The sequence below is a fragment of the Lissotriton vulgaris genome, chromosome 5 (genome assembly GCF_964263255.1).
Source record: "Lissotriton vulgaris chromosome 5, aLisVul1.2, whole genome shotgun sequence".
Taxonomy (NCBI): Eukaryota; Metazoa; Chordata; class Amphibia; order Caudata; family Salamandridae; genus Lissotriton; species Lissotriton vulgaris.
In genome coordinates this window covers 1,604,978,161-1,605,554,876 of record NC_141693.1, presented here as the reverse complement: position 1 = coordinate 1,605,554,876, position 576,716 = coordinate 1,604,978,161, and the positions used below count along the sequence as shown (strand labels likewise).

At 45.7% G+C, this 576,716-nt stretch overlaps 2 protein-coding genes and 1 pseudogene across 3 annotated transcripts; 2 read left to right on the top strand and 1 right to left on the bottom strand.

Moving 5' to 3' along the window:
* Nucleotides 1-97,558: 97,558 nt before the first annotated feature.
* DCAF11 (DDB1 and CUL4 associated factor 11) lies at nucleotides 97,559-375,653 on the top strand. Of its 2 annotated transcripts, none has more exons than XM_086923752.1 (14): nucleotides 97,559-97,821; nucleotides 167,688-167,812; nucleotides 168,200-168,318; nucleotides 174,204-174,268; nucleotides 217,720-217,820; nucleotides 219,500-219,646; nucleotides 219,786-219,840; nucleotides 220,716-220,784; nucleotides 225,137-225,194; nucleotides 227,643-227,828; nucleotides 249,136-249,289; nucleotides 249,599-249,751; nucleotides 304,650-304,756; nucleotides 369,503-375,653. In XM_086923752.1, exons 1-14 carry the CDS (start codon nucleotides 97,679-97,681, stop codon nucleotides 369,629-369,631), a joined length of 1,611 nt encoding a protein of 536 aa, XP_086779878.1. In that variant the 5' UTR covers nucleotides 97,559-97,678; the 3' UTR covers nucleotides 369,632-375,653. The 2 variants fall into 2 exon arrangements, with proteins under 2 accessions (XP_086779878.1, XP_086779880.1); XM_086923754.1 differs by having other exon boundaries at nucleotides 97,654-97,798.
* LOC147716806 (uncharacterized) lies at nucleotides 276,965-278,045 on the bottom strand (annotated as a pseudogene).
* Nucleotides 375,654-400,976: 25,323 nt separating the features above from the next.
* FITM1 (fat storage inducing transmembrane protein 1) lies at nucleotides 400,977-533,590 on the top strand. The gene is made up of 2 exons (XM_086920435.1): nucleotides 400,977-401,418; nucleotides 532,955-533,590. The coding sequence occupies exons 1-2, from the start codon at nucleotides 401,228-401,230 to the stop codon at nucleotides 533,571-533,573; spliced, it is 810 nt and encodes a 269-aa protein (XP_086776561.1). The 5' UTR covers nucleotides 400,977-401,227; the 3' UTR covers nucleotides 533,574-533,590.
* The last annotated feature ends 43,126 nt before the right edge of the window (nucleotides 533,591-576,716 follow it).

Here is a 576,716-nt window from a genome sequence, read left to right as displayed (position 1 = left end):
GAACTGGAGGTGTGTGCTAGAAACGTCACAGATGGGTGTCACAAAGGGGTGGCACTAACAGAAATGTTGCAATGTCAGCAGAAATCGGAAGCTTGGATGCGCGCGCAGCTGCATGACGTGTGATAGACGTGAAACTGGAGGGGTGCAGGGGACTTGACATTTATACTGACAAAAAGAGACAGAAGTCTGGCATGTCAGATCAACTTGTACTTCTATCATATCTGATATCTGATGTTTAGGAACCATATTATCTGGACGGAAAGGTCTCTAGGGCAGAAGCCATTCTATACTAACTGAGGATGCGTGTATAAGCGCCTAAGTGTCTGCATGAGAAGCGTGGGGGCACGGGGCCTTCCATGGAAGCATGGTAACAGAAGCTATGAATTACTTGCACTGAGACAGGTCGGCCCTTTGGCTCTGCAGCTGGGGAGGATGACAAGACCAAATAAGGAGGATGTTTACTGAAGCTAGTAGGCAGGAATGCATTTTCGAAGAGCGGAACAGATAACTCGAAGGTTGTAGTCAGTCTTGGCAGGCAGCAGGCTGAGCTGAGCGCGATGGGCCGCGCTGGAAGTAAGTCAGAGTTCACGGATACAGAGGCAGCCTGGGCTGAGGCTGTCAGAGTCAGAAGCCAGAAAAGAGGCTCGATGGCAGAAATTCAGGGCCTACTTTGCCAGAGCAGGAAAACATGTAAAGTACACTACAAAAAGACGTTGGCATAGCATACTTAGGAACGGGTTATTTAATCCATTCAGGGTGGATCTGAAAGAGGACATGTTAACGTTGGACGCAAATGTATTTGCGTCTTCATAACTGACACAGGAGGGAAGTTACATGCACTTTAAGCTGGTACATGGAGTCGGTGGGGTACGCGCTAGGGAACACAACTTGACCATAAAATTTATATTTCCTCAAACTGAGAAAGGAGAAGGGATGAAGGGGATGGAGTGTCCAGTGGCATGCGGGAGCAACCCGCAGATCCAGCAGTTCGTAGCATTTGCAGCAAGGTTGTGTTGGTGCAACAGTTGCACGAAGGAATTGTTCCAAAATTCCTTGCGCCTTTCTCGGAGCTGAGGCGACAGGGAGATTAGGTGATGCTCTTTCATGGGGGTTGGTTGTGCAGTGGGCAGCAATGCCTCATGAGCCGGTGTGCTTTCCTCCAGAATCCAGAAGGAGGTCATGAGGAGGAGGCAGAAGAGGAAGACAATAAGGAGGGCGATTGTCTTTGATTTGTGCAAATTGTCAGTCTGTGGGTTTCTATAGTGGGTATTTCCTGTTGCTTCCATCATCTTCTTATCTGGCGCTTCCATCATCTTCTTATCTGGCGCTTGCATCATCTTCAAGGGGCTCGGTAGCGGGCAGAACCACAGACTTCGTTTAGCTTCTCTCCCGGTAACCCTTGGTTGTGTTTAGGTCACCGTTCTGAGGTTCAACTTAGTCCGTGGCCTACTTAGCCGAAGCTCCCTCCTTTCGTCGCAGGAAATACCCTTCTCTGGTCGGCACAGTGGGGTCAGAGAATTTTGCAAGTTCAAGTGCCCCAGTATCGGGATAACAGTTCAATGTCGGTCGGTCCTTGTTCAGGAGCTCTTCTTGGGTGTTGACGTTTTCTGTCGTGGCCAGGTTCGCAGAGACCTTTCGGCAGTGATGTGCGTGCAGCCAGTGCCTTTTCCCCTCCACTCGAAGCGCCGTCCGTGTGGTAATCAGCACTTGCCAGGGGCCCGTCCACCGGGGTTCTAGGCTCTTGGTCCGTTGGAAGTTACGGACTAGGATGAAGTCCCCCAGTTGGATGTCGTGGCCTGGGCCCCTGGAAACATCGGGGATGGCCTGCTGCACCTGTTGATGAATGACAGACAACGTTTTAGTTAACTTGCACAAATAATCAGACAGTAGGACGTCTGGGACGTCATGAATGGAGGTTGGTTTGGGAGCAGTCCAGAGGTTCATCGGTTGCCCGAATACAACCTCGTAGGGGGTCAAATGGCGTTTGGTGGGAGTAGAGCGCATCGATAGCAAGGCCAAAGGGAGAGCGTCTGGCCATTTAAGTCCGGTGGTTGCCACTATTTTCGACAATTTCAACTTCAGTGTGGCATTATGGCGTTCCACCAGGCCGGCGGATTGGGGGTGGAAGACTGCGTGAAATCTCTGCTTCACCCCCAATCCCTTTAGGATTAGTTGGATAACCTCAGCTATGAAGTGGGGGCCATTGTCGCTCCATAAAATTCGACAAAGGCCATAGCGAGGAAAGAATTCCTTCAGTAGTACTTTGGCAGTAGTCATGGCAGTGTTGTCACGGGTTGGATAGGCCTCTACCCATTTGCTGAAGGCACATACGACGACTAGTACATACTTCAAGCTTTGGCATCTCTCTAGTTGGATGTAGTCCATCTGAAGGACCTCAAAGGGGTGATTGGGGGTCCCAAACCCTCCCCGGGGTACCACAGTTCCTTTCCCGAGGTTGTGTTGCAGACAGATAAGGCACTGCTGGACTAGGCGTCTGGCTGAGTCGGGGATTTTGTCGTTGTGCCAGACTTTGGAAATGAGTTCGATCATGGGTGCAGATCCTATGTGTGCGGGGGAATGAGCCATCGTCAGTATGGGGATCAGGTAGGAGTCAGGTAGCAACCATTTGTTTGCATCTTTTGTTCGCCAGCAGCCCTCATCATCCTTCAAACCCACCCCGGCCCACTTAGTCAGTTCGTGTGGGGTACTGGCCGACTGGATGTCTCTGATCATTTCCCTTGCGTCAGTCCATTTCTCTGCTTGTGACCTGGTAACGTACATGCGTGTCACCGTCCTACTCCCAGCTGTGGTTCGTGCAGTGATGTCGGCCAGTGCATTCCCTTGTCCGACTAAGTCTGTCACCTTCTTATGTGCCTGGCATTTGATCACTGCTAGTCGTTTGGGGAGGAGAACCGCTTCAATCAGGGCAGAAACCAGATCTCCGTGAAGGATAGGGGTGCCGTGGGACGTCAGGAATCCCCTCTCCCTCCACAGGAGCCCAAAATGGTGAACCACCCCGAAGGCATACTGGCTGTCTGTATATACGTTCGCGGTGGTTCCTGTGGCTATGATGCATGCTCGTGTGAGGGCTATCAGCTCTGCTGCCTGGGCAGATCGTTGTGTGATGCAGGCTGTTTCAACTACTGTTCGGGCTGTCGTTACTGCATAGGCAGCTGAAGTGGTGCCATCTGGGAGTTTGATGCATGAGCCGTCTACCCATAGCTCTCCATCGGGGTCAGTGAAAGCAGTGTCTCGGAGGTCAACTCTACTCCTAGTTTGTTCGTCCGTGAGGGTCACACAGTCGTGTATGGGAGGAACGTCGGGGTCATTTTCAGGCAGGGGCAGTAATGTGGCAGGATTCAAAGTCGTGCATCTCTTTAGTGTGATGTGGGGTGCAAGTAGCGTCAGTTCGTACCCCGTCAGTCGTGCGCTAGTCAAATGTTGAGTCTTGGTTTGGTTCAGAAGGGTGTCGACAGCATGGGGTACTAACACAGTGAGGGAGTTTGAAAGTACGATTCCTTCGCTCTGGCGGATAGAGACAGCAGCGGCAGCTACTGCTCGAAGGCAGGCAGGCAAAGCTCTGGCTACAGGATCAAGAGTGGCGGAGAAGTAGGCACAAGGGCGCTGCTTAGGACCTATAGACTGAGTCAGGACAGACAATGCACACCCCTCCCTTTCGTGGGTGAAGAGGGAGAAGGGTTTGGAGTAATCCGGGGTTCCCAGGACAGGCGCTGAACAGAGGGCATTTCGTAATTCTTTAAAGGATGCTTGACACTCAGGGGTCCAAGGGAGCGGGAAGGAGGCATCTTTGGTTAATAGGGCAAGTAGGGGTTTTACAATGAGGCTGAAGTTAGGTAACCACTGTCTGCAAAAAGAGGTTAGGCCAACCAAAGAGCGGACTTGCTTTTGTGTTTTTGGGATGGGGTGTCTAGGATGGTTTGGATTCGGTCGGGTGTGAGTTTCCTCCCTTCTTTGGACAGGAGATGGCCTAGGTATGTCACTTGTGGCTGGCAGAACTGTAATTTCTTTTTGGAAACTTTATGGCCATTTTCTGCAAGAAAGTGTAGGAGTTGGACAGAGGCTGTTATTGCAAGTGGGGTGGTGTCGGCCGCCAAAAGGATATCATCGACATATTGGATCAACACCACTCCATCTGGTAGCTGGAAGGCGTCCAGCTGTCTTTTGAGGGCCTGGCTGTAAATGCTGGGGCTTTCAGTGTACCCCTGGGGAGCTCTACAAAATCGGTACGAGCGGGATTTTAAGGTGAAGCCGAAGAGGTAACGGCTGTCTGGATGGATGGGGATAGAGAAAAATGCATTCTTGAGGTCGATAACAGTGAAGGTGGTGGCAGTGGACGGGATGAGGGTCAGAATGGTGGTGATATCTGAGACTACGGGGTATTGGGGTACAACCACTTTGTTAATTTCTCGCAGGTCGATGATGAAGCGGTATGCTTTCTCATCTCCTTCGCCTTGCTTCTTAACAATAGGTAGGATTGGGCTGTTGCAGACGTTGCTAACCACCTCTTCAACCACTCCTGCATCTACCAGAGACTGAATGATCGTTACCAATGCCTTCTCGCCCTCGGGGGATATCCGATATTGTGGGAGTTTTGGGAGCATAGCGTCCTGTCTTACAGTTATGTGAATGGGGTCAATCATCATTCGTCCCACATCAGAGTCATTTTTGGCCCATAGGTACGAAGGCAGGGTATCAAGCATGGACAGGTCAGCATCAGTTATGGGGCACATGTGTAGTGCAGGGCAAGATTTGGGTATGTCTGGGTTGTCGTACAGGATGACTCGGATTCCATCTGGGGAACACCTAATGGTGGCTCGAAAATGTTTCAGTAAGTCAATGCCCATAATGGCATCAGGGGAGTTGGAGGAGAGCAGAAATGTTGTGTCAGTGGTGTTGTTTTCTAGGTCAAAGGTGATAGGTACGGACAGGGGGTTAGTGGAGGGCGTCCCATCGAAACATATCGATGTAATGTGTGAGCCAGACAAGGGTGCCCTTGGAATCAGTCGTTTTGATAACACACTACGTGTCGCCCCAGTGTCTACCAAAAATGGAGACTCTGTACCCAGGACCTTAGCGGTGACATAAGGGCCTTGCTGGTCAACACAGAGCTCGACTGGATCCCTCCCTTGCCCCTGGCAGTCCTATGCAAAATCGGGGGCATTCTCACCGTCGGATAGTTGATATTGGTTCTGTCGGGGGCGGTCAAATGTGTTCAATCTCCCTGATCTGTCATTGTCGGTGTCGTTTGTGTGCCCTCGTCCTTGTCCTCTATTTCTCGGACCACCCGCCACATCCCTGGGGTCCCTATTTCTGTTCATCTCTAGCAGAACCGGACACTGGGATTTCCAATGGCCGAATCCTTTGCAGAAGGCGCATTGGTCATTGCTAATGTCCCTACGTCCAGTGTGGGGTGTTGGGGTGTGATCTTTAGGAGGTAGATTTCTGGGGGTGGTTGATTGGTAGTTCCCCCTTTGGTGTTCCCGTCCCACCGCTATACCTTGTATCTGGGCTATCATCACCCTTTCTTTTAAATCTTTCTTCTTTTTCTCGGACGCCCTATCATTCTCATTCTTTTGGTGCTCGTAATACTGAGCCATCTGAAGGATAGCCGCGGGTTTGGAGGCCCCCAACTACTCTCACTCGTTTGCAATTTTTGGGAGACCTCTTGTGATAGGCCCTTTACATAATTTTGTACAAACAGGTGCTGTCCGGTTGCGGTGGTCATGTCTTGGCCACTGTAGTCGGAGAACACTGTCTCGAATCGGGAGAAGTATTCTGACACATCTTCCTGGGGTTTCTGACGACAGGCCGTGACTATCGACCAATCTACCTTTTTCTCCGGGATCAGTGTCTTTAACTTCTGAACTAATTTGTCTGGGAGTTCTAGTATGTCCTTTACTGGTTTCCTTCCAGGCTCTCGCTGTCTATCTAGTTTACCGAGTTGGTCCCAGGTATGTCCAAACAGATCCGTGTGGTCAGCCTTCCGGATTTGCTTCCACACGTCAGCTGGCAGGCATAACCCGAAAAACAAGTCAATGTCCGCTAAAGTCATTATCGTCGAACCCAAGGCTGTGCCTAATTCAGTATAGAATGCTGTCGGGTTCTTTCTTAAATCGGGCAGAGTTTGTTTAAAGGTTAGGATATCTTGTCGGTCCCATGGTTGGTAAACCCAATTGTACACAACCCTTCCTTTTGCATCTGTGTGATTAATATCATCGCTTGTTCCCTGACCACGCGGCGGGATCCAGTAAGGGGCCGCCTCTCTGATGGGCATCATAGTGTTGGCTACTTCTACTGAGGTCGTTTCGGGGACTGTAACCTTGGCTTCTGGTTTCTGCTCCGTGAGGTGGCGGAAGACCTCAAGCATCTGCATGAAGAGTTCCGTCGCCTCACGTTCAGTCCCATCTCCAACATCAATCTTCCTATACAGCGTTGTCAGTTTAGCGGGGCCCTTGCTTTGATACCTATCCTCATATGCGTTCAGGGTGTGGTAGCTGAATCGCAAAATGAAATGCCGTCTGTGGCTGTCGGCATGTGAATTATACATGTTCATTGTGTATTCTTCGCTCTCCCTTCGTTCTACTAATGCCTTTGCTATTTTGTCAATCCCATCCCGTTCATCTTTGCTCAACCTATTTGGTCTGGCTGGTGGTTGCTTGCTAGCCTCGGGGTCATCTGGCGATGTTGTTAATGTGGCTGGTGCGGAGGCCGTGAGGGCCGGTGCACTAGCGCTGAGGTCACTTTCGCTCGCACTCGGGGCTTGCAAGCTTTGTTGGCAGGGGGCATATGGAGGGGGCATATAGATGATTGGGGGACCTAGCAGTAACTCATCGTTCGTCCGTTGTTTGGAGGGCAATTCAGGGTAGAGCGCAGAGGGGGTCCTAATAGGGCATTGACCTGTCGACCCTGATTCTTGGTTTTGTGCAGCTTCTTTTCTTTCTTTTATTTCTTCTTCTAGTTGCTTAGCGGCTAGGTGGGCTGCCTTTCGTAATTCTTTCCCTATTTTTGCTTCTTCTCTTTTCTTCCGTTGTTCCGTTTCTTTACGCCACATGCCAATACTATCGAGCATAGTGGGCGTGGTCTTATTTTTCTGGAGCGCTATTTCCAATGTTTTTATTTTATTTTCATCAAAGGAACCTATCAGTGGCCACTGACTTTCAGGGTTCTTCTTTGTATATTTATGCCATAGCTTAGTATAAGCTATAGCGACTAGTCCATGCTTGGTGAACATGTCCTTATTAGGGGTGCCTTCCAGTGGAGCTGGATGGTTCATCTCTAATAAGCGGTCCGGGCTGTACAGGCTACCAATCAGTGGGGAGAAGATAGGCATGACGGGTTACAACGGGGACAAAGGTCTGCACTACCTATCTTATCACGGCGGACAAAGACTAGACAGAATATGTCTATTCTACGTTGTTTGTAGGCCGTGAATACCTCAAAAGAACCAATACCGAACACTTAATGTACGGTCAATCAAACAATCAATGGGGAGAATAAGTGGGTACGACGTGTTAAAGTTTTGCGTTACCCACTTTTTCTCTACCTGCAAAGAGAGACCTTGTTCTTCCCTGTTTGCAGACAGAGAATCTCCAGACAACAATCCACGAACGACAGTTCGGGAAAACAGTGGGGGAGGAAGATAGGCACGACGGATTACAATGGGGACAAAAGTCTGCGTTACCTATCCTTCACTGCTTGCAAAGAGAGAGCCTGTTGTTTTCTCCGTTTGCAGACGGTGAATCTCCAGAGGTATCAACAAAGCGTAATACTAGTATTATCCAAACCAAACAATCATTTCTTAGTTTGTCGTGTTTACACAACCTTACCCGGACCGCATGGACGGTTTCCTGTCTTCTGAATCCAGCGCCTGATCGTCCTCTCTTCTTCGTGATGTTCGTGGCACTCCTGATGGTTCCCAGTCAGGACCGTAGATCACTCGAGAGAGGTCTGTTCGGAACTAGTGAAGGTCGGATGATCGGCTGTCAGACGAGGGTCTATCGGACACGAGCTCTCCCGATCGTTGCAGTCGTTCACTCTGTCGTCGGGACCTCTCCCACTGGATCCACGTGTCGCTGATGGGCCCCACGCTTTGGGACGCCAATTGTGGAAAAAGGGTAGGGCTATGACCTTTTTCAAGATTTGCCCGGCGCTACCCGCCTTTGTACCATTCAAATTACCAAGCAATGAGGCAGGCGCCGGAGACCAGAAGGCAGGAAACAGAAGTTTTATTCCGTCGGAGCAGAACACATCAGATCAGACAACAAGGTATTGTCTCGAGGTGCTCTAACAGCCTCTCCGAGGCCTGGCCTCTTATACCCTGGTTTATGACATGTGAGCATTCTTTATTGCATAAAAGACTCTTTCAACTTATGAAATGACGTCCCCATAATCCTCGTGTCAAACCCACCCCCACATACATCCACAATAGAGGTCCTCGACCTGCTGATAAGAGGAGGGGGCTATCACGCAGCTGAGTGTTCCGCCGATTCTTAGGATGTGTGCGCCTGATCGTATCCCATGGGGTGGGGAGACCATGGTCAATAGTGGATCCTTTGAAGAGGAGCGACTCCATACAATAAGGGGCAGTAAACGGTATCTCCCGGCTTAGGCGATGGCCTCGGACCTGTGTGGACAGTCAGACTCGGGGGAAGGGGTTATCAAAGGAGTGGTATTCATGCCGCGTGGACAATCAAGCGCGGAGGGATGGTTTATCAACAGAGGGGTATTCATGGAAGGAGAGGAGGCGCTGGTCAGGCGCGGGCATGACTCCCAAGGACAGGGTCATTCAGGAGGAGAAGGGTTATGCTCATGTGAGGGAGGGAGGGGGAGCCAGGGTGCGCGGAGGGTGCTTGCAGGGTCAGAGGAGCGCGCTGGCGATCAATCGTGGACAGGGAGACCATGATACAAAAAAATGGTTATTGTGCGCGTTGTACGTGGGTGACAAGCTGGCACAGATGATGTTCAGCTCGTAAACTAAAATTCCACACTACCTCTTGCTTTCTCACCTGCAGTATTCATTGACTGCCTGCTCTCCTATCCCTGGAGGATCTTTTTCTTGTGTTCTGCGGGTCATCTGCCTCTCACCCTCAGTCTGGCAAACCCAGTAGTATGAACGTAGGCTGCTTCTGGTTCACCCAGACCCGGCTGGACTCCATTAGGCGGTTGTGAGCTCTTCTTCCCAGACTAAACACGTTTATTCACACATACTCACCCATCACATAAAAAACTCACACACATTCACGACCACTCACACACAATTTGATTCAGATAATTAGCTTGCACATTTACCTTGTGTTACTAGCCAGAGAACCTGAACTCAAACAGGCCCTTCTGAAGCTATGGTGGACATCCCTTGTCCACAATAATATCTCAAAAGACAGAAAAAGTTATATTCATGCACACAATAAAAGGCATGCAAACATGAGACTAGGTGGCAGATTACAAAACTGATGATAGAGTTCATTTTTTAATGGGCAACTAAACTAAAGACATTAAACCCTGATCTTACGGGCAGGGGAATTTAATTAATTGTTGGTAGGTGGATATCACTGATATTTGTAGAGTACTTGGTACCCGAAAGGGGCCTTTTGGTATTTTCAAATCTTTTGATAATAAAAAGGATTAAAACCACAACTGCCGAATCAGTTTTCCTCCGAACTTCAAGTCAGTCTAAATTACTCCATCCCAAAGTTCTGTTACAGAAATATGTAGTGGATTCCCAGCTTTCTTGCTTTAGTGCACTCTGCCCCTTGAAAAGTCAATGGAACAATTGGAGCATGCATGTCACTTAACCAGATTAATACTGAAATTCGGATGAGTATGTGAAACTTGTCAAATGGACACAGGCGGGCTGGGATGGTAGAGACAGTAGTGTGCATGCTGTTGGACTTTCTGCCTGCCCTACAATGGACTGCTCAGCTGAATGATAGTCGCCTAATTTATGGTGGTGGAAGGGTCGGATTAGGATCACAATTCGGCCTGGGCATAAAAAAAAGTGGCCCACATTCCCGGATCACGCTGTTCTTGAACCAGCAAATCTCATTGAGCTCATTTTTAAACACGTTTGACAAATTATATATTTTAACACTCATAAAGCTAGAAATAATTAACGAAGACTAGAAGCACTACATTTTGGCCAGGCGGGCGTTGTGAAACAAAGTGGCCCGCAGGCCACAACTCCTGATCTGGCTATGTTTGACACCTGGCGGCTGACATTACCAGTATTCGAATGTCCTTTCCGGTATAAAAATGAAGAAATCACCTAAAGCTGGTACTTTCTCCTCTGATCGATATGCACTTTAAAGTTCAAACAGTAAACATAAGGTGAAAGCAGTTGAAATTGTGGTGTATAGCGGCTTTAATGACACATGACTGATGGTTAAAACTCAAAAAAAAGAAAGAAAAGCCATGTTGAAGAAATACAAACTTTTGTATTTTTGTATAAATAATCTGCTCTCATTATTATGTTGCAGCCTTTGCAGACTCTGAAAACATGAACAGACAGAAGATTATTTTCTATTGTACTCTTATGTATGTAGGATGAACTAGGCTTAAGGTCAGAGATTACATGAGCATCAGTTTCATTACAGAAAATCAAATTCATTTTTATTTTAGGCCTTGGACAATTAAGTAATTTGCCCAGAATCAAAGGATGTTGAGCTGAAGCTGGGACTCAAACCTATTTCCATAGTTCCAAGTTCGGCAGCTCTGACCCTAACATTACAGCCTCTCAATTTTCCTATTTGGGAAAGGTGCCTCACACCCTATGAAAACATAAACCCCTCACCCACGGCCTGAAAGACACTGTAGCCAGGTGCTAACAACAGGTCCTCAGTAAGGCCAATTCACTTACTCACCCTGCCAATTATTGCCTCAGGGCGCTAGCCTGGACGTGGACCAGTGAAGAAAAGCAAAGAGCTGCTGCGGCTCCATGGGAGCTGAGGTGATGTTATGTTATGTTAAGTCCACTTGTAGTGTGCGCGGATACTCAAGAGTGTCCCGGCGCGATGCCTGAGAGGAACAAGAGGAGATTAGCAAACAAAAAGGTGAGTCTTTAGTTTCTTTTTGAAAATGACAGGGTTCTGGATAGGCCGCAGGGAGAGGGGGAGGGCATTCCAGGCTGCACTGGCCTTCACCGTGAGGGAACTGTCACCCATCCTCTGAAGCCTAAAGCGAGGTACCCGGGCAAGACATTGGGTCGCAGAACGAAGAGCACGAGCCAGGAAGTAAAAAGAAAAAAAGAAAACCGCTTCTGAAGATAATGGGGACCAAGGCCATGAAGGGCACGGTGGGCCACCATTAGAGATTTAAACCGGACCCTCTCAGCAACAGGAAGCCAGTGAAGGGAGCGAAATTGAGAAGACACACTGTTCCTTGCCGAAATGCCCAAAAGCAATCTAGCGGCCGTATTCTGGACTACCTGAAGTTTTTTAAGCAGATAACCAGGGGACCCAACAAAGAGAGCATTGGCGTAGTCCACGTTGGAAAGGATCAGAGCGCAGGTGACAGTTTCTCTAGCCTCTTGAGGAAGAAGCGGGAAAAGGGACCGCAGAGACTTAAGGAGACCAAAGCAGCAGCCAGCCAGTTTCTTAATATGGGTGGAGAAAGAGAGACTCTCATCAAACCATACTCCCAGATTTTTTGCAGGCTGTCCTGACACCGGGGGGAGCTGGGAGTCAGGGGGCCACAGCTGCTTACGAAAATCAGCGGGGAACCTGCCAAACAGTAAGATTTCTGATTTTTGTTTGTTGCACTTCAGCTGAGCATCAGCCAGCCATTTAAAGATGGAAACCAGACACTATTGAGCTGATGAGGCAGAGCTGGAGGTCTTATCCCAGGTGAACAGCAGCTGTGTGTCGTCGGCAAATGCATCACCTTAGCCCCAAGCTCCTCTGCCAGGTATAAAAGAGGCGTAACATAAATGTTAAAGAGGAGCGGGCAAAGGGAGGAACCCTGAGAAACTCCAGTGGTGACCAGCTGGGGAGAAGAGGAGGAAAAAGGGGGGAGCCAAATCTGCTTAGTCCGCTCTTCCAAAAAGGACCTAAGCCAACCCCAAGCCGCTCCCGATACCCCAATCTCAGCCAGTCGGGCCAGAAGAAGAGCATGGGGGACCGTGTCGAACGTGGCCGAGAGATCGAGCAAAATCAATGCTGCCCTCCCGCCCACGTCCAGACACTCCCAAATGGCCTCCACCACCTCCACTAAGACAGTCTCTGTGCTGTGGGAGGCACAAAACCCTGATTGAGCTGGGTGCAGGAGTCCCTTTGTCTCCACATACTCTGTGAGTTGGTTGTTGACAACCTTCTCACAGACCTTAGTGATGGCGGGAGGAGGGATATGGGACGGTAATTCCCTGGGGTAAGGGGATCCAAAGAGACTTTCTTAAGAAGAGGCAGTATCTTCGCCTGCTTCCACCTGAGGGAGGGACAAATTGACAATACCATTCACCTCGGTATTCACAGTCTCTGCCACCGCTGCCAGGAGCCTCGCCGGGCAGGGGTCAGAGGGAGGAGCAGCTGCTCTGAAAGCTGTAAAGGAGCAGGCAGGGGCGGCCGGTAGAGCAGCCAAAGGTTCCATACAGCAGCCATTGCCCGGAGAGAAGGAAGATTGAATGGCCTGAATTTTCTCTCTAAAGAAGCGGGAAAGTGTGTCACACCAGGCGAGAGAAGAAGGAATGACACTCGCCTGGGCCCGAGGAGATGTACAATTCTGCACTATAGAATTTCTTTGGCATTATTCTTAGATTTTTTGCGAAGCTCACGATTTCCTCTTGGCCATAAGACAGTAGCCACTCTGATGCCAGGCCCACTCCAGGACCTTGCAATCATGCTTTTCATCCTTGAGAGTCGCATTAAACCAGGGTTTAGACAGGGAGTCTCTGGCTGGTCTAAAAGGCCGAGAAGAGGTTGCAGAAGCCGCCGCCTTGGTAACCCAGGTGGTGAACCCTGACAAACACTCCTCCAGTTCTCCAGGCAGAACAGGTCTAGAATGGTCAAGTGCCAGTTTGAATTCCAAAGGATCGATCCTACCAGAAACAGGTTTCAGGCAGGGTTGGACCAGTGGAGCTGCACTAGGTAGCGCCCAGGAAAAAAGGGATAGAAAGTGATCAGACCAGGGCACAGGGCAGGGGTCTCCTATGGAAAGGGGGAAATTAGAGCAGATAGGGTCTAGAAGATGGCCCGCCTGATGAGTAGGAAGGTGGACGTGCTGAACGAGTTGAGCCAGATGGAAAATATCCAGCAGGTCAGCGGCTTCCCTAGCGTCAGGGCAATCCAGATGAACATTAAGATCCACCAAGATCAAATAGTGCGGGAACCTAACTGCCCTGGAGGCAATAGAATCCCCACAGCTCAAAAGGAATGAGCCTGCGGGCAAGGAGGCCTATAAATCAGAGAGACCCCGAGAGTGAAGTGTGCTGAGAAGCGCACACTAAAATCAAGTACCTCACAGTTAGCCCAGGAGGATGAATCCCCAAGACGAAGTTCCCAAATATCTTTAAAAACGGCCACGCCACCACCTTTGCCTCCCAAACGGTCGGCTCTAAGAATCTTATAGCCTGAGGGGACGGCAAAGGAAACAATAGGGTCGGAAAAAGCATCAAGCCATGTCTCTGTGAGGAACAACATATCTAAGAGGTTGTCCTGCAAAAGATCATGGACATCGACGTAGTGTTTCCTGAGGGAACGGACATTAATCAGAGCAGCCCTAATGTGAACATCCTTAGCCCTCTGAGCCAAGGGACGGCCCTTGGTAACAAGAGAAGCCCTTTCGCCCTTCAGATGAAAGCCACAATCTATGCAGGGGCAGGAGGGGGCATCGACACATCCCAGGTCTGAGAGTGGCAACGAGCTAAGCAATCCAATGCTCTAAGAGAAGCTCCACAATAAGTAATTATTGGCTCACTACCTGGGGACTTTGGGGCAGCATGGCTGATGCTGGCCGCATTCCGGGATGCTGATGGGCGTAGACGGGCTACTCTTTGGCGCGTCTTCGGCACGCCAGCTGCGCGCGTCCGCTGCGCGCCCATTTAGCGCGCATTTAAATGAGCCCGGGAGCCAGAGAGCTAGAACGCCAACTACCCAAAATGGCGACTTTCGGCGGCACCACGGGGCAAGAAGGAAGTCAATGGGAGCCCTCACCCCGAGGGCAGCAGCAAGGAGTAATGTGCAAAAGAGTCTGAGACTCAAATGATTTTAAAGTGCAGGTATGCAGGCAATATGGTAAAATACAATTTTAAAATCAAAGTAGCAAGAAAGCAGGCACACGTTAAAAACACGCAGCCACACGGAAAAGCAGGGAGAACCTCTCAAGCAATGCGCGCCCGTTCAGCGCGCATTTAAATGAGCCAGAGAGCTAGAACGCCAACTGGCACCCGATGATTGTGATGATGGCTCCCGATGATTGTGGTGATGGCACAACGGCCGCATCACCTGCACCCAGCTGAATTCACCTCAATTTAACAGCATGGCAGGGGTGTGGAACACTGCTTCTGGGCGGAGGGACGGGGCAAGATAAATAATTCAGTGGCCTTAACAATAAAGGGCCTAGGGACGCTGCAGCACACTTTAATGATGCTGGTGCCCTATTACAGTGGCCTGGCAGGCAAGACAGTAAGGCTCTGTGGGCCGGTTGACAAAAAGAGACCCTTAGGCACCGGCCCATCGCCCGACTTTCCAATCCGATCCTGGGTAGCATGTAATACACTCCCCCCCCACTCCACCTTGCAGACTGGTGCTGAGAGGTGCATTCATCTCGGGAGTCACACTGTAAGTAAATTAGATTAGTGGGGTAGGGGATAGGCCCAGTGTCACACACACCTACAGTGTGATTGACTGGGCAGGGTCTAATTAGACCCTTCACTTTCATTCACAGATGGCCGCAGGGCCTCCAAAACCCTAAACAGCCCTTAAGTGAAGCAAATGACCCGCTGCGGGATTGCTCAGTAGCGGCTCCATTCATAAGTATACACTGCCCGCCCTCCATTCTGCCTTCTCTTTTTTGGCTGCAGTTGAGCAGAGCAATTTCTGTGCAGCTACACAGTCCCCAGTGCCATCAAGCCTGCTCTGCCTGACTTTCCGCTAAGAGTACCGGTACTCTCCTTGGCAAAGGAAAAATCCCGGTACTCAAAGTGAGAAAATTAAAAAGTGGTGGTACTCCACACTGGTGAGTACCAGCCCATTTAAAGCATTGACGTTACCACTGCAGGTGAGTCTTACCTTGCTGGTGCTTCGGGGATGGTATTTTCACTACTTGGAGGTGCGCTGCACATGAAGTGCTCTGGTTTGCCATTGCGCAACCCATCAATTTCACAACATTGCGTGATGACATATTGGAGAGCACAAACACAGCATTCTTCTGAGGTGTGGTCTACTCTTTGAGAGTCTTGACACGTTACGTTGCATGCTACCATTTTGGATGTGGTCTAAAGAGGAAAAGGTGTCGGCTGGCAGTCTAGTCATCACAGTAGGGTTTCCGGAGCAGCAGTGAGCTTGTATTATTGTTTTTACAGCATATTCTGAGGAAATGTTTGCACGCCTATACATTGAGAAATTTGAATTGGTTAAAGAGGTTTGCAGTTGTTTCCAGTCTACATTACCACAGGTCGTGCAGCTTTTCTGAGGTAAACGTTTTTTATTTCCCTTTCTGTTTTGGTTCTCTTGAGGGTGAGGAATGGATACTGTGTAGTCTAATCAGTGAACTAGTCCCTTACAACTGACTTTCAGAAATTTTGCAGGGTGAACAACGGAACCTGTTGCAAGGAATACTGTGACAGTGGACTAGTCCCCATTTGCTTTTGCCTTATATTTTTCTTTTACTGTAAATAAGTGGGCGCAAAATTATTCCTTAGCTCCTCCACAATTATTTTGGCCTGCTGGGGGTATGCCTTGTATGAAGTGAGCAGAATGGAGAGCAATATTTTTTAAATTATATTGTAAAGTTGGATGAAGGACGGAACATGTCTGCAGAATAGAAAAAAAGGATTTTCCTGCTTTCTGTGGATGTATAGGCATTTATATAGCCCACTACTTACCCGTAGGGTCCCAAGGCGCTTCGACCGCTGCGAAACCCTTCCTGGCTTCCCTGAGAGATGGTCCCTTAATGGGTATCTCCAGGGTGAGACCAGGCATCCCCAGCGGTCTGGTGGGGCCGTTAGTGAAGATGAGGCAAGCTAATGCCCAGAGTTGCCGAGTGTGATCGCTGATCAGAGTGGGCACCGAGGCGAGAGAATTATCGAGTCCGCTGACCCTGGTCCAGAAACCTGCTGCGCCGGGAATCGAACCCTGGTCCCGGGCCATCCTCTGCTCTCGGGTCTGCCGCCTCTAACCAGTGAGCCACACTACTTCACCAGAAGGTCTAAAAGCAGTTGAACAAATGACTGAGGAGAGTGGTGGGGAGGGGTATAGAAATGTATTTGATTGTGCAATTGCAGATTTCGACCATTATTTTTCACTAAGGTATGTATAGATTTAGGTATAGTAAGGTATTAGTTCTTTCAGAGGAAACAGGAGGCTGATTAATCCATTGACAGTTACGTAGCGGCTCTTAGAACTTTGTCGCTGGATTGTAAATTGTGAGTTCTTCAGGAAGATTTAATTAGGGACCAGGTAGTAATGCATGTAAAAAAACAATCTACAAGAAGGATTGTAGGTTAATGGGGATGGGCAATTACAACATATTTTAGTTATTGTCAGGCAATCTGAGTAGTGAAGTAGAAGTGCTAGGTTAGTGCAAGCAAACATGAATACTAAACGTGAGCAAAGTGTAAGTAAAATCACTAGTAAATCTACACCCAAAAAAGGAGACTTTAAAAAACTGATAAAAAACATTTTGAAGGGAATAAGGAGAAGCAATATGAAGCGATCTGAGAAAACGTAACGCGATAGCAAATTTCATCTTGCTCATAGTAAATTGTGTCCTGCTCTCAAGCAGAAGTGTTCTAACTGGTGGGAGATGGGACATTTTTCTAAGGTTTTGCGGAGGGTAAGAAAACAGAGTTAAATGTGTAGATGATTGTAAGGAACAAAGTTTAGAGGCTTACTAATGCCAAGGAAAAGTACCTGATTATCAAGAGAAAGATACTGGTTTGCATTTGGGCCTTAGAACATGTCAGACCTTTTGTTTTGGGATAAACAATGTGAGATAACAAGTGATCACAAACCTTTAGTTAGATTGGTTACTACTGAAGGGATAATTGAAGTGTCTGGAATGTCAATGAGGCACCAGTATTTTGTATATAAGATGCTTTATGTTTCGAGTAAAGACAACATTACTGCAGATTTTTATCAAGGATGCCAGAACAAATCAGAAAGTATGTGTATGGAGAGTGGGATGAATATCATATAGCATTAGTTCATAATGGTATTCCTCCTATAGAGAGACATGTATGGGTGAGAGAATATGCCGAAAATGAATTGCTGCAAGAGGTTTTAAAAATTAATTAAAAAAATGGTTGACCCACTAAACGAACGCTGAAGCTAGCCAACATGGCGGATACAAATCCCTAGTGCTCCAACCATCATTCCCCTTTCATCCGATAAAACTATCCTGTAAGCGCCATCTACGGTAATGCTGACTGGGACGGGACGCCGGAAGGTTTGCTGCACCCGAGAAGCCTTGCATTGAGCCGTTTGACCTGTTGAGACAGCGACGGTGTGGGTGACGAGTGAGTGGCCCTGCTTGCTGTAAGGTCGCGTGCCAACATTTCGAGCTAAAAGATGGCTGCCTGGAGTTAAGCGTCTACCCCCGCAACCACAGTGGAATCCCATCTGAACGAGAAGCTGGCAGGGCCGGGCAGTGGGAACGTCACTGCACACCTGGCGGCCCAGAACCATGCTGATTCGCGTCCCGGGGCTACCACTGCTGCGGTGTGGAAGACAGAAGCCCATCCGCCATAAGGTGCGTTCGCTCATGCTGGGCGGCGGCCGCGGAAGAGAGTGATAAACCGCCACACAGGTGTTGAGCACGCCTGACAATAGAGATACGGTGGTGACTGCCGAACATCTCCAATTACACTCTCCTGCCGCCCGGGACAGCAAGTGCCGTGGGCACGTTACCTGGTAGCCCATGAGCTGGGGGCTACGTTGTGACGGTGACCGATTGAGGAGAGACCTACGGGACTGGGTGAGGGCGGGAATATCACAGGACCCCAAGGTGAAAAAAGACGCAGCGGAACACGCCGTACATTCCCACCGGTCTCGGCGAAGCAGGCCCCAGTGAGTCGGAGTCCCTGGAGCAGCACCACTGTTGCAGAGTGTCTGGCGGCGAGGTGGCAGATCTGCGGGGTCCTGGTGAGGCAGGCCTGGGCCTAGACCACTGCTGAGGCGTTGATGACGTGGGGTGGTGGGTGGCACGACCCCATACGGAAGTGGTTCGTTGTGCACAGACGGCTGGACTAAGCGAAATCGGAGGAGGCGACATACTGTACACCGGTGAGGAGCCAGTAGTTGACACACGGACGGCGCTGGCTGAGGGAGGCTTGAGCGGAACTAGGTTGGTACTGGGGGGGGCTACCGCGATAATTACAGGGGCCCAAATCCCCCAGCTGGAACCTGAGGGACAAGCAAACATTGCACCACCCAACGGGTACACGGTTGAGTCATTGAAGGTGTGAGACTGCTGCAATTCCCCGCTCCCACGCCCGCAAGACACCGCTGCTAGTGAGTAGTGGTCCTCTGTGGCACCTGAAGGCCCCTTCTCTGACATAAGTATATTGCTGTGTCCGAGTGCGTGGACACTACTGGAAGAAGAGGCGTATTATCCCGCCAACAAATAACCCAGTGGAGACGATCCACAGATCCCGCGTGTCGGCGCACGTGAGCTTACACGCAGGTGGCGCAGGGTAGCGAGGCTGCCACATATAGTTACCACCTGATTGCACCTCCTGGGCAATCCACTCAGAAGCGGACCTCTCTAACAGTGATATCACTGCCGGCGCATCGCCCCTTCTACTCACTACTCGCGAATGCCCACGGCGCAGCAGCTTGTAATGGGCCGGATAAGTGCCAAAACACAGCAGGGACCCCTGTGCGCAGCCAGCGTACGCCCTATACATATGAGTACTGGGGGCATAATGGAACCAATGACAACAGTCCTGGCGGCCAAAATGGACTCTGTCCTCGCAGCAGTGGAACGGATCGGTGCTGCGCTGAACCACACCAGCATCTCCTTGGAGACCCGGATTGATAAAGTTCCTTTGGACTTCACCTTACTCCATGCAGACCACCGTAAGCTGGCCGACAAAGTCACTACACAAACGCTGAAAGACCTCCAACCTGTAACACAAAGTCATACAGCAACACTGCAAGACTTAATAGACAGCGTTTGCATCCTGCAATACGATGCGGAGGGACACTCCAGCCGCAACAACATTTGTGTGGTGGGCCTGCCGGAAGGCGAGGAAGGAAGAAACCAGGATCAATTTACGGAACGGTGGCTACGCGATCTTCTACCCCAGGGAACATTGTCCATGCAGTTTGCAGTTGAGCGAGCTCCCCGCATACCGGCACAGAAACCCCAGCCAGGAGCCAGACCACGACCGTTCACTTTCAAGTTACTCAACTACAGGGACAGAGATGCAGTGCTCTCTGAAACACGCAGGATGGACTCCCTTAAGGTGAGCGGCAGCCAAGTTATGCTCTTCTCAGACTACACTGCTCTGGTGCAGGGACGCAGGAGCAACTATACAGCTGTGAAGCGTTAACTCAAAGCTCTGGAACTACCATATTTGTTGCTGTTCCCCGCCCGACTTAGACTCTCTCGAAGAGGCATGGGATTGGCTGGAGAAGTCGGGGTTGTGGACGGGCGTGAGACCCTCAGGCTCAGATGGCGACAACTCATCGAGCAGGAGAACCAGACGACGGCGACTGGGGTCCATGAGGAACGCAACTCTGGGGACCTCAGCACCGAGCCCGAAGAACATAAGGAGGGAAAGACAAGACGCCCTGGAAGCCGTTACAACCCTCGGATCGCCAGATCCCAAAGAACGATCAGACTTCTACAAACGAGGCACGTTGGTGGCCAGTGGCTCCTTGTCACCATCCACAGAAATCTCAGAAGATCTTGGTATACCAGTGATTACCCCACAAACTGCTGATGGCAATATATGACAACGCGCGATGTACATAAGCAGCTCACGCAAGTAGAACACTGTTTGCTGAAATCTACAATCTTGCCTGCTGCTGAGTTTGGGGGTGGGCCTCTGGGTTAAACATCACACACACCTCACACTGAGACGGTACAGTAACGATATGCCAGCCACTGGCCACAATATGTATAATAACAGAGGGAACATATACGCCTACTTCGGCATCCTGGCCCACACACCGCTGGCCCCGAGGGACAAATCTGGTGAATATATAGATGGCACACTATGCACACTGGAAATAAGGGGATGGCTATAACACAACACCACTAGTACGTGCACCCCAATAGGCAGCACATTGACCTAGTTCGTAATAATCAACTGTTACAGAGGTTTGGACAGCCATTGCGAAATGCCCGCCCCGGAGTTATGATTAACCCTGGGCGTAGTACGCGTAGTCGCGCTACGCGAAGCTACGCGAAGACGTTCACGCACTACGCGAGCTTCGCGAGCATGCGTAGTATCTTGCTGGTCCCGTTCGCGAACTGTTTCTCTTGCTCGGGAGCGCGTTGTGTGTGTTCAGGGCGCTGTCTGCGTGTTTGGGGGATTGTAGCGTGCGACCATACCCATGTGGTGGGCTATGGGCGCGGCCATCTTGTTTTTTCAATTGTCCCGCCCGCCCGCGTCCCCTATTTCCTCTTCCGGGTTGCGTATAACGTGTTCGCGCGGTGCACGTCTTGTTCGGGAACACAACTACTTGTTCACGCTGACAAAGTGCATGTTCGCATGAAATCGCGCGCGAACTTACCCACGTGGTCGCGCCCATCTTGTTTTTCACACTCTATGTTATGGTTCTGGGCCTAGTTTTCTATCCACCTTATATCTGTGCAATCTTTACCTATTTTCACAGTTTTTCTTATTTTTTTTACTCATCATCTATCTCTCTCTGTCCCTAAGTTTATATTTTGCATTTTATTTCTACTTTTCCACCTTTTTTAAAACTTTTCTACTGTTTTATTTTACTTCTTTATTTAAGCTTCTACTTCTTCCCCCTAACTTTTTTCCTTTTGTTCTAACTTTTCTTTTCCACCTTCACCCCAGAACCATGGCAAAGGGGAGTAGCAGAACCGGCTCGAAGGGCAAGGCGCCTGCGCCCAAGAGCCGGCTGCCTTGCGGCAGAATGCGACCTGCAGGGGTACAGGCCCGGAATCTTTTCGAGGAGGCGGAGGTGGCCGCCCTGGTTTTTTTCATCCAGCGCCACTTCCCCTTGACCTTGGCAGCAGGTGTGGCGTTCTAATCTAGGATCCTGATCGATACTGTGACCTTATGCCCCTATTCAGCTATAAATCCATTTATTCCCTATATTGGAATAACCGTTCAAGTGCAATATTCAGAAACTCATCTCTGGCCTCACACGAACAGAGCCACATTCCAGAATAACTTTCTCTGCCACTTCCTTTGCGACCAATTAGTGCAATGACAGAGCAGAAGTTACTATCTGAGATTCCTAGATGAACACTCTGAGTTCTTCAACAAGATAAAAACTCAGCAAACCTGGAAATCCCCGCTTGCTGTGTTTTGATTAGTAATAGAACTCTAATGAGCACTGATAGACGATCACTTCCTAGTGACATCTTTATTGACGTCTTATGTCCAGCAAACTTACGTCAAACAAGGCACCTTTCAGGTATAAATATTACCAACGTTGCCTTAAGCAAACGCTGTGCTGAAGCTATCAATGCTTCTGTGTTGCTGTCTGCCGTTGTTTCGCTGAAGCTGATGCTGCCAGCTATCTCGCTGCTGCTGAAGAAGCTGTCATGCTGATGATACCGTAGCTGCTATAGCTACTGCTATCGCTGCTAACAAGCGAACGATGGTGTGGTGAACTTAGGAGCTGAACAGCCGTCCCCTGCAAGAGCCCAGCAGATGCAAGCTGCCCGCGGACGCTGCCCCTCCTCCTCCTCGACGCGCTGAAGAAGAGACGCTGTCTTTCTCCTGCAGAGAAATCCAGCTCCGGCGTTTCTAGTCAACCCTTGCTGGTGACTGGGATATCGAGTCCTGAGGGAGATACCAGACCTCCATCATTCTATTCCAGAGGTATGGTGTTGACTAAACCCTTGAGAGAGAATTCTTGAAGCAAACCTTGCCAAAACCAACTTAACTTAAAGCTACTTACTTACTCCCCTCCCAAGTATTAGGCTTAGGTCAGGTACACTGGGGTAGGCGTAGTTAGAAGCACCAGTTGAGTATTTTATCCTAATGTATATATGAATGTATATATGTTTTATTCCTTTTAAACCATTGTATGGCTAAGAAACCATATCAATGCTTTTACAGTATTATTTCGCAATACTTATCTTACTGTACGTACTTTTTATAATAACAAGTCTTGCAATTGTGGCAATTCATTTCTCTTGTACGAGAAGAAAGACTGTTCAATAAATGTTACCTTTTATTGACAACGCCCGTCTCTTTATTCTCTACATATTGTGAAAGTAAACTGTACCAACCTGACTGAGTAAAATAACTGTCTATTGTTTCACACGACCCTAGAGATTGACTCTTGATCTGAGGAGCAAAGTTGTCATGTTGCACGGTTGTTGGAAAACTGTAACCCTTCTTGTCTGTGCCAGGGAAGCTGATCACTTCTTATTTCAGTCAAGAAAGTTTCCAGTGACCTCTGAGCCAATTAAGTTTAGCATAGTCAGTGGAGGCCTGGAAGATCCGCACTTCTACGTCGATACTACTGTTTATGTTATTCCGAATGCGCAGGGCTTATTGGGAAAATAGGAACTACGCTACATGGCGCCCAACGTTTGGTAAGGCGATAAACTAACGCAAGACGTTAGAGTAACTTAGTCGTGCATATTTCACACAGACCCCTTTCTCCCGTAAATACTCCAATAGACGTCTGGAGTGGGTGAAAGGTTAAAATCCGCCCGAACTCAGTAGGAAGAGATTCCTATGTAAAGCTCTGGTTTATTCAACGTTGAAGGATACAGTGTTCCAAAATATTGTGCACCTAATCTTTGTCTCCTTGGAGACCTACTCTGCAAACCTTGCATTTATACAATGCCAGGAGAAAACGGAACCACTGGGGCCGCAGCAGATGCGACTCAGCAGGGTCCCGAAGATACTGACCCAGATGCAATTATCATCCCGGCACATTTAAGAAAATCTATAACTTTAAAAGTTATAGAAAACGGACTGACACCAGAACGCAGCTGAAGACTAACATATGATTCTGAGGCAAAAACTATCTACAGAACGGCCCTTAAGAAATTTATCAAATTAAAAAAATCTGCCATGAGAGAGTTCTTTGCCTCCCAAATAAAAGTCGCAGACAATTCAGCAAAGACACTGTTTAAAATTGTTAAAGACTTTGTAAAACCCCCTGCTATGACCCCTAACAATCTAGCCAACCAGTCTCTTTGCGACGGACTATCAGATTTCTTTCAAGAAAAAATTGAAAAAATTGCATCCTCCTTTCCTCCACCTGTCCTCCCCCTCCCCCTGGCCTCTACTATCCATGATACTGCTCCTACACTAGTGGCATTTAAGGATCTCACTCCTAACCTTGCACTTAAATTATTCTTACAGTGCAAATCTGGTTCCCCGCTAGACCCAGTTCCCCCTAAAATCATGAGTGAACTGACTACCCTATTGCTGGAGCCACTCACTTCCATCTGGAATGCCTCCTTACAATTAGGCCAATTCCCCTCTGCCTGGAAGGAGGCCCTTCTTGTGCCCATCCTAAAGAAATCTGATGCTGACCCCATGCAATTCAGTAACTATCGGCCCATTTCCCTTCTTCCGAAACCCGCGAAGGTTTTGGAGAAAGCAGTCCAACTACAACTTGCAGAGTACTTAGAGACTAACTCTTTGTTACATGATTCCCAGTCCGGCTTCCGTGCTGGATTCAGTACGGAGACCGCATTGCTAGAGGTATCGGAGACTGTACAAGAATGTGTGGATAAGGGCGAGGAGGCCATGTTGGTCCTCCTCGACCTATCCGCCGCTTTCGATACGGTGTCCCACAAAATTCTTCTAGACCGACTGGAGCAGATTGGACTGAGCGGCACTGCCCTGGCATGGGTCAGATCTTTTCTTCTGGGACGGTCACAGAGGGTTCTTCTCAGACCATTTAAATCTGGATGCAAACCTCTCAAGCGCGGAGTCCCACAAGGCTCAGCGCTGAGTCCTTTGTTTTTCAATGTCTACCTGGCCCCGCTAGCCAAGGTAGTGGAGGCATGCGGAGTCAGAGTGATCTCCTATGCTGATGACACACAGCTGATATTTTCATTTAGAGATCACTCTGACTCCAGCCTCTCTAGCTTCCGTCATTGTCTTGGCGAAATCTGTTCGAGGATGTCCTCGAACCACCTGCGGCTTAACACCGACAAGACGGAGGTCTTGTTTTTTAATCAAAAAATGACTATTCCACCCCCATTATGGTGGCCAACGGTACTTAACCCCCCTCCAATCCCGGTCCACTCTGCCCGCAATTTGGGGTTCACATTTGATGATACGCTCTCTTGTAGCCCTCAAATCAACAAGGTTACTGCGGCTTGCTTTGGCAAATTAAAAATGATGAGAAAGATCTTTCCATTTCTGCCAATGGAGGCACGCAGAACAGTCACTCAGGCCTTAATTACCGCCCACCTGGATTATGCCAACAGTCTCTATGCTGGGGCCCCTTTATATCAAATTGAACGCCTGCAAGTAGTTCAAAATGCTGCAGCAAGACTGATTGGCAATATACCATACAGACACTCTATCTCTGCGTTTCGCAAAGAACTCCATTGGCTCCCAATAGCCAACCGTATTAAGTTTAAAACGCTTATTCTGGCCTTTCGAGCTCTGAACGGTACTGGCCCAGAATATTTAAGAAAGAGATTGAAACTGTCTCACTCAGTCAGAGACCTTCGTTCTAACAACCTGCGTCTCTTGCTTGTGCCTAGATTCCGTTGCTCAAGAATGGGTGGCAGAGCCTTTGCTGTCCTTGCTGCCAAACATTGGAACAGCTTACCGATTGACCTCAGATTCGCCCCATCTGAAGCTCTGTTCCGCAGACGCCTGAAAACTTGGCTATTCTCATCTATTTAGATTGCTCTTGTTCTCCAGCAGACAGTTTTAGCGCCGGGACACCCCCGTCGGGGGTAGCCGTGCGCTTTACAAAATCCATAAATAAATAAATAAATAAATAAATAAGGTGGTACAGTAATTTTCGTGATAGAGGCACACGAATATCGGCAGACAGAGGTATTCTATTCATGGATAAACTTTCCAGCGGCAAACGCTAGAACAAAAGAGTTTCACTATTACAAAATAGAGAAACCTCCGGAAGAGTACGCTCTTTTCGAGGAGACTGAAATCCCACTAAAATTCCAAGAGCACCTGCTCTGGTTTAATGGCGCCCTAAAACATAATGATCATATTACCAGGCTCGGTCCACTAGGTAGACCAGGAGCAACGTGGCCGGTTCTAGCCAGCTACACACCACATCCGGGCATTGCAAAAATGTCAAAGGAAGAGCTGTTAGTACAGCTAAAAACATTCATAAAAATACATAGGCAATTAGTCCAATATGTAATGCGGACTGCAACAGTCCAACCAGCTGTTAATGTACCACAGCCGACCCCTCATCAGGGGAACACTAATAAAATTACACCACAGAACATACAGTCATGTCTTGGTAAAACACCCGTAAAACGGGAACAAATCCCTTTCTGGTTAGCACAGAAAATCACTCAAATAGAGGCAGTATTTCCGGATACCACCCCTATTGAGAAACACAGAATCTTGACCATCTGCCTTCCTATGGGAATCGCACCACACGTGAGGACTGTTATGTTAAAGATTAGACTGCAAAACGTCAACATTATCGGCGCCATCTTGCCCCTTTTCCAAGCCCATTCGTGCGCGTAAGCGGCAGCCATTTTGAGCACCATGACCTCCCTGCCCCCCACTAATAGCCAGCGCGTCTCTCTCTCTCTTAACCTCGCAAGCATTCCCCCGCACGCTGACAACCCCCCGCTCTCTCATGCCTCGGGTCATAAACCCCTCTTCAGCGCAGCTTCACCACGGAATCCCATCCTGTTCCCAGCGCGACACCTCCCCTCATTCCTTTCATGGCCTCAGATCCTTCTGATACAAACCCCTTTTTTTTCCTGTGCCCCCGTTTGTCTTCCCTGTTCCCAGGCCGCCACCTGGCTCTGCGGATACTGTTTATTACCCCGTACAGTAGGAAGCTTCCCCTCTCCATCAAAAGATCCCCGAACCGATCAAAGCCCCCACCCCATGAGATCCGATCAACCCCATGCATTCCGTGAATCGGCGGAATGCCCTGCTGTGCGACGACCATCACCTGTTGTGACCAGGGTGGGGAATCCAACTGTAAATGTGTGTGGGAACGGGTCTGAAGGGGAGATTCCGAGGATGTTCTTTCAAGTTCTAAAGTATTGCGAGAATGTGTTATGTGCAATAAAGGTCGTAAACCCTAGTATAAGAGGCCAGGCCTCAGAGATGTGGTTAGAGCACCTCGTGACGATACTTGCTGTCTGAATTGATGTGTTCTCCTCCGGAGAGAATAAAATCCTCGTTTCCCGCCTTCCAGTCTCCAGCGCCTGCTTCTTCATTGATTAATATTGGTGGGTCATAGAGGCGATACTGCCGGGCAACATAAAAGGGTCTTTGGTTACCGGTTGTCTTTGGAACCCTTTTTAACAATTGGCGTCCCAAACGTGGGGCCCATCAGCGACTCGTGGATCCAGTGGGAGAGGTCCCGACGACAGAGTGAACGACTGCAACGATCGGAAGGTACCCTGTCCGATAGACCCTCGTCTGACAGCCGATCATCCGAACTTCACTGGTTCCGAACAGACCTCTCTCGAGTGATCTGCGGTCCTGACTGGGAACCATCAGGAGTGCCACGAGAAGTACGAAGAGAAGAGGACGATCGGGCGCTGGATTCGGAAGACGAGAAACTGTCCATGCGGTCCGGGTAAGGTCGTGTAAACACGACGAAATTGCGATAGTGATAGATAATAGGAAGTGATTGATAATTGTTGAGAAAATACTAGTATTACTTTTTGTTAATTTATTGGAGATTCACTGTCTACAAACGGAGAAACAACAGGCTCTCCCTTTATAAACAGCGAAGGATAGGTACGCACCCGTCGGACCTATCTTTCTCCCCCACTGAACAATTGCCCCTTCCCCCCATTGATTAACTGTTATAGATTGTTTTCTGGAGATTCTCTGTCTGCAAACAGGGAAAAATAGGTCCCCTCTTTGCAGATAGCGAAAAGGTAGGTGACGCGAACCTTTGCGAGCCTACTTATTCTTCCCATTGACCATATTGATTTTTTATTTTTGACCTAATATTGATCGCTCAGAATTGGTTCATGAGGTATTCACTACGTGCAAACAACGTAGAATAGAAATATTCTGTCTAGTCTTTGCGCGCAGTGATAAGACAGGTAGTGCTGACTATTATCCCATTGTGATCCGTCATGCCTGTCTTCTCCCCACTGGTTAGTAGCCTGTTTAGCCCGGACCGCTTATTAGAGATGAACCATCCGGTTCCGCTGGAAGGTACCCCTAATAAGGACATGTTCACAAAGCATGGATTAGTCGCTATAGCCTATAGCCAGCTGTGGCATAAATATACAAAAAAGGATCGAGAAAGTCAGTGGCCACTGATAGGATCCTTCGAAGACGATAGAATAATCGCACTAGAAACAGCCCTTGGTAAAAACAAGACGACGTCCACTATGCTTGACAGCTTCGGCATGTGGCGAAAAGAGGCCGAACAACGCAAAAAGAGAACTGAGAGTAGGTTGGAAAAAGAGCTGCGGAAAGCAGCCCACCTAGCGGCTCAGAAACTAGAGAAAGAGATAAAAGAAAGAGAGGATACCAAACAGAAGCTAGAAATAGAAACATCAAGCCAGTGTCTGGTTAGAACCCCCTCCGCGCTCTACCCCGAATTACACTCAAAACAGCGAACCAACGATGATCTGCTGCTAGGTCCTCCGATCATCCACATGCCCCCTCCATATGCCCCTTCCCAACCCTTAGCCCAACACCCACTATCCCCAGGTACCAACGAGAGTAGCCCCACGGCTTCAGCCCCCATGGCCTCCGTGCCGGCTGAACTCCTCGTATTAGATGTTACGCAAACAACAACGCCGGGCGACCCAGAAGCCCGAAGGGTTGGTCCTGTTAGAGCATATAGACTAAACAAACATGAACGAGCAGGGGTTGACAAGATAGCAAAGATACTGGTAGAGAAGAGGGAGGATGAAGAGTCCGTCACGGATGTGTTTAATTCTTATACTGGGAGTCACAGACGACACTTTACTGTACAACTGTGTTACCACGTCTTAAATGCATACGAGGACCGATATCAAGAAAAAGGTCCACAGAGCCTAACGACTCTGTACCGGAAGGTTGATATCGGGGATGAGAGTGAGAGTGATGTGACGGACCTCCTTACGCGTACGCTTAAGGTTCTCCGCCACCTCACTGAACAAAAATCAAAATTCGAATCCACTACATCTGTAGCAACCGACCCACAAACTGAACGACCTAACACTATGATGCCGATACGAGAGGCTGCCCCTTACTGGGTTCCTCCACGAGGTGAGGGGACTCACGATGACGCAAATAACAAAGATGCAAAGGGAAGGGTAGTATACAATTGGGTCTACCAACCATGGGACCGGCAAGAGATTTTGACCTTCCGGAAATCTCTGCCTGACCTACGTAAAAACCCCACTGCCTTCTATACTGAGTTGGGTACGGCCCTAGGTTCGACGATTATGACTCTAGCTGACATCGACTTGTTTTTCGGGTTATGTCTACCAGCTGATGTGTGGAAGCAAATCCGGAAAGTCGACCACTCTGAGCTGTTTGGACATAACTGGTCACAACTTGATGGCATAGACAGACAACGAGAACCCGGACAAAAGCCTTTAAAAGCCATTTTAGACCTCCCGGATAAAATCGTGCAGAAATTAAAAACCCTGATCCCAGAAAAGAAAGTGGACTGGTCGATAGTAACGGCTTGTCGCCAGAAACCTCAGGAGGATGTATCGGAATACTTCTCCCGGTTTGAAACGGTGTTCTCCGATTACAGCGGCCAGGACCTGACCACTGCAACCGGACACCATCTGTTTGTCCAGAATTACGTTAAGGGCTTATCACCGGAGGTCTCGCAGAAACTGCAGGCCAGTGAAAGTAGTTGGGCAGCCTCCAAACCTACGGCTATCCTCCAGATGGCCCAATATTATGAACATCAGAAAAACGAAAGCGATAGAACCACAGAGAGGAAGAAGAAAGAATTAAAAGAGAGGGTGATGATAGCTCAACTGCAAGGGGTGACTCTGGGACGAGACCAATACCGAGGAAACCATCAGATGAATGTCCCTAAAACGGCACCTCCCAAAGACCGTGCTTCAACTCCCCACATTGGACGTACAGACATTAGAGAGGACCAGTGTGCTTTCTGTAAAGGATCGGGCCACTGGAAATCTCAGTGCCCGGTTCTTTTGGAACTCACCAGAAATAGAGATCCAAGAGATTCAGCAAACGAACCAAGAAATAGGGGACCACAGCGAGGGCCCCCAAACAACGCAACTAATGATAGATCCAGTAGACCAAACACATTTGATCGACCCCGACAGAACCAATGCCAGCAATCTGACTACGATGACGTTCATGACTTTGCATAGGACTGCCTAGGGCAAGGGAGGGATCCAGTCGAGCTCCATGTTGACCAGCAAGGCCCTTATGTCACTGCTAAGGTCTTGGGTACAAAGTCACCATTCCTGGTAGACACTGGCGCAACACGTAGTGCGTTATCTAAACGACTGATTCCAAGGGCACCCTTGTCTGGCTTACTAATAACATCGACAGGTTTCGATGGGACGCCCTCCACTAACCCTTTGTCCGCCCCAATCCTCTTTGACTTAGAAAACAACACCACTGACACCACGTTTTTGCTCTCCTCCAATAGCCCTGACGCAATTATGGGACTCGACTTATTGAAACACTTCCGAGCAACGATTAGATGTTCTCAAGATGGAGTCCGAGTTTTCCTTTACGACAATCCTGTTCTGCTTAGACATTGCCCCCCCAGACACATGTTTTCCATCACCGACGCTGACACTTCCCTGCTTGACACTCTGCCTCCGTATCTGTGGGCCAAAACGGATTCGGATGTAGGGCGCATGATGATTGACCCAGTGCACATCACTGTTCGACCAGATGCAACACTCCCAAAACTTCCACAATATCGGATATCGCCCGAAGGCGAGAAGGCATTGGTAGAAATCATCCAATCACTGATAGACGCAGGAGTGGTAGAGGAAGTAGTTAGCAACGTTTGCAACAGCCCAATCTTGCCCATCATTAAGAAACAGGGAGAAGGAGATGAGAAAGCATACCGCTTCATCATTGACCTTCGAGAGATCAACAAAGTGGTGGTACCCCAGTACCCTGTGGTCTCGGACATTACCACCATCTTGACTTTGATTCCCTCCACTGCCACCACCTTCACTGTCATTGACCTCAAAAACGCATTCTTTTCCATCCCCATCCACCCAGACAGCCGATATCTCTTCGGTTTCACCCTAAAAGCCCGCTCATATAGGTTCTGCCGAGCACCCCAGGGCTACACAGAAAGCCCTAGCATCTACAGCCAGGCCCTCAAGAGACAACTGGATCAAGTCCAGTTACCCGATGGAGTGGTATTAGTACAATATGTCGATGACATCCTCTTGGCAGCCGACACCACTCCATTAGCTGTCACAGCCACCATTCAACTCCTGCATTTCCTTGCAGAAAATGGCCACAAGGTCTCTAAGAAGAAGTTGCAATTCTGCCAACCCCAGGTCACTTACCTAGGCCACCTTTTGTCCAAAGACGGAAGGAAACTGACTCCTGACCGGATCCAAGCCATTCTCGACACCCCCGTCCCTAAGACCCAGAAACAGGTCCGCTCCCTACTAGGCCTCACCTCCTTCTGCCGACAGTGGTTGCCCAACTTTAGTCTTGTAGTAAAACCACTGCTTTCGTTGTTAGCAAAGGACATCCCTCTCCCACTCCCTTGGACCCCTGAGTGTCAGGCTTCTTTCATGCAACTACGAGATGCCCTCTGCTCGGCCCCTGTGTTGGGTACCCCCGATTACACAAAGCCCTTCTCCCTTTACACCCATGAAAGGGGGGGGTGCGCTTTATCTGTCCTGACCCAGTCCATCGGCTCAAAGCAACGACCATGCGCTTACTTCTCAGCCACTCTTGACCCTGTAGCCAGAGCCCTGCCTGCTTGCCTTCGAGCCGTAGCTGCTGCTGCGATCTCTATCCGACAGAGTGAGGGGATCGTGCTCTCGAATTCCCTCACAGTACTGGTACCCCATGCAGTTGACACCCTCCTAAACCAAACCAAAACGCAACACCTGACGAGTGCACGACTGACAGGATACGAACTGACTCTGCTCGCACCCCACATCACTCTGAAGAGATGCACCACACTGAACCCAGCAACCCTGCTGCCCTTACCAGAAAACGATCCCAATGCGCACCCTGTACATGACTGTGTGACCCTCACAGACGAACAGACTAGAAGTAGGGTTGACCTCAGAGACACGGCTTTCCCCGACCCCGACGGAGAGCTGTGGGTGGACGGTTCTTGCATCAAACTCCCCGATGGCACCACTTCAGCTGCCTATGCAGTCACCACAGCTCGAACTGTAGTCGAGACAGCCCGCATAACGCAACGATCTGCCCAGGCAGCGGAACTGATTGCCCTGACACGAGCCTGTATCCTAGCAACAGGAACCACAGCAAACATTTACACCGACAGCCAGTATGCCTTCGGGGTGGTTCACCATTTTGGGCTCCTTTGGAGGGAGAGGGGATTCTTGACCTCACACGGCACCCCCATTTTGCACGGGGACCTAGTCTCCGCCTTGATCGAAGCCGTCCTTCTCCCCAAAAAGCTTGCAGTCATCAAATGCCAGGCACACAAAAAGGTGACAGACATTATTGGACAGGGAAATGCACTAGCCGACCTCACTGCCCGAGCGACAGCTGAAAATAGGACAACAACACGCATGTACGTGACCAGGTCACAAGCAGAAAAATGGTCTGACGCTAGGGACACTATCAGAGACATTCAAATGGCTAGCACACAACACGAACTGGCTGAATGGACACGGGTGGGATTGAAAGATGAAGAAGGCTGCTGGCGGACAAAAGACACAAACAAATGGTTGTTACCTGACTCATACCTGATTCCCATACTGACTATGGCACATTCCCCTGCCCACATAGGATCAGCCCCCATGATTGAACTTGTCTCCAGAGTTTGGCACAATGATAAGATCACAGAGTCCGCCAAACGCCTGGTCCAACAATGTTTGATATGCCTGCAACACAACCCCGGGAAAGGAACTGTAGTACCCCGGGGAGGGTTCGGGGTCCCGAATCACCCATTTGAAGTCCTGCAGATGGACTACATCCAACTAGACAGATGTCAAGGCCTGAAATATGTACTTGTGGTGGTATGCGCATTTAGCAAATGGGTGGAAGCATATCCAACCCGTGACAACACTGCTATGGCCACAGCAAAAGTACTGTTAAAGGAGTTTTTCCCCCGTTACGGCCTTTGTCGAATTTTGTGGAGCGACAATGGCCCCCACTTCGTAGCCGAAGTTATCCAACTCATTTTGAAGGGGTTGGGTGTAAAACAAAAGTTCCACGCAGTCTTCCACCCCCAATCTGCTGGACTAGTCGAACGACATAACGCCACACTGAAACTAAAATTGGCCAAAATAGTGGCTACCACAGGACTGAAATGGCCAGACGCACTCCCCCTGGCGTTGCTTTCAATGCGTTCCACCCCCACCAAACACCACTTAACGCCATACGAGGTTGTTTTCGGCCGGCCTATGAATGTCTGGTCTGCGCCGAAACCAACTTCCATTCATGACGTCCCGGACGTCCTAATGTCTGATTACTTATGTCAGTTGACTAAAACGCTGTCTGTTATCCATCAACAGGTGCTGCATGCCATTCCTGACACTTCCAGGGGTCCCGGACACACCATTCAGCCTGGGGATTTCGTCCTAATCCGGAATTTTCAGCGTGCCAAGAGTCTGGAACCCCGGTGGACGGGCCCCTGGCAAGTCCTCATCACCACCCGAACAGCACTACGGGTGGAGGGAAAACGCAACTGGCTGCATGCACACCACTGTAAGAAGATCTCCCCGACCCTGACCTCGACCGAAAACATCGACAACCAAGAAGAGCTCCTGAACAAGGACCGACCATCACTAACCTGCTATCCTGATACCGACACACTTGAACTTTCAAAATTCTCTGATCCCACAGTGCCATCGAAAGAAGGGTATTTCCTGCGTCGAAAGGAGGGAGTCTCGGCTAAGTAGACCACGGACTGAGTTAAATCTCAGAACGGTGACCTAAACACTACCAAGGGTTACCCGGAGAGAAGCAAAACAAAGTCTGTGGTTCTGCCCGCTACCGAGCCCCTTGAAGATGATGGAAGCGCCAGATAAGAAGATGATGGAAGCGCCAAATAAGAAGATGATGAAGGAAACAGGAAATACCCACCGCAGAAACCCAAAGGCAGACAGACTCCATAGCCCAAAGACTATTGCGCTCTTCATCACAATCCTCTTCTGCTTTCTCCTCATGACCACACTTTGGATTGTGGAAGAAAATGCACCTGCTCACGAAACATTCCTGACCACTGTCCAGCCTACCACCATGAAGGAACATTATCTGATTTCGCTCTCTCCCCAACTCAGAGAGAGGCGAAAGGAATTTTGGAATAACTCCTTCGTGCAACTACTTCACCAGCACAACCTTGCCACCAATGCCACCAACTGTTGGATCTGTGGGTTGCTACCCCACGCCACTGGACATTCGATACCATTCATCCCTTCACCTTTCTCAGTTCACGGCTCCTGTCTTGCCTGGCTGATGCTTCTGCAAGAAAGCTTTAAGGACAATGCCACCTCCAGCAAAACGGTAACGCATTTCTACCACGGTGTCTGGCGGAACAGAACAAAGACACACTTCTGCCCGCAGACCAACAACAACACAATCCACTTGGACATCCCTGCTAAAGAACAAGTTGAAATGCAAGTGTTCAATAATCCAACCAGAACCACCTTCTCCTACCTGCGAAAACGAACGGCTGCCACTCTGACTGTGGCCCTGTCAGTCATCAACGTCACCGGCCACATGTGCCTGGAAGGGCTTGGGACTCAGTTGGTGGGCCACAGTGCCTGCCGGTTTTCTAGAACTCTGGACTCTGCCGACCCACCTTCCTTTGTGGCATCTCCAAACATGTATTTCGTCTGCGGCACGAAGGCTTACACCTGGCTCCCCAAAGGCTGGGGGGGCACTTGTTTCATTTCTTTCATCCTTCCTCCGACTTATGTGGCACCAGCAAATCATCACAGACAAAAACGAGCCAAGGACATCGAACAAGCCGATTCAACAGGAGCGCAATTCATCGATGCTATGAAAGGACTAGTCCCCCTCTGGGGCCCGATGGCAAACAGCCGTGCCATCCGACATCTGACTCAAGCAGTTGAGACAACAATGAACATCACGGCTGGTATCCTTGCTAACAACACCGCTGAACTTCAAGCGGTCCGCCTGGTGGCCCTCCAGAACCGCCTTGTCCTGGATGTGGTTCTTGCGGACCGTGGTGGAGCATGCCGCATCATTGGGTCCAGCTGCTGTACATACATACCGGACAACTCGCCCTCAGTGTACAAAGCCATCGAACATCTTCACAGACTCTCTTCAGAAGTACACCAGGAACAAGAAGAATGGTCGCTTGGTGGTTGGTTCTGGAACACCGTTAAGAACTGGGGTTGGAGACTGTTCACCATTATCCTGATTCCTGTAGTTGTGATGTGCGGTCTATGCTTAGGAATTCAATGTCTACCACCTCTGTGTTCACTATGTGCAAATTGTATTTGCCCTAAGACTGTGGACTTTGAAAACGAACGTATGAGAGCGATATATGATGCCGAGGTTAGGAATTTGATGAAGATTGACATTGAGTAAGCAAGTTGGCTAAGATATGTTGAAAAGGGAGGACTGTTAAAGATTAGACTGCAAAACGTCAACATTATCGGCGCCATCTTGCCCCTTTTCCAAGCCCATTCGTGCGCGTAAGCGGCAGCCATTTTGAGCACCATGACCTCCCTGCCCCCCACTAATAGCCAGCGCGTCTCTCTCTCTCTTAACCTCGCAAGCATTCCCCCGCACGCTGACAACCCCCCGCTCTCTCATGCCTCGGGTCATAAACCCCTCTTCAGCGCAGCTTCACCACGGAATCCCATCCTGTTCCCAGCGCGACACCTCCCCTCATTCCTTTCATGGCCTCAGATCCTTCTGATACAAACCCCTTTTTTTTCCTGTGCCCCCGTTTGTCTTCCCTGTTCCCAGGCCGCCACCTGGCTCTGCGGATACTGTTTATTACCCCGTACAGTAGGAAGCTTCCCCTCTCCATCAAAAGATCCCCGAACCGATCAAAGCCCCCACCCCATGAGATCCGATCAACCCCATGCATTCCGTGAATCGGCGGAATGCCCTGCTGTGCGACGACCATCACCTGTTGTGACCAGGGTGGGGAATCCAACTGTAAATGTGTGTGGGAACGGGTCTGAAGGGGAGATTCCGAGGATGTTCTTTCAAGTTCTAAAGTATTGCGAGAATGTGTTATGTGCAATAAAGGTCGTAAACCCTAGTATAAGAGGCCAGGCCTCAGAGATGTGGTTAGAGCACCTCGTGACGATACTTGCTGTCTGAATTGATGTGTTCTCCTCCGGAGAGAATAAAATCCTCATTTCCCGCCTTCCAGTCTCCAGCGCCTGCTTCTTCATTGATTAATATTGGTGGGTCATAGAGGCGATACTGCCGGGCAACATAAAAGGGTCTTTGGTTACCGGTTGTCTTTGGAACCCTTTTTAACAGTTACACTTGGGGTACAGTCTTTGCTTCCATTTACACAAAAACACACGGTGTTCCGTCTATGGCGGTAATACCAGAAATGCTAAAACAGATTCAAAATGAATACGGTCCAGAGCCCGCTTTAAATCTTGGTATGAAATTACTGAAAGACTTCAAGCAGGTCTCGGCTATATTATTAGCCAATGTAAAAGGAGAAGCAACATCTGTGGCGATCCGCCAGAAGTTGAAGGAAACAGATATAACAGATCAGCCAGTTGAGCTTGCCAGAATCATAGAAAAATGCTATGAAGAATTAGGTAGAGACAGCTTGGGTGGGAAACCAGTAAAGCCCCAACTGCTCGAAAACCCTGAAAAATTATTTATTAAAAATAATTTAAACACTCCTAAAAAAGAGCTGGGATGGAAATAAACAATCCACTCCCAAGGAAAAAGTTTTCCAGTCCAGAGGAAGGTCTCCTCGACGGAGGGAAAGAACTCCGACTCGAGAACACCAGTCTCCCCAGAGGAAGCCCTCTGAGAAAAGATATTACCTTAGAAATAGGAATAATTTGAAAAAACCTGATAGATATCAAATTATTGATACACGTCCCTCTCGATCTTTTTCGCAGAAATCGGAAAGAAGAGGACGGTCAGACCCAGGAGAGCACACCAAGTCCAAAGACAAGGAACCTGCTCAGAGTAAAAAATCTCAATTTCCAAAAAAGAAGGTAGCCAGTATTAGAGTAATCAACCATGCCGAGAATACTGAGGACACAGTTGAAAAACGGGGAGTGGGCATTGACAATGTTGGACAGTGCAGCAGAAATCAGTATAGCCCGCAAGATCTTGATGAGTCATCTGGAGACAGTGGACACGAATGAATACATTCAGGTTGAAACTGCCGACACCAGACTTAGGGAGCCCCATAAAATATACGAAATAACATTGCGTATAGAGGGTGATAAGACGAGGAAAATAAAGGGTCTATTTTGGGATAAACTCTCAAAAGGCTACGATATCCTGTTAGCTGAAAAAGATTGGCCCCCAGAGTTTGTCAGGGAGTGCCCTCGTGGCGAAGAAATGATTATGCCTGCCTTCTCGAATCACATTCCGATTCACAAAAAATATACATATGCAAGGAAATGGGCAGTAGCCCAGGCACCGGCATTATATAAAAATCATGTAGGATGGGATGAGGACTCACCTCCCCACAAAATCCAGTTAAAAAGTGAACCAACTGCCCAACGGCAGTATCCAATTAAGCAAGAAGCTAAAAAACAAGTCAGGGAGATCTTAGATCAACTTGAATACCAGGGGGTGATTGAAACATGCACCTCTCAAATGAACAATCCTTTGTTTCCTGTCTCCAAGCCAGACAATTCATATCGTCTAGTTTTGGACTACAGACACCTTAATGCATGTTGCAAAACTTTTGCAGTACGAAACTCGCATAGTGCAGCCCTAATGAATAACATAGTTAGGAAAAAATATAAAACGATATTAGACATATCTAATGGTTTCTTTTGTCAAAACATTGCACCAGAAAGCAGATACTTGACCGCTTTCTCAGCATTTGGGTCGCAGAAAAAATTCTGTCGACTCCCACAGGGGTTCAAGAACAGCCCAGGACTATTCTCAGCTAGAGTAACAGAGTTACTACAAATATATGATGATGAGGCATTGTCTTATGTAGATGATATTTATCTCACAGACGACGACTTGGATACTCACTTGAAAAGAGTGAACACCATTATACTTGGGTTCGCAGCAGAGGGTTACAAATTCAACTTTAAAAAGTCTTGAATTGCCCATCTGACAGTACTGTTCTTAGGGTACGAATTATCAAGTGAAGGAAAAAGCCTAGCGGACAACTTCTTAGAGAAGTGCCCTGTACTCCAATCTCCAAAAACGCTGAAGAATTTACAATCCATACTAGGTTTTCTGAATTTCGGAAGAACATACATTCTAAATTAGGCAGAGAGGGTTAAACCTCTCTACGAACTAATTAAACCTGATTTTAAACAAATCACCTGGACTCAAAAACACACAGAAATTTTGAGATCACTGCAAACAGACATGTTAGCTAAAACAAAATTAGATACACGTGACAACCCACGCGATCTCGTAATCCGAGTCATCCCAGGAGGATGCGGATTCACGTACCTGACCTCTAATGAGGGAGAAAAGGTACCAATTTCAATCAAATCTCACTTGTACACATAAGCAGAAAAAACATTCAGTCACACAGAAAGAACTGTGAGAGCAGTGCAAATTGCATTAGCAAATGAAAGAGAACTAGCACACGGCAAAAGGATTAATATCCTCACAGCGGAATCCGCCTTCGAGGCGCTATTCAGCCCAGTAAACCTGTCTACAGTGTCACTGGATCCGAAATGGATACAGTGTATAGATTCTCTAGGAGCGGAAGATGTGAAATACTATTTCGCCCCGCAATTCGAAGAACTGAATGATTTAGAATATGAAGAAGAATATCCTCTGCCAATCGAACTTCTGCCTCTCCCACAATATGCCTGTATAATCTATACAGATAGATTTGTACAGCATTTCAACGTAGAGAGCAAATCCTACGATGCAGCCTGTGCGATTGTTAAAGGTCGTTGGCTGTGGGGTAAATTCAGACCGAAAGTAACAAAAACTGAATCAGTAAGAAACTGTTCGGCTCAGAGAGCTGAAATCAGATCTTTAAAGATGGCGCTTGAAAATACAGAACGTGAATTCCCGACACTTATCGTGTGCGATTCTCATTTATGCGTCAACTCTTACAATAATAAACTGCAGAGTTGGATTGAAAACGATTACAAAGATGACACAGGTGCCACAATAAAGCATAAATTGCTCTGGAAACAGGTAGCTCTTTTACAGAAAGAACTACAAAAGACTCACGTGATACACACACAGAGTCTTCAACGTGATGGCGTTCACGTTGCAGGGAATTCATTGGCTAATACAGCCACAGCGGAAGCAACTAAACCGGCTTTATACTTGGGTTCGCAGCAGAGGGTTACAAATTCAACTTTAAAAAGTCTTGAATTGCCCATCTGACAGTACTGTTCTTAGGGTACGAATTACCAAGTGAAGGAAAAAGCCTAGCGGACAACTTCTTAGAGAAGTGCCCTGTACTCCAATCTCCAAAAACGCTGAAGAATTTACAATCCATACTAGGTTTTCTGAATTTCGGAAGAACATACATTCTAAATTAGGCAGAGAGGGTTAAACCTCTCTACGAACTAATTAAACCTGATTTTAAACAAATCACCTGGACTCAAAAACACACAGAAATTTTGAGATCACTGCAAACAGACATGTTAGCTAAAACAAAATTAGATACACGTGACAACCCACGCGATCTCGTAATCCGAGTCATCCCAGGAGGATGCGGATTCACGTACCTGACCTCTAATGAGGGAGAAAAGGTACCAATTTCAATCAAATCTCACTTGTACACATAAGCAGAAAAAACATTCAGTCACACAGAAAGAACTGTGAGAGCAGTGCAAATTGCATTAGCAAATGAAAGAGAACTAGCACACGGCAAAAGGATTAATATCCTCACAGCGGAATCCGCCTTCGAGGCGCTATTCAGCCCAGTAAACCTGTCTACAGTGTCACTGGATCCGAAATGGATACAGTGTATAGATTCTCTAGGAGCGGAAGATGTGAAATACTATTTCGCCCCGCAATTCGAAGAACTGAATGATTTAGAATATGAAGAATATCCTCTGCCAATCGAACTTCTGCCTCTCCCACAATATGCCTGTATAATCTATACAGATAGATTTGTACAGCATTTCAACGTAGAGAGCAAATCCTACGATGCAGCCTGTGCGATTGTTAAAGGTCGTTGGCTGTGGGGTAAATTCAGACCGAAAGTAACAAAAACTGAATCAGTAAGAAACTGTTCGGCTCAGAGAGCTGAAATCAGATCTTTAAAGATGGCGCTTGAAAATACAGAACGTGAATTCCCGACACTTATCGTGTGCGATTCTCATTTATGCGTCAACTCTTACAATAATAAACTGCAGAGTTGGATTGAAAACGATTACAAAGATGACACAGGTGCCACAATAAAGCATAAATTGCTCTGGAAACAGGTAGCTCTTTTACAGAAAGAACTACAAAAGACTCACGTGATACACACACAGAGTCTTCAACGTGATGGCGTTCACGTTGCAGGGAATTCATTGGCTAATACAGCCACAGCGGAAGCAACTAAACCGGCTTCCGTAGCCACAAAAAAGCGTGCAGAAAAATACATAGACGGGGAAACCATGCTGGCAGTAAAAACGACCGTAAAAGGCGACTGTGCAGCGCTACCTGTGAACTATCCACTCAATTATGCATACGTAATCGATGCAAACTCCGTTCCTTTTGCTTGAATCCCTGGAGTGGGGGATGGGGTAATTCCAAACAGGGACCGGAGGGGCTTCCTATTACAGGAAGCACACATGGGGTTGGGTCTGAGACACCAAACAATCAGGGACTCTCTGAGAGAATTAGAATCAGAGTACTGGTGGCCGGAAATGAGTGAAGGCATTCATGAGTTTGCAAAAAACTGTGAAGACTGCAATAGAGATTGCAGTGGAGAACCGGCCAGTGCAGTGTCAGAAGCCATGATAGAAAGCATCAGGCAATCTATCCGCGCTATCAAAAAAGAGAAACGCGTCCCATTGTACATCCTTAAGGCTAAACACACTTAAAAAATGTGGCCTCCAGCGCTCGGCTGACGCTAGAACGGTTATAAAAGATCTGCGAGTCTTTATCGGCACATACGCAATTACCACGTTCCATTCTGACCAGGGTCCTGCTTTCAGCTCTCGAGCTTATAAGGAGGCCATGGCCAGCATGGGAATTGGGTTGCGGTATTCTTGTCCGTCGCACCCCGAAGGGAATAGTGTGGTAGAAAGAAAAAACCGAGACATAAAGCGATCTATAACAGCGAAGGTATTAGGTTCAGGCGCTGGGTGGGTCAAACATTTAATAATTGTCCAGACCAGTCTTAACAATTTGCCAAGAAAATCTCTAAAAGGTTTCAGCCCATACGAACTATTGTTCGGAATTAGAATGAGAATTCAGGAATTGACTTAGATAGTCAGGTATCAGTGGTACAAGATAAGAAAACAGACTTTGACATCAAAGATCGTTTGGCTGTTTTACAGGAACTGAATGAAACAAGAAAATCCTTAAGCAACATAAAGTTAAAGCAACAGCCAGATACCACTGACGAGGCACCACAAGCAACAGCCCCAGCAAGGCCCGTCTGGATTCCAAAGATTGGGGATCTAGTCAGAGAAAAAATCGCGGTGAAGAAGGAATTTGGGCCTTCTTACAGAAAAGCAGTACTTGTCTTGGCAGTCACCGGAACAAGATCAGTAGTACTACCGCCCCTTGCTGGTAAAAAGGAGAACAGAGTCGTGTCTATCGACCTGGTAAAACCACAACCATGTGGCCTATAATCAACAGTAGGCCCAGTGGACTCCCAAGAAACAACAGAATACCCAAACTTGCAACAATCCAAGAGGTTCAAACTGAAAGACTAATCACATTTGATCAGCCTGCAGTGCACAGAGAAGGACTATGCAATAATGCCATGGAACTCGTGCCTCTTGAGACACAGATTGAAACAGTTCGTCAAGAAACACCAGTCTATAATAATGTGGCATCAGAAAGTGCTACCGAAAGACAGATTGAAAGAACAATCCCAACAATTGACAGAACTGCCTCTGGTTATTTCATCAACTTCGACAACTTTTCCGAGGATCAAAGTAACCCCGAAGTGATGCCAGAAACAAAAATGACTCTTAAAGAAAATACAACAGGACTCCTTCAACAAATCAAAGAATTATATCTGGATTCACCGTTGATTGAGCATTGGATTATTTCAGGGGTATTCATACTCCTATAATGCCTAATTTTAGTTTTAATTTTAGGAAAGTTTATTACAATTGAATGGACACAGCAAGTGAGAACATCAACCTAGTCCTCAAACCACACAGATCATACCACGTGAAGAAAAGAGAACTGCCAACAGTAAATGTCACAGCAATTCCAATACCTGGTGGGGTAGTATGGGAGAAAACTGACTATGAGATCTATGGTCCGGTCGAAATCCTGAAGTATCCTCATCAACTGAAGGTTTCCTTAAGTGACTTTGTAAAATCTAGTACATTCTCTGATGATTGGGACTTTAACAGTATTAATGACATGATGTCTGATTTAGTAATGTCAGCTAGATTCACAGAACATGATTATTTACAAGGTTCGTCTAGTTATGAACAGTTATTCTGTTTTACACATTATGGCGATCATTATTTGCATAAATCTGCACAGCCTAGAAATGTTTTTAAGTATAATCAATGGGAACATTGTGCTACACCACCTAAAAGCAGTTCTAAAACATTTTTTGAGAAATTCAAGTACTTCTCAGGGTTTAACACCAGTGATGCAGAAACGTTTTATTACAAACTGTTAGACAAAACAGGAATGAAAACAATGCTGACAAATACTAAATTAATATATTCAGAAGCATTTTATGAAAAAATCATTACATTTGGTTTTGATTATTGGAAAAATAACATTGAAACAAAAACCATTTGGGGTACGAAAGATTGGCAGGTACAAGGCCTTGAAGCACTATTCAGAACCTGCATGATACCAGAACAAATGATGTTTTTAAATGACACAATTCACCAAACATCCTGTCTTGGCCTAGCTAGGATCAAAGACCTTAACAAACCGTCTATTCCGAAGCCATTACCTGATAATGCAACAACAGATATTGAGATAGACGTAACAAAAATTTTACATTTTAATAGAACACATCCTAATTGGAAAAAGTGGTTAATCTGGCCTACTGACACAAACAACTGTCAAGATAGATTCCTGAATAAAACACAGGGGTTAAAAATGACCAGACAAGACCCTAGATACTCCCAGAGACAACATACAGGGATAGTAACAACATACAGTGTAGGGAAACTCTGCCTCGAATGGCTAGGATCATCCACACTGGCTGAAATTAAGCAACACTTATCTTTACTTAAAGATGGTGCTGATTTGCGCGATTTCATTCTTGGACCACGCAAACAGCGTCAAAAGCGTTTCATAGCGGCCAGCATCTATGCTGCATACAACGAGGCTTGGAAAGTCACACAAATTGAAACAGCAGAAAAAATACGAGAAATTGATCGTATTCATTTGGAAAAATCACTTTCTGTAGTGGACAATGGGTTAATGACTCTGTCCTCCAGAATATATTCCTTGGACAGTATTGTATCTTCTGCCTTTGACATAATAGACAGAGACTTGCTAATGTTACAGCATGGCCAGTCACAATTACGTTCTATTGTACAATTAGGCTGGACGCTGCAAAATCTTCGTTCAGGCTATGTGCCATGGCGTTTAATCAACACAACGTCATTGTTTTCCATTTTTAACCTTACTGATAAACAAATCAGTTTGGCACAGAAAGGAGCAGACTATACAATCCTGAGCATCGAAAAACTTGAGAGATTACCATTGACAATGTCAGAGAGTCCTGTCATTGAATGGATAATACACGGAATTATCACTATTCCGATAACAACTTTCCGATTTAAAAAGTGCCTTGAATACATACCTACTGGCCAGTATGAACGATTGGGTAAAGGATATGTGAAATCAGAATGGAAATTACCATATACACATTCGTGCTATAGTGACAGCGACAAAAATGTATTTCTTAGTGGTGAAAACTGTAAACATTCACTAAGCGGTATACTTTTGTGCCAGGGTATTAATTTACACGGAGCCTGTGAAGGTAATTCTAACAACCTTTCATGCCACCAGCTTGTCACACCTGCAACTTAGATAGAGCCCTTCTTTATGCAACTCGCAAATGGGAGTTACATTCTAAGAACGGATCGCAGATGTTGTGGCCTTGTTCCAGGGAGAAGTTATCTCGTAAGCGTAACATCCACGGTCAAATGCTGTATGCAAGCATTGTTCCCGAGCGGGCCTGGAGACACAGAGACTCCCATATGGCCTTGTCTGCATTTCTCTTCTATACAAACTGATACTTTAAGCAAAATGAAATCTGTGCTTTTACAGACAATAGTGCCCATAACGTCATCAAAAGAGACGTATGATCTTCTAGTTGCAAGGACAGCTACGGAGGTTCATGACCTATTATCAACAAATTGCCCCGTGCATTTCGTAGAAATGCTTAGCCAACTCCTTAACATGTCTAGTGCCACAGGCATCCCAGGCATATTTAAGACGATTTTTACGGGACTGCTAACACCATTTCAAGCAATTCTGGGAATCGTTCCAAATTTTGTCCACTCTGTTTTTGGCAGCATACCCCTATTTTTGGGACTTGTAGCAGGGATTTTATTTTTGACCCTCCTGCTTCGTTATGGCAAGCCACAGCTCAGACATGACTCCTATGGGAATGGAAGAGACAATCCTAGCAATCCGCTTCCGGGACAGAATAACTAGAGTCCTTGGATTGGCCAGGCTGAGAGATCTAAACATGACCTGGTTCCTTTCATTCAGACCTATATGGCAGAACTGTATCTTACCGGTACTACGATGTATGCTATGCGGAGATGAGTGCGTGTTGGACATCTGTCTTTCACTTCCATCAGCAGTACCAATGGACGTCGATACTTTGCTCAGTCCGATAACGGCTCACGCATTGTGTTGTCCCCAGCGGCTACCAATCCTGATGACGGCATTCGTTGAGACTCCTGTGCTACGACTAGGTGGTAACAGTGGAGCGAGTGACAAAAGCAACATCACCCAGGTACGACCTTCTGTGAGCATTGCTGATCCCGACTATGATGACAGAAATCATTCTCACACTTGCCAAGTTACAGCACTATCGAATTTGGTCGAACTGTCACCTGATTTTGTAGACCAGTTCTTTGAGAGCCTGTCTGATATGATGTTCTCACCCGAACAGAAACAATAACTTTAGAGAAGCTTTCCGACACACAGCGTTCCCATGAACTCTGAATTCGGCCTTCAGTTTTGAACAACAAAAACTGCTAAAAGCGTTGGAACTCTAATTTCCCCGTTCAAGCAATAATTCTTTTGAATTGAACACTTTTTAATATTCACCCTTTTTTGGCACGAAAAATTCTTTGCTTAGAGTAAAAACTATTCATAGAGAACAGAAGCTTCAACTTCTATTTCTAAACGCATCTAGAGACATAATAACTTACACCAGCCTCTAGCACATTTTACTGCTAAGCATTTATATGTGATGATTTATCTCGCCCTTCTTCTGTTTCAGAGATATTTCATGTGTAATTCTTTTTGCATAATCGTTCATTGATTTCATATGCTATAATTTTTGAATGATTTCTATGCTTTAAAAACGTACAGTACCTAAAAGTTTCACGTATTACAAATACGCCTATTTCGAATGCATTTATGTATTTTGGGGTGGGCAATGTTACACATGCATCTTATTGCTCTAGTTTTAGTAATTTGATGGACATGAATTCGTGGAGTGGGTGTGGCGTTCTAATCTAGGATCCTGATCGATACTGTGACCTTATGCCCCTATTCGGCTATAAATCCATTTATTCCCTATATTGGCATAACCGTTCAAGTGCAACATTCAGAAACTCATCTCTGGCCTCACACGAACAGAGCCACATTCCAGAATAGCTTTCTCTGCCACTTCCTTTGCGACCAATTAGTGCAATGACAGAGCAGAAGTTACTATCTGAGATTCCTAGATTAACACTCTGAGTTCTTCAACAAGATAAAAACTCAGCAAACCTGGAAATCCCCGCTTGCTGTGTTTTGATTAGTAATAGAACTCTAATGAGCACTGATAGACGATCACTTCCTAGTGACATCTTTATTGACGTCTTATGTCCAGCAAACGTACGTCAAACAAGGCACCTTTCAGGTATAAATATTACCAACTTTGCCTTAAGCAAATGCTGTGCTGAAGCTATCAATGCTTCTGTGTTGCTGTCTGCCGTTGTTTCGCTGAAGCTGATGCTGCCAGCTATCTCGCTGCTGCTGAAGAAGCTGTCATGCTGATGATACCATAGCTGCTATCGCTACTGATATCGCTGCTAACAAGCGAACAATGGTGTGGTGAACTTAGGAGCTGAACAGCCGTCCCCTGCAAGAGCCCAGCAGATGCAAGCTGCCCGCGGACGCTGCCCCTCCTCCTCCTCGACGGGCTGAAGAAGAGACGCTGTCTTTCTCCTGCAGAGAAATCCAGCTCTGGCGTTTCTAGTCTACCCTTGCGGGTGACTGGGATATCGAGTCCTGAGGGAGATACCAGACCTCCATCATTCTATTCCAGAGGTATGGTGTTGACTAAACCCTTGAGAGAGAATTCTTGAAGCAAACCTTGGCAAAACCAACTTAACTTAAAGCTACTTACTTACTCCCCTCCCAAGTATTAGGCTTAGGTCAGGTACACTGGGGTAGGCGTAGTTAGAAGCACCAGTTGAGTATTTTAGCCTAATGTATATATGAATGTATATATGTTTTATTCCTTTTAAACCATTGTATGGCTAAGAAACCATATCAATGCTTTTACAGTATTATTTCGCAATACTTATCTTACTGTACGTACTTTTTATAATAACAAGTCTTGCAATTGTGGCAATTCATTTCTCTTGTACGAGAAGAAAGACTGTTCAATAAATGTTACCTTTTATTGACAACGCCCGTCTCTCTATTCTCTACATATTGTGAAAGTAAACTGCACCAACCTGACTGAGTAAAATAACTGTCTATTGTTTCACACGACCCTATAGATTGACTCTTGATCTGAGGAGCAAAGTTGTCATGTTGCACGGTTGTTGGAAAACGGAATCCCTTCTTGTCTGTGCCAGGGAAGCTGATCACTTCCTATTTCAGTCAAGAAAGTTTCCAGTGACCTCTGAGCTAGTTGGTAACAAACCCAATTAAGTTTAGCATAGTCAGTGGAGGCCTGGAAGATCCGCACTTCTACGTCGATACTACTGTTTATGTTATTCCAATGCGCAGGGCCTATTGGGAAAATAGGAACTACGCTACACAGGCGGCAGGCCAGGCTCCGGTTACCTCCCAGAGGAGCGTCACCGCCGGTGGACGAAGGTGCGCCGGGCAGTCTACCGTCGCTCGGATATCCGGCGCACCCACCAGCAGCTGGCCCACCGGTGGGCAGACATTCTGGACAGGGAGCAGGACCTGTTGGAGCTGCTAGGTGTCGAAGTCGTGGGGCTTGGTGAGTAGCTAGTAATATTAATAATTTAATATATATTATAGTAGTATAAGTATTGTGTATAATTCTTAGATGAATAAGTAACACGGTTACTGGTGCGCTTAGTTACATTGCAGATCAATTCCGTCTCAAAATCTTCTGTTATTGTATGACACAGGTGCTGCTCGCCACTTCTCTTACTGGTTTGTAACTTAGCAGGCAAAAATAAAATTGAAATGCCGACTTACTGAACAATTGGCCCGTCTGGATTCTTGAATAGGTGGTGTAGGTCAGGTGGTACTGGCTTCGTTAGTATATTCTGCAATCAGAATATTTATGGAACATTTGATTAGTGTTCTATAAGTAGACGGTCTGTGAATCTTGCAAGCCAGTAGTCATTTATACTTCGAAGTCAATTTTATTGGAATTGTTGTTCCCTAAAATGTTTGAGAGGATTTTTGAATTAGGTCTTTGTTTCACAGCACTTAATGTACCTCTTTCTTTAATATTTCTTACATGATCAGCACCACCCAAGGGCAAGAAGATGGGGTCCGAGTTGGCGGGACAACCACAAGAGGAGCGCTCCTCTACCGAGGATCCTGCTGCTGGCCCCAGTAAGCCCTACAGTGTGTCAGAACTACAAGCTTAACAACTATTTGGGCTTACCAGTTCTTGCACAGGAACAGAGATGCTTGTACCCCAAATCCCCTAAAGCAATGCTAGCTGGTCTTTACTAGAACTTTCCAGCATTACCCGGGGGGACGGGGGAATTGGATAAAATAACAAACAGAGAAGAGACTGGCCCAGAGTTGGGTTCTTCAGACTGCTACCGGTTGTCGCTGCCTGCTCGCAATGGAACCTAAAAGATAACACACTATTACAATCCTATCCTCCCTATATCTGTTCTAAACCTATTCTCCTGTAAATCTCACCCACCCTTGTGCTTCTGGACGGTAGCTTCTCTTCAAACTTAATGTTGTAGTTCTATTCTCCTCTAGTAGGTGTCTCTATTTGAAAAAATAATAAAAGTATTAATTCCTTTGTCTACAATTCTCCTTTCTAACTTTTATTATTATTTATTTGGGTAAGTGCACTTACTTCACTAACTAGGTGAGTATTCCTTAATTGGATTCTTATCTTCTTTCTTGTTTATGCGCTGTTCTTCCTACTGCGTCTTAACCCTTTCTTTTTAAAATGTCTTTTCAGGTTAAATTAACTCGCAACAGGAATATCAGCTTCTGGTGAGTATTTACAATTTACATAGAAAACAATTGAATCTGCATTTTCTTTTGACTTCTCAAGCTATAATCTTATTTCATTCCTTTCTCTTGAAATAGCTGAGTCTTTTGGCAGTCCAGAGATTTCCAGAATACCAGGTAAGATATTTCTCTAGTTAATGAACTATTCACAGTTAATGTCCTTATTTAATTTTACTTAGCTTAGATCTCCCTCAGAGTCTCCTTGGTTGTTTAACGCTAGCTCTCTCTCTCTCTCTCTCTGCAGGCTCGACATCGCTTCTTCTCACATCCTCAGCTCGACGAACTTCAATGGCACTCAGCTTCGTGACTCACGCTTGGTTCAGAGCGCTGAGTCACCTTACAGAAATATGCCTCTCTGCTCACAGAACGGGGAAAAGGAATTAAAATTAAACTAAGGCGATAAGGAGCTTCGTGACTCGCGCTTGATTCTGAGCGCCGAGTCACTTCACAGAAATATGCCTCTGTGCTCACAGGACGGGAAAAAGGAATTAGTTTTAACTAAAAAAAAATGATAAGGGTGCATGAAGCAAGAGCTCAACTTCAGAGCGTCTAAAATGGCTGAAAACTCCGGTGAAGTGCGTAGGTACAGGTGCGCTCGCACTGCTTCTAGATTCCTGTGCAGCTGCAGCGTGCAAGACTAGAACTCCTACCTGAACTCCACAGTGGCTACTGCGGCGGCCATCTTATTCCTCAAGTGTCGGACTCTCTCAGTCCAAGTGACACTAAGAGAAGAACCTTGACCAGTCTGAACTAATTCTGTGCCGCAGAGGGTGGAACCCAGTATTGGGGTTCTGACAGTGTGCTTATATTATTAACAATTATATTTCCCTAACTTTTTAACACACCTTATTTTTTCCAACCTGTTAAGCCTCCTTCCTAATTCAATGTTAGCAAAACCTTCTTTGGTCTTAAATTTGTTTTCCAAATTTTGGGTATCCAATGCCTTCCCTGGCTTTCAGTTCCTTCAAACTGCCTCTGCCCTAAGACTCTCTGTGCTACTACTATTGGACTGTGTGTAGCTAAGCTTGCCCTGTTGGCCACTCTTTAGTTAAGGTATTCTTTTGAATAAAGCTGTGATAGAATAGCTGTAGCCACTGGGTCCACTCCTGTCTTTTGCGTTGTCCTCTGTAATCTCCAGTCTTTGTCAATTCCCACCAACAAAATGCACAACCAGATGTTTGCCTACTAATTTTTGTTCAGTTAGTATACTACTACTACTGTTGTGGTTATTATTCTCTGCACATACACATACAGAACTATGCACAAGAAAATAGGATGTTGAGGTTGGTGATAGGGAGGTTGGACCTTACACCTTACACCTAGTCGCAGAACTCAGTCAGAAGAACCCACAATCCAATGACCGTCTACCTATCTAAGTGTCTCGGTCATAGTCATTTGTCCCACTACCGACCCCCACACGAAGATAGTTAGATATATATATACCCAATGATTTTATTACATAACCCAGGCCAGAACAGAAGACCCTTTCGCTCACCGCTCACTCACTCGTTTCAGTCCACAACACCCCAGACACTCAAAATATACCACAGAGTCTATGTGCAAGTTCAAAAACTTTATTTTTTTAATAAGAAGCTTTGTATTATTGTAACTTGTAAGTATTTCCATGAAAAACATCCTGCTCCACCATGCAAAATGAAGATTAAATACTATACATTTTGTACATTTAGTGCACGACAGAGAAATGTGTGAATTGTGGGAGACCTCTCACCGTTGAACGTATACTGGTTACACATGCATCTTTCGAAAGCTCTGCAAATCCCTTGTTTCGTAGAAGGCAATCTTCTCTTCTCATCTGCCTATGAGGAAAATGTTGCACGTAGACAGTGAATACAACTATGCCAGTTTTTAGCAGTCATGGCAAAAAGTGCAACATTATGGGTAAGCAAAAGGGACTAGCAATACTGGTTTGTCAACCTCTTTAGTTGTATGCAACACTCATGTGGCCTCAAAGGTGTCTTTCTTACTGTGCAACAAGCTGCGAGGTAACATGGGCAAAGCAGTAGACCCGGATCTAAAATGGCTCAGGCTAACTTTCCAAAGACTAGAGTAGGAGTAGAGATTAGATGACCCTAGGGACCATCTAATAAATTAAAACTAAACTCTGTCTAATGTGACTGCTGTACATTAGGATGCAATTTGGACTAGTTACACAACGATTCATGTTGTACGTAACTGTTTTTTCAATCTTCCTTCCTGGTGAAAAAAGTACAACTAGTAAAATAGGGGGAGGTGTGCAGGCATCTAAAAAGGTGTACTTGCTTTTATAGGTGCACAATCACTACCAGCCACCAGTGCCGACGGGGCCAGCGGCGATGCGATTGCCATCCAGGAGGGGACAGAGGCTGCAGCACCTGCAGGAGCATCAGTGGGGGAGGAAACTTCAGCGGTGGGCGGTGGTAAGTTATATTCACTATATATGCATTACTAGGTGGAAGGGGGACATTTTTTCCTCACTGTGCTATGAGACTTATTAAGAAAGTATGAATTTGAAGTTGTACTGGACAATATACAATGGTTATAGAAGACAACCTTTGTAGCATTACCAGTGTGAGTTGAGTAAACAAGGCCTCTTCCATCAGACTCCAACTCAGCTGTGAAAGTTATGGAGAAGACTAAAAGTCAGATCAGATGAGCTTGAGGGATGTGTTGAACAAAAAGGGAAAGAAGTGAACTAGGGTGGAAGAAGGAAGGACTAAAGAGATGTAATGATAAGACTAACTACCATAGAAGGATACTTTGGAAGGTTCATTCACGTGGCTGATATGAATCCGATGCATGGGTTGTTGAAGGATGGGTAGAACTGGAAGGTTAAAGAAAATGCAGGCCTGGTTGGGCAAAACAATATGGGTGCATGGATACAGTGGATAGCAAGAATCATGAGCGGAGTTTGTGTCAATGAAACCCAAGGCAAGGAAGGAGTGGACGCATGGGTGGTTTCTGGTGAAAGTGAAACCAGCTAAGCCGATAATAAAGAATGATAGACATTTACTTTTAATGGGTGGATGCCCCCTAAATGTATTGTATTCATCATAGGTGAAGACTGTCACTGGAAGCCGAGTCTTACTTTGAAAAAATAAAAGGAGATACAAAAAAGACTTTTGTTCTTATGTGTACTCAAGGCCACCCAGTACTAGGGCAAGTATAATGCCAGAAAAAACTTCAACAAATGCTACAGGCAGGGGAAGCAAGAGGATAAATTAGGTAGATACTAAAAGTTGACACTAATTGTATGTACTGCGCTTGGTAGTGCTACTATTCCACAATGTACTGTTGAATTAATTTTGAAGAATTTCAGTTACAATTCTGTTTCTTTTTTTATAGATACTCATACTCCTTCCCCAAAACCATCACGGGAGTTGGCAGCCAGGGCCCGGCAAAGGAAACTGCAGGCCATTGTGGAGGAGTACCGCAAGCTGGTGGCTGAGGCTGAGGAGGAGGAAGAGGCGGCGGCAGCAGCTGCTGCCTCTTCCAATGCGTCTGGCCCCAGCAAGGCCCCACCTGTGGGAGTACGGCGCCGCGGCCAGGCAGCCGCTCACCGCCAGTAATTAACATCTGCCACCCCCACACAGCATGGATGCAAATGCAAATGTAGGTGCTGTGCATTTCGGCAACAACTTCTCCTCCGGGTGGCCAAGCTGGAGGACCATTCAGAGGAGCACGTCAAGATTATAGTGGACAAATACCTCAAAGCCAGTCAATTGTAATGGACCCTGTTGATTTGCCCCTTTTTTAATACTTTTGTTGGTGGGTGGGAATTGGGTGTTGGGGTTATTTTTGAGGGACATTCTTTGGACTTGTACATTGGTTGGGGTTAGGGTGGGGATAGGGGTGGGATAGGAAGACTAGGAGGATATTTTTTGTATATGAATAAATGTTATTAATTTTCAACTTACACATATGATATGATGTTGTTTTGTGGTGGGGTTACTGTTGTACGTCACAAGGTTTACTCTAGATGCAGGGCAGCGGCCTGTGTTTGATTGAAATACTTTATTAATTGACCACATGTGTAACATGCAAACAGACAGATGCTGTACCCCTCACTCAGTTATAATTGTCCTATTAGTACTACCAGCCTCTCCTCCATTATACCTCCAAGCAAACTTCTCTTCTTACCTGTGATTGATGATGATTACGTTTGGCACCGCAAGGGCTGCATGGTTTCCCAAGACAACGGAGAATATGCCGTGGTTGTGTGATAGTAGTAGTAGACTAGACACTGGCACTAGCATTGGCAAACAAAAACAAAGAGACAGTCATTTGCCTGAGAGAGAATGTGAGAGAAGTAGAAAATTACAGTACATAATACGGACAAAAAAATACAAACAATATTGCAACTGCTAAACGAACTCAAACAAATCAATGGTGTCGGGGACTGTGCCAAGTAGAAGAAGACAACTGTAGTTGCGTTGGAGTCATTAAAACACAATACAAATCGTAAACTTAAATGCTCTAAAATTAAATTCAAACAATGCCAGCAATGATTTACATTTATTCGTTGGGTCACTTTGGGAAATTAATTGCCTTGTACACTAGTACATAAAGTGAGCTTGGGTGGGCAAGCAGAAGAAGATCCTCGCCCTGCCTCGTTGACATTTGATTTCATTAGTGTTGGTTTCACCACTTCTGCCCCAGCAAGCGTGTGATCAATTGTTGGTGTAGATTTAATGTAGTAACATCACACCTCAATATAAAACCACACAGCCCGGGGGAAGAGGGTTAGGGTTTGATGAATGGATGGCAACGGGGGTTTGGGGAAAGGTTTGACAAAGAAAAACAGTACGCATGGAGACAACAAAAGCAAAACAATGAAGACGATGATTGCTGATCCACAACTACCCAATAAATGTGAAGTCAAGTAAGAACAACGAAATGGATGCATGATGAAGGTTTATTATTAACTTGATGGTTAATAATAAGTGGTAATTACTTAACTACTACTACACAATTCAAAGGAAGTATTTCTTATATATGATATGAATATGACTTTTGCCTAGGCTGTATGCCCTCTGAGAAACCGTAATACCTGATGTAGCGGGCTGAAAGCTAGCAAAGAAAATTAAGAGATAGTTTAAGTGAACAATCAATTACCAAACACAAGCGTAAAACAAATGACGAGGAAAAAGGAATCAAAGAAAAATATGAAAATGATACTAAAGTTAATGTATTATCCAGGGCCAAATGTGTAGTTGTATCTCGTCATTCATTTTTTTCCTCCCTTCCATGGACACTGTGACTGATTGATTATATCATTCTTGGGCGCCTCTGGCTGGATGATGATGAGGAGGATTGGTAAGGTAAGTGTGAGTTGTTGCTCCACGTATAATAGCGCTGGGTGAAAGGACGGCCTGTAAGTGTTGATGAAAGAAGAAATGGGGTATTACAAAATAAGTTAACAGAATGAAAACATAAAAATCAATTACGGTGTAGTGCAAAAAAGACAAGACTCGTGAGCGAGAAGATTTTCAGACTGAGGTTGCTTGGATACATTGATTAACTCTACTCTTCTAGTTGCACAGCAGTCATCGAAAAGAACAACAAGATAGGAGCCAGCACAGAACAGTTACAGGGCCACACCATAACACCGGGCCGTGAGTCTGTGGCCCAAACTCCATTTACCTACATTTTTCACAGTTTCAGACAAAAGGCATATACATCAACCTAGCATTTTCCAAAACAAGTGATTAATTTAAATCAATGCGCCAATGTCAGTCAACCATACCACTATTCTATTCCACCACTGCACACACATGTAGCCTAGGTCTGCTGTGGTTCTTGTTGATTGGTTGTGTGTTTACCTTGTATTCCACTTCCTGAACATATTCCATCAATCATCTCTGATCAAACTGACTGACAGCGTGCAAAGATGGTATGGTGGTCATCATCATCATCATCCGGTGTGGCACGTGTACGTGTTCTCCAACAGACCACCAACAGCAACTCAGTCTGTAGTGCGTGACTACGATTAAGTCCAGACTGCACCTGCAGTAGTAGGAGTATAATTGGATATATATTATTAAACAACATGGAAACATTGACCATCACTTGAGACACAAGTACTTTGTTATTATATTAAACTACTAGTATATTTCTACTTCATGCACATTTGCTCTGTGTCAGCAAGCAGCCAATGCGATGTATGGCATCATTCATTTCATATACCTGTCTTTCTCTTCTTTGTGGCTGTCAGATCACAGATGCAGCAGAGTCTTCTAAAAGTGATGATGAGTTTACTTTAATTTTGGAGCCCTGTTCAAGTTCCTACATTGAAGAGTTGTGTATGCCTACAGACAGAGGTGTAGCCTTAAGACAGTGATGCATTTCAGATTGGAAACAAAACAGAAAATGGCTATAGTCACTTACGTTTCACTTGCTATGGAAGGACTGTTAGAGGCTACATTATTGCACTATTGTCCATCTCCATCCAAAGTATGGCAAGATGGAAATGCATTTAGGGTGAGTCAGGAAGATGGAGCAGGACTCTGATGAGTGGAGTGCACAGTAAATGCTCAGATGTGCAACTCCAATAGGTAATTAAAAGAGAAAGGAAGACTGTGTTGGTTTTGAAGTTTGAGTCAGAAAGACAGATAAACACAAATAAGGAAGGGAGAAATAAAGGAAGGGAGAATGTAACAATCTCAAAGCCTAGTTTTCAGGGAAGAGGAGCTCGTCCTCAAACCCTGGTGGTTCTTCTGACAGAAGTAGGTCCTGTAACCCACTACTTATTTCTTCCGACTCGCTCTCCTCTTCCAGCTCTGATTCACGTACTTTGTAGTCTGGTGGTATCAAGTGCTGATTCATTTTTATCATGGTTAACATCTCCACGCTTTTGGGCGAGAGACTGGTCCTTCTCACAGTCACAATGGCACCAGCAGCACTGAAAACACGCTCAGAAGAGACACTTGCAACAGGGCAAGCTAGATACTTTATCGCCAGCCTGCTAAGCACTGGCCATTGGCTTCTTGTCCTACACCAATACACCAATGGGCTTTGCTCCATGAACACCTCTGTTGTGTCATCCAGATAGGCTTGGACCATCCGCTCAATGTTCATTGGTGCTCGGGTTTGCCTGTCCTCTTTTTGCTTTGCGACAGCAACAGACATACCCATCCCTTTCTGTAGTAACCAAGCAGCTATTTTTTTGCTTGTGTCTGATGAATCAGATCCTGTTGGTGTGGTTGTTGTTATTGTTTGTATTGGTGACTGCTGGGAAGCAAACGCACTGCTCGCATGCTGTGGAGAAGAACTTGACTCTGTAGGATGCTCAGTAGTACTTGCACTGTCCTGGGCTGGCACTGGCAGGCCTCTAATTGAGAGCCGTTCGTTTTCTAAATCAGTGGCTTCCTCGGCTATTACAATTTTGTACTTGGAAACATCCCCTTCTGAAAAAGGAATTACTGCATTACTGTTTACAAATAATGTGTACCGTGGATCCAAAATTGTGGCAGTGATGTGACACAATCTTATTTTGAATCCTTGTATCCTTGAATCCTTGTATTCTCAGATTAGCGGCCGGCTAAGGACTTCGCCAAATTACATGCTTCAAGTTTTCCTTCAACACCTTCGTATGTTTCAGACACCTCCTTCAGCTCTTGCTCTAGCATGTACAACAATGGGATAGCTTGGCTCATAGTACAGTCCTCCCTGCTGACTGCACGTGTGAAGACCTCAAAAGGAAGTAGCATCTCTGTCAGGCATTTAATGAGGTGCCATTGCCACATCTCAACTGAAATAGCTTTAATAACAGTTGACATTGTCATGACATAAGCATTAAGTGGTATGTACTGCTCAAACAGCAGATCAAGCATGTAATAAGTAGAGTTCCAACGTGTTGGTACCTCCTGGATGAGTGCTTTGACTGGCATTTTATACTCACGTTGAATGACCCGTAGCTGCCTCCAGGCTTTAAAAGAATGATTGAAATGCGTGCAGATTCTTCTGCAAATGGTCAGTAAGTTGCTGACTTTGCTTTCATTTGTCAGAAAGTCTTGAACCACAATGGTAATGCAGTGTGCCAAACACAGGACCCTGAAATAGCGACCATCTTCCATGGGCTTAACTACATTACTGCCATTGTCGGTGGCAACAAAACCAATATTGAGGCATCTTGGTCGCAGCCATTCAAAGACCTTGCTGTTGAACTCATCCAAAATGTTTGCAGCAGTATGCGATTTCTCCATAGCAAACATGGCTACAGTAGCATGTCTGCGAGTATCATTAAAAATCTCAGTAGTGTCAATGCCTGTAGATATCTTGTCTCTAACACCTGAAAAAGAGATCCAGTGTGCAGTGATGCACATATAATCAGTGGCTTGGCAACTGTTCCACATGTCTGTTGTCAGGTGGATACTAGGCACAGCACTCTGCTGCAAGGCTTTTCCAAGCAATTCCAGCACGTCGTGGTGTAGTGCTGGAACAGCAAATCTGGCAAAATAATAGCGGCTGGGAACATTCCATTTTGGGCAGAGGGTTGTCACAAATTCCAGGAAACCCATCTCTTCAACAAAAGAAAAAGGGAGAAGGTCCAGAGCTAACATTTTAGCAAGCTTAGCATTGTACAAACGTGCTATTGGGTGGTTACGCTCGTACTTTCCCTCCTGCCTAAACATGCTAACAATGGTACGCTGCTTGGTATTTCTTTCAGTTATGCCCGATGCGGTCATTCGCGTCGCAGACTTCGCACCCGTACTCCTTGGTGTCTCCGGGTTACTACTCTTACTCTGGTGCCACAGAGATGTTGCTGATGCGGAGGATGTGGGATCTACCACTGCAGTGCTGGGGAGTGGAACAGGGGTACTTAATGTACCACTACCAGATAGAATGTCTCCATCTTCTTCCTGTTCGACCCGTGGACCTTCTACTGCTTCCCCACCAACATTAATGGTTCCTGCTTTTATGATACGTAGGTGGTCCTCCCACTTGATTGAGTGGTGTTTTTTCATATGGGTCATTTGGCCTCCGGTACCATAGTTTGTACCAAGCTTACCACGACTAACAGAGGACTGACAAATGGAGCATATAGCTACCCCCACCCACCCCCAAAAACATGAAAAGAAAGAGAAGACAGACAATACATTCCTATGGCAAAAGAACAATGCTTGGCTTGACAAAATGGCTGCTAAGCCGCCCACATGGTCAGGCCACCCTCAAACAACAAAGTACATAGAGGACAGAGACAGTAAGTGGTCCATGCTCCAAAAAGTACAAGCAAATGACAACCTGAGGAGTTTCTTTTAGCAAAATGAACAGCATCTACATTTTCGGAAACGTTTTAGGCAACTCGAGAGATATTGCTCGCGAGAATGCAAATTTGGCGTGTTCGGCAGCGCGAACTGTACAAAACATCGTGATCGCGCGCCCGAGCACGCACATTGAGTGCGCGAAGAAGACAAAAACTGTGAGGTCGCGTTGTAGCACTGTGCAAAGTTACCAAAACTACGCGAGCTGAATTCTAGGGTTACCTAGTGCGCAGAAAAAGCCATAATATTCAACACACACCCAAAACCTGCAATTCAACACCAAAAACACATTTTGCTAATTAATCCAAAGCCATCCGTGACCTACATGATGTTACACTTACAACTTAAACACCCCTATAACAGTTGGACAACTTTCATGCACCCATGATGGGGACTCTAGTAGTACCCTTGGTCCTACTGGCACAGTAGGCCACAAGTTTGGAGGCCTATGGCAAAAACACAGTGGCTACAAACACAAAATGGCCACCACCACTTGGCCAAGCCACCCGCAGAAAGTAAATGAACTCAAGCAGGCCTACACTAACTACATGAACTACTAGGGTTACCTAATTTTACTAAAAAAAAATTACATTCCACTACAACAGAGTATGCAATTGAATCCAATGCCATCCATGATGTTTTACAGACACAACAGAAACATGGGTGGACCCTTGGGTACCTCTAGGCCTACTGGATGAAATTTCAAACACATACAACTTGGCCTCTAATGAAAGTACAGGCCTCCCTCAATAATAATTTTTAAGAAAGATTGAGAAGCACAGAAAACTGTAGTTAAAAAAAACCCAAACCAAAAAAACATTTACAGTACACCAATTCTCAATTCTCAAACTTACTTGTAAAAGAAAAGTTCAAATCCAAAATTCCTCAATAAATCCAAATAAATGCTATGATGCAGCAGACAAACACAAAGAGTGATCCTTCCAGCTCCAATTCCAAATGAAAGTGAACACCACATGGACAAAGCACTGGGAGGAGCCTGGTGGACAGGAACAGGAAGTTGGAGACTCAGGGGCACTTCCTTTCTCTTGAAAAAAAGAGCAGAAACAAAAAGAGGACTCCTAGCCCAAAAAAATACAGCCACATCACAATCTGAGGGGTTCAATGAACATTTTTGGGAAGATTTTAACATGCTCGAGAGATATTCGGTGCCAGATTGCTGTTTCTGCATGTTCGGAAACGCGATCTTACCAACATGGCGCTGCAAGGAGGATCGCGCGTCACATGACATGTTTGCGCGTCCGAATTATGTAATCGCGTTCTCAAAGTCACATGGGATTGTGCGGCCGGATTCTAAACATCGTAGCAAACGCGACCGGGAGAGAAAAGCGAGAATGCGAACGCAGAATAACGGTAAGTCATTACCGCGCACACGAGAATGCTATTGAGCGTGCGAGGAAGAAAAACTACTACGCTACGCTGTAGATTGCGAAGTAGTCGACAGCTTCGCGCTCGCCGCGAAGTTGCCGAAAATTCACAAACTCCGCGAACGGAGCATAGTTCTCCGCCCAGGGTTAGTTATGATGTTCTTAGTTCGTTTATTGTTGTTGTTTTCGATGCAGTACTCCGACACGCTCATCCATGTCCCTGTCGTTCAACATCACCAGAAAGGACACGAGCTGACATCATCACATGGAACATACGTGGCATGTACACACCTGCGTGCCGCTACTCCATATTTGCGTACCTCCAGAAGCACTTGGTTGCAATTGCCCTTCTTCAGGAAACACATATGACCCAGCCGGAGCTGGACCGATTGCGCAGGCGCTGGAGGGGACCAATATACAGCACAACATACTCAGCGCACACGAGGGGTACGCTAATCTGGGTGAGAGCGGGCACCCTGTTTATTTGTACGGACATGGTGACAGACCCCAATGGCATATACACCTTAGCGAGGGGTCACTTAATGGCTAAAAGATATTGCTAGGCTTACTATATGCCCCAAACACGGTCCAACCCTCTTTCCTAGCATGTTTGTATGCAATGCTGAGCCCTTACGTTGGGATCCCCTGGCTACTAGGTGGGAATTTCAACTCGGTACTCGATGTGCACACAGACAGATGCTTCCCGCCCCTCCAGACAACAACAGCAGTGTCAAATGCGCAGGCGCTCACAGACTGGCTATCACATTGGGCATTACCAGACCTGTGGCGTGTCTTACATCCTACTGACCATATCTACTCCTATTTCTCTGCAGCACATGATTTACCTGTGCGACTGGATAGGGTGTTGGGCTCACAGTCACTTATCCCCTGGTAGAGGTGGCAGAATACCTAGGGCGGATACATTCCGACCATAACCCCTAGAGGCTTAAGCTGAATTGGGAACCTGATCGCCCTCCCATACCCACCTGGCGCCGCCAGCCATCCGCACTGGAAGACCTAGAATTCCGTGCATCCCTGAAGACAGCTGTTCTTGAGTATTTTGAGTTTAACGAGGGGCCGGCGAGTACTGCACTGGTGGAATGGGAAGCCCACAAAATTGCTGTCAGGGGTCACTGTCTCTGTGCCACGTGGAACATACGCAAACAACTGACTTTATCACTCATTCGCCTAGAATCACAATTACTCCAATACGAACGAGAAGGGGAGGGCAGGGGTAGACAATCAGGCCAACTGGTGAACCTTAAGACACAACATGCGGACCTCATGGAACGACTGAAATGCCACAATTATACTGCCTACACGGCTCGTACACACGCTAAAGCAGACAGAGTTGACCGCCTATTGGCCTGGCTGCTGATACAAGAGAGTAAACATGCCCCAATTGGAGCCATACGCACACCGGCGGGGACCCTGGTATACACACAACGAGAGATACACAAAGTGATGTCAGATCATTACGCACAACTGTACCAATCCAAGGGGCGTTGCTCCGGGCCCGACCTGGAGAGATTTTTAGCACCTATCCAGCTGCCGGTAGCCTCGGGAGCACACCAAGAAGAGCTTAATGGTCTCCTCACTCTAGAGGAAATCTGGGAGGCGATTGGGTCCATGGAGTCCGGGAAAGCGCCGGGACCGGATGACCTACCTGCTGAATACTACAAGGCCTCCCGAGAGCCTCTGGCGCAGCGCCTGCACACTCTCTACTCCACAGCCCTAACAGACCACACACTTCCCCCGTCAATGTGCGAGGCCTACCTGGGGTCCCTGCTCAAACCAGATAGGGACCCCGAAAACTTGGGATCATGCAGACCCCTGACGCTCCTCAATGTGGATTATAAAATATTTGCTAAGTTGCTAGCGGAGCGCCTGGCGCCGTTGGTCCCCGAATTGGTCCATAACGACCAAAATGGATTTGTACCCAAGTGCAGTACATCAATGAATTTGTGGAGGTTCTTTAGGGTGGCGTCGGACAGTGGGAGGGAGTGGCCTAGGGCGGGATGCCTTGTGTTGGACCTTGAGAAGGCTTTCAACTGTTTGGAGTGGAACTACCTTGTGGCAGTACTGCTGCGATATGAGCTGGGTTGTGGATTTCTCCAGATGATTGACCTATTATACAAAAATCCCACAGTCCGGGTGCGGCTAGGGCCATACATCTCTGACGCCATCCCAATACGCAGGGGCACCAGGCAGGGAGGCCCACTGTCGCCTTTCCTGTTCGCACTCACATTCGAACCCCTGGAAGCGGCTCTGCGAGCGACGCTAGGAGATGGAATACTTCTAGGGGATGCGATACACAGAGTGTCGTTGTACGCGGATGACCTCCTAGTTTTCGTGAGAGATGTAGAAAATATACCAGCTCATCTAGTGCATATATTGTGTGACTTTGCTGCTCTCTCAGGACTCCGGGGGAACGCCAATAAATCCTGCCTTTAAGCGTTTGGTGGGGCACCCAAGATCCGGGCTATGTTCTGGAGGGTACTAGGGTGCAGAGGAAGGCTGATACGTTCCGCTATCTAGTAATCCAGATATATCGTCAGCCGGCTGACCTCTTTGACGGCAACCTGAGACGCGCTGTGACAGCCATTAAGTCACAAATGCACTTTTGGAAAACGCTCCCACTCACAGTCACTGGCAGGGTGGCACTATCCAAAATGGTGATCCTCCCTCGTCTCCTGTACTACTTTACTAGCCTACCACTGTTTGTCCTGGCGGCCTTCTTCACCACACTCACTAAACTACTTAGAGACTTCATTTGGGGCAATGCTCGTCACAGGATAGTGTCGGCAAAGTTATACTTGCTCACGGATCAGGGGGGCCTTGCTGTGCCTTGTTTCGATCACTACTATCTGGCTGCACAATTGCAGTGGATAGGCCGTTGGCTCGCAGATAGAGGCCGCAAAGACACTGCGACCATGGTAAACGTCGTTTACAACTCAGTGTTTACCCGGCACGACACTTACCACGCTGCCATTACAACGCAAGTCATTACTACGACTTGCACTGGATGGCGTTGTTGGTTAAGGAATATTGTAATTTTCTATTCCAACACCTTCCCTACTGTTACGTGGGCTGGTGTTGGAATAGAAAATTATAATAATCCTCAATCCGCGCCCTCCAACGCAAGTCGTTGTAACGACTTGCGTTGTAAAATCCGAGATGTAAAGTACCGCGATCAAAATGATCGCAGTGTACTATCATACATCCGCGACCATAGCACCCCCCTCTCTCTAGATTATAATACCAGGCTCTTTCATCTAGCCTCTAGGGCTCCAACACCGGCTCGCTCCTTCTGCAGTGGCTCACAAGTGCTACCGTTGCTGTCTACACCTCACTAGAGCGCTAGTTCCTACGCACCGGCCAAACCACTAGTGGGTTCCCCGAGCGGGCCTGGGGTGCTTACACCTCTTGAATTCACGGAATGGCACGAAGCTGACATACGGACCCTGGGGGACTTATACTGAGATGGCACGCTCATACAATATGAATCCCTAGTCGAAGAAATGGGGCTACCACCGGGGCAATTCCTAAGACACCGCTCACTGATTACAACACTAGCCTCTAGATGGGGGGACATTACAGAAGAGCCCAGTCAACACCTTACCATACAGTACACTCATGTTATGGGCCGTGGCAGGCACTTGATCCGATGGTTTGCAGCATCCCTTCGTATACACTCAGCGATAAGTCAAGACTCACTTTGCTGCAAGTGTGAGGCAGACTTTTAGTGGCAGCTGGAGGACAGAGAGTGGGAAAAAATACTAATGAGCCCAATACGCATTCTCAGAAACATGAGGTTCCGACAACTACAATTGTTTATAGTCCACAGAGCGTACCTTACACCCGAGAAGATCAACAGGTATTTCCATTGCACGGACGTGACATGTCCCCGTTGTGCGGAATTAGGGGTTGGGCTGGTACATATGCTGTGGAGCGGTTATAAGCTGCACAACTATTGGCAGGCTGTCCTTGAGGCGCTACATACATGCACGGGCCGCAACATACCCTTTGAATGGCCTGCTTACTTGTTACACCACTTCCACAGGAACCCGACCACAAAAGTCTCCTCTTGTTTCCTTGACTTGGGATAGGTGGTTGCTAAGCAGCTCCTAACGAAGAGATGGAAGGCGCAAGACCCGCCGCACATACGGGCTTGATGGTACTCGCTCCTAGCATGGGCCAAAGCAGAGGGAATCGCCATCCTGCCGGAGGAAATGTTGGGTCTACGGAAGACACCTATAGCAGCACAATGGGCGTGTCTGCTTCAGGCCTTGATGCGCATTGAAGGGGCAGCCCCGAATGACGACCTGAAAGCGGGAGAGGCATCGCTACAGTAGGTGACAGTAAGCCTGTCAGTGAATCCCTGCTCCACCGCGTAGGTGTACATACACCAACCGACACCCAGGATGGACATTGATGAGTGTGGTGGGTGGAGTTGTCGACCAATGGAGAGCACCGGGGGGCGAGAGGGACGGGGGGTGAGAAGGGGGTAGTGGGGCGGGACTATGTGAGGAGCATACAACTAGAAGTCGGTCTATGCTGTTGTTGCTGGTTTTTGAGTTTTTGTTTGTTTTATCTATAACATCTGTGCACTTGCCCGAGATGAATGACCTGTAAACTCAGTACAATGCACCAACGGAACCACATTGCTAATGTACTGTGTCTTTTGTCTTTGTTGGCATGACCCACCTGTTGAGGTTTAATACGCAACTGAAACAATAATGTCACCAAAATACACATTCGAAAGCTTCCTGCTCATCCGTAATGTCTATTCGATATTGATAGATGTTAAATATGGTCGGCTTTATATGATGTATGTTGTCTTTCATGAAGATGTAACCTTTTAAAAATTAATAAAAACAGATTTAAACTAAAGGAAGGCTGAAATCTGATTTAAGACTTTTTTCGGAGATTAGAAACAAACTGGGCTGTGTTAATGACATTATATGGAGAGGTGATAGAGCAGTACTGTAGTGAGTATAAGGGGTTAACTGCAGACATTGCTATGTTAGCATAAGTGAGACATATGCTTAGACACCATTTTGCTGCTTTTGCACACGCCACTACATGGCTCTGTTCTTGTAAATGACCTGTTGCGCTTCTTCACATGAGAACTGTCTGTTTTTCACATGTCTAGGCACACACTGCGCCATCATTCTGCACAGCGTGTTCAAGTTGGAATAACAATGTATGCTGTTAATCCATGTTGATCAGTCCCACACACATAGACATAACAGAAAACGCAGCTGCCCAAAAACAAACTCGAGTGCTTTTAATATTGCATTGCATGCATGAGGAAGACAACCTTGGAGGCAACCTTTCCAACCTCGAAGAGCTGTGTTTGTCCTGGGATGTGATTCACTTAATCTGAGCTTGGAGGTATGGGGTCCCCCGTCAAAGCCTAGAGGTCTTCTTCTATTATTAATTAAAACTAGCTACAAGCACAGGGAGGGTGGTAAAGGCGCTGTCCTGTTTCTAATATCATTATAATTAGGGCTCCCTGTTTTCCGTTTTTACGGATTTTTACACATAAATACAGACAGAAAACAATGTGTTTGCTGTCTGCATTTATTTTTAAAAGTGGATAAATACAGGAATTTTGCTCCTTTTAAATGACTCTCCATGCTGTCTTTCATGAATTATAGGCCAGCAGCTGAGCATATGGACAGCATGGGAAATTTAAAAAAGAGGATGAAATGTGTTTAAATAATGGCATATGTCAACATACATTTATGGTATAATGCTAGTATTTACCAGTGGATGTATTGTTATGTAATATTTGACAGCCTAAATTGCTAAAACACAGCAAACATCAAAGTATGAGTGCGGACCTATCAGTTAAATAAATATGGAAATGTACAGTTTTGCAACTACATTTAAACGCAAAACACAAAATAAATATGGATAAATACAGATAAAATGGCCCAAAAATAAATATGGATAAATACAGACGGAAATGTTAAAAAAAAATACCATAAAACCGGGAGCCCTAATTATAATATGATTTCCCCTTTTGTGCTTTATGGAATTGTAACCATGCTGATTGTATTATTCTTGTGCATCTTTTTGTCAGTATTGTCGAGAGTACTGCATCTTAGATCACGCTAGTTAAAATAAACATTTTAAACTATATTGTGTCTTTGATTACTCACGTTGTGGACTAATATGAGTGTTAGAGAGAAAGAGTGTTCTTGATTCCCACTATTCCTGAGAGTTTACTAAGTCGCATGTTCTAGGTTGTCTAATCATTGGTAGCTTCGCTGTAGTACGGAGAACGAATGAGACACTAATGCTAGTCGGATCGGGTTCTAGGCACTGAGGTGGGTTTTTCGGTACACCACAATACACCGAGGTCCTGGTTTCCTGCGCATAGTTCTGTGCATGAGCAGAATCCCTGCAACAGTACCACCTACAAATCTAGAGAGGTGATCGTTAGACAACGTCATGAAGGATATAGGGTCACTGTAAGAACTAAACAATCTGTCAAGAAAGGTTTTTGGTGGCCGGAACACAAGATTTTTGTTGAAAGATTGGTCAAGCATTGTGCCAATGCTGATAAATCATTGAGACGTTACATGGATGAACATTGGGTTTATTTATTTTCTTTTTTTATTTATTTATAGAGTTTTGTATAGCGCAGACTTGACCCTTGGGTATTAGAGCGCTTAACAGTTACATTTGGAACATTTGTGATACAATGCGAATAGCAATATATAGTTCCTTTACATGATTTTCTTATCAGATTCAATAATAGTAGTAGCATTACTGTATATACAATTCCTGTAGATGACATGATTCACTTATCAATTTCAACAATGCAGCATTACTATATATAATATTCCTGTAAGTGTCATTCCTATCCGTTTTAGCACAAGTACCATTGTTTCTGTGCACACTGATATGATGTGCTTTCAGTGGGATCCACAACCGGACAGGTTCTTGACCGACGTTTGGTATTAGTCTTAATGCTAAAGAACCCTCTAGCCTTATGGAAGGAACTTTCTTCTTGAATGTTACTATTTTTTGAATTTTTCTAATGTTTGGAGGGAGTGAGTTCCAGATTCTGGGGGCTGCTCCAGAGAATGCTCTGTCATATGTTTTTTTCTTCCGAAAGATGGGTGGTTTCAGCAGCAGTTCTCTGGCGCTCCTAGCTGGTCTGCTTCCCCCTGAAAGCTCTATTTTCTGGGCTAGGTACTTTGGAGTTTTGTAGTGTAGAGCTTTGTGTGTAGTGCATGCTAGTTTAAATTGAATTCTGGTTTCGTACGGTAACCAGTTTAATACTTTCATGTGAGGAGAGATATTGTCGTATTTTCTGGATTATTTTCAAAGTAGGGGAAGGAATGGGGGGCTATTTCCACTTGTCAGAAGTGGGAGGTTCAGCACAACCAGGTGCACGGATCAAGACGTCAAAAAGGATTGTGGTGCTGTTCCTCTTGTAGGGGTTATGAAAGTCACTCGAGGATTGGGACCCACTGTGTCTCACTAGGGTCTACAGGGAAAATTAATTTGTTGGATTTTAATGCCCTCACACACCTTGCAGGTGTCATGCTTCATCATATGGGCTGCTCCTCATCAGGTCGGCGGTGCAATACCCAACGGGCTCACCTCAAAGAGGGGCACTTTTTCGGAGATCTTTTTTCCAACAGCTGTATTGTGAAGTGCGGGTGTGGGGCCAGAGAAAGTGTAGACGTGATGGTGAGTTAAAAATGGGGCTGAGAGTACCTGAAACATTCTTTTTAATCTGGGGGTCTCCTGCCTCAGTTAAAAGCTGTGTAACTGACACTTGGGGTATAATGTCCCCTGTTGATGTGTCAGTCGTTGAGAATTATTAAACGGTCAACATGGTTCTCGCGTGAGCATCGATTGACTCGCGATTCTTCAGGACCATAAGGAAATGTACTATCTACACTAAGTTATATGTGTGTTATTTATTTGCTTTTTGGTTCTTCAGAGACACAATGAAATCATTTCTAAAGTGTAAACATACCTGTGATGGGCTGGAACTGCCTGTATGAAGGAAACAAAGGTTGCATACATTACAGGTAAGTGCATAAATGAACCAGCTGACAGGCAATGCATGTGAGAAATCGATGGTGACTTACAAGTGAACCAACACAATAGAAGGTACTAGTAACCATAGTAGCTTGGTGTCTAAAGTGAACTAAGGTGGTTATCCAAGCCACTGTGGAATATACATAAAATCAGCAGACAATTCATATTGTACTCACCTAATAGTATCAAGAATTCAGGCATCAACAGTACCCGGCAGTCAACACATCAGGCTAGTCCTCCCAAATATGTAGAGCTATATATAGAGGGATGATTGCAATCAGATGAAAACATAGCAAAGCTTAGTAGACTCCTTGTTTGTGAAATCTTACTGGTTAGTCAAGTAGCATGTCCCTTGCCTATTGTTAAATCGAAAATTAAAAAATGTTGGAATTAAAAACTTTTTGTGATGAAACCCGTAGTAGCCTGTACATCTGTTATAGTGACATTTTATCGTAGCTTCAAATATCCTGTCCTTGCTCCTACTACCCCCAGTTTGAGCAGCGCGTAGTTAGCAATGATGCTAGCCTGTGTGGGGTTAAAAGAGCTCAATTATTGTTCTATAAGTCTTCTTCGAGGTGTTGTTGATGGCTATGTCTGTGCAAAATTAGTAGTTGATAAAGGTGTCATTATTCAATGAGATTGAAATAATCCTGGGCTTTTCGAATGTGGAAATGACTCTATTTATACTCTGCAGTCGGTAGTAAAGACTGTGCTGTGTCCCTGTCAGGACCTGGCGGGTTTAGCAGCGCAACCTGTATAGAGGTGGCGGAAGGTGTCAGGTGATACCCGCTAGTTCCCGGAACGTGGAGTACGGGTGCCGCTCAGTCATCGCAATTTACAGTATAGCCGCGCGCCTGTGTGGGCGTGTACCATTCCTGGCTGGTAAGGAGGCTAAAAGCGGTCCGCAGTGCGGCGGGTGAGAGCTACTCTATTAGTGCCATTTACATTATAGCCGAGTGCCTGGGTGGGCGTGTATCATTCCTGGCTGGTATGGAGGCTTAAAGCCGCTAGCAGTGTGGCGGGTGAGAGCTACTCTGTGTAACCGCTCCATCCCATGTAACGACCCAATTCCGAAAAAGACAATCTTTTATGCATTGTAAGTTACTACTCACATTTTGCAGACCTGTGTGGCTCTTGGTGAACCTACCCACACTGCCGAGTCCGGGAGGTGCCGGCGTGTTGGGCGACCGCCATTAAGTAATCTCGAGTGTCATGCGACAGAGGGCACGTATTGTATGCCTGGTCACATGAATGTGTAGGGTGACTTCGGCGGCCATTACAGAGTGGAGTATTCACACGATGTGTGAATACTATCTCAGCTAATTCCATGGCTGATCTCATGGTTAATTCATTATCAGACCCATATGAAATGGTGACTATTACGACAATGGACAAAATGGTACAGTAGCCAGATGAACTGCGATTAAAATTGGATCAAAAATCTATATCGGGAATGTGAACATTTTATATGTACCTAATTAATCAAAAGATTGGTTGGCGCAGGTGTTTTGTACACAGTGTTCTGGGCTGTTTTCCCATAAGCTGTGGTAGTAATTGGTTTATTGTATTATGGCATGTCTGGTTATGTGAAGTATAGTAACATGCTGTACCCAAAACACTGACAGTGGTTCTATCATCATGTGGTGCAATGCAGTTCAACTGGGACAGTAATGATTGATAATCTGTCCAAGGATAAAATGATGCCCCCCACACACACATAAGTAGGCAGGGTTATGGTAGTGAGTTACCCAAATAGAGTTTCACAGTATCACAGTTAGGGCTTGATAGTGCTCCAGGGCATATCTTTATTCAGACCTGTGCTGTCTGTACAAAGGCGATGTATCCACCTTTGTTCTTTAGTGAACAGATTGTTTCTACAGGATCTTGGGTTGGCCTCAAGTACTAGCCATTTTATGGAGTCCGGTGAGTGGCCCTGCTCCAGATAGTGAGCACACATTTTAGTGCTGGTTTTTTTGGGGCGGAAATTGCTGCGGTGTTCTGAGATCCGTATTTTGAAGGGGTGGGTCGTCATCCCATGTAGTGGAGGTTGCATGGACAGGTCAAGAGATAAATGCAGTTTGTAGTATTGCAGTTCGTGTGTCCTCTCATTTCCCATGTAAATGAGTTGTTCAGTGTGATGGTTTTATGCACTGTGGTGAATGCGCATGCACTGCACGTCCCACAGGGGTAGTGTCCCTTCACTGCCGGTAGTTGCCATAAGGTTGTTTGGTGGGCCACTGCTTTCCTCTTAGGTCTAGTTTGGATCAGGATGTCCTTAATATTCTTTGAGCATTTGAACGCGAAACGTGGACGTTCAAAGTCTAGGGACCCTGTATTCAGGATGTGCCAATGTCTCATCAGTAACTTTTTGAGTTTGTTTGAGGCTGATGTGAAGGTAGTCACACATGTCATTACCCCGGTGTCGGTAAGGCCCTGTGATGTGTTCCAGAAGACTCTCTCTGTGGTTGTTCCGTGCTCTTTTTCTGGCAAGGGAAACGCTCCTCTGGGGGTAACCTCTTGCGGAAAGATTGCTCGCTAGAGTTGCGGACTCAGATTTGTACTCCTCAATAGTGCTGCAGTTCCTCCTTACCAGGAGAAACTGCCCAAATGGCAGATTCTCTTTCAGCGATTTGGGGTGGTGGCTACTGAAGTGAAGGAGGCTATTCAGGTCAGTGTTCTTCCTGAACATGGTGGTAGAGAGGGTGTTCCCCACAATCTTAATAGTGAGGTCCAGGAAGGATATAAGTGTAGGGGAAGCAGTAATTATGAACTTCAGGAAAGGATTAAGATTGTTAATCCAAACAAAAAATTCACTGTAAGACTCACTGTTACCTGTCGAGAAAATCAGGACGTCATCTATAAAGCGTTTCCACAATAAGATGTTAGTGTGGTACGGGTTAGAGTTGTGGAAGATGTGTTTGCCTTCAAATGCTGCCATGTAGAGGCAGGCCACACTGTGAGCGAAGGTACTCCCCATGGAAGTAACCTGTGTTTGGTGGAAAGCTGTCCCTTATATTCGAAAAAGTTTTCAGTAAGTGCCAGTGTGGCGCACTCCATTATGAATGCAGGTGGTGTTGGTGACTCCCAGGGTGTGGCATTCAGTACTTCCTCAATCACCTCAAGTGTGGCCCTCAGAGAGATGTTGGTGTAGAGGGCCTCCACATCCAAGGTGATGTGGAAGTTGATCTGGTCAGTGTCTTGGAACTGGTCCAGTAGACGTAAGACGTCTGTTGTGTCCTGTATGTATGATGGAATGAGCCTAACTAATGGCTGCAGAAAATGGTCGCAAAACTGCGAGAGAGGTTCTAGGACAGAGTCTATACCAGAGACTATTGGGCGGCCTGGTATTTTCTGGATCCCGTAATGAGTCTTGCAGCCGCATTGAGACATGCTTTTAATGGGGCTGTTGAAATTTTTGAGAGACCTGCTAGAGTTGTACATCCATATTCAATCCTAGAGATAACTAAGGATTGGACTGCTAGTTTGAGGTCTGTTTTTTTTTTGTTTGTTTTTTAAAACTTTATTTTTGGAAGTTTTAGCAACAATACAACACCCAAGACTGCAATTCACATATATACAATGTAATCCACAATTTGCAATTTATATTGCATGCATACCATCGGGGGTCCGGACATATATTCGTTCGTTATAATGGTACCGTACCAACATCAAATAGTCCCATACTGTACATGGCATTAGTCCATATTGCATCACAGGTGATTTGTATTAATAATACATTTCTATAAAAGGGAGAACGTCTACAAGTTAGCATACTAGAATAAACTAGCCTCTTTTACTCAAGCCCAGGTTACATATAACATCATAGCAGTTTGTACAGTGCATGTCTGCATATGAACATATCACATCCCCTGATACGAAATTCCCTCACCTTTCAGTGCATCATTTCGGACCTACAATCCATGTGGTCTGTACTCGTCTGTGTGCAGAAGGAGTATCTCCGGAGAGACCCTCAGGTGGCCTCATCAGGAGTCCTCGCCTCCACAGTATCACCATTATCTCCTGATAAGTAACATTGCAAAGGGGCCCAGACATCTTTGGGTCGTGAGTTAATTGGTAATAATTCCTAATACGTATTGTAATTGTTCTTGGCAATAAGTAAGGTCTCGCAACCAGTCCTTGAATTTGGGGGCCCTGCCTCTCCCCCATCGACATGCAACCCTTCTTTTAGCCACCAAGAGGGCTAGCGCTATAAATTTGCGGTGTGCTGCCTGTATTGGCTCCACATATCCCAACAGAGCCAGTAACGGGGAGGGGTCTATCGCTGTATTAATCATGTTGGACAGTGCTGCCATCACTTGGCTCCCGTAAAGCTGAACTGCATCGCACGTCCATGCCAGATGTAAAAAATCAGCCACCGGGGCGCGGCATCTGTCACAGTTGTCAGTAGTGCGAAGCTGAAATCTACACATACGGGCTGGAGTGTAATACAGTCGGTGTAAGAATGTGTAATGTATAATTCTGTATCTGCTGCTAGACGAAATGCGCTCCGTTTGCTGGAGGCAAAACACCCACTGCCTGTCCGTGAGTGGTGTCACTAGTTCTTGGTCCCATCTTATTCTAGCCGCTAATGTTGGGGTGTCTATTTGTGTGTGTACTGATTTGTATAATGTCGACACCAGTTTGCTAGGGGTGTCATTTTGAAGTATGTGCTGCAGAGGAGCAAAAGTCAGAGGTTCATGAGGGAAGTCAGGCGAAAGTGCCTTAATTCCCTGACGCAACCTAATATACAGAAAGACATCAAGTGGAGAGGGTTGTATGCCCTCATATAAATGTTCCATGGAACGAAATGTTCCATTATGGTATAGGTCGCCTCATGTCGTAACGTGTATTTTGTGGATCAGCTTGCGAAAACCTGTTTCCTGCAATAAAGGCAAACTCGGGTGGTACGCGAGTGGCAAGAGCAGGGCATAGAGCATTTCAGTCTCTAATCGAGCAGCTAGTCGAGTCCACGCGGTTACTGTGCTCATTACCGTTGTGGGTGTCTTGTCTCTGCCTGGCACCAAGGCGTATAATGCGCCCTCTATGGGGATTGGATGGGCCAGCCAGTGCTCTACCGCCAATTGGGGCATGTACCGAGGTTGACACACCCAAAAGTAAGCATAGTGAGCTTGATCCGCCTGGTAATATAATTCAAAGTCTGGCACACCGAACCCGCCCCGATGGTACGGCAGAACCAGGATGTCCCATTTTAGTCGCGGCGATTTTCCGCCCCATACCAATCTGATGAGTTCCGTTTTAAGTTGCTGAAAGAAAAACCTGCCGGGGTAATAGGGAATGTTTAGAAACAAGTATAGCAGTTGGGGGAGGATCACCATTTTAATCAAGGATGTCCTACCTCCCATAGAAAGGGGCAAGGTGATCCATCTCGTAATATTATCAGCAATGCGAGTCATCGTAGTGCCATAGTTAGCCCTGAGTAGTTCATCACGATCCTTCTCTACGTGGATACCCAAGTATTTGAAATCTCCCTCGCACCAAGTGATGGGGTAATCCAGCCCAAATTGTCTCGTGGAGGCAGTGAGCGGGAATATGCAAGACTTACTCCAATTTATGTGAATTCCAGAGGGTCTACCAAATCGTAAGAACTCCCTGAGAATGGGGTTCAAATTTTCGCTAGGATTGCGCACGTATAGCGTGATATCATCTGCATACATGGATATTAGTATTTGTCTCTGAAAGCATCTCAATGCGCTGTCATTGTGGTGCTGCCGCAATTTCTCCGCAAGGGGCTCCGTAGCTATTGCAAACAGTAACGGCGACAGGGGGCACCCCTGTCTCGTGCCCCTGGTGATGGGAAATTCAGAGGAAAGTCTGCCATTAATCAGCACCTTGGCAACCGGATTCTCATATAGTAGCTTAATCCATTTTTTTTTTGTTTTATATAGTAGCTTAATCCATGAAATAAATATGATCGGAAAGCCCATGCGCTCCAAAACTCGGAACACATAGTCCCACTCCAGAGAATAAAAAGCCTTGGTGGCATCGAGGAAAACGGCCGCCATCGGTAGTTCTTCATGCACAGAGTTTAGGACTGAGAAGAAAGTGCGCAAGTTATGTGACGTCGCCCTGCCAGGTACAAAACCCGACTGGTCGGGTAATATTAGGGTAGGGAGCAGGAAGCCTATACGACTAGCAATTAGCTTGGATAGTATTTTCACATCACAATTTAGCAAGGAAAGGGGCCGGTATGAATCACATTTATTCGCCGGCTTCCTAGGTTTCAGCAGGGATGTAATAAGCGCCACACGCATGGAGGGCGGCAAGTGGCCCACCTCAAGGGCATCTTCATAGACTTCTCGTAGTACCGGAGCCATAAATTCTATGAACGTTTTATAAAATTCAATTGGGATCCCGTCTGGTCCTGCAGCCTTTCCTGACCTCATATGCATGATCGCTTCACGCACCTCATCCAACTTGAAAGGGGCACTCAGAAATGCTCTCTGTGCATCACTAAGCCAACCGAGGGAGACATCGGCCAGATACTCTTGTAGGCGAAGGTCACCAGTCCTAGTGGACGTGTATAGTGTGCTATAGTGCGTCACAAAAGAGTTAAGGATTTGTGCAGTGTCTCTGAACACTTCTCCTTCTGAATTCTCAAGTTCCAGTATAACATTAGGTGCTTGTGTCAATCTCATTGTCGCAGCTAAGGCCTTCCCCGGCCTTTCGCCTTCGCCATAACGGCGAGCAACCCAATATCTGCCCCTAAATTTCGATTCCCTAGCAGCTTCATCCATGTACTCAGAAAGTCTCTCACGTATACTCGAGAGGGTGGCATCATCGGGACATGTAGCCAAAGACGCCTCAAGGTTTTTTAGTTCTAATTCTAGTGCCGTCAACCGTGCCACAATGTTCTTTAAAACCCCTGGATCCCTTAGCAATACAGAACCCCCTCAGAGTTACCTTGAATGCGTCCCAAATCGTTTCAATGTCTTTAACAGAGTCCTTATTCGGCTTGAAAAAATCTAAGCATTCCTCTCGGAGTTCTTCCTGGAATGCAGCGTCCAACAACATCGTAGGTTGTAGGCGCCAGGCAGTTGTAGGGGGCTAGATCTGTCGAGCGTAGAGTGATTTTCACCGGAGAGTGATCAGAGTATGTTCTGGGGAGATGCTGTGCTTCTGCAAGTGAAGTGTACAGCTGTGGTGCTAGAAATATATAGTCAAGCCTAGCCCATGAGCACGCTTGCGCCGTGTAATGTTTACCCTCCTGTGTATCAGTGTGCAGATGTCTCCAGGCATCTATCAAATTATGCTCCGTGATTGTTGCGCTCAGTGTAGACCTTGCTCTAGTGTAATGGTGAGGAGCCGGGTGGGATCTGTCTATAGCGGGTTCTAGGGCAGTGTTGAAGTCTCCCCCCCCAGATGAGATGTTGTGGGCCTGTTCCCACAATTGCCACCCACAATTCCGTGAAGAACTGAGGGTCATTAATGTTAGGACCATAGCAGCATACAAAGGTAACCGCAATGTGTCCCAGCCTGCCCCACATCATACAGTACCTCCCCTGCGTATCCACCTTGGTACCAGCCATAGCAAAGGGCGTACCTTTCTTTACAAGTATGGCTGTTCCTCTTGCATATGTCGAGAAGGAAGAAAATACAGTGTGAATCGCCCATCTGTTGGCAAAGGTGTGGGCAGCTTGTACCCTGAAGTGGGTTTCTTGGAGGAGGGCTCTATGTACAGGGTGGCAGTCTAGGTATGACAGAATCTGACGCCGTTTTCTAGGATCTCCCAAACCCTCTCACATTCCAAGTTAATATATTTAAATCAGTATCCCCCATAAGTGATGTGGTCATTCCATGCCAAGCAGCATATTAGGGACAGCCTTGCGGGCCTCAGGCCCTTAGCAGCCACCGCTGAGTCAACTTCCCTCTTAGTAGGCCCATTATCAAACAAACCGGGCCTGAAAGCAACATGCACGTCATTGCATTCACGTGGATCAAAGCTTACGCATACAAAGTGCACTGCGAGAGTATCCTCCCGCCTCCCAGCATCATGTCTATCGGATCCAGATACATTCATTCTTCGATAGTCACTGTGTCCAAACTCCAATTGTAATGTGTGAACACCCACCCCTCCCTCACCCCCAACTGAAACAAGTCCAATTCGCCAAAAGTAGAAAGTTCTACCATAGTTTCAATTGCCAATGAGATATGTCCTGCCCAATACAGTGCAAGGTCCCGTGCCACTTCCTCTCCCTATCTAGATGACGCATGGAAAATTTAGTCATCACTCATACCCCAGGATAAAATTACAGTTGTGTTAAAACCATAATCTATGACATTCACTCTTGTAAGGATGATACGCAACTCGTTCCCCAAACAATCCGTTTCATGCAGTTTCCATAGAACCATGAATGGCAGCAGATAAGACCAAATTTGTTACAAAGAACCCCACACCTCCCCCCACCCACTGGAGCATCCCCCACTTGCCAGAATCTCCATCCCACCCTCCTCCCCTAGTAACCATTAAACACCCCAACATTTGCAATATGCCCAACGTGCCCATCGGGGTATACCCTATGGGGGTCATCCAAGGTGCGCACATATCCACCCCCTACACCTTGCCCTTCGTCCTGTACATACAAGGGAAGGGGGTGGTGCCTGGAATACATTACCACCAGCTGTCCAGTATCCGTCCACTAGGCACACGATCAGCCACCATGTCCTTTCCTGCTTGAAGCTCTCCTGTGGGCCCACAGGCAGTGCCAGTGGGGCAAATGAGCACCTCAGTATTAGAATTCCAACTCAATTGTCCTCATGCAGCGAGTGTTCATCATCCTGATCTTCGTCGCCATTATTTCTACGCCCAGAGTGTTCCCATCGTAGAGTTTTCAGGAAATCCTTCACCTGCTGCGGATTCGTGAAGAAGTGCTGCCTCGCCTGGTGGGTCACTCTCAGCTTCGCCGGGTATAGCAGCGCATAGTCAACCTGTAGTGTACGGAGTTTTTTCTTGACATTCAGGAATTTACGTTGTTGCTCCTGCACTACGGGTGTAAAGTCTGGGTAGATGGAAAAGGAGACCCCGTCACATGTGAGATTTTGGTTAGTACGCGCCGCTCGCAGTGCAATATCTCGATCTCTGTAGTTCAGGAACCGTGCAATGATGGGTTGCGGTGGGGCTCCAGGTTTAGGGCGTGGTGCAAGCGAGCGGTGCACCCTTTCGACGATGAACTGTTTGGAGAACGCCTCGGGCCCAATTGCAGTAGTGAGTATCTTCTCCACGTAGTCCTCCATACGCCCCGTGTTGGTTGACTCCGGCATGCCCATCACGCAAATTTTGTTACGCCGGATGCGAGCTTCCAAAATCCTCATTCTTCGCAGCAACACCTCTGAGGATGTTATCCATTCTCGCAAGTTGCGTGGTATGTGAGGCCGTGGTGTCATCGTTATCCGATATCCGCCTTTCGGTTTCAGTGATGCGCTCTTCGTGTATATCCATTTTCTGTACAATGGCATCTATTCTTGACGACATTCTGTCAACCTTGTCCACTATTGTGGCAAACCCTTGCCTCATTTCTTGCATCATCTGCTGTATGTCCAATGCAGAGGAGCCAGAACTCGGTCTAGTTGTCGATGGGCTTCAGGAGCCCCCTGTATCTGGTGCATTTCGCAGTCCTTTCTTAACAGTGTTAGATTCAAATGACAGCTTAGGTTGCCGATTATCCTGTTTAACCATTGTATGTCTTTTGTAGGGGCTTATGGCCGATGGTAAAAGACGCTTTTCACGTTCCCCGCGGGGAGGGCAGGAGCCTGTGATCGCGTACAGAGTGCAGCACAACTGGGTGCCCCCACCACCCGTGGGATGAGATGTAAGATCTGTTGACTTCAGCCGTAGTTGACTGGCAGGGTAGCAGGCTCTACGCACTACATCCAGCAGAGCAGCCCAGCAACTGATAGCTCCACGGTATGTATAGCAATCCCAGTGGAATGGTCAGGCTGTCGAGGCAGCCAGTGTATCTCACCTCACTTCGTAGCATAACAAATACAATGTCCTGTGAGGGATATAGGGCACGCGTGGATCAGTTCCAGCGAGTGGTAGTATTCGGCGAGTTGGAATATCTCTAGACTCCAGTGCGGGCTAACCAGACTCCACGTTGCATGTGGTTGCCGCGATCAGCAAGTCGCACCATAGGCCATATGCCTCACTGCCTCTGTGTGTAGCGTCAGCATATCCTCGCCCTCACAGGCTGGACCGTCTCGAAATGTGCAGCACCACACAAGCCCCGGGGTGACTCTCCAGCTCCCTCCAAGTATAGCCACGTCCCATCCACCTGGCGCACCAACGGTCAGATGCTGCTCTCCTAGCGTGGTGTTTTTATCAGAGCAGGGAGTTCAAGGTAGCCCCCAGGCACAACCACACAACAGCGCCGACTCAGAGCAGGCCACCACCGCGAGGAGTTCCTCTAGCGGCCCGTGCGGCGCCGCAGTCGCCCCCCGCAACTCCGCCAAAGTCTCGATCAGCTCAGGCCTTAATGGCGGCTCAGCCAGCACCAGCACCGCCCCCAGCTGCGTCTCGTGTATCTGTCCTCACGCCGTAGCGGTCGTCTATTTACGACGATATCCCATTCACCTTGTGAAAGTAGGCAACAGGTCTCTCCTGGTCACGTCACCTTGACCATTTCCAAGCCACCACAACGCAAAGGCCAGCGCTTATACGGTTCTTGTCAGTGGCGCCATTCGTGAAGCCTGTACTTCCGGTGGCAAGCAGCGGGATCTCGTAGCTCGCCACTGCCGCACTGTCGCGCACTCACTGTGTGGTGCTGCCGCCGGTCCGATGTTTACACGCTGTTTTCTGTGGGACGCCGCGGCGGATTCACCTCAAACTTTCACCGAGTGTGGGGCTTGGTGTTGCGAATATTTTCATGTGCTCAGATCTGGACTCCAGGCTGGTTTTCAAGGATAATTGAAGGATTAAGATTCCAGGCGCGCAGGAGCCTCACTGAAGTGCGGCCATTCTGTATGCGCGCCCTCTAGCGCCGCCTGCTAGTTTGAGGTCTGCCGTGGCGATGAGAGGTTTCAGTTTTCTAATATAGTTCAGATGAAACCGGGCACTTTTGTCATTGATTTGATGTGTGTTTTCATGTCTAGGTTCTTATATATCGTGATTCCCAATGATTTTTTGGATTCAACTAGTGTCGGGTGCAGTTTAGTACTGTGATCAGTTTGGACCATATTTTCACTTCTGTGGGTTTCTTCGGTGGTGATATTAATAGGAATTCCGTTTTTTGTGCGTTAAGTTTCAGATGATTACTAGCTAGCCAGTATAATGACATTTTAAGGCCTTATTCATTTTCATTATGTCTTCCAGTGATGTTTTCTTTATGTATATCTGAGTGTCATCAGCGTACATGTGATAAGATATGCATGTGTCTCGGAGAATTTCTGTGAAGGGTTCGACATATAAGTTGAATAGTGAAGGGGATAGTGTTGATCCTTGAGGGACTCCAATTGAATTAGGGCATGAAGGGGAGAGTGTCTGGTTGACTAGGAATCTTTGTGTTCTGTTTTGAAGGAAGGATTGAAACTATTTCCGAACAATTCAGATAGTCCCATCCTGTCTTGAAGCCTGGCTAGTAATTTTTCATGGTTTACCGTGTCAAAGGCAGACGACAGGTCAAGAAGTACAAGTAGGCATGTTTGATTGTGGCCTAAGGCCTGTAGCGCGTCATCCACTATGTGTAAGATTGCTGACTCTGTGCTGTGGCCTGGTCTGAATCCGAATTGGCAGTCGTCCAGCAAGTTGAAATTGGCGATGTGGTTGCTCAGTTAATTTTGTACACATTTCTCGATTCGTTTGGCAAGTATAGGAATATTAGTTACTGGGCGGAAGTTATTTGGCTCTGCCGTGTCCGCTGTAGGTTTTTGTATGATAGGGAGGACTTGACCTGTTTTTAGGCAAACTGGAAGGCTCCCTTGAGAAAGTGAGGCATTTATTATTTTTGTCCATACTGGGACGACAATGTGATTGATCCTTTTTAAGCATTTAGAGGGGAGGGGTCTTTGTAGTGGTTGTTAGGTTTAATCTCCGAAAGCCTTTTGTCAATGGTATTCTGATCATATAGCTTGAAGGTTGCCCATTGTGCATTGTTTTTCAAACTATCATGATCAATTGTCGAGGTATCCTTATTTTGTTTAGGTAGTTGACTATGAAGGTTGTCTGCTAAAAACCTCAGCTCTTTTTATAGCTTGTTGGCCTTGTCAGTGAAAAATGCAGAAAATTCTTCACAACTCAGTTACGTTTTAGTAGTTTTTTGTGCAGATTTGGCCTGCTTATTTGACTGTTGCTTTAATATCTCAAATAGTTTCCGTGGTCTGTTTTTGGCGCTGTCTAGTTCCATTCTAAAGAATTCTTTCTTGGAGTCGAGTACTTTCTTGTTGTATTAATTTCTGATCTTCTGAGTGTTTTAAGCCGAGGGGATAATGGGTGCTGTCTCCATTTTCTTTCTGCAAGTCTTAGTTTACGCCTATCTTCATTCAGTGTCTCATTAAACCATGGATTTTTATCCTTTTCAGATATTCTCTTTAATTTTAGTGGCATGGTGGAGTTGACTATATTCGTCATTGATTTATTGTAGTGCTCAGTAAGTTCATTAGCGTTCAGCAAGTTGTTAGGCGGGTTTAGTTCCTTCTCGCATCTTGCTACTAGTAGATCTATATTAGGGTCTTTTATGTACCTGGTCCATTTTTTAAATTTGACAGGCTACGAAGTTTGCTCTTTTTTATTCTGGGTAGCAGGAAAGTTATGGCATGGTGATCTGACCAATCACAAGGAACAATTGATTGATTTGAAACATCTTTACTCCTAGAAATTACCCAATCCAAGGTAGCCCCTTTCAGGTGGGTTGGTTGTGTGCAGGTTTGAGTGAGGTTTAAATCGGTTAGGAAGTCTTTAAATGCGTTGATCCGTTTGTCGTTCTTGTCATCCCAGTGTAAATTGAAATCGCCCAGGAATATGTTATTAGTGTTACTGTAAGAATTAGCTGTGATGATCTCCATTAATTGTTCTATGAAAGTAGCATTATTGTCTGGTGGGTGGTAAAGCGCATGCAGGTTGCATCTTTGATTGCCTGCTGTTCTTACATTACGGCTTAGGTATTCACATGATTCTAGAGGGTCTGACTGAATTTGTTTGATCTCTATATCTGACCAGTGTATGCAAGCTATACCGCCTCCTGTTTTTTTTGTCTGTCTAATCTCACAATGTTGTAGTGAGGGGGTACCAGAAGATCCATGTATGGGATAGAAGATTCCATAAGCCATGTTTCAGTAAGGATTGTTATGTTTATTTCTTGACTAACGATGAGGGCCGCGATGTCCAATGTGCGGTTTGCTGCGGACCGACAGTTGAGCAGAAGGTATAGTAGAGGTTTCTCTGCGCTACTAGAGTACATTTCTCGAGAATTGGTGGTAAGCTGGACTTGTTGTAGGTTGTTGAGGCTGGGTTTCCTATTCTTGGGCCAGGGTTTTCTATTGGCATCAATCGGGACTGACTTAATTACCTCCTCTTTGTTGCTAGTTTTTATCTCATAAGATCGTAATATGGTTAAGGTTTCATCGCCTGATAGGTATTTAATATTTCTGTCTGGTCTGTTAAGTCTATTTGATACTGGTATGACTGTCTCTCTACTCTTTTCTTGAGAGCTATGCACTAATTTTTGGACGTGTTCGACTTTGGCGTGGGTGCTTACCGCATTTTCCAGTATTGTTTCTAAAGCTTGTAGTGTGTTTGAAATGTCTAGTGATAGCTTATCAACTTTTGTTTGTAGATCTTCGATTTCTTTCAGATGAAGTGAAGATATTTTGGGAGTATGCATCTGCCGGTTTCGGATTTTGCTTGTGTCCTGACGTTTTAGAGCCTTGGATTCTTCATTTTTCCTATTATTGTCAATGGCTCGGGAGGTAGTGCTTCCACTATTTGTTGGGTGGGGTGCGTTTCTTGAGACCTGGTCTTTTGATCTTACATTCTGAGGATATGAATTTCGTGAAGTCCTTGTTGAACTTTGTGATGCTGAAGGAGATGGAAGCGATGATTCTACTCGCTGCGGTGGCGTTGGGGTTGTGTTTGCATATGGTGTAGCATTTTCATCTATCTCAGACTAATTTCTGTCTAAAGAGCCTCTTGTTATCATTGTGCCTCCTGATGTCATTGTATTTTGTGGAACTAGATGGTCTCCGATTGTTGCGACGTCTGTGGTGGTCATGTTGGAGGCGAGTAGAGTGGCTTCTTGTATGGTCCGTTGTTGATTAGCAGGATTAGGTTTATCTACCCACACTTTTAGCTTTGAAAATAGGTTGTCATTTTTTTCTACATCATTGTTAGCTGCTTGTATAAGTAAAATGCCGTTCTTGTAGATTGTTATGCATAAATCCGCTCTCAGTTTTGGGGATGGGATGATCAGAAATGTTGTGCCATGTGGTATGTTTGTGTTTTTTACGTTAAGCATCTTTTAGCTGTTTTTCTGGTGAAAAATATCAAGTCATTAATAATTATGCCTTTGTGTAGGTTGAAGTACGGGTCAGAAATCAACGTGTCTGGGTGTTTTCTAATTAGGTTGTGTGTTAATTTTTTTGCCGCATCCTTAGATAGGTTAGTACGGTAATTTATGAGAAAGGCGTTTTTGCCTGTAGATTCTAAATTATAATAGAATCCATGGGAGACTATTGCAGTGGAACATTATGGGTCTTAAAGGAGCCAAGTCTTAGTATGCCACTGCTGCTATTGATGTATTTCAAGGTGGTCAAAAGTCAGGAGAGGGGAAAAGGTGGACATGGATTCTGTTCTATATTTCCTTGATGTTATATTCACAGATGAGGGGTTGCCTATCCAAAGTATCACGGACAATAGAGCGAAGTTTTTATCAGGCAAGGCGATAGATTACTTCAACAGAATTGGCATTAAACATAATACTACATCAAATTATAATCAAAGCGGGAATGACATGATTGAAAGGTTTAATAGAGTGCTTAAAGGTGCGATACAGATGGTAGGAAAATGATGAGTGGGAGTTGCAAGTCCTCAAAACAGTGTGGATGCACAGAACTACTTGTCACTTGCCTTTAGAAATTATGAGGGGTAGGTCAGGGCTTTAAGTGGGATGAAAAAACTTAGGAGTCTCTCAAAGAGGAGTGGCCAATGTAATTAAGGGCATGGCTTAAAATCACATAAGCAAAAAATCTGTCATTAGCAGGCACGCAACGCCCATTGGGCTCAAAGGGCTTCAGCCCCTGTCGTGTGTGTCAGCCCAGGCTGAGACAGCTTCCTGGCTGGCGACCGTCTTACTGGAGCCGCATCCGAGTACTTCACAGGTCTTTAAAAGACCATTTACTTGTTAACGAGGCTTTGTTGTGTTTTCGCCCCTATCTCCACTATGCCTATTGCTGGAAGAATTGCAGCCCCCCTTAACCCCCCAAATTTTTATCAGCCCCCCTGTAACGTCCACCTTGCTCCTCAGGATCAGGGCGATGCTCAGTAGGGGTTCACCTCCTGACTTTTCCCCACTCTGACTAATAACAGTACACAGAGTATAGAGGCAATTAAGCGAGGGATAGAGATAGGGTAGGTGCAGCAGTGGAAAGGGATAACCTGTAACAAAAAAAAGCATAACATTAATACTGTACATATATCCTATCTACTCTCATTATTATCTCACTAGATCCAAAGCAATGCCTTGTTAGGTTCCTCCCTGAATGTTTTCCTGAATGCTCTTGTAAGATACCTCTCTTACTGGCAGGAGAATAATACCACCTAGAAACCAAAGTCCATGCATTAATACCAAACCATAATCTCATACATTCGATATACGTATTTGACTACACATCCATACTCACTTCCACACCCCCTTGTATCCCAGAAGAAAACAAAAATGCAAAGTCATAAAAATAATAGTTTCCAGAAGTTCTTTGCATATATCCAACAGGTTGTTGGGGAACCTCCACTCCGGGTACTCACAAGTTTACAGCCACCAGATGTGCCCAGAGAAACCACGAGCTCCTCCTGACACAAGAACAAAGTTAGGAACTCCAAAGTTAGGAACTCCAAATTTAGATCCTTCAATGAGAGAATTCATAAAACAAAGTAATTTGAAAGGCTTTACCAGGACAGAAGTTCGAACGAGGGAACAGCCTTCTATTCCTTCACCTTCTATGGAGTATTCAGAAGATACTCTGTCCAGGATCTCCAGAAAGTAAATCAGGGTTTTGCCCACACCACCGCCGCAGTGGGGAAGCCCGCCGCGAGTGGGCAGAGATGATGTTAACGCGTTCTCGCTCAGCCGAGCCGAACGTAGAGGAAAGCACGCCGCAGCTGCGAGCGGGCGATTCTTTAAACAAAGTTCGCGTCCTCACCGAACATGAGACGCAAGAAACTCAACGGCTCAGCCGAGCCTCGGAATCCTAGCGAAATCGTCTCTTCCTCGAGACAGGAGCGATGAAACCAAGCAGAAAGTTTCCAGAGAGAAAAATAGAGCAGCCGCTCTGTTGCCTGTACCATCAAGAATCACGTACAACGCTCCAATGCGTTTGTACGTGATTTAAAGAACTCAGACTTTTCCCAGAAGGCCTTCTGGGAAACATAGTTCGGGGCTTGCATCTTGCAATGCAGGCGCCGTATGAGTCAATCCCTGACAGTACGCCCACCTCCCAAGCGCCTCCTAGCACCAGGCTTTCCAGGATGATGAGTGTGGACAGGCGCACCGCCCGTGGAGCATGTAAGGTAGAGCAGGGTTCCCAAGAATCGTCCTCCGCTGAATAACCTTTTCACGACACCAGATACCATAGGCGAACCTGGCGAAATTTAGAATCCACAATACGCCTGACCTCATATTCCACCTGACCATCTCTCATCACAGGTGGCGGGGCCTTGCGGCGAGCGCATTTTGCGGGTTACAGCAGATTTCAATTGAACACTGGATGTAAACTCAGCGAGGCGGCGAGCTTCAGTTTGTAAGCCACACGATTGATCCTTTGAAGAACAGAGTAGGGCCCAATGAACCGGGGATGAAAAATGCTACGGTACCGGAAGCGGATGTTCTTCGTAGAGAGCCAGACTCTCTCCTCCACCCGATACTCGGGACCTTCTTGTCGATGCCGGTCTGCCCAATGTTTGTAGGAGCGTTTAGCATGAACCAGATTGTCCTGGATGTGCTTGTGTAGTTTCAGGAGTGACTGTACCTGAGCCAGTACAGTAGGTTGATTTTGCACATCACAAGGAATGACCAAGGGCAGAGTGCGAGCATGAAATCCAGCATTAGCCAAAGGGCGTTCCCTTGATTGAGCTATGCCAAGCGTAGTTGTATGACAGTTCGGCCAACCATAGTAAGGATACCCAGGATTCGGAAGCTTCTTTAGAGTAACACCTCAAGTATTTCTTCAGAGTCTGGTTAAGACGCCCCATTTGCCCATCTGTCTGTGGATGGAAACTGGTACAAAGAGTGGCTTCTATCTGTAGCGCCTTGCACCATGTCTGCCAAAACCTGGCGATAAACTGTGGACCCCTGTCTGAAACGATTACCCTGGGCAGTCCATGTAACCGTACCACATTTTGCAAGAGTAATTGGGCTGTCTGACTTGCCGTTGGGAGATTTTTGCAAGGCACGAAATGGCCCATTTTCGTTAGGCTGTCTATCACCACCAGAATGGAGTTGTATTCCTGATCCTGTGGTAGCCCAAGAACAAAGTCAAGACTGATGGTTTGCCAAGGTTGGGGTGGTGTTGGCAGCGGTATCAGTTTTCCTTTGCTTTTGTTATGTTCTCCTTTCACTCTGGCACAAGTTTTGCATTGCCCCACCCATTGGCCCACATCTCTGAACATACCTTCCCACCAAAACTGCTGTTGGATCGATTGTACAGTTTTCCTATAACCAGGGTGACCAGCCATCACTGCATCATGACACCAATTGAACGCCTCAACCGCAGAACATGAATAGGCAAATACAGTTTGTCATCATACATAGGTATTCCATGCTTGAGCGATCAATGGATGTTTTGGCCTGCCCACTGTTGCCACTGATTCGGTGATTTGTGTGTTCTGACTTGATCAAGGAATTGTTCCACGGTAACCACACAAAGGACCTTTTCCGGACTTACAATGGCATTTGGGGTTTCCTGCCGTGTCATCGTACCCTCCCCCTGTCTGGACAAGGAGTCTACTTTTCGGCTAGGGTCCGACAACAGAAAAGCAATCAAGAAATCATATTCTGCAAAGAACAACATCCACCACATTTGTCTCTGTGATAGATGTCTTGCGTTTTTCATAAACTGAAGGTTTCTGTGATCAGAGTATACGGTAATGGTGTGAAGGCCCCCCCGTAGGTATTGTCTCCATTCCTGGAAAGCCCATTTTATAGCCAGCAGTTCTTTTTCGGCCACTGTATAATTAATCTCTGCAGGGTTTAGTTTTTGGGAAGGAAAAGCCACCCTGAGACAATACTGCTCCGATTGCTCCATGAGGCGTCAGCTTCTACCAAAAATAGGATGTCTGTTTGTGGATTTCGCAAGATGGGGGCGGTACAGAAAGCCTGTTTCATTAAGGCAAAGGCCCCTGAGGCTTCGCTAGTCCACAGAAAAGGAGTTCCTTTCCTCAATAGCTTGGTTATGGGGGATGCCAACTGTGAGAAATGCGAGATAAATCTCTGATAATAATTGGAGAACCCCAAAAAACACTGTACATCCCCAACGTTCTTAGGTACAGGCCAGTTCTGTACCGCTTCAATTTTTCTCCCAGCCATACCGAACCCATGCAGACTCAAAATCACACTCAGGAATTCCACTTCAGTAACACTGAACTCACATAAACTGAGCTTGCAAAACAAACTGTTTTCCTGCAGTCGTTTAAGAATCAGGACTTCATGGCAGACATGCTGTCCAACTTAGACAGAATAGACCAGTATGTCATTGATGTACATGATAACAAACCGGTCTATGTAATCCTTCAGCACATCGTTGAGAAAGTACTGGAATTCCTCCGGGGTGCTAAAAAGCCCAAACGGCATTACCAGATACTCGAACAACCCATACCGCATTATGAACACAGTCTTCCACTTATCCCCTTCGCGGATCCGCACCAGATGATAGGCCCCTCTTAGATCTAGACGGGTGTAAATGTGGGCCTCCCTCACCTGATCCAGCAAAACAGGAATGAGTGGAAGTGGTGTGGAAAATTAGGAAAAGTGATGTACATAAGCAGTGTTCATTTGCCCTTTTTCACTCCTCTCCCTGTAAGCACCATGAATACCATAAGATATTGACCGCATCACTCCGCCAGTAAAAGCCCGTGCCCACGTGTACATGACAGCCATTTTAGGCACCCTGGCCTTTTGCCCGCTCATTAGAATCACCGGCTTCCCTTCTGCGCGTATTTGAAACCCCCCCCCCTCTCTCACATGCATAGACCATGAAACCCTCTCCCCCTGCGCGACCCTGCCCTGAAAGGCAACCCTTCTGCTTGACCCACGCAAACCCCCCATTTCCTCTTGAAGAGGCATCTTTCGCCTCAGCTGACATAGCCCTCCCCAGCTGCACCTGACTGCCCCCGCTCTCTCATGTACGGGTCATAAGATCTCTCTCTGTGCGACTCTGTCCCTGTGCACACCCTGGCTTCCCCCCTCCCCTTCTCCCTCACACGGGCAAGTCATAAACCTTCTTCTTCTGCAAGACCCTGTCCTTGGGAGTCACGGCCGCGCCTGGCCAGCACCTCCTTTCCTTTCATGAGTAACCCCTCTGTTAGTAAACCCTCCCTCCGCGACTGACTGTCCACACATGTCTGAGGTCATCGCCTAAGCCAGGAGATAATGTTTACTACTTATTGTATGGAGTCACTCCTCTTCAAAGGACCCACTATTGATCCTGGTCACCCCACCCCCTGGGCTACGATCAGGCGCACATATCCTAATAATCAGCGGAACACTTAGCTGCGTCATTGCCCCTTCTCTTATCGGCATGATTGTAATGCCAAGTGTTTTGTAAAGTATAAAAGACGGTATCTCAGCTCACTTTGTTAGAGCACCTCCCGAAAGACACCGTGTTTCGTGTCCGAAATGACAGGCTCTCCTCATGAGTAATAAAACTCCGTTCTTGTGATTCCAGCTTCCAGCGCCCGTCTCTTTATTTGGTAACTATTCAGAATGAGAACGAAGAGGCGACTTGCGCCAGCAGCCGGGACATCGATACTGAAATGGGCTCACATTTTACAGTGGGTATCGGTTTTTGATGGTATTCTTATTCAACATGTGATAATCAATACAAGTTCTCAACTCGCCGTTGGCTTTCGCCGTGAAGTAAAGAGGGGAGACGGCTGGAGAAGGACGAATGAAGCCTATGGAACAAAAGCGATCCAGATATCCCCGCATGTGTTTGGTCTCTGGATCTGACGAAGCATAGACCCTGCATTAAGGAATGGGGGCCCCTTCAACCAGATCAATACGACAATCGTAGTCGCGATGTGGTGGTAATGTTTCGCCTTTCACCTCACAGAAAACCTCACTGTACAACTCGTATTCTGCGGGTAATGCCGTTTCTTTCTCCTCAAGAGAACAACACAGGGTCTTGACTCCTAACCAGTAAGGCTAAGCCAAAAATATCCAATAAACAACACAATTGCCAATACTGAACATATCTTAATCCTTTCTGATATGACCTAAATGAACAAAAACATCCCGGTCCATTTTATAAATTACGTCTCTAGTTTATTTATTCTTTTATCTCACTAGTCAGACTTTTTTCTTTTTTCAATTAAAGATTTTTTGTGCATAAACAAAAAAAATATACAAAGACATGCAAAATGTTGCAATTACATACAATGGGCCTCCATAGGTATCCAAATACCGGTCGGAAACGGCCGAAAATACCGATTTTCGGCCGTTTCCGACCGGTATTTGGATATTGATATGTAGGGGCATGTTAAATTACAGAATCTGTAATTTTACAGAATTTGTAATTTTTCCGATTCGGTAAAATACCGAATTGGTAAAATTACCGATTCTGTAATTCAACATGTAGGTAGCACTGTAATCAGTGCTACAAGGGTTTATGAATTTGTTATTTACCACCAACTAGAAGTTGGTGGTAAATAATGAAAACCCTTCAAAAAGCATTTTTTTGGCTTTGAAAAACGTGCCATGTTGCAGACATACATTCCCTAAGGGCATGTATGTCAGCAACATGTGCACCCATGCACAACTGAGGGGTGCAACAGGGTGTCAAAGTGACACCCTGTCCCCCTTGCAAATTCGGTAATTTTACCGAATCAGTATTTACCGATTCGGTAATTGGCATTGATTCCTATGGGCCTCAAGGCCCATAGGAATCAATGCCAATTACCGAATTGGTAAATACCGATTCGGTATTTACCGATTCATTCCGATTCGGTAATTACAAAAGTGAAATTACCTACATCCCATTTACCTACTCTTAAATACCGAATCTGTATGATTCGGTATTTAAGAGTATGTAAATCGAGATTACCTACATCTGGCCAATATCTTTACAAATTTACAAATTTACAACACATTCATTCCAAACTTTTGGCCAAGACATCCATCCAACACTCAATCTAAAAACACACATACTACCTAAACAAATGAAGCTTTTTGTCAACGCTATTTAGTTATGCTAATCAATAAATCCAAATGTTCTTATTTGTAAATGTTATTTAACAGGGACTATAGATTAGAGACCAATCTTTAGCTCCCAACACAGTCCTTCTAGTTGTTTTTCAATGACAGTAGGCCAGGTAAGGTCGACGCGTTTCGAACCCCCAAATGCGGGGTTCTCATCAGGACAAACAATTTCTAAACAACAAAACAAACACACTAATTTACAACTACTCAAAAATCAAATGAATAATTCTGTCAGTGCAGCCGTTTCACGGCTTCCACCTACGTACCTTCTAAAAAGCAGAAATGAATTCCCTTAATATGGATTGGATATTGTAGACACAGATCACTAAACAAAAAGACAAACACCCAGACATAGTGTTATTAGACCCTGGTTTGGCCTGTCTCCGTTAAAACTGTCTATTAAAACCGGGCACTCGCCTCTCAAGACGCATGGAGAAGCGTGAGCACCTGGGAAATGAAAGTTGGGGTAATATTACTATGGAGATGAAATAACAAAGCGCTACTACAGAAGGTGGCAATCCGACCAATCGAGTTACCATGACTCTGTGTCGTGCGGCTCAGAAAATCAGTTAATTCGGCAGAGTCCTTATCCTTTGGGCACTGTGTGGACAAACTGGGGAAAACGTTAGGTTGTTGTGTGCAAAATCCAGCTCCGTGTGTTGGAAACCAAGAGGCATCCTGCTCACCTTCGTTTAACCGGAGTGTTGGCGTCTATCGTGAACCTGGATTAGCGTCCAGTCCTCCTTCTATTTTGGCACTTCCTATGTTTATGGACTGTCACGTGGTCGTCACTTTTTGGGACAACAAATGTATATGAGTTGGAAATGGAGCGCCTCTTCGTGCAGCAACTCGTGGATTAAAAAGTGATTTCCGGTGTAGCCCGAGCAGTGCCTCAGTGTTATAAAACCCTTAATGTCACAAAATGCTGTTAGGGGCATTCTGAATAGTGTGGTTTTGTCAAAATGGCTGACACTTTATAAATTGGCTATTAATGTGGGTGATGTCCATACCTATCTTGACTTTATTTAGAAGGACAAACCGAGTCAAACTGCGGCTCATTCATCCTGTATGGACGTTGTAAAACACTATCTGATCAGTTATTTAAGGCGCCTTTCAAGTTCTGACAATATGCTGCTTCCTGCATGAAGTGAAATTCCCAAGATGATTTTGGCGACCTGCCCATAAGCTTTAGAGGGAGGGTATCTGTTTTAATCTGCCGTATTCAGTGTCACATAAAGGCCCTCATTGATAGACTCCTACAACATATAATTCAGGCATCACTTTTGAAGATTTCAGAAATCTCGTTTAGTCCATTGACAGCAGTGTTATATTTCATTATTAACAGTGCCTCTCGTTGGCCAAGTTTCGCCTCCATGTCACCTCCCCGTGGATCTTTCTCGATTTTGGAGATGATAGTCCAGCGTAGGTCCTCTTCCTTGTGTTTATTTGTTAACCAATGTTGTACTAATGGTGCATTTAGTACTTCTGTCCTTATTCTAGATTTATGTTGTGTGATCCGCTGTCATGCCTCCTGAGTAGTCTTCCCAATGTATAGTTTTGGGCATGGACATATAATCCCATATATCACATTCCTTGTTTGACAATTTGTAAATGTCTCATGTTTCCAATGAATCCCATTGAATGTAAACACAGAACCTTCATTTGTTTGGTCACAACAAGTGCAATTTCCACATCTGTGGTGTCCTGACACAGTAGGCAGTTCCATCATGCCTCTTAATGTCAGCTTTGGCTCCGGGGGCAATGCTGTCCGGACAATATGATTTGCCACACTTTTTTTTTTCTTAAACGCGAAAAGAGGTGGTTCCATGAAGTCGCTATGTAGATCTTTTATCAGATGCCAATTTTTCATTACCATCTTTCGTAGCTGATGCGCATTTGGGCAAAAAGTTGTGACACAGACAATTCTTTTTTGGTCCGTTCGAACTTTCTTTTGCAAAAGTGTTTCCCTTGGGACCCACCACGCTCTTTTCAAAGAATGTTTTAGGAGCTTTTTCGGATAGCCTCTTTCTAATAGTCGCTCAACCAATCGATTCGCATGGGTGAAATATTCCTCTTAGCTGGAACAATTTCTCTGTATCTTGAGAAATTGGCCGAATGGCAAATTTTGCTTCAGGCTTCGCGGGTGATGACTAGTATAATGGAGTGCTTTGTTTCTGTCTGTACTTTTGCGAAACAGTGTGGTCCCCAGAACACCATCCACTACATATACTTTGACATCCAGGAAAGTGATACATTTGTTAGATGCAGTAGAACTAAACTTAATATCTTCCGTCCTTGAATCAAACCACGCCACAAATTCATTTAGTTTTTCTTATGTCCCTGACCAAATAAAAAAGACGTCATCTATAAATCTCATGTACTTCGTGATATATTCGGCATATGGGTTGTTGTTATATATGAATTTATTTTCATATAGACCCATGAACAGTACTGCTAATTCCAGTGCAAAGGGGCAGCCCATTGCCACGCCCTTTGTCTGAAAAAAGAATTCTGTGTCAAACTGAAAGTAGTTTTTTTGTAAGGCAAATTTAGCCAGTCGTACTATAAAGCTGGTAGGTACTCTAGTTGGTCGGTCCCTTTGTTCCAAAAAGAATGTCAGAAAACCTCACTGTACAACTCGTATTCTGCGGGTAATGCCGTTTCCTTCTCCTCAGCAGTAGCGATCTGATACCCCTGGGCTAGAGCCAAGACTTGGGAATTGTTGTTTTTCATGCAAGTAGCCACGCATTCTGCTGAGTGGAAACTAATCGTTTTCAACCTCCAATCCATGGTGGGATTGTGTTGCCATAGCCAAGGCATACCTAATATCACCTCGTATTGTGGGGCCTCAATGATATTCAAGGCGATATCCCCCACATGATCATGCGATACACCCTTGAGGATTAATTCCAATACCTCAGCGTGTTCTGTGATGGGACCTGACTTCAGAGGGGTGCCATCCACCGCTAGCACTTTCTCTGGTCTGACACTGGCTACCCTGACAATCCCCAGGCGGTGCACTAAACCACTATCAATAAAATTACCAGTGGCCCCTGAATCGGTCATGGTCCAAACCTAATGTGCCTGTTGACCTGTCTTAAGGATCATGGATAGTACTATATGGGATTCTGTACTTCTTATTTCCATGACTTCCAGGGACGGCAGTTTCCACTCCTTTTCTAAGGATTCTACCCCAGGAACCTTTGTCATGAGGGTATCTCTCTTACAGGGTACCTCTATAGACGTGATCGCAACTTGCTTACCCGGGAAAAAGACGCCCCTTCTTTTGGGTTTTACCGTACAGTCCCTCACGTAGTGATCCTTCTTACCACAATACATACAGAGGCCTTATGCCCGACGGCTCTCTCTCTCTGCTTTGGATAACGGTGGTCGGACTGCACCCACACCCATGGGTTCAACTCCTGTTTCCTTCTAGGAATGAGAGGAACGGCTTTCTGGTTCCATTCCAACCATCACTCTCTCTACCCTTCTACTGTCACCACCCCTCTCCGATAGCCTATGATCCAATCGCAGTGTGAGATTAATCAGGTCAGTACAGGTGGTGGGTTGCGGATCTGTTTGGGCCAACACGTCCTTCATTTCGTCCTTCAACCCCTGGTAGTACAGAGACAATTGTTTCTCTTTCGGCCAAGCTGTTTCGACTACCAGCAGATGGAAGGCCGTCATGTACGTTACTAGGTCTTTTCTACCCTGACGTAGTTCCAAGAGTTCCCTATCTGCACTGAGCGTGGTGGCCCGACAGTCGAATACCCTCTCAAATTCCCTCCGGAATGCAGATTAATCAGAGAGCATCGGATCATCCAATTGGCTGCGTCCCCTGTCAGGTAGGAGATAGCGAATGCCACCCTAGACAAGTTAGTGGGGAAAGATGCAGGTCGACAGGAAAAATTAAGGGTGATTTGCGTTAGAAAGGTTTGGATCTTAAGGGGATCACCAGCATACCTCTCAGGACTGGCTAATGCAATCGGTGGGGGAACTGTCACCTGTATTTGGAGAGAGCTTGTGGAAGCATCAAAAGGGTTCCTAGCCTGCCTATCTAGCCTCTCTTTTAATGCTGCTGTTTCTGCACGAGAAGTAGCCAGTTCCTGGTGCACTAAAACTAAGGCCTGTAAAACATCGCCTAAGGACGCCATACACGAGAATGACCCTGATCGGGAGGAGGTTGTATTTCGTGGGTACGTGCTTCTGTAACGTCCACCTTGCTCCTCAGGATCAGGGCGATGCTCAATAGGGGTCCACCTCCTGACTTCCCCACACTATGACTAATAACAGTACACAGAGTATAGCGGCAATCAAGCTAGGGATAGGGTAGGTGCAGCAGTGGAAAGGGATAACCTGTAACAAAAAAAGCATAACGTTAATACTGTACATATATCCTATCTACTCTCATTATTATCTCACTAGATCCAAAGCAATACCTTGTTAGGTTCCTCCCTGAATGTTTTCCAGAATGCTCTTGTAAGATACCTTTCTTACTGCCAGGAGAATAATACCACCTAGAAACCAAAGTCCATGCATTAAAACCAAACCATAATCGGGCACATGCAGCAAGCGATTTTGGAATCGCAAACGGTGCGAATCGCAAAATTCAGCCGTTTGCGATTCCAAAATCACTTTTTGGGATGCATCATTTATTTTTCATGTTTCGCAATTTAAGAAATCGCATTTTTTTGCGATTTCTCAAATTGCGATAGCATTTAAGAAATCGCAAATTTTGCGATTTCTTAAATGCTATGCATGATTAATTTAATTTTGCGAATTCGCAATTTTGAAGGGAAAAGTCACCATGAAGTAAACCTTCATGGTAATTTGCGAAAAGTTTCAAAAATGCAAAAAAATGCATTTTTGAAGCTTACATGTTACACACACACATGCCCTTGGGACATGTGTGTGAGTAAAATGTACTTACATGATATTCCAGGGGTGCGGGGGGGGGGTTCTTTGGACCCCCCCCCGCACCCTTGAAATTGCATTCTCATTTTGCGATTCCTTAATTGCGAATTTGCAAAATGAGAATGCCTTCCCATTGATTCCTATGGGCCTCTAGGCCCATAGGAATCAATGTAAAGCGATTCCCTATTTGCGATTCGCAATTAAGGAATCGCAAATAAGGAAAATTAGGAAATCGCAAAAAAAATGCGATTTTTTGATGCATAGGAATTTGCGATTCCTTAATTTTCGCATTTTAGGAATCGCAAATTCCTACAATGATGCATGTGGCTGAATGTCATACATTCAATATACGTATTTGACTACCCATCCATACTCACTTCCACAACCCCTTGTTTCCCAGAAGAAACAAAAAAAGCAAAATCATAAAAATAATCGTTTCCAGAAGATCTTTGCATATATCTGACAGGTTGTTGGGGAACTTCCACTCCGGGTATTCACAAGTTTACAACTACCATATATGCCTGGAGAAACCATGAGCTCCTCCTGACACAAGAACAAAGTTAGGAACTCCACATTTAGATCCTTTAATGAGAGAATTCACAAAACAAAGTAATTTGAAAGGCTTTACCAGGACAGAAGTTCGAACGAGGTAACAGCCTTCTATTCCTTCATCTTCGATGGAGAATTCCGAAAATACTCTGTCTAGGATCTCCAGAGAGTAAATCAGGGTTTTGCCCACACCACCGCCGCAGGAAACAACAGTGGGGGAGCCCATCGCAGCCGCGAGCGGGCAGAGACGCTCTAGTTGCGCCTCTGGTCCTCAGCATAGTGTGCCACCCTACTTGTATTTTGCTGTTTCTGTCATTGCATCCTGATATATGATACAACAAGTCAGAACTATTGGCCTTGTCAATGGTTGTTAGTTGCATAAGATAAATAAGCAGCAATTAGGGCTTGTATATCATATTGAAAAAGCATCCACTTAAAGCCCTGGTGACACCATGATAATGTAGCAGCTCCTGAGTTTCAAAAAGAGAAGGGAAATCCAGAGAATAAAAAGACTCTCTTTAAAGGATTTCCCTTCCCCGACAACGCTCATCTAGCACAACGTCATGCTTTAACCCCTTCAGCGCGGCGCGAATTTTCGCGCTGTGCTGAAGGTTCTAATGAGCCTATTGGCTCATGACGCAACGGTTCCGTCATGAGCACAGCTCAACCGACGCTCATGACGGAACCGTTCCGTCATGAGCATGGAAGGGGTTAACTTCCCCATTAGTGAGAAGTGAGCAGTGTGAGCAAGCGCACATCAGTGTGCCTGCTGTCACTGCAGTCCGGAAAAAAACGGACAGCCTGTGCCAGGGAACAAAATAGAGCCCGAAAGACCCATTTCGAGGCCCCCTTTAAAATCTGCTAGTGCTCAGACACGGCCCACTTAAAGCCCTGGGGTAGGTTACCTAGAATGAAGAGAAACTCTTTTAATTAGAATCCACCTCTACCAATGTATATATGAATTAGATAAGGTGGAAGATTGAGGGCACCCAAAGGAATTACAAATCTAAGTATGATTGTAGGAGAGGATCAGTAAGTGGTTCTATCATTATTGTAGGAATGTGGATTTAGGTTAAAAACCTTGGAAAGTGAGAAAAGGCGAGAGCTAATTTATAGGACCTTTTGAAGTAAAAAAATGTTTTAATATTGTGAATTTAAGTAATGGCAAAGAGTGGAATTTCGAAATAATAGCCATTATTAAAGGGGAGAAGGAAATATATAATAAAGAAAGATCTTACATGTACACTTGTTATGAAACTCACCAGGATTCTCAAAGTGAGGAAGGAGTTCAGGCACATGAAATGGGAGAACTTCTAGGAAGTGAATATGACTCTGTGGAAGGAAATGTTAAAGATGATAAAGAAAAGGAGAATTCAGAAGAGCAAATGGTACGGGGGAAACCTGCATGGCTGTCTGATTACGTTTGCAAAGGGGATGGAGGAAAATTTGTTTTAACTCTGTGTTGCAATTAATTCTTTCTAGGTTTTTGTTTATCATTTCGTATATTGTTTGTACACTGTGGTGTAATGTGCACAATTTTTATTAATTCTGTTTGTTATGGATTAGTTTTGTTTCGGTTCGTTAATTTGAAAGAAGGCGGATGTGTAGCGTTTACTATTTGTATAAGCCCTCGTGCTCACGGTGCGAGCTCTGCATTTCAGTTTGGAATGACGAGTGAGCACCTTGACAGTTGCGGTCGGGCTCTAGCTGTTAAGAAAGATCGCGCCTCCTGGTGGTGGAATAATAAACAATTTCTTAAAATTATTCCTTAGGTTCCAGTGATTACTTAACAACGGACTAACACTGAATAAACTATTGCTTACCTTTACTGCGTTCAATTGCCCTGCTGTGGAACTAGCACTGAAGGATTTCCAATATCTCCTGTGGGACTACTATCACCGTATTTCTTTAAATTCCCACATCTACAATACTCTTCTTAATAAGTGCAGCCCGGCACCAGCGTAACACTTTTGTCTTATACATGTTTCAGACTATAACGGTACCATCCTCCAGTCTTCTTTTCCTAATTCCCCCCCTCTCCCTTTACACTTCGTATGTGCAGCAAGCACACTCTTGACAAGCAACAGCACCGTCCAATCCTAAAAGCAGCAGTTAGCACGCTAGCCCTACTCCGTCACGTGACCCGGAAGCAGACTGTACCGTTCAGCGCCCAGCGAAAAAGATGTAAACACCCTGCGCGCGCACCCCCGCACGACCGTCATCTAGGATCCAGCTGCTTGTTCTGTCGATCGCTTGCGGCGCTGTTTCTCGTGCCACTTGCCCATTTGCAGGGGCGTCTTTTCGAGGTGTGAGGTTTCATGCTCTGATTAGATAAGACTTTGGAGTTCAGGGTCAATTGGGTTTCCTCGTTCCTAGAGGAGGTCGGTAGTGTTCAGACGGCCCTGCGTCCTCTGCCCTCGTAGGCTAGCTGGGTTGTAGGTGGTGTTTTTAGTTTTGGTCGCGTTTTACGTTTTAATTACCTTTTTGTTCCGATTGGTTGATAAGGGCTATTTACCTCTATTATGATTGATAGGTAGAACATTCGGACTTTTTCTGTGTTGAGTCGACTATAAAACAGACATCAGTGAATGTATTTTAGTGCGTTGTGTACTGATAGGTGTCAGGCAGAGCAAAAGCAACAGTGAATTAGTGTCGTTGCATTTTGAAGCGTAAGACATTATTACACTACGTTTTGTCCCTCAAAATTCTGGGCTCTGATTGCTCTGTATCAGACGAGTGTCTTGACTGTACTGCCTACAGTTATGTAGGTGGCACTTTAGTGTCTGTCCTTTGGATTAGCAATCGGGCTTTAATTTAGTGTATTGTCTGTTCTCCGTTGGTGTTGCTTAGGCATGCGTTTAGTGAAAGTTACTTCAAGAGTGTACGTTTAGTGTCAATGTCAGGATCGGATTGATTGTTGCCCATAAGCAAGGGAGGCCAAACATCTGGTGGGTGAGCTGTAGCAGATACCACAAGGTTTGACGAGGTTGGGGATCGTGTATGTGCAGTTGGTAGTATTTTCTGAAAGTGTGATGATGGCCAGGCAGCCTCGGGACTATTCCAGGCTTGCTTGTCACGGGTAATGTTGTAAATTATCCGAAAGGGAGCTTGAGTGTCACGTGGCTTCAGTTCCTTCCAGAGTTCACGGCGAGATGTCATGTAGTGAGGACAGCAGTCGATAACGTATAACGCCACGAGGTAGAATTTTATGTAAATATTCTACTATCAGTGTTGTAGAGATTCTGTCACTTTGAGGCCAGGTGGAGTGGATGTCCTTTCCCTCAGACATGGGCGATGGGGTCACGCAGTAGCAGCACGAGTCGTGGCGGTGCCGGGGAGCCGCCGGAGGGCCGGTCCACAGGTCGCCACGGTAGTGGCGAGGAGAATGAGGAGGAGAACGTGGATCTGGCACAGGTACTGGCTTATCTCCTGCGCAGGTAAATCCTCTTGTGTGAACCATCTCTCACTGACTATGTGCTACACTATTATTATTTCACAACCGGTTGGAGCAGGGAAGGGCTAGGTAGCATAGTTCAAACTGCACCTTTGAGGTCACTCTGTTGTGTGCGCACAGTCCTAGGTTATACAGTTGTAACTGCGCCAGTCTGTGGTCAGTCTGTTATAGCTTTATGACCCTGGAACATTATCTGACAACAGAAGGTCCTGGGATGTATACTGTAATAACATGCCAGCCTTGAGTCCTGTCATTTTCGTTGTAACCACTCAGTACTGGTTTTATACTTACGTAATTGCTGGCAAATCTGTTAAGGGGTCTTACTGTTGTAGCTACGTACCCATGGGCTGTACTGTCCTTATTTATTGTCTCTCTGTCCTGCTGTCATAACTTTATGCCACTGTGTTATATTGTCATACCTACAGGTGGGTACTCTACACATTTTACAGCTTGATTTTACTTTCGGAATCGCACAGTTGCAAATGTACGACCCTGGATCATACTTTTGTGACTATTCTGGGGAAGCCAGTTTTAACCATGTAAAGTCTTTCTGACACCGCTGTGTACCCAAGAACCACAAACACTGCAGGCAAATATATTTACCTGGCCTGCAGCTGTACATGCTCAATCTTTGGCTCTAATGCTCTCGTTAATGATCCTTCATAAAATCGCCCATTCTTCCCATTCGATGAGCTCTCATGTAGGATAACTTATTTCTCTATGATAAAAATACCCGAAGCACATCCTTTTTAGAATCCTTTCAACATTCTAAATCCACTTCCTTATCTCCTCAAGCCATCTGTGATGTCGTCCTCTTTTAACTTTGCATTCACACTTCTTTATCACTGTTAACATTCTGTAACATGGCTCCACTCAATGCCCATTGAAACTGTCGGCCTACCCATATTATACTAATTATTAATTACTAATGTGCTCCTTTACAGCATACATTGTGCAATATACATTTTCCGCTTTCAGTGTGTAGGGGTGATCTAGACATGGCAGACATTTGATCAGCTTTCATGCCAATTGTGCCTTACATAATCCTGGGAAAAAAGATGTTTTGTGTCCTAAAGAAACCTTCTTCTTTTAGTAGGTAACATAGTGAAAGGCCTACCATTAACAGCAGTGAAGAAAATGGTCCAGATTTTCCAATTCTAAAAGTAGATAGGCTGGATTTTTTAATTCTAAAAGAAAAATAAAGGCTTACGTTTGAAAAAAACCCTAACAGGAATGTTGAAAAGTATGCTTATAGCATGACCCAAGTATACCATCCCAATGACCAGATAAGGCCCACAAAGTTACAAAAATCTCAACCGTGACCACAAGTAACGTCCCACATTGTGGAAGCGTAGGCAGTCTGAGTTCATGACCATTGAAATTTAGGGGAAAGTTAACGTTTGAAGAAGAGACTGGGACAAACGCAAGGTTAAAGCTAGCTGATTGACCTGATAGCAGCAAAATATTCTCATTATTCAGTGGCCAAATTCCTCTCTTGTGCAACAAAAACCCTACTGGTAAAAGCTATGCGGTCTTAACCCTTTCTTATTTAGCTGACAGTGTGTATCTATACCATCTCATTTTCCGATGCAGCACTTTGGACAATGTATTTTTTGTTACAATTGGTAACTTAAAGGGTGCTCCGTCTTTTAGATCTTGCAATATTACCTGGCAAGCCATCCTTATTTATTTTTTTTGTTGTAAAATTTGTCTGGTGTTTAGTAGTAGTCTCAAATTCGTCCACAAATATCAAATAACCTGTGCTACTTAGGAGTGCTTGGACCCTTGCCCAGCTCTTGGGCACCTTCTGTTTCATAGTGACATGGAAATTTGTCTGAAGAGACTCTGGGCATAAGACAGTCAATTGGTGACCTAGGTTGGTTGCAGAACCCCTCACTATAAGACACTTACTATCCAGATTAACATAATTTATCTTGTGATGCTTAGAGATTGCAGATATGTTCCTGCAGATGGTACTGCAGGATTTTCCGCAAATGGCGTACTGTATAAATGCTTATCAGCAGGCAATTTTGACCATTTAAAAAAAAAAAGTGGTAGTGTCATTTGTCAGCAGGCAATTTTGACCATTTAAAAAAAAAAAAAGTGGTAGTGTCATTTGAACTGAGACTGATATTCTGAGGTGGAGAACGTAGAACTCTCCAGAGGAGGGTTTCTTCACCACTAAGGCCTACAGGTGGCAGTTTCTTCACCACTGGCCTACAAGTGGCAGTAACAAAATTGGTGCTCATTTTTTACCACAGATTACCAAGAGCCCGGGCCCTTAACCTGCGTATAGCTTGAGACAGCTGCAACTAAACATCTGAAGTCTTTTAGGGATACCCCACATCTGTTGCTGCAATTTGCATAGGTTGTAACCACTAGCTTGAATCTAGCACACATTACATCAAAAGTTAAAAGCTAAGGCAAGTGCTGGCTCGAGCCAGGTTGTTAAAATGTGCTCACGTCATCATATAGCTGCTACTAAACACTCCTGAAGCTCTATTGGGATACTCTACGTTTCCCCGAGCACTTTGCACCTTGCTGAATACTACGAGGAACCAAACTGAACACCTGAAGCACCGGGGGTCGTTCTGCTGCTTCCCCTTACTTCCTTCAAATTCACTTTTGTGGCCAAAAAAGAACGCCTAGCGGAATGCAATGACTTGCTTGTTGGTGTATTTTCGGGTCAGTATTTGTCCGTTATGCTCTGTGTATCCTTCCCCCATCCCCCTCTACAGGTTTCAAATAGTACCTGACCAACAATTTACATTTTCCTGTTTGACCAACATTGATGGCCTGCCCTGTTCTCAAGGCTTGTAAAGTACTCTATGCAGGAGCCTTGTGGCAAATTTCAATGTGCTAACTACCGCTCCATACACCTGCCGCCATCACTACCGGCGTGCGCGCTGACTCCGCCCCCTTTTGAGGCCACGCCCCCTCCTTCACTTCACATAAAAATGTGCATGCATAGGACGCGCAGCGGACGAGCGCAGCGGGAGCGCCTAAGGCAAGCCCGTCTGCGCCCGTCCGCGCCAAGACCGCGCCAGGCGCAGGAAACCATGCCCCAATCCCCCCAAATATCAGGTATGCACCCAACGACCTCCTCCGACTCCGAGGCACTCCCTGCTGCTCCTGCAAGCTTGACCTGTCAAAGGTAGTCGGTTCTGCCAGCTGCACTAAATGCCGCTGGTCACTTGCCATCGACCACGACCAGCCAATCCCCCCCAAGTACCAGCGACCATTCTTCAAAGGTGGCCTGATAAATGCCCGATCTATATGCAAACATAGTCAAGACATTCATGACCTCATCATAGACCATGACCTAGACTGCCTCATGATCACCGAAACTTGGCTCACAGAAGACAGCAACCCGGACATAGCCGTAGCCCTCCCCCAGGGTTACTCCTTCCACAGACAGGACAGACTGAAAGAAAGAGGAGGAGGTGTTGCAATTATTCTGAAGAACACCTTCAACTGTCACACCTTCTGCCTTGACCCACTTATCGACGCAGAAGGAATAGGCTTTTCCATCAAACTTAGCCAATCCCTTTCCCTCTCAGGGGGTCTGATTTACCGCCCACCCGGTAATGCTTCCAAATTTCTCGACTCCCTCAATGACGCTCTGGGACACTTCCTACTTCGTTACCCACACTTTACCCTTCTAGGAGACTTTAATTTGCACCTTGAGGCCTCCGCCGACTCTCAAACGAGAAAATTTCTTCAGACACTTGAAATTTTCCATCTACAACAAAGTGTCACGTTGCCTACCCATTCACTAGGAACACCCTAGATGGTGTTTGCTCCAATTTCCCTTCTCTCACCATCCTGCCCCCCCTACCCCAGATATGGACTGATCACTGCCTGATCCCATTCCACATCTCTAGCTGCCGCCCTCCAACCATCAATAAACTCAATCCCCATCATGGTCACTCTGCCAACTGGAAAACCGTCCAGAAAAACCTCATTCTTAATCCCATCTCCCAAACCAACTCCCCCTCTCTATCCGGAAACATCGAAAGAGATACCGACCGCTTCCATAACTGGCTCTCACAAGAAATTACAAAACGGAGCCCCACTAATCATCCTGATAGGATCCAGAAGAAAACTAAAAACAAAGCTCCCTGGTTCACACCTGACTTAGCTTCTGCACATCTACTCTGCAGGAAAGCTGAGCATAAATGGCGTCGAACCTACGACAATGACGACCGCAGCGCCTACATACTTCAGAGGAAAAACTATCTCTCCGCCATCAAATCGGCCAAGAGAGTGTTCTACGTAAATGCCATCAAAGAAGCCAGCCAAAAACAAAAAACTTTATTTACGATAGTAAAGACCTTCACCCATCCCAAAGCTCTCCAACCCGAAATCCCCCCATCCCAAGAGCTATGCGACAAGATCTCAGAATACTTTGACGAAAAAATTACCTCCATCCAAAAGAACTCCCCCCCCCCCACCCACCCCCCCCTCCCCAAACCACCTATAAACTCCCCCATCCCGATCAACCTTGCTTGACTGCTGGCAGTCTTAAAAACTTCTCCCCGGTCACTCTGGCCCAAACCAGAGAAGCGATTCTTTCTTGCAAATCCGGCTCCCCCTCCGACCCCTGCCCCCCTAAGATTCTCCATCAAATCATCAAAGAGATTAACCCCATCGTCAATGACATTATCAACCTGTCTCTCAGTTCTGGATCTGTTCCTCGCTTATGGAAAAAGGGTGTTGTCAAACCACTTATGAAAAAAGCTAATAAATCCCCAGTGGACTTGACCAATCTCCGTCCTATCACCCTTCTCCCCGCTCTGGGAAAAATAACAGAACAGCTAGTCCATAAAGAACTTAAATCCTTTCTGGAAACCCACAACATACTCCATCCTCAGCAATCCGGGTTCCGGCCTAAACATTCAACCGAAACTGCCTTAATTGAACTGACCGACACCATCAAAACGCTGCAAGACCAAAGGAAGAAGGCCATTCTGATCCTTCTTGACCTCACGGCAGCGTTCGACACCATATCCCATTCCATCCTGATCAGCAGATTAATGGACATCGGCATCTCTGACTCAGCCCTATCATGGATCAGATCTTTTCTCAGCGATAGGTCCCAAACTGTCGCCCTGGGCCCTTTTCAATCTAATGAGAAAATGGTTTCTTCCGGAGTCCCCCAAGGGTCCATCCTAAGCCCCCTCCTTTTTAACATTTACCTCATCCCTCTCCTCACCCTGATAGAATCATTCGGCATAACTGTCACCTCATATGCCGATGATACTCAGTTGATCATCCCCCTAGACGACAACTCCAACAAGGCAGAGCTCAATCTTAAACACTGCCTAACTGCTGTATTCCAATGGATGGACTCAAACCACCTCCATTGCAACTCAAATAAAACAGAGATCCTCCCCATCGGAAAGAACGCCTCTTTCTGTCCTGCCCTTTGGTGGCCTGACAATTCTGCTGCCCCCCCCCAGACCGTCACTACTGCAAGAAACCTCGGGGTACTTTTTGACTCTGATCTTTCATTTGACCATCATGCCATGACCGTGGCCGGCAAATGCTTCGGCATAATCAAATCCCTGAGAAAGTTCTTCGACTTTCTCCCCCTAGACTCTAGAAAAACGGTAACAGTAGCCCTCATTCTCTCGTGCGTGGACTACTGTAACGGCCTCCTGGCAGGAACCAAGAAGTCCACCCTCTCCAAACTCCAAAGTGTTTTACACACTGCTGCCCGCCTTGTCTTAAAATTACCTCGCAAATCCTCAATCTCTGCAGCCCTAAAGACCTTACATTGGCTTCCCCTGCACAAGAGAATACTCTTCAAGATTCTCATCGTTGCCTTTCGGGCCTTTAACAAAACAGGTCCCATCTATCTTACCAGACGCTTCCCACACTACAACCCGAGTCGTTCCCTTCGCTCTGCCCAAGAAAATTTCATGACCTCCACCAGGTTCAACCTGAAGTCTAAAGGCGGTAAAACCCTAAGCACCCTGGCTATCAAAGCCTGGAACAGTATGCCCAGACACCTAAGACTTCAGACACTTGAGAAGCCTTTTAGAAAACTTCTCAAAACATGGATTTTCAATCTTCCCGACGATTGGACCAAAGCTTCCATCTAGCCTCCCCCCTACCACTCTGCGACCTGGCTTCAAGGACTTTCAGCGCCATGATGCTCCTTCCGGAGCGAACGCCGCGCTCTATAAATACCCCTCCAAAATATCCAAATATCCAAAATTTTCAGACTGTTTAGGCTCCAACTGGAAATACCTACTTTATTCTCTTTGGGCCTTAATTAATGTCGCGGGGAATTCGGTGGCACATGTTATGCTTCTAGGAAGTATTTTAATTTTTTTTAAAATTTGATTGTTCTGAATTGGTATTAACAAGATGGAGTTTTGTAAAGGTTTTAATTAACTGTACAATAAACTTGAACTGTAAACTGTAGTCTCGTCTGCATTTTAGAGTTAATTCTTCACTCAAACTGGTACTCTGACTAAGTAAAGTAGGGCAGCTACAGAGCTTTACAAATATTCTGTTGCAAGCCTCTGTTTGTAGTGAGGAACGATGAGCCAGTAAGCATGCTTTTGAGCGCGTTTGATTTAATTGTGTGGAATTTAATTGGCAGATGCAGTAAAACAATAAAATCAAGTTTGCATAGGGCGCTACAATGAATTTATTGCAAACTTTAAGATAATGAATTAAATTGCATTAAAAAACTTTCCCCAGAGAAATCACAGCATCCAAATTTCTCATCTTGTCAGCCCCTTGTCTGTGATTCGCAATGTTTCATTAAAAAAACCTCAGATAAAGAAATATGTGAATTTTTTTTATAACTAATTACTATTAAGGAATGTTGAATATATTTGCCCCCACATTTGCAGCACCTATTATCTGCTCGAATGTGGTTTTCTACGCCTCTGAGTCATCGCCCTTGGTTGATCCAAATCTTTCATCGAAGCCATTGGCTCTTAAACTGTGGTCTGGGGGTCCGTAAAGCGTACTCTGGGTTCCACGACATCATAGAAAATTAAATAATATTAATAGTTTAATAAAGTGTATATAAGTAAAGATGCAACATGTACAATTGCTAATTTTAAAACGATCTGTATATGTGAAGAAATGTTGAAATTGGAGGCTAAAAATTTAGCATCTTCAGAATGATTTGTGAAACAGTACATCAAACAGATTATACTATGGATGATGAGTGACCTAAATTGAATTAAAGAAAAGCTTAAAGCTCCCCATTAAAATGTGTTTTAAAAAATGTGTTCGTGAATTAAAATATTTAATAATTTGTGTATTTGTTTGATGAATGCTTGTTTCTGTATTTTTCTGTGTATTTTTTTATGGTTCAAATCATCAAAAAGGCTTAAGCCAGTGTTCCCGGCTCCAGTTAAAACTCAGCGGGGGTATCTGGATTCAATAATGATTCAAGTTGGGGTCCCCGGGTTCCAGATTGATTAAGTGGATGTCCTCAGAAGCCAAATGGTTAAGAACCACAGATCTAAACAATTGATGATGAAACTTGGGTTAGGGAACAGTATTCAGTGAGGCACAATACCATAAGAGCCCAGAAAATCATAGGTACAGTTCTGAAGGATTCTCCAGAACATACTGATGATCATCTTCGTTACTCTTCTGCAAGATAGTATTTATTCTGCAGTACTGATACAGCCCGTAGAAGATTCCGAACGATTGTAACAAAAATTGTAGTCCATTTATTCTCATAAGATGGAAAATTTCTATTGATTCCAAAAAATCAGGAAGTGATTCTTCTGTGACCGATATAGTGTTCAATGACCAGTTATTGACCCTCACCAAGAGAGTACTTACTACCATTCCTATGTAATTTTAGAGTTTATCTGTTTGTATCTCTTCCCTGAGTGACTTTACAACTTGTACATGTGCAATTTTTTCCTGTTTATATCTCTTCCTTGAGTGACTTCACACCATGTACATTTGCAATTTTTTCCCTGTTTGTATCTCTTATGTAACTCATGTACTCCAAAGTCCCTAAGTAACGCAACTGGTTCTTTTGTAAAGCGCTCTGATACCTTCGGGTAATGTTCGCGCTATATAAAATCGCATTAAATAAAATTAAAATAAATAAAAGTAACAGCCATACAGTGGAAGGCTAATGGCCTCCTGCAGGCATACTAGTGGAGGAGAGACCTGATAAAATACGGGGAGAGGTAAAGCTCAGTCATAGTGTCAGGTAATACTGAAGGAATACATGGCAACCCTGGCCAAGGATGTCAGGAACCATGGACTCAACCTAATTCCCTAAGCCGATGACACCCAACTCACCCTCTCCCTGAAAAACGACGCAACAACCATCAAAGACAGGTTCCAAAAATGCATAAAGGAGTTGGCTATGAGGATGAACAACAACTGTCTCAAACTAATTACAGACAATACAGAAGTTTTCATCTTCAGGGAAAGGCAATGACACCCTATGTATCAACGAATGGTAGCCACCTGAGCTGGGCCCTACCACCAAACCCATCGAAAAAGCCCGCAAACTCTGTCATCCTTGACAGCCAGCTATCCATGAAAGAGCAGGTCAGCGCTGTCTCCACTTGCTTCCTCACCCTACGTTTGCTCAGAAAGGTCTTCAGATGGCTCCTGCCCAACACCAGGCGAACTGTCACTTAAGCTCTCGTCACTAGCAGACTCAACTACAGCAACTCCTTCAACACAGAAGTCACTGCACAACTTTCGAGGAAACTCCAGGCCATCCAGAACTCAGCAGCCACACTCCTTCTCGACCTCCCCAGACAGACGCACATCACCCCGCACCTCAGGAAACTCCATTGGTTTCCAGTCGCAAAGAGATGCCAGTTCAAGTTGCTCACCAACGTTTACAAGGCACTAAATAACGTAGGTCTGGTGTACTTCAACAAACGTGTTAAATCCCACCAACCTACCAGATAACTCCTGCTCCAGATCCCTCCTGCTCCAGATACCTCTCCCAGTTATGGGGTCCACTGTCATACCATAACGTACATGTTCAACTCACTGTCGAGCCTTAATGGGACACCCAAACAGCAGAGCTCAATTGCGTCTGCCTGGCTCGCCATCCGGAGAGCACGCAGACGTTATTAAGCTCTGTGCTTTAGACGGCCTTTTGAGGTTCGAGTGAGTTGAACACTTACATTACTGTACTCGTTTTGTTTGCACTTTGCCCCTCACTCAAACATATTGCTCATCCAACCTAATGCACCTCTGCTCCTCTTCTTTGCAGAGTTTTAGCCCACACCAGGCACCATGCAGTGCAGGTGTGAGAAGGGAACCCAATGATGAAGCATGTCACCTTCGGGGGAGTGCGGATTCTTGCCCTATAAAAAGCATCCTCCAACAGACAACTATCTCTTTGGTTCCCCTTCCATCTATGTACCAAAAGTACTTTGAGTGTATTCTATGTAGTCAGCGAGCAGTACGTTACATGTTTGATTTCTATCTCCCATTAGACCCCCTGTATGTATTGAATTCACTTTAATGGAAGCCAGTAAATCTGTGTCGGGCGTGACCAGGCCAAAAAAGATGCTGCACACATGATCACTGTGGTCTCGGCCGGCCCTTCATCTTAAGCGGGATCCCCTGCTCTTTAGGGTACTCTTTGCTCCATTCTTGGATCCCTGGATGCCGCAGCATCCTCTCGCACCTGCAGATGCTCGGTGCTCCCGTGGGCTCGGACTGACCATTGGGTCCAGGTGTGCAGATTGAATGGCCTGTCTATCTCACTACGGCCGTTCCTCAGTGACTACGCCTGCCTGTGGGTTTTGGGTGGAGCCTTCGAGCCTCCTCACGCCTTTGCCAGTCACCATTGGAGGACCGGTTCACTCGCTCTTGCTGGCCCTTCATGGTGATGGCTGCCTGCCTTCGTGGGCACGATGCTGTCCACTCACCTTTTGGTGCCTCAGCCCTTGCTACGTGACTAGTGCTGGCCCTCCGGCACCTGTTGGCCCTATCTGGGAGTTGGCTGCTTGCCCTGGCTGGTCCCCTCCCCATCTCACATGTGGGCCCCAGTGACGTCTGGGTTCTCCAGACTAAGAACTTTCTCCTCCAGCTTATTCAGGAAAACAAGGATGATATCAAGGGGGTAAAGACCGATCTTCAACATGATCTTCGAGCTCTTCAGTGTGACATAGATGACCTCAGGGGCTGCATGCACAAACTGAACAATTTCTCAACAAACAATCTGAGGAATGTGAGGCTCTTCAACAACATACCCTTCCACTAGAGGCTCAACAAATTGCCCTCCAAGAGAAATTCGAGGACTTGGAAAACAAGTTGGGTCACAACAGCATCCGCGTCTGCGGACATAGCTTCCAAAGTTTCAGATTGCTTATATGTGACATTTTAATAATTTCATGGTAATGAGTGACCTTTAACGAGTATGAGTTACACTTTTATGCAACCATAATCAAGCAATCTGGCTAGAATGGTGATGGGAAGTCTTCGCCGGAGTTGTAGAATCAATTTCAAGACGTTCTGCAGGACTCTGTAGCTAGTTGGTGGCAATCTTTATATGCCAGCTAGTCACTGCATAGGATTACTAAGTGTTCTTCCACTATGCCCAGGTGGATTTATACCGTGGTGCAACCATACCTGCCTCTCTGGCTGGGTGTTGCATTGTAATTCAGGCCACACTCCAGCACCACCCTATAATGTGGCGCTGTGCTCACCTTCACTAAAGAAGCATATTTTCGCACATGGGCCCCTGCTAGTGAGTGTCAGGAGCAGAGGATGGTGACCCCACCTTCGCAGTGTGTCACATGGAGGCCACTGCCTGTTGGCGCTGATCCCCGAGCAACAGTGAGTGTGATGCACTGTGCCTAAGGGTCTACCCGTTTCTGTTCGGAATGGGGTCAAGGCGAGGGAGCCAATCGCGGCTCTTAGGATGGTAGCCGCATTCTTGTCGGCACTTGGTGGCCACTGTGGGTGGGGTGTTGTTGCCGAGGACAGCTCTTCAAGTGAGACCATGTTGTTGTTTACACCACACAGCTGCTTAGAAACACTGATATTGCATCTTTGAGACAACAAGGATAGAAACCGGAAACCACAGGTCCCAGAATGCAAAAGTTCTCTCAGCTTAGGAGCTTGTGCAGGATAAAGCAATCTTGCTGCACACTGCATGGAAATTACACAGCAGTTGGGTACTAAAAAACGAGCTTTGTTCTATCATGGTAAACAAAAAAAAACCTCCAATAAGAAAACTCACCAATTTAGACATAGATCGAGTGCATGATAGAGACTCGGGAGAACAAACGGGGGAAATAAAGTCTTTTATTCTATTCCTGAGGTGCTGCTTCCCTCTTCTTGATGCTCGGGGAGTGTTTTTCATCTTTGTCAAAAGAACTCCAGGATGTGGAATGTAACTACACACTCCTCCCAGGCCTGCCATAAGTTTACTCTCTTAAAGGGCCAACGCTGCACAGGAATCTTTTCAGCAAAAAAATGAAATGAAAAAGAAATTTTATAAAGCGCAAACCAATTACCCAAAGATGTCAAGGCACTAGCTCATCAGATAAACATATGTTGTAAGATCTTAGCTCAAAGTCAGAGGTTAAACAAGCATGTGTTCAGCGCCTTCCTGAATGCCAACAGGTGAGTCTCGTCTTTTAACCTTTGGGTAAGAAAGTTCCAGAGTTTAGTTGTCCATTCCAGAAAACGTCTACCTCCACAAGCACTTTTCTTGAACCTAGGGATCACCAGATTGTGAGATTGAGCTGGGCGTAGCTGATGTGCTGATCGCATTGCCGAGCGGGCCGTACTACCGACTGATCCGGTACCCCGAGCAACTGCATACGATCGGAACCCCCGACTCTGCATGTCCAGTCCTGAACCTGGTGACTGCCTCCCCCGAGCGAATCTCAAGCCTTCAATTGATATGGTTTTAGAGACTTGCAATTATTAGGCACATATCATATGTCCTGATGATGATCCCTTTGATTTAAAAGTGGGATCGAAACGCCGTTGACCAATTTGTGTGTCTTATACTATGTATATATTGTGTACCTTGTTGATGTAATGGCACATTTCAAAGTATCTGTTCATATAAAAATTTGAAGAACAACTAAGCTTTTTGCCTAAAAGCCCTTTCCTTTTCACTTTGAATTTCCTTTTCACTTTGAATGTACTAAAGTGTTTGTGTTTAAATGAGGTACAGGCTTGTGCCCCACAACGTGAGACTGTCGAAGGATATTCTCTCTTTATTTTGTTGCTCTAATTAAATACATTTTGACCACTGTCCGGCTGGACAAGTCCCTCTAATACAGAGTCCATTGTGTCTGTATTCATTGGTAAGCTTTACTCTATGTTGCATGGGACCGTTGTTGTTTTCATAATAAGTGCAGGGACATACAAGCAAAGATTTTGCTTGAAAAAGACTGGTCCTATATCATGAATTGCTTTAAATGCTATGCACAAAGCTTTAAACTCAATGCGTCGCTTCACCGGAAGCTAGTGTAGTTCTCTTAAGGCTGCAGTGGCCGATTTATGCTTGGGAATATTCAATAAAAGGTAGGCAGCAGCATTTTGAACAATCTGAAGTTTAGTCAGGCATTTGAACCTCAGATTGATAAAAAGACTGTTGCAATATTTGGCTCTGGATAGGACCAAAGCTGCGATCACCAGCTTACGTAGCTCGGCAGGGATGAACAGGAGAATCTTTCTCAACAGTTTTAACATATAAAAAGAAACTTAGGTAACCTGGTTCACATGATCTTCTGAATCAAAGGTGACACCTAGGTTTTTTACTTTAATTGAGGGGCTGGGCAGAGGGCCCGGTTCCGGTGGCAAGAGAGTGTGGGGGGGGGAGGAGGGGTCAAAAGGTAGTGTTACTACCAAAGAGTAACACCTCGGTTTTATTGGAATTCAACTTCAAACAGTGGGTGGCCATCCATTCTCCAACTTGACGAAGGCAGCTATAAAACTATGCTTACGTATCTGATGGTGTCCCTGTCACCAACACCAAATCATTTGGGTGTCATCAGCATAAGATATTGCTGAGAACCCCAGTGATCTGATGAGGTGCGCTAATGGGGCCACATAAATGTTAAATGGGTGGGGCTCAATGATGAGCCTTGAGGGACCCCACAAGGAAGTGTAAAATGATGTGACTTAAATTCAGAAAGTGCACCAAATTTTTTCGGTTTGTGTCAAAGACTGTATCATAGCTCTCAAGTGCCTCGCCCATCACAGGCTCCTTGGCTGCCTAGTAGTTGCACATGACTGTCGGCAGGGGCCTCAATAGGGCTCAAGTCAACGACTCGCCCCGGCCCGCAGCATTCTGAAGTGCGACTCTGCTGGGCTCTCTGACAAACTTTAAGTTTAAACTACCACCTCTCCTCATGCCACGACTGACATAGTGTCTCCTCTCCTGGCTGTGTCTCAGCAATTACCATTGGACATTAGCACACTGACTCCCTCCATGATGTCACGTCAGTGAATTCTGTGCCCTGGGTGAGTATGAGCTGCTTGTTACATTGCAGCTGATCCTTCACAAAAGGAGCTACAGAGGTAAATAACGCTGGTCGCCCTCCACTCAAAACTCTATCATCATTAACAAAACCATCTGGATAAACATTGTGAGCATACCCGAAGCCTACTCTTGGTTAAACTACTTGGGTACTACCTAATAAATTCTGTACACACTGGGTGCTCCTATCCTTTGCTTACATTTTTTTTAAAAATGTGTCTTTTCTTCCATGAAAATTAAGTTGTGTACGTTTCTCACACCCGTAATTTTTGCACATCATATCCAACAAAACGTGTGAAGGAAGTGAAGGTACCTCACCGAAACACCACCATGGAAGCTACTGATAGGTTCTCATCAGTGTGCTCCGAATATCATCATTGGCAGCCTCCACAACCAAAGAAATTTGAAACTATGTGCACAAATAAATTGAAATGAAAGTGTGAAAAAAGGTAAAAAACACACCCAAAAGATATTCGTGTGCCTATCAACCCCGACCCCCTACTGAAAGAGCAATGAGAGAAAGTTTTTGCTTCTACAATGTAAAAACGAACTAAACAATCACTGGCACTACTTACAGTTGTAATCACTGCTGTGTGTTAGCTCACTGTAAAAAAAACAACAATTTTATTGGCATTTCACATTAAAGAACAATTGACACATCAGTAAGACATTCGGTATCATATACATAGAAAGGCATGATCTGTACACATTATACATTAAACCATAAGTATCAATTTACTGCACATCTGCAGAGATTCCCACCACACCCCACAGCGTTCCTGTCCCAGTAATTTAGTCACTATCTTCCGATGTAGATTCTTCTTGAGGGGGTTTGCAGATATTGCCTCAGAATGTGTTTCATCTCCCCCACACCCGTGCCCATTTTTTTGGGGCATCCCCGGTGAACAAAAACTGATTTCTCAGCAATCATTGCACCATCCATATCACAACACCACTGTTGATGCTGAGGGTTCATTCTTGAGCCCCATTTCTGCGTTATGTTGCACTTCGCCAATGTCATGCCCAGTGTTAATCAATCTTGAGCCACATGGTTGAGATCTGCAGGCTCCCAGATGTTGAGCAAGCATCTCTTTGGTTCTGGTGGGACCGTAATTCCCGTAACCCGAAAGATCGTGTTCAAGATAGCCTCTCAGTAGGGAGTGATAGCCGGGCAGTCCCAAAGTGTTTATCTCAATAAGTGCCTGGTGCACCACATTGCTGTAGACAGAGCGGAGTGTCTGACCTACCTAATCTGTGCAGGAGCGGCCGCGTTTACTAAGTGCGATGTAGTATTTTCAATTGAACTAGTTTTAATCTGGAGGGTATCGCAACGTCTCTTGGGGATGCCAGTTATCCTGCCAGTCTTTGGGGATGCTATTGCGTCCTGCCAGTCTGCTTCATCCAATTCTCCCACGTCTGCCTCCCAACGCACCTTAAGAGTTGTCGTAGGGTCCGGCTGATTGTTGACTATTTTGCGGTATGTCTGAGAGATGGCTTTTTTGTGTAGTCGGGCCGTTAGAAGTCTGTCCTCTAATGGTGATGCCGCTGGCAGTTGTGTGTCTGGTGGGATTGCTGCTAAAGGGCATGTCTGATTAGCGTATATCTAAAGGTTTCCGTCCGTGCCAAATCATATGTGACTTCCAGCTGTGCAAACGGGACCACCTCACCTTTTTTTCACAGATCTCCCACCCTTGAGATACCGATCATGTCCCATTGTCTGAATCCCTTGATGTTTCGTAATTTCTCCAGTTTTCGGGTGTCCCATAGTGGTGTGGCTTGCGTTAACATTCCATCTCAATCCAGTGCTCGCTGTGCAGCGTGCCAGACATGGACCTTGTGTGCCGTTGGACCTGTGAGGGCTGTTTGCTGTTTTGCTGGATCTATTGTATAGTGCCCCCATGATACCCCCCTGATTCCAAGAGTTGCATATCCATACGGAAGGCTGGTTCTTCCTGCGGTGCATGAAGCCATTGATTGATCACTATGAGCTGTGACGCCCAGTAGTATAGTACGTTTTTATATTGGGAAGGGCTATACCGCCCTCATACCAGTTCTTTACAAGTTTCTGCATGGCTACACGGGCAGACCTCCCATCCCATAACAAATTGGTTACCTCCTTATTTATCATTGTAAAGTATGCGGGGGAGACCAGGTGTTTTGTAAGGCATATAAGAATCTCGGCAGTGCCATCATTTTAAATAGATCTGCTCTGCCCAGTAGCGTAAGTGGTAATGATCGCAAATGTTTGACATCGCGACAGAACCGTGCTAGGGGCTTCTCCAGGTTTTCTTCGATGAAGTGCGAGGCCTGATGTGTGACATATATGCCTAGGTATTTAAATCCATTGTCTGCAATCTGGATGTCACAGTTGCATGGAAGCAGCGACGGCGGGCCGTGGAGTATATAAAGAAGTGATGAGGCCCGTCCATTGGCGGCGCAGATATCCAGAATGCAGGTAATGGAGTGTGAAGGGGATGCCAAATAAAGTAACACGTCATCTACATAAAGCGAGATGCGGTCTTCCCAACCCATAGTCCATCTCAGCCCACGGACAACTGGTTCCTGCCTTATCCATGCTGCCAATGGTTCCAGCACGATAGTAAATAGGAGTGGGGAGAGGGGGCAGCCCTGTCTTGACCCTTTTCCCAGAGGGAAATCCTTTGAGATGTGTCAGTTAGCCACAACCTGCGCCAGCAATTTGTTATATAACAAGTGTACCCAGTTGCAGAATTTGGGGCCGAAACCCATATGGCGGAGGACCGTGAAGAGAAAGGGCCATTCGACCATATCAAAAGCCATACGGGCGTCTAGGGAGAGGATAAATGCGTCTTCTTCAATAGTAGACCTACGTGCCATAACACCATTGAGTCTCCTGAGATTCAGTGCTGTATTACGGTCTGGCATAAAACCGGACCGGTCCGGGTGGATAGCTGTTGTAAGGTGTGGCTGCAGTCTTATGGCCAGCGTTTAAGCCAATATTTTAGCTTCTGCATTTATTAAGGAGATCGGCCTATAGGACGTGCACTCTTCCAGCGGTTTGCCTGGCTTATGGATTGTAACCATTGTTGCTAGGCGCTGATCTCTAGGCAGTTCTTCCATTTGTAGACTATCCCTGTACATCTTAAGTAGATGTGGTGTAAGCTGAGCCGCTGCTTTTTTGTAGAGTTCAACTGGGATACCATTATGCCCTAGGGCTATTCCTGTATGTAGTACCCCTATTGCTAAAGTGAGCTCATCCGTGGTCAGGTCTGCTTCCAGAGATCGAGTAGCATCATTAGATAGTGTAGGCATATGTATGTCTTTTAGGAAGGCTAAATTGTCCTCTACTGTATTTGTGGCTGTGGGCGTGTAGATTTTCCTGTAATGAGCGGCTAGTGTGTCCACTATTTGCTGAGGATCTGAGGTCAGAGTCCCAGTCTCTAATTTGAGTTGGGCTATCCAGCAGTTAGCGCTTTCCTTCCTGTCTAGCCAGGCTAGTAGCTTACCTGCTTTATCCCCGAGTTCATAAACCGTGTGTTGCGTATTGATAAATTTGGATTTAGCTTCCTCCCACGCAAAGGCCCTGTATTTCTGTTGTGCCAGATGTAGCCTGTGTGCCGTGTCATCATCAGTGTCTGTGGTGTGATCTGCTTCTGCCTGCGCGACACCTTGTTCTAGAATCTCAATCTGCTGTTTTATTTAGTTTTTTATGTTGTGCAACTAGGGAGATTGCCTGTCCACGTATTACAGTCTTATAAGCCTCCCGCAGAGTCGTAGGCGAGGATACTGAACGTTCGTTGTCGGCAAAATAGTGCTTTGTGGACGCCATCAGACCCTACCTAATCTGTCAATTTTTAAGATATCCGGGATGCAGCGGGAACAACCGGCGTATTATCGTGGTGTGAGAAATGTACGTGAGGTGCATTGCTGAGTGGTCCGAGATGCCCCTGGGTAAGTGCTTAATCTCAGATACCCTCTCCAGGCCCATAGCCAGAGCAAATATATATTCTAGTCTAGAAAGACTATTGTGGACTCCCAAGTGAAAGGTGTACTGTCGGTCCCAAGGGTGCTTGGCTCTCCAGACGCCAATGAGATCTATAACTTCTACAAAGTCCCCGAGGGGGTTTTCTGTCCGGGATGTGTCTATTGTAGCATTAAAGTCCCCTCCCACAATGAGCTTACCCTGAAGGAGTGACAGCAAAAATCTCCCCAATGCCGGGAAGGTTACTTGATGAAGCGTCGGCGGGATATAAACTGACACTAGATTATATGAGCGCCCCTCCCATTGACAAGATATTGCTGCAAATCGCCCAGGAATCAGTGAGTATCAGTGGGAAGCGTTTGCTAACCAGTATCCCGACCCCTGCCGGGAACCTGAGGTAAATTCGGAGTGCACCTTCCATTTTATGGTCCCAACGATCCAGGGCCCTGCAGGCCGAGCCTGTCAAGTGCGATTCTTGTAGTAGTGCCACGGCCGGACCCTTGCGCTTAATATATTGGAGAACCAGTCCTCTTTTATCTTGTTGCCCAATCCATTTACATTCCAGGACAACACCGTAAAAGGAAGCAGTGCCCCTGTAGCGTTTGGTGGGTGGGCGGTTAGATCGTCAGTGAGTGTGGTTGCGTGCGCCATATGTAATATCTTCTATGTAAGGGTGTAGAGAGCTCTGAATGAACCAGTTTGTGTTGCCACCATGTTTGCCATCGTTATAGGTCTGTGAGTCAATAATAAGCCAAACCATAATCCCCGTACCTGTTCCTTGCCCCCCTCCCACCTCCCTACCCGCCACCCCAACTTAGCAGAGCGCTTGGTTCCCCAAAATTTGTACTTGCCTGAGGAGGGAGAGCCGTGTAGCGACCTTCCCAGGCTCCCCCTTAAGTCATGTGCATTATAACGGACTTGTATCCATAATACAATGACACAGCTGCAATTACGACTGTCTTCATTAACAGCAATGCAGTGATTAGTGAAACCTGGGCACCGGATCTCCCACGGCAAAGTATGGCGGCGACCAGACCATGTGTCCGCTTTACTGTGGGTTGTCATCACTAAGTCCCGGAGTCCCAGAAACCCAATTTCAGTCGTGAGTTGTCATCCGTAGTTTGCTGTGTACCCCCTGAAGCCTCCAATGCCTTTGTTCCCAATGGCACCACCGTCGCAGCTGGAGATCTGTCTCTGTACCTGTCTTCTGGGCCCTGCGTCCGGACGCCATCCCTCCATCCAGCCTTGAGCCTCCCCAAGCGTGGTAAAGAACCAGGTTTTTCCTTCTGCCTCTACCTTTATTTGTGAGCATTGAGATGAACAAATACATGTGTTGCGTGGAGTGATTTTAATGTAAGCTGTGTTTAACTAAGTGTTTTGTGTTGTGTGTCTATTATCCCGAGGTACACTATTGAATTTACAGCGTGGCGAGGATTGACCCCATAGCCCTGAAGAAATTGATGGAAATTGTTAAAAGGCAATGAATCATGTTGGATTCTCATAACAAACTGATGGAGTGCGACTGTAGGTCTTGTTTTTAAAGTGAGCAAACGCACATCAGTGATGAAAATTGGAAGTAGTGCCATTGATTGTTTAATTCGTTTTTACATTGTAGGAGGAAAAACTTTCTTCCATTACTCCTACAGTAGGGGGTCAGGGTTGATAGCACACGAATATCTTTCGGGGTGCGTTTTTTTACCATTTTTCACACTTTCATTTCAATTTATTTGTGAACATCTTTTCACATTTTTTGGGTTGTGTTGGCTGCCAATGATAATAATTGGAGCACACTGGTGAGAACCTATCAGTAGCTGCCATGGTGGTGTTTCCTTGAGGTGCCTTCACTTCCTTCACACATTTATCGTTCGATATGATGTGCAAAAATTACGGGCGTGAGAAACGTACACAACTTAATTTTATGGGGAGATAGACCTATTAAAAAAAATGTAAGCAAGGGACAGGAGCACCTAGTGTGTACAGCATGTATTAGATAGTACCTAAGTAGTTTATTTTTCCATAAACTTTTTATTATATTCAGTATTGTTACTGTACAGAATTTCAGGATGACTTATAATTACATTGTAAATCTTCAATATATAATCAAACGCAGTCAGTACAATCAGTCCATTAGAATTGCAGCACAACTGTTGTTGAAACCCCACATATTATCTACTCAACCATTCTTATTGTTCCTCTTCAGAACCCTCATCATCCCGGTCTCGTGGTGGCTCACATATGACTCTCCTAAATTTGTTCCATGCTCCCCAGATTTTACTCCACTTCCGGGGACACCCACAATTGATGAACATTGTTCTCTCGGCTATCATGGCAGCATCCATGTCCCTTCACCACGAGGCAAGTGTCGGTAGCTCAGCCGACCCCCACTTTCGTGCAATGTTTCATTTTGCAACCATGATCCCTATCGTGGCCCAGGTCTGTGCCTGGTGAGGAAGGTCATTGGGCTCCCAAACATTTAAAAAACCCCTTTTGGGCTCCGGTACCAGTGATACGTCCTCCAATTGTGATATTGTCCTCATCACCTGTGTCCAGTATTCCACAATTTTGGGACATTGCCATATGGTGTGGAAAAAGGGTGCAACGTTTTACCTATCCTGTGTAAGGTGTGCCTAGTGTAGTATGATTGGTGTAATTTTTTTTGCTGCACTAGTCTGAGTCGTGTGGGTATACCCACCTCCCGTGGGGAGGCCAATGCCTTCTGCCATTCCGAGTCATCGAAGTCACCCACGTCATGAGACCATTTTTCCCTAGGGGGCCTGTAGGATCCGGCAGGTTGTTTACCAATTTGCAGTAGGTAAGTGATGTCGCCTTCTTATGCATGCAGTCTGTCAATAATCTGTCCTCCAGAGGTGACGCCTCCGGGACTTCAGTACCAAGTGGCAATACCGTTGTCAGTGCGTGTTTTATTTGTGTCTCCAAAAAGTTCTGAGGGTGCCAGTTCATATTGTTGCTGAAGACGCTCGAATGTGACCATTTCCCCCTTGTGCCACATGTCACCCACCGTGGATATGCCTATTGCGTCCCACTGATCAAAGCCCTTACTGTTCCTAAGCCTACCCAGCCGTTTTGTGTCCCAGAGAGGAGTAAGTTGGGTTATGATCCCTTGCCATCCTAATTTACCCTGTGCTGTGTGCCATATGGTAATAGTGTGCCTCACGGGTCCTAGTAATGCTGGGGTTAGTTTCTGGTTGTAGAGGGCAGACAGCATGCCTTTTGTACCTAATACCGATCTATCCACCTTAAATGCTGGGTCCGACTGCGGGGCATGTATCCACTGGTTACTGACCTTCAACTGCGCCGCCCAATAATATAACTGTATATTTGGGAGTGTTATCACACCATAATACCATCTGCGGACCAACTTGAACTGCGCTATGCGCACCAGTTTGTTGCACCATAGTAGGCTGGAGATCTGGGCTGCTATCGCTGTGAAGTAACTCAGCGGCACTGGGTACAGCATGTTTTTCAGCACATACAGAAAGCGAGGAAGGGCCATCATTTTAAAAAGTGCTGTTTTTCCCAACAGTGTTAACGGCAAAGTCCCCCAGTGTTGTGCATATCTTTTAAGGCGATCTAGCGGGGTTGTAGATTTCTTTTAAAGAAATCCTCAGAGTTGACTGTTCTATATAAACCTAGATATTTAAATGCATCCAGTGGCTCCAGCACCAGGGCAAAAAGAGGTGACAGGGGACCGCCCTGGCACGTGCCTCGCGCCAGGGGGAAGTAGTCAGAAATGTGTCCATTAGCCGTAACGTGAGCCATCGGCTTAGTGTAGAGAAGACGGACCCATGCACAAAAGTTAGGCCCGAAGCCCAGGTGACGGAGTACAGCAAACAGGAGGGGCCACTCAACCATATCCAATGCCATTCGCGCATCTAGAGATAGTATGATAGCCGGTTCCTGAAGATATGCAGTACGGGCCACCACCCCATGTAGGCGCCTCAGGTTTAGGGCTGTATACCTGCCTGGCATGAAACCAGACTGGTCTGGCTGTTTCAGGGTCGCAAGGTGTGGTGTCAGTCTAATCGGCAATAGTTTAGCAAGGATTTTAACTTCTGCATTAATCAGCGATATTGGGCAATATGAGGTGCACTCATCAGCAGGCTTTCCCGGTTTCGGAATAGCTACTATGGTGGCCATTCGCTGATCTAGTGGGAGTTCGCCTGCCTTTACGCTGTCGAAGAACATGCGCAGCAAGTGTGGGGCAATGGTCCTGCAGTCTTTTTGTAGAGTTCAATAGGTGTCCCATTCAGTCCTACCAATTTGCCAGATTGCAGTGACCCGATTGCCACTTGTAACTCCTCCTCCGAGAGATCTGCCTCGAGCATAAGCACCGCTTCCGGGGTGAGCTTGGGCATATCAATGTCTTTTATATAAGTCAACGCCTCCTCCAGTGTCCTCTCAGAAGCTGACGTTTACACCCTCTGAAAGTGTTGCACTAGTGTGTGCACTATTGTCTGTGGGTCCGTTGTCGCCCGTCGATCCTCCGCACAAATCTGCGCTATCCATCTAGTACCCCATTCCCTCTTGTCTAGCCATGCAAGGAGTTCACCGGCTTTGTCACTGATTTCGTATATCCTGTGTTATGTGGCCGTTAGCGGCTGTTTGGTCAGTTCCCTAAGGTACTCTCTGTGCTGTCTCTGTCTAAGACGCAGGTTCTGGGATGTAGCAGGCGTAGGGTCGTCGGTGTGTTGGGTCGCCGCGTCATGTAACTAGCTCTAAATTCTGCAGCTTTAGCTGCTTCTCCCGCTTGTGCCCCGTAATTGAAGCAATGGCGTGCCCTCTAAGGACAGTTTTGTACACCTCCCATAGGGTGGTTGGAGAGCTAACCGACGTGGCATTCTCTTGGAAATAGTGGTCCGTTGCCTTAATGACGGCCTTCTTGATCTTGGGTACTTGTAAGTAGCCCGGATATATCGGATAGATACGTCGCCGTGTCTTGTGGTAGTATGTGTATTTTAATAACAATGGTGAATGATCAGAGATACCTCTGGGTCTAATCTCTATGCTTTAAATATTTTTAAGGCACCCGCCGAAGCTAAGAAGTATTCTTGTCAGGCTATTGTGTACCCCAGAGTGGAATGTGAATTGTCGTGCCGTTGGGTGGTGCCATCTCCCCACATCAGTGAGCCCAAGTGCATCCATAAAACTCCTAGGGCGAGACACGCCTGAGTCACCCGCCTTCGCAGGGCATCGGTCAATAGTCCCATCCATAATGGCGTTGAAGTCCCCGCCAATCAATAGCTCCCCTTCCGGGAGGTCAAGCAAAAATTCACTAAGAGCCGGGAGTGTCACTGCATGTAGTGCAGGGGGGATGTAAACTGGGACTATATTAATAGATTGTCCCTCCCACTACCAATTATGGCTGCAAAACGCCCATGACCATCAGTTCTGGTTTTGTGTACTACCAGTGGGGATTTCTTTTTAACCAGCATGCCTACCCCCAGGGATCCTGAAGAGAATTCCGAGTGCGCTATCATCTTGTACCCCCATCTGTCGCAGTCGTTCCCCTCCCCAAAGACAATCTTTACTTAAAGGCGCCTCTGCATATTGGCTGACTAAGTAACTGAAAAAGTAGGAGGGAGAACAAAAATAGGTGGTAAATCTAAATCAACCTATTGTGTGAGTAATGATATTACACTAATCAAATGGGTACTCTTTCCATGTGTCAGTCAGTCAGTCAATTATCTTTATTCGATTATTAAAAATCATAAAAGAACGAGCATAGTTACATAACAGCATTTCATCAGAGCACAAGTTGTTACAAAGTTAAAAACAAACCATCATTATTTTAAAAACACTAAAATCACAATGAATCATACAAAGATATTAAAAATGATAAAAAGATAAAAGAAGAGGGGCTTGTTAAAACACACAACATTTGAGTAACTGAGATATAGAGGAGAATCATTATTCAGGGATAGGGTGCCTATATCTTATGCGGTGCTTGTTTAAACGTGCTTCTGCAACTAAGAAACTAGCGATAGAAAAAGCTACTTTTACATTAGGGAGGAGTTGCAAAAACAACAAGGCTGGTTTTACCTGAATAAAGCCTTGATTACGTAAGATTGGAAGCAGTTATCTTTTTCTAATCTCATTATAATGTCCGCAAAACATGATAAAGTGCATCGTGTCCTGTGTGGAAAAATGGTCACAATCACATGGTTCAGCATCATCGGGTCTCTTCCAGATTCTAAAATTGCCCAGGACAAAGTGAATCAAATCAAAACGAAATCTCGTTAGGAGGAAACGATGATAAGAATTAGTTACCAGGAAAAGATATGGTTCCATTCCTGGAACAGATGACAACATACAGTGTTTGCTCACCATGGTTTTTTTTAGCTCTATAACTTCCCTCTCCAGGGCATATAGATTTATCAGGATATTTTTAACTGATTTAAGGTCTTCATAACTTATCACATCTGGAGATGAAAAGAGTTCCGTACGTCCAGCTAGAATTAGCTGCGTTTGTACGTGTCTTACCCACGGGATGTTAAGGGCTCTATCCAGGGCTAAGCAATCTTTTAAAATGGTGTGATTCAGAGTAAGCTCCTGGTTATGCCAAGTTTTCAACCAACCAATCACTGGGACTAGTTTTAAAATGTCAGATATGTAGCCCAGTCCTAGCTCTGTATGCAGTGCAAAGGTCGAAGTCGATTGGGGGACAGAAAGCAGGGATCTCAGAAATTTGTTTTCTACTTTCTGTATTTTATCAGAGCTAGTGTACCCCCAAATAACGGAGCCATACTGGGCAACGGACAAACATTTTGCTTTATAGACTTTGATGATGCTCTCCATGGGGCGGGCGCCTAGTTTTTTAGCAAAGCCAAGCAGCCCTGCTGCCGCTCTTGCAACAGCGCTGCTTTTGACTAAATGCTGGGGACCCCAGGTGCCCTTTTCGTCGAAGGTCACTCCTAAGTATGGAAAGGAAGGGACTCTCCTAACCTCTTTACCAGCACAGTAAAAAGTTTTCGACTTTTTTTTCCTGCCTGCGGCTCCGGCAATCATTATGTGAGATTTCTCTGTATTAACTTTCATGTCCAGCGAGGACATAAAGTCTCCAAAGGATAGAAGGAGTTTATTTAACGCCACTCCGGAGAGTGCCAGGAGAACAGCATCGTCCGCGTACAGGAGGACGGGTATCTTTGTCTCGCCCGAGCGCGGAATGTCAATATGGGATGTTGCCATGACTGCCTCCAAGTCATTTATATAAAGGGTAAAGAGGAGGGGGGCAAGTATACACCCTTGCCTAACCCCCCTCTCTGACTTAAAGTGACTAGTGCATCTTCCTTCCCTAGTTACTCTGACCGAGGTCACGAGGTCCTTATGTAGCTCAGCTAAGTATCCAACCAATGGGGGGTCGAGGCCCATGGCCAGAAGGATCCTCCACAACTTTGCCCTGTTGACCAGGTCAAAAGCTGATGAGAGGTCCATGAAGGCCATGTACAGGGAGCCCCCCTTGGCGGTTACATATTTATTTAAGATTAATTCTAGATTTAGGCACTGATCTAAGGTTCCTCTTTTGGCTCTAAAGCCATATTGTGCGTTAGATAGGACGCCCTTCCTTTCTAAAATCAGGGTCAGTCTTCCTAAGAGGACTCTTCCCAAGATTTTAACGCTTGAGTCGATGAGGGAAATTGGCCTGTAACAGGCCGGGTCTGTCCTCTGTCCTTTTTTAAAAATTGGTACTATAGTCGACCTGGCACAGCTAGAGGGAAAAATAAACTCCCTTGTAGCGTTAAAAATATTAGTAAGAATCTTGGAGCTTAGTTCGGGAGCACTCATAAAAAAATCTGCGGGGACCCCATCGGGCCCCAGTGCCTTTTTACAGAGTGTATCATTAATTGCTTTTTTCACCTCATCTTGGCTAAAAAGAGAGATGGGAGTTATCGGTTGTGTGGGGGGCAATTCACGTTCCAGAGTGGTGTGAGTACAACTATAAATGTTGCTAAAATGTTTCACCCACTGTTCATCTGGAATAATTCAGTCTGCTCTCTGATTGTCTAGTCCCACAAAGTATGGGTGATTTATAACTGCCCAAAATTTTGCACTGTCTTTCTGTGTTTCAGGCAATAATAAATCACTCCAAGCCTCGTTTTTTATCTCAGATTTCCTCGTCCTGATAGCTTGATTATATTGTTTCCTTAATGACGCTATCAGCTCTCTGTCTCTAGGTTTATTTTTTAATGCCTTTAGGAGGATTGAGTGGGAGCAGTTTGTGTCAAACCATCTGGGGCCCTTTAGCCTATTTGGCTTTGCCTTTACAGTCAGATCTAAATTGATCTGGCGGCAAATGACATTAAAGGCCTCAACCATAATGGCGCTAGAGTTGTTATTATCTAGACAGATGGCGACCTCCCCCTCGACTTTAGCCAAAGTATCCTGTATGAAGGTGATTGGGGTGACTTGATCCCATTTCAGCCTCCGATTCTGATCTCTCAGAACTAGTTCTGTCGCGCATAAAGCGTCGATCTTCCTTTTTCCCAAGACTCCCTGAGCAATAATCTCTAAAATCACAGGATTGTGGTCACTAAAAACTGTAGTTTCTACCTTATAATTAATTACTTCAGGCAGAATACTAGGAGATAAAAAGATGTAATCTATAATTGTGCCCGAGTCATTGCCCACATATGTTGGTATCCTCGGACCGGTGGGGCAACTACTTGATTCATAAAGATTAAAGGTAGCTAAGAGCAATTCCAAAGCCTCACCGCGTGGTGTGTGTTCGAAATGCGGTGGGGAGGAATAGGGGGGGAATTCCTCAGATACCCCATGGCAATCCACGTGGCATGGGTGAATATTAAAATCTCCCATAAGGATCACCTCATGCTCGTGGTCACTGTTCTCACTATAGGTGGACAGGAATTCCTCTAAGGTTACCAAATGCTCGATTGGAGTTTGACTGACAGGAGAATTATAAAATTAACAAATAAAATGGGATGGGAATCTGATGTAGTTAGTTCAACCGCTAAACAGTTTTTGGATTTGGACTTAATATGTCTAGGTTTTCCTTGGACATCTAATGAAATGTACATAGCCAAACCCCCCCTTGCTCTTCCTGCTTTGCTGGGGTCTGCGGATACGTTAAAGTAAGAAAAACCATCCAAGGCCAATCCCTCTGATGTTTCCCATGTTTCTTGAAAGGCAAGAATATCATAGGATCTAATTATGTCCAGCCAGTTCTTGTCGTTAAATTTGGCTCTAAGGCCAGCAATATTCCAGCTCATGATTCTACAGGCCCTAACACCTGCAGAATGCTGAACTGAGGGGCCAGAAACAGGCTGGGGTCCATCGACATCACTATTTTGTCTTGGCAAAAGTCAATCATTTTGATCCATGAAAGATAACGGCGCATAGCGATTGAACAGTTCAAGTGGCTGTGTAGCTGGGTTAAGCAATAATGGTTGGTTTATTACGTGGGTATCACGTAGGTCATCATTCTCCTAGATGGCAGGAGAGAAAAGCTCCACCTCACCTGGCCACAGCGCAGGTAATTGGAGCACCGCTCTTCCGGTCGGTACTCCTGACGTCCTTCTGGGCTGCTCTTTATTTGTTAGGTCGCGTACGGTCTGCGACAGTGCACAGTTTAGCCAGGCTTAAACTGTCTATTGCTTCTTGTGTCTCTTTTTAAAATTCAACCAGCTTAATATCTCCTTCATGTAGGTCAAACACCAAAAAGTAATTTTCCTATTAATCGGACGTAACTGTAGATTTCTTGCCACTGTTTTTTCTGTACGAATAAATAGCATAGCCCTCTCCTTTTCATAAATTCCATGGTGATCTTGATTGATTTTTGGGTAACCTGTTCTTAAAAGATCATATTTGGCTCTCAGAGTTTGCCTGCCAGATTCCCATTCTTTGTTTGTGCTGTTTACCAAAATGTAAACGTTATTTACCAAATATATTTGTTTTAATTTTTCCCCCTTTCTTTAGGTTTACTGCCATATTAGTAGATTTCCCCTAAACGTTTCCAATGTGCTGGAGAAGTATTGAACCCGATTTAATTGAAGTTTTACCTTTATGAGCTTTTTTCAGTTAATTTGACATGCGTTTACTTTCCACTCTCCTTTTCTTAGTTAACAGCACCCTTATTTCTAAAGAGTCTCATAGAGAATATAAATTACGCGTCTGCCAATGAGGAGCATTTACTGATTCAAGAAGGGATTAAAGAAAAAAAGTTGTTCCTGGTTCACTACTTAAACATATTGGGTCTAGTAAACTTAGTTTGAAAATATGAATCTCCTTTCTAATTTAAATGCTGCTACACAAGAAGGGACTAAAATGTTAATCATCTGTATATTATGCAGCACAATTGTACAGACTATTCTGAATCCTTGTCACCAGCTTTAAGACTTGAGCTTAAATGGAACATACACAGCATTCTACGTTTCAAGGACCTACAGCATGTCTACTACAAGTTTTGTGCCCTGGAAAAACCTGAATTATTTTCCTAGTTTCCAACCTGATTCAGTAGTAAGTCATACTGGCATAGGAGTAATACATACTACATGATAGAAACGTTTTCTAGATAGTCCCATTGTTAGCAGTTACGTGTGGTGGAGAGTGCCTGTGTTCTTAACTGCCACTGACTGGGTAGAGTTGCAGGACCAGAGTCTGCTGAGAACTTTGAGTCTTTGTTTGTTTTTATAGGAAATGTTATTGACATTTTTAAAGTTGAACAAAATCAAAACCAATGGTTTATAATAATCAAATGTTCTAATCAGAGGGACGTGTAAACATACTGTTTGTCATACAGCTTTCCTACCAGCTCCTCCTTTTATTACACAAGAGTTCAAAGCATCATCTCCTCCCGGCCACCACTTCCTATTAGACCACCTGGTCTCAGAAGTATGTATTTTGTTGTCCAATGACCAGGGCCATCTACGACAAGGCTTGGCATGATATGCTCGATAGTGGCCTCAATCTCTCTAAATCTTGCTGTGTTGTTGGAGGCAGCTTCTAGCAATCCATATAGGCAATTCCATACTTAACTGTCGATGGTGCTATGGTATCCTTGCAGGTATTAGCAATGTTTTAGTTAGCTAGTTAGCAGTGTTTCAGTTAGCTAGCACCAAACCATGCCACAGAAGAGCCTTCTTATATTTGTTGTGCCCTATGTCGTCTGTAATGTGTAATTGTTTGGTTCTTTGTTGATGGAAGGTTGTAGTTTCCAGATTGATACTTATTTATTTTTAAAGTTTTATTTAGTGCGAACTTGACCCTTGCGGGTATCGGAGTGCTTTACAATTATTATTTTTTTATAACAAACTTTAGTGAGCGCCACAAAGTAAACTCAATGTGTCATAGCAGGTATAATACGGCATATTCTTTTTCCAATCGTATACAAATATGATCTTTGTACAGATTACATGGTCTGCCTGCATATGCTAGGGTAACATAAGACAATGTTTTTGACTATGAAACAATAAGTGTATGCATACAAGATGCAAAAGTATCTTGCGGTGTAGTTCTAAACAACCCCAATAACGTAGAACCCCCCCCCCCCACCCACCTCCCTCCCTCCTGGCCTGCCGTTTCTTGTAAAGTTTTCAACCTGGTGTATTTGTGAATATACCACTTTCTACAGGGTATTGCTGGTGTGCAGATGAAGTGTACATAGACCTGTAATAAACCATCAGGTTATGTACTACATATAACTGTTTATATTACGGGGTAGGCATGATTTGTGTAGGGAGAAGGTCTAACATTTTAAAACCTTCCAGCATGAGATCCCATTCTATAGAAATGGAATGTTTTCGTAATCTGCGTGCCTCCTCCCGCCTGATTGCTGTGCTTTCGGCACTGCACCATCGTACCACCTCTTACTGCCACGCAGGAAGTGGAGGGTATCTATGGGATTTCCATCTCATTGTAATCGCTCATATGGCCAGTATAAGGGCAAGATCCAAGAAGCGCAGTTGGACTTTTAAAGCGCTTACGCGCTTGTGGAGACCTAGCCAACATTCCTGAATGCTGTCCTCGATCGGCGAATGCATGATCTCCTCAGTTGCGTTTCGTGCTCCTTCCCAATAGTCATGAAGGCGAGGGCAAGCCCATTGCATGTGGGTAAAGCCCGTCTCTTCCGATTTGCATCATGGACAACAGTGTGGGGCTTCTGAGAACATATCATTGATTCTCTTTGGGGTTAAATAGGATCAGTGTAGCACCATTGTTTGTATAAATTTAAATATGACATTGCGGGATACACGTTTGGGGTGTTCTAGAATGCTCACCCAGCCTTTATTAGTTAGTTCTGCGCCAGTGGCCTCTGACCATTTTGTTCTAAGGTCAGTGAGTGAGATGGACGCTTGTGTTTCGGATACCAACATATAACCATTTACTAAGATGGCTGCCCTCCCCCATATAATAAAGTGATCGTATCAATTAATGTTGCAGAGGTTCACTGCATTGAAGTGCCCATGTCTTCCTAACGTAGTGGGAAACTGTTGCTTGCAGTAAGTAAAGGCGATCTGGTACGCCAGTAGTTTGTACAAAAGTGTCGTGATCACGGAGGGTTCCATCACCAAATAGTGACCCGACCTCCTCAACTCCGGCGACCGCCCAATCATGTTGTTGAGCCTTCGTGAGCCTACCTCCAGTGATTGGTATTCCCAATAGTGGGATATTACCAACGTATGAAATCTCACCCGAGGTGTAAAGTAAAGCCTTCTTCCAGCAGTGGAGCGCCGTTTTAAGTAAGGGAAGCACACCAGGGGGTATTTTTACTTTTGGTAGCAATAGTGTATGTAGGGTTCCACGTTCTAAGTCTTGGGTTTCGTACCCTATTTCCTGTAGATTCCTGCCTGCTGTCCAATAAAACAACCATTGGAGCAGGCATAATAATAGGCCCTAAAGTTGAGGACCCCTACTCCACCCTTGTGGGGTTCCAACTGTAATTTCCTGAGGCTCATCCTGCGTCGGCCAGTCCCCCAAATGAGCTCTAATGGGATTGTGTCAAGAGTACTAAAGGTGGACTGAGGAACCACTAGAGGCAGATTCTTAAAAAATATTGGAGATGGCAATCCGCCCAATCACTGACCATGGCAGGGATGTCCAAAAAGATACGCTTGAGCGTATTGCAGTGATTGCCTTTGATAAATTACCATCAAGTTGGTCAACCTGTGTTCTATGTACCTGGATTCCTAAATATTTGAATGTATGATGTGCTACAGGGAGGTTATAATTACCAGATTGGAGCATGTTTGGGTGGGGTCCGTCCCGGAGATAGAAGGCGTTTGATTTCCCTTCGTTTATAGCAAGGCCAGAGATGCATGCAAAGGTGGAAAAATTTGTGGGAAGAGGCTGCCAGGTCACGTAAGTAGATGATGATTCCATCGGCATAAATTGATATTAAGTGGGCAGTGCCATCTATCGGTATCCCCACGTGATCAGCAGATTGCTGCAGGGCTATCGCTAACAGTTCCAATGCAAGGACAAATAACAGGGGGGAAGCGGACAACCCTGTTATGTTCCCCTGTATATAGTGTATTCATGGGAAATATGGCTTCCGGTGTGTACCCTTGCCGTGGGTTAGTGTATGCCAGCGCTTTACAATTGTTAAGCCAGCTGACACAAAACAACATCAATATTGTCACAGTCAAGAAAAATACAGGATAATGGTGCAGCAAAGACTAATTAATGCTTGATCAGCCAGGCTAGCTTTAATCCAGTGGTGTAGCGAGCACGCCACCAGTTTCAAACTAACCTGGCGGTCCCAGGATGCTTGCTTTCCTGTCCGGGAAGGACCCAGCCTGGCAGTTCGGGCTGGGCTGCTCCCATGAGGAGCATGGTCAAGACCGATCTGCACATGGCTAGGTCCAAACTAGAGTGGGGAGCAAAGAAACCATGTTGGATTTACTCCCAGACTAGACAGATATACCCTAAGGCGGGGGAGTCAGTTGGAGTTGGCTGTGGTGGTTGCTGGTTTCTCTCTCGTCCTGTTGTACAAGTGGTTGTGTTTGCTCCTAGGAGATCCAGAGGGGCGGAATCATCGTATTCTGTGGTGGAGAGAAAAGCCTTGGCATACTGGTGGAGGTATCAACTATTTTAAACCATACTTGTGGGGCACATGTTTCACTGTACATGTTGATCACAACCCTTTTCTGCAGTTATTTACTACAAGGAGGAGAAAAAGGAACTCTGAGAATTGCTACATGGCAATATAAACTTCATGAGTATAATTATTGGGTGGAGTATGTGACAGGTGCCATCGTGGGGGCAATGTGTAATCTGTGCACTGTGGAGAGTCACTATGAGGGTGCGATCTCACCAGGTGAGGGGGTAACTGCGTGTTATCTGGATAAAGAAATGATGGAAGTGAGAGACAGTGGCGCCATCGAAAATAAGTTGAGGGGTCGAGTGATGGGTATAAACGTGTTGGAAGAGTTATCCGTAGTTTATGGGCCTCTGTTTTGGTCAAATGTATTAGTTGAGCCTTGTAGAATTAGAAGTAAAGTTTTTTACCTTTGGCACATGCGGGGCACATGAGAATGAAAATTAGTAAAACTTTTTCGTGGCAAGGGCCAGACAGAAGTGTCGAACAATTTGGATGAGATTGCATGTTTTGTGCCATTTCCCCCCCCCCCCCCCCGCCCCCCCCCCCCCACTCTCCCACCTCTTCCCTGGCCTTCGCGCTCCGCCCTGCCCGGAACCCCTATTCTGGGGCCCCCTACCTACGCTCCCTGCCCAGGGCCGCCATGAGCCTAGAGCCGCCCCTGACAGTAGCAGTATATCAACATAGGTTGAGGCACAAGACATCAACTCCCCATGTGAAGGGTGTTCAGTTATTCACGATTCCCAGTCCAGTGGAAGCAATAAGTGTTCCCAACAAGACCTGGAGCAAATTAGAGATGTCCTAAGTCCCATTGTTGTTTCGGAGGGTGTGTGTGAACATCTGTCCAGTTTGTTTAGTTTTTGAATTATTTGGGGGTCAAAAATACCAAGACCTCATTGCATCATCACTGGAATAATGGTTTCGGCGACAGATTAAACAGAGTAATTAAGGAGAATGTACAATTGGCTAAGGCCAATGGGTTGAATTGTATTTTGGAACCGAGGAAATTGTTGTGGGCTGTTGGGACAACACCCAAAGCTGACACTGTAATATTACCTTTTGTGATGCTCCGAAGCAGAATTCCTTAGTCCAAAATGTTAGAGTGGATAGGGGAATTTTCCAATTCGAGGCCCAAAGTGGAAGAGGTGGTAAAAAAAGATTGCTGGCACAAAGCAAGTATGTTTATAAGAGTGATAGGGATGTCAAAGTGTCAGTTGGTCATTTCATGAGAATTAAGATTTCGAGAATGAGAATCTAGGTTTTCAGCATCAAAGAAAGTGATGGAAGTGAGAAAAAGAGAGTGGCGAGATTAGATGATGGTAATTGGTGGAATAAGGACAACATTTCTGTAGCGCATGATGTAGAGATTTGATTATCGACAGGAGAGGTGCTTGTGTTGCACATGTTATCATTGAGGAAGGTGTGGCAAATGATGGAGCATGATGTGCATGGATGATAATATCCCGTATGTAACCATTTTCCCCTCATATAGAAAAAATCTCTGTAAAACCTTGTTTTTTGTTGTTCTGTCTGTTTATTGCTAGTCAGTTTATGCACGAGTCTTAGGGTTATTACATGTACATGTTGTTAGCCTCATCATTTTGTACTAGGAAGTGTGCATGAGCTATTAGTTTCTTTATTTTAGTCTCATTATTTTGATGTTCTAAGGGGAAAGAAAGGTGTGTTGGATTCTTGGTTGATGGAATGTTGGGTGATAGAACCTTAGGCTGTGGAAAAAGGTAGGGCTATGACCTTTTTCAAGATTTGCCCGGCGCTAACCGCCCTTGTACCATTCAAATTACCAAGCAATGAGGCAGGCGCCGGAGACCAGAAGGCAGGAAACAGAAGTTTTATTCCGACGGAGCAGAACACATCAGATCAGACAACAAGGTATCGTCCCGAGGTGCTCTAACAGCCTCTCTGAGGCCTGGCCTCTTATACACCGGTTTATGGCATGTGACCTTTCTTTATTACAATCATAACATTGTGAAGTAAGGAAAAGGCGTCCCCATAATCCTCGTGTCAATCCCACCCCCATATACCTTCACAATAGAGGTCCTCAACCTGCTGATAAGAGGAGGGGTCATCACGCAGCTGAGTGTTTCGCCAAGTCTTAGGATGTGTGCGCCTGATCATATCCCAGGTAGTGGGGAGGCCTTGATCAATAGTGTGTCTTTTGAAGAGGGGCGATTGCATACAATGAGGGGCAGTAAATGGTATCTCCCGGCTTAGGCAATGGCCTCGGACCTGTGTGGACAGTCAGACATGGGGTAAGGGGTCATCAAAGGAGTGGTATTCATGCCGCGTGGACAATTGAGTGCGGAGGGAAGGTTTATCAACAGAGGGGCATTCATGGGAGGAGAGGAGGTGCTGGTCAGGCGCTGGCCTGACTCCCAAGGACAGGGTCATGCAGAAGGGTTATGCTCATGAGGGGGAGGGAGGGGGAGCCAGGGTGCGCGGAGGATGCTTGCTGGGTCAGAGGGGCGCGCTGGCGATCAATCGTGGACAGGGAGACCATGATATCTAAAATGGCTGCCGTGCACGTCGTACGTGGGTGACAAGCTGGCGCAGATAATGTTTAGATCGCAAACTAAAATTCCACAGTCCTCCCTTTTAACATGTCTCGCCAACTTGTCAGTTTGGATTTATCCCCATAAGGCCACGTATTTCTACTTCATAGAGGGGACTCATGTGCTCATTTCGGAAGTCCAAAGTCTTTGGGCACATACAGTTAGAAACAAGGCCGCACAAGGATGGCAGACATTGGATACCTAAGCAACACCCACATAATATTACAACAGGTATCAGTATGAAGGAAAACAACCTCCAACCCCAGTTCCTCAAAGTGTCCCAAAACCAGCTTCCAAGCGACCATCCTTCTTGTTCTTGGTGAACCTCTGAGGAAAGTCTGTGGAGGTGTTCAATTGCCTTGTAGACGGAAGGCGAGTTGTCAGGCACGTAGGTGCAGCAGCTAGATCCGATGATGCGGCATGCTCCTCCTCGGTCGGCTAGGACCACGTCTAGGACAAGGCGATTTTGGAGGGTCACAAGACGGACCGCCTGAAGCTCCGCCGTGTTGTTAGCGAGGATGCCGGCCGTGATGTTGATTGTCGTTTCTACTGCCTGGGTCAGGTGTCGGATAGCGCGGCTGTTTGCCATTGGGCCCCACAGGGAACAAGTCCCTTTGCCGCATCCAAGAACTGAGCTCCAGTGGAGTCGGCTTGTTCCATGTCATCTGCACGCCTCTGCCGGTGATGGTTAGCAGGGGCTACATACGTGGGGGAAGAATGAAGGCAATGTAGCAGATACCCTTCCAACCTTTCGGGAGCCAGGTGTAAGCTTTGGTGCCACACACAAAGTACATATTTGGAGAAGCAACAAAGGAAGGGGGGTCGGCTGAGTCCAATGTTCTAATGATTCGGCAGGAACTGCGACCCACCGGCTGTGATCCCTGGCCTTCGAGACACACGAGACCTGTGACATTGATGACTGAAAGAGCCACGGTCAGAGTGGCGGTAGTTTGTTTCTGCAGATGTGAGAACGTGGATCTAGCTGGATTGTGGAGTACCTGTACTTCAACACGTTCTTTGGCTGGAATGTCTTTAAGGAAGGTGGCGCCTGTGAGCGCAGGACACAGGGCAGCAGAGGTCTTTTCGGTTTTGTTCAGCCAGAAACCAGAGTAGAAGTGCGACACTGTCTGGCTGGAGGTGGCGTTGTCCTTGTGGCTCTCTTGCATGAGGATCAACCAGGCGAGGCAGGAGCCGTGAACGGAGAAAGGAGAAGGGATGAAGGGGATGGAGTGTCCAGTGGCATGCGGGAGCAACCCGCAGATCCAGCAGTTCGTAGCATTCGCAGCAAGGTTGTGTTGGTGCAACAGTTGCACGAAAGAATTGTTCCAGAACTCCTTCCGCCTTTCTCGGAGCTGAGGCGACAGAGAGATTAGGTGATGCTCTTTCAGGGGTGTTGGTTGTGCAGTAGGTAGCAATGCCTCATGAGCCGGTGCGCTTTCCTCCAGAATCCAGAAGGAGGTCATGAGGAGGAGGCAGAAGAGGAAGACAATAAAGAGGGCGATTGTCTTTGATTTGTGCAGATTGTCAGTCTTTGGGTTTCTATAGTGGGTATTTCCTGTTGCTTCCATCATCTTCTTATCTGGCGCTTCCATCATCTTCTTATCTGGCGCTTCCATCACCTTCAAGGGGGCTCGGTAGTGGGCAGAACCACGGACTTCGTTTAGCTTCTCTCCCGGCAACCCTTGGTTGTGCTTAGGTCACCGTTCTGAGATTCAACTTAGTCCGAGGTCTACTTAGCCGAAGCTCCCTCCTTTCGACGCAGGAAATACCCTTCTCTGGATGGCACAGTGGGATCAGAGAATTTTGCAAGTTCAAGTGTCCCAGTATCGGGATAACAGTTCAATGTCGGTCGGTCCTTGTTCAGGAGCTCTTCTTGGGTGTTGACGTTTTCTGTCGTGACCAGGTTCGCAGACACCTTCCGGCAATGATGTGCGTGCAGCCAGTGCCTCTTCCCCTTCACTCGAAGCGCCGTCCGTGTGGTAATCAGCACTTGCCAGGGGCCCGTCCACCGGGGTTCCAGACTCTTGGTTCGCTGGAAATTTCGTATTAACACGAAATCTCCCGGTTGGATGTCGTGGCCGGGGCCCCTGGAAACATCGGGGATGGCCTGCTGCACCTGTTGATGAATGACAGACAACGTTTTAGTTAATTTGCACAAATAATCAGACAGTAGGACGTCCGGGACGTCATGGATGGAGGTTGGTTTGGGAGCAGTCCAGAGGTTCATCGGTCGCCCGAATACAACCTCGTAGGGGGTCAAATGATGCTTGGTGGGAGTGGAGCGCATCGATAACAATGCCAGTGGGAGGGCATCCGGCCATTTAAGTCCAGTGGTGGCCACTATTTTTGACAATTTCAGCTTCAGTGTGGCATTATGGCGCTCCACCAGGCCGGCGGATTGGGGGTGGAAGACCGCATGAAACCTTTGCTTCACCCCCAACCCTTTTTTTTTTTTGGAAAACCTTTATTTATAGAAAAAGTACACCGCTATTCAGCCATACATCCCGGAGGCCAGGCAGCATTGAGTCAACAGGAAAGGTCGTGCACAATACCAAGAGCAGTAGCAATCAGGTTTAATTTTTAGATAAGATCGAACTCAGAAATAAATAAACCATGAGATAGAAAGGCCCAAAAGGCCAAAAGAAGGAGGTGTGCAGGAAGCACGAAAGACAACCGAAGAGAAAGAGAGGTAGGCTGAGGACAATACAGATACCGCGGGCTTTAGTAGCGGGAGGAGGTCGGGGGTTCCACACCCAAGGCAGCACACAATAAGAGTGTCAACAGTGAATCACGTGGGGGGTAGCACAACGGGATATGCAAAGTGGAACCACGGGTGGGGGGTATTACGGGGAAGGCGGAGCCTCGGAATCGAGTTCCACGGGGGGGTCGCAAATGACACCCCTATAGGAGTTCCAGGCACCCCACACAGACATCCACATTCTAGGCTTACCCCTGGCCACATACACCGTCTTCTCACGTAGCATGCACCAGTCCATATTTGATTCCCATAAACTGAGCGAGGGGGGAGCAGGCGCACCCCATTTCTGGGCGATATCCCTTTTGGCCACCATGTTACCCAAGGTGACCCATCGGGTCTGCGCTACACTATAATCAGTCGGGCCCCAGATGTTGAGGAGGCATCTCCGGGCCTCAGCCGGCAGGGTCACACCAGTCACTTCTTCCATCACGTCATGCACACGTGTCCAGTATCGGGCCACACCAGGGCATTCCCATACGATATGCAGGAAGGTCCCAAGCATACCACATCCCCGTCGGCACATGCCATCCGTTGACAGCCCCATGTGTATTAGTCTGGGGCCGGTGACATACACCCTATGCAGTATCTTCAGCTGCACCAGGCGGAGACGCGCCGATATAGCCACCTCTCTAGGAGAGGAAACCGCCGACTGCCACTCTTCATCATCCACCTCTATACCGTCACTCACCCAGAGCTCTCTCAATCGCACCAACAAGTCGACTCGCACGTTAATAAGTTTTTTATAAGTTAGGGAGATAGCGCTGTCCGGCATATGGCCGTCCAACACCCGATCTTCCAGGGGAGATGATTCGGGGATCGCTTCCCCCCCTGATACGTAGGGGGAAAGGGCATGGCTAAGCTGGGCGTGTCGGAAATATTCCGTTGCCGCCAGTTGGAATTCTGATTGCAACACCTCGAACGACTTGACCCTTCCCCTGGCCACCATGTCTCCAACCTTGGATATCCCAATGGTGTCCCACCTATCGAAGCCCTTAGTATGCCACAACTTCCCCAATATGTCCGAGTCAAACAGCGGGGTGGCCATGGTAACCCTATTTTGCCATCCCAAAATTTTAGTGACTGCACGCCAGATATGAACCATAGTTTTAGTGGGACCCGTAAGCTTCCGATCCAGAGACCTGGAGTACAACGCTCTGTAGTAGTTCCCGTTCCCCACGAGCCACCGATCCATAGCATAGCCTGGGCTGATCGCCGGGCCGTAGAGGCCGTGATTGAGTGCTGCAAGTTGGGACGCCCAGTAGTAGCGCCGCACGTCAGGCAAAGCAATGCCCCCATCATAGCCCGGTATAGTCAGCTTGGCCAGCGAGATCCGTGGCCTACCGTCCCACAGCAGCGCTCGCTGCAGGGATTCGACTTGCGCAAAGTATTTCGCTGGCACGGGATCCTGGGTGTTCTGCAGGGCATACAGGAAGCGAGGCAACGCCATCATTTTAAAAAGGGCGGCTCTGCCCATAAGGGAGATCGGCAACTTCCTCCAGCCCTCGACGTCCCGGCGCAGCCGCTCCAATGGTGGAAGGAGGTTGTGCGAATAACGGGCCCGGGAGTCCCGCGACACATAGATGCCCAAATACCGGAAGCCCTGCTGGGCCACCTGTATAGAGCACCCCCGGGGGAGGCGCGGCGTATCTCCAAACAGTACGTATAACGAGGACTTAGCCCAGTTGATTACCAGGCCCGAGTGGGCCCCGAAGGTCCCCAAGAGATCGAAGGCCACTATGAGTGAGTGACAGGGGGAGGTGAGGTATAAAAGGATGTCGTCAGCATAGAGCGACACCCGGTCTTCAAAACCCGGGGACCACGTTATGCCAGAGATATCAGGGTGCGTTCTGATCCAAGCCGCCAATGGCTCAAGTGCCAGGGCGAATAGGAGCGGGGAAAGCGGACAACCTTGCCTAGTGCCTCTGCGCAGCGCGAAAGAGGCTGACAACCGACCATTAACCGCTACATTAGCCAGTGGAGCAGAATACAACAGTCGGACCCAGCCGATGAAAGCGGGTCCGAACCCCAACTTGGCCAAAACTGCCCACAGGTAATTCCACTCCAACGAGTCGAAGGCCATAGTGGCGTCGAGAGAGGCAAGGACAGCAGGCTCACGAAGCAGGTGCGCACGTGCCATTACCGCGTGAAGTCGCCTCAGATTGAGCGCCGTGTTCCGGTGCGGTATGAAGCCGGACTGGTCAGGATGGACCAGGTCCGAAATCACGCCCACCAACCGGTTAGCCAGTATCTTGGCCAGAATCTTAGGTTCAGCGTTCAAAAAGGAGATGGGTCGGTAAGACCGGCAAAGATCGCGCGGCTTCCCCTCCTTGTGTATCACCACGATGGTGGCCAACCGCTGGTCGGGGGGGAGTACTCCCGCCTCACGGGCCTCAAGGAACATGTTCATCAGAGGCACGGCAAGCGAGTCTGCCCTAAGTTTGTAAAGCTCAACCGGGATGCCGTTGGGCCCCGGCGCTTTGCCTGAACGTAAGGATTTAATAGCCAAGGCCACCTCGTCCGCCGTCAGTGCCCGATCCACGTCATCTCGCTCAAGATCCGAGAGGCAGGGAAGCTCAATGTCTTCCAAAAAGGAGGCCGACGCAGACTCCGGAAGGGGGTCTACAGAGGCGTAAACCTCCTCAAAGTAATCCGCGAAGGATCCAACTATCGCCGCCGGGTCCGTCAAGGATAGGCCGTCCGCACACACCAACTCCGGGACCACCCGAGACGCGAGTTCCCTTCTATCTAGCCACGCCAAGAGCTTTCCAGCCTTATCACCCGCGTCGTATATCCTGCCTTGTTGCTCCCTACTCAGGGCTTTCGCTGCATCCGTGGCAGTCGCCCGGAGCTCAGACTGTTTAAGGGAGAGTGCGTGAAGCAGTTCGGGGGATGGATCCAGCTCCAATTGGGAGTTTAGCTCAGCAAAGTCGGATTCCAGTCGAACCACGTCCTCATCCCGCCGGCGGCGGGCCTCCGCGATCAAGGAGAAGGCCTCGCCGCGCAGAACGGTCTTGAAAGCCTCCCAGAGGGAGACAGCTGAGTCAACTGAGCCGGTGTTCTCGGCAAAGTACCGATCCATTGCTTTGGTCAGGAGCGACCTGGTCTTCGGGTCACGAAAGTACCAAGGGTTAATGGGAGCCACTCGCGATGACGCGGGGATCTGGAAGTCGAAGGAAACCCAAACTGGGGAATGGTCCGAGATGCCCCTAGCCAGGAGACGCGCTGTGGATACGGACTGCGCCTGGGCTGCCGGGGTGAGGACGTAGTCTATCCTGGATAGGCTACCATGGGCGCCGGAGAGGAACGTGTACTGTCTCTGGGAGGGGTGCATCAACCGCCAGCAGTCAACCATCCCCATGGAACCCAGAAAATCAGGCAACCAGGACTGGGAAGGACGCAGGTCTCTGGATGGGAAGCGGTCTAGGGTCCCGGAGACGACGGAGTTGAAGTCCCCACCCACCAGCAACAGGCCCTCGGGGAGACCCAAAATGGCGGCAGCTAGGTCCCTAAAAGTCGTTTCCTGTAGCCCCGGGGGAATGTAAACTGAAACCAAAACTAGTGTACGGCCCTCCCATTTGCCCACCACAGCCACATACCTGCCTCTCTCATCCGCAATCACTGACTCCACCTCCAACGGGAGGGACATGCGCACCATGATGCCCACCCCTCGCGATCCCGAGGAGAACCCCGAGTGCGCCACCATTTTGAAACCACGTCTGCTCAGTGCTTTGCAAGTGTGTCCCACTAGGTGGGTCTCCTGTAGGAAAATCACATCAGGCGAATAACGTTTAAGCATCTGTAGAACAACACCCCTCTTAATGCGGTCCCCCAACCCGTTGACATTCCAGCTTAACAAGTTTAGAGATCTACCCCCCATCGTCAAGGACGCTCCGCCCCCTCCCCACCACCCGCAATGGCGCCCACCACAACGACATAGCAGTCCAATGAACCCTCAGCCATAGCAAAGAAGAAGTCAGAAAAAGAAATTGAAGAAACACACCCCAACTACCCCCCACCCTGCACCCCTGCATTAGACTATAATCCACCCCAACTAGCAGTGTGCCTGTCGCCCCTTAACTAAACTACAAGAAGTCTACAGAGGAGAAAGGAGACATCCTATCACCCCCCGTCATCCCCCATATTATTAACAAAAAGAGTCAAGACCAATAGCAGCAGTGTCTGAAGTTGAAGTCCCATACGGTCACTCCGCTCGCGGAAAGTCTAACGATGAACCATCATTCCTGTGCATCCGCGCCCCCGGTGGCCTCCTCCGTCTGGTCAGTCGGCTCGTGTCGCTCCTGGGGCAGGGTATCCAGCCAGTGTCCCACCTCATCTGGAAAGTCAAAAAACAAAGTCCGGTGGTCACGCTCGATGCGAAGCTTGGCAGGGTAAAGCATGGAGTACCGCAGGCCCATTTCTCTCAGTCGCCGTTTCACCCCCGCAAAGCTCTGACGTTTTTTCTGCACGGCCTGGGTGAAGTCCGGAAAGAAATTTACTTCAGAGTTCTGGAAACGCAGAGGGCCCGCGGTCCTCGATGCCTGCAGGATAGCGTCTCTGTCCCTATAATTAAAGAGCCGTGCGATAATAGGGCGAGGGAAGGCGCCTGACTTTGGCGGTCCTCCCGGTATCCTGTGTGCCCGTTCCACCGAGAAGAACTTACTCAAGCCCCCGGGTATCAAGTTCTTCAGCACTAGGTCCTCCACGAAAAGTTCCGCCAAGTCCTCCTCGGCCTTCTCCGGTACCCCAGTAATGCGGACGTTCTGGCGCCGCGCACGGCCTTCGAAATCGTCCAGTCGGCGCGCCAGCATTCCGTTCGCCAGTTTCAGGTCGCGCACCTCCGTCTGGATATCAGACACATCAGTGGTCAGGCTAGTCGTCTTGAGATCCAACGATTTGACCCGGTCATTGGTTTTCCCTAGGTCAGTCCTAATGAGGTTCAACTCAATCTTCAGGGAGTCGACCTTGCTGGACAGTTCCTCTCGGAGAGTATGCATTTCCGATTGTACTCCCGTGATCGCTCCCATCACGTCCCGAAGCGTTATCTCAGAGTCATCCGGTGATCTATCCCTAGTCGGGTCTTTAGCACGGCCTGCCAGTACCGGCGAGCCTTTCGACTGGGAGAATCGCTCTGGAATGGTAGATTGGGACTGGGACGGCTTTCTGTTGACCCGTTGGGACTTGCCTTTGTCCAGGTCCCCTCTGCCCGCCATGTTGGCACACCCAACAAGATGATCGGCAGGGACAAAGAAGCCCAGTGGAAGGCGCGCCACGCACACGGTGATGTTACCAGGGTCCGGTACTCCGGCCGAGTAGCAGGGCGTTCAGATACCAGAGTCACACTTCGGAGGGACCAGGCGCAGACAAAGAAGTGTCCATGTGGAAGCACCGCTGCACACCTCGACAGTCGCCAATGACACGGGCGGAGCCTCCGAGGTCCGTCGAGCTAACGAGGTCCAGGAATGTCCGATTTTCACTCCGAAAGCGGGCGCCGCATCAGGACCCACTTAGCAGTCGATTCCCACAGTTGTGGGACAGGATAGGCATCAGGATTATTGCGGAGGATCGGGAGGTCTTCGGAGCTCCGAGCTCACGCGGCCATCTTGATCGCCGGCGAAGCTCCTCCCCTCACCCCCAACCCTTTTAAGATTAATTGGATAACCTCAGCTATGAAGTGGGGGCCATTGTCGCTCCATAAAATTCGGCAGAGGCCGTAGCGAGGGAAGAATTCTTTCAGTAGTACTTTGGCAGTAGTCATGGCAGTGTTGTCACGGGTTGGATAGGCCTCTACCCATTTGCTGAAGGCACATACGATGACTAGTACATACTTCAAGCTTTGGCATCTCTCTAGTTGGATGTAGTCCATCTGAAGGACCTCAAAGGGGTGATTGGGGGTCCCAAACCCTCCCCGGGGTACCACAGTTCCTTTCCCGGGGTTGTGTTGCAGACAGGTAAGGCACTGCTGGACTAGGCGTCTGGCTGAGTCGGGGATTTTGTCGTTGTGCCAGACTGTGGAAATGAGTTCGATCATGGGTGCAGATCCTATGTGTGCGGGGGAATGAGCCATCGTCAGTATGGGGATCAGGTATGAGTCAGGCAGCAACCATTTGTTTGCATCTTTTGTTCGCCAGCAGCCCTCATCGTCCTTCAAACCCACCCCTGCCCACTTAGTCAGTTCGTGAGGGGTGCTGGCCGACTGGATGTCTCTGATCATTTCCCTTGCGTCAGTCCATTTCTCTGCTTGTGACCTGGTCACATACATGCGGGTCATCGTCCTATTCTCAGCTGTTGTTCGTGCAGTGATGTCGGCTAGTGCATTCCCTTGTCCGACTAAGTCTGTCACCCTCTTGTGTGCCTGGCATTTGATCACTGCTAGTCGTTTGGGGAGGAGAACAGCTTCAATCAGGGCAGAAACCAAATCTCCGTCAAGGATGGGGGTGCCGTGGGACGTCAGGAATCCCCTTTCCCTCCACAGGAGCCCAAAATGGTGAACCACCCCGAAGGCATACTGGCTGTCGGTATATACGTTCGCAGTGGTCCCTGTGGCTATGATGCATGCTCGTGTGAGGGCTATCAATTCCGCTGCCTGGGCAGATCGTTGTGTGATGCAGGCTGTCTCAACTACTGTTCGGGCTGTCGTAACTGCATAGGCAGCTGAAGTGGTGCCATCTGGGAGTTTGATGCATGAGCCGTCTACCCATAGCTCTCCATCGGGGTCAGTGAAAGCGGTGTCTCGGAGGTCAACCCTACTCCTGGTTTGTTCGTCCGTGAGGGTCACACAGTCGTGTATGGGAGGAACGTCGGGGTCATTTTCAGGCAAGGGCAACAATGTGGCAGGATTCAAAGTCGTGCATCTCTTTAGTGTGATGTGGGGTGCAAGTAGCGTCAGTTCGTACCCTGTCAGTCGTGCGCTAGTCAGGTGTTGAGTCTTGGTTTGGTTCAGAAGGGTGTCGACTGCATGGGGTACTAGCACAGTGAGGGAATTGGAAAGTACTATTCCCTCGCTCTGACGGATAGAGACAGCAGAGGCGGCTACTGCTCGAAGGCAGGTAGGCAAAGCTCTGGCTACAGGATCAAGAGTGGCGGAGAAGTAGGCACAAGGGCGCTGCTTAGGACCAATTGATTGAGTCAGGGCAGACAATGCACACCCTTCCCTTTCGTGGGTGAAGAGGGAGAAGGGTTTGGAGTAATCCGGGGTTCCTAGGACGGGTGCTGAACAGAGTGCATTTCGTAATTCACAAAAGGATGCTTGACACTCAGGGGTCCAAGGGAGCGGGAAGGAGGCATCTTTGGTTAATAGGGCAAGTAGGGGTTTTACAATGAGGCTGAAGTTAGGTAACCACTGTCTGCAAAAAGAGGTTAGGCCAACCAAAGAGCGGACTTGCTTTTGTGTTTTTGGGATGGGGGTGTCTAGGATGGTTTGGATTCGATCGGGTGTAAGTTTCCTTCCTTCTTTGGACAGGAGATGGCCTAGGTAAGTCACTTGTGGCTGGCAGAACTGCAACTTCTTTTTGGAGACCTTATGGCCATTTTCTGCAAGAAAGTGTAGGAGTTGGACAGTGGCTGTGATTGCAAGTGGGGTGGTGTCGGCCGCCAAAAGGATATCATCAACATATTGGATCAACACCACTCCATCTGGTAGCTGGAAGGCATCCAGCTGTCTTTTGAGGGCCTGGCTGTAAATGCTGGGGCTTTCAGTGTACCCCTGGGGAGCTCTACAGAATCGGTACGAGCGGGATTTTAAAGTGAAGCCGAAGAGATAACGGCTGTCTGGATGGATCGGGATAGAGAAAAACGCATTTTTAAGGTCGATGACAGTGAAGGTGGTGGCAGTGGACGGGATGAGGGTCAGAATGGTGGTGATGTCTGAGACCACGGGGTATTGGGGTACAACCACTTTGTTAATCTCTCGCAGGTCGATGATGAATCGGTATGCTTTCTCATCTCCTTCACCTTGTTTCTTAACAATAGGTAGGATTGGGCTGTTGCAGACGTTGCTAACCACCTCTTCAACCACTCCTGCATCTACCAGAGACTGGATGATCGCTACCAGTGCCTTCTCGCCTTCTGGGGATATCCGATATTGCGGGAGTTTCGGGAGCATAGCGTCCTGTCTTACAGTTATATGAATAGGGTCAATCATCATTCGTCCCACATCAGAGTCATTTTTGGCCCACAGGTACGGAGGCAGGGTGTCAAGCAAGGACAGGTCAGCGTCAGTTATGGGGCACATGTGTCGTAAGGGGCAGGGTCTGGGCATGCCTGGGTTGTCGTACAGGATGACTCGGATTCCATCCGGGGAACATCTAATGGTAGCTCGAAAATGTTTCAGTAAGTCAATGCCCATAATGGCGTCTGGGGAGTTGGAGGAGAGCAGAAATGTCGTGTCAGTGGTGTTGCTTTCTAGGTCAAAGGTGATAGGTACGGACAGGGGGTTAGTGGAGGGCGTCCCATCGAAACCTATCGATGTAATGTGTGAGCCAGACAAGGGTGCCCTTGGAATCAGTCGTTTCGATAACACACTACGTGTCGCCCCAGTGTCTACCAAAAATGGAGACTCTGTACCTAGGACCTTAGCGGTGACGTAAGGACCTTGCTGGTCAACACAGAGCTCGACTGGATCCCTCCCTTGCCCCTGGCAGTCCTATGCAAAGTCGGGGGCATTCTCACCATCAGATAGTTGATATTGGTTCTGTCGGGGGCGGTCAAATGTGTTCAATCTCCCTGATCTGTCATTGTTGGTGTCGTTTGTGTGCCCTCGTCCTTGTCCTCTATTTCTTTGTCCACCCGCCACATCCCTGGGGTCCCTATTTCTATTCATCTCTAGCAGAACCGGACACTCGGATTTCCAGTGACCGAACCCTTTGCAGAAGGCGCATTGGTCATTGCTAATGTCTCTACGTCCAGTGTGGGGTGTTGGGGCGTGATCTTTAGGAGATAGATCTCTGGGGGGGGTTGATTGGTAGTTCCCCCTTTTGCGTTCCCGTCCCACCGCTATACCTTGTATCTGGGCTATCATTACCCTTTCTTTTAAATCTTTCTTCTTTTTCTCGGACGCCCTATCATTCTCATTCTTTTGGTGCTCGTAATACTGAGCCATCTGAAGGATAGCTGCGGGTTTGGAGGCCCCCCAACTACTCTCACTTGTCTGCAATTTTTGGGAGACCTCTTGTGTTAGGCCCTTTACATAATTTTGTACAAACAGGTGCTGTCCGGTTGCAGTGGTCATATCTTGGCCACTGTAGTCGGAGAACACTGTCTCGAATCGGGAGAAGTATTCTGACACATCTTCCTGGGGTTTCTGTCGACAGGCCGTGACTATCGACCAGTCTACCTTTCTTTCTGGGATTAGTGTCTTTAACTTCTGAACTAGTTTGTCTGGGAGCTCCAGTATGTCCTTCACTGGTTTCCTTCCGGGCTCTCGCTGTCTATCTAGTTTACCGAGTTGGTCCCAGGTATGTCCAAACAGATCCGTGTGGTCAGCCTTCCGGATTTGCTTCCACACGTCAGCTGGCAGGCATAACCCGAAGAACAAGTCAATGTCCGCTAAAGTCATTATCGTCGAACCCAAAGCTGGGTCTAATTCGGTATAGAATGCTGTCGGGTTCTTTCTCAAATCGGGCAGAGTTTGCTTAAAGGTTAGGATATCTTGTCGGTCCCATGGTTGGTAAACCCAATTATACACAACTCTCCCTTTTGCATCTGCGTGATTAATATCATCGCTTGTTCCCAGGCCACGTGGTGGGATCCAATAAGGGGCCGCCTCTCTGATGGGCATCATAGTATTGGCTACTTCTACTGAGGTCGCTTCAGGGACTGTAACCTTTGTTTCTTGTTTTTGTTCCGTGAGGTGGCGGAGGACCTCAAGCATTTGCATGAAGAGCTCCGTCGCCTCACATTCAGTCCCATCTCCAACGTCAATCTTCCTATACAGCGTTGTTAGTTTAGCGGGGCCCTTACTCTGATACCTATCCTCATATGCGTTCAGGGTGTGGTAGCTGAATCGCAGAATGAAATGCCGTCTATGGCTGTCGGCATGTGAATTATATATGCTCATTGTGTACTCTTCGCTTTCCCTTCGTTCTACTAATGTCTTTGCTATTTTGTCGATCCCATCCCGCTCATCTTTGCTCAACCTATTTGGTCTGGCTGGTGGTTGTTTGCTAGCCTCAGGGTCGTCTGACGATGTTGTTAGTGTGGCTGGTGCAGAGGCCGTGACGGCTGGTGCACTAGCACTAAGGTCACTTTCGCTCGCACTCGGGGCTTGCAAGCTTTGTTGGCAGGGGGCATATGGAGGGGGCATGTAGATGATTGGGGGACCTAGCAGTAACTCATCGTTCGCCCGTTGTTTGGAGGGCAATTCAGGGTAGAGCGCAGAGGGGGTCCTAACAGGACATTGACCTGTCGACCCTGATTCTTGGTTTTGTGTAGCTTCCTTTCTTTCTTTTACTTCTTCTTCTAGTTGCTTAGCGGCTAGGTGGGCTGCCTTTCGTAATTCTTTCCCTATTTTTGCTTCTTCTCTTTTCTTTCGCTGTTCTGTTTCTTTGCGCCACATGCCTATACTATCGAGCATAGTGGGCGTGGTCTTATTTTTCTGGAGCGCTATTTCCAATGTTTTTATTTTGTTTTCATCGAAGGAACCTATCAGTGGCCACTGACTTTCAGGGTTCTTCTTTGTATATTTATGCCATAGCTTAGTATAGGCTATAGCGACTAGTCCATGCTTAGTGAACATGTCCTTATTAGGGGTGCCTTCCAGTGGAGCCGGATGGTTCATCTCTAATAAGCGGTCCGGGCTGTACAGGCTACCAATCAGTGGGGAGAAGATAGGCATGACGGGTTACAACGGGGACAAAGGTCTGCACTACCTATCTTATCACGGCGGGCAAAGACTAGACAGAATATTTCTATTCTCCGTTGTTTGCCGGCGGTGAATACCTCAGAAGAACCAATACCGAACAATCAGTGTTCGGTCAATCAAACAATCAGTGGGGAGAATAAGTGGGTACGAAAAGTTTGCGTTACCCACCCTTTCTCTACCTGCAAAGAGAGACCTTGTTCTTCCCTGTTTGCAGACAAAGAATCTCCAGACAATAATCCCCGATCGATAGTTCGGGAAAACAGTGGGGGAGGAAGATAGGCACGACGGATTACAACGGGGACAAAAGTCTGCGTTACCTATCCTTCACTGCTTGCAAAGAGAGAGCCTGTTATTTTCTCCGTTTGCAGACGGTGAATCTCCAGAGGGTTCAACAAAGCGTAATACTAGTATTATCCAAACCAAACAATCTTTTCTCAGTTCGTCGTGTCTACACGACCTTACCCGGACCGCATGGACGGTTTCCTGTCTTCTGAATCCAGCGCCCGATCGTCCTCTCTTCTCCGTGATGTTCGTGGCACTCCTGATGGTTCCCAGTCAGGACCGTAGATCACTCGAGAGAGGTCTGTTCGGAACTAGTGAAGGTCGGATGATCGGCTGTCAGACGAGGGTCTATCGGACACGAGCTCTCCCGATCGTTGCAGTCGTTCACTCTGTCGTCGGGACCTCTCCCACTGGATCCACGTGTCGCTGATGGGCCCCACGCTTTGGGACGCCAATTGTGGAAAAAGGTAGGGCTATGACCTTTTTCAAGATTTGCCCGGCGCTAACCGCCCTTGTACCATTCAAATTACCAAGCAATGAGGCAGGCGCCGGAGACCAGAAGGCAGGAAACAGAAGTTTTATTCCGACGGAGCAGAACACATCAGATCAGACAACAAGGTATCGTCCCGAGGTGCTCTAACAGCCTCTCTGAGGCCTGGCCTCTTATACACCGGTTTATGGCATGTGACCTTTCTTTATTACAATCATAACATTGTGAAGTAAGGAAAAGGCGTCCCCATAATCCTCGTGTCAATCCCACCCCCATATACCTTCACAATAGAGGTCCTCAACCTGCTGACAAGAGGAGGGGTCATCACGCAGCTGAGTGTTTCGCCAAGTCTTAGGATGTGTGCGCCTGATCATATCCCAGGGGGTGGGGAGGCCTTGATCAATAGTGTGTCTTTTGAAGAGGGGCGATTGCATACAATGAGGGGCAGTAAATGGTATCTCCCGGCTTAGGCAATGGCCTCGGACCTGTGTGGACAGTCGGACATGGGGTAAGGGGTCATCAAAGGAGTGGTATTGATGCCGCGTGGACAATTGAGTGCGGAGGGAAGGTTTATCAACAGAGGGGCATTCATGGGAGGAGAGGAGGTGCTGGTCAGGCGCTGGCGTGACTCCCAAGGACAGGGTCATGCAGAAGGGTTATGCTCATGAGGGGGAGGGAGGGGGAGCCAGGGTGCGCGGAGGATGCTTGCTGGGTCAGAGGGGCGCGCTGGCGATCGATCGTGGACAGGGAGACCATGATATCTAAAATGGCTGCCGTGCACGTCGTACGTGGGTGACAAGCTGGCACAGATAATGTTTAGATCGCAAACTAAAATTCCACAAGGCGAGGGAGTCAGTTTGAGTGGACTGTGGCAGTTGCGGGCTCCTCTTTTGTCCTGTTATACATTTATACAAAGAATTAATAAAGCTCGTACCTCTGGTACAGTTCGTGTTTTTAGGAGACTGTAATTTGGGGTCAAGGAGGAGACTCCAACACACCAATTCTCTAAATCATGTAAGTCCTGGCCCCCCACCCCCCGAACGAAGGATCTCACAGTTCCAGATTGTGTGTAGAAACTCACCTCGTTGTGCGTTGCAGCCTAAGCAATGCAATAAACAAATCACTTGTATTTGTTTTACAGTCTGTCCCTAGTGAAATAAGCCCGGTGTAGGTATTCAATTTTATGGTATGGAATTGAACTACACAGTAGCAGCCTCCTTTGGAGATCCCAGGGCCTATCACCAATCCTCTTATGTGAGAGGATTCAGGTCTTGGAAACATGCATTGCAAAGGTGACCGAGGGTATCTGGTGTGTTAATCACAAGGTCAAAGCTATCTGGGGTGTTAATCACAAGGGATTTGAATATGAGGGAAATTTGTTGTGGTCTTTCGGCTACTTGATTACTTAGAATCTTTCAAACAGACGCAGGATGCATTTAATGTATTTAAATCTTTGCACAACTCTCCTACTGCCATATCTATGCTCATTGGGCACTGCTAAAACCAGTGCTTGAAAATCACTTAACTCTTTATTACCTTTTCACAAGAGCTAACTTATGTTCACTGTCCCTGATGTTTGGAACCCTCGCATGAACAGGCAAGGACCTCCCAATCTTTTCTGGACCTTTGTCTGCTCACACAGTCTGTGCATAAACCAATTCCTGGTCCTAGAAACCATAAATGGTTTTACGAATATTCACTCAAGAATTTGAAGTCACAAAGACCTAAATTATTGATTATGATTGCTGCACCATGTTAAATTTAGTTTATTACATTTCTTTTTTGTTTTGAATTGTTCCATTGTCCTCCATTTATAGTTTAAATAACTGCAAGTTTTGCTTGAACAACTCCTATTCTATAGATCTGATCAACATGATTTTTACCAAGAAAGCCTAAGAACTAATTTGACACGTCTTCCAAACACTGCAACATTTCAGTGATTTTCCCCCCTCTTCCCCAAATGGGGTTAATTTACAAGTTGCATGATTTCTATCACTACTTCCACCCCTGTGTCGTAATGAAAGGCCATAACCTATGAAACACTGCAAGTTTTGTCGTGGGCATTGCTGGGTTGTATTTATAAAATTGGCATGTACCAAAACCAGATATTTAGTGGAGCTTCCATTTTAAAAGCAGAAAAAACATTAATGTAGTGTTTGGAATGATCAAAAACAGTAGCTAGTAATCTATGTATAATTGCAGGACTTCAAGTCTGTAGTGACCCGATTTGAAAAGCAGGAATTCAGCGAAATATTGTCTGCATGACCAAAAAAGTCCTTCACTTCAATACCCCGAGATACCTCGATCAGAAGCTCAAACTTTCTGGATGCAGCAGATCCTCCAGAAACTTTAACACTTTACTGCTGAAACCTCCCGAGATTCCTCAAAAAGAAACCTACAACCGAGATTTCTCTGGGATCGCCCCAAGAATTTGTACCGCCTTGCCCCCTGAAATAGACCAAATCCCTCAACTCCATATTTCAAGAAGGAAGTTAAAGTACTACTTACGAACAAGTTTCTACCCTGGATTCTAGGAACTCCTCCTTTCGTACCTTTCTTGACATGTCATTTATACCCATCACTACTGATCTCCTGCTATGTCATTGTTTTCGATTTATCGGTCCTGATATTGTATCGTACCCTTCCTTATGTGGGTGCTGCCTTATCCTGTATTATTCTTGACTGTGATAATATTGATGTTATTTGTCTCTGCTTCGATATCCGCAAGAGTCATGCTTTCCCGATATAAAACTTTCAAAATAAATACAATAAATCACTGCAGGAAAGGGAGTTTTCCGCTGTTTAAAATGTCATTGTCCTTCCACGTGTTGAATACTTGGAAGGTTATGAAAAGTATTACATGCTAGCGTGCCAGATTGTTAAAGTAGCACAGTGGTCAAGCTAGAGGTGGCAGCACAGGAGCCTCCGCTACAAACGTCTTACACTAATTAACAGTTATTTACATGTAAAAACTGGGAACTCTTCCCTCCTTCTCACATTGGCAACCTGCCATCTAGTTCTAGCTAATGCAAGCTGTATGTATTTTGATGAACTCTGCTTGTAGTTACCTAGCATGTATTCAGCAGTGAAAGCAACATCAACCATCATACACCTCCCTGCAGTTACCCGGGTGCGCCAGCTCACTGGTCTCACCAGCCGATATTTAGTAATAAAGCATACACAAAGGGGTAATGGGTCCGCCTCCTTCAGCCATTGCTCTGTTGGCTTTTCATCGATTTTATAGTTCAGTTCACAGGACAGCATAAGTGGAGTCGGACACTAGGTCAGCCTACTTCAGGCACTGCCTTTTAGGCAACGTTAGTGCCAAGTTGTTTCAGCCGACAGGATTCCCATTCACTTTTTACTTAATAATAATAATAATAATAATACTGCATTTTCGTCAGGTAATGTGAGTGAGAGCACTTTTTTGTTCCTACTTGGTGTCAGCTTGCGCCTCCAGAATTGGCAGACCCTGACCGGCAAGGAAGTTTGAGTCTATTTGTAAGCTTCTGCTCTACCCAGTCCTTAGTTTCAATACTTTCAATGCTTCACTGGGAATCTCATGTTTCCACCTTCTTTTTTTTTTTTTTTCTCCGTCCCTCCTTCTTACTGTAACTTCAGCCGGCTAGCAGCATTTCTGTCGCTCAGGATTATAGTGACCTCTGAGGCATGCTGTGGTTTACAACGCCACTGGGTCTCTACCAGAGTCACGGTTGCAAAATATGGAGCCGTTTTTCTTAAGCTTATATACCGGGGCTTTATATTGCAAGAGCAAAGTATATGTCCGAATATTGAGGAGAAAAATCCTGCTATTTAAAATAATTATGGCCAAAATAGCAGGAGCAAAAATTACAAAATATCATGCAGGTAAGTATATTTAGGTACATATTGATTTACTATCCATAATTCTCAAGGTGGTGGGGGTGTATGCCAAGGCTTTTCTCTCCACCACAGAAAACGATGATTCCACCCCTCTGAGGCTCCTAGGAGCAAACACAACCACTTGTACAACAGGGCAAGAGAGAAGCCAGCAACCACCACAGACTTCACCTGACTGCCACGCCTTAGGGTATTATCAGTCCAGTCTGGGAGTAAATCCATCATTTTGTTTTTGCTTGCTCACCAGTATGGACCTAGCCATGTGCAGATCGGTCTTGACCCTGCTCCTAATAGGAGCAGCCCAGCCTGCACTGCCAGGCTGGGTCTGTCCCGGACCAGAAAGCAAGCATCCTGGGACCAGTTTTGGAGTATCACCCCTGATCACCCACGTTAGCTTGAAACTGGTGGCTTGCTCGCTACGCCACTGGATTCAAGCTAGCCTGGTTAGCCTTTGCGGCACCATTATCCTTTATTTTTCTTGACTGTGATATTTTTTATGTTATTTGCCTCAGCTCTCTGAACAATTGTAAAGAGCTCTGATATCCTCAAGGGTCATGTTCATTCAATATAAAACTTTCAAAATAAATAAATAGCACATTTTAAAGTTATTTTAGCCACACTGAAATGCATGTACGCTGCTGTATAGCATGGCTATAAAATATTGCCAACAGCTACTATAGGCTTGACCTATTAGCTTTATCAATGCTTGTCTATGATCTTACAGATGCTCTAAAAGCTTTATCTTCAACCTGTATGACAGCCAATGGGACTTGAAAAGCTTTTTCAACTGATCGCAAGTGAGATGCAATGGTAGCTTTAATTGGCATTTGCATTTTCCCCCTCTAACTGGACTATTAAACTCCCCTAGATTTTAAGTGCAGATTTATTGTGTGTCTGAGTCCAGCACTGGACACTTGTATTTAATGAGTAGGGGGTTGATCTAAGTTTAATACATATTCACTGATAGAAAAAAAAGAAACAAGGAATAAAGTGATGTTACAGTTAGGTGGTGAAATTAGATAAGAACTAAGGTTTAAAAGCCACTGAAATTCCCCGGTTGTAGTTTAGTGACTGTGACTTGCTCCCCCCTCTTGCTTTGCATATGACCGCACATATTAAATCTCTCATAACATTTTAAATGACATCATTGATGACGTTACTGATGACTATAGCTGTGGAATTACACTACTTTTTTTATATGTTCGTTCTTATTTCATTTCAACAACTAACTATAACATCACTTACTCCTTGTTTGTTTTCAGTGAAATCTTGCTAAACTTAGATAAACTCTCTAGCCCATTACAAACTGCTGCCTGTGCTGAACTATTGTTTCGAGATATAAACACAGCACATTGCCACAAGGTAACCTTTCCTCGCACAGCTCTTTGTAAGTTGGTGTTTTCAAGGCACCGCCATCCAGCTCCAGCTTAACGGAGCAGCTTTTGTCCCCTTCCACTGTTCTACTAAGCTACCAGAAGAGCTTTTCCAGTGGTGTTACATCCCTTGAGGTCAAGTGGATTTGTTCCAACAGAACCTTGCTCATTCATCTCTTGGTAGGGACGAACTGAAGCCAGGTAGGTGCATGATGATTGCAGGGTGACTTCTCCATCCCACAAGGGAAATTTTAGGAAATATATTGTACATGTAAATCCAGTACTTGTATCGCGCACAAATCAGCCCCAAAGGGGTATCCCCGCGCTGGGGGCCATTGGGAAGATTAAGCGAGCTATTGCCCAGAGTCGCATGGTCTGGCGGCAGACCCCTGCCGCCGGAGCCAGGGATCGAACCATGATCCCCCGCGTCCAGCGTGAGGCGCCCTGGCGCCACACCTCTTCCCAATTTTATTGTTGTCAACAGACAGTCCACCTGACTAGGCCCTGAGGGTTCTCCTTTGTCTTTTGCACACCTGTTCAAAGCTCACTCGTACATGGGAGTTTGAGCAAGAATAGAAATGTATTCTGCAATTATTTTACTAACCTCCCCATGTCTGCTTTCTTTGGGGCAGATTAAAATGAAGGAAAAGTGATCATTGTCTATATTGCATAAACTGAACAGTCACCCGATATATTCAACTGTCCTACCTTTATTTGGGAACAGACCCAACATTTCTGATATAACAAGCGAGGAGTTAATTAAAGCCACCCTTTCACCTTACTGCCACAGTTGTGTTGGACAAATACATCGAGACAGAAGTGGGGTTGCAAGAACCTAACTTGTTAAAATAACCACCTTTATTCACTGGATGCTGGGCTTTTCTTCATGAAACTATCTCTAATAGAGTTTTGGAGGGCATGCCATGCAAAACAGATTTGGAATGCTTATGGGCCTAAACCAGACTGATCAAATTGCATAATGACTTTCTTTACTTAATGTCATTCATGTTTTGTTGACAGCACTCTTGTGGCAATGTCTGCAAGTCCATTCCCCAAACAAGTCAGTGACAAGTAAGCCTAGCTATTTTCCTGCCTCGTTATACCTCGCTGGGATCCTGGTTGTAGCCAGTCTTTCAAACATCAGAAATCTTGGGGTTCAAAATCAGGCAGAGATGGATTCTCGACCATATTATAACAGATGTTTACAAATGTACTCCCAAATGTACTCCCTCCTTACACCAACTACAAATTGTAACAAAGTTTGTAGATCTTTATTTTACGACTGCCTCATGGTGTCAAGTGACATCTGCTTATGTTGGGAAAACATGCTCTATGTACTTTGTATACTGTGTTGTGTTTGAACACACTATACTGGTGACAATGACATGACATGACATATTTTAATGCAGTCAGTTTCTTATTATTAGGTAGGTGTTTTGCCTACTGAATAGAGCTGTTCTACTACTGTTTTCAGTGACCACCTCCGTGTTATTTTATGTCCCAAATTCTATTTGCTCCTCCGTGATCTTGCACATAGGACACTACAGTTGCAAGCTTAACAACTTGGCTGTAATGTTGCAACCAGACACTAAGTTATATTACACATCCGGCAATCTTCAACACTACCCCAGTTCAGAAAAGACCTCAAGACCTGGCTTTTCGGATGACCCCAGCACTCGGCGGAGTCACCCCCATTTCCCCCTAGCGCCTTGAGACCCTCACGGTTCAGTAGTTGGTCTTTACCTGATTGATTGATACTGCTACCACTGTTCACACCGGGATTTGTTTAAAATACTAGGATTCCTTTGGTAGGGGAATCCTTCTCAAAATATGTTTTACATGGGTCATAAACCACAATGTTACCAATACAAAAGGCTAGACATTAAGCGCAGTGGCTGTGCTATGAGTGTGCTTGTGCGTTTGTAATTTTTTTAACCATATGTGCATACTATGTTGTTTAGAGATCTCACTATATGAAGTAAGTTGCATTAAACTGGGCAAGGTGCCTATTCTTGGTGACTGTAGTGTGTGTCATACCTAACTTCCTCCTTCTCCATGTGAAATTCCTTAAGGCACTTTGATGATGATGATGGGCTTATGAAATTGTTTTCCTCCCGAAGACATGGACGCTTTCGCTAAGTAGATGTATTCCTGAGTGAGACGGATTAAATGCTTCCTCCAACCTAAGATGCCACATCTCATTTGTAATTTGACTCATGAACTGCTGTCACAAATCTGAAATTGAGGCCTCTGAATAAACTCATCCTAGAGAAAATATGCTCAAGTGTTTCATACATGGACGTCACACTTATGGCCTTTTGTACAAAGGCTTCTGGGTACAAAATGGCATAATTAAAGGCCATCTTGATGAAATGCTGACAACTGCTGTTAGCAGGATTTTTTTTAAAAAGCTTTATTTTTCCTTTTATATGCATACAAACATTACAGTAGCCATTTTACGACAGTGTGACATTTTTTAGCAGGAGTGAGCATCGTAAAATGAGAAAATGCAATCGCAGCTGCATTGAACAGATCAATAAGGCACATGTTAGTAAGGTACATTCAACAATTATGGCATGCTATGCGGGATAAGGCAATTTGACTAACAATGAGTTAATATCAACAATGCAGTACCGTTAAGCTCTGTTCTATGGGGTGTGCCCATTCCGCTTGTGGTTTCATATAACATTTAGTGTCTATGTGTTCTGTCCTAGCCTAACCGACCCCTTTATGTTGTGCCTTTCCATTCCCCCTTCCTCGGCAGCTCTACGGGTAAGATATGCCTTGTATGGTCCCCAAATGTTTTATGTCTGCAGCGTGCTGGCATAAGGACATTGTAGTTATGTATATACAAAGTGGGTGAAGGGCTTTTCTTCCAGCGCATGGCTATTCCCTTTTTTAACAATAATATACCAAGTGCTATCAATCTGCCAGTTCCCTTAAGGCACATCTTTGACATATCCCAGGAGGGCTCCTAATGGGTTTTCTGGCACGGGTGTCTCGGCCATATCCTGCAGTGCTGTGAACATCACGGACCTGTTCCTGCTGATCCCAGGACAATCCCTAGCAAGATAAGTGGAATTTGCCTCCCGCATCTTACGCATTTCTCGTCTTCTGCAGCCCGTCTGCCTATTCAAATGCTTTTTCAGCATCTAAGAATAAATGCTGCATGTACGTTTGAGTCATTTCGTGTGATAGGGCAGAACAGTATGTGTAAGTTACTGGTAAGTGATCGACCAGATACAAACCCGGACTACTCTTGGCCTACCACAACTGGAAGTAAGGGGGCCAGTCTGTTCACCAAGACTTTGGCCAACAGCTTAGTGGCAGAATAGAGCAAGGGGAAGACGGCTGTAATGCCAGAAACCGGTCCCCGGAAGCTTGTTTCCTTTCCAGTAAAAGAATTGGCTTGGTAGTTTGGTCTGCCCTGTTCCCATGATGCACTGGGCCAGGGACATACTAATTTGCATGTAGCCAGGTTCTGAGCTGGGATGGTGCAGTGAGCTAAAAAACGGTGATGGATCAAGCCCTGATCTGTTGACTGGGTATGAGTATTCTGTTTAATTCAGATGCTCTGTCCATCACCACCCCCTTTTTCTGAATCTAATGGAGCGAAGCATTCCTGCTTGCTTCAAAATAATTATGCCACGGATATAAACGCTTCCCAAATAGTGGCCGTAGAAGAGACGCTACCTAAGTTGGTACTAAAATAGTGGTCTATCGCTTGCGCGAGTTCCTCGCGGAATACTGTATTTATTAGTGAGTACTTCAGGAAATGCCAGGTGCTAGCCTTGGGTTGCACATCGCGTATTTTCAGTTTCAGTCTTACTGGGGAATGATCTGAGTATGTGTGTGGTAGATGCTCGCATTCTGTTATAAAGGGTCCTAGGTCTCGTGAGGGGAACCAATAATCTATACAAGTATGTACGTTGTGCACTGATGAGTAATGAGTACACTCCTTACTAGCCCTTCCACTGCTATAACTCTGGCTGCTGAGGGTTTCCTGGGAGGTTCCCTTGATCTGTCCAGCTCTGGGGATTGAACGCAGTTTAAATCGCCGCCTCATAGTGTTAGCAAATTTGTATATGAGGCGAGTTTACAGTGTAAGGAGCGATGAAATTGAGGGTCATCATAATTTGGCATGTAAATCCCCACCACTAGCACATCAAGGTTGTCTTTCCGGCAGCGAGCTACTACATATCTTCCTCCACGGTCCACATCTATTCCATGAATTTGTAAGCCTGCACCTTGGCAAACCCACACCAAAACCCCTGGGCATGTGTTGTGACTCCCGCTACAATACAAGTGCCTTTCATTCTACTTTGTGATAATCCTGTTTGGAGTGCCCGGTGCGTTTCCTGCGATATAGCAACATCTGTGCGATGTCTCTGTAAGTAAAAAACCACCTTGCGTATTTTCTGTAGGTCGTTTAGTCCCCTAACATTCCACGACAGAAAATGTATCGAGGTGCTACCTTGTCTGGGTGATGTAATATGATCCTTACTTTCGCTCATTGGGTGTATCTGAAGTTACTGTATCTGTGATGCTACTCAAGCTTTTCCTGCTTCTGTCAACTAGGCTACTTTAAAAGAATGAATGCCAGTATGTTAATCTCCCACCCCCCACCCACACCATGCCCCTAAACATCTGACATGGCTTTGTAGACCCCACTCCTTCTTAATGGTCAAAAAACCCTCCCAAAATAGTGTGTATTACACATGAGGGCAGTGATTACCCCAAAGCTGCTCTCGGCTCTGGTACCAATTTAGCCATCAAATTACATATATAACTTATCCATGGCGTCTACCTATTATTTATTAGCTTATTTGTGGGTTCTAGCGCCAACAGCTATATACTAATTATTCACACTTTTCACTTTATACATCCTAAGTGTGAATCCACATACTGATTGTGAACTACACTCTCGCCCTCTCCGCACAATGTTTATGACAATTTTTACAAGTTAACTGCAACAAACTAATCTGTAACTGTTATAATATTTCTACATAGCTGTTGAAAACAAATTACTAGTGACCTGTCAGCATTAAAGACCACTTGATTAGTTTCATGCCAATACCGATGCCTAACTCATTCCTGTTGGTCCAATTCGCTGGAAGCGGGGTTGTCTTCTAAGGTGGTGTCCTGCGGGCTTTTACTGGACTTAGTCTTAGTGTAGGCTTTAAGCGTCTGCTGTAGATTGTTGGTGTCAGTGTAAATTTTTCTTTTACCTTCCAGCTTGACTCTCATGCGTGCTGAGTAGAGCATGCATAGTCGATGCTGAGCTGCAGCTTCCACTTCAGTGGGACAAACCGTCTTCGTGCCTCCTACCGCTGGGGGGGTGAATTCAGGGTAAAGAAAAAGTTTGATACCCTTGTAACGGTGTGTCTGACGATCTCTGGCTCACCACTGTCTCAATAATTTAGGATTCGGGCTAAATTGTGGGTGCTCCACTATAAATACAAAGAAAAAGTATCTCTGACCAGTAAGGTCGTAAGTAGTTTCTCCACAAAGAGTTCCATGTTCCCGGTCGTAGTTGATATGGGCGGTCCCCAGTGCACCGGTTATGCCTGGAGCACGCTTCAAGGTCTTCAGCTTTGTTCTGCAGCATCGCTATTAGTTTTCCCATTACTTTCTGAGCATCTGTGGACTCTGCCTGTTGATCTTCGTCATCTGACACCCTTCTCTCTACCATATCCAGTCTCTCTGCGTGCTTATCTATACGCTCTGACATGCGATCCATGTGGTAGGAAAGAGAGTCTATCTTCTTGCCTATTGTAGTGAGACTTTGCTGCATTGTTACTAGTTGTTGGTGTAGGTCACCCCCAGTTCAGTCCACATTGCTGTCTCTGTATCCTCCTCTCTCGTTCTGGTGAATTTACGCTACTCAAACTGCAATTTCGGCTGATTTTTTTTCTTGCTTCCCCATTGTGTTACTGGTTATATGCCGTTGGTGCGGTGCCTGTACTTGCAATGAGTTATGGCGTCTTGGTGGAGTGATCCTGCTTAGTTATGCTGACAAGTTTTTCTTTTATTCACCGGGCTAAGGTATTCTCACAGTTGTGCAGCAATGATTGTGCTTGAGTCTTGCGCGGGGTGGGGTGATGTTTAATGTTTCTCTTGGCCCCACAGGGGATAATATTGCTTAGCTTATAGAACTCACCGCCTTTAAAGCCACCACTCAATCTGCGGTGGTTACAGCCATTGCTTTGCTCCCCAGGTGCTTGTCTGTCTTTGTAGTTGACAATCCTCTGATCTCCATTGTTTTTGCTGTTCTGTAGCTTAGGAACTCCGGAAGGGGCACAGCAGGAGGAGACAGGCTGGTTGCTCCTTGTACGCAGGATCAGGCAGGGTTAGCAGTCTGCCCTGTCTCCGGTCCAGCCGCGTCGCCCCAGGGGCGTGTTCAGTCCTCCCGGTGCCACTTCCCAGGGCAGGAGGGAGCTAGAACCCCCGGTGGCCAAAAGATAGCCACGAGTGGAGGCGAAACAGTGCAGGGAATATCCACGGCTCTGGATGGGTGAAGCTGATGGAAGCGGGACAGGCAAAACTCAGCCAGCCGGCCAAGCATGGTCCGCGTTCCGCCGGTCAGAGGACCCAGTCAGCACCGCCCTCGGGCACCAGGGGCGGCGGCAGGTTGTTTCTCCGTTGTCGCTGGGTGCGGAGGAGTGGCAACCTCTGGCACATCCCGGGACAGCCACAGATGTAGTCCCTGTGAGGCCGGCAACCAGGCTCCAGTCGGCTCTTGCAGCAATTCGGGGCCCACCACGCTGGAGATCAGGTGTCGCACAGCTGTCAGAATGACAAAGTTAAATTGGGGTGCTTGGAGGGGTTCTCATTGGCTGCGGGGGCATCATTCAGTAGCTCGTGGCGAGTGCTGCTTAGAGCCTCTTCTTAATCGCTATTCTGCCCATGGATTACACGTGTTTCTGCAGGACTGTAGCTACAGCCTTGGGAGCATGCTTAGGTTGTGACCATCTTGAGGCCAGGCAAGCTCAGCCCTCGTGCTGTTAGAAGGGTTACCTCATTCTCTTTAAAGTCGACATTAGCAAAGCTAAGGGCAGTAAGGAGGCCCTTCTATTTACATGCTTTCTTGCCAGTCAATTGGCAGATGTAGCAGATTTTGTCATGTCATCCCTAATCGTTGCTTTCCTTTGCTTTTGTATCTACCAGAAAGCTTTTGTGACTGGGCTGGGACCTGGGAAGGGGGCATATTTTAAAGCAGACTCATTTTCCAATAGCATTACTATAATAGGGCTGAACTTCCCTTTGGGGCTAAGATGAAGGAGGAAGATTGAATATTCTGCTGCACTGTGTCTTCGACCTTCAGTTTGTCAAAAGGCAGATTGTCCTGGAAGACATAAGTAAGTCATGGTCTTTGGGTCTTAGTATTTAATAATCAATAAAGATCATACTGTTGTTCACTGTGGAAGACAGAAATAGGTTGAAACTATATGCTGATGTGACAGTCAATGTACTTGATGCTTCTTATTGAGTTATTCCTCTTCATCAACACAGTAGCCAAAGCAGGTTCCACAGACTTGGCTTTTATGGATCTAACATCACCTGTTGACATAGTCAACAGGGACAAATTTTGGAACATTCTTTTGTCGCTGGGGGCAGACCTTGACATTTGTAGTTTTCTTAGGGTCCTGCATATGAAAATGTCAGCGGTTGTTAGATACAATAGCGATGGATCATATACTGATGCTTTTATGGTCAAGATTGTGATGCTCCAATGGTGTATCTTGGCCCCATTTTTGTTTACTTTATATATCAATGGTCTAAAAAAGCACCTGTCGGATAGCGGCCTGGACTTCCCCATGGTAGGCAAACGAGTTCTCCCCGCATTACTGTACGCAGAAAACGCAGTTCTTTTAGCCAGAACGGCGGTCTGATCGCAAAAGTTATTGGACTTTATGGGTGCATTAGACCTAGTGACAAACTATAATAAGCTTTTCGTGATGGGGGCCTAGCTCCAAAACCTATAGAACTTTTTACGTTCATGGACATGTTTTGGCTAAACCAAATACTTTCCCCTACTCAGAGTTCAATTTGTTTCCGTCCGTACCTGGCTCCCATGGAGGACACTAAGAGAAATTTGTTTGAGGGTTATTGCCTCATCTTCCGATTTTTCTTCCAAATTTGGAAAGAAACTGTTGCAGGCTCTTAAGATCAATTATGCAAAATGTACCTCTTAGTTGCTTATAGAAGCAATATATAGGGATATATTGACCTCTCAGCTTTTTAGATAGTAGAAAACATTTATCTTAGAAATTTTTGAGCTGTCCACAGTGCATCCCTGGGTATACTGGTAATCAAGGATTTGGACTTCATTATTTATCTGATACACTTGTCCTCTGCCCACACTTAAGATGGATCTGAATTTGGCTAAGGCCTGAGACTTAATAGCACTGCATCATTCTGCAGGATTGTCTATCCCTTGACAGTTCACACAAAATACCTTGGTTCAGATTCCTTACAAGATATTTTCATCTCTTGGCCCTAACCCTGTTTGACAGCCCTGAATTGATAAGGTAAATTCATCTGAATTGGACACAAAAAGCTTTACTGTCTTTATGTTGGGCAAAAAGAGAAGGTCATGAATTACACAAACCTTCTGTTCGAGTGTGCATACCATTAAAAACTGTTTGTATGATGCAACCTTATCTTCCCTCTATATCTAATTGTAATCATCGTTTTTTGCTGACACCGTACAAGTCGAATTCACTCTATTGGCATTTAGGAATGGAATGAGAGAACAAATTAAGGACTTTGTGACTACAAGTGTGTCTCCGCAAGATACACTTCATTTTGTTATGTTCTGCGGTTTTTATGGCTAGCCCCAAAGGGTTTTTATTGTGCCACTTTTTAAAATCTTGGGTGGTGTAGTTAGCAAAAGAACGATGGATTAAACCCAGACCTTTATGACTGCTGGTGAATGTTTGCATTGTTCAGCATTCCGCCCATCATTTGTTCCTATTGCCGCCCTAAGTGAAAAGGGTATGCCCAGACGTGGGTCCCTTGCTCACTGCGCCACTGGGTTCAAGCCAGCCATGCTGATGAGGGGTGATGCCTTGAAACTGGTTCTGCTTGTTTCTGGTCAGGGAGGACCTGGCTTGGCAGTTTGGACTGGACTGCCCCAGTTGGAGCAGGGTCAAGATTGATTTGCCTATAGGTGGGTCCAGTAAGGTGGCATGGTGAGCAAAAAAACAATGGGTTAAACCCAAATCTTTGTGACTGAGGGTGAATGTTTGCATTGTTAAGCATTCCGTCCATCATTTGTTCTTTTTACTTTTTAATAATCAATATTTTAACCAAGTGCACCCTGCGATTGTTATTTTTAACCATTTCTGAATGATGATTTGATGTTATTCTGTATACTGTTTTTTATCTGCTGCTTTTAAACCATTACGTGTAAAATGATTTCGTTTTTTGGTATTGAAGTTTTATATTCGATGATCTTCTATGGATTTTTATAAATTCTGAAATAAAGATTACTGATAATGATATTTATTAATTCATTTAAGGGATTTGCATAGCACTTGAGATTGAACTATGGCTACTTCAAGGTGGTTATCCACACAATAATTTTTAAACTGAAACAAATTGAATGGCAGTTTGATTTGACAGATGCAAGGAGAGTCCCCAAATGTCGTTCTCCATTCACTGTCGGGTAGGGCATCAGTTCATTTTTATGCATGCTATATCTTTACCAACAGGTGGGTAAAATGGAAATGTTCCATAAATGGATTGGGATGTAGCTATGATTCCAAAAACATAGTGGTGCTTAGGCGCTACAGGTTAATTTTGATAACATTGCCCATTTTATCTTTTTGTGGGAAAATGTGGGTATTCTTGTGCCCTTGGAAGTACATGGGATTAATGTTGTTTTACTCCCAATCAGTGAGTGGAGTAGATATGCAAGGTATAAAGAAACAGAATATCATGTTAGATAACATGTCTTTCTTACTTTCTTTGTATTCTTGTGTCCTAGGTGGGCCATCCATGTGGGTTTGACCACATGTAGCTTAATGTCCCAATGTAAAGCCCAAAGTAAGCAAACTCCCAAATCCCACCACCCACAATGCACACCACAAGGCCCTAAAGCACATCAGGATATCTAGTTAGTCCTATAAAAGGTTCAGTGCTCTTATATGTGTACTGGTTGCCAGTTGTGAAGTATACCAACAGCAGAGACACCTATGCGTGCCAGATTTCAGGGTCCCATCTCTCAAAACTGGTCAGCCCATCTAAAGCTTTCATTTGACACTATCAATCAAGAGAGCATGGGTACCCACTGGATACAAGGTCTTATCGAGTCTCAGGCAGAAACTAGAATGTGGGGTCAAGGGTCATCATTTTAGAGGCTGAAGAGACCGGTCAGACCGATCCAGAGTCAGATTGACTTGCTGCAGCACACTACCCCCACAGTGTAAATGTTAATGCTTCCATGTCTCTTGCTGGATTTGCATAGAAATTGGTTTCTCATGACTGTAGGGTACTAGAGGCACAATGCGGCCTCACAGGTCTTGGAATGCACCCCTTCAGCTTCTCACCATCTGCTATTGCGGTTTCTCCGTAGGAGAGAGTGAACTGGGCATCAAAGTCCTGATGGCTCCTGGGTAACTCAGCTCCTTGAGGCAGGCTTCAGTAAACGTATATATTGAACATTTATATTAATACCTAGTCATTTTACTGGACTGACATGAAATTTAAAAGTATTGCATGGTCATTGCATTGGAATTTCTAAACCTATGCCACCCCTGAAATATGAACCTTTACTACTTGACCTCACCACTTGAGTTAAAGGCCAAAACAGTGAGCAGAGGTTCTTGATATATCAGTCATGTGTGCAGAAGTACTCTTTCCTTAGGGTACAGAAAAAAGGTGCAACGCCTGTCAAGAGATTTGCCAAGTACCTCTTCAGTGCCCCTCTCCATGGATAATTATCACAAAGAGTTAGAGGTCCAATCGAGTTCATTTGTATGCATGCCCTGTTTTGTACAGAAATTCAACGATCCAAATATTCGTTAAAGAATATAAGAATATTGTTTTTATTTTGAAGAAACAAAGATATTGTTTCCAAACATTGAACCAAGTTGTATAAGGAGCTAACAGCAAACATGTTTTTGACTCCTTCCCAGCGCACAGGCCTGGGGGTTTCTCAAGGCTGGTAGACTTGAAAATTGAAGAGACAAATGTTATACATTAAATAAAATTGAAGACATTAAGCATGTGTTATAAAGATATTGCACCAAAAGCAAAACCAGAATTGAAACTAAGCCAGTAGCTGAAACACTGCACGTAGGTACACAATGCATTAGTGTAATAAATATATTTGTAATACATCCCCAGATTAATATAGTGGCAAAATTATAAATTGGAATATTAATCAGGCAGTTCAGTAGTATAGACAATATATCGGACGAGATTAAAGGACGAGAGTAGAAAATCTACATATTAACAGTATTCCATGTAGAAGTGTGGCTCAATGATTAGAGTGGCAGACCCTGATGCAGAGGTCTAGCCCGGGACCAGGGTTCAATTCCCCGCCTCGGCGGGTCTTGGGCTCAAAATTCCACGGACCTGATAATTCTCGCCTCTGTGCCTATTCCAATCGTGGAGTCCCACTCTGCATCTCTGGGCAATAGCTTGCTTAATCTCCACAACGGCCCCCACAACGCTAAGGATGCCTGGCCTCCACCTTGGGGGTGCCCAGGAGTGGACGCCTCACAGGGAAAGCCAGGATGGGTTCCACAGCGGTATTCGTACAAGCGCCTTGAGACCATTGCGGGTGAGTAGTGCGCTATACAAGTATCAATTTACAATTTTTAGATCCATCAGAATACACAAGAGGACCATAGTGTGCCCAAGACAGTGACAAAATTAAGAACTTCCATCAAAGACGAAAATATATGATGAAATGTTCAGGTGGAACACGGTTTCAGATGAGCAACATGGTCACCACCGCACTTTTTAATACAGAGACCTCACTGTGTACACATTTTCACAGCTGACCTAGTTTGAATAATTTTGGTGCAACACCGCATGTATTAACTTTAATAGGCTCTGGATGCACAGGTTAACTTGAATATCTGAAAGTGGAGATTCAGCTTTGTGGATACTCTCAGAGCTAACTTGGGGGCCGATTAGGATTGTGGTGAATCCGCATCCTCCGGGCCTGCGGAAGACACCGGCGGCCCGGAGGATGCCGATTCACCGCTGCGATGATTCTAAAGACCCCCGCCAGATTAGGATGGCTGGGGGGGTCATCGGCGGATGGGAAGACCGTCCGCCGCTTTTCCGCCGCAGTCGCCTTCCGACCGCGGCGGAAAAGCTCTAATATGGTGGCGGAGTCTATCAGACACCGCCAGCCATATTAGGATTTGCATTGGGACATGCCTTTCCGCGGCGGCAATGCTGCCACGAAAAGGCATGCAGTCTTTTCTTTGGGGGCCCGTTGCGGGCCCCAGGGTGAAGGGGGGGTGGGTGGTGCACATGGGGGGTACCTATGGTACTCCCCTGCATTTACATGCACAAAGCGGCAGGCACCGCATGTAAATGTAAAGCATGCTTTTTTAACCTTCGGGCGCGTGAGGCCCTTGAGGTTTGGGTACCTTTGGTGTAACACCTAATGGCACTTATTTTAAGAAATCAGAGTTGAGCACTACACTGCATGACCATTGTGCGATGAGTACACTCCCCATTTACAGGTGGTGGGTGTAGGGTCTGAGACACACATTTGAACACATTATCTATTTAGGGTCAAACAAGTTGTGCATTGTTTGGACCATGAATGGACAATCGTGGTCGATCAAACTTTATGTATCAAACTTTCCGTAGATCCAGACAAATGACACTGAATTTTAGAGAGATGGAATGTTCTACACGGGACACTGGCGAAGGCGCCTTCGATACTACCAAATGGTGTTCCATTATACTGTCTGAAAGAAAGTAAGGATGCAATTTGGAGCTAGCCAGTTAGGGAAGACAACAGTAACTTACTAAAATATGCATAATTTCGTAGAGATTGGCTCTAACAGTTTAAAAGAGCGACCTTGAGGTTACCTGAACAGCAGGCGCTAAAAGATAAGAGATAAGCTTGCATACATGTCCTAGTGACCATACATATATGGCTAAGCCCCAGTAATGGAGATCCCATGTATTTTTAGAAGCTACAATGAGGCACACGTGATTACATGAAGAATAAGTTTAATGTCAGAGGAACACTAGACTAGGTGAGCCCTGTTCCTTTCGGGTCTTCTAGACTTGTGTCACAGATTGAGACTACTATTCACATATTGTCCAACCTTGGCAGCACTGAGTGGCTAGAAAACTGATATATCCTTGGGGCATCCACATGCGGCTTATGATACTCACACTAACGACTATTCTACTACTACTACTACTGATACCAAACACTATTGAATATAATAGCTCACTTCTAACTTTCTTGCGCATAGGGTGATTGGATCATCATGACCCAGGGGATCGCTTTCTGACAACACCCTACCTAGGAACTCCACCTCAAAATTATGTACATTTATAATTGTAGCCCTGAGGAAGACCGCTGTGCCATCTGCAGTGTGGGACGAAACACGTGTTGGCGTGGGGGAGATTAAGAGTCATAGTGAAAATAAAGACTGTTGATACCACAGACTCAACATTGACTTATTTTGGAGTGTTCAGCGACTTCATTTTATAGCATTTGGTTTTGTTCCAGCAGTGGGAGACATGGTGGCTCTTACTCCTCCTTGAACACCGTATACTTGATAGCATCTTCAAATAGAGCCATTTGGAGTGATTTTGTCACTAAAGTGTGCAGGCTCTTATCCTCAGCCAGCAACCCTGATTATTATAACAATTGTGTATGTTCATGTGCTTTGTGGTATAAATCCACTGTTGGGCACACTATGGTCACCTCGTGTATTCTGATGGATGTATATGGAATAATGTAAGCAAACACAAGGAGAAGATGGACTGAAACTTTTCAGACACTCACCCCAGTCACAGATCTGGGTTGAATCCATCATCTTATATGCAAATCGGTCTTGACCCTGTGCCTCATGGTAACAGTCCAGTAAACTGCCAAGTCCTGTCCCCCCTGGACCAGAAACAAGCACCCTGGGAACGGTTTCGGGATAACACCACTTATCAGCCATGGAACAGTTCAGACCGAACTGCCACTGGGGTGGTGAAGTGAGCTAAAGAACGATGATGGATTGAGCTCAGATCTGTGACTTGGAGTGAGTGTCTGAAAAGTTTCAGCGCTACATTCATCATCCCCTTGTGTTTGCTGTGGAATACTGTAAACATGTGCTGTTTCTACCCTGGTCCTTTTGTAATTATGATATATTGTCTTTGCTATTTAACTATCTAAATAATACTCTAATTTTATAATTTGTTTGTCACACTATATTAATCTGGGGTTTGATATCAAATATACTCATTATACTAATGCATTGTGCTATGTGTGCTGTTGCTGTTCCTGTCCTTATTTTAATTCTGTATTTCAGCGGTATGTTTACTACACATACTTGGTGTCTTCTAGCTTATTGAATGTATAACATTTGTTTTACTCTTTAATTTTCAATCTTATCAGCCTTGAGAGAGCCCCAGCCCTTCGTGCCGGGAAGTAGCGAAACACGTGTTGGCTGTTGGCTCTTCATAGAACTTGGTTCAATGTTTGGAAACAATACCTTTGTTCTATCAAAATAAAAACAATATTGTGAACTAATATTTGGATGTATGAATTGGTGTATAAAACAGGACAGAGATACAAATGAATTCGATTGGACCTCTAACTATTAGTGACTTAATGCTGCAGTGGGCCAGGGGTTCTCATACTTATGAGAGCAATCAATAATTTTGGAAATTGACCAAATAACAAGAGATTTGCGACCTCTGGGACTTTTGCCCCTCCTTTATTCTGAACCTGTGGATAGCTGACCTGACGGCTCCCGTCCTTGCTGTCAGGTGTTTTTTGAGACATGCTTTTTGTGACCTTCACTATTAGGCAGACAGACCTGCAGATGCCATTTTTCTCTACAGTACTCCTCTTATCCTGTTTGCAATAATGAAATATGAGCTGTGCCATAGAGTGGGGAGAGGAAACTCTGAATGGAGGGATCGTGGTGGGAGAGCGTGGAGATTTGCATAAACTTTAACCAGGCCCCACTTCCCTTCATTTCCTACCACACCAAACTGGTTTTTCATGCTAGCCTTCACAAAACATGATTTGTTAAGTGTGATCTATTGTGCATATATGCTCTCAGCGCTGTCGCGTAAATTTTTAACAGGCGTTTTCTTTCCACTTGTGTGTTTACCATTAATGTACTGTTGCTGTGCTTTCTACGTTGTTATGATGAGACTCATTGAGACCATTCATTTGAATTTTTAGTACCAGTTTTCATAGTTAATGTTTTCCCTAATGAGTATTTTGAAGCAGGTCATTGCTCAGTCGGGCCAAATGCCCTGATTTTTCTGCCCATCACTGTTTTCGACTCAACAACCCCCGCCCACTTAACCCTTAGGGCAAATTAACTGCATCGTACACCAGGATTACTACAATGTACTCCCCAATGTAAATTCAAATATTAACTGGCCAAGTAGAACAGAATTCAGTAGGCTAAAAAATGGAGGGAAAGGTTTTAGAACAGTTGTGCACGGCATAATATGACCCCTTCTGCTCTCATTTTTACTTCTCTGAAACCAGTCAATTTAATAAAATGTGCTGATAAATGCAGCCCAGGTATTTTCTCCTAACTGCTGCAATGTGTTTTAATGACATTGAGATATGGCTGCTTGCAAGGTCTATTTCTTTGCTCCTTGCATTACAGCTATTTCAAAGTGCAGCTCTGTTTGTAGTTCACGTTTTTTCTATGTTTGCCACTCAACTTATCCTTACTTTGGTGGGAGAGCAGGGGAAGGAGAGGGGATAAGAGAGGCCCTAGCTTTAACATTCATGAGTATACTTCTGTAAAAGGCAGGTAATAGCTTCTAATAACCCATGTATTGGCTTGTCCCTCTCTTCTGTTCCTATCCAATTAATATAATGTTTCCTCCCTTCTCTTCCCTGCTTCTCCTTTCACCCTCCTTTCTACCTGGTTTCTGCAAATCCCTTCTTGTTCTCCCCCCAGGGGCGAGGTGAGACTGGTGCAGGGTGGAGGATCTGCCAGCCTGCAGCTGGTTCAAGCTCTCTCAGATTCTGATGACGATGATAGTGCATGGGAGGGCCGTCTCGGAGACCGTTATACCCCACCAGGTAAGTTTGGAGTATGCGAGCGGCTATGGGAAGTGTTGGATAGAGTTGAACATTCATGGTTCTTGGACATGCAGATTGTTGAACCCTGTCAGGTTAGTCTGTGGGAGGAGATGACATAACATAACATAACATATTGGATTGCTAGCTCCTATCCCATCCCTTATTGGCAATGTTGAGTCGAAGAGATTGGTGCAGATAAGGTGGAAAATGAGGAAGATTAAGGGAATATATTTTCTCACTATAGATGATGTACTTTTCCAGCTATCTCAGCTAGAGCACACAGGGCTCTACAGTTTCTGCACTGGTACTATTATGTGTTTAGATGCTAAGAATTAGACCATGTAACCTGTATTGGTTGGAAAAGTAATGTTGTCTTTGTTTCCTCAGTGGATTCAACTCCAGACACAATGCTGCTGGACCAGAGTGAGATTAAGACCCAAGTGCTTTTGGCTGCTGGAAAGCTCGGAAGTGGTCCAAACTTCAGTATCCCACGCCTCCTGCTCCAGGTAAATCATGTCATAGAGTATTTTCTAATATTCTGCCTGTGTACTCTGGCACTACCTTTCCCTTTTTTCCTTCCTTATCCATCTGTATCTCCACCAATTTCCCTTGTCATTCTGTGCTTCTCTTCGTCTGCCTTATTCTGGTAGTGGAGAGTCCATCTGGAACTCTGAGCATTATATCCTTCAATCGTTCAGCTGATTAGGCAGGCCTGCCAAGTATCATGCATCAGACGTGACATTAAGGCATTTCAGTGTGATGATCCGCATCACCGCACTGAAATGTAATGTCACGCCTTATAGCGCCGCCTCCTCTGTCAAGCCGGGAGCCTGCTATAATGAAGTACTATACAGGCTGAGTGGCAGCGCGCACATGGCTGCTCCTGGCAGGATTGAGGGCTCTCTCGCTCAGCTGCTGCTGAACTGCAGACTGGTGCTTGTTACAATGTATATCACCCGGCACCGCGCGGTGAGTTCAGTTGACGTCAGGAAGAGTGGTGGAGTCAGTGTGCCCTGGGCCAATCCATGGACACCGCAAAATCTTAAGTTGTGCACTAATGCGCAGGCGGGTCTAGCTCCTGCTTCCTGCGGTGCGTGCGAGAGCGCCTTACAGTTCTCTCTTTATAGACTGCACTGACTGTTGTGCAATGGGAATGACAGCTTGCAACACAGGCTGCTGCGCTGGTTTGTGATCCCGTGACAGGACCCGACCCCGCCACGGGCCTCCTTGTGAACTTAGTAGCAGGTACAGTTATGGCAACATTATAAATATAGTAGCGCTCGTGGCTGCTCACACGCCCGCGGCGGCCGCAACTGGACCCAATCGCATTGGCGCAATGGCCAGCGTGTATGCAGCTAATGATCAGCGCTGAAAAGAATTAGAAGAATTAGGAGTGCAGTCGGAGACTGAAACAAACTGGTCGCCAACGATCCACGCATGAGATTGTGGCCACAATGGGCCCGGCAATGATTTGCCTCACACTAGTCTTGCAACCACAGCCCGTCCCAACAGCCCCCAGCACCGCAATCCACGTGTGTGGAGGGCAGGCAGGCTGATAGGCCTCCAGTCACATGTGGGCTCTTTGTAGTCCTGTGGCGGTGCACTTGGGAGAGCCAGTGTACCTTCAGCTGTCACTGCAGGTACCGTGACTTCACTGAAGCCTGGCAGCAGCACTAGACAGCAGCCTGCAGTGTGGCATGACCCTCAAGGGCAGCACAGAGAAACTATAATACATCCCAGTGCCCCCAGCACGTGATGTTCTTTACTGACTCAGCCTCCGCCTTCCCTGTCCCGGAGTCCAGCAGCAATGCTGGCAGTGTCGGACCTTTGGGCAAAGACGTGGTTAAACAGCACTACATTATTCTGTATGTATTTTCGTTGGTGTTTCACCTTTACATATCTAAAGTGCACACCTCAAATGAAAGATAAATGCTAGTTCAAGTAATCAGTGAGAAATATGTGAAACCTCACTTGGTTAATTCATTCTTCCTTCAGATGTCATATCTATCTGTGTTTAAGGAGAGAGAAATAATTGAATCCTGCTTGGCGAAGTAGGGCATAGTGAATTGTCTCTTTATAGTGCTATGACATCCCCTGCTTCTGCGACTGAGAAAGCACTTTAACTATGCAAGCCATCTATTGTAATGTGCACCATAGAAGATAATGGTCATTCAAAGTGTCAATGATTTGGCCGTAGAATGGCACTCCTAAGTCCACTGAAATCATGGAAATGCCACACACAAGCAAACTGAAATCTTGGCAGTTATGAGAGAGTCATGATTAGACAGACAGAGTGCACCAGAACCCATGGAGGGCTGGAGGTCTCCGAAGCAGTGTGATGTGAGGTGCTTAGAAGCAGAGCGCCTCGCACATTCACACACAAGTACCCTTCCATTTCTGGCACTGTGCACCAGCTGATTCAGGACTACAAATTAGACCTCCTATTCATGACCGAAACATGGCTGGACCAGGCATCTGATCCAGACCTAGTCACTGCCATCCCCTCTGGGTTTACCATACACAGACTGGACAGGCAATTACAGAAAAAAGGTGGTGGCATCGGCATTATTGCCCGCAACACCTTTTCGGTACGAACAAAAATCATCCCCCTTACCTCCTGTGAAGCTCTAGAATTTGCGATTACACTATCCCCATCCTACACCTTTAAAGGGATTCTTTTATATCGTCCCCCTGGCTCCAGGAATGAATTTATCACGGATTTTAGGACCACACTGGAAGCGTCCGCCCTTGACAATTCTATCACCATTTTGGGTGATTTTAATTTTCACTTTGATGTCCCAGATAACCCTGACTCCACAATGTTCCTAGCTGATATGTCTACTTTTGGCCTCATCCCCCTGGTACATGCTCCTACACATGACGGGGGTCATACACTAGATGGCATCTTTACTAATGCCCCGGGTCTTCAAGTTACCCAAATCCTCCCTCTCACCTGGTCGGACCACCATTTTATCCTGGCCACTCTGACAGCACGGGACGCACTGCTCAATGAAACCAGCACTATATCTCCCCAACCCTATCTGGCATGGGACGATATTGATGGAACTAGGTTACAAACCCTGTTGGATGACACGTCCCCCGCCCTGTCCGCCGACCCAAACACTGCTACCCTTCAATTCTACCAATGGGTTAGCTCGGCAGCCACAGCACTGGTCCAAACCAAAAAACGTTCCCGTAATCGGCAAACCCCCTCGGCCCCATGGTACTCTGAGGTGCTACGCACCCAGAAGCAACTATGCAGGCATAAAGAGAGACTATGGCGGAAAAACTATACAGATGAAACCAAACTTAGTTATAAGGAGTCAGTTGCCATTTACAAAACCATGATTGCTGAGGCAAAGAAAAAATACTACTGTGATAGGATAGAATCAGCCAAAAACTCTAATAAAACTCTCTACGAGACAACTAAACAACTCGCTGGTCTGTCCGTCGATCTTGCCCCTCCTCCCTCCCAGTCGCTTTGTGACGCATTGTCTAATTTCTTCTTTAGCAAAGTTGACGACATCTATAGGGTTTTCTCCAACATTTCCTCCACCCCCCGGCAGCCACTATCTCCCACCAGAGTCATACCTTCTCCCAGTTTCATGAGGTTACCTGTTCACAGGTACAGAATACAGTGTCATCTATTAAATCAGGATCAGCTTTAGACCCTTGTCCCCTGAAGGTGCTACGACCAATTATGAAAACAGTCATCCCTGCCATAACTGAAATCTGCAATTCTATGTTCTGTTCCGGCATCTTCCCAGAGACACTGAAAAAGACTTTAATAAAACCTCTCCTCAAGAAGCCCACCCTCGATAAGGAAGAGCTGAAAAACTATCGTCCTATCGCCAGCCTCCCATTGATGGCCAAAATAGCTGAGAAAATAATGAACCTCCAACTTTCGTCCTTCATCGAGGAACATAAACTCCTGGACGAATCCCAGTTCGGGTTCCGCCAATTCCACGGCACGGAGACCGCTCTAATCAAAGCGGCGGATGATATAAGATCCATCCGGGATGCCGGAGGTACAGCTGTTCTCATCTTGCTGGACCTATCGGCTGCCTTTGACACGGTCGACCACACCATCCTGGTCGACCGTGTCGAGAGCATTGGGATTCAAGGCAAGGCTAGGAGTCTCCTTGCCTCCTTCCTGGCAAACAGATCCCAGGTTGTTACCATTGGACCTTTTGAATCCTCCCCCCTGTCTCTGCCATGTGGAGTTCCCCAAGGCTCATCCCTTAGTCCGACACTTTTTAACATCTATGTGTCGGACCTTGCCAAAGTCATCAGGGCACATGGGATGAGCCTGACCTCCTATGCAGATGACACTCAATTGGTCCTCGCAGTTAAAAATGACGGTCCCAAAATAGCAAACACCTTTAACCAAGGTATGTTGGCTATCGGAAGTTGGATGGCGGAAAATTGCCTGAAATTGAACTCTGATAAGTCAGAGGTGGTAATTTTTGGTAACTTATCCCCGCAATGGTCCCCCCTTTGGTGGCCATCATCTATGGGCCAACCCCCGGACCCAACAAAAAAAGTGAGGAATTTGGGAGTCCTTTTCGATGACCATCTAAATTTTATGCCACATGCCAACCAAATTTCTTCCTCAGCCTTCCATAAGCTGCGGCTTATAAAAAAAATCCTGCCGTTCCTGCCAGTAAGTGCCGGCAAAACACTGGTTAGTTCCCTTGTTTTGTCGACCCTAGATTACTGTAATGCACTGTTTCTGGGTGCCCAGGAGAGAGTGCTCTGGAAAATGCAGGCCATTCAGAATGCTGCTGCTAGGCTTTTAGGGCGTATTCCCAAACATCACTCGGCTGCATCCACTATAAGACAGTTGCACTGGCTGCCAGTGAGAAAAAGAGTCATGTTTAAGTCCCTCTGCCTGGTTTACAAGGCTCTGAAAAACGTGGGACCGGCGTTCTTTGTCCAAAACCTTATTCCTTACCGTCCCTCAAGAATGCTACGCTCATCCTCCCAGCATGACTTAGTGGTACCCCGAACCAAACTCGTTTCTTGGGGGGACAGAAGGTTCATGGTAGCTGCACCTAAATTATGGAATACCCTCCCTGAATCAATCAGAACTAGCCCTTCCCTCTGGACATTCCGCAAGCAACTGAAAACGTGGCTCTTTAACCAATGAACTCCTGTCCGATGAGGCTTAACACACTGCAGCAACTTCAGCGCCGAGATGCCCAAGGGCCTTCGTTCGCGCTTTATAAATGTTTTATAAATAAATAAATAAAATAAATAAGATCTTCTTAGTGTTTCTTGCTGCTAAAATGGGTGTAAATACCAATATTTATAAGTTTCCCTAGTCTTCATTGCTTGATTTTGATCAAATGAAAGTGTCACTCATAGTTGTTGAAATGTCGCTCATAATTGCACTAAAATTGTGAAAATGTCACACATAGCAATCTGAAACTTTGGCAGCTATGATTGGGTATGTCTGTCCTTTTTCAAGGGTCGTCTTGTAGAATAATTGAGCTGATATGACACCTGTATGTGTTATTTTCATTTGTATTTCTCTGTCTGACTCTCTAATAAGGCATCATAGTGCCTTCTTGATCAATCTGTTTGTGTACATCGATGATTTTCAAGGATTATAAATATTGTAAGTGTTATATTTTATTTATTTACACACGGAGGACTAGACTACATTATTTTACTATGAAAAATACACATAACAAAATGTACTATACCTAAGAGTTCCCTGCTTATTGTGGAAAACTCCAGGCCTCCTCTGCACATGTTGCCGAGTCTGAACTTCCATTGGATTAAGTCTCGCCAATTTCTTCGTGGACCTTTTATAAAATGAGGCATCCTTCTTGCGTAGGTCACTTGAAAACTGAGGGAAATCCAGAGATACAGGGACCAACCCTAGCATGACGGGAGGTACACCCAGTCCTCCTTTTCTGTCTGGGTCAGTGTTCTTCCAATCTCATGTTTTAAGGCCTTGTTGGCCAGAGAGATTCTTTATATTCCTAATTCCTTCTCTTCTCCTATTTTTTTTGCATTTTTTTTATTCACTGAGCACTTAGACCAGGAAAGGGTAGGTGCCCCTACAATGCCAATTTTTAGCAGTGTACTCCTTTTTTATTATGCCCAGACAAGAAAAAAAGGTTATTATAATCCGACCTCACATTTGACATCCGCTCTCAGTCTTTGTTCCCATCAGTATGCTAAATTTAGGACCCTGGGACAGGTCGAAACAAATCTGAGTTAACACTCCATACTGGACAATTTCTGCATCTTTCTCTCTACTTTAGTCGCCCATCTGGCGTTCTCTGTTAGTCTCCCTCTTTCTTTCTCTTCCCCCTCCTCACTAGATTTTATGACGTACTAGTATTATCATTTCTCATATACTCTGTGCTTCTGTCTGCAGAGGGAGACTGGCAGTTGCCGAAATAGTAGTTTCTCTGCTGGTGAGAGATCACAGATGTCCTCACAGTAAGTATCACCTGAGCGGATGTGTGCTGGAATGAAACGCATGTGAAAGATGCAGCCTTACTCATGGGCCATGTCGTAGTGGATGTCTGTAGGGCTCAGAGTCACTGGGATAGGCTGCAAAACCTATTTCAGTTATTCCAATATAGACATTTGTAGCTATGAAGACCGAGTTCTATTGTGGCAGTGTCTGTGAAACCCTAGGATGTTTAGAGTGCAACAGACATGCTTTGTAAGACTTTAAATGGTTACTCGTGAATAACTGAATACCCTTCAGATAGGGAGTTGATGTCTTGTGCCTCAACCTATGTTGATATACTGCTAATGTGAGATCAGGATGTAACTGATAACCCCATTGCAGGCACTGTACACAACTAGGGAAATTCAAGATGCATGTTTAGGCTGGGTAGTAAAATATGACACCTAAGTGAAGTGAATGTGATGGACTGCAGCTAAACCAGTGGGTGCAGAGCTCACCATTTATGTTTGGTATTTAAATGTGCAGGAGGGTTCATATAACCATGTGATCAATATTTTAATGTGTTGATGGTAGAAGGATGGATGCTGCCACCCTGGAGAAAGGATCCTGTTCATTTACTGTATGTCTGGTCTTATTTTAATTCTCTGCATCAAAACAAGAAGCATGCTCATCACATGTCAGCACAGCCACCGATATGATGTATTTATTTTTCACATGTATTGAAGTATAGTGCTGTTTGGGGCCAGTGGAATACTGTCTTTGTTCTTGGGTAGATGCTGTACTTGAGAGGTGGTAGTTACTGTGGTGGGATCTGGTGATAAAGCTGGTCTTGAATTCTCAGCAAGATAATCTTAGCCCTCGATCCTTCTGAGGCTTACTAATTGAGTCCTGTTACATTGGGTATTAGTAAGTCATTTTACACACACAAGTTGCGGAAGGATGTTATGAAGTATTCCATAAAGACATGTTATTTTATTAGACTAGAGTAGAAACTCCGAGGGTGATGGGTACTCTTAGGTTTAAGGTGTGTCATAGTTGTGAGGCTCTTGAGCAGACTGTCTAATCGAAAATGAATAATGCAAAGCATTGAAGCTTTCGGTGTTTCTTGTTTTATGGTGTGCTTGACTCAGTACACGGTATGGACTCTAGCAATCAAGCATCCAACTGCAGCCTTCAAGTTTTTCCTAAATATTTAAAAACATGCATTGTAACTCATGTGGAGCTATGCAGAATAAATGTGTATTAGAATTATATGTTCTAGTGTAATCATGGTACATAGTGGGTCTGTCTAGCTGTGAAGTGTCCTGTGGCACCAAAAGACTGGAGTTCCTTATGCGACTTTCCCACCTTATGAAACTCTGGGATCTTGGAAAAATGTAATTCTATATGCGTTGGCCTCTTAGCTTAAAAAATAATGCCTACATAGTATCTTTCAAAATTCTGGCTTTATTTGCTATGTAAAAACGTGTACACTACCGAACATAGTTTCTAAGTTAGAAAAACAGACTTTTGGTGTAGTGCCACCAAGCCCAAAAGCTTCTTTGATTCTACCCCTCATTCTAATGTCTATGTTTCCCATTTGTTTAGCACCTGGGATCATACACTATTTGTTTCGTGATGTCTATAGCACAACATACAAAGCCATAAAATAGTAATTAGGCAATTATAAGTTCCCTTCCTTCATTTCTATAATTTACTAAGGCATAACAATTGCAAAACCCATAAATTGAATCTCAGCTGCAAGTTAAACACACACATATTCCATATTTTAAAAAAGTGCGATGAAAATGGTTTCCGTTGTCTTAAAAACCTCAAAAAATTTACAATTTCCTATTTACTTTTTAACAGCATATACAATGCGCACATTCCATCTGTCTCCTACCTGTTTATAAGATAACTTGGATTGATACCAATTCTTATCTTTAATATTTTCACTCGAAGAAACTTTGATGAATGATTCTGAAGATTTGAAAAAACTTTACAATATCCCAAGAATCGGTAGTTATATTGGTGCTTAGGGCATCATCAACCTACTTCCAGATACTTAGTTGACTTATCCTGCAGTGCAAAGCTGAGACTTGACCATAGGCTGACCATAGGCTGAGACTTGACCATAGATAGATTATTCAACTCAAAGTTAGTATAATCTAATAATGGAACATTTACAGACCTTCTATTTCACTGAATTGCATGGATTTTCTAGTCTTCCAACGTCTAAAGCCTGTCGACAAATAAAGGAATTTTTTTCATAGTTACTCAGCTTTAACAATGCTTAGAATTTGATGGCATGAGTATAGGCCTCAGTCTACAAAGAAATTATTTTCAGCTTCAGGCGATTTGCCAAAGTTACTGAGTTAGAGGGAAATAAAAATAAAGATTGTCGGGCAAAAATCTTTATGCTCCTGAGTGCCAACACTTCGACCACACGAAGGGCAATAGGTATAACCTTGGCCTTAAATCCTACTTACTTGCTCATGTAAAGTTGTCTATCTCTCTTTGTAATTGTTGGAGCAGTGAACAGGCCTAACCAAAAGATAATGCTTGAAAGCAGAATAGAATTTTGGAAAGGTCCACCATTTTCACTGTTGTTGTTCCACCGATTTAGAACAACCCTCCCATGTGCAAGGCCTCAGTTCTCAGAAAAATGGGCCATAATTAGCATGAATCAGTTTCTCTAACAGACTGATCTGGAATCCCAGGTATGGGATTGATTTGTGCAATCATTGGAAAAGATATCTGGTTTTCAGCACTAGTTTTTGGTCCTGACCTCAAGATTTGCGATTTTTGGAGATTAACCCCGTTTGCCTCCAGCCCTTTCATAAGGGGTTTAATAAAGAGAAGCGGATCAGTTACTGTTATTAAAACATTGTCTGCATACATGGACTGCTTATAATCATCTTTACCAATTTGTACCACTTTGATAACTGTGCTCCTCCTGACCCATTCAGCAAAGGACTTCATGGACAAGGCAAATGTCAAACTTTAGAGGAGGTAACCTGTTGCGATGACGTTTACACTCTTCTGTGTACATGCTTTTTCATTATGTTATTATGTGCTCGTCGAGACAGGTTTATGTCATTACTATGGTCCTTGCACACATTCTATTGTGTCTCGTGTGTGGGACAAGTATTTATTAATAGTTGCGTATGACTGTTACAGCAGTTAGATTGGTGACCCACTGGCTGCCGCTCCTTTCTAAACTTTAATTAGGTGTTACTCCTACTCTCTCCTGTGTCCTGTATCAATCTTTGCACTCACAACAATAGAGTGTTATGTAGCAGCTCCCAGTATCCTTTGCTGGTTGTAACTATAAATAGGGAGAACAGTTATGTGTCTTTTTTTAAATATATATTTTATGGAAGGGCAAAGCCATATTCTGATGACCTATGCATTTCTGTTAATGTAGGGGACTATGACAGGCCAGTGCGTAAGGATAATATACCAAAACAATATGAATACAGCTTCAATAAGAGATCATCTGATGAGTAGGGAAAGGAATGTAGAACTTGTGGAAATACTCATCTTCAAACATCTGCCAATCCTTAATGGTTTTCTGGGTATGGAAAAGAATGCAGTTAGTGCAAGGACATTTTAGAGAAATGTGTAAACCCAAAGTCAAATCTAGAGGTGCCCAAAGGCTAATCCAGTGTATTGAAGACTCTTAAGATGAACCTCGTAAAAAAACACTACATCACAATGCCTTAATTGTCCACAACCCAGTTTCCTCTCTCAATACTAATTTACTTTATGCTTAGTTATGACCATATACAGAGCTTTGTTGCGTTTTGGCTAGGTTCGCACTACAAAAATAACATATGCATACATACCAACACACATACGTACGTGAGCATTTAGGGTTGCTGGTTAATAATGTAGATGACATTGAAGGGAATAAGTATAGTTTGACTTTGATAGTTATGGAGTGAGTGACAAACCAGTGTGTTTGTTGCCCATTAAAAAACGACAAGATTAAGTGTATGGTAGATTTTGGATCACTATTATTGATCAGAAGGTGTTTGATAACGGATGGTCTGATATAAAACTGAGGGAGTCGGATTTAAAGCCTATTAGATGCCTGGCTGGGCTAACAACTCCCAGATAAGACTTGAACTTATTGTTGTTCACAAGGTAAGGATACCCCTTTTACTTATAACCATAAGCTGATACATTTTAAAGTTCTACATCAATATTGATGCACACTTGCTAGAAACTCACAGTTTAACAAGAATTCTTCTAGTAAGTGTTACAGATGTGGTCTTATTAACGCTAACCGTGGCTTTGCTGTGGTGTTGCTGTTTTTTCGCATGATACATTTGTCTTTAAGATTCTCAACACTCCACTTTCCCCATCCCCTCAGACTGCCTTACTGGGTGACCCGTCCGCATTGCCCTCCTTCTTTCAGGGACCTCGCCTTTATCTTATTTGTTTCGGCCAAGCAATTTGTCACTAGGGTTTGGATGCAGAGGACTGTTCCACTACACTCATGATGGTTACAGAATGCCGCCCACTGCCAGAATATGACCGATCAATATGTTAAGTTGGTCTGCCCATTCATCCGTCCCTTGGCTATTTGGGCCCCTTTCAGTGACTTTTCGCTATGCAGCGCTGATTCCGAACCTTAACCTCACAGTTGGAGAGTGGCTGTGCCTCCTCACCTTAAATGGTCCCCCTCTTTGGGTCCTGCTCCTGTTTCATCCCTATGTACTACAATCTGGTTTGTGCTGTGACTTTTGTATTGTACCTCAAGTGTCTTTATGTTTGGTACTTCTTTATTGAATATGCGCTTTTGAGCTGTAATGCATTAATTTTCAATAAACAAGAAAAGGAAAAAAAAGTAAAGCCTAGTAGGTTTTGGAAGAAAAACATGTTCGAGGCATATGAGTTGCAGATTACATACTGTGCATAGATCGCCACCTAGTGTTGGGCCCGGATGTTTGCAGTTTGTTGTTGTCCTGAAAAGTTCTTTGGAAGTCACAAGATAGGTGACTCCTCCTTTGGACCACATTGTGCATGGGCATCGGCTCCATCCTCAGATAGTTTTTTTCCGCCACTGGGCTCTGATTTGTTTCCTGCGCTTCGGTTTGGAACTGAATTTCCTTCGGCGCGCAATCCTCACCCAGTTTGACGGTATTGTTTTGATCGCTCTCCACATCAATACGATTCTTCACCTCTTCGAAGTCTTCGATTCCGGTCGTCGATGAAGGCCTTCGGGCCTACCTAGGCCTTACTCTCTGGCTCATGGAGAGGACGCCATTCAAGAAGTGTACTCAATGTGGGTCGAAGTTTCCCCACACAGATCTACATGAGGCTTGCCACCTTTGCTTCTCACCGGAGCACGAGGCCAAAGACTGCACCGCTTGTGCCTCCTTCCGCTTCAAAAAGACAATTCGGGACAGACGAGCTCAAAGAACTATGGCTCGCTCGTCAGCTTTGATCCCTGACGACATCTTTGCAGAGGGCGTCGACGTGCCAGAACACCAGCAGGCCGAGGAAAGTGCCAGCTCCTCTGATGCCAAAGACTCAGACGTCGAGGACATCACTTCAGCTCAACGGGTCGTCCGTAAGACTGTCGACCCCCAACCCTTCCTCGACACCCTCAAAAAAGGCTTCGGTCACGTCATCACCTTTGGGCCCGGGTGCACACCGAGAGACTGCTTCCCACGCCCTGCCTTCGGGGTCGGTAAAGAAACCTATTAAGCCTTCAGGCGGCTCTGGCTCAAGTCAGCTTATTCCCGGTGCCGATCCCATACCGACACCGAAAAAGAAGCCATCTTCCTCAACCACGCCGATCGCTGCTCCGACACCTAAGCACTCGGCGCTGAAGACTGGCACCAGCTCATTGATGCCGAAACCGCACTCGGAGGCAAGTAAAAAACCGCCTAAAGGTCCCGACTCACACGCTTCGAAGCCGAAAAAACACCCTGAACGGAAAAAACACGTTCCAGTAAAGCACATTTCAAAAGGTCATACTTCTAAGCCAAAAGACTCTAGACCAGCTACTGAGTCGGTGCCGAAGAAACCTCCGGAACCGAAAACTTCGACGCTGACGGATCTGCAAGACACATAAGAGCTTTTTACACCAGATCCTACTCAAGACTCTTATAAAGGATCCTAAGACTGGACAACTAGCTCTTAGCTCCAAGAAGAGACCACTAGAGGCACCTGCACCTCCTCCTCCCCCAAAGAAGAGAGACATTGCAACCTCTCCATTAAGGGTCCCTTCTCCACCACCTCCCCATACTGTTCCTCCTCCTACACATCATTTGCCTACACCATCCACTAACCCAGATGATGATGTAGATACTGACTCTGATGACACAGGTGGGGGTGCACATGACCCAGCAGGCACCAATAGTCCCCCTCAGTCACCCAAACCATGGTATGATTATAACACCCCTTCCAGAACTTCCCCACCAGAGGACACTATAGTTTTTAACCTACTAGTCCAAAGAGCTGGCCAGTACCATTGGGTTGATTTACACACCGATAATGTGGAAGAAGATTTCCTATTGGACACTTAATACACAAAGGTCCACTGCCATTTTGCCAATGCTTAAAGGGGTCATTAAGCACGCAACAGAGGTATTTAAAGATCCTGTCCGGGCTCGGTCCTCAACCCTCGCATTGAGAAAAAATTCAAAGCTGCCCTACAGATCCAGTTTACATTAGAGGTCCAGCACCATTAGATTCTTTAGTAGTATCCAATGCACGTAAACGTGCTAATTCACAGACATCAGGTGAGGCCTCGCCACCAGATAAGGAATCTAAACTCCTTGACGCCTCTGGTAAGCGCACGGCGTCACAGGCAGCTAACATATGGCGCATTGCCACTACTCAAGCGTTGTTGGCAATATAGGACATGGCACATTATGATGAACTGGAGTCCCTAATGCAGCATCTACCAGACAAGTATAAAAATAGGGCCAATGAACTCCTACAAGAAGGTAAAAATATTACTAATACTTCAATTCGTTGTGCCCTAGATGCTGCAGACACTGCCTCAAGGTCAATAATACCAGTACCCTTTTGCGTAGACTCGCATGGCTACATATTTCAGGTTTTAAACCTGAGGTACAAAATTCCATCCTCAATCAGCCATTTGATGAAAAACATTTATGCCCTAATGTCGATGTGTCTTTATTTAAAATGAAAAAAGATATAGACACAGCAAAATCTATGGGAGCCTTGCAGCTGCAAGCTCCCAGACGTTCTTTTCGTCGCTCATCATATAGAGGGAAGGCAAGAGGCTACTCCTCCTAAATCCCTTTCACTTCCTACAAGACCCCTAGCCAATTCACATTCACTAGGGGGTACCAGAGAGGGGGTTACAGGGGTAATAACAACGACAGAGGCAAAACCAACAACTCTTGCTCTGCCTCCACCCTTACCCAATGACTTTCCTCCCCTTCGCCCCAACATTCCACTCCTGTGGGGGGAAGACTGCACCAATTCCTTCCTGCCTGGACCAACATCACATCAGACAGGTGGGTGCGACAAATTATTCAGTCAGGTTACTGTCTAGAACTTGCTATTCTAGATCTCAAGGACTCCTACTTCCACATTCCCATTCACAAAGGTCACAGGAAGTATCTCAGATTTGTAATAGACGGGCAGCACTATCAATTCAAAGTACTGACATTCGGAGTCACAACAGCATCATGAGTATTCACCAAGTGCCTAGCAGTAGTAGCAGCACATTTACGAAGGCAGCACATCCACGTCTTCCCGTACCTCGACGACTGGCTCATAAAAGCCAGCTCATACAACCAGTGTGTGAAACACACTCATACCACGATCCAACTGCTCCACAACTTGGGGTTCACAATAAACAACACCAAGTCTCCTCTGCAACCATCAACAGTACAACAGTACCTCAGTGCCACAATAAACACCGCGACGGCGCTAGCTTATCTCACTCCAGCAAGGATAGCCAGCATGCAGACTCTTCTCACAAAGTTTCAGCCACAACACTCCCTTCCAGCACGAGTGTTCATGCAGCTCATAGGGATGATGGCCTCTTGCATTTTCATAGTCCCCTATGCAGGACTTCAAATGCGTCCCCTACAAGAGTGCCTATTGTGAGAAGTTGGCCTGATATGTGATGTCCACTATTCTAGTGGGCACCCTATATCAGTCCAAACAACCCTTATGGTGATGGTTGTAAAGTCAACCTTATAGACCAGCTACCCTAGAGGTAGCATGGACAAAGCAGTCTGAGGCTAAAACTTCAGAGGGCATGTAAAGCCAGATTTGTTACCATATGTAACCCCTTGAATACCAAATGAAAGGTCACCACACAGGATATATATATAAATTATATACGTATTTATTTCCAAACAACCCCCCTGAGCTCTTTATGAGATCAGAGGCACAAGCACATAACAAGATACTTAATTATCATACAATAAGTTGCACAATATACAGTAGCACCCTAGGGGCACGTCAAACCATATACTAAAATAGTGTTATAAGAACCACGTCACAAACAAAGAATAGGCCTAGGGCCTAGGGAATCGCTGGGGCTACACTGTACTACCAAAGGATAGGAAGTAGGAGGCCCACGGGAGGCGTGTGCAGTGTCTTTACACACACGCAGGTTACCATAGAGTTAGAATGGGAACAAAAGAATTGGAAACTAGTTCTTTTAGGTCCCTTCCGGATGGACTAGGAGAAAGCTACTTGAAAGTTAGACACTAGGATAGTTAATACCCACCGGAGCACCGGAGTAATCGCGTTACCTAACCCACAGGAAGCGGGTGCATAGGTGTCAAAGTGTGTCGGGTTTCGTCGCTGAATCCTATGGAGCATCGAAGAAAGATGCTGCAGGCGACCAGGAGAGAAGTGTCCAGTTGGATCCAAGGGCGGATCGAGGATGAAGAGTACCTGAAAGCAGAGGGGACAGAGTGTGGGTCACTAGCCAGTGACCACGAAGGAACCAGGCGATGTTGCGAAGCAATCAGGTGATGTTGTGAAGCTTGTCTCTGCAGCCACGTGGACCAGGAAGTGTCGACGATGACCAGGAGCTGGGCACGGACTGTCCCACGAAGGATCTCGCTGTCGGCGGTGTCGGCTTCCGGATTGGAGTCAACAAGCCTTGGCTAAGGCAAACCACGCAGGAATCGAAGATGGCTTCTTAATCAGACCAGCAAGGTCTGATGGGCTTCTTCTTTTCAGGGAAGCAAGGGCCAGTCTGGAGCAACCAGAACAGCGGTGTAGATTCAAGATTTTGTCGTCACAGAGGCCACTAGCCAACGGGCAAGTGACCGGACAAACGCGTCTAGCAGGAAAATGCAAAAGGGCCCCACGCAGCACTCGAGGAGTGTGGAGGGATGATCTTTAGTGCAGATGATGCTCGGGGCTGGGGCTTCTCAATCCCCAATGCACAACTTCGAGGGTGCCTCAGAAGTTGCACGGAAAGCAATTCGCTGGCTTTCCAAGATGGCCGGTCCAACATCTCACGTCACCTCCACGGGTCTCTGCTTTGCAGTGGATCGGGCTGAAGGAAGCCTGGAAGTCCGGGTCTTGTCAGGCTCTGTGTTCGGGCTCCGGCGGGAGTGACGACAAAGCAAACCGTTGATCGCTTGATGGTGCCTGCTTGTGCAGGGTGGTCACTCCTTGACCACAAGGGAGATTCTTCAGTCTTCTATCTTCAAGTAGAACGTCGAAGATCCAGAGTTTCGTTTCAAGTTTCAGTCAGGATTAATCTAAAGTCTTGGGACTCAGCTCTTACCTATATACAAAATCTAGGGGCTGGATTACCTGCTAGGTCCCTCCTATGGATGGGACCTAGCAGGGAAGGGGGTGGTTACACCCCTTTCCCTTTGTCCAGTTTCGCGCCAGAGCTGGGGCTGGTGTGCCCCAGCACCGGTTTGAACTGGACTGTGCATGGGACACCTTGTGTGCCCCAGGCAGTGTCTCATTTCTTTCAGCCCTCCCTGCCCCAATACACTAGAGCCTGTCTGGGGTGGTGCTAGCACCTCCCAAGACAGGAAACCTATTGTCCAAGCCTCCCTCGCTGGAAGGACTCCCAGCAGCAGGAGGTCAGACTTGTGTCTGTGGCAGCAGCATCCATTTTGTGATGCTGAGGCTCTGTTTAACTTTAACCGGGATTAGTAGGAACAACATGTCTTCTCCCTCTAGAAGGGTGGAATGCTACCCCTGTAACTGGTAAGGGGGTAGTATTCCAAAGCGTTTGACACCTTACACAACATGTTTTGATAAAGCCAAACCAGAGTTAGCATTTAACAGCTAGGTTCATAATGCACTTAAGCGTATATGGTATGGCTATATCCTAGAACAGCTATAAGGACATGGTTCCGAAAGCTGCAGACAGGCTCAGCTCATGCTAGAGCCTCATCTAGCATAAAACCAAGCACTCTGCCTCCAGGATTGTTAAGACCTGCCATAGGAGTGACTTATAGGTGTATATGTGTCTAGATATAAGGTTAGATATAGGGATACTATATTTAAGCAAGGGGTGATTACACGACCTTGCCCCAGCTGAGTGATCAGCCGGTTTTGTCTTGTGAGTGGCCAGCCAGGGGTGGCATAATACATGCTGCAGCCCCTTGTAGGCCTTGGATGCACCTATGCCCTGGGTACCTAAGTACACTATACAGGGACTCATAAGGTGACCCAATGTCCAATTGGAGATGTACCTAAAGTACATGGAGTCCACCTTACAGGGAGAGCAGATAGCCTGGGGCCCTGATTAGCAGGATCCCAGGCCAACTTAAGTCGAAAACCAGCTAAACACTAGGCAAAAAATCTGGGGTAACCATAGTCAGGTATCCACCTTCCTACACCTATCACGTCAATGGAACCAGGCTCAAGGTCAATTAAAAGACCTAGTGTTGGTAGACGGTCGGACTCATCGCTCTCTGCAGTGGTGGAACACCAAAAACCTTTCCAAGGGGCGACCGTTCCTAGAGCCATTTCCTCCGATAATCTTGACAATGGACGCATCGCTCTCTGGCTGGGGGGCCCTACACACCATGCAAGGCAGGTGGACACTGCAACAAAAGTTACTCCACATCAATCATATGGAGTTACTAGCTATATTCCTAGCACTGAAAGCTTTCCAACAGCAAGTATCAAACAAAGCTGTGTTAGTCCGCATGGACTACATGACAACCATGTATTACATACAGAAACAGGGCGGAACACACTCCCTGCAACTATCTCACCTAGCACAAAACATATGGCGGTGGGCTATACCTCTAAACATATTCCTTTTAGCCCTGCATGTCCCAGGGGTACAAAATACCATAGCAGATCTATTAAGTCGGCAGACACAACAGATCCACGAGTGGGAACTTCACCCGCAAGTTCTTCAACCATTCTTTCAGATGTGGGGACAACCTCAGATAGACCTCTTTGCCACCCATGAAAAAGCCAAATGCCCAAGCTTTGCCGCCAGATATCCACACCCACTGTCCAAAGGCAATGCGACGTGGATGAACTGGTCAATCAAATTTGCGTACGCTTTTCCACCTCTACCACTCAGGCCACTAGTAGTACGTAAACTACACCAGCATTCTCTGACCCTCATCCTAGTTGCTCCAACTTGTGCCAGACAACCGTGGTACACAACACTGCTACAACTGTCTGTAGTACCGCACCAAAAACTATACCTGTCTCCACGCCTTTTAACACAGAACCGTGGAGAGATCAGGCACCCGGAAACAGCTCAGCTCAACCTTGCGATCTGGCTCCTGAAATCCTAGAATTTGGATATTTGAATCTTCATCCAGACTGCATGAATGTCATAAAAGAAGCTAGACGTCCAACTACTAGAGCATGTTATGCAGCTAATTTGAAACGCTCTGTAATATGTTGTCACAACAACAATATTAATTCCCTAGACGTGTCTATTCAACACATCATAGGATAATTACTGCACCTCCAAAGATGTAACTTAGCCTACACGTCTATTAGACTGCATCTTGCTGCAATAGAAGCATATCTGCAAAACAGACAACATCTGTCTCTGTTCAGAGTGCCTGCTATTAAAGCCTTTATGGAAGGCCTAAGAGAATAATTCCTCGCAGAGTAACACCTTCACCTGTGTGGAATTTAAACATTGTTCTCAGACGGCTAATGGGACTCCCTTCCAACCCTTACAAAAATGTGAACTACAATTTTTAACATGGAAGTTGCGTTCCTAGTAGCTATTACTTCTCTGCGGAGAGTTAGTGAACTACAAGCACTAACCATTCAAGAACCCTTCTTGCAAATGCATCATAATAAGTACTAATCCAAAATTCCTGCCCCAAAGTCATTTCTCCCTTCCACCTCAATCAATCTGTGGAACTGCCCGTTTTCTTCTCGCAGCCACAAACAGTGGCAGAAAGAGCTCTTCATACCCTAGATGTCAAAAGAGCATTGCTATACTACATCGAGGGAACACAACCCTTTCGTAAGACCAAACAACTTTTTGTGTCTTTCTCATCACCACATAAGGGTAAACCCATTTCAAAATCTAGCATAGCTTGATGGATTGTCAAATGCATACAGATTTGTTACCATAAAGCTAAACATATGTTATCTGCTCCCCCTAAAGCCCACTCTACAAGGAAAATAGGGGCTTCCATGGCATTTTTAGGGAACATACCCCTAGATGACATCTGCAGAGCAGCTACATGATCTACACCGCACACATTCACAAAACACTATTGTGTAGATGTGCAAACCAAACAACAAGCTAATGTGGGCCATGCTGTTTTCAAAACATTATTTCAAACTACTGCAACAGATAGGGGTGGTCGCCCCTAAGAGTGGGTACTGATATACAATCTATGCACAGTGTGTAATCTGCAGCTCATATGCCTCAAACGGAAAATGCTAACTACCAGTATGCATCTGTTCTTGACATGTAGAGCTGCAGAGTTATATGCGCCCACCCGCCTCCCTGGCTACCCTTGTCTGTTCCAGTATTATCTTAATTACATACAGCTTACATGGACATCCTTCCTTTTCTTGCAAAGCTCCATCATTTCCCTAATGGCGAAAAACAATCTGAGGATGGAGCCGATGCCCATGCACAATGTGGTCCAAAGGTGGAGTCACCTATTTCGTGACTTCCAAAGAACTTTTCAGGACAACAACAAGCTGCAAACATCCGGGCCCAACACTAGGTGGCCATCTATGCACAGTGTGTAACTCTGCAGCTCTACATGCCAAGAACAGATGCACACTGGTAAGTAGCATTTTCCTTATTGTATTGTGTTTGTATTTTTAGGCCAATATCTCTTTCCATTGGAGAAATGCTGTTATAAAAGTCTAACTTGTTCAGGATGATGATGATGATGATGATGATGATATTGTGCTTAAGCCTAAGCCTTTTTAAGAGCTCTGAAGAGGAGATCTGATCCTTTTGCAGACCCACAGGCATCTGTGAGACAGGTTCTGGATCCAACAACTGAGAGCGTGCAAAACAAACATGCAGAAGTATTTAGTGAAAGGTTGGGGGGGAAAAAAGGTTTCCATCATATAAACAAGTTGAAACCTGAGAGCATCTCAGTTAAACGTAAAGTAAGAGATATACCTCTCATGCGACAAGATGTTTCCAATATATCGAAGAAAAAGAGTAAAGGGACCATAATTGAGTCCATAGTTTAATCCATGTGGTTTGTCAGCAATGGTGATCGCACAGAAAAATATTGGCAAAGCCAATAGGATTTGCCTATGCAAGTTCCATTAGCTTTGTCAGGGTTTTCTTTTTAGTATTTTCTTTTTAGACATGTTACACCCTAGCTCGTGCTGCTGTGCAACATGGCTTAAAGTAATGTAAACAAAAAAGTGATTTGATGTGGCCAGCGCTGACCACCTCATCATGTTTTTTCCCTTTAAGACATGTTACACAGCAGCTCGCGCTGTTGTGTAGTATGTTTAAAAACTGTGCAAGTGGTGGGAATGAGGGGCAGGTATAACGAGAAAAGGTGGAGGGGTAGGACAATAAAGCACCAACAGCAGGAGGAGAGTGGGGGGAATGGACAATAAAGTGCAGACAGTGTGAGGAGGGAGGGTGGTATAATGAAGCACAGATAGTGGAGGTAGGATGTTAAAGCATGGAAGCGGAAGGAGGGTGTTGGGGTGGTACAATGAAGCATTTGCTGCGGAAAGAGGCGGTGGGCAGTACCAGTGCTCTGACTTTACAAAGTGTATGTTTGATTGGCTTACACCCAATTGGTATCACTTTGTTTACTTAGAAGTCCTAACTATATGGTACCAAGGCCTGTAAATTAAAGTATTCCACCAGCACCTATTGTCCCACTCTGGATTCCCTCACACCAGGGTCCTACAAATAAAGGACAGGTCTTATATTTTTTAGGGTTTTGTGAATACTATTCTAATGTATTAAACAAGTTGATAGAGCAGTTATTAAAAAAAGTAAAATCAAGACAAATAACTTTCATGGACAAAAAAAAAATGATATCCGTTCTGCCCAGGCTCTGTGGTGTTTTAACTCCAAGTGTTTCTTTTTTTTTTAACAGCTAACAAAGGCTAGGCACAGCTCACAAGATATCAAACATAAAATGGCTTGAAATGCATTGTTCCATCTTTTTTGTGGGGTGCCACGCCTGGTCATGTGGTCCATCTACAGCCATTCCCTTAGGCCCTCAATGGCCAGGGATATCAGGGAGTTATGCCAGCGGGCTGCTAACTGTTTGTGCAGCCTATGTTTGGGGAGAAGGGTGCTGTGACTCCCCGGGGGGGGGGGGGGGGGGGGGGGGCTGGGTAGAAGGCAGGGGGATTGCTTCCATTGGAGAACCAAGGAACTGGACCAGAATCGTAGGGTAGTGGAGACATAACATGCAGGCTGGTTTATCGGCTGCGGGTGGATGGGTCTGGAGTCGCAGGTGTTAAGTTAGGAGGACTGTGAGTCCTCCATTGGAGTGGTCATTTTTACCAGTAGTCCATCCCATTATGGTGCTATTGGACGGCATCAGAGTCCTCAGGTGTTCTCATGGTGTAAGGCTCTGGCATCGGCTGCTGCCCATTTGTAGTAGAAGTAATACTTTATTCGATACATGTATCATAAAAGTACAAACATAAAAATACATACATACATAGATTTCAAGTATTACAATCCTCATAAATGTGTTGCATTATTACAAACGGTTAAAACTAGGGGGAAATAACATAATTAAAATTCATATTGAGTCATGATCTGTGCACGAGTGAGACAACAACCTTTACCGGATAATCCAGGCGCTGGCCAAAAACTTAGCGACCCCGCAAACAATAACCATGCACGTAGTGTTGGAAAGAATAATTCGAAGGGCTGATCTATAGTCCCTAACTCCTAGCTTCCTACAGACTGGCTTCAACCATTTATCTCTGGCCTGTTTATAAGCTTTACATGCAAAAAAGAAATGGCCCAGGGATTCTTCCGGGCAGGGACAACCTGGGCATTTCAAGTCCTCTTCCCTCCTATCTTTCCATCCTGCCATAACATTTTTAAGAGGGAGAATGCCATATCTAAGTTTCAGAAATAAAGTTCTGTCTCGAGGGGTCTGTATGAAATCCAAGAAGGGTTCTAACTTTACAACAAGCTTGTGTTCGAAAAATTTCTCCGTTAAGGGACCCCAATTTGGGTTGAGCAGAACCTTGGCCTCTATCCACTCCCAGTATAGTTTGTTTGGGTGGGGGGAGGCCCAGGAGTCGCTCAATCCCAAAGATACCACAAGCTTCTTTAGATTGTTTAGCCATTTTATTTTGTTTGAAACATTCAGGCTAATTAGCTCATCCAGCACTAAAGCATATTTTGCTAATTCCGGGGTCCTTCTAAGGCGCACCCAAAATAGTAGTTGTCGGAGTTGGACTATTTCAGAAATGGATCTCTTACCCAGATCAGCAAATAAAGGTTTTAAAGGGGTTGAGAGAGGGAGCGAGACTAAGTCTCTCATAAACTTGTTCTCTGCCACCACCAGTGCTTTAGTATTCTCAGTGCCCCATAATTCAGATCGATAGACCGCAGAGGTGACGCCTTTCCCTCATAGACTGCTAGGGCAGGGGCTATTGGTCTACTAACTGAAAGACGTTGATTCTTTAGGATAGCACCGGAAACCCTTTTAAGATTTAAAACCATTTTACACAAGTGGGATTCCCAATTCATTTTGTTACCAATTCTAACCCCGAGATAATCAAATTCATCCACTACCTCTAGAGGGGACCCATTCAAGCAAAGATAGACCTTCCTATGATTTCTTTTTACAGACATGACCATCAACTTAGTTTTTGCAGTATTTACAGAACACATTAAAACGATCAAGGAGTTTTTGCAGGCCTTTGGGGGTTTTGGACAACAGGAGGGTGTCGTCAGCAAAGAGGAGTGTGGGTGTTTTCTCCCCGGCAAGAACAGGGGCATCCGCTGGGTCCTCTCTCAGGTGATCCACCACCCCATTTATAAAAAGAGAAAACAAAGTCGGGGCCATCACACAACCTTGCCGCACCCCTCTGCTGACAGGAATCCTCCTGGTTAGTTGCCCCTGGTCCCCCCATCGGATCCTTGCGTAATTTCCTTCATGGAGTCTAATTATGAACTGTGACAAATAACTAGGGAATCCCAAATCCAGGAGGACCTCCCAGAGTTTAGCACATGGGATAACGTCGAAAGCCGTTTTCAGATCTATAAAAGCCAGGTATAAACTCCCCCTGGCTATAGACACAGACTTCCAGTAGACCGCACAAAATCTAAAGACCTGGTCCATGGCGCCTACATTGCGTCTAAATCCGGCCTGGAAGTGGGTATAGTTATAATTTTCCATTAACCACATCTCTGTCCGGTTTATGATGACCCTGCCAACTACTTTTTGGATGGTATCAATTAAACTAATTGGTCTGTAGTTGGCAGGGTCCTCTCTATCACCTTTTTTAAATATGGTAATGACCTCTGCACCTTTCCAGGATTCGGGTACTGGGTGGCCAGACTGGATTAGATTCATAATCATAGATATGAGGTCTGCCCATAATTTGGGATCATACAACAGTAGGTCCGCCGGAAGGCCATCAGGGCTAGGCGCCTTTCCAGGGATTATTTTAAGGATAGCGTCTTGAACTTCACGGGGTGAGAAAAACTCTTCATTAGCGCCATGCTCTGTACTAACCTTACTCACAGTACCCAGAGCAGGAGATTTTGGCTCGCCCTCCACACTGTCCTCATAGTACAGTTTTAAAAAGTGAGAGTACCATTGGTGCTCGGTTATGTGGTTTAAAATATGCTCTGCCCCTCGCCTATCTAGAATGTTAATTAATTTCCAAAAAAGAGTGGGATTCTTCCCATAGGCAGCATCCTCGAGCGCCTGCCAATGCTCCTCCTCCCAGTCCTTTTTGGCTGTCGCTATGCTTTTATGGTAATCTGGTCTAGCAATTCTTACTGCTAAAGGGTCCTTACTTTTTATGGTCAAAGTAATGGCTTTCCTCTTCCTCCTACAGTTAGCTGTGTACCAGAGGTTGCCCTTGTTTGGTTTATGGTGTGTCAATGACGTCCCCTTAGATTTTTTAATAAAGAACTGTCCAATTTTCTCTGTTAAGTTCTTATACATAGCTGGTAGGTTTGACCCCGAGGGATGAGGGGCCACTAAAGTAACAGATGCCAAGCCACGGGATTCGGCCATAACTAGCTCTTTGATACTATCAAGTTTCCCTTCTTCACACCTAACTGCATTCCACTTAAGCTTTCGATTGCAGTTAGAGGGAAAAACTTCTTTAGTGGTCATCTCTAAAATTCCCCTTTTACTGATCTCATCTCCCCAATGAATTACCATACATAAAGGGTTGTGGTCACTATCTGTTCTTTGTCTGACCTTCATATCCACTATATCAACCCATGACTGAATATCCAGGAGGATATAATCAATCTGTGATGGGCAACCTAGCCTATTAAAGGTCATTGCTCCCTCACGGTCGGAGACAGTACGCCCATTTAGAGCCCGTAGGTTATGTTCCAAAACTAAAGCATTTAACTGGATTGCTCTCGCAGTCTATTTCTTAATGGGAGTAAGGGCTAATGGTGATATAGTCTGGCTCCTATCCTCATTATTTAAGCCCATTGAATCTTCATCGTCCAGAGGCTCAAAAGTACAGTTAAAGTCCCCCCACCACCAATATTTTAGATCTCAAAGGGAGGGATGATAACTTACTATCTAGCAACTCTAATATAGGTGAAATATGGCCACCCGGTAAGCCTCTTGCGTATACACAAAAGAGTTCTAATACATTGTTTCCGGATGGGCTTTTTATAGAGATATGTGCAGAATGTCATTTGAGTTTGTATTATGGGTAGTGACGACACAGTTCAAATGTAACTTTACCCAGATGTGTAAACCTCCAGAGGGACGTCCTTTCCCAGTCGAAACTACAGGAGTATAGAAGGTTGAGTATCTGTTTTTATATTGTGGCAGGGGACACCAGGTTTCTTGGAACATGCATATGTGGAAGGTGTTTATGAAATCATTCCAATCAGGGTTATCAAGGTTTTTTTTAGACCTGCTATGTTCCAAGACAAGATATTAATAGAGGTATGGGCTGTGGATAATTCCTTTGATGAGATTGGTGTGCTAGATTCCCTTTCTGCTCTACCTAGGCTGATGGTAGCCATATTAGTTGAAACATCCCTGCTAATATTATTAACTCGTACCCCCGGAGAGGCGGGCCTCACTCTCTCCCCAGATCGTCCAGGGGACTGTGTTGGAAGTCAGTCTACCCCTTCTAAACCACTATAACGATTGAAACAGGGGAATAAAGGATGGTTAAGTTGGGGACCCAGCCAATCCCCATTCGGCTGTCGATCACCCAAATAGGGTCTCCCTCCTCTCCTTCCAACTAGATTCAAACCTTCCTCTTCATTCCCACCCCACTTAGGGGGAATCTGATAGTTGAAATTCTCCCTCCTGTTTCTCCCTCTTCCCATATTGGACGGCATCAGACAACTCCACCTATTGTCATGATGCTCCGTATGCATATAGAAATATGACAGGGGTTTAGCCATAATCGTAGTGTTGTTGTCACATGGAGGAACGGAACAAATATATTCCACCAATCGCGGGTCCTCAAATGTGACAACAACGCAATCTCCCTTTAAGCTTTTCTTTTTTCCGCCTACCCAAGGGGCTCTCTCCACCATGAGCATTTTGTTGTTTATTCCAGGAGGTGGAGGATAGTTTCTGTCTAACCAGTGACAAATTTTATTTTTGAGTGCCCAGAATGGTTCAGAAATGGCGGGGGCAAGTTCGGGGACGCCTGTCAGAACTATCACATATGGAAAGGCGTCTGGTGGTAAACTGATGTTCCGGCGTGGGTTTGGCTTCTCGTGGTGGGGTAAGGGGGATTTGGGGGCTGGGGTAATAGGGTCAGTACCGCTCTGAGTATGAGTGGAAGCAGTAGTGGTTGGCTGGTTAGTACAGGCTTTTTTACTCACTGGGATTGGTATGTTGGGCGGGCGGGTCTTGGGGGCGGGGTTATCCCCTGTAGGGTGCTTCTTGGGAATAGATACATGATTACGAGCAGAAGGTGGTACAGTAGGGGCATTAGAGGCAGGAATAACTTCCTTGGGTTTTTGTGTCAAGAGAATAGCCTCCAGCTGATGTTCGATGCTCTGTAATCTGGATTCTAGGGGCAGAAGTAATGATTTGATAAGATCGGACAGGGAATTCAAAAAGGAGGCATTCCTATCCTCTTGGTCGATTTGAGGATTCATCACTACTGCTATCATCTGGAATACTAACCAAACTGCTGTCGGAGATTGTGTCATCTGGAATACCCAAAGGTAAGGGATGGGATACAAGTTCGACCTTATCACTCCCTACGTTATCATTGTTACCCAATGGATCCCTCCCTTCTTCGACGGGTACACTTGCACCAGTCTCGCCGTCTATGTCCCAACGTCTCTTGTGGGATAGGATTGGAGATATTTACCTTGTGGGTCGTTTGGTTTATTTTTGGAACTGCACCTTCCAAACTGCCCCTTTGGGAGCAGTTATTCTCATGATGGACTATAACTGGTATTGATAATAAGTTGTTTGACAAAGGGGCAGCTGGGATTGGTGCACTCGGAGGTGCAGGATCAAGGGGTAGTGTTAGGGAACTGGTTGGGGTGTGTGGTCTAGTATCTAACTGTATAGGGTGAGGATCAGAGCTGTTTAAGGCTTTGATCGGGGAGCGTACTAGGGCTATATTGCCTAAAGAGGATCTTTTGGCTTGGGCAAGGTCCATCGAAACCCTTCTTTCCATAAGTATTATTCCCTGGTCAATTAAAGAATTGGTGCGGAGAATAAAATTATCTAAAGTGCCAGTTAATTTTTTAGATTTAGCACTTGCCGCTGTCTGGCTCCGGGTTTCACGAGCAGACATGTTAATCAACAACTGAAACTAATGATGAGAGAATTACAAAGGAGTAGGTAGCAAGTGCTGTTATAATAACAATGCCTAGCAAAAAGTGACATTAAATAGAGAAAAAACTAGAAGCACAGAGGCAAAAATATTAATTAAAGCAGAAACGGGAAGAGGGGACAAAGATACATTAAAGGGCAGGGGGACTGGCCCAGCCCAGGCTCTGCAGGCCTCGGAGGGCCTCAGAGAGTCCGCCCTTTGTCCGGGCTTCGTCCCGCTCACGGGTGAGAGAGCCACCTATGATACAGGGCGCAGGCTGAAGGGGAGGAGACACGGGAAGAGGCGGCAGGTTGCGGGATGATCAAACGCACAACCTGGTGGGCCTCGCAGTCCCGGTCTCCGGCGGTGACCAAAAATCCAGGCACAGTTCTCCTCCAGCACGGGCAGGCTGAGTAACAAAGTCCCAAACCGACTGCGAGTGGCTCCCGCGGAGCGGGGGCCGGGAGTCGAGTTTTAAGCGCCAGTCAGCAAAGCGAGCAGAGGGGAGGAGACACAGGAAGAGGCGGCAGGTGTGCGGGATGATCAAACGCACAGCCTGAAGGGCCTCGCAGTCCCGGTCTCCGGCGGTGACCAATAATCCAGGTACAGTTCTCCTCCAGCACGGGCAGGCTGAGTAACAAAGTCCCAAACCGACTGTGAGCGGCACTTACAGCTATTAAGCTATTATTCAGCAACCAGTCAACCACCTTCACATTCAGTTCCCAGCAATGTCAGATGGCAGAATGCCAAATACTGTCGGGTCTTCTCGGGCTCCTGAACACTGGCTTCCTTATACATCCAACTGCCGCTAATAAAAGAGCCAACCTGGAGAGACCGCAGCAACTAGCAGGAAACAAGGAGAATACGCTGTTCAAGTCGAGCGTGGCAGGAGAGCTCTCACCTCTCCCCCACCTCGTCTCGTCTCACCTCACCGTGATACAGATGGTGAATCGTGCTCCTAGCAGCTGCAACCTCCCCCGGGTCTCAGCCTCCTTTGTTCTGCTTTCTCCTCAGCTGTCGGGAGTCCAGAGCAGATCGCCGTCGTTAACGAAGCCGGCTTCCCGTGTGCAAACCTCCGGAGCTCCGGACTCCGGCGGCCCCCCTGCAACCGCAGCTGATAAACTTCCTCCTCTGCTTTCCTCCATACGGGGAAAAAGACACCCACGGCGAAAACAACACGAGTAGGAGAAACGCCGGGAGGTCACAGGGTACGTCTTCAAACTGCATTTGTTGAAGGTGGCACGCCATTGTGTACTGGTTGGGGGAGTTCTGCTCCTCCAAAGCATTGTGACGGTGCATTTACCTATAAGAAGGGCCAAGTCATAGAATCTCAAGACCACCTTTAGCCTCTTCGGCTCTCTGTACAGACCAAGAGCCCCTGCCTCCCCAAGTAGCTAAGCCAGGCATCTTAGTGACTTTTTTGAGAGTCTTAGTCACCTCCGTTCAGTAGGGTGTCCGTTCAGGTCAGTCCCAGAGAGTATGTTTAAAGTCTGCTGCTGGGGAATTGCAGCATAGGGAAGCATCAGGGGCTTTTGCAAAGATTCTATGTAGCTGCAGTGGAGACGCATATGCTTTGCAGAGGATATAAATTTGTAACAACCGGAACGGTGAGTTAGGAGATACCGGGTAGAGATATTACAGGGCCCTGGACCATTCCTTGGCAGTGACAACTTGATCTAGTTTTGCCTCCCGCACATTTCTGTAAGAGGGTGAGTGGTGTCCCTGAGTTGACAGCCTAGGCTCTATATAGTGATTAGGGTGTTGGTGCTGTTCTAAGCAAGTTCTGAGATGTTGGTGTAAACTTTGATTGAATTTGCACCTAGAACAATAAGGTCTGCAGATTGTAAATACTCTGTGATTGAAAAAGAAACTCTTGTTTGTATGTGGGCCGGTAGAAGAAATCTGCTCATAAAACAATGTGTTCAGGATTTGTCTGGCGAAAGAAATTGTAAATTGTTCAGCACAATTGAAGTGCCTGGATTCTCACATCAACGAGTACTGGTTTGACGTTCACCACATGCAGTGAAAGAAAAATGTATGTGCTGACTGCAGTAGATGAAGATGAGGAGGAAGATGTTGAGAATGATTTGGAAGATAGTATCAAGGGAATTGAGTGGATGGAAGAATTACATAAAGATCAAGAATTGGTTATTGTTTCATATGTCATATCTGAAGTGAGGGTGACCTAAAGAAAAAAAATTAACACCATCTTTGCAAGCTTACTGGAAAGTGATAGAAGAACTGTCAATGAAGTATGGCTATCCCAACACTTCCTCCCTCCTTGAGAACATAGCCAACGTAGGACTTAAACAGCTAGTCCCATAGCAGGACACACACTCAACCCCTTCATCGCCGCAGGAAACAGCATCTCCTACAGCCACACCACCGAACTCTGGACCGACCCCTGCATCCACTTCTCTTTCATCAAATCCAACGCACACCAGCATGCCCACTGTTTACACCGCAGAAGCTGGAACAGAGTCAAAGAATATCGACCCCCACCTTCCTCAATGACACATCACCACTGACATCCTCCTGTGTCAGCACCACAGCATGCAACCTCCAGCAATGGATCGCAAACTGCGCCAACACCCCTGTGCCCCTCAAGAAACAAGTGGCAAACCACACGTCAAGAAAGCAAGTTGGTTCACTCCTGCCCTTGAAGAGTCTAAATGCACCTGTAGACGGCTCGAGAAGACATGGAGGAACAAGAAAACCCCGGTAGCCCATGCTGCTTTCAAAGCAGCCACCACTGCACAACCACCACCACCACCTCATCAAAACTACAAGGAAAAAGGGCCTCCAAGACAGCATTACCAAAAACGCACACAACATCAAAGAACTCTTCAGCATCATCAAGGCGTTTGCCAAACCCAACAGTGAGGCCTCAGACGTCCCACCCTCCCAAGACCTCTGCAACTGACTCTGCACCATCTTATACCACAAGATCGAGACTATCTATGACACCTTCGACACCCAGGACCACCCCACCATGCCAGCAACCACCACAACTAACGCCGACCAATTCTGCACTGCTGGTTCCCCCTCACCACAGACGACACCATAAAGACAATGTAAAGCATACATTCCCAAGCACATTCGGACCCCTGCCCGCACTGCATCTTCCAAAGAGCTGCATCACACCCGAGTTATGCCGAACCAGCAACTGCTCCCTCGAGACAGCCACCATCCCAGATGACTGGAAGCATGTCCAGGTCAACTCCCTCCTAAAAATCTCTTCTGCGGACCCAACGGACCTCAAGCACTTCAGGCCCATCTCCCTGCTCCCCTTCCCAAACAAAGTCATTGAAAAAGACATCAACAACCAGCTCGCTGAATTTATCGAAACAAACCAGGTCCTGGACATCTCCCAATCCGGATTCCGAAGCAATCATGGCACCGAGACTGCCCTCGCCGCCACTGATGACATCCGCTCCTTCCTTCATCAGGGCAAAACCGCAGCCCTTGTCCTACTGTACCTCTCGGCGGCCTTCAACACCGTTTCCCACCGCACCCTAGCCACAAGACTCCATGACGCTGGTATCCAAGACAAGGACCCTCAACTGGATCCGCTTCTTCATTACCTTGTGCCTTCATTACCTGCAGAACGGGGTTCGACTCCCACCATACCTCTTGAAACTGACAAAGTTTAGCTGCGGAGTACCCCAGGGCTCCTCCCTCAGCCCCATTCTCTCCAACATCTACATGGCCCCCCTCACCGCCATCGTTGGGAACTACGGGCTCAACATAGTCTCCTATGCCGATGACACCCAGCTGATATTCTCCCTCACCAAAGAACCCAATGTCGCCAGGAACAACTTCCATGAAGGAATGAAAGCCTTAGCTGCCTGGATGAAGTCCTCATCCTGGGAGCCTCCCACTCCACTTGAAAGGACTCCTGGTGGCCCTCTGCTGTAGGAAGTCCCCTTACCCCCAAGAACCACGCACAAAACCTTTGCATCGTACTGGACTCCTCCCTCACAATGGACCACCAGATAAATACTGTCTCCTTGATCTGCTTCAAAACACTCAGCCTGCTTCAAAAAACCTTCAGATGGATCTTCTACATAGTCCCGGGTACCCCCATAATACAATAAAGTGTGCCCCTGGGAGGTGGTGGTCCTCTGGGCAGTGTGGGAGCATCGAGCCCCCCACACATTTTTAAAGCTAGCCCTGGGGAGGTGGCGGTCCCTGGGGTAATGGGGTGGGGGTGCGAGGCCCCTTGCAAAATTCCCAGGGAGGTGGCGGTCCCCGGGAATTGGGGGGCCCACAAGGCCCCCCCCCATTATTTGGCAATGCCCCTGGGAGGTTGTGGCAGTACCCCCAGCCCCCCCCGCTTTTTTTTAAGCATTGCCCCCGTGACCTGGCCAACCCGGGGGCATATTAAAATGAAGCGCTGGGGAATTATATATATATATATATATATATATATATATATATATATATATATATATATATATATATATATATATATATATATATATATATATATATATATATTTTCCAGAATAGGTTTTCCTGGGCTCAGTCCCACATCAGGTGATGCGTCCGCGGCAAAACCCAAAGCCGGAAGTTCAATCCAAAGTTCCAACAAAAATGAAACTCGCTCTCAGTGGTCAAAGTTGCTCCACCAAGAACTTATTGTTCCAACGGCTACGCGTTTCCACACCACAATGTGTCTTGATCACACGATATTTCAGTTTCAGAAGAAGGTGCATAAATAATAATTAAACATAGAAGAAGGCATTCAGCACTGTATCCACCTATTATTTATTCATGGCGGCCATTTTAGGGATTTGCATTAATTTTCATACATTGTACAATAGTTTGAGAACACCAGTTGGGCATACTGTTTACATACGGTATGTTTTCCACTTTACCACTTATAATATATAATTGTAAACACATGAAATGGTTCTTAGAATAATATCGGTTAAGTCCCTGTTTTAAAAGAGTTAAAATACTGTGCTGCTTGAGTGTTCTAGTATGCTTATGAGTTGTAAGCTGACTCGCTTCCATATTTCTACATTGCTCGTGGCCTGGTGCCCAAACAATCCATGTACCCAGAGTCTAGGTTCAGCTAAAAGTTACTCGACCACTTCTCTCAGAGGAACAAAATAGTGTCCCATAATCTCGGAAATGGTTTATATACCTATTTCTCGTGGTCTAGTGCCGTAACTCACGACATGCATGACAGTACACTCTCGTCTTTTTATATAGGCGCAAGTTAAGTCTCTCACCTGCTCAGCCTTCCCATATTCCAAATCGGACTAATGCTCTTATATTCACCACCTTGACTGAACATCAGTCATCTGGCTAAATCAATACAACCAATAGATGTTTGCCCCGGGTCAAGGTTCAGTTAAGAATTATTCTACCACTTCCCTCGGCGGAACAAAATAGTATGCCCTAATATCGGAAATAGTTTATATATCTATTCCGCGTGTTCTGGTGCCGTAGCTCACAACATACATGGCAGTACATTCTCGTCTTTATATAGGCATAAGTAAGGTCTCTCACCTGCTCAGCCGTCCATATTTAAACTCGGACTAGTGCCCTTATGTTCACCACCTTGACTGAACATCAGTCATCTGGCTAAATAAATGCAACCAACAAATGTTTGCTAAGTTGCTAAAATAAAATGCCTCTATTCCGCCACAGAAAATGTAATATACAAAAACTCCAAAACTACCCAAATGTCAACAGCAAATGCTCATGTACAATTAAAAGTCGCTTATCTTTAAGGACTTGCAGAACCTTCCTGATGAAGAAAAGGGTAGGGAACCCGTGAGGTGTCATAAGACGTGTTCGGTCCCTTCCTTTCCTCCTGCATAAAAAGAGAAAAAGTAAGAGAAAGTTACACATTAACCGCATGCGCGCTAGCGCAAATCCGCTCCTGTGCTGAGTTTTTTAAAACCGCACTTTACGTGACGAGCTGGGCTCGTCATCAGCGTGCGAGGAGGCTACGCCATGCGAGCCCAGCTCGTCATGAGCGTGGAAGGGGTTAAAACTAATATGTGGGATACATGACTTAGTACAGTTACATACAGTATATCAAACACATTAAAAACATCAATACAGCACATCTTATTCATCATGCAAATGTGTGGCCAATTCTTCATCCAGGTTATGGCCTCCCAGGGCTCTAGTCTCGAGTTCAATAATCCATTTGGACTCTTTTTTCCTGAGCGCAAGTTCTCTGTTGCCCCCTTGCCTTCCTAGATTTACGTGTTCAATAGCAAAAAATCTAAGGAGTGAGTATTAGATTGGTGTTTCTTTTGAAAGTGGCGGGTGATTGGATAGTGCAGGTCTACATTAGTCATTGCTCTTAAGTGCTCCTGGACACGTTTTTTAACCATGCAGATGGTGCTCCCAATGTACTTTAATCTGCATGGACACTCCAGAGCAAATATGACCTAATTGGAGCTACACGTGAGAAATTGGGAGATGATTCTATTCTTCCTGCCAGGTATCTTAAACTCCTTAACCATATGACTGTATTTACACGCTCTGCAGTGTCCACATGGGTAGAACCCTTTGAGATTGTGCAAATGTCTATTTTGATTTGATGTAATGTCTCCTCTCACTAGGATGTCCCTTAGGCTCTTCCCCTTTCTGAATGTAATCTGGGGTCTATCACTAATGCTCTTTAAAAATACAATGTCCCGAGGGCGGGCACTCCGGGACATTGCTGGAACCGGCTCTGGGGGGTGGAGGTCCCTAGGGCCATGGAGAGCTCCAGGAGGGGGGGATGCGTGCCCCCCCCCCTCCCATCTTCTACATAGTCCCGGGGAGGTGGTGGTTCCCGGTTCCAGGGGACCGCAACGGACCCCCATAATACAATAAAGTGTGCCCTTGGGAGGAGGTGGTCCTCTGGGCAGTGTGGGGGGCATTGAGCCCCCCACACATTTTTAAAGCTAGCCCTGGGGTAAAGGGGTGGGGGATATATATATAATATATATATATATATATATATCCTGCAGGTCTATTCACTTATTCTACTCAGCCTTATTATAATGCTCTTAATCCATAAACTGGTATCAAATTATGTGATCCTGGCCAAGTATTTTAATTCACTGAGACACCATTTCCTTCTTCTTTATCACATATGAGAGCACCTTCAAATATTCATGTTCAGCAGGTCTGCTGTACAGAAAACGCTTTTGTTGGATTTAATAGACTAAACATTAGCTCCATATAGAATGCAAATCTAGCCACATATACGATACACTTGACTGCAGACTTGCCTCTTAGTTCATTAAATGCATTGTCCTCAGGGCTTAGCCAGGAATGTCTCTCTCATCATGTTGAAAAAATCACTTTTTATAAATACATAACTAAAGCATCAAGTATAAAGTAGAAACCCACTGTTCTTTGCAATATGCAGATTTTACATTGAAATGGCCACAGAATTTGTCACTGACATGGGGTTTTAAAACTATATAGTGTACAATGTTTGGAAATAACGTTTCTGCAAACATTTGTCATTTGCACATCACCAAGTAAAATGTTCTGATTTGTTTTCCTCCAATTTAAATCTTTGTTTGCATCACACTTCTGAATTACAAAAAAAAGTTATTTCATAATTTCTGATCTACTTGTACTAGTTATTTACAAGTTGTTCAAATGTTGTTTTGGAGAAAAAAACTGACATTTTACTGGATTTTGATTCACAATTATTGTCAAACAGCTCACTTGACAAAAATCATTCACTGTAAAAAGAGAAAGAAAAGTCAACACCATGAGCAACAGTTAGTAAAAAGACAAACTGACATTTGGCCATGCACTGCTCCTGGACAGACTAGCCATGCCTGGGATAAAAGAACAAGCTCTCCAATGGCTAACGTCTTTTATGTTAGGAAGGACGCAGAGGATCCAACTAGCAGATCAGGTATCTGACGTTGGCGCCCTGGAATTTGGAGTCCCGCAAGGGTCCGCACTCTCACCACTCTTATTTAACTTATACTTGCAGCCACTGATAGACTCTTTGGCAAACATGGGCTGTAAAGTTTTCAACTACGCCGATGATACTCAGCTGCTGCTGAGTATCGAAAACACAACATCGGCTCAGTCCATGGCCCAAAAGATATTGCGGTTCACAGTAAACTGGATGACATCTAACCTATTAAAAATCAATCCAGATAAAACGGAGGTCCTTGTAGTCTCAACCTCTGCCTCTCCCTGGAATGATCTGTCTTGGCCCCAAGAACTTGGACCCACCCCAAAGCCATGCCCCAGTGTAAAGAGTCTCGGTATTAAAATCGATCAGGAGCTCTCGATGACCAACCAAGTATCCTCTGTGGTTGGATCATGTACCAACCTGATTAGGCAGCTGCGAAAGCTTGTTCCTCTGCTTTCGACGAACATGCTTCGAACCATAGTTTCAGCTACAATAGTGTCCAGAATCGATTACGGGAATGCATTATACCTAGGTCTTCCAAAAAACTCAATCAATCGTCTACAAGTCATCCTGAACGATGCAGCACGGCTAATTTTTGGATTACCTAGACGGACCCATGCCTCCCCTCTACTTTATAGGTTACACTGGCTCCCTATAAAGCAAAGGGTTGAATTCAAGAGCCTGTGCATTGCCCATAAAGCAATTTATGGGCAGGCGCCGGCCTATATAAAGGAGAGGCTTGAAGTGTATAAACCCAAGCGAGCTCTACGATCCTCCAACTCCCTTCTGCTATCATGTCCACGTTTTAAAATGGTGACTAAAGTTGGCAGATTCTTCTCAGTCCAAGCCCCCACCATTTGGAATAAGCTACCGGAGGTGCTTCGTAGAGAATCTAATCTTCTCCGCTTTAGGAAATCCCTGAAGACATTGCTTTCAGGGACGCGTTTACATCCCTGTAAGATAGGCCGGCAATCTGCATCCTATTCACCCTTCTTCTTGTTGCTGTACTTGGTCAGAAGCGCCTTGAGACCTGTCGGTGATTTGGCGCGATATAAAACCCAGATACAAATACAAATACAAATTTGACCTCTGTCCGTGAGCAGTTGGCAAATGTGTCAAGATAAAACAAGATTTAAAGGCATTTTAATTGCTCATTCACTTTCTGTACAGAACACCTATACACATTCATATATACATATATGTGTATTTGTGTGTATATATATATATATATATATATATATATATATATATATATATATATATATATAACCAGAATGCAAAGTATGTACACGCCCACAAGGCGGGACCAACCATCATTGCACTATTCAAGATCACCTGTGTGCCGCTTTTCCACAATGCCACTCCCATGAAAAAAGGCGAGAGGAGCCTGAAACGTGTCGGACTACTGGGGCGAAAGCAAATCTGTACCTACCATACTGCTGTTGAATGCAGCGTTGCTGAAATAAAGTATACACGTTGTGAGAGGGCCTTCAAGCGTTTTGGTGCTTTTCATTTGATATATATATTTTGTTGCCTGCGCCAATTGAAATAAAGCTTCTTTCTCCAGAACCAGGTCATGGCGCTTTTTTCTGTTGAATGTTAAAGTACTGGAAACGCTGTCTCCCGCTTACCACGACCGCCCTGCAAGGTTGGGGCCCCCGACCACAGCAAGCTGTTTTGGATATGTAAGAAGGGGGGCATGACCCGCTTTCCTCACTGTGAGCCTAAGGAATTACCGGCGATTATCACAGTGAGAGGCGAGAAAGGGAGCCAAGTGAGGCTGATGCCTGTGCTAGGCGGGTTCTGGACACAGCGCCTTATGGACATTGTGAGGTTTCATCAAGAGTTTGTGTGCACCAGTGCCTGCCTTAGCGCGATACTTACCTACAACAACACGCTGGAACTGACAGTGAGGACAAACATCACTTTGCTTGCACCAGTATTCCACTGAGGCTCCAGATGAATTATGGGACTTGCAGTACAGCAGCAGTTAGGCAGGTGAATTGACGATCCACACCTGGGACACTGCACATGTGATGCACCTCTGAGGAAGGCAATTTGCCGAAACGCGTCAGGTGCCTCACCATTGTTGAAATAAAGCTTCTTTCTCCAGAACCAGGTCATGGAGCTTTTTTCTGTTATATAGAGTCCGGAAATTAAAAACGATGTTACCTGGATCAAGCTGAGAACCGGGTTCTTCAAATGCTCATCATGCAGAGCGTGCAGATTCGGAGTGAACACTACTCATTATACTACCCCATTCTTTAATCTGAGTGTAGCCATTAAAGGCATGCTGTATATGTTCTGACGTGCACCTGTTGACTACGCTATGTCGGTAGCACTAAGCTACAGGTGCACGTCAGAATATTGCAGCATCTCAGGGCAATAGTTAATAATTATGCGGCATATCCGGTGGCGAGACATTTCAGAGTAGCACACAACAACAATCTGAATTGCCTCTCCTACTATGTAATTAATCCGGTAGCACCATTACGGAGAGGTGGAGATAGGGAAAAACTGTTAAGAAGATTAGAAACTCGCATGATAGTCGAGTTAGACAACAAAAATCCCAATGGGTTGAATAACACCTAAGAGCTGCACCACTACCTATAGATTTAAATATCCCTGGATGGTGGTATGCATGCATGCATGCGTGAATACAAAATAGTCAGTACTGTGTAAAGTTTATTGAACAAATCTCCAGGTGTCATTTTCAAGGGTTTATTTATCAATTTGTGGCATATTAAATCCTATTGTATTATATTCCTCTAGAAACCGCAAGTTATTTTAACTCAAAATATATGTGTTGTTTACTTTTACGGGTCACATATTTTGTATTGTGTGGCACTTTGAGCACTTTAAATTCTTAAGGACTTTGTGTAGGCCTCCATTAAGCTGAATCAGTGTAAATATCAATGAAAATTTGCATTCATGCAGAAATACTAACTCTCTTAATATAGAAAACTAAAACTCCAAATTTTGATAAAAATAGAGCATCAAAATATCCAAATAATTTGTACAAAGTACATGTATATACTCCCATTGAGAACCAAATGGTTACAAGGGCAAAGCTGTTCAGCGACATGTGTATTTATGAGATTTATATATTTATCGTTTTAACCAGAGAAATTATATTTATGAATTTTAGTAATTGGTATGTATTTATTAGTTATGGATATTGATGTTATGTATCTATGTATTTATTGCATAATTTTGCACTACAAATATTGGAGGGGTGTGGTTACACTTAGGCATTCAAGCTGATTAGGAGAGCTGATGATTTACATCTGTGCATAATTGTATGTTAATTAAGAAATCTTGAAATGGGAAGATTCAATGCACTGATCAACAAAAGACAAAACGCACATTACATGAGTATGTTTTTCATGTCTATGCAATAGTGAATCATGTGATTATGTGCACCAGGGGCGGGCAGTCTGTGTAGAGTTAAAAGTAACATTATGCTGCCAAAATCTTTGTGTGAGCAAGTGCTCACAACTGTGCTCAAAACGCGTCGCAGCAGAGCCGGTAAGTGAAATAAAAATACCTTTCTGCCTTGTTCCTCGTGGTCCGCCTTCTTCATTTCACCAGGAGCGGGTGCTTTGGAGGATTGTTGCTAGTGGTGTATATATAAATATATGGTCCAGTGGAAGGCAGGAGCCGAAACGCGTAGACCGTCCGTTTGATGCACGTTCCTTTTTGCACTGGTGTGTAAATAAACAACGCAGAAAACTATCTGTTGCTGTGCCGTGTCTTTGATCTACTTAACGTAGGAGGAAGAAGCTGTGGCAAAAAAAAATATATATATATATACATACATACATATACACACATATATGAACACCCTGTCCTGCTCCATTTGAAGAAGGCACGTACACAGGCTGTAAGGATACAGCATTATTTTTTTTCGGGGATCTCCCTCAACCCGAGAGACGCGTTTCGTCTTCGCAGAAGCCTTTGTCAATCTAATTGGCACCAAATACATCTTAAGTATATATAGCCCTTCCCACTCGAGGCACACATAAACATAAAGAAAATACTTTGCATTTGGGGTTATGCACTCGGACAGACCAATTATTTTATTTAAACATTACCATGACAAAATAACTCAGCAGTGCGGCTGGTACAAGTGATCGTACATTATTAAGTTTAACGTAAATAAACTGCAAAGTGCAACCAAGCATGTCTCAATATAATGCTTCCTCCGCCTGCACTGATCCAGGGATAAACATAATGTGTGTCTGAACGTGCACATGGAGTGAGTAAATCGCAAGCTTATTACTGATTTAAACAGCGCCAATCCCTCAGAAAAATAAAGCCCACAATATATAAAACAAAACATCTAAATGTATTGTTTAAAAATCGTGCTGTGCATACCAACTTAGCATTGAGGTGAGAGCTTTTGACCCCATGATGTTGCCCTTGATGCTGATAGGATTTGCCAGTAAATGACCTGTGGTTCGAATTACGGGCTCAGAGAAATGGTATGCTGCATTTTAGAAAGAACTACACTAAACAGCGTGAGAGACAGGGAAATACACAAGTTAATAATGTATCCCGGGGCTCAACATTACAATACAATATGAGTAATTTCAGCATGAATGCCAGCCACCTGGTGAATGCTTGGATTCCCAACCAGACTACTAGTCCCACAATGCTTCTCTGCGGTTGCAACAATGTCTGGAGTTCATAAGCATACGAGTCCAAGTCGAAATCATAGGCTCATAATGTTGGTAACCAAAAGTCACTTTCAAACAGATGGTAAGTGCGCCAACCGGGAAAATGTCTCAATGTCGCTCTAAAGGCACAGCACTGGAAAAGGATTTGAAAGGGGTCGGAGGAGACCGATAAACAAAAGATTGAAGTATGCCAAACAATCATCACGCATCCGCGTCGGCGGTGCCCAGTCACCTCAAGGCTTTTGTACACTAGGGACCCCGTGCTGGCAGTTGGCAAAACCGCCTCGCTCTGGTATCCAATGCTCCCACTGCTGCCATCCTCTTTCTCTTCCCGGCGTACTCCTTGGGGGCTCTCCCATAAATACATATATAAATGCACTGAAAATATTTCACACACACAAAACCAGACAAATTCAGCAGTTATAGTTAGTTGAGCTACCTCATGAATATAAATGAGGTAGGTTAATTGCAACCCCATTAGGAATCGCTTAATGTGTTTGAGACACATTAATTAGTACAACTCATTTTGGGACTTCCCATTTGCGAGTCACGAGAGGTCGCAATTAGGAACCGTCAGAAAGAAGTGGTCGTACATGTGGCTCTTCATCGTTCTCTTCTTAAGCAGGACCAGACATACCGATGCTGATGGGGGAGGAGGGAAGAACACTATTTATTCATATTGAACGTTTTATATAGCGCGAACATGACCCTTGCAAATCTCATGTCAAGTCTGCATGCTACTTCATTGTGGGCTTTGTCAACGTGATCATGAGTAATTCTCAAAAGCAAAGCTTTGAAATTCAAGTAAACAACCTAAATAAATTTCCCATGATGCACTGGGCCAGGGACAGACTGATTTGCATATAGCCAGGTTCTGAGCTGGGATGGGGCAGTGAGATAAATAACGGTGATGGATCAAGCCCTGATCTTTGGACTGGGTAAGAGTGGTCTGTTTAACTCAGACACTCTGTTCATCACCACCCCCTTTTTGTAAATCGTTTTTGGCCACTATAGGTGTGGCAGGGTATACTCAGACATGAGTCCCTTTCTCACTGCTCCATCAGGATTCAAGCAAGCCGGGCCGAAGAAGGCTGAAATGCCAGAAACCGGTCCCCGGTAGCTTGTCTCCTTTCTGGTGAAGAATTGGCTTGGTAGTTTAGTCTGCCCTGTTCCCATGATGCACTGGGCCAGGGACAGACTGATTTGCATATAGCCAGGTTCTGAGCTGGGATGGGGCAGTGAGATAAATAACGGTGATGGATCAAGCCCTGATCTTTGGACTGGGTAAGAGTGGTCTGTTTAACTCAGACACTCTGTTCATCACCACCCCCTTTTTGTAAATCGTTTTTGGCCACTATAGGTGTGGCAGGGTATACTCAGACATGAGTCCCTTTCTCACTGCTCCATCAGGATTCAAGCAAGCCGGGCCGAAGAAGGCTGAAATGCCAGAAACCGGTCCCCGGTAGCTTGTCTCCTTTCTGGTGAAGAATTGGCTTGGTAGTTTAGTCTGCCCTGTTCCCATGATGCACTGGGCCAGGGACAGACTGATTTGCATATAGCCAGGTTCTGAGCTGGGATGGGGCAGTGAGATAAATAACGGTGATGGATCAAGCCCTGATCTTTGGACTGGGTAAGAGTGGTCTGTTTAACTCAGACACTCTGTTCATCACCACCCCCTTTTTGTAAATCGTTTTTGGCCACTATAGGTGTGGCAGGGTATACTCAGACATGAGTCCCTTTCTCACTGCTCCATCAGGATTCAAGCAAGCCGGGCCGAAGAAGGCTGAAATGCCAGAAACCGGTCCCCGGTAGCTTGTCTCCTTTCTGGTGAAGAATTGGCTTGGTAGTTTAGTCTGCCCTGTTCCCATGATGCACTGGGCCAGGGACAGACTGATTTGCATATAGCCAGGTTCTGAGCTGGGATGGGGCAGTGAGATAAATAACGGTGATGGATCAAGCCCTGATCTTTGGACTGGGTAAGAGTGGTCTGTTTAACTCAGACACTCTGTTCATCACCACCCCCTTTTTGTAAATCGTGCATACCAACTTAGCATTGAGGTGAGAGCTTTTGACCCCATGATGTTGCCCTTGATGCTGATAGGATTTGCCAGTAAATGACCTGTGGTTCGAATTACGGGCTCAGAGAAATGGTATGCTGCATTTTAGAAAGAACTACACTAAACAGCGTGAGAGACAGGGAAATACACAAGTTAATAATGTATCCCGGGGCTCAACATTACAATACAATATGAGTAATTTCAGCATGAATGCCAGCCACCTGGTGAATGCTTGGATTCCCAACCAGACTACTAGTCCCACAATGCTTCTCTGCGGTTGCAACAATGTCTGGAGTTCATAAGCATACGAGTCCAAGTCGAAATCATAGGCTCATAATGTTGGTAACCAAAAGTCACTTTCAAACAGATGGTAAGTGCGCCAACCGGGAAAATGTCTCAATGTCGCTCTAAAGGCACAGCACTGGAAAAGGATTTGAAAGGGGTCGGAGGAGACCGATAAACAAAAGATTGAAGTATGCCAAACAATCATCACGCATCCGCGTCGGCGGTGCCCAGTCACCTCAAGGCTTTTGTACACTAGGGACCCCGTGCTGGCAGTTGGCAAAACCGCCTCGCTCTGGTATCCAATGCTCCCACTGCTGCCATCCTCTTTCTCTTCCCGGCGTACTCCTTGGGGGCTCTCCCATAAATACATATATAAATGCACTGAAAATATTTCACACACACAAAACCAGACAAATTCAGCAGTTATAGTTAGTTGAGCTACCTCATGAATATAAATGAGGTAGGTTAATTGCAACCCCATTAGGAATCGCTTAATGTGTTTGAGACACATTAATTAGTACAACTCATTTTGGGACTTCCCATTTGCGAGTCACGAGAGGTCGCAATTAGGAACCGTCAGAAAGAAGTGGTCGTACATGTGGCTCTTCATCGTTCTCTTCTTAAGCAGGACCAGACATACCGATGCTGATGGGGGAGGAGGGAAGAACACTATTTATTCATATTGAACGTTTTATATAGCGCGAACATGACCCTTGCAAATCTCATGTCAAGTCTGCATGCTACTTCATTGTGGGCTTTGTCAACGTGATCATGAGTAATTCTCAAAAGCAAAGCTTTGAAATTCAAGTAAACAACCTAAATAATATTCTGAACCCCAACACTAGATGGCAGAGTTGAGCAAAGCATATGGTCTACAACAGTACAGCTATAAACACTTGGTTACAGGTAAGTAAAGATTTCCTTATTCAGCTTTCTTTTTTTAATTAACCAAGATTTTCTTTTTATATAAAACAACTAAATTGAGTAAATCCTCATTCCAATCCTCCGTTCATGTTTTCAGTTGATTATCCATATCCTTTGCATTACTCAATGTATTCCAGTTTAGCTCTCATATCAAATTCATTGTGTTTCCAGGTGAGTGATCGAACTGATTTATCGTAATGCAGCAGGATGAGTATTTGCTGGTGTTTGATTCTAAAGTCTGTTACTAGCGGAAGTTTGGGGGAAAAATTAAGCAAAATGTGAATAGCCTGTTACCCATGCAGCTATTAGCAAGGGGGGGGAAGGGGGGGATGGGGATTTGAGAGCAAAGAGAACGGGGTTAAAAAATTAGTAACAAAATGTTATCCCCTTATTACTTTTAATGTGTCATATACTTCTTCCACATCATACTTTACACGCACTTAGTCGACCCAAACTAGGAGCCTTATTTTTAGTAAAAATCTCTCCTCCTTTATTATAAATCATTTCAAGTACAACAATAAAATTTGTTTACAAAAGCCACTATTCATAAACGTTTTTACAGGAGAAACCACTGGAGTTTTTATGCTGAATTATCCTTACATGTGCCTGGTAATCCTTTCTCTTCAACCCAATTTTACTCTACTCAAGCTTTATTTTGCATTATAAACAGAGTCTCTTGTCACTTTATTTTGTAGTACATATATGGTAATGGACAGCAGTATTCAGATGATATGTCTAACTGTGAGTCTCACAGGAGAAAACATAAATGGCAATTGCAAATAATAAACAATAGAATAAAAACAAATTGTCAGTCTAAAAACAATACAATAAAAACAAGCTGTCGGTGTGGCGTTTTGGTGGACTTAGGTTGATAGACACCACCTTCTTCAGGACAGACTTAAAAAAAACCAATATTGTTCACTCTAGAAATAAAAACATTGAATACATCAAAGTTCAGTAGAGGAGGACCATTTATATCTACTAAAAAACAGGCTGATATCTATCACATAAATCGTATAAACATACTAACACTCTCAAATTCATTTCTGTCATACATCAATCATATTCTTCTATTAAAACCACTCTGTAATATATATTTAAAAAAAACTTATTGTCACTCAAAGGTTATCTTTTTTTTAAATTAAATGATCACAGAGTCTTATGCGTTTAGGGTAAAAGCATCTTTATTCATGTCTCCTGTTTCTTTGTTAACAATACCCCCCCCCCCAATTCCTATCAGTGATTACTTACTTGCAGTTTATAATATAAATTTAACGAATATCACTCCTACGATTGGGTGATCAATCCCTTCCTTTGGGTTTAAATCACCAAAGGATTTATTGGCCAGTATTTCTTCTCTTTTGTCCCTGATTTTCTATATGGATATATGTTAATAACATTATTTTATGTACTAATTTTACCTTAGTTTATTTTCAGTTATGGGTATTAAAATATAGCTGCCTACCCTTAGTTCCAAGGTATTGTATACTCATTCCATCAATCATTGGGCTGTTTTTGGCTGCATTCTTAATCTTTTTAAATTAGTGTGGCATGTGCACCATTAATTCCTTCACCCTTATGCCGTATCCAATATTTGGGGCACTTTTTAATGTTCCACAGCCCCTAGGTCTATAAAGTATACAAATATATATAAGGAAAAGTTTTTAGGCTTAAAACAAATGTTGTATTTGTATTTTTCTAATATTGATAGCTCAAACGAAACTTAGCTAATTTATTTATCCTATTATTTGTCAGACATTCCCCCGTTATCTACTTGTTTAATACAGAGCTTATACTAAATTCATTTAAGCTTTACCAATCAGCCATTGCATCTTACTTAAATACAACTGCTAAAATGAGGTAATGAAGTGTGATTAGGATTAACCTTACTAACGCATAACCTATTGATGTGTGTGTCCTTGTCATATTAACCTCCACAATAACAAGATTGTCCTCCTGAATGTTGCTTCCTACACTACAAATGAATATTTAAAATAAAAAATTAAATCTACAAATGCACTTTTTTTCCACTTGTGGAGCTTAGGTGGGGTTGCTCCGCAGATGAAAAAATAGGCTTAACGCCCAAGGCAGTTGCTTTGAGGAACACTGTTCTAGATCAGGTAATGTATTTACCTTATTGGTGATTACATCAAGGTAGCTACTATCCCAATCTCCTTGATTTGGCTCTTGAAAACCACTTGACCGGCAGGGGAGCCTGTGTCATGCAGCACAGATGGACTCTTGTATTCCATGGAAATATCTCTGAAAATGTAGAAACTCTTTTTTGTTTAAAAAAAAGAAACTTGGGTCCTACAAGAGTGTATGTGATTTCCAAAGCACTTCAGTCAAACCACAAGTTACCCGCCAGAGAAAGGGGGCAATTAGAAGTACTCGTGCTTGGACATAAATAACTAGATATTAAGGCCCCGGATTCATGGCAAAACTCCCCAGTAGTCCGACTTTTTTGCATCTCCTTTTCCATCCCAATTTGGTATCCTCTTTGACTTTTCCTGGGCACCTTAAGTCATAGCTCAGTTCTCTACACTTTGGATAAAAACCTGACTGTTTGTCAAAGGGTTTGACTCAAAATTGAGCCAGCTTTTCCGTCGTTCTGCCTCTATCAACTCTTCCAGGCTATCCCACTCCACCAATTTTGCCAGCAGCCTTGTGGATTTTGATATCTGTTGGGCGTTTTAAATGCCCCCAAAAAATGCAGCCTCCTTTGGTTCAATATAAGCTGCGTAGTTGATGTTATCTCAGCAGTCCGTAGAATTAGAACACATTTTTTTGTACTAAATAGCTATGATGTTTATTTTAAATTAAATACATCTAGAATTAAAGTTACAAAATGTTAAGACCCTTGGATTCCCTGTTTCCCAAGCTGTGCCTTTCCTCTGCTCTGACTAGCCACCATGCTGGCCCTACTTGTCAAGAATACCTCCTGTTATGGCAAAAAGTATTAGAAACATGCACAGTAGGAGCTTTGATGTTGTATTCCACTATTGTAGAGGAGTGTGACACATAGGAGGTTGGAGGACAGAAAACGAGCTTGGCCTTAAATTGTTTTCATTTTACTTTAATGGCAGGTAAATAACATGCATTAACGTATCCCAGTTATCCCAAATCTAAACATAAAAACACTCATCCCTATGGCTTCCAATTTCTTGGGTTTCTTTATAAAAGCATGAATATACCTATGTGTATTTTAGAGCAGGAGCTGACCCTTGTTCCCAGTATTGAAAACCTGGTAAATCACAGAAACTCTGCAGCTTGCAATAACTCAGCAACTTAAGTAGTGCAATATCCATTTTCCCTAAATTATTTAGATCCCAAAATGTTTAGAATGCACATTATTTTTTTAACTTGTAGTTTTTTCTGCCTGGGAATTCAGCAGATTGGTACTTATTCATGTAGGTGGCAGTGGGGCAGACAGTTTTGTAAACATTTGGTTAATACTTGAGGCCCACCTACCTTTGTGGAATACTGCTTTATAATAATTTCACAGCAAAGGACCGTACTGTAAAGGGAAAAACCTGTGCACCAATTACTGAAGTTTTTCCTCTTGAGGCTATTTTAAATTCACCTGGCACTTTCTGACCTCTCCAGTGAAATGAAAACTTTTAGTCTGTGTTATTTCATTATATAAACTTTCCCATTGTGCTTCACAAATAAGTATCAGGAAAAATCGAGCTTAGGAAGGCAATTAGTTTTGCTTGTAATTTTGGGCTTATTGTCAACATTCTCTTGATTCATTACTTTTGCCATGGTTGATGCTCAAAAACATGCTCAAAAACATTTACTTAGATGCTTTTCAGAACCTAACCTCTTGCTGGTAGACTGATGTACAGTATATGACACTAGAATTGCGTCAAGCTTCAGAACTAATGTTACAGGTCTGTAACATGCCCCTCAGTATCGTTGGAATCTCTACCCATTTGTTAAAATCTACAACAAAACGCTCTAGCAAGACCCTCTTGTACCTTAGTTCTGTGGCCATAAAAACGGTTCATTCATCCTTTCCGACACCAGCATCTGTCAAATTCTGTTAACTACAGAAGAAGTACATGGCTCCTGAACAGTACTCACAAATACTCCTGACCCTCCACAGAATTCTAATCCTAGCTTCCACTCGCAGGAAGAAGTGTCCTTCATCATCTCGTTTTGCTGCCCTAGGCAGTGTGAGTAGAAGAAACAAACAGCTCTGCCATGGAGCTAAGAGCCAGCACTTCAGTGGATTGGCTTTGCTTTGCTTGGCTGTTATGACAGGTCATTTTTGCAATTCATAGAGTTAAACCGATTTCTATCCCAGCTGCAGTATTTTTTGGAGATTGTTAAAATTAATTGATTGAGCATAACAGCAGTGGTGACATATCCGACTGCTCCAATCATGGCTATTTCCACAATATTAAACATGCTCCATACATGAACCTGAATTTCTTCGACCTGAAATTGAAAACACACCAGAAGATTTTAGATCTCCCTTTTCGTGTTGCACATTATTGGGCTTTCATGATGCTAGTGAAATAAAAAGAACAAGACTCAGGGTGACGCTTTTTAACATACTTAGTCTGGAAAGTAATGCAGACAACTACAGATACTAGTACACGACCCTTGGAAAAGACCAAAGTCTTCAAAAGTCATACAACCAGAGGAAAACCCCGCAGACTAAGGGCAAGAGAGCATAGAAGCCTCAGTTGACCTTAGCAAGCCTTGATTCAGCGAACAGTGACTGTTTATCTCTGCCCTAACTTCTAAACATGATAATGGGATGGAAAATATCATATTCTCATTTGATGTGATAGGTATAATCTCCCTCAGATTCAAATCAGCTCCTCCAAATATCTCTCCTCTGAACACCTTCCCTATACACTTGGACAGCTCTTTCAAGAAGAAAAATCCTTCAGGAGCAGTGGATGAAGCTCTTTGTTTGTGAAGCTGAGCTATCAAAATAAGCTGTATAGACCATTTATTGACTGAACAACCACCAACAACCGGATCAAAAATAATTTAGAATATTCCTATTATGCCAACTATTTCTCCTTTTCCATTAAGGGGAAATATGCATGCTGTGTACAAACAAAATGCATACTTCCTTAACCATATTATGAATTCAGCCGTACCAATTCTTGGATCTACACTTTTCATAGTTGAATCAGAACATTCAAAATGCTTTAGAGTATTTGCAGCCGGCTTTATCTGTCCACCCTTGAGACAAGGTGATAAGAGGCTTAAATATTTTAGCAAATCTTTCAAGATATGCCCCTCTAGATGAATCGCAACTAATTGACCTTAATTCCATTTCAGCAAATTTTGGACAAATCTGGAATGTCAGTTTTGGAAATCTTGCTTTTCTCTTCTTTATTGAAAGGGAATAGCAGGTACCTTCTAAGACATCTTTATCCCCTAATGCCATGAAATCCTAGTGAGTTTCATGTGCTTTACAAAAGCCCAGGTAATATGACCTGTCTTAACCAAAAATGTGTCTTTTATTGAATAAATCCCGTTTCTCCAGCCATATGTTTATGCTTAGCGTCTTCCTGCATAGTTATTGTACTTCATACACAACCACATGGGGTGCTCCTTTGTGGTAATCAACCTTTACAACAAAACTTTTACAACGCACTACCATTACGACGCAACTTTTACAACGCAAACCATTACAACGCATTGCGCTGGGGGGCGCTCTAGGATAGGGAATAGGTTTAATGTACTATCCAACACCTTCCCCACTATCCACGGGGACTGGAGTTGGAATAGTAAATTAAACTATTCACTTTCCAGCGCCCCAAAGCACTATGCACTGTAAAGGAATGCGTTGTAAAAACCGCGTTGTAAAGGCATGCGTGGTAAAAGCATATGTTTTAACGTCATACATCCTCCTTTGTGAATGTATGGACGACCAGTGAATCCAGCAATCTGGTTAATGGGAACAGACTGTAACCTAGACCTGCACATATATTCCTTTTCTTTCTTATCTACCCCTGTCGAAAATATGATACTGTGAGTGCAGTTCCAGAGTCTCTCTGCAGAAACATCTACAAAGATAAATAGGCATGTATACATTGATGAATACATGGGAATACCCACATGAATCAACTGGCAGTTCAGGGCGAATAGGGCTCATTGAATTAGGAGAAATTATAACACCCTATTAGACAGAACCTGAGTGCTGAATATCTCACTATAAAATAGATTCCTTTTTCAATTTCATTACATTTCCTTCTCCTTCAAACAGCACCCCAACAATATACTAATTGAACATGCTTTGAGGTTCAAGATCCCTTCTTAAGAGGAGCACTGAGCATCTGCCACTGGCTGATTGTAGGGAATCTTTGGATAAAAGTAGTCAATTTCTAAGTGTCAGCTGTAAAGGCAGATGAGCTCAGCCGAACACTTAGGGGAACACAAGCTTAACAAATATATTAAACATATAGGCCATCACTTAACTTTTTAGGCAGTGATAAAACATCCAGCTGGACTGTTTGCAACAAAATAAATAGGTGAGTCCACATTTTAACTGCAGTACTGCAATTGGAATGCATTTTTGGGCGGATTGTTGGATGTTTTAGATTACGTGCCCTACGATAAAACTTACTTTGGAGGTAGAAAAGCTTAAGCAGTCCAAGTCTACCATGATCTTTGTTGCGTTGCCTTGACTTCACCAATGGCATTATCTGAATCTAGTTCTGGAAAGATCACTCAGCAAATCGTAGTGCCGGCTGGATCTCATCTCCAGTATCTGTTGGGTGTTTCCTCCTGTAAGAGCCACTCAGCAGCCATTGCGACATAGTGAGAACCCTTTCAAAACATCTTTCCTCACTGGCACAGAGGCCAAATATTTTTTGAGAAGGCCTAAAGAATTTTTTTCCCCACTCCAGAAGACCTTTTCTTTCCTGGTATATGCACTGTGTGACATTTGATCACTTGGTTGCTGTAACCTAACAATGCCAATATTTCTGTTTAGTGACGATGTTGGATTATATCAAAATTGCATTTTAATTGGATTTTGTTTTTCTTATAAGAAACAGAAAATGATTACTTTTAGATAGTCATTGGTTAAAAAAAGATCATGCTGAAAAGAGAATTTTCGATCTAAAAGATGTTTGGTAGGTCCCACACATTTTCTGTGGTCTTCTAGGCTTCATTTCAAATAAACTATTCAGGAACAAATTAAATGAAATTACATGCAATTAGCTATGCCTTGCTAAGTACAGTTTTCTCCCCCTTAATGTCAGTCTTTATGCCATTCTTTTTAGTTTCCTCCCCAATCACCTGAGCTTCACAGACTCCTACACCCAGAAGGCTTTTTGTGGGATCTATGCTAAGAGTGGCGACCTCTTCATGTCGGCTTGTCAAGGTACTTACTGTACTGTCCCTTATTTTGTATATCAGGCAGCTGCTGCATCTCAGCATTTTTGGATCTGGGGTGCATGATGCCTTAAACTTTGAGAAGAGTACCTCAGGGTTGGAATGTTGTTGTGTGTGTCTGCAGCTTCTTCATGTCTCAAAGACTTTGATTCATCTTTTTTTCCTTCCTCTTATTTTTCACTCTTTTCTCAACCCTTCATCCTCAGCTTGTGGAATAGATTGCTTGCTTCATTCCTGTGTTTGCTTTGTAAGCTAGTCCTTTTGGGAATTTTGGAAAGGTTGTTGTCTGATACCCAGACTACCAAGAATACTCCTGCACCATTTGCTAAATATTGTGATAGTTTTTCCTGCAAATAGATGCTCAAATCTCTGACCTCCCGTTATTGATTGTAGCATTAAATGATAAAAATAAGGGGAATGGTGGCCGGAAATGGAGGCTTACTTCCGGTCTTAAAGATAAAGTTGAACAAATGTGAAGTTATGAACTGCCGTCTGTTCCCCAATGCCCCAGGATCTGAGAGTCGAAGCCCATTTTCGTATCCATGAGTTTTTCTGCAGATTACATATAAAGTGGCCTGTGTTGTGGGCGTATGTATCTGTTAGAAACGATAGCCCCAGCTGTAGTGAAGCACATTTCTGTGATCTCCCCAACATACATTGAGTATGATGACCTCTTTTTTAATTTGCTCTGTTTTACTATTTAGAAGCAAAAGAGTAAGGGCATAGGAGTGTTATACGGTACACACGCATGTTATGAAACCTAAGTTTAGGGCACTGGTGGACGATCCGAATTGGACTAATGCACAATGAGCCACCCATAACTTACACGTAACTGTGAGATTTAGTCTTTTATAATCGACCCATCAAACCTCTTGAAGGATTTTAGTACTCCATTGCTGTTGGTTTATTGTGACCTCAAGGGGTTGTCAGTCAGAGCTGGGTTCCCAGTAACAACATTCTACTGGTTTTAAATGGATCATCTGTCTTCATGTCTGCCCGAAGATCATCCTGCTACTTGGTCATTACAGGCTGGACAATGGGTACAATTTTTTGTTGACCGAGTGCTTCATACACACTGTGTGTTTCTGCCAAGTGCCAGGTTGATGATTTCCTCTTACAGGTGCCTCCACCCTGTCTTTGAAATGCTCCTTTCTGCCATCTTTTTTTGGCTGAAAATTGTGTAAGTGCCTTCTATTTGTTTCTGCATTAAATATCTTTGCTATAAGAATTATTCTAGACTGTTATGAATAAAGGTTTGAATGGTGCGTCAGTCCCAGTTTCCAAATAGATTCATTGTTATTCCAGTTCATGCTGTTCTCTGCTCTTTAGCCTCCTGTTCGGTATGTGTCTATCTAAATACTTAGTGAGGCATGCCCAGCTTTTCACACCCTGCTTTTTGTTTGTTGCCTAACCACGAGGCCTGCCAACATTCGAGCTGATCTTTATTGTGAGGTCATACTGCGAACTCTGGCTGCTGTAGAGCTAATCTTGATTGAAAGTATGGATATTTATTTGGTTGATTGTTTCTGCTTATTGTAGGCTTCTTCCAAACATCATTGTTTATAACGATGCACTATGTCAAGACTGCCCTTTTTACTTACAGGTTAAGAAAGCATTGAACTCTCTTTGCTCCCCATTACACTGTTCTCTTGTTTCTGTATTTTCTAGACCAGTACATTCGATTGTATGATTGCCGCTATGGCAGATTCAAGAAGTTCAAGACTGTAAAAGCCCGCGATGTTGGGTGGAGCATCTTGGATGTTGCCTTCACACCAGATGGAACACACTTCCTCTACTCCAGTTGGTCAGACTATAGTAAGTAACCTCTCCAACCGTCTAACCTCAACTCCTTTCCTGCCCAGTTCCAGTCTGATTCAGTCATGGACTGGTTTTAATGCCTCGGTTAGCATTTAATTGTTGCTTCCTACTATCTTTTTCTCTCTCTCTTCTCTAGTTCACATCTGTAATATCTATGGAGATTGTAATACACACACAGCCTTAGACTTGAGGTGAGTCATTGCATTATTTGTATTTCCTGTAGCTCATTATACCACCATGTTGTGAATTTGCATGGAAAGCTACATCAGAGTGCTGCCCTCCCTTCTCCTGGATCTGTCTGTTATCTCTGTACTTCTTCCCGCTCCCCATATATAATGCATGCATTCATCTGAATTGTGGGTGGTCGGAAAGAGTCTCAAACTAAACTAGGCACCTTATGAGGATATCACAAAAAATAAGAGCACATAAAGGTAGGGAAAGGGAGTGTTGTACAAAGTTTAGTGTGGCACCTAAACATGGAGTCAAGCGGAAATAAAGGGTGCATCTGAGGAGAATTGTCTCTTTACCATGTGGTTATTATGATCATTCCTAACCCCTTTTTATATCATTTGCTCGCTCAGTCACTACCTATTTTATATTGACGGCTTTCTTATCTTTTTAACCATTCTTCTCTTTCCCTTTTTCTTGCAACTACCTTTGTCTTCTCTCTGTTTCTTGTTTGTTTATTTTTATCTCCTATATTTTATAATTTTTGTGTTCTTATTTTTCTTCCACTTCCTTGCTGTTTTCTTCTCTTCCTCCTTTTCAGTCAACAGTTCATTTGTTTCCTGTTTTTCTTCCCTTCTTTTCTCCCCATTACTCTTGTAACATTACACCCTCTCTCTCCACTGCTCTGCATAACCTATCTTTATCTGGTCAGTCTTTCTCTTTTCCGGCTCCTTTTTCACTTCATTGCCTCTGTCTCTGCTTCCTATTTCTCTATTTCATTTCCCTATTTAAATCTCTCTGTCTCTTGTGTCACTGTTGTGATCCTGTCCTCACTCACTTTCTTTCTATCTTTCCTCCCTATGCCTCTATCTTACCTTTTTATCCCTTCTCACTTCAGCCCGGCAGAACGCCGCTTTGCTGTCTTTTCCATCACAGTGTCCTCAGATGGACGGGAAGTACTTGGTGGGTGAGTAGTACTCTTATCTGCTTCTCTATACACACTTATTGAGTTTGTTTTGATGGTCAGTTCTATAGTTCCAGTAACTAGTAGTGGAAGTATGCTGTGGCCTCAGAAGTTGTGGGTGAGGTGTATTTATTCAGGAACTGGGAAAAATATATCTTGTTCAGTACTATATACATTGAGAAAGCTGTTTTCTAAATTCTACACATGGACTAGGCAAGGGATAATAAAGCGATATATCCTATATTATAATTAGTTGGTTGGTGTTAGGTGTGACCGAGACTAGATTTTTGTTTCAGTGGATCTGCATCAAATGACTGGACAGTAGTTGACATTTCCTTGGCAGCGTCATTCTCTCAGTTACTTCCATTGCTACAGAGCTTTTAATACCTTTTGCAAGAAAGGAAAGCCTTGCTCCAGAAAAAGGTTGTGTTGATTGCCTACAGCTGCATATTGGATTTTGAGACATGGGCCACTTTTGAGGCTGTTAGGAAGATCTCTCTGACTTAAGGAGAGATTCACTACATTTGTCCAGTAAGGTAGAGAGTGATGTGCCAGGTCTTTGGCAATATTGCCAGGTATTGACCCAGAATATGGTTAGAGGTTTTGATCCTAATGATAATTTTAGGTGAATCACCCTCCAAGACAAAGTCAAAATGTTGCCATGTAATATTTGCAAGGGGCGTTGAGGTTGAGTTGTGAATCAGGATTCTCTTGCAATGATTTCTCAATAGATTTCCCTTTATTGTCGAAGGATTGAGCAAATCCTTCTGATAGCCTCTGGACCATCAAATGTAAGAGAGAGTGTGGCTGTTGACATCTCTGACTAGTTCTAGAAGTTGTTTGTAGAGGCTTTTGGCTGTGTTTATCTGTGACCTGAAATGGGTTGCCTTTTCATTGAAGATCTTTCTTTTGTAACCCGATCTTGCTGTCCTGTGCCGATCAAGTTAGAAAGCGATTGTCTCAGTTTGTTTTCTAGCAGTCTTTTTATAGATCATTATTGAACCAGGGAGCCAAAGGTCTTGGTCTTTTCTTGGTGCTTTATCATCAAGCAGATCAGAGAGACAGCCACAATAGTAGGGAGTACAGTTGCTGATATCAGCTTCAGGACTGATTGAAGGGAGTAGATTATGTGCTCTTGAGGCAGTATTCTTAAGGCCAATGTTTTTTGGTGTTGCAAAACCAAGTTATCTTCTTTTTGGGATTGGCCCAGGATTACGGAGTGTTAGAGGAGCAGAGAGAAGTGGATAAGGTTTAGAGCCAGAGTCTAGCCTTTGATGTTGTACATCTAAGGCTGTGTTGGATTTCATCATTTTCAGAGCGGAGATGAGTCATTGCAGCTTCATCCAGGTTGCTCCATTGAAGATTGAAATGTTGACAAAAGATATCATCATTGCAACAAAACAATTGGATTGTCATGAGCTCCATGCAGTCTTCATTAAATGTTGTAATTTCATCAGGGGGTTGCTAAATAACAGTTAGGGCCTGATTTAGATCTTGGCAGACCTGTTTCTGGATAGTTCATCTGCGGAAATGTAAATCCCATAGGATATCATGGCATTTATATTTTAACATACTCGATATACCTCACTGTTGTGACGGAGTAACCCATCCACAAAGATCTAAATCAGGCCCTTATTCTAATAGAGGAATTAAGATATGAGTATAGTGATAGAGGCAAGCACTGAATTGTGGGAAACTAATTATTAGGAATCGCCAATGAAAAGCATTTCTCTAAATCAATGGAATGCCTATCCCAAACATCCCAGTGCTGTTACCTCTAATGATGGAATAGGTTGGAGGAAGCAGAAGATCCATGATATTATGAGAAGTATTGTTCAATCAGGTTTTTCGAAGGAACAGTTAATCAGCCTGTGCTTCAGCATTTTCTACAGTTATGTAGTGCAGAGGTGAACTTAGAGTTTTGGTCCTTGTTGTGTCCAGGGGTTTGCAGAGTAAGTTGGACATTTCGGTCTTTGCAACAAGATAGTTAGCATTATGCAGGAGGAGATGTTATTCATTGTGGGTGGCTGGGTATTCCGTTGAGGATCAAAGTGGTAAAAGGCTAAATTTGTAAAATAGTTATCCAACAGGTTACTACGAATGTCATCATATGCGACTCTGTCTGGAAGTTGTTTAAGGTTGCTCCTCAGTATTGTGCGCATTGTAAGCTTCTTCCACAGTTGCAGGGATCGAGATTTCACAAGAGCAGTAAACATAGAGGTGACGTTAGACATTGAATGTTCTAACTGAGAGATCTTTGAGTTGAGAGCATCAGTTTTGCGCTGCACAAAGTTGAGAGAAGAAATTAGTTAGTTAGTTACGCTGCTCCCGTGGCCAGCCAAAGTCGCGGAGGCGCATGTTAACACCGCCCTCTCTGACCATCTCTCGCGCACTAACGTTCTGGATGATACACAGAACGGCTTTCGAGCTGGCCACAGCACGGAGACAGCACTCCTGTTTATGGTTGAGCATCTGCGGGCGGTGCTCGATGCGGGTCAAACGGCGGCGCTTGTTTTACTAGACCTGAGCGCCGCCTTAGCCACCGTCTCGCATGGGATCCTCCTGTACCGTCTTGAGGAGGCAGGCGTGACCGGCACTGCATTGCAGTGGTTCCGATCGTTTCTGGCGGATCGTTCTTTCCTTGTGGCTGCCCCGCCCCACCAGTCCAAATTCCACCCTCTGACGCTTGGTGTCCCGCAGGGGTCCTCGCTGAGTCCCACGTTGTTCAACCTATACGTGAGACCGCTGGCTGAGGTTGTTAAGCACTGCGGTATGACCATGGTGTCATACGCGGATGACACTCAGTTAGCGGTCACGATCAGCGGGGATTCCGGGGCGGAAGCCCTAAGATTCCGAGATGGACTGCGGGCGGTGGCCAGTTGGATGACGTCCAACTGTCTCCAACTGAATGCCAAAGAGACAGAAATTATGGTCTTTGGCAAACAGACGGAACTTTGGGGCGACACCTGGTGGCCCCCTGAGTTGGGTCCCACCCCTACTCCGGTCTCGGAGATTAAAAATCTGGGGGTTTGGCTGGACCCTACTCTTAGTTTTGTTGGCCATACTAAAAGAACTGAGGCCTCCTGCTTTGGCATCCTGCGCAACTTGAGACCTGCACTCAAATTCTTTGACGCTGCGACCGGTCAACTTGTGGTTCAGGCGACAGTGTTGTCTCGGCTGGACTATGCCAGCTCACTTTTTATAGGGTTAAATCAGGCCGAGCTCACCCGCCTCCAGCGAGTGCAAAATGCAGCCGCCAGAGCAGTAGTAGGCCTTCCTAGGGTTTGCTCCGTCTCTCACACCTTGCGTGCCCTCCACTGGCTGCCTATCAGGCAGCGGATTCATTTTAAAGTGTTGTGTATGTCTTTTAAGATTTTAAAGGATCCCTCCGCCCAGATACTTCACAACCTTCTGTGTCTCTACATTCCTGGGCGCTCTCTTCGCTCTTCGGATCGCGAATTAGCTGCAGTTCCTCATTTCAAACGCAGCCGAGCCGGAGGACGCTCTTTTCGGGCGCGGGCGGCTGTGTTATGGAATACCCTTCCATTTGAAATCCGGACCCTTGCCGACCTGCTTTCTTTCCGTAGAGCGGTCAAGACTTTTCTGTTCCCGTAGCATGTTCTTTCTCATTCCTTTACTTTCTCAGTTATGTTGTGTGGCCTCCTGGTCAGGCGCCGGGACGCTCCTTCGCTGGAGCAGCTGCGCGCATTATAAATGCCATTAACATAACATAACATAACATAACATTCAGGCATTGTTTTTTTATTATATATTCATATGCTTGATTCATTCTCCGTCATCAGGCTGAGAATCCCCATTCCTAGCCTGACAACGGAGAATGAATCCAGTATGTAGATGAATGAAAGATCAAATGCTGGAGAGTAAGTTACTTATGTACCTGTAACCCCATTTGTCCAGCATTGGAATCTTTCATATATTCACATGGTTGAATCATACCTATAGTTGGGATGGGAATGGGGAATCCCAGCCTGACTAAGGGGAATAATTCAAGCATGTGATTAAATGAAAGATCCAGTGTTGGAAAAGTCGAGTTGAATTTATTCTGATAGCCAGTGTGCACCTTTGTCAGTGAGTCATGGTTGTAAGGCAAAGATGATGCGTGAAGGGTTTTAATCCTAACTACCTCTCCACCTATTGCCAGTAAAGTGGTTATCTGTTAAGTGTAGGGATGAAAGATTAGGTTATGATGAAGAATTTGTGGGTGATATTTTATGAGGTTGGTGTAGAAGACCACCAATGGGATTATTTAAATGGCCATATTGGAGATGGGTGGTTCCTAACGGAGGGTGTTGCATAATTCTATACTTCTGGTCTAAGTGCTGTGCTCTTTCTAGGGCTAATGATGGCTGCCTATACGTATACGACCGTGAGCAGAACCAGCGCACTTTAAAGGTATGCATCTCTTTTGAAGACTATCAATCATGATAATTGTTATTAAACATTGTAGATAATGTAATTGTTGCTGTTGCAAATGACCAATCTCCCTTGAAGGGAGGTGCTTAAACAGCATTCAGAAATTCTTTTAGCTGCAAATATATATACTGAATTTGATGACAATTAGATTTTTTGAAACTTGTGGAATGTTATTTTAAATATTTGTAAACAACAATGTGGCTAGGCCTTGAAAGTTTCATGTCTAAAAGAGAGCTCAAAATGTATGGACATTTTAGATTGTACTTACCCTTTTGCTAAAGTACAGCAAAGACTTGTCTCTATTATCTTTTGGTGGTGTGGGATTTTTAAGAATGATAGCCCCATCTCTTAAGATGTTATTCCCTTGTTTTACAATTGCACTTTGGTTTGTGTTTATTTGAAAGCGAATACTTTTTTTCGTTAAAAAATTATCATGACATTTTCAGTACAAAGACACCTGTATGTTTCATTATCGTCTAAAGGGGGGATTCATATCCTTCTGTCAGACTGTGCAAATTGAATAATGAAAATAGTAAAATATCGAATTAACCCTCTAAAGGTAATTTCTTTTATTGTTTTAAATAAATACATATATATCTATTTAGATCTCTGTCTTTAGTTGGAGGAAGACACCCCATTGATAAACAATCTGGTAATAAGTCTACAGTGTTAACAGCATTATTCTAAAAAGGAAACAATTACAGTTTAACAATGAAGCAGCTAAGTGAAGGTATGTGTAACAGTATCCGAATTACACATTTAACCTTCCCTCTCTGGAAGAGAAAAATGCAGGAAAGGTGTTCTCTCAGCTCACGGAGTGAAAACAGCTAAAAAGAGTACTGTATCTGTGAGACAAGCAGCTTCTCTGTCCCAGCATGCCCTGTACTGGAAGTTTGCCTCACAACCCCAGTTCTTTAGGACGACCATAAAGTGAGATGTTATAATAGAAAGTTATAGACAACTGTTGAGGTGGATGCGTTGTCTAAGACTTCATGAAGGATATGCAGAACCAGGATTAAAAGTAATTAACTTTTTCTTCTGCATCTTAGGATCCTCACCTTACTAATAGTTATACACGTAGAATAGAAAGCATGTCCCTAGTCTGGTTGTCAATAAGTTAAACAAACAGTCCTAACTAACAGGATAACTAATATAACCTAGTAGTTAACCAAATGCCTTCTTTCATTCAGCTTGGCCTACCTATGTGTCAGTTCTAGAATCATCATCTAAACAATATTGTTTTATGAAAGTGTATATTATTCTCCAGGCAGCTGCTTTACAATCTCAGTTTAAGGAACTTTTCTTAACCAATCGGTAGAACCAACTTTGCTGCAAGTAGAAAGAGCTCTTGGTTTCCCTGAAAGTAATTTGTTTGCAAATTGGTAGCAACACAAAAATACTAGAAACTTTCCATCTAGCTTAGGATTACTTGGAAGAAGCCATACCGTTTCTGAGTGAACCATAGTTAACAAACAATGTTTTTGTTTTTACTTATATCTTTTATTCTACCTTCTTAAAACTCAAGGAATGTTCTAGCATGCAATGAATGTAAGGCTCTTTCTGCAAAGGAATGTTGTAGTGTTCATAAAAACTCACAAATAAATAGTCCTATTTTATATAGAAATCTGAAAAGACCTTTGGTAAAAATAAAAGCAGTATGTGCTCTAAGAACTGCTCTGTTGCTATGGAAAAGAGTGCAGGTCTTCGTTGCCGAAAGAGCTTTGATTTCAATGACTGTTCTGGCCGAAGTAATGGCTACTAAAAAAACTACCTCCCATAAAGGGTGCTAGAAAGTGGTCCCATCAATTTTGATAAAACCAGATTCAATTCACAAGAGGGTGGAGGTGGTCTAATCAGCGGATACGTTTTCTTCAATCCTTCCAGTAAGTCTTTGAATACTGGAATGGTAAAGAAAGGTTTTTGAGGCGGGAAGTTTTTTGTATGCTGTAATGGCAACCAGATAAACTTTAATAGAATCATGTTGTCCTTTTGACTTTGCAAGACGAAGTAAATACGGTACGACTTCTTCCTGGCAAAGAACAGGGTCATAATCATTGACTAAGCACAAGTGGATGGCCATACAGATAATCGAGGATGAGATGAGAAATAGTGCCGAGCTGAGCAAAGTATCATAGGGAGAATCTGATGGGTCTCAGGAGCCATGGCAACCAAAATCATTATTCTGTTTTGACAAACTTTTGATAATTGAGGCCATGTGAAATGACTTCCTCTAGGTTTTCAGTGTATTGAAAGGGTATCAAATAGCGTTTGACTAAATGTTTTGATAAGTTTTAGAACCTTCTGTTACTTACAACTCATTCTCTCTTGCCTGCTTGTCCCTAGTATGGTGCCTCTCCCCCCTGCTAGTTCCCCGCTGATCTTTTCCACCTTTCTACTAATGTCACTCCTTCCTCTTTTCCCAAACAGATTGAGTCTCATGAGGATGACGTTAACGCTGTTGCCTTTGCTGATGCCAGTTCCCACATCCTCTTCTCAGGCGGGGATGATGCCCTACTGAAGGTGTGGGACCGGCGTACCATGCGGGAGGATGACCCGCAGCCTGTGGGAGTTCTTGCTGGGCACCAAGACGGAATTACCTTCATTGACAGCAAGGTAAACCCGATGGGGGAATTTCCAGTTCTTTTTTTCCTTTTTATGACCTTCTCTTCTCTCCCACATGCTGTCTTCCCATTGAGAAGACTTCCTCCTCATTCTCTCTCAATGCTGTCCATAGTACTTAATTTTACCTCCCTCTCTTTTTATTAAACTCCAACCCTCATATCTTCTTTCCCTTCACCTTCCTCCTTTGCTGTCTTTGCATCCTTCCATCATTTCACTCTTCACCAGTCTTCTTTCTGTACCTGACCGGTTCTACTCTCACTGTCCCTTATTCCTTCTCATTTAGCCTTTCTTTTCACATTTCTTGCATTCCTCATTTTTATTTCACTCTTTCCCTTTATCTCTCTGTACCATCCCCTTTTTCAGCTGCTTACCATATCTTTGTCCTTTCCTCTCACAATTATGGCTATTTTGCTCTCCTCTCCTCAGTTTTTCCTTATCAGTTGTGCTTTCTGTTCAGATTTCTTGCCATCCTCTTCCTTAATCTCAGTCTTTCTCCATCTCTATGGCTCTCTTCTTCAGCTGCTTAACTTTCTCACTTCCTTTTCTCTCACACTAATGATTATTTTACTCTCCACCCCCTCATTTTTTTTCTCCCAAGGTATCACTTATATACTCTTTCGCACCTAGTATGGACATTTTTTATCTTCGGTGTGGACTAATCTAAGCTGTGGCCAAAAAATCCTCTCTTTTATCCTCTGCTTCATTCATATGCTTGTATCATGAGTCCACTTCAGAGATTACTCATACATCACAACCGTTTCGGCCCTATTCCTAGTTTTGCAAATAAAGCGGAGTTCCATCTAACTAGCACTTATGGGGAGAAAAATCCTGAATATGGCCAGTCCAGGCCTGCTACCATGTTCCTTTACGTTTATGGTAACAAAGAAGTAGGGGGTATGGAAGGAAAGGTGGCTAAGGGGGCTAAAGACTCAGGTACTAATTGTTCTATATTATAAACCATTTTTATTTAGCCTGTCAGACACAGACATCCCCTTTCTAATTTAAGGACTGTGAAGATTACAACCAAGCAACTGCACTCATACTCAGAATCAAGTGCATGTCCACTAACTACTCAGGTGATGGGGGTCTAGTTTTTAAATTAGTGGGAAACTCATTGTACCCTTAGGCATATACGATAATAATTGGAACTGGCATTTAGGGACAAACGCTGACAACAACTTTGAACATATACATCAATGGAATGGTTAGTTTTATGAAGACCATTCCAGAGATTTTGTAATTGGAATCACCAAAGGCAGCCAATTGGACACCACCTTTAGACCTGAGGTTAGGATGAAAAGCATGTGTTCTTCTGAGACTATTAAAAAAAATCTATATCTCTCAGGATTCAGACTTCTTGGTTAGCAAACATCGGAAAGGCTTAACTCAAGCAATCAGGACGGGTTTGGATTGTGTCTAGTCATCCATGTGAAACTTCAGCTGTCTGATAAGTAATGCCCATCATGGTACAGGAAAGGAGCGAGCTGGGGTTTCAATACAATGAAGAGAAAGAGGTTGGTAGGGAAACTGTTGTGTACTCTTCTTCAGCCAAGCAGCCAGTTACAATTGTGTTGTCTGGAGTCATGGAATAAAAAAACACGCAGGCAGTAGGGATGGAAAGCACCATTTTGATTTGATTCAGCCATTTTGTCCCCACATGGGCATCATTTATCCTGTACATAGCCTCCAATGTGCAAATCTAACAACACATTAAGGGGGAAAGGCATGGACCTCAGTTACAGGAACTGGTCGGTGCTGGTTTTACCTGCTATGGGTTGCTTCCCCACCAGCAGTACGGATACAAACACATGTGCCTTGAACTAGTATTGATCTGCCGCCAATTGTCCCATAGTCTGGTATGAGGGGGGCCATATCCGCTCTCAATTTTTGGTTGTGTTTGCTCGGTAATGGAAATAATGAAGCACCTCCTATTGACTCGCTGATGGAGAACACAAGGGAAAGGCCTTTGTCCATATAACAGTAGCTTAGTGGGCAGTGGATCTGTACTTAGTATTAAAAATGTGATTTTTCTTAATTGTAAAAGCAAAAATCAAAAAACAGTATGTTCGAGGCATATGAGCTGCAGTTCACTGACTATGCATATATCGCCATCTGGTGTTGGGCCCGGATGTTTGCAGTTTGTTATTGTCTTGGAACAAGTCTTTGGAAGTCACAAGATAGGTGACTCCTCCTCTGGACAATAGTGTGCATGGGCATCAACTCCATCTTCAGATTGTTTTTTTTCTGCCATCGGGCTCGGATGTGTTTGACACGTTCCAGTTCGGTGTCGTTACCGATCTATCTTTCGACGCGCAATCCTTTACCCTTTCTTCGGTATTGTCTTCAATTGTGTGTCCCAATCGACGCGCATCTCTACAAACTTCAAGTCTTTGGTTCCAGTCGTCAACGCAGGCCTTCCAGCCTATCTTCCGCCATCGGGCCTTTTGGCTCATGGAAAGGACTCCTTTTAATAAGTGTCCTCAGTGTGGATCCAAGTTTCCACACGCCGATGTTCTTGAGGTGTGTAACCTCTGCCTTTCACCTGAGCACAAGGCCAAAGACTGTCCAGCTTGTGCCTCTTTCCGGTACGAGAAAACCATACGAGATCGTCAAGCTCGAAGAAGCATGGCTCGATCTTCAACATCGATACCGGACAATATCTTCCAAGAAGGCATCAATGTACCGGTGCAGGAGCAGATCTAAGAGAGCACCTTTAGCACCTCCGAAGCAGAAGAATCCGACGTCAAAGACATCACTCCAGGGCATCCATGCAAAGCATCTTCGGGCCTGGGTGCACACCGGGATAAAACTTCTCATGCCCGCCAAAGAAGTCAACATATAAGCCTTCAGGCCACTCTGGATCGAGCCAGCCTACCGTCGGTGCCAAAACCCCATCCTCTGCACCGACAACAAAAGACAAGCCCAAACAGAAACCATTGTCTCCGTCTGCACCGAAGCCTGGTTCCACATCGGCGCACTCGGCAAAGAAATCCACAGACACTGAACCTTCGGATCCGAAAAAAATCATTGGAACTAAGGAAACAACCGGTTCTGAAAACCACTAGCAATGAACCTTCGGATCCGAAACAATCATTGGAACCGAAAAAACAACCGGCTTTGAAGACCACTGGCACACACACACATCTGATCCGAAAAAAATCATTGGAACCAAACAAACAAGTGGTTCCAAAGACCCCAAGCAAACCTTCGGAACCCAAGAAAACTCCTGATTGCAAATCTAAGGAGCATAAAACAATGCCAAAAATTGTGCCACACAAACACTCGGAGCCGGAAAAACTGGCACCGAAACAACAAACTCCAGAGGAGGAGCTTTCAGATCCAACCCATAAAACTCTGGAAATAGACCCAGAAACAGGTCATCTAAGAATTAGTCCTTCCAACAAAAGGAAAATGGAAAACCTACGCCATGTCCTCTTCCTTCAAAGGAAAGAGACATTGCTACTTCTCCTTTAAGGATTCCTTCTCCACCTCCACAATACATCTCTCCTATCCCACCTTCAGTACCCCCACAATCTCCTCCACCTCCATATGATGAGGGCACCTTTGGAAATGAAGGGGATGATGAACCTCTCGGGAAACCTAGGCATCCTTATATCCTAAATAATCCATGGGAACATTATGGCACACCAGATGTTCCTGATATGCCACAAGAGGAGGTCTGTCCATCTAGATTATCCCCTCCAGAAGACACTATAGGATTCACTCTGCGTATACACAGGGCTGCAGAATATCACAGGGTAAATTTACACACAGACCCTATAGAAGAAGAGTTCCTCATGGACACTTTTGCACCATCTCAAAGGTCCACTTTTATTCTCGCAATGTTAAAAAGGGTAATCAAACAAGCTCCTGAAGTCTTTAAAGACCCTGTAAGGGCTAGAGTCATTAACCCCAGTGTAGAAAAAAAATACAAGTCTGCACCAAATTACCCTGTTTACATTAAAAGGCCAGCTCCCAATAGATTCCTTGGTGGTCTCCAAAGCCAGGAAAAGGGCTAACTCCTAGACCACCGCCTGACAAAGAATCTACACTCTTGGACGCATCTGGTAAAAGAACATTGTCACAAGCAGCCAACATATGGAGAATTGACAACACACAGGCCTTACTAGCTAGGTACGATAGGGCGCACTCTGATGAACTAGAGACCCTACTACAACACCTTCGAGATCAAAATAAAACAAGGGCCAATGATCTCATACAGAAGGTAAACTAATAACCAATACCCCCATTCGATGCGCCCTACATGCGGCAGACAGAGCCTACCAATCTATTAATACTAGTGTTCTTTTACGCAGGCATGCCTGGCTACGGATTTCAGGGTTCAAACCTGAGGTTCAGACTACCATACTGAACCAACCCTTTCACCAAAAACATTTATTCGGGCTTACTGTAGATTCAGCTTTAGAAAAGATGAAAAAAGATACAGATTCTGCCAAATCAAGGGGAGCTTTGCAACCGCAGGCTCCCAGAAGTTCCTTTCGACGCTCCTCTTATAGGGATGCATCTAGAGGCTTTAACACGGATAACTCCTCAACCTCCTATAAAAATCCCACACAGACCTCCTCTACCAGGGGTTATTCCAGAGGAAGCTACAGGGGCAACAACAGCAAAGGTAGAGGTAAAACTACCAATACTCGCACTGCTTCTACCTCCAAACAGTGACTTCCAGCCACTCCCCCCGGACCATTATACCCCGGTTGGGGAAGCTTAATACAGTTCCTACCTGCCTGGAACACCACGGACAGGTGGGTGAGACAAATCATCCAATCCGGTTATTGCCTTGAACTCACTTGCACTCTCCCAAACATACCACCCAAACAGCGTCCAATGTCAACAGTGCATTTAACACTTCTTAAACAAGAGGTGCTTTCCCTCTTTCAAAAACATGCAATGGAACCAGTTCTCCCTGCACCATCAAAACACAGGATTTTACTCCCTGTATTTTCTGATTCCAAAGAAGGATCGAACCCTGAGACCTATCTTGGACCTCAGACCATTAAACCTATACATACAATCAGACCGTTTTCATATGGGCACTCTTCAACAGGTCCTTCCTCTACTCAAACAAGGCGATTTCCTTGCCACTTTAGATCTCAATGACGCCTACTCCCACATTCCCATCTACCCTGCTCACTGGAAATATCTTCGATTTGTAGTGGACGGTCAGCATTACCAATTCAAGGTTCTCCCATTCGGAGTCACCACAGCACCCACAGTATTCACAAAATGTCTAGCAGTGGTAGCAGCCCACTTAAGAAGACAACAAATGCATGTCTTCCCATACTTGGACGACTGGCTCATAAAAGCCAAGTCGCATACCCAGTAGGTAAATCACACACACACCACAATCCAACTACTTCACGACTTAGGGTTTACAATAACCCTCTCAAAGTCTCACCTCCAACCATCCCGCATCCAACAATATCTAGGTGCCACAATAGATACCTCAAAAGGCCTTGCATATCACAATCTAGGCAGAATAGCAACTATGCAGGCCCTTATAACAAAATTTCAACCACAGCACTCACTTCCAGCTTGAGTTTGCATGCAACTAATAGGGATGATGGCCTTTTTCATATTCATAGTACCTCATGCAAGACTCCAGATGCGCCCCTTACAGGAATGCTTAGCATGTGAGTGGAACCAAGCTCAAGGTCAGATAACAGATCTGGTGTTGGTGGACGTTCGCACACATCGCTCTCTGCAGTGTTGGAACACCCAAAACCTTTCCAAAGGGTGACAGTTCCTAGAGCCGGTTCCACAAATCGTGTTGACAGCAGAAGCATCGCTCGCTGGCTGGGGAGCTCATCTACTGCATCACTCCATACAGGGCAAATGGACACCTCAGCAAAAGCTACTCCACATCAATCACTTGGAACTACTAGCAATCTTTCTGGAATTAAAATCATTCCAGAAACACATATCAGACAAAGCTGTCTTAGTTCGGACGGACAATATAACGGCAATGTATTATCTACAAAAATAGGGGGGATGCACTAGCACAGAGCATATGGAGATGGGCTATTCCTCAAAACATATTCCTTTTAGCCCAACATCTTCCAGGAATACAAAATTAGATGGCAGATCTGTTAAGTTGTCAGACACAACAGATCCACAAGTGGGAACTTCATCCACAAGTAATTCAAGCGTTTTCCAAATGTGGGGACATCCAGAGATAGATCTCTTTGCCATACATTCAAACACAAAATGCCCAAGCTTCTCCGTCCGATATCCACACCCATTGTCCAAAGGCAATGCGATATGGATGAATTGGTCAGGCAGATTTGCCTACGCTTTTCCGCCTCTCCCACTCATTCCATGATTGGTACGCAAGTTGCAACAACAGTCACTAACACGGATCCTTGTTGCTCCAATATGGGCCAGACAGCCATGGTACACAACCTTGCTGGAACTCAGTAGTCCCGCACCAAAAATTACATCTCTCCCCACAACTCTTAACACAGAACCATAGAGAGATCAGACACCCAGATCCAGCACAGCTCAACCTAGAGATCTGGCTCCTGAAGTCCTAGAATTTGGTTACCTCAATCTTCCACCTGATAGTATGAACGTTATCAAAGAAGCTAGGCGTCCCTCCACTAGAGCCTGCTATGCAGCCAAGTGGAAAAGATTTGTGTTGTACTGTACCAATAACACTATCAATCCTCTAGATGCTTCCATTCAACACATCATATGTTACCTACTGCATCTTCAAAGATGTAATCTAGCATACACATCAATACGATTACATCTCGCTGCCATAGCAGCATACCTGAAAAATAGACATTTGTCATTTTTCAGGGTACCTGCCATTAAGTTATTTAAGGCCTCAAAAAATAATTCCTTCCAGGGTACCACCCTCTCCAATGTGGAATCTAAACATCGTCCTCACTAGGTTAATGGGTCCTCCATTCGAACCTTCACATAAATGTGAGCTACAATTTCTTACATGGAAAGTCGCTTTCCTTGTGGCTGTCACATCTCTCAGAAGAATCAGTGAACTACAGGCACTAACTATTCAAGAACCATGTTTACAACTCCATCATACCAAAGTGGAAGTTATTACTCCCTTCCATCTCAACCAATCCGTAGAGTTGCCAGTCTTCTTGCAACCACAAACAGTAGCAGAAAGAGCTCTTCATACACTAGACGTAAAAAGAGCACTTCTTTACTACATTGACAGAACAAAACCTTTTCGCGAAACAAAACCGCTTTTTGTTTCCTTTTCACCACCACATAAAGGCAATCCCATATCAAACTCCGGGATTGCAAGGTGGATTGTCAAATGTATATAAATTTGCTATCACAAAGCAAAACATACACTTAATTTCCTCCTAAAGCCCATTCTACTCGAAAAATAGGGGCTTCCATGGTTTCTTTTAGGGAACATTCCCTTAGACGATATCTGCAAAGCAGCTACATGGTCTACACTGCACACATTCACAAAACACTATAATGTAGATGTGCAAGCAAAACAACAAGCTACTGTGGGCCAGGCTGTACTCAAAACATTATTTCAGACTACTGCAACAGATACTGGTGGTCGCCGCTAAGGGATAGTACTGCTATGCAATCTATGCATAGTGTGTGATCTGCAGCTCAAATTCCTCGAACGGAAAATGCTACTTACCAGTATGCATCTGTTCTTGCCATGTAGAGCTGCAAATTCACACATGCCCACCCACCTCCCCGGCTACCTTTATCTGTTCTAGTATTATCTTAATTAGATACAACATACATGGACATCTTTCTGTTTCTCACAAAACTCCATCATTTTCCTTATTGCCGAAAAAACAATCTGAAGATGGAGGCGATGCCCATGTCCAGTGGTGGAAGTCCTCTATCTCGTGACTTCCAAAGTCTTGTTCCAAGACAATAACAAACTTCAAACATCCGGGCCCAACACCAGATGGCAATCTGTGCATAGTGTGTGAATCTGCAGCTCTACATGCCAAGAACAGATGCATACTGGTTATTTGCATTTTCCTTCTTGTTTTTGTCTTCAGGGACAAACGTGTTTTTCCATAGTTTATATTTGGTCATCTTACCGGACATTTTTTATTTTAAAAATATTTTATTGATTTGTTTTCAAGTAAAGCAACACACACAATACTACAAATGAAAGGACAGATGGCAACAACAATATGAAAATAAACAAAAAGGACAATAAAGGCAAATACATTGATTATTCAAGTTGAGGTGGCAGTATGACATTCTTTCATATACAATTGCTGTTTGGCCTAGTACTGTTGAAGCCACCATGGTAGTTATCAATGATTAGAAATGTAAACAATATATTCAGCAAGGGGGAAAACAAAGAATTTCATAGCTCAGAATACAGAACAACATAGGTATCGGTATGCAGCTAACGATCTATAGTGTATTGACATTCGTGTATTACAGCGAACACGTGTGAGAGCATTCCAAGGGGGGGATTAGTTTGTCAAGCCTCAGTTGTGGATCATGGCAGTTTGTGGGACTTAAAGTAGAGATCAAGGCTGTCCCACATGTGCCTAATGGGGGGTTTCCATGGTGAGTTCTGGAGAGCTATGTTGTCAGCCCCTCTTAGGTTAGTGACCCAGTTCAGCCAACATTTAAAGGATGCTTTTCGCGTGTCTTTCTAGTTGTTTAGTATGATCTTAACCACTGCCGTTGGGAGTAGGTCTAGAAGCATCCCATCTTTTTCATTCAGTGACTCTGCTCTGAGTTAGCCTAATACCAGTGTTGGTAATTCCCTACTCAGGGAGTATGAGAAAAGTTTAGATATGAAGTCGAAGACCTTATCCCAAAAGGGTACCACACATTCACATAGAAGTAGTAAGTGTTCCAGGTCTCCTATTTTGTCATTACAATTCCAGCAAACGGGGTCTTCTCGAATTTTGTGTGAGTGTAGTCGGGCTGGTGTCCAGTAGGCTTTATGTAATAGCCAGAACTTCGTCTGGGAGAGTGTTGGAGTAATCTTATTCCTCGCGACTGAGTTCCAGGTTTTGGACCAGTCAACCTCCGAAATCGGGGAAGAGGAGTGTGCTTCCCAGAAGGATGTGAGTTTCTTATTGAGGACAGAATGTTGAGGCCGGATTAACTTGTAAATCCAGGAGACCTGATGTCCTAAACTATTTATTTTCGACATGCATTGTGGAAGGGAAGGAGGTAGGGGCGATAGTTTCGCATTTGTCAATGCAGCCTTTACTTTTAGGAAGTTGTAAAATTCGAGGGGATCTAGGTTGTATCTAGCCTGTATTTCTGTAAAAGTTAATGGGTAAGCTACGTTAAAAAGTTGATGGGGGAAATAAATACCCCTGTTAACCCAGGTTTCGTTATGTAGATTATTCCCTTTATATAGGATTTTCCAATTATCCCAAAGGGATTGTAGGTTAGATCGTCTAATGCTAGTGTCCAATAGTTTATCTACCTTCAACAGAGCAGACTTTGTGTTTTTAAATACAGGCTTTGAGCAAATGACTTTGGTGAGGTTTTATGTTAGAAGGGCTGCTTGAACAAGGTTTTTAAGTCTAGCCATACTGGAGTGTATTCATCCGGTGGTTCGAGCCAATACAAACCTTTTTTTGCCAGGAATGCCGTCTGGTAGAGTTTAAAGTCAGCTAGGTTGACCCTAGGTTGACCCCTACCAAGGATTTGTTTAATCTGAGTTTTTTCATACTAATTCTTACTTTTTTCCCTTTCCATAAAAAAATTGAAAGTAGGGTGTCTAATTTGTGATGGAAGTCCTCTGATAGCATGAGGGGGAGCATTGTTATTAAGTAGTTCACTAGAGGCGTGATTATCATCTTGATGGTCTCAATCCTACGCCACCATGTAATGAATCTTGGGGACCATGCATCAAGAAGAGTTTTAATTTTCTCCAGGGTGTTAGCTTCATTTCGTTGGATTGTCTCTAATATAGAACTACCAAATTCACTCCCCATATATTTGATATACCCTGGCTGCCAAGTAAGGCCAGAATCTCCCAGTATTTCCCGGGTGCCATGAATGTTCAGGGGTTTGCCCTCGAACTTATCTCTATTTAGTTTATATCCGGAATGCCTAGAGTAGATTTCTATGGTATTCATCAGGGCCTTGAGGGATGAGCTGAGATCTTCTGTAACAATGAGAATATCATCCGCATATGCAGCTAATTTTCACGTGAATTTCGCCAAAAACTACCCCTTTTATTTCATTATTGCGTTTGATATCCTGAATTAGTGGTTCCAATGGCAGGAGAACTAATGAGGGGGAAAGAGGGCAGGCAACCCTGTCTGGTTCCATGTCCTAGGGTGAATTTCTCCGACAGGGTTCCATTGATTGCTATTCGGGCAGTAGGGTCTGAATACAGCGCCATAACCATGTTAATTTATGGATCCCCAAGATTAAAGGATACCAAGCAGTGTTTCAAGAATGACCACGATACGCTTTTTCTGCGTCACGGGGGGCAGAAGTTATCTTTGCTTTCTCAAGAATAAGACATAGTAAACTAGTGTTATCATTAGACATGCGAAATTTGAGAAACCCTACCTGCGAGTTACTGATTAATTTTGGAAGGACCGCATTTAGTATAGTGGCTAGGATTTTTGCGTAAATCTTGCAGTCCACATTGATCAATGAGGTTCTATAGTTTTTGGGTAAAAGAGGCCTTTTCCTTCCTTTGGTATGACGATGATGTTGGCTTCCCTCATTGACTTAGAAATACATTCCTCTTTGGCTATGGAGTTAAATAGTTTTAATAAGGTTGGTTGTAGCGACTTATCGAACTCCTTATAGAAGGAGGCCGAGAAGCCGTTTGGGCCCGGGGCTTTATTGTTCTTGAGTGATTTGATAGAGATAGATAGTTCTTTTTCAGAAATGGAATTCCCTAATGCTGATTTATCTGTCTCTGATAGTTTTGGTTGGTTTAGCGAGTCTAAGTATCTGGTGCAGTCTCCTGAGTCTATTGTTTTTTTTTTTTATAGATCCTCGTAGAAGGAGTGGGAGGCCTTCAGTATCTCTTTTTGTTGTGTCTGGATGCCATTACTGGAGTCTTTAATCGAGGAGATAGTAAACTGTCTCTGTTTGTGTTTGAGGTATTAGGCAAGTAGTTTGCCCACTTTGTTCCCTTCACAGAGCTTCAGCGCCTTGAATTTGTTGATCCACACTCCAGCACGTTTACTCACAATTTTGTTGTATTCATATCTCTTCCTAACTAGCCGATCTAGGATGTCTTTTTTATCTAACACCTCAGCATGTGATGATGCAAGTGTTTTGATTTCTCTCTCTAGTGACTCAAGTTCTAGATTTCGTTTTTTATTGATCTTTGCTTTAATCCCAATGATGACCCCTCTGATGGTTGCCTTAAGCGCATCCCACAGTGTGGATGTGTCTGTATCTGGGAGGTCGTTTTCTTTATTGTACTCCTTAATAGCAGTTTTGATCTTTAATTTGTTTACTGGGTCAGAGAGTACTTCATCATTAAAGCGCCACCTATTGGGGGGTAGGATGGAATGAGTACCTGTAAGTTTGGTGATAATGCAGGAGCGATCTGAAACTAGTTTAGGGGCTATGTCCATTTGGTCTATGAGATGTGTGAATGTACTTGAGATTAGGATGTAGTCGATCCTAGTTTAGGAATTATGCGGGGCTGAATAAAATGTATAGTCCCTTGTATCTGGGTGCTGAAGGCGCCATGAGTCCTTTAGGTTGAATTTTGAACAGATTCTGTTGAGGACCTCAAGTGAGTGAGTGGGTTGATATCTGCATTTTGATTGACGGTTGGTAAAGGGATCTAACAGCAGGGTAAAATCACTGCCTATGATGATGAGATCATTTTGAGGGAAGCTCTGTATTGTATTTGAGATCTTATCCCAAAAGTTGGACTCATCAGAGTTAGGGCCATAGATGTTGATCACGTGGATGGGGTCATCTTCTCTCTGCAGGTGTGTGACTAATATCCTCCCATCTTCATAGTGTGTGTGCAAGATAAAAGTGATATTGGATTTTCTGGCTATAAAGGTAATGACTTTCAAAACACATACAGTAAGGGGGGACCCATGGGCAGTTTAATGACCAGCTCTGAATACAAGCCCAACTGACAGTATTCACAACAGAGTACCAGAGGGTCAATAAAAAGACAGGCTAGTTAGTGAAGACAGAACGGGTGTAGCGCTCCCACTATCCATATGATTTCGGGGCAAATGCTAAAGAACATATATATGTGTATATATGTATATATCTCTATGCCAGATCAAAATAAGTATCTGGTCTCTGGCTCCCATCAGTCACCACTCGGAACCGCCCTTCATCATTTGGGGCCCCGAGGACCAACACTGTACCAGATCTCGGTGTATTGACAGAAAGAAGAGATCTTCCTGTAAGTCTGTATGTGTTGGTATTATGGTGCAAACCATATGTGTTGGTAAGGTAGCTGATGGGGTTGAAGAGAAATCTACAGTGCAGTGCAAGAAAAACCAGGAAAAGAATAGGGGTGAATAAAATTGGTTTAAGGAGCAATAATTAATTTATTAGGGTTTAACTCCTAGCACCAATGTTAAAAAATAGCTCAGACAGGGTGAAATTATAACCTGCCTAGTGGTGTGACGTGGTCGACATGTTTCAGCAAACCTGGCTATTAGCCTTGCTTTCTTCAGGACCTATTAGTTACAGCTACTGCAAACAAAACAAACCCAACGTGACAGATAAGTAAAAGAGTAAAAGGTAGTGTAGGAACGACACAGAAAAGTCACCTGAACCTCCAGGTTGTGTCTGTTCCAGACCTCTTCTTACACTCAGCGGCGGGCTGATCAGTAAGAGATAAACACCTCACCTCGCCTGGCTGCGGCTCAGGACTGGTGAAGCACCGCTCTATCCGTCGGTACTTCCTTGCGACATCTGTGCCGTCTGGGGAAGTCCTGAGCCGCAGCCAGGCGAGGTGAGGTGTTTATCTCTTACTGATCAGCCCGCCGCTGAGTGTAAGAAGAGGTCTGGAACAGACACAACCTGGAGGTTCAGGTGACTTTTCTGTGTCGTTCCTACACTACCTTTTACTCTTTTACTTATCTGTCACGTTGGGTTTGTTTTGTTTGCAGTAGCTGTAACTAATAGGTCCTGAAGAAAGCAAGGCTAATAGCCAGGTTTGCTGAAACATGTCGACCACGTCACACCACTAGGCAGGTTATAATTTCACCCTGTCTGAGCTATTTTTTAACATTGGTGCTAGGAGTTAAACCCTAATAAATTAATTATTGCTCCTTAAACCAATTTTATTCACCCCTATTCTTTTCCTGGTTTTTCTTGCACTGCACTGTAGATTTCTCTTCAACCCCATCAGCTACCTTACCAACACATATGGTTTGCACCATAATACCAACACATACAGACTTACAGGAAGATCTCTTCTTTCTGTCAATACACCGAGATCTGGTACAGTGTTGGTCCTCGGGGCCCCAAATGATGAAGGGCGGTTCCGAGTGGTGACTGATGGGAGCCAGAGACCAGATACTTATTTTGATCTGGCATAGAGATATATACATATATACACATATATATGTTCTTTAGCATTTGCCCCGAAATCATATGGATAGTGGGAGCGCTACACCCGTTCTGTCTTCACTAACTAGCCTGTCTTTTTATTGACCCTCTGGTACTCTGTTGTGAATACTATAAAGGTAATGACACCTTTTTTCTTATGGTCTGCAGGTGAGCAGGAAATATGGGAGATCTAGTTGTTTTTGATAAAGCCTACCTCCTCCGCCGATAGTTTCGTTTCTTGGAGAAGTATGATGTCGCCGTTAGTTTTGGCTAGGTAATTCAATATTTTTCTGAGCTTAACTGGGTGATTAAACCCTTTTACGTTTAGAGATGCTATGCTAGGGTCCTCTGCTATGCCTTTGGTCTGAGACATCGTCAGGTCTAGAGGTCGCCGTTGTGCGCTGAGATCAATTCTCCTTAGGATGTATATCCAGAGCTCTCTCCCATAACTCCTTTGATGAATTTTCTTTGAAAATGATCTTCTACAGTGTGCAAGGGAACATGAACCCTCGGGAGACTATAGGGTTTAAAAAAAAAGGAGGGGTGAGGTTTGGGGCAGCAGCCAGAGCAGCTAACTCGAGCTCAGGATCAAGGTTCAATCGATGGTGACAGATTAGCTCAGCATCATGCGACTCTGGGCAAAGGTCCACTTAATACACCCAACGGCCCCCAGCGCCTTAAAACCCTTAAGGGTGTGATATGTTTGCTCTTTACAGAAAAATAAGAACTCATTAAATCTTGTAGGAACTGTCACAAGTTGATGTCTGTGACAGAACCCCATGGCGCCCATTCGGCCTCGCATTACTCAGGTCTTGCAGGGAAATGTGCCCGGATGAACCCCAATAGAGATTTGGGACCCCGAAGCCACACTCTGTTGAAAGGCACTCCCAGGTGAAGCTGAGTTTGCGGACCCATTCCCATTCTTGAATTGGTTCCGGCGAAAGAGCTTCCAAGTCGGCAGGTAAGTTCAGGTCTAAAAGAAACCCAAGAACTAGAAGTAGGATTCTTTTTCATCCCACACCTCTCGACTAGAAAAGTTGTGGGGATCCAAAAGTGTTTCTTGATCCCAGTCCGGGTCTCCTACCAAGGAACTGATTCCACACCTTATTTCAATGCACCAGTACTGCCCATATCCATTGGTGATGCCACAAGTGGAAGCTTCTAAGGAAGCCATGTTCCTAATCTTCGGCACCCTTCTGGCTCCCTCTGGTGCCCCTTTGGGCCCCAAGGATTTGAGGAAGTCTCTAGTTGTAATTCAGCGAAGTGCGTCATCTACTTTGCGCTTGACATCACTGACTGCTTGGGCATGGCAGTCTGTACCAATGTGATATTGGAGCTCCACATGTGGATGAGAGCCACAAGTTTCTTGGGTGATGTTCGGGCATGACTCATGGACATGCCATTTGATGGCACTGTCCCTTTGGGAAAAAGCAGACTCTGCCATGGAGCACCAGCAGAAAAGTAGGGCCTCACCAAGAGTTTCACCCTTTTCAAGACTTTGGGAAGGGGTTGGTTCAAAGACAATGCCAGGTCCTACATCCACTGCAATTAGACGCCCATGTTATTTCGAGGCTGGGGTTGAAAGATCTGACTGACAACGTCTAGGCCCACAGAGGCTGCACACTGCTCAATCTGTAGCTCCTCCTGCTACTGTAATCAAACTGCTTTAACTTGCCCTCAGTTGACAATGGTCACCCAGTTGGAGGCAGGATGTCATAGCTCTACAGGTGGTAGAGCATTAAATCTGACAAATGGATGTTCTAGATTTTCCAGAAAGGTTATGCTCTCCCTTTCCTATATGAACCACAGCTTATTCCATACGCATAATGTGACCTTTGGAGGACCGTTTGCCCATTGTACAGCAGTAGGTTTTGGTCAAAGGATGCATAGTTATGTTGTGTTATGTTAATTTCGATTTATATAGCGCCAAGTCACCGACAGGTCTCTTAGCGCTTGCTTTTGGAACCCGTCCGGGCTTTCCCTGCAAGATAACCCCTACTGGGCATCCCCAAGGTGAAGACCAGGCATCCCATCGCGGTGGGGCCGTAGTGGAGATTAAGCAAGCTATTGCCCAGAGTTGCAGAGTGTGAACCCATGATTTGAGTAGGCACCGAGGCGAGAATTAACGAGTCTGTTGACATTTTTGAGCTCAAGACCCTGCCGCGTCGGGAATTGAACCCTGGTCCCGGTCTGACCTCTGCATCAGGGTCTGCCTCCTCTAACCAGTGAGCCACACTTCTCCACATAGAGAGGGCCATTAGGGACTGAATGTTACTTCTGTTATTTCTTGGTACCAAAGATGGATGGAGGCCTTTTTCCTATTTTAAATCTTCTTATAGAGCTTTCGTCCTCTCAATTTTTGTTTCTTGAAAAACTATCATTATAAGAAGCTCACATTGGACCAGCTTCTGGCCCTGGACTGGAAGGACCCACTGGACACGTATTTTCACATTCCTGTCCTGCAGTCCAAGGTGGGCGAGGAGCAATTTTTGTTTTCCTTTCTCCTATTTGCCTTACCTGTGCCCGTCAAGTGTTCATGAGAGTGATGGTAGTGATTTCAGCCAATCAAAAAAAGAGGAGGGACTTGGAGTGAGATTAAGGTCCAGTACCCATGCTACAATAAAGGTTGGGTGTCAGCACAAAGAAGGGGGTATCTGTTCCTGTGGAAAAGAAATACAGTCTAAAATGGAGCAGAGGTGGAAATTCTTAATTTAAAGAATGGTTCTTCCTATATGGTTCCTGTAGCCCTCACACACCCAGATGGTGTCATGCTTCATCATAGGGCTTATTTCCTCATGGGGACTGGCATTGCAATGCCAAATGTGCCTCGCTGGAGGGCTCTTTGTTGTAGATCTTCTCTTTAAGCCATATGGGTGCGTGTGGGTTTGTGAATCTAGGGGAGAGTGCACATTAAAAAAACAGTGTTTTAAACTACCCACAGACTCTAAAAACAGGATTCATTATTTGAGCCCCCCCTTAGGGTATTGTGAGAAAGCTGTTGCTAGTGTTTGATGGACAGTGACCGCTTCCACACGCCACACATGAAAAAGTTGTTTAACGGTCAACATATATATGCCTATTGGTCCAGTAGGGATCCGGAGCATTCTTCAATACCAAAAGTACAGTGTACTTCTACCCTGCACCAGGGCTGGTTTGCGAGGCAGAAGGGCAGTGAAGGGTAGGTCTTGCACGCGATTCCGTGTCTGATCATTGTCTGACCACAGTTGTCACACGGTACTCTGCCATGATCAATGGGGGTCTGAAAACAAACAACCCTAGGGTTGGATCTCTTATACTCAATTAGGGACCTTGTTACCATGTTCAGTCTACTATTGACTGTCCCATCTGATACACATTAAAAATTATTTTTTTAGAGGCTTTTCTCACTTTACATCACCACTCAGAAACCAGCTCTGGTGCAAGCTAGAACTGGCCATCACATGGGCATATCTACTCGTGCTGACATATCCACACATGCAATTTAATGTACCCTACTATATGGCTCAAAGGCCTGCTGTAGGGGTGACTTACACATATTACATGCAGTGTTAGGGGAGATGGCACACAGATGTGTGACATATTGTGTTTTCATTTATTAGAGCACCTTGTCACGCAGCCTGCAATCTATGCTGCAGATCTAAGGGATCCTATTTAGTACCTATGCCCTAGGTACCAGAGGTACCACTTACTAGTTGCTAAAGGCTTGGTCACTTGGGGATCAAGTGATCAGTTGTCTTGTTTTAGGCACAGAACACTGGCACTGGGATCTGTATAGCAGGAACCCATTCTATTTCAGTCAAAGTTGCATCAAATACCAGGCAAAAAGTGGGAGACTTCTGCAACAAAATCAGTTTCCTACAATGGTTGCATTCAGTTGAATTTAATTTCTTGTCATTTAGATTTTTTTTATTTATTTGAAAGTCTGGTACTTGTTTTTTAGGTTACAATTTGTCTGTGTCTCCAGATCGTGAATGTATGCAGCGCTGTTAAAATCATCCTTGTGCAAATCTGCAAACAAAATGCCACTTTATCACTTTGCCAATAGAGCAAGCAGTATTCTGCCCTTTACCACCTTAACTGAAGTTTAAGGAGGTCTTACACAACCGCCTCTCCAAATGCTGACGTGTTCATTCAAGGGATATGAGGATCGATATTTTATACAGCAGCGCCCAGAAAATTTTCCATTGTAATAAAAGAATGCTAAACCAGAAGGTACGAAAGAACACTACGCAGTCAGCAGCCAGCCATGGCTTTAATTTAATTATATCACTTTGACTGTGGACATACTCCACAAGAAAGGGCATAGACAACACCAGCAGAAGGGGGGATAGGAACCATTGAGATGCGTCCAAAATCATGCATGTCTGTGATTTTAATAAAACTGTCCCTTTTTCGGTAGGAATGCACATTTTCAAGCCAGTTATCAGACGAGAAGCAGCCGACTCGAAGGTAGAAAGAACTCCGAACGCGACCTCCATGAATGATGATCATTAATACCAAAACAATCTGCCAGTGTTTAAACCAAGAAGGCCTTACTGACCCAGGGATAAAAAGTTAATATATTTTCAGAGTATTGCCTGCCACTTTACTGTACCGCAAGCTGTTCCATAGCATTCTATACAATGACAGGCTATACCATAGTATACAATAACAAGCCACAACTCACCATACCATACATGACCAGCTATAACGTGCAATTAATGGTTATACCATACCGTATTATACAACAGCAATCCAAACCACTTTATACCATACTATACAATGACAGCCCATACCACACTATTCAATGACAGGCCATATCATATATCATACCATACTATAACCATACTGTGCAATGACAGGCTATAACATGCTGTACACTGACAAGCAATATGTATCATACAATACTATACAGTGATGGACATACCGTACCATACAATGACAGGCCATACTATACAATGACCGACCATGCCAAACTATACAACCACAGGCCACACCACACCACACCATACCATACAATGGCAGGCCATAGTATACTATACAATGGCAGGCCATGTATACAGTGACAAACCATATTTACATTTCTATCCTAGGCAACTACAGACCTTACCATACCATACTATGACAGGCCATAAAATGCCATACTATACTATACAACTTAACTAAAAAAACATTGCCAAAACCAATAGATCTCACAAAGGCGAGACCTATTGGCTTTGCTAATGCTTGTTTCCATCGTGTTCCTTCACTCTGGAACACTCTTTCCCTGGTTCTGAGGATTAACCCTAATTACAAACATACCTGTTAAACCTTCCTCCTGATTTAGTTATGTTCCTTCTTATTTTAGCACCAAGTGACCTCTGGATGAACAAGGGATTTTACAAAAATGTTTTATCATGGCATCAAATAATGGTCCACATTTGTGTTTAGAATTTGCCATTCCCTAAATATCTGTTCTCAGTAAAACATTGCCAAGGTTTCCATCTGTAAACCACACAAGGGACCTGATACAACGATAGTCAAATACATTTTATTATAATTTCCCAGCTCTTTCTGTGATATCGTAGGTGGCAGTGGAGTTAAGAGACACAGGAACAGTGTTGATCCTCCTTGCTCCTGCATGGTGATGGCACCCGGTTTCTTTAAACTCATTAAGATGTTAGTGTATTTATACATGAAGAGCACATTGTCAAAACGCTTGTTGACCAGCATTATTGTCTGCTTTATCAATCACAATTCAAGATTTCACTGCATATCATGTGAGATCATGAAGTATAGAAATGTAATCCATATTTGTGTTGACCTTAGTAGGCCTTACTTTAAATGAAAATGATTAGTACATCTTTGTTATTCAAGGACAAACATTTACCTAGAATTGCAATTTTACAAGTATCTTTATTTAGGGTAATCTGATTTTAGTCCTATTCTCCCAGGGTATTTTCAGGTCTCGCCTGAAACAGCACATATGCTGCTGCTTGCTGTGATCTTTTGTTAACAAAACAAAAACAAAAACCTAAAAAGTGGTTAGAGCCTACCATTACTTATCACTGGTTTACTTCATCATCACTCTCATTTTGCCTCTTCTCATTGTCCATGGTGTCTGGTCACTGCGTCCAGTTTCACTTTGCCTTTGTGTGCTTGGCCCTTTGATGGAGCATAGACCAAGTACTGATCGATTTCTTTATTGGTGTTCTTCCACTGGTCACGCTGGTACTGAGGTACCTTTTTTATTTCTCTCTCCTGCTGCGTTGCTTGTTGCTCCGTCACTTGTTTAGCATATAAAGTGAATGAAAACTTTGAATATGTTTTCAGGGAAGAAACACAAAATGCTCTGGGTTCATTAAATAAATTGTATTGCCATATGGACTGACATGCACCATGCGATCAACTGTGATTCGGCTCATTTGTGATGTTTGCCCCATCTTTTTTTCTTTATTCTTTCTAACTGTCTTTTTTGTGTTTGTCGTGTTTATTTGTGTTATAAAAACTTCAAACAAATTCAAATGTTATTAGTCTGTGGTCTGACCCTTTGACCAGAGTACTTGCATGCTGTTAATAAGATTTTTACCAAAGAGTAGATGTTCTGAGCTTGTGAACTTGATTCTCTCATCCGGAGAACTCGATTATGCACACTAATAGATATGGGTGAAAGTCAAGCAGAACATTTGTGAAGGACTTGTCGTAACCTAGATGCCTGTATAATAATATTATTTTTATGCTAGCATCAACATTAACTGATAGAGCATGTTTTAACACCTATTTTATGGGTCACTTTTTATTACTTTTAGATTTAGATTTATGGAGGCTGGTATACCACCTCCTTTGTCATATGTACAATCTGTTCAGAAATATCAGTTATCAGATTGTTTATTATGTAGTTGGAATATATCTAAATTACCCTATGATCAAAGTTGACTGTGATCAAATGATGACCCTTGTGTCTGTGTAGGTGGTACCTTAGAAGACAGTTGAGATTTATGGCCAATTGTGTTAATGTTGGCCATTTTCAAAATGCCTAGCAACCTTTGTGGTTCCTTTAGTTCAGGCTGCTGGGAGTAAGGCCAGTTTAACACTAGGCATTCCTGCCTGCCACTTGAGAGCTATAATCTGCTTTATACAGATATGGCCTGCGTTATGGGAACCATCTGAGGAGCACCAAGAAATTCATTACGAAGCAATGACTCTGCTGTTTTATTAGTTAAGAGGATCTTTTGGCAATTTGAGGAGTTAATCCTGTACCCGGTTCTTAAACTGTGGGTGGTATCATGTATAAAAATGAAGGTCCAGTGCTCACAGATACAATGGCTGGATTGACAGGCCTAAGCAGGTTTTCTATTAGTACCTCCTATTAGTCCCACACATCATTGTTTGCACTTGTCCCTCATGAATGATGCCACACCATCATTGCAGTGCGACTTTCTGGGAGCTGTACCTCTGTGTTTCACTTTCTTCTTTTCCATTTTCTCCATCTCCCACTCTTCTGATGGCTGCTACTAACTTGCTTATTTTCCTGCCTCTAAGTTTATTTCTTTGTCCTCTCACTTCCTCTTACACTGTCTTCATTTCCCTTGTTCACTTGATTTGCATTCCCTTCTTTGGGTTATGTTATTGATTTGGTTTCTATCACTCTCATAAGCCCTTAATTGCCTCTTCCTTCTCTGTACTTTCCTCCCCCTCTCTCTAATGACGCTACACCTGAGCAGTGTCACTCTCTTTCAATCACTTTCTCAATCACCTTATCTCCTTTTCTCCATTCTCTATGTGCCTCTGCCTGATGGCTACTGAATAATCTCTTTGACAGGGAGATGCCCGTTACCTCATCTCCAACTCCAAGGATCAAACTGTCAAGCTCTGGGACATTCGTCGTTTTTCAGGACGAGAAGCACTTGAAGCCTCTCGGCGAGCTGTGACCCAGCAGAACTGGGATTACCGCTGGCAGCAGGTTCCAAAAAAAGGTGAGAGAGCACCTGGCAGCCATCACAATATTCTATGCATTACCCTTGTTTAATCCTCAAACCATCCTCTTTCTTAGTCTATGTTTTTCCCTCTTGTCTCCTCGTACCTAATTGTCCTCCATTGTTACCCTCTTTCTTAAACTCCCTCACCTTTTACATTTCTCACTCTATTCTAATGTTACATGGCCAAGCCCACCTTTGCTCTTTCATCTGTGCAATTTCCCTTCCCCCTTTATTCTCCACTTCCCTTTTTTTCAAATTCAATTATACTTCTTCCCATTTTTCAAACACTGCTGCTATCTTGACCAGCACTGAGGAAGCATCGCTTGCCAGGGGACACGTCTCTCATGACATACAGAGGACATGGCGTCTTGCACACCCTCATCCGCTGCCGGTTCTCGCCTGCTTTCACCACAGCTCAACAATACATCTACTGTGGCTGTTCAACAGGCAAGGTTGTAGGTAAGATTTGCTGCTCTTGGAATGTTGCATATGCTTGAAGTTGTACTGTAGTGTTTGATAAATTATGATCGAGGATTCTGTTCAAACGTCCCCCCCTCCCAAGGCAATAGCACAACTTTCAAACTACAGTTAGTTGACATGCGCGGTCTCTGGCAACTGTGTTTGTTTGGAGAGTCACACAGCTGAGCTGGACCAGCAAATTCAATCACTTCAGTTTATTGGAAAACTTAGAGCCTATAACTCTTAGCTGCCACGGCCAACAGCACTGCCCATTTTGCTTGGTCTAGGGCACACATCGTCTGAAGTTTTACCAGACCCATGAAAGTAAAGAGTACGCATATATCACTGAACTATTTCTTTAATAACAAGATGGAGATTTTGTATGTAGGTGGAGAAGTGACAGGACCTCTTATAGCCTAGAATGTCTGAAAGAACACTGATAGCAATAATAAAGCTGATGGGTTTTTAAAATGTTGTGCTGTATTGACCTAAGCTAAGGCTTCTTGCTTCATGTGTAACCGTTGGAGGAGTACTCTGAAGATAAACACATATTATTTAGATTTTGGAGAATGTATGGAAGTAATAGTACAGTTGGGTCCTTTTGTGCTGGTTGTTTATAGTAAAAGGGGTAAAAAAATATGGGTCTGATTACGACTTTGGATGTGCGGGAGCAGGGCGGCACACCACTGCTCCCTCCGCCACAGTCGACTGCTGGCCGTCTGCCAGTTTAGGAGTTGTCGCTTGGTCTGGCAGGCGGTCCTTCACATTCCCACAGCGCAGCCTTTGAAAAAGAAACCACAATGGGAACGCCAAAGCAAGTTCCTGCACGGCATGGCAGGGCTGGGGGGAACACCATGTGTCCCCCTGCAACCCAGTATACAGGGGCAACAGGGAGCCCTGTAAGGGCCCCTTATGTTTCCCCATCACTAAACTTTTCCTGGTGGACTCACTGCCATGAAAGGCTGGCGGTGGGAAACTCAGAATATGCTTGGTGGTGCCGCAGTGGCACCTCCAAGCATATTGTTTCCCTAGACCGCTGCGCCACTACTGGGGAAAGCGGTTGCTTAGCGTTTGCGGCAGCCCCAAAACAGTCCAACCACCATCCTTGAAATACGGCAGTTAGACCACTGGTGCAGCGGCCCCCGACTGCCATCGCATCTCCACCACAGGTTCCAGACTGCTGAACTCGTACTCAGGGGCTGAATACACTTCAGAATGTTCTTATTTATATTTAATAGTCTAGTCATGAACCTCTTCTGTAATGGTGGTTGCTGTTAGAAAATGTTCCTCTAATGGCAACTTCCTTTATGACAGATCAAGAAGAAAGTAAATTGCCTGCATTGTGGAATAAGGTAGGCACTAACTGCTGCAAATTTCATGCCTGTTCTAAATAGATGTGATTACAGAATGTGGCACAACATGCATTTGTTTTCTGATATAGATAAGAAGTACAGTTCCTTAGGTCTTAAGATCTTATGTCCAACAGTCAGTCAATCATTGGTAATTCAGGTTCTTAACAGCATTGAAGCAGCCGTGGTCTATGCATGTAAGAGTGGTGAGGAGGAGGGGCCAGGTGAGGGGGGTTTTCAACATACGATGAGGAGGGAAAATTAAAAAAATGTTTTGCCCTCTGAAAACCATGCAAGTCCTGTCTTAAAATAGATGTGTTTGAGGCATGTGTGCTGTAGATACACATGCTTTGAATACTCCTGCCATCTAGTGTTTGGTCTGGAGGTTTGCAAGCTGTTTTTCTTTCTTCGAAGAAGTCTTTCCGAGTCACAACGTAAGGTGACTCCTCTTTTTGGTGATAGTGTGCATGGGCATTGACTCCATTGTTAGATTGTTGTCTTTCCGCCATTGGGCTCGGATGTGTATTGCTGTGCTCCGAAACCGTCCTCAGGGCTCCCCTTGATGCGCAATCCACTGTACCCTTGACGGTATTATCGTATGCGTTACTCTATTTCTCTGCATATCGATTCAATCGGGCCACTCTCAATCTTTGGTCGAAAACATTGTGGCGGCCTTTGGGCAGAACCGTATCGGTCCAGCCTTCTGCCAATGGAATGGACTCTGTTTCAATTCTGTCCTCGGTGCCACTCCAAATACCCTCGCACTGACCTACATAAAGTCTGCAACTTGTACCTCTCACCGTAGCACAAGGAAGAAGAATGCGATGCTTGTCAGTCGTTCCGATTGAAAAAGACTCTTCTGGATCATAGGGCTCGACAACGAAAAATGCTGTGCCAAAGCATCCAACATATTCCAGATATCTTCGGAGAAGAATCCGAACAGCAAGAAGCAACAGCTGCGGAAGAAGAGGGAGCCTTCTATGTCCCAGAATAGGATTCCGAGCTGGAATACTAAATTGAGTCTGAGGACGTTCCACCGGGACAGGGTGCAGTGAGTACTAAAGCACCTTTACCTCAAAAATTCTCTTCCATAAGGCTTCGGCACCACCTCTGCCTCGGGCCTTGGCCGGCACCGAGACGATGTTTACGAGGCCCGCCCTCTGGCCCGGTACCGAAACAAATGGTGAAGCCTTCCGGCTCAGGATTGTCTTCGGATCAGAAACCTTCCGCTCCGAAACACAAGTCCAGTCCAGAGCAGAAACCTTCTGCTTTGAAGGACAAAAAGGACAAGGCCGGTTCTGCACCGAAACCTCCGGCGCCAAATCGAAAAACCTTCTAAAGCCCCAGGAACCAATCCTAGATGTTATGAAAGAAAGATTAGACCTTAAAAAGAAGCTATACATTAATACAGCTACTGAGCAAATTTAAGCAAAAAGAAAGTCCATTCAGGGGACATTGGTTATAAGATTTCTCTCAAAAAAGGAGGGCGTGGCTACAGTCCTATTCACACTACTTTGCCATCCCCTCCACTATCTTCACCATTATCACAACTGTCAGGCTCAGATCCACTATGCATAACACCTCACACGAGTCTCCTTATACACAGCCTTATTTAGGGGATGATGATGACGGCAATTGTCATTTACCATCAGATCCATGGGGTGACTATAATATTGATCCACCCATGGATAATGATTCAGATTTATACCCTGCAAAGCCATCACCTCCAGATGATAATGTAGCTTATTAAGAGTTAATTTCAAGGACAGCAGCTTTTCATGGAGTTAGCTTACATAAAGAATCTACGGATTAAGACTTTTTATTTGAGACACTAGTGTCTTCACAGGACTAGTCAGAGTGTACCGATGTTAAAAGGAATGATGAGACATGCAGATGGGATATTAAAGGACCCTGTTTGTGCCCACATTTTAGCACCTACGGTTGACAAAAAATACAAACCCCCACCTGATCCTATTTTTATTAAAGAACAGCTACCCTTAGACTCACTAGTAGTCTCTAATGCTCGTAAGAGCAAACTCACAGACCTCCGCAGAGGCACCTCCCCTGGACAGAGTCTACATTGATCGATGCATCTGATACAAGGGTGGCCTCTCAAGCCGCTAATCACTGGGCATTGCCAATACACAGGGCCTACTAGCTAGGTATGACGAGGCACACTGGGACGAGATGGAAGGCCTACTTCAATACTTCCCAGAAGAGTACAAAAAGAAAGCACCAGAGTTGGTTCAAGAAGGCAAACTCATATCTAATTCCTCCATTAGATGTGCCTTAGATGTGGCTGACACTGCAGCGAGGGGAGTTACCACCAGCATTCTCCTACGTCGACATGCTTGGCTTAGAATTTCAGGTTTTAAACCTGAGGTCCAGCAGTCTATTTTAAATACCCCTTTTGACTAGCAACATCTTTTCGGACCTCATGTAGATGAGACCTTAGAAAAGATGAAGAAAGATACTGACGTGGCGAAATACTTCGGGACACCTCAGTCCTCATCAAACAGAGGCTCTTTTCGCCGCTCATAGGGGACGGTCCAAAAGTACATTCTCAGACCCTAATGCTTCCTCATATAAATCAAGCACACAACCCTTTTCCTCTAGAGGCTTCTATAGAGGAGGGTACAGAGGCGACAACGTCAAAGGTAGGGGTAAATGCATGCCAATGCATAACTACCCTCCCCCCAATAAACAGTGACATGTCTACACTTCCCCAATCATTTAACACCTGTTGGGGCAAGACTTCAACTATTTCTCCCCATTTGGCAAACCATAACATCAGACAAATGCCTGCTAGACATTATCCAACATGGTTATTATCTGGACCTCACCAGCAATCCTCCCAATATTCCACCTTGCACTCACAAACTCTCGTCAGGGCAACTGCAGCTACTCAAACAAGAGTACAGGCTCTTTTAACAAAAGGAGCTATATAACCAGTTCTATTACAGTACCAAGGTTCAGGAGTTTATTTGCGGTACTTTCTAATCCCCAAAAAGGACGTCTCCTTAAAACCAATTTTAGACTTAAGGACATCAAATCTGTACATACTGTCGGAACACTTCCACATGGTCACGCTTTAACAAGTGCATCCACTTTTACAGAAAGGCGATTTTATATCCACACTGGACTTTAAAAGCTCATTCTTTCATATTCCGGTTCACCTACCACATCGCAAATATCTGAGATTTGTGATAGGAAAACACTATCCGTTGAAAGTACTCTTATTCGGAGTAACTACTGCTCCCAGAGTGTGCACAAAATGTCTAGCAGTAGTAGCAGCACATCTCAGAAGCCAACGGGTTCCTGTCTTCCAATACCTAGACGACTCGCTCATCAAAGCCAGCGTACACCAAAAGTGTTTACAACGTACTCCGACTACATTAGACCTATTCCACCAATTGGGTTTCATGGTCAATGCGCAGAAGTCTCATCTTCAGCCTTCCCAAATGCAGGCCTATCTGGAAGCGTCTCTAAACACGTGCCCAGCTGTAGCCTCTCCCAAAGCAGCCAGAAATGAAAATATTAGAACACTGCTAATACAGTTTCAGACCACTCAATACTTAGCAGTCAGGACTTTCATGCAATTGTTGGGAATGATGGCATCATGCATTGCAATAGTGCCTCATGCAAGGTTACACATGCATCCTCTACAAGAATGATTAGCACGTCAGTGAAATCAGTCTCAGGGTCAATTAACAGATCTAGGGCCAGATGTAGGTAAGTATATTTTACCGACTCATAAATACTGAATTTTACCGATTCGGTATTTATGAATCGGTAAAATAGAAGGGGGGAGATGTAGGTGAAATCGGTAATTGAATTACCGATTCTGTAACAATCGGTATTTACCGAATCGGTAAATACCGATTCGGTAATGCCCATTGATTCCTATGAAAAAAAAAATATTATGAGGTAACCCAGTATCCCTAAGAACCTGGGCAATACCATGAAAATTTCAACAGTGGTTCTTTCGGGTACGTAAAGAATTGCTTTAAATCATCTATGTATCTTCAACAATGGTCTAAGCATAACTTCATTACTTATTATGCTATTTTGATTATCATTAGAGTGCATAACCAAACAGAAGAAAGGGTCAGAATTATTTTAATTATTCAATTATTTTTCATTTTTTCATCATTTTGTTTTCAACTGACACCTCAAGTATATGCATAAAAAACTTTTTACAAAATGCAAGGTACGGCGCAACAATTCAAATCAGTGTAAAAGGTGACATAGCCTGAAAATATTGTGATAATGTGACAAATAAGTGATAGTCTATTTACATGTGAATGAAAGAAGTATTAAAGGAGAAGGGGAATTTCAAAAAGGCCGATTCCTGTTTTATTAGTACTCAAACCCAGAGCGCTATATTAACTAATTGTAGTTGGGCATGGTAAACTGGTCCTTCCAATAGTTCTGTCGACGTTTCGACCCTATGGACACCTTATTTGCGGGTCACTAGCGGGTCTTTTTGAATTTTTACTTTGGGTGGCACAGTCAAGGCCAACAGCAACCATGCCATTTTCACGAAGGTATTGAAATACGTTCATACCCACTGATTGTTGAAAGTAAAGATAAAACGACTGTGGTAAATAGAGAGAAAAGCCACCAACGAATAGGAACAAACCTGATTAAGACAACAGGATATCATCAATAGGTCCAAGATTGCAGAGGACACCCCCACCAAGTGGAATATCGGGCTGTTCCATGAAGAACTGGCGCAATAATCCTTTCCTAACCCCCGTCCTGAAGAAGACCCGCTAGTGACCCGCAAATAAGGTGTCCATAGGGTCGAAACGTCGACAGAACTATTGGAAGGACCAGTTTACCATGCCCAACTACAATTAGTTAATATATCGCTCTGGGTTTGAGTACTAATAAAACAGGAATCAGCCTTTTTGAAATTCCCCTTCTCCTTTAATACTTCTTTCATTCACATGTAAATAGACTATCACTTATTTGTCACATTGTCACAATATTTTCACGCTATGTCACCTTTTACACTGATTTGAATTGTTGCGCCGTACCTTGCATTTTGTAAAAAGTTTTTTATGCATATACTTGAGGTGTCAGTTGGAAACAAAATGATGAAAAAATGAAAAATAATTGAAAAATTAAAATAATTCTGACCCTTTCTTCTGTTTGGTTTTGCACTCTAATGATAATCAAAATAGCATAATTAGTAATGAAGTTATGCTTAGACCATTGTTGAAGATACATAGATGATTTAAAGCAATTGTTTACGTACCCGAAAGAACCACTGTTGAAATTTTCATTGATTCCTATGGGCATTGAAGCCCATAGGAATCAATGGGCATTACCGAATCGGTATTTACCGATTCGGTAAATACAGATTCCAGCAAGGATGCAGGGGGTGTCACTTTGACACCCTCTAGCACCCCAAATACTGGCATGTGTGCCATGTGGCACACAGACATGCCCTAAGGGCATGTCTGTCTGTCACATGGCATAGGTGTGCATGCACACATGTGCATGCACACCTGGATTCGGTATTTTACCACCCAATTGGATTGGGTGGTAAAATACCGATTCTGTAGGGCCATTGGGACTCAGAAGAGTCCCACCTACATCAGGAAGTTATCGAATCGGTAAAAATACCGATTCAGTATTTTACCGATTCGGTAAATTTACCGAATCGGTAAAATAGGGCCCCCACATCACAAATGACCATTTACCGGTCGGTAACGCCCGAAATCGGCCGTTACCGGTCGGTAAATGGCCTCCTACATCTGGCCCCTAGTGTTAGACTGCTGCACCCATCGCTCTCTGCATTGGTGGAACGCACAAAACTTATCAAAAGAGCGGCCCTTCATTGACTCTGTTCCACAGATCATGCTAACAGCAGACATATCTGTCACAGGTTGGGGTACCCATCTCCACAATTTGACAATTTAAGGTCTATGGGACGACAAGTACAAGAGTTTTCACATCCACTATCTAGAACTCCTTGCTGTGTATCTAGAACTGAAAGCTTTTCAGTCTCACCTCATAGGGTATGTTGTCCTAGTCCATACAGACAATATGACAGCTATGTACTATGTACAAAAACAGGGAGGGACACACACTCTGCAACTGTCACGCCTCTCTCAGACCATTTGGCGTTGGGCAGTCTATCACAAAATTCATCTTCTGGCTGAACACCTCCCAGGAGTGAACAATCAAATTGCTGACCTGCTCAGCAGGAGGCGGCAACAAATACATACTTTAAAGAATGGGAATTCTCACAAATAGATCAGTTTGCCACAGTGGACAGCTTAAAATGCCCAAACTTATGTTATGTTATGTTAACTTTATTTTTGTATAGCGCACGGCTACTCCAACGGAGTGTCCCGGCGCTTTATAGTGGCAGCTCATGAAAACATAACAAACACAGATATGCAGAGAACAGCTAGACAGCACAACTAAAGAGTAAAAAGCCAAGTTTTTAGGCCTCTCCTAAAAGACAACAGATTGGAGGTGAAGCGTAAGACCAATGGCAGAGTGTTCCAGAGCTGAGGCGCTCTCAAACCAAAGGAACGCCCCCCAATCCGGGCCTTCCTGACTCGAGGCACCACAGCAAGAGACAGAGAGTTAGAGCGCAGTGCTCTGGTAGGACGATAAAAAGCAAGCCTACGTTGGAGATATTTAGCTCCCAGACCGAAGAGCGCTTTATGGGCCAGGGTCAGTGCCTTGAAAATTATCCGCTTACGAATAGGCAGCCAGTGGAGTGACTGTAAGAGACCGGCCGCTCTGGCTCGCCTGTGAAGGCCAAAAATGGCACGCACCGCGGAATTCTGCATGACCTGTAATCGCTGCAGTAAATAATCCGGAAGACCCAAATAAAGCACGTTGGCTTAACCTCCAGGTTCCCACACCTCTATCCAAAGGCAATGCCTAATGGATGAATTGGTCAGGGATATTTGCCTCTCCCTCTTCTTCCGTTTCTGGTTCGGTGGCTCAGGCAAACATCCCTCACATTGATTCTAGTGGCTCCCACTTCCGCCCGTCAACCGTGGTTCACCAAAACTCCTGGAACTATCAGTAGTCCCACATCAAAAGCTGCATCTCAGTTCCAGCCGTCTCACTCAGAACCATGGAGAAGTCAGACACCCAAACCCCAAGGAGCTTAATCTTGGCTCCTGAAGTCATAGAGTTTGGATACTTTGACTTGCCACTAGAGTGTATGACTATTCTTAAGCAAGAAAGCCTACCACCAGAGCATGTTATGCAGCAAAATGGAAAAGATGCGTTGTATATTGTAACAACAACAATATTGATCCACTAGATGCCCCATTCCAAAATATTATGTTTGAGTTATGTGAGCTGTAGATCACATGCTTGTGCATAGATCACCATCTGGGGTTGGGCCTGGATGTTTGCACTTTGTTTTTCTTTGAAGAAGTCTTTTTAGTCACGAGGTAGGTAAATCCTCCTTTCAGTGGTAGAATGATGGCGTCTTGCATCATGATCGTTCCCCATGCCAGGCTGTACATGTGTCCACTTCAAGAATGCTTATCCAGTCAATGGAACCAGTCACAAGGTCTATTACCCAATCTAGTGTTGGTAAACGGCCGTACTCATCGCTCTCTGCAGTGGTGAAACACACGCAATTTGTCAAAAGGACAGCCATTCATAGATCCAGTTCCACAGACCGTATTAACAGCAGATACATCCCTAACTGGCTGACGAGCTCATCTTCAACAACACACAGTGCATGGTCTGTGGAGCCAACAGCAACGGTTGCTCCACATCAATCATTTAGAGCTAATGACAATCTTTCTAGCTCTCAAAACCTTTCAAGATCACCTATCTGGCAAAACTGTATGAAGAGATAACCTGACAGCTATGTATAACATACAAAAACAGGGGGTTGGGGGGACACTCTCTCCAACTGACCCATTTAGCCCAGGACATCTGGAAGTGGGCTATTCACCACAATATCTATCTCCTAGCGGAACACCTCCCAGGAGTCCACAATCAGATTGCGGACCTCCTCAGCAGGCAGAGGTATCAAATACACAAATCTGAACTTCACCCTCAAGTTCTCCATCCCTACTTTCAACCTTGGGGAGTCCCTCACATAGACCTATTTGCGGCACCCGAAAACGCAAAATGCCAAAGCTTCGCCTCCAGGTATCCTCACCTGTTATCCAATGGCAATGCGCTATGGATGAACTGGTCAGGAATATTTGCTTACGCTTTTCCGCCTCTCCCACTCATTCCATTAGTGGTTCAGAAACTCAGGCACACATCTATCACACTAATCCTAGTAGCTCCAACATGGACACGTCAAGCGTGGTTCTCAACCCTGTTAGAACTCTCTCTGATACCACAACCAAAATTACATTTGACTTCCAGTCTCCTCACACAGAGCCATGGACGGTAGGGAGGACGGTGGCAGAGTCTCCCCGACCCGCTTGACGCCTAATAAGCCATTTTAGACCGCTATCCAGATTACTGGTGCATTTTGGATGCTTTAATTCCTGAATAATTTTTAAAACAAAGTTGCTGAATTTTTAATATTATCGCTGCATTAATTTTTAAATTGTGTCCATATCCTCTTTACTTTTGCCCATTCAACATCTCTGGTGCCATAAGAGGAATTTGGGGGGCTCACACTCACCTAGGGAAACCTGTGCTCGATCTTGCAGCCTGTCCGCCCCGGTCCGACTCGGTAACCAGTACCGTTAAGCGGAGGGTTGGGAGAGGCAGAGCCAGGTATTTCCGCCTACACGAGCGGTTTGCACTCTAGCTCTCCGACAGGAAGGGCTACTTAGCCCTCTTGTCACAACGAGTGCGCAGCGGTCGCGCACAGGGGAGCGCCTAAGGACGCGCCTAAGACAAGCCAAAGAGAAGCCCGTCTGCGCCCGTCCGCGACCGGACGAGGCCAGGGGCCATGGCTCTAACCATTCCAAACAGAGGCTGCCACACTTTTAATCGGGTGAGTTACGCCTCCCGAGCTCTCTTAGAGCTACAGAGAGCTCCTCTGGTGGGTTGTGCAAGGGAAGGGGGAATTCCCCCAGAGGGGCCGTTCTCATGTCGTCATTGTCATTTTCAGGCGCAGTATGATGATGATACTTTTCTCCATCGAGGCACAGCATCGGGGGTTGTCTCTAACACACATCCTGGATGGAGGAACTTGCTCTGCAATATTAGATCTTTGCCCAAGCCCTACACTGAGGTTTGGGACCTCATCTCAACCTTACAAAGTGACCTTTGTTTTTTAACGGAGACATGGTTAAAACCCCACTCGGTTCCCGCCATTACCTTCGGGATCCCCGAGGGTTATAAAATAGTCAGACTAGATCGTCCCATTAAGGTAGGAGGCGGTATAGCGATAGTACATAAAAGTGGGATAGCTATCTCTATATTGGATCAGTGCTGTACCTCGAATCTAGAACTGATGATCTTTAAGATCAGCATTTCGGCAAGGAACAGCTGGAAAGGGGCTTTAGTGTTTGGCCCCCCCGGTCCCTGTGCGAAATTTTCTATCTCTCTAGTGGAAGCACTGGCCCCACATGTCAACGCGGGCAGTGACTTTCTACTCCTAGGGGATTTCAATGTCTATAGTGAGCTGCAGGGCAGTGTGGAGGCCCTGTCCCTACCGGCAGATCTCTCATTATTGGGTCTAACACAGTATAACATCGGCCCCACCCATCAGGCAGGGCACACATTAGACTTAATTCTGTCTAATTCCTCAAAAATTGTATGTCACCCTCCCAAGCAGGTTAACTGGACAGACCATTTCATTTTAGAATTTACAATGCCAAAACTAGGGAAGCCCCTCAATCAATCACTGCCGTTACCAATGAGGCGGAGACAATGGCACAAAATGTCTCAGGAGGTTTTCAAGGAGACTTTTGTAGAGCCTTATATTGGGCCCACAGAGAATATTGAGGTGGCCTTATCCAGATATAAGCTGGCTATCCATACAGTGGTAGAAACCATTACCCCTCTGAAACACTATAAGCCACACCCTGCACATAAGCAGGAAGTTTGGTTTTCTGAGCACCTACGGTCTCTTAAACCAGATGGTAGGAAGCTTGAAAAAGTCTGGAGATCTTCTCATTTGGAGTCTGATAGAATTTGCTACCATACGGCCTTGACCTTCTATCACAAAGCTATTAGGGCAGCGCGCAGGAATCACATTGCTTCCCAACGTTCGGCAGCAGGCGGTGCCCCGAAGGTTCTGTATCCGATTCTGCAGACCTTCGTAAAACCAGCTGCCTGTGAGAGTCCGGATTTATCCTCATAACAACTATGTGCTGATATCTCCCTCTATTTTTCTAATAAAATAGATAGGATTTATGACAAAATCACAGACTCTAATCTATCTACAAGTCGGCCTATAGCACTGCCCCTGGTTATGAATGGAGCGAACTTGGGTGTGCTCACTAGGTTTCCTGCCATCTCTTTGAATGAGGTGGAGGACCTGGTGAGCCAAATCAAGAGTGGTTGTCCGTCCGATCTAATTCCTGCCAGAATCATGCCGGTGGTTGGCAAGGCGCTCGGTCCTGGGATCCAGTGCCTTGTCAACCTCTCGCTTGCTGACGACTGTGTCCCACGGGAATGGAAAAGGGCTCTGGTGAGGCCCATTCAGAAAAACGCCTCTATTCCGTGGACGGATTTGTCCAACCTCAGACCCATATCCCTGCTCCCTTTCCTAAGCAAGCTCACTGAGAAGCACATGAATAAACATCTTTCGAATTTTATCAAACAATCTGGGAGTTTGGACTATCCTCAGTCCGGCTTCAGGCCGAATTACAGCACTGAATCGGCACTGCTGTCGGTAACGGACGATCTCCGCATGTACCAGAACAAGGGTCACTCGGTGGTCCTGGTGCTACTGGATTTATCGGCAGCGTTCGATACTATATCCCATAACATCTTGCTCGGACGTCTTGCAGAGATTGGGGTTGAGAGTATGGCATTGGCCTGGTTAAGGAGCTTTCTTTCTGATTGCACTCAATGTGTTAACATGGGTGCGTTCCGATCTGCGGAGGTAGAGATCAATAAGGGGGTGCCACATGGCTCATGTTTGAGCCCTACTCTCTTTAACATCTATGTGGCACCCCTGGCGAGGATTATGAGAGCTTTTGGTTTCATTCCAGTATCATATGCCGATGACACCCAGCTCCTCTTCCCGTTTAAATCTCTTACTTCTGAGGTCAAACAGTCCTTCTCCATGGGCATGAAGGCGGTCTCCCAATGGATGTCATCGAACTTCCTACAATGTAATGTGGGTAAGACAGAGGTAATGCTCTTTGGGGAGGCCAAAATGTTATGGACCCCTGACTGGAGGTCGTCCGATCTAGGCCCGGTCCCCGAACGCAAACAAGTGGTAAAGAACTTGGGGGTACGCTTGAACCAGGAGCTATCCCTAAAGCAGCATGTAAACAGCATAGTGGGATCCTGCTTTCATGTTATAGAACTCCTCCGTAAAGTGTTTCCCCTGCTCCCTGATTCTACCAGAAAAACTTTGGTGCAGGCCCTGGTGCTTAGTCGTCTTGACTACTGCAACGGACTGTTGGCATCCGCCAATGACGGAGTATTGGGTAAACTTCAAGTGGTGTAGAACACCGCTGCTAGGGTAGTTCTTAATGCACCTCCAAGATCCCCCTCAAAACCTCTCCTAGAAAAACTACACTGGCTGTCAGTTCGCCAAAGGGTAAAGGTGAAGACCTGCTGCGTGGTCCACAAGGGTCTACACGGACTAGGACCCTCATATTTGGCAGAAAAATTCATTCCATACAACCCCGCTCGCACCCTTGGGTCGAGTAATCCGCATCTCCTTCGAGTGCCTGCGCTAAGAAAGACAAGACAGGGTGGTAAAGCCCTGTCAGTGGTTGGTCCTGCTCTATGGAATAAACTCCCTCTTCTGCTGAGGCAGTGTTCGGACCATTTGACTTTCAGAAAAAGGTTGAAAATGTCCTGTTTCAGAATTAGTTCACCTTTGAGTCCCTGATTAGTACTTACTCTTTTGGATTGATTACTCCCTTACTTCTGCTACTGTCGTTTGTGCGCAGAGATACTCCTCCGGGAGTCGATTCAATGGTGGTATAAACTCATAAATAAATAAATAAATGGAGAAATCAAACACCCAGATCCCAAACAACTGAACCTCGCGATCTGGCTCATGAAGGAATAGAGTTTGATTATCTGAACCTTCCACCAGACTGTATGAACAATATTAAGGAGGCCAGAAGGCCTACCGCAAGAGCCTGCTCTGCAGCCAAATTGAAACTATTTGTTATCTATTGCAGTAACATCAACCCTCTTGATGCGCCATACAGAACATTATCTGCTACCTGTTACATTTGCAGCAGTCATCGTTGGCATAATCATGCATCAGACTGCATCTCGCTGCAATTGCAGCCTATCTTCAAAATAGAAAACATTTATCCCTTTTTAGAGTGCCTGTAATCAAAGCATTTATGGAAGGACTAAAAAGAGTTATACCACCAAGAGTTATACCACCAAGAGTTCCACCGGCCCCAGTCTGGAATCTTAATCTAGTCCTCATACGGTTAATGGGCCCACCATTTGAACCCATGTAAAAATGTGAACTACAATTCCTTTCTTGGAAAACAGATTTCGTCATTGCAATCACTTCATTAAGGAGAGTTGGGTGAACTTCAGGCACTAACCATAGAAGAACCTTTTTTCCAGTTACACAAAGATAAATTGGTTCTTCGTATCAATCCCAAATTCCTACCTAAGGTAGTATTTGCTTTTTGTATAAATCAATCAGTTGAGTTACCAGTTTTTTCCCTCAACCTGACTCTATTGCAGAACGAGCTCTACACACATTGGATGTTAGGAGAGCACTGTTGTATTACACTGAAAGAAGAAAATCGTTTCTTAAGACCAAACAACTTTTTGTCGCTTTTGCACCACCTTACAAGGGCAATCCTTTATCCAAATCAGGTATTGCTAGGTGGATGGTAAAATGCTTTCAAATTTGCTATGCAAAAGCCAAAAGAACTCTAACGATACCCCCTAACGCACATTTCACCCGTAAGCTAGGGGCTACTATGGCTTTCTTAGGGAAGAACCCTATTACTGACACCTGCAAAGCTGCAGCATGGTCCACACCACATACTTTCAGCAAGCATTATTGTGTAGATGTTTTAGCCAGACAACAAGCTAATGTGGGCCAAGCAGTACTTAGAATGCTGTTTCAGACCACTCCATCAGCTACAGGATAGCCACCGCTTTGGGGAGACTGCTGTATAGTCTATACACAAGCATGTGATCTACAGCTCACATGCCGCGAAAGAAAAATGCCACTTGCCCAGTATGCATCTGTTCTTGGCATGTAGAGCTGTAGAATCTCATGATCCCAACCACTTCCCCAGGTACCTGTAGCCACATATTTGCAAAACAGGCATCTATTTTTGTTCAGGTTTCCTGTAATTAAAGCATTTATGGAGGGCCTTAAAAGAGTAGTACCACCCAAGGCACCTCCTGGTCCAGATTGTCATCTGAACTTTGTGCTTGCGAGACTCATGGGTCCACCCATTGAGCCATTACACAACTGTCAGTTACTGTTTCTCTCATGAAAAGTTGCCTCCCTCATTGCTATCACTTCATTGAGGAGAGTTGGTCAGCTATAAGCATTAACCTTAGAAGAACCCTTCTTTCAACTTCATAAAGATAGAGTAGTTCTTCGCACCAATCCAAAATTCCTTCCCAAGTTTGTTTCTGCTTTTCAAAACAACCAATCAGTTTTGTTACCTGTGTTCTTCCCTCAGCACGATTTGTTAGCTGAAAGAGCTCTTCACACACTTGATGTCAGAAGAGCTTTATTGTACTATATTGAAAGATCAAAAAAGAGTGTAAAAAACCACAACTGTTTGTTGCATTTGCTACTCCTCACAAAGTCCAGCTTACCTCTAAATCTGGTATTTCAAGATGGATTGTTAATTGCATTTGAACTTGCTATGCTAAAGCTATGGCCTTCTTAGGTAACATCCCTATCGCTCACATTTGTAAGGCAGCAACATGGTCCAGACCTCACACATTTCCCAAACATTATTGTGTGGATGTGTTAGCACGTCAACAAGCCAATGTAGGGCAAGCAGTGCTAAAGACGCTTTTTCAAACAACTGCACCATCTACCAGTTAGCCACCGCTTGGGAGAATGCTGCAGTATAATCTATGCAAAGCATGTGTATCTACAGCACACATGCCTCGAACGGATTATTACTTACCCAGTAAGCATCTTTTCTTGGCATGTTGAGCTGTATATTCACATGCGTCCTCCCACCTCCCTGGGCACCTGTAGTTGCAGTTTTCATTATTTACATTACATATGCATGGACATCTCTGTACTACACTCACTTACTCCATTCCTCTTGCGGGAAAACAATTGAACAGAGGAGCTGATGCCCATGCACACTATAGCTGAAAGGAGGAGTCACCTTACCTCGTGACTGGGAAAGACTTCTTCAAAGAAAAGCAACTTGCAAACATCCGGAACCAACACTAGATGGCAGGAGTCTGCTAAGAATGTAAATCTACAGCGCTACGTGCCAAGAACAGATGCTTACTGGGTAAGTAACATAATCCTTTCAGGGACCCATAAATAATAGCTAATGAACAGAGATTGTCATCAACTTATCACAGTTAAGGCTAAACTCCTTATCTAATCACAACATCCTTTCGATTAGAAGTGTCTCAGGAAACTATAGAACTCAAATTCTTTAAAAACATCCTGTGCGGGGGGCGTGGCTAAGATGGCGGCCTGAACCGACGCATTCTCGGAGGCTCCCCGACCCTAAGCCCCTAACTACTGTTGAATAGCGAGTTATCTCCCCTTTTCCCCTGATTGATCGACACCTCACAGCCAGCCGAACCACCCGGTGCTGCAAAGGAGTCGATTTGGTGGCACTGCTGGCAGAGAACGGCGCGGCCGAGATTCAGCCTCCAGCCTCCCGAGACGCGAGGCTGAGGGAGAGCGGCGTAGGGTGGCCGGTGCCTGCGGGGCTCCCCTGGCTTCGGCTGCCGCAGGAGCGAGCCGGGAGAGGATTGCGGTGAGGAGAGGTGGAGGATCGGTGTCGGCCCCAGGACCGGGGACCGAACGGGAGCCGAGACGGGCGTCTGCGGAGCGGCCCAACAGCGCGGCACCCAGGAGCCGAGAGGGACGGCGGCCCACCACAGCAACTGAGCCCCCGGCTTCGGGCCTAGTCCGGGCCCGGAGCGGAAGGGGGTGCAATCACCGCGAGAAGTGGCCCGGCGGTGGAGACAGTGGCAGCGACCTGCCAGTGGCAAGCAGCTCCTCCTGTAAGGTGTGGAGGGAGGCACAGCGGGACGGCTGAGAGCACTGGGGCAGGCCGAGCCCGAGCAAGAGACCCCGAACGCGTTCATGGCGCGACACTGGCACCGCTGCACCCGGAACTCATGCTATGCCGGCGATTGCCCCCGGGACTGTGACTGAGTGGGGGCCGCGGTAGAGTCTAGAGGGAACGAGCAGGCAGCCGCGCCACCTGGCTCCCCGGCTTGGGGCCTGGTCCCGGAGCGACACACGCAGCACTCACCGGGCGGCCCACGCGGGCCCTATGGACAGTAGCCCTCAAAGGAGTGGGCAGGAGAGGCACGTCAGCTCACCAGGGTGCGAGAGGAAGCCGGGGTCGGTGTGACAGTCCGCCGCCCGTATACACCAGATAGGCCCTCCCTGGGGCCCGCGACGGTTAGGCCCAACGTGGCGAGTTCTGGTGCTGCGGTCGCTGTCCCTGAGAGTAGGCGAGCAGACGGCGAAGAGTGCTGACACCCACGCCGGATCTGGACAATGTGGGGTTCCCCCCCCGCCCCTCCTGACCTGCACAGCGACCTCTGAGACCCGGAACGAGCGTTGGCGATCCGGACTGAGCGGGCCCTTCCTGGGACGGCCGACTCAACTGGACCAGAGCTGCCTGCAACTTTTTGCAGCAAAGGAGCAAGGAGGCCGGACCCCCGGGCCGGGAAGCCCTAAACGGATAGAAGGCCCAGCTCCCACCACTCCGCCACCCCTGCCTGATCACCGACATGGCCAATGCGGGGCGCAAAGGCAACCGCACCATATCGGACTTGCTCCACAAAAATGCCGCTAAGACGGAGAAGGCCCCGGCGCAATCGCCCCCCCAGACACCGGTTGCCGCCTCGACCACGGGCGACGACTCTGCACCCATCACGAAGGCCTTCTTGGCCTCCCTCTTCAACACCCTGAGAGATGACTTTCAGACCTTGAAGCAGGAGCTTGCGGGAGAGCAGAAGGAACTGTGCAGAGACGTGGACGGCCTGGGAGAGCGGGTGGCGGCGATGGAAGAGGCAGATCAGACCCGCAGCATGGAAGTGGAACGGCTCCAACAGGAGATCATACGCCTACAGGACCAGCAGGTGGATCTCCAAGCCCATTGGGAGGATCTTGAGAACCGTTCCCGGCGGAACAACATCCGAGTCCGGGGAGTTCCATCGAAATCGGAAGGGAACAGCGTCACAACGTATCTACAGGACCTTTTCCGGGAGATCCTTGGGGAACCCAGCGAATTCGAAATCCGAATTGACCGCGCTCACAGGGTCGGCCCAGTGCTCCGAGCACCAGCCCCCCCTCCGGATATACTGGCCTTTCTCCCGGACTTCCTTCTGAAAGAACGTATCTTGAGAGAGGCCCGAGTGCGACAGCCCGTCATCTTCCGAGGAGACCAAGTGGCCCTCTTTCAAGATCTCTCCGCCATCACCTTGAAAAAAAGACGCTCTTTCAAGGTAGCAACTGACTTCCTGAGAGACAAAGACGTGCCCTACACCTGTTGGGGAAGTTGGGGTCAGGGGTGGGGGGGGAAGGAGATATCAGGTCCCTCCCGGTGTGGTACAATAGAGTTGGGCCAGGCCGACATGGGGACCTGGCAGACCCCGGGCAAGCCGAACATGCTGCGCTACTTACACTACTCCTATGAATGGCTAGCTCTACGTTGAAGATTCTCACCTTAAATGTGAAGGGGCTTAATAACCCTGTTAAACGCAGGGCTGTCAGGGGGGAGACAGATGGGGCTAGCGATGGGGGCAGCCACCCAACACATCCTATCTCTCTGGGGCACCCCTAGGAAACCTACCCACACGGGATGGCTCCATCGCCTGTGGTATATTATGGGAATGGAGAAAATACAGGCCTCCCTTACCCAAACACGGGACACATTCCTTGATACATGGCAGCCCCTCGTCTCTCCTATCAGAGGAATTCAATGAAATCACCTGCCCAAAATACCTCAGGGTGCTTTGGCTTCCAGACGACTTCCGGGGGGGAACCTCGATCACCCAACTGAATGCCGCCTACCCTGCAGGCCTTATGAGAACTGATATCACCGCACTTACCACACCGGGGAAGGGGAAATGTGGGTGGGATACGGGTGGGAGCGGGGAGGGGGAGTGATGGTTGGATGTTCATGGGACCGGATCAGAGCGTCACTTCGCTTACGGGGCCTCCCCAGCACTCAAGGACACATTCTACGCAGCACCAATGGGCCCCACAATTTGGGAAGGGAGGGATAGCTGTTCCTTGATGGGCGATCGCATGCACGCCCGTGTTGTTGATGTGTCCTATGTCTGTCTTTTCAAAACTTCAATAAAAAGATTTAAAACAAAAAAAACCATCCTGTGCGTTCTACCTTGCACCACCGGTTTGGATCCTGGTAGAAGGGGAGAGCAGTGAGGTACTTCTTAATTTGAAGGACAAAATTGACAAATAAAAACACAAAATCATAACTTCAGAACACATTGAAGTCCAGAAATATGCCTTTTTATGTATGCTTCAAGAGGACCAAAGCAGACATCTGGGCTTCTGAAGAAGAGCGTTCAACAGCTTCAGAAGTCCTAATATAGCAATAATCCAGGGAGTGAATGAAGACTGCTTTGTCATTTAAAAACAAAATAAGGCTAGCACCAGATTTGAGATCTTATGGGGCAAGTACTTGGAGAAGAAAAAGTTCAAGGAGGTCTCTCTGCATACTATAATTTCACTTTTGATGCAAGGAGAGTTATTCGGTGCTGTGTATATTCTGGACCATTGTATCCACATTGCTATTCTTAAAAGGCACAGAAAGTAACTGAATCATTGTAGAGGACAACACTTTCAAGTTTGAGTCTTACTCTCTTGCCTCAGATCAATCCAAAGATTTTCATCTATTTTCTCATTCCAGAAGGGGCGTACTTGAAAAGAGAAGAGGCTTCTTTAGCGACCTTCTAGGCAACAAACTACAAACCAACAGCACAGAAAAAAGAGCTAGGATTTCAGTAAACTCACTAAAATCTTACCTTCAGCCTAAGCCACATATAGTTGCCCAGGTAACTGTCTTCAGCATAGCTAAGGGTAAGGTGACCCCTCTCCTACACCAATAACAGTTGAAAATACAAAACCCTACTGCCCATTAGCTTAAGACCCTTTATTGCAAATGCATCCCCCATCTACCTCCCACTCCCCCATTCGTACTCTCCTTCCCACACTAATCATTTTTAATCGGCACACTAAATTAGAACATGTGTGGGATGGTACCATTGACTTCCTACATTGTGAGTTTGTCAAGATTTTGAATACTTTGGTTCATAAATATCATCTCCTGCTGAAAGACCATAACACCATAGGTCGTTCACATATCTATACGCTTGTGGGTGGAGGTGCACATTCCGCAAGCGATCATTTTTTAACTAGCTACACTATCAACCATTTAGTCTCCAACATCAGGGTAAAACAAACTACAGTGAGTGACCAAAATCAGATGGTGTTATTCACGACTCTTCATGCTGATAGTCTCTAATGGGATATCAAATATCGTTCTTGTCAGGCCGAATGGTGTACATATCAAATGGTCATGAGTCGACCCTATGTGCATACTGTGGAGGTTGTTAACCTTAAAGGTAAATGAGTTGGATGTTTGTTTAACCCTTGATGTGGATAATACCTTGGTCTCTGCCTTTGAGTTAATCACTGGGGCTCTTAACTCCTTCTTGCTGCGCCCTACTAGGAACGAGTCATCTGATAAACATGGCTGGTATCACATGTGTACACAAGCCTCTAAACGCTTAGAGCTTCCCTTCACCGCGGCCCAAGAGACTATTTTGTTATTAAGCCTTTAAGGAGTACAATGAGGTGTTCGACTCCAGGAAAAAGGAGCTAAGGGAAAAGACCTGGTCCAATCTGGTCCAGGCAGCAGAAACATACAACCCATTAACAGGCGTTTCGTTAAGCTATATTAAGTGTAGTTTGCATTTGTGAACCCGGGAAACAATTGAAGGGTCCCATAAAAGAGAGTGGCGAGCACGCTTTCCCACATCTGTGATCTTACAGGAGTTCACCATCGCTGACAAAACAGCCACCAACAATGGAAAATAAGCGGTTTTCAGACACTCCATTCCAAAGAGTATATATTTATCTTTGAAGGCATTTAAATAACGACGGAATTAGTTATTAGCCCGAATCCTGATGAGGCCCATACTATGAGGGCTGAAACGCGTCGACATTTTGTTTACAGAAGACCCCAGCCAAAGTACCTTAAGTTGTGGAAAACATTGTTTACGAGGAGTAAAAGGATTGAAGATAGGCCTAAAAAGATATGGACTATTTATACTCTTTATGTTAGGTCTGGTGGAGCTTACTTTAGAGGAATGCTGAGTCTGTACATATAGTGAGCATCCTTTTGGAAAGAAAATTGGGCTACAATATTTGAATAAGGATATACCTTTGTATCAATGTATATATATGTGTTTGTATATTTTAATGTAAAAAGTGATGTGTAAATATATATGTTTCTTTGTTCATTCGTTTTAAATGGGCGTACAAATTACACAAGCCCCAATCCAATTCTTTTTCAATTAAAGTGAAAAACAAATAAGAAAATCAGTATTTAGTGTTCTCTCTGTGGGGGTAGGAAACTTCACAAAAACAAATACAAAAATTGATCTTGTTCAAGATAATATATTTGTCGTAGGGGGAGACAATTGAGCTATCTCACCTATTACTATAGATTCTGCTACTAGTGTCCTAGGCATCATTTGCTTTATGTGTGGCAGAAACTGATGACAAAATTCTGTTTTTAGAATACTGTAAATGCCCCTTTTTGAAAAGTGATTCTATTCTCGAATTAACATCACACATTTCTCTGCAAGTCTGGGTAGATGACTTTAAAAAGATCTGTGATCCTTTGGGTAATAATGAGTCAAGGCTCACCCCTTGGCTCTAGAAGAAACAGAAATGAATCCTACTTCTAAGAGCTGTATACCCCTGGACGTCGTCCTGGATGAGGTTCTTCATGCTTTGAAAGGCTGAGCCAAAGGTAAATCCCCAGGACCAGAGGGGATCCTCTTTGTAGGTATGGGTGAGTAATGAGGCCCAATTATGCCTCAAGTTTTCAAAGCCACAGCAATGGGTTGAGTACCTTCAATATGGGTTAAATTCATTATTGTTCCCATTTTCACGAAGGGTGATAGGTCTGCCCTGAAGTGCTACCGCCCAATTTTCCTCTTGGATTGAACTGGGAAAACCCTGGGTATGGTCGTCTTGCAGACACTGGAAGATTGGACAAACAATAATTACATTTTGTCGGATGTCCAGTGATCTTCAGACAGTGGATCAATGTGTAGATCTCGAATTCATGATTGGGAAACACACAAAGGCAAAGCCAGGATCCCTCTACTTTTGTTTTGCTGATCTTAGTAGCGCCTTTGATTTAGTGGACCACTAAATTATGTGGCATACTCTACTTTCATATGGGGCTCCTAAAAATATTGTCTGTCTCCTTTCTCAGGTGTGTGAGACTTTTAGCCAAAGTACGATACTGTCCCAATGGAGAAGTTTCACCTTCTTGTAGAATTAGGCAGGGCGTGAGACAGGGGTGTGTGTTTGCCCCATTTTTATTTTCACTTTTTATGAATGGTGCGATACCCTCCGGTTCTTGCAGGCTGATGCACCAACTGTTGTTGATCCCATGGTTCTCTTTACTCTAAGTGCAGACAACGCGGTCCCGTTGTCTAGGACCTCTGTCCGGCGGCAGCAGTTAATGAATACCTTTTCTGGATTACTGGTTTCATAGAATCTTTGAAATGAAAGTTCATCACATCCAAGCAATTTTTAATGTCTTGTGGGAAAACTCCACAGGTTAGATCTTTTTTTTGTCAGGGTACACCCATTGCACAGGTTAATTCCTTTTATTATCTGGAAATTCTTTTTTCTAATAACGGTCCTTGGGCCGGGGGGCGTGGGCAAGCCGCGGACCATGATTGCCGCGCGGCATTGAAGCTCAGCCAGCATTTCCAGCAACGCAACCAATATCCCCCATTGAAACCGGGCAGAACGCCATGAGCTCGCCACCGCTAGACCCGTGAGCGATTCCTGATCCCAGTGAACTTCGCTGCCTGCAGATCGGAGCTGCCGCGATCGAGATCTCCGATGTTGGAGGAGACGGGTGCGATCTACAAAATGGCTGCGACATCTGCCTGAAGCATCCGAGGCTCGTATGTGGAGCACGAGCCCTTCAACTCCATCGGGCCGTGACGGTGTGGCAGAAGAGAGGGGAGTGCGCCGGGCCGGAGCTTGTTGATCCACGCCTTCCCTGCGTGGATCTAAGCCAGGTCTGCGCAGCGGTTCCTTTGACCATCCGCGCGCTGACCGGTGAGCCCCCCCGCATCACGCTGGGCTCTGCGGGGACAGGGCTGCATGTGTCCTACAGTGGCGGCCTCCGGGCCATAAGCGGGCTCACGGTAAAAGATTTGGAGGGGCAACGCCATAGCCAGTGCCCGGTTGCCTCCCCTCTCCCCCTGATGCTTTTGCTGCCAGTTGGTCGTGCACCCGCCTCCACTGGGCCTGTGAAGCGGTTGTGACATTTACACCATGATTGCTCTTCATCGCGGCCTCACCTCTTATACCTAGTGATCTGCAAAGTCTGCTACCCTCTTCAAGTGGGCCCTGCCTAACCGCAAGTGCTGCCTGTCCATCTCCTGCGACCACGTTACGCCCTCCAGCTTGGTCTCTAAAGCAGCAGCTTCCTCCATTGGCGCCTATTCCTGCTTACCCTACCTGCCTACAGTTGTACGCATTGTCCATCTGGGCTTCCGCTACTCCCCACAGTTAAAGGACCTTCTCTCACAACTGGCCTGCACTGTCCACTCTCTGGAAGAGAAATTGAGCTTGCCGCCCCCCCCCCCCCTGGTCTTAGGTCCACTCCATTAAGTGTGTACTCAGGTCCCTGCCTTCTGATTGCAGTCCTCCCTTGGGCCATCCTGGTGTCACTTACCTCTTGTACTGGAGAGCGGCATGGGCCGCAAAGACCCGAAACAGAGGATCCTTCCTTTTGAGAAACTTGCTGAGGCGGCCCCTGACGGTGGTTTGAGTATGGCGGAGGGCAGACAAGAAGTGGAGCTTCTCGACGACTTCATGAGTCAGGCCGGCTCGCTGCTACAGGAGATAAGAACGGTATTCAAGGCTCTTGATGGTAGGTTTGATGCCCTAGACAAAAACCTTGCAGATCTTGGTGCTAAAATCCAGGTGCATGACAAACGCCTTGACATTGCAGAAGCCCGCATATCCAACATCGAAGACGGTATGGCGCAATCCCTCAAAACTGCTTGAACGCGTAAATCGTATCCTCAAAGACGTGGCAATCAAGAACGAAGACCTAGAAGCGTGCAGTTCAGAAAAGGGGGTGGTGATGAACAGAGTGTCTGAATTAAGCAGACCACTCTTACCCAGTTGTAGTAATCACACTTAAAACTTGGTAAAATTGAAGAAGTATTTATTCAGATACAGCTTTCAGTGACCCTCAGCTTCAACTGCTTGCAAAAGAATCTTTCATGATGTCACACAAACATCAGAAAGTTCTCTTCTTAAAGAAGACATCACCACACATCTCCACCTCATAATAAAATATAAATAAGATACACAACTTCCTAAATCATAATAATAAGATGATACTAACAACATTGCATACAATTTGATAAAACAGATGTTCAAGATACAACTTGAGGATTAACCAGGATTAATTTTACATATACTTCCCAAACTCCAGATTTTTCCATTGTCTAATTTTGCAACTGACCCCATGACCTTAATTACTTTTTGAGGTTGAGAATATTTACTTTCTCCTTTTTTAACAAATCCAGACTTCTTCACAACAACCCAATCACCATTCTCAATTCCCACAACTTTCACTCCTTTTCTTTTATCATAACTTTCTTTGTTCCTAGCATGAGAATCTTCCATCCTTTCAGCCATGCACTCACGATCCACCCAAACTTGATCTTTCCTCCTTAGCCAAATTGGTGATTCTTTAGTGGCTGGTTCTCTCCCTTTCAATGCAATGAAAGGAGAAATTCCCGTAACAGAATGAGAAGTTACCCGATGAGCCCACATCATCTTGTTTAATTCTTCCCTCCAAGCTAGACCGTTTGCCAGAGATAACTGGATATTGTCCATTACAATCCTATTGACCCTTTCAATAAGGCCGTTAGCCTGTGGTCTGAACAGTGCTACTTGAACATGTTCAATCCCAAAATCATCAAGGAATCTTTTCATCATGCTAGACACCAATTGCACTCCATTGTCAGTAACCAGTGTTCTCGGAATCCCTTCTTCCATGAATACTTCCTTTAAAAACTCAATTACTTTTGTTGCTGTGATATTCTCAACCGGCTTAATGGTGAACCACTTACTATGATAATCTACTAAGACAATCAAGAATCTGCTCCTAGAACCCAATCTTTCCACAGGACCCAAAAAATCCAAGGCTAATTTCTCCCATGGACGGTCAGGAACCTTCACGCATCCCAAGGGTGGCTCACGTATAACTTTGCACTTGTCACTGTTACTACAAGCATAAGTCTTTAATCACAATTTCTACTTCTTTGTCCATTTCTGGCCACCAGAAACTTTGCCTCAATCTTCTCTTACACATACTCCTGCCAAGATGACCCTCATGCACCAGTTTAATCAATCTTGGTCTCAATATCTTTGGCGGTACAACCCTACTGCATCTTAATACCTTCCCAGAGTGGATACTTAACTGATCTTTCACCTTAACATATAGTTTCAGATCTTCATCCAAATCTGACATATTTCTCCATCCATTAGTTATAGCACTCTTTAAATTTTCATACAACTCATCACCTTCCAAAGCCACACACCACTCCTCACTACTCAAGGACACTCCATTTCCATCTGGCATAAGATCAACTTCAACAAAAGAAGAAATCTTTTCCTCTTCCACAATCGGCATGCGAGACAAACAGTCTGCTACAATATTTTTTTTTCCTCTTACAAAATCAATTGTAAAGTTCATGTCCATGACCGATAATAGCCATCTAGAAATTCGAGGAGTCACATTTCCTTCCAGACCTTTACCACCTTTAAATATATACAATAGTGGCTTATGATCAGTTCTGAGCATAAAAGGCAAACCCCAAAGATAAAACTTGAAATGATGCATTGCCCAACAACATCCCAATGCTTCCTTTTCTATCGCTGAATAAGATTTCTCAGCACCTTGTAGACGACGCGATGCATATCCTATTATTTTCTCCTCTCCATCAGCATACTGTGTCAAGACGGCACCCAAACCTACATTACTAGCATCTGTCGTCAACACAGTTTTTCTACGAATATCAAAATGACACAACACAGGAGCACAAATCAAAGAATCTTTGACCTTCTTAAACGCCTCTTCACAAGCTTGATTCCACTCAAATTCAATACCTTTTTTCAACAATGCCCTCATCGGCTCAACCAGATCAGAAAAATTAGACACAAATTTTGAGCAGTACTCTCCCAAACCCAGAAATTACCTTAGCAAATCCTTGTCTACAGGCCTCTGAGCTTCAACAATAGCTTTTACAATGCTATTCTTTGGCTTGATGCCCTTACCAGATATCTCGTGTCCTAAATAGTTCACTTGTTCTTTCCTTAATTGACACTTTTCTTTCTTTATGGTCATGCCATGTTCATCAATCCTTCTTAATACTTCATTTAGAAGCTCATCATGTTTTTCAAAGGACTCGCCCACTACTAGAATATCATCTTGAAAACACAAGATCTTATCCATCCCCTTAAAAATATTGTGCATAATCCTTTGGAAAACTGCAGAAGCAGAAGCCAATCCGAAAGGCATGCGGCAATATCTGAAAGCACCCAGCGGAGTTACAAAAGATGTTAAGGCTCTCGAGTCTGGATGTAAATTTACTTGGTGGTAGGCAGCTGACATATCTAGCACTGAAAAAACCTTACCACCACTCATTCCACTCAACATTTCCCCAATATTGGGAAGGGGTTGCCGATCCACCCAGATATTTTTGTTCAGATCTCTGAGATCAATGCACAAACGAATTTTATTACCCTCCTTGGGGGCAACTACAATGGGGGCAAGCCATTCTGATGCTTCTATTGGCTCAATGATCTTATTTTCCAACAATTTATTCAATTCTTGTTGAAGAGGTTCCCTCATAAGTAAAGGAATAGTCCTAACTTTATGTACCACTGGCACCACATTTTTCTTCAAAATTATGCGATGTGTGAAACCCTTCAACAAACCCAATTTGTCTGTAAAAACATTTGGGAATCCAGACATGAATTTTTCACTCCACTCTGTCTCAATCTCACACACTCTTTCTACGACCATCACAGGTTCTTGACTATTTGGATTGAGAATTATATTTAGCTCCTTTTGGTGCCGCCAACCTAACAAATTGGAACCATCTTCAGATATGTATACTCTCCCATGAACAGCATTCCCCTTAAAAGTAATATCACTCCACAACATTCCAATGATATTGATAGTTTTTCCTCCGTATCCAACTGCTTTTATATCAGATCGTAGTAGGTCAGTTATTCGCCCCTTTATTTGTTCAATGAAAACCATTTTACAAATAATAGTGAATCAACTAGGACATTTACCATAGATTTTCCAATCATAATTTCACAATGTGGTTTTTCAAGCTTGTCAGTGCTTTCTCTTTTTACCACAACACCATTGGTACCCTCAATATTATTACACCCAACTACATTGTCATTACTAGTTTCATTAAAAATATCACATTCATCAATTGCAACAATCACATCTTCATGTACCACACCAAGGTTTTCTACTACTTTAACATTAGATTGTTGTGCAGGACGCAATTTTGTTCTACACATTTTAGCCAAATGTCCCCTCCTTCCACAAGTTCTACAAATCGAATTCCTTGCTTCGCAGGTTGGACTTGTGGCAATATGCCCTGGTCCACCACACCTATAACAAACAATTGTCCTTTTCTCAGGCAACTTATTTGTACTGGCCTTATTATCAAATGTCTTAATTTCTTTCTTGTCCTTCACTTCCTCAACATCGACCGCAACAACGTCTTTGTTGCTTGATTTTCCAACATCAATGTCTTTTAACCAAACATCAGTATTCTCCATGCTTCTTGCGATCTGAATAGCTTCATCAAGAGTTGGATCCAAAGATAAAAGTCTTTCTCTGATTTTTTTGTTTTTCGTGCACCTAACAATTTGATCAAGAATTAAAGAATCCATTAAACCCTGAAAATCACAAGTTACCGCTAAACCTCGTAAAGCAGCTACATAGTTTATTATATCCTCATCTTGTGATTGAGTGCGACAGAAAAACCTATGTCGTTCAAAAACTACATTTAGTTTAGGAGTGAAATGCTTTTCTAACATCATGAGACATGTCATAAACATTAATTGGATGTCCATTCCCAACTCCCAAGGAAATTTCAGGTAGATCATCATAAATTCTTCTACCTTCAGTTCCCAAGTGATGTAATAAAATGGCTTGTCTCCTTAAGGGACCATATTTATCCCCACCAATCGCTAACAAATAAGTAAAAAATATATTTTTCCACCTATTCCAGGGAATAGATGGTTCACCTGGGATCGGTAAAAAGGTGGGTGGTGCTGACATCCCCTGATCTGACATACCTGTAATAGATTTAAAATAATAAATTACCACAAATAATTAACACAACAAACTACTATAATAAGCTAAAATAATGAATTAAAATAACAATTCAAAATAACTATCTAAAATAACAATTTAAAATAACTATCTAGAATAATAATTATTCTAGTCCAGAATATCAAAATCTCCTTTGTATATTCCTCCTTTTACTGTAGAAAAAGCGAGTTAGTCCTCTTTTTGTTTTTATTTCCTTATAAAAGTATCAGGCAGGCATCAAGCTTTAGTCCTCCTTTTCTTTCTAGTATGTCAGAACAGGAACAGGAAATGACTCTTCATAGAGCAATGCAGCCTCAGGTAATGATGACAGACGTTTTAAAACAATTTAATGTTGTTTTTTAATTATCCAGTCGGCAAGCGCTGCCTGCACGAGCTTCCCTCACGCTCGGCCACACACGATGTTGTTTTTTTTTTAATCATCCAGTCGGCAAGCGCTCCCAGCACGAGCTTCCCTCACGCTCGGCCACACGCGATGATTACTTTCAAAAGAACACAGTTTGCGCTGAATTGCATGCGCTCCTTCACGCTCAAATAGCCATGGTGTTTACATTCAATTGGAAGCACACCAGGCTAGGATTAACAGTTTTCTTTAGACGCAAAGTGTATCTTCAATTAGAGCCGGCTCTTCTACGCGCAATATTTATCTTCTATCAGCATTACAGAGCATTACAGTGCTTAAATGTGCGCAGTGACACAGTAAATTTCAAAAGCTAATCAAACAGGATTTCCAAATATGCGCTTTGAAATAGAAATGTCATATATTTTGTAAAAAGTCTTGGATAAAGCCATCAGTTGTTTAAATGAGTATATTAAGTTGAATAATCCTTATATAAGTGAGGATGCACAAACAATGGTTAGGATCCAAAACTAAAGTCATTTAAATTATTTAGCTGATTTCTTCAAGAAAATTAGCTTCTTCTTTTGCTTTTAATCAGATTAGTCGCTGAATTATCCAATAAAAGCACCACAGAATAAATTTCAAACTCACGGTTTTCAATACAATTCTTCTGAATTCTCTCAGTTTACCGCTAAAATCCAGGGGTGAAGGTCACTGTGTACACCGCCCCCTGCGCAGCGATCCAGTTGTCCTCGTCGCCATGAAAAGTGTAGTAATCACACTTAAAACTTGGTAAAATTGAAGAAGTATTTATTCAGATACAGCTTTCAGTGACCCTCAGCTTCAACTGCTTGCAAAAGAATCTTTCATGATGTCACACAAACATCAGAAAGTTCTCTTCTTAAAGAAGACATCACCACACCAGTCCAAAGATCAGGGCTTGATCCATCACCGTTATTTATCTCACTGCACCATCCCAGCTCAGAACCTGGCTATATGCAAATCAGTCTGTCCCTGGCCCAGTGCATCATGGGAACAGGGCAGACTAAACTACCAAGCGTGCAGTGGCGGAACAAAATACAGATTTTGGGAGTGCTGGAATCCACCGCCAAGGGCTGTATGGGCGTTTTGTTGGGACACTGCTGGCTGACATGTTTGGGAGAGACTCCTTCACCCCTGGTTTTGTACTGGGGCGCACGCCTACCGTACACTGGGCCCCTGACCCAACCCAGGAGGTGCAGGGATTCTGCCGCACACACAAGCACAACACTCAGGCAGTCACAGATGCCGCTAGACCCTCTCTGTTACACAGCGGCTTCGAAGGCCAGCATGGAACTTTTCTCTGGGACTGGCTCTGGCTGATCACACCCTGATGCCCTTTTTTCCTACCGCTCCATGAGAACTTTGGGATATCACACCTCACCACTCACTGTTCCAGATTGCTGGTCAGCTGACGTGGCGTTACCACCCCCAGCTGGTGTACACCGTGGTTTTGTTTCTGAGTTTACAGATGTACCTTTTTGGGCTTTTTGCATTTTCTTATTACATCGATTGGTACTTTTGGTATATTTGACAATATTAGTTGTGCCTTACTGATTGGGTAGTGAGGCTGGGTGGTGGGAGGTGGGTGGGTGGACAATTGTTTTTATTTGGTCACGTCTGGTTGCTCATATGTTTGATCATAGTCAAACTTCCCATTGAATGGCTACAAACCGCATTTTACATTCTAGTTCCGACCCCTCAATGGCCCAGCTACGTAGTATTAGTGGACCCTCCGACCTGTCTTTCATGCCATGGAGCAACCGGGGCCTTAATGATAACCGCAAGAAGCGTTATGTCCTACACTATTTACTGCGCCATAAAGTTGACATTGCCTTTCTACAGGAGACCCACTTGCCCACATCTGACCCCGCACGCTTCACTTTGTTAGGGCGCACACAGATGTTTTGCTAATATTAGCAAATAAGCTAGGGGCACTGCCATTTTTATACACAAGAGGGTCCCTTCCAGCCCACGCATGATTGTACGCGACGGTGAGGGCAGATATACCATTGTAGTTGGGAAATTGATGGGACACTGGGTAGCTCTGGTGTGCACATATGGCCCGAACACAGACGTTCAATTCTTGAGAGTGGCCCTTTTTTTATGTCGGTCACTTATGGGAATACCTTTGGGTTTCATGGCAACCACGGCAGTGCTTTATCACCTCCCAACGGCTCGTCTCTGGTTCAACTGCCCGCTCTTCCGACCCTTCTCACTGTCCCGGGGCACACAACAGGGCTGCCCGTTGACGCCTTTACTATTTATTCTTGCTATGGACCCCCTAGTTAGGCACTTACAGAAACAAATCTACGGAGAGGCTTGCAATTTAATACAGGCCCCCTCCTAGTCTCACTTTATGCGGACCACACCATCCTCTATGTTCGGGAACCACAGGTCAACTTAGATCCCCTCATACAAGAGATTTTCCATTTTGGTCAGCATTCTGGCCTTGGCATCAACTGGCATAAGTCCGTGATTTTCCCCCTAACACCCAGTATGACTCCCTGGGAGCTTGAGTTCCCACTGGAATGGTGCGCTGATTCTGTTAAATATTTGGGTATACACATACACTTAGACACAAATCAGATAGTTTGCCTCAATTATGGACAGACTATTGCCACCCTGGAGACACAAATTGACAGATGGCTGAGGTTGCTGCTGTCTATTGCAGGCAGGGTAGCCATCATCCGGATCCTCCCCAAATTTGTATACCTTTCAACAATATTCCGTACCCCTTCCTTTCTCGACATTCAGATCACACTTGATACGATTGTTCTGGGGTGATAAACGGACCGAGTTCACTGGCAAGTACTCACTCTCCCTTATGACAAAGGCGGCTACGGGGGGCCTGATCTCCATTTGTATAATCTAGTAACTCAGTGTAGCTACGGATATGCTTGGTATCACCCAGACACCAGGATCCCTTTCCTTCGCCCAGAGTCTGACCTTATCCTCCCCAAAAAATTATCCACTGTCCTCCCCAAAGGCCTCCCCAGAGACACAAACGACATTCAGACAGTCTTCACAACTAGTTGAGCCTGGGAAAAGCTTTGGCGGGTCACTAACAGGGCCACCCTGTACTCAACAGCCTTACCACTCCCTAATGCACGCTGGTTACCAATAGCGGGTTGTGCAACGCACTTTAACCAAATTTACCATTACAAAAACTGGAGACTTGTTCCCGCACTGCCACGCCTATGTGGTGAGTGACGACACCCGCTTCCCTAACACCACATTTATGGACAGGTTTGTACTGGGGCGAATTGAATCAGCTATGCGCACCACACTGCCCGGCTTTCCCCTTGATCCAGAATCGTTAGCCCCCTTATCGCTGGTTATTGAAAGCGAACTGGGGGTCCACCTCATCTTCAAATTGTACAAAGCATGCGTGAGACTCATGCCTGTAAATGACGGCAAGATCCGCAGGGACTGGGAGGGGGATTTGGGTAGCCAGATAACAGACGACCAGTGGGCAGCCTGCTATGCAGTCATGAAAGATGTCTCCCTCAACAGCCGACACAAACTACTTCACTTCAAATTTCTACGCAGAATATACATCACACCTACCAGAGTGCACAAACTAGACTCGAGCAGACCCCCTTGCTGCCAAAAATGTGAGGCCCACAAGCTGACTTCGCCCACTTAGCATGGACCTGCCCTTGCTTACAATCATATTGGGAAGCGGTACGCAAAACATTGGGCGACATTATCAACTTACCAATTGACCCTACACCCGAAATTGCTGTCTTGGGCTACGTGGTTAACTTTCCCAAAAAGGTTCGGAAGCTTGAGGCCCTTAGTCTTTTGTTGGCCAAGAGAGAGGTGGCTATCCACTGGGGCCGCAAGACAGTACCTACAGTTCAGGTTGGATAGCTTGGATTCTTGCAACACAAAGAGCGAGGTGTACTCCACTACAGTGTCCTCTTCATCACGTCCTAGAGACATATGGGGTCCTTTCCGAACCTACCTTACATCTCGACAGCGCCACTCTGCCTCCCAGCTGGAGCAAGGCATAGTTCCCACCGGGATTGGTTAGAAGGGCTCTAACTCACAACCCAAACACTGCAATATCGGTCTCCTCGCCCTCCCAGAGTGTATTCTATTTCAAATTTACAGATCTTATGTACCATGTTCTCGGCTATGACAATCACACATTGTGATGAGGTGTCCCACTCCTCGGATTGTATGAACTGCTAACCACTAAACAATGCATTGACGCTGGGCTAGACCTCTTTGTTGTTTATATTTGAAACATTCAGATCTCTGACCGTACAAGCTCCTTTATTACATACTGCTGACAACTGTGTACACTAATGCATATGATGTTACCTTTGTGACAAAATGATGAAGTAAAAAAAAAAATATATATATATATATATATATATATATATATATATATATATATATATATATATATATATATATATATATATATATATATATATATATATATATATATATATATATATATATATATATATATATATATATATATATATATATATATATATATATATATATATATATATATATATATATATATATTACAACGAGTTGGCTCCCGGGTTTCCCGTATTCGGCGCTACTCAGTTGGTGTGTGGCTTACTGCGGTAGAGCACAAACCGCTTCCAATTCCAACAACTATTTCCAAAGAAAACCAACAAAGCCGCCAATCCAGTCACTCGTAGTTTAGTAGACAGATTTAATTTATTCTTAAATCCATTGCAGCATTTTTACACAGCAAAAACCAACGCGTTTCGGTAGCTCCTTCTACCTTGTTCACGGTTGCTAACCACTGTTTACTGATCATATTTTAAAAAGGAGATCCCGCCCACAACAATCACATGATTGGCCTTGTTCCTGTCACCATGATAGGAATTCTGGGACTTGTAGTTCCTGTTTATACATTTCCCCACAATTATTCACAATAAGTTTTTAGTTATTGACATTCATTTCATGCACAATAATGATACTTGGAGTGATTGCAATTCATTTTACTTTGTGTATCACCTCCCTACATAGAAAACTTCAATATAAATTTCATTGTGGGAGCTTGTAACAATGTCCACATGCATTTCATGTCCTTACCGCCCTCCAGTGGGCCTACGTGTATGTTTGACCTCCTATTCATGGGTCAAGTACCATGTTTCATTAAGTTTGATTGCGTGGGTTGTGGGATAAGTGTTTAAGGAGTGTTCTGAGAAGTTCATCTGGTATTTTAATGTTTATATGTGTATGTACAGTTCTTCTGACTGATTCAGTCCAAAAGGAGTCATGGTCCAAAAGTTCAAAATATGGCGCGACTCCTTTTGTCGCAACAATTTTTCACGGTGGCCGCCTCTTTCTGACAAAGACATTGGTTCCAATACCATGAATTTCAGTAATTTCCAGTTGGCATTATGGTGTGTCTCCATATGCTTGGCCACTGCGTTTCCTCTGTCTTTATTCACTGTGGCTCGTACATGCTCCAATATGCCTATCGCCTCAAAAGGTACCACTTCAAGTCCCTGACAAGATACTGGACTCTCATGACAGTGAGGAGGAATCGGATATGGATGAAAGGTTTGGTACGGCTACAAGTCCTTCTGAATTGAAAATCAAATACCAGGACGACGACCAGGACGACCATCATTCGCCTGAGCTTGTCATCTCCTGTCACAACTGTTCCCTCCGCTCAGATGCCAGTAGTATTGTTAACAAATCTTCAGCATACGCTCAACAATTATTACAGGCGTTTTCCACCGTTGGAGTCAGCGGACTCTGTACCTCCTACACCTGTGGTGCAAAAGCCAATATCGGATTTTAGACCTCCAATGTCTCCCCCACCTGTAGTATCCGATCAGCCTGAAGAACCACATTCTTCTGAGGATGAAGAGAGAGAAGAAGGGGAAGTTGATGAAGGTTCCATAGTGTCGGAGTGGGACGATTATCAAGTTCAGACACCTTCTCCTTCACCTCCGGCTACTGCTGATTCACCTCTGGTTGACGTAGGAGGATTTCATCTTCTCATTGAGAGAGCTACAAAACACTTTCATATCAACATGGAAGCTACACAACAAGAATGCTTCCTTTACGATTTCTAGAATCAGCTAATTGGAGACAAGTTAAATCGATACCTATTACCGATTTCATTTGGAAGGAGGGGATTAAAGTCATGTCTACTCCTGCATCTATTCCTCCAGTCCTGCCAAGGATAGATAAGAAATATAAGGCTCCATAGAAGTCTCCAGCTTGCCTTAAAGGACAACCAAAGTTAGATTCAGTAATCATACAAGCTGCACAGAAGCAGTCCAGAAACCCTTCCGCTCCAATCGCACCCCCACCGGATAGAGACGGCAGGGGTCTTGATGCAATTGGTAAGCGTGTGTCAACAATGTCAGCGACCACAGTCCGGGCTGCTAAATCATTGGCCATACTGGGCAGATATGACCGGCAAATGTGGTCTGACATCTTGCCATATATCAACATGCTTCCAGAGCCCTCCAAGTCTGAGGCTTTGAAAATCCTGTAGGAAGGTGAAAGGATCTCGGCGGAGATGATCGACTCTGCAGTTGATGTTGTGTCAACTGGATTCAGACTACTGTTTTACGTAGACAGGGCTGGCTAAAGGCGACTGCGTTCCGCCAGGAGGTTCAAGCAAAGGTATTGGACATGCCTTACGGCAGAGAGTTTTTGTTTGGCCCGCATATTGAAGAAGCCCTTCAAACAATCAAGACGGAAACAGCTAGATCCCTGGGCACCTTACAATTTCGGAAGCCGCCCTTTCGAGGTGCGAGAGGACGTGGATCGTCCTCTAATAGAGGACGTTATAGTCGGCAGTCCTCCTACAGGCAAGGGAATCAACGTTATCAAGGCCAGCGTTACCAGTCCTATGGTCAGCGCAACGCCAATTATTCCCAAAACAAAAGGAAGCCTGCCTATCGTGGGAAGGATAAAAGACAATGAGTGTCATCTCCTGCCACCGCTACTGCCGCAGCCTCACAAAAAGATTGGAGGAAAAAGCTCAAATTTCTTCTCAAAATGGTCCTCAATAACTTCGGACAAGTTGGTCCTGGGCATTGTCGCCAAAGGGCCATTCCCTCGAATTCAAAAAGCTCCCTCCAAACGTACCCCCGAAGGGCCCACCTCCAGCTCATCTCAAGGAGTTGTTTTCTTAGATCAATTTGATGTTACAGAAAGGAGCAATAGAAAAGGTTCCTCGGGCTCAAAGAGGAGCAGGTTTCTACTCCAGATTCTTTCTCATAAAGATGGAGAATGGCGTCCAATGCTGGATCTCCGTGCTCTAAACAAGTACCTGAAAAAGCTGACGTTTCGGATGCTGTCACTTCAAGAAATACTGCATCTTCTTTCGGAGGGGGAATACATGGCACCTTAGATCTCCAAGATGCATATTTCCACATCCCCATTTTGCCTCGGCACAGGAAATTCCTACGATTCATAGTGGCTGGCAGGGATTATCAGTTCAAGGTCATTCCCTTTGGACTACGCTCGGCACCCAGGGTGTTCGCGAAGGTCCTGGCTCCAGTAGCAGCACACCTCCGGCTGGAGGGAATAGAGATTTTTCCATACTTAGATGACTGCCTTATCAAGGCGAATTCTTACACAAATGCAAGCAACCATATCCAACGGTGTCTGTGCCTCTTCCAATCACTGGGTCTCTCTGTCAATTACAACAAGTCACAACTAGAAGCGTCCCAAAGTCGAGCTTTCTTGGGAGCAACCCTGGACACACAGTTAGTCCAAGCTTTCGTGCCAGACAAGAGACAAGACAAGATACAGGACATTGCTCGAAGCTTACTTTCATAAAGGTCAGTTTCAGCCCAACAATTCAAATCTTTTCTGAGATGGTCTTTTCCTGCATTCCTTTGATACCGAAATGCCGTCTAAGGATGAGACCTCTTCAAGAAGAGCTCAGCCTGCAATGGCTGCAGATCTCGAGGACCTCATTCGGATCACCCCTCGTATCGGAGAAAATCTTCTCTGGTGGATTGAGAGAAAGAATTTGCAACAGGGTTACGCGTTCCTCCAAGACGCACCAAACTTTACAATCATCACGGACGCATCCCTCGAAGGTTGTGGAGCACATCTTCAGGGGCTAACTATCAGCGGGAAATAGAGTCCTCAACCGAAACTCAGGCATATCAATCTGTTGGAGCGGAGAGCCATCTTCCTGAGCCCTCAAGTCCTTTTGCGCAATTGTTCAAGGGGCCACAGTATTGGTGCGCACAGACAATACTACAAGCATGCACTATTTGAACAAACAGGGAGGAACAAGATCGACTCTTCTGTCTCGGGAAGCCCAAGAAATATGGGCATGAGCAATATGACACAGAACCAATCTACTGGCGGTCCATGTTCCAGAACGGCAAACGTTCTTGCGGACACTGTCAGCAGGACAAAGGTGTCCACCCACGAATGGGAACTACACCAACCCACAGTGGATCGTATCTTTCAGCAGTGAGGTCATCCGAATCTAGACCTTTTTGCGACCAAAGAGAACAGCAAATGCCGGTTCTTTGCGAGCTGGCATCCCACAAAGACTCTCAGGGGAATGCGTTTTTGATCAACTGGTATCAAATATATGCTTACGCCTTTTCTCCGATACCGTCGGTTCCCAGGGTTCTTCGGAAGTTGAAGAAAGAACCTTGTCGTCTGATCCTGATTGCCCCCAGATGGCCTCGCCAATACTGGTTCACCGAGCTCCTTCTCCTATCAGAGTGCGAACCAATACAGTTTCGACCGATTCCGGACCTCCTCTCCATCCAGGATGGTCAGATTTACCACCCGGACCCGACATCTCTGAAATTAGCAGCTTGGCGCCTGAGTACCTTGAATTCGCCCACCTGAATTTGCCTCCAGATTGCAAAGAGGTGCTAGCCAAAGCTAGAGCACCTGCTACGATTAAAACATACAGACTTAAATGGAAGAGATTCTGTGTCTGGTGGCACTCAGCTGGAATTCATCCTTTTCTAGATAAGCCAGAGCAGATATTACCGACATCTGGCAAGGTCGGGATTATCGCACGCAACTCTAAAGGTCTTCCTAGCAGCCATTTCAAGGTACCACCAGGATGGGTCCACTTCACTCTATTCTTCCAGAATAATACAACAGTTCTTCAAGGGACTTTTCAGAATGTTCCCTCCTGTTCGTCGTCCACCGCCATCGTGGCATCTAAATGTGGTGTTAGCGCAACTCATGCGCCATCCTTTTGAACCAATTTCTAACATAGAAGGTGTCACTTTTATTGGTTTTAACTTCATCTAGAAGAGTCAGTGATGTCCAAGCTTTCACGGTCCAGCCACCTTTTCTGCAGTTCACGTCCGATTCAGTAGTACTCTGCACGAATCCAAAATTCATGCATAAGGTGCCTTTGGACTTTCACCTGAATGAGCCAGTCGTCTTAAAAACATTCTTTCCTAACCCGTAATCCCCTGCGGAAAGGGCATTGCATACACTAGACATCCAAAGGTGTTTGAAGTTTTACTTACAAAGGACTTCTGCAATGCGCAAATCGGATCAATTGTTCGTTGCCTATGGAACAATTCGTCAAGGTCATGCAATGTCTAAACAAACAATAGCAACATGGATCTCTGCAACTATTGACTTTTGTCATACACAAGCAGGAAGACCTTTGCAGACAACGCCAAGGGCTCATTCAATGAGCGCCATGTCTTCCTCGACTGCTCTTTTTGCTGGAGTTCCTCTTCAGCACATCTGCAGAGCGGCAACCTGGGCCAGCAGGCGTACTTTCACCAAACACTATTGTTTGGACGCAGCCAGCGAGAATGATGCTTCAGTGGGTCAAGCAGTTCTTCGTAATCTTTTCAGACAAGGTGAGCCTCTGTTTCCCTCCTCCTCTTACTGCTTGTCAGACGCTTTTTTCATGCTTATTATTATGTCCATGCTCATGTTACTGAATTCTTTCATGTTTTTAGGAATGTGATATTTCTATTATATGGTCATGTGATTTTCATATATATATTCCACATGAAGAAAGTCGTGGCACTCCTCTTGGTAGTTTTTAAAAATGGTTTATTTCAGACTGTGGTAACCTACGCGTTTCGAACCGTAGTTCCTGTTCACGGCAGTGTTATACATTTGTCCCTTTTCAGTTTCTTTATTTATAAGGCTACACCCAATGGTTGTTCCGGTGCATTGTGGGCCATGTAGTTTATACATTTGAATAAAACTTTATCAAACGATCATGTTTATGTTATTGTGTTTTGTGTTGTCAGTAGAATGCTATAGCGGTGTTATTCAATTACATTACACCTTGCGCCGATCTTGAGAGTGCATATTTGGTGCATTTGTATCTAAGGCAAGGCTATGAATTGATCAATTTCGCTTTACCATTTGTATTGATCGTGTATGTAATTTGTGTGACTAAGTGTCTCTCTCATTACTAGGGCTGAGAGCCCTGGTCACCGCTGTGAATTAACCACCTGAAATTACACTATTTCCTATAGTCCTTTCCCCCAATTTTGGCCCGTAGATGTATCATGGGCCATGTAGTGCGTGTGTGCGTCGTTTCGATGAAACTTAATCATTTGGCCATATTAATGTATTATGGTTCTATTGGTGGAGTGATGTAGCGGTGTTATTAAATTCCATTACACATTGTGCCACTTTAATGATTAAGTGTTGAGTATATTCAAATTCAAGGCTAAGCCGTAAATTGAATGATCAATGTGTGTTGATCATGTATGTAACTATGTGACTAAGTGTCTGATTCATTCCAAGGTGTAAGGCGGAAACCATCGGCTACTGTGAAGCCGTATCTATCTGAAAATAAAACTGGTTTTCAGCAGAAACCTCTCTTGGCAGCATTGCTCAGACTGTGGAATGGGGCTAAAATAACAATTGCCCCTTTTAAGTTAAAGAACCCTCGTGTTACTAAACTTGTCCCACAAATTGTACACCGATTTGAGGAGGAAAAAACAACAGCTACATTAAGCACAAGGGCCAGAACGAAGATTACACGATACACTGAACACTGACAGACAATGGAAGAAAGAGCAGCAAAAAGAATGTCAAAAGCTGAGAGTATGTTCCAAAGGGGCACGGGAACAACGAAGCGTACGTATGAGACTGGAAAGGCAACACAACCTACAGTCACAACTATCAATCAATTATTCATGCAACTAGAAAAACTGACGCGCAAGGAAATTTCCTGGGGATGGGAAATAATCACTCTAGAAAAATATGTGGAGTGCAACATGGTGCCGCGAGGATTGCGTATATTTACACTTCCAAATCACCCGGATACCAAGCCTGACATGCTTGAGGAGTGGGGTAAGAATAATATGGAGTGTTCAAAGAACATGATGTTAATAATGATAAAATACTTCGAGAAAGGAAGTAGAGGAATTACACCGAAATATAGCAGTAATCGAAAGTCAAATATCCGCAGCCAAAGAAGATAGCGGCACAATCAAAAAATTAAGAACAGACATGGAACGTAATCTAGACAAGCACTAGGATGAAGTACAAAACAGGAAGCAAAGAAAATTTCGCAGGGATGAGGATGACTACGAGTTTGGCACAATTTTGACATTTGCGAAGAAATTCGAAGTTTTCAAGCAACAATGAAAATCACAAATTGACCCAACGACTGCTCAGTCAATGAGTGAGTCTGAATCGGATCTGAGTGAGGGGGAGCAGAGATCAATTGGGCCATAAAAGTTTTCTTTTTTAGACGAGATAAAGCTGCTCTACCAGGAGCAGCAGACATCCCGGGGCACACCAAGAGGTCGAGGGGCAGGTCGCACGAGAGCAAGTGGGAGGGGATTTTTCCCTCAAGAGACCGAGACGAAAAACAAGAAGAGGCAAACGACAGAAGCGGCTGATACAATTTGGGAACGCGCACGGTGGAAAGGAAATAAACACCACCAACCATAAGACCCCCGACTTAGTCATCAACTTATCAAGATACACGTTGACAGGAAGTGAGAAAGATCACCTTAACAAAGGACTATCATTTTGCCCAGAAATACACCAGGATCTCATAGATAACAAAATAGATCTCTATAAATATATAAGAAAATTAGACACTCAAAAAATACTTAATGAAATTTACAACGAATAGAGTAACCACTCAGAGTCCAAATATACCAACAGAAGACCCAGAAGCAAAATACAAAATAGCGGAAATACCTCAACTTCGAACAGCATATGAGTTGGCAAATGAAATAACAGACTCCCAGATCTCAAACACAAAAGTTCTGGAAGAGATGGGAATACATACCAGCAAACGAATAGTGACAGGATTCAAAAAGAAATCCAAATTCTGCCCTGCCTTATACCCTGGGAATAAAATCGACATATTCCATGATCTAGTGATAGGAGATCTCGATAAAATGCAAAACAATGGAAATCAAAAAGAATGGGAGAATTTGAGCAAAAAAGAATGCATGGCCATACAAACCCTGAAGAATAACAAGACTATGGAAATAAAACCTGCCGATAAAGGCGGTAATATAGTTGTCTTGGAGAAAAACGACTATATAGAGGAAGCCATGCGTCAATTAAATGACACAAGCAATTACAAAATCTTACAAAAGAACCCTATCCAAGAACTCACAATGGATCTAAGGAAGAAACTGGATCTATGGCAGAGCAAGGGACTTTAGACTGAGGATGAGAAAAATTCTTAATGGTGGATAATCCCATCACTCCCACCATTTACTTTCTCCCGAAAGTCCATAAAACATTGAACAAACCACCTGGACGACCCATCATTTCCAGCTGTGGCAGCCTTTATGAAAACATCTCAACCTACGTAGATCACTTCCTAGCTCCAATCGTGCCAACCTTAAGTTCCTACTTGAAGGACACTGGCGATTTCTTACGCATACTCATGAACACCGAGTGGCAACCCACATATCTTCTAGTGACGATTAATGTTATATCATTATACACCTACATCAACCACGAAATAGGCAAACAGGCAATCCAATATTTCCTCCAACGACGACCCATAAATGAACTGGAACATTTGAAGATGCTGATTGAAATGATCACATTGTGTCTACACAACAATATTTTTCTCTTCAACAAGAAAGTTGACACACAGTCATGTGGAACCGCGAAGGGACAAATGTATAACAGTGCAGTGAACAGGAACTACGGTTCGAAACGCGTAGGTTACCACAATCTGAAATAAACCATATTTAAAAGCTACCAAGAGGAGTGCCACGACTTTTTCTTCGTGTGGAATAAAAACAAGACACTTCCTGGTCTCGACGTGGGCACCGGCTAATCTGTGCTCCCTCTGTGACAGATATATATATATAGATATAGATATATATATCTATATATATATATAGATATATATATATATATATATATATATATATATATAGATATATATATATATATATATATATATATATACACATATCTTTTCTTTTCACGAGTGCCGGTAGTGGAGAAGCACTGTCGGCGGGCGGTCCGAGCCGGGCACCAGCAATCCCAATTACAGCTTTCAAGAATCAAGCGTGATCAAGGCTTAACCGCCGAAACGCGTTGTTGTTGCCAATAAATCTATACTATATTTGCACAGAAAAAGTGTCCGGGCTATCAATTCGTACTGAACTGATTCTTGAAAGAAATATATATATATATATATAACATCTTACCTACTGGCGGTCGCCAGTAGGTATATATAGTTAGGATTTTTTTCCTATGGGATTTCTGAAAATACTATGTCGAATAACTTTGCCGTTTGTGGACGGAATTGGCTGAAATTTTTAGGAAAATGGCACATTTTGTTTCCGAGCAGCCCCTGGAAATTTGGGGGGGTTTCGTCAAGGGGGGAGGCGAGAAAAAAGGGGGGTCCCAAAACGCGTTTTCCCATTCATTTTTCCATAGGGTGGTTGGACTCACTTTTAGCTCGAACGGCTTAATGGATTTACACGAAACTTGGTAAAATTGTAGATATGGTTTGCCCGACGTGCCTTTGCTACGTCTCAATATATGTGCTCCAGTGGATTTTGAGAAAATAACGTTTTAAAAAACAGATATATCTGTGAAAGCGTCCCGGTTAGCGCCCCGGTTCGCGTAACTTACGCGTAACGGAACTTCGCTAGGAGAAGCGGATTGGCTCCCCGGTGACTGTGAACATTCTAAACAATCCGGAGCGGCCGCCATCTTGTGTCTCTGTAGGATCGAGACACAAGATGTGGCAAAAACAAAGGGGGAAATGAGCATAAGGGGGCAGAATACATCCTCCCTGACCCCCTAAGTTTGATGAGGGGGCTTTAAAAGGGCCTCGCGGGGTTAAAAAATAATTTTTATATGGTTTTGTTTTTTTGCGGGAGGAGCGCTCGGTTCGCGCACCGGGAAGCGATCCGGGAAGCGTAATATTGGGAAAATAGGATGAAAGAATGTTCAAATATTGTATGTTTATTGATTGTTCTTTTTGTGTTTTTTTTATTTTTTTTTATTTAAGTACCAACATGTAGGTACCAATGCAGAGTCTAAAAATAAAAATACATTGTTTCCTTTGTAGATATCTTGCATGTTGTTTCAGAAGTTATTGTGGTATATGGAATTCATAGCGTAGTCTGTCAGGAAAGCAGAAACACCATGGAGGCAGGAGATGATAAAGAGATGTTAAATACACATTGGAGATGATATAGTGGAAGAAAGGAAGTAACTATGAGCAAACTTAAAGTTGCACAGTATATTTAAAGTCTAATTTTACATTATAATCAATTTGCTACTAGTTTAAAAAATACATATAAAAATGAATAATGTCTCAAACAATTTTTGAATTATTACATATAAATTTATTTTTCTGATTTGTTTTCAAAATTAAAAAGAACTTCTAATAATTCTTTGTCAGAATTTGTCTCATTTTCGATTAGTAAATCCACAGATTCAACACATTGCAGAAGTTCAAAGTCTCGTGATTCATCAAAGAATTCTGATTCATTTTCTGTTATTTTTTTTCTCTCCTTCCATTTTTGTGCTGTAAAATGAATTTAAAAAAAATATATCCGTACAGATAGGGCACTGTTGGGTTTAAGTACAGACAGGTAGTTTGGTTTTTTAAACAGTGATTTTATCTTTGGGCAGTGTATGGTATCAGACTGGAAGTAGAAATATAAAAAAAATGTATGTGATAAAGCCTAAGTCAATTCTTAATTATAAAAGACAAGCCTAACTCCATCCATAACTAAAACAGAGAAGTCTATCTGATTCTATAAGTATTACAGAGGGATAGTATATAACTATCAGAAAATGTTTTCCTAATTAACTTAAAGTACAGAACATACTTCAGTTTTTAAAATAACATCTTACCTTTCAAAAAGTAGTTTAAGTTCTCAGTTGAAATGCACTTGATATGTACTTCAGGAAGTAGTAGTCAAAATGGCTGTTTTTCTCTCTCTTTCTTTATATATATTCAGGTACATAACCAATCAAATGTCATGAAATAATAGAAGATTTTGAAAGTAGTATTTTGATTGGTTGTCAATTGTAACACTTCATAAGTGTTTTTGTTAGGTAATTTACCTCAGGATATTTAGTCAGGCTTACAGCATAATTTTCTCAATGGAATTCCATCAAATGTGGGTAAATGGTAGGGACTGCTATGTAGTAGGGGCTATTCTATATTTGATGAAAGTGTCTCTAGTGGTTTTTCTGTAAATTACTTTCCCACCTTTTTTTTAGCGAGCGCTCACCGGTGCGCGCCCCTGTACGCAAACCGGCAGCGTAACGGGAGACCTCCATTTTGAGTATCGGTAGAATTGAGACACAAGATGGAGGACAAACAATGTTCGGAATGGGTAGGGGGCACGGTAGACACTTTGTGACCCTCTAGGTTTTCGGAGGGGGGATTAGGACGCTGATACATGCAAAAATAAAAAAATAAAAAAAATTTAAACATTTTGCGGGGGGAGCGCCCGGTACGCGCACCGGTAAGCGAACCGGGGAGCGTACTTTGGTGAAAAAAAAAAAGTAAGAAAAAGATAAACGTTTTGAATGATCAGAGGTAGGGTAGCTCTGAAAAGAGCTATTGGGTTCTGTGGCTAATTTAGGTACCTACAAGTATGTTCCAATGCACACTTTTAAATAAAGGACGAATATTCTATTCCCTTCATCGGGGAAGTGCACACCATCTCTTCTGTAGATGTCTTGAATGTTGTAACGCAAGTTATTGTTGTAAATTAAAGCCATTCCATAGTCTCTCATGTAAGCAGAAACCGATTTATTCACATGTTTCCGTTCTTTCTCAAATTGTGGAAAAAATTGGTTGAACCACTTACATTTCTGTCTTTGACATATATTGGAATATACCAAGGCAGTTTGGGGAAAAAGTGTCATCAATTGAAGAAAGGTGTTCTTTAAAAGCATTTCAAGACGTACCCCAGTCATAGAGCCCAAATCATATCCACCACAGTGCACTATTAAGAGGTCAGGGTTTGGCAGATGCATAATTTTTTTTATTAAAAACATATAAAATATATTTTGAATTAAAATAAAAATACTTTTTACAGCTTTTGATGTTTACTATTAAAAAACCATTGAAATTCACTGAAAAAACCATAGGTTATAGACCATATATAGTTAGGAATTAGCATTTACAAAACCTTAAAAATTCAATGAAAAAACCATAGGTTATAGACCATATATAGTTAGGGATTAGCATTTACAAAACCTTATTTTACTCGCACAAAACCATTGAAATTCGCATATATAGTTAGTTGCACTAACTATATATCGCGCACCCGCAATCCACTGCTGATGATGTCACATATTACATCATTCATGACATGGTCAGTGACATCACTGATGACAACTCAAATGACATCACTGACAACATCACTGATGACATCATCCAGTGACTGTATGTTTCTGTAAAGTTAAAATATGTCTTACATATTAAAGAATGAGTGGATGTATAAGTGTCTGGATGAAAGATTTAGTAGGTGCATGACTGATTGTAGGAGAGAGTGATTAAATGTGTCTCACTGAGTGCATGGCATCACTAATGACGTCTCATTTGACATTACTGATCACTGATCACATCACTGATGATATCATTCATGTGATAATATGTTGAACCTCTTCAGACTCTAATATAACCTTACATACACTCAGTGTAAACAGACACTCACAGACTGTCACTCATCCATGGAGTTACTCACACACCTAGTCAGTCATGCACAGAATCAATCACACCTCAATTTCCTCAACTATACAGTTATACACACCTTACTTATTCAAACATATACTAACACATATTGACTCTTTTATACAATTCTTGATTGAAGTTCACAATGATCCATACAGCCACTCACACATTCACTGGCTCTTATGCACAGTTATTTATATATGTCAACTCTCACATGTACTGTGTTTTACATATGTACTTACTTTGACATGTAGCACTGAGATATCCATTCACTAACCAATACACTCATGCACACAGTCAACTGCCCATACAGCTGTTTCCACATGCACTTTTGAACCCATACATCTAGTGAATCAACTGCTCACACATCTATGCACAGAGTCATACACCTCCCAGCCACCCACACACACACACTCAGTCTCCCATACAAATACTTGGGCAACCAATCAATAACCCATATAGTTACTCATATAGCTACTGATCAACACATGCAGCAGTTTACAGAACAACAGACATAATGATGCACAAATTAAGACAGTTTAGTCACTAACCCATGCACTCAGTGAGACACATTTAATCACTCTCTCATACAGTCAGTCATGCACCTACTAAATCCTTCATCCAGACACTTATACATCCACTCATTCTTCAATATGTAAGACATATTTTAACTTTACAGAAACATACAGTCACTGGGAATGTCATCAGTGATGTCACTGACCATGTCATGAATGATGTAATATGTGACATTATCAGCAGTGGATTGCGGGTGCGCGATATATAGTTAGTGCAACTAACTATATATGCGAATTTCAATGGTTTTGTGCGAGTAAAATAAGGTTTTGTAAATGCTAATCCCTAACTATATATGGTCTATAACCTATGGTTTTTTCATTGAATTTTTAAGGTTTTGTAAATGCTAATTCCTAACTATATATGGTCTATAACCTATGGTTTTTTCAGTGATATATATATATATATATACTGGAGAACTACAGATTACAAGTAACTATTGTTCTTCTCCAGTATTGGGGTGTCTTTCATAGATTCACATGACTGAATCAGAGTAGATAGCAGTACATATCCGTGCTTGGAAGACGCTATTTGTAGCATAAGCACACACACACACACACACACACACACACACACACACACACACACACACACATATATATATATGTTCGAGGCATATGGGCTGCAGATGGTACATTATGAATAGATCGCCATCTGGTGTTGGGCTCGGATGATTGCACTTTGTTTTTCTCTTGGAGAGTCTTTTGTATCTTGGTGACTCCTCCCTTGGTTGGTAGTGCGCATGGGCATCGGCTCCATCCTTAGATTGTTTTTTTCCGCCATCGGGTTCGGATGAAGATCGAGATGCTCCAGATCAACTTCAGAAGAAAGTGATTTTTCGGCGCGTATTCCCTTTCCAATTCGACGGTATTGTTATCGAACGCGTTCATTTCCATTCCGACGCGTTACAAATTCAAAATAGAAGAGAAAAACTTGGATCTACGTCGAAGAAAAGGAAGCCTTTCTCGACGCAGTCAAGCCCGGAGTCCATGGAAAGGACTCCATTCAAAAAATGTCCAACGTGTGGTGCTAAGTTCCCACACAAGGACCTACACGAGGTGTGCAACCTCTGTCTATCGCCTGAACACGAATCCAGGGACTGCGAAGCCTGCGCAGCATTCTCCTCCAAGCTAACGATTAGAATTCGCCGAGCTCGAAGACACGAGGTTTCCAGAATGCAGGCGGAGGCGATCCCGGAGCTGTTCGGAGACGAACAAATCGAGGAAGAAGAGGACCAGTTGGGGTCGGAAGGGGACCAGTCGGAGGTTGAAGAACTCTTCGAGCAACAAACCGTGAGTGACGACGTCCCCTTACCGAAAAACCGACCCCGTGCGGTAACGACCCCGCCCTCGGGCCCGGTCAAACCGCTGAAAAAAGTTTCCGACGCCCCGCCCTCGGGCCCGGCAACGAAACCGAAACTGAAACCGAAACACTCGGACTCCCACCATGTCGGATCCGAGAAAAGGGCGACATCGACTTCGGCACCGAGGCTACATACAAAGGAGAGCTCGGTATCGAAACATTCCATGTCGAAACATAAATATGATTTATCGCCCAAAAGACACTCGATACCCAGAAAGTCGGAATCGAGCAGACATTCGGTGTCGAAAACAACAAGATCTGACGATCGAAAACAAAAACAGCTCTCGGAACCAGGACCCTCGGTACCGATTCAGGAGCAACAGACAGATCCCAAACAAAAGATCTTGTTTATTGATCCACAAACTGGGAAAGTGGTCACGAAGAAGAGAAAGAGTGAACAGTCAGAAGATAAACCTCTTCCTTCAAAAAAGAGAACAATGGGGACGAATATAACTCCTCCTGCTTCTCCTCGTCCTAGAGTCACACCCTCTTCTCCTATTCCTCACAATAGGCCAAATATTCCTACACCTTCCACACCAAGACCAGCTACACCTCAGTCAGATGTAGACAGTGATCTAGGGGAGGGAGAACCTCAAGGGGATGACAAAACTATCCCAGATGAGGAGGATCCATGGGAAAATTATGATGTAGGGTCAGATGAGGACAACGACCCAGAGCTATATCCCTCAAAGCCTTCACCACCTGATGATAACACAGGGTTTGTGCAGCTCATTAATAGGGCAGCAAAATATCACAAACTAGATATGCATACAGAACCTCAAATAGAGGATTTCTTGTTAGAGACTCTACCTAATGCACAGAGAACATCAGGTACTCTTCCTATGCTGAAGGGTCTTCTTACTCACACAGAGGAAATATTCGAAAACCCAGTGAGAGCCAGGGTGTTAAACCCAAGAATTGATAAAAAATACAAAGCGGCTCCAAAGGACCCAATATTTATTAGAGGGCATGTACCTCTAGACTCGCTGGTGGTCTCAAACGCTCGTAAAAGAGCAAACTCATTATCTACAGGAGAGGCTCCTCCACCAGATAAAGAGTCGAAGTTAATAGATGCATCAGGCAAAAGAGTAGCATCACAGGCAGCGAATAGCTGGCGTATAGCCAATACACAAGCACTACTCGCACGGTACGACAGGGCACATTACGATGAGTTAGAGAAACTTCTCACACATCTCCCAAAAGAACATCAGAAGAAGGCAGACCAATTAATACAGGAAGGTAAAATAATAACTAATACTTCCATTAAGTGTGCATTAGACGCAGCGGACACTGCAGCAAGGTCTATTAACACTAGTGTCATGCTAAGAAGGCACGCATGGCTTAGAATCTCAGGATTCAAACAAGAAGTACAAACAGCACTACTGAACAAACCATTTGATCAGAAGACATTGTTTGGTTCAAGCACGGACGAGACATTAGAAAAAATGAAGAAAGATACGGAAACGGCTAAGTCAATGGGAGCATTGCAACAGCCAACACACAGAGGTTCCTTTCGTAGATCCACCTATAGAGGGGGCTCAAAGAACACAGGAACGAATCAGCAATCCACATCTTTCACACCAACATCACCCAGAGGTAATTCAAGAGGCAGTTACAGAGGTAACAACAATAAGGGTAGAGGCCGCGGAAATAATAACAACCGCAACGCCTCAACACCAAAACAGTGACTTCATAGAACTCCCCCCAGACCATATAACACCGGTCGGGGGACGTCTATCACAGTTCCTACCTGTCTGGGAGAACATCACGTCAGACAAGTGGGTGAGACAAATTATCCAACATGGTTATTGCCTAGAACTCACAGCTACCCCACCAAACATCCCCCCCAAACAGCGTCCAATGAGTCAAGATCATCTGACATTGTTAAGAGAAGAAGTTCTAGCACTTCTACAAAAGCATGCAATAGAGAAGGTCCCAAAAGATCAACAAGGAACAGGAGTATACTCTCTATACTTCCTGATCCCCAAAAAGGACGGGTCCCTAAGACCAATATTAGACCTCAGACCTCTCAATGCTTACATAAATTCGGAGCACTTCCACATGGTCACGCTCCAACAAGTACTCCCTTTACTGAAGAAAGGGGACTTTCTTTCTACACTGGATCTAAAAGACGCTTACTTTCATATCCCAATTCACAAAGCCCACAGAAAATACCTAAGGTTTGTGTTAGAAGGACAACACTATCAGTTCAAAGTCCTTCCGTTCGGTGTCACAACAGCACCGAGAGTTTTCACAAAATGCCTAGCTGTGGTGGCAGCACACCTAAGAAGACAACAAATACATGTCTTCCCATACTTGGACGATAGGCTAATAAAGGCCAAATCAAAGGAAGAATGTCTTCACAACACACAGAAGACAATTCAATTGCTGCACCACGTAGGGTTCACGGTGAACTACAAAAAATCACACCTGCAACCAAACCAGATTCAGCAATACCTGGGGGCTACAGTAGACACAGAAAAGGCAATAGCATACCCCAACCCAATCAGAGTACAGACAATGGTCGGGTTAATACAAAGATTTCAACCACAACACTCACTACCAGCACGAGTGTTTATGCAACTATTAGGCATGATGTCCTCCTGCATACTGCTAATACCACATGCCAGACTACAAATGCGCCCACTACAAGAGTGTCTAGCGACACAGTGGAATCAGGCTCAAGGTCAGATTACAGATCTGGTGTTGGTAAACGACCGGACGTATCGCTCTCTGAAGTGGTGGAACACAGAAAACATTTCCAAGGGACGGTCGTTCCTAGAGCCAATTCCACAAGTAATAATAACAGCGGACGCATCGCTCTCCGGATGGGGAGCGCATATGGACAGATACACAGTACAGGGGAAGTGGAGTGTGCAGCAAAAGAAACTGCACATCAACTACCTAGAACTATTAGCAATATTTCTAGCACTAAAAGCTTTCAAAATGCAAATAACAAGCAAAGCAGTCCTGATCAGAACAGACAACATGACTGCAATGTATTATATTCAAAAACAGGGGGGGGACACACTCTCTCCAACTGTCCAGACTAGCACAGGACATATGGAGATGGGCCATTCCTCAAAAGATCTACCTGTTAGCGGAACACCTACCAGGAGTTCAAAATCAAATAGCAGACATCCTAAGCAGACAGTCAGAACAAGTACACGAATGGGAGCTGCACGACCAAATACTACAGCCATTCTTCCAAAAATGGGGGCAACCAGAGATAGATCTGTTTGCCAATCATCAGAACGCAAAATGCAAAGAATTCGCATCCAGGTACCCACACCAAAGGTCCCAGGGCAATGCACTGTGGATAAATTGGTCCAACAAATTTGCTTACGCGTTCCCTCCTCTACCACTAATTCCATTACGGTTCGGAAACTGCAGCAACACTCAATGACAATGATACTAGTGGCACCCACGTGGGCAAGACAGCCGTGGTTCACCACGCTGCTACAACTCTCACAAGTACCACATCAAAAGCTAAGGTTATTACCCATGCATCTTACACAGAACCATGGAGAAATAATGCACCCAGATCCCAAACAACTGAACCTAGCGATCTGGCTCCTGAGGTCATAGAGTTTGGGTATTTAGATTTACCACCAGAATGCATGGAAATCATTAAACAAGCAAGACGTCCTACCACCAGAGCATGCTATGCAGCAAAATGGAAGAGGTTTGCTATACACTGTAACAGTAAGCACATCAACCCTCTGGACGCATCCACTAAACAAATCATTTGCTATTTATTACACTTACAGCAATGTAACCTAGCATATACCTCTATCAGAGTTCATCTCGCAGCCATAGCGGCGTACCTACAAAACAGGCAACATCTGTCACTGTTTAAAGTACCAGCAATTAAAGCTTTCATGGAAGGACTCAAAAGAGTCATTCCACCAAGAAGACCACCTTCCCCAGTCTGGAATCTTAACATAGTGCTTACCAGACTAATGGGGCCACCATTTGAACCTATGCATAGGTGCGAAATACAATTCCTCACATGGAAGGTGGCCTTTCTCATAGCTATCACGTCACTTAGAAGAGTAAGTGAACTGCAGGCTTTTACGATTCAAGAACCATTTATGCAGCTACACCAAAATAAAGTGGTTCTTAGAACAAACCCAAAATTCTTACCGAAGGTTATTTCAGCATTCCACATCAATCAGTCAGTGGAATTACCGGTTTTCTTTCCAAAACCACAAACAGTAGCTGAAAGAGCCCTACATACACTGGATGTTAGAAGGGCTATATTGTACTATATAGAAAGAACACAAACTTTCAGAAAGACAAAACAGCTATTTGTTGCGTTTTCTCCCACACATAAAGGCAATCCCATCTCCAAAGCGGGCATTGCCAGATGGATTGTAAAATGCATTCAAATATGCTACTTAAAGGCAAAGAGAACATTAACTGTTCCTCCTAGAGCTCACTCTACACGTAAACTAGGAGCATCTATGGCATTTCTGGGAAACATTCCATTAGATGACATATGCAAAGCGGCTACCTGGGTTACACCGCACACCTTCACAAAACACTATTGTGTAGATGTGCACACAACACAACAAGCTAGAGTGGGACAAGCAGTATTAAAAACATTATTTCAGACAGTTGCAACAGACACGGGCGACCACCGCTAGGGAGAGAACCTCTGTATAGTCTATTCATAATGTACCATCTGCAGCCCATATGCCTCGAACGGAATATGCTACTTACCAGTATGCATCTGTTCTTGGCATAGAGGGCTGCAGAGTGGTACATGCCCTCCCAGCCTCCCCGGAAACCTGTGTCTGTTCCAACATTATCTTATTTAGATACACTTACATGGGCACTCTTATCTGTATTCTACTATACTACTCCATCTAACCCTACTATGGCAAAACAATCTAAGGATGGAGCCGATGCCCATGCGCACTACCAACCAAGGGAGGAGTCACCAAGATACAAAAGACTCTCCAAGAGAAAAACAAAGTGCAATCATCCGAGCCCAACACCAGATGGCGATCTATTCATAATGTACCACTCTGCAGCCCTCTATGCCAAGAACAGATGCATACTGGTAAGTAGCATATTCCATATATATATATATGTGTGTGCTTATGCTACAAATAGCGTCTTCCAAGCACAGATATGTACTGCTATCTTCTCTGATTCAGTCATGTGAATCTATGAAAGACACCCCAATACTGGAGAAGAACAATAGTTACTTACCTGTAATCTGTAGTTCTCCAGTATTGGTGTCTTTCATAGATTCACATGCAACCCGCCCACCTTCCTGCAGAGGCTCATAGGCTACTTTGTTTACCATCACTCCTGTGCGAGAAAATCTTCGAGCCCAAGCCTCTGGGGAGAACCTTCTGGTGGGTGCTGACGCCTGATTGGCTGCAGTTTGGGCTGTACAAAATTACTAGGATAGTCATGAGTGTGGAAGTTTTTTCTCCTGTAGCTGGGCTACTTTACTTCCTGGTTGGTTATTACCAAGGCATTTTATTGCTTTTTTATGTACTGTGGGACTCCCACTCCGACGACGGGGAATGATTCAGGCATGTGAATCTATGAAAGACACCAATACTGGAGAACCACAGATTACAGGTAAGTAACTGTTGTTCTTCCTTACCATCCCTCAGATTGGCTGCTCACGTTTTTCAGCTCTCTACCTCGTGTGCTTCTCACCCATTCACAAAAAAAAACATTCTCCCAAGTTCCATGTTGCGGTCTCCCTCGTTTTGCAACCTCTCTCTTGTGTGCTTTTCCCTCACACAAACTCTTTTTCTCATCCTGTGTTGCGTCTACTCATGTGCTTCTTTTTTCGTTCTGCCCCTCCGTTGCCCCCGCTCCCAAGATTGTTTTTCAAAATATTCATTTTTTATTTAATTTGGTATTGGAGCAGGTAGCAAATTGCTACCCTCCTCTCTACCTTAAAGGAAAAAAAGTGATTTTGTGATACTTTTTAAAATTTGGTTTTGATTTCCATGCCCACAAAAAGACCCTATATCTCAAAGGCAAGACCTTTTGGCTTTACCAACGCTTGCTAAAGTTAACAGACGTTTATACAACAGATTTACTCGAAGACTGAGCAGTTCATCAGAGCATATAAATCAATATACTATTGTAAAACACAGATGCTGAAAACTCTTAATAGCTAGGTAACTTTCAGCTGCTGTGTTAAACATACCACTCAGATTAGACATTGACAACTATTCAAACCCTTCTTCGATGGTGAAGCGAACAACTTCCATTACATGACTTGTAGAGATATTGCATCTGACTCATGATGGGACGTTTAGGGCTACAATAATGTGTACCTTACCTTCTAGTCCTCTGTAGCTTGAGAATAAACATGAGGCTGTTTCTGGATTGGCATTTATGTCGGCATTCTGGCAGCATTGAAACCAGTACTTGAACTGCATGAAAACTGGGTGACTCAAATACAGATTAACCACCAAACGAGCTTGTAGGTGTTAACTTTCTTGCATGAAGCTGATCTCTCCCAACTCACTCTTGCTACTAAGACAGCATGGATAGGTTAGCCCACCTTCTCAGAGGTCATAGAAGAGACCAGTGACACAGCCAGAATAGGATTGTGGGCAACAAGAGTCTGGGATATATGAAAACAGTCAGATTTCTGAAATATTTTATGAGAGTCATGCACAGCACCTAAATGGATGAAAGAAGGTGCTTATAATTTCCAGATTTTATTGAGTAGAGCACATCTGTGTCAAAAGGATTCAGGCCCAGAACACAGTTACACTAATTCATATGCGATAGCGTCTCTTCTTACAGCACATATTGCGATTACGATTTGTGTGATAAATTACAGAACCTGGATGTGGTTCCCACTTTATGCTTTGTTTTTCAGACAATAATTTTAACTGGGTGCTATTAATCCTACAGAATAAATTCTGATCCCTGCAGTGTAAAAATATATAAGTTGCAATAAAAATTGCACCCTTTTTAGGGCCGACTGAAATTATGGTGTAAGTGATAATATTTTGGTACCGTACGAAGAAGAGCTGCATGTTCCTAGTAGTGAGTTTTCTTTTAATGCCATTCCGCAGCTGTGTGCGTAAAGTAATTACTTTTTTTTTCTCTCTTGTAATAGTATACGACCTCCTGACAGGGAAACTTGTGAAGAGACTGACCAGTCATCGTGCCTGTGTTCGCGACGTAAGCTGGCATCCTTATCAAGAGAAGATTGTTAGTAGCTCGGTAAGTGTTCAATCGGGAGGCCAATAAATATACTAGCCTAAGAGGTTGGGTAGTTTATTCCCTGTGCTTCCCATCCAATTTGTACCAATGCACTGCATAACGTTGTCATTAGTACACCTGCATTATATCACCTTTTTTTCATTATAAAACATACCTTCTTTTGCAAGCACATTTTTCAGTGACACCTTTAACTATCTTTAGTGATGTTTCCAAAAGCTATTATTTTAATATCGCTTTAAAATCAAATAAACTAGGTGGCCAGAGGAATACTATATTACTATGTTCTTTCTTTGTTCTTATGTGTGTTCTTGTTCTCTTTGCTTCTTATTCAGATGAAGGCTTAAATGTTGTTTTATTTAAAACGCCCTTTCACATATTGGTTCAGAAGCACTATACAAATGTTATAATTAAATTATTTTACTGGGGCCAAGTGTGAGAAAGGGAGAAATCATGGTATCATATATTCATCCAAAAACATTAAGAAGAGTCTTGAGACAATTATCCCAGTTCTGTTAATTTATTCAATAATCAATATAATAATTGCAGAAACCAAAAAGATGAGTTAATCATTCAACAAAGTTAGCATAATCAAATCACAAGCAAAAGACTACAAATGGCTAACTAGCCCTATGAAGCAGACTGACATAAGTTCTGTCTCATTCAAAGTCTAAAGCAAAACCAAAGGGGAGGATGGACGGAGTGTTGAACATTGCAAGCACTCACCCCCAGTCAACTGATCTGGGTTTAATCCATCATCATTCTTTAGCTCACTCCGCCACCCCAGTTCAGACATGGCAATGTGCAAATCAGCCTGACCCTGTGCCTCATGGGAACAGTCCAGCCCGAACTGCCAAGCCATGTCTTCCCTGGACCGGAAACAAGCCTCCTGGGACCGGTTTCTGGCTAATCAGCCATCATCAGCCAGGCTAGCTTGAATCTAGTGGCAAAGTGAGCAAGGGACCCACGTCTGGGCATACCCTGCCAACTAAGGACGAACAAAGCAAAACCAAAGGGGATGATGAACGGAGTGTTGAACATTGCAAGCACTCACCCCCAATCAACTGATCTGGGTTTAATCCATCATTCTTTAGCTCACTCCGGCACCCCAGTTCAGACATGGCCATATTTATTTTATTTTTATTTATTTTAGAGGTTTTATATAGCGCTGGCTGGACCCAGGAGTACCAGAGAGCTTTACAAGGTGTACCAATACAGGTACAGTGAGTATAAGCACAGACAAAGGATTAATAAAAGAGCAAGTCCACATAGGATACATGTCAACTAGATAAAAAAGTAAAAACAATTGCTAGACACTATGAGATATACAATATAGCAGTCACAGTTTGGTGGGAAGCTTCACCTAAGTATACCAAGGAGCAGGAAAGACAAAAACATGCAAGAAAACTGAGGGTCAAAAGGAGGTCGGATTGAAGGAGAGGGGGGGGCAGGCGAGGGGTCACTAGCCATAGGCGGAGCAGCTAGGTGGGGTGATGCAGAGGGGCGAGGCCACCAGGGAGGGATTAGAAGCCCCAGTATTTATTAAGGAGAAGAAGTTTGAGTTCTTTTTTGAAGCTGGGGAAGGACTGGTTACAACGGAGGTCTTTTGGGAGGGCATTCCAAATAAATGGGGCATTGCCTGAAAAGGAGCGTGACTGAGTGGAATTCTTTTTCTGGAGGGGGGTGGATACTAAGGAGGGTGTTGGAGCTTCTCAGAGATCGCGTGCAGCCTGCTTTGGTCAGTTTATTTGAGAGGTATGTCGGTGTTTTTTGGTGGAGGATTTTGTGCGTAATGCAGGTGGTTTTATATGTGGATCTGCCTTCAATGGGGAGCCATTTGAGGGTTTTGAGGGCGGGAGAGATGTGGTCAAATCGTTTGCAGTCCTCGATAAGCCTAACCGCAAGGTTGAGCACTGATTTTAGAGGTACCAGGTGGGTTTTAAGAATTCCGGTGAGGATGGCATTGTCATAATCGATGCGCGATACAACAAGAGATTGGACTGCCAGTTTAGAGTCATCAATTGGGTTGAAGGGCTTAATTTTCTTAAGGTTACGGAGGGGAAAGAGGGGTCCTTTGGCAGAGTTTTTGATGTGTATGTTGAGAGTTAGGCGGTTGTCAAGGGAGATGCCCAAGTATTTGAATGAGGTGGCTAGGGACAAGGGGCAGTTGAGGGCGTTAAGGTCTGTGATCCACTTTTGAATGGGGAGCTGGTTGTTTTTGGGGGGGGAAAGGATAATTTCAGGTTTTTTTGGGGTTAAGTTTGAGATGGTTCGAGTGGAACCAGGCTTGAATTTTGCTGAGGGTGTTGTTGAGGTGGAGGATGTCAGCATGGGTTTTTATCTTATGGTAGAGTTGTGTATCCTCAGCGTAGAGGTGATAGGTAATCCCGGCTTGTTTGAGAATGAAGGTGAGGGGTTCCATGAAGAGGTTAAAGAGAGAGGGAGATGGTATGGATCCTTGCGGAACTCCTAGAGAGATGGGGGAGGGGTTTGAAAGGCAGTTGTGGATTTAATTTGTTGCGCACGGTGTTGCAGGTATGAGACAAACTAATTATGAGTCATACCATTAAGGCCGAATCGTTCTTTAAGGACTTTGAGTAGAGCAGAATGGGTAACGGTATCGAAACCTGCGGAGAGATCTCGGAGGTTCAGTAGGCTAGATTCGCCATTGTCGAGGGAGTGGTGAATGTCATCTATAATGTTAAGCATGGCGGATTCGGTGCTGCAGCCTTTCCTGAAGCCTGATTGAAGAGGGTCAAGTAAGTTAAAAAGTTCAATGTGTCTGTCAAGCTGAAGAAGGACACGTTTTTCAAGGGCTTTCGAGAGGAGGGGCAAGTTGGAAATAGGACGAAGGTTGTTGAGGTCATTAGGGTCAGCAGTAGGGTTTTTAAGAATGGGGGTGATTTGGTCCAGTTGTAGGGAGGTGGGGACACAGCCGGTGGCTAGGAAAGTGTTAATGAACGAGGTCCAGGTAGGGGTAATGATATGTTTGAGGTTTTGGACGAGTTTAGAAGGGAGGGTTTCTTTAGTGTGGGAGGAGGGTTTAAGTTTTGCAATGATGTCAAAGACATCTCTTTCAGTGACTGGCTGGAAATTATGCCAAGCAGCGTTATTTTTAAGGCGAGTGTTAGGGGATTAGAATCATGGAGGGTGGAGGGAAAGGAGGGGGGCGTGAGATCAGTGTTAAGGAGGGTCATGGAGGGGGCGGGGGGTGTGAGCGGGAAGCAGGTGCGATAGGGGAGATGTACAACATGGAGGTAGGGGTCAGAGTCGGCAGGAAGGATTGCTCTATTTTAGCAATCAGAAAAAAAAGAGGGCTATTTCTTCTCATCTGGTCGTCGAGGCCATAAGTACAGGAGGAGCAGATGAGGTTTGATTGCGAACAATGTTGAACAGTTCTCTGGGTCTGTTTTTAGCTCTGTCCAGTTGTGCTCGGAAAAAGGATGCTTTTTGTTTAAAGGTGTGTTTTTGTAAGAAGATCTTGCAAGTCTGAGGCGAGCTAGGTGCAAGGGGGTAGGGTGCAGTCTTCATGTTCTTTCCGTCCGTCTAAGTGAGCCTCTTTCATTGTTTAGCTCAGTATTAAACCATGATTTGGAAGGAATGGTTCTTTGGTTTTTGAGCTTAAGCGGGGCCAGGAGGTCCAGGGTGTCCACAACTGATTTGTTGTAGTGTTCTGTAAGCTCATTCGCGTTAAATGAGGGCGGGATGGCGAGAAGTTGGGCATAGAGTTTGGATTCCAGTAAACCCGGGGGGACATTATTCAAATTTCTGGACAGTTTCATGGGTTTAGTGATTTTCGTGGGAGGAGGAGTGGCAGAGACCGCTATAGAGAACAGTAATAGATGGTGGTCGGACCAGTCGATGGGAACAATGTTGGATAAGAGGGCTAGATATTTGCTTGTAATTATGGCATCTAGGATAGCTCCTTTGGAGTGGGTCGGGGATTGACAGAGTTGCTTGAGGTCATTGATCTCGAGAAGGTTGGAAAGGAGGGTGATAGAGGGGTCGTTGGGCTCATTCTAGTGGAGGCTGAGGTCTCCCAGGAAAATGTTTTGGGAGTTGGAAAGTGACGATTGTGTAAGAAGGTTGGATAGCTCATCAATGAAGGGATGAGTATTGCCGGGAGGGTTATATATGTTGTGAAGGCGAATGGGTTGGGAGCCGTGAATTTTGAGTTCAGCTTCAAGGTATTCAAGGGCGGAGTAATTCGTATTATTGTCAAGGGAAATTTGTATTTCCTCTTTGAAGATGATGGCAACACCACCGCCTATTCGGATGGGCCTGTCTTTCCTGAGAATAGAGTAGCCCGGAGGTGCGAGGAGGTCCAGGATGCTTGTCGAGTGGTCTTTGAGCCAGGTTTCCGTTAGGAACGCAATGTCGATGGATTCACTAAGGATAGTTTCAGAGATTTCAGTGGCATGTCGCACAGCAGACCGACAATTAACAAGCATGCAGGAAAGAGGTTTCGGGGGAGTTTTGGGGAGTGGAAGGGAGTGGATGACAGTGAGTTGGGGAGGTGGCCTAGGTGAACAAGGTGAGAGGGGAGTTCGGCTAGTCCCCAATATGACACGAATGCTGGAGGCCGGGGGAGGCTGGATATTGGTGGGTGAGCGGTGAGGGTAGGATTTGCAGAGGTCAAGGATCACCATAGGGGAGATGGGGCAGGAGGTGCGGAGAGGTCTGTGTGTGCGGCAGTGTAGAGGAGTCGTGCAAAACTGGTTGGGGGTAGCGGGATTCATATGTCTTTTTGGGAAGGGTATGCCCAGACGTGGGTCCTGTGCTCACTAAGCCACTGGAGTCAAGCTATCCTGGCTGAAGACGACTGATAGCCAGAAACCAGTCCTAGGATGCTTGAATCCGGTCCAGGGAAGACATGGCTTGGCAGTTCGGGCTGGACTGTTCCTATAAGGCACAGGGTCAAGACTGATTTGCATATGGCCATGTCTGAACTGGGGTGGCTTGGTGAGCAAAATAACGATGGATTAAACCCAGATCTGTGACTGGGGGTGAGTGTTTTGATGTTGTTTAAGGCGAGGAACCTGCGGAATACAGAGACATACCTGAAGAAGAGGAAAACTCCGAACTGTTTGAGGATACGTGGAACGACCTCGACACCGAGAGCGCAGAATAGGAAATTTGCTGTTACCCTTCGAAAGCTTCGCCTCCAGATGACCTAGCTTTCTATAATGCCATTGTAAAAAGCTCAGCAAATCAATTTGGTGTACCCTTAGAGGAAGAACAATGGGACACATGTTTCTTGCTAGAAACTCTGGCACCAGCTACAAAAGGAACACAGTATCTTCCTATGCTGCCCAGTATTCTGGATCAAGGCAAAGAAGCCTTCAAGGAGCCTGCCTCAAACAAGGTGGTAACCCCCAAAATGGAGACCAAGTATAAACCCTCCTCAAAGGACCCTAAATATTTTCAGGAAAGTACAGTACCTGTCTCAATTATTGTCACCACAGCCAGAAGGAGAGCAAATGCAGCCTCCAACACCACGCTTCCACCAGAAAAAGAAAGTAAGAGGATGGATATGGTGGGGAAAAGGACGGAAAAGGAGGAAGCAACACCGTGGTGTATTGCCAACTCAAATGCCCTACTAAATAGATATGGCCACCAAAAGTGGGATGAGATAGAGGATCAATCAATCAATCAATCATTACATTTCTAGAGTGCGCTACATACTCGTGAGGGTCTCAAGGCGCTAGGGGAGGAGAGGGGGGGCGCTACTGGTCGAAGAGCCAGGTCTTGAGGAGTCTTCTGAAGACCAGTAGGTTCTGAGTCTGTCGTAGATTGGTTGGGAGAGTGTTCCAGGTCTTGGCGGCGGTGTTGTAGGAGAAGGATCTTCCTCCGGCTGTGGTTTTCCGGATCCGAGCGACTGTGGCAAGGGCGAGGTTGGCTGAGCGGAGGCTTCGGGTGGGGGTGTGGAAGCTGAGTCGGTTGTTGAGGTAGGTGGGTCCGGTGTTGCGTAGTGCTTTGTGTGCGTGGATGAGGAGTTTGAAGGTGATCCTCTTGTTGACGGGGAGCCAGTGCAGGCCTCTCAGGTGGGGTGTGATGTGGCTGCGGCGGGGGACGTCTAGGATCATTCGAGCCGAGGCGTTCTGGATTCGTTGTAGTCGTCTCAGCAGCTTGTTTGTAGTTTCTGAGTAGAGGGCGTTCCCGTAGTCTAGTCTGCTGGTGATGAGGGCCTGAGTGACGGTCTTTCTAGTGTCGGTGGGGATCCATTTTGAAGATTCTGCTGAGCATTCGGAGGGTGTTGAAGCAGGATGCGGAGACGGCGTTGACTTGCCTGGTCATGGAGAGGGTGGAGTTGAGGATGACCCCCAGGTTGCATGCGTGGTCTGTGGGTTCGGGGGCTGCGCCTAGTGATGTGGGCCACCAGGAGTTGTCCCAGGCTGAGGGGGTGGGTCCGAGGATGAGGACCTCCGTTTTGTCTAAATTCAGCTTCAATCTGCTGTCCTTCATCCAGTTGGCTACGGCCTTCATTCCTCTGTGGAGTTTGGCTTTAGCGGTGTGGGGGTCTTCCGTAAGGGATATGATCAGCTGGGTGTCGTCGGCGTAGGAGATGATTTTGAGGTAATGTTTTCGTTCGACGTGGGCGAGTGATGCCATGTAGATATTGAACAGCGTCGGGCTGAGGGAGGATCCCTGTGGTACGCCGCAGATGATCTCTGTGGATTTCGAGGGGAAGGGTGGGAGGCGGACGCTCTGGGTTCTGCCGGAGAGGAAGGATGTGGTCCAGGCCAGGGCCTTCTCTTGAATTCCAGTTCTTGAAGTCCTTGGGGGTCATTGGGTTCCGCCTTGGGCTTCTTCAGAAGGGCGTTGATCTCTGCGTGCTTCCAGCTTTCCGGGAAGGTTGCTGTCTCGAAGGAGCTATTGATTGTTTTTCGGAGGTGGGGAACGATGGTTGTGCTGGCTTTGTTGAGACGTGGTGAGGGCAGGGGTCAGATGGGGAGTGGATGGAGTTCATGGTTTTGATGGTGTCTTCGTCGCTGACGTTGGACCAGGCGGTCAGGCGGCTGGTGCGGGTGGTGGTTGCAGAGGTGGTGGACTCGGTGGTGGGTGCGGGGGAGTCGGAGTTGAGGCCGTCGTGGATGTCGGTGATATTGCGATGAAAGAAGGTAGCCAGGGAGTCGCACAGGTCTTGTGATGGTGGGATGTCGTTGGGGTTGGAGCTGGGGTTGGAGAGTTCTTTCACGATGTTGAAGAGCTCTTTGGTGTTGTGCGCTTTCTTGTCTAGGCGGTCCTCTTGGCGGTCCTGATGAGTTGGTGGTGCCTGCGGGTGGCGCTTTTGAGGGCTGTGTGGCTGTCTGGTGTTCGGTCGTGGAGCCATTTCTTCTCCAGTTTCCGACAGGTGTGCTTGGAGATCCGGAGGTCTTTGGTGAACCAGGTGGCTTTCTTGTCGGTATGGCTGGTTGTGGCGGTCTTGAGAGGAGCGAGGGTGTTGGCGCAGTCGTTGATCCACTGTGTGAGGCTGGTTGCGGCGGTGTCTGGGTCGGTGGGTGGTCTCCAGTCGAGGGTGGTCGTTAGTTGGTCCTCGGTGACCTTGCCCCAGCAGCGGCACGGCAGCTGTTGGGTGCGTTGGTGTGTGGTGTGTTTCCTGAGGGTGAAGTGGACGCATCTGTGGTCGGTCCATTGGGGTTTGGAGGTGTAGTTGAAGGAGACGTGGGGACTTGCGGAGAAGATGGGGTCAAGTGTGTGTCCAGCGGCGTGGGTGGGTGTTGTCACGAGCTGTTTGAGTCCGAGGTTGGCTAGGTTGTCGATCAGGGTGGTGGAGTTGGCGTCGTTGTTGTTCTCGAGGTGGAAGTTCAGGTCCCCGAGGAGGATGTAGTCCGTGGAGGCGAGGGCATGGGTGCTGATGAGGTCGGTGATGGTGTCGCTGAACTGTGGTCGTGGTCCCGGGGGTCTGTAGATGAGTGTTCCTCTGAGGGTCGTATTGGAGTCGGTGTGAATCTGGAAGTGCATGTGCTCGGCGGTGGTGATGATGTTGTCGGTGTTGGTTGAGATTCTGATGGAGTCTTTGTGGACGATGGCGATTCCGCCTCCCACTCCGTTGGTGCGGTCTCTGCGGGAGATCTTGTAGCCCTGTGGGATGGCTATGGTGATGTCTGGTGCTGAGGTGGTGTTAAGCCAGGCCTCTGTTAGGAAGGCGGCGTCTGGGTCGGTGGAGTCTAGGAGGTCCCAGAGTTCGATGGGGTGTTGAGCGAGTGTTGAGGAGGATACAGCAGAGGTGGTTGGGTTCTCTGGTAGCTGGTTTGGTGGGTTGGATGCTGGTGAGTCTGCAGTTCCTGCAGGCGATGGGCCCTTGGGTGTGTTTCGGAGTTGCTTGGTAGCAGGGGTGGTCTCGTCCGGTGTTGAGTGCATGGAGGGTGTTGGAGTCGTAGCGTAGTCTGGTGTTGCGGGTGGCGCGGGGTCCAGGGGTTCTGGCGCTGGGCGCGTCCAGGCGCGGATGGTCTTAGACGGGCTTGCCTTTGGCGTGCCTTCGGCGCGCTCGCTGCGCACGTCCGCTGCGCTTCGATGCGGCGCCCTCCATAAGAGGCGAAGTGGGAGGGAGGAGCAGCTGGGAGGCGGGAGCGGGGTGGCCAATGGGCGAGGGCAGTGGGCACAGAAGGCAAAAAGGGGGCGGGCCACAGGGGAGCAGTGGCGGGAAGCGAGGGGCACAGAAGGCAAGGGCGAAAACGAGCGGCAAACAGAGGGAAGAAAAACACAAAATATGCTGCCAGGAATGAGGGAGAACAGAGCAACAAACCAAACAGCACAAGGGCAAAAACGAGCGTCAAACAGAGGGGAGAAAAAACACAAATTATGCAGCCAGAAATGGTGGAGAACAGAGCAACAAACCAAAGAACAACAGCACAGGTGCCAGGGGCTCACCAGCGGCGAACCCTTGGCAGCAGCAGCAGAGGGGCAGTCACAGGCCACCAGGAGGAGCCGTGCGGCGTGGTGAGCGACCAGAGGTCAGGTTGCCCTGAGGAGATTTTGAACAAACTCCCTGAGCAGGACAAGAAAGGGCACAAGCTATTGTACAGGAGGGGAGAAACGTGGCAAACACCTGTCTGAAGTTAGCTTTGGATGCAGCAGATACTGTTGGTAGGCAGTTGTGTACAGGAACCATCCTGAGAAGACATGCCTGTCTCAGAATCTCAGGTTTTAAGCAGGAAGTTCAAACCGCCATCATTAATAGGCCATTCAATGGAGAAGCACTATTTGGCAAAGCTGTAGACGAATCCCTTCAACAAATAAAGGACAATGAAACGGCAAGGGCAATGGGGGCCATGCAGCAAAGAGGTGCCAGTAGAAGAGGGGGATTCAATAACACTAAGCCCACAGGTAGAGGCACCTTTGATCAAGGACAACAGATGTCACAACAAACTCAAGGGCAGAACCCAAGTCAACAAATGGGTCAGCAGTCAAGCTATCAAGGTTGGCAACAACAACAGAAGCAGCCCTTTCAAGGAAGAGGGGATGGCAAAGGAAGAGGAAATGGGTCAAACTGACTCAATCACAAAGGACCCACACAAGACACCAGTGGGGGTAAGAATATCCTTTTTCCACAGACAATGGGAAAGGATCACAACAGACAATTGGATATTAAATTTGGTAAAATACGGGTATTGGATAGAGCTAAAGCTAAAAAACATAACACCTGCAAACCCACCAAAAGCAAGGAAAATGAGGATATCAGAACGAACACTGCTAAACGCAGAGATCAAGGAACTAAACCTAAAACAGGCAATAGAAAAAGTACCAAGACAGGAATGGTTCACAGGAAACTCCTCCCCATATTTCCGCAACCCAAACAAAACAGGATCAAACTCTATGACCAATCATGGACTTTGGATTCATAAACAAGTTAATACTAACACAATGCTTCAAAATGTGTACCCTCCAAGAAATAATCCCACAAATTCAAAAGGGGGATTACTTGGCAACAATAGACCTCAAAGACTCCCACTTGCATATCCCCCTGAACAAAAGACACAGAAAGTACCTAAGATTCCTGCACAATGGAACACACTACCAATTCAAGGTACTTCCTTTCAGAATAAAATCAGCTCCATAGGTGTTCACAAAGTGTCTAGCTGCAGTGGCGGCACATCTGAGAAGAGAGAGAGTCCAAGTCTACCCCTATTTAGACGACTGGATCATAAGAGCACATTCAAAACAAACATGTCACAATCATATTCGAAAAACAATCCAAACGCTACAAACACTGGGTTTCTCGATAAACCACAAAAAATCTTCAACAACACCAGAAAGAGAAAAAAAACTTCCTGGGAGCAAGGTTAAATACAGCAAAAGTAAGGGCATACCACACAGAGACCAGGATACAAGCAATCCATCAAGAAACAACCCTCTACCAGCTTACACATGCACCCTTTCCAAAAATGGCTTACCAACAGCTGGTCTCAAGCCACAGGAAGTTGGGAGGATCTAGTGGTTGCTACACAAAGGGTCCAAGTAGAGATACAATGGTGGGCATCCAACAACATAGCAAAGGGGAGACCTTTTAGGAACCCAAATCCTTCTTTGACAGTCACCACTGATGCATCCTTCAACAGTTTGGGAGCGCATCTCAACCAGCTGAAAGTTCATGGTCAATGGAAGGAACAGGATGCCACAAAGCAATTCAACGTTTTGGAAATGAAAACTGTCTTTCTGGCACTCAAGACATTCCAGAAACACATTCAGAGGAAACCCCATCAGAATCCAAACAGACAATACAACAACAATGTTCTATCTGAACGAACAAATGCAAGGTCCTTTCTCCTGAGCAAACTTGCACAGGAAATCTGGCAATGGGCAATAATTCACAAAATCAATCTACAAACTGTACATCTACCAGGAGTAGACAACATTACAGCGGACGAGCTGAGCAGACAGAACTGCTCCCACGAATGGGAGTTGAAGCAGAAAACAGTACATTATCTGTTCAACATGTGGGGCACACCAGTGATAGACCTGTTTGCAACAGTGCAGTACAAAAAAATGTCAGTCCTTTGCCTCAAAATGTCCACACCACCTATCAAAGGAAAATGCACATTCCCTCAACTGGCCATAGACCTTTGCTTACGCCTTTCCACCAAAAATTCCAGGAACAAATATGATTCTTATTGCCAGTCAATGGCCAAGGCAAACATGCGACTCAACCCTCCTAGAACTATCCAGGGGAGAAATGATCAAGATCAAAGCAGAAAAGGACCTGCTAACAATGCAACAGGGCCAGATCTGTCACCCAGAGCCAGCAACGCTACATCTAGCTGCTTGGCGCCTGAATACATAGAATGTGGGCACCTCCATCTGCCTCTGTGAACCATGGAAATTTGAGAAAGAGGCAAGAACACAGTCAACAAGAAAATGCTATACAGCAAAATAGAAACAATATGCCACATGGTGCACTGCGAACAAGAAAAACAGTTCAATCAACACGCAAGAAACGGTTATTACATACCTTACTTACCTCTTAGACAACATCAACTACTCAAGCATAAAGGTGACCTTGCTGCCATAGTAGCATACACAAGAGGAAAATCATGCAAAGGTTTTTTCCAAGACTAGTAATCAAAAGGTTTTTAGAAGGAGCAAAAAGAATTGCCCCACCAAGAGCAGCTCCAGTACCCACATGGAGCTTAAGTATAGTACTTTCTCAACTAATGGCAAAGCCCTATGAGCCCATAGATACAGAGGACCTCAAGCACATTACTCTAAAACAGGCTTTCTGATTGGGATAACATCACTACCAAGAGTAAGTGAGCTGAAAGCAGTTACAATACAAACCGCGGTGGACACGACGCCACAAAGCCAGCTGTCAAACCGAATACAATATGTTGGACTTATAAAATTCCAGCGCACTACAGATTACTCACCATCGAAAGATTATGAGATATATATCAGGAGAGACTCTATTCCAAAATTTACAAGCACAGTAGTGACACAGAATTGCACCAAATGCACCAAGGAAGTGACTTATGTAAATAGTTATCATAAGAAGAACCAGTAAAATCCTCGTTCAAATATACCGAGAAATCCAGACAGCGATTTATCCGCCCTGAAGAAGTCCTTGTTGGACGAAACGCGTAGGCACCGGCTACAGTTTTGTTTTTATGAAGAAAGAATTCCGATTTTTTTTAATCAAATAAAGAATTTATTACTCGTCCACTGAAGACTCATCATTTACCGGGACTCACTGAATGGAATACTGTGATATAACATTGTTCATTATAAATTGTTATGATTATGTTGTATAGTAATAGGTCACTTTCACTTTGTTAAAGAGTGCTAGACATTTTTTGAATTATGATTGTTTGAGACTTGTTAGTCTTAGGGAGATCGAGGGGTTTTGGATCTCCAGTTCCTAGCACCTAAAATTTTCAGATATAAACTTGACACTAGTGGATAAGTGCAATTTTCTATAGCCCCAAACCCCTGTGCTCAGTGTGTATAAAAATACAAGAACCCTACTTACAAATCCACAGGGATAAAGTAATTTTAAAATCTAACCCACAGTTCTTGCCAAAAGTGGTATCTAAGTACCACTTAATTCAAAACATTCTCCTGCCGGTTTTCTTTAAAAACCGAAATGCTAATGGAGATAGAAGCCTTCATACCCTGGATGTGAGGAGGGCTTTATTGTATTATTTGCAAAAAACAGACCAGATCAGGAAAACAAAACAATTGTTTTTCGCCCACTCAAATACCAACACAGGTTCACCTGTAACAAAGGCAACTATTGCAAATGGATAGTACAAGCCATCCAATTATGTTAAACCAATGCCAAGAAAGAACTAACAATTCACCAATAGCGCACTCCACTAGAAAGAAAGGAGCAACGCTAGCCTTTATGGCCTGTGTACCCATTGGCTCTATTTGCGCAACATGGGCATCACCACACACTTTTACAAAAAATTATTGTGTGAATATACAAATGAATAAGGAATCTCAGATTGGATAAAGGGTGCGTCAACACCTGTTTGCAAGGTCTTCCCTTCACCACAATCTCCAAGACACTGGAGAAACCACTACATAATCTAATGCACAGCATGTGAATCCAGAAAAGGATTTTCGCTGCAAAATGAAATGGTTACTGTGATGATCCAATTTCCAGTCAATTTGATGAAGATCAAATAGCTTTATTTGAGAATCAAGGCAGATACCTCCAGCACAGCTTCACAGTTCAAAGATCAACTCCTATAATCAAAAGCTATCATTCTATCCTAGCAACATAGCAATAGCTAACATTCTAATGATGACATGCAGATGCACTCAACTCTACACATCTCCCAACTTAACATACACTAAATAAATTATACATTTTCTTTTTCATATAAATCATATTTAAGGAATATAATAAATTTCCATTTTTTACATTCAAAAGACATAAATCTTCAGAAATATGAACACGAGCACAGCATTTGCATATGTTTCCAGTACTCCAAGCTGATCCATCGGATAGGATAACAACATTTCTTTTTATAAACTTCACTTGAATCGGTGCAGAAAATTTGCTATCACCATTTGTAGTTACACCACCACGTTTTATGGTCACCCAATCACCAATCTCAAATTTAATATCTTTCACACTCTTTCTATCATTATAAAATCTAGTAGATTCAGCTTGCTTTTTAACTACTTTATCTTCCAAAGCAGTTCTGTCCACCCACACACAATGTTTCACTTTCAACCAACCAGGAACCTCTTTGACACCAGGTTCACGTCCTTTTAAAGATATAAATGGAGAAACCCCTGTTATTGAATGCGGCGTAATCCTGTAAGACCACGCCAATTTTTTTAATTTTTCACGCTGAGACAATCCATTAGACAGGGACAACTAAATATTATCCATAATCAATCGGTTAATTCGTTACACTAAACCATTAGCCTGTGGCCTAAATAGAGCAACCCCATCATGATTTATCCCAAATTTAGAAAGAACTTCCTGCATTTCTTTCGACACCAATTGCACACCATTATCTGACACTAGTGTCTTAGGTATCCCTTCATTCATAAACACCCTTTCCATAAAATCAACAACTCTTTGAGTATTTATAAATTCTGTGTTTTTCACCACAAACCATTTAGAATGGTAGTCAACAATGACCATCAAAAACTTGCTACGAGTACCAAGCTTGACAATTAGCTCAAGAAAATCAATCGCGACTCTTTCTCATGGACGTTTGGGAAAAGTTGTAGACACCAATGAAGGCTGCCTTACAACTTTAGTTTTGCAGCGTGAATCTTTCTGGATTCACTATGCTGTGCATATTCCGCCATCTTGTGGTTGGAGTCAGAAAGTACTTTTTTTTTTTTTTTTGCTGTGGTTGCGAAACCTGATCCCTCTGGTGAGGCTACAACCCCCATCGTGTGTGTGCAGGCTCTCAGGTTATTTTTTCCGCCATGGAGATCGGAGGTGCCCCGAAGACTTCGGTGAAAAGACAGCAACAGACGCAGCAGGCAGAAGAGGCCCACCAGAAACTCCAAGGAGATAGGTGGTAATAACAGAGTTGCATGAGGGAGAAATCTTGAGCAAAGCACCTTGTTGGGTGCTCCTCACATTATTCCTCATGCAGCAAGGCAAGTACACTTGGTTGCCTTTACAAAACTGTCCCCAGATGGTATGGGGATTTTCTGCACTGAGCGAATACTTCATCCACAAGGGAGGTAATATTTTCATCTTGAATGTATGATAGCATCATGACTGATAAAATGCTCCACGCACAAGCGCAGGGCTTTAAAAATGTATGCCAGATTTTTTTAAACAAATTCGGAATATATACTAGTCTGTGTAACCTGCCTGTATTTACAGCACCGTGCAGGTACGCATGCAGGATTTTGGTACTGCAGTTCAAAAGCACAAATATTCAAAAGGCGTCATGGGAAGGGATTATATCCCAGCCTTTATTTCATTTTCACACATATAAGGTAAGGGGTGTAGTCTTGCATTAAAAGACAGTTTAACCTCTTAACAGCGGCCAGCAAGCAGGGTGCTTAATTCCCTTTTATCTACCGAGTGGGCATAACAAATATTTATAAAAAGCACCCAGGGCCCTAGTTTAACTAGCGGCAAAGCCAAACCTTTTGGTTTGCACGTAGCCCAATTCTCAAAACAGCCCCTGCCCCCCTCCCTGATACACATAGCATTAAGGAGGCTTCCAGCATTCCACTGTAAGGGCCATAAAACTCGCCCGTTCCTGGAGACTGCATGAGGCCTTCCTCGGCCTCCAAGGCCTCATAAATCAGGGCCTTATCTCTGGAAAAGCGCATTCCTGAACGGCCTGGCTAAACTGGTCTGCGAAGGAGGTTTTAGGTTCTCAGTAAGAGTCTAAATGAATTAAAGCGCTTCATTTGCTTCCAAAAAGAGAAATTTGCGGTAAAGGTGTTTTTCTCTGCAAAGCCCAAGAGTACGCTATATCTGATATCATAGGGCAACATTTAGCAGTTACTAAAGCACTTGGCTATAATAATTCACTGCAAAGCTTTCGCAAGAAATGCACGACAAAGCATTTTGTGCAGGCAGTACAGAACCTGCATACACACAATGGGGGTTGTAGCCTCACCAGAGGGATCAGATTTCGCAACCTCCCACAGCAAAAAAAAAACAAAGCACTTTCCGACTCCAACCACAAGATGGCAGAATATGCACAGCATAGTGAATCCAGAAAGATCTTCAAGCTGCAAAACTACACTGACAGGTAAGAAACTATTTGTATTATCCGCTTGACCACAAGCGTAACACTCTTACTGCATCCTCAATCTCTTTATCCATTCAAGGCCACCAATACCATTGTCCCCATCTCTTAGTCATATTCCTGCCTGAGTGTCCCTCGTGAGCAGTATTTATAATTTTCCCTCTCAGACTTGCTATCTCCTCAATAGTTTTCCTTCACTTACACTCAGTTCAGCCTCAACATGGTAGAAACCTCTGAATCTTACATGTTCAATAATGTGTCTATGCCATCCATGAGAAACGCAAGTAATCACTTGTTGTAAAAGTTCATCATTTGACATTGCATTTGTTCATTCCTCCTTGCTAAAAGCATGTTCAACTCCTTTAACATCATGTACTACATCAATCATGTCGTCCTATAATCAAAAGCTAACATTCTATCCTAGCAACATAGCTAACATTCTAAGGATGACATGCAGATGCACTCAACTCTACAGTTACTTACAAGTAGGAGTAGTTTTGCAGCTTGAAGAATTTTCTGGATTCACATGCGACCCACCCGGCCTCCCCTATAAGGAAAACAAACAGGTGGGGAAGCAAAGGACTACATCAGGTATTCAATAACCATCTCAAGGATTAAAAAAAAAAGAATAATAGGAACAGAAAAAAGAATCGAAAGATGACCACCATGCACGTCGACCTCCAGGATACCATCTTACATGACACAGGAGATGTACCTGGCACCAAATGGTGGTCGACAGTGACCAAAAGAAGAAAAAAAAAAGACAATTCCGGACCTAACCACTAGATGGTGGAATAATGCACAGCATGTGAATCCAGAAAATTCTTTAAGTTGCAAAAGTACTCCTACTGGTAAGTAACTATATTTTGTTATCTTATTTAAAAAACAATTCTGCCAGTATAGCTAAAAATCGATTTGTTTTCTTTTTATACATTGGCTTTTCTAAGGAAAAGGGCTTATTATATATTTTGTGAAAAGGGCTCAAGGCTCATCACATAGGCGAGACTCCACAGTGCTTATAATTTCTGTGAGATGCCCCAGAAGGAGAACTAGGGTTACAGGTAGGTTTTTTCTTTTCTGCCTTTCGGAAATTGTAGCTCCATCTCCTGGAGTTTGATCCTTCATTTGGGGTAATTCATTTCTTCATTAACTAAAGTATACTCCGTCACATAATCACCACTGACTTCTGCAGCCCAGTAGCAGTGGCATCAGTTAGTGGCACCACTAATGGGACGGCCTAAAAACCCTCCACACATGCAGGGTGAATGATGACTTGGGAGGGCACAGTGACTTGGGCGGGCACAGTATTTAAGCCTCCTCACGAAGATGGTTTCAGTACAGGTTGCCATTCTCCTCTCTGGTTGCAACAGCCCACATGTCCTTCTTGTTCTCCAAGTCCTTTTTCTGTGTGTGGTTCGTCATCACCTACTAACTAGAAATACTTGGCTGATTATGTCTGGGGCGAATTAGCAAGCCACCTTATTAGACTGCAACATATGTGGGGCATTTTCAGTGCCTTAAGAACTTCAAGGTCATCTGCCTCACAAAGATAATAGGATTGCTAATTTTGGGAAACAGAAAGAAGTTTCGCTGATGCCTTGCTAAAATAAACACAAGAATTTTGGAAGTCAGGAAAAAAGGCATGTTTGTGTGACACCCAATTTGTCAGTTCTTCAGTATTACAGGGGTGGAGATCATTCGGACGGTGCCTTGCACGCTTGAGCTAGACTTACAACCGGATATCTCAGACCTACCATTCTTTGGCATTACTCTTCTCTTTATCCACGGCGACTAGGGAATGAATGCAGAGGCCAATTTCATGAAGGTTGGAACACTGGAAGAGAGAAATATATAGTTCGAGGCATATGAGCTGTAGATCATATGGGTTAGTATAGATCGCCATCTGGTGTTGGGTCCGGATGTTTGCACTTTGTTTTTCTTTGAAGAAGTCTTTGTAGTCACGAGGTAGGTGACTCCTCCCTTTGGTGATAGTGCGCATGGGCATCGACTCCATCCCCAGATTGTTTTTTTCTGACATCGGGTTCAGGTGTGTATTGCTGCGCTCCGGGTCAGTATCGTTCTCGAAGCCCTTCAACGCGCAATTCTCTACCCTCAGCGGTATTGTCTTCGATCGCGCTTTCCAATTCGTCACGTATCGTCCAAACTGAAACCTTTGATCGGGAACTACCAGGCGGGCCGTAGAACCTACCCGTGCCGACAATGCCAGCAGTCGATGGAACCGACTCCGTTCAAACTATGTCCCGGATGTCGTGCTAAATTTCCACGCACCGACCTGCACGAGGTCTGCAACCTGTGCCTATCCCCGGAACATGAAGAATTATTCTGCGAAGCGTGTCGATCATTCTGATCATAAAAGACCATCCGTGATCGTCAGGCTCGACACCACGAGATGCAACGCGGCAGCGGCCCCGTACCGGACATCTTCGACAACGAAACACAACACAGCCCTGCCGCAGAAGCCGAAGAAGAACTGGTCTTCGTGTCCGACTCTGACTCCGACATGGAAGACGACCTGAGTGTCACTCCGGCTCAACAGACCGTGAGTACAGACCCACACTTGCCCACTCAACCTAAGGGAAAGGATGCGTTATCACCATAGCCCTTGGGCTCCGGTCGACACCGTTAAAAAGTTTGCCCCGCCCTCCGGCCCGGCTACAAAACACAAACCCAAGCCTTCCGGCTTGGACTCGAGCAGATCCCATTCCGGTGCCAAACTAACACCTTCAGCTCCAAAACATAAGGACATGGGGGCGTGGTCTGCAGCCCAAGATTGTGGTTGCTTAAGCGACGTGCTCCGGGCCGGGGTAAAAGATCTGGACAAAATCTGACATTCCCTATTTCATTTGGAGGTTGGCGAGATTACAGGGAGCTAGTTGGCCATAACTGGAATGCTGCACAAGTGACTCCGATGCTCCGAGATGGCCGTGGACCGGAGATCTAGAGTGTGTGGGATTCCGGTGTGATGCTGGGCCAGGACTGTAAAATGGGCCATAACTGCTGCTGGCTCGCCTGAAACTAAGCCGAGCGGGCACCTGAGTGCAGCTGGCACACCAAATCAAGTACCCAGGCTCTGGCCCCACACCCGATACCTGCCCTCATGATGCAGAGAGACTCCCAGTGCTCAACTGTGCCCTGTCTACTGTGGTGAGCAGAGGCACCCCTGACCCCTCAGGATACGTTGCTGGAGAGTCCCTACCTGTTCGAAGTGGGCGGCTCCTCCGCCATTTACGTGGCTGTCTCTCTCCCTGGATCTGCATTGCTGCATTCGTTGGTGGCAGTGGCGCCTCCTGGAGGGGCAGCTGTTGTCGGTGCCATCCCCTGGTGAGATCGCGCACACCCCCGAGTCGACAGACTTTGCCGGTGCCGCGGGAAATGCTGGAGACCCCCCCGCTTCCCACCGGGGATGACTGCTGCTTCTGGTTATCGGCCGTGAGTGAATCGCGGCTATGTGGAGCCTAGGGGATGGGGCTTAGAACAGTAGTTTACTGGTGCACCGGAGCATTGTTTGGAGGTGATCTCGGCCCGGACAGGCTGGCACGACCTCAGAAGAAGCTGGGGAACCGACTGGGATCTGAGTCATTGCTTGCGGTGGTGTTGTGGCAGTCCCTGCCTCCTAATTCCTCATCACTTCTGCAGACTGAGCCTGTGTTTCCGGATCAAAGAGGGCCCTCCGACAAACTCCATTGAGGGGGTACATACTGGTACACAGGTATGCTGGTTTATGCTAGATTTCCACCTGCACCTGGCTTTCTGTATATATATGTGACCTGCTGGAAGGGACTATTGTGAATTGAGATAATTGGGCACCAGCTAGGATATCTGCATCAAGCCCAGAGTGGAAGGTACCACTGTCTCCTGTCGGTGGTGGGTCCCCTGCTGTGTCTGTGTGCACTTGGGCAATCTGAATAAGGTCGGGGTGCAGCGTAAATCATCGACACCACTTGTTTCCTTTTGCTCCATGGTGGCACATACGTGAATGTAAACTTGAACGAGGCTGGGGGCTTGATTTTCTCCTGGTTGCTGGGGAGCAATGAGGTTAAGTGAAGCGCTGACACCTCAGTGGACCATCTATGCTGGTTGTGGCTCTACTTCAGCTCTGTGATCCTGCATACCGCGTACCTTACTACACTTCTCAATCCCTGTCGATGGTTGTCGTGACTGGACTGGTGCTTTGATATTTGATGGTGTGGGGGACGCTCTAGTGTAATATTTCGGATTCCGTTAAATTCACTATCCCCCACACCCCTTACGCCCCACAGTAATTTACTTACCTGACCTGTGTCACGTTCTTGCCACTATGTACCTCGATTGTGGGTGCTTGTTCTTTCAGCGTTTCCACAATACCTGCACCCATTGCCGCGTACTCCTTGTACCGCTGAGTCTCGTCACCTACCATGGGAATAGGAAAGCAGGTTCGCTCTCTCCGGCTTCGGACACTCATCTAGCCGTTCGCATCACACAAAGGGAAGTGTCGATACCAATGCTTCTGAGGATAAACTAGACCTGATTTTGCAAGAAATCCAAGATTCCCGTTCTGCACTAGAAGCGTAATTGGGCATAATATCAGTGGATCTCAATTTATTAAAAGCTGATCATAAGAAATTGGCCAATAAAGTAAAATCTGCTGAACAAACAGTGGAAACCATGGTACCACAAGTGAAAGCCCATGAAGAACAACTCTGTCAAATGCGCCAACAGATTGATTCCCTCCAGGCCCGTGCCGATGATGCCGAAGGTTGGGCACGACGCAATAATCTCAGAATTGATGGAATGCCGGAAGGAACGGATGGCTCAAACCCAACAGAGTACATAGAAACCTGGCTGAAAAAGAGTGTGGCCCCTGTCGGACTATCAGCGCACTTTACAGTTGAGCAGCACGTGTCCCTACGCGTAGGCCAATACCTGGTACCAACCCACGCCCAATATTGGCCAGGATTTTGAAATATAGAGACCGGGATCACTTTTTACATGCGGAAAAGGATAATGGTCCACTTCAGATTGACAACGTGAAGGTCTCAATATTCCCCGATTATACCCTGGCAGTACAGCGTAAAAGGCTTTCATTTATGGATGTGAAGGTGCGGGTCCGAGCAGCGGGCTTTACATTTGCTTTACTATTCCCAGCAAAACTGAAAATCATATATAACCAGCGCTCGTTATTTTTTGATACTCCAGACAGTAATTTGGACTGGCTGGACAGGACCTTTCCCGATGTCCAGCCTGCCAGGCGAATGGATTTCTCACAACCTAAGTCACAGCACCCCCCCCCAGGAGGTGTAAGAGAGGACTTCTTACCCAGAGTACGGGCTCTGGTCCCCCGCCTCAACAGCAGGTGTTAGAGGGCAGGCAGGGGGCCGTTCATTCTGCCTCTACCTTCCGTACTTCTCGCTCATCCATCAGCACCAGCCTGTCCAATGATGCCAATTCTGACTCGTAGTCTCACGGCAGCGTGGTACTGTTCCCCTCAGTGGTCTCGCAACTTAGCAATGATCCTTTGGCATGAACTGTTTCTGTATCATTTGACACATTTTCTCCAGAACGTGTTCGCTGTACACTACAAACTACTTGTGCAGGTTGAAGTGCTATTGTTACAGTCACGCTTGCCTCTTTTCTTTTCCTTGCTATGAAAAATGTTCTTACTATGCTTGAAAGACAGGTAGGGATGGTTTAGTAAGTTCCCTGCCCCGGCCCACGTTTTGGGAGATCTTATATGTTGCTCATTGCTTTTGTCTGGCTACCAATAGTGTTAGCGACCTTTCTCCGACAGGCGTTAGTAACTGTTGAATGTGAAGTATGTTCATTTTTTTTTTTTTACAGTTTGGTCGAACGAAATTTGGTCGTTGGACCTAGTATTGGGACGATGCTGAATTATTTGGTTTTTTGCCGCATGGTCTAGGATTGGGGGAGTATTGGGAGGGGGGTGGATATTGGGGGACGGGGGATTTGGGTGGTGGGGACCGGGGAGGTTTGTTATTATCTCCAGGTGATGCCTAATGCCAAATCTTATACTTTTAGTTCTTGGAATGTCCTGGCTATGGGAACTATCACTAAACGGCACAGAATAGCTGCACAGTTACACATCCGTAAAGTCGTATACTTATAGGAGACTCAGTTGTTACCCACCGAAACTATGAAACTACAAAAACGGTGGAGGGGTCAATTTTATGCAACTGTGTATTCTGCCTTTTCTAGAGGGACTGCAATATGGATTCGGTGGGAATTCCTTTTTACCTTAGCGAGAGTAAAATTGATGACCAGGGACGGTTTGTCCTTCTTTTTTGGAGCATTGGATGGTAGACAGGTGGTGTTGGGTTCCCTTTATGCTCCGAATACAGATCAAGAAGCATTTTTAACACGTGTGTCTTGCGCGCTCTGAGACTGGTCACACTACCCATGGTTATTGGGAGGGGATTTAAATGCAGAATTTGATGTATATCTTCATCGCTTCCATCCTCCCTTATCTAATACTACAGCGTGCTCACAGGCTGATACCGTGACAAGATGGGCACAGGGCTGGAATTTATTGGATGTGTGGAGGTCCCTACATGTTAATATACAGGAATATTCCTTCTATTCTTACCCACATAAGTAACATACTTGTTTAGATTATTTCCTTTGTTCCCCAGACTTATCCCCTTCCGTTGCGCAGTGTACTTATCTGTGCAAGGCCATTTCAGATCATAATCCCATTGAATTAATGCTGAACTGGGGCCGTTCCCCCGCTCCTATCCCGACGTGGAGAATGCAACCTATATAATTAGAGGATCAGGTATACCGAGCCACTTTGTCTACAGCTATCACTACATATTTTGCGGATAATGAGACTACTGCCTCATCCAGGTCCTTTGAATGGGAAGCCTTCAAATTAACCGTTCGTAGGGTTTCCATGGGTACCTTGGTGGGTTCGCGGAGGGAAACGATTTGGGATATAACTGACCTGTAGAAAGAATTGCAAGCTATGGTAGTAGCTGCCCAGAAGAGCGATGAAGGCATATTGTTATTGGATCAAACTACTCTACACTAACCCTACTGCTCGCGCTAAGACTGGATCGAACATCTGTCCCTCTTATACTGTTTATCGGGGAACACGCCAAGGCTACCCCTTATCCCCCTTGCTATTTGTATTAGCTCTTGAACCTCTGGCTCAATATCTGTGTCAGGTCATGGTCCCTTACGGTATTCCATTACGGGTTGTGATCCACTCTGTATCATTATATGCCGATGATGTGTTATATTTCCGAGATTTAAATGAAAATAAACACACGGTAGCTGCTGTTTTCTAAAATTTTGGGGAAATATCTGGCTTATGTCTTAACGCTTCCAAATCCGTTGCCTACTCCTTTTATGATACCTATGCTTCTCACTATTTGCAATTTAGTCAGATGCAATTTAAAGTAGAGCCTGTCACCTTTAAATATTTTGGTATTCACATCTATAGAGCTAGTGTAGATACCATTGATGGTAATATGGTGCGGACTATTAATTCATTACGTTCCGAGATTTCCATCTGGAATACATTACCATTGATAGTGAGGGGGCGTTTGGCTGTGTCTGAAATGGTTATTTTGCCCAGACTCCTTTTCCATTTTGTGAATCTCCCGGTTATACTCCTGGCCTGGATTTTTAAAGCACTGGATACCCTGCTGTCCTCTTTGATTTAGGGGGTGGGTAGACCTAGATTGGCATTGGCTAAGTTGCAACTACCTAGTAATGCAGGCGGGCTTGGAGCACCTGATTTTAAAACATATTATATAGTCTGGCAACTACAGTGGTTAGCATATTAGTTGGCGGGAAAAATGTATTTGAAATTGGGCTTTCCCCTGGCTTCTTAAAATATGGAACCCTTGAATTGCTGCTATGCCCAGGAGCGGATAAATTGTGTGATCCTCCTCATCTCCTACATATATCACAACACTATCGGAAACAAGCTCCTAAATTAGCAAAGCTGCCCTTTCCATACGCCCCGAATATCACACTCTGTGGTTTGTCTACTAGACACGGGATAATATCAATGGCTCGAATATGGGGGTGGACACAACTGGGTATAGAGACCGTTGGTGAGTTCTTCCTGGATGGACACCTGATGCCTGATACGAGGAGTTGGTACACAATCATTCTGTACCTGACACTTTGTTTCTCACTCATACGGCAATGGTGCATTTCATTCGGAAATATTGGCTCATTGACCAGAGGGAACCTCCCACTTTCCAATCATTGAAATCTCTTCATAAAATATTTTCCCAGAGGTTTATTAACACTCTATTTGATAACAACAGGAGAGAAAGGGCTTGAGGCAACACTCCTGTGCCCCCAGTCAAATATATAATAACAACAGAGGAGTGAATAGCACAGTGCTCAAATTATAATACTAAGCTACAAAAAAGCAGTGTGTCAAAAAACAAAACCCTGCAACAGGAATAGCAAACACCTCCCCCAGTTGGGTTGTAACTACAACTGGGCACCTGTATCCCACATTGTAAAACAGGACAGTGATCTCCCTATTGTAGAAGGACCCTCACTCACCACTAGCTGATGACAAGCTTCATCATGGGGTCCCCGCTGGGGTGGTCTAATACCCCCCCAGCGTGCTACAACGCCTGTTTACAGCTGAGCAGGATGTGGTGAATGCAACAGTGCCCAAATCAAAATGTAGTGATAATATGTGCAGGTTAACAAAATACTAGGTTGTAGCCTTTATACCTGTTTTAATAATGACCAACCCGTATTTGTTTGGTGAGTGAGGGTCCTTCTACAATAGGGAGATCCCTGTCCTGTTTTACAATGTGGGATACAGGTGCCCAGTTGTAGTTACAACCCAACTGGGGGAGGTTTTATTAACACTCTACCCATGAATGTTAAAACATACTAACGAGGTATTCAAGGATGCAGATAGAGCCCGAATACTAACACCTCGGGTAGATAAAAAATACAAGGTCGCTCCTCCAGACCCTGTATACATAAGAGGTCAGTAACCACTAGATTCTTTTGTTGTGTCTAATACATGCAAGAGATCTAACTCTCAAACAACTGGTGACGCTCTTCCTCCTGATAAGGAGTCAAAACTTATCGATGCATCTGGCAAAAGGGTTGCTTCCCAGGCTTCCAACTTGTGGCGTATTGCCAATGTTCAAGCTCTATTGGCACTTTCCAACAGGGCACATTATGATGAATTCGAAAAACTTCTACAACATTTGCCAGAAGAACATAAGGCCAAAGCTAACATCCTTATTCAGGAAGAAAAGCTCATCATAAACACTTCCAAAAAATGCACCCTAGATGCTACAGATACAGCTTTGCGTGCTATTAATACTACCATACTCCTGAGGAGATGTGCTTGGCTTCGAATCTCTGGATTCAAGCAGGAGGTACAATCCTCCATACGTAATCAGCCCTTCGATAAAGAACATCTTTTCGGGTCAATAGTGTATACTTCTTTAGAAAAAGCGAAGAAAGAGACTGACACTGCAAAATCCATGGGAGCCCTACAATTACCTTCTAGCAGGGGCTCCTTTTGTCGCTCCTTCTACAGGGGTGGCTCAAAAACAATTTCGTCAGAAAATCCCTCCTCCTACAAGGGGAATAACCAATCTAGGACCTCCAGAGGCTCTTTTTGCGGAGGTTACAGAGGAAACAATAACAAGGTCAGCGGAAGAGGCAACTCCACCCGCACTTCCCCTTCCAACATAGAGTGACTTTCCCCCAATACCCCCTGACCATTCCACTCCCGTCGGGGGACATCTCTCACAGTTCCTACCTGTCTGGAATTCAATCACCTCAGACAAGTGGGTAAAAAAAATTGTCCAAAATGGTTATTGCCTGGAACTTACCAACAATCCTTCCAAGAGAGTGGGCAATGTCACCAGAACATCTCACCCTCTTAAAACAGGAGGTTCTCTCTCTCTTACACCAACATGCAATAGAACCAGTCCCCTTGCACCACTAAGGACCAGGAGTATACTCCCGATACTTTCTAATTCCCAAGAAGGACGGCTCTCTGAGGCCCATACTGGACCTCAGACAGCTAAACCTCTACATTCAATCAGACCACATCCACGTGGTCACCCACTGCTTCAGCAAGTCGACTTTCTTTCCACTCTAGATTAAAAGGATGCCTATTTTCATATTCCATTTCACCCAGCTCACAGGAAATATCTCAGGTTCGTGGTGGACGGACAACACTACCAATTCAAAGTCCTCCCATTCGGGGACACTACAGCACCAAGGGTATTCACCAAGTGCCTAGCAGTAGTAGCAGCTCATTTAAGTAGACAACACATTCTTGTCTTCCCTTACCTAGACGGCTGATTAATAAAAGCCAAATCGCAACACAGCTGCCTACCCAAAACAGTTCAACTACTTCAGACTTGGGATTCACTGTGAACATCACCAAGTCTCATCTATATCCCGCCAACACACAACAGTATCTAGGAGCTACAATAGACACCCACAAAGTCTAGAGTACCCCACCCCAACCCAGTCAGAGTACGCAACATGCAAACACTAATATCACAATTTCAACCGCAACACTCACTACCAGCCAGAGTGTTTATGCAGTTAATCGGAATGATGGCGTCTTTCTTGGATTCTAATTGTTCCTTACGGAAGACTACAAATGCGTCCCCTACAGGAATGCTTAGCAGGTCAGTGGATCCAGGCTCAAGGTCAGTTAACCGATCTGGTGTTGGCGAATGGCCACACTCCTCATTCCCTGCAGTGGTGGAGCACACAAAACCTTTCCAAAGGGCGGCCATTCCTCGACCTGGTTTCACACATAGTACTCACAGCAGACGCATCCCTCACTGGTTGGTGAGCTCATCTTCAACAATATACCAATCAGCGCATATGGACACTGCAACAAAAGCAACTCGACATAAACCATCTGGGGCTGCTAGCAATTTTTCTAGCATTGAAACCTTTTCAACTACACATAGTAGGCAAGGCTGTCCTAGCCCGTACAGACAATATGACAGCAATGTACTACATACAAAAACAAGGGTACACACACTCTCTACAGCTTTCGTTCCTAGCTCAAAGCATATGAAGATGAGGCCATACCTCAAAAGATACATCTCCTTGCAGAACATCTCCCAATAGTAAACAAATCAGATTGCAGATCTGCTCAGTCGTCAAAGACAGCAGATCCACAAATGGGAACTACATCCTCAAGTACTCCTCCCATTCTTCCAGATCTGGGGCTATCCAGAAATAAATCTGTTCGCCACACACCTAAACGCAAAATGCCCAAACTTCTCGTCCAGGTATCCACACCCACTGTCCAAAGGCAATGCTCTATCGATTAATTGGTCAGGCGCTTTTCCACCTCTCTCGCTAATTCCATTAGTGGTTTGGAAGCTCAAGCAGCATTCCCTCACAATGATTCTAGTTGCTCCCACATGGGCTCGACAACCATGGTACACAACCCTGTTAGAACTATCAGTAGTTCCCCATCAAAAGTTACACCTGTCCTCAAACTTCTCACTCAGAACCATGGAAAGATAGGACACCCAGATCCCAGTAAACTCAACCTTGCGATCTGGCTCCTGAAATCATAGAGTTTGGCTACCTTAATCTCCCACCAGACTGCATGGACTTCATTAAAGAGGCTAGACGCCCTACCACGAGACCATGTTATGCAGCAAAACGGAAACGATTTGTTATTTATTGAACTAATAATAAAATCAGTCTGTTAGATGCTTCTAATCGAAACATAATTTCCAATCTGTCACATTTACAACGTGCTAACTTAGCATATACATCTATACGATTACATCTTGCTGCAATAGCGTCTTACCTACAAAACAGACAACACTTGTTTTTGTTTCGGGTACCCGCTATCAAAGCTTTTTTGGAAGGACTCCAAAGAATCATTCCTCCTAGACTTCTACCTTCTTCCGTTTGGAATCTTAACATAGTCCTTATAAGACTTATGGGACCGCCATTTGTGCCTTTGCACAAATGTGAAATACAGTTTCTAACTTGGAAGGTAGCCTTCCTTATAGCCATCACATCTCTTCCAAGAGTTGGTGAGCTCCAGGCAATAACCATACAATAACCATTTTTACAAATTCCCCACAATAAGGTGGTTCCTAGGACTAACCCAAGATTTTTACCCCAAAAGGTTTTACACAAAGTAGTTTTGGCCTTTCACCTCAACCGGTCTGTTGAGTTACCAGGGTTTTTTCCTCAACCAGACTCAGTAGCAGAACGTGCTCTTCACACATTAGATGTAAAAAGAGCAATACTTTATTATATTGAGAGAACCAAATCTTTTAGGAAAACTAAACAACTCTTTGTTGCTTTTTTCCCAGCACGTAAAGGCAATCCTATTTTAAAAGCAGGTATTGCACGGTGGATAGTTAAGTGCATCCAAATATGCTACCTCAAAGCTAAACGCACCTTAACAATTCCCCTTGGAGCTCACTCTACACACAAACTCTGGGCTTCTATGACATGTTTAGGGAACATACCCTTAGATGACATCTGCAAGGCTGAAACATGGTCTAAACTACACACATTCACAAAGCACTTTTGTGTAGATGTGTTTGGAAAACAACAAGCTAGTGTGGGCCAGGCAGTTTTAAGAAGACTATTTCAAACCACTGCAACAGATACAGATTAGCCACCGCTGAGAACATAACTGTTATATAGTCTATGCTAACGCATATAATCACCAGCTCATATGCCTTGAACGGAAAATGCTACTTTCCCAGTATGCATCTGTTCTTGGCATATAAAACTGTAGATTCATATGCACCCACCCACTTCCCCAGGTACCTTTTATCTGTTGCAGTATTATCTAACTTAGATACACTGTATATGGACATTTCATTCTACTCTTACTAACACCATCATCAACCCTCACGGCAAATCAAACTCGGGATGGAGTGCGCATGGGCATCGACTATCACCAAAGAGAGGAGTCACCTTCCTCATGACTATAAAGACTTCTCCAAAGAAAAACAAAGCGCAAACATTCAGACCCAACACCAGATGGCGATCTATGGTAACGCATATGAATATACAGATTTATATACCAAGAACAGATGCATACCGGGTAAGTAGCACAGATAGCCTGATTGATGCTACATCTATTAAAAGATTTATCAAAATTACTGGCAGCAGCCAGCAAAATAGCAACAACAAAGGCCTTAACTTCACCATGAAAAAGACTTCAGCTTTCCCAGAAACACTTCAGGCTACATCTAAGCAATGACTTCAACACTCACATTCATTGTAACACATCTTGGTTGGAGCGAGAGAGCTCAAGTCATCGGCGCCATAAATCCTTGCGGCAAGGTCCAAGTAATACCTTCTCCAATATCTTGTACATGAAGTTCTGCTCTTAGAGCAAAAATGCTATAGAATTGAGTTCCAAGACAGCGCTAAAACAGGCATGTGAGCTGTAGATCACATGCTTTGCATACTCCTGCCATCTAGTGTTGCGTCCAGATGTTTGCACTTTTTTTTCTTCAAAGCAGTCTTTCTAGTCACAAAGTAGATGACTCCTCTTTTCAGCAATAGTGCGCATGGGCATCAACTCCATTGTTAGATTGTTTTTTTCCACCATCGGAATCGGACGTGAATTGCTGTGCTCCGTTTCTACAACGTTTGTTGGGTTCCCCTAGGTGCGCAATACACTTACCCTCGGCGGTGTTTTCCATTCTCCGCGTATCGTATCTATTCAAAAAATCTCTTTCGATCGGAAACTTTGTGGAAGTCCGTTTGGCCTAGCCGCGTCGCGCCTGCTTGCAGTCGATGGAACGGACACCATTTAAATTCTGTCCTCGGTGCTGCTCCAAGTAGTCACGCACTGACTCGCACGAAGTGTGCAACTTGGGTCTACTTCCGGAACACGACAAACAGCACTGCGACGTGTGCCGATCTTTCCACTCCAAGAAGATGCTCTGTGACCATCGGGCTCGACGTCACGAAATACATCAACAACATAGCGGCTCAACTCCGGATCTATTCGTTGAAGATTTCGACCACATTGTTTTCGACGCTCAAAGAGCCGAGGAAGAACAAATTTCTTTGACAGAAGGCCACTCTGACATGGAAGAAGACATCCCGCAGGGTCAGTGTACCGTGAGTACAGATGCTCCCCTGTCCCAAACTCTGCTCAAGAAAAAGGCTCCAGTCCCTCCGCTGCCTTCGGGCCAAGGTCAGCACCGGGACAGGTTTCGAATGTCCCGCCTTCAGGCCTGACACCAAAACAAATGCCAAAGCCTTCCTGCTCGGGATCGAGTCGCTCCCATTCAGACACTGAGCCGAAACACTCGGCACTGAAACCAAAGCAAGCCATACTTACAATCCGTTCGGTACCAAAACCGAAATCATCTTCGGGTCCGAACACTTCGGCACCAAAAATACTGGCTCTAAAAATATTGCCACCAAATGAATAAACAGCTCCCATTCTATCAAGGGAGCATCGTTTCGATGTGCCGCCTTCCAATCCGGGCACAAAACAAAAAGAATTAGTCATTCATTCCAAAACTGGACACATCAATGCAAAATTGCCAGTTAAACGTTGACCAGAAAAGGAGGATACTTACCACATTCCTCTTAAAAGGAAAAGTTTTGGGGCTAACCCTTCTCCTCCTCTAACACCTTCTTCCCCACCTAACCCAAAGTTTATTATACAACCCACAAATTCATCACAATCACCTGACAACCAGGATGACTGGAAAGGGGACGGAACAGATGACAATAGTCCTGATCCATGGGACGATTATAATACTGACATAAATTCAGACAATGACCCAGACTTATACCCTTCAAAACCCTCTCCACCTGATGATAATGTAGGGTATATAGAATTGATTCATAGGGCTGCTGAATATCATGGAGTTACCTGCACAAAGAGTCTCTTGAGGAAGATTTTCTGATTGAAACTCTGAGCTCTGCACAAAGATCCACTCATACCCTGCCCATGCTTAAGGGTATGCTTAAACATGCAGACGACATTTTTAAAGATCCTGTGCGTGCAAGAATCCTTACACCATGGGTGGACAAAAAATCTAAACCAGCACCTACAGATCCAGTTTATATCAAGGGTCAACTGCCCCTAGACTCCCTAGTAGTTTTTAATGCCCGTAAACGGCAAACTCCCAAACGTCAGGAGATGCCCCTCCTCCATACAAGGAATCTAAAATGATAGATGCCTTTGGGAAGAGAGTAGCTGTGCAGGCAGCCAATCACTGGTGAATAGCCAATACTCAGGCTCTTTTAGCCTGATATGATAGAGCACATTATGATGAATTGGAGCAGTTGCTCTAATTTTTACCAGACGATCATAAGGCTAAGGCACACTACCTAGTTAAGGATGGAAAACTAATTTCTAACACCTCCATTAGGTGCGCTTTAGACACAGCTGACATGGCTGCTCGTGCAGTTAACACCAACGTTTAGCTAAGGAGACACCCCTAGCTCAGAATTTCAGGTTTTAACCTGTTATCCAAGGTTCTAATTTACATCTACCCTTTATCAAAGAGCATCTATTTAGTCCTGTGTGTCCTTAGAGAAGATGAAAAAGGACACAGATGTTGCTAAATCCATGGGAGCTCTCCAGTCCCCATTCAGTCGGAGTTCCTTTCATCAGTCCTTCTACCGGGGGAGGGTTCAAAAACACACCCACAGACAACACCTCAACATCATACAGAGGAAACAGTCAGTCACCCTCTTCAAGAGGTTACTTTCGGGGTGGGTTTCGAGGCAATAATGGCAAGGGAAGAAGTAATGGTTCTACACCACGCACTTCCCCTGCAACAAACAAACAGTGACTTGCCTCCTCTTCTCCCGATCATTCTACACCCGTCGGGGGACGTCTCTCTCAATTCCTCCCTATCTGGCATACAATAACTTCAGACAAATGGGTCCTAAGAATTATCCAATCTGGTTATTGCCTGGAGCTTACCAACAATCCCCCAAACAGTCCTCCTTATTCACGCAAAATGAGGTTCACTCTATTCTGCATAAATGAGCTATAGAGCCTGTGCCTTTACAATATCAAGGGTCAGGCGTGTACTCCCTATATTTTCTCATACCCTTAAAGGATGGCTCTCTCAGGCCTGTACTGGACCTCAAGGAGCTAAATTAATACATTCACTCAGATCACTTTCACATGGTGATACTTTAACAAGTGCTCCCACTCCTACAGCAAGGCGACGTTGTCTACTCTAGACCTAAAGGAGGCATACTTCCATATTCCAATACATCCCGTTCATCGCAAATATCTCAGGTTTGTGGTAGCGGGACAACCTTACCAGTTCAAAGTGCTCTATTCAGTCATCACTGCTCCCAGAGTATTCACCAAATGCCTAGCAGTAGTCCCTGTTCACCTGCAAAGACAACATATTCATGTCTTCTCATACTTGGGACGATTGGCTCATCAAAGCCAGTTCCCACAAAAAATGTCTACAGCACACTCCGATAACAATGCAATTACTGCACAATCTGTGGTTAAAGTCCCATCTCCAACCTTCCAACACGAAAACATACTTGGGAGCCACTCTCAATACTCAAACATCTCTAGCCTGTCCCATAGCAGCTAGGATCCGCAATATTCAGGCTCTAGTTTCACAGTTTCAGCCCAGCCACTCATTACCAGCTTGGGTATTTAAACAGCTACTGGGAATGAAGGCGTCTTGCATCATGATAGATTCCCATGTGAGACTTCAAATGCATCCACTTCAAGAATGCTAAGCACGTCAATGGAATCCGTCTCAGGGTCAATTTTCAGATCTAGTGTTGGTAGATGGCCGCACCTATAGCTGTCTGCAGCGACTGAATCCACAAAACCTATCCAAAAGTCGGTCCTTCATCGACCCAGTTCCACAGACAGCGGTAACAGCAGTCGCATCGCTCACTGGTTGGGGAGCTCACCTCCAGACTCGCACCATTCAAGGGTTATGGAGTCAAAAACTAAAGCAACTTCACATAAATCATCTAGAGATGCTAGCAGTATTTCTAGCGCTCCAAGCCTTCCAGACTCACCTTGCAGGCAAAACTGCCCTGATACGCACTGATAACATGGCAGCCATGTATTACATACAGAAACAAGGGGGGTGACACTCCCCCCAGCTGTCACGCCTTGCACAAACCATTTAGAGGTGGGACATACACCACAGAATTTATCTCTTGGATGAACATCTCTCAGGAGTGAACAATCAGATCACAGATCTTCTCAGCAGGCAGAGACAACAGTTTCACAAGTGGGAACTTCACCCTCAAGTTCTCTTTCAAATGTGGGGTTTTCCACAGATGGATCTATTTGCAACACACGAAAACGCAAAATGCCCAAACTTCATCTCCAGATATCCACACCCATTGTCCAAAGGCAATGCACTATAGATGAACTGGTCAGGGATATTAGCCTACGCTTTTCCATCTCTCCCACTCATTCCACTAGTGGTTAGGAAGCTCAGACAAACATCCCTCACACTGAACCTAGTAGCTTCAACATGGGCCCACCAACCTTGGTTCACTCCCCTGTTGGAGTTCTCAGTAGTTCCTCATCAAAAAATACAGCTCTCACCCAGCCTCCTCACACAGAGCCATGGAGAGATAAGACATCCAGAACCCAAAGATCTCAACCTAGCTATCTGGCACCTGAAATCATAGAGTTTCGCTATCTGAACCTTCTACCAGACTGTATGAATATCATTAAAGAGGCCAGAAGGCCTACTACAAGGGCTTGCTACGCAGCTAAGTGGAAGCGATTTGTTATATATTGTAATAACCATATCAACCCCCTGGATGCTTCCGTTTAAAATATAATTTGTTACTTACTACACTTGCAGCAGTCAGCATTGGCTTACACATCCATACGCTTACATCTCGCTGCAATAACAGTATACCTTCAAAATAGACAACATCTGTCTCGTTTCAGAGTACCCGTTATCAAGGCTTTTATGGAAGGACTCGAAAGAGTTATTCCACCAAGACTTCCCCCTGCTCCAGTGTGGAATCTTAACATTGTCCTTACCAGACTAATGGGCCCACCTTTCGAGCCTTTGCACAAATGTAAACTGCAATTGCTCACTTGGAAACGTGCTGTCCTCATTTCTACTACATTACTCAGGAGAGTGGGTGAGCTTCAGGCACTTACCAGAGAAGAACCATTTTGTCAAGTCCACCACAACAAAGTATTCCTTCGCACTAATCCCAAATTCCTCCCCAAAGTGGTATCTGCCTTTCACATCAATCAATCTGTCAAGTTGCCTGTGTTCTTTCTTCAACCAGATTCAGTGTCAGAATGAGCTCTAAACATATTAGATGTTAAACTAGCACTATTGTATTACGTAGAAGGAACAAAACCTTTTCGTAAAACTAAACAGCTCTTTGTGGCTTTTGCTCCACCACACAAAGGCAATCCTATCTCTAAATCAGGTATTACTCTGTGGATAGTTAAATGTATTCAAACATGATATGGAAAAGAAAAGAGGACTTTACCAATTTCCCCTAGAGCGTATTCCATCTGCAAACTAGGAGCTACTATGGCTTACCCATAGCTGACATCTGTAAACTTCAACATGGTCTACACTGCACACATCTACCAAGCACTATTGTGTAGATGTGTTAGCGAGACAACAAGCTAATGTAGGCCAGGCAGTACTTCGAACACTTTTTCAGACAACTGCAACAGCTACAGTTTAGCCACCGCTTTGGGAGAATACTGCTGTATACCCTATGCAAATGCAAAAACAACAATAGATGGACAGAATGCAGAACAATGTCGTACATTCACCCCAGTACAGATATCTGGGCCTAAATCCATCGTTTATTTGCTCACCATGCCTTTCCAGTTTGAACCCAGCCATAGGCAAATCAGTCTTGACCCTGCGCCAGTATGTGATCTACAGCTCACATGCCTCAAACGGAAAATGTTACTTGCACAGTAAGCATCTGTTCTTGGCATGTAGGGCTGTAGATTCAACCCGGGTACCTATACCTGTTGCAGTTGTCTCTTACTTTATATACATTCACATGGGCATCTCTAGTCTACTCTTACTAACTCCATTCTCACCCTCTGCGGGAAAAAATTCTAACAATGGATTTGATGCCCATGCACACTATCACTGAAAGGAGGAGTTACCTACCTTGTGACTGGAAAGACTTCTTCAAAGAAAAACAAAGTGCAAACATCTGGACCTAACACTAAATGGCAGGAGTATGCAAAGCATGTGAATCTACAGCTCGGCATGTCAAGAACAGATGCTTAATGGGTAAGTAACATTTTCCTTACTGCAGGTGCTTCCATTTGGAAAAAGCTCAAGGAAAGACATTTGAAACATTTTCGGAACTATCCCTCTTCCAGAGATACCTAGAGGTAGAATGTTGGTGGCAAGGCTTTTGTGATGATTGGATACTTGGTGCAACCTACAGCTGCAAGTAAACATGAAAAACGATGGCCACTGTGATAGAAAGGGTCCCAGTAAGCATGAAGTAATAACAAGGAATGTGTGAACAATCAAAAAGACAAATCTTCGAGACACATTGTTTTATTCACAATGTGCTTGTATCTTGCATATACTTCACTATTTAACATTCATTAGTCAGTGACTATTGTACAGTGCCCCAAAAGTTGGGAAAAGGGGGGAGGGGGTGTGATACGTGTGGGTAATAGGTGAAGGAAAAGGGTTTGCAGTGACAGTAAAATCGGCGAATAAGACAAATTCAATGGAGTTACATGTTCATGTACCCAGAACCGGACCAATAGGTTCATATAAATTGTTTTACAAAAATCATACTCCAAATGTACAGCAAATGAGAACAATGGGGTGTGGAGTTGACAGCAGAAAACAGTGTGTTGTCGACGTTTCGACCCTCGTTCGCAGATATGTGTATTGATCTTGCCGTGGGGTCTTCCTCAGGACTGGGGAGTTGGGGACACGTGACCTAGTTAATGTACAAATATACATGTATTATCTTAAAGGGACAGAAATTCTCCGTAAATTACTCAAAAGTAGCATGGCACACCAACCATTTAATGATGATGGCTGACAGTTAACAGAGAGTTACCCGCCCAGTGGGATATACATAATGCAACAAATGTGTTGCCAAAAGCGCTACGAATGCAACCAATTGATGTGTAATTAATTGATCCAAAGTCAATATCGTTTGGAGAGAGTCTGAAGATAGGTCTAGCCGCACAGGGGCAGCCCATCCACAAACACCTGGAGGCTACAAGTGAATTGGCCACAACTACTAAGTACGGGCTAGTTATACAGATCGAGAGTATAAAAATCTCACATATCCCATAAGTGACTGCTAACTACTAAGATTAAATTGGGTCAGACTCGGAGAGGTTGAGACTTACCACAAAGGTGGTGTGCACCGGACCCGGTTGGTGGAGGGTTGATATAGAAAAAAGATCTGTAATTACAATGTACAGTTCTTAGACTACTAACCGTGCTTAGTTGATACAAAATTCGAGAGTGGCCACATATTAAAAAACTCACCGAGATCTCACTCGGAAGCGCCGTGTGAATTAATGGTCAGGGGTCCGACAGGGCATCAATGAGGCAGTGGCTCTAAATATATAAAAGAGCAAGGGCAGACATTAAAAACTATTTACCAAGCCAGACGGGTTGGAACCAAGAGCGGAGAGCCGGGAATGGACTTACCCGACAGCCGTATTTCGTCAACATTCGGCGTGGGGTGACAAACACTCGCGCTGTGGCATCGAGTCAGTTGCAGGACTGAATCAAGAGAAGAAAGAGATTACGGAGCGTTACAAGTCTGGTCGAACGCGGGCTCGAAGCAAGCACTCGGGGGGGTGCTGATGCTTACCGGTATATGGAATGAATCCGAAGCCGTTCACTGCTCGCAGGAGGAATGGCGAAGCAGAGTTCCGCTTACTCGGGTGTTACCTAGGTAACATGTCACGTGATGCATTGACATGGTGAAAAGACTAACTCGGTCGGTGGATAGCATGGGGTCAGGCATTAAGTGGAAATGCACACGGAATATGATTGCAAATAATGCTCAATGTGTGAGTGCACATTGTGATTGAGGCCATTAAGGGTGCCAGGAATGACGCGTGAGCGCCGTTTTGTACAATAACGGAGCCAGTACGGCACATGGGTAATATCAGATGCAGGAACCTCTCCCAATGTAAAGGGTTCGTAATAACGGAGCCAATATAGGCAAATAGGTACTTAACAGTGGAGGGGAGGAAATGCATCGGCTTGGGAATGACTCTGGTCGCCCATAAATAATGACATCTCAAGTTCGATACTGGCTGTTATGAGAACATGTATAAGTGGATAGTATCTTCAAAATCACACCGTAATAGTATCATAGCTTAGACACCCATAAAATTGACAAAGTGCTCAAATCAATGGCGTACCTCACACAAGCGGGTATAGGCCACTGTAGCTCTTATTGTGACAGGATTAACCTCTGCATTGATAATAGTGTTTACAGTGACCAAATCGATTGCGTAGTGGTTTCTTAGTTGTAGATAGGCAAGAAATCAAACTTACTGCAACATCGTAGTTGTGGCGTACCTCGCACACGCGGGTAAAGGCCATATACACTATGTCGCTGCTATTGATGCAGCATTATACTACCGGTGTCTTGACTGTGTGTGGATAGAGGCCTAATGCATTGGACCACCCTTCAAGGTAGATTGGTCAGTTGGAAGAGTGGAATCTCTGGCTCATTGTTGTTTCTAAGTGTGGATAAAGGCCATGAGCAATGTCATTGAACCAATCATCAAGGTAAAGTGGCCAGTTGGGAGAATGAACTATCATGTTCGTTAAGCCCAGATTCAATGGAGTTGAAGTTAAATATCCACTTTAGTTCCCGGGTGTTTAGGATATTGGAGATATTCCCACCCCGTGGGCCCAATGTGGCTTTCTCGATAACTACCCACTTGAGGCTTTCTGGTGCATGGCCTGCTGATGAGAAGTGGTCGACTAGTGGTGCCCCCTGGGTCTTGCATCTGATTCTGCTCATATGCTGGAGTATCCTTGCTTTAGCTCTTTGTTGGGTCTGGCCAATATAAATCAATTGACAAGGGCACAAGATGGCATAGATGATGTTTTCAGAATTGCAGTTGGTGTGTGATTTCATGACGATTTTGTGTCTTCCGTGTGAGAATTCCTTTGTTTGAATTGTGCTGGCACAGGCTTTACAGCAACCACATCTGAAATGGCCCACAATGGGAGGAAGATTCCACAGAGTTGGGATGGTTGGATCCTCCGGTGTTTTTAGGAAAGAGCGTACCACATGATCCTTGATGCTTCTCGCTTTTTTGAACGCATGGAGTGGCAGGTCAGTTTGTTGGATGTCGTCAGAGATGAGTGCCCAATGTCGGTTTATTATCTTTTTTATTTTGTTGCTGGCCGTGTTGAATGTGGTGACACAGACGATTCTTTGTTCAGATAGATCTTTGTCAGTCTTCGGGATCAAAAGTTCTTCTCGGGGATAAAACCAAGCTCTTTTCCGTGCGCGCTTAACAAGTTGTTTGGGGTAACCTCTGGATAGGAGTCTCTGTTTGAGTTCTTCAGACTCGATAAAATAATGGTCTTTATTGGAGCAATTGCGGCGGATGCGCAAGAATTGCCCAAAAGGCAGGTTGTCTCGGAGGGCACGTGGATGGTGACTCTCGTAATGCAGAAGTGAGTTTCTTTCAGCCGGTTTTCGATACAATGTGGTAAGTAGTTGACCTGCGTCCTCATAAATGGTGAGATCTAGGAAGTTGATCCGATGATTGTCTGATTGGATCGTAAACTTTAGGAAATGGGATTGTTCATTAAGCCAACCAAAGAACGCCGTTAGTTCTTGCAGATCTCCGTGCCATATCAGGAGGATGTCATCGATGTACCGCATCCAGAGACTGAGATGGTCTCTGAATGGGTTGATCTGATTGAGTACGGTGTCTTGCTCAAAGGCTGCCATATACAAGATTGCCACATCAGGAGCAAAGGGAGCCCCCATAGCTACTCCTGATGTTTGAATGTAAAATTTGTCCTTGAACATGAAGAAATTTTGGGTCATAGCTATACGCAGTAATGCAACAATGAATTCGGTGGGTACTTGAACCGGGGCAGGGCGCTTTTGTAGACAACGTGTGACCACCATCAGAGCTTCCTGCTGGGGAATACACGTATACAAAGATACAACGTCGCACGTAGCTAACAGTTGACGATCCGGATTAAAATTTAGGCCTTCCACAACATTTATGGTGTGCATCGTGTCACGCAAATAAGCTGGAGTAGCTTCTGCGATGGGTTTTAAGAAAAAATCAATGTATTGGCCCAGGGGTTCGATGATCGAGCCACACCCGGAGACTATGGGGCGGCCAGGGGGATTAGTCATTGACTTGTGTATCTTTGGTATCGTGTAAATGGTTGCTAAACGTGGGTATGGTTTGTTAAGAAAATTGAACTCCAGTTCCGATAGAAACCCTTGTTCAAGACCCATTTGGGTTATTTCAAGGATGTCCCGAGCAATGACCGGTGTAGGATCTGACCGTAGAAGTTGATAGCTCGTAGCGTCATTCAATTGACGGTGAATTTCAGATTCATACGAGGTGACATCCTGTACCACGATTGCACCTCCCTTGTCCGCTGGTTTGATAACGAGTTGATCATTTTGCGCCAGAGTTTGGAGGGCCAATTTCTCTTTTTTGCTGGTGTTGAATCTGGTGTAACTTCTTGTTCCTAGAAGTTGTAATGTGTCTCTTAGTACGACCGTTTCAAAGGCCAGGATCTTGTGTGACATGGCGTTGTTGAAAGGGACAAATGTAGACGGAGGTCTCAGTCCGGTAATGGACGGTTGGATACTTGGTTCCTTGTTACGAAAAAAATATTTTAGCCTTATTTTGCGGAAAAATTTGCACAGTTCCGTCCGGATGGTAAAGGGATCTGGATGGCTGGTAGGGACATATGATAATCCTTTTCCCAAGATCTGGATTTCATCATTGTTCAAATTGTGTTTTGAAATGTTCACCACCGGACTCTCCGATCCAAGGGGTGCTCCTCCCAAGAGTTTCAAACGAGGGTGAGTTGCAGACGTTGTACCGGTCTGTGGATTTGTGGTATGTGTTACGAACCCTTTACATTGGGAGAGGTTCCTGCATCTGATATTACCCATGTGCCGTACTGGCTCCGTTATTGTACAAAACGGCGCTCACGCGTCATTCCTGGCACCCTTAATGGCCTCAATCACAATGTGCACTCACACATTGAGCATTATTTGCAATCATATTCCGTGTGCATTTCCACTTAATGCCTGACCCCATGCTATCCACCGACCGAGTTAGTCTTTTCACCATGTCAATGCATCACGTGACATGTTACCTAGGTAACACCCGAGTAAGCGGAACTCTGCTTCGCCATTCCTCCTGCGAGCAGTGAACGGCTTCGGATTCATTCCATATACCGGTAAGCATCAGCACCCCCCCGAGTGCTTGCTTCGAGCCCGCGTTCGACCAGACTTGTAACGCTCCGTAATCTCTTTCTTCTCTTGATTCAGTCCTGCAACTGACTCGATGCCACAGCGCGAGTGTTTGTCACCCCACGCCGAATGTTGACGAAATACGGCTGTCGGGTAAGTCCATTCCCGGCTCTCCGCTCTTGGTTCCAACCCGTCTGGCTTGGTAAATAGTTTTTAATGTCTGCCCTTGCTCTTTTATATATTTAGAGCCACTGCCTCATTGATGCCCTGTCGGACCCCTGACCATTAATTCACACGGCGCTTCCGAGTGAGATCTCGGTGAGTTTTTTAATATGTGGCCACTCTCGAATTTTGTATCAACTAAGCACGGTTAGTAGTCTAAGAACTGTACATTGTAATTACAGATCTTTTTTCTATATCAACCCTCCACCAACCGGGTCCGGTGCACACCACCTTTGTGGTAAGTCTCAACCTCTCCGAGTCTGACCCAATTTAATCTTAGTAGTTAGCAGTCACTTATGGGATATGTGAGATTTTTATACTCTCGATCTGTATAACTAGCCCGTACTTAGTAGTTGTGGCCAATTCACTTGTAGCCTCCAGGTGTTCGTGGATGGGCTGCCCCTGTGCGGCTAGACCTATCTTCAGACTCTCTCCAAACGATATTGACTTTGGATCAATTAATTACACATCAATTGGTTGCATTCGTAGCGCTTTTGGCAACACATTTGTTGCATTATGTATATCCCACTGGGCGGGTAACTCTCTGTTAACTGTCAGCCATCATCATTAAATGGTTGGTGTGCCATGCTACTTTTGAGTAATTTACGGAGAATTTCTGTCCCTTTAAGATAATACATGTATATTTGTACATTAACTAGGTCACGTGTCCCCAACTCCCCAGTCCTGAGGAAGACCCCACGGCAAGATCAATACACATATCTGCGAACGAGGGTCGAAACGTCGACAACACACTGTTTTCTGCTATCAACTCCACACCCCATTGTTCTCATTTGCTGTACATTTGGAGTATGATTTTTGTAAAACAATTTATATGAACCTATTGGTCCGGTTCTGGGTACATGAACATGTAACTCCATTGAATTTGTCTTATTCGCCGATTTTACTGTCACTGCAAACCCTTTTCCTTCACCTATTACCCACACGTATCACACCCCCTCCCCCTTTTCCCAACTTTTGGGGCACTGTACAATAGTCACTAACTAATGAATGTTAAATAGTGAAGTATATGCAAGATACAAGCACATTGTGAATAAAACAATGTGTCTCGAAGATTTGTCTTTTTGATTGTTCACACATTCCTTGTTATTACTTCATGCTTACTGGGACCCCTTCCCATACTTCATTTGACAACCCAGGTCCCCGTAACTTTATCTGGGTATAACCCCCCTACCTATAGCTTACTGTGATAGAAAGGCCAGCACAGTATCTCAAAGAAGCAGCGAGACAGGTAATTCAAGCAAAGATGGTAATATATAGAATCTGATTAGTGGGTGCTGTAAACTGTATAATATGGCGTCTACATAATTTTGAGATGATATGAAATTGATGGTCATGAGAAACCTGTATGAAAGACTATCATATACCTCTACTAGAGGAGGCGGTACATGCTATTCTAGAAAGGAACAAATGAGAAATCATACCATTATCCGAAAGGCCTTATTTTCAGCCATAAACACATGTTATGGCTGAAAATACATATATAGGTCTTGCCAGGATTCACAACAGTCTTGCTGGCAGGTGTAAATGAATGTTTACGGCATGTGTAGCTGAGGATACGCATGGTGTGCATTCACCTTTCATCTAATGTTGAGCTCGGATGTGTGCAAGTTGTTTTTCTTTGAAGAAGTTTTTCCAAATCGTGTGGTAAAGTGACTCCACCTATTACTGATAATGCACATTGACATCAGCTCCATTATTAGATTTATTTTGTCTGACATCAGGTTCAGAGGCGTCCCCTCGTGATCCAGTTCGACACTACATGGTGTACTTGCTGGGCCTGCTAGGTTTCACCTATTGCATATCCCCTTCGACTTGTGTTCCGCAGATTGGACATTTTCAACGCCCCGCTCGGTGCCAGGCCCCCTTAGGCCACCAACAGCATCTTCAACACACGAGTATGTCCTTGTGATGTTAAGTAATCCATTCTCTTTTGCCCCAACTGTCATTCAAATTATCGGAGGACAGACTTCCACCTAGTCTGTAACCTCTGCTTATCTTCCGACCATCAAGAGGATTCTTGCGCCCCCCTTTTCACTTTCCATAACCAAAAGACCTTTTGGATCCGGCAAGCCCGCCGTATCGCCTCGGCTTTGATGGTGCACCATCGACAGGACAACACCCCGACCTCTTTTCTACGTAAATGGATGCTGATCCCTCAGACGGCCTTCTTACCAAAATTTGTAATTCCTTTCCACATTGGGCACTCGATCACCATAACTGCGTTCCTTGCTCTCCCTTACCTCTTGAAAGAAGAGGAGAGGCTCTATCATTTGGACCCCAAAAGGGGTTTCAGTTTTTACCAAGTTTCCCCACGTACACATCAACATTTTGGTATGGTTCTCAGAAGCAAAGAAAGTGAAGGATGCGCAAAAGAGGACCGTGTTGAGGTGGATAGTCCTCTGCAGTATGATGTTACATTATACTGAATTGTAGAGCTACTGATCACACTGAAGGGTATCCTGGCACTTAGCAGGTGTCAGTTTAGCCAAATAAAAGACCTAATCGGACTACTTGATAAACTGAGTCTTCCAGCTTCAGTTCAAGAAGTGAGGAGGAGGATTTTATATTTAGCAGCAGGTCATTTCATGTTTTAGCAGCGACAGCCGGATCTGGTTTTCCGTATGCCTGGGCTGTGTGCAAGTAGGAGTCAGAACAAGTGGATGTGTCTGAAATGTTTGTGAAAGTTGATGACATTGGTTAGATATGCTGGGCATTTGTTATAAAGTGCCTTGAAAGTGTGGGTGAGGTGTTTGAATTTTCCTCATTTGTGGATGGAGATCCAGTGGAGCTCTCTCAGGTGCGGAGTGACGGGAGTTCGGCATGGGAGGTTAAGAGTGATTCTGGCCACTGAGTTCTGAAAGGTCTGCAGCTTTCTGGTGGTGACATTGAACCTGACATAGAGCATGATCCCATAGTCCAGTTTATTATTGATGAGGGCGTGTGTGACATTTTTCCAGGTGCAGATTGGGAGACCTTTAAAAATCTTTCTCAGTATCCTTGAGGTATGGAAGCATGAGGCAGGTACAAGGGTTTAGGTGGTCATATTCAGCTTGATGTTGATGACCATTTAGAGGTTCTTGGCATGGGTGGTGGTGCTATGTGTTGGTCCTAGCTCTGTTGCCACCAGGTGGAGTGTCATGGTGTAGTGCTTTTCCAGAAGATCACAATTTTGGTTTTGTTAGGTTCAGCTTCAGTCAGTTGGTCTTCATCCAATGTGCGATTTTAGTTATGCAGACAGTGAACTTGATCCGAGTACTATGCGTCCTGTCTGTAATGAAGAGAATGAGTTGTGTTTTGTTGGAGTCGGAGAGGACATTGATGTCATGAGAGCAGATGATGAGCAGAAGAATCCTTGCAGAATTCTGCAGATTAGGTCTCGGGTTTCTGAGTTGTATAGTGCCAAGCTAACTGACTGGGTCCTTCCAGGCATGAAGAAGCAGATCCATTAAATCAGATGTCTTGGAGGCGTTGGATAAGAATGTGTTGGGAGACCATGTGCAATGCTGCAGAGAGGTCCTGGAGGATGAGAGCTGTCCAGAGACATGCAAGTGTCATTTGTGACTGTGATGAAGGTGGTTTGTATGCTTTAGTTGGGTCTGAAAACAGACTGAGTGGTGTAGAGGAGTTGGTGGTTGTTGAGTTATTCATTGAGGGGTCTGTTGACGATTTTCCCTAAGACCTTGGCAGAAATGGAAGCAGGGAGATTGGTCTGTAGGTGGTGAGCTTTTAAGGTTCTACAGTAGATTTATTCAGCAATGGGAGGAAAGATGAGTGTTTCCAAGCCTCTAGGAAGGTTGGCAAAGTGATAGAAAAATTCAGAATCAGTGTGAGCACGGCGCTGAGGGGTTGCAGTCCTCTGAAGTAGGCCTGGTGGAATCAGGGGTTCGACAGGGGCTTCTGAGTGGAGGGACTTCATGGTGGTGGCTGTTTCTTCTGGGGTGATGCAATTGAATTTACTGTAAATGAGATGCACACCTGCGTAATCATATTCTTCAACTCAATTCCTCCAATATTATCCATTCAATATGTTTCTGGCGTGCAAGACTTTCTCTGGGCTTCATCTCATTGTGCTGCAACAATAACTCCATCACGAAGGGACCGATTCTGGCCCCACAAAGCTGCACAGCCGCCTGTAGCCTTGAATCCACTGAATTAAATCTATATCCATTTTTTCATTTTCTCATTTTTTTCTATTTTCTTCCATTTTAATCCTTGTTTATTCTTGTTGTTCAATTCATTTTATCCAAATAGTTACACCATCCAAAATCCACAAACTCTCAAAGGTCATGTTTTATTATGTAAGCCCAATGCATTTCAGGAGTTCCACTCCCTTCGTCAGGGGCATCTAGAAATACAAGTCGATAAATACATTTAATTACATTATGCCAATGAATCCCTTACAATCTAATTATACACAATGGTCTCTCAGAAAACAAACTAAATCATCTCTGCATCCTGCGTTTCTGATAGTAAATAGTACATCTATTTAAAGACTTACGATATTCATTTTTCCTGAATGCTTAGTTATCTAAACTCAAACACTCCCCGTAACTGTATTCCAAATCATGCCAATTTTAAACTAACAATAATTATCCCTGGTCACATATCGTACGCTTACCGTGACATGCTGACAGAACATTAGGGTAAAATAGTGGTTTCTCGTTCTACAATCAAAGATTCCATCTCTTCTATTTATCTGGCGTGCAGTCGCACGCATATTCTGTTCAAAACGCGACCTCATGCTGCGCTTTACGAACCACCGTATTTAAGTGTGTCCCCGCCCACCATTATGCTCTACAGGTGAAGACTTGCATGCGTCAGTTACGTAAAAACTCCATTTCAAAACAACTGCAAGCTATGTATGGTGCTTCGTTTCCCACAGATTACTCAAAGTCCCAGAATGTAGTTCCTAGTGTGTAAGTTCATCTTCTGGGGTGATGACCGGTCATGTGGTTAGCATTCGTTCTTTGGATAAAATCAGGAGGCGTTTGGTGTGGTCTATTCCAGCTTGACGTTGAGGTAAATTGCTGTGATTTTGTTGCTGAAAAATTGAGAGCTATTTGTTGTAATCTTCTTTCCGCTTGACATATTCGGGTGGTACATTCCCCCCCACCCCCTCCCCCTCCCCCCTGTACCCTTCCCCTCTTGGTATGCCCCACTAGAGTTTGCCTTAGAATGTTGGCACCTCTTCAGGCAGTCCTGGAGAGTAGGTGACAGAATAAAGAATATTCCTACCTTCACATGCTTCTGAGTGATCTTCTTCATAACACTGACAACGAAGACGGCACAGGGGGCACATCTGTCACTTCCCCTTTCAGTTCTCCAACCTGTGCTCGTATGCTGGTGTAAAGTTCTTGCTGTCTCGTTATCGTAATTGAAAGTTCCTGTGAGATCCTAGAACTAAGATTCAAGTTGTCAAGGGATTCATAGAGGTTATGGTTAATGGACCGTAATCCACATCGGGAGCAAGTAGCTGTCTACATTTGGGTCGAGAAGTAATCTCCTCATCTTTTGGAGTTGACATTGATAACTACGTCGGACCTGTGTGCTCGACTGCTGTTGGACCCCCTTATGCTGGTTTGTGGGGAGATCGGAGTTAAGTCATCAGCTGCCCTGGGGTATGTTAAGGCGTGTGCACGGCCGCAGCTGGGAAGTTCCTGTCAGCTGTTTTCTGTCAGCTGGGTGGCTGCTGCTGTGTCTGACGTTCTTTCTGTGTCCTCCCTCAAGTGTCTGGTAGAATTCTTCCGCACCGGGGGCCTCGGTGCACAAGCTGTCATTGCAGAGTGTCCTGGGTATTGTCCTGCCAGTACTTGTTTCCTGGGAGTGATTGCTGTGGTGCTGCCTACGGAGCCAGTTTCTACGGGGAGCTCTAGTTTTAAATGTGGCGGTCCTAGCTCATAGGTGTGTGGGCAGAGTTGTGTCGCTTGGGATCCCTGTCAGCGGGACCCCGATCCTCTGTGAACTCGAGCTGTTGTGTGGGTGGTTTGAGGCTACAGCCACCGAAGTTTCCTGCTTACCTCATCTCTGGTGCATTACAGATTCTCCTCACGCGAGTGAGATTCCGGTGTTTCCTCCTCTCACGGCCCGGTAGCGGATTCTGTCATAGGCGTGTCCTACGCCCCAGCTGCGTGTTACGGAAATTTTCGAGGAGTCTCCCTGCTGCTAAAGGTTCCTCAGAGCCGCTTCTCAGCTCTCATCTTCGAGATTCTGTCAAGTTCTGCGGCTGGCTGCATTCTTCTCATACGTCTATATTTTTACACTAGTAAGACTGTTCTACTTATTTTACTTGTCTTTTAAAAAGGGTTGTTGCCTTTAGCCCCTGTGCTTCCCCCATCATAGTGACTCTTAGGTGGCATGTTTGGCAGACTGTGCAGTTCTTATATCGTCTGACACTCCTCCTTCCACTCTAGTAATTCTGCCCTGCACTATTTGGACATTCAGTTGCCCCTGGGCTTTCTCTCATAAATCTGTCAGATTTGTTGTGCCAGGAATTGTTTTTTTTCTATCTTTCCTCACGTGTGCTGGAAGCGCTGTCCACGGGGATACGCACACCTACCTTTCTAACCTAATAAACCTTTTACCATACAAAAGTTCACCAGTGAAATACGGATCAACTGTGTGTCACTGCCCTCCTCACGGTGATACACACACCAATTGACTCTATTTCTCATTTTGAGAACACCCTCCTGCGTGCCGTTCAGTTTTCTACGGTGACACGCACACCACTCCTCTTAAGGACACCAGATCTAGCTGTGTACCTTCCAGAGGGTTTCACATTGAAACCACGTTATGTTGTCATTATACTCGCATAGAAGTTATCGATTATATGTTGTGTTATTGCTATATCCTTGGTACTTCAAGTACATCCTATACTTTGTCAAGAGTTGCGTTTTGCGCTCCTACAGTGAGTTATTACACAGTGGGATATTCCTCCTGTTATCAGTGTACCTATGTTTGGTCTGGGTTTCTAATTACAATATTACGCACCTGTAGTTTCTGCTTGTGTGAGTTCCTATTACACTCATAGTGGTGTTTTGTAGAGTTTAGAAGTCCTTTTAAGTGGGAATTACAGGTGCACTTTCTCCTTATCTTCCTTCACTTTGAAAGAAACTGTTATCTCTCAGGTTACCATGCTCTATTGTATTTTTATCTATTATGGGGGTTTTGACCTTTTCAGTACATCATGGTTCTATCTGCAGTGATACAGTACAATTCATATAGGATCTACATGGTACCCCAGTACTTCACATATAGTCAGTTTTTTACTGTCAGTACCTCTATATAGGATATTTTGTGCTCATATTTAGTGCACCCCTCGCCCATTAAGTGTACTTCACTTCATCCACCCCTTCTGTAGGAATTGTTACGCGGTAGGTCTTTCTGTCATTCAGTGCCATATTACCTCTAGGAAACTGTTACAGTGAGCACCACATTGTACCTTGCCTCCGTCCTCAGATTTTAGTGAAGCTTTCCTCCTTGGCTGCTTCATCCATGAGTCAACCACCATCATTTTTAAATGATATTGGGGATCCTGAAATCCATTGGAAAGATTGGATTCACTTATTTGATTCCTACCTTATTGCTATTGGAGGGGAAAAGTTCTCTGCTGTTCGGAAACAACATGTCCTGTTGCACAACCTTGGGGTCCAAGGTAGGAAGATATACGATACCCCACCTGATCCCGAACTAGAAGATGACGAGAATGACTTGGATGTTTTCAAAATCACTCTTATGAAGTTGGAAAGTCACTTTGGTGACAAAGTAAATGTCGTCCTAGAAAGGCACAAGTTCTTTGCTCGAGTGAAGGGAAAACAAGAATCAGTCAGCAATTACATTGCGGCTCTTAGAGGTCTAACTCAATTATGTGAGTTTGGGGAACTTAACGACTCCCTTATAAGGGATCAGTTTGTAAGGTGCACCCACAATCCCCGCATTAGAGGGAAACCTCTATCCAAGAACCCATCCTTGAGAGAAGCTATTAGTATGGCACAGTCCATTGAACACACTGCTAAGTGCATTTTAGAAATGAACCCACCCGAAGAACCGGATTGCAGTGTAGTTATTACTATAGGGTATCAGGATGACCACTATGACAGCGAAGTTTTAAAATTCAAAGCAAGAGAAGTCAAAACAGGTAAACCCATGAGTGTTTTAGGTGTGGGAGCAGTAACCACCTTGCGAACAATGTTCATTGTACGGCCCGCAACGCAACATGTATGAAGTATAATAGGAAGGGACACTTTGCAAGAGTGTGTAGAGAGGGAGAGAGCAACCAGGTAAAACTTGTTAGCAGTGGAGAGGAACACTTTCCTCGGTACGCATTTTAATGGGAAGTGTGGATGTGAAGACTTGCAGAGTGATACTTTGCAACTGTACAATTGCTTGAAAAAAAACTAGGAATAAGGCTTGACCCTATAATATAGATCTAGTGTGTCTGAGTAAGAGAATGTAACTTTTATCTGCCTTAACACAAGTTGTAGGGTGGGATTTGCAAGGAGGTGGAATGTAAAGAATATCCTTCCAGTCTGTTTCAAGCATACTTGTTTGGTAGCTTATGAAATGATATTGTACTTGGGTGACCTATGAACTATAATCCTCCTGTTTATTCTGTGTGCTCATCACACCACTGTATTTAACCAGTGGTGGACGCCTTGTTTTCTTCCCTTCCGCCCTCTCCCTGTTGGTTGTTCTCCAGGTTGTATGCTGCTCACCTTGTCTCCCCTGAAATCATTTTCCTTTATTCATTAGCGAAAGGAGATGTGTTTTAATCTTTTTTCCGCTTGACATATTCGGGTGGTACATTCTTCCCCCCCCGTACCCTTCCCCTCTTGTATGCCCCACTTGAGTTTGCCTTAGAATGTTGGCACCTCTCCAGGCAGTCCTGGAGAGCAGGTGACAGAATAAATAATACTCCTACCTTCACATGCTTCTGAGTGATCTTCTTTATAACACTATTGTTGCAGAGATTCTGTGAAGGGGTGATCGAGTTGGTGGCAGCCGCTAGTGAGCTGAAATCCTTCATCTTGGTGAAGATTTATTTGCTTTGTTGGTGCTGGTATTGATGCAGACCACAAGAGCAGTTAGTTTGGTGGTGCAGATCATTTGGTTTTAGGTATTGTGCGGGTTTGAATGTGCTTCTGTCTACATAGTTCTGGCTCATTCTCCATTTGCACTCCAGTTCATTGTAGTGGTGTTCCTCCTTTTACCAACTTGGGGTCTAGATCTTCTTGTCTTGCTGTGTTTGAGGCAAGGTAGAAAATCTGCCCAGCAGGTGATCTAATTGTTGAAATTGTTTATGACTTTGGGGAGGCTGTTGCTGTTTTCAGTTTGGATGATGTTGACAGCAGTGTTCCAAGCCTAGTCAATGATACTGTTCCAGTTTCGGTCTGTGCGTTGGACCGAGACGGGATGCTGAACTTAACAAGGCGACCAAGCCAACCACAACTTTTAAATAAAATATAGGTGACATTCCATTATCATCCAGTGGCTGTCTTGTGGAATTGCAAATATAGGCTTATTGGTTTTTCGTATAATTGAAATGAACGGTTTGTGGTCTACTAGTAGTTAAATGGTTGAAAAATTATTATTATTTGGTTACCGAAGGGAATTTATAGTATTCATCATTCAGCCACCTCGTGCTCAGTCCTGCACAGAGCAGACTGGTAAGGCCCACCACCCATTCCCCAGACTTTGCTGCTACATGCTTGGAGGTTGAACAGCACAACTACAATTATTTTACCTCATGGCCAAGTTGCAGACCACATTTTGGCAGCCGGGAAGTCTGCCATCAAGACTATCTATGGAGGTTGCTGGAACAGGTTTATGCAGTGGTGTGAGTCAGAAGGCATCAATCTTTTTCAATTTTAACTGTCTGGCATCTTATGATTTGAATTGTCCCTTGGACAGCAGGTTGTCACAATGGTTACATTTAAATGCTATCTGCCAACTGTGTTTGCGTTTCTGCCTGATCAAGCTTACTTGTCTGAAAGGCCACTAGTTGCAAGTTTTCCGAACTTACTCCTTTTATTGATTCTTATTGGGATTTGATCCCCGTTATGATTTTCTTGATGGCATTGCCATTTTAGTTAATGCATAGATGCCCATTTCAAATTATTATTCTCTACTTCGTGCAGGGTTTGAGAATTTCAGGCCCTTTTGCATTATCTGCCCCTTACAGTCTTCTGGTCCTACTCACTTGTCCACTCTTCTTACCCAAAGTAGGCTCCTAATTTAATATGGGCCCTATATTACCTTCCGTCCTCCATATTGAATGTAAGAGGAAGAGTGTCTACGTAGGCTTTACCCTAGGTGTGAAAAGTCCTACTGCACCAATCGCATGCAACAGGACGGGGTTGTTGGCCAACTCTTTATAGATTTCAGTAGAACTAAATTGGGCTAGGGAATGACCAAACACACAATTTAACATTGGGTCATCATTTTTCCCTAGACAAAATCGCACCAAAGGCAAGCCCAGTTTGTGTCCGACCGTCACCAGTCGAAAAGACCCCTATACATTTCAAAAGGGGATGAGAGGTCCCCTGTTAGTACACACGAGAAGAGGCTTTGAAAAGAAACCATACGTTACTGGAAAGCTGGGGTATAAAAATAAAGATCCAGCCCGCATTAAAATACCCATCGATCTTAAAAATCTGCGACTTGAAGAACTGTCCGGCCATCCAGGAACAGAACACAGAGAGGGAGTCAGGCACGAACGCTCCGTCCGACCCAGCGCTACAAGTGGAGTCCATCCTCCATTGGACGAAAACCGGTACGAGTAGAAGTTTTTCCAACGAAAGCCTCATCAAAATAACAACAAATTTGGGACAGGGCAAACGCTTTTGCTCAATTATGGGGTGCGCCAGCAAAGACTGGTCCTGGCTGCCGCAAGCTTTAAATCCCAGCCCCTAACATCTGTCTTCCCGAAAGCAAGGAACGTAACCAGTAACAGTCGAGTCGACAAATGGCTCAGAAAAGCATATTAACCGAACGCCAACCACCAGCAGACTGAACATCATGACTTGGAACGTCGCAGGGATCACAAAGCTTGTGCAAAATCAAGCGGCAGTGGCATTTTTGGAAGGGGTGGACATAATTTGTACCCAAGAAACCTGGGCAACAAAACACATATCAATAAGAGGGTACGCAGAATATTGCAAACCAACCATTAAGGACAACATATTTGGAAGACCCTCAGGAGGGATATCCATCTATACTAAGCATTTGCTGAAAATTGAATTCATAGAAGAAAAAAAAAACAATCAAATGTGTTCCTGGCGGGCATCTTGAAAGACCTCCACTCGACCAACAGCCCACTTTCAATACTTCTAATTAACGTTTATTACAACTTTCATGGGCCGGGGCCAAGGACAATTTGACCTTGTTGACCAGTCAGCTAGAAGCTCTGCTCTTACAACATCCATTACTGGGCTCCATCATCCTTGTCGACCTCAATATAAATAACATAGGGGCCACGATCACACAAAGCCACCACCCTGGGGCTAGCAATGCTTTCAATGCCCTAATAAAACCCTATAACTTGGCAACAGCCCACTCTGTCCTTTTAAAGAACAACCCAGGGGCTCTTGTTGCCCCCACCTACAATAATAAAATGACGATTGATTATATCATATTAAGTGAAAAATTACAACAGTCGATGTCAAATTACGCAGTGCATCCACGAAATGAAAGCGATCACGCCGCCTTAACACTTACACTGAATCTCACAGCAGAAACTCGCCATAGGACAAATTGCATTGGGGCTCCTAATGGTGAAGAACTGTACAAGCTACCGAGAAGAATCAAATGGGGGCCGGCGCCTATCACCAAGTTTGAGGAATGGACAAACACATGGGCAGGCTGGCCATCAAGCGCCAATAACAGGGGCGCTATAGAAGAATGGGACAGATCCGCCTGGAACTTAGCGACCTTGCTTCGAGGAGACACAGCAAGCACTACTCGCTGGCACTCACCACATATACTTGGACCTATCCCGGCAATCAAAGAAAGCGCCAGACAACTAAATGCCAAACTTGGAGCATATTGGAAAAACGGCACAGCATCGTACAAAATGCTACTAAAAGAAGCAGCAAAAAGACATTCAACGAAGGTGTGGGCCGCGAGACGCGAACACTCCGAGGCACAATGGCTGAAGATCTTTGACTTGCTGAGACCCTGTAAATCCTAAGAGATTTGGAGATACTTAAACACCCTAACTCAAGGAAATAATCACAGAGAGAATTCCCTCGACGCACGTATCTGGGTCGGCCACGTAAAAACATTATACAAAGACGATCGAAGTAGACCTCCCTCAAATAAAGCCCTCGCTGGGAGTGAAGAAATAGATACCATAGCCCACACAACGGCCGTTCAAAAAAAATCCTTAGTCTCCAAGATCCAAAAAAAAATCAGACATAACTGGGCACCGGGCCCCAATGGCCTGCCTGGCTCCCTATTCAGGGCGAACATAGAATTCTGGTCTGAAAATATGACCCAACTATATACAGAATGTCTGCTTTTGGGAGACTATCCAGACTCCTGGAGAGGGTCGCTCCTGCACCCAATACACAAGAAAGGGCCGAAATCGGACCCAAATAATTACCGCATGATGGCCCTGCTGGACATCGAGGGCAAGACTTACCCGAGTACCATTCTGGCGGAACTAGCAAGCTGGGCGAGTACAGAAGGCCTCCTGCCCTTCTTTCAAACAGGGTTCAGATCCGACGCATCAACTGTGGACAACATAACAGCTCTCTCATATCTAGTCCATCAAGCGGTGTCTCGCAAAAGTCTCCCTCTCTTCGCCTGCTTCATTGACTACTCAGCAGCGTTCGACGGGGTAGACCGCTCAACTCTTTGGAAGAAACTGGCACTTTGGAACATCAACCCAGTACTATTGAAAGCAATTCAATCACTGTATCAAATAACGTGGGTCAGAATTAAACTCTCGAGCGACTCTGTCACAGAGAAAATTGAAACAGACCGCGGTCTAAAGCAAGGGAGCGTCTTAGCACCGCTGTTGTTTAACTTATACACAGCAGACATGGGCCAAGCTCTGACCGGAGCCGCCCTAGCTACACCGAGGATTGGGGGCACTAAGATACAGCTCATGCAATACGCCGACGACCTGGTACTTTTAGATCACACCAAAATAGGCTTACAAAAAGCACTGTCGGCCCTGGCAATCTACAATGATAAAAACAAGTTGGTGGCCAATCCATCTAAATCCAAAATTGTAATCTTTGGGCACTATCATAAAAAAACTAGCAAAATTGAGCCTCGGCCAGCTGACCCTGGATTGCACACAGCAATATAACTACTTGGGCGTTTGGTTCAACGAATCGGGGCGCTCTGGAGTTCATTTACGTACAATTCAAACCAAAGGCAAATGCATTACCTACGCCCTTTGCAAACTACAAGCCACTCTACACAGCCCCACAACGATGGCCATCCAAAGAGTTTTAAGGGCATAATTAATGCCAGCCCTCAACTACGCCCAACAAGCGTTTCCTGGAAAACTAATCAAGGACCTGGAAAAAATCCATTGCAGTGTATACAAAAGGTTATTCCACCTACCCGCATGCACCAGAAACACACTTGTGCGATTAGAATTTTCCTTGAATCAATAAAAGTTGGAAGAGAGGGCTTCCCTGAGCAAATATTTTTATCTCACAACAGCGGGACAAGAGAAAACAATGAAGGCAGTCCTAAAAAACATCTTTTTGGAACAAGGCAACCTTTGGTCAGCCACCCTCGCCGCGGCCACGGATCTTCTTAATTTAGCTCTAGAGAACTGGGACCCTGAGTTAATCAAGTACTCTGCCATCCAAAGTGCAATCAAAAAACTAGTCTGCATTTGCTCTCACGCCTTGGAATCGCTGGCTAAAAGAGGCTTCCACAAGTCCCAAAGTCTCCCACACACAGTGCATAACTCTAAACACCACCTCAAGCAGGCTGAGGGCCCGCAGCCTTACACAGTATTTTAGCATTCAGATTACACCCCCTGCCCCTCAAAGAATAATACACCACCGAGCCGAGAGGAACGGCGATCAAGGAATGCCGGCTCTGTGAATACAAACGCGAGTCCTTGGCTCACCTCCTACTTTGCTGCCCGGCCCTGCGCGCAGCTCGCAGCCTTTACCTCAGGCCCATTCTTCTACAAATGGGCACGATCACCGCAAAGGAGGCAGTCCACCTACTGTACACACTGAACAGAGTAAAACAGATGGCCACGTTTGGTAAATTCATCCAACAGACCCGCAAGAAGTTGATGGCTATCTCGGGCTAACTGACCAGAGAACCAGATAACGCACGTCGGGCCGAAAGTCTAAAGACATTATTCCCCCCAGACCCTAAGCATCCTGATCCCAACTATACAGACTTTCTTTTAACATGATGATTCTTTTACCTTTTGTACTTTGTTTTTAATGCAATGGTTTTGAGTAACCAAGCAATAAAATTATTTATTCATACACACGAGAAGCCCTGCTTGCTTTGGCTTCCATTGGTTTGAATGTATCTACTTGTAATAGGAGGCACCTGGAACAACATTTGGACCATTTTCTTGTGCTAATTGTAAGTGGTGCTATTTGAATCAAATGGAGTCAAAGGCAACGTGGAAGGGCTCAAATAGTTGGAGTACCTTGGCAGAGAAACCACTTATTGGGTGTTTTATGGTAGACAATGTGTTACTTACGACCCATCAGTTATCTGCATAAACGTCAACACTAGATTACTTCCTAGAAAGACACTGTATGTAAATCTGAGATATTATTCATAGGGTCAGTATTTATCACAGAGGTGTGGCTAAATAGCCACTCTATGCCTGATCTAGCACTGCGGTGCCGGCTGGTTATAGGGTACTAAAAATGATTGTGATGGAAGAAAGGGTGGGCATTGTAATCATTTATAGAGACATTTATGAGTGTGTGGAGGTGAGCAATCTCCTGGAGGGGACAGTGAGGTTTTGCTTTTTCAGCTCTCTTAACACCATGAATATCATGGGTGGAGTTATTCTTTATAGACCCGCTGGATATAACTCACAGTTGGCAGTCAATTTGTCTGCGGAGCTGTCCCTGCTTACACTAAAGTATGCTGTTACAAAATAGTGGGGTAACCCAAAAATTAAACCCATAGAACCTGGGTAACATATGGTACGTAAAATAGTATGGTCCTAATAGTACATAATCTAAACAAGATGCAACAATTAATTTGCAATGTAATCGAGCGAAGAACAAAGAAAACACAATGAATGAATCGCACGCCATGCTGAGTCATACAGTCAAAGTATGTTATTTATGTATCAAAGATTAATTTATAATCCATTAGGAAAAGAAAACATCAAGTTTATTTTATAACTGTTGCTTCAAATATAGTTAGAGGAAAAGTGATCATAGTGGTGCTCATGTGTGTAGTGATAAGAAAGAAAAGTAAAAAAAGGGGAATTGGTACTAGTATTCAAAGTAATCTTAATTCAGTGGCTATGGCAATGAGAGAATCCAATTTAACTAAGACCAACAAGCCTGTTTGAAAGATGTATAAAATCTCTTATTCCTCCTTATTCACAAAAGGGCGGTATCTGGATAGAACAGCCAACCCCCAAAGGTATAGGCAATCCGTCCAGGCTGAGTAGTTTAATATTGTCCACTAAAGTATGAGCATTTTTTGGTGATTTGAATCATTTCGAGGACAAGGCGGATTTCTTGAGTAGAAACTTGGAGAATGAGATGCAGAATTTACATTTGAATTGGTGGATAAAGGGTCCTACTCTAGATTTTGCCTTTCTCCAATTTGAGTATGATAACAATGCAGTCTAGCGACCCTATTAGCTGGTCGGATTATTTTTAATTAAATTCTCCTTCTCTGTGATAGGCGGTTCTCCGGCCAGACATGGCTCAACTCCTGTTCTTGGGAGATCTTGGAGGAGAGTCAGTCCTGTGTCTTTTACAATAAGGTTTAGCCCTCCTGCAAACAGATAGGATTCCTCATTAGAATTAAAAGTAAATGGGTTTGCAAACGCTATGACTAAGGCAATGGATGCCTCCCCATCTCAGAACCTGAGAAACTCGACCAGACAATCGCTATCTACAAAGTGGTAACCCAGTGAGTTAAGGAAAGTAAAGCAGGACCGTAAAGCCCTTGAGCATCGATGGCTGCTGTCTAAAAGCTTAGAGGATCGGTTGGCCTACATTGCTCTACGAAAAGCCTACTTTGAACAGTTCAAGCAGGCAAAAAGAAAGTGTTTTGTGAGGGAATTGGATTTAAAAAGTGGCTTGTCGAGAGAGCTATTTAAAATAGCTAAGGTGTTGGCTCACCTAGACTCCTTAAATGATAAAATTTACTTTGATTTATTCAGCTTTTGAGAATCAACTCCCCATGGGGTAGAACGTTTTCAGGGACACTCTGGGGCTTCAGTACACTGAGGCGGGTTTCAAACCTAAGACCAGAGACAGTCGAAAAGACTAAGACAAAGTTGAAATCTGGTTCACCTTTGGATTTGTTCCCACATTTTATCTTCTCTCGGTTGGCCCCTCTATCACACTGCTTTTTAATAGTTCTTTGAAAAAAGCAGAATATCCCTTGCCCTGGTCTCTCGTTGCCTATTAATGCAGAGATGGCATGAAATTGGCCTGCATTCTTCCACCTTGCATTGGTTTCGCTCTTTTTTTTAGCAACAGATACCACTCGCTATAACTGTCCCCTTTCAATTCTAATCCTCGTCTGTCACACTGTGGGGTTCCTCAGGGATCTTCACTTAGCCCCACCTTCTTTGACATATATGGCTCATCTCTGGTGAGTATTGTTAAGGCCTGGGCCTCAGTTTATTATTTTAATCGATGAGCGATACATGGAGACACATGGAAACCTAATAGGCTGCCTCTGTGAAGTAGTAAAGTGGATGCAGACACATTGCCTGAAACTCAACACATATAAGACCAAATATTGCTCTTTGTTGGGGCTTGGAGAATGTGTAACAGTTCTTGGGGGCCTTCGCTACCAGGCCCTGCCTTTAAGCCAAAGAGGGTAGTCAAGAATTTGGAGTATCTGATTGATGACTATCTCTCTATGCAATATCACGTATATGCATTGGGATTTCTAACTGATGACTCTTTCTTCATGCAGGATCTTGTAAATGCAGTTTGTAGGAGTTGTATTAAACTCATACGCATGCTGCATAAACTCTTTCACTGGATCCCTGTAGCGTGGTGCGGGAACGTTATACAAGCGTTGTATAAGAGCAGGCTAAACTAAGGCAATGCGCTGTACTTAGGAATGTCTGACTACCTGTTCACTTGTGTCCAGTCTATTAAAAATGTGGCAGCTAGACTGATCTGAACAGGCACCAGAAGGAGTTCGGCTTTGGCCTGTCTTAACTTTCTCCACTGGCTTCCGGTGCGCAAGAGTGATAAGTTCAGGTTCTTATGTTATTAACACAAGACGTTCTATGGCACAGGGCCAGCAAATCTGCTTGACTAAGTTGCTTTTTACAAACCGGGCGAGCTCTTCGCTCCTCGAATCAAGCTCTGTTAAGTAGCAGACGAATCAAGAAATCCCGAGTGTGTGGCGCTAGCCCTACCAGTAGTCCCACCCAAGTCCCAGCAACTGATGGCACAAGAAGCCCTAGTCCTTACTTCCAATAGAGAGCCTAACCCTACTCTTAGTCCTACACCTAGTCCAGCAACCAATCACACCAGAGGCCCTAATCACTACTTCCAATTAAAGGCCTAACCCTAGCCCTAGTCCCACCCTAGTCCCAACAACCAATCAAACAGGAAGCCGTAGTCCCTACTTCCAATAGAAATTCTAGCTCCAACCCTACATTGATTAAATCACAGACCCAGAAACCAATCAGAACCCTCAAATACCCAACCAATGAGGACACTAACCCTAATCCAATAGAAACACCAGATACAACCACCAATCAGTGTACACATGTACCAAACAATAACAGACTATATAAGGTCCCAGCTACCTCAGACAAGGTTTGCTGGCCAGGGAGTTGGATGATGCTCCTCTGTTCAGAAATCTCCTAGGAGACAGACATGCTCAATCCAAACTTTGGACTTCTGCAGGTAAGGGCCTAACAAACTTGTCCTCTAACAATACTGTTTGTGTAAAACTATACTACCTCTCCTGGCCAGAAAACGAAGTGCACAGTCCCTATTAAACACAGTTTAAATAGCTCACAGCAGGTTACTGCTGTCTCAGAGCATCTTCTGATGTAGAATATCCCTGTTGCTGGGGGTGGAGGGGGCACAGGGTCTTGTTTCACTGACTTATTAACACAAAATGGTGGCTGCGGTGCACTGCTTAGCATACAGGTCTTAGCACAAAGCAAAGGAGAAATTTGGAGGGAAAACTGATAGTCACGGGGATCGAGAGGGAAAAACTGCAGAGTTTGGACCGCTGGGACTTGGACTTGGGAGCTGCTCTATTCAGAAATCTCCTAGGAGACAGACAGGCTCAATCCACACTTTGGACTTCTACAGGTAAGGGACTAACAAACGTGTCCTTCTATACTGTTTGTATAAAACTTTACTCCCTCTCCTGGCCAAAAAATGAAGTGCACAGTCCCTACCAAACACAGTTTAGACAGCTCACAGCAGGTTACTGCTGTCTCTGAGCACCCTCCGATGTAGAATATCCCTGTGCTGGGGGTGGGAGGCTGGTTTCACCGACTTGTTAACACAAAATGGTGGCTGGGGGTCCACTGCTTAGCATACAGGTCTTAGCACAGAGCAAGGGAGAAATTTGGAGGGAAAAGCTGATAGTCACGGGGAATGAGAGGGAAAAACTACAGAGTTTGGACTGCAAATCCGACAATTTAACAAGTTAAATGGAAGCAGTCACGGGCAGGAAAAACCACAAGTTTAAATGAAAATACATTGGATAAATTATGCAATCACAGGTAGGTAAACTACAAATTTAAACTGTAACAACCACAGGCAAAGACAGTTAAAGAAATAAAAAAAAACATTCTATGTTGATCACCAATCCTTGCTGAAAAACAAATGGCTTATCTGTACTACACTGGTGTAAAGGAGAGGACTGGAGAGTCACTTGAAGCCCTTCTGAATAGCCATGGAACAATCTAGCTTGGAATTTTAATCATGCACTAATTGGGAAACAATTAATGAATATTTGAATAATAACATTTCTGGGGAGACCTAGCCCCTGCGTTTTCAGCCAGTTTGATTACTGTAAAATACTGCTTTAAGATATATGTACTTATTTTATTACGTTTAATATTTATATTTTTTGATATTTTATTGATACCTGTTGTAATTGCTTTGTGTCCTCTTGCGGACACCGTATTCTGCAACCTACGTCACCAGCTGTCATCCCTGGAATGTTGACAGATGACAGCTGGCGGCAGGCGGTGTAAGATTGTACGCTCCGTCGTTACGGACCCAGGGTTGGTGCTTATTAAATAAAGACAATAATTACAACATATCGAGCACAGAACATTCTTTACAAATTTTGGCGACGAGGCACCAACACTAGAACCCACGGGACCACGGACAAAATTTACAAAAAAATAACGAAGAGTGTGCCTAAATTAGTAAAGGATAGAAGAGGAAAAAGAAAGAAACGGGAGTGTCAACAAGAAAAATTGCGAAGAGTTCAAGCGTATTTTGGGTGAGTGCCCGTCTCGTTTTGAAAGGATACATGAACTTAAAGAATACGCGCTCTCAAATGTATTGAAAGAATAAGGAAAGCAAAGGAAAATAAAACGGCACAGTGTAATGAGCAAAGTGATGTGAGAAAATTATTAATGAGGTAAAAGTGTGAAGCTGAGGAATATAACTTGCGTTTCTGTCAAAGCAACCGCCTAGTTCTAACAGTCATCGTTCGTGAATAACTGTCAGCTGTGCACGCGCGTCACTGTTTATGAATTCTCTTCAAGTGACAGGACTGAGCGCTCTAACTGTCAGCTCTGCGCGCGTCATCTAACCTCCAATTCCAGACGAGTCTGTGCGCATTTACGTCACACGCCGGCGGCCATCTTAGCTGTTTTGCACACACAGTGTCACGGTGATTAGACGCGCTGCATTTACATTTAAAGTAAGGAAGAAATAAAAGAACAGTCAAAGGAAAGTATATCTGCCAATTACTTTAAAACGAGTAACTTTTACAAAGAAATAAATTAATATGGTCAAAAAGTAACAATGAGTGCAAAGTGAATATATGTATATGGGCTCTCGAATACTTCAGACAGTTTGTCTGGGGTAGCAGAGTGATTCTACGCAGCGACCATTAACCTTTGACAAAGGTATTTACTACCAAAGGTTTGTACACTGCGTCACCAATGCTAGCACGTTTGTCAATGAAACTGTTAGAGTATAACTATGTTGTAGAGTATGTAAATATTGTTGCATAGTTTTTAAGTCGTTTGCCTTTACCTGAACTTGAAGAACATGAGGAAGTGAGTATTGCCAGTGTGAGAGAGGAGTTAGAGGGTATGTCTCTCGAGGAGTGGAACTCAGAACAGGAGAAGGACGAGACTTTGTGTGATGTGATGGAGTTGATAAAAAAAGGGTGGGGTTCAAACAATGCCTTACCAGAGAGATTAAAACCTTTCTGGGAGGTGAAACATGAACTCTCACATAAAAATGGTTTGTTGTTAAGGGGAGGAAAAGTAGTATCACCTAAAACGCTAAGAAGAAGAATGCTGGACGTATGCCACGAGGGGCATCTGGGTATCACCAAAACAAAAAATAGGGTCAAGAGCAGTTATTGGTGGCCCTGTGTAAGCCTAGAAGTCGAAAGAGTGGTCAGGGACTGCTCCTCTTGTCTGAACTCAGATAAGACACAAGTGAACTTCAGATCACCATTACAGCCCATACCATGCCCATCCATGCCGTGGGAGAGAGTGGGTGTGGACATCATGGGGCACATAGTGGACAATGGAGAACATGTGTATATGGTTGTCCTAGTCGACCACTTCTCCAAATGGCCCGAGGTAAAATTTCTGACTCATCCCGATTCGAACAATGTGGTAACATTTCTGGATAAGGTTTTCACACGGGAGGGGCTTCCCACAACTATAGTCTGTGACAATGGCCCCCAATTTACTGCCGACACCTTCAAGAACTACATTCTTAGAAACAAAGTGTGCCACAAAACAACCTCAGTTTACCATCCCGCAGGTAACGGGGCAGTAGAGAGGTTTAACAGAGTTATAAAAGGGATTGTACAACTGGCCTCAGGCAATAATATGAAATGGAGACAGGAAGTATGCAAAACTGTATGGGCATATCGCATCACACCATGCATTACCACCGGCTATAGCCCATTTGAACTGATGCGGAGCAGGACCCCTTTGTGTAAGGATAATGTAGGTTGGGTTAAGGCGGCAAAGAGAGTGAGCTGGACAACTGAAATGGTTGGAAAAAAAATGAGAACGGCACAAGCCAACAGTAAGAAATAGTATGACTTGAACCATGGGTGCAGACCAGTTAGGCTCGTGGTAGGGGACATGGTAAGAGTGAAGAGAAGTGGACATATTAGCAAAGGCAGTAATAGGCACACACAGCCTCTTACAGTACGTGAGGTGCATTGTAATTCTGCTTTGCCTAGCGATGGTAAGGTGTGGCACTTCTCAGCCATGTCACAGTGCAATAACACAACTAATGATCCTGACAAAAAGACCCATGAACATGCATGTGAACGTTATGGAGCATTGTCCGGATGGTCAGATGAGGAGATGGATTGTGAATCCCAAACATACAACAGTGTAGGACATTCTACTCGCGAGCTTGGAGACACCACTCCCAGTCATAGTGAGCAGTGTGATTCAGGTACAGGTAGTGCCAGTAGAAGGTTACCTCCCACACCAGCTTCTAACCCTGCCTCCAATCTTTCCACCAAACATGTCACCAGCAGGACTGACAGGAGGTTATTGCCACCTGTTAAATTGTCGGATTATGTTTGTGAATAGTTTTGAAATGTATACTTTCACGTTCTCTTGTTCTCTTCACCCGCTCTTCTCTTCTCTTCACTTCACTTCTTTCTCCAGCATACCTCTCCCCTCTTCCCTTGCTTTTGTTTCTTTCATACGGAGGAGGATGTCTTGTGATTGCTTTGTGTCCTCTTGCGGACACTGTATTCTGCAGCCTATGTCACCAGCTGTCATCCCTGGAATGTTGACAGATGACAGCTGGCAGCAGGTGGTGTAAGATTGTACGCTCCGTCGTTACGGAGCCAGTGTTGGAGCTTAATAAATAAAGTAAATAATTACAACATATCGAGCACGGAACATTCTTTACAATACCCACGCTGTTAAGTAGCTTCTTGCAAAGCTGTTTTAACAATGCCAGGATATTAATGATCAGTTGTTTTCAATTCCTGGGATGTTACATCTTAGAAGGGCCTCGCTTGTTCCTATTCTGCCCTGAGTTCACCACATTCTAGAACCGACCCAGTGATCACCTACTCATTACAAAATACTGCAGGACGCGCACTCTATGATACTTCCGTTCAGAATACAGAAAGAAGTAGAAGATGATGCACAGAGATCAAATGGGAAAGGAGGCTAGCAATAAAACATCATAACTGGAACACATGGAAACTGCCAGAGAGGTTGAGAACCCTAGATCCTGGATTCAGGACAAAGAAATAACAGTATCAACTAGGACACGCTTCAAAGACCACCAAAAGCCTGTGCTGGAGTAAGGCCGGAGGTTGTCACGAGCAGCTAGAAAACATGCACTTTGAAATGGATGGACCACGGCCCGCTCCACCGTAGACTATGATTTAGCCATGAGGTTCAAAGTTGTTTCAGAAAGCTGCGCCAGAAAACTACAAACTTAGGACAGATCTCAAGACTTAACACAAGAATAGCTAATAAGAAGACGCAGACTTCAATCTTCCACGACTCAACAGTGAACATTCTTTCCAGCCCAAGCCACCATGTCATACAAGTATGATTCCTAGTAGATGGTTAGAGGTGGAAAGCCCACATTTCAAATGTTGGCCCTGCAGTAATTCCATCTTCTCCTCAAAGGGCCTTTACCTACAAAACAACACTCTGTAAACTGCTTGTTACTGGGAAGTTAACTTTTCCCATGCTGAGAGAGATGTTGAGTCTCACAAAAACAAACTGGTCATGCATTTTTGTGTTCAGAGTACAGTGTAGTGAGTTTTGAAAATATAGAGTAAATGAAAGGAACAGGCCTCCGCCATAAAGCAATGAGGAGCGCAGAGATCCTTTGCCTCCAAGTAGAAACGGCATGTTCATGTGCTGGTTCTTTAGGAAACTAACTGTGGCAACACTGTATGGAGTGTAGGCTGAAATTGTATTTACTTCAAAACAAAAAGGGTCTGACAAAAACTTGATGGAAACTCACACTGGACCAACCAGACCAAAACTGCCAGTCCAAACAGCTGCCCTTCCAGAGGAACTAGGCGGTGTACCCCTTAGAATCCAGACCCTTTTCCTAAATAACTCAGGCATCTTGGGAAACACTGGAGCCAGGCCCCCCAAATGAAATGGGAGTGGTCCTTGCTCCCGGGACAAAACCAGCTTCCCCAGCCACAGCACTGCAGCGAGACAACCACTTTCAACTGTTGTATTAAAATAGCCCTCTTGCACCAGTCCTTCCCACACAAGCACTTTTCATACGGACTAGCTCGTGGTCCTCATCGGGGACAAGACCTCAAGTCAGGATTACTCTGACTCTACCCCTGATTGGGCAAGATGAGCATTAAAAAAGTCCTCAAGACAATTTAATTGTTTGCCTGCATTGACAATGACGGCAGAAAGGCAGCTCCTTCGAACTGCCGCTACCAAACAGCCCTTGCACAAGTTCTCTTCTTGCACAAGCACTTTCTTAGACTGCTCACGGCCTCAAGTGGGGACAATGACAGTTTATTTCACGCGCCTGCTAACTCGCTTATTTGCTAACTGCATAACAAGGGTTCTAACATTCCATTTGACAGCCCAAGAAACCAGTTGCTCCCACTTCTTTTTTACCCTACTAGAAATTTTTTAATCACGATTTTAGAACGTTTTTTTTACTGAATAATATTCTTATAGTCTTTATTTATTTCGTATGATTCATGTTGTAATGATTTTTAACTATTCGAATGATAAAGTTTACTAGTAGCTTGATGGAAATCTAGGCTAGAGGTAATAACAATTGTTACCTTCATGGAATGCAGTCAGTTATAGAGGTTAGTAGTAGTCCCGGAGAAACAGTGTTACCCTGAACAATTTTTAGGTAAAGATGACAAACTTATTTGCTTTATCTTTAATGTGGAATTCTATATTTTGTTGCCTTAGATAATCTGCGTGGTATTTTGACCCATTGCTTGAATTTACTATTGCAGTTTTTTGCGTTGTGTTACTTAAAGTGTACACTTGTCACTTATCTTGACTCTTGTTTTTTCTTGGCAGTGGGACGGGAACGTCCGCCTATGGGATTACCGCCAAGCCGAATACCACGAGGATGACCTCAGGGATCCTAGCCACAGAAGCCCTCCATTGGCAGATGATGCTGCCGCCTCCACCACACAGAGCCAATAATTCCATTGGACTTGCAGATGCCCACATTGGCCCACCCTCCTCTGCAGACTTAATGGTGGAGGTGGACATGTCTTGGGTTAGCTGTAGAGCGGCGGCAGTGCACGTGGACCTGAATCTCTGCTCCTTCCCTATGTGCAGTGCATACTCAGGCCTCGAGCAAGGGATTCTCTTGCTCACCTTTCCTCAGGATCAAGGGGTACTGACCCCTTGCCTCTTATTTTGAAGCAGCTCCTTCTTGCTATTTCTCTGTCATGTGGATTTGAATCTTTTGTAAAGGAAATGGAAATCGGGCTGCCTGGATGCGGACACCATAATATAGCCTGGTGAAGCTGGGGACCCCGGAGATTTGGTGGAGTAGATGGCACTTTGTTTTCACAAGACCAGCAGCGCCGCTATCGCTTCCTAACTGAGCAGTCACTGGGGAGAAGTCAGTCATCCTGCAAGGGCTGCCTTCTTATGAGCATTGCTTGATTGGAAGTAGCACACCGGTGGCTTCTCATGATCACCACCAGAAACGTTCTGGGTGACATATGGCAAATAGAATTCGTCATAGAGATTTCATCAACATTGAGTAGGGATAAGAATGAAAGACGGGTAAATTCAAGGGGAGATGCGGCTGATGCATGTAGGGCTTAATCCTTCAAATTACATTTACAGCACTTGAGCAGACTCACTAAGGCAATGGTCTCGGCAATTTCATATTAGAATACATTTTTCAGCTCCTACCTCATTTACTGGCAGATCCTAAGTGACAGGAACTACAGTGGTGTACTACGGATGCATAGCATGTGCTTCTCTGTTTGCGATTTATCGCATGTGCAGTGGACCAAGTTACTGGAGTCCAAACAGCAGTCTATTTTTAAAACTGCTAGGGTGCTAGGTTCAGTGTCCCGTAGGAAAAACAAGGCAGGAGTCATGGAATACACACAACAGGGCGGGTCACAGAAACCAATTCCTGTGATAAGGAAGGCCATGGTTGAGGAGACAGCCGGGAAAAAGGTGAAGAGACTGTCACAGAGAGTCTGGGAGTGTTGCATCAGAGACACGCAATGACAGTCTAATAGTGAAGTGATGAGAATGTGAGGACGGGCTGACAGAATGCAGTGAGACTGGCATCCTGAGAGGGAATAATTGAAGATAGAGAGGACAGAAGGAAGGTAGATTTACTTACTGAAATGATAGTTCTCTATCATGGATATCTCTTTGTTCACTCTTTCCTAGTGACTGTTGCTGTCTTTCGTCATCTTTCTCTTTCTCACTGGCCCTTGTGTTTAAGCCAGTACAATCGTTTAATGTGCCTGTTGCACAGATGTGTGTATAATCCTCAAAATCACATGTTTGAACCGCAGTGTTCTCTCCTTACGAGATCGATAAAGCGAGGGCCATGATGCTGGGTGATGACATGTTTTATGAACTCTGCTGTAACAGCACATCAGTGAAAGTAAGCCTTAATTGGAAAAGTTAATTTTCTTCTTGCAGTCTTACACTCTTTGCAGGCCTTTGTAGTTTCACTTGATGTGCATATTGCTGTCATCTACTGGTGGGGTTTCAAAGGTACATTAGTTGTTGCAACAAGTTTTACAAATTGTAAGCCTCAGCCATGGGTGTGTCTGTGCCCAAGTTGCGACTCCACTTCTTCTGTCCAACTCCATGCTCCCACAAACGATCAACGACCCAAGTTAAAGGGCACTGTGGGGCCACTTCCATTGACACAGGAAAGGCCTAGTTCAGATACGCCCATGGTTGACACCTGCATCTTTCTTTCCATATTATGAAATATTTACTCTATTTTATAATTAGTCTGGGGATCATTTCAGTGAGTCCTTAGGATCTCGGGACCACAAATGAAATAAAATCAAAAAAGTTACTTAAAGGGTACCCGTTCTGACACATGTAGGCTGGGCTTTATCTGGGCTAAGTTCTTCAAGAGTGGCCTCCAACAATGACAGTTACCTCAATTCCTTTTTTTTATGAAAGAAGGAGACACAACCGTAGCGATCATGTGGGATAAGGATCAGTTATTAAGTTCCTCGTGATAAAATAACTAAAATTACAATTTAGAAGCATTTCCTTCTCCGTTTATGGTATTCTCATCATTATTCGTAAGTTTCAGATTGGAGGAGCGGGCAGAAGCCCGAGTATGATGGAAGAAACTGGAAATCGATTTCCCCATTGTTTATTGGTTGAGGGCTGCTTGGTCAAGCCACTAGTCTGCTCTTGCGTTGGGACAGTAATGCTTATGTACATGGTTATTTTTTCCCGGAAGGCTGCAGTGGGGAGTTTGCTCTAGGATGTCCCGGCTATGCATGCAGGTCGGTAGGGCACCAACAGTTTTCCCAAGTTCTCTCCCTCCTCAGTTATGTTAGATGAAAATGCTAAACTAGTTTTTCAATATGAAAGGCCATTTTGTTATAGTTCATCTAAAGAATTCTTGTCCACACTCCCCTTACAAGCCTAGGTCATATCTGTTCACAGTGAATTTTGTTCTGCTTTTTCATGCATGATAATGCCAGGTGCTACTTTTTAACTCGTGGGAATGTGAATGCTTTGTGTAGGCTACTGAGAAGTTGTTGACCACTAGAAGCATGAAGAATTAAGTTTGTTTTGGCTTCTTTCTTTGGGATATGTTTGTTAGATGAAAATGTAATGCAGTGAACTATTGTATCCTTTCCCAGGCGAGATGAGTTTAGTCTTTCTTGTAGGTGCTAATTGCAGACCTTTTTATATGTAAAATCATTTGAGCTATAGCAAGAGTTGACTATGCTTTTTAAAATTTGCATTAATTTGTGCTAAAGGCTAGGTGCCTATATCGGACCATCCTTGCAGTCCAGTAATTTTGTTAAGAGACAGCATTGTTCTGGTACAACGATATCTGCTGTTCTGTACTGAAGGCCTCCTTTGCAGGCCAGTGTCACATGAGCGACATCCTAGAAATGCAGAGTATCTAAGTAGGACCACTGCCAAAGCCATACTATAAATATTAATTTGATCTTGTGTCCAGTCAGCTGACTCGCCTTGCGCAAAAGGGGAATTTAAGGAACGCTGTCTGGCCTGGTGCAAAATGGGAAATATGGTGAACGAGTAGAGACACTTCTTTACCAAACAATCCGAAGAATTAAAAGAGCATTTCCTGGTGTTCTGCTCTGGAGGCCTAGAAAGATGCTTTATCACTCTATCTTCCTTCTTGTGGTAAACAAGACTGTTGTGTTCTCTGATCAACAGAATACATTCATTGGAATGTCTGGTTTGGGCTCCCTGCAGTGCTTTTGATAGTCTGCGTTTACATTTTTCATTCTTTAAAGATGGACGATGGAAGTGGGATTTGCTACCTAACTGCTGATTGTTAGAAGTATCTAAGGTTTCTCCTGATAAAACACTTTGCAGTCGCATTGCCTGTTTTAAGTGGTAACAATGTGACCTCCACCATCAGAAGTGGAACCAAGCCCAGTATATTGTCACGAACTTCTGTATGTTTGTCCGATGTGTTCTTTGTCTCCCTCCGCTTATCTTTAGTTATAAAGGAGGCTAGATTAGTTCCACCTCAAGTCATTGTAGGAAGCATTTTGTCACATGCGCAGTGTCTGAATCCTACGCTAGGCCAAGACTCATTGAAACTGGTGCATCAGGCAATTTCGGAGGATTCTCATATGTAGTGCATGGAAAAGCAAGATAAAAACCCAACGGAGAATTTACTGGTCACACTGAGCGCTTATAACTTGGTTCAAAGAGGTCGATTTGCTTGTTGATGATCCATAGATATGAGATTCGTCTTGGGAGGATAGCTTATCTGCATGTTTCCCATTCTACACGTTTTTTATGTGCAAGGAACTTGTTTGCTGGGATGAACATTGATTTTTCACAATTTGTGGAAGGAACCATATGACCTCCTGTGGAGCGGCCTGCCTCACTTACTGTCCTTGTGCAGGTGGTGGTGGACTGCCATCCTTGTTGTGCACTTTGACAGCAGCACCTTGAATTGTCTCTGGCAAATCCCAGTAGCCCTTGTGTGTACTGCAGGGTTGGGGAGCGGAAGTATGAATCTAGTGGATCTGTGGTGAGTAACTGTCCTTCCTTCTTAAAGACGGACAATTTGCTGCAGTGTCACTATTCGGACTTTTATTTGTTTCCATTGGGATGAAAGAGCTTTCTGGTAGTTTCTGTGTGGAATTTTTCACAAGAAAGAAGTCCTCTGCTAAAGGAATCCAGCATTAAAGGAACGTTCAAAAAGATTGTAGTCCGGAAATAATTTTATCTCTGAATTTAAAAAAATTCTACGGTGGAAAAAAAGGTAAGTAGAGAACGAGGAAGTAACCCTCAAGTAAGTAACATCTGACAGAATGAAAGCTTCTATGGTCCAGATCTCTTTTAGCGGAAATACATAAATAGCACTGAGGGAACTGCCAACGACTGCGGCCTTAAAGATGCAGAGGACTCGTTTTCAGTACATATATGTTGCGGAAAAACAGGAAAACTTATTTATGTTTTATGCAAGCGAATAAATAGTATTGCGAGGGCCGTCCCTTCCCGTGAATCGCATTCTGAAGATGGTCATACATGTTAAAGGGCCTAGAAAGGGAAAGGACACTTTGAAGAAGACAAATGCAAGGTAGCAGAACAGATGGAGTCACAAGAATACGGCGCTTTTGTCATGCCGTGCTCGTTGCCAGCCTTGCAGCTGCTGGGTAAATAGCAGCCGTTGTCATGTTTTGGTTTTTAGTGAAGAACCGGAAGCCAAGAGGATGACGTGGGGATTTTTACATGGCGGCTTCTTTTTTTGCTCCTAGATCCCAGTGCGTTAATCAAGCCAACAACTGCCAGCCAACAAGAGAGGCGGAAAAAATAAGCCGCGAGGAAGGGAAAGACCACGCGACGAGTCTAAGAGGTGGGAGGAAAGAGGGGTGGGTGAGAGCAGATCATCATTAATAAAGCAAGTGCAGGGAAACGACGAGTATCTACGAATAAGTTAAAAAGAGGGAATGGCGGAGTGAGAGAAAGCAAAGGCAGGGAAGAAAAGAGGTCAGATGCTAACGAGAGCAATGGATAGACAATAGGGGTAATGGACAGATGGAGAATGCCCGTACGACGAGAATGTGTGGGGAGCACCAGGGCCGTAGAACACAGTCTCCCCTAGAGCAATGCATTTCAAGCTGAATACTGACTAGAACTGCAGCGAGCTTGCAGAAGACACAGCCAGCGACCAAGTGCGCCCCCGCTACCATCGTTTGTGCCACCTTCAGAGTAGAGGAGTCTGGAAGTATCCCCGAGGCCCCCGTACAATTCACATGACGCCTGTGCGTGGCCTGGGATTGAACCCTCATATAGGGCTGTCCTGCTATAAAATGCATCGTCTGTCTGCTTTACAGGAGTTCCATATTTTGGTAGATTGAGACAAAAACACCATACATAGTAACTATACACTACTGATTTCTTAATTGTGACGCCATTTCCTGCTGTTGACACCTACACGGAGGGTTTTATCCACCGCAAAAAACTGCATTATGATAAGCCTGGGTATGATTTTTGTGCAAGATTGTCGCGCATTATTCAGTTTGATTTTAGCAGCAGCTTAGGGTTTAGTATAGGTGGGGCTTGAAATGCATAATTTTGTTCACATGTTCTGTGGGGAGCTGCTACCACCAAGTAGAATCAGGATACGCCTTGGTGGTTATCTGTACATTTGCCACAGTTTTAGTTTACCGACTACCACAATGTTAAAGGGAAGTAAAATGTCTGTGAGCTTGAAAGGGAATATCCCAGTGTTCTGCCAGTGTGAATGGCCTGCACAAGAGGTCATGGGGAAGAAAGGGGGAGAGAAATGAATGTGAGCAGGCATTTCGATATCTGAGAAGTGAAGCTTCTGATGAGGATTTTCAAAGAACACACCTACCGAAAGGATTCTGGCAGCAGGGTGCTATGCTGCGGCCCAGGATTTCCAGGGGCACGTGTTTTTTCTATTTGATTTCTTTATTTCTGATGATGATCACTTATAAATGAAAATAAAATACATGACTTTCTGGAAGCAGTCCTACCGTTTATTCTTGATTTCTTATTTAGGGCATGTTGGGGCTTTGTGTTTGTAATTGATAGTGCGTATGCCACCTCTCTTCCATTTTTATTTAATCACTTTTATTTTTTAATTCTGGTTTCTCGTTAATTTGCCTTTGGTTGATATTCAACCAGTGTAAATTTTTGATAACCTCTAGTCAAGACCTGCCTGCAACTCTTTTCAGCTTGGGTGCCATATTAAGATCCACGGCCAGCAGAAATATGGATCCCTTCTGCCAGCTAAGACCTGTCTCCCTAGGAATAACCAAACATCATTACTAAGCAACAGACCTGTAAGTTAGGTGTGTGTGTGTGTCTGTCGATTCTGCATGCTGCTTGTTTGAGCGAAGAACTCTGAGGATCCAGCAACACTGCTTCCTAGACTCATGGAGGCCTCGATGTCTCTTTCTGTCTCACCACTATAGTCCCACCAACAATAACAATGATGCATTTATGGGTAGGCAGGTCTATATTTATCTGGTGGAGAGGCCGGAGAGACTTCAGATTGAACCCAAACTCTGTTAATGTCTGATCCAGTCAAGTATTTGGAGCCTCTGCAGTACTATCATCATGCCTTCATACATGAACTGCCAACACATCCTCAAGTTACTGGACTTCTGTATCGTTCCATCTTGCACGTGCCCGACTTCAGCAGCTCTCGATTGACATCCAGGACAAGGGTGATGCGATTTCAAGAGCCCAGTCTTGGACCCCCTTTGGACCTGTAAATACAAGGTTAGACAACTATGCTGCCCATCAAATGTATTTCCTGATTATAAACTAAGACATCCTTTTCTATCTGACACCATCGTAGCCATTTGGAAAACATCGGTCACATCCCAGTGTTTCATTAAAAAGGCGTAGCATCGACTCGTTCACGTTTCTCACTTTTCCACATCAAAACAAACCCGCCCGCTGTAATCAGGCGTTGAAGCACACCCAGGAGGCTCTTGCTCCCCAGGATAGGAACCCCATGATGAAGTATGCTACCAACTTTTATAAACCTGTTTTGTTTTCTGTAAGGGAGACACTTTAAATAACAATATATGTTAGCCTTTTCAAGCTAGATCCCAGCTCGTTCTCGGTGTTTGGCGAGCAAGCATCAGGGGAGTCGAAATAGCCCCTTCATTCTCTGGTCTCTCTCTCTATTGTTGGATATAAATGATTATGAACTAAGACATCCTTTTCTATATTATAAGTTAAACCTGGCATACTGAAACCAGAGTAACCATTTGTAACACTCCGGTCACATCCCAATTTTTAATTGAAAAGGTGTAGAATCGACTCATAGAGCTAAATGTGGTTTTGTCATTACCTCCAAGGAGAAACCCATCCTTGGGGTTGTTGATTCTGCCAACTACAATCTGGAATTCAGGTCCATTTCCACTGCATTGTTCACTTCATCTGACTCCAGAAACATCTGTTCCTTAGGAAATTCCTCCTCAATGCCACATTGGAGATTTTGTTAACTCCTTCCATGACAACATTACCTGCTCCTCGTTTAAGCACTATAAGGCAAGTCTATTGAGTGATTCAAATATCCACATGCAAAGCTCCCATAGTTTATTGGCATGTAGCCTTCTCCCATTTAATCAACTAGGCAACTTGCTTCCCGTTCACAGGGACATCCTCTGGATCTTTTTTGCCCTAAAATAATTGCCATTGAAATATTGAGCATCTGCCACTTACCTGGTCTGATCATCCAGCTGCTGTATTAAAGGATTACCATCATATGGTTAGTACTAGAAACTCCTCTTCTCCCCTGCCCTGTAAAAACTATAGCTGGAATCTTGTCGGTCACAATGAGACTGCAGTGTCTCTTTACCTCCTTACTCCTGCTGTTCCTAACTCACAATTCACTGCTTTGTTAGAAATTCTTTATTTTGTCTCTTCTTACTAGCTGAATGTTCTTGGCCTGAAAAGGGGGCACAGAGTGTTGTGTTATTTCTATTTACATCGCCCACTAATCACCCATGACGGTACCCAGATGCTTAAGCAGGTCTGCTGGTGAAGTGTTGTGAGAGGCCGTTCCATGTTTTGGTGCGATGCATGAGAATGAACAACCTGTTCTGCTCTTGTGAATGCAGGGGATGTATGTGAGCGAAAGTGAGGCTGAGCATAGGTGACTGTTAGGCTGGTGAAAGTGTTGTTGAGGTATGCTGGACCAGTGTTATGTAAGGCTTTGTATGTGTGCATGAGGAGTTTGAATTGGTTGCTTTTGTGAATGGGGAGCCAATAGAGCTCTCTGAGGTGGGGTGAGATGCCGGTTCTGCATGGGAGGTCGAGTATGAGTCAGTGGCTTTCTGGAGTCTGCTTAGAGATTCCGATGTTGAGTGTGTTGCTGTAGTCCTGCTAGTGATGAGTGCTTGCTTGATGGTATGTCTGATGTTCCGTGGCAGCCACTTGAAGATTTTCGTAGGATGTGGAAGCATGCAGCACTCACTGTAATGACTTGTGCTGAGCTTGTCATCCAGGATGATCCCCAGATTTCTGGCGTGGTCGGTGGGTGTTGTTGTTGGTCCTTGTTGTATTGAGCACCAGGTGATGTTCCATGGGGAGGTCTTGTTCCTGAAGACCTGTACTTCTGTCTTGTCCGACTTGAGCTTCAAGCAGTTGGTACTCATCTATTCTGCTACATGGTCATGTAGTTGGTAAAGTTGGTTCTGGTGGTAGTTGACTTGTCAGTCGGGAAAGCATGAGTGTAAATCCATCTGCGCAAATTATTTTCAGTTAAGTCAAATATTTCAAGTGAGACTGCTGTAAGTTGACAGAAAGTGGCAGAAGAAATATTCAAACTCCGTATTCAAACGTTGTGTTTTTTAAAATTATTTAAAAAGGATCTTCTTGTCCTAGGGACCCAAACATAACATTTGTTTGAAGGGTAAAGTTAGCTGAAAACTCAATCAGAGAGCTTTTTGACTCAGCTGAGACCTTGTCCATCAATCAGTGTGTAAAATCACAAGAGCGACTCCTCTATTCCAAGAGTCAGGGTACCATAAACGGTTTGAAAATTCTACTACTCTTGGAAGACTAGTATTACATTTTTCAACTCACCCAGGAGCACTAAAAAAATACCACTCCACCAGTCTTGAAAGGGAAAACCAAAGCAAAAATATGTAATCCAAATGAAATCTTATATTGTTAAAAACTGTATATATATATATATATATATATATATATATATATATATATATATATATATATATATATATATACCAAATCACAATAAAACAGTTAAAAACAGTAAAAATAATGGTTTCACACAATAATAAAAACATCAGAGAGAGATACAATATGAGACATATATATTTGTCATTCGTAATGGTTAATTTGAAGGAATCAATCCAAGTACTGACATTATTTCACTGTTTACATGCAACACCTCGTTCCTCAAATTTAACCCAAAAGAGACAAGCGTTGACGCTTTTCGGTGGTAAAAAAACAGGATGAAGCCACCTTCCTCGGGACAATAAGATATCTATCTCTCTTAACAAATGGCCTAGGAGATTCACCAGTTTGGAGACATAGTGTAAATGTCAACCTATACACCCTTGATTACAATCACTACATCATTTAGGTTACAGAATAGGCCTCCTACAGGTATAATGCTTATCCATTTTGTAACATAATTACACAAATAAATGACAGTTTGAAAATTTCTCCCAACCTACCCCACCCAATTTTGGGTAGATCTACATACACGTTTGCCCCACTTTACCCAATCAAGACTGGGAGGTATACCAACATTCATTCCTTCATCCACACTGCATGCAGGTAATCTTTCTCAACTCACCTAAACTATGAAAGTGAGACCAATATTCAGGCTGTTCTTAACTTTTTTTTAGAAGAATACACAATCCTTCCTAGTTAAAAACTAAAAGCATGAATGACGCATTAGAATAAAATCTAATCTCATGAATGCTAATCGAATCGCCTGGTAAATTACTTTGAAAGCAACCTAGAGGATACTCTAGTGTAATAAAGCTACCTCTCCTGTGATCCCGCAAGAGGTGAATCACTGCTTATCCCCCCTAAAAAGGTGTGGAAGGTGATTTTAAAATCAGTATACCCCGCTGATCAGTCGGAGTATACATGTTGCGGTCCTATCAGAAAATAAGATTGTTTTTAAAAAAGATAAAAAGAACCTCATTTAGTGGCCCTCACAAGAGGCTACCATGTTTATGCCCGAATTTCTCTATGCTCAAAATATAAGAAAGACTGCAATTTATTAGACCCACCTCATCTGTATAGAAATAATGTTGGGGGTTTCTTTAGAGATGTTCCTCTATATAATAGCTACATGATTTTAAAAGGGGTTGAGGCTTGTTACCACATCTTTTAATCACTGGAATGGCCTAAAAAGAGAAAAGCTCAATGTCAATGCTAGAGTATATAGCTAGATCTCTGGTTTCTCACAACAAGAGCTATGTAGCAATATACAAGACCTCTCATGCCCTGTTGTAATCCCAGTACCAATACGTATTGTATATTCTATAATGTCAATACATGGATTGATTCCTTCAAAATAACTTTTACGAATGAAAAATATATGTCTCATATTGTGTCTCTCTCTGATGTTTTTAACTGTTTTATTGTGATTTTATATATATATATATATATATATATATATATATATGTGCAGTTTTTTAACAATATAAGATTTTAATTTGGATTACATATATTTGATTTGATTTTCCCTTTCAAGACTGGTGTAGTGGTATTTTATGAGTGCTTCTGGCTAAGTGAGTTGAAAAATTGACTACTAGTCTTCCAAGAGTAGTTTCAAACCATCAGTCATTATGTACAGATTATTGCTAAAGCTGCTAATCTTTCCTCTTCCCTTTTACATTCTTTCCACAGAACCTGAGACCTCCAAGCACATTTCCAGTCTGAAGGACCCCTATTCTGCAGCTTCATTTAATTTTATCATGGTATCCATTTTGACCAGGGCTCGAAAAATCATAAAAAATGCACTAGACCTGCAGGTCTAGCAACCTACAAAATCTACTCGACCTAACTGAAATGCACTTGACCTCTAACTCTGAAAGCTGAGCAAATGTGACAAATTAACAAGATTTAGGAGGCAAAAGCATATGAAAGAAATCCCAAGTACTAATATAGTAAACAGTAGATACATTTCTACCATAGTGCTAAGAAGATGAACATATACAGTTCAGATAAACAGTAGCATTTGCATACTCCTATAATGCATGCCCTATGTAATTATCCTAAATGTACCTATCTTAGATTTGTAGGTGTAACATGTAAATGTGCATATGTGTGTGTAGCCAAGATTCCATGAGGGAAGCTCCAACCCCCTCACCTGATGGTAGAGAACGAAGGACCCCGTCTCTGGTCTGAGGATGACACCCCGCAAGGGATGTCAGACCGCTGCATGTCGGAGATTCAGCATGCAGGACCTCATGTCAGCTTGGAAGGAACTCTTCCCTAATTTGTAGGGGGGGAATCAGGATCTTATATACTAGAGTGGTCACTCCAGGGTTTCTTCTAGAATCGATGTGTTTTGAAAACAATCATAAATGTTTTGAAAACAATCATAAATGTTTTTCCAAACAAAAGCGATCATGCACAGCGAGTTGTTGGCCAAGGATGAAAAAAGTGGTGACCATTAAAAAGAATAATTATGCAGTAACTGAGGACATGTTTATGTATTATAGAATACTAAGAGCCTGGTGTAGAAGAGGCAGGAACAAGCTCCTAGCTTAAAGGTAACCTGTTTAGAACCATTATTGTTGTTTGGATGGGACAATTTATGTAAAAAGGGGGCATACATGACAGGACTATCCTAAAGGACATGACAGCGGAGGGTCATTTGGATAATCCAGTGTTGATCAGCTTCCAAGTTTGCCAATCTCTGCAATGGTGGAACTCCAATGAACTAGTACAGGGACGGCCTTTTATAGACACAATTCTGCAAAGAACAATAACAAAGGACGCATCAATGATAGATTGAACAGCATACTTACAAGAAATAACTATAGAAGGGCATTGGACACACAACCAATCCCTTCCTTATATCAATCACCTAGAACTCTTAGCAGTTCATTTAGCGATAAATGCATTCCTTCCACACCTAAAAGACAAGGTAATTTACATCAAGACACACAACATGAATACCATGTATTAGTTGCAAAAGCAACTGTCTCTCCTAGCACAAAACATCTGGAAGTTTGCACTACAGCACAACATTCAGTATCATCTGGCGGATCTTCTCAGCAGAACACGCCAACAACTCCACGAGTGGGAAATCAGTATACAAGTCCTACACCCATTCTTCCGACAACCGGACATAGATCTATTTGCAAAAACGCAAAATGCCAAAGCTTCCCATCCAGGTTCCAACACCGACGACCCAAGGGCAATTCACTATGGATCAATTGGTCAGGAATATTTGCTTATGCTTTCCCAACTCTCCCCTGCTTTCATTTGTCATTTGCAAACTAAAGCAGGTATCTCTCACACTAATACTAATTGCTCCAACATGGACCAGACAGCTATGGCATACAACACTGCTGAAGATGTCAGTAATACCACATCAAATGTTTTTCCCAACCGACAAGATCTTCTCACACAGAACAAAGGAGAAATACTGCATCTAAATCCCAGATTTCTTAAACTTGCAATTTGGCTCCTGAAGTCTTAGAATTCGGATATCCTAACTTACCAAAAGAATGTATGGATATCCTAAAAGAGGCAAGAAGACCCACAATAAGAGCATGCTATGCAGCAAAGTGGAAAAGCTTCGTTCATTACTGCCATTCAGAGGACATTAATTCCATACAAGCATCACCACAGAATATTATATGTTACATGTTTCATTAGCAAAATGCATATTTGGCTTTTACGTCCATTAAAATGCACCTTACAGCACTAGCTGGATGTCTTCAAAATAGAGAACAAACTTCAATATTTAGAATTCCTGTAATTAAAGCTTTTCTACAAGGACTTAAGTGTTATTCCACCTAGAACGCCACCTACACCAATGTGGAATCTAAATATTGTGTTAACAAGGTTAATGGGTCCACCATTTGAACAATTTCATACCTGCCAATTGCAGTTTCTATCATGGAAACTCGCTTCTCTCATTGCAATTACCTCATCAGAAGAGTAGGAGAAATTCAAGCATTAACTTTAGAATAACCATTTTTTCAAGTACATAGGGGTACAATTGTTCTAAGAACTAAACCTAAATTTGTACCTAAAGTAATATCACATTTTCACATGGCACAATCTATAGAATTACCTGTGTTCTTCCCTCAATCAGAATCAGTATCTGAAAGAGCTTTACATATATTAGACGTCAAAAGAGCACTAATGTTCTATATAGATAGAACACAATCTTTTCAAAAAACACAACTATTTGTGTCATTTTTAAAACCACATAAAGATAAAGCACTCTCTAAATCAGGTATTGCACGTTGAATTGTAAAATGTTTTCAAGCATGTTATATTAAAGCCAAAAGAACACTCCCTATTTCACCAAGAGCCCAATCTACATGCAAGAAAGGGGCTTCTATGGCATTTATAGGAAATATTCCAATAGCTGACCTATGTAAATCAGCTACACGGACTAAACCACATACATTTAAAAAACTTTACTGTGTAGATGTTATGGCACGACAACAAGCAAATGTTGGTCAAGCAGTATTATGTATTCTATTTCAAACAAATGCACCAAGCAAAAGTTAATCACTGCTTAAAGGGAGAACTGCTTTTTAGTCTATGCTGAGCGTGTGTATCTACAGCTACACATGCCATCAAATGGTGAATGTTACTTACCTAGTTAGCATCTGTTTGTGCCATGTAGTGCGGTAGATTCACATGTGCTCACCTTCCTCCCCGGTGACTTGTGTTCTTTGCATTTATATACATATTTCATACATTAATTCACTACATGGTCATCTCTATAGCATACGCTATCCTTCCACTCCATCCTCACCCGCCAAACGGAAACAATCTAACAATGGAATTGATGACCATGCGCAATGCAAGCAAGAGGAGGAGTCACTATAACTCGTGACTCAGACAACTTCTTCCAAGAAAAACAACTTGCATTCTTCTGAGCCCAACACTAGATGGCGGACTTAAGCTAAGCATGTGAATCTAGAGCACTGCATGCCACAAACAGATTCTTACTGGGTAAGTAACATTCACTATAGATAGATAGATATAGACATATACATCGCAAGCTACTTTCTCACCAAGACTTACGTCCTCACGGGCGGGTGCCGGGTCGTGTGAGGGTGCACTAGCATAGATAATGTGGCTTGAACAGATTTTGACCTCCACTCGGGAAAAGAAAATCCTTTTATTGGATTCCTTGTGCACTAATACACACGCGTTTCGGCAATGCGCCTTTTTCAATGTTGGCAGTTGCCATATTTTCACTTTTTTTATACCCATTCATTTAGTCATGCTGGCAACAGTGAAAACAGACAATCACTTCATTCCAATGTCGGTGCCATCTTATAACATGCATATGTACCTATGTTTCAATACTTTTCAAATTCATGTTACATTTAGTTTTGGCCCATACTTTGGAGCACAATGCAATTTCATCATAATTATAATTTCATATTTATAATTTTCTTATAATCTGTTCTTTTCCTGGCAGTAGTTTAGGGAGACACTACCTGTTTTTGGCCATACCGCTCTGAATGGGTTACCTTCCCTTTATCCCATCAATCCCTATGCTCCCACCAAGAGAAACATTCAAGGTTTATCCTTGTGTTCAATATCTCGCCCTGAATGGGCTTTCAATAAACTATATGTAAATGACAATATTATATCTTACTATAAGTGAACCCCCAATTCTTCGCTACTATTCAGACCCATCAGAGTTTTTATCTGCAGCTCAATTATATTGCGTGATTCCAACCTTCTCAGTCTCAACTCTCTATTACCACCTCTCACCTTTTGGGGTATGAGGTCTAGACAGAAATATTTCAATACATTTCTATTGCTCTGATGGTATAGCTCAAAATACGGCCGTCGTGAGCACTGCCTTGGTAGTGCTGCGCACGCCCGTTGGCCGACGCGGCCATGCCCGCGCAAGAGAACGCCTGCACCGCGGCGGAATTGCCACTGCGGTAAACGGGTTAAAAAAGGAAGTATATTATTTTGCTGAATCCTGTGTGCCCTACCATATGATGAATAAATCATCTATAGATCTCCTCCAGCTGATGATTCTCTCTACCCAATTATCTTGATCCTCCGACCATGCCAACCGCTACTTCCACCAGCCTACGAAAATGTTTGCATAACTGGGGGGCGAAGCAGGTGCCTCATATCTGTTTGTAGAATTTTTCCTGAAAAATAAAGATGTTATTATGTAGACAAAAGTCCACAAATTCCAACATCATCTCATTGTGCTCGATATATTTTAGTGGACTACCTCTAAGAAAATATCTCATGGCCCCCAGGCCATCTTTGTGCGCTATGCTGGTATACAAATTTGCAACGTCCATTGAGATCATTAGAAAGTCAGGTTCCCAGATTGTCCCTTCAATTTGTTTGATGAAGTCTTTTGTATCTTTTGTGTATGACGTTAGTTGTGTTACCCAGGGGGACAGAAAATGGTCCACAAACATAGACATATTTTCAGTCAAGCTTCCAATTGAGGAAACTGTAGGACGTCCTTGTGGATGTATTCTATTCTTTTGAATCTTTCATAGCTGTTAAAATGTTGGTAACTTTGGATGTGAGATTGCTAAGAATTTATATTCTTCTGTTGTTAACATCCCTCTCTGATGCCAATTTTGGATTAGTGCAAAAAGAACAATTGATGGGCAGAATGCAGAACAATGTCATACATTAAGCCCAGTACAGAGATCTGGGCCTAAATCCATCGTTTTTTTCCTCACCATGCCATTCCTGTTTGGACCCAGCCATATGCAAATCAGCCTTGACCCTGCGCCCAATGGGAAGAGTCCTGCCCGAACTGCCAAGCCAGGTCCTCCCTGGACTGGAAACAAGCATCTTAGGACCGGTTTTGGGCATTCAGTTATCATCAGCCAGGTTAGCTTGACTCCAGTGGCATGGAGAGCACGGGACCCACGTCTGGACATACTCGTCCCACTCGGTGTGACAAATGCAAAAAGAACAATTGATGGTCAGAATGCAGAACAATGTCATACATTCACCACAGTACAGAGATCTTGGCCTAAATCCATTGTTTTTTGCTCACCATGCCATTCCATATCCTGGGGGTGGGCACCCTGGGACATAGCAGGAGCTTGCCCTTGGTGATAGGGTCCCCGTTGCTATTCTGGTCGGGCACCAGGGGATGGGGTTCCCAGGGCAAAAATCGGTGCCAGGGAGGTGGAGAGCTGAATGGCCCTCTCCCCATTACTTTTGCAGCTGGGGGATGGGGTCCCGGGGCAAAATCTACTTAGGGAGTGGGCTAGATGCCCCCCCTTTTTTTTTTATTTGGCATGGGGATGGGGTCCTTTGTAGGGAGGCCACGTGCCCACTCTTAGTTATGAATGCACAGGGTTGAGGACACTGTTCCTAGGGAGGTGTGCAAAGTATTGCTCACTCCTAAAGGTAAAGAGAGACAGAAAAAGAGGGATACCGTAGGGCATTGCAGCGCCGGCCCGATGAGGAGCAACTGCCCGATGATGAAGCATGACATCCTTCGGGGTGTGTGAGGGCAATAAGGGTCAAGAATGGTTCTTCCCTTTCACTATTGAGTCCATGGCCTAGTACACCTAGTACCCCTATCCCTCTTTTTCTGTCTCTCTTAACCTTTAGGAGTGAGCAATACTTTGCACACCTCCTTAGGAACAGTGTCCTCACCATTGTGCATTTACGCTTAACGTTTGGAGCACAGGCACTGGACCTTTAACTAGCTCCTGGTCCCCCCCCCACCTCTCTCTTATTGATATATGAATGAATGACAGGATTTGTAGAGCGCTCAGCTACTGCAAAAGTGTCCCGGCACTAAGGGATGTAGTCAATTGGGCGGATCAAGACCACCGTATCCCATGAAGAGGTACGTTTTGCAGTTGTTTACTGAAATGCCTTTTATCCGGCATGCATCTGAGGGGCATGGGGAGCTCATTTCAATGTTTGGCTGCAGCACCAAGGCAGAACTGCCCCGTTTGTTTAGTTTGGTGAAGGGGATGGACAGCAGACCGGCTGACTGACCGTAAGGATCTTTTAGGGCAGTGTAAGATCATCCTGTCAAGTAGGTATTTCGGGACTGGCTTGTAGAAAGCTGAGTGTGCCTTTGTCAGTGCTTTAAAATTGACTCTTTTCTTCACTGGGTGCCAGTGTAGCTGGCTTTGGTACTGGGAGATCAAGGAGTGTCTAGGAAGATTGAACAGAAGGCACACTGCCATGTTTTGTACCTTTTATAGTCTCTGTATAAGGTAATCTGGCATTCCTAGGTACAAGAATTTGACATAGTCAAACCTAGATAGGATCAATGCCTGCACCATTGTTTTTTGGACTTCCCATGGCAGGAATTTGAGGAATTTCCTTAACCTCCTTAGATGTTAGATGCAGTTTTGTTTTGTATTAATCTGTTTACTGTAACTTGACAGGGTAGAATACAATTTGGACAATTCCATTGCCTACATCAGCCGAGTAATTTACAGTCTTAAGTGCAAACTGCACGTTGCTGTACTCGTGCACATTATTGTGTACCATTCAGCCATCCTCCCGGGGGCCTCTCCCTGTTAGTCCGTGTCCCTCCACCGGGTTTCCACATGGGTTCCCTCAGTAAGCATTCCATTTGCTCCAGACCCGTTCCCATTTCCTAGGACATCCCCTGCTCTCATATACTGTTTTCTTTGCTGTTATACACCAGTCAAGGTCTTTCATCAAATCTTGTAGTTTCAGTGCATCAGGCGCCCCCCATATTTTTGCTATATTACACTTAGCTATTATCAGACCCAGTGTTGCCCAAGTCTGTTCTTTGGCACTGAGGTCAGTGGCTTCCCACACATGTCAGAGGCACCATTTCGGGTAAGGAGCCATCTCTATTCCCGTAATTCCGCTCATGCTACAGACAATGGCTGCCCAGTGCCGTTTATAGGTTGTGTGATAGTATGCTCAATCTTGATCACACTTCAGTCTACATTTAGAATCAGTCCCTCTCTCCATTTTAGCAAGCATGTGACATGAATAGTATGTTCTATGAAGTATTTTTAATTGTAGTAATCGGAATTTGATCGATATAGCCACTTCCCTCTGGGATGCCAATGCCTCCTGCCAGTCCTCCTTGTCCAGTTCTCCTATGTCTGTTTGCCACTGTTCCCAGAGTTTAAGGAGGGGGTCAGGGGAGTTATTGACCAATTTCTGGTATGTCATGGATATGGCTTTACGATGCATGTCCTCTAGTGGGTATGACTCTGGAGTTCCATACCCTTCGGGATTGCCGCATGTCTGTGTCAGTCAGCTCGTATTCTTGCTGCAGTGTTGTGAAGGGTTTCCTACCCCCCCTTGCCCACAGGTCACCCAAGCTGGATATACCTATTTGGTCCCATTTATCGAAGCTGGGGATTTTTCCCATTGTGCCTAGCCTTTTTGCCTCCCATTGTGGAGTGTGTTGTGTTATTTTACTGGCCATCCCATGTGCCTCTGGATTGTGTGCCGAAGTTGGACTGTGATATTTGCCGAGCCCGTCAGTGAAAGATATCAGGGGGAGGTGTACGGCGTTCTAGTATAGCCCCCCTTGCCTAAGACATTTCTGTCCATTCCATAAGCTGGCTCGGCTGGCGGCCAATGTATACACTGGGTGATGGCCACTAGCTGTGCGGCCCAAAAGTATTTCCTTATATCAGGCAACGCAATACCTCCTTTGTACCACCCCAGAACCAGCTTCTGGTATACTATTCTCGGAGGCTTTCCGCCCACAGCAGCAACCTTCGTTCACTTTCTATTGCCTGGAACTAATAGGAGGGGATTCAATATGGTGTGTTTTGCAGTATATATAGGAAACTTGGGAGAGCCATCATCTTGAAGAACGTGGTTCTCCCAAGTAGGGAGAGCGGTAGAGTTCTCCAGTGACGCACTTCGCCCGGTAAGCACAGTAGCGGGGGCAAGAGATTACTTTGGTAAAAGAGATCAAAGTCTATAGTGATATTATAGACCCCGAGGTATCGGAACCCCTCTGTTACAACCTCTGCCTCGCACTCCTTGGGAAGTGTGGAGAGCGCCCCACGTAATATGTATAAAGTGGACTTTGAACAGTTAATGTTGTAGCCCAAATATCTGCCAAAGTTGGTAAATATGTTCAATATTCTCTGTATTGAAGTTTTTGGGGACACCAGATAAAGGAGCACGTCATCTGCATATAGGGATATTCTGTCTTCCCAATTGTCGGTCCAGCGTAGACCCCTTATCAGTGGATTATAATGATCTTATAATAAGGCTGGGGCCCTCTGGGCCAAAATCGACCAGGAGAGGGGGGGCCTCGTACACCCTCTCACCCGTAATATACTTTAGTAATCCCTTCCCAGGACCTTGCCTATCCAGGGGGCAATTATTTCTTTTGCCCCATATCCTCTGCGAATTTTTGGCAATTTTTTTTTTTACATTTTGGCTACCACCATTTTAATGTCCCTCTAACCTTTGTTTTTTCTGTGAATTTCTAAGGTTTTTCTTTAATTGTATTTCCTGGCTGTAACCTGTAATCCTTCAGAGTGGGTGTGTGAGTGCTTGTGTGGGTCTGTGTTGTGAGCATTTGTGTGGGTGGTTGAGTGGGTGTATGAGTATCTGAGTCGGCCTGTGGGTGGGTCTTTGAGTGCGTTAGCGGGTCTGTGAGTGCTTGAGTATGTGTGGTACTATTGTTCTAGGGTGGGTGTGTGAGTGCCTGTATGAATCTGTGAGTGGTTATGTGATTGCCTTTGTGGGTCTGACTGGGTCTGCGAGTGGTACTGTGGGTCTGTGAGTGGGTGTGAGCGGCTGTGGGTCTGAGTGGCTGTGTGAGTGCCTGTGTTGGTATGGATTTTAGACATTTGCATACTTAGGGCATTTAAAATGGAGGATCATAGACTCTGCTCTCACCAAGAAAGTACAAGAGCCCACAATCACTCTAAAACAGATTGCGCTCTGATACATTAACAACACATTCACTTCCAACCAGGATGTAGGATATTTTTTCGAAGTGGAGAAGCAAAGAAAACACACTTGCTTTGCCTTCGCCAAGCCCAAAGGATCTAGTTAAGCCTAATTACCAGGAGTTATGAAAGAGGATGATACAAATGTGGCATGGATACATAAGAGGTGTGACAGGATATACATTAGGGGACTTTGTTGGGCCAATAGATATGAACGTGTGGAAGAAATTCTGCAGCCATTTACATGACATGCAAGGGAATGAACGAAAGTAGGGATGGGCTTTTTGTAAAGCACGCAACATGGGCTTGGTTAATGCCAGGAATTTTGTATGGCTGAGGTGATTTCCGGTAGTCCGAGTGCACCGCTTGTGGCAGGGGAACACAATTTTATTCAACAAGACAATGGAAGTTTGGGGGAAGATAGGAAGGGCTTTTGAAGGGACAGAAAAAATACTTCTGGGGAGGGTTTCTCTGGTGACAGAAAATAGATAGCTGAGGATAGGCAGGGGGAGAAATGGAATGGGTAAGAGAAGAGATGTACAGCAAATGGTCTGATTGGAGAAGGCGCAGGAGGCAGCCTGGGTCTAGCGTGGGCAGTCGGAAAAAAAAAACTTGGAGATTTAAGGAAACAAGAGGAAATAGGCTTTTTAGAAAAATATGTTAGGATGGGGCTAGTTGAAAGTGGGAGGGGATCTGCTCTGCACAGCCTCAAGGGCAGGGTAGTTTTTAAGGTGGAAGGGATGGGTTGGTTTGTAAATATTGTTAGGGGTTTAGCTACAAATCAAAGGAGGAAGGGGACACCTCCCTGGGATGATTTCAGCCCCGGGGACCTAATCCCTCAGAGCTCAGCCATGTCTCCCTGGGTGGCCTGGTCCAACCCACGACACCCAGTGGGTTTTGAAGTGGACTGCGGAGGAGCCTCAAGGGCCCACATTGCTGCTGCATGCAGGTAGCTGCTGTAAATGCAGCTCCCTGTATTCAGGAGCAATAGTTTCATCATCTCTTTCCCTACACGCATGTCTTGCTTAGTGGGAGCCAAGCAAAAGCAAACAGCTATGTTCCGAGGGTGGGCACCCCGAGACATAGCAGGAACCGGCCCTGGGGGGTATTGGCCCCAAGGGCTATTAATGGCTCCAGGAGGAGGGCCGCTCAGCACCCCTCCTTTGAGCACAAGCCTGCCCCGGGGTGGTGGTGGTCCCTGGAGTCGTATAAGGTCCAAGAGGTGAGCCATGAGGCCGCTGTAAAGTATACTCTGGTGACTCTGAGTATATTTGAGTACTTTATTGGCAACTCTGCATCTCACATCTTCAACAGTGCCACATCTTCAAATCACATCAAGAATAACTGTCCCCAATGAGAATTCCCATACTCCCTTCATTCTACCTACCTCACAGTGATGTAAGATACATTCCAAACATGGAATGCATCAACACCACACATCCCCTTCCTGTATATAATGATCATACAGTACAGGACAAAAACTATATACAAAATACTTTACAATTTATACAATGAAAATTAAGACAACACATAATCTCTGAGCTTGTGAGGAGTATGGATGACTCTTTCCATTCTTCCCAATCTCCTTGAACCCATCTCTGCTTGTTCTTGTATTTCTGCAGATGTATCTATGGCTTCCACCTCACCCAGTGTTTCCTCTAACTCCACTCCATCCTCAACCTCATCCTCCCACAACCAATCATCAAATATGGCTGTAGCACCCCCAACATCCTCCTCCTGTGCTTTTCCAATATTTTTACATTTGGCTATACGGCTCATGTGCCAGACACAATTGTCACTTAATCTTGCTGAATTCCTTAAACATTCTTCTACTCTTAGTGGTGCAGAAAATACACTTTCGCCTTTAGCTACTTTTCCCCATTTCTTTGTTTTTACCCAACTACCTACTTTTAAATCTTCCATTTTTGTAACATTCCTTGTATCAAAATTCTTTTGTACACTTATTGTGCCTTAATAATGTTCCCTTTGACTATTTTTGGTGACCACTCAACATGTTTAGTACTGTCCATCTATTCTATGTTATACTTTGTGAATGGTTCTCTTCCTCTCTTCCTCTCATGAGAACAAATGGACTAAGACCTGTGAGAGATGGTGTTAAACGATAGCCCCACAGCATTTTTTTATCTCAACTTCCCAATTCTTCCTATTTTCACAAGCAATTGGAATGGTGCCCTTAATAACACAATTAAATCGTTCAACTGCAACATTTCCTGAGGGATGATACACTGAGGTTTTTGCAAAAATTGTTCAACCTTCATCGCTGTAAAATGTGTGCCATTGTCATGTATTCTCTTTGGCAAACCTTCCTTTAAAAACACATCACTTAAAAATGTAACTACCGTATCTGCATCAGTCTTCTCAACAACTTCCAACTCGACCCATTAAATAAATAGTCTATTAAAACTACGATAAATCTATTTTCTCGCTCTTAGATTGCACAGGACCAACAAAATCCACTGCTAATACATCCCAAACCGTTTCTGGACACTCCATGGGTAACAACTGTGGTCTCATTGTCTTTAAGCTCCCATCCGAATCTGCACACTCTCTGCACTCTCTTACTGCCCTTTCTACTTCAATATCCACTCCTGGCCACCAGTATGAACATTTTACTCTTTTTTTAGTCCTTACAATTCCAAAATGTCCTTCATGGTACAAACCTACCACTTTTTTCCTCAATCCAATTGTTGGTTCGATTTTTCCTCCTCTGCTCACAAATCCTGATTCTACACTTAACTCACTTCTTACTTCCCAAAAACGTATTTCTTCAACCCATCAGGTTTTCTTTCTACCCATCCCTTCAAAATTCTCTTTCATTTTTTTCAGCAACTCGTCCTTCTAATATCCTTTCTTTTCTTTCAGTAGATTTCATACTATCATCTTCAACAATTGCAACCTGATAATCATCCCAAATGCTCCAAGGTACCACCTTAATAGATAACGGAATCCTACTTAAACAATCTGCAATTTTGTTTTGCAACCTGGAACACACTTTATCCTGTATTTATAGTCGTGTAACCTCATCGAAAGTCTTGCTATTCTCGCCGATGTCTTCACCATTCGACCTGTAGTTAATAAATTTACCAAAGGTTTGTGATCTGTTCTCACATCGAATTCCTTACCCCACAAGAATGCTATGAAGTGTTTCATCCCCCACACACATCCGAGGGTTTCTCTTTCAATTACAGAGTATAATTCTTCTGTCAGTGTTAGACTTCTGGAAGCAAAACCTATCACAACTTCCTTATTTCCACTTTCATTCTGTGTTAGCACTGCACCCAAACCCCTCCCACTTGCACCCACTCTTAGTATACTTCTCAATTCATGATCAAATCCCTTAATCGGTGTTGCATTACAAATATCCCTTTTTAAAGTTTAAAAATTCTCTTTGCATTTAGTATTCCTAACAAATATACTTCTTTGTTTAAGTAATTGTCTTAAATCCTATGACTTCTCCGCGAAATTCCTTACAAATTTGGAGTAATACTCTGCAAGTCCTAAGAATTAACGAAGCTCATCTTTGTTCTTCAGTTCAGGTGCTTCCTTCACAGCTTCAATTAACTCTTTCTTTGGAGAAATTCCATCTTTCCCTATATTGTGGCCCAAGTATGCAACTTTGTCTTTAGCAAACCTACATTTTTCGTACTCAGCTGTCAAACCTCTTTTCCTTTGTACATTGAACACATTTTCCAACCTCTGCTCATCCACTTTTCTGTTCTCACCCATTATCAAAATATAATTCTGAAAATACAATACACCAGGTATGTCTTTCAGAATTTCACTCATCAGTCTCTGAAAAATGCCGCCCAGGAAGTTAATCCGAACGGCATTCTAATATATTGGAAACATCCAAAAAGGGTTATAAGCAATGTTATTTTCCTGCTCTCCTTCAGTAATTGGATCTGATGGTACGCGGATGACAAATCCACCATAGAGAACCATTTCATTCCTTATGTTTTTGCTAATAACTTGTTGATCTTTGGTAGTGGGTATTTGTCAACTTGAATTTCTTTATTTACACCCCTCAAGTCCACACATAACCTAATTTTTCCATTCGATTTGTGTGCGACTGCAATCGGAGACATCCACTCTGAAGATTCTATCCGTTCAATCACTCCTGCTGTCTCCAATCTAAGCAGTTCCTTTTCCAACTCACTTCTCACAACAAATGGAACACTCCTAACTTTGAAATTTACTGGTACTGCATTCTCTTTGAGTTTAATTCTATGTTTAAACCCCTTGAGCCTACTAATCTTCCCTGAGAACACATCTTTGAAATATTCACTTATTTTCTTATTCAAATCATCATCATCATTCAATACTGGTACTTGTTCTTTACTGTTTGGATTAAGAATGATCTTCAAACTCCCTTGATCTTTCCAACCTAACACACTCGAACTGTATTCTGCAACATACATCCTTCCCTCTGCTTTCCGCCCTTTAAATTCAAACGTGACATCTCTGCATCCCACCGTAGGAATACTCTCACCTGTAAAACTCGTAGGATTTACATTATATACAATAAGTTCCTCTCCAAATTCATTGATAAATTTTTCCTTCCACATATCTAAATTTACAATAGTGTAAGGCGACCCTGAGTCTGCCACTAACACCACTTTCACTCCAGCCACCACAGTCTCACAAGATGGTTTACTTCTTCCTTTGCTCTTTAAATCCAAAACAGCATATTTTATCATGAAAATCTCATCATCCTCTTCTGAACATTCCTCTTCTGTTTCATTTCCCTTTTCATATTCGGTCACATATTTAATTTTAGTAGTATTATCTTTCCAATTACAGGCTCGTGCATAGTGTCCAATTAATCCACACACAGCACATTTTTGGTCTCTTGCTCTACAAACTTTGCTGTTTGCTAGATGACTATAACTTCCACACCTATAACAAGTTAAATTCCTTTCAGTTTCTCTTCTATATTCTGCTCTTACTGGAATATGCGTTTTACTTTCTCCTTTAAACTCCCTAGGTTTTTCTTTCTCCGGATGTTTGTTACTCACTTTACCCATTTTTTTCACGACGCAAACCTCTTCTTTCTCTTTTTCTTTGTCTTCTTCTAGGGCTGCCTTACCAAATCTTACTAACACTTCTGCTTTCCTCACAACTGCAAGTACCTTGTTCAGTGTACCATCACCCATGGTCCACAATCTTTCTTGTACTCTTTTATTATTCGTTAGCATAATAATCTGATCTCTTATCAATTATTCTTCTATTTGTCCAAATCTACAATGCTCTGCCATCTTCCTCAAGGTACTTAAATAATCATCTATTTTCTTGTTCTGCTCATTTCCTTCTAAAGAATGTGTACCTATAAATAGCAACACAAACAGTAGGTGCATAGTATTTTTCTAGATCTTCCAAAGCATTGGCGTAAACATCTACTTCATTTTCACCTCTTTCTTTCTTTTGCATTTGATGGTATTGTCTAATCCCCTGATGTCCTAACGAATGTAACAATATAATCTTTTTTATCTCTGATGTCATGTTTTTGCTGTTTATAGTGACCATGTAATTTATGAAATACACTTTCCATTCTTGCCATTTTATACGTGGCTCCCCTGGCTCTGGTAAGAATGGTATTGGAGGTGTTAGCGCAAAAGTCTGTGCTGCACACATTTTCCTTTATTTCCTTCTTAATTTATGTTTAATTTTTTTTTATATATATATCACTATCTCTGCTGTGCACACAACCGCATGCATGCACATGCAAATTATCTGCTCCTTTTCTTTTGAATACAACAATCACTTACTTCTGACAATTTCTTTTAACAGATGTGCATATCACTGATACGCAACTCAATAGTTCCTTAACAGGTATGCATATCACCGATAGGCAGTTCGTCAATTCCCTTCTTTTTTTTTTTTAACACATACCTGTTTCCCTTCTGCATCACCATGGAAACTTTAACGCTCTTCGTTAATCAAGAAGTGTTTCCGTTTCTAAATCGCTGTGAAAACGGGTAAAATGTTTCTCAAAATGGTTGCTGCGTACGACGTCACGTCTTCCAATGTGCTTCTTTAAATTTAATACTGATCCAAAATGGCGTCTTGGCGTTCTACGTCATCACGTTGTGCGTTGCGCTTCAGAGGGCTTAGTTCTTCCCACTCTCTACTGCTCCTTTAAGCTGCCTTTTGCGCTCCCTCGCATCAACTCTTCCGGCCTCATACGTCACTGCCAATCTTTGCGTGCCTCTCCTCGTGCCCGCAACTCTCACCCTAAGTTTCTTTTATCTTCTTTGTCTCTTTTTTTTTTTATTCCACCACACTCCTTCTTTCACAGCTTCACTGCTTGCACTCTGGCTCACCTTAGTATCTGAATGTTTTTTTTCTTAATACTTCCGTTTTCCTTATTTTTTATTTTTCTCCTTTATCTTCCGTTTTTTTTTCATTGCGTGGGTTCCTCCAGAGTTGCCCCCTCGTCGACAGCTTGTAAAGTATACTCTGGTGACTCTGAGTATATTTGATGTACTTTATTGGCAACTCTGCATCTCACATCTTCAACAGTACCACATCTTCAAATCACATCAAGAATAACTGTCCCCACTGAGAATTCCCATACTCCCTTCATTCTACCTACCTCACAGTGATGTAAGATACATTCCAAACATGGAATGCATCAACACCACAGCCCCACTTCCAGTATTATTTATTATTTAGGCCCCGGGGAGGTGATGGTCCTCCAGGTACGAGGGTCCTTGTGGCCCCTCTTCAATTCATTTTATTGCACTGTGGAAGTGGTGGGCCTTGGGGCTTCTTGAAAGCCGAAGAGGGGGGTCTGCATGGACCCTTCCATTTTTTAAAACAAAGTGGCCCCCAGGGCCCAATGAGCCTTAGGAGGGGGCCCGTGTGCCCCTCTCATTAAAAAAAAACACCAGAGACCTGGCCCACCTGGGGTCTTAATTCAAAACAAGCACAGGAGCCCATGCTCTTTTATTTTTTGCCCCAGATTTGCAGCTCCATCGCGTATCCACCGAAGAAAAAAAATTAAAGTGCTTTTTTGTCCTAGTGGGGTCTCCCAGGGACCCCAGGAGCAGAGCTAAGGGGTCAGGGTATTCTTACTGTGCCCCTTTTCTTTTTAAAAAAACGTTTTTTGTGGGACTCAGCTAAAGCCAAGTCCCAAGATGGCTGCCAACACTTCCTGTTTGAATTGTTAGGAGCCAATCAGATTTCACCACAATGACTGTTGGATCCTCAGAGGATCTGAGTCCCAATATATACAAATTAGGGTTTCTTTGAATAAGTCAAAAAATACTGAATGGATTTACATCAAATAACAAAAAGTGTTCTTTCAGAACTAAGAGCTACCTTTCTGCCAAATTTTGTCTAATTCTGTCCAGCGGTTCGGGGTGTAGTCATGTCTAAAATACTATTAAAACTAACATGGGAAAAAAACTTTTTAAAAAGAAAAAAATTCCCCCCCCCCCCCCCCCTCCTTTTCACGGCCCGCGCTTGATGGATCGTCCCAAAACTTTTCATGCACAACAAGAATCACTAGTGCACTTTTTTGGGAACATTTTGTGAAGATTCGGCACACGGACCCTAGTCAAGTCAAAACACGTAGGATATATTTATATATTTGAGGAATCCTCTCCAAAAAAAAAAATTATAGTATACTTACATACCATGTGTGGTATTGGCTGTGCGGAAAACACATGTGTTGTAAAGACTTACATTCCCTTTATCGTAGCATTACTAAAAGTAAACTAGCCTGACTTCAGGAATACCAAAATAGTGTCATTCCTTTGGGAGACGTGATCATGTCACGGAAGAGAACAAAGCTCTTCACAAGGTACTTTATTTTAAATGCTTTTGTTCAGTTTCTAAATTAATCTGTTGGACTACCACAAATTATCTGAGGGTTAAAATCTTGCTCTGTTGTCTAGCAAGAACTAAATGCTCCGCAGGCCATGTCTTACTGTCCATAAACCCTGACAAGATTTCCATTATAGGAGGTCATTGCTTGGGGTTTCTTTGCCAGATTTACAAAACAGAGAAAATGCACTATGCCAGGTCTATCTAGATCTAGTAGGCACTGCACTGCAAAATGAGCAATGCAACTTGAAAGGAGATGAACTTGTAAATATGTATAGCCAAAGATTTGACAAGAACGTAAAAGCTCTAGTATGTCTGGTTTGAAAGACCCCACCCCAAGTTGCTGGAATATTAAAGGGAGCCATTTCTGTACCCAATCATTATACCATGGATATAATAGTAAAAAGGCTCCTTTGGTTTAATAATTCCTTGTTCATGCAAACATAGTTTGTTGTTTTATTACGTTTTTGATGTAAATGTATTAATGGCTCTGTTTAATTTATGTATTTATAGAAGCCTCAGCTGTGTTTCATACTGGAGTACTGTAATTCAAGGTTGTCTATATTCAGCGCACAGAATATTTCAGTTACAACCATGCTGTATAATGACTCCAAACGACTGCAGAATAGGCCTTCCAGGTGGTTTGTAGATGTTGCCACGTATCTGTTTGACCAGTGCTCATCCAATTTTCCTTACATGTTTGAGCGAAGATAACTTAATGGTATCGGGTTGATGCAACACATCATTAAGTTCAGTTTGATAATTCCATTAATTATCGGTGTGAAGCCAAAGCACCACGAGGTGAAAATTTGATTCACACGCAATAAATTTAGCCCAGATTCATAAAATATTATCAATTGTACACTTGTGGAAATGCATACAAGGACTTCTTTGGAGCCGGGCCTGACACTTTTCAAAATTGAAACGTGTGCAATCAAGATGAAAATATGTAAATTTTCAGAACTCAAAAAACTGTGTTTAGAGAAAAAAGGCTGACTTTTCTAAATATATTAAAAACTCAAAATTTGATTGGGAAGACCAATTACTAATATTACCTTGGTACTAGTAGAATTGCAGATATGGTTGCTATTTATACCCACCTAAATGCCTACCACAATGATACATTTTTTTTAACATTGCTACCTGATACCTCGAGGTGATTGTTGTCGGTATTCCTGCGTGGGTGGTCACTAATGTAATCTTGTGTAAGATGGTGACTATTACACCACTAATAATATTAGTAGCATGTGATGATCTTTAATTAACATAAGTAGCTCTTATTAAAGAAAAAGTTTGAGACCCCTTATATAGTGGTCATGGGTCACTCATATAGCCGTCCGCCTGGGGCATTGATACTCAAAGTATGGCCCGGGGGCTGCTTGCCGCCCTCTTGACTTTTATATGCACTCCCCTCAATGAAGAGCAGCATGAGTTGCTGTTCAGTTGCTGATCACTAATATTCAGGGGAAAAAATTAAATAAACGGACAAGCATTTTTTTACAGGTTAAATGAAGTAAATACTGTGGTGTCCTGCACCCCTTAACTTTAGTTAGTCTGCAAATAAATGCTTGCCTGTTTATTTGACATTTTCTTTTTTAGACCTCCTTACACAATCCCCACCCACCCAGGACACCTACCGCCACAGTGCAGCCCTTGGTCGCACCACAGACAATACTTTGTGGCCCCTGGGCAAATGTTTACGAGTACCCATGGCCCAGAGGAAGACAGGGGTGAGCTCAAGGCTCTGAGTGCACCAGGCGAGGCATAGTTAAGAAAGGTGTTCCCCCTAAAGAGCTTTAGGGTAGTCTATCATGGGAGGGTCAGATAGGCCTATTGGACAGTCTGAAAGTGCTCAAAGGGCCGATATGATATGTGAGTGTGTGCAGGGCACGAGTCAGGGGTACACGCAGGTGGACGGCGTCCACCCACTATTTTCACATGGTGGACACCGTCCACCCTGCCAAGAAGTTGGACCCCACTGAAAAATATGCTTAATTCGTCCCGGTGTAATTTGCAAACACCGGACCACATGCTGCAGCGCCTGCACTTTGTTGCCTACTTTTGATCAGCAAGAACTTGCTGGAGGAGAGGGGGCTTTCTCAGTTCAAACTCTTGCTGGCCCCATAAAAAAGACCGAATCTGAGGGGTCATCAGGCCTCCTTTTGTTGGAGTATCCTGGCTGGGAGCAGTCAGGAGCCTCAAACCTAGATGCAAATACAGCAGAGGGGAAACAATGGCTCACACTTTGTTAGCACTGCACACATGCTTAAGAGAGGCAGCTTTTCACTTTGTTCAGTCCCTGTTTACAAGATATGCATTTACTGTAAGAATGTCAGATGTGTTGTTCTTGCCCTGTATTTACACAAAATAAATGTAATGTATATAGTTCTTACTACCCCTGAGGAGGTGTTGAAATAATTTAAGTACCTCTATTTTTTCTTTTAAAGCTCTATGGACAGAGGAAGTTTATGCAGACAAAAGGCTACAATGTTTTATGTGTAGCTTACAAAAGTGTGAATCTTCTGCCTAAATCAGGAGGTTTTCCCTATATATTCGAAATATGCTCCAATGTGCTCATGATAGACATGTTAAACAGGGCTTAAGATCTGGTGTCACTTCTTATGATGTCACGCGGCGTGATGCAACTTGCTTTCTGATTAACTCGGTTAGTCCCACCACTTCTCTTTTTTAGGACCTGTGCCCCATGTTTGTGGGCCATGTTATGGTCTGGCGTTACCACAAACATTAGCTAAAACAAGGACAAGTGCATGCAGTTGTCTGCATCTTGCAAAACATATGTTTTTATTGTAATCAAATGATTAATACAATAAAGTATTTTATTAATACTACAATTGGTGGCAAAACATACAAAGCTTGTCTTTACAAGTTAAAAACTGCCTTGATTTGCTAATCTGGGCCACTTTGTTTAGCTATCTTATTCGCTGATGGGGGCACTTTTGTTTTTGTGTCTGGGTCTGTATTCTGTCACAATCTGGCCCTGGCCACGTAAAAAGGAAAGGGAAAGAAAAGATAGGCGCATTTCAACGTTCGGAATACAGTGGGTTAGTGAGGACCAGTGTTGACCAAAAAGCACAGAAAACACCGAGAAAGAGTGCCGCTCAAGATCTCCTATAAAGGTTGCTCACTCCCTGCCTGCGCTGGCGGGCGGCTGAAGGACATGGGCACAGCTGAGGGGGAGGAGGGTCCCAGCTGTTCTCTGCTGTCACCAGCCTGTGACCTGTCCGCCCCTGGGCTCTGTGACACAGGGCATGCTTCCCTCTGCTCTCCTTGCAGTGCCGTATTCGTCCGTCCCTCTGCTGTGCCCGTCTCACCCTTCCTGCAAGGCCACCGCTGCAGGGCCTGTTACCTCTTCGCTCTCTCTGCCCTCAGATCCTCCCTGCAGGGCCCACCTTTTCCTCCTTGTAGGGCCACCCCTGCTCTCTTTTGATTTGCATCATAAGGCTGGTGCCCACTCCTAGGGAGGTCCCTATCCCTTCACCTACCTTTCTGTAGGTCCCCTCGTGCTTCCTTGGGCGCACCCTAGCTTTAGCGGCAGGCGGCAGCAGCACCTGCCAGACCCTGCTGTACAGCCCCCGCCCCTCCCCCGTCACTAGCCATGGGCCTCTTGTCCTTCCTGCGCCTGCTGGTTTTCTTCTGGAGTGACCTGTGGTCGCGGGCCCTGGGAAGCACCTGCGTGCGGCGCGGCTACCACCTGTGGATCGCCGCCGTGGTCATCTTCGGACCCCTGCTGCAGTACTACGTGAACCCGCGCACCGTTTTCGCCAACCACCGGAACTTCTTCAACATGTGAGTACGGGCCGCGAGGACAAGGGTGGGGGCGCTGGGGCAACAGAAAGGAAGACTAGAGCCGAAGAACCCAAGGGTAAGGCGGGGGCGGGGGGATACAGGAAGGGAACACGAAGATCACCATCCCAGGGCAGAGGACGTCAGGATAAGGTCAAGGGGCATCTTTATCGGGAGCACTTGGCATAGAAACGAACACTTCTCAGTTTCAACTACAACAGGTACACTCTCCGTGTTTGTCAGAATAACTCATTAGAGTAGACTGTAGTCCCCATCGTCCATAACCCCGTCCCACGTACTCTTGAGTGCGTGGTCAAACGTAGCGGGCGAGCAACGTCACTTCCTTGCCCTTATCACTGACTATGTTGCATTGCAGTGCAAAATGGAGTAGACATTTTGGGCTGAGATTTATAGTCCCTCTATTAAGTGCTATAAATGGGAAAAATAAGTGCAGGTACTCATTAAATTGAGCTAGGGGCGTGTCTAGTGGGCGGAGTGAGACATGGTGATACAAAAAAACTTGTATCGAGTATTCATTTTGCCCTTGCATTGCCCTGGATAGTGATCTCCAACTTTTTATATATGCAGATTAACAGCTACAACCCTGAATGAGCCAAACAATCATTAACACAAAAGACCGTTAGTGCACTTTCCATTGGGAGAGGTGGATGGGGCAGGGGGGTTCGGAGAGGAAGAAGACCGGAGTATGTCCTCCCTGGGAAATATGTTTCACAAAAGATACTCCAATCACACCATATCATGACAAGTTGTCAGATAGTGTGTAATATGAGGCTAGATATATATCTGTGGTAGTGAGGATTGCGCACTTACCCACTTAGGGTATGAGGGTCATGCTAGTCATGTCTGTGTTGTTAAGGGAAGAAAACTGGTTCTTATTAGTTACCCTCACACACCCTAGTGGTGTCATGCGTCAACATCGGGTCACCCCGACCCCTAAAAGTCGAGTTGGGCTCAACCACAGTGTTGGGTAGCTCTTTAGATAGGTGAAGGAAGGGGGATTTAAAGATAAAGAAACCTCAATCTGACCCCTGGTTTCTCTTTATTCTTGGGTCTGGTTGGGTTGTTAAAAATTCTAAAATACTGGTCTTTTTTGGATTTTAATGGTCCTAAGACCCTATTGCCGACATGTTTCAGTCCACGGGTGCCATTAAGGTCCAGGACTTTCTTCAGGGCAGTAGGAGAATCCCCCTCTATGTGTAGGGAATTAAAGGACGGAGGTCCCTATCCTATTCGTGTAATGAGGGAAGAGTAGCTTCTCCTCGTGAATGTTAAAATGTCTCTGTATTGCCAGGCTCCATCTGTGGGGCAAGACATTACAAGGGGACATAATTATAGACACAATGTGAATATAATATGATTCTTAGTGCATAATCCAAGATAATGAAAGCTTCATTCTGTGTGCATGCCATGATAGTGGAGTAAATAACCCCACTCAGTGCCATCCATCCACAACGTGTTGTGACAGGCTTCCAAAAAGTGACACACTTGTTGGGTCATCCTCTGTACTCTAATGCCTATTCGGTATTTAGAACAGTGAGAGGCAGTGAATAAAAACCAGTAAGCGTAGTCTCAATTGCAGAAAGACACATGTTTGATTATTAACACAAAGGCAATATTGTGCTATCAACAAAACACACCTCCTTGTGACAGGATGCCTGTTGTTCGGCTTTCCCCTGCTCGAGCTTGGCTCCGCAGCAGGAGGATAGAATAGTGTCTCTGGTCGGCAGCAACAATTTTGTGCTGTCCGGGTCTAGAAGGCTGGCACCGGGAACACTGAGAGCCTAACAGAGGGCTCTCCAGTGCTTGGAATCATACTTCCCACACCGTTTACAGGGGTAGGATTTCAACATGTTTGATACCAAACATGATATGATTCGTTGCAGCCGATTTCAAGATGGTCATCGCGTAATTACACGGTGCCGTTCTATATGGTATATGGCTGCTTCACTTACAACCCGGGAGAATGGGTGTTGTAGAGGTGTCATGCTCATGCAGGAGAACCCTCACACTTAGAACCAAGCACCCTGCCTTCTGGATTGCAAAGGCCTGCTACAGGGGTGACTTACAGGTTTTAAGTGCAGTGACCTTAGATATAGGAAACCTATATATTTAGTAAGTGGTGTTAGTACCAAGTTATCCAGGCTGCAATGGCAGGCCTGTAGTTCCACTTTGAATGGTCTCCCATGGGTGGCATACTGCATGCTTCAGCCCATGGGGACCTCTATACTAGGGACTGATAAGGGTACCCCAGTGTCCAATCTGGGATGTACCTAAGTACTGAACATCACAATTTAAGGGAGAAAGCAGATAGACTGGAGTCCTGATTAGAAGACTCTCAGTCAGACTAGTCTCAGCTTAGCACCAGGCAAAAAGTGGGGGTAACCATAAACGCAGATCCTACTTTCCTACAGTGACCATCAGGGGGTGGAGTCCTTCCACGTCCACGCCCAGCCCTTTTGGCCACCATGAGTACCAGGTGAAGGCGTTTTTTAAATATATCTGTAACTGTCTAAGTCTTCATTAATATGTAAAAGTGTAAGTTTAGTATCCAGCAGGAGTTTCCACCCCAGGCAGGTAAAACTTTTTCCCAATATGATCGAAGGGCTCCACAGCCCCAAACAGTATGGAGGACGTTGCCGTCCTTCACATTCACATGTGTGTATGTATATGTACATATATTTGTGTGAACGTATAGGTACGTATATATGTATGTACATTTGTGTGTATGTATACGTATATATATATGTGTGTGTATATACTGCTATGAACTCCAATAAATAAATAAATAATGAAAGAAAATACTTTCTAGACCCTTCCCTCTTCGATCCCTCCACTACTCCTTTTCATTACAAATAACAGACTAACCTGTCCACCACTCAAATGAATTTCATATTTCCTTATACTAATCCCCCACTAATCCTGTTTGGGTTGCAGAGGAGCGTGCGCTACAACACTTCATCAGGGGTAGTAAGTGCTTTATAAATGCAAACCTTTTCCCTCTTCTATCCCTCCACTATCCTTCTCAATTCAAATAATAGACTAACATATCCACCGCGCACATTACTTTTGTATTTCACTATACTAATTCACCACTAATTCTTTATGGGTTCCAGAGATTGAATGCCTCGTCAGGGGTAGTAAGCGGTATGTAAATACAGTTACAATACAATACATGTTTTCAGTGGGATTAATAAACCATTGTAAGAATTATTCTTTTCTGTATTTGTGTAACCTTTAAAAAGGAAACAAAGTTCTTCTTTAAACCTCATAAATCTATGCCACTGAACATCATTAAATGATTGGAGTGCCGGGGAAATATACCATATATATATATATATATCCCCCGTACAGTGTATGTGAATGACTTACTGGGCATATATAAATTCAAACAATTTCAGAAAACGTAAATTACAGGATGGCACTCCAAGCTGTGTTATAGTATTTATTCAGCACGTCAGAAAAGTGTTTACAAAGTCAGACGCCTTTAGGCTTCCAAAGCCTTTGTCACGATACCTGCACACAAAAAGCTTCCTATTTACATCACCCTTTCGACACTGAAAACAGACAAATAGCATGCCCATTGAAACCTTTTTGCCACCAGTGATTTATGCATCATTGCTACTGACGCTAGCAGTCATGGGCTAGGCTCCACGTTAATGCAAAAAAAAGGAGCAATGGGTGTTAAGAAATCCTAGTCTTTGCTTCAAGAGTTTTACGAGGTGCAGAACAAAAGAATCTTTGGGCATGTGGTGAGGAGCTCAATTCTTCAAGAAGTCTGTGTGGGGAAATTAATGTATGCGATGGATAAACCATAAACTATTGGTACCTATATGTAGCAATTATCAAAAGTAAATTCTCTTGGAGAACACCATGCATTCATCTATTGTCATACAACAACACCTTATAGGTTGTACAATCCTCTATACCAGTTTTAAAAGGGACCAACATGACAATTACTAATCATCAAATTTATCAAATTTTAATATTAGTATTATCAGATAATTCATACATATGTATAAAAAACCAATTAAAATCAATTAAAAACAAGTACGAAACGTCTTTTTACACAAATGAGGGAGACCACACATAAGACATACACATCTGTCATCAGCAAAGGTTAATTTGTAGGAATCAACAGAAAGTGCGTAGCTTTGAGAGTTTCTTCAAATTTATCATTAGCAGGCGTTTACACATTTCGGTGGGTAAGAAAAATACAATCACCTTCTTTTTTTTTAACAATACATTTTATTCAGTTATTCTATTGACATTTGGGCTGCAGCCCTTCAAAGACCTGAAGGAAATAAGATACAGCAGGAATACCGACATTTTGAAAATGTTTCAAGGCCTGCATAACATGCAGGTTACATAACTTAAACGATATGCAGACTGCACTAGACTTCCGTAATTGTGCACGTGATACATTAGTAGTGTGGTAGGTTATCGTACAATATGGAATGGTCCGGTCGATGAATATTGGAATAGGTGAAGTTGCCTATCAGGGGTCCGTGGATAGTAGGGGGGGGGGGGATATCTATTCCATGATACATCGCCCATTGGGTCCATATTTTCCAATATTTTTTGGGGCATCCTCGGTCTAAAAACACAGCAATTTCGGCCCCCATACATCTTTCAAGTTCGGTTTTCCATTTACCTATAGTCGGGGGAGAGGTCCCTTTCCACATCTGGGCGATATCGCGCTTGGCGATAGTGAAGGCTAAAAAAAATGTTGCTTGTATTTATTACTCCCAATGTCGTCCGTACTGTGTAAGAGGAAGAGTCGTGGGTCAAGTGGGAGATCACATGATAGTACTTCGTTTAGGCAGGACAATATTCTACACCAAAAGGGCTGCAACGCGGTGCAGCTCCAAACTGTATGTAAGAAAGTCCCATCCTCCCTCCCACACCGTAAACATGTAGTCGACTGAATAACCCCCATCATCTGACCCGTGTGTAATATGCGCGGTGGAGATATTTGAATTGTATACAGTGGTACCGTGCAGATACTACAGCGCCTCAGGGGCTGGCAATGGTATCGGCCCAATCGTCGTCAGTCAGGTCAGGAATATCAGCTTGCCATGCTAGTCGCGTCATATCTAGCGTTATTTGCGTGCGAGTCCTCAATGTCTGGTATAGTTGCTTAATTTTATGTAGGCCCAGATCTCCCATCAGTAGACGGCCCTCTAACGGATACAATCACCATCTTCAGGACAAATATAAATATATAGTCCCTCCTAGTGAATTACAAAACATTGATCTGCATAATTTTTCCTAATACATAATACATAATAATGTTCTGTGCAAATTGTTCTTTGATTTATAGAAACAGGTTTCAACCCTTATAAACTACAGCTCCGATATCAGTAATTATCCAGATGGATGGGGGCACGGGGGGGCGGCGTAGCTTGCCTGGCCCAAAAGATGGCCACATTTTAAACTAGCTCCTTAAGCCCGCTCTGCTATCCTGCAAAATCCTGCTTCCCAATCTCGATGTTCTGGCCCTTTTTCCCCGCCTTCGACATCTTAGACACCCAGGAGCGGCTAGCTGCTTGAAACTCCAATGAGGTCTGTGGAGAGCGGTGAGCGGCCGGGACCTTCACTGTGTCCTACCTGTGCGAGTTGCAGTGAGGCGGGGGCATTCTCCCTGAGAACATCCCGGAGTGCGTTGAAGGACATTTCCCTGCTCACGACTAGCTCGTGTCCAGTGATGCCGGTGGCGAGCCAGGGGCGGCCTTAGGCATGTGCAAGCTGTGCATCTGCACAGGGCCACCAAACCCCAGGGGCCACCACGCCAATATATATCCTTAATATAATAATCCTCTGAGGATGGATACATATTTGTGTGGCGGCCCCTGGCAGGGATTTGGCGGACTGTTCCACTTCCAAACACCCTGACCCCCCCCTTCACTGGCCTCCGTGCTCCGCCCTGCCCGGACCCCCTCTTCCGGGGCCCCCTACGTACGCTCCCTGCCCAGGGCCGCCATGAGCCTAGAGCCGCCCCTGGGCAAGCGTTTTGCGGGGACAACTGAAGTTAAGACGGTGCGGGAGGCAGCGGCGTTTCTCTAGCTGGCTGGGCTGCGCTGCGATCTGTGCTACTCTGCGCTCACTTGACTCCGATCTCCGTGGCGCATATTGTTTCCCCATTGTTGCAGTGCTCCTGGGGTCACAGCTGACGGGCAGTACCCAGGGAAGTGCGGCAGCCATAATAATCAGCGATCCCTGATCCCCAGGGGTTTTGGAAGTCAGAGAGTCCCGGTTGCCTGATAAGCCTTCAGACGGTCACAACGCAGCACGGGATAACACTCACCTGGGTACCCATAGATCAATCAATCAATCAGGAGTTTGTTAAAGCGCAACTACTCACCCGTAAGGGTCTCAAGGCGCTAGGGGTGGGGGGAGGGGTGCAGGTTCCATTCCATCAAGGAGGGGGGTCTGTCGAAGACGGAAAACAAAGGGTGGAGGGGGGCCCTAGGGGAAAGTATATTTATAGACCTGCTTTTATCTTGTCCCCCAACTAGACAATAAAACACATGAGAGATACCAAGGGTCTTTTCTGATTGTGTTAGTGATTGGAACCTGTAAGTGTCCCAGACCACATATACCAAGAGGTTAATTAAGAAATTTACACAGGAGAAGAGAGGGAAATAAAGTGCAGTTTAGAAAAGGAAAAATGTACCCATCAGCCCACACAATAGTGGAACTTCGTCATCTGGGTTTTTTTGTTAACAGCTGGTGTCCAGTGAGCTCTTCCACAGTAGGAATCCTGAGGCTAGCTGAACTTAGACCCACTGGTTGTACCATCTACCGAAACCGATGAGAGTATTGAAGGCTGAAAGGGCAAGTTGCAGTGTTCGAAATAGTGAAGAATGAAAGAAAAGAGTAATCTTAGTGATTAAAAATACCTGTCTTCATGTCTTAAGAAACTTTATTAGGTGCGCCCATCAAGACGGTATGATTAAAAGCAGAGTGAAAATAGTATGGAAGGAATTACTATTCACCATGAATGATATTTGGTCCACATGTTTTAGCCCTTAAGGGCTTTCGTCAGGACCTATGATGTACACTACTGCAACACTTACCACGTGCTGTGATAGATAATTTTCATAGTGTAGACATATCCACTATTGCAGTTGTATGTCTATGTTTATCAACCTTCTCCTGTGAACAGAGTAAAGTGAGAGACACACAAAAAGAAACACAATACATAAATCTAGTCAAAATTCAACATATTAAATGTATTGATACTATGTGTGTCCGTTTTGTTTTCACCTTCCAACTCACCCAATTTTGTAGGGAGGAATTGCCTCACCTCACCTGGCGCTCGCTCAGGACAAAGGAGGCCACACGCTGAAATTTTCAGAATGATATCAGATTATTTATCTTGTTATTTGGACTTATATGCCAAATCCTTATTTTGTGACAGACAGCAGATAAGAGGGTCTTAGGCTCTAAATAAATAAGGCCTCTATTTAAGTGACACAAGCCATATAATCTTCAAGTGTGAAAAAAGAAGAGATTTAGCTCTATGAGCGAATAGCCTAAGATAATGATTGGGCTATTGAACCGGAACCGGAAATAATACATGCATGTGTTTATTTGATGCGTGTTGGTTCATGTGCCTATTAATCGTATTTTCAAGAGGTTTACTCAATCGGACACTTCCTACAGAGGAAGTGAATACTTTGATGGTATATTAAGCAAAAGAAATTGTGTAGTATAACGGGACCAGCTTTTACTCACTTCCGTACGTATAGCAAAGTGATGTCATGTTTAAAATGAAATGATTGATCCATCATGATCTGGCCGGAGGCGGAACTAAATGTGTATTGATCTAATGCCACCTCATATTGCGCGTAATTCATTTACTACCGCACTGGTCATCTCATGTTGTAAATTAAGGTGCTTCATAGGTTCACAGGCAACCTGGTCTGTCGGTTTAGTGCCGATTGTGTGAACACGGAGGTTAAAGTACTTTCAATGCACTGCAATCTTCTACAGTGGGTCATCTTGGAACAACCCTTCATACCCCAACACGTCAGTGACATTTCCCAATTCTTATTGAGGAAAGAACAAAAATGGATTTATAAACTGAAATGTGACACCGAAGGGTTGAATGATGACATCCCATGGATGCAGCTGTAAACACTAACAATGTCTGAAAAGGACCTATTCACCTGTTTCTTAAGACATGAAGACAGGTATTTTTAATCACTAAGATTACTCTTTTCTTTCATTCTTCACTATTTCGAGCACTGCAGCTTGCCCTTTCAGCCTTCAATACTCTTATCGGTTTCGGTTGATGGTACAACCGGTGGGTCTAAGTTCAGCTAGCCTCAGGATTCCTCCTGTGGAAGAGCTCACTGGACACCAGCTGTTCACAAAAAAACCCAGATGACGAAGTTCCACTATTGTGTGGGCTGATGGGTACATTTTTCCTTTTCTAAACTGCACTTTATTTCCCTCTCTTCTCCTGTGTAAATTTCTTAATTAACCTCTTTGTATATGTGGTCTGGGACACTTACAGGTTCCAATCACTAACACAATCAGAAAAGACCCTTGGTATCTCTCGGGTCTGTCGAAGAGCCAGGATTTGAGGTTTCTTGCGAAGATGGGGAGCGATGTTGTCTGTCTGAGGTGGAGCAGAAGGGCGTTCCATGCTTTGGCCGCGAGGAAGGAGAAGGAGCAGCCTCCCGATCTGGTTTTTCTGGTGCGGGGGACCTCGGCGTAAGAGAACTGGGCTGATCGTAGGGTCCTTTGGGGTGCGTGGAATTTGAGCCGGCTGTTCAGGTATGCTGGTCCGGTGCCGTGGAGGGCCTTGTGTGCGTGGGTGAGCATCTTAAAGGTGATTCTCGCCTCGACGGGGAGCCAGTGGAGTGTGCTTCAGGTGCTGGGAGTTGTGGCAGTGTTTTGGCAGGTTGAGGACCAGTCTTGCGGCGGCGTTCTGGATGTTCTGTAGCTTGCGGATGAGGTTTTTGTTTATTCCAGCGTAGAGTGCGTTGCCGTAGTCGAGTCTGCTGGTGACCAGGGCGTGAGTGACTGTCTTTTGGTGTTCAAGGGGGATCCATTTGAAGGTCTTACGAAGGAGGCGGAGGGTGTGGAAGCAGGAAGATGAGACAGAGTTGATCTGGCGGTCCATTTTGAGCTCGGAGTCCAGGATGATTCCCAGGTTGCGTGCGTGGTCTGTGGGGGTTGGTGGGTTTCCGAGGGCGGTGGGCCACCAGGTGTCGCTCCAGGCGTCGGGGTTTGGGCCCATGATGAGTACTTCTGTTTTGTTGGTGTTTAGTTGTAGGCAGCTGTTTTTCATCCATTTGGCGACGGCTTCCATGCCTTCTCGAAAGTTGCGTCTGGCGGTGTTGGGCTCGTTGGATAGGGAGAGGATGAGCTGGGTGTCGTCTGCGTATGACGCGATGTTGAGTCCGTAGGTTCTGACGATGGGGGCAAGTGGAGCCATGTAGACGTTGAAGAGCGTCGGGCTGAGGGAGGAGCCCAGGGGACTCCGCAGGTGGTAGGTGTGGGGTCTGAGAGGAAAGGGGGGAGTCTGACCCGTTGCGTCCTGCCGGAGAGGAAGGAGCAGATCCAGTCGAGGGCCTTGTCCTGGATTCCTGCGTCGTAGAGTCTGCGTATTAGGGTGCGGTGGGAGACTGTGTTGAACGCCGCTGATAGGTCTAGGAGGATGAGGGCTACTGTTTCTCCTTTGTCCAGTAGGGTGCGAATGCCGTCTGTTGCGGCGAGGAGAGCGGTTTCCGTACTGTGTTTTTTTCTGAAGCCTGATTGGGAGGAGTCGAGGATGTTGTGTTCTTCAATGAATGTGGCGAGTTGGCTGTTGATGGCTTTCTCGATGACTTTCGCTGGGAAAGGGAGCAGGGAGATGGGTTTGTAGTTTTTGAGGTCGGTGGGGTCCGCTGAGGGTTTTTTCAGGAGGGGGTTGACCTCGGCGTGTTTCCAGTCGTCGGGGAACAAGGCGGTCGCCAGGGAGCGGTTGATGGTGTGGCAGAGCATGGGTGCGATGGTGTCAGTGGCTCTGTTGAAGATGTGGTGGGGGCAGGGCTCCGTGGGGGCCCCTGAGTGGATTGACTTCATTGTGTCTTTGGTGGTGAGGGCTGTCCAGTCATCAATCGCTGGTTTCCGGGTTTCGGGGGTGGTTGGTGAGGGTTCAGTGTGTTGGTTGTCTTTGTCGAAGTTGTCGCAGATGCTCTTGATTTTGTGGTGGAAAAAATTGCTGAGTTTGTCGCAGAGGTCTTGTGAGGGAGGGATGTCGGTAGACTCGCTGGTGGGTTGGGCGAACTCCTTGATGATGCTGAAGAGTTCCTTGCTGTTGTGTGCGTGGGTGGAGATTCTGTCTTCAATCGCTTTTTTCCTCGTTTCTCTGATGAGTTGATGGTGAGCGTTGGTGGCGGCTCTGAAGTTGTTGTGGGCTTCGGTGGATTTGGTGTTTCTCCAGGCCTTTTCGAGGCGGCGGCATGTGCGCCTGGACTCTCGAAGTTCGGTGGTAAACCATCTGGCTTTCTTGGCACGGGTATTGTTGTTTTTCTTGAGGGGGGCTATGGTGTTGGTGCTGTCCGAGATCCATCTATGCAGGGTTCTGGCTGCGGTGTTGGGGCAGTCGTTTTCCGCGATGGTTGTGGTGGAGTTGGGGGCGCTTGATGGACACTGAACTCGGGTCATGGATTGAAACCCCTGTAGTGAATTGATACAGCTCAGCAGCATGCAAAACAGCTGGCCTGGCTGAATCAGATTGTTTCCAGTGGTGCATACATCACGGAAAAGGACTACTGAGGTGCTATGATTGCGAGCCAGCATGCTTTGCAGCAGGAACCTGTGACCCACTGCAGGGGCAGGGTGGTGGCCCCCTGAGCCTGGGGTCTAGCGGTGCATGGGGGCCTCGTGTGGCAAACAAATTGATGTGGATGCCTGGGCAAACACTAGATCTGTAGCCCCAAACTGCTGTGAGGCCTCCTTATATCCAGCTGCCACTTTGGGAGAAAACACAGGGGTGAAGAGACATAGTTCCAGGAGTTTGCTGTACCTATAGCTCCTTGTGCAGTACAGTGTGAACCTACGGGGGCCTCCAGTTTTGCGCTGTTCCATCTTCATCTGCACAACTTGGATTGAATACTCTTCCATCATGGGCAGAACAGAAGAATCACAGTCAAAACTCCAGTTTGAGTTGCTTAAGACCCCCAGGCAACAAGACATACAGAAAAGTGCCTCTGAATCGGTCTTGGAAACGGGAGATGTGACAGGAGACCCTGATCTTAAGCAGATATTGGCTGCCATGCAGTGCAGCCTAACTAAGATTGATAGTAAGATAGACGCTCTTTCCTTCCAGATGGACAGAATTTCTGAAAGACTTGATAAACATACAGAATGCTTGGATTCGGTGGAGCATAGGGTCTCTGAGGCTGAAGATGCTCTGAACTCTACTAAACTTAAGACCACGAAGATAGACAAACACCTACATACCATGCAGGCCAAAGAGGAGGATTTGGAGGCGCGTTTCAGGAGAAGCAGCCTAAGAATAGTGGGTATTGCCAAATTTCGGGATCTTCATATGGAGTACAATATGATCTACCCTGCGAAGCTCAGAATACACGCAGATGGGAAAGCGTACTGTTTCACAAAACCCAAGCTAGTGCTGCAATGTTTGAAAAGAAGACAGAGAGGCACCCCCAGAAGGTCTCTCTGAGACATCAGATTGCTCAGGATGATAACGCCCCAGATCCTGAGGAACAATAGCTAAGGTCCAGTATTATAACTGCTGAAGACTGGGTGTGCAACTTGCAGTTTTGTTCCCTAGTTATGGTAATGTTTACAGGGTCAGGGTGCCGTTGGGCCAGTCTTGTTCTACGCAATCAAGGTATATTTTTCAGTCAGCGAACTGTTCATTCGATTGATATTTTAGCGGGTGGGGAAACTAATTTGTCGATGATGTTGATATTTAAACACTGTTAGGCCCCTTTGCATTAAGTTCTATTGAAATAAGATTGGGATCACTGTATTTCCTTCTGGGTGATGATGTGGTTGCAGATCGAGTCTTGATGTTGGGGGATTAGGTCGGGGGCATGATTTATGGAGTGTGTTAAGGCTACCCACGCCTTGTTTTATTCTAGGGAAGTTCTCCTTATGACGTAACAAGGTTGTGTACAGGAGAAAATGCAGGCAACATCTGCCCCCGTGTGTGTACCACACTGTATAAACATTTTTATTATGTTCCGTAATTTTTGTCTTTTTGTTGTAGCTCATGTTAGAGCTAAATTGAGTACTGGGGGTGGGGGGAAAAATAGACTATGCCTAGTTGGGGCTTGCATAGCATGGGTGGGGGATGTATTATTATTGTGTTTTTTGCAGTGTGCAGACAGTACATACAGGACTCAAGTATTGCATTGCTTCCTGTGGAAGAGCTGGGAGTACTTGACTGTCATTAGTGATGTAGATTTGTTTATGGATACACAGGAATGCACAGGTACATGGTAACACAGTTTGTTCCTTAACTTGGAATATCAGGGGTCTTATTGATTTTAGAAAACTTCGTAAAGTGGTCAGATATCTTACACGCCATGTGATCGATGTCGCCCTGCTCCAGGAGACTCATTTACTCAAAGATAGCAACAGGCTTATGCGCAGGAGGCTACATGGCCTTTTCCATGCAGGGGAATTCACTACACATGCCAGGGGAGTACTCACCTGGGTAAACGCAAAATCAGGGATCGCACTAGAGCTGTTTGAAACAGACCTAGGCGGCAGGTATGTGGTATCGAGGTGTTATGATCGGGGAATTGATTTGCAGATAGTTAACATTTATGGACCTAACTACGACAACCCACAGCTTTATCAGGATCTATCTGAGCGCATGCAAGGTAGGACTGACCTACCGCAGTTGTGGGATGGTGACCTTAATTGTGTGCTGGACCCGGCATTGGATCGCTCTAGGGGCTCCTTGCGGCTCGCAGCGGCCAGAACTATTGGTGATGTTGGAGTGCAAATGGGAGTGCTAGATGTCTGGCGGACGCGTTCTCCAGGAGTTGGGGCTTCACTGATTACTTGGCTCCACATGACCTACACACCAGGATTGACTACATGTCTATTTCTAGATCGTTGTTTTCTCAGGTGTGCGCTTGCTTGATGCTCCCTTGCTCTATTTCTTTCTTACCACTCTCCTATTTTAATAGACATAGAGATACTGTGGCAGAAGCCTGACCATTTTACATGGAGGTTCCCTCCATATTCTCTTTTGGATAACATTTTTAAGTCTGAAATAGCTGAGGCCATAGAGAGTTTTTTTGCAACAAATATTGGCTCTGTGCAACAGTTCTCCATGGTATGGGAGATTTTAAAAGTCTTTATTGGGGGGTTGCTAAGTCTAAGTACTCTGGGGTTGTTCGTTCGATCTGGGAGCGCCTGGCAATACTTGAGAAGTGACTGGCAGGCCTGGAACAAGATGTTCTGACGGGTGGTGACTCTCAGGTCTCCGTCGACCTGAAAAAAAACACTGGAGGAATATCATATAGGTTTCTTGACAGAGACCTGGACTAAACCCTGCTCTGACCCTGCGATCGCAGTGGCTCTCCCGGATGGCTATCGCATTCTTAAATTAGATAGAACCGGACGGGGTGGGGAAATCGGGGGGCAGGGGGAGAATTGCCATTAACTACAAAGACCCCATCAGAGTCTCCCTTTTGTACTACCTAATAGCACAATGTTGTTATGCGCATGTCTGGTTCCACCCGGACGCTCGTGTCCCATATTCTAAACCGGAGGCCGATCTGGTACTCCCTCGTACCCTGTCTACTGTCCTGCCCACGGGATTCCCTCGGGACCCCCGGGATATTCAGACAGTATCTACCTCTTGCTGGGCGTGGGGCAAGTTGCGCAGATTGCTCGGACTGGAGATGCTCTACTCTCCTGCACTACCCCTCCCTAACCCTTCCTTGCTTCCAATCACTGGCGAAGTTTTGGTCCAGCGTACACTGGAAAAGTTTGACATTCGTACAATGAGTAATCTGTTCCCTGAAGGACACATTTTCTCTGTGTCAGAGGAGGCCCGATTCGCAGATCGTTCCTTTATGGACACTTTTGTAATAAGTGTATGCACTCAATGCTCCGCGCCACTTTCCCTTCATGCCCTGCGGCCCCTGAACCTACTCCCCCACTGACATTATCAATACAAAGCCCTACTGGTGCACACTTGGTACCCAAACTATATAAACAATGTGGGATGACCAGACCTGTGTCTGATACTAAGGTGCGTGAGGCCTGGGAGGCGGATTTGGGCTGGCCCATTACTGATGACCAATGGGAATGGTGCTGTAGCGCTACCAAGGAAATCTCATTAAACAGTAGACACAAGTTACTTCATTTCAAATTCCTTCGTAGAATGTATCACTCACCCGCCCGTTCTCATAGAATTGACCCGAATAGACCTCATCATTGCCCGAACTGCTTGGCCCCATTTGCTGATTTTGCTTACCTTGCTTGGACCTGTCCCAAGATACACCAGTTCTGGTCCCTTGTACACTCCACGCTGGGGGACATGCTGTCCATGCAGCTACTGCCTACCACTGAGATCGCACTGTTAGGATATGTTGCAAACTTCCCCAAGAAAATTAGGAAACTGGCAGCTCTGAGTTTTTTGCCGGCCAAGCGCAAGGTTGCTCTATTATTGGGAAGCAAAGGGGCACCTTCTCTGTAGGCATGGCTCCATACTTTTTATTTTTGTAATATTAATAGCGAAGAATATTCCACCCTAATTCCTACTGCCTCTCGCCCTATAGATATCTGGGGACCATACAGAGTCTACATAGCTCAAAAACGATCTGAACGAGATTCCCCAGCGTCGAGTGGCATTACTCCCCATGGTGTTGGCTAGGCATCAGTCTAAAGAGGGGTGCTGGGTCAGGGTACTGCCTCTTTGTCTATTATTGATGTGACTGTGTTCCCATTGAAGACGTTTGATTACAGTTGTGATTGCTGTCTTTACATATTGCCATACCTTTTCATGACACTACATGCTTGTATACCCTTGTCATTCAATCGTGTTGCATCTTCTACTCGCAATGTTATATATAACTATGCTGCAAGACACCCCTCACGTACATGATTTGGTGTCAATAACGCTGCAGAATGCACTATAATGATCAATCTCCTTTTCTTTTTTCCATGCAAAAACTGAACATAAAAATTTTAAATTAAAAAACAAACGTCCCTGATCCAGCGTGGCTCCAGACAAAACCTGCAAAACCATCACCATAATCCCTAGGAGCTATTTACACAATACTCGTCAGTGGGGCCCATAACACAGCGAGTCATCTGTACACACATTCACCCTGCTCCCGGGATTGGTGAAAACTTATATGAGAGCTGCTGGATTTTAGCGGAGTGTCTTATTTCATACTAAAATTTATACACTATATACATCTGCAGTTTATTGATATTACCATGGTTTTATTTTCTAGAAACATTAAAACACCCCACCATTATTGTCAATGGATCTGCTAGTGAAAGTTAACTAATGGATAAAAAGACCAGCTTAATTCTCCATTTATTAAATTTTTATTTAGAGATTAAATCTCCTAGCATGACCTTACTTTTATTCACTAAATTTTAATAATCATTTAAACATTTAATAACCTAGAGAGAAAGAGAAGTGAAATTCAAACATTACCAAGATTTCAGGACACGGACATCAGAACAAGGACAGAACAGTTCCCAAAAACCACCTCTCTATTCTTTCTTGATGTTCACCTCCCATCAGGACTCCGCACCGATTCAAAAGTTAAAGTCCAGAAAAATTTGCACCATAGCAAATGTTTGTCAATCCGACAGCATGTCGTGGTGCGAAATAAAATCGAAAAGCAAGCTTTTTTCTTCCAAACGTCGTCTTTTATACCCTTTTCCCCTAGGTTATCTATCTAAGATTCGAAACTTTTAGGGTCCTCATTCATTCTTATTGGTAGAATCAAGGGGTGGATGAGCATAACCTCATCTCCTCATTGTCCATATTTCCGCCAAGTCATCGTTAAAATCAAAGAAATAAAGTCTCAATTGTCCTTTAACAGTTCTTTCCGCTTGTGTCCTTTAAATTGTTATTTCAGATTATTTTCCCATGCTCATGATGCGGACATACAAATTGTTGGCACTAGCTCGAACTTCCAGGCCACGTTGACCTTCACCCACGCTGTACAGGCCCAGGCTGTTTGCACTTCTCTCGAGCACAGTCGCGCATGCGTATACATCATCACAATCTCGGAGTCTCGAAACTCTCCATCTTTTTGTAGGCCGTATGAACCATGATGGGAACTATTATAAAAACAAACACAATTAAACGTTAATTTTCGAAGTATAGCCCTTCTGTTTACCTCCCCCATTCTAAGGTAACCCTGTTAGTTATTACCTAGCAATTTAGCCACATATAAGCATGGTTTACTCACCATTCTCCATCATTTCTGCCACAATTAGACATACAGAAAGCATATGCACACAAATTTTGGTTAGATTATGACATTTGCGCACAGGATTAATATAACAACTTCACTTAATTAGTAAATTTTGATTCGCAACATAAGCAAAGTAGTATCCCACGTGTATGTGTGTGTTCATTCTATTCAATGTTGGTTACTTTCAAAACCACACGATTAGTACATATTACTGTTATGGGGAAATGACTTCACGAGGGGTATACAAACATTTTTGTTTTCATCCTCGCTCCATCAACTCCCATCTTTGGTGATTTATCACTAAATAACACCTGAAATTTTGTACATTTTATCTCAACATGTTTCAAATTTTCTCAATTCTCCTCGCTCCATCAACTCCCATCTTTGGTGATTTATCACTAAATAACACCTGAAATTTTGTACATTTTATCTCAACATGTTTCAAATTTTCTCAATTAGTATGAGTTATACTCTAGTTTCTTCCAGTTTCTTTATGTCTTGATACAGTTTCTCTTTGAACTCTTCCATCTCAATATCACCTTTTTCATGATCTCTTTCTTGTATTTCTTCAAATTCTTTCTTTATAGACTTTATAATATTTCTTCTCTTTCTCTGTTTACAACTTAATATTAAAATCAAAAATACTACTATTATTACTGTTACTGGAATGAGTACCATCCCTATTATGGATCTACCTATTTCATAAAACCAATTTCTAACTGCTGAAAAACTTCTACCAAGTTTCTCAAGAATACCATCAACCTCCAGTGGTTCAACTTCCTTAAGCAACTCTGTAAGATTTGTAATATATTTTTCAATGTTTTGACTTTTGTCTGGAATGTAAGTACAACAGTGTTGTACCTTTAAAATTCCACAGACTCCTCTTTCTCTTGCCAAAATTATATCAAGAGCAAGTTGATTTTGCATCACCATAGCTCTCATAGCAACCATTTCAGTGTTTACCATTAGAAATCCTCCTGCTGTATCTGTTGACAAACGATCTACTATCGTTGACAATTTCCGAATTCTGTTTGCATTAAAGGATATACCCACTGCTGGTATCAGTGCTCCAAAAACATCACCTATTATTTCTATCACACTTTCGCTTCTTTTACGACTTAAAGGTTTACCTGTCTCATGAATTTCATTAGTTCCTCTATCTACATGGAAAATTTTAGGAAAGACCAGGCCTACATAACATTTCCCATACCAGTGATCAGGCAATCTATAATAAGCTTTGTTCCCACAAAGAAAGTATATCCCAGGAAAGACTGGGTCATTACCACCTTTAAATCCTCAACCCCCTTTTATAATGTATGTATCTTCACATTGACTTACTCCTAACAAAATAATTATCGTACAAAGTGTTTTCTATATTCCTCCTATATACTTTTTGGGGATAAGGACGTAATTTGGTCTTATTACTTTACATCCGGGTTTTACTTGATTGATCAATTCCTGATTTTTGGGCCTGGCTTTCCCCTATTTTATCGCTTGGGCATGATTGTCCCTTGGCTATTTTGTTAGTACTCCTACTTTCCTTCACTGGTAAAGGCTGCGTTTTCTTTCTAAGGTTTTTGTCTGGTGGAAGAGTGGATAAAGATGGTTTGCCTATGTTGTTTTTATAGTTGTTAGTTATTAATTCTCTAGTCTGGTCAGCATTTCTCTGTATCGAGGTTTCCAATTCCCCTATTTTCTCTGAAATTATTTTAACCCTATGTACAAGGGGAAGTATTAGACTTCACTAACTGTTCTATATTCCCCATTAGTTCTTCCATAGGAGGAGGGTGCAGGTATTGATGCTCCATCCCATTTTTACTCGCTGCTGGGCAAGGCTTAATATGAGTTCCTTCTATTCTCGAAGCCGTTTATCCTGATTTTGAGGATTTGGCACTTTTACATTGGTAATTGCCCCCCCTACGTTTCCTCTTTTTTGCAAGGGTAATCTGGGCCTGTTTTAATTTAGAATTAGTATCTGTCGCTAACACAGGCAAAGATTTATCCACAGATGAAATATCCAATGACATTTCTAAATTAATTACATCTTTATTGGATTCAGTTGATATATCTTGTTCCCTTAGCTGAAGTGGAATGCTAATGTCACCCTCCTGGTTCCCCTCCTTGCTCTGCTCTGGTGGTGTACTAACTGATTTAATCGTTCCTAGAGAAGAGCATTTAGAGTGCATAGGGAAAGTCGCAGATAAACTGTTGAGCAAAGGCTGCGACTCCATTATCTCTAGAGGAATGCCCAGTATGTACATCTGTAGTGTGGTGGGTTTCTGGGAGGGATACAAAAGAAGGGGCAAGAATCGAATCCTGTGAATTAATAGTTGTCGCAGATACATCGTTAGTTGGGAGAGAGGGGCAAAACCCAGCAGGTAGTGAAAGGCGTCTTTCCGTGTGCTCGATGGCATTTGCCACCACCCCGATAGTCTTTTGGAGCATACGGTCGATCGCAGTTAAACTGGGCAAGGGAGTCTTTAGCGGTTTCTTGGCAGGTAGCAGGGGCATTTCGACAACTGTTGTGTAGACAAAATGGGACCCTAGCTTGAAAGGAAGTATAAAGTAAGAATCAATACACAATAGACAGAAATGGAGGGGCCTCCTAGATCAGTGTTATCAGAATGGAATTCGGCTGATGGCAGATGATCATAAGCAAATATATAGTTGGCAATTGTAAATAGGAAGTCCTTACTTAATAAGCGATTGCAGATAACCGTATATGTCCTGTCGAGCAACCAAGGGGGGGTGCCCCAGCCCAGCTTCCTTCAGCCCCCGAACGGCCACAAAACGGCCCCGCCCTTGACCCGGGCTTCACCCAGGCTGTTTCCCGCGCGGGTCCCGCGTCGCGGAAGGAGCGTAGGTGTTTTTGTGCGCCTCTGGGCGCTCGCGGTGATGTTGTTGGGCGGGGCTTGGAGGGATTGTGGTGGCTGTAGTCCCCCCGCTCGGCGGCCGCAATTGGTAGGCGGTGGCAGGGGGGACCAGTCACCCTGCTGATAATAATCCAAGCCCGGTGGTCCAGGAAGGAGAGAGGCCCCCAGGCAAAGCAGCCCAAGCAAGGCAGCCCAAGCAAGGCAGAAACAATGTCCGTAGCGGTGAATTTGACAGGGACCCGACAAGCGGCAAAAGTCAGTGGCTCCCGTTCCTGTGGTGGAGCGCAGGTGTTTTTGTGCGCCTCCGGACGCTCGCGGTGATGTTGGTGGGCGGGGTTTGGAGGGATTGTGGTGGCTGTAGTCCCCCCGCTCGGCGGCCGCGATTGGTAGGTGGCGGCAGGGGGAACCAGTCACCCTGCTGATATTAATCCAATCCCGGTGGCCCAGGAAGGCGAGAGGTCCCCAGGCAAAGCAGCCCAAGCAAGGCAGAAACAATGTCCGTAACAGTGAATTTGACAGGGACCGACAAGCGGCAAAAGTCAGTGGCTCCATTATTTATGATATGTTCCAAAAATTCTGACTGAATCACTTCTCTAAGGCTCGATTAAAGTGGCAAAATGACCTGGGAATTGTTTTTGTTGACGCTACATGACGATACTGCTGTGAGGTGACACAGTGTGTCTCCCTGAATGGCAGACACTGTCTAATCCATTTTTTTTTTATGATCAACTTTATTGGCATTTCGGAAACAACAAAGAAATGTCATTGGTGGCAGCTCAGCAAATAGTAGGCACAGGTAAAAGCATTCAGCAGCGTACATAAATGGATGGGCAATGTCCCAGTCCGGCAGCACAAACTTGTCGATAGAGCAAAACACAGCATACATATCAGTGCTCATGGTGGCAACAGGTTGAACCATTTCCCCCAAATTCTGGTAAATCGTTCAGGCGCACCCCGGGCTTCGCAGAGAGCCTCCTCCTGGACCCCGCACCAGTCCACCCCCCTCCAGCCCTTAACCATTGGTGCAGAGTCTCGGAGCCAATGACGAGCAATATCGCGCTTGGCCACAGCCAACCCTGTCCCCAGCAGGTGCTTGTCGGATCTATTGCCATCAAGGCCATCCAGTACCCCGAGAATCAGTCAGAGCGGGTCATGGGGGACCTCCCAACCCAAGGCCTGCGCTAACTCCCTCTCCACCCCCGCCAGAACCTCTCCAATCCAGGGCAAGTCCAGACCATATGGAAAAAATCAGCCGGGGAACCTCCGCATCTAGGGCAGTCAGGGGTGGGTCTCAGGCGGGCTCGGTGGAGCCTCTCTGGGGAGAGGTAGAATGCGTGCAGGTAGTATATCTGTACAAGCCTTAACTTGGAGGACGTGGTCAGGGTGCGAGGGGCCATCAAGGCATATCTCCAATCGACCTCCTCCAGGGGTCCCACCCATCCCTCCCATCGGACCCGCAAGCGATCAAGGGACGTAGGACTGTTGTTGATAAGGGCACAATAGATTCGGGCCACCCCCCACCCCCCTCTCCCCAGGTCTCCCATCATCACCTGGGCTTCTAAGGGGTTAAATTCTGGGAGGGTAGTTGGTGTAGGGAGGTGCGCGTGGAGGGCATGTCGCAGCTGGAGGTAGCGGTAATGTTGGGTATGTGAGAGGGCGTGGCGTTGCTGTAATTCGGTAAAAGCTCAGACGTGGTCTCCCACCCATACATTCCCGAGCACCGACACTCCAATGAGGTCCCAGGGTCGGAACCCGTCCAGGGACGATACCTCGCGGAGCCAGTTCCCATGTCAGAGTGGCGTCTGGCGGGTAAGTGTATGGTCCCATCCCGTGTGTCGGAGAGAGGTTAGCCAAGCCGACAAGACCGCTCTGGTAACGGGGGCCAAGGATTGCGGAATCGGGCAGCCATAGAGGAGGGCTTGAATCCGGGGGAAGTCCGTCTCTGCCAATTCCACCCGATACGCCGGGTCGGACCAGCCACCCGCATACCAGTCGTGGATAACTATTAGTTTGGTGGCCAGATAGTAGAGGTAAAGATGAGTCACCCCTAGGCCTCCGTCATAGGACTGAATACGGCAGTGTGCAAGGGAGATCCACGGCCGCCCACCTCCCCAGAGGAACCTGGACAAGGGTCCGTCCAGCTCACGAAACCAGGCACGGGGGGTGGGATGGAGGTGTTCTGTAAGGTGTAAAGAAAGCAGGGAAGAATCATCATTTTGAAAAGGGCACTCCGCCCAAGGGGGTTGAGGGGAAGGGAGTGCCATCTCTTTCATCTAATCCATTTTAAATTCCTTAATAGAGTTTACTATACCCCGGAGAGGTTGCATTGATATGGCCTGCTGAACACTGCACACTGTGAACATTGTGGCACAGTCTCTGCTGGCTTTGTGAGTGTGGCCTGGTCGTGCCCTATGATTTCCAGATACTGGGTGTAAATATTCCAGACTCTGAGCAACATTACAGGCCTCACACTATCACCAGATCCACACTTGGGTCACACTAGGACAACGCAAAAGGAAGCGCACCGTCTAGTCGGCATGAGTCTTCTGCTTGCGAAGCAAATGGTCGTGCTGCGTTGGGCGCGCAGACCGACGCCAACAGTTGCAGATTGGTCTAAGGACATAATATATTGCTATACCCAGTCCGAGCTGTATAGTTAGCTATTCCCCCCCACCCCCACGCCCCAGAGCCGCCCCAAAAGCTTTTGGTGTCTTTATAAGAGATATCTAGTTGGGAAGAAGACAGGAGAACCTGAGGGCACTGAGTCTGCCCAAAATTGTCAGTGCGGCTGATGTATTATTTTGCAATCTGGGTCTCTCCCCCAGTTGGTCGAATACCTTGCATCCCTTTTTGTTTAATATTTGTAACTTTCAATGGGTACAGTGGATGGGAGGTCAAGTGCATATATCCTTAGGCCTGTTTAATAGAGGTACACCTGATAGAATTGTTATATCTCTGTGTTAAGTGCTGGATGTATGCCAGTAAATCAATTCTTGATGTTGCCCACTGTATGATGCTAATGTTATTCTGCTTCTTACTAAAAATCAATAAAGAAAAAATATTTGTTTTGTATCCAGATCGAGTAGTCGTAGATAAAAATATTGATAGGGAATTCTCTGCTGGTCAGTCAGAGCTTTATTTTTTTTATTTTATTTTTTTATTAAGCAAATCCAGTTAATACAGAAATGCAACACAGAAAGCTGACACTACTATACAGTATGAAAAGAAAGCAAAAATATATTAGGTATATATGGCTAAAACTTTGAAAGAGGAGAAAACAAAAACAGAGCTCATAAGAAAAGAAAAGAAAAAAAAAAACAATATAACAAGACTTTTTAGAGCTATTAAATTGGCCTTAGCGCCGTGCTCCACGTTGTTATGGGAGACCAAATCCTGTCGCCCCGCCGTTTAGCTTTTCTGCCCCTAGTGGCATAGATTGCCTTCTCATGATTGTTTACACCCAAAAAGCGGGTTAACCACATTTGTAAGTTGGGCGGTTCGGGGTCTTTCCATCGCACCGCAAGAATGAGTCTATATACTGCTGTTTCGATAAAGAGAATAGCCTCCTCATCAGAGCTTAGTTCTAGCATTGTATCATAGCCCACCATATAGATAGTGGGGGAGTGTAGCAGTTGCCGCCCAAAGACCTCCTCCCGGAATTCCCAAATCATTTTCTTAAATAGCAGCAGCTTCTCACAATCATAGAACATATGCAATAACGTGGCTGGACCTGTGCCACATCTTGGGCACTCGTCATTTAATCTTTTCTCCAATGCATGTAATTTAGCAGGAGTGTAGTAAAGATTGTAAATTGTTTAACATAGTTGTGCATTAAGGTTGGATGATAGAAGCAGTCTTGAACTCAATATCAGAGTCATATCAATGTCTATGTTTGGATTGTCTAGTTTACCAGCCCATTGTGTTTCGGTGCGCTCTAAGTCATCCTGTAATTTTTGAAATAGGATTGTATAGATAGATCCAATTCTAGTAGTGGATTTACAGATAATTTCTATAAGTGGCACCCTATCCCACCTAATACTGGAATTTTTGGAGTTTACGATATCGTTAACTTGGACAAATTTGAAATAGTCAGTATTAGTGATATTAAACTTATTTTGAAGGTTAGGGAAAGTTGTATACATGGCATCGCCTAGAAAATCCCAAAGTGTGGTAATCCCCAATCTTTCCCATTTGGTTGAAATGGCATCGTTTTATAGGAGATTCAAATTCTATCATCCGGGTTGTACGGTGCTAGTTTCTAGTTCTAGGACGGTAACCAGGGAGCTGAAAAACCTTTCACCCGCAATTACTTTATACCGACATCACCATCCGGTTATCTGCCGGTATTTTACGCGTTGCGTAGTTACCGCCTACGTCCTGTCTTCATTCCGTCTCCAGCATCTTTGTGTAGCCCCAGCAGTAGTGGTTGAGCCTCTCCCTGTATTGCGGAGTCACTATATCGGTTACAGGAATTTCAATATAAATTGTAGTATTTACTAGGCGTGCAAAACTTTGCAGCAGATTGTCAATTACTGTTAAGAGAACAGATTGATGATAGTGAAAACGATGAGGATGATTTGGTGATTGTGTGTTTTGTGAATAGTGTGAAGTAGGGTGCTTTGTCTGAGGACAAATGGAGAAATGCAATTCAGCATAGCAGTAGAATACAAGAGGGCATGAAGTGTATATCTCGATGATGGCTTGTATCTAAGGTTATGCAGGATAGTTTGGTTCCTTAATGGAGAGTTTCAAAAGAAATATCTATAATGTATGGTATACTACATAAATGAGAATTGCTTGTGGCTTCAGATAGGCTTCATGAGTAGGTGCTGAGTTTTGCTCACGAGGGTCGTGTTGGCATATGTGCCATGAAACATAGTTGATGGGATATTTTTGGTTGCCAGAAGTGGACAAATCCATAAAACCTCGTGAAGAGGGTGCTGTGTATGTGTCTTTAGTGACAAAACACACTCACCACACCTGGATCTGTTATTTCAAGTGAATGCATGTAGCGGGGAGAGCATACCCTTGGAAGAAGGGACCCCTGTAGTGGACTGGTGGGTCTCTGACGTGGCTGCCCCTCCCTCTTGTTCCCCACATCAGGACAACTCGCAACCCGACTCTATGACAAGCTGGCCAGACAACCACGATGAGGAAGGTGAAGGCTCCTTTAACTGGGAGAGTTGCCAGGACGAAGCCACACCCCAGACTGATGTCTTCACTGCCGGATTGGTAAAAAGCAAGGAAGTGGAGAGAACGGCGTGTGGCGTCGCCGTGCCAAGACCGGAGGTGTGTGAGCAGGTCGAAAGGAAGCAGAGAGACGTACCGGAGTACAGAGAAGAGTCATCCCGAAGAACGAAGGCGGGAGAAGGAGAGGAGACCCAGCTGGAGGCCCAGCCAGAAGAAAAGGGAAAGCCAGGAGGCCACCGTCAACGTGAGCCACCCAGCCACACTCACCAGGGAGTGTGGCTCCCCCAGGTACGGCAGCGCGTTACTGGGTGGTTTGGGAAGCGGGGAGACACCGCGTAATACCAGGAGAGCCTGTCTGTTGTGCCGCTTGCTGCCCATAGTGTAAATAGCAGACTGTCCTTGTGTATGAACTTCACGGAGCACTAGCCAGTCTTAGATGCATGAAACACAGTGATCCTTACACACCTCGGGCATCCCCATGGGTAAACTTCTTTAAAGGACCCTTCCTAATGTTTGTCCTCATTTTTATTTTTACGCATGTACTTCGGTGGAGCAACCGAGGAAGCGCTGGACCCTGAAAGAGAGAGCAGTAAACCCCAGACGAAGACAGGAGGTGGAGTAGGAGTCAATCCTGCCATATTAGCAAGAGAACGAACTTCACAAAGGAAAAAGAAGACCTTTATCAAAATAAAACCCTATATACCTCGGTCCAGTCTCCGTGCCCTTCATTCTCCCCCATCACCCCCGCAACAAGTGGTGTCAGAAGTGGGATCACCTCCCCTCATCTCAGCAACCGAGATGGATCAACTAATACAGCATTTGATAAAACGGCAGGAGAAGCTGGAGCGGGCGGTAGAACGCCAGATGACCTCGGCCCACGAAGACCGTGAAGTGTTCAAAAACACAATGACAGCCCAGTTAGACGAACTGCAAAAAGCGATGAAAGAGCCAGGAGCTATAGCCGTAGCAGATAGAAGACCACCTTTACCCCATCCTTCTGGTATAGCGCTGCAGAAATATATTCCGGGGAAAGATCCGGACGCTTTCCTGACCAACTTTGAAAGAGCAGCAAGAGCGTGTGGGTGGCCTAAAGATAAGTGGCCGTTTTTTTTTGCTCCCTTGCTAACTGGGGAGGCCCAGTCAGCCTACCAGGTAGCCAACGATAACGGGGTAACCCCCTACCAGGACATAAAAATGACAATACTGGACCATCTAGGGCTGGATGCTGAAGCCCTAAAACTTTGTATTTCAGACTAAAAACTGTCGCAAATAAATGGATTAAACCGGAGAACAGGACTAAACAAGAAATCATGGAATGTATTTATTTGGAACAATTCATGGAGGCTCTTCCTTATGGGACACAAAGGTGGTTAAGACAGTATTCAGGACTAACCCCAGCACAAGCCATAGAAATGGCTGCCAACTTTTCTAGAGCTCAGCCCCGAACATTCCCTTGGGACACTGAAAAGAATAAACAGACTACCGGACAGAAAACTGACAAAAAGTTTAAGCAAGGACCTGAGCCTTTAAAAGTCCGACCTCAAGAAGTTAATTTTCCCATAATGAAGGGACCCCAGTGTTTCGACTGTGGGGAGTGGGGCCATATTGCCTGCCTATGTCCACGACGAAAGCAGACTGAAGAACCGATGGAGGTGGGGTATATTCCCAGGACTGTGCTGTATACCGCCGAAATGGGACCCTCCTTCTATGTACGTGTTTTACTTAACAAAAAGATGATAAGGGAACTACTGGATTCAGGGTGTCGACAGTTTATAATACAAAAATCCCTGCTAAGTTCAGATCAGCTACTACCTAACAGTGAAGTACACATAAGGTGTGTTCACGGGGACGTAAAACCATACACCATAGCGGAAACACACATATACCCCGAAGGAAGAACCCCTTGTACAGTCAGAGTAGGAGTGATAGAGTCCCTACCAGAGGACCTCATCATTGGAGTAGACAACCCAGATTTCTTAGCCTTATTCCAGGCAGAGATTAGGAAGGAAGGCAGCGGAAAGCCCAAATCCGCCCTAACCACTTCAGAGCGATGGGTGCTAGACAGAAATTTTAAATTTGCCCAAGCCAATGACGCCACCCTTTTTAATGCCTGAGAGTTGGCCCATAGAACCCCCAACAGTGCAGATACACCCTATCCCCGGTTCCTAATCAACAATGATCTCTTGTACAGAGAAGGGAAACCCGGAGAATCACGACAGTTATTGGTTCCCAAGTCCTTTAGAGATCAGGTGCTCTTTTTTGCACACTCTCACCTAACCGCAGGGCACATGGGTTCAGAAAAGACCATACAAAACATACTAAAGTGGTTTTACTGGCCAGCCATATATAAAGAGGCCACCGACTACTGCCGGACCTGTGATGTGTGCCAAAAAAAGAATTCGTACAAACCTCCTGCTGTGCCCCTACAACCTTTACCAGTCATCAGTAACCCATTCGAGAGGGTGGGCATGGATCTAATTGGGCCTTTGCCCAAAACAGCAAAAGGGAACATGTATGCTTTAGTGATAGTCGATTATACGACTAGATTCCCGGAGGCCTTCACCCTACGTGCTCCTACCTCCAAACTTAGTGCGGAAAAGTTTCTGGAACTCTTTTCAAGAGTGGGGTTCCCCAAAGAAATCTTAACGGACCAGGGAACTCCCTTTGTCTCCAGACTAATAAGAGGTCTGTAAAATGTTGGGCGTGAACCAGATACGTACATCAGCCTATCATCCCCAGACGGATGGGCTGGTGGAACGTTATAACCGTACTTTGAAATCCACCTTAAGGAAGATGCTGTCGGTTGAGCATAAAGAATGGGACTTACTGTTGCCTCTAGCTCTTTATGTATTAAGAGCACAGGTCCAAAGTAGCACTGGATACTCTGCTTTTGAACTATTATATGGGAGACAACCTCGGTCTCCACTGGAAATCACGAGAGAGGCCTGGGAAAATAGGAGGTTAATGCCACCAAAACCCTCTTAGAATCCACTCAGCAATTGAAAAGTAAGCTGGGGAAACTGAGGGACCTGGCATATTCCAACCGAGAAACAAGTCAACAACGACAAAAGGTCCAGTATGACAAAGGAAAGAAGTGGAGGAAGCTAGTAGTGGGAGAGTGGGCCTTAGTTCTTTTGCCCTCTTCTACCCACAAATTTCAAAGCGAATGGATGGGCCCTTATCCAGTCATTGAAGTACTAGGAAACACCACCTACAGGGTACAGATTTCCCCAACCAGGAAACAATGTTTTCATATAATCCTCCTGAAGAAGTGATTGGGTCCCATCCCTAAAAACAATCAGTTTGGATTGCCCACAGCTCCCTACTCCACCACCTTGGAGCAACTACCTATTAACATTGAACTTTCCCCTCACATGAAAGACGAACTAATGACAATGTTAAAACCATTCGAGTCCATATTCTCAGACACTCCTGGGCACACCAACATGATCGTGCATAAAATAAAGACTGAGCCAGGAAAACAGATAAGAATAAGACCCTATAAGATCCCAGAGGCAAGACGACAGGATGTAAAAAGAGAAGTGCAAGAAATGTTGTGTCTTGGGGTTATACATCCCTCCAGGAGTAGTTGGTCCTCCCCCATAGTGATGATACCGAAGCCAGATGGCTCAACCAGATTTTGTATGGACTATAGAGCCCTAAATGCCATATCATCCTTCGATGCCTACCCCATTCCTCGGGTGGATGAGTTGGTGGAGAGGATAGGGGAAGCCCGCTACATAACCACACTGGACCTGACCAAAGGCTATTGGCAGGTACCGTTACGAGAAGAAGATAGATGTAAAACAGCTTTTGTTACCGATGAAGGCCTTTTCGAATTCAATGTTCTGCCCTTTGGGCTTCATGGGGCCCTGGCCACTTTCCAGCGTTTAATGAACGAAGTGTTACAACCGCATAAGGCTTTTTGCTCCATTTATTTAGATGATATTGTTATCTTCAGCAACACTTGGCAGGAGCACTTGAAACGCTTCCGAACAGTACTCCAAGCCCTAGAGTCAGCTGGATTACATATCAATGCCAGGAAATCAAGGTTTGCCTACTCCACAGTGAAGTTCTTGGGGTTCCTGCTAGGGAATGGTGTCATAGCCCCTCAGGAGGAGAAGGTGAAAGCAATACTGGGTACTCCCTTCCCTGCTACCAAGAAAGATCTAAGAGCCTTCCTTGGGTTAATAGGGTATTATCGAAGGTTCATACCAAACTTTGCGGAAGCGGCAAGTCCCCTCACAGATCTGTTAAAAAAAGAGACCCGCCCTCACCAAATACAGAGACCCCCTGACCTAGCAAAACAAGCCTTTGAAGATCTAAAAAGAGCCATAACCACCAGTCCCATTCTCATAGCCCCCGACTTCACTACAACTTTCTATCTAGCAACAGATGCATCAAATACAGGAATTGGAGCAGTTTTGTCCCAGATAGGACCAGATGAGATGGAACACCCCATCCTATTCATTAGTAGAAAATTGCATCCAAGGGAGATGAAAAACCCCACAGTAGAACGGGAGGGATTGGCCATACGTTGGGCAGTAGAAAAACTCAGATATTACCTGGAGGGCAGGCATTTTGTCCTTTACACTGACCACGCTCCACTACAGTGGATGCACTGGAACAAAACCCTCAACCCCCGTATACCTAGGTGGTTTTTGTTCCTACAGACCTTCGCCTTTGAGGTAAAACACAAAAAAGGGAGTGATCATGGAAATGCTGATTTCCTTTCACGTTCTGGTTTTCTCCCCGATCGGGAGAAACCAGAGGGGAAGGTGTGTAGCGGGGAGAGCATACCCTCGGAAGAAGGGACCCCTGTAGTGGACTGGTGGGTCTCTGACGTTGCAGCCCCTCCCTCTTGTTCCCCACATCAGGACAACTCGCAACCCGACTTTATGACAAGCTTGCCAGACAACAACGATAAGGAAGATGAAGGCTCCTTTAACTGAGAGAGTTGCCAGGACGAAGCCACACCCCTGACTGACGTCTTCACTGCCGGATTGGTAAAAAGCAAGGAAGTGGAGAGAACGGCGTGTGACGTCACCGTGCCAAGACCGGAGGTATGCGAGCAGGTCGTGAGGAAGCAGAGAGACGTACCGGAGTACAGAGAAGAGTCATCTCGAAGAACGGAGGCAGGAGAAGGAGAGGAGACCCAACCGGAGGCCCTCCCAGAGGAAAAGGGAAAGCCAGGAGGCCACCGTAAACGCGAGCCGCCCAGCCACACTCACCAGGGAGTGTGGCTCCCCCAGGTACGGCAGCGCGTTACTGGGTGGTTTGGGAAGCGGGGAGACACCGCGTAATACCAGGAGAGCCTGCCTGTTGTGCCGCTTGCTGCCCATAGTGTAAATAGCAGACTGTCCTTGTGTATGAACTTCACAGAGCACTAGCCAGTCTTAGATGCATGAAACACGGTGATCCTTACACACCCCGGGCATCCCCATGGGTAAACTTCTTTAAAGGACCCTTCCTAATGTTAGTCCTCATTTTTATTTTTACTCATGTACTTCGGTGGAGCAACCGAGGAAGCGCTGGACCCCGAAAGAGAGAGCAGTAAACCCCAGACGAAGACAGGAGGAGGAGGAGGAGTCAATCCTGCCATATTAGCAAGAGAACGAACTTCACAAAGGAAAAAGAAGACCCATATAAAAATAAAACCCAAAGTGGTTCTTGTTTTTGTGGTTTATAAATAAAGTTTTTTTAATTGGAAATAAACAGTGGGTGTTGCTGCTCCTTGAGATGTCATGGGGAGCACTAAGTGTTTTTAAAATACCCCTCACACACTTCAAGTCCCATAGTGTCATGCTTCATCATAGGGGTCTTCCCATCCCTCTACGGGGCGTGCTACTACCTACAACTACGCGGAAGTACTTGATTTTATGAGAATAGGCTTATATGAGGTGAAGTGTGAGTGGTGTGAGTGGTAGGGTCTGTGAAGAAATACTAGATAGAGGGTACTTAAAAATTCCCTGACTAGTGGATGGAAAAAACAGACTTTATTCACTTACCTAGCTGAGAACATTAAAAATGGGGTTCTAATTAATAGAGGGTGGATTTGTATTAAATACCTTCTACTGGGTCTACATGTTTCGTAAGCAGTCCCCACTGCTTTACTCGTCAGGACCTAGTACGATCCCATCTGCACTCTAAACTGTAAAATATTATATGTATAGTATGCCTATCTTCTTTGATCAGACTGCAAAAATAGGCTAGTCTGAAAAAATTGGGTAGATTCACCCTTACATAAGAAAAAAACGGAATGGTATACTAAAGAAAGAGGTTTTTGGGCCCCGTGAGCTCGCACTGGAGGTCGGAGTTTTATCTTCAAAAGAATCAATGAAGCTCCTGTATTCCGTATTCAAAATGACCTTTGTGTTGCTCCTTGGCCAAGGAGCCACACAGAGGTAATTTTGAATTATGTAAGGAAGAACAAGGTGACACGGGGGCCTTAAAGTCGTGGACGTGGCTCCCAATCTGAGAGGTGGGCCGGCCTCCAAGTTGATTTTATTCTTGTGGGTGTATCGGCAGGGCCAGTATTTGGGCCCTTTCCACCGTGTGTGTCAGTTGAGGCAGTATTTTGCAGGTTGCGGAAGAAGACTTGCTGGTGTGTTGCTATGCTGTTGACTCTGACTAGATGACACAACCTAAGAGGGGCACTAAGTGTACATGGAAAAGGCTGCTTTAATGCAACAGGTGCGCATAACATCATACACAAACACCTCCTCAAGTGACTGACATGCTGGCAGTCAAAGCCCCCAGACTACCAGCGTATCTGCCTAACCCTTACCAAACCCACAACAAATCCCACATGCCTCGTTCAGTAATGAAACGCTTTGTCCGACCTTAACTCAGTCATTGTAACTTCAAAAATCGTCCTTCCAAGGTGATTCATCACTTTTCTCAAGAAGTCAGATGTATCCATTTGTAGTTTTTACTTCCCTTTATTGCATTAAATTGCAATTCAATACTTACTACCTTGTAAGAAATTGGATCATTGGTTGCAAAGGATGAGAGTCCTGTGCAAGTATTGTCTTAGTACTGGGAGCCAACTACCCCATTTCAGCACTTGTCTCTTTTGGGGTAGCGAAGCAGAGCAGTCCAGGGCCTACTCAGGGGAGGTAGCATGGGAGGGCAAATCTAATTTGCTTGCACACAGCATGAAATGCAATAAATTACTGTTCAGTCAGCTCTGTTTCTTTTTAAAAGGAAAAGTATTTTTATTACTCACACACTACTAAATACTATGCATTAATACGCACATAAGGTATGTGGGAATACCTTTGGTTACATCTACATAATCACATTTCAAGCCATAGCTGGTCCTTGGCCCAATATTTACAATACTTCCCATCCCACCTATACCATATGCAACATCATAATAGAAGAGGGTGTCATTTTAAATGTAGCAGGCCTACTGGCTTTATCAGGGGGTCGCCAAATTAACATATATAAGGCAAGCCTACTGGCTTTGTCAGGGTGAAGCATTAGTATACATAAGGCAGGCCTACTGGCTTTGCAAGGGTGTCACCACATTAACAAAAATCAGCACGTTATACCTTAGCAATATACCATCATTAACCGCTTAACCACAGCGCAAATTCTGTGCAGCGGTTTGATTAGGTGGGCGTGCCGCATTGGCCAATGGACGTGTGCAGCACTACGGAGGTAGTGCTCGTGACGGCCGTTGGCCGACGGGCGCAGCTAAGGGGTTAAAATCAACGTGAACAATAATCCTATTCAAATGCAGTCATTATAAATATATGCATTTCAATATATTGATTTAGAAATTTATTTATAGCGCAAACCTGACCCTTGCGGGTATCAAAGCACTTTACAGTTGTTCAGAGAGCAGAGAGAAATAACATCAATAATATCAGTTTGTCAATAATTGTACCATCTCCACATGCTCCTGGCTTATAAGGATGTTAAAAAGATCTTCCCTTCCATCCAGCGTGCAGCCAGGATCCGGGCAGCTCTGGCTCTGGTAAGGCCAGACTAGACAACTGCAATGCTCTGTACCTGGCCGCCAGTAAGGGCTTGTCAGAGTTTGTAGATATCTTTTTACGTCCTTATGTTACCAGTCTAGCCTCTTACATCAGAGACACGAAGGATGTACTTAATGTATTCAATGACTTTACTTGGGAGCTTGAAATGTTGATGGTTACTATGGATGTCTCACAATTGTACACCAACATCGAACATGAAATGGGAATACTGGGATTGGAATATTACCTTTATAAAAGACCTGTTGAACAATTAGATCACACTAACATGTTATTGATGATGTCAAAACTTATCCTTCACAACAATGTTTTTCTTTTCAATGATAAATGGTACCGCCTAAAATGTGGAGTTGCCATGGGTTCCAGATTTGCGCCGTCTTTCGCCTGCCTCTGTATGGGGTGTATGGAGACGGTGCATATCTGGGGCCCTGGTGGAGCCATTTGGCATGAATACATCAATTATTATGGAAGATATATTGATGATCTTCTTTTCATTTGGACAGGCAGTGAGACCCAACTTTTGAACTTCTTTGCTTACATGAATAACAACTCATATAATATGACTTTCACTATGAATTACAGTTGCTCCGAGATAGTTTTTTTGGATCTGAAACTTTATGTACACAATGGCAAACTCTGCAGTAAATTATACAGGAAAGAAACCTCATGTATTGCTGTTTTACATGGTAGTAGTTCACATCCTAAATCTCAGATCAATTCAAATCCTTATGGCGAGTTTTATAGAGCCCGTCGCAATTGCAGCGAGGACACTGAATATGAAATCTGTGCTAATGACATTGAAAATAGATTTCTGTCTAGAGGATACAGACAGGATGTAGTCAAAAGAGCTAGAAGTAGAGCCCTTAAGCTCAAAGACAAGAAACCTCAAAAATTAAATCTAAACCTGTTGTAATCAAAAATCCGATTAGATTTGTTACGGGATACAATGTTTGGTCGACACAAATCTATCGAATTTTAAAAAAATATTGGTTCATGCTGACATCTGACCCCTCTCTGAAAGAACATATTCTGGCCCACCCATCCATCACATACCGTAGAGGGACAACTATTAGAAATATGATTAGCCCCAGTTACCCTTAAAACAGTCAGAAAGCGTCATGGCTACACAACCTGAATATAGGTTCTTTTCGATGTGGAAATTGCAGCATGTGTAGAATGTCGTTGTATGGTATTAAATCTTTTAACTACAACGACTTTGGCACCTATCACATCAAAACTCATATTGACTGTAACACGACTTTTGTCATACATGCCATTCTTTGTAAATGTAAGAAGGTATATATAGGGAGCACGATTAGGAAACTGAAAGATAGGGTAAGCGAACACTTTAGAGCCCTCAAAAACAGAGATGACAGAGTTCCAATAGCGGCACATGCGATCAATGGTTTAGCGCAATCGGAACATTTGACAATGTCCTTCCATGGTATAGAGAGGATAGCAATGGATGCAAGGGGTGGAAATCGTGAACTTAAACTGAGACAACCGGAAGCACGCTGGATTATGAGAACCCATGCGGTGGAGAATGGGTTGAATTCGATGAGGAGTTACAATACTTTCTGTGCTAAATTGTAAGGAATGATGTCACCATCTGCTTTACTCTCCTTTCTAATCTTCTTGTGAACAAAACGATTACGATTACAGTATGACCCACAGTATCTATACATGATTTCTTTGTTTTAGTATCGAACAGCTACAAGAAATTAAGTGTTTTGTGCGGATTGTAATATGATTTTACATTTTGATACACTGCTCCTTTGGCTTATAATGTAACCAATCCTTATGAATTGAATTTTGTATATATTCCTTTTTGTTAGACTGTACTTATCTGACATTTGGATGTGAGTTGCTGTTATGCATCTTAAGTTTATGTACTTACAAATATCTGGTTTATGCTTGGATTTTGGATCCTTTAGCTTTCTGTCCATTCCACTAACCAATCAAGTTTTTCTTCACTCTGAACAATTACTAATAATATAGGATCGATTTTCACTCTTGTCCTGTTTTTTCCTTAAAACATTTTATGCTTCTTTGCCCCTGTAACTGTTATTTCGAATCACATACCTATTTTCTTGTGACTAAACACTTGGTTGGGGACGAGTCTCCGATTATTTACCTGATTAATTGGAGATATTTACGAACTTGATACCCTCTATTATATACACACAAATGGAATATATGGCGAGTACGTGTCACCTCGGTTTTACTATCTGCTTTGGTCGCACTCATTATAGATACGGCCGTTTTCGATTGTTATCAAATCTAAATTGCGGGCGATGAGATTATATTTTATGAGTTAAATCTACCCAAAAGAAGTTTGCGATACTTAACTTCCAACTAACAATACCCACTGTAAGATGGTGCCTTAACTTTTTGTTGGAATACTATGATGGCCCTTTTGAGCCCTAGTCCGTTTTTGATGTCATGTTTGAGGAATCGTTGATAACGGAGGTGAAACAAGATGGCGCAGTTACTACACGCCGCCGGCATTGAACAGTTCGTGAACACGGCTCTGCACTCGGAGGTATGTCGACATATGGCACTTTCATGACCCTCTTACCCGATTATTTAAATGAATAAGCGTTGTGCGACTTTGAGGACACGTTTAACGCTAGGTATGGTTTTTTAACTAGGGACTTTTTCACCTGTATAATCGCTTGTTGCCTCATAAGGTTTAATGGGACTTACATGTCCGATGTACACTAGTTACGAGATTGGGGCTGAACATGTGTATATAGAGACTGACACAGTGATGTTGTTCCATGTCGTATTGTAATTCAATATTTAAATGGGTATTATGTCTGATACGGAGATTGCTCTCATTTTTAGGACACGAGTGAACCACTAATACTTTTCGGGACTATGACATGGTTAGTCCTATACTCTTTCCACTAATTTTAAAGGATTGACGATATGGATTTTGCGATTTACTGACAAACTTGGAGAATATTTTTAATATCGTGGTATACCTTGGAAATAAGTGAGTGTGATATTATCTTCTATTTACATTAAAACACTGATCCTTCTTTCGCGATTTCTTGAACTAATTTCATTTTTTCGTGACCTTTACCCTCTAGGAAGGTTCACTCCATGTGTTAATAATATGTTGGTTTATCGTTTATTCTAGCTTATGAGTGGATGCTATATATGGAGTAGGAACACCTCGTAGAATTTCATTGCGCATTACCCTAGTCATATGGTGAGTGAGCTCAAACTATGCTTACACTCACTTTCCCTTTTCTTATTTCTATTCTTTCATTAATCTACTGTTCACAATGGTTTCCCATCACACTTTAATCTTTTGGATTTCACGTTCTTGGAGGCTTCTGTTTATTTACGATTAGGGTGAATGGTGGAGGTATAGGATGATTACACTTTTGTGTTTCTCCCTTTTGTTTCACGCTTTCTATGGGATTATAAAGTTTCATTTGAATTGAACTTGTCGTGGAGTTCTGTTTGGCACTAAAGTAACCTCCTATTAGGAGCATGCTATTGTCTTCCTCCTTCCAGCCCTGACAAAGTCATTTGGTCTCCAGACCAAGACGAAACACGTGTTGGCAGCGGCTATTGTATGCTTTCTTGGTGAAGACTGGATCTAACTAAGAATGGATAATAAATGAAGATAAAACGAAGACACTGTGAATCTTTGGATTTAATATTTGGACTCTAACATTGATGAGTTTTTAGCTCAGGATATACGCCTATTTTCTCAAGTTACCATCTCCACATGCTCCTGGCTTATAAAGATGTTAAAACAATCTTCCCTTCCATCCAGTGTGCAGCCAGGATCCAGGTAGCTCTGGCTCTGGTAAGGCCAGACTAGACAACTGCAATGCTCTGTACCTGGCCGCCAGTAAGGGCTTGCAACATAAACTCCAAGTACGGCAGAATGGACTCGCAAGACTCATTCTGGACATCCCCAAAACAAAATCAGCCAAAAAGGGACTAGAACACCTATACTGGCTTCCCATTGAACAGTGCATCAGTTTTAAAGCACTGTGTAAGGTCCATAAGTCACTGCATGCCTCCTATCCTCTGAGACTGAAGACCATGTTCAATGGCACTCCCCATGCCGACTACCGCGCTCCTCTCACCAAATGCAACTTTGGGGACCAAGAACCAAGAAGAGGCCGTGGGAGATAGGGCTTTCTCAATGGCAGCGTCTAAGCTCTGGAATTCCCTGCCCTTGGCACTTAGATCTATTCCTCTTCTGCTCCCGTTTAGAAAAGCCCTTAAGACCTGGCTGTTCTCAGGCATACGCTGAGCTGAAGCCCCTCCATGCCTTATCTGCGGTCCCTCGGGTGATTGTTGCACTATATAAATATCTAAATCAAAATCGAATCAAATATATCTACCTGTAAAGCATTAATATTCAAAACAAAGACAAACATTTCTTTACTTGCTTCATGCCATTTACTGCAGCTATAGGACCAACCAGTAGAGGTCCCTGCTCTAAAGAGCCCAAGAGCCAATGCTCCAGCTCTGGAAATGCTTTGAAATGAATAGAAACCTTTTCCCAGGGTCTCCTTTACTAGGCCCCAGGAGACTTACGGTTAGTTTATGTAGTATACTTCCGGGGGGAAGTTGCACATTAAACTCCACCCCACATCGCTTGCACGTAAGGTTTGTGGTGCCCCTTTCCCTTCTTGGAGCACCACACTGACCACAGAATATGTAAATAAGCTGTTGCAGTGCAGTATAGAGTGCTCCAGGCCTAGAAGAATACATATTTGAACGGTGGGCTTCGCTATTTGTCAATGCAGCTCGCAGCACGATCTGTTTCTCTTGGCTCCATTATTAATCCTGGTTGTTTGTGCCCACTTGACACTCGGATGCAGGTAGGGACGTTCGAGGCAGTGCAGGAAATCCACTGCTCGCTCCCTGCTTGCGTGCGCACCAGAGTCTGCACTTCCTTTGCTGCTCTTGCAGTGGGAGCAGCTTGTCTTCCACATATAGCCGGAGAAATGGATCTCTAAGGCAGCTGTTTAGTTTAGTCGGTTCTCGTCATTACTTTACACTTGAACCCCAGTGGCAAACTGGATTCCATGGAGGGGGCCCAACACGCACCTGCGTATTTCTGCACCAACCCCCTAGCTCCCGGCGCGCCCCAGGTGTTTTTAAACAAAGAGGGGTGGATCACTGTATGCCCATTGCTTTGTTTTCCTTCTTAAAAGGTTAAATCTTTCTAGCTGTATAAGTTGGGCCCTGTTGGGCCAATGCTCTTCATTTCTGGGTTGTTTTGCTCCTAGTGGCCTGGTCTAGCTACCAGGAATATTTTGAACATCCTTCTGGCCTCTAAAGGGGCTCATATTGTAGGAAGATGAATATTATGGCTCCCTGCATCAGCCTTCTCCTCCGCCTGGCACCTGGTGCTCACCTACTGCTAATGGGGGCATCTTCCGTAGCCCCTCCGTTACAGTTAGCAGAACACCTGGCTGTCTTGCAGAGCACTGTGGGGTGAGGGGGCAGTGAAGTCCAGGTCTTTACCTCAAATGGTCCTCAGGTAGCATAAGAGGGCAGTGCCACTGGCCCGGGAGAGACCCATCCTAGTCCTGGGGGTAAGCGGGAATCGACGTCTTTATTCCATGCTTGCAGTGCTTTAGGTGGCTTCTTTTTTCAGCTGAGCCTTTCTTCCGCCGTCGCCTCCCTCGTCCAGGGTCGTCTCAACTGTCTTTCCCTTGTACAGGGTTGTTTCAAGCACGCAAGTAGCCCGCACACATGCATGTGCACACATGTATCCAGCACCGTGCCCCTTGCCATGGCTGCACAGCAGCAGACTTATATTAAAAGGCAGTTCTTGGCGGTTATCAGGCTTGGTCAAATTCCTGTTAATTTACTGAGAGTGAGACTTGTTCACAGTAAAAGTCCTAAAACTTGGTAGTCATTTGTAAAAACATCTGGTGGACTAAATGGATGGAACACCTTGGCTACATCCCTTATAGATGCCCCACTTTGCCATCACGCCAATACACCAAAGCACCTCCCTAGTCCTTTGCACCCTTCTATCACTATTCATATGTAAGCACTGCCCTTAGTTTGCAAAGTGGGCTGTCTTGCTGCCACCCTCTTTTCTGTACCACCTGTTCATTTGAATATCTTCAGTGTGTTCCCCCACCCTTACTTGGCTCTGTATTTCAGGAGGTACCTGCAAAAGACCAGACTCCTCCCTGTTATTACCCGTCTGGCCCTTTCACCCAACCAAGTTCTCCATTCACCTCTGACCCCACTGTCTTCCATTCCAACAGTTGCCTCCATATTCTCCCCTGCCTCATTCTCATCTTCCTTCACTTTGCCATAATTCAAACATATACTCTTCCACAAGAGGCCGCAGCGCAAGGCAGTTTTGGAATGGCCAGCTTTATCTTTTTTGTTTTTTTTTTAAGTTAAAAAAATATATATATACTGTAGAAAAATATATATTTACATGGAGCATACAGTATACATGGATGAGAAAAGAGGAAGAAAAGAAAGGAAGAGAGAAAAAGAAGCGCGGAGGGGGCTTGGGGGGGGGGGGGGGCCGGGGGAACATAACTGTTCGAACTGTTCGCTGCCAGTCTTATTTGACGTTAGTCCGATTTTCGGTCTTCCAGTTCAGGTTTCCGATGTCGTTCTCCACCCCTTCGTTATGCTTGGTTTACCTCTTTGGACCCTCACCCCGGGAAAGAGGAGATAGGACCAGCTTTATCTTTTTAAATGCTAATTGTAAAATAAAATTGTACTGTGTTTTTTTTTTTAATTTGTTAATGTTTTATTTTTTTTTCTGGGAAATTGGGTTTGAGGCAGTTGGGAGAGGGAATTGTTTCCTGATTGAAGGGGGATTGTACTGCGCTCACCATAGCGTCAGCCATAGAGTTGCCAATAAGGGTTGGAGCTCTAAGTGGTTGACTCTGTAGGGATAAAACTATGGTGGAGCAGGCGGTACGTAGCAGGTAAAAGGCTGCACCGCGAGGCAGTTGTGGAAAGGGTCACTTTATCTTTTTAAACGCTGATTGTAAAATATATTTGTACTGTGCGTCTAAGCTTTTTTTTTGAGTTTTGTACGTTTTACCTTTTTGTCTGAGGAATTGGCTTTAAGGCAGGTGGAAAAGAGAATACATTTCAGATTGAAGGGGAATTGTACTGCATTTTGCTCACCATAGAGTCAACCATAGAGTCGGCAATACAAGTTGGCACTCTGGTGGTTGACACTAGGGATAAAAAGATGGGGAGCCGCAGGCGCGCAGAGTACGCGCCGCCGGTGTGAAAAAGACAAGCCTGTCTGTGCCCGAACGGGAGCAGGGACTCTGCCTCATTACACGTCGACATAAGAGCCTATTCCAGAGACTCTTTGCTTAAGTTAAGAGCAGTGCTCATCGAGGGCTGCAGTCATGTAATGGGCATGCATGTAGGAGGCAAAACATATCAGCATTGTGATTGCAAATTGTCTGCTGAAGCACAATTCAGGGAATCTTTACTAAAGCTGAGAGGGAACATGTATTTGTTAAATTGCAGGTCTCCCCCATGCCATACACTGGAACCAGATGTGGTCTTCCTTACGGTGACTTGGCTTCATGAGGAATCAGATCCCAACATTGTTCAGGCTCTTCCCCCAAACTACCACATAATACATAAGGATAGAGAAAATAAAAAAAGGTGGAGGTTTGGCCATCATTTTGAAGTCTAGTATTATTTGTTGAGCCAACTCCTTTGCAATCCTTGAGCGTGAAAGTTCGTCTTTTCAATGTATCATACGCCTACTTTTGCAGGAATATTAGTTTATCGACCTCCAAGCCCGTCTGGTCAATTTATTCAATCTTTTACGGAAGCTGTTTTGAATCTGCCCACTAAGCATAGTCATTTAATGACACCAGAGTAGCAAGCTTCAGGCATGATCTAGCCGCGATTAAAACAAATGGTCCAGGGTCCTATGCATACAGGAGGCCATCTATTGGATCCTATATTTACTAACAGCCCCCTGCTACAGGTCTTGGATCCTGTACCACTTTTGTGGACAGATCACTACTTAATCCCTATGATCCTCAAGGTACCCAAACCTACTCCCCTCCAGAGGTTTAAGGGAGTTAAAGACCGGCTATGGTCTAAATTAAATCGGGATAGCTGGAGATGTACCTTAAGCTCATCTGCACCTTGCCTGGACTCAGACCCACTAATTGGCTATAATATGATCTCGGAATGGTTGACTGAATCTTTAGACCAAACTATTCCTAAGGAGACCATATCCAAAAACCTAAAAGTAAATTGGCTGCCTGGTATTCTTTTCACCCTAGAACATTAAAAAATTACTGCAAAATTGCGGAAAGAGCAGAGGAAGGATTACAATGAAAATAATAAAACACTGTACGGGAAGAAAATAAGGACCCATCACACTGAAATCCAACAAGTCAAGGCCTCCTTTTTTAAAACTAAAATTAACAATGTGGCTTACTCCCCAGAGAGATGTTTAGAATCACAAATCCCCTGTTAGGGCCTGGCAGGAATACCCCTGTGTCTGAAACCTCATTTAATATGTACAATGACTTGGCTGAATACTTTAACTCTAAAATTCCGCACATCTATCAATCATTCCAAAAGGTCAACAAAAATAATAACTCCACCTTACTGAAAGTTAGCGAGAACAGATTTTTGCCGACTCCCTCCTAATTCCTCCTCCCTCTCCCTGGAGGAGTTTACGTATCTTTTTGGGAAAATTAAGTCTGGATCCCCTCTTGACCAGGCACAGCTGAGAATTCTTGTGCTTGAGCCGTAAATCATTTTTCCTGTTTAGTTGGAATTGGTTAATCTTTCCGTGGAAACAGGCATGGTGCCTCTCACATGGAAGCATGCAATGGTCAGAGCCAATTTAAAAAACCTAATCTTGGCCTGTCCTGTTTGAATAATTTTCATCTAATCTCCCTGCTCCCAGGACTAGGCAAAAGGGTAGAAAAGTTTGTGAATAGATGTCTGTCTAATTTTCTGGAAGCCAACGCAATCTTACATCTTACACAAACCGGCTTTTGTACTCAGCCCAGTACTGCGACCGCTCTATTTCCGGTGGTGAAAGAGGCAAAAAAGAGAATGGATCAGGGGGAACCACAGGCTATTGTGCTTCTTGGTCTTAGTGCGGCCTTTGATACTGTTGACCACTCTAGGCTTTTAGATAGAGTTGGTAGGGCTGGAGTGGAGTGGGTTGGCTCCTTCTTAGAAGAACGATCATTCCACGTTTTTGACAGGGTCTGCTCCACGGATGTCTTGCCTGTGGCTTGTGGAGTCCTGCAGGGGTCCTCACTTAGACCCACGCTGTTGAGCATATTCCTTCAACTTTCTGCAGATATTGTGGCTCCCTTTAGGATCTCTATAGTTTTGTATGTAGACGACACCCAGCTAGAGTTCTCTTTTGACCCAGACTCGGATACTTTAACATCTAATCTTGGACCCTGCATGTAGCATGTAGCTAGCTGGATGAAGAAGTCTTGCTTGAAACTCAATGGGTCAAAAACAGAAATAATGATTCTTGGGAACAATTCCAGCATCCTAACAGGTTGGACTGGTGTACTGGCCTTTGTCCTCCTCCCACCCATAAAGCTGTTGTAAAAAACCTAGGGATGTGGCTTGAAGATACCTTGACTAAGGAAGCCCAGTCCACCAAAACGGCAGGCAGTTGATTTGGAAAGATACTGTTGCTACGCAAACGTTAGGAGCGCCATGTTGCGGGGATTCTGTGTGTGCACAAAACTGTGCGTAGGAAGCCAGGACCTCAGTGACTTGTGGTGTAGCCAGAAACTCACCTCAGTACCCAGAACCCCATCCGACTAGCATCAGTGTCTCATTCGTTCTCCGTCTTACAGCGAAGCTACCAATGATTAAACAAACCAGAACAAGCGACTTAGAATACTCTCAGGAATGGTGGGAATCAAGAACACTCTTTCGTTTGTATTTATCATAAAAGTCCACAAGGTGAGTAAGTAGAGACACAATATAGTTTAAAATATTTATTTCGAAGGGGCGTGGCCAAGATGGTGGCGCGGTAGGACGCTTATTCTGTAGCTCCTGCCTACCACCCGCCTAGCACAGCACAACACGGACATCCCGGGGCTTGCCTGGCGCGGGGCTTGCCACAGTGAGCTACCGGGAGCCCAGCGCCTCGTTTGCGGCCACAGCACAGACCTTTTGCGGCGCAAGGACTGCGGGACAAGGCGAGTGCTCCCGGCTGCAATTGCTGCGCGGCTGCGACAACGAGGTGCCGCTTAGCGGACACCGAAGCCTACGGTCCCCTTCCTGGCGGCCTACCCGCCCTGGCCTGTTAACTTCCACCTGGCTTGATGGCGCGGGGTGCGAAGTAGCGATCCCGGGTGGCAGTGATTACTGCGCTGTATGCCCCTACGCGGAGAAGGGTGCGGCCTTGCCCGGTGAGTCGGGCCTCCTGAAGCATCGGCCTCGTGTGCCCCCGGCCGGCCCTGCAGGCTGCGTGAGCGGTGGCGCCGGGATACTTGAGGAGTGCTCGTGGCTGTGGGGGAGGCCCCGGAGTGTGGCACACCCGTCGGGGCTGACTCTCTACCCCAGGGAGTGCTCCTTCTGCTTGTGCCTTCACCCCTGGGGCCTGGCATGGCGCCACGCGGGCCGCAACTGGAGCACGGCCCGACCACGACTTGTACCTGAGCCCGGGAGACGATTTTAAGAACGTGGAGGCCCCATCACGCAGAGGGAACCCACCGGAGGTGTTGGCGGCCTGCACTGCGGACCACCCCCCGCCGGGTCTGGGTTGAGTGCTGCGCGAAGGACAGACGCCACGAGACGCGCAGATCCCCGGCCTGGTGGGAACTGTGGGGGAGCCTGCCTCTCAGATTGCGATGTCATAGGGTCGACCAGCTAATGGGGGACAGCCTCTGAGTAGTTTGCCATATTCAGCGACAGGGTGAGTGGTCCTAGCCCGGATCACTTTGGTGTCACGCACAGCTTAAGGAGGGGCCTACCGGAGGTCCCCCGAGCACGGGGTGAGTGCTGCAGGCGGACGGATCTTGGTGATAATGGGCCGTGTCGCGCAGATCCCCGGCTTGGGGTGGGATGCCTTACGACGTGCTTAGTCTGTAGACGGGGCGCGGTGCTGAGATCCTCGCCCTCGTGGCAATCCTCGCGCTGGGACCTGGCGGGCATCGGTGTGGAGGGGATCGGTTCCTCTTGGGCCTTAGCCCCCACGCCGCACTTTGCTGTCCGGGGCCCGGATACCTGCGACCCCGTGCTACCCGGGAATGGTGCCCTGACGGAGGATTCTTCTTGGACTTACGTTGCAGGTATCAGTGCTCCAACGCCCAGCCCTGGGGCGACAGCCTTGGGGTCACATCCGACTTTCCTTCGCACGCCTCATCACTTCTCTCCGCGCCACCACATGCTCTGGGAGCGCTTCAACCGGTGGGTGCCCCGTGGGTGTCCCTGGGCCCAGCTGGAGTTCCGACCCACCTGCTCCGATCTTGCTAGCCCTACAGGAGTATGTCCAAGGCCCGGAGTGTGAAGGTGAAGCCTTTGAAGGACACCTTTGGTCGCGCTCAGTCCAACCCGGACATGGCGACAACCGGTTCTGAAGCAGCGACGCCCAAGCCTCCTGCCGGTGCTGGGTACGAACCTATAACTAATGCCTTTTTGGAGTCACTTTTCTTCACCTTGCGTAAGGATATCCAGTCGGTGAAAACTGAATTTGCCTCGGAGCTTAAGGAAGTGCGCCGTGATGTGGACTCCATCGGTGAATGGGTAGCCGTGCTTGAGGAGAACAGTGACACCACGGTGGCGGACCTGTCCACCCTTCAGCAGGAGGTCACCCGGCTTCAAGAGCAGAACATGGACATGCAGCTTCACCTGGAGGACATCGAAAACCGGTCCCGACGGCATAATATTCGCATTCGAGGGGTGAAGACCACAGATGACACCAGGGACCTATTCACCTTTACCACAGGCCTCTTCCGGCACATCTTGGGTGACTCCCGCACAGTGGAAATCGTCTTAGACAGGGCGCACAGGGTGGGCCCACCCCGGGGTTCCCAGGCTCCATCGGCGGATATCTTGGTCTGCGTACAAGACTTCAAGACAAAGGAACTCATTCTCTCAAAAGCGAGAGCCTTGCTCCCAATCTCCTTCCAGGGCCACTCACCGGAATTATACCAGGATTTAGCATTAATCACGCTACAGAGGCGCAAACAGTTCCGGCAGGTGACTGACCACTTAAGGCAGCAAGGGATTTCATATTCCTGGGGGAACCCCTTTCGCCTTATCTTCCGGCTTAATAATAAGATCCATCAGCTTTGCTCACTGGAAGACACTTGTCGCCTATTGGGCTTGACACCCCAGGAGGCTGAGGAGGCAGCCGAGGACACGAGCATGAAACCCATGACATCCCCTTCGGGATCGCAAAAACACACAATGCCCACACCACAATTACTAAATAAATGCTTTGAAAGGGTAAGAAACCAATTTATTGTAACTTCCCTTAGACAACCTTATTTTGTTTCCATTATTTTATACTTTTTATATTTTTCAACAATTGCAACAAAACAAAGGACTACGTTCAAAATATTTACAAGACTAAATACACTTTGTACATACTTCAAACACAAACATTATTTACAGAGTCTAAAAAGTTTTTGCATTAAACATTAATACACAGACAGGAAAATATCACATTCAAAACATGAGAAAAACAAATTTTGAGGGGGAGTGTAAACAACTTAATGATTTGTGAGCGTTTAGATACTGGACCAACAGGTCCTAGTGTGTTTCAAGATGGCAATTTATTCCACCCAAACAAAACTGCTGACGCGTTTCTAGACCAGGCGTGGCATCACTGGTCTTTCATCAGGGCTGTGGATTCTTAATCTCAATTTCGTTTACAGGAGGTCGAGGCGATGATTCCTCTAATGGTCCAATTCGCTATTTGTTGTGGTGGCCCAATTTAGTTGTCTTGATATTACTGAAGTGCCGAAGCACGGCCGGTTTGCTCGTACGACACTGGCGTCTTCGGGACTCCCTCATACATCTCCCGTCGACTGTGGACCAGATCAAAGCAGCCATCACTCAATTCTTAGCCCATAACGCCAACGCCGAGACCTCCCTGGCGACGTAATAGTCTGCCCTTAAGGCTGTCTTGCGGGGAGAATTCATCTCCATTTCTGCCGCCAACAATAAAGAGCGAGCACTGAAATGGGCGGAGCTCTCGCAGCGAGTAGCCGAGCTGGATCAAATGCACCAGCGTACAGGGGCAGCAAGGGCATGACGCCAACTGTGCATGGAGCTAAAACTGCTAGTCGCTCTAGACCAGGATAAGGCAGAATATGTGGCTCTCCGCCTGCGTCACGCTTACTATTCCGGAGGGGACAGATGTGGCCGCCTCCTAGCGCACAAGCTGCGTGAACAACGTCAGAGACACAGGCTGCAAGCCATTCGTTTGGCACAGGGTGACCTAGTATCGGACGACGCGGCCATATCAGAGGCCTTCTCAGCATTCTATGAGTCACTTTATGCGGGCGATTCACTTGACGGGCATTCTAGCCTGGAGTACCTGAAGGATGCACAGCTTCTCTCATTAAACCCCGCGCAGGCGGCACTCTTGGACATGGAGATCGGACTGGAGGAGATCATCACGGCCATTTCACGACAGACGGGTACTCAGTGGCTTTTTATAAAAAAAATTGTCAGGTGGCCCCCTTGCTTCGGGATCTTTTTAATTCTTTTGCCCAACCTGGGGCTTTCCCAAAGGGGGTGCTAGAAGCTTTGATAACTGTCATCCCGAAGCCCAGGAAAGGTGCAACCAGTTGTAGCTCGTATTGGCCGATCTCTCTTCTTAATATTGACATGAAACTGTATACAAGCATATTGGCGGGACGGCTGGCTCCTTATATGACACAATTGGTGGAGCCGGATCGGGCCGGCTTCATCACACAGCGTCAAACCAGTGACAATACCAAACGGGTCCTGCACCTCATAGAAGACGGGTCGCGAGTGCGGCGGGACTGCATGCTGCTCGCAATCGACGCAGAGAAGGCCTTTTATAGAGTCCACTGGTCCTATCTGGAGCAAGTTTTACATCTGTTCGGCCTTGGAAGTGTTCTGTGCACCGCATACTAAATTGCTACCGTTCGCCTAATGCCACGGTGCGCGTCAATGGTCACACGTCCTCCCGCCTCCCTATCGGTAGAGAGACTCGACAGGGGTGCCCTCTTTCCCCCATTTTATTCGCACTTTACATGGAGCCGCCATCCCAGAGAATTAGACACCACGCTCTCATCGCGGGGATTAAATTTGGGGGGGGGGGGATGTTCATAAGATTAGCTTATACGCAGATGATATTTTACTCTCCCTTACTGACCCTGTCCAATCTCTACGAACTCTCTTTATTGAACTGCACTATTTCGCACAGGCATCCAGGTTTAAGATCAATGTCGATAAATCTATTGCCCTTAACATTTCCCTGTCCGACTCGACCCTTGCCTCCATTCAGGAGGAGCATCCCGTTCAGTGGTCTGACACCACAGTCCCATATCTGGGTGCACACAAATCCGTGGGGAACTACGGAGATGGAAACATCACTCCCTATCCTGGCTAGGGAGGATCTCGGCTATTAAAATGTTGTTTCTCCCCCAGACCCTTCCCTTGCACCCACCGGCAGGCTGGATCCAACAGACGCAGTCCGACCTGGCACGTTTTATATGGCAGGGCCGCAAACCATGCTTCAAGCAGACTATTGCAGTCCTCCGGCCGGAACACGGTGGAGTGGGAGTGCCCGACCTGCAACTTTACTTCTACGTGGCACAGCTCCGCTACTTGGTGGAGTGGCACTGTCTGGAGTCTGGAAAACACTGGCTATTCCAGGACCAGGCGGTGGCGGGTATGCTTTTACAAGGGATCCCCTTTCTCTCAAAGCATCACTGGCCACCTAACCTACATGCATCTTATATCACCAGCACTGTTATGGAGGCATGGGACCGTGCCGCCACCATGCACGAGTTGACGTCCTTCCCCTCTCCTTTGACCCCGCTGTTTAGTAATCCTGACTTCACCCCAGGATTAAATTCTAAAGCATTTGTGAACTGGCGGCGCTCTCCCTGCTGGTCCATTGGGCACCTGTTTAACCTAGATGGTATCTTCTCGTTCCAGCAAATGAGAGACGACTATGGGATTACTGAGGAGGACAGGCTACCCTATCTGCAGGTGAGACACTGGGCGCTTCAACCACAGGTTCGACCGGGAGCGCAACAATACCTCACCCCTTATGAGAAGTGGTTGGTCACTCGCTCTTCCGATAAAAAGCTAGTCTCTTACTTATACAAACACCTCCTTGTAGCGAATACCCACACCTACAACGCCAGCAGGGTTCGGTGGGAATGGGACCTGGGGAGGGCTCTCTCTCATAAAGAATGGAGTGGCATATACTATAGGGCCGACATTCAGCCTACCATGCAGTGCTTACTGAAACACTGATCAAAATCGCCACCTATTGGTACCATACACCAGAGCGCCCCCACCAATTCGACTCCCGCATTAGTGACCGCTGCTGGAGGGGGTGCGGGGAACTAGGCACACTAGAACACCTACTTTGGAGTTGTGATCGGCTTCATTCCTACTGGACTACAATCCTTGACAATATCGACTCGCATTTGGACACCCAACTCCCTCGCTTTCCCACATATATACTCCTTGGGCTGCCCAACTCCTTGATGTACCCCCTGAAATCGCGGCAGGCCTCCTCATTGCCATCGGCGTAGGGGCGGCCACACAAAACATCTTAGCGCATTGGAGATCCCCTCTAGTTCCCCCTCACACAGGTTGGTTACACAGGTTGTGGATGGTGCTCGGCATGGAGAAGTTATCTCTCACCTTGGCGGGCAGAGGAGAGGAATTTCCTGAGCTGTGGCGCCCCTTCTTGACTTTGCGTACTGGGGAATTTCGGGAGATGAGGTGTCCCCGATATCTGCGACTTCTTCGCTTGGCAGATACACCAATACCTGAGCAGTGTGGCCCCACATGCTTGCGGAAGCTCAAAACACGCTAAAAATGTTTAGCTTCTTTTTCTAATAATTTGTGGACAGGGGAGGGGGGGTCGATTGTTCACCCTTTTGTGTTATATTTGAACTGTATTGTTGACCAGCTCCTAGCAATTACTTAGTAAGTAAGATTATATTCGCCGACTCGAGAGTCTGTAACGCACTGTCTTGAAGGAGCAGGAGGTCCTGTTCCCCTTGTTATATTTATTTCAACGACGAGCTCTAAGATGCTGTATTTTGGCTAACATAAGCAGGCATATGATTAGAAATAAAACAATCAGCATTGTTACAATTACATAAAACACAAACATATTATACTGATAGTGGAAAGAGGTCATATAACGCCTTGTGTACCACCCTCCCCTTGCTCTAAGCTAAGTTGAGCGGGTATATAACAAACATGTCTGCTGCTCTGTGTTGGAAAGTGGGTTATTGGTAGGGGCATAGGTCTCAGAAAATCATTCCTATGCTCAACCCTGGGTAACGTGGCTGCGAGCAGACAGCTTAACTTCACAGACAGGTATGTAAAGCATTTAAATAATTAAGACACAACACATAATAAAAATCCAATTTATACAAATAGGAACATTTTTATTTTTAAAATGATACCAAAATGACAAAACTCCAATGTAGGGAACCAGAGATATGAATTTTCAAAGATTTATTAAAGTATAGCACTTAGAAGATTATAGCACCATATTGTGATACCTGCTCGCAATAGACTGGGGCAAAGTCAAAGTTTCAGGCCGGGCGCGATGGAGCCCTGAGCAGCTACTGCCCCCGGCAGGCCCCGGTCTCAGTTTCTACCTTCACACTTAGAAACTTTTCTGGAGCTTTTTCTCTCTGGGCCCCTTGAAGCTGCCAGCCAGTCCGGATTCGGTGAGGGTTCGCCGGCTTGACTTGTGACAAGGTCCCGGTGAACTTCCCTGGAGCGGACTTATAAAATATTTCAAGTTTGCTTCAGCAGGACAACCCAGGAATCCAGGCCCACATGTGATGGAAGATTGGCTGCTTGGCTCTTGCGGTTGCTCTTGGTTGACTTTTCTACGAGCCGACTTAGAAACTTTTCTGGAGCTTTTTCTCGTGGGGGTCTCTCGATGCTCCTCATGTAGCCGGATCCAGTGAGGGTTCGCCCGCTTCAGATTTTCTCTAGTCCTTGTCGATTTCTTGAAGTTGGAGCTGTGGAGCTTTTAGTGGGACAAACCTGGGTAGCTTGGCCGGCTCGCGATTGAAGGCAATCGGCTTGGCTGGCCAGGTTGAGTCGGTCCCTCAATGGAGCTTTTTTTCAAAGTTGGTCCAAAGTTCTCCAAACTTCTTTAACTTCCTTCTGAAGTTCCTAAAGGGGTCCCAAAGTGACTCAAACTTACTGCAAGGGTCTGGAAGCTCCAGAATGGTCCTTGAAAGTTGAGGACTTCAGTTTCCAAAATCCGCTGGTACAAAACCCTTACAAATCCACTGATGGGTCTCCAAGGTGTAGATTTGGTTGGTGATGTTCCAGTTGAGCTTCTTTTAACCCGTAGCTTTCAGTAAGTCCACTCTTTAGTTCTTTTCCAGCAAGATAATCCACAGGGCTATAGTTTCAGATGGTGCAGTCTTCAGAGGTCAGGCCTTAGAATTCTTTGCACAGCATAATCTTCTCAGCAGGGCACTTCTTTCCTCATTCAGTTTCAAGCAGCAGATCTGGAGGGCTCTTCCCCTCTCAGATACTTATTCGAAATTCTCTGGGTCAAGCAACAGATCACTTCTGACCAATGAGAGCAGGGTAACTCCTCATAGTTATGACCACATCCTGTAGAGTGTGGCATAATTTTGTCCCAGAGTGCATCAAATGTTCCAAATCCATAATGGCTTTGGAAGATTTGATGCACTTATTTTCCAGCAAGGAGGTAAGAGCTGGCTAAACACACCCACTGGGATGGCTTATTTCCATAGACTCTCCCCCTACCATCTGCACATACCTTCCTCAAACCTATCCCAGACTCTGGGTCAAGAGTGTAAAAGTGTAACTAACACCCAGGCCTCCCCTCTGCCTTTGAAGAGCATGGTTTACGACTCCACCCCCTGACCTGGCATTCCTATGGACCAGCACGCTGCCCTTCCAGCAGTGTTGGTCACCCCAGGTCTCTTCAAAGCAGCCTGGCTAATCCACTTAACTCTGACCAATCGGGGCAGACCACTGAAAGGCTGAATTTGGACTTACAAAAAAGAAGGTCTTATAACTTCTTGTATGTACACGTTAGGAGAAATTCAACAATATAATATTGTTGGATTTACTACTATTATTTTGGGAAGTCTTTGAATGGTCATGCTAGTCCTCTCCTATCAATAGTTATTAATCAATAACTTCCTACCATGTAAACCTATGGGCCATGGGATTTGCAATGGGGAAAATGACTTGGGCCAGTTTTCTAGCACCAAGGCTTATATAAATATAATTTATAAGTATTTACCTAATTTCTACAGGACCCCCACCACCTGTGCAAGTAGGGGTTCTGAATCTGCAGAAATATTGCAGATCCTCCTTACCCAGTGCTCCATGCATCAAAGTCGAATTTGAGCAGCACTTTACCACAATGTGGGGAGTGCAATGTAAAATTTCACTTTACCCATCCATGCATATAAAATCTCATTTTAAAAGGGTGTACCTTATAGATAACTGACCCCCCACCCTTGGAATACCTAGGGGAGACCCTGGGGGATCCTAAATATGAAATATTAACCTGTATATGAAAAAATGAAATGAATACCCCAACTCCCTCCGCCCGCCCATCAACCCTGATCGCACAAGTTCCGCACAGCCCTGACCACAAAGTAGAATCATAACAGACGGAGTGCACGGCTTTGGGCCCACCACCGCACCTCAGCCAAACCAGCATTAAGCTCACTTCACTGGTTACCCATAAAGGAACAAATACACTTTAAGTCCCTCTGCATTGCCCATAAAAATCTGCAGGGCAAAGGTCCCCCCATTCTCACCAATCTCATCAAACCCTATAAAACGTCCAGGAGCCTGCGCTCCAACGACCTCTGCCTGGCAGATGTGCCCAGATTTAGGAAGTCCCGTTTCGGAGGCCGTCTCTTCTCTTACAATGCATCGAAATTATGGAACTGCCTTCCCCTCCCCCTTCGTCAAGAAACCAACCACCTCACCTTCCGCAAGAAACTAAAAACTTGGCTCTTTCCTTAAAAAAAAAAGAAAAAAAAACCCTACCCACTCCGCCTCCCTATGTTCCAAGCGCTGGGATACTCCCGGGTAGCCATGCGCTATATAAGAACAGTTTGCATTCCATTCCATTCCATTCCACAACCCCACTGTCAACAGATGCCCAAATAAGTTATCCCAAGGGAGAAACCTATGCTGCTGATGGCGGATCCAATAGCAGCCCTCGTAATCCGCCCACCGCTTCCAGATCTTGAAGTGTTTGTGCGGGCACTCCCTAGCTACAAAAATAGGTTGGTCCAGCCCCATGCAGAGGTCTAGCCCATTCTTCCATACGGCAACTGATGGGGCCCTTGGCGCTTTCCATGCCCTGGCAATGTCCCTTTTCGCCAGCGTGAAACCCAGTTGCATGAGGTGTCACTTATAAATGTTGCCTCCAATTTCCTCCATGACATGAAGTAGGGCCAGCTGTGCTGTGTGTGGGAGTTCCTACCACGGATCTCTGAAAGGCAGGCAAACACTCCCCTTCAAAAGCGGTCAAGGGAGAGGCAACCCCAGACTGTATGGATAAAGGTACCCTCCTCCAGGCTGCAATGAAGACACAGAGGCGAAGGGATCAACCCCGCCTTCCACAGGCACACTCGGGTAAAATAAACCCTCTGTAAATACTTGAACTGGACCAGGCGAAGTCTCATTGCTATGGCCGCCCCCTGCGGGACCGTCAGGGCCTCAGTCCAGTCCTCCTCTTCTAATGTGCCTACATCTGCCTTCCAATCCCCCCGGAGCTTCTGTAATGTGGGTGAGCAATGTGTAACCAGGGACTGTTAATTCTGGGAAATCTTCCGGTCAGTTAGATTCCCCATGAAGACTTTTGCTTCCAGGGGACTGAATTCGGGTAGGGACTCCAGACCCTCCAGACTGGGGGACAGGGCATGTCATAATTGAAGATAGCGATAAAACTGAGACCGGGGCATGAGGAATTCTTTCTGAAGATCTTGAAAAGATTTGAGTGTCATGCAAGACTGAGATGCCTATACTGTCCCACCCCCTGAACCCCTGCAGAGCTGCCAGCTGGGGTAAACACCCATTGTCCCAAAGGGGGTTTTCCCGGATCAGTGTAGTCCACCACCCCATGCGTCGTAGCGCCTGTCTCCAGATCTTGAAGACCACTTGCGTAACATAATTTACTTTTTAAAAGCAGTCCTGGCACCCAGGGCTGTTTTTAAACTGACCTCAGGCTTCAGCAGTGCACACATGCAAGTGCAGAAAAAGCTGCTGGCCTCTAAACTGCCATGCCCCAGGGTACTGGGGACTTCTAGGTAGTTTCAATCCCCTGCCCTATTATATACTATGGGCTTCTGGGGTAGGCCATGCTAATTACAGGGGTACCCCATCATACCATAGTATACCCTAGTGTATGTAAGGTGTTTTAACTGTATACTAATGTGCTCCTTTCAGATTAGCACTGGTTCTGACCCTGGTTAGGCAGAGCCCAGGGTCAGTCAAATTCAGTTACCACCAGCATCAGGCAGCAAAAAGTTGGGGGGTGCCCGGGGCACAGGATGACTTTGCAACACTCTGTTCTTCAGACAAATGGCAAAGATGTGCTGGATGAAGACTTTCTACTTAGGACATGGGATATAAATATACAATGGTGCTCTGTGCTCAATTTCTGTAAGCCAGTGTCACTCTGCCCTGTTCTTTGCCTTGAGATACCAACAACTAACTAGGTTAAAAAGTGTGTGATCTGGGCCTTTTCTTGCTCTACCAGGTCATGGAGGAGAAGCTTGCTAAGAAATCTGTATATGCAAACAGTTAAGTTATAAGGACTTTTGTTACAGTTAACTATGCAGCTGCATGACGAAGCAGAAGAGTAGGGCCGCTGGCATTATGCAACCCTATGGCTATTGCTTTTTTTTATAATTATGCATTTGCCGAACACTCTAACATTTGCTGCATAATCTATAGATTTTAACAAAAAAATCTTTCTTTCAAATGGATCAAAAGGTACTGAAAGCAAAATGTGTTGCTGGGTAATGGAAGGCTCTATGCAAAGGTTGACTGGCCACCTTTAAGTTGCTTATTACTGTTTTTGAATGTTAAACTGGTACTAACGAGGTGGAACCTTTGCGAGACACTGTTAACATACCTAAAATGACAAACTCATGAAGTAATACCACAAAATGTGCAGCATTACCTCCCATAATTTGCATTTTGTTGCTGCATAACTTAGTCTACCCTGTCTCATAATGCCAATGGCTCTACAGGTAAGGGAGTGAATTGGGTTTATCTCCTGTAGGATGCATTGGGCCGCTTGCATGTGTTTTCACAATATGACTGAATTTTATTTTACATTGTTGGGTTGTCTCTCTTGGATTTTCTTTTTATAGGAGCTCTATGCATCGAATTTTTACCAAGCATGCGGGTAGATTTTTTGAAAGCACTTCAGGATTGTGTTCCTGTCGAGCATTTGTGACAGTTGCGCAAGGCAATTTACCTTTGTATTCTGTGCAGTGTGCACTGTTATGGTGCATTTTCTATCTTGGGAAGCAAGAACGAGTGATGCTCAATATGTTTCAGATTAATGCAGTCACAGTGCTTTCCAACGGGGTGACACCTAGTATTTATTTATTTATTTTGGAAAGTTTTATATAGCTCGAACATGACCCTTGTGGTTAACAGGGCGATTTACAACTGTTGTTCAAGGAGCAGAGACAAATAACATAAATATCACAGTCTAGAAAAATACAGATTAATTGTGCAGAAAAGGCTAATCTCAGTTGAAAGGGCTAACCATCTGCAGTATACAGTAGGAAGCTGTACTACCTACACATCACACATCAACTCATAAATGTTTTAAGATAATGTATGCACTAAAAACAAAGCAGCAGTTTCACCAAACCAACTCATGGACATCTTTGCATGTTACACGGGCACTGAACATGTCCATGAACATAACCCCCTGACTGTGTGGGTCTGTGTAAACAATACTAGCATGCAGCAAGTAACCCTGGAACTTACAGTGACAAGATGTGTGATACCTGGAAGCATCCCACAACAACCTTTATCATTCAGCATTAAGTATCTCCCATTTGAGAGCAGCCTGAACACCAGATTAATCAACGCATCTGGGGAACCTTTCCAATGACAGGATGAGTTGGCTACTGAACCATTACAGGCCCTGTGAAGCATAATTAACAACACAGGGTTTGGCCTATGCGCAGCAAGGCCATGCCACTATAACAATTAAGAATTCAAGACTGCCAGGACTGCACCTTTTGTTTCTTGAAACTTTTGAAGAGCAATGAATTAAACATCTGCCCTCAACAACTACTTTTTCAGTTTGACTGAATCAAAAAACTTTATTTATATACATTTTCATCAGTATTTTGGAAATCTTTCATGTAAAAAATACTTCATTATATTACAAAACTCCTACCACTTCCCGAAATTGCCCTTATACACCCGCTTGAAAAATAATAAGGATGAACTTTACACTCTCTCATTCGTTGACAGACGCACACATGTCACAAACACTGTGTCTGATTCATGTCTCAATTGTACTCATTTCCACATTCATACACCACTACGACCTCACATTCTAAAACGCAAAAAAGAAAGACAGGCAAACATCCCACCATGGAGGACCTAAACAGATTGCTTTCTCTGGCAAGGTCTCAAATTTTTCTTACTTTTTAAACAGCAACAACAATGACTAGAATTAACAAGGCCATCAGTTTAAAAAAAAAAACAATTTCTGATTCTAAACAGCATTCATTTTTATGATTGGACTAATCCTAATATCGTGGTCTACGCGTTTCGAATCCCATTCTTTGTAGGGATTCTCCTCAGGACCCAACAGATTCTGAAAGACATAAAAAATGGGACATCTTACTATCGGCACTTTCTAAAGTAACTCCATTGTCTCATACATACTCTGCAGCATATCACTTCTTACCTTTAATCAGTCGATGAGAAGCGTCAATAACTCTCTGTGAAATGGTTTGTATTAAAAACTCCACGTCAAAAGACTCCTATGGTGTGATCTTTCCAAGTGCGTAAATATTTTCCTGCAACAATGATGCACACATATTTAGCATCGAAGTTTCTTAGCAGTTGGGTGAATGCCTATGTAGCTGGTGTGGGGCAATTGTAAACCTGTGAATTTTCTTTGTTGGGTAACTTGATGTTGTGCTTTGTGGCTCTGATTCGTTTGAAGGCTCAAAAGGCTGAAAAAACAGAAGAACCCATATAATGGTGTAGAGGCGATGTTAATGAGTTCTTATTTACGAACGGTACGGCTGATATCTCATGTACGTTTAGCTTGATATTCACTCAATTATGCTTGAATCGTATGGCGGCTAAATGCACGAACTGCTGATGTTTCTTATTCGAGGCACTCTTTCGGATTTAAAACTGGGGCACAAAGGCATTTTCTTTCAGAGCTCCGCTTACCTTTAATCTGCTGGAGGGCGCTCGCTCAGTGATTTCCTTGTAACGCCGGAACAACTCTCTCGGCGTTAGGTCATTGTGTGCCCTCGCAACCAAAAGGCAGGCCCATAGTTTCGGGCTGCGCGTCTCTATTCGAGCCCTTTTCAAAATTTGTGAACTTCTTTCTAAGACCTTTTATGTCACCGGTGAAATCATTTTTACAGGATACGACAGATTTCATCAACAAACTGGATCTGATGACCTTTGAAGAAAATAAACATCTGTTAGTTAGTATGGACGTTGTCTCTTTGTATACTCAAATTCCTCAAGACAAGTCGCTTGTAGTCTTACAAACATTCCTTGACAGGAGACCAAGACCAGTAAAAATCCCCACAGAATTTATTCTGGAGCTAGCTAGTCTGGCATTGAAAAAGAACTACTTCAACTTTAAAGAGGATTTTTATTTCCAGACAAAAGGAGTAGCCATGGGGTGTCCATTTGCCCCAGAGTTAGCGGTCCTCTTCATGTCCGAATACGAAGAGAAATTCGGCTCCAACAACAACCCTTCCTAACAGTGGATAGGTAGTTGGGTCCGCTACATAGATGGCGTTTTTATGACGTGGACTGGTGAAGAAGAAGATCTGAAGGCATTACATGATTGGCTAAATAACAGAACAGCTGATATCAAATTCAGTCTCAACCATTCGAGGCATAGGATGCCTTTTTTAGATGTGGAGGTCTATCCATCAGAAGGACGTTTGGCTACAAAATTGTTTAAAAAAAAGTCAGACAGAAATAAAGCGTTACATTACACAAGTAACCACCCTCGAAGCGTTAAGGAGAATTTGCCGGTAGGGCAATTCTTACGAATTAGAAGAAATTGTTCTTAGCCAATCTGAGTATATCTACTATGCCAACATTCTAAAAGAGAAACTTTCAATACGTGGATACCCGAAGAAGCTCTTAAAACGGGCAATGAAAAGAGCGTGGTGGACTCCCCGTGAGTCCCTGTTACAGAAAAAAGAGAAAAAACCTAAAGATCGAATAGTTTGCGCGTCTACATACTGTGCAATGTCCAATTGGCTTAAAAAACAAATCAACCAGAATTGGCACTTGATAAAGAATTTTGTTTTGAAGTTGATTGAGGCACCATTATTCGCTTTAAAAAAAGATAGACGTATAGCGAATCAAATTGTGAGAGCAGACCTACAGAAAACAGAAAACTATTACTCAGCGAGACTATGTTGGCCTACCACCAATCAAAGGCCACCACAAATGCGGAACATGCATTTGCGGCAATTCAACAATGGAAGGCGAGTTGTTCATGTTCAATGGCATTTATTGAAAACCCGAAAATTTCACGAACTGCAAATCAAAATTTGTGATTTATGGAATTTTATGCCCCTGCCAAAAGTTATATATTGGTAAAACCAACCAAGAAATCCGACATCGGATATCGCAACACAAATCCAGAATCAGGAGGAACATACATACAGCTCCCATAGTCAACCATTGGCACAGTCATATGAATGCCGAAAAAGATCTTAGGTGGATGATTATTTCAAAAATTGAACGGGATGTAAGAGGAGGCGATTTGGATGCAAAACTGACCCAAAGAGAAGCAACATTAATAATCAAGTTTAACACAGCCGTGGATGGTTTAAATGAACTATCTGAAATCTACCATCTATAAGCGAAGTTACCTGAACAGTCTACTGACAGCGTCGACTTGCAAGATGTAACAATAGGTTTGTCATATAAAGACACCTAGACGATCTTTGTAATATCCTTACAAAAAAGATTCCACATAAGAGAAGACCTCTATGTGCACTTCGAAAAACTTAGCTTATGAGCAAAATCATTTATTCACACATTCTACACCGTCAGCCCTATTACGATGGGCTGTTTAAAATGCTTTTCCGCTGCGGGTTTTCCACCGTGGAAAAGCATGTGTAACTTCACTGCAGGGGCCCGTTGCGGGCCCCCTGGGTGAAGGGGGGTGGGGGGTGCACATGGGGGGTACCTATGGTACCCTCCTGCATTTGTATGCAGAAATCGTCAGGCACCGCACGGTGCCTGCCGCTTTCTGCATACAAATGCAATGTATGCATTTTTACCATTGCGGGGGATGCAGCTTGAAGCCGCACCCGCCGCAATGGTAAAAATAGAGGATGTGACCGCCAGGGTGGCGGTCAAATCCTAATTGCACAGGAGGGAACTCTGCAGACCATGCGGAGGTTCCCTCCTACTCTATGGAGGCGGACGGACTCAGGTCCGTCCGCCATCATAATCGGCCCCATAGTGTGGTTTGATCAGATCAATTGAGATAAATCTCTTCTCTTTCCTGCTGGCAAGAGGCGGAACAAGTACTGTTCTTGTTCCTTCAACAGTCAGGACAGATACAGGCTTTCTGTATGATGGCCCAGGTTCTTTCTTGTCCACAATCTTTTCTCTGACAAGATCCCGACTTTTGGGATCCAGGCAGGTCTTGCCGTTACTGATTTCACTTCACCAGTGGTGGTGTGTTTTACTTGCACTTTGCTTTTAAGTGCCTGGAATTCATTAAGATCCTGTAAAACAGCCAAATATTTATTGATGTCAAAAGGTTTTTCATCCTCCACCTTGATTTCATAATCGCGGTCAGGTGTCCCAAATAGGACTTTGTAAGGGGTGACACCTCCTAGGGAACTTCTTGGCATAATATTTAGTGCCCTCTGGACCCCATATAGGTGATTTACCCAACTACCACCCAAACCTAATACCCTTGCTGTTAAAGATTGCTTTACGTCCTGTGTATTCTTCTCCATGGCCGAATTTCCCTTGGGATGGTATGGAGAGGAGTACCGCAATGCAACATCCAAACTTCCCATGGCTTCTTTGTAATCCCTAGTGCTAAACGCGGGGCCACGTCAGAATGTAATGTGTAACTACGAATGTCCCCATGAAGACTCGCAAATCTTTTAAAACAGTTTGAGCGTCAGGCAAGCACTGAGGCCAAACCCACAGGAATCTAGAGCATGAATCCACTGCCACCAAGATGTACTTGTAAGCCTAATCAGATTGTAAGGGCCTGCAGCGGTCCAAATAGACACAAGTGAGAGGTCTGTCTGATATTAGTAATGGTGTTTGTGGTGGGCGTGCTACTGTCAAACCCATCATATGTTGACAGACGTTGTACTTAAGTACAAACGTTTCCGTCTGTTTAGTTAGACCTGGCCACCAATAGCGTTTTTTCAGTAATGAAACAGTCATAGTAATCCTTGCATGTGCAGAACCCAGACCCTCGTGTGCAGCTAGATTTAAACCATCCATGTTTGGTATAACTCTATCCCCCGCTCCTGGAATTTGAGCATAAGGAATATTTTTTGCATCTAACTTGTAGGAGTACATGAGTGGAAAACCTTTTGGTAAGGCTGTGCTGTTTCTGCATGAAGCAATGACAGCTGCATTGTGCTTCCGTCTATTATTGTGCTAGAATGAGTGATTGCAGCTATGGCAGCAGTTTGCACTGTAAATTATATATTCATATTGATCTAGAAGCATCATTTCATTCAGGAGAGGATATTCTTGTTTGTATCGCAGGAATGCTTGGGTTTTTAATTTAGAATCAAATTTGTAGTATACATCTGTTGCAGTGAAAGAATTAGCCCATTGTATCCATTGTGGATGTAGCACTTTTGCGTTCGGAACGCTAGCTTTTGTAACAGCCTCTATGGCCAGTACTGGGGTTACGACAATTATCAGTTTCCCATGAGCCAGTGTTCTTTCCCTCACTACAGCAGTCTGTACTGCTGACAGGATTTTTGTCTGTAGAAACAAAGCACATATCAGCATTTGTGTACAAGTGTGATTTGTATGCTATGGGTACTGTTCGCCTTCATTGACGGTTAGATAAGTGTACCCTGACTGACCCGCGATTACACGGATCACCAGATTAGTGGTATTCACACGTGTTTGTAGATGTTTGGAAGCTATCGTGTCAGTTTGTGAGGAATGAAGGATATCCGTGTGTTCCTGTGTCCAATGTCTAATTAAAAAAATCAGGTCTGATTACATCGTAGAAAGGTTTTACTTTTTTGCGCAATCCAAAATCTATTTTCCTTCAAAATATAGGAATCCCAAAATGGATTGTACATTTTTCATTTTTGGAGGTTGGAGCAGTGCACACTTTTTTTTAAAAAAGTAGCTGCTAGGCTTTTCTCTTCAGTTGAAAGGTCATATCCAAAAATAGGACATTGGGCTATTTTTGATTTTTTGAAGTTAAATATCTAGCCCTCAGAGGCAAAACCCAAAATTATGTTGCTCACCCTTGTCAAATGATCCATTAAATCATCATCTGTCAGATAAATGTCATCTACATAGGACAATGCCATCTCATCAAAATTTTGAGGTAACTCTGTTACCCTAGTTGAGAACAACCTGGGGATATTCTTATGCCCTTGGGGCAATCGACAGAATTGACCCTGAGAGCCTAGGGCTGAGAATTATGTCACATATCTGCTTTCAGGTGCTGTATTTTGGCTGAAAAGCCATTTGAGATATCTAGTGTCTTTTTCTATTTTTTCACACAATGTTATTCATTAATGTGGCACTGTGTGCATTCCGTACTGCAAATGTCTATGTGCACGTGCTTAAATGCCTGTAGTCTAAAACTAAACAATATGAATTATCAGGTTGCAACACAGGAAACAAAGGATTATTCATGGAGGAGGTGCAAGTTTTCTATTACATCTTGATATTCAAGGTGATCTAAGTTCTCCCTGACTTGTTTTTTCACTTCTTGTTTAATTGGGTACTGTCTCTGTGGAGTTGGAGTTGCTTATACTGGGATTACATGAGGTGACTCAGCACCCTACCCTACATGGTTGCGATATAATGCTGGAGCAAGTTCTACCGCCCACTCCTACGCATATGAATGTTTTCAGTATAGTGGAACGAGGTCGGGAAAAGCTGATAAAATTACATTTTGTCCCTTTGGGCAATCCATTACAATGTTGGGGGCCAATCTTTTTCAGCCAAAAGGATGTCATAGCCATAAGTAATGATAACCCAAAAGAGACCTTTTATTTTTCACTAGAAATTCCATCAGGTTATGGCGAGCTATTGTTACTTCTGCTGCGCTGTCTAGCATTGTCAGAGCCCATTCACCATTCAGAAGTTGAGTCCTCAATATCCTTGGCATGTCTGAATTTAGGACCTTCTACCTTCTTCTTTTTAAATTGAGGTTTTGATTTTGCTTTATCTTCTTTTTTGATATTATAGTCCAAAGCACAATGTGTGTCTCTGGACATTATCCGTTCTTCTTGTCTTTGTTTTGACTGTCCTTCCCTCTGAGTTTTTTGATGAACCCTAAAATGAACGAGAGGAATGTGTATCAGTATCCCGATACCTATCAGGTTTCTTAATGTTATCGCAATTCCTACAGTTGTATCTCCTTTCGGAGGGCTCCTGTTGAGGAGACCCACCCCTTGATTGTGATCTATTCTCTCTATTCTTTTGTTTTTTATCATCCCATTTCTTCTTGGAGGGATCAGGTGTTTGCTTGGTGTTATCCTTTTCAGGTCCACCCATGAGTTGAGGCTTTGATGCTCTAGCTTCCATATTATCTCTACCTAATTCGGTATATGTATCTTGGATAGTTTTAGGTAATTCACACAGGGGTCCATGGGGGTGTTCTTCATGGTCGTGGCGGTGTCTTCTGTGGTAGACGGTGTCCAGGTGGTGATGGTGGGCTGGTTGTCAGTGGTGGAGAGGAGGGTGGTGTCTGGAGTCTATTCGCTGAAGTTGTTGTAGAGGGCCTTGATTTTTAGGTGGAAGTAGGAGCTGAGCTTGTTGTAGAGGTTATGGGATGATGTGACGTCCATGGCTTCGCTGGAGGGTTTGGTGAACTGCTGTATGACGTTGAAGAGTTCTTTAGCCATACTGGCGTTGGTGTGGATTTTGTTGTGGATATAGATCCTCTTGGTGGCTCTTATGCGAGGGTGGTATTCAGTCATGGCGTTCCTATAGGTGTTCTGGTCTTCGGTGGTTTTCCTGTGCCTCCAGAGTTTCTCAAGGCGTCTGCAGGAGCGCCTGGCTACTTGGAGGTCGGTGGTGAACCAGGCAGCCTTCAGGGGACGATGTTTGATGGGGTGGTGGAGGGGTGCAAGCTGATCTGCGCAGCTGGTGATCTAGCGGTGTAGTTCTTTGTCTGCAGAGTTGGCATCAGTCATGGCGGAGGAGGGGGGGGGTCGTGGAAGAAGGTTGTGTTCAGGTGTTCCTGAGTGACTTTGCTTTTTTTTTTTTAAATAACAATTCCTAGGCAACTGTGGGGTCAGGTCCAATAGCACAACAGATATAAGAGCACAACAAATTAGGTTAATGCAGTGTACCGGAAAAATTAACAAAAAATACTATAAAAGATATACAGTTCATTTATTATTGGAAGTATACATCATATATGTTAAAAACACAAATCTCATTGATGTTATTGCAATTATTGACAAAAATGTTCAAAATGTAATAACCAGCATATATACAGACAAACACATAGATGGTAAAAACAAATGCAGTTATAAAAACAACCAAGTGGGTGAATTAATAATTTCAACAAAAGCAGTTATAAAAACAACCAAGTGGGTGAATTAATAATCTCAGTGACTTTGCTCCAGTTCCTTCATGGCAGCCGCGGGGTAGGCTTGGGTGCGGTGGTGGTGTTGAAGGTGAAGTGTAAACAGTGGTGGTCTGTCTGAGTTGCTGCGTGGTGTAGCTTAAGTGGATGTTTGTCCCTCCTGCGAAAATGGGGTTGAGGATGTGTCCGACTTTGTGGGTGGGGACGAGCTGCTTTAGACGGAGGTTGACAAGGTTGTCTAGTAGGGTGGTGGAGTCGGGGTCGCTGCGATTGTCGAGGTGTAAGTTCAGGTCTCCGATTAGAATGTAGTCCATTGAGGCGATGGCATGGGGTGCAATGAGGTCGGCAATGGTGGTGGCAGAAGATGCGTGAGGCCCAGGGGGCCTGTAGGCGAAGGTCCCATGCAGCGTGGTTCTGGGGCTGGTCTAAATCTGGAAGTGGCAGTGCTCTGTGTTGGAGAGGGGGCACTTGTGCTGAAGGTGGAGAGTCAGAGGGAGCTCTTTTGCACGATGGTGAGTCGTCCTCCTGGGCGGTGGGGGTGGTCCTTTCTCGGATCTTGTATCCGTTGACGATGGCGGTGACTATGTCAGGGGCGGAGGCGGCGTTGGTCCATGTTTCCGTGAAGAAGGCGGTGTCTCCCGAGAGGGTGTCGAGCAGGTTTCAGATCTCTAAGGCATGTGTGTGTAAGGAGCGCGCATTGAGGAGGATGCACAATAGAGACACAGTGAGGAGGCTGGAATAAAAACAGGCACAGAAAGACAGAAAAATAGCACAAAGACAGACACGGCCACAGAAAGACATAAAAACAGCACAAAGACAGACACAGACAACAGCGGCCAGCAGAAGAGCAAGGCTCTCCCACTTGACCACCAGCGATGAGGTGCAGGCAGGAGCCTGCGGGTGGAGGAGGGCCTCGAACACCTACCTGAGTAAGCAGAACACAGTGCCCGGAGCGGTGGCACTTAACAGAAGAGTTGCGGGGGAGAGCAGGTCCCTGACCAGGAGTTCAGAGGTCTTGCTCCCGGGAGGTCTGAGGCAAGACTCGCTTACCTGCAAAAAATAAAGGTGGTGCTACATCTCACAATACCCAGAAACCCTCCCACTCCATACTTCGTGGTCTGACATCCCAAGCCCTGCCCACCCTTCAAATGCAAATGTGAACCCGGACAGAAGTTCTCAGCAGCAGACGAGCTGCAAAGTGCCCCCAACACCTCACACATTCCCCAGGCATGTGCACCAGTGCTTAATTGGAAAAACAAAAATATTTATATATGCCAAGGGCGGTCACCAGGAAGCTTGCACCACCGATGGCTCCCACCATTGCTTTTGGTGGCAGTACAAACACACCTACGAACATCACACTCATTCGAGTGTTGCACTTAAGATTATTCCAGACGTCCGAAGCTATAAGAATGGCTTGGGTGGCTGGTACTAGTCATTTTAATGTATATTGAATTCATAAACAACTGTGTTTTTTAGAGATGAGCACAACAACAAACAGCGCCACCATGTGTCAGACAGTCATAATAAGACCCTGTGTTGGCAATTAAGTGCTGGTCAGGGGCGGCTGGTGACATTTGAAAGTGGTGGGGCGTAAACTAATTTGCATATTGCACCGCAGCGATCGAGCGCAGCGAGCGAGCCCGAACCACCTTCCATCCATCCATACATCATTCATGCATCCACCCATCCATCCACCCACCCACCCTGCATACTTCATTCATTCATGCATCCACCCATCCATCCATCATGCATCCGCCCATCATGCATGCATGCATCCATACATCATTCATGCATCCACCCATCCATCCACCCAACCATCCTGCATCCATACATCATTCATGCACCCACCCATCCATCCACCCACCCACCCATCCATCCATCATGCATTAATCCATCATGCATGCATCCATACATCATTCATGCATCCACCCATCCATCCACCCACCCATCCTGCATCCATACATCATTCATTCATGCACCCACCCATCCATCCATCCACCCATCCATCCATCATGCATCCACCCATCATGCAAGCATCCATCCATACATCATTCATGCATCCATCCATTCACCCACCCATCCATCCATCATTCATGCACCCACCCATCCACCCATCATGCATCCACCCATCATGCATGCATCCATGCATCCATCCATACATCATTCATGCATCCACCCATCTATCCACCCACCCACCCTGCATCCATACATCATTCATTCATGCATCCACCCATCTATCCATCATGCATCCACCCATCATGCATGCATCCATCCATACATCATTCAAGCATCCACCCATCCATCCATCCACCCAACCATCCTGCATCCATACATCATTCATTCATGCACCCATCCATCCACCCATCATGCATCCACCCATCATGCATCCATCCATACATCATTCATGCATCCACCCATCCATCCATCCATCCACCCAACCATCCTGCATCCATACATCATTCATTCATGCACCCATCCATCCACCCATCCATCCATCATGCATCCACCCATCATGCATGCATGCATCCATACATCATTCATGCATCCACCCATCCATCCACCCACTCATCCTGCATCCATACATCATTCATTCATGCACCCACCCATCATTCATTCATGCACCCACCCATCCATCCATCCATCCATCCATCCATCCATCATGCATCCACCCATCATGCATGCATCCATGCATCCATCCATACATCATTCATGCATCCATCCATCCACCCACCCATCCATACTGCATCCATCATTCATGCATCCATCCACCCATCATGCATGCATCCATCCATGCACCCACCCATCCACCGAATAATCATTAATGCACCCACCCTGCATCCATCCATCATTCATGTATTTACACATTTCTGCAGCAGATGCTTTAACACACTGAACTATCGGAAGTCATTTGTGTAAGCTAGTTTACTGGAACACCGAAAAACACACTCTTACCTTGCTGCCGGTCCCGCACACGTCACAGGCTCACAGCGCCCCTGGCCAATCCTGGCGCCAGGGGCACAGGTACCCTCTCGCCCGCAGCACGCCCATTAGGGCTCCTGATGGGCATGCGCAACGCCGCCAAAACACAAGTGCGCATGCGTGGGCACGGGTAAAAATTCACCCTCCGTCCCCACGCATGCGTACTTGTGTTGCCGTCTGTACAATCATGTCAATGAATCAACATGATGCCCGCCCGGCGGTCTGACGTCATGTTGATTCATTGACATGATTGTCATGAGAGAGCTGCGGGCGGCGTTGGGCAGGGGGGGCTACGCCCCCACGCCCCAATGGACGAACCGCGCCTGGTGCTGGTGCGAGCACCGAAAAATAGTGGCTAAAATTAAGCACTGCCCAAGGCACAGTTCCCCCGCCGGCTGTGAGGGAAGGACCAATACTGATCAAATAAATTAGAGTACCCTGGGAAGCATGGCAGCTGTAATTGGCCATACCCTAGCATGTCCAGGGGCACTCCCCAGAACACAAGGTCCCCACCCCTCCACCGCCTCAAATCAGAGACACCACCACAGGTTCACGCTGTCTGTTCACCCACCCTGAGCATGTGGTTAATCGAGTCCTTGTTTACACCCAACACGTCTACCAACCCTGTGCAATGCCTAAGGGAGACAGTGCTTGGCAGAGTGAGAGGCAATGGGTGTGCGCATTACAGCCAGGGGCGCGAGACGGAGGAAAGTATAAACAAGACGTTTACAAATATCTTCAGCTAAAATATGTCCTTCTCGGTTTCTTTCTACCTGTAAAAACGAGGAATGTGGGTCTGTAGAGCAGGGAAGCCATATCAACATTTCTACACAAAACGTTTTCACAAAAAACAGTTGCTGAAAGAACTACAGAGAAATATGTATGAAACACTTCCAGAACATCTGACTTAATGTAAACATTATATCTGTACATGGCCTTGTTATTATGAACTGAGCTCTAAATGTGGATCTAAGTTTACTGATTTATCACAAAAGGCTTGGGAGGGTGAACCCTCACTACTCAGGTCCTGCCATCACACCACATGCGCTGTGCTGCCAGACGAATTGTGTAACAAATCAGTGGGCTTACAACCTGGCAAATGCATACCATTAGTTGTTTTCATTGTCACTCTCATTTGCAGTCTTATTATTGTTTAGCTCCCATAGGCTTCTCTTCCTTTTTTGTGTTAGCTCATTCCTGGAGCTCGGACCAATCTAAGTGTGTTCTTCCTCAACTTTCTTCTTCCTTGTCTTTTTGCAGCGCATTTTTTTTTTTTATTTGGAAGCGTTGCTGTATTATTCATGAACATACAATGTACCTTCCTACTTTCAGTACAGGCATATAACTTCTTATTTATGTGGCTTTCACCTTATCTGCTGTCTCTATCAAAACTTTAGTTACTTATTCCTACAACTTTACTACTGTATGCTGCACCACTCCACTCTATGCCTCTCTCCTCTATGCCGCACCACTCTACTTTATGCCGCTCCACTCTACCATGCTTCTACTCTACACCACCCTACTCCACTACACACAATGCCACTCCAAACTATCCTTCACCATTCCACTCTACGCCACTCAACTCTACACCACTCCACTCTACGCCACTCTAATCCACACAGTGCCACTCTGACACACCACTCTACCCTGCAGCACTCTACTCAATGCCACTCCACTCTATGCCAGTCTACTCTGCAACATTGTACACTACTCTACTCCACCCCAATTTATGACACTCCACTCTACGCCAAATAGCTTGTGCTGATGTCAACACGTCTGAAAAACATTGACAAAACCAATAGATCTCGCAAAGGCAAGACCTATTAGCTTTGCCAATGATTGTTCAAATGTTGGTTGCCAATATATTTACCATACAGTATTTCTGGAGTCCATCAATCTTATGTTGGAGACATACAGCGGTTATATCTAGCATGGCACAGTCTGCAAAAAGGAGAGATTCAATATGTCTATGCTGAGTTCTGAAGAAAAAGAATAATGTATAATGTCAACTACATAGAACATAACTGAAAGTGAGTGTAAGCGTTTAACATTGGAGAAAAATTTTGATTTTAGAAATTCTTTCTGTTATTTCAAAATTCAACTCGAGGCTTTGCCGGTGCCGGCCTCTGCAGAGTAAGCAGGGTCAGTCGTGGTGTCGGACCCTGTAGTGAAGACTAGGTCAGCCTTGGATAGTACATCCCAGCTGTGGAGAAGGCATGTGAATATCCTTGCCCTCCTCAGCCTAGCTTGCTGTTGATTGAGCTGTGCTGTCCACCCCCAAGGACCCCTGAAGATGGCTGTGGAGCCTTTCCTTCAAATCTATGCAAACATTGGTAACAGGGACACAAATACTTGTTTTAGAGTCTTTCAGTCACCTTGCAATATTGTAATCTTCTTCAGGTCCCAGGAGGCATGGCCAAGCCTTTATCTTTCACTTATCTAAGATAGCTATTACTTCTTTGAGCTTGTCTAAAATTCCCAATCCAAGATAAGGATATTGAATATCTCCTGACATCATATCCTAGGATGGATCAAGTATAAGGGAGTTTTATCCGGAAGCGGATGCATAGCAATGCAATTGAAGTCTTATTTTTCATCACATCCATCGCCCCCATTCTATGATTCTAAGTCCCTGATTATTTTCAGCATCAAGACGTTTGATGGACATTAGTTATGTTATACACACTTATAAAGCTCACTATCACCCCATTAGTAGCCTGGCACTGAATTACGTTAGTTCTGCGGTTAACACATGTTTCTATTAAGATGTCAGTTGCTGGGTATTATCAGGTGATATGAGTTACTCGTTTGGAAAAAGCCATGTTTTAAGCTTCTTCCTAAACTGTAAAAGAACTTCTATCTGTCTTAAATTGGGCGGGAGCTCATTCCAGAGTCGTACTGCTGCATTGCTAAATGCTCTTCTTCCAAATCTTGTTGTTCTAAACCTGGGCTTGCTTACCAAGTTGGCTGATGATGAATGAAGGCTTCTGGTCGGGACATACAATTTAAATTTGCTCTGCAGTGGTATGGGCCCGAGTCCATGCTGTGCCCTAAATACAATGCAGGGCAATTTAAAATGTATCCTCTGTGTCATTGGAAGCCAGTGAAGCTCATTTAGAGGCAAGGAAGCTGATGATCTATGTGATCTCTTTAGGGCTAGTTTTGCAGCTATTGTCAGGATTCTCTGAAGTCTCTTAATAAGAAGATTTGGGGCCCCTAGTAGCAGGTTTGAGAAAAGGGGGGACCCTGTGTCCCTCAGAACCTGGCTAATTAATGGTTAAACAAGAGTGGTTCTGTCGGGTAGAACAAGAGCGATTTGGGGAAAAATAAACCTCTCTAACACACAAAGATCTAGATCCTTGCACTTAATGAATAGGACGTTAGATCAAAGATTGAATTATTAGTGAAGTAGTGTGGCTCACTGGTTAGAGGCGGCAGACCCGAGAGCAGAGGACGGCCCGGGACCAGGGTTCGATTCCCGGCGCGGCAGGTTTCTGGACCAGGGTCAGCGGACTCGATAATTCTCTCGCCTCGGTGCCCACTCTGATCAGCGGTCACACTCGGCAACTCTGGGCATTAGCTTGCCTCATCTTCACTAACGGCCCCCCAGACCGCCGGGGATGCCTGGTCGCACCCTGGAGATACCCATTAAGGGACCATCTCTCAGGGAAGCCAGGAAGGGTTTCGCAGCGGTCGAAGCGCCAGGACGCCTACGGGTAGCAGTGCGCTATATAAATGCCAACACATTTACATTTACATGTTATGTATTTTATATCCTAATTACTTCATTCAATTATATATACATTACATAGGTAGACTGTCAAGATTAATAATAAACATAAACGTAAAGTGCAAATGGGTGACACATGTGCATGGTGTTTAGATGGTGAACATTATATACAGTGAAAGAATTTTCATATATACAGGTGTTAGGATAGGCCAGATGCTGATTTGTATCCAGAGTTTCCTATCTTTCCTAGTGTGGAATCCTGGTGGTACTGGACCTAGAACAAGCATCGACAATTCGACCCTAAGGTGCCCCAATGAATGGTCACGGCGAGTCTCCTCAAGACAGGTGCGCGGGGGAGGCGAGACAGTCCTATTGGTAGGCCGGATGTCTCAGCCTGGAGCAGATGGGCACAATGGCCAATTATCGGTAAACTGACTACCCGCAGTAGATGGATGGGACTGCGGACCATCCTCTCGCTCTGTAACTTGACTGATCCAGTTTACCGTTAATTGGCCATTGTGCCCATCTGCTCCAGGCTGAGACCTCCGGCCTACCAATAGGACCAGTGGCTTATCTGTAGGGATAGGCTAGAAATTGGTCAGGAGAGAGAGAGAGGAACTTTCTTTGCCAAGCAGAACAGAAACTCTGTTTTATCGCTGTTGAACTGCAGGGAGTTATCTTTAAGTCATCTTGCAGTCTTTTGCATGCACTCTTGGAAACTGTCGAGTGATATTGATTGACTCCCCTCCAGTGACAGGATAATTTGTGTGTCGTCCTCATAGTTCACCAGATTGACTTTATATGATTTAATGATTGAAATCAGTGGGCTCATACGGATGTTGAACAAAATGGGACTAATTGCTGATCCTTGGAGGACGCCATGCTGAATGTTTCCAAACTTAGATTGAAAGGGAGGTAAGGCCACTGCCTGTTGTCTGTCCGACAAGTATGACTGAAACCACTTCATTGCCATGCCATCTACCCCAATTTCAGTGAGACTTTTCAAAAGGGTTCTGTGGTTGACCGTATTGAATGCGGCAGACCTATCCAACAGGATCAATATAACTGATTTTCCTCTGTCTGCTTGCATTCGAAGTTCATCCATGACTGTCAATAGGGTGGTATCGGCTCCATGACCTGGTCAAAAACCATTAGGACTCAAGTATTCCTTGCTGTCGTTCTTCTCTGTCTATATTTTGAAGGGGTTGGGTCCTTGCTCATTCTAATTCGTTCTATCTGGGCTTCTTTCAAAAATGTCAAGTTTGCCTTGAAGGGTTTTTCTGCCTCAGGTCTTATCCATCTTCGGAACTAAGTCCTGGAGGCTCAAGTCACCTTTCAAATATTGGAACATAAGCAAAATGGCAAAAGCAGAAAGGAGCGATTACTTTGTCGAGCCCACGACAGTTTCTGGCAATTCTACTTGGTACAGTGAAAAGAAGAGCCTGGCTTAAATACAACCTTATTTTAGCCCTTCTGTACTGGGATGTGTAACTTCAGATTTTACTTACTATTTGCGCTTACACCCTGTTGGTTGTAACTGAACTATGATGGCAAATAGTAACCCAACTATGATGGCAAGTACCAGAGATGGTATGCCACTATGATTCCGTTTTCTCCAGAGTAGCAGCCTGTTTTACTATTTTTGTAAAATGTTCAAAGCGAGCCATTCTTCTTTTTCAAATGATACAGTATTACTGACGGGTACACAGGATGGAATGCATTAATCCCTCAAGAGTCAAGTCAAGTCAAGTCATAAAATTTGTATAGCGCACTACATACCCAGAGGGTTTCAAGGCGCTTAGGGAGGGGAGGAGGATTATTTATCAAATATCCACGTTTTAAGCAGCTTTCTGAACGCTAGGTGGTTCTGGGTGAGGCGAAGGTAAGCGGGGAGTGAGTTCCATGTTTTGGCAGCCAGGTATGAAAAGGATCTGCCTCCCATGGTGGTCTTGTTGATGCGAGGTACAGTGGCGAAGGCTTGGCTGGAAGAGCGGAGTTGGCGGGAGGGGGTGTAGAAGGACAGTCGAGAGTTGAGGCAATCTGGTCCGATGTCGTAGAGTGATTTGTGTGCGTGGGTAAGCAGTCGGAAAGTAATCCTCTTATTGACGGGTAGCCAGTGGAGGTCTTTAAGGTGACCAGAGATGTGTTCGTTGCGTGGGATGTCTAATATGAGCCTGGCTGAGGCGTTTTGTATTCGTTGTAGTTTCTTCTGGAGTTTAGCGGTGGTACCTGCGTAGAGGGTGTTTCCGTAGTCCAGTCGGCTCGTTACTAGAGCGTGGGTGACTGTTTTCCTTGTTTCGGAGGGGATCCAGCGAAATGTTTTTCTGAGCATGCGAAGAATGTTAAAGCAGGAAGAGGATACGGCGCTGACTTGTCTGTTCATTGAGAGTGAGGAATCCAGGATGACGCCAAGGTTCCGTGCGTGGTCTGTCGGGATGGGTGCTTTTCCGAGGGCTTCCGGCCACCAGGAGTCGTCCCATGCAGAGGGGGATGTACCTAAGATGAGGACTTCTGTTTTGTCTGAGTTCAGTTTCAGACGGCTTTGTTTCATCCATTCGGCGACTTCTTTCATTCCATCGTGTAAGTTAGTTTTGGCGGTGCTGGGGTCCTTGGTGAGAGAGAGGATCAGTTGAGTGTCATCCGCGTAAGAGATGATGTTGAGATTGTGTTGGCGAGCGATGGCCGCAAGGGGGCTCATGTATACGTTGAAAAGGGTGGGGCTGATTGAGGATCCTTGAGGTACGCCGCAGATGACTTCAGAGGCCTCGGACTTGAATGGTGGGAGGCGGACTCTCTGGGTTCTTCCGGTGAGGAACGAGGTGATCCAATCGAGTGCTTTTCCTTGGATTCCGATGTTTCTGAGGCGTTGTAGAAGGGTGCTGTGGCAGACTGTGTCGAATGCTGCAGAGAGGTCGAGGATGATGAGGGCGACTGTGTCACCATTGTCCAGTAGAGTTCGAATGTCGTCTGTTGCTGCGATGAGGGCGGTCTCGGTGCTGTGTTTGGCTCGGAAGCCAGATTGTGAGGGGTCGAGGGATTTGTTGGCTTCGAGGAAGGCGGCGAGCTGGTTGTTGACGGCTTTCTCGATGACTTTGGCCGGGAATGGAAGAAGCGAGATGGGGCGGTAGTTTTTGAGTTCGGTGGGGTCTGCTGTTGGTTTTTTCAGAAGGGCGGTGAGTTCAGCGTGTTTCCAGTCTTCCGGGAAGGTGGCGGAGTTGAAGGAGCAGTTGATGACGTCTCGGAGGTGCGGTGCTATGACGGAGTCTGCTTTGTTGAAGATGTGGTGAGGGCAAGGGTCTGTGGGGGATCCAGAGTGGATGGAATTCATCAGGCGGATGGTGTCCTCAGTGGAGATTGGGTTCCAGGCGTTAAGGGTGTTTCCGGGGGGGAGATGGTCAGCAGATGGTAGGGTGGGTTGGCTTCCGGGTTGGTTGTCAAAGCTATTGTGGATGTCAGCGATCTTGTTGTGGAAAAAAGAGGCTAGGGAGTCGCAGAGGGTTTGAGAGGGGGTGATGTCGTTGGAGTTGGCCGAGGGGTTGGAAAATTCCTTGACGATGTTGAAAAGTTCCTTGCTGTTGTGGGCGTTGTTGTCAAGTCGATCCTTGAATGCTGTTTTCTTGGCTTTTCGGATCAGTTGGTGGTGAGTGCGGGTGGCGCTTTTGAAGGCGTCCTTGTTGCTGGTGGATGGGTCTTTTTTCCAGGCCTTTTCAAGGGAGCGGCATAGTTTCTTGGATTTCTTGAGATCATCGTTGAACCATGAGACCTTCTTGTTGCCAGGTTTGCTTTGACGTTTTTTCAGTGGTGCTAAGGTGTCGGCGGTGTTGGATAACCATAGGGTGAAGTTGGCGGCGGCTTCGTTTGCGTTAGAAGAGTGGGCTGGGGAGTTTAGAAGGAGCGATGCGGAAATCTGGTCCGTGGTGATTTTGTTCCAGTTTCTTAGCAGAGTTGGTTGGAGGTGGTTGGTGGGTTTTGGTTTGTTGTAGGTGAAGTGAACGCAGCTGTGGTCGGTCCAGAGGAGATCCGTAGTGTGGCTGAAGGAGACATGATTGCTGGAGGTGAAGATGGGGTCGAGTGTATGACCTGCGATGTGGGTGGGGGAAGTGACTAGTTGTTTAAGTCCGAGGTTGGCGAGGTTGTCTAAGAGGGTGGCGGTGTTGCGGTCGTTGTTCTTTTCAAGGTGGAAGTTGAGGTCTCCCAGAAGGATATAGTCTTTGGAGGGGAGCGCGTGTGGGGTGATGAAGTCCGTGATGTCTTCACTGAATTTTGCGCGGGGTCCTGGTGGTCTGTAGAGGAGGGTGCCTCTAAGAGTTGTCTTGGGGTCGATGTGGATCTGGAAGTGAAGGTGTTCGGAGTTAGCGAGGTTGGCTTCAGAGCTGGTAGAGATGCGGATGGATTTCTTATGGACGATAGCGATTCCTCCTCCTGTATGGTCGGTGCGGTCCTTGCGTGTGATCTTATAGTCATCAGGGATAGCGATGGTGATGTCTGGGGCGGAGGAAGCGTTCATCCATGTTTCCGTTAGGAAGGCGACGTCTGGAGAGATGGTGTCTAGTAGATTCCATAGGTCAATGGCGTGCCTGTGGACCGATCGGGTGTTGAGAAGGATGCATTGTAGGTGGTTGGGGTCGGGAGTCTGATGTGTGGTCGTAGCGGTGATGTTGTCGGTGCCGTAGAATTTGCAGGAGTGGCATGAGAATGGACCATGGGTGCGACCAGGAGCGGCTTGGACGCAGTTGGGAGCGCGACCGGGGTTAAGGGCTAGGAGGGTGGCGGCATCGTAGGTAACGCGGGAGGGCTGGGCAGCGCGAGGGGCAGGGGGTCTGACGCTGGGCGCGGTCCAGGCGCGGACGGGCGTAGACGGGCTTACCTTTGGCGCACCTTCGGCGTGTCCGAAGCGCGTGGACGCTGCGCGTGGGACCATCTGACATTTATGGACAGAGGAAGGGGAGGGGCGAGGGCGGTTCAGCTGGGAGGCGGGTCGGGCTGAGGAGGTCAACAATAACAAAATGGAGGCGGAGGGGTTAGGACGGAGAGAGCGCTTGGGGGGGAAATACCAATGCTGACAAATGCAGTGAAATTAACTAGGACTATAAGTAAAGCGGCGATTTCGAGCGCACAAAAGTAAACAGATCAGCAGCTAGAGTCACGCTGGCAAAGCACCAATTGTAGCGCACAGCTAATTAACTTTACAAATCGGCTAAATCGATGCACAGAGCGCGCAGCGGCAATTACAATGTAAAGCAGGAGGTAATTGAGGATAAATACTTCAAATCAAGTGGTGTGCCTTCTGCAGCGAGGACGCAGCAGCAGGGGAGCGACCACTCTGCTCGGAAGCGAGGAGCGAGTCACGGCGCTTCCAGGCAGTGGAGCACTGTTTGTTTACTGTGGGAGGGCGGTTCAGCTGGGAGGCGGGTCGGGCTGAGTAGGTCAACAATAACAAAATGGAGGCGGAGGGGTAGCTTGATAGCTTTTGCAGTCACAAGGATCTATGCATCAACACATAAAAAACAAAAATAATGTCAATGTCATCGCCCCTCCCCTAAGTAAACCTGCAAGGACAGCTAGACAGGTGCTTGAAAATGTTAACAGCTACGATTATTTGGGGGTTTGTTTTAATAGCAAATTTAAGTGGATCATATTGAAAAAGCAACCAATTCTTTGCAGCACATTGCAAACACCATTTTGCGGGTAAAGTATAAAATCGTATGCAATGCTTTGAGTGTCATCTTATAAATATACAGGCAAAAAGCTGTAGCAGCAGCAGTTTTTGATGCAGAGCTATGGGGATGCAGTGATCGTAAAGGATTACAAAAAAGTAGAAAACTCTTTCCTGAGATCCCTTTTGAACTTGGGCCCGGCATAGCTCTAATCCTGGAGTTTGGTTTGGTGCCAATCTCCGACACTCTTGCCATAACACAGGTATTGTATTGGCTACATTTAAATTGTAACTGCCATGGGGCTTCATATTTTGAAACTGTATGTATCGGTCCCAGGCAATTTCCAGTACAGCCCCTGGTCCATCCTTGTAAGAAAAAATGCCTGAACGAGCTTGGCTGTTATCATGTTTGGTCCAACGTAGCTCTTATCAATCATGCTACAGCTGTTATGGAAATGACACCTTTATGACTCAGAATTTGAAGTCCTGTGTTGGACTGGCACACTCCTCAAACCTGACTGTCAATTATTTGCAAGTAAAACAAACACTGTGTATGGAAAAATATTGAAATGAAATTGATCCTGATATGCGCCACACTTTGCATTTAAAATTTCGACCAGGCACTTTACCTACTACAGCATATCTGGCTAAACTTGCTGCTAATCAACTTAAGTCTGATCATTACGTCTGTAAGGTTGGAGGTCAAGAGACACTAACACATCTACTGCTGTTTAGCACAAACACACAGGACTTACGTGTTAAATGGCTTGTACCACAGTTCTCGATTGTAACTTGCACCAGAGCACTCGCACTTTGTTTTAGAACGGAGAGTCCGGTGATTTATATTTAAGTCAAGTCAAAGTAACTTTATTCGGTTTCAAGGACCATAAAAGTTTGACACAGGCATTACACTTTAAAGTTTTCATGTCGTATTTGTGCAATTACATAGATAAAACTGATAAAAACGAACATTTCATAGCCTTTCAAACAGTTGAGAAAGGGATATTATCCCAAGGACGAAATATACAACAGACTATATTGCCAACCATAAAATTTCAAAAATATGAGTATTTGTTATTTAGAGATGCAAAGAACCTGTTCATCTAATGTGACTTATAGCGTTTTCTAATGGCCATTGCAACTTTAATATAATTGGAAACTGAAGTGCAAATAGGAAACGTAGACAAAAAATTAAAACCATCAATATAGGTACAAGGCCAAATTTCCCTCAAAAGTGGGGCTAAAAATGTCCCCTCTGCTCTTTATAGAGAGGGCAGAACAACATAAAGTACTGAGTGCTCTGAGCTGCCAAATTGTCACACTGGCAAGGCATGCGTTTGTTGACCCATCCTGATTGTTTCGGGAATGCCACTAAAAAGTCCAAAGTGCGTAATCGAAGTCTGGTAAGAAAGAATCGTGTCCGTACGCTGGTAGTGAAAGTTAAATAAAATTGACGATGTGCAGGGAATACGCGTAAGGGGCCTGTCACTACCAGTTGTGAGCGGCGCGTATTTGCCACAAAATAATGCGCCTCTTTTATAATGGCTTTCTCATTTGTGTGGATACTAGCAGGGTTGTCATGATGATATATTCAGGCCAGTTTGTCTGTGATTAAATTTTTCTAGAGCACCAAAGTGCTGATTTGTTTATGAGGCTCTGAAACTTTCTTGTTGACCAGGGAGGAGATGAGGAACCCCTTTCAGGATCAATGTATACAGTGTGCAATCATGGGGTAAGTTTAAGATGTTATTCGTCCCCCCACCCCCGCCTGGTTAGGAGACCATGCACTGGACAATTTATATTTTTGCTTTCTTGCAACAGTCTACCCCTGGTCTTGGTTGATTTGTGACCCCATGCCACAACCTTCGGTTATACCCATTGGAATTTCCATGCGACCCAGATTCCCATAATGTCGGGACCGTTCGTTTATTATTGGCATTTGTAACGGGGAGCTCTTGAGAGGAGGTCCTGTTCTTTATAGTAGATGATCCACTTCTAGGGACCAACGCACTCAGAAGGGCACCAAGGAGAGCTTCATCTACCCTTTTATCTATGCTGCTGGGACAAGTGGTCATATCCTTTTGCTTTTCGGGTGCCATTGATTTCCCGGGCCCCTGCAATAGTCGAGCAAGATGGTCTTCTATACAAACTAAGCGGGATAAAATGGGTGCCAAAGCCTCTTGTACTACCTTACTAAAGTTTCCAGTCAATATATCCATTTCATCCTGTGCAGTAGCTTGTCCTCTGCCATTTCGAGTTCTACAGGTATTTCCTAGAGAATGGGTTTGATTAGTTCTCTTACCCCTTGGTGAATGACCCTTTAGCCTGTGGTTAGCCTCTACCAGTTCAGTGCGCTTCCTCTTCCCTCCTGTTACTTTCTGATAGCCAATCTTTTCCAGGGCTGGTCGAGGTGTAAGCTCATCTCCCTCATGTGTAGCACATAAATCACCATGACTCAATATAACAACAGTGGGCGAAAGTGGAGTTTGTAACCTCTGTTCAGACTCTATTTCAGCCATAACTGTGGAAGAGTCCACGGTGATGGGAGCAGGTTGATCAGGGAGTGGGGCTAGTGAAAGCTTTGCTCAGTCAGTTTTATTTCCTTATTAATTGCCCCTACCGCCTTTTGAAGGAAACCATCTAAGGTAATGTCAGTGTTATTTGCAGCAGACGTGGGTTTCCGTTTCTCATTTTAAAAACATTTTTTTTTTCATTAAGACGTTTATTAGTTTTGAATGGTACAGTACATATAGCAAAGCCTACAACCCTGTGGGCCGGCTGCAACTTGGCGATGGATCGTGAGGGTAGGGGTGTACAGGGGAAGGTGCACCGTGCCACCAAATGTGTCGTCAGTGAACTAGGCCTCAAGTATGTTGTTCATATCACGTGTGCATTACACAATTATGGGCCATATGTAGGTAAAAGGCATTTACCGAATCGTAAATACCGAATTTTACCGATTCGGTATTTACAATTCGGTAAATGCCATGTAGGTAATTATTCTTTAAATATTACCGAATCGGTAATATTCTTTAAATATTACCGAATCGGTATTTACCGATTCGGTAATTGCCATTGATTCCTATGGGCCTTGAGGCCCATAGGAATTAATGGCAATTACCGAATCGGTAAATACCGATTCGGTAATTTTACCGATTTGTCAAGGGGGACAGGGTGTCACTTTGACACCCTGTTGCACCCCTGATTCTGGCTTGTGTGCAATGTGACACACATACATGCCCTTAGGGCATGTATGTGTGCCACATGGCACAGGTGTACATGCACAGATGTGCATGTACACAGAAATTCGTTATTTACCATGCCATTGTATTTCATGGTAAATAACAAATTTCTAAGGGCCTGTGGCACTGTTTCCAGTGCCACCTACATCCCAAATTTCCGATTCTGTACATTTACCGATTCGGTAATTTACCGATTCGGTAAAATTACCGATTCGGTAAATATACAGAATCAGTAATTTTCAGGCCCCCTACATCTGGAATTACAAATACCGGTCGGTAACGGCCGAAATCGGCCGTTACCGACCGGTATTTGTCCACCTACATATGGCCCTATGTCTGTAAGTGACGTCTTATTTTTACATTTTTTCTTATAAGTAAACAGTTAACTCTGCAAACAAAAAACAGAACAGTTCTTATCGGTATGTCCCATTTTTTCTAGCTGCGCTACCGCGTGTCATTCCGGCATTCATGACACCAAAACCCCCTGAGCGGAGCATTAATCTCTGGGGGCGCGTCAGTGGAGTAGGGGCTAGTGGTGCGCGCGCACAGATTGCCTTAGTCCTGATGTATGACAGCCGTTGTGAGCAGTAGGGCCTCACGGGTTGTCGGCCGAGTGTGCGATGTGCCTAGCAGATGGATGGTTTAGCCAAGCTGTGTTTTCGGAAGACGCTACCCGCGCCCTGTCTCGTGGCCGGACATGTGTCCAGGTGCATCCTTCTAATGTGGCGTGGAAGGAGGTTATGGCTATAGCTGGAAAACAAGAGTCCGAAACCGTAAACTTGGGGATGTGTGTGGGGTGGAGAGTGGGGGGGGGAGTGTACTTGTGGGAGCGATGTCAGGGGGGAGGTGTTGGGGGTGCATTTCGAGTCGACGTGAGCTAGAGAGCCCTCGCGTGGGTAGCCGTCCGTGCCAATAGCCAGCGCGTCTGAAGGCTGGTGTCACGTTCGGGGGGGATGCGGCTTGCAACCCTGTCTACGGTACTGCCACCCCAGCGGTGCCATCCCATCTTAGCGGCCTCTATGTGAGCCCTCTGACCGTGCCCTCCCCCTGGAGGGAGTGGGTTTCGGTTTCTCATAATAAGATGTGTCTTGTATATACACAGCTATGGAAGAATAAAGCTTTTACCTTCACACAGCTCCACCAGATTGGATTGGATCTTGCTGCCTCTATCCCAAATTTAAGGTGAGAGAAACCAAGAGGGCAGGCCCATCCGAGCCCCCTCCGGGCATGGACGGGCCGGCCTGTGCGTGTCCGCGCTGCAGAAGTGTCTGATGCCTTTTGCGTACCTCCTGGCGCGGAGCAAACATTATCAACCCGGTGCTGAATTCCTGCAGTCTCTTATATCAATCATTCTCCGTTCCTGTTGTCTGCCCAGCTCGTTGGGACCTCAGGACAGCACATCAGCCCAGTATGTACTGTTATTGTACCCAGCTTTTATCCCCTCTAACTATCTACTAGGGGGACAATGGGGTGGGGGGCAGACTCGCCACCAGCGCCAAATGGAGCACTCCCGGCTGGTCCTCATCCACTCCCCCGCAATCTACTTTTCTTGCCCCTCGTTCCACAGATCCGTGGTTGACGGCCTGCTCTAAGATGGCGAACGCGCCTTTTGAGCCACCGCTCCCTCTCCAGCCAAAGAGACCTGGCGAGAGGAGCTAATTCCACACCTCCCACAGCCGCCTCCTCAGGCATTAGTCTTCGTGGGGTGGGGGAGCAGCGCCCGCCGTACTTTAGATGTTGAGCAAGCGAGCTTCTGAACCAGCCCGCTGTCTCATAGTGTTACTCCTCTACTCTCGATCCCCTCGTCTTCAGTGTTTGGCCCGTCCTCCCGATCCAATCTGACCGGACCTCCCAGGCCTAACTGGGAGCCCCGCAGCCGATGCCACACTCACCGCCCTGTTTGCGTGGCCTTCTGGCCCGCTGTGTGCGATAACCAGCCTCTGTGTGAGGGGGGACTGTGCAAGAAGTCAGGTGTGCCCATTCAGAAGTGTAAGTGGCAAGTTATATCCGGGCTGCCTGGACTGTAACCAGAAGGCAACCGAAGGTTCTACTCCACACTGAAAACAACTGAGTGTTAAGTTCAGGGTGAAGGTTCCACTGACCATAAGAGGGTGCAGTTAGTGTTGTGTGATCCGCCTCCTAACTAACAGAAACCTATTTTCCTTTTTAGCCTGAAACCTATTATGAAGTAGAATATGTAATGCAAATTTAAATTATGAAAATGTGTGATATTAAATAGACGAAATTGCTGCTACTAACCTTTTAATCCTGCAAATCTGCCATACGCGTATGATGCTTTTCATTTTTTATTTCTTTTGTTGTTGTTGAATATTTATACAAAAAGAGAATACAGCATTTGCATTATTGGTTTCCTGCAGCTGGTGGGCCTAGGACATAAAATCGCAAAACAGTATAATTGCCCGGGACCCTCCTCGCTGTCTATACTAGTAGCAAAGAGGAACTAGGAAAGGAAAAGAGAGAAGAAAGGTAGGGATAAGTGGATGAGAATGGTAGGACAGATATCCCGCTATACTGATTTGGTTTGGTATAGCGGCTGACTAGACCAGTTGAGACACTTTCCCTTTAGGGCTTGGATACGTCCACACTGGTTGTTATGTAGCCGGTTTTTTCAGGGTCGTTCGTGTGGGACTAGGGCATTGTCCAGAGTTTCCCACAAGCCCCTGGATGAGGTTTTCCAGGGTGAGTATTGTAGCGCCAGGTTGTCTGCTCCTCTGAGGTGAATGACCCAGTTGAGCCAGCTTTTGTATGAGGTCTTAGTGGTTTCTTTCCAGTTCGTTAGGACTAGTTTCACTGGCGCTGTCAGGAGGAGGTTGTTATGGCCAGAACTCCAATGGCCCTACAAAACTCTATAGCGACTCATTTGGCCTTTATGTCGGACTTGGATCTGTACGTGAACAAAACAAAGACGTTTGTCCTGGCGGTGTGCGGTGATAATAAAAGATCAATTAAGTTTCACATAGAGGGTAAAAGCATAGAACGCGTGAAAAAATGTACCTATTTGGGCATTCTTTTTTACTCTAAATTTAAATGAAAGGGGATGGTGATAAAAGAGCAAATCAAATGCTTAAAAGCATAGCCATAGTTTTTAAATTTGCAAAAAAAACCTAGGCAACAAAGCAATCCAGGAAATGACTAAAATGTATCTAGCAAAATCCATGTCTATAGCCACATATGGGGCAGCAATATGGGGCACAGTACAAGTCGAGCCATTACAAAACATAGAAGACAAGTTTGTCAAAAGGCTATTGTCCATCCCTGGTACGTGCTCCAACTTCATCGCTCATAAAGACATAGGGTATCCCAATTGCGGACACGATACATTGTGTATCGTTATACACCGTCGACCTTCTGATCTTTGTGCAGGACGTCACAAGCGATCTCACACCAATATGGACAATACTCCGCACCTTCGCAGAAGTCTCAGGACTCAAGGTGAATTGGGGAAAATCGACAATCTTTCCGCTCAGTCCTCACCTTGCTCCGTCGGAAATCACGATAGGACCTCAGACACTCGGTTGGAGTGCTACGACACCCCGATATCTAGGGGTGAGACTGTACCACTCACCTGAAGAGCTCTACGAGGGTAACCATCGCAAAACATTAGCAGGACTTCGAGCGGCAGTAGCCTTTTGGAAGACCCTTCCCCTGGCTCCCATAGGCCGTGTAGCCTTGGCAAAGATGATAATGGTTCCCAGGCTGCTATATGCCTATACCAATCTCCCGGTGATACCGCCTTGCGCCTTCTTTCAAAAACTAGATACATTACTCATGACATTGATATGGGGGTTGGGGGGCGGTAGACATAGAGTGGCCTTACGAACCCTTTACTTGCCCACAACACAAGGGGGTCTGGGTGCCCCGTCCTTCGAGGCCTATTTTCTTGCGGCTCAGATCCAGTGGCTGTCCTATTGGACAGCAGAACGCCACATAGAGGAGACATTTACTAATGACGGTCGGATATCTCTCCCGGCCATCCAGAGACTATTGATGCCGGGAACCAAGCCAACGAGCACACATCCCTTACAAGTGTCAATAGCCCGCAAATGTATTCTACGCATACACCGAATGTCAAGGGGTATACCCCTATACTCCCCATTGCTCCCATTAGTGGGATACCCCCAGAAAGAGAACTATTACACATCTGGAGCCGTCCGTGTATGGACAGATCACGAGGTGAAAGAGATAGGGGCTCTATTTGAGGACAGGCAACTGAAAACGTATGCCCAAATGCGTGAGAGCTATGATCTTCCAACGGGGCAATTCCTGGTGCACAGACGGCTAGTGGGTAGTGCGTGGCAGAATTGGGATCCTACCGAGGGAGAACTACTGACGCACCCAGTCCTTCACACAATCCTCCATATGGGCAGAGGAAGACACTTAGTTACATGGCACAATAAAGCAATAAGGGAACTGATGACGGCACCACTACAGACCCTACGCCAGAAGTGGGAAGATGAGATAGGGCGGGTACTTAATGACAAGGAGTGGGAGTGGGAAAAGGCCCTAGAGTACCCAAAGAAAGTATCGCTGAATGCACAATTCAAAAACATTCAATTCAACATTCTGCACCGCGCCTACTTAATGCCGCATAAGCTCCATCGCTTCTACCCACACACTCATTTTGCATGACCCAGATGCAAAACACCCGAAGAAAACTTCAAACACATGTTCTGGGACTGTCCCGCGCTGCAGCCATATTGGGGTAGAGTACACCGGGTTTTAGAGGCGATGGTACACCTCATGCTTATCACCTCATGGGAGGCCTGTGCCCCAGGGTTCTTCCGCAGACCGAAGACAGAAAAGGTACAGTGCCGATTTGCATCCTACTCCTGGCAAAATGGGGGATAGCTGTAGGAGAGTAGCGTCTGCTTCCTATGTTACCCCCACTTTTTGCTGCTATTCTCTGGTTTTTCGACTTTAGTCTGGCTGTGGCCCTGCTTATCAGGCCCACAGCCTAGCTGTTCTCTCTCTAAATTGATACCATGTACTTTAGGTACATACCAGATTGGTTACTGGGTCACCCTTGTGAGCCCCGTGTATTGTGTTACCATAGGTACCCAGGGCATAGGTGCACCCTAGGCCTACCAGGGGCTGCAGCATGTATTGTGCCACACCTGGTTTGCCTTCCAAACTGACACCACAGGTCTGTTCACACAGCCTGGGTAGAGTGGTGTAATCACACCTTACTTAGATATAGTATACCTATATCTATATATACCTATAGACACATATACACCTATAAGTCACTCCTATGGCAGGCCTTAACAATCCTGGAGGCAGAGTGCTTGGTTTTATGTGAGAAGGAGCCCTAGCATGAGCTGAGCCCCTCTGCAGCTTTCAGAACTATCTCCTTATAGCTGTTCTATGATATAGCCATACCATATACTCTTAAGTGCAATATAATCCTCGCAGTTAATGCTAACTTTGGTTTGGCTTTATCAAAACATGTTGCGTAAGGTGTCAAACACTTTGGAATACTACCCCCCGCTAGTCCTGGCGGCGGGGGTAGCATTCCACCCTTCTAGAGGGAGATGACATGTAGTTACTGGTTTACCCGGTTAAAGTTAAACAGAGTCTCAGCATCACAAAATGGATGCTGCTGCCACAGACACGAGTCTGACCTCCTGTAGGTGGATGAAACTCAGGCAGGGGAGGCCTGGACAATAGGTTTTCTGTCCAAGGAGGTGCTGGCACCTCCCCAGACAGGTTTTTGTGTATTGGGGCAGGGAGGGCTGCATTCAGTGAATGCTTTCAAGACACTGCCTGGGGGCACACAAGGTGCTCCATGCATTCTGCCCCTGCTCTGGTGTGAAACTGGACAAAGGGAAAGGGGTGTAACCACCCCAATCACTGGTCCACCCATAGGAGGGACCTTAGGGGTAATCTAGCCCCTAAACTTAGTATAAGTATAGGAACGCAGTCCCTAGGACTTTAGATTACCCTGGACAAAACTTTGAAAGATATATCCTGGACCTTCGACATTCCATTTCGACTGGAAGACGGAAGACATCTCCCTTGTGGTCACGGAGTGACCACCCTGTTCAAACAGGCACCAACAGCAACTTTGCCGGTCTGCATTTTCGAGGCTCCCGCCGGATCCCGAAGAATCTGTGACACAGGACATGGACTTCCAGACATCTCTGACCCGACCTTCGCTCACAGCAAAGCTGAGACCCGTGGCGGACACGAGAGACGTGGGACCGGAACTCCTGGACATCCTGCATTTTGCAAGCTGCACTCACTTCACGAGGTAACTCGAAGTTGTACATTGGGGTGCTTGAAGCCCCAGACCCGAGCACCATTTGAACTGAAGCTCAGAGGCCCCCACTCTACGAGTGACCCGTGGGCCTCGCTTTTGCATTTCAGCTCGACACGTCTTCGCGGTTCCTAGTCCGTTGGCTAGTGAGCCCCCCGAAGACTTTCTTTTGAATCTAACTTGCTTTCCTGGTTGCTCCAGGCTTGCTCCAACTTCCCTGCAAAGGAGTAGTTCCTCAGACCTTGCTGGTCTGCACGGGAAGCCAATCTCGACATCCTGCGTGGGTTGCGTTTGCCAAGGCTTGTTGGGTCCAGTCCGGATACCGACACTGCAGGCAACTAGATCCTTTGTGGGACAGCTCAAATCCAGCTTCTGGTCATCGTCAACAACTCCTGGTCCTCGTGGCGGAAGAGACAAACTTCACATCTTCACCTGAAATCACCCGACATCTGGTGGCATCTTTCTATCGCTGCCCTGGTCACTGGCAAGTGACCCAAACTCAGTCCCTTCTGCTTTCAGGTTCTACAGATCTTGGATCCACCCTTGGATCCACCTGGACACTTTTCCTCTGGTCGCCTGCAGAACTTTTTTGTAGCTCTCCATTGAAAACGGCGCCGAAACCCGACACGAAAAGACACCTATGCACCCAGCTTCCCTGGCTGAGGTAACACAAGCACTCCGGTGCTCCCGTGGGTCTTGACTCTCGAAGTGTCCTAGTTTAAAAGGGTTCCATCGTAGTCCATCCGGAAGTGTCCTTAAATTGTAAATTTGTAACTTGTTTGTTTCCCATAGAGAGTCAATGGTAACCCGCGGCTGTGTTTAGACACTGCACGCGTCTCCCGTGGGCCTCCTACTTCGTAACCTTTGGTTGTTTAGAGTAGCCCCAGCGATTCCACAGGCCCCAGGCCTGCTTTCTAATTCTCACTTGGTTCCTATACCACTATATTAGTATATGGTTTGTGAGGCCCCTAGGGTATAATGTATACTGTGCAACTTATTGTATGCTAATTGAGTAACTTGTTATGTACTTTTACCTCTGATCTCATAAAGAGTGCAGAGGGGTTGTGTTTAGAATAAATACATATATATTTGATATATACCTTGTGTTGTGTACTTTCATTTGGTACTCAAGGGATTATAATTGGTAAAACAAGTTGCTTAATACTCTCTCTGAAGTCTTAACCTGATGACTGCTGGTCCATGCTACCACTAGGATAGCTTTCTATAAGGTTGACTTTACAACCACTATCAATAAGGGTCGATTAGACTGGTGCAAGGTGCCCACTAGAACTAGTGGACATCATATACCAGACTACCTTTTCAGAATAGCCATGTACTGGAGGGCCCCGGCAGGACCCCCAGAGGCAGCCTGGATTGAAGGGGTTAAAAAATGGGGGGCAGCAGAAGAGGCCATATTGAGTGACGAGGAGGTGAAGGGGATTCGGAAAGACCCCATCTCTATGGAGTGGGCGCAACTCCTATTCTAGTTTGCGCAAGGACGACACAAGACGATTCACCCAGGGACACACCAGCCCAGTCCCAAACCCCACCCCTATCCCCGATGGAATCACCACATACCACGGCGCAATCGGTACACCACAATGAAAGACTGACCACGTCTCAGGAACCCACTTGACTAGCTCCCTGACTACTGCAGGGAACCATGGCCCCCTTGTAGATATTCCTCCCCTCCTGACTTTGACACAGTAGACACGTCACGGACGTACTGTCACCTACCACATAGCAAGTACCGGTCACGCCATATCTCTTTTCCTTTAAGCTCCCCAGACTTCCTCTCACTCCCTCCCATCCCCACCCTTAGTTCACAGTTTCATGTTCACTCTTTGTCACCGAAGAGTAGGAGATTACATATTGGGAGCAAACACATGGAAGCCTATATACCAACCCATACCACCATGGAAACCCACTCAGGCAGGCACCCAGCGTTAGCCACCCTACTACAACCCACACCAGATTTCTAACAGGGCAATACCGTTGTACGATGAGATAGCTTTTGCTTGACATGGGTGTAGTATAATGGAATCTGCTACATAATGTATCCATATTATTTGACTGCCTGTATGCACCTGATGTACCATCTAACTTGCACATGCATAATGTTGTACCATGGAAAATAAAACTCTCAATAAAAAAATGTTAAACAAAAAAATAAAGACATAGGTTTGCCCTATATTAGTGATACCATCAAAATAGCTCCATTATTATTATGGCTATCGATATGGAAAAGAAAGCGGTCCAATTTATTCAGCTTATTATAAGAGATATTATAAAGCTTGACCATGCTTTAACTATTCCCTGGCTAACCTATGTTAGACAGACTCTCATCTCTTTGGGTTAGGAGGAACTTTATGAAACTCCTATTTGTTGTGAAACCTACCCTAAATCTAAATCGAAAGATCTTTTTAGAGCTAAAAGCAAACAGGACAGATAGGAAAGAAATAAAGCGAAATGTACAGTAATGTCATATCAGGCCTTACCCTCTGTGCTCTCTGGGATATCTTCCCACCTCTCTTTTGTCGAGAACTCCCAGCACCGATATATCTTGACAGTATTCCGTTTAAATTACATCCCCTTAATGCTGGGTTATCCCTCAAACATATACTCACTAAACCATCTTCATTACTGCAAAAGGTCAGTCTGCGTAATCACACTATAGCACTTTTAGTCTTGCAACAACTGGAATAACCATGTGTATGTTTTATGACGGTGTCATTTTTACAGGCTGCATAACATATTAAAGTATTTTGTATATTTGGTTTTAAATCATTTGGCACAAAAAGTAGGCTTTTTATAAATAACTGTTTTACTGTTTTAGTAAGTGAAAGAAAGGAATTTTTTTATGCGAAATAAAGTTTGAGTTGAGTTGAGTAATGCAAAACAAAATTATAGACAGTAGTGATTTTTGAATGGACTAAGATGCTGCTATTTGTTTTTAAGGTTTTGTTAATAGTTGCATATTAATATTTGTTCTGTTAACTATATTATATTATATATATATGCTAATAATAAATACATAAATATGGTAACATTTGTGAAGCTGTTAGATCAGCTTTTTTTATTTTTAGCACATTATTGCGAAATGATCTCGGGGACAATGATAATATTCAATGTAGAAGAGTAGCGTTTGAATCTTTCTACTTTGCCTGGATTATATGTGGATACTTTACAAACAATTATCCTGTACAAACTATCCGAGTTCACGTATGGAGCTCCTCTTAAAAATGTATGAAATTGTTCTGCAATGCAATGACAGGGGCTTTTGACAGCTTGTTATACAATATTCATATATTGACTGTAAAATGTTAGCCCATTTAGTGGGATTTGCCTGTAGAACGGTTAGCAGACATTGCCCAGTCACATTTGCCTATGAGGGACAGTATTGGGTTACCATGTGTTTAATGTCTATATATCTCATTACAGAACAAGGAGTCTGGTGTGGGAGAACATATTTGCTTGAGGAATTCTGCTTGGTGGATTCAGGCGACTCCAGGGATGGAAATACAATAAACAGTTCAGAAAAATAAAACAAAACAGCAAATGTTACCTTCACTGGATCCTTCTGACCGTAGGAAATTTAGGCTCATCTCACTGTTAAAATCTCCAGTCAAACTGCTCGAACAAATGCAATTTAAAGCTTTTGTAGCTTGTGGAGAATGATTTATTTTTTAATTTCATAAGTTTTCAGTTCAAACAAACATAGTAACTATTTCATCATTGTCAGACGCAGGTCAGAATTAGAGAGCTTTACACTTTCGCTCTCACAAAGGATTGAGCATCACAGCTAAGCTATAACATTTTTTTTCAGTTCAGAAAAAGTTTATTAAGGCAAATAAGATAAAAACATGCAAAATAAGGTAATAATGATGATGGGAAGAACATACAGCAATACAATTAAAATCAACAATAAATAAATAAATAAAAGGATAATAGAACAATATGCAAATATAACCGGCAATTAATTAGATACGTATCAATTGAATACATAAGGAACATTGGAATAGAATAAAAATGAGTAATATTAAAAAGAAATATATCAACCTAAAGGAAATTATGGAGGTTTAGCAACTTTTTGTTGTAAGGGGGTTTGGGACAGAGAACGCCTAGCACTCGTATCAAAAAATGATGTAATTGATCCCATAGTTCTCTCCGTTTTGGAGCCAAGGTCATTGGTTAAACAAATGTTGTGTCTAATCTATGACTATAACATACAGCATATCACCATGCCTGTTAAGATAATTTGGTAAGGTCTTTCCAAAGTTTGGTTATTTGCTGAAAGGCTACTGCTAATAGCAGGTCAATTATTCTCATGTTAAAAGTACAATGATCCCAAATAGGAGAAACACTTTCTAAGAAAATAGGAGAAATAGAGAAAGGGTGTTTAGAGGAAAAAATAGTGTTGATTTGAGATCATACTTTATCCCGAAATGTGTGAACTGGGGTACAATTGAAAAGCAAGTAGAGTAAGTCCGCAGAAGGTGAGGAGCAAGTCCAACACTTATCTGAGGTATCAGAATGTCTTTTACTACGAACAAGTGGTGTCAAAAAAAGTCGGTTGTAGACAAAAAATAGTGTCTGAGTGGTATTTGCAGCTCTAGATGATTTGTGTATTTTTATCCATAATTTATCCCATAACTCTATAGGCCAGGAAATGTCCAGATCATCTTCCCAGGCTTTTTCTGTCTTAGTTTTAGCACGTGGTGTTAATGGAGCGTGGAGCAATGCGTAAATCTTGGAAGCTCTGGTACCATGAAGTAACAAGGGTCGTAATGCAGATATGTTAGAAGGCTCCAGACATGAAGAAAGAGGGGAAGTAATATGAGCGGTATAGGCGAGTTGAAGTGCATGCGTTAGCTTAAGATATTTAGTGCAAAAGGTGGGAGGAAAATGAAAAGAGGTAGCAGCTAGTGAATAGGAAATAATCTGGCCTTTATGAAACAGTAGGTGTACCCAAATAAGGCCTCGCTGTCTCCAAGATTTCCAAAAGGTCGGTTTATTATTTATTAAAATAGAAGTGTTATGCCAAATAGGTTGCTTGAAAAAAGAGGATAAAAGAGGGGGTGGGAGAATTTTAGAGGTGTATTTAAGGATAGGAGTAGATAAAGTTTGTGGCTTGCGAGAAAACAAGAGATATTCTTTGAAAGAAAAAGGACAAATAAAAGATTGTTCCAAGGTAGCCGAGAGAGGAGAAGGCACAGAAGGATCGGAAATCCATCTCAATGCTTGATTTAATAGAAAAGATTTGTGATAAAGGGGAAAGTCTGGAACGCTCACCCCTCCCTCTGTTTTAGGGCGAATCAATTTAGAGATAGACATACGTGATTTTTTATGACCCCCATAAGAAGAGAGACAGGATGGAATTCATTTTCTTGAAATGTTTTAAAGGGATGGAGAATGGAATATTAGAAATTGTGTACAGAACTGTGGGGGAAAGCATCATTTTGATTGTATCTAATGTAACCCACCAAGATAGATATAAAGAATGCCATTTCGAGTTGAGAGTGGTTATTTTTTGTGTGCAGTCCTCCATACAACGGGTGACTGTGCCCGAGAGGGAGGGTGTAAAGAGGAGACCTAAATATTTAATATAATTAGGATTCCATGTAAATCCCGAGTTAATAAAATCAGTTTTATATGTAAATTTAGTGAGGGGTAAAATTTCGCATTTATCTTTATTTAATTTGTAACCAGAAACTTGCGCAAAGGAATTAACCTCATCTAAGAAAGCAGGAAGGGATGATTTGGGTTGAGACAAAAACAGTAGAACATCATCAGCATATGCTGCCATTTTGACTGTGGTTTGTTGAAAGTTGAAACCATGAATTTGATCGTTTTGGCGGATCCGCAATAAAAAAGGTTCTAGGGCAAGATTAAACAAGAAAGGAGAGAGTGGACATCCCTGTCGCAAGGGAGAAATATGATGATATGCCACCATTTGCCGAAACCGCTGCTCTTGGGTGGGAGTACAAAAGAGAAATCAAAGTAGAGATTTTTTGACCAAAGCCAAACCACTTCAATGTATGGAAAAGATAGGGTCATTCGACTCTATCAAAAGCTTTTTCTGCATCTAAAGCTATGGCTGCAAGAGGATGGGAGGAATGCGAAGTCTTAGAAAGAATGTCAAAAAATAATTGAGTGTTGTCTGTATGCAATCTGCCTTTAACGAAACCAGACTGTTCCTTTCATAAAAAAGATCAGGTAGGACGCCCCGCAGTTACTGAAATTGAGGAGGGGCAGCGGGCCGCAGTGGAAACCGTAGCACAGGGATTGGCGAAACAGGACAGCGGCTGACCTGCCCTCTGAAGGCGTTCTGCCCGGGCAGTGTGGTGTAAGGCCGGAGATGCACGAGCCGGCGGCGGGGGCGATGGGTTTCGACTCCACATACCGCCCCGAGGGAGACTTTGATGCTTCAACTGAGGCGGTGGAAGGGGGTTGAAATGGTTCCTCTACACCGTTGCCACTGCCCACGCACTAAAGATAACCTTGACCATGGGCCCAGTGGACTGTTAACTGGTCCTGGGACTATGTTGGACCCAGATTTTTCCATAGTTGGGACGAAGGGTTTGGGGTTGGGATGGGAGGGGGGAGTTACGGATGTTGGGGATGGGGGGGAGTTGAAGGGTGGGGGCGAAGGGGGAGGGGACTCTCCTTGTCCAGGGGATTGCTCTCCGTGTCCGGAGACCTTGGGCTCTTTCATGGGGGCCACGAGCTGGCAGTGCATTGACCGAGGGTCGACCCCGCATCAGATTGCCACACTGCAGGTGCCGACAATGGCTTCCCACTCACCGCACCCGCCATGACACACCCACTGCGAATACTTTCCCTTAATGTGCGAGGTCTCAACAGCCCGGTCAAGCGCAGGGCCGTTTTGTCCTTCCTAGACCGCTCGAAGGCCGACATCTGCCTCCTACAGGAGACGCACCTGGTGTCCAAGGATCACCACAGACTGAGGTCACGCTCCTTCCCGTGGCAGTTCTTCTCCTCCTCCCAGAAGAAGGCTGCTGGGGTAGCTATACTGGTTGCCAGGTCTTTTCGAGGGCGGGTCATGCAGAAGGAGGCCGAGATTAAAGGACGGCTTCTCCTCCACAGCTTTCAGGTGGCAGGTCAGACCTTATTAGTGGGCTCGGTCTACGCGCCAAACGAGGGTCAGGAAAGGTTCCTTCTCACTGCACTTGAGGCTGTCACGGCCAAAACACACTCACACTTTCTACTTGGGGGGGACTTGAACCTGGTGTTCCACAACACAGCAGACCGCACGGGCCAGAGGTTTGGACAGGTGGGGGCGCTCTCAGCGACGGGACACGCACACCTCTCAGATTTGGCCATCACTGACCTATGGCGACACTTCCACCCACACACGGCGGCTTACACCTACTATTCGGCGGCCCACAAGACCTATGCGCGACTGGATTATTTTTTGTGTTCCTCGCAGCTGACGGCGCAGGCCGAGGACGTAGAGATACTCCCGGCCTCGCTGTCCGATCATTCGCCGGTGGTAGCGACCCTCCGGGTGGCTCCCACGCCGGCACCGCAGCGCCACTGGCGGGTTCGAGACGGCCTCTTGCTCAATTCAGCCACACAGGACAGGCTCAAGACCGCGCTTGCACAATTCTTGGCCCACAATGCCAACGACGACACGACCAAGGCCACTCAATGGGCGGCGCTCAAAGCCGTCTTGTGGGGCGAACTCATCTCTATCGCAGCAGCTGATAACAGGGATAGGGCACAGAAGAGGGCCGAACTCACGCAGCGAGTGGCTGAGTTGGAGCAGATGCACCAACGCACTGGGGCCGCCCGGGCGTGGCGCCAGTTATGCACGGAGCGAAAGATGCTCGCGGCATTGGACCAGGATGTGGCCGAATATGCCGCCATCCGCCTCAAACACGTGTATTACACCGGAGGGGACCGATGCGGGAAGCTCTTAGCGAGCAGACTGCGGGCGCAGGAGCAGAGACGCCACGTGCGCACCCTCACCTCCCCGCTCGGGGTGCAGGTCACGGAGGACGCGGCCATAGCGGCGACCTTCGGCGAATTCTACGCCAGCCTTTACGACGCAGACTACCTTGACCTGAAGGGTGGCCTAGACTAATTGCACGGCGCGACGCTCCCCACCCTCACACAAGCGCAGGCGGACTTCCTAGACCGGCCCATTGGCCTGGAGGAGGTCATTTCGGCAATATCTCGGCTTAAAGTGGGGAAATCGCCGGGGCCAGACGGCTACACGGAGGCCTTCTATAAAACATTCTGCCTGCAGATTGCCCCCATACTGCGCGACCTGTTTAACACCTTTGATCGACCCGGTGCTATCCCTCCCGACCTGCTCGAAGCGGCCATATCGGTGATCCCCAAGGTCGGCCGTGACCCGACGGCCTGTGGCTCTTACCGGCCCATTTCGTTGCTAAACGTGGACCTGAAGCTGTACACCGGCATCCTCGCGAGCCGCTTAGCGCCGTACATGCAGCAACTGGTCGACCCCGACCAATCAGGCTTTATTTCCCAGAGGCAGACTAGCGACAATACCCGGCGAGTCCTCCATCTCATCGAAGCCGGCTCGCGAACACGATCGGGCTGCATGCTCCTCACCATCGACGCGGAAAAGGCGTTCAACAGGGTGCATTGGCCTCATCTAGAACAGGTGCTGCAACACTTCGGGTTTGGGGAGGCCCTTCGCCACCGCATATTTAACTGCTATCGGCGTCCCAATGCAGCGGTGCGGGTTAACGGCCATACCTCCCCGAGATTCAAAATTGGCAGAGGCACCCGGCAGGGATGCCCGCTCTCTCCCCTCCTGTTCGCCCTCTATATGGAGCCGATGGCACAGAGAGTGCGACAGCACGACCGCATCTCAGGTATCCGCTTCGGTGGTGACACTCATAAAATTAGCTTATATGCGGATGACGTGCTGCTGTCCCTAACTGACCCGATGCAATCCTTGCAAGCGCTCTTTGTGGAACTTCATGCCTTCACGCAGGTCTCGGGCTTCAAGATCAATGAAGCGAAATCGGAGGCCCTGAATATCTTGCTATCCCCCGACGTCCTGGCAGAGGTCAAAGCGGAGTTTAAGGTGCAGTGGTCGACCACCTCTGTTCCTTACCTAGGGGTCCACCTGGCGCCGACGGTGCGGGCCACTGCGGAGGCAAACTACACGACCCTGACGACGAAGGTCCGCGACCAATTGCGGCGCTGGCAACCGCTCACGCTGTCCTGGCTCGGCCGGATTGCGGCGGTGAAGATGACTTTGCTCCCGCAGATTTTGTATCTGTTTCAGACGCTCCCCCTACGGCCACCGCGCGAGTGGCTTAAAAACACCCAGTCGGACCTCTCACGGTTCATCTGGAATGGCCGACGCCCGCGATTCAAACATACAATTGCGACCTTACCGCCGGAGCACGGAGGAGTGGGGATACCCGACCTCACGCTATATTTTCAGGCGACACAACTGCGCACGCTGGTGGAGTGGCACCAACTAGAGTTGGGCAAGCACTGGCTCTTTCAGGACCAGGCAGTGGCCGGTCGCCCACTGCAGGGAGTCCCATTCCTCCCACGGCGCCACAGACCTCCCAATCTGTACGCCTCGGACGTCACAAGCACCGTCCTTGGAGTCTGGGACAGGGTGGCCGTGGCGAAAGGGTTGACCTCTTTTCCATCGCCGATGACACTGATTTTCGACAACCCTGACTTCACACCGGGACATGACACGCGGGCATTTGCGGCTTGGCGGGCTACCCCCTGCAGGAATGTAGGCCATATGTTTGACCTTAAGGGCATACTTCCATTCCAACAGGTGAAGCAGGACTATGGTGTCGCCGAGGCGGACCGCCTGCGATACCTACAAGTGCGGCACTGGGTCCTTCACCCTTCCGTCCTGCCAGGCGCCCAGAGACATCTCACACAGTATGAAAAGTGGCTGTTGACCCGTACGTCAGACAAAAAGTTAATATCAGATTTATACCAACAACTGCTCCTCACCAACACATACACATATAACGCGGGTAGGACCAGGTGGGAAAGAGACTTGGGGCGCCAACTCACACGGAAGGAATGGGAGGGGATCTACTACAGAGCCAGACACTCAGCCCATCACACCGGTCTCACTGAGACGATGACCAAAATTGCCACATATTGGTATCACACCCCCGAGAGGCTGCACCAGTGGGACCCACGAGTGAGTGATCGCTGCTGGCGGGGTTGTGGGGAACTGGGGACTCTGGAGCATTTGCTGTGGAGTTGCGACAAGCTCCGTCCGTACTGGACCCCCATTTTGGACTTAATTGACTCCCACTTAGATACACAGCTACCCCGTTTCCCAGCCTACATCCTACTAGGCCTCCCGAACGCCCTTATGTACCCCCTGAAGTCCTGGAGGGGCAGACTGATCGCATTGGCATTGGGGGCGGCGGTACAGAACATTGTGGCTCATTGGAGGGCGGCTCAGGCTCCACTGCAGCTGGGCTGGCTACACAGGCTGTGGGCGATCCTGGGCATGGAGAAGCTCTCGCTGACTGCGGCGGGGAAGGGGTCGGACTTTGCAGCCTTGTGGCAACCCTTCCTCTCCCTGTTGACCGGGGAATTTCGGGAGGTGAGCTGCCCCCGATATCTGCGGCTGCTGCGCCTCACGGATACCCCGCTGCCGGAGCCTAAGACACGCCCACGCAAACGCAAGGGACCGGCAGGGGAGGCTCCGACTGGTCTGTAGATATGGCTGCGCTGGAGTTTTTTCCCTATGTTTGACTATTGGACAAGGAGAGGGGGGTGTGGGGGGGGGGGGTTCGGGGATAGTTTGTTTTGTGTTGCACTCATGTTCCCTTTTGCATTCTTATTGGCTCCGCTTGCACCCCTTGAGCACCTCTTTTGACGCGGCCGGCCCGGATGGGTTGTAGGCGGCTTGCTGTGTTAATTAAGAATGTCTGTCGACACCATGCTGGGCGTAAGCCATGCCTCTGGCCTAGACTGCCTCCCCTCGGAGTCGACGCTGGCGCTTTTTGTGAGGTGCAGTGTGATTGTTTACTGCTCAATAAAAAAGATTTAATACTAAAAAGATCAGGTAGGTAGGATTCCAAACGTAGGGCCAAAGCTTTTGAGAAAATTTTGTAATCAATGTTAACTAAAGAGATAGGTTGATAATTTTTGCAGAATTGTGCGTCTTTACCTGGTGTAGGAATAATACAAATGAAAGCGTCTGAGAAGGAGCCAGAAGATGTGCCAGATTCGAGAAAGGTGGATAGAAGAGTATGTAATTTGGGAATGAGTTAGTTTGAAAAGTAAGTAAAAAATTCTACGGTAAAGCCATCCGGGCCCGCAGCTTTTTCCTTTTTGAGAGTCTTCAGTGCAAGAAGGAGTTCTTTTTGTGTTAGGTCTGTTTCCAGTGAGGAAAGATCTGGAGGATAGTCAGAAGGAGACTGGATTTTGGACAATAATTGGGAGATGGATTGATCAGAAGAAGTTGTTTCGGAAGAATACAACGCTTTGTAAAATTGAAGAAATTCTTGTAAAATATCATCATTTTTATGTTTCAGTGAACGGTCTTGGCCATAGATAGAGTCTATGTTAATTTTATTTTGTTTTAATTTTAAATAATTGACCAATAATTTGCCAGCCTTATTTTGGCCACCGTAGAATTTAGCACTAGATCTTAATAAGACATTTGAGGCATTATTTTTTACTCCTTTGACTTAGAAGTGTAATAAGAATGTTCCAGTCGTTTAATTTTAGACAATAGGTTGTTGGTTATTTGTTGTGCTTTTTTCCGTTTACGAGAGACAAAGCCAATAATAAAATCTCTAGCAGACGCCTTGAATGCATTCAACTACAGGAAAGGAAATATCATCAGATTGATTCGACAAGAAGTATTTTTAAAGATTATTCCAACACAGAAATATTGGTTGAAGATCTTTATTGTAGCATAGGAAAATAACGGGACCTCCAGCTGCTTCCACTGAAGCAATTTCTCCACAGACTACTTTAATGAATAACATTCCATATCACTTAGCAACCACAACATTCCAATAAGAACAAATCCCCACAGTATTCATGGAAAAAAGAAGTAAAGGAAGAAATAAAGTCTGAGTATAGAATGAGGGAATTATTGAAACGCCATTTCGGAGTGAGGGAGCTTTTTGTAATATATTCAAATGTATCGTGACTGGCGCATGGTAAGATACCAAAATGGAACCAATATCTGCAGCAACAAGGGATTGGGAAAGGTGATGTGAAATGAAAAAATAGTCTAATCGCGATTGGGTTTGATGAGGCGGTGAGTAGAATGAATATTCCCGTAGGGTAGGATTACAGAGCCTCCATGCATCAATGAGTTTATATTGATTGAGAAGGTGTGTAAAAGATTTGTGTGATTTGTGAGGAATGTATGCACTAGAGTAATGTCTATCTAAGAAAGGGTCAAAAACTTCATTACAGTCGCCTGCTAGAATAAAGTTGTCGTCATAATGTTGTGTAATATGTGGAGCTAAGAATGTCCAAAAGGAGGCGTCACCAGTTGTAGGAGCATAAATATTCAAAAGGGAAATGGGAGCATTATCTACTATGAATTTAACCAGGACCCATCTACCTAATTGATCCATGCAATTTGTTAATATCTTGACAGAAAGGGATTTCCAAAACAAAATAAGGACTCCATTACGCTTGCCATCACCTGGGGAAAAGAAAACCTCCCCCACCCAGCCCCTTTTCAATTTAGCAGACTCTTCAGCCGACAAATGTTATTTCCGTATACAAGCAATATCTGCGTTGAGTTTGGCTAGGTATGTTAAAACTCTCTGTCTCTTAATGGGTGAATGCAAACCTCTAACATTCCAAGATACCATTTTTAAAGGCATATAAAAAGACCAAAAAAATACATCAAAAGCCAGTTAAAGCATATCCGTAAAGAGAAGAACTAAAGTTGACAACCATCCAGCTGTATAAAGTTAGAGAGAATTGAAATTGAAAAAAAAGAAAACAAGAAAAGGAGAAAAGAAAGAAAGTGGAAGAAGAAACGTGAATAAAAAAGAAGAAAAAAATGACAGGAGATATGAAGATAAGGTGAAGAATAAGTAACTTACATAACATCCAGAACATACAGGGGGTGGGAGGGTGGAGGCCACATAGAACAATGACATGTCCAAAGCTCAGGAGGAAAGACAGGAGGGGAAGACTTTCTCAACGGACTCCAAAAACAGGAGGGAAGGAAATGACGCGTAGGGAGGAGATCTGTGTGGAGAAAAAATGACGATAAAACACAAGCAAGGAAATAAACAACAAAATAGAGGACGTATGCATTACAACCTGTTACTTATGAAAGTCAGGCAAACGCGGTAACTACAAAACTGTTAAACTGAAAACCCTTCATTGGAAGAAAACGACTTAGAACTTGAAGTAGAAGCGGTATCCATTTTGTCAACATTGTGGGAATAAAGAAAACGTATCAACTTCAACGGGTCATCATAAGTAGTGGTCTTAATATTGAAAGTCATTTTGAATAGGCAAGGGTGAAAAAGCCCAAAACGTGTTCCCATAGAACGTAGCTGTGGTCGAAATGACAAGAACTCCTTGCGTCGGTCCGCTGTTGATTTAGCGTAGGCCTGTGAAAAGTAAAGAGGATTCCCCGACCAAGTGATACGCTTCATGGCAGCAGATAAAACTGTAAGTAAGTCAGTATATTCAAGAAAGTATAGGATAACACCCCTTGGTCTCTTTGTAGCAGAAGCAGACAGCACACCGGGGAGTGAGCCTAAACGATGTGCTCTCTGTATGTTGAGATTGATGCCTTCTGGTAACTGAAATTATTTGGGCAAAAAGGATTTGAAATATGCAATGGGGTCAGACCCTTCTGATCCTTCCACAAGGCCATAAATGTGAAGGTTATTCCTTCTATTCCTGTTTTCCAAATTTTGAAATTGTTTGTGCAGAACTGAGATTCGTGCGCATAATGGATCTACTTTGGATACAGAAGACTCAAGTGAAGCAGCATTTAGCCAATGTGGTAACCCGATCGTCAACATTTGACCATTTATCAGAGAGCAGTTGGAGTGTAGATTTTGCATCCTCAATGAAAGGACGCAAGGCCCTTATTTCGTCTAGTAAAATTTCCATCGTAGTGGAAGTGGATTGTTTAGGAGGAGAAGGAGGGTCCTTCTTCCTTTGTTAGTACCAGACGTTGATGGAGTGGAGGATGTTGAGGAACCTTTACAAGACGGTGTATTAGGTAAGTCCTCCATTGATAAACACTGGTAGCGAGAGCTTGTATGAACCAAAAATGTTCGTGTAGAGGGGGAAGGCTTATGTAAATCTTTGGATAACCTCCCCATACAGAAATTAAATACTGCAAGTATAATTGAAATTCAGAAATAGGAAAAACATAAAGCACTGAGGATTAATGAACAATACAACCTTCTGAGAGAACAATAACAGGAAAAAACACCATCTGAAAAAGCATAATAAATAATAATTACAGCATAACCTATATTGTCGGAGCAGAAGCAAAGTGGGTTATAAATCGACACTATAACGAAGCATTGGTAGAAGCAAATGCAATGAGTGCAAAGAAGAACGTACGGAAAAAACAATGGAGTAAAGCCTTGTAAATGCAATGAGGACAATAAAGTAATGTAGGTAAATGTAATTAACATGCAGAAGTAAATCTAATAAATACCCTTTCATAAACGATCAAAATCAGTGCGTCAAACCAATACATGTAATAGGTATAATTGAGTGTGGAAACATTCTGACAGTATTTAGGCAGTTAGTTGGTAAAATAGAAAGGCATAATCCTTTAAGCAAAGTAAAAGCATGTAGTTGTGGAATATTTTGTAGATAATCTTTCTGAGCATTGGAAGCAATGGTTATTAGCAGATAGCAGTATGCAACTGAAAAGAAAAAGTCAGTGCTTCATATGGGTATCGCAGATTGCAGAGGCTACTCAAGAAAGTTCATCAAATGATCCTGTGAGGAGAAGCAACGCTGAAAATATATGAGGGAAATGTGTCAGCGCTTCTTAATCATGAGCCAATTGCCGCGGGTAAACAAAGATGGTATCAGCAATTCAGGTTGGAATGGCGGCAGTCCGTGTGTGAGGAGACACTCAAGAAAGCACAAAAGAGAAGAAACTGCTGATTAATAAGTCTTCCCCATGCAACAATGAGGAAATGGGGTGCAGCGTCAGGCAGAAGAAGGCATTTGAGGAGAGTAAGTGAGGCGCAGCACAAGTAAAAGGCAAAGGACCGCTAGGAGCATCGTTCCATGAGCGATCTCACAAAATGGCGGCCGTCACCGCAGGAGCTCCGCGGAACACTCACTTGGTAAATACTCGATAGGAAAGTCCAGAAAAAGCTTCGAAACAATCTCCACAGAAGCTGTAGACCTTCCTATGGCATGTCCCTCATTTTAGAAGCCGTTCGCCGGGAAAAGAGTTGCGTTGGGCCGGTCCCTGTCTCCGCCTCACAGGAGAGCTAAGGAGACACCGCCATCTTCTTCGGGTGGAAGCCACGCCCCTCTAAGCTATAACATTACAAGAGAAAATCCCATGTTTTCATCCATGCTGTCACCACCCTTTCCTACCTTGTACTCAATAAAAATCTGGTAAACTTTCGGTAAGTGTTATCGGGATTCACGTGTCTCCATGACCCACAGTTTTACCGATTTATACTAAAGAATTGTACACAAAACATTGTAAAGATGCATCATTACATTGAGCTTATCCAAAAACGTACATGTTTTTATATTGGCCAAATATCATGTAAAGTTGAGTTGATGCGGTCGAATGAGTATCTGTTTGAAGAAATCCCCAGGTCAACTCAATCTGATAGTCTTAAACTATTCTTATTTTTTTTAAACAAAATCTAAGATTTTCATGTCAATGCAGGAATTTATGCCACTGGTCTAAAGAAAGAGGAGATGTTTATGGATGAAATACATACTTGAGCGTTGCATAGCTTAATCAATCAGACAAAGGGTGCAATAACGGTATGAAAAAGATTCACCATCTTAGAACAATATGAAAATATAATTATGTAGCGAAAGTATATATGCTAAGACCTATCTGCAGGGATATAAAGCATAGTTAACCAAGTTGGAAAACATTTATCAAAATCAATCTTGATAATTTGTGAAGAAAGAAAAACGAATTGCTCTCTGAACTGTGAGGTACATTGCACATAGTGCCACTACAATTCATAATATGAATACTTGAGATTGCACGTTCTAGTGATGGCATATAATAATACCACCATCTTGGAAAGGAGAAAAGAGTTGGTAACTTTGTATATTATGACTCTATATGACTATGTTTGTACTAACGTGGAATACTATCGATCTTATTAAATTGAAAGAGCAAGTACACAATGTAACATAATTATTAAACAGGAATGCTTCTTTAGCTATATACTAACAAAGATAGATGAATAAGTCTAATGCAGCAGCCATAATGGCCTCAAAATTATATACATCTAATTTAAGCCATGGCTTAAATTTTAACACCACCCTAAAATGGTTGTAAAATCTAAAAGTGAACCTAATACCTGCACTGCGTATGATGCAGCAATATGGTATGCCTACGGCCAAGCAAGTGCCACCTTGAACTCAGATTAATTTATATCCCCGATTAATGTAATCCTGGCCCAGAAAGGGTAAATACTTTTATTGTTTGATTATTAAAAATCATTACAATAATGGGCGTGTATCAATAAAAAAAAAGTATATCAGACAATTGCTAAAATATTTACACATAGGGTAATAAACAAGCGTTAACTAAACTCCTGTGTCTTTGCTTACATTGTTTCCTCGTGCTTTTTTAGACGCCGCCTAAATGCGCCCATTAAATACGTTAATAGAAGGGTGTGAAGTTCAACAATAAATAATTGTTTGAAAACCTAATAATCTATATTAGTTCATGTTCTTAAAATGTAAACTTCATCTAGACAATTGGCCCTTTTCAAGAAACAGTTGAGAGCCATGGTGATCCGTCCTATTTTTGGTGTCGACTAAGGCCATAGGACAAAAAATTAGTCATTGTTAAAAAGCTGATAACTAAACCGTTAATAGAACAATTCTGTTTGTAAACAAGTAAAACCCCTACATTTAATAATTAAAATTTCTAGTATCGCACAAGACAGAGGACAGTAAGTAAACAATGTGCAAAATGCCATATTCGACCTCTGTCAAATAGTACAATGGAGTAAATAGATCAACAAAACAACATCGGACTTAGGTCTCCCTGTTATGGATTAACAGTCGTTAGCTTGCTGGGTCTCGCATTTTATAAGTCTTTTTGCTGCTCTTGTGACAAACTTGGTGAACCGGATACTAAGCACTGGATTGTCCTGATTCAATGATGCAATAATAGCTTGTCGACAAGTGCAAATGCCGAGTTTATTCCATTCCCCCTTTAGCAAAATCTTTTTATCATTAAGAAGTGCAGGGCAAAGGCATACCACATGCTCGATTGTTTCCTTGCTGCTCCCGCACCCCCTGCACATTATGTTGGTGTTTGTGCGGCGCCAATCTGGCAAGTGATACAAGAATGGCCATTCACCCATTCTGAGGGCCAAAAATCTTCTTTTCCACATCATTGAGTAAGTGAGTGACATATGAGGCGCCACAACCACTGGCTTAAACCCTGATATGATTGATCAGGCATGGTTACGTTGTACCAGTTGGGCTCTGTCGGAATGGAAGGACCAGAAGCGGACGTTTCTTTTGACGTAGATTTTGAGTGCCTGCTGCGATGGGTTGGAGCTCCAGATTTCTTCTGCATCCAGGAGTTTTAAAGAGTCTTGTTAATAATGCTGGTACGATCTCCCAAGCTGACCGGCTGAAATTTCGTGCCACAAAAAAGGCTCCAGGCTTCCATCTCTGTAAAAATGTAGCGTGTTGCACAACCTGATTAATGCTCCAGCCTTCACCACTCGGTGATCTTTGAGACATAACTCAAGTAGTATTTGAGCGGGCGTGAGGTTTTTGGAAGGCTCAGCACTTGTTTGAAGATTCTTGTTATTATTTTTTTATCTTTCCCTTGCATGGCAGGTTTTTGCCTTCATGACACTTATAAAAGGGTTTAGACTTGGACCAGACAACTGCCTTGCGAGGTTCTTAAATGCCACCTGGATTGTCAAAGCTTTAGCTTCTACCTCGTCTCTGGGTTTTGAGAATGAACCCCTTCTGTCCATGTGGACCCCCAGATATTTATATGAAGCGGCCCTATCAATACTTTTACCCTTGAACTGCCAACCGCCACCTTGGTATTTCCTTAACCTGAAGGTGATTGCCCTTGTCTTTGAGAAGTTCAGTTCCATTTCATTTTCAATGGTGTAGGGAGACAGCCGATCGAGTAGTCTCCGCAAGCCGACCCTGGTGTGGCTGAACAGGACAAGTTCATCTATATACAGTAAATTGCTAACTCTTACCCCAGCAAGTTTGGGAGGATGAGAGTTGACTTTGTCAAGTGACTCCAACCGATCGGAAATGAAGAGATTAAAAAGGAGGGGCGCCAGCACACAACCTTGTTTTACTCCACATGATGTTTGTATTTTTTTTCTGGAGCTATAGGATCCATCCCCATGTTTTATACGGATCCATGTATTAGTGTGTAGCTCAATTATGGCTTGTAAAAGCACAGGTGGAATCCCCAATTTCCACAGTTTGAGCCATAGTTGGCGTCTGGGCACACGATCGAAAGCAGCCTTGAAGTCAACTAAACAGCCATGCATTAGTATTCCTGACGCTGACGCTTTATCCAACAGGACAGATATTGCAAGCAGGTTGGTTATGTTACCTGATTGTGGCACAAATCCTGTCTGGTTAAAGGGTATAAGATGTTTCTTGGTGGCCTAAGACGCCAGATCTTGAAGGAGCAACATGGCGTGGTATTTGGATTCCACATCCAGTAGAGTAATCATCCTGTACTTTTTCGGATCTGATCTCTTCCCACCTTTGTAAATTGGATGTATAATGGTGCCACGCCAAGATTCCGGTAAGACCTGATTAGTACATCAGTAAGTAAAAAAGGGTACCAATTGTTTAGCCCGAAGGTCGGTGCCCTGTTTGTGCAGAGTCTGGGGTAGACCATTTGGCCCGGGAGCTCCATCTGAGCGACCCTCGGTTATAATTTGTGTTGTTCTTTTCTTTAGAGTTTCTAGCATTGTGGGTACCCATTGAGGTGATTCTTCATGCTGGAGCAACAATTTAGTGTTGGTTACCTATGGCATCCTTATGTTCAATACAGCGGGTTCCTCAGGTGTCCCAACATGTATTGTTCAGAGCGATTGGTGTGAGTTGAGGGGCCAAAGTTGGAGGTTTGGCTGATGGACCCTTTTCCTTTTCTGGTTTTTCAAAGTGGGTCATTAGAAAGTATACCCATTTGACTTCAGGGATGTTTGCACTACTTTGTCCTCCTTGGTTGTGTGTTTTCGAGTTAACAAGCGACCAAAAAGATTTTGGGTTATGGTTTTTACTTGCATGTATCAGTTTCAGCCAGAACTGCTCGGAGCGCTTATTATTCTCTAAGAATATTGCTTGTTGAAATGCTTTTTAAGCTTGCTTATATGTATTAAATAAGTGATCTTCCCCTGGGTGCCTACATGCCTGTTTAAGCATACAATTGCGCAATGATTTTAATGTCTTAATTTCAGCAGTTGTTATTATTGAATTACCTTTTTTGTTTTTTCCGTTGGTACATGGGAAGATTTTTTAAGTTTAGTTTTAAGCAGTTCCCGGGAGAAGAGTTCCCATGATGTAATGGGCAAGATTTCATCAATGCTCCTTAAACCTTGCAGTGCTCTGCATCATTATTGTTGGTATAATAGGATCTGACCATTTCAACCTTTTGAGGTTCTCTGTATGAATTCCTCTTGTTGTCTGGCTTGTCGCGGTGTGCCGTGCTACGTGGAATGACATAGTGATCACTTGGGGTCGATGATCGCTGTCTCCTCGTGCAACTACAGTGTAATTCTCAATCAGAGGGAGCATTTCCTTGTTGCAAATGGTGTAATCTAGAAAGGAATGAGTACCGCCTGTTAGACGGACCGGGAGGGTCGGCCGAGGTTACGGGGAGAGGTCTCCAGGGAGAGCCGTCTCCAACGACTGTACAGATAAGCAACTTCCCCCCCACAGACGGACACCACACAAGGTTGAAGGTTAACGAGACTTTATATGCAATTCTTAGGTTACGATGATGGATACAAGGAGGTCTGGACTCAGGGGTCCCCTCGGTTCTAGTCTCTGGTTTAGGAAAGGGGTAGCGGGACAGTCTTTGTTACCAACGAGTGGAAAATAGCTCTCAATCCTCGAGCTCGGCGTTCTAGATGATCGGGCCGCGGCGGAGCCAGGCAGGTCCCGAGATGGATGAAGGAAAACGACGGTCCGCGGCGGAGCCTGCAGGTCCCGGTGAAGATGGCGGTTACAACGGTCCGCGGCCACGCCAGCAGGTCCCGACGACGATGAAGGTGATGAAGATTACGACGGCTGTGGCAGCGCCAACAGGCAGGACGATGGTGCACAAGACAGAGCTATGGCAGCGCCAGTAGTCCGTCCAGGATGAGTTCCTCTTTACGTCTCTCGACTCCAAGATACAACTGCCTTCCTGCTCTGGAGCTGCCCCAGTTATAGGGCTGGTGTGCTTTGATGTCCGGACCCTCGCACTTGGAGGTCGGGAGGTCCGGGATGAGGGAGTCCAGACACCCAGCAGGGGGGTGGAGCCAGCGCCCGGGGAGGCGATGGGCGAGCGGCACTTGGTGGGGGAGAGCCATCGGCACCTCTTTCTCCTATTGACTTGCCAAGTAGCCCGCTCACCTCCTGGGTGGAGGGTGGTGCCGGAATGTCTGAGGCCGGCCCAGGCCCAGGGTTGAGGTCGATCGGGGGCCAGGCGGCCTCGTGGTGGAGTGTCCAAGATGGCGCCCCAGGCTGGGCGCGTGGGCCGGCAGTGGATCGGACCCACGAGGTCGACATGCTCGAGGGCAGGGGTCCCTGAGGGGACGGAGGACGTGCACTGGTGGTGTGTGGTACTTGCGGGACTGGACTCAGGCCTGGTTGGGCCGGGGGAGAGCGGCCCTTCATGTGGCCTGTCCAACATGCGTCCCCCCCAGCTGAAGGCGGGGAGAGTTACCCATCCTCTTGGGGACTCTCCTCGTCGAGGCGGAAAAACCGGGACAGGCCATCCGCGTTGGCGTGATCTGGCCCAGGCCGGTGTTCGACTGTGAAGTCCATACCTTGCAAGGAGATGGACCAGCGTAGCAACTTTGGGTTCTCCCCCCGCATATGCATCAGCCACTGCAGGGGTCGGTGGTCGGTCTGCACCCGAAAGTGGGTGCCAAAAAGGTAGGGCCGGAGCTTCTTGAGGGCCCATACCACAGCGAAGGCTTCCCTCTCTATGGTGCTCCAGCGTTGCTCCCGTGGTAGGAGTCTCCGGCTGATGAAGGCCACCGGTTGATCAAGGCCTTCGGTGTTCACTTGAGACAGGACTGCCCCAATGCCCTGGTCGGAGGCGTCCGTCTGGACGACGAACTCCCGGCTGTAGTCTGGGGCCTGGAGCACAGGGGCGGAACACATGGCGGCCTTCAATTGTTCAAATGCAGTTTGACACTCTGGGGTCCAGGTGACTTTCTTGGGCTGGCTCTTTGACGTGAGTTCTGTGAGGGGCCCCACTATGGTACCATAGTCTTTCACGAACCTTCGGTAATAGCCCGTGAGGCCCAGGAAGGCTCGTACCTCGGTTTGGGTGATGGGGGGCTGCCAAGCCTGGATGGCGGCAATTTTCAGCTGTAGAGGGGCCACTAGGCCGCTTCCCACCTGGTGTCCGAGGTAGGTTACAGACCCTTGCCCAATTTGACACTTGCTGGCCTTGATCGTGAGGCCAGCTCGCTGAAGGGCTTGCAGCACTGCTCGGAGGTGGTGGAGGTGCTCGGTCCAATGGTGGCTGTATACAGCGATGTCGTCTAGGTAGGCGGCGCTGAATCCTTCGAGCCCCGCCAGGACCTGATTGACGAGCCGTTGGAATGTTGCTGGGGCATTCTTCATGCCGAAGGGCATGACCGTGAAATGGTAATGGCCATCGGGGGTGGAGAAGGCAGAGCGTTCTTGCGCCCGGGGTGTGAGGCCGATCTGCCAATAGCCTGCTGTCAGGTCGAAGATGCTGAGGTAGCGGGCAGCTCCCATTCGGTCGACTAGTTCATCTGCCCGGGGGATGGGATGCGCGTCTGTTCTGGTGACCGCATTCAAGCCCCGGTAGTCGACGCAGAACCGGAGTTCCGGTGTGGTGCCGGGGGCAGCTGCTTTGGGGACCAGTACGACAGGGCTGGCCCAGGGACTGTCTGAGGGCTCGATGACCCCGAGCGTGTGCATCTTGGCTATTTCTTCCTGGATGCAGGCCCGTACCCGGTCTGGCACGCGGTAGGCCCGGTGGCGGATAGGGGGGCTGTCCCCGGTGTCCACATCGTGCACACACCAGGAAGTGACACCTGGGGTGAGGGAGAACAGGCTGGCGAATTGTGATAGGAGGGCTTGACACTCTTGGCGTTGTTCTCTGGTGAGGGCCTCTGAGAGCCGGACCCCATCCACGGAGCCGTCTTGCTCTTGAGTCCGTAGGAGGTCAGGGAGAGGCTCGGAGTCTTCTTCAACCCCAGTGTCTGTGGCCATCAGGAGGCTGAGCTCTGTTCGCACAAAGTGGGGCTTTAGTCTGTTAGCGTGGAGGACCCGGAGAGGGTTCCGGGAGGATTCCATGTCGATGAGATAGGTGGCAGGACCCTTGCGCTCTATTACTTTGAAGGGCCCCGTCCATTTGTCTTGTAGGGCGCATGGCTCAGTGGGGGACATCACCCATACCTGTTGGCCAGGTTCGAATTCAATGGATGAGGCATTTTGGTCATACCATTTTTTCATGTCCTCTTGACTGGCCTCTAGGTTGGCCTTCGCTAGTTCTCTGAACCGCCGGGTCTGGTTGCGGAGGGTGAGGAGGTACCGGAAGACATCTGGAGGGTTCTTTAACGGAGGCATCTCCCAGCCTTCTTTGACGAGACTGAGCGGCCCTCGCACTGGGTGTCCATATAGCAGTTCAAACGGGCTGAAGCCCAGGGATTTCTGGGGGACCTCTCGATACGCGAAGAGGAGGCACGGCAGCAGCACATCCCACTGGCGACGGAGGGGCTCTTCCAACCCCCCGATCATTCCCTTTAGCGTGCGGTTGAACCGCTCAACGAGTCCGTTCCCTTGAGGGTGATAGGGGGTTGTGAATCGGTAGGTAACCCCGCACTGTTGCCAGAGGGATTTCATGTACTTAGAGATAAAGTTCGTGCCTCTGTCGCTGACGACTTCTCGGGGGAAGCCCACACGGGAGAAGATCCCCATCAGGGCCCGGCCGACTACCGGGGCTGTCACAGTTCGCAGAGGAACAGCCTCAGGGTAGCGGGTGGCGTGGTCCACTAGCACCAAGATGAATCGATGGCCTTGTTTTGTGCGTGGGTCCAAGGGCCCCACAATGTCGATTCCGACTCTCTCAAACGGGGTAGTGACCACAGGAAAAGGTTGCAGGGGGGCCTTTAGTTTGCGGCCGCTCTTTCCACTGGCTTGGCACGTGGGGCAAGATCGGCAATGCTGGTGCACATCGTTCCTCATTTTGGGCCAGAAGAAGTGGGTCACTAGGCGACTGTAGGTTTTATCTTGTCCCAGATGTCCTGCCAGGGGGACATCGTGGGCCAGGTTTAACAGGAAGTCTCTGAAACGGAGGGGTACCACGAGTACTCGGTTGCTCCCCAGCTCGGCGATTCTTTGCTCGCTGTACAGCAGATCATTGTCCCAGTAGACCCAATGAGTTCCGGAGGTATCCCCTGCGCTTTGGGCGAGCGCTTGCTGGCGGAGTCCCTCGAGGGAGGGACAGGTCTTCTGTTCTTGGCGAAATTGTTCTTGCGTGGGCCCCCCTTCTTGAGACCACTGATCGAGGTTAGCGAGGTCGGTAGGTTGAGCTGGTTCGGAGGGAATGTTACGGTCGGTGTTTTCGGCTGGGGCGACCGGAGGCGGTGGCGCCGGCCATTCGGGTTCTTCTGGCTGGTGGTTGGCACGGGCGGCCATGGAACGGGTGGTGACGCACGCCCAGTCCGGGACGCCCAACATCCCCAGGTGTTCCTTTCGCTCCACGGCGGCCCACGGAGAGCTTTCCAGGTCATTGCCCAGGAGGCAGTCTACGGGGGCATCGTCTCGGACCGTTACTTTCAACATGCCGGAGACCCCCCCCCATTCGAAGGGGACGCAGGCCATCCGACACAGGCTTTCCGAGTTATCGGCTGATCGTACAGGGCAGAGAATGTTCGGTAGATACTGTTCTGGGGCCACCAGGTGACAGCGGACGGCTGTTACACTGGCCCCGGTGTCACGAAGGGCTTCGGCCTGGCGTCCATTGATGCTCACCCATTGGCTGTACTTCTGGGTGTTAGCGGGTAGGGGGACCCGCGGGACCATGTCTTTCCCCCCTAAGCAGGCTAGAGTCATGGCGGCTGGCTCCCACTCTTGATGCTCTTGTTCGTATTCTTCCTGTTCCTCGGAGATCTGTTCTTCCCCTAGGGCTGCAGCGGCCACTTGGCGGGGTCTTGGGCTCTGGTACTGCGGGCAGTTTGGGTCGTTCGCATAGTGGCCGACTCGTTGACATCGGTGACACGTGACATTGGCTCTGTACCCCGGTCGCGCTGGGGTGCTGCCCCGGTTGGCCGGGGGGGTGGTGTTGGTAGCGGGGGCGACCGGGGCGTTGTCTCTTCCTCGCCCTTGGCCCCCTCCTCCTCCTCTGGGTCGGTGCTGACCATTGTTGTTCCGGTTCTGTTCGTAGGACCCATTCCGGCCCACTCTGGTGATCTCCCACCGGTCAGCTTCGGCTGCGAGCTGCCGGGGATCCGTTAACTTGCTGTCGAGGAGGTGCTGGCGGAGTTCAATGAAGCAATTGTTCGACAGATGCTCCCATACCATCAGATTAAATAGTTGCTCGTAGGTCGTGACGTTGCTTCCTCGGATCCAGCCCTCGAAGGCTCGGCTAAAGTATGTTACATAGTCCACCCAAGTTGTACCCGGGATGCGGGTGCAGTCTCGGAACCTCTGACGGTACATCTCGGGTGTGAGACCATAGCGGGTGAGGAGTGCCGCTTTCATATGGTCGTAGGAGGTCATCTGGTGGTCCGGGAGCTGTAGCAGGGTGTCGCGGCCCTCATTGAGGAATCTTCCCCAGAGACCGGCTCCCCAGTCGCTTCTATCGATCCGGTGTGCAGTCATAGCGATTTCATAGGCTTTAAACCATTGCTGGATGTCGTCCTCTCTGAAATATTCTCGGACAACATCCTTGGGGATGTGTACCTTTTTGTCTGTGGCCCCGGAGGTGGGGGGTCGCTCGGGCACCCCTGCTTCTTTATTCTGCTTGCGTAGGTTGATCTCGGCTAGGTTCCGTTCGTGTTCGTATGCTAGTTTCTTTTCCTCGAGCTCCCTTTGCCTCTGTTTCTCCTCTCTTTCTTCTCGGAGACGCAGGTGCTCTAAGTTGATTTTTTGTTCGGCCAACTTAAGTTCAACGTCCATTTTGAGTCGGGCCATTTCTAGTTCGTGTAGTCGGGTCCTTTCTCTTTCCTGGATCTCGTCTTGCGAGAGACCCGTTCTTTGCCCTTCAGGGGCCGTGGTCGTTTTTTCTACGGTGCTTTGATCAGGGGTTCCGGCAGCCCCGGTCTCTGCCCAAGATTCTAGGGCATGCTTAAAATCGTCCTTGGTACTCAGTCCGGTGGTAGCGATACCCAGTTCGATGCAGAATTGCTTTAGTTCACGATGGTTGTACTCCTCCAATTTCTCCATTTGGAATTTCTCGGTTGATCCGCTCTCTTTCGTGGTCATTGTGACTTCGTCGTGGGGTGAGCTACTCTCTGTACGTTTATGCGGTGATTCGGATCGCGCCGCTGGCCACCAATGTTAGACGGACCGGGAGGGTCGGCCGAGGTTACGGGGAGAGGTCTCCAGGGAGAGCCGTCTCCAACGACTGTACAGATAAGCAACTTCCCCCCCACAGACGGACACCACACAAGGTTGAAGGTTAACGAGACTTTATATGCAATTCTTAGGTTACGATGATGGATACAAGGAGGTCTGGACTCAGGGGTCCCCTCGGTTCTAGTCTCTGGTTTAGGAAAGGGGTAGCGGGACAGTCTTTGTTACCAACGAGTGGAAAATAGCTCTCAATCCTCGAGCTCGGCGTTCTAGATGATCGGGCCGCGGCGGAGCCAGGCAGGTCCCGAGATGGATGAAGGAAAACGACGGTCCGCGGCGGAGCCTGCAGGTCCCGGTGAAGATGGCGGTTACAACGGTCCGCGGCCACGCCAGCAGGTCCCGACGACGATGAAGGTGATGAAGATTACGACGGCTGTGGCAGCGCCAACAGGCAGGACGATGGTGCACAAGACAGAGCTATGGCAGCGCCAGTAGTCCGTCCAGGATGAGTTCCTCTTTACGTCTCTCGACTCCAAGATACAACTGCCTTCCTGCTCTGGAGCTGCCCCAGTTATAGGGCTGGTGTGCTTTGATGTCCGGACCCTCGCACTTGGAGGTCGGGAGGTCCGGGATGAGGGAGTCCAGACACCCAGCAGGGGGGTGGAGCCAGCGCCCGGGGAGGCGATGGGCGAGCGGCACTTGGTGGGGGAGAGCCATCGGCACCTCTTTCTCCTATTGACTTGCCAAGTAGCCCGCTCACCTCCTGGGTGGAGGGTGGTGCCGGAATGTCTGAGGCCGGCCCAGGCCCAGGGTTGAGGTCGATCGGGGGCCAGGCGGCCTCGTGGTGGAGTGTCCAAGATGGCGCCCCAGGCTGGGCGCGTGGGCCGGCAGTGGATCGGACCCACGAGGTCGACATGCTCGAGGGCAGGGGTCCCTGAGGGGACGGAGGACGTGCACTGGTGGTGTGTGGTACTTGCGGGACTGGACTCAGGCCTGGTTGGGCCGGGGGAGAGCGGCCCTTCATGTGGCCTGTCCAACACCGCCATTTGTTTTTGTCCAATTTGGAGGACTATCTATGGGGAAGCGAACGTTCAGAATTGTGTAACCCAGGATGCTGAGTTGTAGCACCATGTATTCTCCCAGTTTGTTATATTTGTTTACCGGTAGGCGTTGTTTGTTCCAAGATGTCTGCCATGGTGCATCATACTCTTCAGGAAGTTCTTGAAAAAGGTTTGTATTGTAGTTGCCGGATATTAAACAGGCTGTTCTTCTGTGATTATTTTGTCGGTTACACAGAATCTTGATTAGGTGATCAAATGTGGATTTTTTCTCCCTGGCGCTTGGTGAGATGTAAACGTTAATCAATAACAGTTGTTCAGTCTGTTTGGTGTTGCCAGTTCTTATACCGGAAATCCAGTCTTCCTCAAATGCCAGTTGAACTGTATTAGCGTTTAACTTGGCTGCGACGTAGATTGAAAGGCCGCCGCTTAGTCAGCCACACTTGTGCAGCCTCTGGGCCGGAGTTCAATATTCCAAATATACTTCTGTTGGCAGGCTAGCCAAAGACCATGTTTCCTGCAATAGTATAACCTCATGGTGTTTTACAAACGTTATCATGTCTGGAGATTGAAATTTCGTGGTAAGGCCGTTAATGTTCCCCGGACATACTGAGAGGCCAGGTTGAGTGCCAGTTCAAACGTGGTTTCCCCCGTCCAGGGCCACTGGCAGCCATGCCCAATCATCCACTGTTGATTGGGCATGGCTGCCTACTTCGGGGTGGGTAGCCCCTCCGAGGGATCGACCTTTAGCTGATCTTAGTATTGAAAAATATGGTGGCCCGAATTTGTGTAGTGGGGCCGGGGATTTTGCAAGAACCGATGGGTACAGTGGTTCAGTTTAATGAACTATTTTAATGCCCCATTTGTTAAATTGATCAGACCTTAGTATTACCTGCTCCTTAATTGCTACTGTTGAAAAAGTAATTAACGTTGGATCGGTGGGTTGGTTACTTCTGATGGATTTAAATTCAATTGAAATTATATCACTAGATTCAATATGACGCATATCGGAAATGGATTTGAAAAGTTTGAGGATGTTCCCTCAATTCAAGATGTCGTGTGGTCCTTGGGTGAAGTATTCAGGGATAAATAACAATTTAGATTTTTGGTTTGTTGTAGTAGAATCCTGACCGGGCATCATGTGGTTAGTTTTATCCGTTGTCTGGGGTAGGTCGATTCTCCTTTGAATGTGTGATAGTTGTTGCTTGTGTCCCACTTGTTCACCTTGAGGTTGGTAATCCACTTTATAGGGAGGGTGTTTACCCATTTGTGTTGTATCCATATTCTTTAACAGTGTTATCTGGCAGTTCTCCTTACCTCTTGACCTAAATTCATCCTCATACTGTTCTATGGCTTCCCTTTTTGGTTCTCCTTGGGTATGTTTGCCATGTTTATTGGAATTGTCGAGTCTTCTAGTCCAGTCCTTGAGGTGTATGGTGGTGATTTTAACTTGGTGACCTTTTCCAGCTCGTCTGAGATCAAGGGTTTTAGGGTCTTCGCTGAAACCTCTCCCCTGGCCCTGGGTAAATCCTTGTGCTCTTTACAGTGGGTAGATGCTGGTGTCACCTTGCTAATTGGCTCTATTATTGTTTTTAGAGGTGATTGTTGTGGCAAAAGGGAATTGCTACCAGAACTTACAGAGCTGATTGAGCAAAGTCGTATGTTACCTTTTTTGGTATGAGGGAAATCACTAGTTGTATTTTGAATCGCTGTCCTGCACTTTTTCGTAGTCTGTTTCTTTCCCTTTTGCTCAAGTGTTGATTTTGAGGGGATTTATTCGTTATTCCCATCCCTAAGCCGGCATCACTGATGTCAGAACTTTGCTTCATCTCGGTCATAAACAATGGTTCTATTTTTGACGTAATTTTATTCTTATTGTCCGGTTTGGCTATTTGGAAAATTATCTTGTTTCCAGGAAAACCTATGTTGTTAGTATCAAAATTAGTTACCTGCTGTGAGAGTGATCTCAGGCTGCAGGGAGAATCGTCGCCTGAAATAGTTATTGGCGAAGAGCTTTGGGGCATATTACCAACAACTAGCGATAATTTTTGTCTCTAACTTGTTTAGAGACAAAAATTATCGCCGCACATCGGCGATTTTTATCGCAGATAAACCTTGCTATTAACAAGGTTTATCGCAAATGCGATAAAAAACGGCCGAAATGCATGAATATCGCTGAAAAGTCAGCGATATTCATGCATTATCGAGCAAATGCTCTTAGCCATGTTATCCACCTCCCATTGGATAACATGGCTAAGAACTGCTCAGGGCAGGTGTTAGCTTTTGGAGATATTCCCGCTTAGCGCGAATATCTCCAAAAGTTGGTAATAGGAGATAGCGATGTTAGCGACTGTTTTCAGTCTCTAACATCTTGGCACGCCCACTTTGCATCTCATTAGTGATAAATATCACTTGCATGCAAAGTGGGGCCCAAGATGGTCGCTATCTCCTACTAGCTGTCGCTAACTGGTGTTAGCGACAGCTTGGTAATAGGGAGATAATTTTATCTCCGCTTTCTTGGCTTTTAAAGCCAAAAAAGCGGAGATAAACCCCCTTGATAATATGCCCCTTTGTTCCTTATTTGATTTGACTTGTTGCGAAGGATAAAGTGTGTCTCCTGACTGAGTGGCTGATCTTAGCCTATTTTTTACAGGAGTGGGAAATTCGTTCCTTATAGGGTAACCATCCGGGAACGTGCTGGTAACCTGGTTGTGAGGCTGCTCGTGAATCATGGCCTGCACTTTAATTGGAACTGAGTCTGTATTGATGGGAGTTTGGAAAGGCTGTGCTGATGGAGACGGTGTTTCGTTAGAGTTAATTGAGGCTGGGGCTGTAATTCCACGTTTCTTAAAATAATCTCTGAGGGTCCTCTATTTTGCGTTGTTAGTTGTTTCATCTTGTGTATTATATTTTTTAATTGAGGGCACTAGGGGTGTTGTTGTTTCCATGTCGGGTGCAGCCTAGGGAGCCAAATCCCTGTTCAGAGTACTGCAAATGCGGGGGTGGTGGCGTAGAGAAGTGGGGTAATACCATCTCTGATTCCGCAGGTGATTTAATGGGTTCTTTGATCAACTTCTTGTGGGTTTTCGCGGTTTCTTTCCTGAACCTTCCGGACCGCACTGTAGGCGCGGCGCGCCCCCCCACTTCCCAATGGGCTGTACTCGCCCACAACGGGGTTTCATTCATCAACTTGTTGTCCGATTGGATTGGCTTAGGTACCCTGACCCGTATTTTCATTAAAAGAAATGACCACATGGCCGTCAGCAGCAAGAAGATCTCATACATGAGAGCAAACATTAAACATTTAGTCTTCTTTAATACACACAATTCTAAAATATATTTGTTTCTTTAGATTACATTAATAGAAAACAGTAAAGATCTTTCTATATGAGACAGACATTTCTCAGCGAGTACATAAACACATTTATATCAGATTAATGGAACACAATGCGGAACGCAGTATAAGTGCGTTTGTGCTTAAAAAATGCCTCCTCTAGTGTAAAAATAAATTTCATGTGCAGTAGTGAGACGTGCATAGAAAATTATTCATCCAAATTCTCTATACACATAACAAAGGTCCATAAGTTATCTAGTATCATTCGGGGAGAATTCCATAAATGGATCGTTTTTCTATCCCCAGCACGTGATTTGAAATGTATAATGTGAGGGTAAGCCAAAATGGTGTCACTGTGGGTCAGGAGAGAATCTCTTAATTCATATCCCACAGGTACATTCAATCAAGGCGTTCCTTCCACACATGCATTGTGGATGAGTATCAACTCTGTGATAACTTAGTCTCCTAAGGACACGGACCAAGGGGGCAAAGGATTTGGGGTAGGTGGGGGGTGCACCTGTGCATGTGGGTCATACCTGGAATGCTGTTAAAAATCCTATTGTAGTGATAATTACTGAGTCTGTGGCGCTGGTAGAGCCAACAAAAGACCAGGCTTAATGAATGAAGCGGCTAGGAGGTGATGCAGGAAAATTTGATATAACAATAATATGCATACCTGCAGTAATTCTAGCTGGTTAAGGATCTGTGGTTCTGGAAGATTCTGGGGTAAAGGAATGAGAATCAGAAAGCTGGTGTCCAGAGCAATCAGGTATTGGAAGTATTTGAAGCAGGCAATGTGCACACCTTTGTAAAAGGATTAGTGGTTCATCATGGAAGTGCTATGATCACGTCCCTATGCGGAGGATCAACGGCAGTTTATGTTGCATCTTTTTGTTAACAAACACTGGGGGGAGTAAGCAGGCATGAATGAAGGTCGGGTATAGAGAATGTTAGAATCAATTGTTTGCACATACCTTTATGGAAAGAACATTGTAACTTCAAAGAAGTGCTTTGATCAGATCCTGACATCACTGTGGGAATTCCTTGTTATCTCATGTTTATGCGCCAAACCACCATTGTGTACACGGGCCCAGCCTTGTTATGCACTAGCTGGGTCTGGTGGCTTGGTGGACTGATGCGTCCATGGTAGAGACCTGTGTTTGACTTCATAGTCACAGTTTCAAATTCTGGCGGGTCCACTTATCCTTTCATCCTTCTGAGGTCAATAAAATGAGTACCGTTGGGTAACAATAAACAAGCTATTCAGCGCCAAGATACCCTTCTGGGTGAACATGCGCTTCACAGATAGATACATGTTATGTTATTATGTGAATGGTTTGAGCCATACTTCAATCATCACCTTCGTAGCTTGAGGTAGTGAATTTAATGATTTCATTCCGTATATGTTGTGTGCATAAGTTCTATGTCCCCTGTCAAATATGATAGAAGACTCCTCCACAGAAGAATATGCTCAGCATTACAGTTCCACTAGTTGCATCACTAAGTACACCCCACTTCCCCTTCGTTTAGCGAAGTAGAGCGTTTGAAGGGTGCAATGTGAGGTTTTTTGGCACCCCCACAATAAAGTACGCAAAGCTGATTCCGACTGATGGAAAAAAACTCAGAAATTGGAAAAGGGATGTTCTGCACTAAAAATAAAACTCTACGCAAAGATACATTGAATAGTAATGGTCTACCATTGAGAGCTATTGGGAGTTTATTGGAGTCAGCTCTAAAGGTCCTAAGTAAGGAAACTAGATAATATTTGTAGTGGACCGCTCTATTTCTTTTGATACCAATGCCCAACGAATGGAATCTTCCTGCACATTAATATGCTGATCACCATTCACTGATACACTGAAAAAGGTTTAACTTATAATAATTATTAGGAAATCCCAAGTGAATACCTTTATCAGCTGAGGTAGAGTGGACTTGGGGCAGGCCACGAAGGGCAACGTATCATCCAGATGTTTACTGCACAGTGCCGTGTCTCCAGCAGAAGCTTTGCATATTTGGGTCACTCCTCAGCCAGTATACCAGGGGCTCACCTATCACCGCATAATGGAGCGGAGCAAGAAGGCACCTCTTTCTAAGGTCTCAACTTTAAGTGAGTTTCCAGTTCACTCTTATAGATGCTGTTAAAGTTTCAAGCAGCAAAGGAATTAGGTTTGGCCCAGACCTATTGTCTGGAGGACTCCAAACAAGGGAACCCTTTTGTAGGATTGTGTGATGTAATCTAGTCGTTAGGGGGTGGAGTTAAAGGGAGGAGCAGGAACGGGAGGAGCCAGGGACAGCAACCTGGGCAGTTAGAGTAGAGACAGGGACCGAGCAGGAAGCATTAAATAAAGCTCCAGTAAACTACAACTATAGTCTGTGATTATTTGTAGCACAATGCTACAACTGGCGACGAGGATGGGATGAGGTGACCTGCCATCCCCTGCAGGATAAGAAAGAAGCCCTGTCCCGGGCACCAGCAAGGACGTGGTCGCCGTCGCGACCCATGTGCCCCACGAAGCCGCCGCCTACAGCCATAGGCCAGCGGTTAATGACCTGCTTCACGATCAGGCGATCGTGTAGAGCCCCTGCAAGAGCTGCGGGAGTGCAGCGCCGCCGCTCGGACACCCGACGCGATTTTCGCAACCAGGAGATTGCGGTGGCCAAGAAGGAGCTGAGAGCCCACCTCAGCCCTTCTGAAATGCCTCGAGGAAGAGGGGAGAGTCCGGGAGAGCAAGGGACCCCTGCGGAGGCGCCGGAGTGAAAGCGCCGATTCTGCCAACATCGGGTCTCACCCCCGATGCGTGGGGAACGGCACGCGACGGGAAGGAGAGACCGGAGCGTGTTCCTGGCCTACCTGAAGGTGAGAGCAGCCTGGATCCTGAAGCTGAGGCTGTGTAAGTGCTGCTATCCGAAGGAGGAACGCTCGGTGAGTGCCCTGTGAGACCGAGTGAGCCGGCAGTGAATGAGACCTCGTGGGTGCTGAGAACTACTTTGTGGCGGCCATTTTAGAGTCAGGCGGTTGATAAGGACACCCCTGTGAAGTGCATGGGTGGCCATCTTGGAGTCAGGCAATCTCCAGTTTGACGAAAACAAGCATTGGCACCTGTATTGAATCAAGCATTAGAAAATGCAAGAAAGATAAAAGAAAACAAGCACATGCAAGTGCAAGAGGTAGATAGAAGTAACAAGCGAACACAAATAAGCACAAGCAAATGCGAGAGGTGCAACAAGAAAACAGGCACAAGTGAACACAAGAGAAAGACGTCAAACAAGCCCGAGCACATGCAAGAGGTGCAGTAAGAAACACACACAAGCAAATGCAAATTTCACGTACGAACAAACACGAGCAACCGCAAGTCTTGAAGGAAACAAGCACTGGTGGATGGAAACGAACAAACATTGACAAGTTCAAAGTGGCAGCAATCCAACAAGCATTGGTAAATGCGAGAGGCAGATAAAGGCAATAAGTAAAACCACAACAGCACAACAAGCACGTGCAAGGATTCACAATAAATAATCACGAACAAAGGTAAAGAGAAAACAAGCATTAGTAATAGAAATGAAACAAGCATTGATACCTACAAATGAACAATAAGGAACCAGTCTTGGCAAACCTAAATGAACAGATATTGGCAAAAGAGAAGGAGCAAACATTGATACACACTAGCGAACAAGCCGTGGCAGGCGCAGTGAAAGAATACGCATCAGCCTGATGAAATAAGCACCATCAAATGTCATAGACAAGTAAAGTAAACGGTGAACACAAACACGCACTAATACAGGTGACAAGGAAGGGAATGAACGAAAGCAACTGTTAGCAACGAGTACTGGCACCTACACGATTCACAGCGCGCCAAGCACAAGTCGGTGCCGGAAACAAGCAAGACTGCACTGAATATAAACAAGCACGGATGATCACAAGCTCCGAAGTCAGCGAGCACAAGCAAATGCAGATCCCGAAGGTAATGAGTACGAGCAAAAGACAAGCGCCAAAGTAAACGTTTGGCACCACGTGAAGACAAACAGTTAAAGGTAACAGGAGCAGAGTGAACAGCCCTGTGACCGGAGCAGATCAGAATCTTTCTCCCTCATGGCAGCGGGAAAAGCACCTCAACGGTCTAATCCCTGCATTGAAGTGCGCCCCCAGTGACACAGACTGACACTCGGAGTTTGGGTCTCGAATGGAACCGGTGGCTGGAATCACTAGGCGATTTTCTTGAAGCTATTGGGGAGCGAAGAGATAGAAAATGTCTGATACTACTCCTCCAGCTAGTAGCTTTTGAGGGCCGACGTTTTTGATTAGAACATTTCCTGAAAAGGACACAGAGACCTATGAAAGACTCCAAGAGAAGCTACGTTCCCATTTCCATGCACAGGCGGACGTAGATCATGCTCGAATCGCATTCACCACAGCACGACAGGAACCAGGAGAACCATTGCCTAAATTCATCACCCGGTTGCAAAGTTTGGTACCTTGCTGCTACTTCAATACATTTACGAATGAAGAAGCAGTTCGGCTCCGGATAATCGAAGGCTGTTCAAGCGCAGACACGAAGCGCAAGATTCTCCAGGGGCAGTGGTCGCTAAAGAGAATCATCAGAGGGGCCGAGGTTGGAGTGCGGGTCAAAGCAAGAGACTTATCAAAAGACGTGCACTCAAATGCAAGACACAAGGATGTCTGGAAAGAGGCACCCCTCATGTCTGGGGACAAGGCCCAAGAAACAAACAAAACCGAAAGGAGGGAGGGTGAAGGCAGATCAGAGCCAAGACGAAACAAGAGACAAAGCGTCATGGAATACTCCAAGTCAACAATTCAAAAGACCAGGATGAGTCAAGATTGCGATAGCGGCACTTATACAACCTCACGGAGTTATTCAACCTCAAGGAGTCAGTCAACAGATGGTGGTACTGATACAACCTCACGGAGTTACTCAACCTCAAGGAGTCAGTCAACCGATGGTGAAAACGGTTATGAAGCAGATGAAGTGTCAAGTGGGACAGATCACACCCATGGACAAGATGGCAGCCTGCCCAATAAGAGGGCAAGAAAGACAAACTACAGAAGACGGGACCAATCCCGTCAACACCGGAAATCGGCACACGAACATCTCCGGGCATCCTCCCACTATTCACCAAAGTCTGTAGATGAGTCCGAGGAAGCATCAAGCAGTGAGACACATCACCCCAATGGCACGGACGTCAGTACACCCAACAAGCGAGAAGAAGAAACTAACCACATGAGGAGTGGTAAGCCACTCGGACACCGGAAAGGGAGAGGCATGTGCACTCAAGACAGTTATGACAATGAGAAAACGGAGAAGAGACAATTGATGTCCCGTGAGAGGGGTAAAGACCAAATGTTCCAGGATCAAACTAAAGAAGTAAACGTGTGGTTAGCAAACAACCTCTCCACCGCAACAACACAGAAGACACATAATGAGACGTACCCAAAGGAATGTCTCGCAGATAGCTCCGACTCCAGGAGCATATCATCACAGACTACCAACTCAATAAACTTACCAGTCAAGACGCCCTCAAAGGAACGTTCTCAAAGGGAATCGGCGAACGACTCCTCCGATTCGGAAAGCATGTCTGTCCGATCACTCGGGTCAACAAAATCATGGTCCCGACCACGTTCATGGCATCAATTACCCATACGCACAATAGAACCAAAGGACAACATGTCATGTCAGTCATCGCCATATCAAGACATGAGCCATATACCGTCACCCCTGATGGGGTCAGCGAGGCTGACTCAAAGAACTGACGGAAGGAAAACAAAGAGATGGGACAGCATCTACCAGGTGGAAAAGGACTATCCTGTCACCCTGCGAGGAGGACCAAATGTGGTGACAGAGATAGCTTGTCACCAAATGAGAGAGAAACAGGTACATGACCGGAGGGTCAAGGGGTTCGCCAGTCTCAAACACGAGTGGGAGAGACAAACAGAGGCAGCAAACGAGTCCAAGAATCAAGCCAAGACACCCATTTCAGATAATACATTAACGTCTGGCATGCCTGACGGTGAACAGAAGAACAGTGCTGCTACCAACCTGACAAGACAAAGAGAAATAACCTTACAGGTGGGAGCTCGGAAGAGAACCAGAACATCGTCCACTCCTGAAGGAGATCGATCATCAATAGAACAAGAGTCACCAAGGAAAGCAGACTGCCACTGCCGAGCTGAGCCAGTAGCAGTCACACAACTAGAAAGAACCTTGACAACTGCGGAACTAGAGAATAACTAGAGAATAAGCAGCCCATACGCAATGGGTTGCATTCTCAAAAGTGCAGTCCCGTAGTCAAGGACGCCTTGGTTAAGACAACGGAAAGATTGACCAAAGTCAGGACCACCACAGATTCAACACTACTGATGCTTGAAGAACAGGCTGTCCGCCAACCCGTGTGGTGGATTGAAGAATTGCGAACACTGTGGAAATTAAGTTCATTTTGTTAAGAAAGGGGGAGATGTAGGTTTGTGTGATGTAGTCTAGTGGTTGGGGGTGGAGTTAAAGGGAGGAGCAGGAACGGGAGGAGCCAGGGACAGGAACCAGGACAGTTAGAGTAGGGACAGGGACCGAGCAGGAAGCATTAAATAAAGCTCCAGTAAACTACAACCATAGTCTGTGATTATTTGTAGCACGATGCTACACCTTTATGCTTTTAGCATACACCTAGCAGATACATGGTCATAGTGGTTCATTCTTTCGGCACTCTCTGTTATGAACCCTGATGAGTCAAGATGTGTTTGCCAGGAAAGGCAGCGCAGTTAGCTTGCCAATACTTTAGCATAACAGTTTGATTCCTTCATCAACTAGTGATAATAGGTGGTGTGATTTGCACTGCAATACAGGCTTGCCTCTCTTTTGGATCAGTTCCACAGAAGAATGTCTCAGGTCTAGAGACATTGGGCTGATTATGATGTCGGTTGGACGAGCGTCCGACCGACACCGTAGCGGAATGGAACAACCTGACTATTAGTCAGCGGTTCTACCCCAGCATTAGGATGCAACTGTGGTCGTAAACATCCATTTTCCTATTTCAGCTTCTGGGGCAGCTGGAAAAAGGCCGCAGCACAAGCTGCAACAGGGCCAGGGGGACAGGGGTCCTGCTAGGGGCCCCCAAATCACTTTCTATCCTTTTCATGGTGGGTGGAAGCCATCCAAGGACAGGTGGAAAGCAACATCGTAATACCGATGGTGGAGCTGAGGCTGACTCCGCTATCATTTTAGGATCACAATTCTGCCCGCAGCTATGACGGCGAACCCATCGGAGCCAGAGCAGAATTCACCTGCGTGTTTCCCTCAGACTTTCAGTATCTTTATGCAGCTGTCAGACCGAAACCTATGATGTCGGGCAGAAAGCTTCCGGCGAAATGTCGGTTGGCTTTCCGGCCATCATCATAATTAGGGCCATAATGTCTTCCTCCTTCACCCCTTCAAATAAATGCAAAAGATTGAGAACTCCAAGCACTCAACCTTTTAAACAGTAAAATCCCAAAGTCACTTGGGCCAACAAACTTTCCTGTTTGCATTTAATTTCTTCCTCGCCATGCTGCTCCCCTAGTTTGCACATATCTGGGACTGAAACTTTGGGGCATATTTAGTCTCTGTCGTAAACCATCTATCTCTAGACAACTGCACCGGTATCTCGAGTTGTATAGCCATTTATAGTATTTTCTGAACTTGCCTTTTTTCTCTCACTTTTGGTTTGCCCTCAGCTTCTACATTTATTCAGTGACCAACTCACTAACTTTTCCAAAGAACAACAAATGAAATGTACTTCTAAAATAAATATTAGGTTATATTTACACTTTTATTTTACCCTTTCCAACATTACTATTGTTCAGTTTATCACCTATGTAAGGCACTCTAATATCTTATGTGTCTGGTTTGCGCTATATAAGGCTGCAAATAAATTCATAAATGTAAAATATTGGAAGGACACCATCCCTTTGGTGCGAATAGATGTTTCTGAAGAAAACTAGTCTCACAATTACGGGTGAGAATGTAAATTATGATATATATTACCCTGAAAACCAAATCAAAACGAGAGGGTGTAAAATTAAAAGAATGTATTGTGAGGTTCTATTCCTCATACTGAAGAACTGCTACACTAAATAAATTGCAAATACTGCAGAAAAGGCCACGAGTATGTGCATCTCCATGTTTAATTGCAGTTGTGTGTATGAATAATTTTGCTAAGTTGAAGAAAGAAAGAGTTATGGTCCCTCCTTGAAACAGTCGGACACCCACTGTCACACCATTGCTGCTTCAGGTGCCAGTAATCATAGACTAGGAGCAGTCCAAATCCAGGAGAAAGATGATAGAAGTTACAGTTACCTATGCCTCAAGAGCATTGATGGGGCAGAATCCAATGATTTTGTTGTCGAAAAAGAAGCATTGACATGTTAGTGGGGAATTTTTAATTTTAGGCAGTTTGTGTGTGGGACGAAATTCACTATCCGAGCTAATCTTGAGCCCCTTTTTAGGTCTCGGCTAGCGTAGGCTGCGCACATGCACAGTCTCACCAGCGAGACTTAATGACTCTGAGTAGCGAGGGTAAACGACAGCCAGTCATTGGAGAAGAGGTCTCAGTGATGTCATTCTTTCCATATAAGACCCGTCTTTTTCGGATTGGGGGCGTGTTTTTTAGGTTTGTTCTTTCCACTTTTCCATTGGCTGGAATGGTAAACAACAAGTCAAAAACACACCCGTTGTTTACATTCCAGCCAATGGAGAAGAGGGGAGAAAGGAAAACACGCCCCCCAGTCTGCAAAGGACGGGGCTTAGTGACGTTTCCTGATGCTCCATTTCTCGACTAACTTTTTTTCTTGTCTGTCTGGCGCTCTTTCAAAATGTTCCGTTTTGACATGTTGCGGTCATTTATTTGGTTGTTTCCACTTTTTTACCCCACATTTTCACTTTACTTTCCAGATTGTTTATTAGCACATAACTTTATTCATCTCAGCGTTTGTTTACCTCGCACACATGACATACGGGACCTCGCCTCCGAAGTCCCCTCTCTATATCTATTCTGGTTCACCTCCCACATCTCACACACTTCCGGTTTTCACAGTAAGGGCGAGCCACATTAGCTCTGACGGCGTCCTCAGGACTTTGGTTTACTCGTGTGACCCACTTTTGACCCTGTTGGAGTAAGAGGCTTCATTTGCCTGCAGCCCGCCATAACGTATCGCTCATCACCCACGAGTACTTTTGTTTTGCACGAAGCCCATTGAATGTTGGCATGAACTCCAATTCCGTTCATGATTGGATGACAGCGTATTCCACTATGCACTTGTTTTCTGTGTCTCCAGGGCAGGGTTTGTCGGATTGGCTCAGTGTCACACACAGATGTGACTCTTTACCCTGCAAGCCTACACTGTGACGGCTCAACACACACACATTTGAAAACATTCCTCGCATCCCAATCAAGCGCAGACAAACTGGCCCCTCTTGGGCAAAAAAAACCTAAAAACTGGAAGAAGAGGCAAAACTTCATTTTGTTCTCATTCAATATTTGTTTAAGGTTTGTTTTCGTAGATTTTTAAGCAAGGAGGGAAGGTAAAGAGAGAAAAAGGGTCTGAGAGTGTGACAAAATGTTAATTTAGGACAAACAGATATCACAGAACATGCTTGTACGAGTGTGTAAAGTGAATTATCTTGCTGCGTGTGTCCCACCCCTAACAAAATTACAAAGTATTCTTATCTGTTTTGGGGAAAAACAAATATACACAAGTAATTTGAAATGGTACAGAATAGACATTTCGGGAAACATGAAAGAAGTCAGGGATATTGCCAGAAGCAGGGAAAGTGCTCCCCAGCAGAGCAGGGTAAGAGGTAACACCAGGGGACTCTGCCCTGGTGTCCGCACCCCTCTCTCCTCCTGTGCCTGACTAACTGCTGCTGCAGCTTCCTGCATATTTCCTCTCCCTTCCGTGCCTGTGCCTCCGTTTTTTTTCTTTTTGGGAGGGCGTGTGAGAGAGACTGTTTGACTTGAATCACCTGAAGCACGGAGAGCGACCCCGAGGAGCGATAGGAGGGAAGGGGGACGACTTGGGGGCTGAGGAGAGGAGCCCTGTTGCAGGAGGGGGCCGGGTCGCAGCCTGGACAGATGAGGTGAGTGTAGACCTCCCTTGCCCTGGCTACTACTGTGAAACGTGGATGTTTGCAGGCACTTGTTCATCGTCCCCAGGACAGCAGGCAGGGCGCGCTTTGCTGAGTTGTTGTCCCTTTGGCGCCGAGCGGGGAGTACGCAAAGTTTACCAAACTTGGTACGCGGTTCCGGTGGGCACCCCAGAGGGTGCTGGTAAAGGTGAGTTGGGGAATTTTGGGGACTGATTGGAGCGGCTGCGTGTGCAGACGCTGTGCATGGCAGGGTGTGACAGGCACCAGGCGCAACTTCTGCAAGCAAAGATGTAGAGTTTTTGCAGGCGGGCTGAGAGCCAAACGGTGCAACTGTGTTCCTGCTGATGAGGCGTTAGGGGCTGCAGCTGGCCGGCTTCGTGGTTTTAGTGTGAGTTCTGCCACTTTTTCATGCACTCAGTCACCTAAACCAGTATTGTAATTTGGTAAGGACTCGAAGACTCAAAGTTGCATGGCACGTGATTTCATATCTGTATATTTGTGTAGCCTCATTAAGGTTGTACTTTGGTGGCAGTTGCCCCACCTCTCCGGCCAGGAACGTCTGCTGCCCTGAGCTAGGGTGCGGGAAGGCGAGTCCCTGTGGAGTGACACGCCATAGTGCCTCCTTAACAACACTGCTCCCCGTGGAGGCGCTTTCCACTGATGCTGAGCGCACTGGAAATCTCCACTGCTTCCTACCTGCAGAGACCAAGGTACACAGGCCAAGACGGGGACCCGCAGTGTCCTTTCCTTGACCTTTTGTGCCCCCGATTACCCCGTGCCCCAGCTCCGACCCTGTCGCTGCAGGACGTCAGGGCTGGGGTTGCAGTAGCTTTCACTGGGGACTGCTTCTTCTGTGGCCCTTCTGCTAATTATTGGAAACACAGGACACGTTTATTTTTATCAATTAAATAATACTTCGGAGGTGCTTTGATTATTAATTCGCCAGTAGAACCACTACACTTATTGTTGCACTGCCACTGTTTAGTGCCCACCACACTTCTGATCATAGGAATTTGTTTAAAGCAGCCACTAGGTAAATTATGTCATTGTATGTCTCAATAACGCCACCAAACATTATAGAATGCTTCCCGATGTGGTTTGTTTAAAGGATGGGTGTATTGAGTCAGTGGGTGGAAGGAGTTCAGTGGTGGTTGGGTGGATGGAGTCAGTGGGTGGAAGGAGTTGATTGGTGGTTAGGTGGATGGAGTCAGTGGTTGAAGGAGTTCAGTGGATGCATGAGTTAGTGGGTGGTTGGAGTTGAATGGTGGTTACATTGATGGAGTTAGTGGAATGCACGAGTCACTGGGTGGTTGGAAGGCGTTTTATTGTTGGTTTGAGCCAGTGGAGGGTTGAATTGAGTTAGGTGTTGGATGGGTGGATTTGCATTTTGGATGGACAATTCAGTAGGTGGGTATATGTCTGGATGTGGTAAGTGGATGGGTGAATGGATAGAAGATGGAGCTGGCCAATGGATGGGTGAAAGAGTCAGTTGGCGCATTAGTCAACAGGTGGATCCATGGAGCTGGCCAGTGGGTTGATGCATAGATTGAGTCACCCGCTAGTTGACTGGATGGATGGAGTCTGCTTGGCTCTTGGAATTAGGCTCTGTGTTTGTGTATGTGGCTCTGTGTGTGTGGGTGTGTGTGTGTGTGGCTGTGTGTGTGGCTGTGTGTGTATGTGGCTGTGTGTGAGTATGTGGCTGTGTGTGGCTGTGTGTGTGTGTGTGTGGGGGGGTGTGGGTGTGGCTGTGTGTGGCTCTGTGTGTGAGGCTATGTGTGTGGCTCTGTAGGTGTGTATGTGTGTGGGGCTCTGTGTGGGTCTGTGTGTTTGTGTGTGGCGTTTGCGAGGGATTAAGCAATTGGCTTTGTAAATGACAATGCCATGTATTTATCTGTTTTAAAAAACCAACACATAAATAAAAATGTTGTCATTTACAATACCAATAGCTCTAACGTTTGCAAAGGCAAGACCGTTGCTCTCTAATACTCTTAATTCAGACTCTACTACTAACTCAACTAATCACACTCTAATACACCCTCTAACTACTCTCTACTACATTCAAGTCAAACTCCTCACAACTCACTAAATTACACTATCCACAATTTTATACTCACTCTCTACTACTCTACTACTCTGTACTACACTCTAATACTAAAAAGTACTAACTAACTACTGCTCTCTAATATATACTTTATTTTAAAAGTCATTTGCTACTCACTATTCTAAATAGATATACTACTCCATATACTATCTATAACTCACTACACTACATTTATTTCTATCTAGTAATTTTCATTACTCACTTCTACTCTGTCTCTACTACTCACTAAATCCTACACGCTCGCTACACACTATCTACTACTCACTCTATACTACTCTCCACTAATCTACACTACTCACTAACTACTATCGCCTACAACTCACTCTTACTCTACTCTATACAAGTACACTCTCTATTAATCAACTAGTCACTCTCTACTAACTATTAATAACTGCTAATACTCTCTACTACTCTATAATGCTTACCTATTGCCATTGTAAATGACAATACCATACATTTATTGGTTTAAAAAAAAACAATAAATGAAAACAATAACATTTGCAATGCCAATAGCTCTAACTTTAACAAAGACGAGGCCATTGCATTGTAAATGCTTGTTGATCTTTCCTCAACAAATTTGGAAAGTCATTCTACATCACCCAGTGGTTGCGTCTGGTGCAGGAGTATGTTTTCAGGATATATTTACACTTTTCTTGTTTAAGGTTCAACCCGCTATCCTGATTTCTAATCTAGATTTCTCATAAAATCCAATTGCTTTCATGTGCATTGATGCACAGTTTAGTTCATCATTCTGAAATGCTTGCACGTTTAAACCTTGAAACGAGGAGTTATTCTTTGAAATGAAATTGCAGCAGAGCCTAGGCCAAATGGCATGCAGCAAAAATTCAAATGTCCCTTGGGTCTAATGAAAGCGGCCATGAACATGCATTTAGTTTAATTTGATGAAACCAAGTTGTGAAATCCTGTGTTCTTAAAATATTGTATTAAAGTTAGTAAGCTTTACTTGTATATGTCGAAGTGTATAGCAGCCCATTATGACGATATGCTTGTCACTAAACAGGTCCACGCACACTCTCAGGTACCCCCTCTTTTCCTAGCTATAAAAAAGGGAACAATGATGGGGACACACCAACAGTTTGATGATCCCAACAGAGCACCAACGTCTGTTTTTATCACTTGCTTAGTTAAGATAAGATCATATTTTATTTTTCTTGATTAATTAAAATCTTTGCAAATACATGACAAAAAGATTCCCATTGAACACAGATAAATACATATAAAAACTATTAAAAGCTGCATAAATAAAAAGGTCAACAATTGCATATTCCTAATGCATACAATCAGCTGTTTTAAAAGAGATTCTCATAAACTTTTACGTCTCATTTAGTACTAACTGCAATGTCTACCACAACTTCTCAAGTCGGATGGCACAGCTTAACCAGGTCCATTGTCCAAGTTAGAGGCTTGGTGATTAAAGTGCAAGTACAACTAATACAAGATAGGGAATTTATACACTTAAGAAGCATTTTAGCGTGTTTCAGATAACAACAGGGTTTTAAGTCTCTTAGTTACCATCTCAAAAAATTTGTTCGCCAGCAGTTAAGCTAGACGTCAAAAGGATTGAAGCAAAGCTTCACTGCCTGCCTACAGGACCAGATGCCGTAATACCTAAAAAAGGGACGTAGCAGGGCGCATCTTATGTCCTTTAAGTTGGGATAGTTGCAGATTACGTGAATGATGTCTTCCTTCCCACTTCCGCATAAACGACAAGTTGGAGTGCCTCCTTTCCTTTCCCATGGTGGAAGAGTGGGATTGATCGCAATTACCCCCAAGCGCAACCTTAGAAAGTTTTCCTTCCTGCTTATCTTAAGTAGGCTTGGGGTTTTGGCCTTACATAGTCACTGAGCCCTATCCAGCCATATACCTTTTTAGTAAGAATTGCTTTGTCTTCTAAAACAGATAGCATAGATGTTGTTTTTCTCACCGCTTTTTATAAAGAAAGATGATCCGTTGGAACAGCCCAAAGTTTGGACAGGCCCAGTAACTCAATAGAGTCAAACAGATAATCCCAGGCTGGACATTTTTCTTGATTGTGCAAAGCTTTCCAAAGGTGGGAGTTTAAAGATCCTTCCTCAGCACTTCAGATTTTGTGCTAACTTTTAACGTAGGTACTCCTTCTTTCCACTGTTTGTCTTTGACTCCCAAATTCTAACCGGATTTTAGCCGGGTAGACATATTTTGGGAGATGGAATATTGCTCTGTAGGAGTTGGCTATTATGACATCTAAAACTGCTGCATCTTTACCTTTTAGATCCTCACTCCCAATGTCAATGTCGGCAGCAATTTGGCCTCAGGACCTGTGAAAGGGGTTCAAGCTTGAGGTCGGGAAGTCGTCTCTTCAGTGACTTCAGTGCTAAATACGTTGTGGTCCCCTTTCTTCGCATGGACTCTAGCTTAAGTTTGAATGAGCTATTAAGATCCATTAGTATTCCCAGGTATTTGTAACTTTGTACTCGATTCACGTTGGCCATCAAGAAACTAGTTATTGATCTTCTTTTTGTGGTAATTGACTGCCATAATTTTGGTCTTCTTGAGGTTTATCTTGAGGGAGTTCCAGCTAGAAAAACTGCTTGTTGTGTTTAGTAGTTGCTGAAGTCCAATTGGTGTCCGACTGATTAAAACCAGGTCATCTGCATATAGCAAGTTTGACATTAACTTGTTTCCCAGTTTTGGAGCGTGGGATACATAGCTGTCCAGCTCCCCAGGCAGATCAGCCAAAAAGAGATTAAAAGGGATCTGGGCAAGGAAACACTCCTGCTTGAGGCTTTTTGATGTCATGATTCGTTTTGAGATGTGTGACACTGTCCCTAGTTTGTCCCTAATCCATGTGTCTGTATGCAGCTGCTTTAGCCGATCCACTTTCTCAGTTGACAATGGAATGTTGCTAATTTTAGCTTTAACTACAATAATTTTCATGCTCAAAAACACAAAGTTCTTCCAATTCTAAGCATAACACACGTGTACTCTTACATTATGCATGTGAGGGTGTAATCCTTAACACAAAAACACTTTGTTCTGTATGGGTTAAGTGGCACATTTAAAGTAAATCCTCCTCCAAAATGTTTGTTTACTCCTTTGTTCACTATGCACACATTTGTTTCTGCATTCCTATCCTTAAATAGCACAATGACATGGTTTCTCCCTTTGATACATTATTTTTGCAGCAGAGGGCCTGCCGTTGGGTCTGTGTTGTGTAACATCGTGTTTCTTTGTTTATACCTAAAGCTACTCTTAAAACATTTGGACTGACATATCTTATCTTACAAAGTGAACAGTTCTGCCATAAAAATCAAATACTCCATGTATTTACTTACGTCTAGGTCTTCCAAAGCAAACACTCTTTGTGAGTGTTTACAAAAAACATGCAAAATGACAATTTTTTCCCGAACCACTGCTATAACGTACCATTTCAAGAACTGTTGCACCCTATCTCATTGATTGATTTCCCTTTAACTTTTGTTTTGTCATAATTTTTCCAAATTAAAATCACCTTGTAGAGGACTCTTTTAGCAGAATGTTTAACACTCCTTGTTGTCTTTGTTGTCACTATTTCTACTGTAGGATTTTTTTTAGCACTATAGCCATTTCTGCACTTTTGTACATTACAGAAAACCATTCCATCGCTGTCAATGAACACAAGTTGAATCTAGTTGAAATTAGGAATGTTGCAGACTCTTCTACATTTTCTCTAACTACTTGATAAGCTTGGTAAAACTGATGTCTTTCAATTGCGATGCCCACGGTGGCTCCGCATTGATTATCCACTTACATTTTTTTGTCCTCCACGTACCCATGCCAGTTTTCATCTGCATCTTTGCCTACCAGAGGAGCAATACATCAATCAATCAAACGGTTCTCCCAGACAACTGTATAACATGGGCTAATCACAGAAGTTATTAAATGGGTTTTGAAAAGTCCTAATTGATTGTGACCACTTCTAAGTTGTGGGTGAAGAGTTACTGGAATTTCCACTCCATTTATCATGTTTTCTACAGTTTGAATATGGTGATGCATAAACTGGTTGATAGGTATATTTGTTCTTTTCTTTTCTGTTACCATTCACAAGGTAGGTACTCAAAGAATGAGTATTAAGACAAGTGCATATCATTTGGGATACTGTGGAACTAAAAGCTGTACGAAGATTAAGTTGTCGCTAGTGCACCTGGCAAACATTTAAATGATGAGATTGCTTTACAAAATGAGCCTTGCTTACTGTGGACGTGCTAATGCCGCCTCTTGCCTATCCTGTTAGACTCAACAAGGGACATGTGTGCTTGTTCGTGTGCATCCCAAGCTCTCCTAACCATTTTCCTTTCTCTCTCTGCAGTAAGTTTGTCCAATCGGCGTGGGGCTGGACCTGCCTTTTTGTGGGGGGCTTCATCCTGCCGATGTCCTACTCTGCCAGCGGGAGCATACTCCTCACCCTACGCCACCTCAGCCGTCTGGCGGTGGGTGCTGCAATTTGGTTCTTGTCAGGCCAGCTCTTCCTGCTGATTGAGAACGTCACAGGTTCCTGCTACCAGCCAGTCCCAGACGGGCTGCTGCTGCTTGGACACCTCCAGGACAAGTCCTCGTGTATCCGGGAGGGCCACCGATGGCATGGCTACGATGTCTCGGGCCATGCCTTCATGTTGACCTACTGCTGCCTGACACTGTCTGAGGAAATGGCTGTCTTCCACCGCTACCTGACTGCACGGGGAGCTGAGGCAGGTGTCCCTCTACGACTGATCTTCCTGCTGAATACCACCTTGCTGGCTCTCTGGAACTTCATGCTGTTCTGCACTGTTATCTACTTTCATGAGTATTCTCACAAGATTGTGGGGGCTGCACTAGGAACCCTGTTTTGGCACCTCACCTACCGCATCTGGTACCGGAGTCACTGGTCGCCAGGCCGTCCTGGTCACGGACTCTTCCTTAAGTTCCTCGAGAAGCAGAAACCAAACTGACTGTCAACAGGCGGGATGGACCGCTCATGGTTGTACAGAACTGCATGTCTAGATGGATTGCACATGCCTGTTTGGACTTAGCGTACTTGCACAGAGTGGAGGCTTGCTCAGTCTGTGCATGTCTTTATGTATACACGCATACTACATGTAGTTATGAGGGAAACTCGCAGGACTCCTACCAAAACAGCTGATATTTTTACATTTTTCCTTCCCAAATAATTCCTTCTATTACTGCCAACCGAACAATACAGTTTTTCCTCTTTCTTTTTAAAATGTTTGTCTGTGCACATTTACTTGAAGGGTTAAAGGACAGTGTTTGTACAGACACTTCAACTTTGGGCGGACTGTGCAGATCTGTATTGACCGTGCACGTTTACATGGATTATGCATGTCTGTGCACGCCTGTGCAGTATATGCTCGTTTATGTACTATACATGTGTGCCTGTATGTACTGTGCATGTCTTTATGTACTGTGTACAGCTGCACCAACGGTTCATTTCTATAGACATGATGTACACTTGTACGGTTTGTGCCCTGCTGTATTGATATTGCAAGCTCGAAGGGATGCAGTCCAAGGGGTTTTTCTGATTAATAAAGAATATTTGATCTTGCGTGAGGTTCCGAAGAGTGTAACTTGGTAAGAGATAGTAATGATTTCCATCAACAGGTTTCCTGGATATTTTGAGGCACTAAATACCTGGAACAGGTACATCCGGGGTCCCAATTTTTCAGAGGAAGAAAATGTAGGTACTCCCCCCCCCCCCCCCCCCCCCAAAAAGATAGTACTGAGGACAGTAGATCTGCTAATTCCGTAGGCGATCTTAGGTAGTGCCCCTGCTGGGGGCAGCTTGCATGTGTGCTTATAAAGTGCATATTCATCTTGAGAGGCCTCTTGGTGCTGAATAACAGATGTTTACTGTTATATATCTCAACAGTACTTACTTTATCAACCTCGGCAGAGGGAAAGATTGAGTGGATCCATCAGGATTCGAACCTGCAACCCGGAGCTCAAAACAAAGATTTCTGCAGTGGATGCAGGAGTCTTACCAGACCATGGTGAAGATGGTACTGGAAACTTTGCTGCTCTGTTTGGATTGAATAAGGGCTGTCTCGCTGTCCTGTTTGGGAAAGATACCAGGCACTCGCACAAGGATCGCGCAGTCTGTCAGCCGCGACCCGGGCAGGTAAGAGAGGTGGGGTCAGACAATGGAAAATAAAAGAAATACATAATTTTCCCTCGTCACCGTCTGTCGAAATCCCCCGCACCCGGCCCCACCACTCTTACCTGCACTGGCCGCGGCTGCAGTCTGTAGAGGGGAAACCTGGAGACAACCTTCCACTGTTGTGTCCGAGAATGGTACCGAAGACCCCTAAGATGTCTCACTGCTTTTTGGGACGATACAAGGGACCCTAAAGAACGTTATGTATATCTCTGTGGCGTCCCTTCAATGGTAACTCTGTCCTTAGTAAGGATCGTGGGAGAGATTCTCAGTAAGATGGGTTACAAGCATTTTTGTATTTCTTATTTCTAGGGGGCTTGGGGAGCCGCTTGTTTGGGGGTCTAACCCTAGAGCTGTTTATTGGCTCCCTTTATCTGGTCTAGATAAACTTCGTAGCTCTCCTTGACATGGGGTGCTATGCACCTCAATTCCATGGGAGACAAGATCCTGAGTACGCTAGGTTTCGGAGGTCTACACATCTCAGAATCAAGTTCACATTCGGTTACATCAGGTTTCATAAGGGAGGATCATGTACACTGTTTCCCAGTCCTTGCTAAAGCCTGTCTTTCCCGCCTTCCTTCTCAGCTATCAGACCTCAAGCACAGATGAGCAGAATGATGAACTTTAATTAACCTAACATTGTAGCTAGTCCGCTTAGAATAAATGATCAGAAGAGAAAACTCCTCTAGGTGGCAGGCTGAAGGCCACACCTTTCTTAGGGGTATATCTGAAAGAAATACCAGATTCAGTTCTAGCACAAGCACCAGGAGCATTTAATAAGCACCAATCAAAGATGCAGTCTATACCAATAGCTGGCACAGGAAGTGAACAACCATAAATCATAAAGATCTTAAGCTGCAAGTGTTTATCTGTGAGTGGGAAGAGAAGGAGGCAGCCACCACTAACGTATGTACACCAGGTGCAGAACGCCCGACTTGTGTGTCAGCCCGGCTGAGACAGCTTCCCTGACACACACAACTGCACCCGAGTACTTCACAGGTCTTTAACCCCTTGACTGCGGCACAAATTCCGCCGCGGTGCTGGGGAAATAATGAGTGGGCGGGGTTCAGACAGCCGGGGGCCGTCCTCCGCACTCGCCCACAGTTACACGAAACAGCTCCTGGCCGTTCACGCGCACGCAAGAGGTTAAAAGACCATTTACTTGCTTAGGAGGCTTTGTTGTGTTTTCACCCCTTCTTAGAGCCCCTGCATCTCCACTCTGCATATTGCTGAAGAATCAGCCCTCCTCCCCCCGACATTTTTAGTAGGCTTCCCGAAATTTGACTTTAGTTGCGCCTCTGATGTACACCAAGCTGAAAGTGTCTGGCCCCACATGACATCGGAGGGCAATATTCAGAACTATGTCATAACACTTTACTAGTTTTTGGTTTATAGTTTGTCTTTTTTGCAATTATGGGGGTACAAGCCGTTACAGAAGCAGTATGATATACTAGTATGTATAATGACTGTGCCAGTGTATCATGCTTGTTGCAAGATGCTATATGATATAATAACTAATAAAAAGACTATACACAAAAATAAAAGGAAGAGGCTCTTTAGGAGCTAGGTATGTTGAGATTTCAAGGGCAATCGCAGACAGGACTTCATTTGCCTCAAGGGGAGAACATGAAATAAGTTGTGTTAGGAGGCTTCCAGAGGTAATCAAGACTGCCTCGCGATTCCCCTGTTCCTCCAGTGGGTGCGCTGAGGACCTGAGGCTTCGTCAACACTTTTCGGAGCCTGTATGAAATTGAGACGGTCAAAGGCCACAAACATTGGGACAGGGTGAAGGGAAAGAAGTAGGTTAAATGAAACATGTAGCATTTCAAAGCGAGAAGGGCGTAGCCAGGGTAGATTGAAGATGCTAGACTGGTGAATGGTGAAGATAGGATACAGGCGATAAGTGAGGGAAGAGGTTAAAATGAGCAAATTGGAAGGTTTCATAGAGGAAGAAGAAAATTGGGGGAATACTGGTAGTACAAGATGGAAAATATGGTGATTCCTCTGGAGTTCCTGAAGCAACAGCTGCATTGTTAGGTTCCAGTGAGTAAGTACACAAAGGTCCAATGATATCTGATTTAAGTGTCCTTTTAAAAACATTCCACATTTTGGTGCTCACTCCTGCTCCTCCAGCAGGATCCCGAAGGGTGGTAGAGCAATGGGCATTCTCCACGCTCCTCTACCAGTAGATTCTAATGGCTGTAGGAGTTTACCCTTCAATACTCGTCTGATTTTTACCATTTTCCTCATTATGCTAATTTTGTCACCTAAAGCTCTCCAAAAGGTATCCTTGTGGTGTGGGAGCTGCACTGATTTGACAAATATCCTAGTTTCAGTAGCTGCAGACCTGCGTGATGTACGTACTGCCCATCCTGAACACAGAAACATCTTTGTGAAATAACTGACCTGCTTGGTAGTAGTCGCAGTGGATGGAGATTATAAGTACTAGCGCACTATGGATACACTTACCTTGTTTAAATCAAAACATAATACAGTTCCAGAAACTGACCCAGTGCCAAATGATACCATCTGCATTGCTCAATCAAAATTTTCTCACAAATTGAACAAGCATTTGCAATGCACTAAGTCTCGCATTTGCGAGAGTTTGAGCTATTGAATTGTAAATGACAATGCTTTTTATTTATGCGTTTGAAAACCTGCAAGCTGTGCGTAAGCATGCACTTTGTACTTATGGTCCTTGCTTACCAGAAGCAAGGCTGGCAGTCTCTTTTTTTGCCAGCCTTGCTTCTCGCAAGCAAGGACTATACTCCATCATTTTATTTTGAAATCTGTTTTTATTTTCTAGATAATGAGTAGAACATAGGTCCAGACTTACACAGCTTCAGGCCCACAACCTATTGAGGACCGGCCGCGTATTATAAGAAGGTCTCCAAATATATGGAGAGGGATTGGTGGAGTAGCTTGAACACAGCATCTCGCCTACAACCCTTATTGGGCTGGCCGTGTGACATATTATATAGAGCAATATCAGTCCATTGTGGGAAATTTCAGGACCTGTTTGTTAAAAATAAAAAATAAAACAACATTGAGAACACAGGCAAGAGGCCCATATAAGATGTGTAGTGGTGAGTGGACAGAAAAGTGTCGAAAAGGGAGAGGCAGTAAGAAAGAGAAGCAGACAGCAGTTAAAGGGGCCTTGCGGGTGGACGGGGGGAAAGGAGGTGGCGGCACATGTTGTTAAGATTGGGGGTCCTATCACTTGTCGGAGGGACTACGCGCAAAGTTTATCTGATTACTTGAGTAGTCTGTTAGGATCTGGGGGAGTATAGCGTCTTCAAAAAGTCGTAAAGCTCTAAGTTGGGAGGGTAGATAGCGCGCTTGTTCTATTTTACAGAGGTGTCTAACTAGGGGTCGCCAGACAGCGGTGAAGCGGTTGTCGCGTGCTTGCAGTCTCGCTGTAAAAAGTTTCATGGTTATTACATGCCATAAGCGCACAAGCCATGCGGCAATTGGGGGAGCCTCCGCTATTTTCCAATATAATGCTATGAGTTGTTTCAAGCATGTGAAGTGGTAAAATCCAATCACTGCGGGTAAGTGCCTTTAGGCTGTCCGTGGACGACGTCAGCTGCCATTGGCGTTGATATGGAGGTGCAGTTACTATCGGAGGATGCTGCAGGATTTGGTATGTCCGAGAGATAAGGCCCTTCGATTTGTTGAAGGAGCGGATCACCCGCTCAAAGGGGGTGAATGGCCGGACAGCTGCCTGTTGCATCTCTGGTGAGGACACCCAATGCCGGAGCTGTGCATATTAAAGTCCCGCTCCCAGTGGAAGATGAAATTCCTCCTTGCACTGGGCGAATGTCTTAAGCGTTCCCCCTTCGTACAGGTCTCCGATCACTCTGCATCCCCCTGTAACCATTTGGCGAATGTTTGTGGGTGAAGGGCCGGAGGAAATAGTGGCTTACCTGCAATGGGAGAATGGGGGAGGGAAAGGTCATTAGTCCCTTACGCATGGCTACTTTGTCCCATATATCTAGAACTGTTTTTGTGGGCACAGCAATATAAGTGCAGCGGGAGCGTGCATTACGGTAGAGCCACGTAAGATCCCAGATGGTACACCCAATGACCATCCGGTTCATATGAAACCAGATCTTTTCACTTTCAGTGGTTGTCCACTCAGAGACAAAGCGAAGGTGGAAGTCCCATTAGTATTCCAGAAGGTTGGGGCATGCTAGCCCTCCTCTATCTTGCGAGAGCATGAGGATCTTGTGGAAAAATCATGGTCTACATCCGCCCCATATAAAGCTAGTGAGATCTCGTTGGAAGCCCTGTATTTAGTGTTGCAGGATAGGGGTGGGAAGACATTGGAATAAGTACAAGATTTTAGGGAGTATCGACATTTTGATGGCGTTAAGCCTATCCAACCAGGAGAGAGTCAGGGATTTCCACCCTCTCAAATCTTCCTAAACAGCTCTCCTGCATTCCCGCCAATTTACCTGGATCCACATGTCCAGAGAGGGAGTCAGTTAGAGCTCTAAATATCGGATATGATCAGTGGCCCATTGATAAGGAGCGAGCGTCTTCAAGTTGGTATCTCCTCTTCCGGGATGGTAAGGTTCAAAGCCCAGAATTTGCCATGATTGATTTTAAGGCCTGAGACACGCTCAAAGGACTGTAGCAGAGAGTGAAGCGCCAAAAGGGATGCATGTGGACGCGATAGTGTGAGGATAAGATCATCTGCAAAGAGTGCTACCTTGTTCTGTCGACCTCCAAAGGAGAGGCCATGGATGTCCTCAGTTTGCCCGATCATTTCTGCTAAAGGTTCTATCACTAAGGCAAACATCAGAGGAGACAGGGGGGAACACTGCTGTGTATCCCTATGAATGGAAAAGGGTTCTGTAAGCTGTCCATTGACCCGAACCCTAGCTTGCGGGGAGAGGTAAGGGGCCATGATCATAGATATCATGTTCTGGCCTAGTCCGATTTTCTGCAACACCGCCCGAAGGAAACCCCAGTCCACCCGGTCAACTGCCTTCTCCTCGTCAAGCGACAGAAGGCAGGCTGGTATGTTCCAGTGGCGCGTTTTCCCCACCAGGTGCGCAATTCTACGCACATTATCTGCCCCTTGCCTATTGCGGATTAAACTAACTTGGTCCGGCCACAAGGCCAGGCATGTGGGGATCTAGGCCTTTAGCAAGCATTTTAGTGTAGACTTTGAGGTCTGTGTTCAACAACGCTATGGGGCGATCGGATGCACATAACGTGGGATCCTTTCCCGGTTTGGGGATAAGAGCTATTTCTGCCAAACCCATGGATGGCGTCGGCCCTTCCGTATCCGAAAAGGAATTATATAGTCGCAAGAGGTGGGGATGGAGTTGCGCTATAAACATACGATAAAAGGCCAATGGTAAACCGTCTGGGCCCGGCGTATTTCCGAGAGGGAGGTCTTTTAGCGCCACTATCAGTTCCTCCGCACTGAGAGTACCGTCCAGTTTTTTGGCATGGTGTGGATGTATTGGGGTCCAGGGGCACTGGTTCAGGACGTCGTCGATGTGAGCTGGGGAGGGTGCTTCTGCCACGTAAAGGGCAGCGTAATAGACCCGAAAGGCCTCGCATTTAGCCCGTTCCGCGGTGACCCTTTCTCCGTCTGGCAGTTGAATGTTAGCGATATGGGCCTTCGCTGCACGCGTTCACAGGCACCTTGCCAGCATTCTGCCCACTTTGTCTCCCCCATCGAAGTATTGTTGTTTTAAGCTAGCAGGGATCTCTCAGCTTTATTGGCACGCAGGGAGCGTATTTGGCCTCGAAGGTTTGCGAGCCGCCGCCAACATGCAAGCGAGGGTTGTTCCCGGTCTCGTCTCTCCAATTTCTTAATGTGCTTGGAGAGGTTATCTTCCAGGCATCGGGCCTCGGGCGCCCGTGCAATCGATAGGGACGTGATGTGGCAGCAGATTGTAGCCTTATAGGTATCCCACACCACAGGGAAAGGTGTCTCAGGTAAATCATTACTTGCAAAATAAGAGTCAATGGCAGTTCGTATGCTCCTGAGAAGCTCAACATGAGCATGATCGGAAAGCGATATGGCGGACATAGATGCCGCTAGCGTGTCCCTTATCAGGACGTGAGAATTAAAAAGATAATTCATACGCGAGTACGAGCGGTGAACGTGTGAGTAGTACGAATAATCCTGTGCCTCAGGAGAATGATATCGCCATGAATCCATCAAGCCTAGGTCTGCTATCCGTCTCCGGAGAGTGGAGGACATGGCCCGACCCCTTCAAAGAAGCTTCCCTACGGTCCATCGCAGGATCCCACACTAGGTTAAAATCTCCCCCCAGAATGAAGGCGGGGTCGCCCTGTGGCACATGTTCCCGCAGTAGCGCCCGGAGGTAAGAGTCCTGCATTTGGTTAGATGCAGACATTACACAGCGTAAATAGGCGTTTCCCAATCCCTACCCCTGGGCTGCGAAAAACTTTAGGTTTCCCCTGCCTGATGCCATTTCTGCACAAAATAGCCACTCCAGCCATCTTGGGGGTCACTGTGGCCCAGAATTGGAGGGGATATTTAGGATGCGCCATGCGGGAAATGTCTATTTTCAAAAGATGGGTTTCTTGAAGAAAAATAATTGTCTGGGTTTGTGTTGGAGGAGGTAACACCACAATTGCTGCCGTTTGTTGGTAGAGTTAAGCCCCTTGACATTAAGGGAGTGAACCTTTCAAGGGCAGGAGAGAGCCATAAGTATATCTGATCTAAAATTAGTCCATCATGCCACCATAGAAAACATGTCAGGAGAAAGGGAGGGAGGTTCAGGAGAGGGCCTTTCCTATCAGCAAGAGCGTGCAATAGCATTGGCATCTCCCGTCCACCACACCTAGGAGACAAGTAAAAGTAAGAAAGAAGAATCAGGCAAGGAGGAAAACATAGGAGTGAAGAGTAAGTGACCAACATTGGCCAACCGGGCCACATTGTTCTGTTCCAGTCGCGGGCCAGTCTGCACCACAAGATTTGGATGGTCCCAGAGACGTCACTCTCTCAGGAACAGATGGGGGTAGGTCATCTGCCGCTCTCAAATTCCTCCAGGTGGGATGCTCCAGCACCAGCTGCACTGTAGTGGGGCGCTGGGGTGGTGTCTTGCTCACAGGAACAAACATCAGTCTCGTCCAGGGAGAACCATGCTTCCAGAAGCAGGTCCCGAAGCCCATTTTGGGCACATGAGCTGTCTATCAGGGGGTTGGAGAGCGCAAGCCTGCCTCTGATTTGTCCCCTACAAGGACCTGATGTGTTCGATAATGTCCTGTTTAGCCTGAGAAGATGATTGCTCATCAAGGGGAGACAAACGTCTGCGGCGGTGCACAGTAGACCAAAAAATCTTGGCTGGCACCCGTGTAGGAGGTAGGAGATGGGTGGGACTGGCAGGCCGTGAAGAGGGAAGTTGGAGTAGTTGAGCCGCTTCTTTGTAGGACCATAGTACTCTACGTTTGGACTCCCATTGGAAAATAAGGGCGAATGGGTGGCCCCAATGATAGGAAATGTCCATCGCCGCAGCTTGTCCGTCACAGGTTTAAAGTCACGGCGGCGTTGTAAAGTATTAGGTGCTAGGTCCTGAAAGATCTGAATCTTGTTCCCATCATAGGGGAGGTCCTGCTTAGGATAGCCTCTTTTTCTGTAAAGAAGTGGACTCTGGTTAAAGTGTCCGGGAGGATGCCCGGCCTGCCCGCGGGCCCGGAGACTCGATGGGCCCGGTCCAAAGCTGGCGGGGAAGCGTCATCATCCCCCAGACTTTGTGGAGGAGCTGTGCCACATAGGTCATAATGTCTTTCCCTTCCACCTGAGAGAGACCCCCGGATGCGGAGGTTGTTCCGGCGACTCTGATTTTCCAGGTCCTCCTGCTTCAGTTGCAATTCTATGTGCTGGTCCTCCAGTGCGGCCAGGCATTGCCAGAGTTGCTCCTGATCCTCTGTACGGGCCTCAACCGTCTTCTCCAGCCTTTCCACTCTCTTGCATAAGTCCGTAACTTCTTTCCTAAGCTCCCGAACACAGGAATGTACTTCAGTGCGCTGGGAACCTATTTCGGTCTTCGACTCAGACACAAAGGAGGCCATAAATGCTTGTGTTACTGGTGGCGAGTCCCCTTCAGCCTGCGGAGCCACCTCAGCGGGGGCAGATGAGCCCGCCTTGCCCCACATTGCCGCTACAGGATTGTCTCCGGGGGCCGCCGCCGAAGCGTCCTTGCCCCCCTTGGAGCATGTCATTGCGGATCCGTGGGTGTCCTGCAGAATGCCAGTCGCTAAGGCCAGCAAGGGTCCGTAGTAGTGCTCACAGAAATGTCTTGTGTTCCAGAACAGGTGCTATGTATCAGATGCAGGGGCCTCCAGGGAAAACCAGCGGCTAGAAGCGGCTAGAATGCCAGTCGTCTGGCCCCCTACTGGCTCGTGGTGCTCGCCGGCGACGCAGTCCGCAATATCCAGCGCAACCACGTACTGCACCGCCTCTGCAAAACAGCAGGGCCCAGATTTAGGGCTCTAGTGGAGAGGGACAAGTGAAGTAATCAATAGCGATGGCGCTCCTGGTCCATTCCACCCCATGTGCGCTTCCACGTGGCAGGCACCCTCATAGCAGTGACCCTAAGGAGGGCACCATCACCATACAGTAAGCTGCTCGTGAGTCTGCAGGCCCCGAATCAATCCCAAGGGGGTGGGGACTCTTAATGCAATAGGCCCAAGCATGCAGGCCGTCACGGCCATTCAGAAGATTGTAGCAAAGCCTCTGCCAGTTGTCTCCTGCAAGGCCCACAGTGCTCCCTCAGGGCCCACGGCGCTCCCACAAAAGCTCAGCCCCCAATAGCTCAGGATAGCCACAAAGTCAGGCCCCAGACTGGCCCCACTCAAACCTCAAGAGGGCAGATGGGCCTCAAAGCGATCTCCCAATCTCTTGGGCCCAAAACGTCATCCAGGGGGACCTATCGCCTCAGGCCCACAGCACCAATCCAAGTCTCTGCGCCTGCCAAATGCTGTTCCCAAGATGGCGGCCAAATCTCCAGGGGGCCCGCAGTCTCACCGCCCGCCCCTCAGCAGCTCCATGAGGCAAACAGGGTTTAGGGCAAGAGGGTTAAAGACAGAGGGGACCGCCGCGCCAGCTGGGGATGCACAGGCGCACACTCTGGGGGCCCTCTACGGCGCAGAAAGGGCTGTCCAGGCCGCGCGCTCACCAGATGCAAAATGGAGGTCGTCAGCACCTCAGGCCTCCCAAGGCCAAGCACTCATACTCTCCGGCAGGGTCACCTCCGCCGCCCCTAACCGTGAGCGATACACTGCCTCCTCCATCACCGGTCAGTTCTTGCACATGCAGGGGGGCCAACCCCGTCCTCTCGTGAATGGCAACAACACCTCCCCCTTTTCTATGGAGCTGTCCTCGTGGCCCCGGCCTGCCGCTTGCGCTGTGGTCTTTGGGCCCTGCTCCCCTGTTGCTCCGCCTCCCAGGTTCTGTTAACCGCAGCCCCGAGCTCCCCGGGCACAGGGACAGTCCGCACCGCTCCTCTTAGACCGCCCCCCTGCTCGGAGGACTCAAGATGGCGGCCCTCCTACGCTGGGCTGACCAGCTTACCGGTATCTACAATCGGAGAGTCTGCCTCACCAGGGGAGACCCTCAGCGGACGCTGAGTTCTGGCACCAGCCCCACCAGGACCCACATCTCCAAGGCACCTGGCGAGGCGCTGCAAGCCGGGTCCGCCAGGCCGAATGGATGCCGTCCGCCGCTTTCACCTCCGGGGAATGCACTAAGTGCGGCCTTAGGATACCGCCCCCGAGCCTGCCTCTGATCTTCTCCCCGGTATCGGGCTGCCAGGCACTCGTACGCCCCTCGGCTCCCCGCCTCTATGTCAGCTGTCTCTGCCTGAGAGAGACCCAGGGATGCCGCCGGGGCACAGAAAGGGCTCCGTTACAAGCTCCACAAAATGGCGGGTGACTCCGCGCGTCAGGCGATCCCCATTAGCACCTGCTCTCCAGACTCCTCTTGGCAGGGTTCAGCCCGGCAAATCTCGCCCCTCACTGTCAGCTGTCCAGGCCCCCCCAGGGATGGCGATGATGGCCCCGCCAGGTCCGCTAAAATAGCTTATTAAAGCAGCTGTCGGCCGGAGCTCTCCCAACGTGCGTCTCACCGCTTTGCTGGCAAGACCACGCCCCATACTCCATCATTTTAAGAGGGGGCTCGATGGGAGGGTAAAGCAAACTAGAGAAAAAATTCTCAACTGCAAAACTTATTTAATGAAGCATTTATGCGTTCTTAGTTCCAGCAGCATATAGGGAAATCACCGCCCGGTGAATAAAATCACACACTTCACTGCACTTCAGTGCGCAGGGAACCTATTTCGGTCTTCAACTCAGACACAAAGGAGGCCATAAATGCTTGTGTTACCGGTGGCGAGTCCCCTTCACCATGCGAAGCTACCTCAGTGGGGGCAGACGAGCCCACCTTGCCCCACATTGCAGCTACAGGATTGTCTCCGAGGGCCGCCGCCGAAGCGTCATTGCCCCCCTTGGAGCGTGTCATTGCGGATCCGTGGGCGTCCTGCAGAATGCCAGTCGCTAAGGCCAGCAAGGGTCCATAGTAGGGCTCACAGAAATGTCTTGTGTTCCAGGACAGATGCTATGTATCGGTAGGGTGTTAAAATATCGATAACAAAAATATAGCTGACATAAATATCGTTGCAAAAATATCGTTTACAAAAATATCGACACCCTATACTTAAACAGGTAAGTACATAAATATCGACTCCAAAATGTCGTTGTAATTAATATAGATGTAAAAAATATCGACTTTTTAAAATAATTAAAATTACATTAAATAATAAATAAATATAAGTACTATTAACAAAATAGATTACATTACTTTTATTTTTTAACTATTTTAAAAAAATTTACTACACTTTTTAATTATAAACTTAATAAATGTGGACATATAAATTAATTTTACACATTACTTTATATAACAACAATAATACATATATATAATTAAAATACCCCTTTACCCAAAAACCCAAAACTGACCCTGAACCCTAAAAATACCCCTTTACCCAAAAACTGAAAACTGACCCTGAACCCTAAAAATACCCTTTTACCCAAAAACTGAAAACTGACCCTGAACCCAAAAAATACCTCTTTACCCAAAAACTAAAAACTGACCCTGAACCCTAAAAATACCCCTTTACCCAAAAACTGAAAACTGACCCTGAACCCTAAAAATACCCCTTTACCCAAAAACTGAAAACTGACCCTGAACCCAAAAAATACCCCTTTACCCAAAAACTGAAAACTGACCCTGAACCCTAAAAATACCCCTTTACCCAAAAACTGAAAACTGACCCTGAACCCTAAAAATACCCTTTTACCCAAAAACTGAAAACTGACCCTGAACCCAAAAAATACCCCTTTACCCAAAAACTAAAAACTGACCCTGAACCCTAAAAATACCCCTTTACCCAAAAACTGAAAACTGACCCCGAACCCTAAAAATACCCCTTTACCCAAAAACTGAAAACTGACCCTGAACCCTAAAAATACCCCTTTACCCAAAAACTGAAAATTGACCCTGAACCCTAAAAATACCCTTTTACCCAAAAACTGAAAACTGACCCTGAACCCAAAAAATACCCCTTTACCCAAAAACTGAAAACTGACCCTGAACCCTAAAAATACCCCTTTACCCAAAAACTGAAAACTGACCCTGAACCCAAAAAATACCCCTTTACCCAAAAACTGAAAACTGACCCTGAACCCTAAAAATACCCCTTTACCCAAAACCATTTTCACTAAAAAAATCCTGTACGCACACCTAAAAATAATTAAAAAATTAACATAATTAATTACATAATTATTATTCAATTAACTAATTGAAATTAATTAACTATTATTTATTACACTATTTATATTCATTTAAAACATTAATTAATGTATTATTTCATTATATTTAAATTACTTCCCACCCTACTCCCCTATAAACCCACAACCCGCTACGGAACTATTAATACTAAATTCAACTGAAAATACATTATTAAATAATAATATACTACTAAAAATACTACTTTGACTAAAAATAATCATTAAAAACACTACATTACTTATAATTATTTAAAAAACGATATTATTGTAAACTATGTTTTTGTAAACGATATTTATTACAACTATATTAATGTTAACGATATTACTTACCTGTCTGTCGATATTCTGGTCAGACGATATTTTTCTCATCGATATTTCTTCCTGTAGATATTTTTGCAGCGATATTTATGTTAGTCGATATTTTTACGACGATATTCCTGCTCTGTACCCTATGTATCAGATGCAGGGGCCTTCAGGGAAAACGGCAGCGGCTAGAATGCCAGTCGTCTGGTCCCCCTACTGGCTCGTGGTGCTCGCCGTCGACGCAGTCGGCAATATCCAGCACAACCACGTACCGCACCGCCTCTGCAAAAATATAGGGCCCAGATTTAGTGCTCTAGTGGAGAGGGGCAAGTGAAGTAATCAATAGCGATGGCGATCCTGGTCCATTCCACCCGACGTTGCGCTTCTACGTTGCAGGCACCCTGAAAGCAGGGACCCTAAGGAGGGCACCATCCCCACACAGGAGGCTGCTCATGTGTCTGCAGGCCCCGGCTCAATCCCAAGGGGGTGGGGAGTCTCAATGCAACAGGCCCAAGCATGCAGGCCATCGCAGCTTTCAGAAGATTGCAGCAATGCCCGTGCCAGGTGTTTCCTGCTAGGCCCACAGCGATCCCTCAGGGCCCACAGCGCTTCCACAAAAGCTCAGCCCCCAATAGCTCTGGATAGCCATCTAGTCAGGCCCCAGACTGGCCCCACTCCAACCTAAAGGGGGGCAGGTAGGCCTCAAAGCGATCGTCCCAATCTCTCAGGCCCAAAACGTCATCCAGGCGGACCTATCACCTCAGGCCCACAGCACCAATCCAAGTCCCCGCGCCTGCCAAATACTGTTCCCAAGATGGCGGCCAAATCTCCAGAGGGCCTGCAGTCCACCGCCCGCCCTGCAGCAGCTCCAGGAGGCGAACGGGACCACAGAGGGGACCACAACGCTAGCCGGGAATGCAAAGGCGCCCATTCTGGGGGCCCTTTACGGCCCAGAAAGGACTGTGCAGGCCACGCGCTCACTAGATACAAAATGGCGGTCTTCAGCACCGTAGGCCTCCCAAGGCCAAGCACTCACTCTCTCCGGCAAGGTGCCCTCCGCCGCCCTTAACCGTGAGAGATACACTGCCTCCTTCACCACCCATCAGTTCTTGAACATGCAGGGGGGCCAGCCCCGTCCTCTCGTGAGTGGCAACGACACCTCCCCCTCTTCTATGGAGCCGTCCTCGTAGCCCCGGCCTGCCGCTTGCGTTGTGGTCATTGGACCCTGCGCCCCTGTTTCTCCGCCTCCCAGGTCGGGGTTAACCGTGGCCCCAGGGCTCCCTGGGCACAGGGACAGTCCGCGCAGCTCCTCTGAGGCCCCCCCTCCGCTCGGAGGACTGAAGATGGCGGGCCTCCTACGCTGGGCTGGTAGGGTGACCAACTGGCATTGGTGCAAATTCAGGACGGTGAGTGTAAAAATTCAGGACAAAGGGTCAAAATTCAGGACACAAATTCAGGACAGGTCAAAATTCAGGACAAAACTTCAGGACAATAGGTGCGTTTTACAGACACATCAGAGGTCGCGCAATAGTATATAAGTAAGCCCAGCCATTTCCAAACATATTCAACCGTTTGCAAACCTATCCATCATGTATCCTTCCATCTATCATTTCACTCATCCATCCCTTCATCCATCCTTTCACTCATTTCCATTATCCATCCATCCATCCACCATTTCACCCTATCCATCTGTACACTTATCCGTCCACTCTTTATCCCATCCATCCATTCACTCATCCATTCAGCCATTTACCCTTTCACCAATCCAGCCATCCTTTCACTTACTAATCCATCCACCCATCCACTATTTTAGTCATCCATCCATCCTCCCTTTCTCTCTCCATCGACCCTTTCACTTAGCCATCCTTCCATCCATCCACCCACCCATCCATCCATCTACTCATCCACTCATGAATCCATCCATTGATCCTATCACTCATCCATCTATCATTTCACTCCTTCACACATCTATTCATCCTTTTGTCCATCTACCCTCCCTTCCACTCACTCATCCATCCTTACATCCACCCTTTCACTCATAGGTCCATTCATTCACCCTTGCACTTATCAATCCATCAATCCATCCATCCATCATTTCACTCATCCACCTACCCACCCATCATCCACCCAACCATCCTCCCACCCACTCATCCATCCTTTCACCCACCCACCATCCAATCCACTGATCCATCCTTTCACCCACCCACTCATCCATCCATCCATCCTTTCACCCACCCACTCATCCATCCATCCATCCTTTCACCCACCCACTCATCATCCATCCATCCTTTCACCCACCCACTCATCATCCATCCATCCTTTCACCCACCGACTCTCCATCCATCCATCCTTTCACCCACCCATCATCCATCCATCCATCCATCCATCAGTCCTTCCCCTCATCATCCATCCATCCTTTTCCCTCATCATCCATCCATCCTTTTCCCTCGTCATCCATCCATCCATCCTTCTACCCACCTACTCATCATCCATCCTTCCCCTCATCATCCATCCATCCATCCATCCTTCCCCTCATCATCCATCGATCCTTTTACCCAACCCCTCATCATCCATCCATTCCCTAATCATCCATCCATCCATCCTTTCACCCACCCATCCATCCATCCTTCCCCTCTATCCATCCCCTCATGCATCCATCCCCTCATGCATCCATCCCCTCATCCATCCACCCCCTCATCAATCCATCCATCCCCTCATCCATCCATCCATCCCCTCATCCATCCATCCATCCATCCCCTCCCCATCCATCCTTCCCCTCATCCATCCTTCCCCTCATCCATCCATCCCCTCATCCATCCATCCCCTCATCCATCCATCCCCTCATCCATCCATCCATCCCCTCACCCATCCCCTCATCCATCCATCCATCCATCCATCCCCTCCCCATACATCCTTCCCCTCATCCATCCTTCCCCTCATCCATCCTTCCCCTCATCCATCTTTCCCCTCATCCATCATCCAGCTACCCTTCCACCCATACATCCAGCTATTTACATTTTCTCTCCATCCTTCCCCTCACTCATCAATCCATCCATCCTTTCTCATTAGCCATTTATTCAATCTTTCATTCATCCTTTCACTAATTCATCTAGCCATTCACCCATCCCTTCACTTACTTACTCGCTGACCTTTCCATATTAATTTTGATCTGGGCCCTTTTGAGAAGAGGCCCATCAAGAACTTCACCCTTGCTGCAGGGGCCGTTCCAGGACTGGGACAGAAGCCACCCAGGGAGGAGACAGGATCCACCACAGGGGGGGACAAGAGCCACCACAGGTGGGGGTGGACTGGAGCCACCACATGGGGGGGACAGGTGCCATCACTGAGGGGAGGGCAGGAGCCATCACAGGAGAGGGAACACAGGGGTGGGCATGCAGTATTCTAGTATCATCTTGGGCTCCTCTCCTGCACAAGACAACGAGAAGACAGGCTCTCTGTCCAAAATGCCATCCCCCACTGTGGTGTACTATACTTACAGGAGATACTCTAAGAGAACTGATTGAACTGATTGTCCTCCATACTTTGTTAATCAGTGTGGGTGCGATTGTGCCATTTCTTTATTTTCTTACATTATAGACTGCATGTTTGAAGAACCGAGGTTTGCTTAAAATTTAGTGACAGTAATTAAACTCTGTGAAGAGAACCACGTGCTGCCTCGGTGTAATCAGGGGTGTAATCTGACCGAGTCTCGGATGTTTGGGGCCCTTGATAGAAATGGAATGTGTGAGCCCCCCTCTAAATAGCAGAGACATGACGCATTCAGGGCTGTTTGCATGTGAATAGATGTCGCTGCTCCTGAACCGGCAGCCCCTCCCTCTCAGTCACCTTCGAAGCACCTTTTAACAGGTCATCAAGGGACGGAGGTGTGATTGTTGCCATCCCGCTGTGCCTCTCCAATGCTGCGGGGCATCTGAGGAGCTTTGGTGCAGCATCGGAGTGAAGAAAAGAGGTGGGTGCAAGCTGTGCCGGCTTTAGGGTGAGGCAACCGGTGCCCTGTTAAAATGACGGACAAATGGCGTCCGTTAGAGATTCCTTCACGGACAACGGCAGACGGCCGAAATTACGGACTGTCCGTGAAATTTACGGACGGTTGGTCACCAGGGGCGGATTGGCAAGGCGGGCATTCGGGAATGGGCCGAAGGGCCGGTGCCTCAGTGCCCTCTGTGGGCCGTTTTTTTTCTCCCCTGTCCCAGTCCACAGAGAGTGGACTAGGAAAGGGGAGAAAGAAAAACGTCCCACAGAGTGCACGGAGACAGAGACTGAGAAAATGAAAGCAGCCTCGCTGTGCGGCCAGACAGTGATTGTCAGCTGTGGGCTCTCCTTCACCCCTACCCTGCCAAGAAATCAAGCTGAGGCTGGGCTGGGGAGGGGTGATTGTTTGCAAGAATCGGCCTCCCTGGGGGCCAGGTGTTTCTCAGGCCTTTGAGCCATTTGCACCTCGGCCCCCTGGCGCCCATGCAGCCCAGAAACGGTGTTAGTCTTAACACCTTGCCCACAGCCCTTCACATTCAGGGCATAGTGGGCGACGAAGAATGGGTCTTGCTGTGGGGGCCTAGTGATGTTTGGAATTTTTTTTGTTTTAGTTATTTATTTATTTATTTATGCGATTTTATATAGCGCGGACTTTACCCGAAGGTGTCAGAGCGCTTCACACTAGGAACAGCAATAATACATGAGGAGAAAATTATAAGTGGACAAATTACAAAAGCAAACGTTAAGTTACATAAATCAAAAGTGACAATAGTGAGCAACCAAAATACAAGAGGAGCAAACGGTGCATTACAGGAGGAAAAAGAGATATGTGTGCCGGTTACAAAAGCGGACAAAATACAAGTAGAGGTATAATACTGCAATTAATGGCAGACACTCCAGCACAAGAACAAACGTTACGTAGGCAATGGTGGCACTTGTGCAAGTATCTAAAGCAAACAAAAGTGAGAGGTAGCAAACAGTGTGTTACAAGAGAAAAGTGACTTGTGCAAGTTACAAAGGGGTACCATACACAGGTACAAGGGTAATACTACAGTAAATGGTAAACACTCAAACTGCCAGAACACACTGGGAAGGCACTTCCCATGCACCAGCTTCACCTCAGCCCCCCCCCCTACCCCTGGCTACCTGGCTACCTGGCTACCTTGGATGACCCAGAAAGCTGTGTTTTGTGCTCCCCTGCCAGGACATTTTCCCAAGGCCTGGAGGGTTGATTAATTTACTAATTGCATGGGCCTTACCTCTGTTCATGTGCTCCTGAGCTGAAGGTCTGGGGAGGGCTGAGTAGGTTAGTAATAGCAGGGGCTTTGCTGCTTTTCAGGTGCTCCTGTGCAGGAGGGCTGGAATAATTGTGACAAAAAGGGGCCTTGCTATTTTTTTTAGTTGCTCAGCATGTGGGCCATTGTCACCTTGGCCCTGTGTCGTGTGCAAGAACAGTATCCTCCCACTTTCATTCCTTGTCTGTGCAAATGGTGTTTCATGAAAGGGCACGCCCCTTGAATGTGGGCCACGCCCCTTAAATATGGGCCACACCTCTTGAATGTGGGCCACTTTTTTCGTCATTGCCTGGGCCGAATTGTGATCCCAATCCGACCCTGTTGGTCACCCTAATTACAGTACACGTCTTGCGCTCTGTTCCTATTGTGAAGCGCTCTGACACCTTCGGGTAAAGTCCGCGCTATATAAAAACGCAGAAATAAAATAAAATAATAAATAACTTAGACCTCGCCTCATAGCTGTGGAAGCCTGCACTACTGTCTGGAGGAGAGAGCGGACACTTCCGGTGAGAGAGGCCTTCAGGCCTGCAGCCTCCGCATGGAGGGTCCAGCCCACGCCAACTAAGGGAGGGGTGGGTGGGAGGGAGGAGGTGGGGGGCTATCAGCCCAGCCTTCATTGCGCACCTGGTGCAGGACAATGCGCCTAATGTCGAAAATATTTATTTTAAACTAAGAATGCGAAACTCCACATTATACATGTATATAAAAGGTCTGCGCCTTTCCAGTAGCAGAGTCCTGTGGATGGAACACCTGTGACGTGCCATGCACTCCACTGTGACGTCACTAGGTCGAGGCCAGGACCAGCAGGGGAATCCTGTGGATGGAACACCTGTGACCTGCCAGGTACTCCCCTGTGATGTCACGAGGCCCAGCCTAGCACCAGCAGGGGAATCCTGTGAATGGAACACCTGTGACGTGACAGTCCCTCCTCTGTGATGTCACGAGGTCCAGGCTAGCACCAGAAAGGGAATCCTGTGAATGGAACAGCTGTGACGTGCCAGGCCCTCCCCTGTGATGTCACGAGGTCCAGGCCAGCACCAGCAGGGGAATCTTGTGGATGGAACACCTGTGACGTGTCAGGCCCTCCACTGTGATGACACAAGGTCGAGGCTAAGTGCAGAGGGGAGGCTTCCGCCGCAGCAGAGACAATGAGAGGCCACTGAGAGGGGGGAGAATGTCGGGCAGGATTCGTTCGTCTTTGAGGCTCATCGCAGGATAATTTCGTGATTAAATAGTTTTGTTTTTTTAAAAAGAAGGTAATTGAATTTAAGCCGTGTCTCGGCTGCTCCACCTCTTACACGCATGCAGCACTTGTCATTGCCCATAAACCGGTGATGCATGATGACAGGTTGAAGGTCTCTATTGTGACGTGTCCGTGGTATACAAGGCTGGTAACCAGGCAGCCGCAGCATTGCACTCATGAGCACCGGACGGAGAGGACCACAGCTGGCGGCTGGAGCCGAGGCCCCGAGAGGCTGAGGGGGCCGGGACCTCACAGGCTCCAAAAGAACTGGGCGGGGCTGGGGGAAAGGGACAAGGTAAGTATAGAAACCAAATGAAAACGAACTTGAAACTGAACTGAAACCAAACTTTAAACTGAATTGATACTGGCTTGATACAGGCTTGATACTGACTTGATACTGGCTTGATACTGACTTGATACTGACTTGATACTGGCTTGATACTGACTTGATACTGACTTGATACTGGCTTGAAACTTCCCTTCCCTTTTCCTTTCTCTTTCCCGTTTTTCCCTCTCTACCTTACATTCCTATCTCTCCTATCCTCTCATATCCCCTTCTCCCCCTATCTTTTAAGTTCCCTTTTCTCCATTACTCTTTAATCCTCTCCCCTTCTGTCACTCCCCTCCCCTTCCCATTCAATCCATTCCGGTCCCATCTTGCACTCTCTTATCTCCTTTTCCATCTCCACCCCTTCCCTTCTCTTCTCCCTTCCCTCCCATTCACAGCCTCTTTCCCTTCCAATCTGTTCCCATCGCCTCTGCTCATTTTCTACTCCCCTGCCACCTACCCATCTTTCTTCCTTATTCTTCCTTCCTTCACATTCCTTCCTCTTCACCATTCTCTCCCCTTTCCCCTCACCCATCCCTTCTTCCATACCCTACCCCCCTCACTACCCTTCCCCTCTCCTCCCTCTCTCTCATTTGCCCTCTCCCCTCCCTTCTCCCTTCCTTTCCCTGCCTTTCTCTTCCTTTTTCTTCTCCGCCTTCTTCCCCTCATTCTTCCTTTCCTTTCTTTTCCATTCCCTTCGCCCACCCTTCCCTAACCCATCCCTTCTTTCCCTTTACCCCACCCTCTCACTACCCCTCTCCCTCCTTGTTCCCCTCCCCTCCCCCTTTATTTCCATTATTTTCTTGTTTACCTCTTTAATCCTCTCCCCTTCCATCCGATTCACAGCCTCACCTCCCATCCCATTCTGTTAGCCCATACACACAACCCCCCCACACACACCCCACACACACAACCCCCCACACACACAACCCCACACACAACCCCCCACATACAATCCCCAACTCACACAACCCCCTAACACACACCCCCTGCACACACACAACACACACTACCCCCACACACAACCCCACACACACAACCCCCACATACACAACCACCCCACACACATAACCCCACACACTCACAAACAACCCCACACACATAATCCCCCCACACACAACCCCACACACACAACCCCCCACACACGCAACCCCCCACACACACACAACCCCACACACACACACAACACCCCCACACAACCACCCACACACAACCCCATACAGAAACACAACCCCACACACCTACACATCCCCACACACACAACCCTACGACCACACAGACAACCCCACACACACAACCCCAAACACAACCACACACACAAACCCCACACACCACACAACCCCACACACACAACCCCCCACACACACACAACCCCCCACACACACAACCCCCCCACTCACAACTCACCCCTCACACACACACCCACACACACAACCCCCTACACACACAACCCCACCCCCACATACAACCCCAAACAATCACCCCCCCACACACAACCCCCACACACTACCCCACAAACTCACACCCACACGCTCACAGCCCATAACCACACACACAACCCCCCACACACACAACGCCCCCCCACACACAACTCCACAAACCATACGCAAACACACAACCACACACACGCCCACATACACACAACCCTACACACACACAACCCCACACACCACATACAGTACCCCCACACACCACACAACCCCCTACACACAACCCCCACACACACAACTCCCACACACACAACCCCCCACACACAACCCCCACACACACAAACCAACACACAACCTCCCCCCACACACACAACCCCCACACACAATGCCCCCACACACACAACCCCACACACAACTCCACACCCACAAACAACCCTACACACTCACACACAACTCCTCCACACACAACCCCACACACACACAACCCCCCCCACACACAACCCCCCACACACACAACCCCACACACAATCCCATGCACACACACAACCCCCCACACACACAAACCCCCACACACACAACCCCACACACACAACCATCCCCCACACAACCCCCACAGACCTACAACCTTCCCACACACAACCCCACACACAACCCCACACACAGCACCCCACACACACAACCACACACACTCACACAACCCCAAAAAACACTCGCACACAACCCCACACACACAACCACACAACCCCACACACAACCTAACACCCAACCACACACAACCACACAGACACAGGCCCCCATACACACAACCCCCGCACACCCCAACACACAAACCCACACACTCACACAACTCCACGCACTCACACACACAACCACCCCCCACACACAACCCCACACACACACACACAACCCCCCCACACACACAGCCCAACACACACAACCCCACACACAACCCCACACACACAACCCACAACACACAACTACACACACAACCACACAACCCCCCACACACAACCCCACACACACACACCCCACACACAACCCCACACACCACACAACCTACACACACACAACCCCCCACACACAAACAACCCCACACACACAACCCAACACACACAACCACCCCCACACACAACCCCATACAGAAACACAACCCCACACACATACACATCCCCACACACAACCCCATACACACAACCCCACAGACAAACCCACACACACAACCCCAAACACAGGCACACACACAGCCACACAACCGCACACACAACCACACACACAACCAACCACACAACCACACAACTCCACACACATACAACCCCCCCACACACAACCCCCCACTCACAACCCACCCCACACACACACACCCACACACACAGCCCCCCACACACAACCCCCGCACACCCCAACACACAAACCCACACACTCACACAGCCCCACACACTCACATACATAACACCCCCACACACAACCACCCTATACACACAACCCCATACACACACACACACAACCCCCCGCACACACAGCCCAACACACACAACCCCACACACACCCTCACAACCCCACACACAACCCTACACACAAAACCCATGACACAAAACCACACACACAAACACGCAACCCCCCTACCACAACCCCACACACACAACCCCCACACACACAACCCCACACACCACACAACCACACGCACAAACAACCCCTCACACACACACAACCCAACACACACAACCCCCAAATCACAACCCCCACACACACACAAACCCCCACACACAACCCCACTCACACAACCACCCACACACAACCCCATACAGAAACACAACCCCACACACATACACGTCCCCACACACAACCCCACACACAACCCTACAACCACACAGACAACCCCACACACACAACCCCAAACACAACCCCACACAACCACACAACCGCACACAACCGCACACACAACCACACACATGCAAACAACCACACACACAACCACACAACTCCCCACACACACAACCACACACACACAATCCCACACACACACAATCCCACACACACACACAACCCCCACACACACAACCCCACACACACAACCCCCCACACACAACCCCCCACTCACAACCCACCCCACACACAGACAAACCCACACACACAACCCCCTATATACAACCCCACACACACATACAACCACAAACAATCACCCCCCACACACACAACCCCCCACACACAATCCCCCACACATGCAACCCCACACTCAATCCCATGCACACATACAACCTCACACACACACAACTCCACAAACACAACCCTCCCACACACACAACCCCCCACAGACCTACAACCTTCCCACACACAAATCCCCCCACACACAGCACCCCGCACACAGCACCCCCCCACACACAACCCCACACACTCACACACAACCCCACACACTCAACCCCACACATACAACCCACACACACAACCACCCACAACCTAACACACAACCACACACAACCACAGACACACAGCCCCCCACACACACAACCCCCGCACACAAACCCACACACTCACACAACTTCACACTAACACACACAACACCCCCACACACAACCACCCCACACATACAACCCCATACACACACACAACCCCACACACAACCCCACACACACAGCCCAACACACACAACCCCCCACACCCACATAATCCCACACACAACCCCACACACAACCCCACACACACAACCACACACACAACCCCACACACACAACCCATGACACACAACCACACAAACAACCACACAACCCCCCGCACACAACCCCACACAACCCCCCTACACACACAACCCCACACACACAACCCCCCCACACACAACCCCCCACACACAAACAACCCGACACACACAACCCAACACACACAACCGCCCACTCACACCCCCCACACACACAAACCCCCACACACAACCGCCCCCCACACACAACCCCACACACACAAAAACCCACACATACAACCCCTCTCACAAACACAACCCCACACACTACCCCACACAAACAACCTCAAACACACAACCAGTGTTCACACACAGCCACACACTCACACACACAAACCCCAACACAACCCCCCACACACCCAACCCCCCCCCACACAACCACACAACCCCACACACAACCCCCACACACACAATCCCCAACACACAACCCCTCACACACCCCACCACACAAACCCACATACTCACACAACCCCACGCACTCACACACACAACCCCACACACACACACACACACCCACACACACAACCCAACACACACAACCCCATACACACACACAAACCCACACACTTACAACCCCACACACAACCCCCCACACACACAACCCAACACACACAACCCCCCACACACCCACCCACACATACAACCCCACACACAACCCCACAAACAACCACACACACAACCCCCCCACACAACCACAAACACAGCCACACAACCCCAAACACAACCACAGACATACACAACCAACCACACACAACCACACAACCCCCCACATGCACAACCCCAACACACAACCCCATAGACACACAACCGTACACACACAACCCCACACACCACACAACACCCCCCGCACACCACACACACACAACCCCCTACACACACAACCCTCCACAGACAAACCCCCACACACAAACCCCCAAACACAACCTCCCCCCACACACACACACTCCCACACACAGAACCCCTCACACACAACCCCCATGCACACAACCCCACACACACAACCCCACACACTCACACACAATCCTCAACACAGACACAACCCCCCACACACACAACCCCCCACACACACACAACAGCCCCCACACACACAACCCCCCCACAAACACAACCCCGCACACACACAACCCCACACACAACCCCCCACACACAACCCCACACACTCACACACAATCCTCAACACACACAAACCCCCCCACACACACAACAGCCCCCACACACAAAGCACCCACACACACAACCCCCCACACAAACAACCCCACACACACAAAACCCCACACCCAACCCAACACACACACACAACCCCCCACACACAATCCCACACATTCACACACAGCCCAACACACACAACCCCACACACAACCACACAACCCCAAACACCCCCCCCACAACTACACACACAACCCCCCCACACACAATCCCCCCTCACACACCCCACCACACACCCCACCACACAAACCCACATACTCACACAACCCCACGCACTCACACACAACCCCACACCCACACACACACACCCACACACCCAACACACACAACCCCATACACACACACAACCCCACACACACCCACACACCCAACACACACAACCCCATACACACACACAACCCCACACACACTTACAACCCCACACACAACCCCCCACACACACACAACCCAACACACACAACCCCCCCACCCACCCACCCACACATACAACCCCACACACAACCCCACAAACAACCACACACACAACCCTCCACACACATACATAACCCCACACTCACACACACAAACCCACACACACAACCCCCCACACACCCAAAACCCCCACACACAACCCCCCCACAACTACACACACAACCCCCCACACACAATCCCCCCACACACAACCCCTCACACACCCCACCGCACAAACCCACATACTCACACAACCCCACGCACTCACACACACAACCCCACACACACACACCCACACACAACCCCATACACATACACAACCCCACACACACTTACAACCCCACACACAACCCCCCACACACACAACCCAACACACACAACCCCCCCACACACCCACCCACACATACCACCCCACACACAACCCCACATACAACCACACACACAACCCCCCCACACAACCACAAACACAGCCACACAACCCCACACACAACCACACACATACACAACCAACCACACACAGCCACGCAACCCCCACACGCACAACCCCAACACACAACCCCATACACACAACCCTACACACACACCCCCCACACACCACACAACACCACCCACACACCACACACACACAACCCCCCACAGACAAACCCCCACACACAAACCCCCACACACACAAACCCCCACACACACAACCTCCCCCCACACCCCCCACACCCTCACACACAGAACCCCTCACACACAACCCCCATGCACACAACCCCCCACACACAACCCCACACACGCACACACAATCCTCAACACACACACAACCCCAAACACACACACACAACCCCCACACACAACAGCCCCCACACACACAACCCCCACACACACAACCCCCCACACACAAACCCCCACACACAAAACCCCACACACAACCCCACACACAACCCCCCACACATAAGCCCCCACACACAACCCCCCACACACACAACCCCCCCACACACACAACCCCCACACACACAACCCCCCACACACAACCCCCACACACACAACCTCCCCCACACACACAACCCCACACACAAAACCCCACACACAACCCAACACACACAACCCCCCACACACAACCCCACACACACACACAATCCCACGCACACACACAACCCCACACACACACACAACCCCACACACACAACCCCCCACACACAACCCTCCCACACACAAATCCCCCCACACACACACTCCCACACACAGAACAACTCACACACAACCCCCATGCACACAACCCCACACACACAACCCCACACACGCACACACAATCCTCAACTTACACACAACCCCCCACACACACAACCCCCCACACACACAACTCCCCACACACACAACCCCCTACACACAAAACCCCACACACAACCCCCCACACAACCCCCCACACACAATCCTCAACACACACAACAGCCCCCACACACACAACAGCCCCCACACATACAACCCCCACACACACACAACCCAACACACACACAACCCAACACACAAAACACCCCACACACAACCCCACACACTCACACACAATCCCGCGCACACACAACCACACACACACAACCCCACACACACACAACCCCACACACACAACCCCCCCACACACAACCCTCCCACACACAAATCCCCCCACACTCACAACCCCACACACAGCACCCCGCACACACAACCCCCATACACACACAACCCCACACACACAACCAAAAACCCCCACATACACACACACACACAACCTCCCCAGAAAAACCCAACACACACATCCCCACACACACACCCACACACAGCCCCACTCACACAACCCACCACACACAACCATACACAACCACACAACCCCACACACACACAAACACACACACAACCACCCACACACAACCCCACACACACATGCCCCCCACACACAAAAACCCCATACACACACAACCCGACACACAACCCCACCTACACACACAACCCCACACACACAATCCCACGCACACACACAACCCCCCCCACACACACAACCCCACACACACAACCCCCCACACACAACCCTCCCACACACAAATCCCCCCACACACACACTTCCACACACAGAACCCCTCACACACAACCCCCATGCACACAACCCCCCACACACAACCCCACACATGCACACACAATCCTCAACACACACACAACCCCCCACACACACAACCCCTACACACAAAACCCCACACACAACCCCACACACAACCCCCCACACACAAGCCCACACACAATCCTCAACACACACAAACCCCCCACACACACAACAGCCCCCACACATACAACCCCCACACACACAACCCCCCCACACACACAACCCAACACACACACAACCCAACACACAAAACCCCCCACACACAACCCCACACACTCACACACAACCCCACACACACAATCCCGCGCACACACAACCACACACACACAACCCCACACACACACAGCCCCCCACACACAACCCCCGCACACCCCAACACACAAACCCACACACTCACACAGCCCCACACACTCACATACATAACACCCCCACACACAACCACCCTATACACACAACCCCATACACACACACACACAACCCCCCGCACACACAGCCCAACACACACAACCCCACACACACCCTCACAACCCCACACACAACCCTACACACAAAACCCATGACACAAAACCACACACACAACCACGCAACCCCCCTACCACAACCCCACACACACAACCCCCACACACACAACCCCACACACCACACAACCACACGCACAAACAACCCCTCACACACACACAACCCAACACACACAACCCCCAAATCACAACCCCCACACACACACAAACCCCCACACACAACCCCACTCACACAACCACCCACACACAACCCCATACAGAAACACAACCCCACACACATACACGTCCCCACACACAACCCCACACACAACCCTACAACCACACAGACAACCCCACACACACAACCCCAAACACAACCCAACACAACCACACAACCGCACACAACCGCACACACAACCACACACATGCAAACAACCACACACACAACCACACAACTCCCCACACACACAACCACACACACACAATCCCACACACACACAATCCCACACACACACACAACCCCCACACACACAACCCCACACACACAACCCCACACACACACACAACCCCCCACACACAACCCCCCACTCACAACCCACCCCACACACAGACAAACCCACACACACAACCCCCTATATACAACCCCACACACACATACAACCACAAACAATCACCCCCCACACACACAACCCCCCACACACAATCCCCCACACATGCAACCCCACACTCAATCCCATGCACACATACAACCTCACGCACACACAACTCCACAAACACAACCCTCCCACACACACAACCCCCCACAGACCTACAACCTTCCCACACACAAATCCCCCCACACACAGCACCCCGCACACAGCACCCCCCCACACACAACCCCACACACTCACACACAACCCCACACACTCAACCCCACACATACAACCCACACACACAACCACCCACAACCTAACACACAACCACACACAACCACAGACACACAGCCCCCCACACACACAACCCCCGCACACAAACCCACACACTCACACAACTTCACACTAACACACACAACACCCCCACACACAACCACCCCACACATACAACCCCATACACACACACAACCCCACACACAACCCCACACACACAGCCCAACACACACAACCCCCCACACCCACATAATCCCACACACAACCCCACACACAACCCCACACACACAACCACACACACAACCCCACACACCCAACCCATGACACACAACCACACAAACAACCACACAACCCCCCGCACACAACCCCACACAACCCCCCTACACACACAACCCCACACACACAACCCCCCCACACACAACCCCCCACACACAAACAACCCCACACACACAACCCAACACACACAACCGCCCACTCACACCCCCCACACACACAAACCCCCACACACAACCGCCCCCCACACACAACCCCACACACACAAAAACCCACACATACAACCCCTCTCACAAACACAACCCCACACACTACCCCACACAAACAACCTCAAACACACAACCAGTGTTCACACACAGCCACACACTCACACACACAAACCCCCACACAACCCCCCACACACCCAACCCCCCCCACACAACCACACAACCCCACACACAACCCCCACACACACAATCCCCCAACACACAACCCCTCACACACCCCACCACACAAACCCACATACTCACACAACCCCACGCACTCACACACACAACCCCACACACACACACACACACCCACACACACAACCCAACACACACAACCCCATACACACACACAAACCCACACACTTACAACCCCACACACAACCCCCCACACACACAACCCAACACACACAACCCCCCACACACCCACCCACACATACAACCCCACACACAACCCCACAAACAACCACACACACAACCCCCCCACACAACCACAAACACAGCCACACAACCCCAAACACAACCACAGACATACACAACCAACCACACACAACCACACAACCCCCCACATGCACAACCCCAACACACAACCCCATAGACACACAACCCTACACACACAACCCCACACACCACACAACACCCCCGCACACCACACACACACAACCCCCTACACACACAACCCTCCACAGACAAACCCCCACACACAAACCCCCACACACACAACCTCCCCCCACACACACACACTCCCACACACAGAACCCCTCACACACAACCCCATGCACACAACCCCACACACACAACCCCACACACTCACACACAATCCTCAACACAGACACAACCCCCCACACACACAACCCCCCACACACACACAACAGCCCCCACACACACAACCCCCCCACAAACACAACCCCGCACACACACAACCCCACACACAACCCCCATACACAACCCCACACACTCACACACAATCCTCAACACACACAAACCCCCCCACACACACAACAGCCCCCACACACAAAGCGCCCACACACACAACCCCCCACACAAACAACCCCACACACACAAAACCCCACACCCAACCCAACACACACACACAACCCCCCACACACAATCCCACACATTCACACACAGCCCAACACACACAACCCCACACACAACCACACAACCCCAAACACCCCCCCCACAACTACACACACAACCCCCCCACACACAATCCCCCCTCACACACCCCACCACACACCCCACCACACAAACCCACATACTCACACAACCCCACGCACTCACACACAACCCCACACCCACACACACACACCCACACACCCAACACACACAACCCCATACACACACACAACCCCACACACACCCACACACCCAACACACACAACCCCATACACACACACAACCCCACACACACTTACAACCCCACACACAACCCCCCACACACACACAACCCAACACACACAACCCCCCCACCCACCCACCCACACATACAACCCCACACACAACCCCCCACACACACAACCCAACACACACAACCCCCCACACACCCACCCACACATACAACCCCACACACAACCCCACAAACAACCACACACACAACCCCCCCACACAACCACAAACACAGCCACACAACCCCAAACACAACCACAGACATACACAACCAACCACACACAACCACACAACCCCCCACATGCACAACCCCAACACACAACCCCATACACACAACCCTACACACAACCCCACACACCACACAACACCCCCCGCACACCACACACACACAATCCCTACACACACAACCCTCCACAGACAAACCCCCACACACAAACCCCCACACACACAACCTCCCCCCACACACACACACTCCCACACACAGAACCCCTCACACACAACCTCCATGCACACAACCCCACACACACAACCCCACACACTCACACACAATCCTCAACACAGACACAACCCCCCACACACACAACCCCCCACACACACACAACAGCCCCCACACACACAACCCCCCCACAAACACAACCCCGCACACACACAACCCCACACACAACCCCCCACACACAACCCCACACACTCACACACAATCCTCAACACACACAAACCCCCCCACACACACAACAGCCCCCACACACAAAGCACCCACACACACAACCCCCCACACAAACAACCCCACACACACAAAACCCCACACCCAACCCAACACACACACACAACCCCCCACACACAATCCCACACATTCACACACAGCCCAACACACACAACCCCACACACAACCACACAACCCCAAACACCCCCCCCACAACTACACACACAACCCCCCCACACACAATCCCCCCTCACACACCCCACCACACACCCCACCACACAAACCCACATACTCACACAACCCCACGCACTCACACACAACCCCACACCCACACACACCCACACACCCAACACACACAACCCCATACACACACACAACCCCACACACACCCACACACCCAACCCCATACACACACACAACCCCACACACACTTACAACCCCACACACAACCCCCCACACACACACAACCCAACACACACAACCCCCCCACCCACCCACCCACACATACAACCCCACACACAACCCCACAAACAACCACACACACAACCCTCCACACACATACATAACCCCACACTCACACACACAAACCCACACACACAACCCCCCACACACCCAAAACCCCCCACACACAACCCCCCCACAACTACACACACAACCCCCCACACACAATCCCCCCACACACAACCCCTCACACACCCCACCGCACAAACCCACATACTCACACAACCCCACGCACTCACACACACAACCCCACACACACACACCCACACACAACCCCATACACATACACAACCCCACACACACTTACAACCCCACCCACACATACCACCCCACACACACAACCCAACACACACAACCCCCCACACACCCACCCACACATACCACCCCACACACAACCCCACATACAACCACACACACAACCCCCCCACACAACCACAAACACAGCCACACAACCCCACACACAACCACACACATACACAACCAACCACACACAGCCACGCAACCCCCACACGCACAACCCCAACACACAACCCCATACACACAACCCTACACACACACCCCCCACACACCACACAACACCACCCACACACCACACACACACAACCCCCCACAGACAAACCCCCACACACAAACCCCCACACACACAAACCCCCACACACACAACCTCCCCCCACACCCCCCACACCCTCACACACAGAACCCCTCACACACAACCCCCATGCACACAACCCCCCACACACAACCCCACACACGCACACACAATCCTCAACACACACACAACCCCAAACACACACACACAACCCCCACACACAACAGCCCCCACACACACAACCCCCACACACACAACCCCACACACACAAACCCCCACACACAAAACCCCACACACAACCCCACACACAACCCCCCACACATAAGCCCCCACACACAACCCCCCACACACACAACCCCCCCACACACACAACCCCCACACACACAACCCCCCACACACAACCTCCCCCACACACACAACCCCACACACAAAACCCCACACACAACCCAACACACACAACCCCCCACACACAACCCCACACACACACACAATCCCACGCACACACACAACCCCACACACACACACAACCCCACACACACAACCCCCCACACACAACCCTCCCACACACAAATCCCCCCACACACACACTCCCACACACAGAACAACTCACACACAACCCCCATGCACACAACCCCACACACACAACCCCACACACGCACACACAATCCTCAACTTACACACAACCCCCACACACACAACCCCCCACACACACAACTCCCCACACACACAACCCCCTACACACAAAACCCCACACACAACCCCCCACACAACCCCCCACACACAATCCTCAACACACACAACAGCCCCCACACACACAACAGCCCCCACACATACAACCCCCACACACACACAACCCAACACACACACAACCCAACACACAAAACACCCCACACACAACCCCACACACTCACACACAATCCCGCGCACACACAATCCCGCGCACACACAACCACACACACACAACCCCACACACACACAACCCCACACACACAACCCCCCCACACACAACCCTCCCACACACAAATCCCCCCACACTCACAACCCCACACACAGCACCCCGCACACACAACCCCCATACACACACAACCCCACACACACAACCAAAAACCCCCACATACACACACACACACAACCTCCCCAGAAAAACCCAACACACACATCCCCACACACACACCCACACACAGCCCCACTCACACAACCCACCACACACAACCATACACAACCACACAACCCCACACACACACAAACACACACACAACCACCCACACACAACCCCACACACACATGCCCCCCACACACAAAAACCCCATACACACACAACCCGACACACAACCCCACCTACACACACAACCCCACACACACAATCCCACGCACACACACAACCCCCCCCCACACACACAACCCCACACACACAACCCCCCACACACAACCCTCCCACACACAAATCCCCCCACACACACACTTCCACACACAGAACCCCTCACACACAACCCCCATGCACACAACCCCCCACACACAACCCCACACATGCACACACAATCCTCAACACACACACAACCCCCCACACACACAACCCCTACACACAAAACCCCACACACAACCCAAAACACACAACCCCCCACACACAACCCCACACACAATCCTCAACACACACAAACCCCCCACACACACAACAGCCCCCACACATACAACCCCCACACACACAACCCCCCCACACACACAACCCAACACACACACAACCCAACACACAAAACCCCCCACACACAACCCCACACACTCACACACAACCCCACACACACAATCCCGCGCACACACAACCACACACACACAACCCCACACACACACAACCCCCCACACACAACCCTCCCACACACAAATCCCCCCACACTCACAACCCCACACACAGCACCCCACACACACAACCCCCCATACACACACAATCCCACACACACAACCAAAAAACCCCACATACACACACAACCCCACACACACAACCTCCCCACAAAAACCCAACACACACAACCCCACACACACACCCACACAGCCCCACTCACACAACCCACTCACACAACCCACCACACACAACCACACAACCCCACACACACACAATCAACCACACACACAACCACACAACCACCCACACACAACCCCACACACACATGCCCCCCACACACAAAAACCCCATACACACACAACCCCACCTACACACACAACCCCCCACACACAACCGCAAACTCACACAACCCCCCACACACAACCCCAAACACACACACAACCCCACAACCTCACACCCACACACACAACCCCCACACACACAAACCCCCACACAAATCCCCACACACGCAACCCCACACACACACACACACAACTCCACACAACCACACACACAACCACACAACCCCCCACACTCACAACCCCCCCCCCACACACACAACCCCCACACACACAACCCCACCCACACTACCCCCCCCCACACACACACAACCACACACCCTACATACAACCACATACACCTTTTCTTTCCATGACACTCTCCCACAATCTCTCAGACACTCAGTCTGTCACAGACTCTCAGACACTCCCTCACAAGCAAACTCTCACAGACACTCTCACAGACTCTCATAAAGACACACTCCTTCACAGAAACTCTCTCACAGACACTCTCTCAGACACTCACAGACTCTCACTCTCTCACATACTCTATCACAGACACTCTCACAGACACTCTCATAGTCTCTTACGCTCTCACAGACACTCTCTCACAGACATTGTTTCACTCTCTCTCACAGACACTCAAAATATCTCACAAGCACACTCTCAGACACTCTCTCAGACACTCTTTCACAGACTCACAGACATTCTCACAGACTCACACACACTCTCTAACAGTTTCTCACATACACTCTCACAGACACTCTCTCACAGTCTCTCACAGACAATCTCACAGACACTCTCTCAGTCTCACAGACACTCTCAAATACACTCAAGACACTCACATACACTCTCAGACACTTTCACAGACACTCTCTCACACACACTCTCTCACACACTCTCTCACAGACACTGTCTCACTCACTCTCACACAGGCTCTCACAGACACTCTCACAAGCACACTCTCACAGGCACACTCTCTCAAAAGCACTCTCACACTCTCAGACCCTCTCTCAGACACTCTCTCACAGACACTCTCATGCTCAGACACTCTCACAGACACTCAGAAATTCTCTTGACACTCTCACAGACTCTCACACTCTCCAAGACACTCTCTCACAGACACTCTCACAGACTCTCACATACACTCTCACAGAGACTCTCACAGACACTGTCTCATGGACAGTCTCTCACAGACACTCTCACACACACTCTCAGTCTCTCACAGACACTCGCTCACAGACTCTCTCACAGACACTCGCTCACAGACTCTCTCACAGACTCTCATAGTCTCCAACAGACACTCTCTCACACTCTCTCACAGACACTGTCTCACACTCTCACAGATACTCTCACAAATACTCTCACAAGCACACTCTCACAGACACACTCTCTCAGACTTTCACAGACACTCACAGACATTCTCTCGACACTCTCACAGACTCTTTCACAGACAGTCTCTCACAGACACTTTATCACAGACAGACTCTCAGTCTCTCTCACAGACACTCTCACAGTCTCTCACAGACACTGTCATAGACACTCTCTCACACAGACACTCACAGACACTCTCTCACAGATACTGTCTCACAGACACTCTCTCACAGACTCTCACAGACACTCTCTCAGACACTCTCACAGTCTCAGACACTCACTCCCAGACACTCTCTCATAGTCTCTCACACTCTCTCACAGACACTGTCTCACACGCTCTCACTGACAGACTCTCACAGACATTCTCTCAGAGACATACTCGGACTCTCTCATACACTCTCTCACGGACACTCTCACACACTCTCACACAGAATCTCACAGCCACTCTCTCACAGAGGCTGTCTCACACTGTCTCACAGATAGTCTCACAGACACTCTCTCATAGATATTCTCTCACAGATACTCTCTCACAGACACTCTCCCAAGTACACTCTCACAGACACACTCTCTCACAAGCACACTCTCGGAGACACACTCTCTCACAGACAATCTCTCACAGACACTCTCACAGACTGAGACACTCTCTCACAGACACTCTCACAGAATCTCTCACACTGTCTCACAGACACTGTCACAGACACTCTCTCACAGACACTCTCACAGACTCAGACACTCTCTCAGACACTCTCTCACAGTCTCACAGACACTCTCACAGACTCAGACTCTCAGACACTCTCACAGACATTCCCTCCCACTCCCTCACACTCTCACAGACATTCTCTCACAGACCCTGTCTCACTGACAGACTCTCACAGTCTCTCACACTCTCACAGACACTCTCTTACAGATACTGTCTCACAGACACTCACAGACTCTCACAGAGACTCTCTCAGACACTCCCTCACAGTCTCACAGACACTCTCTCACAGATACTGTCTCACAGACACTCTCACAGACTCTCAGACACTCTCTCACAGTCTCACACACTCTCACAGACTCTCTCAGACTCTCAGACACTCACAGACAAACACTCTCACTCTCACAGACTCTCCCATAGTCTCTCAAATACACTCTCACAGACACTCTCACACAGTCTCTCACAAACTCCCTATCACAGTCCCTCACAGACTCTTTCACAGACTCTCAAAGACTTTCACAGACACTCTCCCACATACACTCTCTCACAGACACTCTCACAGACACTCTCTCACAGACACTCTCAAAGACACTCTCTCAGACTCTCACATACATTCTCTGGACACTCACAGACACTCTCACAGACCTCACACTCTCAGATTCTCACAGACACTCTCACTGACTCAAAAAGATTCAGAGACACAGACACTCACAGACATTCCCTCTCACTCCCTCACACTCTCTCATACACTCTCTCACAGACATTCTCTCACAGACCCTGTCTCACAGACAGACTCTCACAGACACTCTCACAGACACTCTCTTGCAGGTACTGTCTCACAGACACTAACAGACTCTCACAGACAGTCTCACAGACACTCTCTCACAGATACTGTCTCACAGACACTCTCACAGACTCTCAGACACTCTCTCAGACACTCTCTCGCAGTCTCACACACTCTCACAGACTCTCTCAGACTCCCAGACACTCTCTCACAGACTCTTATTATAGTCTTTCACAGACACTCTCTCAGTGACACTCTCACAGACTCTCAAAGACACTCTCTCACAGAAACTGTCTCACACTCTCTAACAGACAGACTCTCACAGAAGCTCTCTCATAGACACTCTCTCACAGACACTCACAGCCAACACTCTCAGACACTCTCTCACAGACTCTCATAGTCTCTCACAGACACTCTCACAGACACTCTCACACAGGCTCTCACAGACTCCCTATCACGGACACTCAGACACTCCCTCACAGACTCTTTCACAGACTCTCACAGACACCCTCACGGACTTTCACAGACACTCTCTCACAGACACTCTCACAGACTCTCAAAGACACTCTCACAGAAACTGTCTCACACTCTCTAACAGACAGACTCTCACAGAAGCTCTCTCATAGACACTCTCTCACAGACACTCACAGCCAAACACTCTCAGACACTCACAGACTCCTCATAGTCTCTCACAGACACTCTCACAGACACTCTCACACAGCCTCTCACGGACTTTCACAGACACTCTCTCACAGACACTCTCACAGTCTCACAGACACTCTCTCACATACACTCTCTCACAGACACTCTCTTAGACACTCTCTCACAGACATTCCCTCTCACTCCCTCACACTCTCACATACACTCTCTCACAGACACTCTTTCACAGACCCTGTATCACAGACAGACTCTCACAGTCTCTCACAGACACTCTCTCACAGATATTGTCTCACAGACTCTCACAGACACTCTCTCAGACACTCTCTCACAGTCTCACAGACACTCTCACAGACACTCTCTCACAGACACTCTCTCACAGAATCTCTCATAGTCTCTCACAGACAATCTCTCACAGACACTCTCTCACAGACACTCTCTCACAGACATTGTCTCACACTCTCTCACAGACAGGCTCTCACAGACACTCTCTCACAGACTCATAGAGAGTATCTGTGAGAGTGTGAGAGTGTCTGTGAGAGTCTGTGAGAGTGTCGAGAGAATTTCTGTGAGGGTCTGTGAGAGAGTGTCTGTGAGTCTGAGAGAGTGTCTGTGAGAGTCTGTGAGAGAGTGTTTGAGAGTCTGTGAGAGTGTCTGTGAGAGAGTGTCTGTGAGAGAGTGTGTCTGTGAGAGTTTGCTTGTGAGAGTGTGTTTGTGAGAGTGTGTCTGTGAGAGTCTGCGAGCGAGTGAGTGAGAGAGAGTGTCTGTGAGAGACTATGAGAGAGACTGTGAGAGAGTGTCTGAGAGTCTGTGAGAGAGTGTCTTTGATAGAGTTTCTGTAAGAGAGTGTCTGTGAGAGTCTGTGAGAGTCTGTGCAGGAGTGTCTTTGAGTGTCTGTGATAGAGTGTATGTGAGAGAGTGTCTGTGAGAATCTTTGTGAGTGTCTGTGAGAGAGAGTTTGTGAGTCTATGAGAGTGTCTGTGAGAGTGTGTGGGAGAGTGTCTGTGAGACTCTGGGAGAGTGTCTGAGAGTCTATGAGAGTGTCTGTGAGAGAGTGTGTCTATGAGAGTGTGCTTGTGAGAGTGTGTCTGTGAGAGTGTGCTTGTGAGAAAGTGTCTGTGAGAGAGTATCTGTGAGAGTCTGTCGGTGAGAGAGTGTGAGACAGTGTCTGTGAGAGAGTGTCTGTGAGAGTCTGTGAGAGAGTGTGAGACAGTGTCTGTGACAGAGTGTCTGTGAGAGTCTGTGAGAGAGTTTCTGTGAGAGAGTGTCTGAGAGAATGTCTGTGAGAGTCTTTCTGTGAGAGTGAGGCAGTGTCTGTGATAGTGTTTGTGGGAGAGTGTCTGTGAAAGACTGAAAGAGTGTGTGAGAGAGCGTCTGAGAGTGTCTGTGAGAGAGTGTCTGTGAGAAAGGGTCTGTGAGAGTGTCTGTGAGACTGTGAGAGTGTCAGAGAGTGTCTGTGAGAGTGTGTGAGTGAGTGTCAGTGAGACAGTATCTGTGAGAGAGAGTCTGTGAGAGTGTCTGTGAGAGAGTGTCTGTGAGTGTCGTAGAATGTCTGTGAGAATCTGGGTGTGAGAGAGTGTCTATGAGTCTGAGAGAGTCTGTGAGAGTGTCTGTGAGAGAGTGTCAGTGAGAGAGTATCTGTGAGAGTCTGTCGGTGAGAGAATGTGAGACAGTGTCTGTGAGAGAGTGTCTGTGAAAGTCTGTGAGAGTGTGAGACAGTGTCTGTGACAGAGTGTCTGTGAGAGTCTGTGAGAGAGTTTCTGTGAGAGTGTCTGAGAGAATGTCTGTGAGAGTCTTTCTGTGAGAGTGAGACAGTGTTTGTGATAGTGTTTGTGAGAGAGTGTCTGTGAAAGACTGAAAGAGTGTGAGAGAGCGTCTGAGAGTGTCTGTGAGAGAGTGTCTGTGATAAAGGGTCTGTGAGAGTGTCTGTGAGACTGTGAGAGTTTCAGAGAGTGTCTGTGAGAGTGTGTGAGTGAGTGTCAGTGAGAGAGTATCTGTGAGAGAGTGTCTGTGATAGAGTATGTGAGAGAGTGTCAGAGAGTCTGTGAGAGTGTCTGTGAGAGAGTGTCTGTGAGTGTCGTAGAATGTCTGTGAGAATCTGGGTGTGAGAGAGTGTCTATGAGTCTGAGAGAGTCTGTGAGAGTGTCTGTGAGAGAGTGTCAGTGAGAGAGTATCTGTGAGAGAGTGTCTGTGAGAGTGTCTGTGAGAGTCTGTGCAGGAGTGTCTGTGAGTGTCTGTGACAGAGTGTATGTGAGAGAGTGTCTGTGAGAGTCTCTGAGAGTGTCTGTGTCTGTGAGAGAGTGTCTGTGAGTCAAAGAGAGTGTCTGTGAGAGTCTGTGAGAGAGTGTCTGTGAGAGTCTGTGAGAGAGTGTCTGAGAATGTGAGAGTGTCTGTGAGAGTGTGCTTGTGAGAAAGTGTCTGTGAGAGAGTATCTGTGAGAGTCTGTCTGTGAGAGAGTGTGAGACAGTGTCTGTGAGAGAGTGTCTGTGAGAGTCTGTGAGAGTGTGTGAGCGATTGTCTGTGAGAGAGTGTCTGTGAGAGACTATGAGAGTCTGTAAGAGACTATGAGAGTCTGTGAGAGAGGGACTGAGAGTGTCTGTGAGAGTGTCTGTGAGAGAGTGTCTGTGAGAGTGTGCTTGTGAGGGAGTGTCTGTGAGAGAGTATTTGTGAGAGACTGTCTATGAGAGATTGTGAGACAGTGTCTGTGACAGAGTATCTGTGAGAGTCTGTGAGAGAGTGTCTGCGAGAGAGTGTCTGTGAGAGTCTGTGAGAGAGTTTCTGTGAGAGAGTGTCTGAGAGAATGTCTGTGAGAGTCTGTCTGTGAGAGTGAGAGAGTGTCTGTGAGAGACTATGAAAGAGTCTGTGAGAGAGCATCTAAGAGTGTCTGTGAGAGAGTGTCTGTGAGATAGGGTCTGTGAGAGTGTCTGTGAGAGTCTGTGAGTGAGAGCCAGTGAGAGAGTGTCTGTGAGAGTGTCTGTGAAAGTGTCTGTGAGAGAGTATGTGAGAAAGTGTCTGAGAGTCTGTGAGAGTGTCTTGAGAGAGTGTCTGTGAGAGTCTGTGAGAGTCTGTGCAGGAGTGTCTGTGAGTGTATGTGAGAGAGTGTCTGTGAATGTGAGAGAGTGGATGTGAGTCTAAGAGAGTGTCTGTGAGAGTCTGTGGGAGAGTGTCTGAGAGTCTGTGAGCGTGTCTGTGAGAGAGTGTGTCTTTGAGAGTGTCTGTGAGAGTGTGCTTGTGAGAAAGTGTCTGTGAGAGAGTATCTGTGAGAGTCTGTCTACGAGAGAGTGTGAGACAGTGTGTGTGAGAGTGTCTGTGAGAGTCTGTGAGAGAGTGTCTGTTGCGAGTGTCTATGAGAGAGTGTCTGTGAGAGACTAAGAGAGTCTGTGAGAGACTATGAGAGTCTATGAGAGAGGGACTGAGAGTGTCTGTGAGAGAGTGTCTGTGAGAGAGAGTCTGAGAGTGTGTTAGACGGACCGGGAGGGTCGGCCGAGGATAAGGGGAGAGGTCTCCGGGGAGAGCCGTCTCCAGCGATCGTACAGACAAGTAACTTCCCCCCCACAGACGGACACCACACAAGGTTAAAGTTCAACGAGACTTTATAGGCAATTCTTTAAGTTTACGATGGAATGGTACAAGGAGGTCTGGACTCAGGGGTCCCCTCGATTCTGGTCTCTGGTTTGGGAAAAGGGTAGCGGGACAGTCTTGTTACCAAAAAGATGGAAATAGCTCTCAATCCTCGTGCTCGGCGTTCTAGATGATCGGGCCGCGGCGGAGCCAGCAGGTCCCGAGATGGACGAAGGAAACGACGGTCCGCGGCGGAGCCAGCAGGTCCCGATGAAGATGATGGTTACAAACGGTCCGCGGCCACGCCAGCAGGTCCCGACGACGATGAAGGATATGAAGGTTACGAAGGTTGCGGCAGCGCCAGCAGGCAAGACGATGGTGCACGAGACAGAGCTATGGCAGCGCCAGTAGTCCGTCAAGGATGAGTTCTTCTCTGCGTCTCTCGACTCCAAGATACAACTGTCTTCCTGCTCTGGAGCTGCCCCAGTTATAGGGCTGGTGTTCTTTGATGTCCGGACCCTCGCACTTGGAGGTCGGGAGGTCCGGGATGAGGGAGTCCAGACACCCAGCAGGGGGGTGGAGCCAGCGCCCGGGGAGGCGATGGGCGAGCGGCACCTGGCGGGGGAGAGCCATCGACACCTCTTTCCCCCATTGACTTGCCAAGTAGCCCGCT

Coding starts and splice junctions, on each gene's coding strand:
- DCAF11 (XM_086923752.1), top strand. CDS start 97,679: ATGGGGTCACGCAGTAGCAGCACGAGTCGTGGCGGTGCCGGGGAGCCG. Junction 220,785..225,136: donor GGACGGGAAGTACTTGGTGG/GTGAGTAGTACT, acceptor TGCTCTTTCTAG/GGCTAATGATGGCTGCCTAT. Junction 249,290..249,598: donor GCAGCAGGTTCCAAAAAAAG/GTGAGAGAGCAC, acceptor TATCTTGACCAG/CACTGAGGAAGCATCGCTTG.
- FITM1 (XM_086920435.1), top strand. CDS start 401,228: ATGGGCCTCTTGTCCTTCCTGCGCCTGCTGGTTTTCTTCTGGAGTGAC. Junction 401,419..532,954: donor CACCGGAACTTCTTCAACAT/GTGAGTACGGGC, acceptor CTCTCTCTGCAG/TAAGTTTGTCCAATCGGCGT.